The 576,716-nt window shown below is 46.5% G+C and overlaps 1 protein-coding gene across 3 annotated transcripts; it reads left to right on the top strand.

Moving 5' to 3' along the window:
* Window positions 1-37,023: 37,023 nt before the first annotated feature.
* ITGA2B (integrin subunit alpha 2b) lies at window positions 37,024-335,592 on the top strand. 3 transcript variants are annotated; one of them, XM_078645167.1, is made up of 31 exons: window positions 37,024-37,104; window positions 37,781-38,044; window positions 101,070-101,200; window positions 114,155-114,252; window positions 122,414-122,579; window positions 135,802-135,851; window positions 142,131-142,176; window positions 157,618-157,740; window positions 157,831-157,875; window positions 169,889-169,932; window positions 171,614-171,673; window positions 183,863-183,915; window positions 188,877-189,085; window positions 193,576-193,758; window positions 196,529-196,574; window positions 205,500-205,607; window positions 217,682-217,737; window positions 222,297-222,448; window positions 223,575-223,700; window positions 227,077-227,144; window positions 233,638-233,785; window positions 240,012-240,101; window positions 240,346-240,425; window positions 241,349-241,429; window positions 241,701-241,806; window positions 250,926-251,075; window positions 257,062-257,190; window positions 284,571-284,684; window positions 315,220-315,321; window positions 316,612-316,734; window positions 334,682-335,592. In XM_078645167.1, exons 3-31 carry the CDS (start codon window positions 101,071-101,073, stop codon window positions 334,748-334,750), a joined length of 2,955 nt encoding a protein of 984 aa, XP_078501293.1. In that variant the 5' UTR covers window positions 37,024-37,104; window positions 37,781-38,044; window position 101,070; the 3' UTR covers window positions 334,751-335,592. The 3 variants fall into 3 exon arrangements, with proteins under 3 accessions (XP_078501293.1, XP_078501291.1, XP_078501292.1); XM_078645165.1 differs by lacking the exons at window positions 37,024-37,104; window positions 37,781-38,044 and adding an exon at window positions 62,389-62,810; XM_078645166.1 differs by lacking the exons at window positions 37,024-37,104; window positions 37,781-38,044; window positions 205,500-205,607 and adding an exon at window positions 62,389-62,810.
* Window positions 335,593-576,716: the final 241,124 nt, after the last annotated feature.

The raw sequence follows: 576,716 nt of genomic DNA on the forward strand, positions 1-576,716 counted from the left end.
ATCGGTCACCCATTCTAACCTTTGGCATGTGTTTGACTGATGCAAGGGACAAATTACATGATCTCAGGTTTTGTGGGGGGAAAATGAAATTTGCAACTTATCTCGCAAGATGTGAGGTCCATTTTCATGCAAGGTTTTATGCGCAAAACACAGGAGCTTAAAGCTAGCTCTTTGACGTACAGGTAGCCAGTGAAGTTCCCTTAGGCAGTAGGATGCTGAGCTATATATTTTTTTGTTATGAATTAGTTTAGCGGCAGCATTCTGGACAACCTGCAGTCTGGCAAAAAGCTATTCGGCCATGCCAACATAAAGGGCATTACCGTAGTCCAGTCTACTTAAAAGAAGAGCCTGAGTCATGGATTGTCTACAATTATAGGGGATCCAGGGAAACAAGCTTTACCACATTAGGTGCGTACTTGGTCCTGCATGGAAAGGGTGTCATCAAAGACAACCCCCAGGTTTTTTGCTGCTCGTTTGGGTTTTGGAGCAGTACCTAGGACCTGAGGCCACCAACTGTTGTCCCAAATTGTCTGGGCGCCACCAAAGAGTAGAATTTTGGACTTCCCAGCATTTAATTTTAAACAGTGCTGGGACATCCAGTTTGGGAGTTCAGAAAGACAGTTAATTAGATTGCCCTTAGTCTCTGTATTGGTCAGTTTGTTTAGCAGGGGAATCACCAATTGGGTGTCATCTGCGTAAGAACAAATTTCAAATCCCCACTTCCTGCTAATATCCGCCAATGATGAGACATATGCATTAAAAAGGGTAGGACTCAAAGTCACTCCTTGCGGGACTACGTATGTAATATTCTTTAAGGAGGAAGTGTAGGATCCCATTTGAATTGTTTGGGTTCGGTCTTTGAGAAAAGAGGCGAACCATAATAAGGCTTTACCGCAAATCCCTTTTTAGTATAATATTTGAAGTAATTTGGTATGGGACACAGTATCAAATGCCGCAGTAAGGTCCAATAGGATCAGTGCTACGACTTGATTTTGGTCGACCTGTGATCTGATGCTATCCGATACTGCTAATAGGGTAGCCTCAGTACTGTTATTTGTCCTAAAACCTGTCTGTGAAGGATCGAATAAGCTGTTGGTCTCAAAGAAAGCAGTAAGTTGTTTGTATTACAGAAGACTCCTGCAACTTTTATAAGTTCTGAGCATATTGCCTATTCACATTATAATCTTAGAAACATCACAAATAAGTCTCAGTTCTGAGAAAAGCGTAATAATAAATAAGTATTTAACATCCACTAAATTATCCAAGGATGTGGGAAAGGAGGACCATCACCTGTGCAAACAGGAAATTCATGTGTTATTTAGTAACTGAGGATGAAAACCATAATAAATTGTACCTTTGTAGTTGCAGTGAGACAGGGAAACCATAAATGAATGATAAAAGTAATATTTTGTGTTCCCAATTCAATGAGCAGAGTCAAGGGTGTATTATGTGGGGGAGAACAATTCTTGCAACCCTCCATATGTAGTAAGGAGGGTTCACCCAGTGCTTGTCAAATGTAACCTTGTTCCAGGATATGCCAATGCGTTTTTACGCCATTTCGAAATTTTTGAGGGTTTCATCAGGACAAAACTCACCTAATGAAGTAATATATGTATTCGTTTTTTTAAAGAAAAACTTACAGTGGCGACAAAATTACAAGTCTGTAAATCCAAGTGGTGTTTCAGTTAGAGGAATCTTCATCTTATGCACAATGCGAGTGTATCTGTCATGATTTCATTTGTTTCATTGCTGGTTTTAAAATGATGTAACATCAATCCTGATTAATTGTGGTAAGTAAGAATGAACATTGATCGGACTATGACAACCCCTTTATAGATTGGTTGAACTTACCTGTGTTAGTTCTTAGACGGGCTGTCAGGTACGTGGAGTGGTAGCGGCCTTCAGGTGCAAGTGAGGTGGTCTCGAGTAATGTAAGTGCCACTTAAATGCACCACTAGTGGGACCCAGGAGCGCCAGAAGAGATGGCTGCCACTCCTGTCGGAGGTTAGCAGGCATGCAACAAAGTGATATCTGGTGCAAATCTCAACTCTTGCTGTCCAGGAGGCAGCATGGCCTCTGTGTGTCAGAAAAGAGCGCCTACTGCCCTGACATGCATGCACTGAATCTGGGCATTGGAACAAACCACATCCTTTTGTGAGCGTGCTGGGTGCGCAATCTGGTCAAGTGAGTTGGTGTTCTAGTGTTGCCAGCTTTGCCATCTTGGGAGGGGTCCAAATCCCAGGTAGTGGCAATCCTGGGATTAAGTATGGTCTTATCCTGAGCTGTATATAGATTTAATAGGGGCAATAAGAAAGAGTCCGGTCTTTCCATCTGACTCTTGTGATACTCCTTCGGAGCAGCTAAATCAGGACACGAAATTGAGATATGTACCCTACCCCTAACCCATGGAGGTCGTTATCCAACAACCTGGTCAACAACCTGGTTTTCCTGAGGCCGCTGAGGACGCTAGGGAGGGACGGTCAAACTTAGCGGTCTCTGGTATCCCAGATTGCCCGGGCCCCACTATTACCCCTCTATTGCCCCTTCCATTCCAACCACCGAGATAACACGGGGAAAGAGGTATAAATTAAGATCGTGTAACTTCCTGGGGGGGACCCTCCGGTAGCACAGCCCTATCAAGTCGCTGAGAGTGGTGAAGGAGAAGGTAGACAGAAGCTCAAACAGAGGCAGCTACCTAACAAACCGGCGAAGCTCACTCCAGCAAAGAGCCGGAAGAAAAATAAGAATTTTCTACCTGTAAGGGTGACCACCTCACTTAGGTCCTATTTTTTGTCCAACTTACAGGGCAACATGGACTCAGTAAAACAGAGCGGGACTGTAGTTACAGTAGAGGAAAGGCGTGAGGTGGACCCCTCCATCATATTCTCCCACTGTTTTGCTCCCCTGAGTACTATGCCCACGTCGATTGGGGAGGAAAGACAAGAAGAACCTGGGGAGGTAGGGTTTACGCCTTCGGAGGTTGTTGCTCAGAGCGCCGACACAGTTTAGGGGCTGTTAAAACAGTTGACTTTGGAAATTGGGGCTCGCTTCTCTACCTCGGAAGCAAACCAAAAAAAAATACAAGATGCCTGTACAGGTTTATTATTATTATTGGGCATTTGTAAAGCGCCTGGTGACGCCACTGGCGTGTCCCCGCGCTGTGATAAGTGAAGTGGCTGCCCCCCCCCCTCCCACTGAAGGCTACCTGCTGAAAAGGTGGGTTTTAAGCTTTTTCCTGAACAGGATTTCAGATGGTTCTAGTCGCAGTTCTGAAGGTAGGACATTCCAGCATCTGGGAGCGAGATATCTAAAAGATCTCCCTCCCATACGCGCCTTCCTTACTCTGGGGACATTTAGTAGCCCAGTCTGAGAGGACCGTAAGTTACAAGTAGGCTCGTAGTGGGTCACCAGACTCTGAAGCGGCTCAGGGGCTTTACCGCTCAGAATGCGATGGCATGTGGAGAGGGCTTTGAACTCTACCCTCTTCTCCACAGGAAGCCAGTGAAGGGCTTGAAGAGCCGGTTTGGAGGGTGACCTCCTGGGGAGCCTGAGTACAAGCCGCGCCGCGGCATTTTGGAGCACTTGCAGGCGGCCCATGACCTTGCTCGTGGCCCCAGATAGAGCAAGTTCCCATAATCAAGTCGCGAGGTGACCAGGGCGTGCACCAGCGTCCTTCGAGCAGTGATGGGAAGAAGGTCTAAGACTTTCCTGAAGGCTCTTAGGACCCCGAAGCACACCCCCGTCACCCGGCTGATCTGGGAACCAAAGGCAAGGTCTTTATCCAGCCACACGCCGAGGTTCCTGGCCTCAAGGCAAGGAGCGGGGACCTCGCCCAGGCAGGGCGGCCACCACGCCGATGACCAAGCAGAGGGCCCTCCCCCCACCACGAGCACCTCAGTCTTGCTACCGTTCAACTTTAAACAGTTTGCGGACATCCAGGTTGCAAGGTCTTGCATGCAATTCCTGAAGATGTCCGCTGCAAAGCCGGGTGCACGCGATAGGGAGACGACCAGCTGCGTGTCGTCGGCGTAGGACACCAGGCGAAGACCGTGTCCCTCCACGATGGCCGCTAGGGGGGAGACGTAGATATTAAATAGAGTTGGGCTCAGGGACGAACCCTGAGGCACGCCCTGGCCCAACTCAATCTCCCTCGAATAGCATTCACCCAGTCTGACCTGAAAACACCTGAGAAGAAATTTTGTTGCCACTCACGCACAGAATGGAAGCCCTAGTACAAAAAGTAGGGGAACTGGGGCAGGAGGTCCAGGACAACGCCCAAGAAGTATTAAGACTAAAAGAAAGAGAGTGGAACATGGCAGAGAGGATGGAGAGACTGGAAAACATGTCAAAAAGAAATAACATTAGGATCTTGAATTTAAAAGAAGGGTTGGAAGGGGATAACCTAAAATCCTACGTTATTAATATCCTGACCAATGCTTTTCCCCAAATTGCATCGGCTCCTGTGTGGGAAGCCGAAATTCAGTGAATTCACAGAGGCCCTTTAGGTTAAAACCGGCCCGAAAATAACCTAGAAAGATCCTGGTCTATATATATTCTTATACTCTTAAGGAACAATTATTGGGGGCGGCTCTTACACTTAAAACTATACAGGTCCAGGCCGCCTCCTTCAGAATTTGCTCTGATATTGCTCGGGTCACGGAAGACAGGAGATGGGAGCTGGGAAAGCGGATGGAGGCTTTAAAGGATTTAGGAGCCCAGGTTCCGCTGCCGTTTCCTGCCTTCTTGAAAGTGGTCATAGCAAATAAAATGCATAATTTTAGGTTTCCAGGAGGAGGTAGACCGCTTTCTTGCACAAAGTAATGCTACTGTGTATGGTGCGGGGTAAGCGATTCAGCATCTAACGTTATTTCTTTTCACTACACATATAAGAGGCTAGGGGCCCTCGGCTCAAAAGGCAATATTTATTGCCGATAGGTAGTTTGGGAGGGTTCCTGCGGGTTGGGGGGTAGGTGGGCAGTGATGGGGGTAGTAGGGGTTTTCACATTGTTTGGTGGGGAGCATTGGGAAAAAAAATATTAAAGTCATATGACATTACAACTTCCAGTAGCTACTGCAGAGGGTGGAGCCTGCTTTATGATGGGGGATAGGCCTACCCAGGTTGGGAATCAATACCTTGAATTTTTAAGTTGGAATGTTAATGGTTTAAGAGTTAAAAGAAGATAACGCCTTAAGGAACAGTTCAGCCAGAATTCTTTTGATTCAGGAAACCCATCTTCTACAAATAGAGTGCAAGGCATAATTTGGTAAACAAAAATGGGTGGATAAAACTATCGCCTCTGATCAGCAATGCTGCTCAAAAGGGGTTGCGATAATATTAAAATTGAATTCGGGACTTGAGATTACTAAGTCACAGGTAGATACCAGAGGACGTTGGGTTATTGTAAAAAATCAAATTTAAAGGGATCAAATATACCCTAGTTAGTTATTATGGGCCTAACGAAGATGATATTTTACCTTTGAATAATCTTTGTCTTCCCCTCGCAGATTTGAGGCCCCTCTGATTTTGGCTGGGGATTTTAACATACTCCTAGACAACAAGCTAGATAGGTCTTCTCCTCGTACTCAGATAGCATCCCCGTGTCAAAGCACATTTTTTAACTTATGTGATGCGTGGAGGAAAAAAACATGGAGAGGTCGGGGAGTACTCTTTTTATAGTAAAAAGAACTCTCACTATTCTAGAATTGACTATGTATTCATGGAGCACGCGGACACCCATAAGGTTAGCCTAATTAAACATCTGCCTATCCATTTATCGGATCACGGAGCTATGGCTTTTAAACTGGATTTTCCCCCGGATCTCTCTTCAAGGAGATGGACATTAAATAGGAGGTTCCTCCTGCTATCTTCTACCCCAGGCTTTTTGAAGTTTGAAACTGATACTTTCTTTCATAATAACTTAGGGTCTTGCCCCCTACATATCATCTGGGATGCCTTCAAGGCCTGGCTGAGGGGGACATTAAAAGGGGCGGTAGCAGGGTGGGCTCAGTCAGAGAGGGAAGAACTGGCCAACTTAGAACAACAGATAGCGGGAGCCGAAGCTGATGTAAAGGCGAGACCTCCTGACGACCCGGAGAATGAAAGATGGGTATAGAGAGTGGAGGAGCGTCAGTTAAAATTTAAACTTAAGGTGGGTTCAAGACCTGTCTGAGTGTGTTTGCTCACTGTGAGCATTGATGTCAAATGCTTACTGTTGCTCTTTTTTTCTTTACCATCTGTTTAAGAAATCTAAATAAACAGAAGCTTGTGCTTTGACTATAGCTCAGTGTCTTCACTTACTCAGAAATAGTTGCGTGTAATCTCCTCACGTCTGTATCTGCCATCACTTGGTGTTGACACTCCTGCAGGATGTCTTTCAGGCACAGCATTGTCGTCGTCGTGATCCTCATAGTCACTTAACTCCACCTCAGTCCCCTTCTTAACAGCCAGATTGTGCAACATGGCACAGGCAGCAATGATCTTACAGCATGTGATGGGGGTATACTGCCTTGCACCTCCACTCTTGTGCAGGCATCTAAACCTGCTCTTCCAAATTCCAAATGTTCTCTCAACAACATTGCGTGTGCGCTTGTGTGCCCGGTTGTATCTCCTTTGGCTGGGTGTTGAGGGGTTGAGGTAGGGGGTTAGTATGAATGAGCGAAGGGCATATGCACTGTCTCCTGGAAAGAAAAGGGAATAATTTACTCACATGCATACATGTACTGCTAATTGCAATAGGTCTAATAGGTGTTGCACACTGTGTCTTACCTAGGAGGTAGCCTTCACCAAATTCCCCTGCAGTCAGCCGTTCATAGATGCCACTGTTCTGAAATATATATGAATCATGGGTACTTCCCGGGAATTTTGCTACAAGGTCTGTGATGTAGTGCTTAGCATTGCAAATCACCTGCACGTTGATGGTGTGGGTTGATTTCCTATTGCGGTAAATGTATTCTGTGGCAGCAGGGGGACAAATGGGGATGTGTGTGCCATCAATGCATCCGATGATATGGGGAAATCCTGCCATCTGGTAGAAGTCCGATTTGGTTTGTACCAGTTCTGCATGGGTGGATGGAAAAGAAATGTAATGGCCCATCCTGTGCAACATGGCGTCAAGGAATCTGTGAAAAAACCTTGAGAGGCTGCTCTGGGTCACCCCTCCCACTACAGCAACCACGCTCTGGTAGCTCCCTGACGCCAGCAGGTGGATGCTGCACAGCACCTGTACATGTGCTGGTATTGCATGTGCCCTTGGGGTGGGGTGCTCCAACAGAGGTTTGAGGTCCCTGATGAGCTCCATGATGGTGTCTGGAGCCAACCTGTACCTTTGCAATATCTCTTCCTCTGTGAGCATGAACAGGGTCACCCTCTGCCTGTAGACCTGCTCCTGTCTCAGCCATTCCCTCTCTCCTTCCTCCTGTAGCCGTAGCCGTCTTGCAATTACATAGAATGCCGCCATTTTGCAAACAGAATTACATTTTGGGTCCATTTTTATAGGCTGTACCTGGTTTACACCTGATTTGAATCCATGGTAAATACCGACTCTTAAATACCGATTTTGGCCCAAAATCGGTATTTCAGAGCCTCCCTACATCTCAAACTTCATTTTTACCTATTCTTAATTACCGATTCGGTATTTTACCGATCGGTAACTTTACCGATCGGTAAATTTCCCGATCGGTAACTTTACCGATCGGTAACTTTACCGATCGGTAACTTTACCGATCAGTAACTTTACCGATTCGGGAAATTTACTGATTCGGCCTATTTTCTGTCACCTACATGCCGATCTCCACATACCGGTCGGTAACAGCCGAATTCGGCCATTACCGACCGGTATTTGGCTACCTACATCTGGCCCATAGTCTGATACAGTTATTACCTTGATCTTGAAGCCCGTAAGGATCCTTTTCAGTGTCACTCATATCATCCAATCTCCTTATTAAATGTTGACTAATGTTTTTGCAGGGATTTTAAATAAACGGCTTTGTAAGATTATAGGCCAAATGATCCATGAAGATCAAAAGGTTTTTTTTCCGGGCAGACAGATGTCAGATTTGGTATATACCTTAGTTGGCACAGTGGATATGGCGTCAACAAGGGGCCTCCCTTTGTCAATTATTTCGGTTGACGCGGCTAAAACCTTCGATAGATAGGACGTTGAATGTTTTGGGCTTTACCTCCAGATTCAGAGATGTTATTAAAAAATGTATAGTTCACCACTGGCTCGGATTCTAGTTAATGGAAGCCTTTCTCCTGTTTTTAACATAGAACGTGGTACCAGGCAGAGTTGCCCTCTGTCCCCTATCTTATTTGATATCTACATAGAACCCCTTGCTCAAAGTCTAAGTTCCTTTTAAATTGGGTGGGTTCGTTAGAAAAATAGTTTTATATGCGGATGATCTAGTTGTGTGTTTATCTAATTTGGACATCACATTACAGGAACTTATACTTGAAACTCAAAATTTTGGAATATTTTCGTGTTAAGAGATAAACAAAGATAAGACTGAGATCTTGGCATCGAACATTGCCAATCCGGAGGGGTCATATGCAACAGAGCTTAGATACCTTGGAATTATAATAACTCAAGATCCCCGAGATCCCAGGAAAATTCCAAAAGTTAACTTAGATAGAGTTTCAAAGGAAGTTGACCTTCCTTTAAAAAGATAGCAGAACATACCACTATCTCATTATGGTCGGGTTAATTTGATCAAAATGTGTGTCCTCCTGAAATATACTTATCTTTTTAACAATATACCATTAGAATTCGCAAAAGCTGAGATTCTTAGGATTCAGGGTAGGATTTCCTCTTTTATTTGGGCAGGAAAAGGGATCAGGCTGTCCTGGAAAAAACTCAGGCGCAAACTAACAGAGGGTGGCATAGGTTTACCAGACCTTCAACTCTATTGTTGGGCTTACCAACTAAAAAATGTTAGAATGCTATTGCATACCCCAGATAACTCACTAATTGGTAATATGTTTAACCCCTTCTGCGCTCATGACGAGCTGAGCTCGTCATGAGTTGTGCCGCTCGCACGCTCATGACGAGCTCAGCTCGTCATGTAACCCGGCTTTTTTCAAAAAGCCGCGCAGCGCAAAAATAGCGGCCGCACGCATGCGGTTAAAGCCATGTTAGGTTAGAGGGGGCAGGGGAGTATGGTTTTATTTACAAATTTGGCTCTCCTAAACCAGATAACTCACTAATTGGTAATATGTTTAACCCCTTCTGCGCTCATGACGAGCTGAGCTCGTCATGAGTTGTGCCGCTCGCACGCTCATGACGAGCTCAGCTCGTCATGTAACGCGGCTTTTTGAAAAAAGCCGCGCAGCGCAAAAATAGCGGCCGCACGCATGCGGTTAAAGCCATGTTAGGTTAGAGGGGGCAGGGGAGTATGGTTTTATTTACAAATTTGGCTCTCCTAAATTATATAAAAAGGTTTGTTTGAAGACGCTGGGTATGGCGGCCAAGCTTTGGTCAGACTGTCGAGACTGCTTGGGGCTTTCCTATTATAGCGAATGGGCGCTGGTGTGGGATTCGCTAGGAACGCCGGAGTGCTTTCTAGATGCCCTAGCTCAGCCACTAAAAGTGGCAGGAGTCTTGCATTGGGGGGATGTGGTAGTGGGTAACAAATGTCTTCCCTGTGAATTCTGGAATCATACAACAACTGGAACCTTGTCCAGATTTATATTCTATCAGCTTACATCATGGTGTAAGTCTCAAAGCTGGTCTCTCTGCGAGGACAATCATATCAAAAGTGATTTTCAAAACCAGGCCCCAAAGAAAAAAGAAGTTGCCCTATGGTATAATTATCTTCTGGCTGCAGCAGAAAGAAGGATAGATAAGCCCTACCAGGTTTGGGAGAACTACTTGTCGAGTGAAGAACGGAAACAGTTATGGCAAGTATCTATTGACCTGCTTTACCATGTGATTAAATCTGCTGCACTCAAAAGAACCCACTTTTTCACACTCCATAGGATATACTGGACCCCTCTTAAAGTCTCTAAAATAAAGGGTGGAGGAAAAGCCAGATGCTGGAGGTGTAGATTCCAGAATGCTGATGATGTTCATATATTCGCGTCTTGTCCCAAGATACACAAATTTTGGACTGATGTTGGTAAGACTATCTCCAGGGTCTGCAGATGTGGAGGTAAGCCCAATTCTCATTATGTTGGGTGGGATACGAGATCAGTCTGGGCCCGATATAAATTGGTGTTTTACCGGATCTTGTTGGCAAGGAGAGAGATCTGTATGCTATGGCACCAGGAAACTCCTCCTAGTTGGAATGCCTGGTGGAATTCTGTCAAGTATTATCGAGCTGTAGACCAGAGGGTAAATGTCTTTAGAGAGAGGTCCCAACGCGAGTGCACCCCAGTGGTTTACAGAGTATGTTATAAACAATGGAAGATTGGAAGAGTATCACTGTGGAGACAGCAGTAAATCTTAAGACTTCGAGTGGAATTTTGAAAGGGCGATTCCGTTTTGAACTGAACACCACCTGTTTACAGAGGAGATTTAATACTCAAGAGACGCTCAATACATATAACTAAAAGAATGTGATTTGCATCAAGATCATGACATTTAAATATTTGAAGCATAATGAAGGACTTTTTATGTTTTTATATGCACACATGCTTAACGTCATAATTTTCCAGCATGAGTTTTTCTATTTCAGATGGGTTTATCGTTTTTGAGGATGGGGGTAGAGCATTATGGGATTCGTAGGCATTTAGGTATTTTCTTCACGAGTAATCATAGGACACAGCATGTCACGAGGTCTTTTGTTAATTAAGGGGTTTATGAGGAAAATGTGCGGGAGTTGGCTTTAAGAACTGTCTGGGTGGGAAGGAGAAGAAAGAGAGATTTTTTGAACACGAAGGAAAGCACGAACTTGCTAATTATGCCGGCCATGTGTCACGAGGTAAATGAACACAGTTTCTTTTCTGTGGATGTAAGGAGAAGGGTCTGTAGTGTTTGGTTTATTCTATTTTTTATTTGTCATGTATTTTCACTGGTGTGGTTAATCAGGGGTTGTCATAGGTAAAACTTGGGCAGAATGCAGTGCTGACATTATATCTTGTAGACAACGAGTGAATCTTATTCTCAAATTGGTGTTTATGGAGCTCTTTCTGATTTGTTACAGCTACCCCTGATGAAGAATTATTAAAATTCGAAATGCATTGGGTTTTTAACTTACCAGCTCGAGGGATGGTTGACAGCACGTGCCTGTGTAAAAAGCCTGGATTGGCAGCACAAGGCATTTGAAAATGCGGAATAAAGATGTCTGGCTCAACATGTCTGTCTCCGGAGTGATTTAACAAACCTTGAACATATGGATTACTCGATATTTGAACATCGTTTGGTATAAAATGGATTAATGTGGTGTACTTTGAAAAATATGTTCTACTTCAAGAGGAAAATGTATCCTAATTTTCGCAGTGCAGCAGCTAGGTGCGCAAGCGTTGTACCCTTTTGAAGTGTTTAGAGAGAGGTCTGACACTAGGCTGTTTTGGAATTGGCTGGATGACCCTCTTTGAGATTAACTGAGGTTACCTTATGATAGATCAGGGTACAGGATAATTTCCTATGATTAAAACCTCTGGGGCAGCTCAAGTTGAGTATAATCAGGCATTCCCAGCAAAGAATATACCAGCTGAGACTAAGAACCACGTAAAGTTATCTGCACCAGTGGTGGGACAGGTCGAGGGGTGGCGGTAGCTACGGAGGTCATATGAGGAAAACAAAAAACCATTTACCAGGAATCAATTTGGAACATGAGAAGTGTCAAAATATTGTGTTCAAATGAGGTCATAATATTGAGGAATTCACGCTTGGAAACAAATTTACCAATACAGAATCAACACATCGAAAATGCACATCGCTCCAGGTCCCAGATTAGGACTGAGCAGTTAGTAAGGAAGAGAGCATGTTCAAAATGTTGAGCAAACAATTGTATGAGTCATTTATAACACAAAGGTTCATTATCAATACAACAGGTATCCTTTTTAGGTCTTGTCTAAGGCAGCGCATGTGCTGTCACTGGACAATGTATTGTTTAGTTTTCACTGGGCTCTGAACACACCCACTGCTTACAATTGGTTGTGTTCATTTTCACTCTTGTTTGGTAGCTTTCTATTTGTTATCTCCCGTAGGCTCCATTTCTTATCTTAGGTTTGCCCCCCCCCTGGAGCAATGCCCAAGTATATGTGTTCTTCCCCCTTTTTTGTGTTCACTTTGTTTCATCCCCTGCCTTACTTGTCTAAAAAATGTGAAATGTTTGCCTTTACCATTAAGCCTGTCACTCTTATAATTGTATTTACTTGTACTTAAAACAAATTGCATTTTTTGCCTTGTTTACCTTCATACAACTGTGTTTTCTTGTCTTCATATGGGTATTTAAGTTTACGTATGCAAAAGGAATTTAACTTTCTTTTTCGTTCACATTGTCATAAAACAAACGTACAATTTTGATCCTTTACATTAGCAAGCCTTGCATGCAATTGTCTTTGCCATTTTTGTGTTGATTTAGCTGCGTACACTACCTTACTTATACAAAAAGTTTTTTCAGTTTTTTTTTAAACTCTAGATTAAGCCGTTCATAAGAGTGCAACAATTGTAAATATTTTTTCCCATGTTTGCCAGCGTAAAAACACTTTTGTTCACAAAAACATTTGTATAAACGTTTAATGACACATTGACAACTTATGCAGCTATACTGCCTAGCGTTTCACACTATTCAATGTGTTTTACCATCTTGTCTTTCTGTCTTTATTCATATGTTTAGACCCTCCTTTTTTTTTTTTACAGTCTGATCAAGCATTTCAGGACATTGCATGTTTTTTGCCATTTTCAGGTTGCTTCCTCCATTCGTACTTTTTTTTTAAACCAATTTTTTCGCTTGTTTATCCTCCCCAGTATACTTTCGCTTACTCGTACAAAAATATGAAACTTTTGGACGTGTTGATCTAAGCTGTTCACAAGAGTGCCTATGGTTTCAAGTCTTTGCAAACATAAAAAATGCTTTTTCATTCATATTATAAAATATTTCCACACCTTTGCCAGCGCAAAACAAATTCTAAAATATAATTTACACTTTTATGCTGCTGACTGCCAAACGCCTACTTACTTTGCCATTTAGACGTCCATCCCATTTAGAACTTACACTTTTGCCTTTTAACTTCTGTATCTATTATGAAGCCATTTTATTTAGTTAAATACAACCACATACACACTTTCTCTTGCTTCCCACAAAACATTGCCTGCAGGATTTTTTGTCCTACTCTCTTTAAATTTGGTGCTCTCTTCCCCAGCATCAATAATTGCTTTTTAATTACAAAAAGTCAAAGATATTCGGAATTTGAAATATCCTGCAAATACATTGAAACGTTGAAACACAAGGCCTGCCCCTGTAACATGTGTTGTTACTAGGTATGTTTTGTTTACAGTATGTGAGCACTATTTTCTCATGTGACTTTCTCCTATAGCACGCGCAACATGTTCTCTTGGAACCAATTTGTTTCAAGCAGCGAAGCACACCTGCTTTACCTTATGTTTTTTGCTTTAACAATGGCGGCCAGGCCATTAACGCTGAGCACAATATAATATATTTTTTGGAAAGCAGCGCCGCATTTTATTTAAAGTTTTTTTTAATTCACCCTTTATGTTGTTTTTTCAACCGCATGAAACACTTCATTTTAGGTCGATCAGATCTTTAATAGATTTGATAACTCTGAGTCCAAGGACACCAGTGAGCTGAGACAGCAGAAAGATCTAGGCTAAACTCCCTCCTTGGAATTTTCACCCACCTCTCCTAATCAAGTGGCCACACTCTTGCTAGGAGCAAAACCAGGGTCACCAGATGACCCATGCCCCCTAAGGGTTCTGAAATTGGTTCCAGAACTTATTTCCACCAATCTATCTCCCATTTTTAACTTAATGTTCTTACAAGGGTTGTGCCCTACCAGTTGGAAACAAGCTTCAATTCTCCCACTAATAAAGTCCAGTCTTGGCATTAAGGACCCTAGCAACTATCGTCCCATCTCTAGGCTTCCCCATCCAGTGAAAATTGTAGAAAGTATCATGAACTTAGATTTATTCTTGACAACCATCAGTTAGACCCCACCCAGTTTGGCTTTAGAGGGGGTCACAGCACTGAAACGGACCTCATCAAAACCACAGAAGAAATAAAAGTTGGGGATCAGCTGCACTCATTCTTCTGTACCTATCTGCGGCCTTCGATTAGGTGGACCTTAAGACTCTGATCCACCATTTGAATACCATAAGAGTTTAAGACAAGGCCCCCCTCTCCCTTCTCACGTCCTTCCTCTCTGAGAGGTGCCAAACGCTGACCGTGGGCCATTTTGAATCCTTGCCTTTTACTTTACCATTCAGGGCTCCATAAGGATCATCACTGAGCCAAACCATGTATAATATTTGTCTCAGAACTGGCTTCCCTAAGTAAAAGTTTCAACTTGAATCCCACCTCCTATGTGGATGACACCCAACCATGTAATGTTTGTATGTTAGCCACGTGTTTGGTAATATGAATTGGTTGTTTTTGTTTTGCCAACACTTTCTGTGAGAATTTGTTTTACTTGGAGCTTGTTTTAACTGAATTTGTATGTCTAATAAATTAAGAGAAAAACATTTCTTTGAAACTAGTTTGGAAATATAGGCTTCTTTTTCTTCCCCTTTTTTTCTTTCTTTCATTTTGTTTACGAATCACTTTTCGTATGGATTTGTGTAATTGTTATTTAATTGTACCTGAACCTCTTGTTAGGTGTTACTATCAATCATCCCTGGTTCAGGGGTTTTGGACAGCCTCTGTTGTTGATAATTACCCAACCAGAAGTGGCAGCCGTTGACAAAGATTCCTTAGACCCATTAAGGCTGCAGAGACATCTGCTAGGGAGCCATCAGTCTATGAATAAGTAAACATGGTTTAAAACTCAATTTAGGTAAAACCGAAGTAATCCTGTTTGGAACTCCCCTCTCTGCATTGTCTCCAGCTGGTGTACCAACACTCTTGGCCCTCCGCCTTTACCTGTGACCAAAGCCAAAAACTTGGGCTTCATTATTGATGGTGCGCTCATATATAGAGTAAAAGTATCCAAGGTGGTTTTGTTTTCCTTTCATTACCTAAGGATGATTACGTAAATGAAAATTCTTCCCTAGATTCCTTGCAAGACCAGGACAAAACACGATTACAGCTTTAGTCCTTTCAAAATTGGACTATTGCAATGGGCTGTATATGGACCTACAAGAAAACCTGATTAGAAGACTCCAATTTGTCCGAAATGCAGCAGCCAGATTGATTTTGAACATATCAAAATTTCACTTGATCACCCACGGATTCTGAGAGCTGCACTGGCTCCTGGTTCATAAGCTGGTTAAATTCAGGCTCTCTGTGTGGCCCACAAAGCCCTACTTCATGCAGGACCTGAATTCTTATGGCACCACTTTATTTGGTACATCCCCAATAGAACCCTAGGTTCGGCTGTAGCTAGAACACTCACCATCCCCAGATTCAAGAAAGTGAACTGGGGAGGAAGGAGCTTTGTCCCCAGCACGACCAGGCTTTGGAATGGTCTCCTTCCATATCTTAGAGCCAATTCAACCCTTCATGCATTTAGGAAGGAGCTTAAAATGTGACTCATTAGCAACTAAATGATCCTAACTCAGCATGCTCGGGTCAGCAAGTGCCAAGACACTTACTGATATATGCTCACTCTATAAATTTTTCTAACATATTATGTTCAAGAATGGTGGTGATAGAGCACCATGTTATTCTGATATTTGTAGGGGTGCATAATAATCACGAGTAGTCAGCGCCCGCATATTTAGAGGATTGTATTAACGGGTGGTTATTAGAAATGTAGTGATTAACCAATGTGTGTTATAATGTTTAGGAGTTTTTCAGATCGTTGCAGATTAATGTAGTGTTTAATCGAGAAATGCCTTATGTAGTGTAATTCATGATGCTTCACGTTAAAAGATTGCATTAGAAATTAACATGCGCCATGTTAAAGGGTGCACAGGTAGGTTGCTTATTTCTGAAGACAAGAGCAATGCTTTAAAAGGAAATGAATGTAATGCTTTAAAAAGATTTCAAATGTAATGCTTATTTTATTTTTTTTGTAAACATATTTTATTGAGTTTTATTCCACAATAAAGGCATTGGTTTATGAATATTTATACTCTCCCCCCCCCCCACTGTAAACATGCAGTTATAACTCCACATTGCCATCCCATTAGTTAGGATTCCAATACAACAGTTCTTGGGATAACATGAATGTCCATCTAAACATTACCAACTCAACCCCATCATTGTCGTGACCAACTATGTTCACATACTATAATAACAACTAAACTATCGAATACCCCCTCCCCTCCCCTTCCCATCGACCCCCTGCCCCCACCCCATCACCGGTGTGCGCTCAATTAAGACATATGTAGATTTGAGGTCTATGATAATAACAGATCAGGATGCACTATCTTGGGACTGCGACTTCCTGATCGGTTGTATGGGCAATCAATGACTGAACCAACACTTCCCAAGCTTTCGCCACTTCCAGTGTCTTTTCATTCTTCTGTCGGATCGCCATCTGATAGCGCATCGCACCCTCACTACTAGCCCACTTAAGCAACTCCCCCTTCCATCTTTTACCACTGGGCCCTTCTTTTGATTTTCAGCGCATCGTCAGTTCCCTTTTGGCTAATATTAGGCCCAAATCCACAAACTTACTAGTCACCTTCGTCTTGGGTTTATGAGGAAACCAATGTAGGATGCAGGTCGCCATATCGAAAGCCAATTGGCGTTCTGTAATTAGGTTTAAGAGCTCCCCCACTTCAATGCAATAAGTCCCCAGAGCCGAGCATCCCCATACCATATGCTCCAAGTCTGCCCCCACTACCGCACATCGAGGACACCTCACATTGTCAGCATTATAATGTTTCATGATCTTGCCCGGTGTCAAATAGGCTCTATGTAGAATAAAGAAATGCATCAGTTGGAACCGGGCATATCTAGTTCCCTTGCATGCCCTACGCTGTATGTGCCCCCATGTTGCCTCTGGTATAGGTTTACCAATGCTCTCTACCCATTTTAGGCGCAGATCGTCCAACGGAGCCAAGCCCTCTGTCAGCATCCTCGAGTACAAGCATGTAACTGCCTTGAAAGTACCAGCCGCCATCATCACATACTGGCACACCATCGTAGTTTTAGGTTAGGTCAATCCCCCTTTCCAATGTTTCTGTATCGCACGTGTTGGGGCCGCATGTATTAAGAAGCCTCCACCGGGGAGATCAAACCTATCCCGTAGCACCTGATAAGTCAACAGCTCCCCTTCGTATAGGTCCCCCAGTACTTGGATTCCCACCTGTTCCCAGTCCCGCAGCGATGACCAATCTCCTCCAGGTGGCAGTGGCGTCAACATGCCCAGGGCATCTCCGGCGCATAGGGGTGCTGCACACCCGCCCTCCGCTGGGATCTATTCCAGCACAACCTCGGTGTGTTTTCCTCCAATGTGAGGTCTCTGAGGTCCAACTTCTGCTGCAATGCTATAAAGGACAGGACATGTCTCGGGATTCCTCCTCCTCTGACAGAGTCAGGTCCCCTGAACTCCAATGCCACCGCCTGCATAAAGACCTGTAGTTGCGCTGCTATATAGTATAATTCGAGATTGGGCACTGCAAGACCGCCCTCCGCTCTTGGCCTCATCAAGGTCTTGAGGGCCACCCTACGTCTCCCCGATCCCCAAATGAATCCTACCATCATGGACTTCAAAGTGGTGAACACCGAGCACGGCACCCAAATAGGCAGTGTTCTAAAAAGGTACAGCAGCCGGGGGAGAGCCACCATCTTCAATAACGCTATCCTACCCATCACGGAGAATGGAAGGGCACCCCAAAACACCATACTCCCCTTTAGGGCCCTTATGTACCTCCCTACATTCTCCTCCAGCATATCACTGACGCCATGATAAATATGAACTCCCACGTACGCTAAGCAAGATGGTTCCCACCTCACGGCCCGTGTCAGCTCGGGGACTGTTGTATTCCTACATTATGTCAGTTCTAGAATGATAGTATGTCATGTAGAATGTGTGGCATGTCATGTAGAATGCGTGAGGGTAGAGAGATGTCAGTTGGATGTGATCTGGTCGGACTTCTCCTGCCTCCTGTGGATGTCTAAGTTGTTTTACTTCTACAATAAACCTACTTGGTGCAATACCATGCGTGGACACCTTTCTACATAATTACTGGCGACGATCGGGAGACCAAGTACCACAAGCCGGAAGAAGAAGTTAAAACAACGTTCACATTTCTATTTCGCTATTCACGAACTTTTACTCGTGTGACATTATTTTTGGACAAGGACCTTTCTTTATGGGATAATATTCCCTGCGTTGGAGTATTTTTTTTGTTTTTGGAAAAAGGAAAATCGCCCAACAGCGCTTCCCAACCTAAGGTACCACATTGTCTACGTCTTCCTGTGTGACCACATCGTGGAAGCCGCAACTGGTGAAGCCGATACCGGTGGAAGCTGCAACCGTGAGTTTACTGTGCTAAAATTTAGGAAGAAAACTCTTCTTACTTGCGTTTTCTCCCCCTCACCGTTGGACGGCGCATTATTTGAATGGTAGCGGAATCCTGCGCTCGATGATCCCGTGCATCTGCTGTGCCCTAGCAACGCCGAAGAGACTCCATTTCGCAGTCCTTGGTCCCGCGACTGTGAGGAATTCTCCTGCGTATAAGCAGAGTGCATTCTGGGTACTACCCTTTCACCTGCCTGACGTCTGACGTCAGCAACGTGCCGCCATTTTGTTTGTTTTCTTCGTGATTTTTACAGAAGATACTTTCACGAAGCGTTTTCCATAGTAATATTGATATTCCGACTCAATTTTTTTTATAATTTTACTTAGCGATCTACCACAATTACCAACGATCAGTAAGGTAGTAACATTTATTTATTTATTAATTTTATTGGGAAAATTGTTGAATACAATGTCTAATATTGCTGCTCCACCTCACTTTCTTCAAACTGCCGGTGAACCAAGCATTGAGTGGGATCTATGGTACCCAATGTTTTTAGCCTACGTTGATGTTTTGGAAAAGGATGGGTGCTCAGCAAAACGCAAGTTAGCTCTTCTTAGACATTGTCTTGGCGGAGCAGGGATTAAGGAATTTGATAATCTTCCGCCTATTGAAGGCGCTGGAGACATTGATGTTTTCGAAAAAGCTTCTAGACAAATGAAAATTCGTTTTGGCAGAAAAATAAATACCGTTATGGAACGTTTTAAGTTTTATTCCCGTACCCAGAAACAAGAGGAATCGATTGAAGATTATGTTTCTGCCTTACGCTCGTTAGCTTGTTCGTGTGCATTTGAAACTATTTCTTACGAACAAGTCCTGAGCGATCAAATAATGATGCGTACAAAGAGTAAGAAAATTCAAGAGAGACTTTGGTTGGGGACAGAATCCTCTTTGAGTGCTGTCATTAACATTGCGAAAGGGATTGAACAATCAGAATTATTTGTTTCTGAGATTAGAGGTCAAATACCGAAGTCACAGGTTCCTGAAACTGAAGTCGCATTAGTAAAGGGTCAAACCTCTTCATTTAGTTCTAATAGACTTCCTCCCAAGAAAGACAATGACAAAAAATTCCCAGAAAATAAGAATGTTGTTGATAATAAGTTTTCTTACAGGAGAAATGTGTCTTGTTATAGATGCGGTAGTTCTAACCATTTAGGGAACTACCGGGGGTGTCCGGCTTGGGACAGAGTGTGTGTCAAATGTAAGAGAAAAGGTCATTTTGCTAATGTTTGTCGTTCTTCCCAAAGGGTTAACTATATTTCCCAAGAAGAAGAGGAAGTTTTACAGAGTTTCAACTGCATTTTGTCTGTAGATGAATCGGAACAAAAAGAATTTCCTTCCTACACGATTTTAATTGATAATCAACCTATCATTTTAATGATGGATTCATGCTCATGGTATTCCATTATTGGTCTAAATCTCTTTAAAAGTCTTTGGGGTGACAGGAAATTGTCATATCCTGATATTTCTCCTGGTGGATATTCTGGGCGGAAAATAAACATTGAAGGTTTTTTTTGGGCTGACATTCAAGTGGAAGATAGATACACCAAAGGGAAAGTGTACGTGGCTACTAAAGGTGTCGCTATTCTAGGATGGCCACATCAAGGATTATTGGGAATTAAACTTGACCCCAATGCTGATCCTCCAGTGTATTTGGGTGATCCATGCATATTGAGTGTAAGCGATTTAGGAGATAATACCCTTTTTGTAGAGAACACTAGAAGAAATTTTCCTGAGGTTTTTAAGGACACTTTAGGGAAATTTACAGATTTTAAACACAGGATCATTCTTAATGACAATGCTGTCTCGGTTAGACACAGGGTCAGAAATGTTCCGTTGGCCTATCGTGAAAAACTTAAAGAAATTCTTGGGGATCTGATGTCTAAACAGATTATAGAGCCAATTGAGGCTTCCCCTTGGGTTTCTCCCGTTGTTTTATCCCTCAAAAGTTCTGGTGAGCTCCGCCTATGTGTGGACCTCCGCAGCTTAAATAAAGAAATTTGGATTGATAAACACCCCCTCCCTAACATTCATGTATTAATTTCCTCACTTACTGGTGCCACTGTGTTTTCCACAATTGATTTAGCTAGTGCTTACCACCAGGTCGAGTTGCATGAAGAGTCAAAGAAATTAACAGCTTTTGTAACTCCAGAGGGCATGTTTCAATACTTGAGAATGCCTTTTGGACTTGCCAGTGCTGCATCTGTTTTTCAGCGTTTAATGAAGGAAGTTCTCTCCGACTGTAAAGGAGCCATCGCGTTCCAAGATGATATCCTAATTTTTGGGAAAGATCTTAAAGATCATGATCACAATCTACATTGTGTGTTGTCTAATGTTCGAAGGAAAGGGCTTACTTTAAAATTCAATAAGTGCAAGTTTAGACAACCGAAAGTGGAGTATCTTGGACACGAAATTTCTAAAGATGGCATTAAACCGAAATTCAATCATGTTAAGAGCATTACTGATGCTCCTGTTCCTTCTTCTAAAGAGCAATTACTGTCTTTTTTAGGACTCACTGAGTTTTATGGTAAATTCGTTAAAGATTACTCTACTATTGTGCACCCTTTACGATCTTTGTTAACACCTTAGGAGCTTGTAAATAAACCTCCCCAGTGCTGCGCTGTCCATTATCCAGTGCTGAACTGGACGTCCAGCGGTCGCACGCAGCACTGGGGAGGTAGTGCCCGTGACGACCGTTGGCCGACGGCAGCACTTAAAGGGTTAAAAAAACAAGCTAAATTTGTGTGGTGTAAAGAACAACAGACTTCTTTTGACACTTTAAAGGGTAAAATTATCAATGCTCCTTTCCTTAAACCTTTTTCTGTACATAAAGAATGTGTAGTTTGTGTGGATGCGAGTAATGTGGGCCTAGGTGCCGTGTTGATGCAAAAAGACAATCTGGGAGAATGTGTAGTATCTTATGCGTCCAGGACATTGCGGGATGCTGAATTTAATTATTCCACAATAGAGAAGGAGCTTCTCGCTTGTACGTGGGCGACCCAACATTTTCGTCAATTTCTTTGGGGGACGAAGTTTACGCTGAGGACAGATCACAAACCCCTTGTCAATATGTTGTCAGCTGGTGGTGGGAGAACTCTCACTGCTCGTCTTGCCCGTCTTGCTGCTAAGTTGCAGGAATATCGCTGTGAGGTTGTTTATGTTCCTGGACGCTCTAATGTGCATGCGGATTGCATGTCACGTTTTCCTATTAGTGATTGTTCAAACAAGGATCTTTCTGACGAGTGTGATGTAGCTTTTACCTTGTGTGATGTTAATTTAATTGCTGGGAAAGATCAAGAAAATCTTATTACTGAAAGTATTTGGTCTACAGCTATGCTTCAAGATGTTGCGCTTGAGAAGGTTAAGGTTTTCTTGAGAAATGGTTGGCCTGAAGAAAGGAAAATGAGTGGTGATTTGGCTTCCTTTTTTAAGGTTAAGGATGAGTTAATGGAAATTGATGGTATGATCTATCAAGAAGATAAAATTGTTCCTCCATGTGGTGTTAGAGACTCCATTTGTGGTCTGGCCCATGAGGGCCATATGGGGATGTCTACAACTAAGAGAAGGATCAGAGAATATTACTGGTGGCCCAGTATGGACGCCATGATTGACAGATGGGTTAGAAACTGTTCTCCCTGTTCTTTAAGTGACAAGTCTGTGAAACCAATTTCTACTGGGATTTCTCCTGTTGAATTTGCTCTTGGACCTTGGAGGAAGTTGGGTATCGACATTATTGGTCCTTTTAATTATCAATCGGGGAAGGATATGTTTGCTGTAGTTCTTGTAGATTATTTTTCAAAATGGCCCGAACTGAAAATTGTTGAAAAGGTCAGTTCTGAAATTGTTGTTGAATTCCTGAATGAGGTCTTCTGTAGAGAGGGTTTGCCAGAAGAAATCGTTTCTGATAATGGACCACAGTTTGTGAGTGAAGTTTTTGTTTCATTTTTGAAAACTTGTGGTATCCAACATAAAAGGGTCTCGAATTATTCTCCACAATCCAATGGCCAGGTGGAACGCTTCAATAGGGTAATTAAAGAGTCTTGCCAGTTAGCCTTGCGGAGTGGTTTGAAATGGAAAAAAGCCTTACAGACTACTTTGTTCACTTATTGCATGTCCCCCAACTCTGTTACTGGGTTGTCTCCTTTTGAGATATTGCGATGTAGGAAACCAGGCACTAAAATTTTTCCTTGGTGGTTGAAGGCGAGGGATTCTGTGTATTCGGAGCTAGACATGAAGGATGTTAAAGATCGTGTCGGGAAATACCAAGAAAAGATGTTACAGAGTTTTCCTCAGAAATCTGTTTCTTCCAAAATATCTGTAGGTGACTTTGTGAGGGTGAAGTTTGGTGGTATTATTCCGAAGGGTGTTTCCAGGTGGTCTTCTCCAGTTAAAGTCACTGAAGTTTTCAGCAAGGCTGTTAGAGTAGAGGGTGGCAAAATCTGGAATTTTAGACGCATATCGATTTGCAGATCCAATGTTTTAGGAAATAGGAATGTTTGCTTGGATGTGAAATCTCATGAAAGTAAGCCACTATCTGAAGTTGATTCGAGCTTTCCCGGTTCGCATGAAGTTTTTGACAATTTACAATCATCTCATGTGTTTGTTCCCCAGATTTGTACTAATGATTCTTCTTCACAGGTTGCTTCTTCTAATGTGGATGAAGTTGTTTCCAACGAATATACTCAAGATTGTAACTTAGAACCTGTTTGTGTACGCAGCAGTTGTCGTGTGAAATTTTTCCCTGGAAAAATTAGAGATTTTGTATGTTCTTAAATGTTTTTTTTCTTGTAGGATCTATCATTTTTTTTATTGTTGTTTTTTTTGTTTTTTTAGGGGGGAGGTGTGTTGTATTCCTACATTATGTCAGTTCTAGAATGATAGCATGTCATGTAGAATGTGTGGCATGTCATGTAGAATGCGTGAGGGTAGAGAGATGTCAGTTGGATGTGATCTGGTCGGACTTCTCCTGCCTCCTGTGGATGTCTAAGTTGTTTTACTTCTACAATAAACCTACTTGGTGCAATACCATGCGTGGACACCTTTCTACAGGGACTCCCCTTCTCAGGCCGCACCGGGAACAGGCAAGTTTTAGACCAGTTAACCTGTAACCTAGATGCCGCCCCAAAGCCGGACAGCAATCGTGCTGCCCCTGCTAAAGCCCCGCCCGTGTCCGCCAAAAACATGAGCAAATCGTCTGCGTATAGGGAAATGTGTTGCTGATCCCCCCTGAAGAGTAGGCCCTCATACCATCGTCCTAAGCGAGCTTGCGCCGCCAGTGGTTCTATTGCCAAAGCAAATAATAACGGGGAAAGTGGGCAACCCTGTCGCGTCCCTCGTGCTACCACATACCTGGGGGAAATTATTTGTCCCACCTTAACTTGTGCCACTGCCGCGGAATATAACACCGTCGTCCATTTCACAAACGCCTCGCCCAGCCCAAAACGGCTCAACGTCTTATATAAATATGCCCATTCTAGGCTATCAAAGGCCTTTTCTATGTCTACAGACAGGATCGCCGCCTCGGGTGAGCCTTCGCAAGCTTCCCCCAGGACCCTCATCAGTCTTCGGACATTGGTAGCTGTATTCCTGGTAGGGATGAACCCAGCCTGATCCACATGCACCAGGCTCGTCATATGCTGCCTCAGGCGTGAGGCCAGGATCCTACTAAGGATCTTGTAGTCCGTGGTCATCATTGATAAAGGGCGATACGCTGCTGTGTTACGCTATCCCTCCCGTGGCTTCAATAGTGGGACAATGACGGCCTTCCGCATTGTCTCCGGTAACTGTCCTGTTTCCCGCGCCTCCCTATAGACCTCTAAGAGCCTGGGCGCCAGTATGTCTATAAATTGCAGATAGAACTCCACCGGCAAACCATCAACCCCTGGGGTCTTATTCTGTGCCATCTGTTTAATGGCGCCTCGTATCTCCTCAAGGGTAATGTCCCGGCCCAAGTGTTTTGCCTGGTCCTCATCTAATTGCGGGATTTCCACTTCCCCCAAGTAGGCCTAAATTTTGGTATCAGCTGCCGTTAACGTACTCTCATACAGCTTCTCGTAATACGACCGGAACTCCTGCATAATCTCCCTTTGGGTATATACAACATTGTTCGCACCTGCTTCCAGGGCCAAAATCGGGGAACCCCTTGGTGTAGGATTTGCCAGCCAGGCCAACAGTGTCCCGGCCTTATCTCTCTCTGCGTGAGCCTTCTCTACGTACTTCCTATAGTCAAAGCAGCGGAGCCTCTCTACTTCCTGGGCCAGCTTCTCTTTAGCCTCCGACACCTCTATATAGAGCTCCGGCCTCGCTTGTTCCGCTAACCTCAAGCGCCTTTCTGCTGTCTCCACGTCCTGCAGCAGAGTTTTCCTTACTCCAGCATATTTACTTATGCATATCCCCCGCACCACAACTTTAAAAACATCCCACTCCACCGCCCTAGTGGCAGCAGTCCAGGCATTCTCAGTGAAGTAATGCATTATCCCCTCTTCTACTTCCCTTATAACACCGGATCATCCAGTGCCTCAGGGCGCAAGCGCCATGTGGGAATTGCAACTTTATCCCTCGTCCAATGTAATGTAACCAACAACGGGTTATGATCCGAAAGAGTCCTTGTGAGATATTCAGTTTGGGTCACTGAGGATACCACCGATGGAGAGCATAGTACAGCGTCTAGCCGAACATGCAGCTCCTGTAACACTGAGAAGTAGGAATAGTCCCTATCCTGCGGGTGGTCCACACATCTACCAACTGCCACCGGGCCTGCCAATCAGCCCTATACTTGGATAACCTATGAACCGGAGACTCTGCCAAGGGGGGGTGGGACCTGTCCATGAGTGTATCTGCGATGGAGCTGAAATCCCCTCCTAAGATCGTTGGGCCTGCCAGGTTCAAATGTATTGCTTATGATGTAGAGTTAGAAATGCATCTAAAAGTGTAAAGGCCTAGTAATAAGAAACGCCAATGGAGGCCTAACTGTGATTCCTTAGCTTGATTGCATATTGTGGGCCTGAAATGTATTTTTCCTTGAGAAGGCTCCGTTCTCAGTTAGGTTTTAATTGTATCTTGTGTGTGTGCAAGGTTGCTTTCTCATACGTTTCTGTTGCAGGTGCAAGGACACATAGCTTGTTAGGTATAATAATTCTTTGTTTTAGGAGTTAGACTGGTAGACTCGAATGATGGGGGAGTGACGAAGAATGCATGAACGATACATTTGGCGGAGAAGGTGCCTGGGACCCAAGGACACAGCAACGGTTTTTGGACGGAGCTGAAGGTTTACTGGAAAAATCCGGGAGGAAGTAATTGCCTGAAGGGGTGTGTTTAGGGCGTGTTTACTGTTTTTGGGATTGTGTATTAGGGACAGCACCCCGAGGGTGGAGCGCAGACTTGAGGTAGACAGCCAGGACAGGGGTGTAGGAAGGAGCATCTTAGAAAGAGCTCTGTAGTTTAGGCTACTTTCCTAGGGAAAGTGAGTGTATTTCTTAGGAAGTCTTCACTGCTGACACCTTTTCTCTTGTCTGGGGGGAAAGAATGCTAAGTAAGGAAGTTACCTTAGAGTTAGTGTAGGGACAGACTAACCTTTTCTTTCTTTGAGCAAATGCAGTCAAGGCTCCAGGCTGGGACTGTCATGGTTTGCCTGATGCTCTTGGAATTAAGGCTAATTTTCATATTGAGTCGCCTGAGACTCTTGCATAGGATCATGTTTGTATTAGTGCTCGTTCATTTTCTGAACCTCTTACTGAGGTGCTTGTATGTTCAGTTATTTCTGGCTTTGTAATACATTTTAAACTTTATCCTGTAGTCAGTGGTCCTTCCAAATTGTTTGGTTTCCATTCACTAAGTTGTTATGAGTTATGATTTAGTGATCTTCTCTCTACACTTCTTAACAGACAACAACGGTCCAGTCGACCACGGATTCTAAAGAGTGGTAAGAAAAGTCTAGATAGAATCCAGCCCCAAGAATTGGTAGCAACCGAGGATAGTTGTCTCTAGAGTGAGGGGAGATCTAGATTAGGATATGAATTTCTGAAGGCCCATCGAATTTAGGTGATGATTGCCCAGTGGATTATCTGTGGAAGTGAGTGTTTCATGGAAGCTGGCGGAGAGTGACGGTGCGGTGAAAGCAGCAGTTCGTGGGAGAGTGAGTGTGAACAGGATTATATGTTGTTAGATTGCAGTGTTTATGTTGTGATGTCTGGCGGAGTTAGAATGTCTGTTGTTTGAAAGGAGGACAGGCTGTGAGGGCGCATAGCCCGCGAAAGTCTTAGGCTCGACGAGTAGCTTAAGCGGTTAGGGTGTAGCAGACACCCAGAGTAATTGTCGACCATTGTTGAAGTGGGTCGTGAGGTACCATCGACTGCCTACTTGGATTGAGCTAGTGGGAGCGAATATGTGAGTGCCTGAGTAACTGACGCTGGTCGTGGGTTGCTGTATGTGGAACATTGAGCGATTGTAACCTATCAGTTGAGGTTATTGTCCTGTCGTTTCGTAGACAGACAGTTGCCAGTTTGAGGTAGACAATTACACAAGACTGTGGACGTACAGTCAGACCGTGGACGTACAGTCAAAGAAGTGATTTCTTGGATGTACAAGCAGTTATTTCAGCCTATGAATGGGACGTGTGCATGATGTGATACGACTTATAAAGGAGGGGAACTGCTGCAAGCGGAGGTGAGTGATGTCAGAAGGTGCCGCGCTGCGATAGGGCGGTTGCTGTGAAGCCGTGCTGGTATTGGTGGATTGTCAACAGGAAGTAGAAAAGCGCTACGAAAAGAGAAACGTTGGTTTCATCATGAAATATTTTAAAGTGTTACCAGATTTGTTTAGGTGAGAAAAGAAGTTAGATGCCCGGGGAAGAGAAGAGGCTCCACCCGAGGATACCCCAGCTCATTACATGGCTACGAATGTGGGGTTGCATACCATACTTTGGCTTGAAAATTGGTGTAAAATGACTGAAGGAAATGAAGAGTTGACCTTTTCCCGTTATGGAACTTTTAGATTGGAAGTGTTGTATCAGTTGAAATCGATTATGGCTTCTTTGCGACCTCTGCCTAGACCAACACAGTTCGAAGCATTACATGCGTGGATTAGGGCGGCACACAAAGGAAATAGGGACAGGAGACAGGAAAGAGTGAAAAGGTCAGTTAGGGCATTCCAAGATGCAAGGTGGGATGCATTAGAGAAGAGATGGAGAGTACAGACGATTGAGGGGTATACGTTGTTCCCTCTGTTGGTCAGGACGGGCAACACACAGAAAAAGAATGAGGAGGAAGAAGACGGTGATACCGATGATAGCTTGATAGAAAGGCTCTTATCTGAGAGACCACCTCCGTACAACCCAGAGTCAGAGGGGGAGAAATCAGCCCTGATGGAGAGAGCTAGGGATCTGCGAGCTCCACCTAGTAGTGAAGTAGGGGGGAAACTTTCAACAGGGGAAATGCAGAACGCAGAAAGTGCCGGTTCTCAGAGGTTGCTAGATGCTCTTACGGTACCGGTTACCATTGGTCCCATAGTGTTGGTGTACAACACAGATCAGGTGAGGAGTGGGAATCCGTTACAGACAGGAGCAGAAGGGAGTGCTAGCTTTAGAAGGAATAGTGTAGTGAATGGTTTGAGTCAGTTACCAAGGCCTGTAGAATCAAGTACGCCGATACCAGCTATAGCGGATTCGTCGAGAGGGCCGATGAATTTAAGGGGACCGAGACCAAAATCTTTTGCTGAGTTAAGGTCAGATTTGAGAACGTGGGAGTCAGTTGAAGGGAATCAGGCTGACAGGCCAAGGGAGGACTGGGACCATGGGAGTGCAGAGAACAGGATGAGTTTTAGAGATACATCTGAACAGAACAGGTGCCGAGAACAGGACAGCAACTACAGGGAGTCGAGTGGTGCATCTAGTTGAGGTAACCTGAAGGCAGCCATAAGGGCAAGAAGGCTGGATGTGATACGGTTAAAAGCAGAATTAGATGAGATAGTCGACGAAAACTTGCCCTTAGAGCGAGTGGAGCTCTATGAGCCAGATGAGTTGCTGTTTGTGGCAAAAGATGTGACTCGCAAAGCAAGGTCGACCCATGAGAAATTAACCGAATTGGCAAACAGATATGAGGTGGATCTGTCTAAAACGAAAATGTTACAGGGCAGTCATAGGTTACAGTATACTAACCATGATTTTGGAAGAAAAGAGGGTGAATGGATTGAAGAGACATTAGAGAGCTGATCATAGGGATATGAGCTTGGAACAGGCTTGACAAGTGGAAAGAAAGATGGTCCAAGAAAAAGAGCGCCAAAACGAATGCGGCAGAGACACCTTCACCAATTGTCATGAAGAAGTATGAGCAAGTGATTACGTGGTTGAAATCCAAGGTATCACCCCAGGATATTGACTAGGTGGAGATAGATCGGACTGTTCAGGAGCCAAAGGAGACAGTGCATGAGTATTACGAAAGGCTGTTGCAGGTTTTTAAGCAGTATAGTGGGCTAGATATAATGGACCCTAAGGATATGGGACAGTTTGTCTTAGGATTGAGACCTGAGATTTGTCTTATGATCCAACAACACTTAATTTGTTGGCAGAACAAGCCGCTGGACGAGATACTGAGGTATGCTACGTATTGCAGTGATGAAGTAGATTCGAAACATAAGAAGCTTAAGGACAAATTGATGTTAGTCCAGATGCGAGCAGCTGATAGGGGAGATCAAGTGCAGACCGGTGGAGGAACGTTAGGGAGGAAACAAAATGGTCAGAATAAGGGGAAGGTGAACGTAGAGGACTCCAAACTGAGAGCAGATGTGGCAACGTTGAAAAAGTCCACCGAGTGTCACTTGTGTCATCAGATCGGACACTGGAGACGCGAGTGTCCCTTGAATCCTGCAAATCAGTTGCAGCAGGAGGGAGAGGTAGTACAAGTGCAGGCACCTGAGATGACAACAACTGTGATGAGGCCAAGATCGATGAAAGGGGGGACTTCGGCTCCACAAGTGCAGGTTCCCCAGCCACCGAGGATCCCGGCAGGGACTCTGACTTACCAGCAGATGCCTCTTTTTGAGGACGGTGATGACTGTTACTTAGACCCGTTGGCATGACGGTGCCTCGGGGGGGGAGGAAGACTGCACTCTTGGGCAGTCTTGGAACATTTTCCCAGGGGCCAGAATGTTAGGTCTGTGATGTGACCAACGGCGGCAATGATGCTAGTGGGTGGCGGTCGTGCTAGGGGGTCCAAGGGGGATAGGTGGGAAGGTGAGTGTAGGGTAACCAAAACATATACATCTAGTGGCTGAATTGAACAATGTGAAACCAGAAAATATGGGATTAAACCCGGCTTCCCAATTTTACCAAATTGTGTGATTCTAGGCAATTGTGTTATTTCATTTTCCCTCCTTTTTCTTCATTATCATTTATTAGAGGATCCCAAAATGAATGACTTCAAGATGTGTGCTGTACAAACACTGCTCCAGTGTTTAATTTAATAAACTATAATGTTGTTCATGTACAATAGGAACCCAGGCCTCCCAAAGAGTTCAGATAACAATTGACTTACTTCTTTATTTCACTACTGGAATTATTATAAGTATGTGTGTGGGGGGGAGAGAATTAATGTTTCTAATATAATGTTTGACAAACCCACTTTTAAATTAAAACCCGTCAATGCACTGATATAATTTGATGTACTAAGGTCAAAAGGTGGTCTTGCAAGTTAATTAAATACATTTTTGAATTTTGAAGAGACTGTCATATTTTTAGACTTTTGTTGCAAGATGTCTTTGAAAACAAAGGTGTTCCTAAAGTTAGGTGGTGCAGGACTCCCTAGCCACATCCTTTCATTAACATCAATTAACATTTAATGCTATGCTTGCCTGTGTATTCAACATATTTTTATTGTCCGTGATGAGTGGAGTGAAGAGCAGCCCAGTGCTGCTGTTGGTCAAGGGGACGCATGTAAAGGTCAGGAGGGCCACATGCGGCCCCTGGGCCATACTTTGAGTAGCAATGCTCTAGAACCTTCTTAGAGATTGCTTTTAAATGCTGCCTCCCTTAACGGTGACCGTTTTATGATTCACAAGCCAAAGATCCAGTTTGAGTTCCTCACCAGGGGACATGCAGGACTATCTCCCACCCCCAGCACTCGTGCAGGATGTACAGGAAACCCACTGCTCTATTTTTACACTGAAGCTGTTTCCACGCAGCCCTAACCGCCATCTGCAGTCCTCTGTGCGAACACAAATGTGGTGGCCATTTTAACAAGTATCGTAGCTGTACCCCCCTATCTTCCATACAAATGAGGCGTGGCGCATAGTGATAATCTTAAAGTGAAGGCTTTGTAATCTGACTATGGGACTAGTGTGGTGGTTTTTGTTAGAAGGTAAATGTGCTAAAATATATTCCACACAATGCATAGTTTGCACTTACAATGGATTTGTTTCAATGCCAGGGTGCTGAAGGGAACTTATTGAATTAAAGTGACTAGATGACTTTCATATGATATAGAATAAGATCCATGAAAAGCAAAAACAAGCATCTGCAATGCAATAGGTCTCGCCTTTAAGCAAGTTTGAGCTATTGACATTGTAAATGACAATGCCTACTATTTATGTTTTGGTTTTTAAAACATAAATAAAAGTCATTGTCAGTTCAGTTCAAAAACTTTATTCGGTATGTATAAAATAACCATAAAAGTATACTTCAATCCAAACTAATTGCATTATGCATAAAAAACAAAACAGATAACATCTGATGTGCAACATGGGGCCAAAACTGATCACATCTAAAAACGTGAATACATTAAAGCTGATTGCATTACACATGAAAAATATCAAGTAATAAAAGACAAAGCAGATGACACATAGTCTGCAACATGGGGCCAAAGTTAATCACATTTAAAACGCATAAAATATATTTGAAAAGACGGCTCAAAATCTTTTAAAAAGTCAGGGGGTTGTAACTATATCGATAAACCAATACTTTTACGTGCATAAAAAACATTTATAATAAAAAGCGCCACATTATGGCAAAACCTGGCATCTTTAAGTTCGGAAAAGTCCATTTTAATGCCAATAGCTTAACCTCTCGCAAATGCAAGAGCTCTTGCTTTTTCCAAATGCTGGAAGGCATCGCTGAGATGGCCCCTTCTGTCTCCCATGGCCCCTGAAGAGCTTCCCGTTTGCTGTGAGTTAAATAAAAAAGCTGGTGGTCACAACTGCGCAAGAGAGACCCTCCTTCAGTAAGAGAAACTCATTAATGAAAATAGTGTTTACAGACTAACGAAGACTTACCGTGTAACAACCGAAGTAAAAGGGCCAGTCCTTATGCAAGGTTACAAATGAAGGCAATGCGGAACTAAGGAGGGACTAACAAGCCTAATACCGAATCATTAGCCAGAATTTACAAAGGACAGTGACACAAGCCAATAACAAATATGGGTGGAGAGTGAGCGGGCCTTCAAGTACATACTCCAATACAGCGTGGCTCACAGAGCAGCACATATGCTGCCCAGGCTCGACCTAAAAAATGTGTTTGTAGACATGTTTGTAGTATTTCATTTTACGTATGCTAAAACAAGTTTCCATGTATGTAAAAGTAGTGGCTATTTACCCGGCCGCTGGGTAAATAGTGAATTTTCCCTTCTATTTACTTGGCCGCAAGCTAAATAATTATATTGTTTACTATCTGACCAGCAGCCTTGAAAATAGCAGAGAAACTTCACTATTTACCCGACCACTGGCTAAATAGTAGAGATTCTGCACAGTTTGGCCGGAGCCATGCAAATAACAAGGCACCCTCCTTATTTACTTGGGCACTAGCTAATAGCAGAGGTTTTGTACTATTTGACCAGCAGGCAAGCAAACAAAAAGACTTCACTCATTGCCCACCTACTGACAAAGCAGCAAACATGAACAATTAGGCCAGCAGCCACGTAAATAGGAAGTAAACTTGATTATTTATGTGCCCGCTGTTTAATAGCAGAAATTATATATTTTTGACCAATAGCCTGGAAAGTACCAAAATAAGTTAATATTTACCCGGCAGTTGCTAATTAGCAGAAATTATGTCACGTGGTACCGGCGGCTTTGCAAATAACTAGAAAATACATTTCACCTGGTGGCTGGCTAAATAGTTGACAATTATGCACAACTTGGCAGGTAGCCATTTAAATAGCAGAGGGACTTTGCTATTTACCAAGCTCCTGTCTAAACATCCTACATTTTGTTCTATTTTGCTTTATACATATTCAAACAGGCCTAACACCAGATAGTACTGCAAACAAGTTGTGAACAGAATTAGCATCCATCTCTTTATCAAAGTTAGGGTCCTGATGTATTATTATTTTATCAGCAAAACGTTATAGCAAGTTAAGCATATACTTGTTGTGAATGGAATATTATTTTGTAAACCGAACTATGCACTCTTCGGCCGATTCACAAAATACTAAATGGCGGCTATTGCAGAACGACCTGCCTAATATTCATTAGGATGGTTCCAATTTGCGATCCTCTGTGACTGACTGTAGCCACAGGGATGGTGGCCTCAAAGGACCCCATTTATCTGACTGCATTTCAAAATGGAAAATATTTGTTTTCCAAAGCAGCCTGTGTTACTTAATGTAACCAGTGCTGGTTTAAAAAAAAATCAGTTTCATGAAACTTCTTCCCTTGGAGGCTGCCAACATGATTTCCAAAGAAATAAAAAGGGGTTTGTAAACAATAAGCACTTTTGTGGTCACAAGCGTGTGATTATGCGACACGAGGCCCTTAGTGCTAAAACTGGCTTAAGTGCAGGCACTAACTAAGATGATTAGAACCTTTCCAAGATTGCTTAAAGCTGTTTACTGTACTAAAGCTATGTTCTCGCTTCGAATCTCTCAAAACCATAGGAAGGTACCAGAACCAGGTATAGAATTACCAAAGGCTCCATGTTAACACCTCATTTTCTGCAATAAATCAGTGCATTCTGGAATTATTCATTCTGGTTCAGTTCAATTAACCAAATCAGACTAAAAAAGCGAAAACAATGATTTGTAAAAGCAAAAACCAGAACTGTAAATGTTATATCCCAGTGACATAAAGCCATCTAATATTTAGGGTGATTTTATCAAAATAAAAACAATTGCCTAGGGCCCCTTATGAAGTGACTAACAAAGTATAATTTATGAGGCTTCAGTCCAATCTAATGACACAAGGAAGAAAAACGATGGGTCTGATTTAGAGTTTAGAGGACAGAATTAACTCTTTCAGATGTTAGAGGACAATACCTCCTCCATCCTGAGCAAGTCCCTAAAAAAACTCCCCCTGCTGCCCGAGAAGCAGACCTTCTCGTTTGCTGCCCATCTTTCTGCTACCTTATTGCCTCCTTCTCCTCCGCCTTCTGCCTGGTTTGCTGTTGCCACTATCTGGTTGCTACTGTTTTTTGCTTTCTAACCGCTCTCCCTACTGCTTTTTGTTACTTGTTTTCTGTTGCGTTTTTGCTTCTTTTCTGACTGCTGCTGTTCTTCTCCTTGCTTTCTGTTGTTTCTCCCCACAGCTCTCTGGTCCATTACCTCCAGCTCCTGAAGGAGACTAAAGGAGTGCCCCTTGCTGATCACATCAAAGCCACTACTAACCACAGCAAAGAACTCTTGCATATTGTCAGAGAGTTTTCTAGCCCCGCAGCCACCAGCAACATAATCGTACCCTCTCAGGCTCTCTACACTGACATCATCAGCCACCTCACATCTGCTGAGTCCACCTCTGACCACCTGCTCACCACCTGGGTCAAGCTCACCACACAAGACAACACTGCCATCATGAAATCTGTTCACTCTAGCGCTCCCACGGACCCCTGTCTCCCCCACTTTTTCAACCTCAGAGCAAAAAAATCAGCAAGGAGCTCACCACCATCTCCAATGCATCCTTCATCTCAGCCACCTTCCCCAAAGACTGGAAACATGCAGAAATCAAGCCCTTTCTCAAGAAACCTTCTGCAGACACCAGCGAACTTAAGAACTACAGTCCCGTCTCTCTTTACTGGTTCCCCACAAAAGTCTTTGAGAATGCCAACTCACAGAACAACAGCCTTCTGGACTCCCCCCAATCTGGATTATGCTCCAACCACAGGACTGAAACTGCCCTCCCGGCTGCTACAGACGACATCAGAACCCTCCTGGACCGGGGCCAAACAGCAGTCCTGATCTTCCTTGGACTCTCAGCAGCATTCAACATTGTGTCCACCACACACTTATCAAGAGGCGTCACCACATTGGAATCCAAGAAGACACTCTCATATGAATCTCCTCCTTCCTCAGAGGAAGAACCCAGAGAATCCACCTGCCTCCATTCACTTCGGAACCTAAGAACATCAGCTGAGGTGTCCCTCATGGCGCTTCCCTCAGCCCAACACTGTTCAACACCTACATGCCCTCCCTGGCCAGGATGGCTTGCAGCACCCGGATACCCTCACGGGTAACAATAGCCCTACATGCGGGAAGTTTTATCCCAGGGTGATGGTTTCACAATTTTGTTCCTGTCCCTTACAGCCAGGTTTTATTCTAAATAGGCTGGACAGAATAAAATGTCGAGGAGCCACATGCAGAGAAATGGGATCATAATTCATTCAACTGAATGTCATTGAAATATGAATGATTTTTTCCCAGGAAAACAGACATGTAGGTATCAAAGACACAAGAGAAAAGAAACTCACAAAGATTCATATTCACTGACTTTATTACAACTATTGTAAAATATAAGACACTGAATAAACAGACATTTTGTTACCTTCACTTTTGAGGCCTATGGATCAATAATTTCACAGTTCCACTTTAATACACATTCTAGAATGGATATATGAATCCATTATTGAGGTTTCAGAACTGATCTGAGGTGATTCTCTTTCAAATATTATTTTCTGGCAGTTGCTCAGACACAGCATTTGTGCTAGATGATGGCTCTCACAGCAGTAGCAATGGTGTTGACTCCAAGCAAAAGTATCCAAATCAAGGACACATTGCGCAGAAGTCTTCAACCTTTTCTGTACTGAGAGCTATTTATGTTCAATGAAACACATTGAGAGCTACTAATATTATTAGTGTTGTATAATCCTCTCCCTGGACTGAGAACGGAGGTTTGTCTAGTGGAGGTTTTGACTGGCCTAAGGTAGTGCAGAGGGTTAAAATGCCTGCTGCTAAGAACGTGTACTATGCAAATAACAAAGTGCATATAATGTAAATAGGTCAGCAGGTTACTGCTTCTGTAAGAGAGCTCTTTTTAGGTCTCGTCCTGCGATTTGCAGGCCAAAGGCCTGCTGTCGCAGAGCGAGACTATTGCAATCATTCTCCCTTTCAAGGACTGAAAGGGAGAGGACAAGAGACTGGCACGCGCACGCATGAAGCAGCCTGCCGGGATCAGGTCGCGCGCGTCAACACGCGCTCCGATTCCGGCAGGCTCTTCACAACACACATACAACCCACCCCCCCCCCTCCCCATACACACACACATACATACATACAGAACCCCCTCCCGCATACACACATGCACGCACACACATACGCAGAGAACCCCCGGCACTTACACACACATCCCCTACCTCGTCTCGGCGTCTTCGCACTCCCTTGCCCCGCTCCTCTGTGGTGCGCGCGCACCACAGGTTTCTATCTAAACAGCCAATCAGGAGGCAGAACTCCTTTCAGACATGCTCCCTCTCTGGTCCGCTAGCATTTTTAACTGCACGGTGCGTCATGTTTACATTTGTCTAGTCCTTCTTTTGTCTCTACACCCTTGTGTTAATGTTTTACATCTGTTACAAAGATGGCGGGAACCAGCGTTAGTAGAAAACAAAGTGAACACATTGACATACTGTTAAAGCAGGTGATGGCTGGTGCGAGGTCTACCTGCCATTCCCTGAACAAATGCATGACTACATACGATGAACAATAGCAGAATGGATGTACGTCGCCACCCGGCATGCTGAAGGCAGTATTTCTACGACTGAAATATCCCCTTCATCCTTTCCTCCACAGGGCGATGCAGCCCCGCCGCGCAGTATCAACCACGCACGTTTTTCGAGGCAGACGTGGAGCGGACAGCTCGCGCCCTTTCCTCCAGGTTGGGAACAAGGCAATTTTTGATGCACTGTTAGGTGAGAAATGGGTTTGCCTCGTCATTGCCACCAGGGCAGATTTCGTAAATGGTACTCGTGCAAAAGTACAAATCTTCCCACCAGCGTAGCTAGGGGGGGGGCGAGGGGGGCGGTCCGCCCCAGGCGGCACAATTTCAGAGGCGGCCGCGGCAGTGGAGGCCCGTTGCGGCCGCAGCGGCCTTTATAATTTATTTGTGAACACAGAGTCCAGACCCTAATAAATTATAAAGGCCGCCGCGGCGATCCTACAATATGACAGAAATTCAACGGACATGCGCCTCAGCATGATTAATCACCACCACGTTCATGACGTTGTGACGCAGTTACAGGCGGCGGTAGGAGGGCTGCTAGAGTTAAAATAAATCACGGCGCAGCAGGCACTGATCTTATCACTGCGCACGTTGTTAAAATTTCTCTCTGGTAAGCCTAAGTGCGCTCGTGTGATTTCTAAAGCGCCGTACTACCAGGCAGTGGAAAGTGCAGCGCATTGTTTTTTATAATATAAATGTATAAGGTGGCAGGGCATTCACACGTTTCCCTACTTTCCCCCGACGGCTGGCTGGTGTGCCAGTTTCTCTCTCTCTCTCTCTACGGGAGGATCGGGTCGGTGCACAGACAAAGGATTGAGGAGACGCAGCTACTGCATTGCAATTTTGAAGGAATGCTTTATAATGCAAAAGAAGCTATTTAAAACAAACTAGCCCCAAACCTACTTTTATAGAAGTTCCTGGGTGTTATCAGGTCCTCCTTCCCTTGTCCCATGATGTGACAGGATGTTTCAACTTCCTGCCCGCCAGCCGGCCCCCAAGGCACCGAGGAATTAATTGCTGTTCCTCTGCAGCCGGTGTTCGAGAATTGATCATCACCTGTTCGCCTCATGACCTCAACACTATCCTGTTTCTATGCCCTGCCCAGGCAGTCAGAGCCCAACTAGTGTCCCGGATTCACCAGCTTGTAATTTAGGGAACATGAATGCTGGGTAGAGGTAGTATTACCCCATAGTATTTGTAAACCCATAGGGGTCTTGCTGTGCTAGCTGCATCACAGAGGAACATGTCATCTATGATTTCTAATATTTAAATATTTGATGTTGTAGAAGCCTGGGGCCCTAAAAAGCCAGGGGCCCGGGGAAAGAGCCTGCCTGCCTCCTTCTTGTGACAGCCCTGCACATGGTCAAGTAGACCACATCCAGAGAGAGCAGCACTTCCTCGTAGAGTCTCGTAGTGAGAGCAGGTGGCACAGCTTGAGGATACAGTGCAGGACGGCTCGCTGTCTGACTCTTAAGAGACAGGCTAACGATCTTGCTGTGACACGCAGGCAGCTCCTCTCAGTGGATCATTCTATCAAGAGACCACACCAGGTAAGTCAGATATTAATTTAATAATCCGCTCTTGAAATTCAAAATGTTGATTAAGAAAATGGTGTAGGGACTCCAGCACAGCATAGCGCCTTGTAAATGGGTACACTACAGTTGTCTGTGCTGTAAATGCAGGCCATCTCCGAGTTTTTCTGTACTAATAAATCATCAAAACTGCTAGTTTAGTTAAAGGGTTTAATATCTTGGCTTGACAGTGGTACTACAAGCAGCATGAGACTTGCTTAGTCAGAGATAAGGCAGATAATTAATATCCATGCTGGAGAGAGCTGTCTGTGTCAGACTTTTGTCTCGTGGCTGTTTTCACTCACTATTAAGTAGAGCAGAGAGTTTATATGCATACTGCAAATAAAGTTACCAGCATATTGTATTGTAATGAACTGTATTATATGTAGATAGCTCAGTGGGTTCATTCTTTTGTCACAGAGAACCCTTAGATTTTTGTGGTTCAGCCACACCTGAAGCTGAGGTTGGGGTGGTGGGTGCTGATTATTTAAAAATTAAATAATTGCTTTAAAAGCACATGCTACTGAGTTGGACTTTCTTATTGCTCAAATCAGTGTGGTTTTCGAAATGTGTCTGTTTTCATGGACTCCATTGCATGATTTTGGCCGCAAGAAAGTGTAGCTCTAACTGTCATACATTTAGTTGTTAAATGTCTTTCGTTTCGTAAATCCACTGAATCTATGAAATTTCACACATAAGCAATCTGAAACATTAGCAGCTATGCTCAAATGTGTAATTTCTGACATTTGTATGATTCCATCGTCTTCACTGCTTCATTTTTCTTGCGGGAAAGTGTCACTCATAGTCGTTGGAATGTCACTCATAATTACACAGAAATTATGAAAATGTCACTCATAGCAATCTGAAACCTTGGCAGCTATGAGGAGTGACACTTTCTCACTGGCAAAATCACTCAATAAAGATGAAGGAAACCTATAAATACCAGAAACAGGTGCAAAGCAGCTGATCTTTGCAGCATGCATTTTAACCCTATATGCACAATTTTATGGAGAGTCAAAACTGCTGCTACACAAGTAACTATCAAGCAGGGGCTTTTACACCCATGTCTAAGTCTGTCATCCTGTCTTCCCGCTCAGCCGCAGGTGCGGCTGAACCACAAGTAAGAAAATGATCTCTATCGCAAAAGCAATAGCCCACTGAGCGGTCTACACTAAATACAGTTACTGATGTCCTGATGTCAAGGTACATTTTTATACACAAGCGCACCACCCTGTCTCCCAGCTAAGCCGGAGGTGCGGCTGGACCAAAAGTAAGAAAATAATTGCTGTTAGCGGTAATACTACGTGTCTCTCGGACCTCTTTCAAGTGCTCGCCGTCCTTTTTCCCCAGCACCCAACCCCCCATACCTCCCGCCCCCACGGGGGCGGCAATCTAAAGGATAGCCCCGGGCGCCACAAGCTCTAGCTACGCCCCTAAATCTTCCGCACCTCTCAACTCTCACAGATTTATACTTCTGTATTGACATAGGAAACTCACTGGCTCATGAATTTTGAAACTCCAGGACAACATTTGTTCGACTTATATTTTGGCTTCTGGTTTGCCTAATGCTGGAAAATTATGCATTTTGTGGAAGTTATTCGCTCCTCAGTAAATTGGGCTTGAAATGTGCTTTATCTAAACCCATCCCTTTCTTTTTAGCATCAAACATGTAAAATAAATCAATTAACCTATGAAAGGGTACTCTGCATTTGAGAAAACAATGAACTATGAGCCTGCCTCGAAGTGGTGTTAATTTTTGGAACCAACGCACAGTGTAAGAATTTTCGTAGGTAGGGCGCTACACAAAACAAGCATTGCCATAGCCAATAGGTCTTGCTTTTGGGACCTTATAGTATTTAGTAATGCAGCACAATATCCTTGGTGCAACAACATCAACTGTTGCATGGCTAAACACTTATAAGGTCTCAAAGGCGAGACCTATTGGCTATGCCAATGCTTGTTGTAATTTGTTGTTTTTAAGTCAAAATCTTAATATAGAACATTGAGCTCTTATCTGTCATGAAAGAGCTGCATGCAAACTGCATGGTATATGTTAGAGCTATCTGTTTTTTGCCCCGTCTTTCATCATCCTAATCTTGCGAAAAGGGTTCATATGGGTAGAAAAGAGAACACCAAACAATGATGTTACATTTTACATTCTGAATTTGTGCTTTTCCAGAATGAGGTCTCTTAAACTTTATTGCCTACGAGTATCGATGGCATGTCACTCCTACACCCTGTAGTCTGATATTACATTTCCTACACACTGATTTACATACATATGTGTGTGTGATGTAAAGTGTTTTGACACCTTACACTGGTATGAGTGGTGCTATAAAACTGAATTGATCTGGGAGACAGTGGTTATGGACACATGAGGGGCACTGTTAAAGGGTGCTAGTTAGGGAATCCGTGGTAGAGGTGGCCATTGGATGGGGGGCGCTAACAGACATTGTTGCACAGGGCGTAGCCAGTGTTAAAGCCGGCCCTGGCTGCACAAAGGAGAGCAACAGTAGCTCACAAGCTACTGGTTGGAGACCCCAGGATGCATGAGAACTCTGTCTTCCTGGGCAGTTGTCAGGCACAGACAAATAGGCAGCCCTGCTTAGAAATGTTGACACTTTTAACACGAGAAACCTCTCACCTACCTCTTACACCTACAATCTACCCTATGTCATCACTCAGGAACAACTAATCCGCAGACTCTTACTAAAAAGGACCTCAAAGAATTTCTTTGGATATCCTTTTCTCCATTCTCTCTCACTTCTGTTCTGGGTCGCCACCCTCCATCGGGATGCAGTCAATACATGTCCACTGTGCAGGGGAGCTGTGTTTACTCACCATCACATCATGCAAAATGAATCCCACTGTTCTATGCACTTAGATTTTCATCACACGAGTCTTACTACTAAGCACTTGCTACGTATCCACTGCAAATACATGCCCATAGAATGTAATGGCAAAGATCTGTGGGTCACACAGAATCTCTCTCTGGGCTTTCTGAGATGATCTATCTGGAGCTCCATCAGCTCTTCTTCTGCTCATCCAAGCCGCCTTATGGTTGTGAGCTCCCCTTCATTGATTGCTATAGTCCTCTGACCCCAAAATCATTTCCCCTGACTTCAGCTATATGATTTTCTCCAACCCTTTCTACCATCCTACCCAGACCACACTCATTTTTACCCATCAACCTTGAAACTCCTCTGCCAAGTTTCAGTTCCTCTGCCCCCACATCACCCCACAGACTACTATGCCAGCATCAGACAGCGTCTTCTATCACTCAGAGTTTAACAGTATTGACGTTTTAATCACTTTGCATGCTCTGATTTTTCAGCAAATAGTTACCAGTGCTATATGTGCCCTGAAGAGGTGGGGGATTCTTTGGGTGAGCTGAATAAGAGTCATGTATAAGAACTATTTTTTAAAAGGGATGTTCAAATATACACATGCTAGAATCACATAGATGTCTTCCAGCTCCCTTCTCTTCAAGATCCTTCTAAGCCTTTAGGCGTTGGTCCCCCTGCTAGTCCTGTTCCAAATTCTGCTTTTCTGGGTTGTTTTGGTCCTTTTAATCATCATCCTGTCCCTGGCCCAACTAGTTCAGGTCACACTGGTACATGTTTCCTGAATCTGGTGCACTTGGTTGTAGTCCTTCTTGGCCCTGTTCTTCCTGGCCTTGCTCGTTGTTCTTCCTGTGCCATCTGAACCTGGTTCTACTGATCATGATCCTGCTGGTCTGCTGGGTCCTTATCCACCTAGTCCTGTAGTCCTGGTTCTACTAGGACTGGTGTGCCTAGTCTTCCTGGTTTGGCCCACCCTGATTCTCCTTGCTTTGGTCCTTGTCAATAGTAGTACACCTGGTACTGCTTCCACTGATCCTGGCCCTCCATATTAGATCATCTTGGGCTGGGCCTGGTCATTTTGGTCCTGGTCTAGTCCCACTGGTCTTCATGGCAACGGTTGTCCTGGCTCCTCTTCTCCTCACCAACCCGATCTTAACACCCGAGTTCCTAATCCTGCTGCTCCACTTGGAACATCATGCTCTTTGTTCGAACCTCTCTGGTCCTCTTAGCCCTGTTCCTGCCCATTCTGATTCTTCTAGGCCACCTATTTCTCCCCCATATGGTCCCTGTACTTATTGGTCCTAGTCCAACTTCTTCTGACCTGACTTGATCTCCGGGTCCTCCTCCAACATGTCAGGCCTTGGTCCTCCTGTTTGTTGTCATCCTGAGCTAATTTGTTCACTTTGTTCTGATCCTCCGTGTTAAGGTCATCCTGTTCTTAGCCACCCAACATGGTCATCATTGCTCCTGTCATCCTGGTTTTCTTTGTCCTGGTCCTCCATTTCCTCCTCATCCTGGTCATGCTTGTCCTGTTATTCCAGGTCCTGATACTCTTGTACCTATGTTACTTGAGCTTCCTATTCCTCTTGTTTGTGGTCCCACTGGTACTCCTTGCCCTGGTCTTTTTAGCTCGTGTCCTGCTGGCTCTGTTTGCCTGGCCATATTCTCTTGATTCTTCAGCTCCTGTTCTCCTAGTCTTCCACCCTGTCAGTATGGTTTGACTAGCAATGGTCTTCTTATTCCTCATCCGCACAGTCCATGTTCTCTTCCTGGTTTCTGCCCAATAGGATTGATCTTTTTGTTTCTGGTCCTCCTTGTTCGGGTCTTTGCATGCCTAATCCTTTTCGTGCTGGTTCTCCTGGCCACCCCGGTACTTTAAGGCCACTTCTCCTAGCTCTTCCTTTTCGTTCCTGATCATCTTGACCCATGTCCATTTGACTTGGCCCTTCTGATCCTTCTCACCCTGATCATCCGATCCCTAGTATATTAGTTCCCGGTCCTGCTGGTCTCTTCAGTCTACTTGGCCTCTTGTGTCCTGGTCCTCTTAGGCCATGCCCTCTTAGCCCTTGTCTTCCTAGTTTAGATCATCAGTGTCCTCATGGTCCTGTGCCTTGTGCTCATTGTCCTTCTGGCACTGCACCCAATGGTCTGGGCTCTCTTGGTCCTAGTTCTCTTTGGGTCCTCCTGAGCCTCATTATTTTGGTACTGGTCCTCCTGAACATCCAGGTCCTGTCCCCTTAGTCTTTCTGGCACTGGCTGTTCTGGGACTCTTGATTTTCCTCACCCTGGTCCTGCTACCTCCAGGACCTGGTCTTTCTGCTCCACTTGGTAGTCTGCGCCCTGGACCTTCTTCTCCTTTTTACTTGTATTATAAATTATGCCTTTTGGCCATCATGGTGCTTCTTGGTTCCCCAGCCTTGGTCTATCTGATCCTGTTCGTTCTGGCCCTTTTAGTCCTGGTCACATCGTCCTGGTTCTCCTCACCATCAGCCCCCAAGCCTTGGTACCGCTGAACTGATCCATCTTGCTACTCATTTCTTGGCGCCAATAGTGTATGTCCTCCTGGTTTGGGTTGTCCCGAATCTCCTGGATCAGTTCCTTGTCTATTTAGTCCTACTGGTACTTCAGCCTTTAATCTAGGTCCTCGTGATCCAAGTTCTCATTGTTCTGGATCTCTTGAGCCTTGTCATTTTAGTCCTGGTCCTCCTGGCCACCACTGTCTAGTCCCTCTGGTCTTCAAGATTCTGGTTGGCCTTCTTACATCCAATCCTCTTCACCATGGCCTTGCTAACTGTAATGATTGCTGTGTACCACTTGGTAATCCGAGCCCTGTTCCCCTAGGTCCTGATCTTCATGACCAACTTAGCCCTGATTTTGGTCCTCCTCCTCATGATCCTTTTAGGTAATGTAGTCCTCATGCTCTGATCTTCTGTGTGCCCTTAGTACTGCCCGCCCTAGGGCCATATTACATAAAGTGCCCCGGGGGCGCAACTGGCATTTGCAATTGATTTGCGCGTCTCGGGCCACTTTGGTATTACAGAAGGGGCTGCAGACACTTCTGCAATACCTTCTGTATATACATACCGAAAGCGCTGACAGTGCGCCACCTAAAAGCAGCCCTCTGCAGGGAATAAAGGGGGACCTATGGATATCCAAGACATCCCCTTGCAGGCGGGTGCAGTCACTGACTAGACCCGCCTGCAAGTGGATCTCTATTCCCCTTTAAGAGTGGAGTGGGGTTGCCACCTGCCCTGCGAAAACACAGAGCGGCTGATTGCTGCATAAATACTCTTTTACTTTTAAATATACTGGATTGCCATTCTCCTGTTTCTTGCTGTTGTGCCGTTTTCCTGGAAGTCCAGTACCACATTTTGGCAACGAGGTTGACCAAGAAGCCCACAGCAGCAGGTCTGGCAGCAATCAAATCCAGGAGCAACTGACTCAACTGTGAGTCTCAGCAGTATAAATAAAGCTTAACAGATTTGAAGGGAAACATGCATCTTCTAACAGAACAAAGCTGCCCTCACGCTGAAGCATGTTTCAAAGGAAAACAGAATGTCTATAGCATGGACATTATGGCAAGCACAGAATGTACAGCACATGAGTGAATGAAAGGAACACTCACACGCGTGCACATGCGAGAATGCTAACAATGCCTGAGCAGAAACCAAGTCACATTACAACAACAAGCAACCAACTTGACCAACCAACTGGTGGTGACAACACAAAGCTGTGAAATGCAAAGGGCCAGTGCCAGATGACCCAGCTATGCACGCTGAGGGCACCAAAGAGTAATAAGTAAAAAAATCCAGACCTTCTGACTCAATGGGGGGAGCACACAATAGTGAAAAGGCTGGGTTTTAAGGGAAGTGTCTCATCCAAACACAGCATCCAACCCACACATGTCCAGGCAGGCAGATGTTTCTGGCCCCATCTCTATGTCCTGTTTCTCTTTGCCCACAGTGCAAGGGAATCTTCTCACATCTATCACACAGTAAGTAGGCCTTGTAGCTCATTACGGTGAGCTATAAAGGAAAGAATACTCTCCGTCAGACTAAACTGCAGACTTGAGTTTCATTAGTCCACTCTTTAAGGTTGCCTAATCATTATAATCTCATATTCAGAGACTGTGAGGATAGGGGAAGAGCAAGGTCATTGGATTGACGGACAAACTTTGGATGCATGCAACGGGACCACAACTATTTAGATATTGTTGCTTGAGCAGTGTACTGCACCCACAGATCTGTTAGTATAATACATGACAGTTTGCTACAAACCCTTGTTGCTTGTGTTTTCCCCCCCAGATGGTTTATGGTCAAGGTTACATCTGTGGCCTGTCTTTTAACAACAGGGACCTGAACAACACCCAGCGCCTGACCCTAAAATGTCCACCACTGATCTCACATGGCCAAGCCTTGTGGCTGAAAACCCCCTGTCTCAGAGCCACAGTGATCAACAACCACGACCTACCCCTGTTCCTCACCCTCTGCCGGAGGAGTCCGAACCGCATGGCCGATCCCCGGTGGAGCTGCTCCGACAGGTATAGGGGAGACTGGCTCTGGCACACCGCTTTAGCTGTCACCTACCCAGCCGGTCTTCGGACATGTGTCTCGTCTTCTCCTCCGCAGATGCCTCCTTCCTCTGGACTTCCAACTCTTCCCCGCTCTGTTTTTTTTCCCCTCCTCTTTGCTCTTTAATTGTTTTCCCGTTGAGACCTAGCTGTTTGGCTGTTGCCCGGTGGAGCTACCCGATAGCTAAAGAGAAGATGGGCTGTGGACTTCCTCCTCGGCCGTCACCTACCCAGCCAGACGTTGGGCAGACTTTCCTTTCATCTCTCCATCCTATCTACCTCCTACCCACCTCCTACCCGTTTACCCCACCCCCTTACCCTTCTAAGCTTCATTTATTTTGTCTTCTACGCTTTTGAATTGTTTTTCTAGTAACTGATGTAACTTGTAAATGATGTTATTTTGTAATTCCTGTGGAACCTTATATAAAGCGCTCTGATTACGGGTCTAGCCAGCGCTATATAAAACACTCAAAATATAATTTTTTTTTTTATTAAAATGATCTTCTCACTGAATTCCGTCCTGAACTTCTCTTCATCACTGAGGCCTTTCGGGGGGGCGATGCTAGCATATTTGTGCATGAAGTAATCCCTCTTGGCCATAAGTGGTTCCCCGGAATCAACCAAACAAAAGAGCCCGTGGGCCTGCTATTGTCTATAAATCTTAGTTATGAGTTCTCATGGTACCTGCGAGTTGTTTTCATTTGCTCTTCCTTGATTATCCCGTGTGTATTCAATATCTGGTTTGTCCAACCAGATAGAACTGTGGCAAACCAAACAATGCCCTTTCTGGAGGCTCCTAACAGCAGGCCTACCCAATCAGTTGGCCTTAACCGGGATCCAATATTTTCTCCTCAAGCCACGTGAGTTCTAAACTGTACCTAATTCTCTGTTCTGACAGCTACACCATCCAGGTCTCCCTCCTGCTGCTTCCCAAAAGACTGACATGAACAAGAAGACCCATTGCATATTTGTCAGACTGTGGGACAAATCATGCTACTTCCACCCTGCATATGTTAGTAAGTCCTCATCTTCTTCAAAAGAAGCATTCTCTTTAATGGAAAAAAGAGTCCGAAATGTGGCCAAAAATGGTATACCGTCCAACTCTGTGCTTTACCAACCAGTTGAGAAGCTACTATACAATCAACTATGATACTGCAGAAGCAGCCTCTCGGACCCACTGCCATTGCCACGTGTTCTGAGGGTGGCCGAAGATGGTTTCCTAGAATTGGGGACTTTTGTACCATCACAGGGGGAACTCCGGTCTGGTTGTAACATGGGTAGGGTTCTCTCTGCTTTTCTGGCTGACGTTGCAAGGTGGAGGAGCTTGCTTTTCACCCTGATGGGATAGGCGGCCCTATTCAAAATGATTACACTCCCCAAGTTCCTCTCTGCGCTCCAGAAAACCAACTATCCAGTCTCCCAGAGGGTGTTTGATACGATCAATGGAGAACTGAGGACCCTGCTATGGGATGAGCGCTACCCAAGAAGTTCGCTCAAAACACTACAACGTAATCAATACAATGGAGGGCTCGCGCGCCTGGATATTGATGGATACAACTGGGCAGCTTATCTTATAAATATAAATAATTGGATCTATGCACTATGGGAAAACCCTACATTTTGCCTTGAACTGCTCTGTTGGAACACAGTCCCCATCTACATTATCTTGACGGAGGGAGGGGCTCTCAGGCGATGCCACCGCAAACATTGGTCGCACTGGCCGCGTGGAGTAAACCCACGAAGGTTCTCGGATGGGCTCATAAGATCACTAGAGAATCGCCCCTCTGGAAAGCGTACTGGCTGCGGGAGCTTGTGAAATTGCAAGGCTTTGAACTGTGGGATTCCATAGGTATTTCTAAGGTGGGTTTCCTCATTATAGAAGGAATACCTGATACACCCAACACAATTTCTAAAGTACGCCAAGCTGAGGCATGCCTGTCACACTGAAGGGATAGTAGGGGCAGAGCAACCCACATATGCTCTGTTAGAGGGACGAATATTATCGGACAAATTGGGGAGAGGAGCAATCTCCGCCACATATAGAAAGATTAACAACAACATGCCTGAAACCCTGGGCTAGTTAAGTGGGAGGTGGCAACAGGATGTGGGCGAATTTGAAGACATAGACTGGGAGGCGGCATTGATGAACCTGTGCGAGGTAGCTATCAAATCATGTCTATGTGTGATACAGGTCAAAATACTCCACAGGGTCTATTTGATCATCACAAGCTACATACTTTTGGGAAGGCGTCTACCCCGAACTGCTTGCGCTTTGATGCCACTATGGGCACTTTTATTCACAGGCTCTGGGACTGTCTCCGCATACAATCATACTGGACAGCGATCCTCCAGGAACTCTTCACCATTTTGGGGGTCTCTCTCCTGCTTGAACCGAGGTTTGTCTTGTTGGAGATCCGCAGTGACGTGGATCTCCTTCATTTTCACTTGCTTTTCAGGTCATTGGCTTTGGTGGTGGCCAAGGGAGACGTCACCAAGTACTGTGGTGCATCAGAGGTACCCTCCATGTAAGAATGGAAGTGAAGGATGGACCTTTACATGGCAGCAGAAAAAGTGACGCACTGTAGTAGGGGTTGTCCCCGCAGGTTTTACAAGATAGGGGGATTATGGAGGGCCCATTATGAGTTGGGGTCCCTAGAGGGAGACCTTGGTGTGACACAGGGCCAAACTCCTAGTCTGCGGTAATAGATAAAAGGGTGACATGCGAGGTTTGTTGTGTTCTTTTTTCACATATGGTGTACTCGTGTGTCCTACGTGGTGTGTTAAGCATCTCAAAATAAAACTCTACTATTCTATTAACAACTATATCTTGGCAGTGATGTATGAAGTGTGAGACTGTAATGTCTCTGTTGGTTTGTGTATCTATATGAAAACAAAAAATTAAAACATAGTTTTAAATAACTATTTTACTACAGAATATCAAATAGAAATACAAAGGAGGCACTACCAATGCCTCTGATGCTGTCTATCCAGCTCAAGGAATTCTCAAAGTCCTGTCTGAAATTCCTACTCAGATCCAAGCACTGCAGCATCAATTGCACTCACTATTTCGAATATGATGGTCAGCCACATCTTCAACAGTGCTGTGGCTCTTGACTGGTCACACATATGCCCATTCTGGCAAAATGTCAGCACCCTTCTTTAGCACTTGCTTCACAATCATCTTTCACTGTTCTAGTTCTTCTCTGATTTATCAAACTCGGGCGTCTTCAAACTTTGTGCATTGTGCTGCAAACTAAGATCTTCAGCTGTTCCTTTCCCTCCAGCAAACTTCAAAAAGCTCCTAAAGTTCTACTCTGCTTCCTCAGTGGCTTGAAGCAATTTCAACCTTTATACAGAGAATCATCCTTGATACTGTGAAACCCACATGTATAAAAACAACTTTTGAAGAACTCCATGCTTGGATCGAGTGACCTAGACAAATCTAGATCACTTGCAAATGGCCAGACCTGTGTATGCTCATTGAAAGGTCAGCGTTCATGCACTTAATAAATACATTGAGCCCAGGGACTCCAAAAAGAAGTCTGGTCATCATCCCTCCCCCACAGGCCTAAAACCTTCATCAGCGCCACATCGGATGACTTTACGACACAAATGTACCAGAATAGGATCGTGACCCCCCATACTTTGCAACCACTTTTGGTACAATTAATCCCCTGCCGTCATGATGCACATCTGTGAGTCAGAATTAAAGACAAAGCCTTGTACTCAATTATATCTTTCCTCTTGTTGTGTGTTAGCAGTCTAGTAGCTGGGTGGGAGGAGCTAGGTGGTCAGGGACAGGAAGAGGCGGAGTAGGGACAGGATGAGGTCAGTTAGAGTAGGGACAGAGAAGGCACTGGATGTAGATAATAAAGCTCCAGTTGAAACACAACAAGTGTCTGTATTTACTTGTAGCAAGATGCTACAACTGGCGACGAGGGTGGGATGGGCATGAAAGCAGCCCACAAGACCCACGAGAGTGCCCTGTCCCGTGCAGCGCCGAAAAGGAGAAAACGCGGCTGTGCAGAGTTGCTGCCTGATGAAGAAACCAGCAGCAGGTGACCCTATCCCTCCCCGCAGTTGAGAGGGACCCAAGAGGGAGCCGAAACACCGAGCGTTGAATCGCTCGAAGAGGAGACGCTGTTCGCGCCGAAGCGCGACTCACGCGTGAAGCGTGCAAAACGGGTGAGCACTGTGCATGCAGAAGTCGAGAGCCCACCCCGACTCTGCCAAGCCCCAAAAGTGAAAGAAAAGTGCCTTGGGGTGGAGGACGTCGCCCCCACGAAGGCCTGCTGCCCCCACGAAGGTCTCCTGCCAAGCGCTGTCGAGCGCGGGGAAATTTGAGCCCGAGTGCGGCCCGACGTCGGAAAACCTCACGCCTGATGCGTGAGTGTTGGCACGCTGTCGCAAAAAAAACGCGGGACCCTGCAAAGTAAGGCGGGAGCCCACCCCAACCTCACCTGACGGTGGCGAAGACCAAAGGGAGCCAAATCTGGAGTGTGTCGACCCTGGAAGCGACTGCCGGTGAGTCCTGTGTGAAGAAACAGGGTCGAGTGAAGAGAGAGAAAGTAGTGCCTGCAGACAACTACGTCGGCCATCTTTGAGTCAGGCAACTTTTGGGACAGCCTCCCTGTGCAAACTGTAGGCGGCCATTTTGAGGTCAGGCGAACCAAGTTCAGCAACAAGCATTGGCGAACATAATAAAAACAAGCATTGGTAACGATAAGGAAACAAGCATTGGTAACCAGAAAGAAACAAGCACTGTCAAAAACAAATGAACAAGCAGTGGCGAGAAGAGACAAACAAGCATTGACGAGAGCAAATAACAAGCATTGGCGAGAAGAGGTACAAACAAGCATCGACAAGTCTCCAACACTAACGTTTGTGGTCCCACAATGTCGCTATCACCGCGGCGAGATGACGTCAAGCCCCTCTTTGCAGGAGGATCACATTTGAGGGCCCCAGAACCAGTCACCATAACAACAGGTGGAAGCATGGGCCCCAAGTGGCAGGAATGGCTCGAAGACTTCGAGGACTACCTCGAAGGATCCAAAGTGACTGTTGACAAGGACAAGCTGATAGCTCTCCGGAATCTAGCTGGGCGTGAAATCAGTAAACTGATCAAGGATCTCCCTGCCGCAGACACCGGAACGTATGACAAAGTGCGCGACGCACTAAACAAGAGATTCCTCCACAAAAAGAATGTGGACTACAAGCGCCATGCCTTCCATCAGGCACGTCAAGGAAAAGACGAGGCAATGAGCACATTCATCACTCGACTGCGGCGACTATCGAGGCACTGCGACTTCGACAATTTTTCAACCGACGCCGCCATCAAATCTCAGATCATAGAGGGGTGCCACTCAGAATCCCTCAGGAGACGACTGCTGAGAAAGCCACAAGAACTGGAAGACATTGAGGAACTGACTCGCGTCTACGATCAAGCTGAAGAGCATGCTGCCACCATTGAATCGGGACGCAAAGTGAGCAATGAGCAAGCACATCGAGTTCAAGACCGGGGTGGCGGGCGAAGACGCTCGAGAGACAGTCAGTGGACATCGCGACCGTCGTCTCGCTCGAGGCGCTCAGATCACAGGAGGCGGGAAACCGGCCGAAGAGAGAAGAAACCTGAAAGGGCAAGGAGATGCTTCAGGTGCGGATATGACTACCCTCACGTGGATGTTTGCCCTGCCATGGGCCAGCGGTGCAGAAAGTGTGGTCGTACAAACCATTTCGAAGCAATGTGTGGCGAATACAACAAAGAAAGGCGAAGTGGAACTGGGAGGTCGTCCCGATCGGACACCAGAAAGCACCACGTTAGAGCCGTCAATGACACAGACGCAGGGTCCTCCAGCTCACCTCATTCCAGCAGGGTGTCGCACAGATCGCGATGGGACCGCAGATCCCCGTCCCGGAGCTCCAGATCTTCATCTCGAGGCTCCGAATACACGAAGCACTATGCAAACATGATCGCAGACCCAGATCAATTGAAGAAGTACCCTCGGTTGCACATCAAAGTAGGGAATCACGACACCAAATTCGTGATGGACAGCGGAGCTTCGCTGAACTACATCCCTGTCACCGAGTACGAGAGGATGCGCCCCAAGCCGTCGCTTGCTCATGCACCTGTACTCGTCTACACCTGGATGTCAAAGAAACCCCTGCAATATCTTGGCAAATTCCCGACTACACTTGCACATGACAACGTCACTATTGACGCAGTCATTCATGTCATCAAAGGTCCCTAGGCTGACTGCTTGCTCAGCCTGCCGACTGCGGAGCGCCTCCGTCTCGTGGAGATCCTCTTAAAAGTCTGTGATGACCAGAACATTGTCAATCGTTTTCCTCGCCTTTTCATTGGGCTAGGGAAGCTGAGGAACCGTCGGATACACCTACATGTTAACAAGCAAATCAGGCCTGTTGCTCAACACCCCCGGCGCGTTCCTTTCCACCTCCAAAAGGCTTTCCTACTTCAACTCCAGACGCATGACTGAAGTCACCGTAGATGCCAGCCCCGTAGGGTTGGAGGCCATCTTAGCGCAATATGACCATGACTCTGACCAGAGACGTATTGTTGCTTATGCTAGCCGCAGCCTGTCCAACCCCGAGAAGGCGTACTCACAGCCTGAGAAGGAGAGCCTTGCAGTGGTCTGGGCATGTGAACATTTTCATGTCTTCCTCTACGGCAAGCACTTTACCCTGATCACGGATCACCAGCCGCTAGTCACCATCTACGGCAACCCCCGTGCAAAAATGCCCCCCAGAATTGAGAGGTGGGGCCTGAGGCTTCAGGAGTATACCTTCACGATCGTACACAAGCCGGGAAAGTCTGAAAACCCAGCAGACTACATGTCTCAACACCCACCTGCGTCAACCAACTCTCACCCTTCGATTGCCGAGGAATACATCCATTTCGTAGCTGACCAGGCGCTACCTCCTGCCATTCCAATGGATGTGATCCGAGACGCCACCGCACAGGACAACCATCCTGCAAAAGGTTCTCAGCAAGATTCGAGCCAACAGGTGGAGGCATGACCCTCAGGATGAAGACAGTGAGCTGGACACCAAACACGAGCTGCAAGCATTCCGGCATGTCCATGAAGAACTGTCGGTGACCTCAGACGGAATCATACTGCAGGGACAGCGAATCGTGATTCCCAGAACTCTACAGCAAGGTGTCATTGATCTTGCTCATGAAGGCCACCGGGTAGTTGTATCCACGAAGCGAGCGCTCAGGGAGCATGTGTGGTTTCCTCTACTAGACCAAATGGTGGAATCCACCCTGAAAGACTGTCACCCGTGCCAACTGACAAGCAAAGGTGATCCCCCGGCCCCATTGCAAATGACCCCCTTACCGGCGGGAGTATGGCAAGAAATTGCTGTGGACTTCTACGGACCATTGTCTTCTGGCAAGTACGTGATAGTCATAGTCGATGAGTACTCTCGCTTCCCATTCGCACAGTTCGTACCCTCCACCGGTGCCTCCAGTACTCTTAAGGTGCTGGATGAATTATTTGCCACCTGAGGTGTCCCTAGAGAGGTGAAGACAGACAATGGTCCTCCCTTCAATGGACATGACTTTGAAGCATATGCCCGACACTTGGACTTCCTTCATAGTCACACCTCTTTGGCCACAAGCAAACGGCGCCGTTGAACGCTTCATGGCCACAATCAAGAAAACATTTCAGCAGGCCTGTGCCGAAAAGAAGGACCTACAGATCGCTCTCAACGAGGTCCTCAGGGCCTACAGGACAACTCCCCACTCGACCACTGGCAAGTGTCCTGCCACGCTGATGTTAGGTCGCCCCATGAGAAACTGAATCCCAACCTGGGATGGAGCACTGCGAGCTATATCACCCACCCGCAACCATCTAGAGATGGCAGAGATGGACAAGAGAAATAAGGACAAGATGAAGTCGTATGCCGACGCAAAGCGAAGAGCAAAATCACCTTCTGTGCACGAAGGAGACTATGTACTAGTGAAACAAGACCAACAGAAGAAAACAGACTGTCGTTTTCGTGATGAACCACTACTGGTCACTCGGCAGAAAGGCACCATGCTGACGGCGGAGTCTGACCACCGCCGAGTTACGAGAAACGTGTCTCACTTTAAGAAGTGCTCCCAGGACTCGACCGGATCATTGCTTGACCCCACTGTGTCACCAGATCCTGGAACCCCTGATCAACATGATCCAGAGGCTCTGAATAACTTGGATATACCCCAGACTGAAGAGGACACCGTTGAAATGAACGTAAGGCCGCGCCGCAATGCTCAGCGACCAAAGAGACTCATTGAAGAGATATGATTGAATATGTTATCAGTTTTGTTAAGGAAGGGGGAGATGTTGTGTGTTAGCAGTCTAGTAGCTGGGTGGGAGGAGCTAGGTGGTCAGGGACAGGAAGAGGCGGAGTAGGGACAGGATGAGGGCAGTTAGAGTAGGGACAGGGAAGGCACTGGATGTAGATAATAAAGCTCCAGTTGAAACACAACAAGTGTCTGTATTTACTTGTAGCAAGATGCTACACCTCTCTAGACATCTCAAAATAATCTTAGCTCCAGCTTTCACCCCTCTGCCTGCCCATTCATCTCTGGCATACCACTGGGTTCTGTGATCCTGCCAAACTTGTTAACATCTACATGAGGCCGACTGCATTATCTTATTGAGTCTTTCAGCCCTGTTTGAAATTCTGAGGGTGAAACACAGATTGTGCTGAACCTGGAACCCGAGTCAGCCTGTGGCTGCACTTAGCCCATGTCACACTGGAGGTCCACTGTTAATTTGCTCATAAGCAGGCATCAAGGTTTATTTAGAAAACTACAAGCTGGCCACTGTGGCTTCTGAATGCTCTCTGCGGACCAGGCTGTGTGGATAGATGTTTAGGGGGCGCAGGCATGGCTGGCACGGGGAATAGTTTTGTAGTATACATTGGCACCTCATACTTTTCAAATGAGTTTAATGGGCACATGCCACATACTGTATTTGGTTGTAAGCTAGGTACCCACTTGTTACAACTGCATTCACGGGTGGGCAGGCCACACTGGGACAGGTACTAGGACCAGGTAGGTATGACAGGGTTTCTAGGGTTTTAGGTTCCTAGGACAGATATGCAGGCTACTATGAAAGTTTTCTAGGATGGATAGACTGACCACGCTCATAATATTACCCATGATATATATATATGCGCCCATCACAAAGTGTGAGCTGATTTGTAGGAATGTTGGACAGGCATTCTGTGTAGTGTGGGTGCGCATGACAAGAAGATAAACGACAGTTCAGCACTGATAACCTTATTTTTGATTCTGATACACAGAATCAGTGAGGAACCAAGTGAACGGGTCACTTGGTTGACCAGGATAGGATCTGCGGGTCACTTGGTTGACCAGAACAGGATCAACTGGTCACTTGGTTGACCAGGACAGGATCAACTGGTCACTTGGTTCACAAGGACAGGATCAATGGGTCAGGACAAGATCAATGGATCCTAGTTCACAAGGACAGGATCAATGGGTCACTTGGTTCACAAGGACAGGATCAATGGGGCTTAGTTCACACGGGCAGGATCAATGGGGTGACTTGGTTTCAATGCCTCACCTGCTTGTCGTTTGGTGAATGGGGCTCTATAGTCAGCAAATGAGTGATGATGGTGAAATTGGCAAGGTCAGTGTGCAGAATGTGCATATAGTGTTAGCCATGTTCCCTCCGAGCTGAGCACCTGTGAAATCATCAACGGAGTACATTAAAAAAGCTTTTCCTGTGCCAATAAAACTTTGAGCAAGAGAAGGCATTTCAAAGAGTTATGTGCAGAACAAAAGGAATCAAAGTTAAGCTGGAAAGGCAGAGTAAACTTGTTCAGAGCAGAGGAAGTAAAGCAAGCTTTTTGTTTCTTTTCCACTGCTCACAGTTTCAGTAAAGACATGGTTTTCAGCATCAAAAGTGCTATTGTAGCTCTCGGATTTCTCTCTGCAGACACAAGCAGCTCCAGTCTCTACCCCCTACGGTTCTCCTGATTCTCTGTGCTTCTGCAGCCCAGATCACCCTAGGACATCTCAATGTAAAAACAATTGTGATTGCAGTGGTGAAAAGTATTCGACCCTCCTTTTTAGGTCGAGCTTCGATCGACCTGTTAGATCTCTTCTGTAGGGTTTGGCAAACCCACTGATTGCCATTGATTACTATCTGTGGCATTCAGAAATGATGGCTTGTTATTGGTGCATTTCTGTAAAAGTCCCTCCTTTGTATGTTTAGCTCTTTCCAGCGATTTTACTCAGAGAGCATTTTGGTCGGCCATCACACAGTACAGCGTGTGATGGCCTCTCTTCCCTCCTCAGAAAAGAGGATACCATCTTCTATTTTAGATTTCTTCAACCATGTGCTCGCTGCATTGTGGGCCTTGTAGTTTGGCCTTTTAAACAGTTTCATCATGGGCTCTGTTGGACCTGGCCCTTTTCTGGCAGGTTCACCCCGAAACTTTTTGCTTTATCCTAGCCTGTTTCTGTCACCTGGTGTTGGTGATTTTAGGCCTCTGCGCACTTTTTCACTGTGGTACAGTGTAAAGTGCGTGAGCTCCCTGTGTATGTGTAAGAGTGACCTGCCCTTCCATAGGAATGCATGGGGAATATGTGTGACCATGGTAGTTCCTGATGTGTGGAGAGTGCAGGGTCAAGTTTGGTATGTGCCAACTCGTGAGATTGAATGCTGCGTAATGATGTATGCGGCATGAATGTGTCTAGTGTGGAAGTGCCACTTCTAGACCTGGGTGTGCGTGTGTAGTGAGTCTGCTGGCACGTGATTGGCTGGAGCCTGGCTCCAGGAAGTCTGGATGGGTCTGCCCAGTGGTGAGTGTTGAGATTAGCATGCTGATGTGAGGGGAGGTATGCACCTCGGTCCTGAATAGGGCTGGGCTTTCCCCACACAATGCTGGCTCCGCCCCCTGTGGTGCGACTGACGACCCTAGCCTGACAAGTGAATGGAAGGGGTGGCTGAGCTCATCAAAGGGGCTCCCAAACCAGCTGCGCCTGGTTTTTCCCCTACCCTGCACCTTTAGACAAAGGGATTTGCTGTATAAAAATGGTCTGTGTCCCCTTACAAAATTTTCTTGTTCTTCACTTGAATCCTGCCAGGGGCGTGCTGCTGCTTGGGCCCAGGGGAAGGCTTGCCTCCCTGGGCCCTGCCCAGCCCCTAGATGTCCTACCCCTGGATGCTGGAGGATTTTCCTTATGGGGAGCTGTGTTGCTCCATCGTTATTCTTCCAGGACTGCTGGGACTTCTTTTTGCTGGCTGTTAATGATGCCAGGACCTTGAGCAGTGCCCCAGCGCCTTATTTTGGGCAGGAAGTGCTTTATTTTGTCTTTAGCGCTTGAGAGCACTTTATTTTACTTATAGCGCTGGGAGCGCTTTACTTTGCCCCCAAGCGCTTAGTAGCGCTTTTATTTTGATTCTCGAGGGTGCCCACCCCTCGTTTTTCACCTCGAAGAGTCACCGCCATCGGCCCGGGGGCCGCGATCAGCCTCGGAGCGGCCGCGCTGTGATTGGCTCACTCTGGGGGGGCCTGACGAAGAAGCAGCGCAGTCATTGGCTGACTGTTGGGGGCTCGCCCCGTGAGGCCGCGCTGGGATTGTCCCAGCCGGGAACAGTGCCATGTCAGAGGGGGCTCGTCGGAGGAGACGCGCTGGGATTGGCCCAGCGCTTGTGGAAACCCCGCGTGAGAGAGAAGAAGCATGGCGGCCGGTCGACAGGGCTCCCGTGAGCTGAGGGAGCCCTGCAGCAAGAAGAGAGGAAGCCGCGAGTGAAGCAGAGCCCCCCGACCAGCCCGGTGAGTGTTGAAGGGCTGGGGGTAGGCGGGGAGCTCCGCGGGTGGCAGTGCCTGATCGAGGCAGCGGGCCGCTTCTCCATTTTTATCGCGATGTGTTTTAGAGCCCCGTAGGCTCTCACGATGGCCCGTGTCCTGCCCTCTGTTTAGGGGGGCATAGTTGGTGCAGGCAGGGCGGCCCCGGTTGGCAGTGGGTCACCCCAACGTTGTCTAGAGCCCACGAGGCTCCCTGGGGGCATTTGTGTCTAGAGCCTCGAGGCTCCCACGACCACGGGGGCATGGTGATTTAAAGAGCCTGTGTGGCTATCCCCCTGGCCCCATTCCTAAGCACTGGTGTTTGGGGACATATTTATTTAAGGAGCCAGTAGGCAAAAGGGGTACAGTGATTTTAGAGCCTGTGTGGCTCCCATGTGGCACAGTTTTAGAGACAGTGTGGCTCCAACCCCGTTGGCGTAGTCCTTGTTCTAGGGGCTAGTGAGGGCCCTGGTCGCAGTATTGATTCCCAGCTGCCCAGCAATTAGTGGGCAGCTGCACCGTTTAGGCGCCAAGGGAGAGAGAGTGTCCCTGTGTGGGACAGAGATGGCACAGAGGTGCCAGGCCTTCTACAGCTGCGCAGCACTTAGTGCCAGCTGCAACGTTTAGGCCCTGTTGATTTTCCCAGCTGCCCAGCAATTAGTGGGCAGCTTCAACGTTTAGGTTTGCGCCGGTGGCGCACCCCTGACTGGCGCTGCATTGGCAGCACGCCCTGACATTCTAGACACATGGCTTTTTGAGTCTCCTTGTTGGATGGCCAGTTGGCCAGGGGGCTGGTATGTGGGTAGGGCGCAAGGCCCTAATGTGATTTATGCGCTAATCTGATTTAAATGTGATTTTTGCGCAATGTGATTATGAGTTTATTTTACCTATGTAGGTTTATGCTAGTGAGATGTTTTCACTATGTGAGTTACGCCCCTAAATATGATTTATTCTTAGGAGGCAGAGCCTAATGTGTTTAGACTAGTGAGGAGATTGCCTACTGTATTTTTACCGGTTAGGCCCAAATGTGAATTATGCGTAATGTGCTATGCCATTATGCCTGTGACACCTCTGAATGTGTTTTATGCATTAGGTGTCTTACCTACACCTCTGAATGTTTTTATGCATCATGTGTTTTCCTTCCCTACACCTCTGAATGTTGTGATGCATCATGTGTAATATGTTCATGCTTATACCCCTACAGGTATTGTGATACTTAGGTTATTGTGTTTTGCCTAGTATAGTTTATACTAGAGAGGTTATGTGTACATGCGTGATCTAGGCCTATGGTTATTAGTATTGCGTAGTGTGTACCTACCTTTACCAGTAGTTACTGGTTGTGTCCTATAATTGTTATCTTGTGCTACTGGAGAAGTGTGGCTCAATGGTTAGAGCGGCAGACCCTGATGCAGAGGTCTGGCCCGGGACCAGGGTTCAATTCCTGCCTTGGCTGGTCTCGGCGGATCTTGGGCTCATAATTCCTTGGACCTGATTTCTCGCCTCGGTGCCTACTCTAAGCATGGGTCCCACACTGCAACTCTGGGCAATAGCTTGCTTAGTCGCCACAAGGGCCCCCTACAGCGCTAGGTATGCCTGGTTGCACCCTGGGGATGCCCAGGAGTGGACATTTCACGGGGAAACCAGGAACGGTTCCCTAGCGGTATGAGTACAGCGCCAGGACACTTAGGAGTATCAGTGCGCTTTACAAGTACGTCTACATTTACATTTACATTACTTATTCCAAGTTCTAGAAGTGCTATTTCTGCTAAGTGTTGATTCTGACAGTGGCCCATGTGGCCCTGTCCTGTAAATAATCCCTTTGTGAATATTGCCCGTGCCAGTTGGCACAATGTATATTGTGTGATTACTAGCTGATGTGTTTTTGACAATACAGAAGTTATTATTATATAACCTTGTGTGGAGTTCCTTTTGTGGTGTGCCTATGATGTTGTTGCTGTTGTGTGCGTGCGCAAATGCTTTACACATTGCCTCCGGGATAAGCCTGTCTGCTCGTGCCAAGCTACCAAGGGGGTGAGCAGGGGTTATCTTGGCGTGTGACCCCCTTGCCCTGACTAGAATGGTGGTTTCTGCCTGGCTTTGGCGCAAGCCTTAGCCAACCAGAAATCCCAGTTCTAACAGGCTCAAAAAGAAAATTGTCTTTCTTACGTTTCTTAGCACCCAAGATAATATGCTGCATAGCTAAAAACCTGCAAGGTCCCAAAGGCGAAACTGATTGCATTGCAAATGCTTGTTTAACTTATGTATATCTGCTTTCACTCTAGCTATACGTGATCCGATGCTATCCAAGCCTTGGACCGTGCCCCTATGCTCAATGGTGATTCTTTTCTCTGTACAGACCTCCTAATAATTCATATTGTTGACTCACTGGGCCAGCCCACAGGTGGCGTGGGCAGGGGAATTATTACCATGAATGTTCATTCCTTCCTGTTCCTAGCAATCATAGCATTGCTCTGTGAACACTGCATGTCCCTGTGCATCAAACCCCCAGGTGCCTGCTGTGTCTAGAGTCGTGTCTCCTCAGCTCCTCTACTCAGACTGACATTGGCCTTATTTCAGGCGGGTATTTCAACATATTTCTTCTTGTTTGGGAATGCCAGGGACATCCTGGTGGTCTGGAACAGGAAGACATCACTTGGCCCCAACCTGCTGGGAGAAAAGACCTCTGAGTGAGTCGGGGACGTTGATTTTTTTGTTCTTCAATCACGAGCTCCTCCTTAGGGATTTGTCGATTTCACAGGTTGGGTTTTCTGGTAGGTGTAATTGAGTGCGTTGTTTCCGTGTCAGATAAATCTGGGTGTGGGACACCAGACCCGCTATTAACTGCGCAGAGTGGAATCCACCGGGAATCCTGCTCCACACAGATTTAAATCGGTTTAATTCGGATTTTAAGGCAGGTAAAATGGGGTGCGTTCTTCCTGCTCCAATCTGTACTCGGTATTGTGCAGAGATGGCTTTCACCCCGGCAGATGTCCTTTTCTGGGCCATGGCTCTCTGCAGTTGCAATGTTTCCAGCAGCCAAGCATAGTGGAAGCTGTCCTCCAGCCTTTTTAAAAGTTGTTCCCTAGTGATAGCAACGGTGGGGCTTCAGACAACGGCGTGAACCTTCTACAAGAGAAAGATCTCTATCTGCAGCCCAGCACGAGAACAGTCCTAAAACTGGCCCTGAAATAGGTCAAGGGAGGTTCATTTCTGTCAATAAAGCATATGTTGCTGTTAAAGCACTACTTAAGCATCACGATGATATAAGCAGCCTTTATATGCTCTCCTAGAGCTCATGGAACGCGGTGCTCATACAGCCACGAATAATAATAATGTAAACATAAGAAACATTTATATAGCACACACTGTAAGTTAAACTGACTCTTGGCGCTTTCTAGTTGTCGGACCTTTATAACTCAGGGGCAGATTTACAAGGTCTGGCGCGTCTCTGCAAATCAGCAGGGATGCGCCACAACACTTGCGACACGCAAAACTACCCGTGCGCCACCACTGATGCGCCGCATTTACAATGCGGCACGCCAAGGCGCATGGATGGGCAGATGCGTGTCACATCCCCTGACGTAATGGCGGCGCATTGCTGATGTCACGTCGCAAGTGCGACACGGCTCCAGCAAGGCTCGGGGGCGCCCTATGCCTAACATGCTGTGTCACTCCTTACGCCTGCTTCAAGCAGGCACAAGGTTTTGACGCAGCGTGGCCGTAAAAGTGACTCAACGGCGTCACTTTTACGAGGCGTACCTGCGAGGGAACGCCCACCATGCGCCGGAACGCCCACATGAAACCTTACGCAGGTTTCATGTGGTGCAGGGCTATACAACGTGACGCATCTCCCTAGATGCGTCACATTGTAAATACGGCGCAACATGGTGAGTAGTTTACGCCGCCACTACATCACTGAAGTGACGCAACGCCGGCGTAAATGTGGCGCAAGGGGCTTGTAAATCTGCCCCTCAATATTTATCAACTTTGAAATTAAAAAGGCTTTGCTGGAATCAAGCAGCTATCAGTAAGTTGGCCAAATACATTTGCAGCAGGCACGGAAGCCACTCAGCTATCCTGATGGAGTTTGCATTGAGGCTTGCGTTGCAGTCTACTCTGGAGAGTGGAGACGGTAACCTATGGGTGTGCATCTTCGCAGGCTGAACATTTTCTAGTAACGCATCTGACTTCCGGCTCCTCTGTTTTCTCAGCTGTGATCTGCTGCAGTTTGGAAGTGGGCCGTGAACGATGCTTCATTTGTTGAAAAGAACGTAGGGGCCACATGAGCTTTCAGGAGCCGCTGGCGCTGCCCCGAATGCTGGCATTGCAAAAACCCAGCGTTGCCCTGCCTTAGTTCTGCCTCTTGCCTCTTTCTCCCGCCAACTTACAGTTAACGGCCTCTTCATCTTGGTCTTGCAGGTTCATTTCCTCCCTGCTTTCTACATTTGTCATTGTTTTCCTTCCCCTTCCTTTTTCTTTGTCCATTTCAACCTTTCTCTGCCATGCACTGGGTGACAGTTTGATTAAAAAAACATATGTTGCAGTCTCTAAAAAAATTAGCGTTGTGCCTACCACCTGCACAAATGAACAGGGGCTTAGCTTGGTCAATAACATTTTTGGGGGGCGGAGTGGGGGTGAGATTCAGATTTCCCAATAGCCACACTGGGATATCTTGATAAAACATTATAGGAGAAGCAAGAAAGGAGGGGAGTTACGGTCAGTGGAACGAGACAGGTGAGCACTTAAAACACATGTTTCAAACTAATCAACATTTTTAAGTCCTTCAAAACAGAGAGGTGAGGGACAGAGGGTGTGTTTTATGTTTTTTGGAGTGCTGACATGTAAAAATCCCAGGTAAAATCCGACAGACACTTCATCATAGCCGACAGAAAGCCCTTGTACCAACTCTACTCCAGGTCACATTTTTAGGGGGTTGTAACACGCCAATCACCCCCTGTAGCTACGCCCCTGCCCACGAGGCACTGGTTGTGTCTTCAGTGCCTGGGGGCGAAGGCCCAGGCTGTGGATGTGTTGTCAGCCTGCTCTATACAGGGCTAGGGTTGCAGATCATAGCTCGGCTGGGAGGGCACAGAACTCCCCCAGCTTCAAGGAGGGCGCCTTCCTTCCATCCCCTCCCGTTGGATGCTGTGCTCCAGGCCGCTGACGCCTGTGGTCCTTGTGATAAGCAGCGCTTCCTCCCGCGTCTGATAGAAGCCCCCAGAACAGAGTGGGGCCGGAAGCTGGTCATGCCTGCTGGGCTGGATCCGGGCCACGGCCCTTTAGTCACCCCTTGGGAAGAGAGCCCCAGAACTGCGCCTGGCACTGCCCGGAGAAGCATGGCCGCCACCGGGAGGTCCTCGCCTGTCCGTTCGCTCCTTCTCTGCTTCCTACAGGCCCGCGTGGCCCTCGCCCTGAATCTAGCGGTGGAACACGCCCAGGTGTACTCCGGGCCTCGGGGCAGCTACTTCGGCTTCTCCCTGGACTTCTACCGGGCCAGCGACGGCAGGTAAGGCACCACAGGGCCCTCGGCTCTGCTAGTACCAGGGGCATCACAGGGCCTGCGGCTCTGCTAGTACCAGGGGCATCACAGGGCCTGCGGCTCTGCTAGTACCAGGGGCATCACAGGGCCCGCGGCTCTGCTAGCACCTGGGGCACCCGGGGGCCCTTGGCTCTGCTAGCTCCAGGGGCACCCGGGGGCCATTGGCTCTGCTAGCTCCAGGGGCACCCGGGGCCCTCGGCTCTGCGAGCACCAGGGGCACCCGGGGGCCCTTGGCTCTGCGAGCACCAGGGGCACCCCGGGGCCCGCGGCTCTGCTAGCACCAGGGGCCCTCGGCTCTGCGAGCACCAGGGGCACCCGGGGCCCTCGGCTCTGCGAGCACCAGGGGCACCCGGGGCCCTCGGCTCTGCGAGCACCAGGGGCACCCCGGGGCCCGCGGCTCTGCTAGCACCAGGGGCCCTCGGCTCTGCGAGCACCAGGGGCACCCCGGGGCCCGCGGCTCTACTAGCACCACGAGAGAGGCCAGCTCAGCGGGCAGAGACCTGGTTCTTCAGGGTGGACCTGGGTCCTTGCTCACTCTATGGGGTTATTTGGGTTTGGGGGACTACAGCCTGTACAGCCTGCCATATTCAGAGAGCTCTGCCTGCCTGGCTGAGATCTCTGTTCCCTTCAGAGAAGCCACCATGGCTCTGCCGAAGGCCCTGTACCTCTGCTGGTTAGCTGACATATTTCATGTGACCACTTAGCTAACTTAAAAAAAAATGGAAACACACTCTCTAAGCGTAGTACATTTAAAAAAAACAATAAACTAATGACCCGCAAGCCTGGAATTTGACACTTTTGGCATATTCTCTTAGGGTGTGGGGGTTAGGTTTATTTTTGTCTGGTTGGAACCAACAGGCCTTAACCAGAGATCATGATTGGGGAAAAAGTAATCAGAACGGCCACCCTAAATAGGGAGAAGCTTCCTAAGTACTACACCTGAGGCCCAAAGTATGTTAGGCCATCAGTCTAAGGGTTCTTGCGAGCCAGCGGGGGACAGCTGTCAGAAACATGGCGCATGCCTGACTTTAATGAAAGCAGGTGGAATGTCAGTTTGCAGGTCGGTACTCCGCCACACTGCCTGCCAACCCCTAAAGAACCATCTATGTACTTGTCCAGTCACCTGCCTGAGTATAACCAGCTTCAGTGCTGCGCGGATCCGGCTGCATGACATCAAGGGTGATGTGATGTCAACTCCTCGTCCATTCCCTTTCACGTGCCTTGTGGGAGTGGACGTCATGTCACTTACATAGATTCCATTTCACCAAAGCACACGTGTACAGTGGTTTGTACACTGAAAGCCCCTGCCTGGGACACTGGAGCCAACAGGGGACCCTGCTATGGGTCAGTGCCTCCAGCCAAGGTGTGCCTTATTTTTTTGTAAGAGAAGCGTGAAGGTGACAGGGTAATTGGGGGCAGAGGGCTGAGACGAATAACCGCATACAGAGTATATGATGCACAAAACCCATCACTTTTCAGCATAGAGTGCTGTAGAGCAGAGGCTGGGAGGTGCTGAGCACTGACGCCAATTGAAGGCAGTGCTGCGGATCCAGAGGAAGTGTGAGACACAGTGGGCCTCCGGCTTTATCTGTTCTCCAAAGCGCCGAGGGACGTTATTACAACTCGTCTAGCGCTAAACTGCGTACTGGGGAACCTTGAATCCTGGAGTCTACTTCTGCCTTCTGTCCTGACCGCATTATGTGTTCCTGGGCATATCCCCTTACCTCGTACTACCATGGACTGCTCTGCCAGCGCCGGGAGTGATGGTCAGGTGGTGTCTGCAAGTATCAATCACTACACAACTCGCATTACAAGTCATTTAAACGGGATTTTGGCACACACAGGGCAGAGATGCTGGACCAAAGCATTATTAAACTGACCACCTAGCCTGTCTGCCTAGTTGCTTGCATGGGTGAGGATGGGTTCTATGGGCCAGGAGTCACTATGGTAGATGAGGATTCCTTAGTTATAAAATCAGGTTTTTAGGCAGACTGGTGCCTCCGATAAGCTGCAAGATGTGGTGCAGAGTCAGTCGAATGACAGGCTCTGCCGGAGGATTCGAAGGTTATTTGTCCTCCATCCATCTGCTAAACTAAAGTTATCATCGTCCACAACTTCAAATGTAGTGGTCTTGGTAATATCAGTGTTTCACGAGCAGGTAAATCTACCCTTCCACAGTTTTTTTATCCACTTCCTGTGGGTCCTTATCCTTTCTATTATTTGTTCCCTTCCACTGCCCAAGTTTTCTTTCCTCTTCCCATAGTGTTCTTTCCTTATCAAGGGGTTCTCTCATCGTCCCTAGTTTTTTTCCTTCCTTATAATTTTCTCTCAATTATTTTGTCGTTTCCACTCCTGTGTATCTCTCCATTATGCACATTTCCTCTACTCTGTTTATCTCATCCTTATGCAAATTATCCTCCCACTTTTACCAGTGTCTTCCTGCTGCTGCTTATTACGTTTGGCATTAGCCAAAACTTTTTGATTTGTCGTTCTGGCATTAGCCAAACCCTTTAGATTTTACTTAGATACTAGGTGTAATATTCTTACGTATTAGGGCTTCCAGCCAGCAATGTTCATCCACTAGTCTGTTAGTGCGTCATTCGCATTCTTGTTCTGCCCACTGCAGCATGGGGCATTGGGTCAGCCCACTTCAGCTATTGGCTAACTTCACTGTGAGTGATGGCCCATTACCCTGCCACATTGAAATTGAATTGAATTGAATTGAAAATTCCATTTATATAGCGCATAACCACCCGAAGGCCTCGCAGCGCTTGAGACTGAATTCTGTGTGCGACTGCAGGGTAGGATTAATGCGCTTTTGAAAACAGATGGGTTTTCAATTCTCTCCTAAATGACATCAGGTTATTGTTTTTTCTGAGGGACAAAGGCAAGGAATTCCATGCCTTCGCTGCTGAGTAAGTGAAAGAGCGGCCACCCCATCGGGCTCTCTTGATTTTTACTTTGGTTGCCAGATGCAGTGAAGCTGAACGTAGGGTTCTGAGCGGCACATAAGGCGGTATTAAAGGATACAGTACTGCCGGGCCAGTTTGATGAAGGGATTTGTGCAGAATGCACATGGCCTTGAATAGTGTTCTTGAGGCCACTGGGAGCCAGTGAAGCTCCTTTAGGGCAGTTCTCGCCGACTGCCAACGAGGGATATTAAACAGTAGGCGTGCGGCACAGTTTTGAGTGACTTGAAGTTTTTTTGTCACTGTTGCCGGGGCCCCAAGATATAAAACATTTCCGTAGTCCAGGCGGGAGAGAATCAGGGCCTGGACCATGACCCTCCTCGCCTGGAATGGGAGCAGAGGGAGCACTTTCCGGAGCATTTTCATTAGCCCCACGCATACAGAGGCAGTGATAGTAGCTTGGGACGAGAAGTCTAGCGCTCTGTCCAGCCAGACTCCCAGACTCTTTATCTGCTCTTTAGGAGGAGGGGGAGTACCGAGACACAGAGGCCAGTCATCCAGAAAGGAGGTTGGAGAGGAATTACCAAGCACCATGATCTCAGTCTTCTCCCCATTGAGCTTGAGGTGGGAGAGTTGCATCCACCCAGCTACAGCCTCTAGACATGGACCCAAAGTGTTCGACGAACCCCCCTCGTGGTCCAAAGAGACCACGAGTTGAGTGTCGTCTGCGTAGGTGACAATCCGCACACCAAAGGGGAGAACGATCTTCTCCAGAGGCTGCATATAGACATTGAACAGCGTGGGGCTCAGGGAGGAGCCCTGAGGAACCCCACAGCTGAGTGGATGTTTTGATGATGCCACCTCGCCTTCAAATACCTGGAAAAAGCGTTCCTCTAAAAAGGAGGTCAGCCACAACAGGGCCGCGCCCGACACTCCCAAGCCACTCAAACGATGTAATAATGTGGCGTGGTTCACAGTGTCGAACGCGGCACTGAGGTCCAGGAGTATGATAGCTGTTTTACCACCTTGGTCCATTATGGCTCTGGCTGCCTCTGTGACCGCTAAAAGAGCGGTCTCAGTGCCATGTTGTGGGCGAAACCCTGTTTGGGAGACCTGGAGCAATTTATTGGACTCCAAATATTCCCCTAATATTTTGTTGATATGTCTCTCCAACAACTTACTCATCCATGGAAGCAGCGAGATGGGGCGAAAATTGGATAGATTGTTAGAATCCAAATTCGTTTTTTTTTAACAAGGCCTTTACCATTGCACACTTCCAAGTGGATGGTACAGAGTTGGAGGTAATGGAGGTGTTAAGAGCCTCCAGCAAACAGGGGCGGATGGTGTCCATTGCTTTTACTAAGGTGTGGGGTGGAGCAGGGTCATTTGGGGATCCTGAGGTAACCTTCTGGGCCAGGGAGTCCAAAGTATTAAGGTCCAGGAGTGGAAAGGTAACCAAGGAGCAGGATGGATGCGGGTCTGGGTCTGAGGTGGGCAGTAGAGTGGTGCCCCCATCATTTGTTGCTAGTTGGGAGTAAATAGCCTGAATCTTCTGTGAGAAGAAAGTGGCAAGATCCTCACAGCGGGCCTGAGCACCCTCTGATATAGGTCTCTCAGAAGGAGGAGATATCAGAGATTTAGCGATCTTAAAAATTTCCCTAGGGGAGTTAGCTGCCATGTTAATTTTAGTTTCATAAAACTTGGCTTGAGCAAGTTTTATCTCCCTCTTATAATGCATTATAACTGCCCTGTACTCCAATTTTTTAGATTGAGAGCGGTCTTTCCTCCAGGCTCTCTCCGCTTTCCGGCACGTTTGTTTCAGGGACCTGAGAGTGAGAGAGTACCAGGGAGCAACTTTGGGCCTTCTGATTGTTTGCAGGGAGCATTTTGGAAGGACTAGATCTAGAGAGTTAGAGATCCAGTTATGAAAATTATGAACTGCTAGGTCAGGATTCTCCGTTTTTTTGGGCAGTTGTTCAGAGAGGGCCTGTTCCCAAGTATGAATTGGAAGCGCACTCCATTTCCTACCCCAATGCCTATTGTGGGGTACAGAGGTAGTAGGAATATTGATGGACCATGTAAGGGGAATTAGACAATGATCAGACCATGGCAATGGTACTGGTGTTTCCACCGAGAGCATGTCCAAATTACTGAAAACATGGTCCAGCAGATGACCCCTATTATGTGTCGCCTGAAACCCCTTTTGGGTCAGACCAATGGCTTGAAGACTAGAGCGAAGGTCATTAGCAGCAGCATTGAGGGGATCATCTAAATGCAGATTTAGATCACCCAGCAAAGTGAAATTGGCCGAAGTAAGTACAGAGTTGGCGGCTAGGTCTGTTATGTTGGCAATAAAATGTGCCACAGGAGCACATCCACAAAGAAGTCCCCTTAAGTACCACGGACTACTATGGCAATGTGTGTGTTTTGAAACCCCCAAAAACATATTTTTCATCATCATCATCAAGAGGTCTTTATTCGATTTGCATCATAAAAGACAAATACGTAAAAAACAGTTCATACGCTTTTACATATAAGATAATAAATACAATACATTTTAAAAACCATGTTAAGAAAAGTATTACATTTTTAGACAGTGATATACAAAAAAGACCCCTTACAACATAAAAACAATGCTACATTGGAACTAAAAGTCATAAAAACATATAGAATGGGAACTTCATTTACCAAGGTTGTGAATACGGATAGACCAAGCCCAACTCACGAATTTTGCTACACCAATGGCGATAGGGGGGGAAGTATCAGTTTTAACAATCCTAGTCGCTGCAACAGCAGATCTAGTACCTAATAAGCGGCAGACTGGTAAAAGCCAAACTTTTCTGGGTAACAAATACTTAGGGCAGCAGAAGAAAAGGTGTTCAATATTCTCTACTGCTGTTACACAGAAAGGACACTTATCGCTGCCACCAGTTGACCAGGAGTGCGTGAGCCCCCGCACGGGTAGCGAGCCTACTCGTAATTGGTGATACAGTTTACGGTCATTTGGCTTAGTGATTAGGTCCCAGTAGGCTTCAACATATTTTTGTTTTTAGCCAATGGGTTTTTTAGATCGACAAAGACCTGGCAGCTTCCCCAAACAACAACGTTTTGTTTAAACCATGACAAAACGAAATCAATGACAAAGTCAAAAGGCTGGTTACCTACACTAGGCCTATTGTCTTTGCTATTACTTGTTTTTCTCTCCTGTTATATAACTCTGAACTTCTAATTCCATATCATATCCTGTTACTTTCCCATCCCAATGTTCTCTGTCCTATGCCCGTTTTCTCTTTACTACCCCCATTTTCTCTTTCCTTCCCCTATTTTGTTCATCCCTCTGCCCATTTTACTCCAGCCGATCTTACCCTTTACTTCTCGTTTCCTCATTGCCCAGTCTGTTTTTCTTTTTCTAGTTTTCATCCCGTTTGATTCTGTCACTGTCCCATTAGTCGTCTCTTTATTCCTATTTTCGCTCGCGAAATGGAACGTTCTAGCTGTGAATACCACATGATGTGCCACTTTTTCATTTTTCATTTTCCCCTTCTGATTTGCCTGTTTTTTACCCCCTACCCGTGGCATCTTCTCCTTCCGGGGCCTCTACTCCCTCAAAGACCCACCTGGTTGGTATTTCTGATCTATACCCAATAAGCCCTAGACTTCTGAAACATTGCGGCCGATTCACCAAAATGCCAGGGGTAGCGGAAGAAGCATCTTACATCTTTTGACCGTCTATGACTTCACAGGAAGTGACTATCATCTAATCCGATGTCTTCTCAGGAAATTATGCGATATGCCCATTGACCCTGATGACTTAAAATGAATTACATCACTAAGGTTAACACACCTACAATAATTGCAAGATAAATGAAATGCTAGAAGGCTTTTTAAAGCAGATATGCCTATTTTAGTAGGCATTAATATTCTACTCAGTATACCCATTACCTACCGTGTGCAGTTATTAAATGACAAAAAGCTGAGGTACAGACAGAGGCCTTTAAGTACTTCAGAACAGACTCTGAGCTGTAGCTGTAGCTGTAGCCGGGCTATGTTATTTTTACCTCGATGGTATCATACCATACCTTTGTGTTTCACCTTCCTTAACTGTCACAGCTGTGCCCCAGTTTCCTCTAACCGGATGTATGATATTACAACGCATGCTTTTACCACGCATGCTGTTACAACGCAAGTATTACAACGCAAACCTTTACAACGCATTACACTTGGGGGTGCTGGATAGTGAATAGTTTAATTTACTATTCCAACTCCAGTCCCCGTGGACACTAGGTAAGGTGTTGGATAGTAAATTAAAACTATTCCCTATCCTAGAGCGACCCCCAGTGTAATGCGTTGTAAAGGTTTTCGTTGTAATACTTGCGTTGTAACAGCACTGCGTGGTAAAAGTTTCATTGTAAAGGATGTTTCCCCCTCTAACCTCCACAGTGGTAATTTCAATCTCCTTTCTTCTCTGTCGTCCTCTCATTTCTACCCCTTCCTCTGTCATACCCAGCTCTATTTTGCCCGGTTTTTGTCCTTCTGTCACCCTGTTCTCTCCTTTTAATAGTAACTCTGCAATCCAGGTACACCTAACTCTTCTAGTTTCCAGTTTATTTTAAAATCTACATCTATTATTATCACACCTATGTCACTCCGAAATGCCATCACTCATTCTCTCACACTCTTTATGTACACCTTTACAAACACACCTACCATTTTTTTTACATTTTCTCTCCCCTATATCTGACAGCCTTACTATTCCCTCTATTTTCTTTCGGCATCTTTGTACCTCAGCCTCGCTCATTTGCTACCTTCCTCTTTCTCAATTAGCCAACTTCTTCCAACTCTGTCAATGTCATTCTTTCGCCATTATCTCTACCTGTTTCTCACTCACCTATAGCTCTCTGAGTTTCTTGCAGAATTCGTATTGTCTCAGCTCAAGCCAAGGGTGCACTAGACCTGAACTTCGGGGGGCGCTAAGACTCCCAGCCAGGGCTGGCCCTAACACTGGTCGTGCACGGTGAAGCAGTCTTTTTTGGCGCCCCTCCCCCATTTCCTCCTTCTCCATGAATTCCCTAACTGCCACTCGCCAACAGTGAACCTCATCTCTCTATAGCCCCTTTCTATCAAACATTACATTTTTTAGGTCTCGCGTGAGCCAGCGCATGCGTTGTCCTGGCGAGACGTTTAGTAACTGGCTTTTCAAAGTGCTACCAAAGGCTTTTGCCAGCCTCCAGCGTGCGGTTACGCAAGCGTGGATGTGCACAGCTGCCATCTGACTTTCTGTAATGGCTCATTAAACCTTACAGCGCATGAATCACCTCCCCTCCCCTAGCCCCTCCCTTCTCCCACTCCCTCCTTGTCAGCTTCATTTTCCTTCAGCGTGTGAATCCCCTCCCCTAACCCCTCCCTCCTCCCACTTCCTCCTTGTCAGCTTCATTTGAAACATATGTGCTTTGACTTTCGCTGCAGTGGGTGCTCGCGCCCGCACCACTTTCAAAGCGGTGCTTGTTGCAATTTTATGCTCCATTACATTTCTAGCCAGGTTGACATGACCTGTGTTTAAGGAAATGGAAAGCCTTGTCACAACAAAATGCCCATTCACCTGCGCTACACTAATCCACGTAATGCACATTTCTCTCTGGTATCTTTCTATGGAATGTACAAGTCACTTTAGTCGAACGGGTAACGTGCCTTAAATCACGAGCGAGCAGAGGTCGGTTAGTTCTTACAAACGATGGTTGTCTGGGCACGTCGTCAGTCATTTCTTCATGAAAAGAGGAGGGGCCATCAGGAAAATGGAACTACTCCCATACAGAAGCGAAACTACAATTTAGCTCAGAATATATTTGCATGTTTTAGCACTGGGCTTTATTAATCTGTCTCCTTTCGATTAAACTTTTCTGCACTGCGATCCCATTTTTGCCTGCAGCGGTTGTCTGGGCACGTCGTCAGTCATTTCGTCAAGAAACCAGAAGGGGCCATCAGGAAATTGGAACTACACCCATACAGAAGCAAAACTACAATTTAGCTCAACATATATTTGCATGTTTTAGCACTGGGCTTTATTAATCTGTCTCCTTTCGATTAAACATTTCTGCACTACGATCCCATGTTTGTCTGCAGCAAAAACTAGCTATCTCATCCGGCAAACTAGAGCCTGCCTTTCGACCCGACATTACAGAGTACAAGGTGAGTGTGAGCAATGCAGTACAGAGCATCAGCTTGCAAAATAGCGATACTCAGCATAAGTCTATTGCATAAAACCCATATTGACACAACACTCGCTCTGCCTTGATGGAATCAAATTCACTCAACTTTGGTTTATTTTTAGTTTTCCACTTAAGCAATGCAAAAGCTCCATTGCAACTCAGTTCTTCTGCACAAATGTTGGCAGGGCACAGATAAAGTTCACCGGAAGAACACACAGCCAGGTCCACAATTTACAGGTGACGCCTGAGTCAATTACCAAAAAACAACGAGTTAGTAGAGCCGCAAGTCAAACAAGCATTGGCACAGCCAATATGTCTCGCTTTTGGGACCTTATAAGTGTTTAGCCATGCAAGGATATTGTGCGGCATAACTAAATACTAATAAGGTCCCAAAAGCGAGACCTATTGGCTATGCCAATGCTTGTTTATAGAGCTACCCGTAGTTTACTCACACTCAGTTCTGTGATCTGCATGGTACACGTTCTTTGTGGCAGGCACATTAACCCTCTGTGCTGTGTGTGTGACAGGAGTGCCCATGTGAGTGCACGATGAGTGATGCAACAGTGTGAGCGTGGGTGAGAGGAGAGACTGCAGGGTGAGATGACCATATGAATTTGGGTGTGGATGTAAGTGCAGAGTGGGGTGAAAGAGTGTATGGTTAGTGGTGGGCTTGTTTGACTGAGATTGCAGAGTGAGCAGTGAGTGGTTCAGGTGAGTGAAGTGTCACATGAGTGCAGGGTGAGTAGTGTGCTGGTGTGACTGCAGGGTGAGGTACAGGGTGAACTGGCACGTGCATTGTGATTGCAGAGTGATCACTGTGAGTGCAGAGTTAGCGGTGTGCTCATGTGACCGCAGGGTAAGTGGAGGGAGATTGGTGTGAGCTCATGGCGAGTGGCATAAGTGGAGTGTGGTCACTGTGAGGGCAGGGTGAGTGGGTAAATGGTGTGAGTGCATGGTGATCAGTGTGAGTACATTGTGCTCACTGTGAGTACAAGGTGAGTGTGAAAGTGAAGGGCGAGAGTGAGTTGTCTGAATGCAGGGTGCATTCCCAGACATTTGAAGTAACTCAACATGTTATTGAGGGCTGGCATAGGGTTTCAGATATAAGTTAAACTATTGCTATTGTAGCATTATTTAGGGTCCAGGGATCGGGGGTGGGGGTAAAAAATATTGTGCTCATCCTGCAACAAACTTCCAGTCTTGTGATTAGTGTTGCCAGCTCATTATATTGATATCCTGATGGTACAAAAATAAGCAGTCACCTAAAGCATAATTTCAGCACTTATCTGTGCTTACTTGGAATGGCAAATATAAAGAGAAAGTATTTTTTTATTTTTTTTATTTTTAAAGTTTTTATTGGGTATAAAACAGTTATCAGAAAGACATGTGGTAATTGCATTGCAAGGTTACAATAATTAAGACATCATAAAGACATTGAATCCCATCATCTCCCGTCCCACCTCCGTCAATCACAGTGCAATTTAAACCCCACACCACCCTTCCCACCCTCTCACTCATCCCCGGAATCATCATTCGAACTTTCATCGTTAAGGAGAAAGTATTTTTAATTGTGTTCTAGGACTGCCTGAATGATCCATGACTGATAATTAAAGTGAACTAAGACAGAGAAGTCACATTACAAATGAATATATACTATTTAATTTATAACCCAATTTAGTGTAAAGACGAGGCCTTTGTAGACTCTTTAAACAACAAATGACTTGAATTTTTCTTTTGGTAACCCTACTTTATATTCCTTTTCATGAAATGCATTCTCACACTATGGCAGGAAAAGTAAAATACAAATGTAATGGGGGCTCTGAGGGTACTGGAACCAGAAAAAAAACGAAGCCTCCGTAACCCGTTTACAAAGGTATTTAAATATGCAAATGGTCTTTAAAGCCCTGTGAAAAAACTCGGGTGTGCCGGAGAGAAGACTCCAGACACTGCCCAGCCGAGCTCACAACAGCTGGAGCTGCAGCAGCCCTGGCTGAGACACACGACGGAGGTGGGGCTGAAGCCCTTTTAGCCCTATGGGCGTTGCACGCCTGGCTCAAGCCCATTCAGTTTTGATTTCATATTCACCACTATCTTTGCCTACTAATCATTCTTATCTCTTTATTTTCGCTATTCACTACTAATTATCCTTATGGCTTTAGTTTCACTGTTCACACAAGTTCTAATAGTTTCATTCCCTAACCAGTATTGTAGTAGATTTCTCCTTCCTTACCACTCTCATATCTTCTCACCTTTATATCTCCAAGTTTCCTTTTTACCTCACCACTACCTTAATTATTCTGTCACGTTTATCTTCCAGATTCAATCTTCCTCTACCATGATGCTCTGTTGCAATAGTTCTACTCTTAACTCCCCCATTCAGATTATGTCTCAGCTCATTGAAGTTCCTGTTTCTTCTCTCTGTTACACCCCCTGTTCATTTGCATGCTGTGCAGGGTCCTTCCTCACTCTGTTGCATTTCAGGTTTGATATGAGCAGGAAGTTTGCAAACCCTCACAGAAAATATAAAACTTCTGGGTACGAGTTGTGTGAGTCTCTTTCACAAACAGTTACCACTTTGGAGAGAAGGCATAATGCTTAACTTAACAGATACTGCATGGTCGGCAAGTTCTCCTTCATATAAATGTTACAGCGTGAGGATTATTTGAGAGTGCAAACTTCACTAAAAGAACACCACAGGAATCAAACAAGCATCTAGTTTTCCCTCACTGAGGTGCAAGTCATAGGACAGTAAACGCCTCATAACAGCTGCGCAGATGCGGACAAATAGCGCAGATTCTGGGCTTGCACAATGAACCATTTGCATGTTATCTCCTCACTCCAATCTCACTGAGTTTGGTCTCGCCTAGGCAGCCTAGGCAGCGCTTGCACAGTCTTTTTGAGTCATGCTGTATTCAGGATATTTTTTTAGCGCTAACAAATGATGGACGGAATGCTGACAATGCAAACATTCTCCCCGAGTCAAAAGATTTGGGTTAAATCCATTGTGGGGCACAGGGTCAAGACTGATTTGCATATTTTTGGGTCCAAACTGGGGTGGCATAGTGGGCAAAAGAACGATGGATTTAACCCAGATCTTTTGACTGGGGGAGAATGTTTCCATTGTCAGCATTCCGTTATTTGCTGTTACACTTTTTGCCCTAAGTGGGATGGGTATGCCAAGACGTGGGTCCCTTGCTCACAGTGCCACTGGATTCAAGCTAGCCTGGCTGAAGAAGGGTGGCATACCCTGAAACCGGTCCCAGGATGTTTGTTTCCGGTCCAGGGAGGACCTGGCCTGGTAGTTCGGTCTGGACTGTTTCCATGGGGCACAGGGTCAAGACTGTTTTGCATATGGCTGGGTCCAAACTGGGGTGGCGTAGGGTGTTGTTACTCGGTACGTTTTAATTACAGCCTTCAAGCACTATATTCTTACATTTCTTTCTCCTGCCTGCTGCAAAACAAAATTTACCCAGCGCTGCATGCATCACCTAACATAATGGCAGCCGTGCCTTTCTTTGTTATTTGCGGCGCCAAACGCGGTTGCATGCCTAAACTTCAATGTAAAATGTGCATGTGCGCATATCCCAGCCCTCCCCCTCCCCCCGAACCTTCCCCGGGCGTGGTGGTAAGAGCGGCTCGCTCTGCTGACACCGCCTTCTGGTTACAGCCAGGCGTCCTCCGCCTGGCATCTCCGCTGTGACCAGTCACAAGCCCAGAAGTTCATGAAGGCCTCCTCATGTCTAGTTTAATTCATCCTGCCTCATCCTCTAGCACGCCTTGTTCCCACAATACTTCCCTTCTAATCCTCTGATGCTGCCTTGTCTTCTTTGCCTCACGCCTCCGGTGTTCCACCCACTAATGCAAAGTGCGCTTGGTTAAAAAGCCAACTGTAAAAAATAAAATAAAATGCCAACTGTTGGTCCAAGGATGGGACCTTAAGATTGCCTTGTGTATGATGCACATGTGTGTGTGGCTCTGTGTGTGTGTGTGTGTGACTCTGTGTGTGTGGCGCTGTGTGTGTGTGTGGTGCTGTGTGTGTCGCTGTGTGTGTGTGTGGCGCTGTGTGTGTGTGGCTCTGTGTGTGTGTGGCGCTGTGTGTGGCTCTGTGTGTGGGGGGCTCTATGTGTGTGTGGGGGGCTCTGTGTGTGGGTTGGGGCTCCGTGTGTGTGGGGGGCTCTATGTGTGTGTGGGGGGCTCTGTGTGTGTGTGCGGGGGGCTCTCTGTGTGTGTATGTGGGGGGGGCTGTGTGTGTGTGTGTGTGTGTGGGAAGTGTTCTGTGTGTGTGTGTGTGGGGGGGGCTCTGTGTGTGTGAGTCTGTGGCATGCCGGTGCAAGTCTCTCGTACTTCGGTGTGTCTGGATGTGGCTTGCTGTGCCTGGAGTGTGAGAGACATCATTGTGTGTAAGAAAGACAGCAGTGTGTGTGAGAGAGACAGCAGTGTGAGAGACAGCGTGAGAGAGACAGCGTGAGAGAGACAGCAGTGTGACAGACCTTTTATTTATGTAAATCTCTACTAACTATTAATCACTTCTAATACTCTCTACTACTCTCTAATGCTTACCTATTGCCATTGTAAATGACAATACCATATATTTATCGGTTTAAAAAAAAACAATAAATGAAAAAAATGACATTTGCAATGCCAATAGCTCTAACTTTAACAAAGATGAGACCATTGCATTGTAAATGCTTGTTGTTGTAAAGTCCTGTCTATTAACGATAGTAGACAGGGTTTTGTGTTAAAAAAGAACACTTCTTTGACACTGACGTTAGCTTGGAGAATGCTTTTATTTTTCTAAACTTTTCCTACTTTGCATGCGTACTGCACTGTATAGCCGCATCCAAAGTGGGAAAAGTTTGAAAGTTTACAAGGGCATAGCATTTTATACAGGAAGGGTATTACTCCACTAAAAACCTATACTAGAAATGTAATGTGTATTTGTAAAGCACACTATCACCATAGATGTCATTTGGGAGTAGTCAGGGGTTGCAGCTGTGACCTCTAGCTTGCTCCCTGCTACTCCTGGTACTTCCTTTGCGACCCCCGGCCTCAGAGGGATCAAATCTTGACTACTCCCAAATGACGTCCATGGCTATCACCCTCGAGGATATCCTGGGGCTGAGCAGGTGTGTGTGCCTAGCCCAGCCTATAGGAGGTTGGTTCATTGAAAAGCCAGGTCTTCAGTTTCTTGCAGAAATCAAAAAGAGAGGAGGAGGCTCTGATGTGGAGTGGGGGGTTGTTCCATGCTTTGGAGAAGAGCTTTGTCTGTCAATTTAAGCCCCGTCCGTTTCGGATTGAGGGCGTGTTTTTTCATGTTCTTTCTCTCTGTGACGTCTTCAGTCAATCAACAGAAAGAAAGTCTAAAGAAACACACCCCCCAGTCTGAAAAGGACGGGGCTGACAGACTCCTGCTGCCCGTCTCGCTGTTGAATGAATGAATGAATGAATGAATTAATTAATTAATTAATGAAGTCTTATAATGCGCAACTTAGCCCAGGGGCATCAAGGCGCCAGAAAGATCGGACAGCTTGTAAATTTGTTTAGAGCAGGATTACGGGTACGCCTCTACAAAGAGCCAGGTTTTAAGTGCTTTGCGAAAGAGCATAATAGAGGGTTGTCCGGCCAAATCAGGGGGAAGAGTGTTCCACAACCTGGGCGCCAGGGAAGAGAAGGCTCTCCCTCCCCACCTCACTTTGCGAAATCGAGGGATTACCAGAAGATTTTTACTGGAAGAACGGAGGGTTCTACAGGGAGAGTAAGCATGTAAGAGGGACCTAATGCCCTTGGAACCTGACCCATACAGAGCCCCATGGGCAAGGCACAGGATCCTGGACTGGATGGGAAGCCAGTGTAGGATCTTTTTGGCTGAAGAGGCTGAGGAGAGTCTAGGAAGATTAAGAACCATTCTGGCCGCCGCATTTTGAACAATCTGTAAGCGCTGAATGAGGTTCTTATTTATGCCTGAGTAAAGTGCATTGCAGTAATCAAGTCTCGAAGAGATGAGAGCAACAGTCACTTGCTTCCGAGCTTCAGGAGAGAGATAATGAGCAATCTTTCTCAGAATCCTAATAATACCACAGCAGGTGGAGACGGTCCTACTGACCTGACGATCGAAAGATAGCGAGGTGTCTATCAGCACACCCAGGTTCCTAGCAGATTGAGAAGGAAGTGGACAAGGCCCAAGGGAAGAAGACCACCAATCACTCGACCAGATATCCTGGTCGCCCCCAAAGATCAGAACTTCTGTCTTCTCTCTGTTTAACTTCAAGGAATTCTGGATCATCCATTGGGAGACAGCATCCATACAATTCCTGAAGTTAAGAGCGGAGGAACTCACTGAGTGAGAGAGGGAGACCATAATCTGTGTGTCGTCAGCGTATGACAGTACCTCCAACCCAAAATAGGATAGGATAGGATAGGCATTTGTATAGCGCACTACCACTCCAAGGAGCATATTGGCGCTTTGACTCGTGCAGCTGCAAGATGGTCACAACTCTCCTTTACTCAGCCAGAGAGCAGGTTCATACTAGGACTTTGCATACTGAGTCCGCCAGGCTATAAATCCATGTTTTAAGGGATTTCCTAAACTTCTGTTCAGGAGTGATTGTGCGAAGTTGGCGAGGCAGTTTGTTCCATGCCTTTGAACCTATTACCGCCAGGGATTTTCCTCCCTTTGTCGCCAATCTGAATTTCGGGACTATCATCAGATTGGCTGTAGCGGATCTCAGTTCCCGCATGGGATGGTATCGCTTGAAGTTTTTACGAAGGTACAATGGGCCTTGCATGTGAAAGGCCCTATAGGCAATTGTCAGGACTTTGAACAGGATACGCTTCTGAATTGGGAGCCAATGAAGAGCATCCAACGCAGCAGAAGCCAAAGATTTCCGTGGCCATCTAAGTACTAATCTTGCCGCCGCATGCTGGACCATCTGCAGTCTGTGCAGGGCCGATTTATTTGCTCCTGCATACAGACTATTGCAGTAGTCCAGTCTAGATGTAATTAGTGCTACTGCTACTGTGCGTCTGGCTGATATAGGAAGGAAATCAAAAAATTTCCTAAGACCCTTTATAATATTGAAACATGAGCCAGCTACTTCCTTTACTTGCTGTTTAAACATGAGAGTCTCATCAAATTTGATCCCCAGGTTACATGCTGCCATGATGGTATTAGGCGGGGGTTATGCATCCTCTGGCCAGCACGTCTGGGGGGAAAAGAAGTTGTTTAAACCGAACGGCAACATTTCTGTTTTAGCGGAATTACATTTTAGTTGATTATTTGTCATCCATGTAAAAATCGCCGTCAGACATTCCTTCAGGGTCTGTTTGGCATTTGCCAAATCCTCATCCAGGACTAGGACTAGCTGCGTGTCATCAGCATAGGCTATTGTGCTGATGTTGAAAGAGGAGATCAGTTCCATCAGGGGGACCATATAAAGATTGAAAAGAGTCTGGCTCAAACTCGAGCCCTGTGGTACCCCTGACCTCAGTACCTTTTCTTTGGAGCAAAACTGTCCCAGCGTAGTTACCTGGCATCTATGTGTCACAGGGGTGTGGAATGTATTAAAATATCTACTTGTCCAATGGGCAGTTTGCTTCATAAATCTACTTCTCCTGTAACAAAATCCACTTGTCCCTTTGGTGCCATGTTGTCCGGCGACAAATTATGGCCCTAATCTCATTATATAAGAGCTCTTATATAGCCTCTCTGATTATGCCAGGGCTCATACCATACTAGTGTTTGAATACTAGCAATCCCTTTATGTTGCTACGTTTCCGCAGATCTACATACTGGGACTGAAGGTAGTGGTAAACAATAGTTCCAGGGTTTGAATGCCCTTTTGAGTCTGTGCAAACCTACTAACTTGCATGTTTAATGGGTTTTCAACAACTCTTCTCTGATCTTTTCCAATACTCAGAAATGTTGGAAATTTACTACTGACAATGGCAGATGTAAACCTTCTTCCAGAGTTGGGAAAAAAGTGGTTGGAGGGAAAATAAACTTGCAAACACTCAGGTGTTCGCATGAGCAAATCTACACATGCATATTTGCTTATGCTAAAATGCAGTTCACAAAGATTGTCTAGGAGTACTATTTCTTGCCCTACTGCTGTAAATTCTTGTGAATTCACGAAAGCCATATAGCTTCCCTTAATGCAAGGACATATACCAAGGGTGCACTTTTGAGACTGTCTTTAATAATTGGGCGCCTAATTTGGTCTGGCGTTACCCATGACCTTGTTGTTTATTAAAATTCTCTCTCTGTATCGGCTGGCTTCACAGTGAGTGACAGCATTCTGCTCTTTCACTAGGAGCATATCGGCACACAAAGTAGTTTTGTTCAGTGCCAGTAACTAATGTGGCAGTGTGTGCTTTTTTGAGACCAAAAACAATTTGTTGCTTTTGCCAATGTTTGTTATATTGGTGAGGGTCTGGCAGCTCTCACATCAATAAGATTTTACAAAAACCATGCCAAAACAAGTCACGCATTGCCAAAACTAAAAAGCTGCCTACCATTTCAGACCTACTGGCTTTGCCAATGCTTGTTTATTGTTGTTTCCCAAAATCTTATTGAAACTGGTTACACTGATTTTCTAATATGAATATTTTGGGGAAATACTAGCATGCATCAACACATTTTACAAAATGATGCTGTAAAGAAATGGTAACTGAAATTTTACAGTAGTTTAGCAAAAACATTTTTTTCCTACTTTCATTTTTTAGGAACATTTTATATTGAAAGCAAAGAATAATTAACGCCTTAACCGCGGCGGTTTTTCCGCCGCGGTGCAGGCGTTCTAAAGGGTGGGCGGGGCCGCGTTGGCCGTTGAACGTGCGCAGCACCAGGGAGGTAGCGCACGCGACATTTGACGACAGCAGGGAAGGGGTTAATCTTGCTTTCAAGCTTCTGCAAATATTTGCATCTAATCAGAGAGCATTCTGGGAGCATTATGCATAGCCTTATATTGCTAAACTTTGAAACCGTGTGTCCACATTTTTATACTGGAACCACTGTCAGTAGTGCAGTCAGAACTTACATTTACTGAGAGCGCTCAGCCTAATAATAAAGGCTCTAAATTAATGAAACATAAATACAAGTTTGAACAGCATTAACATATGCACACAAATATTAACTTAACTGCAGGCAGTGCCTTCCCTGAGCCTTAATGTGGTATTGCAAACTGGCAGCCAAAGGGTTTGTGCAGCAGGGGGTTGGGCCTGCTTGTCCAAAGGACAAAATGCACATTGAAACTTGTTGCCCTTGACCCCAAACAATATGTCCTGGGCGTCTGGCTATAGGAATTCCACATCCCTGGTGTCAGGAAGTTTTTAAACCATTTTAACACGGTGCCCGCTATACCCGCACTGGATAGGCGATGTAACAGGATAGCATGAGACACCGTGTCAAACGCTGCAGATAGATCTAGTAGGATCAGGGCTGCCCTCTTTCCCTGATCCAATGCAGCTCTTATGGTCTCTGTTGTAAACAGCAGAGCAGACTCTGTGGAGTGATGGGTTCTAAAACCAGCTTGATTGTGATGCAGAATGTTTTTCTCCTCCAGGAAGGCCGTGAGCTGTTTATTGGCACAGGCTTCAGCCAGTTTAGATAAGGGTGGGAGAAGGGAAATGGGTCGTAGGTTGGATAGGACCGTAGGGTCCCGTAATGTCTTTTTTTGTAGAGGTCTGACAGCTGCCACTTTCCAGTGGGTAGGAATCTCACCCGTTTGAAACGATGAATTAATGATGGAATTTATTACAGGATTGACCTCCTCTTGTATAGTTCTTAGCAACGCTGGAGGACAAGGGTCAAACGGGGATCCTGATTTAATTAATGATATGGCCTGGAGGGAGTCCTCCATGGCAATTGGGGCAAAGGTCTTCCAGCATGTTGAGTGGGAGTCAGTAGTATGGGTAATATCCAGTGACTCTGGATCATCCAACTTAATCTGAGGGAAATCTTTCGTGATATTATATATTTTCTGTTCAAAGAAGTCAGCTATCTCATCACATAGTGCCTGAGACGGCGGTATTTCCTGAGATGTTATTTTGGGATTCCTGAAGTCACTGACAATTTGAAAGATTTCCTTCTGGTTACTATTAGTGGCTTCTATCCTATTTGTATAGTAAGTCACTTTAGCCCGTTTGATTGACGCGTGGTAATTCCTCCTAGCTATCTTGTAGACCTCTTGGTCATTGCTATTATAATGACGGCGCCATTTGCGTTCCAGGACTCTCACTTCTCCTAGTATCTCTTTTAATGCACTCGTAAACCAGGGCGCAGATTTTTTCCCTTTTCTGGAGCTAGGCTTTGTCCCACGTGATTTCAACCTATCCCCAATAGACCTCATCCACCCCTCATATCCGTGATTATCAGTAGTTGCATTCCCTGAAAGATCTTACTAACCTGGCGAGTGGGGCCACGTAATTGTTAAAAAGAGTGGGGCTCAGGAAAGATCCTTGGGGGACCCCACACTGTACGGGTTTGGAAGAGGAAAGGAATTCACCCAGCTTCACCCTCTGTTCTCTTTGATTGAGAAAGGAGGTCAAAAGGCTCAGAGCTGCGCCTCCGACACCAATCCCCCTGAGATGAGTGACCAGAACAGAGGGAGACAGGGTGTTGAAGGCTGCCGTAAGGTCGAGCAGGACCAAGAGAGTGGTCTGGCCCATGTCGACCTACGAACGGATGTTGTTGATGACCACCGTAAGGGCGGACTCGGTGCTGTGAGCTCTACGAAAACCGTGTTGAGATGAGTCCAGCAAGCTGGATTCATCCAAGAAGGAGCTTAGGTGGAAGTTGAGATGTGACTCCAGAATCTTTGCTGGTGCGGGTAGCAAAGATATGGGGCGGAAGTTCTTCATCACCTCAGGGTCCAACGAGGGCTTTTTAAGGAGAGGTTTAACCACCGCCAATTTCCAAGATAGTGGGAAAGTTCCTTCCAAGATTGATAGGTTCATAACCTCTAAAAGAGGAGGGATCAACACCTACCTACACTTCTTGAGTATCTTAAGGGGGCAGGGATACAGAGGGGAACCCAATTTGGTTTTGTCGAGAAGCAGGTTAATCCTTTCCAGGGTAAGAGGGGGGACGTTTATGAAACTGGGGCAAGAATCCTTCGGCCCAAGGTCAGGAAAAACAGGGACAATAGAAGGGGGTGCAGGCAGATTCACATTAAGTGATTGAAGTAATGTGTAGATATCGACTATTTTATCACAGAGCTCCTGAGAGCCCACTAAATGGTCCGATATCTGAGGAGCGGAAAGGGAGTCCACAATCTTAAACAGATCTCTGGGAGAGTTGAAGGAGGCTGTCAGATTGACAAAGTGAGCTTTTTTTCCTCAATTATGGCCAGTTTATATTCTTTAAGGAGGCACTTGTGGGTATCTCTCTTCTTAGGATCAAAATTTGCCCGCCAACACCTCTCCTGTTTCCTACAACCCTGCCTTAGCAACCTGAAGGGAGTCGGAAAATCAGGGTGCCGAGGGACTCTTTCTGGCAGAGTAGTGCTGTTTAGCAGGGGCCAAGATGTCTACAGCTCCCGAGACGGAGCTGGAAATCTCGAGAGCAGCGACATCAGTATCCCTCAGGATGAGAGGCCTCAGTCTGTTCATAAATGGGGCCAGTGTCTCGTTATTGACCTCCCTATAGCTCCTTCTTAATTCCCAGTTACTATGATCCGTAGAGATGGGGACAGAAAGAGAGAATTGAAACTCCAGCGGAACGGCCAGATGATCTGACCACGCCAGGGGGCTAGGGGAGCCTGTCTTCAATCTAGGATCATTAGAGAAAACTCCATCTAGCGTGTGGCCGGCAGCATGAGTGGGACTATCAACAAGCTGACTCAGGCCACATGAGGCTAACGTTTCCACCAATAGGGAGGTATCACTGGAGTTCAAATTGTCAAGGTTAAAATTAAAATCACCAAGCAGGGTGATCTTAGGTCTGTCAATGAAGGATTCCAACATTTTTAATAGTTCATGGCTAAAGGCCGACCTAGGTCCAGGAGGCCTATAGAACAAAAGACCGGAGAAAGAAACTGTGGGCATAGAATCAAGAGGAAAGTACATAGCCTGAAAAGAATCTGAGGGGGTGGACAGGTGTTTGGTACGGCAGACTGAGGAGTTTTTGTGTAATATAGCAAAGTAGACTATGTAAGAAATGTTGGAAGTTCCTGCTAAATCTGTGCTGGTCTCGAGGGATGACAGAGAGCGTGCAACCTGCACTCAAGTCCTTATCTTTATCAATTGCGCTCTCGCTCCATTTGCTCAAGTTATAGTGCCTGGGTCTGGTTGGGAGTGGAGGTGCTAGACCGCTAACCCAACCAAGATGGCGGTTATCACTGGCACTACCAGGAAGTGAGTCACTTTACAATGAGGCTGTCCCCCGGTGTCTCCCTCTACAACAAACAGTCGACTAAAGACTGGCAGTGGACCAAGGAGACTGCAGGGCGCCAAGTGCACTCGTGATTTCCAGCAGTAAGTATTTTAAAAAGCGCCAATAAGTAAAAATCGTCACAATTAAAATTAGATTTTCGCCGCAAAGTAGACTATGTAGGAAATGTTGGAAGTTCCTGCTAAATCTGTGCTGGTCTCGAGGGATGACAGAGAGTGTGCAACCTGCACTCAAGTGCTTATCTTTATATGTTGTGTTGTTCTTGTGTGATACTGCCCTCCTGAAAATGCTCACTTGCATGGTGCTGCTCTTGTGTGACTCTGCCCTATGACTATTCCTGCTTGTATGATACTGTCCTATGAGTTAGTCTCCCTTGTGTCTCTGAGTGACACTTTCCCTGTGATGCTGCTTGTGTTGTTGTGTTATTTCTCCATACCCGTGTGCTAAGAGGCGGCGCTCGTGTCTTCAGAGGGTCTGCGCTCCCGAGGCTCCTACCTACATCTCCGCCGGAGGGTCCGCTCCCTGCAGAGCATCCCCCCCACCCACACATCTGCCCGCAGGAGGGTGCGCCTCTCCCCTCAGCAGATCTGCCCGCCAGAAGGTCACCGGCATCGCTGCATCTCCCGCCCGCCGGAGGTCTTGAACCCACGCCTCGGATCCGGCCCGCTCTCTGGTCGCTGCTGCTGGCTCGGGTTCTCGCGGATCACCATGGGGGATGTGATTTCCACTCACCTGGACGAGGGCAGGTGGCAGTACATCTCCGGTAAGAACCATTGCCACGTGCCGCTGCCCTCACTGGGGGGGGGGGCTGTGAGGAATGGTGGTGAACACCCTACAGACCATGCTCTGCATGTTCATTAATGTACCCGCTGTACTGGGCCAGCCAAAGGAACGTGACCGTTTTCTACTTTCAGACATACTAGCCGGGCAGCTTCAGTTCCCCAGGCTGTGCAGTGAGTCTGGTCACTAAGACAGGCACTCAGTCGGCGAGAACGAGTCACTCTGAGCACAGCACTGTAGGATTACATGTTCACGGAGTTAGGCTGGTAACTTTCATGGGTGCTGAGGCTAAACTTCCATGTAAAATGTGCGCTGTGTGTGTGTGTGTGTGTGTGTGTGTGTGTGGCGCTGTGCGTGTGTGGCGCTGTGTGTGGCTCTGTGCGTGTGGGGGGGCTCTGTGTGTGTGGGGGGCTGTGTGTGTGTGGGGGGGCTCTGTGTGTGTGTGTGGGGGCTCTGTGTGTGTGTGTGGGGGGCTCTCTGTGTGTGTGGGGGGGACTCTGTGTGTGTGGGGGGGGGGAGGGGGAGGGCTCTCTGTGTGTGTGTCGGAGGGGCTCTGTGTATGTGAGTCTGTGGCATGCCAGTGCAAGTCTCTCGTACTTCGGTGTGTCTAGATTTGGCTTGCTGTGCCTGGAGTGTGAGAGACATCATTGTGTGTAAGAAATACAGCAGTGTTTGTGAGAGAGACAGCAGTGTAAGAGACAGCAGTGTGAGAGAGACAGCAGTGTGACAGACCTTTTATTTATGTAACTCTATACTAACTATTAATCACTGCTAATACTCTCTACTACTCTCTAATGCTTACCTATTGCCAATGTAAATGACAATACCATATATTTACCGGTTTAAAAAAACAATAAATGAAAAAAATGACATTTGCAATGCCAATAGCTCTAAATTTAACAAAGACGAGACCATTGCATTGTAAATGCTTGTTGTTGTAAAGTCCTGTCTATTAACGATAGTAGACAGGGTTTTGTGTTAAAAAAGAACACTTCTTTGACACTGACGTTAACTTTGAGAATGCTTTTGTTTTTCTAAACTTTTCCTACTTTGCATGCGTACTGCACTGTATAGCCGCATCCAAAGTGGGAAAAGTTTTAAAGTTTACAAGGGCATAGTATTTTATACAGAAAGGGTATTACTCCACTAAAAACCTATACTAGAAATGTAATGTGTATTTGTAAAGCACGCTATCACCATAGATGTCATTTGGGAGTAGTCAGGGGTTGCAGCTGTGACCTCTAGCTTGCTCCCTGCTACTCCTGGTACTTCCTTTGCGACCCCCGGCCTCAGAAGGGGCAAATCTTGACTACTCCCAAATGACTTCCATGGCTATCACCCTCGAGGATATCCTGGGGCTGAGCGGGTGTGTGTGCCTGGCCCAGCCTATGGTAGGTTGGTTCATTGAAAAGTGAGATCTTCAGTTTCTTGCAGAAATCAAGAATAGAGGAGGAGCCTCTGATGTGGAGTGGGGGGTTGTTCCATGCTTTAGGAGTGATGTAAGAGAACACCTGTCCTACTGCTCTGGTTCTGTACATGTGTGGCACGTGTGTGAGTAGGAGTCCTGCAGAGCGAAGGTGTCTGGATGGTTAATGGAAGGAGATGTGAATGTTCAGCTAGGTGGGACCTGAGTTATGTAGTGCCTTGAATGTGAGTGAAACATTATTTAGACAATGTAGCGCTATGGTGCAAAGATGCGTGTGTGTGTGGTGCTAGACAGCACAATTATGCGCCAGCAGGAGGAAGAGAGCAGGACAATGCCATATCTTACTAGATATGGTGCTGTTATGTTCTAATGTAATGCACCACTCCACAAGTTACACACATTCATTACAGAGAGAGAGAGAAGCAAGCCACAATGGTGGATAACTTGCTGGACTGCAGTCACAGCGTAGGCACTGTCCCAAGCCTGTATACTTACATGTTCATCTGCACCAAAGACAGCCTAGCATCCAGAGCTGGTTAGACCATCCCTGAATTCTTCGTAACACCCACTCTATCTGCAGACATTCACTTGAAGTGTTCGGAACTGGATACCTAATTGTAGATCATCCTAACTGGAACCATAGTCATTGCTAGGCCTCCAGGTCTCCCTTTGTGGAGGGTGTTACCATCTAGTCAAGCTCAAGCGTAGCTGTTGCCTAAAAAGCAGGGTCACCCCCAATGAAATGCACATGCATCCATTTTTATTGATTGCAAGTTTTTCTATAGGATGGCATTGGGGTTCTCTAGCTGCTCCCAGTATCCAGTACCCAGTACCCAGAAATCTGCTTGACACTATTTAACTTTTTAACTTTAGGAAAATTAAGAAGCTCATCGGGGCTCCACGACTTCCTCCCTCGGGATATGGAAGTTCTTACCTTGGCTTCTGGAAGCACCCCAAAAATCTAACAAGAGCTGCTTCCTGAGCCACCCATAAGCACATCTACTTAAATTGCTCTCTGGGCCTCTCCATGGTGCCATAGGGCCTTATGTCCATACAGTACATTTGGTAAAAGTGGCTGCAGTTTGAGCACCGACTTCTTCCAAATGCATTGTGTTTTTGGGAAACAAAATATGTTCAAACATGTTGGTTCTCAAAATTCCAATTTGTAGGGGGTCGCAATTTGAACTACATCGTTAATATGCATGAGGTAAGTTGTAAATTGCGACCCTCTACGAATCCCTGCCATGACAGGGATGGGTGTCTGTTGGGGTCAGCAGACCCCCATGTCTTTGATTGCTTTCAATAAAGCAATTTTTTTAATACAGCCTTATTTCCTATAAGGAAACCAATATGCATATAAAAAAAAGAGAAAATTGTACAAAACTTTTTTTACGGGTAAGCAGTGGTTCCTGGGGCCATTGCCAACTCCTAAAAAATGTTTTTCACAATAATGACAAAGGGGGAGGGGTTACCACCTTCCCTGAGGTATCAGTAACCTATCAATGATTTGCAATTGCAGTCACAAACCATTGATACATACCATACCAAACCACAAATTATAATGGATGATCTAAAGACGCCCCCTTTCAATTTGCGATTCGGTATGGTGTTACAAACTTATTTTATGATTTGATAAGGAGTTACTGAATCACAATTTGGGTTTTGCACATAACACAAAATAGCTTTAAACATAAGGCCTACAGTGACTTACTTTTGATCCTCCTAGTGAATGGCACATACAATTACCCTATGTCTGTCTGTGTGCCCTGTGTCTACCAGCAAATATCTGGAAAAGACCAGTCATTCTCTCTGAGGTATATTCCCCCATCAGCAAAGAACTAGGAGACACCTAATTCCCAGTTACCTGCTATTACAGGCCCTTTGCATGCATTATAGCCCAGGTTTTGGGGTTCGGGTGAGTATTCCCTCCCTGCTCTAAAACTCCTTAACATATGTGGAATGTACTTTTGTGGTTCCTCTTCTTCCTATACCTTTGAGTAAAGTAGAGATACTCCCCCTACCAAGCGAGTGCTGTCCACACAGTGCCCTAATTGAATCCATGCTATGCAGTGTTAATCTGGTCACACAGTGATGACCATCCTGTCTGGTAGTGGAGTTGTCATCAGTAATATGAGCAGTGTTTCCTGTAGGCAAATTATCCCCTAGGACTTAATAAGCATTGGAAAAGCCAGTAGGTTGTGCATATGCAAGAGCTATTGTCTTTGCCAATGTGTTTTATCCATGTTGTACACCAGCGTGACTGCTGTTCAGCATTGCTAAAAGTTAGTGGGGTAAAGAAGAGTGGAGCGCAGTGTCATAGAATGGATTGGCATAGAGTATCGTAGAGTGAAGCGGCATAGAGGGTTGTGGAGTGTTGTGTAGTGTCGTGTAGTAGAGTAGAGTGTCGTGGAGTAGAGTAGAGTTAAGTGCAGTAAAGTGGATTGTCGTAGAGTAGAATGTGATAGAGTGGAGCACTTTGCAGTGGAGTAGAGGGGAGTGGCATAGAAGGGGTGAAGCGTCAGAGTGAAGGGCTTGGAATAGAGTAAAGTGACAAAGAGTGGAGTGCCATAGAGCGGGGGGGCATGGAGTGGCATAGAATAGACTGCAATAGAGCCAAGGGTCATAGAGCGGAGAGACGTAGAGTGGAGGGGTAAAAAGTGGAGGAGCATAGAGTTGAGTAAAGTGTCATAGGCTAGAGTGGAGTGGTGTAGTGTAAAGTGTAGAATGGAGTGGCATAGAGTGGAATGGTGTAGAGTGACAAAGCGTTTCATAGAGTGGAGTGTCGTAGATTGGAGTGGCACAGAGTGGAGATGAGTAATAGAGTGGAGTGGCCTAGAGTTAAGTGGTGCAGAATGTCGTAGAGTGGCATACAGTGAAGTAGAGTGTCGTGGAGTGACATAGACTGGAGTAGATTGAAGTGGAGTAGAGTTAAGTGGATTAGAGTGTCATAGAGTGGAGTAACATACAGTGGAGGGATGCAGAGTGTAGTGTCTTAAAGTGGCATAGCATAGAATAAAGTGTCATATGGTGTGGTAGATTGGAGTTTGAGGTAGAGTGGAGTGACATAGTGAACCTTAAAGTGTCATAGAGTGGAATATCATAAAGTGGCATGGAGTGTAGTAGAGGTGAGTGGCATAGAGTGACGAAGAGTGTCGTAGAGTGGAGTATCGTGGAAAGGAGGGTTGAGGAATGTTGTAGAGTGGAGTGGCATAGAGAGGAGTAGAGTCGCCTCTATTGAAGCGGCATACAGTGGAGTAGGTAAGAGTATAAGTGGAGTGGGAGAGAGTGGAGCGTCGTAGAGTGGAGTATTGTAAAGTGGAGTGGCATAGTGTGGCCTGGAGTGATGTAGAGTGGAGTAGAGTGTCATAGAGTGAAGCGGCATAGAGTGGAGTAGATTTTCATAGAGTAGATTGTCATAGAGTAAAGTGTCATAAAGTTGAGACATAGAGGAGTGTGTCAGAGTGGATTGGCATGGAGTGTCATAGAGAGGAGTAGACTGGTATAGCGTGGAGTAGATTGGAGTGGCGTAGAAAGGAGTGGCATAGAGTGGTGGAGAGTAATGTAGAGTGGCGAGGAGTGGTGTATAGTCTCATGGAGTGGCATAGAGTTGAGGGGCATAGAGTGGCGTAAAGTGTTGTAGTGTGCAGTGGTGTAAAGTGGAGTTTGCATTTTGTGGTAGTGCATTACAATTACAGACTACACATTTTCAATTGAAGTGACCGTTACATTTGCACAGACATACCTTTTTAATGATGAAACTATACGGTACACAAACGATAATGTGTAGGAATGGCATCACCTAGTGTATTTATTTGTTTTGATCATATTCAAATATTTTTTTCCACCACTCTTCAGAGTTCCCCCCAAAATTTGCTTCATTTGGGCTTTCTTATTTCTGATATATATGGTGAAATACTTGCACAGTTCATTTAAGGACATTTACATTTTGTTGGTGCTAGAAAAAATCCTTTCCTTTCACACAACCAGATTGTCAGATAAATCTTCTCACTTTGAAGTCAGAGAAAGAAAAGTAAAGACCAAACTTCCTCGGAAGACAGAACCTGACATTTGACTTCTGTCTTTGAATGCACAGCAAGTGTGACGAGATAAGAACAAAATGTAATGGCTTGTTTGCAGAAAGTAAGCGTTCAGAATATAGTAAACAGCCTATTTTCCACGGGAGGGACAAAGACATGCTGGACAGCCTAAAACAAATAAATCAAACAAATAAAAAACAGGCAAATGTGAATTACAAACCACAAAGCCTATGGTAAGCAATGGGTGGAATGCATTCCTAGGTCAGCTTTCAGAATGTCACCAAGACGTTTTAGCAACCAGATAGCTGGGCTGTCTGTTAGGCTTTGACCTAAATAAAAACCCAGACCATACTGTACCAATCAAGTATTGGGCAACAGGCAGCAAATAAATATTCTCTGTAATACTAATCATTGCACAGAAGTTGGAGGACAAAAAAATAGATATGCTTGCCCCGCTACACAGCGATATACTCTCTACTTTTAGATCCGGCTACTGGTACGTCACTGTATTTATAGAAGGGCTGATGGTACATCTAAACCTCAGTGCAGCAGTAGGTCTCAAAACCTGAGTTTTGTTGAAGAATTCCCATCTGAAAGATACTGAGCTAGAAGCAGTACTGTACTGGAAATATCGGTTGTACAATCCAGAGGAGCAGGCCAGAGCTGTGAACTCTTCATGGAAAAAAGACGAGCCATTCATTCTTTGCCCTCTATTTTGTTGGAGATGGGCGGGGCCGAAACGCCCTGCAGGGACTCAAACAAGGAGGCCATCTTGGATGTCTGCTGGCAAGCGACGGGGAGTCCAAGTTCCCTTCCCCACCCCCACCCACTGAGATGCCTCCAGGAACATGGTTCCGGAGTGGCCTCCATCAGGTGGGCCCCCTCAGACTCTGCTGAGTTCACCTCTGACGTTCTAACATCCAGGCCCTGACTCCCTGGGACAGGAAGTATCTCCTGCTTAGCAGTCACAAACATCTCCTCTATCCACAACTAGGAGCCAAGGGGGTAGAAAAAGAACAGGTCGCCCCCCGCTCAATAACTTCACCTCAAAAAAGGACCTGTTCCATCTAACTGTATGGACAAAAACCAACGTCCACCATGTGTTTTTAAAGAGGACACAGAATTTTATGTTTCACAGCAGTGGATCTATATCTCACATCTGCCATACAGTGACCTAAATCACTACTTAAACTGTGATGTGTGGTGCTGTGTCTGCTTACCTAACCCTCCCACGAGTGTGAGGAGGACCTGAAGGAGAAAAAGGTGAGTAAAAGATGGCAGAGCCTCACGGGAGTAACACCATGGGAGGTTACAGACTGGTACTCGCCTGTGTCCTCAGGTTCTCATCATTAGCACCTGCCAACTTAAAAAAATAAATAGATAGTGCAGAGAAAAAGAAAACCAAAAAATGTGGTGTATGTGCCTCATGTGACCCTATAAGGAGTCCCGGGATCTGGCATAGAAACCCGGTACACCCTAGTTTAAAAACGAGCTAGACCCACTGGCTACACTATTTTATTCCTTGCTGTGTGTCTGCTCAATTAAAACCAACATGTTTCATTGCCTCACAAAAATTTTCGGCAATTTCATCAGGGTTAGGGTCAGCATCCTCGCTGCACCTCTTTTCTCTGTTTATTGTACCTGCAAACAACAGCATATCACATTTCATCAACATATGTGACAGACCTGCATCAGATTAAAAAGATATAAAAAATATCTGTGGGAAATCAACGATATCTCGTGTGATATATTAACCGGGTAGTTGCCCCTCATCGGCATACCTGCAACCCCGTACGAGAAACTATTTTGCACACTGTAAGTTATTTGCAGGTCACGTCTTAGTCGCTGCAATAAGTCAATCTGTACAAGAGAGAAAAAATCATTACAATACTCGTTACCCTCCCTGTACATACATAGTGCAGTCAGCCATTCTGAGAGTGCCCTCAGGTCAGAACATACATGTCGCTGTGATCCCCACTGTTTATTTGCCAACTGTGCGTATTTCCCACAAGTGGGTGCGTGGAGCTTCCTTTGTGTGCTACCACCTATTTTTCGTGCAGCACCGCCGGAAAACCCTCTGCCTTTTCTAGGGGCACCCCTGTCAAGTATACCCCCATACATGCTAGAGTCACTAATTCCCACTCCATATAGTCCAACAGGTATCTAGGATAGTGCGGAACTTTTGCTACTGGTACAAACGCTGCACCAAGGCTCACAAACAGCTTGACAGAGCCCCGGGGTGCAACTCCACCACTTATTGATAGATAGCAATGGACAAGGGTCTTGGCTATGTTCCAACACCAAAACATGACAGTTTCAAATTTAGAGGAGAGTTCAATGGACTTATGAGGAAGATCAAGCTTAAAAAGTTTTTTGAGGGTAAGGAACAAGAATCTCCCTCTATTTTCTCATCAAATTTGCGACGCCTGTCACGTTTTTGCCACCCGAACAACCAAATAGGCCAGAGGTACATGTTTTCGAACAAAAGGTCCTTAAGGATATCACAGTCCTGGAACGCAATCTGAACAACTCATCTCATAGTAATAGGAGCAGAACAGGCTGGCAAGCTGTGAAATCTTTACAAAGTAACACCTCCATCACCATCAAACCGGCCGATAAGGGTGGGGCGGTGGTGGTGATGAACACAGGAGATTATGAGACTGAATATCACAGGCACAAATATGGTGACAATCATATAGAGATGCTGCAACATGCACCTCCAGACAACAAATGGCATCAGATTTCACGCGAAACATACAGACCAGGTCAGCCTTGGAGTGGAACAGCCACAACCATCACACGCCTTTTGTTGTTTTCAATTTTCACCTTGAAAACTCGAACTCCAGTGATACCTCCTTATTGGTGGAAACGTTAGCTTCATATGGCCTGAGTCAGCTGGTTGATAGTCCCACTCATGCTGCCGGCCACACGCTGGACGGAGTTTTCTCTAATGCCCCTAGATTAAAGACAGGTTCCCCTATTCCCTTGGCGTGGTCAGATCATTTGGCCATTCCGTTGGACTTCAAATTTGCCCTCTCTGTCCCCATCCCTACCGATCATAGTAACTGGGAATTAAGAAGGAGCTACAGGGAGGTCAACAACGAGACACTGGCCTCATTTATGAACACACTGAGGCCTCTCATCCTAAAGGATACTGATGCCGCCGCTCTCGATTTCCAGCTCCATCTCGGATGCTGTAGACATCTTGGCCCCTGCTAAACAGCACTACTCGGCCAGAAGGAGTCCCTCGGCACCCTAGTTTTCCGACTCCCTCAGGTTGCTAAGGCAGGGTTTTAGGAAACAGGAGAGGTGTTAGCGGGCTCATATTGACCCCAAGGAGAGAGATATCCACCAGCGCCTCCTTAAAGAATATAAACTGGCCATAATTGAGGAAAAGAAGGCTCACTTTACCAACCTGACAGCCTCCCTCAACTCGTCTAGAGATCTGTTTAAGATTGTTGACTCCCTCTCTGCTCCTCAGATATCAGACCAGCTAGTGGGCTCTCAGGAGCTCTGTGATAAGATCTCCACCTTCTTTCACACTAAAATAGTCGATATCTACACATCACTTCAATCACTTAATGTTAATCTGCCTGCATTCCCTTTCACTGTCCTTGTTTCTTCTGACCCTGGGCCGAAGGATTCTTGCCACAGTTTCCTTAACTTCCCCCCTATTAACTTGGAAAGGATTAACCTGCTCCTCGACAAAACTAAGTCGGGTTCTCCTCTGGACCCCTGCCCTCTTAAAATACTCAAGAAACGTTTCCACTATCTTGGAACACCTTGGACAAGTGTCTCAAGTTCACATGGACAGTGAACAGAAATACAGCTACGTACTTTGATCTAGATATACAGGCAAAGGACAACAAATTGATTACATGTTTACATCAAAAACTCACCGATAAAAACTCGCTACTCCACTACAGACCCTACCATGCTAGGGTGCTGCAAGATAATTTACTGATGGGTCAATTTCTGCGATATCGCAGAAAATGCACATCCACCCAGAGCTATGTTGAACAAACAGAGGAACTGTCAAAAGACTGGAGGATCGTGCCTACCCTAAAAAGGTCATCAGACAAGCTAGGAAGAGGGCCCTTAATACACCTAGGAATGCCCTACTTCTCCTCTGGACCCCTGCCCTCTTAAAATACTCAAGAAGTGTAGGGAGGTGCTGATTCCTCCTCTCTTAGAGGTTATGAACCTATCAATCTTGGAAGGAACTTTTCCACTATCTTGGAAATTGGCGGTGGTTAAACCTCTCCTTAAGAAGCCCTCGTTGGACCCTGAGGTGATGAAGAACTTCCGCCCCATATGTCTGCTACCCGCACCAGCAAAGATTTTGGAGTCACATCTCAATTTCCACTCAAGTTCCTTCCTGGATGAATCCAGCCTGCTGGACCCATCCCAACACGGTATTCGGAGAGCTCACAGCACCGAGTCCGCTCTTACGGTGGTCATCAACAACATCCGCTCGAAGGTCGTCATGAGCCAGACCACTCTTCTGGTCCTGCTCGACCTCACGGCAGCCTTCGACACCCTGTCTCCCTCTGTTCTGGTCACTCGTCTCAGGGAGATTGGTGTCGAAGGCGCAGCTCTGAGCCTTTTGACCTCCCTTCTCAATCAAAGAGAACAGAGGGTGAAGCTGGGTGAATTCCTCTCCTCCTCTAAACCCGTACAGTGTGGGGTCCCCCAGGGATCTGCCCTGAGCCCCACTCTCTTTAATATTTACGTGGCCCCTCTCGCCAGGCTAGTAAGATCTTTTGGGTTGGAGGTACAATCATATGCCGACGACACCCAGATTATGGTCTCCCTCTCTCACTCGGTGAGTTCCTCCGCTCTTAACTTCAGGAATTGTATGGATGCCGTCTCCCAATGGATGATCCAGAATTCCTTGAAGTTAAACGGTGTGAAGACAGAAGTTCTGATCTTTGGAGGCGACCAGGACCTCTGATGGAGTGATTGGTGGCCTTCTTCCCTTGGGCCCTGTCCACTTCCTTCTCAATCTGCCAGGAACCTGGGTGTGCTGATAGACACCTCGCTATCTTTCGAACGTCAAGTCAGTAGGACCGTTTCCACCTGCTGTGGTATTATTAGGATTCTGAGAAAGATTGCTCATTATCTCTCTCCTGAAGCGAGTAAGCAAGTCACTGTTGCTCTCGTTTCTTCGAGACTTGATTATTGCAATGCACTTTACTCAGGCATAAATAAGAACCTTAATCAGCGCTTACAGACTGTTCAAAATGCGGCAGCCAGAATGGTTCTTAATCTTCCCAGACTCTCCTCAGCCTCCTCAGCCAGAAAGATCCTACACTGGCTTCCTATCCAGTCCAGGCTCTCGTTTAAGATCCTGTGTCCCGCCCATGGGGCTCTGTATGGGTCAGGATTCGAGGGCATTAGGTCCCTCTTACATGCTTACTCTCCCTGTAGAACCCTTCGATCTTCCAGTAAAAATCTTCTGGCAATCCCTCGATTTCGCAAAGTGAGGTGGGGAGGGAGAGCCTTAGCTTCCCTGGCGCCTAGGTTGTGGAATACTCTTCCACCTGATTTGTCCGGACAACCCTCTATTATGCTTTTTCGCAAAGCACTTAAAACCTGGCTCTTTGTAGAGGAGTACCTGTGATTCCTGCTCTAGAAAAATTTGCCAGCTGTCCGATCTTTCAGGCGCCTAGATGCCCCTGGGCTAAGTTACGCATTATAAGACCCCTATTCATTCATTCTTTCATTCATTCATTCATTCATTCAAGTCTCAAGTCTCAAGACTACTAGGAGCACGGCAACACTACAAACCCTTGTCAAGGGACCCCACTAAAGAGTTACAAAGTATTATATTCAAGCTGGTGTCTGAAGCCAGAGAGAAGAAATGGCTAACATACAAAGAGGCTGAATTCCTGATCAATACTAAACCTAGGGTCCCGGCATTTTATATCGTGCCCAAAATACACAAAGCCCAGCGCCCTCCACCCGGGCGCCCCATAGTATCTGTGATTCAATCTTTGCTTGAACCCTTATCCCAGTTTTCTGATTTTTTCTTAAGAGAATGTGTTATCTCGCAACCGTCTTACATACAGGATACCACGGATATTTTAAGACATCTAGATACCGTGGTATATGACCCAAACCACCAATTTCTGGTGACCATCGATATTGAGTCGCTGTACACCAGCATCCGCCAGGAAACAACGCTGGTGGCAGCAGCAGCACGTGCCCTGGTGGAATGCAAATGGTTTTATGACACTTCCAAGACATTTGTGATGCAATGCATCGAGATTGCATTAACGCGCAATTTATTGCACATAAAGATCAGCTATACCTCCAGATCTCCAGGACTTCAATGGAGGCTACTTTTGCCCCCAGTCTGGCCTGCATCTATGTAGGCCAGTTTGAGTCTAACTACATCAATCATTCCACCAATCTCTTCCAGAGGAACATTGTCCTCTGGAAGAGATATATTGATGGTGTCCTATGTATCTGGTAAGGTACGGAAGGGGAACTACATGATTTCCTCGCCTTGTTGAACACCTTGGACAAGTGTCTCAAGTTCACATGGACAGTGAACAGAAATACAGCTATGTAATTTGATCTAGATATACAGGCAAAGGACAACAAATTGATGACATGTTTACATCAAAAACTCACCGATAAAAACTCGCTACTCCACTACAGACCCTACCATGCTAGGGTGCTGCAAGATAATTTACTGATGGGTCAATTTCTGCGATATCGCAGAAACTGCACATCCACCCAGAGCTATGTTGAACAAACAGAGGAACTGTCAAAAGACTGGAGGATCGTGCCTACCCTAAAAAGGTCATCAGACAAGCTAGGAAGAGGGCCCTTAATACACCTAGGAATGCCCTACTGGAAAGGAATGAAAAAGAAAGCAATGACTGTATTCCAGTGGTCACGACCTTCGGACCATGTTCCATCAGGCAGATCATTAGAAAACACTAGCATCTGCTCAGCACTGCATCTATGAAAATGCCCCTACCAAGGTTTGGTTTTAAATGGTCCCCTAACCTTCGGGACCGTCTTGTACATACATGACCAGTGCAGGAATCTAGAGAATCTGGTGTACCTCCAGGGCACTACCCTTGTGGGGGATGTACAGTTTATAAATTGACAGTGGCTACTAAGAGTGTGACTTTAATGCATGGGAAGATCTGGCACCTGAACAGGGTTTTTTTTTTCTTGCAGAGTTTTATATAGCGCGAACTAGACCCGAACCGAATCAGGTATCAGAGCGCTTTACATAGCACCAGTTACGTTACATGAGAACGGACACACATTAATTTTAGGCACAGGGAGATTAAGTGATTTGCCCAGAATCACAGGAGGTTTTGGCGTCGTTACCGAGACTCGAACCCAGATCCCCAGGTCCGAGGTCGAGCGCCCTAGCCGTTAGGCCAACTCCTCTCCCCTCCTTTAAGGGTTAGTAACTGTAATACGACCAACGTCATTTACAGAATTACATGTCCATGTGACTTGCACTACATTGGTCTCACAACACGAATAATCAAGATCAGAATTCAGGAACACGTGAGTACACTCAGGTCCATCATTTTGTCACCCAGAAACATCAACCCAGGGACATACGATGGGTGTTACTTGAAAAGGTACTAGGTGACCAGTACAATATGGAGAACAGATTAATCATGAAAGAAGCCCGGTGGATATATCAAGAGGGGGCAGATCAACATGGGCTGAACGAACTGATAGAATGGAATAAAGTGGCACCATTCTAGGCCGACTATGGGATAAAGCATTATTTCTAATGTGCATCTGTGTGCCTTTAGTCCTATACAGATGGGGGGAGTTTTCTCTTGCCCTTTCTCCCTGTGGCTGAGTTTATGATAATTGAATGAAAATAGCATGCAGGTACTATAAGAAGTGAGTGTGTACCTAGTATGAGGGATAGATCGCCTTTGAGTGTACCATACCATGCAAACGTGATACACAACACTCATATCGGTAATGGGTGGGGTTGCCACCTAATAATGGACAAGTAGAAGTGAGTAGAAAGTATGTAGATTCCTGGTATATATTCGCTATTAAATGTAAGTGTGATACATATCCATTTATTTTATATATTTGGGCCACGCTATCACACGTATCATAAGATTGCCGCTGCCACAGAGTGGAACCCTGTATATAGACGCGAAGACTGGAAGTAGGGCGAGTCTTGGGAGCCGGAAACAGCGTGCGCTGCTGTTGATATAGACCCCGTAAATGCCATTCAGTAATGGACTAGTAGAAAAGAGATGAGAAAGTATGTAGATCCTTGGTATATTTTCGTTATTAAATACAAGCGTGATACATATCTATTCATTTTATATATCTGGGCTATGTTATCATACACACTCTAAGATGGCTGCCGCCACAGAGTGCAATCATGTATACAGACGCAAGGACCGGCAGTAGGGCGGGTAGTGAGAGCTAGTGGCAGCGCGCGCTGCTGTTGATATAGACCCCTTAAGCTTGATGCAGACGAGGGACTGAGCGTTGGCCGGATACCCGCGTCTAATCGGTAAGGAGGGGGCACTAAGGGGAGACCAAGTTCACTGTATTAAACACGGGAAGCGTACATCGCTATTTATCAATAAGTGATGGAGTTGCTCCCCGGGGCTCTGTCAAGCTGTTTGTGAGCCTTGGTGCTTCGTTTGTACCAGTAGCGAGGAGTTCCGCACTATCCTAGGTACCAGTTGGACTATATGGAGTGGGAATTAGTGACTCTAGCATGTATGGGGGTATACTTGACAGGGGTGCCCCTAGAAAAGGCAGAGAGTCTTCCGGCGGTGCTGCACGAAAAATAGGTGGTAGCACACGAAGGAAGCTCCACGCTCCCTCTTGTGGGAAATACACACAGTTCGCAAACAAGCAGTGGGGATCACAGCGACATGTATGTTCTGACCTGAGGGCACTCTCAGAATGGCTGACTGCACTATGTATGTAAAGGGAGGGTAACGAGTATTGTAATGATTTTTATCTCTCTTGTACAGATTAACTTATTGCAGTGACTAAGACGGGACATGTAAATAACTTACAGTGTGCAAAAATAGTTTCTCGTACGGGGTTGCAGGTATGCCGATGAGGGGCAACTACCCGGTAAATATATCACACGAGATATCGTTGATTCCCCACAGATATTTTTTATATCTTTTTAATTTGATGCAGGTCTGTCACATATGTTGATGAAATGTGGTATGCTGTTGTTTGCAGGTACAATAAACGGAGAAAAGAGGTGCAGCGAGGACGCTGACCCTAACCCTGATGAAATTGCCGAAATTTTTTGAGACAATGAAACATGATGGTTTTAATTGAGCAGACACACAGCAAGGAATAAGATAGTGTAGCCAGTGGGTCTAGCTCGTTTTTAAACTAGGGTGTTCCGGGTTTCTATACCAGATCCCGGGACTCCTTATAGGGTCAAATGTAGCACATACACCACATTTTTTGGTTTTCTTTTTCTCTGCACTATCTATTTATTTTTTCAAGTTGGCAGGTGCTAATGATGAGAACCTGGGGACACAGGAGAGTACCTGCCTGTAACCTCCCATGGTGTTACTCCCGTGAGGCTCTGCCATCTTTTCCTCACCTTTTTCTCCTTCTTCAGGTCCTCCGCACACTGGTGGGAGGGTTAGATAAGCAGACACAGCACCACACATCACAGTTTAAGTAGTGATTTAGGTCACTGTATGGCAGATGTGAGAAATAGATCCATTGCTGTGACACATAAAATGGTGTGTCCTCTTTAAAAACACCTGGTGGATGTTGGCTTTTGTCCATACAGTTAGATGGAACAGGTCCTTTTGTGAGGTGGAGGGCACACATCTCCTCCCCAGGTGTTCAGGCTGCACAGGCGGGAAGCGGCCGTACCCTGCTCGGGCTGCCAGTGGCAGGCGTGGCCTTAGTCCCCAAACCCAAAGATGCTCCTGTTGCACAACCAGAGCGGCGGCCGGGTCTCCCACCCGTCAATCGTCCACACAACGGTCATTTCACCCAAAGCAGACACAAGAGAGCTGACACTAACCAAACTCCTGGCAGTGACACAGGAAAACAACAAGCACAAGATGCCTTACACAATGACACAAGATCTAGAATTCGGACTAAAAAGCAGAGACACTAAAGCGACGTGGCTCGGATGTGACTGCAATGACGCATGGACAGGTGAGGACACAGACCGGCACAAAAGAACCCAAACACACCCAACAACAAAACCCTATACTCAAAAACACTGATAACTACATTTCTAATATAAAAGGTGTGCACAACACCCCAAACACTCTGTTTCACTCTTCCTACATATCTGCTGCTGCACTTAGCAAATACTGACATTGTGGCGGGGGTCAGAGTTGAATGCCAGAGACATTCAAGGATCAGGTAACGAGATGTGTGAGAATCCACGGTCGAAGGCCTGAGACATTGGACAGGAGAGCCAGCAGCATGTGTGTGTAACACCCAGTCTTCTCTGTCCCCTTAGGATGAACATTTTGGTTGGAGCCCCGAAGATGAACACTTCGCAGCCAGGCGTGAGCGCGGCAGGGACCGTGTACCACTGCCCCTGGCACCTCAATGGCACCGCCTGCAGTGCCGTAGAGTTTGACCAGACAGGTGAGTCCTCCTACACCCAGTTCAGAAACAGCATAAGTCACAAGCAAACCCATTCGTCCATGTTGTGGAGTCCCAAGTTTGTGGTACATTACTACCTTTCATCTGCTTGGTGTGTCTGGCAAACATACTGCTTCCTACCCCAGGCCCTACTGCGTGCCTACTCACCCACCCACCTACTTCCACTCTCACATTTAGGATACAGGAGTCGCACAGGAAGCCTGCAGAATAGAGGGCCTGTGTGCACGTTTTATCCCACAAAAAAGAAATGAAGGTAGCTCTGGATCCTTAGATTACCATAAATTGTTGTATGCTCCAATCTTAGCAAATCTGTCAAAATGGTGAAATGCTGAAAAACCGTCCGTCGCCAAATGTAAAGATGCGGTTATTGTAATATAAATCCAATGAAACACGCAGAGAAGTAAGTGGAATCCAAATATAGATGTCATTTCCGTTTCAGCATAACACGGGAGATACTGCTGTTCTCTTCAAAGCATAACCGTTGAATGTCGATTCAACAGTTGTTAACTCTGCCAGAAAACTGTACCACGAGCGATGCACCTTCAAACATAAGCATGTTTGAAGGTGCGCACGCCAGTAGTATTACAAAGAACATGGGACTTTCTGCAAAGCAACAAACATAGAGAAAATACCATAAAAGAACGCATAACATGTTTTACCACAAATATGAAACAAAAGCCTTTACAGGCAGCCCGCTACTATAAGCCACCGCAGGACACCGTTCCCTTCCTTGTACCCCTGTCATGTATGTTTAATGTACAGACCCCACAAACCCCTTCTCCAGCTGTGTGACTGTCAAGGATGCGCAAAGTCAAGCACAGCATTTGGGGTGTTTAGTCCAATGTAAAACGGGCATGCTACACGGACCAGGGTACAGAGTGGCAGCCACCTACTAGAGAACTCAGGTAGGATTTCATGGACTAAACATAGGGATAAAACACTGTCTTTGCACCAGTTAACACACTCCAGACTAATAGCATAACAACTGTGCATTTACTTTTTAAACATGTTATTACTACAAATCACTGCAGCTACAGGAAAAGGAATGTACAGCATCTTCAGCCAGCCAGGCAGCTATTTAATTTAATTTAATTTAATGTAATATATTTTACTTATTAAGCGCACACATACACCCATAGGTACCCTGGCGTTTCTTATAACTGATTAATCATGGCTAGGGGCTTATATATATATACAGACAGCAAACCTGTGGACTAACATATAGGAAAAAGCCAGGTTCTTGGAAGCCGCCTACACATTAGCCGCAGTGGGTCCCCCTGAAGTTACTGTAGACTATTCCAAAGCCGCCGCATGAGCGCGCCCACCCAAGGTAACTGGTGGCAATCTAGGCACATTGTGTAAGTTGGCCTTCTCAGATCTCAAACTGCATCTTGAACTTACAAATCAAACTTCATTGACAAAGGGCTACACCTGCTATCTTAAAGTGCTAAAGGATTTAAATATTTTTCTTTCATTAACTGGAAGCCAATGTAATTTGCCTATCACAGGAGAGATGGATTCAGGTTTCTTGATATTCAGAACCAGTCTCGCCCTTGCCTTTTGGACACAATCTGTTCAGGGATTTTCCAGCCAGACTCAGATGTATACAGTTACAGTAGACCAGCCTGGCAAATACAAACGGATTTCCAAACTTTTTCTCTCCATGGCCTGCCCTCCGACAAGACTATTTGGCCACACACCATGCCCTTTGTTATTCCCTATGCTGCCACTCTACATATTATTTAACCCGTTGCGTGCTCGTGACGGAACCGTTCCGTCACGGCCCGCTCGCCGCACCTGCGCGGTGCGAATTCCGTGCCTGCGCTGAGCGTTCTAAAGAGCGGGTGGGGCCGTGACGGAACCGTTCCGTCACAAGCACAGCTCACCCGAGGGCCTTGACAGAGCGGTTCCGTCATGAGTTTAGGAGCGCCATGCGGCCCCGCCTCCCCCTTAGCGCTGCAGCGGAATAGCCGCCGCAGCTAAGGGGTTAAATGACCCTGCTGAATCAACACTCTATGAACGTCAGCCTACTTCTTATGCTCACTTTTGTTGTGTACATGCACTTGTATACGCCCATCTGTTTACTTTTCCTGATTTATAGTACTCCGATTCCAAAAAGGGTCATTTGTATATTATCTGTTTGCCCCCATGATGTACAGTGCTCTGATACCCGAAAGGGTCATGTTTGCGCTATATAAAACTCAATAAATAAATATGTCTCAGGTGATAGCTGACACAATAAATAATTCACTTCAGCACCTCAGTTGGAAGAGACAATTCTTTACCAGGCCAGAATGAGTGATTCCAAACCAATGTCTGTCAGAAGGGAATACATATTTATTTATTTTCCCCATTTAATTGCCGATGATTTCGTGACATCCAGCTTTGCATACTTGCCCTACTTGTCTGCATATTTAAAACCTTATACTAGGATCACCATCAGCCCCAAATAAAATCTGCCTATCAGCCGCATACAAAAGGGTAGCTAGGTCGTAAGATTGAATCAGATGGGTCATGGCACCCAGTACAGATTGAATAGCACAGGTGAAACACCGACCCAATGGCGTACTCTATATGACAAGTCTTTCATTTCAGACAGATGAGGACCCAGGTCCACCTGTACAGTCCGCTTAGCTCTGAAACCGTTTAAGAGCAATGTCTCTGACATCGAAACCCTTGACGAGATCCAACATCACCTGGTGGTCAACAATATCAAACGCAGCTGACAGATCCAATAGAATCAGAGGCATTGGGAGATCATAGTCAGCAACACCTGAACTCAAACATGCATTAATAATAACCTAATAACCTGAGCAGCGGAATGTGATATTTGTAGCCTCGTTGGCAGAATGTCTTCTCCTGAGTCAGGAGGCCACTGCTCCTAATTAAGGCCAGAGAGTCCTCATCCTTCAATTCACAAAATCCAATCAGTGTCTTGGACTGTTCAATAGAGCCGCCTTTAGGTTGAGAAAGACCATCAGAGGTCTGTTTCTGACCAATAAATGAACATTAACAGCCAATATTTTCTGCTCACAGAACTCTGCAAATTGTTTGCATTTGATCATGGAGCTTTCCCTCTCCGACTGTCCAAGAGGCACTTTTACTTCCTTCATAACTTGAAAACCTGCTAAGACTGGTGTTGCTATGATTCTGTAGCTGCTCCCACCCCAGAGGAGACATACTTCAGTGCTCAGCTAGCCATTGCATCACTTTATCTCTTCCATGCCTTTGCCAGAATGCCATGGCCTTGGGCTCCTTTCCTTCACTGCACCCTGGAGCTTCATGCCTTAGATGCTTTGAGGATCTACGTCTCTCATTTCTGGTATTTCTGGTGGTTGGAAAAGGTGCTCAATCCGGCAGCCCCTCTCCCATCAGCTTTTGTCGAAACCTCCCACAACAATACACTGTGGGCTCTTGTCACAAAAGGTGGAGAAGTAAGGGCAGAGTTGTATAGCTTTATGTTTTTTTTCTAATCACAAACATAGGAGACCACACTTCCAGGGATAAAACAGAACTTTTAATTTAGTTCTTTATCCTACACTATAGATATTTTACTCATGTCTGATTGGCAAAACGAATAAAGTATTTTTTTGTCACAATCCAGAAATCTTTAAACTCACAATTCACTTTCTCACTGATCACTAATAACCAGCTCCGCAGTAAACTGGCGTCGCAGCACACTAGGATGGCATTCGGCCACTCCTGGTGGGGCCCGATGATGAAGCATGTCACCAACTAGGTTGGTGAGTGAGGGCTTTTGTAGAAACCTAGCGGGTTTTCTTCACAGTAGGTCTTCACTGTGATTTCCTACATGCTTGCTCTTCTTTCATTTGCTATGACACACTCCTTTGTTGATTTTTCTGATTTGTCCTGAGGATAGTAGGAGTGCTCCTGAATTGTTCCCTTCCTCTCTTGTTGATTCCAGTATTCACAAACATACCCATAAGGCTGCCTGTAGAGCTCCACCAGTCCAGTCACTTATGGAAATGTCACGTGACTTACTCCAGAGGTCTTAGTCCCTCATGCAGAGTTCCCCATAGCAAAGAACTCGGAGGAATAGGAGCTTCCTGCGAGAACTTTTTTTCTGTGGGGAAGACATTTTTCCCAAAGGAGAAAGCCCTTCTCGTACACTCCCACCAAATGTGGGGGTGAGCTTTTTCCTTTCCACCCTTGGCTGGAGTAAATCTGCCACCATTTCAACGGTAGGAAAAAGTCAGATGGAAGTTTGGAAAGCTCACAAACTCACTTATTTGTTGGCGTCTGCGAACTTCTAAGGCAAACCATTCCTTGGAACCCACATTCCCCACATCTAGAATGGAATTTACGAGCGTAGATTTCTACACTTTCATGGTGGAAGAATCCACCTTTGTACTACTATTTAGGCCTTCCAGGAATTCCTTTATGAGTTCCTGGAAGGCATAACAAACATTAACATTGGGCCGTAAATGTAGGTTTATTCAGAGCCCTGTTCACAAATTCTTTGTGAATTGGACTCTGCATTTAAATACAGTGCCTCATGCACAAATCTAGGCGCCTCACCAATTACTGAAGATGTGAACTCAGTTACAGATAAGCAAGGTCAAACTAACAGTGTATCAATAGAACGTGAGACCAGGGCCAGCAATAGGCATTAGTTGCTTAACTAAGTCAGTTCTTAATTTGTTAAAACATAAGTGCCAGGAGGCATTGCAACTTAAACCGCCTCTGCCAGTGCTGCCAATGACAGTACCAGCACAACTACTTGTCACAACTACTTGTCATCACGTTCCTACAAGTTTGACAATTCAGACCATTTCAGGCCCCCAAAGCTATAAGAATGGCTTAAGCGGCAGGATTTTTGTTTTTAATGTATATGGGATTAACATACTACTGCTGTTGTGCTCATCTCTACATTAGACAAACAGTGCCACCATGGGGGTGAGTGTTTGTATTGTCAACGCTCCGTCCATCATCACCCTTGGTTTTTCTTTGTTCGCCCTAAGTTGGCAGGGTATGCTCAGACGTGAGTCCCTTGCTCACTTTGCCACTGAAGTCAAGCAAGCCCGGCTGAAGACGGCTGTAATGCCAGAAACCGGTCCTGGGAATCTTGATTCCGTCCAGGGAAGACATGGCTTGGCAGTTCGGGCTGGACTGTTCCCATGAGGCACAGGGTCAGACTGATTTGCATATGGCCATCTCTGACCTGGGGTGGCGGAGTGCGCTAAAGAACGTGATGGATTAAACCCAGATCAGTTGACTGGGGGTGAGTGTTTGTATTGTCAACGCTCCGTCCATCATCACCTTTGGTTTTTCTTTGTTCGCCTTAAGTTGGCAGGGTATGCTCAGACTTGAGTCCCTTGCTCACTTTGCCACTGGAGTCAAGCAAGCCCGGCTGAAGATGGCTGTAATGCCAGAAACCGGTCCTGGGAAGCTTGATTCCGGTCCAGGGAAGACATGGCTTGGCAGTTCGGGCTGGACTTTTCCCATGAGGCACAGGGTCAGACTGATTTGCATATGGCCATGTCTGAACTGGGGTGGCGGAGTGAGCTAAAGAACGGTGATGGATTAAACGCAGATCAGTTGACTGGGGGTGAGTGTTTGTATTGTCAACGCTCCGTCCATCATCACCTTTGGTTTTTCTTTGTTCGCCCTAAGTTGGCAGGGTATGCTCCGACGTGAGTCCCTTGCTCACTTTGCCACTGGAGTCAAGCAAGCCTGGCTGAAGACGGCTGTAATGCCAGAAACCGGTCCTGGGAAGCTTGATTCCGGTCCAGGGAAGACATGGCTTGGCAGTTCGGGCTGGACTTTTCCCATGAGGCACAGGGTCAGACTGATTTGCATATGGCCATGTCTGAACTGGGGTGGCGGAGTGAGCTAAAGAACGGTGATGGATTAAACGCAGATCAGTTGACTGGGGGTGAGTGTTTGTATTGTCAACGCTCCGTCCATCATCACCTTTGGTTTTTCTTTGTTCGCCCTAAGTTGGCAGGGTATGCTCAGACGTGAGTCCCTTGCTCACTTTGCCACTGGAGTCAAGCAAGCCTGGCTGAAGACGGCTGTAATACCAGAAACCGGTCCTGGGAAGCTTGATTCCGGTCCAGGGAAGACATGGCTTGGCAGTTTGGGCTGGACTGTTCCCATGAGGCACAGGGTCAGACTGATTTGCATATGGCCATGTCTGAACTGGGGTGGCGGAGTGAGCTAAAGAACGGTGATGGATTAAACCCAGATCAGTTGACTGGGGGTGAGTGTTTGTATTGTCAACGCTCCATCCATCATCACCTTTGGTTTTTCTCTAGACTGGTATAAGTGCCAGTGTTGTCAATTAAGTGCCAGAAACCACCGTCTCAAATTAAGCACTGCACATTGGAGCTATTATCACAGTCAGTAATGGCCACTAGTGGAAAGTAAGAACTGAAGTTATTGTCACTATCACCACCAGTGATGAGTACTAGGTGCAAGAACTAGAGTTGTTATGATGCGAACTGACACATTGGTCGCACAGGGTCTAAACTGATGGGACCAGAAGAACTGATAGTGGTTTAGAAGCACGAAACAACCACTCCAAAAAATGCTGAAGAATAAAACACCTCCAGCTCAGTTTTAGTACTGTGTACATGTTAATAAGTTGTGATAATAAAACCATGACAATACACTGAAAAGTCCAGAGTGACAATATAGTCATAGAAGTGAATGCAATTACCCCAAGGTGATTAAGGGCGAAGTAAAAAAAAAATCAACTGTATAAATATTTTTAAACAAGGCATTGGAGACCTAGTCACTAGACTAGCCGTGTCCCTTAAGAAGATGCAGTTAACATTTCTAATCATGGCCAGGGTCTCTAGAGTTATGTGAGTCTGCTGCTATGACATTTTCTACATAATATGAATTTACCACACTTCCCAACTAATCCACTGTTGGCTGATAATATGCAGATTGCAACTAAGTTCAACAAATTAAAGACATCTTGTTTTGGACTGACAACTAAGAGGGCCTAGAAATTAGGCCCAACATGTCACCATATTCATTTCAAAGTCCATAACTCTAACTTGTTGAGGCCAACCCAGGCTTTTCAACACCCACATGTGGGAAAAATAGCCCCTTTTTATAGTGATGCTGAGCATTGGCTGTATACTTTAAATGGAGGTTGTTTTTTACTTAAGTTTAGATCTAGATTGGAATTTTCAAGCTTCAGAAGGTCTAAAAAGAGAGGCATGTAGCCTTTGGTGAGTGCTCTGGATTGAGAGAATGTGTTGTTTGGTTGGGTAAGTAGAGTAAAGTGAGTTTATGAAATGTAATGTTGAATGTGAGGTTTAGGGCTGACAGGGATGTTAGGAGGAGTCACCAGTTTGAGACATGATTATAATATTGAGTGACATGTTAGAATTAAATGAGGATTTGAATAAAGCAAGGTACAGCGTCATACTTGGCATGGAGTGGTTTTAAGTTTGAGTGGGTGTTATGTGAGGGTAGGTGAGTATGGGTGCTACTTGGAAAAGGTCCTAGTGAGAATAGTAGGTGAAACAGGTTAATGTTTGGTAGGGAGGACGGTGGCAGAGTCTCCCCGACCCGCTTGACGCCAGCACAGCTGTCTTGTGAGTGTCAGACATGCCTGTAATATCGTGTCTGTCTACCTGACCTGACGCCAGGAAATCAGTTTTTAAAAATACGTTTTAAATTGTGTATTTTATACTTTGTATTTGCTCTCACTCACTGTTTAGTTTCCCTCACGGTCCTTCACGGTCCTAACGCCGCATTCCTAGGGGCAACAGGAGTCCATTCCAAAATAGGGAAGTCTGGGCTCGATACTCCAGCCTGCCCGCCCCGTTCCGACTCGGCAATTAGTGTCGTTGAGCGGAGGGCAGACAGGCAAGAGCCAGACCTACTTCCGGTCAAAGCAGCGGTTAGCGCTCTAGGCTTTTCCTCGGAAGGGCTATTTAGACAGCAGACACTTGCCGGCTGACTCCGGTAGGGAGGCCGTTGGCAGAGTCTCCCCGACCCTCTTGACGCCAGCACAGCTGTCTTGTGAGTGTCAGACACGCCTGTAATATTGTGTCTGTCTACCTGACCTGACGCCAGGAAATCAGTTTTTAAAAATACGTTTTAAATTGTGTATTTTATACTTTGTCTTTGCTCTCACTCACTGTTTAGTTTCCCTCACGGTCCTTCACGGTCCTAACGCCGCACTCCTAGGGGCAACAGGGGTCCATTCCAAAATAGGGAAGTCTGGGCTCGATACTCCAGCCTGCCCGCCCAGTTCCGACTCGGCAAGTAGTGTCGTTGAGCGGAGGGCGGACAGGCAAGAGCCAGACCTACTTCCGGTCAGAGCAGCGGTTAGCGCTCTAGGCTTTTCCACGGAAGGGCTATTTAGCCCTCCTTTAGCTTTGAACACGCAGCTATCGCGCGCAGGGGTGCGCCTAAGAGCGCGCCTAAGACAAGCCGAAGAGAAGCCCGTCTGCGCCCGTCCGCGACTGGACGGGGCCAGGGGCCATGGGCTCTATTCCAAAGGACTCAGATGCAATTATGAGACATAGTTTTCGGTACTCTTCCCAGGCGCTTAAAGATCTGCAGCCAGAACCCTTGGTAGGTTGTGTTGTGCGCTCTTTATTATGCCCCGAAGGTCCATTCTCATGTTTACATTGTTGCTTTCAGGCATCTTTTATTAATCCGGATACTGATGGTATTGCTGTGGAAAACAAGTTACCTACTAGGTCCCGTTCTCAAACATCCCTTCTTGATTCTTTTATTAGCCTTAATATTGAGGAAACCCCGCCAGTGAATAGTTTAAAAAGTTTTCTTTTAAACATTCGCTCCCTACCAAAGCACCATCTTGAATTTTGGGATTTGGTTAATACTGTAAAACCAGATATTTGTTTCCTTACAGAAACCTGGTTAAAGCCCCACACAGTTCCTGCCATTACGCTAGGGGTTCCGAAGGGATATAAGGTCCTTAAATTAGATCGTCCTGTAAAAACCGGGGGAGGTATTGCTATAGTATATAGAGAAGACGGTTTGAAGATCTCTCTGTTAGAACAAAGAAGCTGTCCCATGATGGAAATGATGGTCTTCAAGATCAATTCCACACCCAGAACTCACTGGAAGGGGGTGTTAGTGTACCGTCCCCCGGGGTCAAGTGCGGGTTTCTCGCTTTCCCTAGTGGAATTTTTGGCTCCATATTTGAAAGCCAAAGAAGATTTTATTCTCCTTGGAGATTTTAATGTCCATGCAGACCTCCCCAGTCACCCTGATACTGCATTATTACTCTCAGATCTTACAATATTAGGGTTAGAGATCCAAAATAAGGGTCCCACACATATTGGTGGACATACGTTGGACCTAATGTTCACCAATTGCTCTAAAATTACATATTGGTCAACATCTCAAGTGAGCTGGTCTGACCATCACATGGTTGAATTTTTTTTCTGTGGTTTTGTTATACCACATCAAAAGTTTCTTCCCGCTATTTTGCGGAGATCATGGCACAAAGTAACACCAGATGAATTACAGAGGGTCTGGAAGAAGCCCATCTTTACAGAGATAGATAATGTTGAATCCAGCCTAACCAAGTATAATAAAGTTCTCCTAGAAGCAGTGGATCTATTGGCGCCACTGAAGCTACACAAACAGCATCCAGTATCCAAACAGGAGATATGGTATACTGAAGAACTTAGAGGGGAGAAGCAGAAGTGTAGAAAGATCGAAAAAGCTTGGAGGAAATCACACATGGAAGCTAGCAAGAAAGAGTATACTGATGCCCTGGCCTCCTATCACAAAAACTTAAAGATGGCCAGGAGGAGTTGTCTTGCGTCACAATTGGCTGAAGCAGGCAACTCTTCCCGAGAACTCTATAAGATCCCACAGTCCTTCGTAAAACCTGTGGCCTGCGAGAGTCCAGATGACTTCTCTCAAGCCCTGTGTGATGAAATATCATTATTCTTCAAGAATAAAATAGAGCTTATCTATGAGAAAATCAAGCAGTCAGGGATTGCTGGGAGTAATACCACCAGTTCCTCCCTGACATTACCTGTCTCACCTCTGCCATCTGCGCGTGCTAATATTCTACTTACCACATTTCCAGAGATTAATTTTCCCGATGCTACCTCCCTGGCCAGTCAAATTAAAACAGGATCTCCTTTAGATCTTCTGCCAGCAAAGATGGTGGGCTCTCTAGGGAATCTGTTCCTACCTGGAATTCAAACTGTGATCAATCTCTCTCTTAGAGAAGGTCATGTGCCAGGTGAATGGAAGAGAGCAGTAGTGAACTCTATTCGAAAGAACGCAGCCCTGCCATGGTCAGACCTTTCCAACCTCCGTCCTATCTCCCTACTTCCTCATATCAGCAAGATGACCGAGAAACATGTGAATACCCATCTGTCTAAGTTTATCGAGGCAGCGGGCGGTCTGGACCATTCTCAATCTGGGTTCAGACCTAACCACAGCACCGAGTTGGCCCTCCTCTCTGTGACCAATACCATCAGGATGGCACAGGATAGAGGGGGCTCCATGATCTTGGTGCTGTTGGATTTGTCTGCTGCCTTTGACACGGTTTCACATGATATTCTTCTCGGTCGTCTGCGGAAGCTGGGGATAGGCGGTTTGGCTCTGGCCTGGCTTGAGAGCTTTCTCTCGGGCCGATCACAAACCGTCAGGTTGGGCTCCCATCAATCGATCTCTAGGGAGCTCACTAAGGGGGTCCCACAGGGCTCATGCCTAAGCCCCACACTTTTTAATGTGTATGTGGCCCCCTTGGCGGATATTGTGAGAGAATATGGGTTCACTCCAGTATCGTATGCTGACGATACTCAGCTTTTGTTCCCCTTCCATACCCTGACACCAGCAATTAAACATGCATTTGCCACCGGTATGAGAGCGGTATCTGATTGGATGGCCTCCAATTGCCTACAATGCAATGTGAGCAAGACGGATGTCATGCTTTTTGGAGAAGCCCCCCTCTTGTGGTCGCCTGATTGGTGGCCTCTGGATTTAGGATCTGCTCCTTGCCCTAAGCAGATAGTAAAAAACTTGGGGGTACGGCTCGACCAGGCGTTACTACTAAAGGAACATGTGAATCTGGTGGCGGGAACCTGTTTCAGGACCATTGGGCTCCTGAGGCGTGTGTTCCCGTTCCTGGATGACTGCTATAGGAAAACGCTGGTTCAGACACTGGTCGTCAGTAGATTGGATTACTGCAATGGACTACTTCTATCTGCCAACGAGGAACAATTGAGCCATTTGCAGGTGATCCAGAATACTGCGGCCAGATTAATTCTTGACGCTCCCCCCAGGTCCTCCTCACGCCCTCTTCTGCATAAACTCCACTGGTTGCCTATCCACCAGCGAATTGAGTTTAAAGTGTGTTGTGTAATCCACAGATGCCTTCATGGATCTGGCCCTAAATATCTGGCTGAACTATTCCGGCTGTATATTCCGACTCGTTCGTTGCGCTCTAGCAACCAATTATTGCTGCAGGTCCCTCGTATTAAGAAGGCAAGACAAGGGGGTCGTGCCCTGTCCTATAAGGGGCCCACTCTCTGGAACACCTTGCCCCTTTTCTTAAGACAAATTACTAACATCTATGCCTTCAAGAAATCCCTTAAGACTCATCTGTTTCCGGCTGTGTAAGATCTAGGGCTCTCTATGACTTTAATTCTGTTCTGGCATCTTGGAAGATCATAAGCGCGGAGATACCCTATGGGGTCGATTCCTGCGCTAAAGAAGAACATAAAATAAAATAAAATAAAATAAATGTCTAAAGGCAAAAGAGATGGCTCTATCCCAGAGCATGGCCCTTAGCACTCTTTTAGCCCTCTCCTGCCAACTTTGCTCCACGTCCTCTGTGATCAGTTCAGCACACGTATTATAGCGCCGCGCTCTACAGGTGTCAATAACAATAACAATGTTTGAGTGGTGGTTTAGGCTAGGGCTGATTGAGCACTGGACATGTTTGTGACTTTGGTTGTGATTATGTATGGGTAGAATGTCATGTTTAGGGTGTAGAGTTCAGTACAAGGTTAGAGGGCAGATTTGATGTTCAGTTAGGGTTTGGGAAAGGTGATTATTAGGCGGCGTGCAGTTTTAATAATGAGCGAAAGTTGTCTGCTAGCTTATGTTTTAGCATTTAGTGGTTAATGTGAATCTGTGCGATTCCTTAATTGGGAATTTCAAGATTTCTTGATGGTTGTGTTCATTTATTTATATTAAACTTTTTTATTAGGTTTTCCACATTTTAGGATCATTACACATTGTTATTTACCAAGGTTACATGTGTAGTACCGGAAGACATATCATAAGTACTAAATCATGGTTAGAGGCGGGTGAGAATAGAAACTTACAATCTGAAGGGGTCAAATGATGCTTCAAGGGAACTTGCTTTCCACCGGGTGGAGGTGGGGGGGGCTCCCCCGCTGCCCCCCTTGTAGGTCCGATGGTGGGAAAAATAGGAAGAGGTAACAAACTGTGAACTCATGGACGAACCAGGGGAAGGTGACTGGGTGTGGGGGCGTGGTTGGGCGGATGGACATTTGTCGCTGGCAACTATGCTTTTTGGGGTTACGGGCTCAGGCAAGAGGTGGCTTGGACAGGTCCTGGAGGGGGCTGTCAGTGTTGAGTGTGCCTGTATATCATGTAAGGAACTTCGGGAGGGCGAGAGCCTGCTTGAGGCCTAGGGAGGGAGAATGCAACAGGACACCTCGGTTGGGACCGACTCGTTGGTTGTGTTTGAGAGGTGATGGTATGTTCTGGGTACGACTTTCGTCTTTGCTAAAGGCCTAATGATTTGTCTGCTCTGAAAGACTGCACGTTGCATCTTAGTTCAGATGACACAATAATAATATTTTGTATTTAGCACTTCTCATGTACGTCTGCCCATTCTAGGTGCTGTAAATAACATGCTTTAATATTACTTAGATGAATTACATGAATAACTTAAACACTAAAGTTGCTTTATGTCCCCTGCAGGCGATCGAGTGGTGAACCAGAGCTCCATGACAATGGAAGTCTACAAATCCCAGCAGTGGATGGGAGCCTCTGTCAAGGCCTGGAAAAATAAGGTTGTGGTAGGTATTGGCAACGGTTTGCAATATGGCTATCTGGAGGTGAGGCGGCAGATGGAATAGTGCCCAGCACATGCTCGTAAAGTGCAGGACCTGTAAATGGAGGAACCAGGCTCTGCCACGCGGTCCAAGACCAGACCGACAATGTATTCTGTACCCACAGTCATGCAGTAACAGAAGATACAGGACCTCTTATCATAAATGCAAAATGTATTGCAGCCTCTTGGGAGGGATGGTGAAAACTACACCACCACCCCAAGGGCCACAGTGAGGAAGCTGAGATGGGCTCCCTGGCTAGCATTGTCTCAGCTATGGTTCTCATCAAGCCCCTCTTCTTCTCTTCCAGCCGGCTTCCCTTCCCAAGATCTCCCTGGGCGATAAAAGGCGCCATCCCTGGCACTTGCCTATTTCTTGTCAGAGGGGTGAGCCAGTCCTACTGTGGACTGTTCGAGTATGGAGCAGTGTTTTGTGCCCACATCTTTCTGGGCTTCCCTTTGTAACTTCTGGGCTAGCTGACGCATGGTGTCTGTTGCATGACGCAGCTCTGGTAATAGGTTTTTCCTGTTATTGAATTCACTCACGATTCGCGTGAAGCTTTTTTTGGCATAGTGTAATTCGAATAGCCGTCCTGAGTCCTGATCCAATGTATTAATACCCTTTTTATTCTGTTCTGAAATTACTGCAATCAATCAATCATTTGTAGAGGGTCTCAGGTGCTGGGGAGAGGGGGAGGGGTGCTGCTACTGCTCAAACAACCAGGTCTTGAGAAGTCTCCTGAAGGTCAACGTCCTGGGTCTGCCGCAGGTGGATGGGGAGGGTGTTCCATTTCTTAACGGCGAGGTGGGAGAATGATCTTCCGCCGGCGGTCGCTCTTCAGATGCGGGGGATGGTGGTGAGGTCAGCGGATCGAAGCTGGTGGTTCGGGATGTAGAGGTGAGTCGTTTGTTGAGGTATGCTGATCCGGCGTTGTGGAGTGCTTTGTGAGCGTGGGTGAGGAACTTGAAGGTGATTCTCTTGTTGACGGGGAGCCAGTGCAGGTCTCTCAGGTGAGATGTGATGTGGCTGTGGTGGGGGATGTCGAGGATGAGGTATGCAGAGGCGTTCTGTATGCGTTTTAGTCATTTCTGGAGTTTGGCCGAGGTTCCCGCGTAGAGGGCGTTGCCGTATTCCAGTCTACTGGTGACGAGGGCCTAGGTGATTGTCCTTCTGGTTCAGGTGGGGATCCATCTGTAAATCTTGCGGAGCATGCGAGGGTGTTGAAGCAGGAGGAGGAGACAGCGTTGACTTGCAGGGTCATTGATAGCGATGAGTCAAGGATGAACCCTGGGTTGCGTGCGTGGTCGGTGGGCGTCGGGGCAGCTCCCAGTGTGGCCGGCCACCAGGAGTCGTCCCAGGCAGAGGGGGTAGAGCCAAGGATGAGGACCTCCGTCTTGTCCGAGTTCAGTTTCAGGTGGCTGTTCTTCATCCATATGGCAACGGCCTTCATGCCTTCGTGTAGGTTGGTTTTGGCGGTAGAGGGGCCCCTTGTGAGGGAGAGGATCAGCTGTGTGTCGGCGTATGAGATGATGTTGAGGTCGTGCGATTGGGCTATGTGGGCGAGCGGTGCCATGTAGACATTGAAGAGTGTGGGGCTGAAGGATGATCCTTGGGGTACGCCGCAGATGATCTTGGTGGCTTTAGATCGGAATGGAGGGAGGCGGTCACTGTGGGTTCTGCCGGTGTGGAAGGAGGTGGTCCAGTCCAGAGGTTTGTTGTGGATCACTGCGTTGTGGAGAGATGCACGTAGGGTGTGGTGGCAGACTGTGTCGAAGGCGGCCAAGAGGTCTGGGAGGACGAGGGCCACGGTTTCTCCGTTGTCCAGCCGGTTCCTGATGTCGTTGGTAGCGGCGATGAGGGCAGTTTTGGTGCTGTGGTTGCTGTGGAATCCGGATTGGGACGGTTCTAGGATGTTGTTCTCCTCGAGGAAGCGGGTCAGTTGCCTGTTGACAATCTTCTCGATGACTTTTGCCGGGAACGGGAGTAGGGAGATGGACCGGAAGTTCTTGAGGTCCTTAGGGTCCGCCTTGGGTTTCTTGAGTAGGGCATTGATCTCGGCGTGCTTCCAGCTCTCCGGGAAGGTGGCGGTCTCGAAGGAGTTAGTGATGATCTTGCGGGGATGGGGTGCGGGCAGGAGTCTGATGGTGAGCCGGAGTGGATGGTGTTCATGATTATGATGGTGTCGTAGTTGTGGATGTGGGTCCAGGAGAGCAGGGGTTCGGTGTGGCTGGGGGCAGTGATTATGAGGTGTCAGAGGCTGTGGGGGGGCCTGGTTGTTGAAGCTGTCGTGGATGTCACAGTAAACTGCTTCCTAAATCCATTGGAATTCTATTCTCCTACTCAAACCTTTATAGAAGAAAGTGCTTTCTATTTCTTCTTAGGAATTACGTCACAATGTCGCGTGTTAGCTGGTTACCTGCTTCTAGGATTTTAAGTTTGATCCTATCCTCTCCTCAATTCCAAGCTTTTTTTATTTCGCTGATCTTCTATCTGCTGCCTGTTGCTACCTGTCGTCTTGCCTGATTCCCAGAGTTTTTATGCTATCTCTAGTTTTTTTCCTTTTGGGGAACTGAAGTTTTCTCAAGTTGCTTTCATCTTTTCATCCACATTTCCGAAGCTGGTGTCTGGTGTGGGAAAGGAAAGCAGCTGGCCTTTTCTACCTGCTAAGAAGACCTTCACGAGTCACCAAAAATCCCTGCATTTAACAGGTTGCCACACGAAATGGATCTAAAATACAAGATCTTCTAGCTGCAGTGACATCTTAGACTGCCCAAGTGCAACACCTGACTGAAAAGGCAACTTAGTGCGATTCCTTGGCAGTGCTTCAGCAATGTTTATTGGATCCACCCTTATCCCAACTACCTCAACATAAATTTGATGGAAATCATGCAAAATGTAAGGACTTGCTCCATATTTGTGTGATCCATTTCATATTTAAACCACATGCTTACATGCCTCGATCATGCTACGGTGGAATTCATAGTCAATAATACATATGGGAGTGATTTGGCATCACCTACCCTATTGATGGCGCAGGGAAGCCCTCCTTTGGATAGTTATTCTTCTTTCTTACATACCTCTAATGCTGTTCTTTAAAGACAAGACCAAGGGTATTCAGCACAGGATGGAGTGCTGGAAAATTCTCAAGGGGCAATGGAACTTCAAACTTGTATTATTAAAAAGTACGGCCCACACGAGAGAAACTGACTGGTTTGATTCAACTCTGTTTTCCTTTTTTTTTCAAAGGTTTGAACAAGGAGCTGAAGCATTAGCTGTCTCAAGTAGCTTGACTAAAGACCTTTCATTATTTTATTATCACTGGCTATTTGAAAGATAGTCAAGCCAAAGATGTTGAAGGAAATACCACCTTGCAGTATAAGCAACAGCCGTAGAGTACATGTCCAGCACTCTCCATTGTAGACGGCGCCACCAGGACAATCTTTCATCCTTCTTTCCTGGGCAGGCTCTCTTTCAACTGCCTCAGTGCCACAGAATACTGTTATTCTTTCCTCCAAGACCCTCACAGTTAAATCAGAACTCCGCATGCACTCATCCTAAGCTCTTCACCATATATGTCTATTCAGCTGTGATCATATAAACTTGAGGCTTAGTCACCGGTTCATCCTTTCCCTCGTTGTGAGATCCACATGGTATGGAGCTAGACAACATCATCACATGGATTATGTTTTACACCCTGAGGTGTCAAGATGCCACGTTATGTGTGAGCAAAGATATCAACTCAAATCTGTGAAAACCGTCCTTCCACTTTGTAACCCCACGCATCTTAAGAAATCTCGAAGAGGTCTTATACTTTAGATGTTTGAAAGTTAAGACACACCTTGAAGAAGCCTCTTGTACCTCAGCTACTGGCACCAATTTAGAAAGTAATATCTGATGTCCAAAGTGTTTAAATATTATTTGATTTTTTTGTGCTCCATAGACTCAATGAATAGTAGCGTTTGTTTGAAAATTAAACTGGGAAAAAAAAAATTTCAACTGCAGAGCAGGTCAATTATTCTCATTACTGAAATTTACCATATTAAGCATCTAGATATAAAACCGAATTTCCTTATACATTACAAATGTTATTTTCATGCATAAATATGGCGGATTGGCCCATACCTCTCTTGACTGCCAAATTCACCCAATATTGCCCCCTCAAGTGACTTTAAAAAATACTCAAATCGTAACATTATATGTAATACACCTGCTGTTCAAACTTACACTATGAGGACCCCCCACCCCATCCTATTGTCTCTCAAACAACAAAACTCTGGTCTCTTGCGTGTGTTACAAATGTCTGCAATGCAGTTCAATTATTGTACCTGCTTTTGCCGTTTTGTGAACAAATTACCAAGGGAACATTTCATTTGTGAATGGTTAATTTTGACGAAAAAAGTGTTAATTGATCCCCATTACTAGATTCTGTTACACTCCTAGATTGTGGTGGTTATCAATGGTGTGGGTTCATAACATTTGATGGGTTTCTGAAAGTGAGTTTAATTGAAGAGTAAGAAATGAGAGATTAATCATGGGGGGGGGGGGAATTTACTCATATATGAAGAATGTGTCCTGGAACATTAAACTTTTTTGTGTTGTAGGACAGATAACATTACTTGAATATGATTAGACTTTGCAGACAGTGGTCTGCGGGGGTGAACAGGCTAGACACCTCTATGTAGGGGAGGGCAAACTAATGTGTTCATTTCTGATCTTCTAATGGAATGTGGAAGCAATCACAATTAGAACAAGGCAGTAACAGCGGCTGCTAATATACAGTGGTAGGCGGTGGCTTGGGGAATTAATAAGAAATGTAACAAAAAAGACTTACCTTATGCTCCCTTGCCCATCGGTGCTCCTCTGCTCGCCTACTCCCGGCAGTCCGTGGGACACCATCACAGACTCCCCATCCAATCCAGATGCTGCTCTCATGCTATTACCAAGCATGAGAGCAGTGCCGAGATTGCCCTGAGCGGGCTGGTCTGACGCTCGCTCAGGCACAGGGAGTCTGTGCCGTTTCTCCACCCGGCTGTGGAACACAGTTGGGTTGGAGAAACCTAAGTGTGCCTGTCTGTTTGGCCGTCTAAGACGGCTGGCCAAACCGACATGTCCACTTACAGTGCCCACCACTCCTCCTCCCTGCCTTGGCCCGGCCCGCCCCTCCCTAAACACGCATGGCTCACAGGCTCAGTCAGTCACAAGACCAGGGGCTAACCGGCCAAAATCCCAACTCCTATTTAATGCCTGTGAACTGCATTTCATAGAACCCCGCACTAGGAAAGCAAGTTGCTGCTGCTTCCATGGTGCTTCCCATCCAGGTGATGAAGAGGGACCACCTTCTCAGTAAAAGCAGACTTCCCCCTCTCTTCCACACTCAGCAGTGGTCCTGGTCAGAAACCCTACGGCTAGTGCTGTAGGCATCTAACCTTGCTTGGACAGCATGCACCTGCTGGGTCTGATTTGAGCTACTTTTCTTTACAGTGACTGCAGAAAACAAAGGGGCGCTTTCTTTATCGGAAACAGAAATGATTTCCTGGTAGGGAAATAAGTGGGGTTTACTCGCTGCACAAATGCAGCTCAGGCTTCATGATGTGAGGCCTTTGATTGGTGACCAGGTTTCAATGTACATTAGTAACCATCCTCTTACCTGCAGAGGAGAATCAGCATTGAGCAGTATGTCAGTGACAGCACCAAGACACCTGGGCATGGCCGCCATGTTTCTAATGAGATAGTAACAACACTTGGCAGCAAAGCAGTATCTTAGCAAGTAAAGTGGTAGGGAGTGTCGTTGTTAAGAGGTTATCCAACAAGAAATGTGTGACCAATAACACTAGTCAAGATTGCTCAACGTGGAATTTGTGTGCGTTTGACCCATCGAAAATGAATACAAGATTGTAAATATAGTACCACACAGGATCATTAACATTGCTTAAAACATTGGTCAACATGTGGAAACCTTCAGCAACCATTTTACAGGAATCTTTTTGCCCCCACCAGAAAATGCTTAGAAAGTAGTGCAAAATTGTTTGAAAGCATAGCACACCCATAATCCTGGCCTCAACTTAAAACAGTTTAATGAATAAGTAAGAGCTCTATTACCCCTTTGCCCAATTTCTCTCCCACTCTCAATTTCCTCCTGTGTGCTGGCTCACACCAGTCCCTCTCACAATCTCAGTCCATTTGCCACAGTGACAAAGTTGTTTTTCTCTGCATTTTTTTCTTACCTTTCATCTCTCCTGTTCTCTGTCTGACGTATTCCTTTCATTCACCCCCATTCTTCTTTTTATTCAGTTCTCTCCCCTTTTTTCCCCTCATTTTTGTGTTGCTTCCTCTCTAGCTTGATTCTTACGCTCTACAACTTCACACTTCTCCTTCAGCTCCTCTCTAGCCCCCCTCACTGCATTTATCATCCGTTTTCTTATCCCCCATCGTCTTTGCCCCTTGTCTTTCTTGGTTTTCCTCAGTTCCATTCTATCTCTCGTTCTCTGTTCTGCATCCCTCAATCTCTACTTTCCACTCATCATTTTCTCACCAGCTAACCTCTGCCCTTGTTTACCTCCCGCTACTTGTCTGCTCTCTTTACTTTCTGCCAGTGGCCCTGTCACTATACTTTGTGGGTCCCTCTGAAGGGAGCCTTGCGTCTTAAGAGTTCACATCGACAGATATTAAGTAAATCAAAGAAAATATTTGGAAAGGGTATAGTCAGTCCCTATCATCAATTATGCTAATTTCATAAAACGAATTCACCTAAAAACATTTCATGGGAGCTCAAGCTATACCAAACCCTGACACATTCCTAGTAAGTGGTACACAGTGTAAGTGTGTTATAGGACATTGATCTTTTGGGGGAGGCAGTGGACTCATTAACTATTAGGATTTCTGGTTTTTTTAAGATATCTAAAGCAAGAAAGATTTTTTTGTTTATCCAGTGGGGAAGGAGGTCAATGAACTGTCCTTGACTAAGAACAGCTGCATGAAACCACAGAAAGGTTAGTGAAAGCAAATTCTGCTCTACAGCGTTTGCATATCTATGTGGAGGGTTTAATGCAGTAGTTGTTGACAGACGCAGATAGCTATGCAGCATCTCTTTATGCAGAAAAGGCACTCAATGGAGCATCAGCTGGAGAGGCCAAATTTACACCTGGGCCCTCACTATCCTGGAGAAGTTCTCAGTGCAAGAACAGATACAACTCTGCAGCATCTCCTGATCTAGAAAAGGGCACTGTGGTGAAATAGACCCACTCTTAAGGAATGTGCGACAGAATCCCGCATGCGTTTTGCACGCATGCCTTCATCACTACGTCATTGGAACGAACGCGCTGTTAGTACGCATTCTTTCAGCACACAAGTCATTATAACGACTTGCCTTGGAGGGGCGATGGACTTTGGTAGAGGATCATTTGCTATTCCACATCCAGTCTGCGTAAAAGTAGGGAAGGTGTTGGACTTTAAATCTAACACAATTCTAACAAGACCACCTCTCTTATGCAAGTTGGTGTAACGACTTGCGTGCTGAACGAATGCATGCTAACCACACGTTTGTTCTATTACCAGCTTTATGTGTCCTTGTAAATATGGGGCAGCACACTGCCGCTGGTACACCATAAAAAGTGGTGTATCTGCAGTGTAAGGGACTTGTAAAAAAGCCCCTTCGTGTTTACAACCGGCTATTTGAACCCAGAAAAAATTGGAAAATGTTTGGATATTTTATCCTGCCAAGGGCAGGAGTATATCCTTGTCCAGCCAGGCAAGCTGAAGAGTCACTTCCTACATTCGTGGGAGTGCAAGGGGAAAGGTTTCACTCTACTTGAATTACAGAAAGTTAGTAGTTGTATTTTCACTTGATTTTTACCATGATTTTTTCCACCTGTTATCATGCGAAAATGGAATTCACAAAACAAAAGATTTCATGGAAACTTGCACTTGTTATAGTCTGATAGCAAGTGAAAGTACTGTTTATGACACCAGGTTATAGATAGGGTATCTATAACCTGGTGCCATAAACAGGACTTTCACTTGCTATCAGTTATTTACCGGGTGCGATAATTAGCACGTATTGAGTTATTGGGGAATAACAGTCAACAGACCTAAGCAGACAAGATTTTTTTTCTCCCTCTTTGGTGTCCAGGCCTGTGCTCCGTATCAGCACTGGAACGTTCGAGAAAACGGAAAGGCGTCTGGAAGGACACCTGTCGGAGCCTGCTACATCGCCACCGAGGGCCTGAAGTCCTTCGTCGAATATTCACCCTGCCGTAATGACAAGACAGAGGCCTTCTATGCCAGCACCGGCTACAGTAGGTATCAATAATGCATGAGGAGTGACACGTTGCTGCATAATTAACTTTAAAAAATAGCTATATTTTATTTAACTTTTAGTGTAGCTCCTTACGCCAATACTTAACACAGATAACTTACTTGCATGAGTCAATAAGAGAACTGCATGCATGTGTAGCAATGAGGAACCATTTATGTCATTTAAAAAAGAAACTTGCCGCATTTATGTTTTACCGTTGTTTTTAGAACAAGCTTCTTCTCACGGTTCACCCTGCAGCGGAGCTTCTCGCGCAATAAATCAGGCCACACTGATGTTAAGCGTAAAGGGCCATTTTATTAGGACCAGGCTGCACAAACATAAACACCAGAATACCACAATTAACAACAATAAATCTCCCCCCCAACATCAACACCATCTTCATCCACTCCAGCCTCTCCTTCCATTCCACTCGACGCCACATTCAGTTTTTTATCCCTTTCCTCCAATCTCTCTTCGCATCCTGGCACTACTCTCATGCCACCAGTCGCCCCCCCATCATTCACTCCTCCCCCCACGAGAGGTGGGTGCGCCCGCTAGTGACTCTCCCACCCCTTCCAAATACCGCCAACCCTGCAGCCCGTCCTAAACTGGCACGCTCGGCCAACCCTACCCCCGAGCCCTAATAACTGTAGGGCTTGGGGTAGGGCCACAGCAGACATGCCCCGATTTCCTCCACCTTTGCCTGGGGGAGGCGAGCCCTCCACGGAACAGAATCCAGCTCAATCCCTAAGAACGTCAAGCAAGAGCTAGGCCCAGCTGTTTTTCCTGGCGCCAATGGGACTCCAAATTGCAGTGCTAACTCCTGGAAATGCGACAGGGCCTTGCCACATTCCTCCGATTGCGCTCTACCGATGAACAGGAAGTCATCCAAGTAGTGCGTCACGTCCCGATGTCTGCTACTCTGAGTAAAAGCCCACTGCAAGAATGTGCTGAAAACTTCAAAAAGCACACAGGGAATGGCACACCCCATGGGCAAGACCTTGTCCACATAGATGGCCCCTGCAAACTGCATGCCTAACAGAGCAAAATCCGCTGGATGAATCGGTAAAAGACGGAAGGCTGATTTGATATCGCATTGTGCCATTTCCGCCCCCGGCCCGCTCATCCGCATGAGGCCAATGGCGTCATCCACCGACGCATAGAGTACCTGGCAGTCTACCTCCGTGATGAAGTCATTGATGGACTGACCTTCCAGCCAGGAAAGGTGATGTATCATACAAAATTCACCTTCCTCCTCTTTCGGCACTACTCCCAACGGGGAAATGATCAGATGCTCAAGGGGCCACTCCACAAATGGACCTGCCACTCTACCCTCCAACACCTCCTTCCTCAACTTGGCCGCCACCACCCTAGGCAATTCTTTTGCTGATTTAAGGTTGTCTGCCCATCTCCGACCCGCGGTCCTTGGTAGCCCACTCTAAAGCCCTCTGTGAAACCCCACTTTAATTTCAAAGCTGCCTCCCTGTCAGGGTAACACGCGAGCCACTGGACCATCGCCTCCACCTTAACCGGAGTAGGCGCCCTTCTGACCAGGCTGTCCCCTACCCTTTGCATTTGTGGTTCGGCACTGTTCCGAAGGTGTGGCAAATGTGAAACACTGGGTGACCTCGTGCCGGCCACCGCATTTGGAATACTTGTGCTTAAACTTACAAGGGTATCGCGAGCAATATCCCTTGTTGTAACTCCAGCAGGCACCGGTCGTGCTGGTCCCTGGTTTGGCTGTTGGAGCTGTGTGCCCTGCAGGTGTGACCACTCCTCCCGCCCCAGACGGGGCGGGCCGCGACGGAAAGGACCGATAGGGAACCGGTAACCCACTAGCCGTGTTCGTGGAGGCCGACGAGTGTGTCGATGCCATCCCTGCACTGCATCCACAGCTCCTGAGCAATGTCCCCCCAAGGTTTCACGCTAACCTGGGCCCTAAACTCCTTGTCGTAACTCAGCCACGCAAAACCCCAAACTGTAACTGAGCCTTTCTGATAATATCCATGTATTTCAAAAGAGGGATCGCCCTATCCAGGTGCTTCTCACAGTAAATACTTGCGTATATTAAAAAGGCCGACGTCCAATTTTCCATAGTCACAGGCACTCTGGGACGCCTAGTCAGTTCCCATTCCTCCTCTTTAGAGCCCTCCTGTGCCTGCACTTCCCTGTGCAGCAGCTTGAACACATCTACGTATTCATGCTTCCAAATCCTACTCTTGATCTTCTCGGATAAGTGGGACCCAAGGGGCATGGCCAAACCCTTGTAGGGTAATTTCTTCTGATGCTTATCCTCCCCCTTTTCGTCTTTGTCCTCCTTCTCTTCTGCTCTGTCTTCCGTCCCCCCTAGTTTGTCCGTCTGTATCCTGCCGTCACCACCTTCTTACCTGACGCAGCAGCATGTGCCCCTGCCCTTGACCCCCCGGCCCCCATACCCCATGCCTCCCTCACAGACCCCTCCCCCACTCCCACCGACCTGCAAGCCTTCTTTCTGCCTGCCTTCGGGCCCTCCTCCCAAGCAGCCCACCAATCGCCCTCACCTGTCAAATTCGACTGCATCACTCCCGGCCGTCACTCCGAGCAGCTGGGTTTTGCTGTGGACACCTTCGCTTTGCCATTCTTCTTCCGAGGGGTCTGCAAGACACCAAGCCCGCTGTTGCTCTGTTCCTTCCCCCGTCCTGTTCATCTCTCGCTTCCCCTTCTTCCATCTCCTCTCTCTCCACACTATAATCCAACTCCAGCGCCCATTCATCCTCCACCGGCTTCCACACCATCTCAGGAACCGCTCTTTTCACACCCTTCTGCACCTGCACACCACTCCCCATCGCCCGCTCCACACACACCGCCGATGCCCGATCCTGCGATGGAGGGAGAGCCGCCGTAGACTCCCCTACTGCTTCAAGGCGGCGCCCAGAGGCCGTCTTGCGCCCCGCCGAACCTGCCACCCCTCTGCTGACCTCTGCCAGCTGGGAACCCCTCTACCCCCCAGGCAGCTCCAGCCCGGGCGGGCTCTGGCATTGCTGGGCCTCGCCGCCGTCCTGGCCATCCCTAACTGCCCCCCACTGGCACCCCTATCGCCCACCGGAACACTGCGTTCCCTACCAACTCTCTCCGAGTCCGCCTGCTCAGCCCAAAACTCCTCCCCCGAGGTAGGTGTCATCCCAAGCCGCACTAGCCCTAATGGCCTCGAGTTCTGCCCACCGGGCATCCGCCTCCTGGACCAGGCGCCTCTGCTCCCTAATCTTGGATTCCAGGTCCATGGTCTCCCATCGGCCCAACAAGGGTGGGCAGTGTAGGGCCCCTGGGCCCTACACCCTGCATGGTCCTCCAAGGTATGTCCACTGCAGTACTACCTGCCCCCACATGCCTAACCTCCTCCGGGAACAACCGAGGGCACCTCCCCCCAGCCCCCTGACTCACTGGAGTGCTAGACCGGAAAGCCACAGAAATATCCTGGGGTCCCTCCCCCTCCCCCAGGCCCCCCCTCCACACAGGCAGCCTCCTCGCTGTCACTACCCACCTTCCGCTCTACCCCCTCATGAACTGCCCCCCGTGTCCCCGCCCTTCCGCAGGAACGGCCCCTTCCTCCCACCAGCTGACACAGCCCTGATACTCTTGCCGTGCTCTCCCGATACAACCGCCGTGGAAACCTCACTTCCGCTCGCGGGGGGAGCGTCCTGTACCCCCCCTCGGCACCCACCACAGATTGCCCCGATGCGGCCAACACAGGACGCAGCGGCAGGCGCTTGCGCCGTCCTCCTCGCGGCGCTCCTCGGCTCCTGGCGCCCCGCCCCCTGCCCAACGTGCCTCTCCCTACCGGAGCCGACTCCTCCAGGCAGGCGATTATAGCAGCGGACACCCCCGCAGAGGCCGCCCAAGCTGTCCGCTCCATGCCTACCCATGGCTGATTTAAAACACCCGGCCGCAACGGGTCCTCCAGCCCCACCCTCCCCAACACCCGCAATGCCTCCCGCACCACCTCCGCAGACACCTCCAACATACCAGCACAAGTTGAAAACAGCCCGACGGCGCCACGCACCTCACCACCGACCAGTGGTTTCCGATGACATCGCACCGCCGACGCCTGCAAACGCGTCCTCGGCAAAACCTGTGAGTAGCTCCTAATTAAAGTCGCTTAAACCGCCTTACAAAAACTCGACAAACTGACCCCCTTTGCAAACTATTCCCACCCAGCAATGCCAGAATGCAGGAAGAGGAAGTCGCCTTCCCCTCCTGCATTCTTATACCCACCCCCCAAACCACACCCCTTCCCCTCAGCCTGGCCATTCCCTGCGCGAACGACCCCAGGGGAAGACTAGACTGCCTCTTCGCTTCCCCTGGGGCCCTCCATTTTACTGCTGCAGAGTAGATCTTCTCTCCCACGCTGTCAAGATAGCCCCCCTACATACGTGCTCTCTGATCTCTCCGAAATTTAGTCCACCGTCTGATAGACTCGAACTGATAGGCTGATATCTGTTCAGAGTTATGACCTTTCCCTGTTTCTGTGAGAATCTCGAGGTTTCTTTCTTGCATTCTTTTTATTATGGTGCCACCCGCAAACCAGCCAGGGCAAAGCTGCGCCTGCCTCCAAACTTCCTGCTCCCCGGCAGCACAATCAATGTGACGTACCACATGGCGCACTTGTAAGCAACAACCTGACTGGTCTCATTGGACACAACCTGGGATCATGACGTCAGACCGCTGCCCAGCGCCCATGATCACATATGATGTTGAATCCAAACTATCATAAATCAGGCACGATAGTCCAGTTGTCATCGTGAGCCTGCCAACACTGCCTTAGCTCTCAGTGCGAGAGCCAAAGCCTGGTGTGGGAGCACAGTGCACGAAGTTTACGCTACGGGCGGCGCACTACTGCTATGTACCCTAGGAGCTTTAGGTTAAGGTTGAGATACAATGCAGATAGGCGTGACAATGCATTTCAGTGCGGTAATGCGGATTACCACACTGAAATGCGTTAGTATCACCCCTGATGGGTGATACTTGGCAGGGCTGATGCTCTCCTACATTTCAGTGGTAGATAGAAAGGTATGATACAGAAAACCGTCTTATAAGGCAAATACTTCTTCAACGAGTAACTATAAGCGTCTTTTTTGTGTTAATAATCGTAAGGTCTCATTTTCTAGGTAAAATGGGTTGGCCCATGTAGTATTTTCATTTTCTATATGACATTGCGAAACTCCTAACACCTTGCTGCTGTGCTGTTTGGAGCAATGTGATTAAAACGCTTTATCTGCTGGACTCCTACTCGGGGAGGCCATTGCCAGTAGGCCTGGGCAGTGTTCGTAGAGTTTCGCTATGTCAAACTCTGCGAAGTGACCCAAAAACTCAGCCGCACTAGGAGGAGTACTGCAAGCAGGGGAGTGCATTAGGCCACCATTTTGTACAGATTTTTAGCGCTGAGTGTTTAGCACTGGAAAACCAGCGCAAACTGCATCATGAGCAGCACAAAAGGGTGCTGCTTCTTTCTGCTGCATGAGTAGATGTTCTACTCAAAGCGACAGCTTCCGTAATGCGAAGGGAAGGTTTCAGAATGTGAGCTGTAGCGGCCATTTGCGACTGCCCGCATTGAGAAATCTTGCCGGGAGGTGGTCCGGATTAAGATTTGCCTCGCTCGCGCTCACCAAGTTAACGTTGGCAAGCGCGAGCGGGGAAAACACTCTTTCTGTACTCCGCGCGCTATGCGGAGCGTGGGAGTGGGAAAAATTCCACAAACTCCGCCAGCGGAGAGGAGTTTCACATCCAGGCCAATTTAACAGCTATGGGGAAGTCTGTTAACTGCCATAAACATATAGGCCCCCCAGGGTTTGCTATTCATTTGCTTAGCATTGCACTGCATCCCTGCACGTCACACTGGTGTTATCCTGGTAAACTCCGTAAAGAAATCACTACATTCTGTATATCCCCTCTCCTTCTGTTCCAATCAAATTTAACCAAGCGCCCACTCTTTAATTACTTCATCAAAGATATGAAACCACCCGTTCACCTACATGTTGTCACCTTTTTTATCAATACCCCAGGTACCCTACAAACACACTTTGGGTATACCTGTAGGTATTTGTAACTTTCAATTTTTTCCTGGATCCCTGGTTTTTGAGCCAGATATTATCTAGGAACTCCCATTCTTTTGATTGAGTCTGCCCTGGCCGTACCACCCACCCAGGGTGTGGATAGGCGCTAATGGTGAAGCAGTCATGATAAAGTGAGTGAGGCATCTACTCAATATCTGTGGATACCCAACCGGTATTAGGGAGTAAATCCTTCTTAGAACAGGATCCGCACCTTTCTTTCTTCAATTGGGCCAGTTTATCTTGTTTGTGAATAGAGACTTTGGGAGAATGCAACTGGTCTCATAGTCTCTCGCTGTCCATTCTGGTGAAGAAAAATTATCTATCATTTTATTTACCACTCTTGATTTTGTCTGGTGTTTTGGCTCTTGCTCAGTGTTCATGATTTCACTGGATGATCTTTGTTTATTCAGTTTTCTTGGTTCTGCTGAGGGCCGGACAGACTGGCTACAAAATAGTCTCCAGTGGAAGGAGGAGGGGGGGCTAGATAACCAAGACGTTCTTGAACACTGGCCCCTTTTTATCAGCCTATGCGGGAGTGTGGGAGCATGTGTTGTATGGTGTAAGTTTGTCTGTCGGTGTGCCTGTACAGATGGGCACGCACCTATCTATGTTTATATGGATATGTGGGTGTGTACATGTATATGGGTTTGTCTTTGCTTGTGTGTCTAGATGTATGGGGGCATATAAATGATTGTGTTTTTGGCACTCACTTTTTCGGTGTGTATCTTAGTGTAAGACTGTTTGGTGATAGGTCTGCATTCATGTGCATTTGTGTGTGTGCCTCTTTGTGTTTTAGTCTGGCTGTCTCCCTGCACATCTACAAATAAGGGTATATGTGTTAGTGTGTGTTTGTGTGTGTGTGTAGTGTGTGTGTGAAACAGAGAGAGAGAGAGCTTGATTTGGGTTTTGTGAAAACTCATTAATGTCTGCAGTCACCGAGTGAAGCTTCATTGCTTTATTGGACAATGTGATAAATTGACATAGATGTCAGTGGCGGTTTCTCTGTGCGGGCGTCGGGGCTCCGCCCCAGGTAATTTGCACAGTTTATTTGTACAGTTTATTTGCACAGTTTATTTCAATGAAGATCACGTTTATTTATTTGTTAAAACTTAAAATTAAATACACACAAAGAACACACGGGGCACTGTCTCTGACGCCCAGCCCCAGTCAACGCCGCACCCGCACTAAGTTGTTTATAGTGACATGATTCAGTGGCGGTTTCGTGACGTCCACTGATTGATTTGCTGCTCTGTCTTTTGCCGGCTGAGAACCTCACAGCCCTGAAGGCTGTGATGTCATCAGCTCGGCAAAGACATAGCCTGGAGGCCCAGTCTCCACCCCCTGATGGCGTGGAGATTAAGTTAGCCCCGGGCGTTTTTAACACAAGCCCGGGATTGCTAACGTCTCCACGTCAATCAGAGAGTGGAGGAGACTCAGAGAGCTTGCTGTCATGTCACCCACCCCCTCCCAACTCGTCACAGGGCGTGGTGAGACCCACCCTGTGACGAGTTGGGATAGGGACCGTCTGCGCAGACTCAGACACTTCTTCCCGTGCTTGCTTGCAGTTGGAGCCTTGTAGGAGAAGTAGCAGCCATTTTATGCAGCACTAGAGACTTGTGAAGCAGCCAGCAGGTAGGGCCCCCCAGGCGGGCAGTTTTAAATTTAACTTCTGCAGTATTCAGTTGTAGGCACTTCAAGTGACATCTCACTCTTCTCTGCACATCACTCTGTGGTAGAGGGAACCGGGCTCCTTGTGGGCACTTCAGTGACATCTCACTCTCCTCGGCACGGCACTCTTTGGTAGAGGGAGCCTCGCTCAATGTTGGCACTTCCTTTTTGGTGACACCTCACTCCGCCGGTACCACAGTGTTTGAAGGAGTCTCTTTCCAGTTGTCTAATTCTGTCTTTCGTGGTAACTTCCACCGTCCCCACTGGAATATCTCACCTCGTCTTTGGCATAGACGGGCTCTCTAGCACTCTGGGGGAATTTCTTTTGTTTAACTTTAAGAAAGGTTTATTTCAACAAATAATGCGTTGTAATAAAAATGAAAAAAAATAAACAACATTATTGCATACCATTAAGAAAAGGTTAATAGGGGATCAGAAGCAGTGATAGTTCTAAACCACCCCAAGGAGGCCCCAAACTCCACATTTTGCAGGTTCATGCTCCCTGAATCAACAGCAGAAGCCTCCCCCGTTCGTTCTTACCTGATGCCACTTCACAAAACGAGCAATTGATTCTGATTGGTGCATGGGAACGTCCGCTCCTTCTCTAGACAGAGTTTTACATACACCTACCGGCTTCAGTAGAGAAGCAACAGCAGGTCGGGGAGTAAAACATGACAGAACGTTTTACACCGCTGCAAATGACGTAAGCGTCGATTTTGCACTGTTTGTGCCTCTAGCACGACAGGAGAAAGAGCGAAAGATAAGCTACAAGCATGTAGATTACAAAATGGATAATGGGGACAACAATAGTTTATTTTATTTGCTTGCGCGCTCGAATACTCCCTGATGGTGGTGTGTATATTTTCCAAGAAGTGGGCCTCCTACGCACTTTTTTCCACCTTAGTTACGGAGTCATGCAAGAGGCAAAATTGTATTAAATCAACAACTGAATAAAGACCTTAATGCGGTCGCTAACAGCTGCGTGACGTACAGAGACGTTCCACAGAAGGTGATAATAAACTTAAGTGTTCTATAAATGCTTTGGTAGCATGGCAATACTTTAAAAAATATATTTATATTGGCTTATTGTTTTGAGTATGCCTGATGCAAGGACATGTTTTAAAATTAATGATCACTGACACTTTTTTGGGGAAACTGGGCATGGCAGAAGTTTATATCAATCTGCAAAATGTTTTATCCAATTGTAAAGACTGTTAAAAAATGCTATTTTGAGCATTGTTTGGAAGCGAGATTAGCGAAGGCTCAGGAGTTATTCTGCGGTGTCAACTACAAGGACCCTTGACCCATATCTATTTTGGCTTGTTGATCCAATCCACTGACTTTCTCTCACCCATTTTAGTTTTAACATTGTGCACTTTAGGTGGCTTTCCCATTTCTAAATATGTGGCAGTATGATCTTCCCGCATGTCGTTGTAATAATGCTGAAAAACCAAACACAAGCCTCTTTATACTGTTTTGTATATTATACTCCGCGCCGCACTCCTCTATACCGGTTCCTAAATTGCGTAAATCAATCATTAGACAACGCTAATTAGGATTGGAATTTCTGCAGAGACTCTCTACATTGGAGATCTGCTAGGCAGTTTTAAATTATATTAAGATGGCCTTGGTAATTAGGAAACGTTGTGAAGAAATATAAATCTGAACAATGTGCACCTAAAGCCGGTTTTCCTAATTGTAAAATCTACTTGCAAGATCGATTTTTGTGCCAATGAAATATTCTTTTAAAGCACAAGTCACTTTTTACTGTTTCGTATATCATAATTTGGTATGATTGTAGAGACCCTTTATATATAGTTTAAATTAATTTGAGATGTTTTTAGTAATCAGGGAAAGCTATAAAGAGACATTTACCAAATCTAAATGTTAATGAACATATCATCCTAAATTGTTATTGATTTGCATAGGAGATTTTGTATTTTAACAATTTTATTATATATGTTTTGTGTTATTTTATGACTTTTTGTGGCTTTGGCCAAATAAAGTTTATTGAACTAACCTTGCGGTCACTACAGAGTGCTGGCGGGATACGCAGAAAACAAAGGGTTGGTAGAGTCCAGTGGTACATGAGCTGTGCCGCCCCTGTGTGATTTTCATGTATAGATATCCGTGAAAATTACTTTGCTAACTTGTACTGACGGGGGTTTATATAGCCTGAACTTGACCCAAAGATATGGATCACTTTACGGTGAGCCCCAGTTACATTACACAAAGTCACATCACATTCATTTTGTAGTCATGACTCATGAGGAGATTAAGTGTTTCGCCCACAAGCACAGGGCGATAAGCCGACGCTGAAATTCGAACCTTGTTCCCCCGGTTCCAAAGCCGGCAGCTCGACCTGTAACATGCCAGGGCCCTGGTGAGTGAGACTGGTCGTTTGCAAAGGCGCAATCACATTTTAAATAATTTCTGCACCATATCAACCTGGTTTTCCAGTGACATGGTCACCAGCTCTGGCCGTAATGCCACATCCTATCCCCAATAGCTGATTTCTCAGGGGCGAGCATTTACTCGCTGAGTTATCTAGCCAGCCACTATCTCTTGCCTTTATCTCCCTTCACTTAAAATGGCTTTCCAGTCACCAAGGGTGGCAGCAACAAAAGGCACAACGCTTCTGTTGCTTTGAAAGGTATGCAACTGGTCAGACCCTAGCCATCCTGCAAGCCTCACCCAGCATTTGTCACACATGATATATTTTGTTGTTCTGCAACATTTGTGAAAACTTTCACACCTCAAAATGATGGTCATGTCATTTCGTGTACAAACATAGAATTATTTTTTGAATCTGGTCCCATTTAAACAATGTGGTTGTGCTGAATGGAAAGTAAGATATTAGACTTCTTTTACCACCTCTGTACCGTATTGTTTATTTATTTTCTATTGCTGCGTAAAACGCTTTGTTGCTCGCCGCTGTCTGTGCTGTGGAAATATCTTCTATAACTCATAGGGATGCACATGCATCTATATAGCAGTGGTAGATCATACTCAATGTTATTACTCTGTCGTTTACACTCCAATGTGTGCAACTCTCGATATCTGGAATCACAACAACAGACAACAATTAGTTATTTTCTTATTGTCTATGCGTCTCTGAATCACAGTCCATGCTCCATCTGAACACAAAAGTAAAATGGAAATGAAAAATATTTTTTTATTGACATTTCTGTCACAATATGTTTAGTGCAACACGAATGGAATACATAGATTAACTGGTAAAACGCTATCATTCCAAATCCAAATAACTGACTAACCTATCCACAGTCATCCAACAGTCTCTTTAACTATGTATTCCTCTTAACAGTCATCAGCGCATCCATTGACAACCACCTGTGTTTGCATGTTGCCTTTTGTGTATTGTCTCACTGCATATCTCTCTACATTTTGTCTGTATATGCTTCTGGGTATGCTTATAGTGCTACATGAATGTGTTTGCTGTTTATGTATCTAAACAACAACAAAGACATTACACACAAGCATTGGCATAGCCAATAGGTCTCACCTTTGGGACTTTATAAGTGTTTAGTTATCCAGCACAATATCCCTGGTGCAACAACATCAACTGTTGCATGGCTAAGCACTTATATGGTCCCAAAGGTGAGACCTCTTGCCTATGCCATTGTTTGCTCTTAATTATTATTATTTTTCTTGTTTAGTAGAATGCATGTAGGCTAGAGTAGGCATGTAGGCATGTAGGCTTTAGTGCATGTAGGCTATATAAATGCAATTGCAATTATGAGTACTTAACAAGGTCGAATTAACTGCTATGAAATGTTATATTGTCATTTCAATGTTATTGCACTTTAGCTCTTGTGAAGTGCTGTGCAGGGTTTGTTTGCCTTGTGCGGAACCTGTGGTGGGTTGTCATTTTGCGATTGGCAACTGGCGCTGTCTGTTATTCCGTCTGCCCCTCATAATGTGGTAGTTTTGAAATCACAAACACAGCCACATTGGGAACTCTGAGTCTGAGCCCCCTTGAGTTTAGTTAATCACAAGAAAACCATGCATGTGTTGTATTTTCGATAGCCATGGCAACAAAAACATCCTTACATATCACAACAAAGATGATGTAGAACATTACTGGTGTAGAAAGGATATTACTTGGCAAATTACTTGTAGATGGCTTTTTTACAAAAGAGAATTTAGTTACAGAATATGATAGAGTAAATGACATTTGAAATGTGTTGCTATACAATTATGGTTTTTAACTTAGTGAAACTGTTCGTTTTGTGATAGGTGTATGTTAACCACTTGGATGCTAAGCCTATTTGTTGATTCCCATGTAATTTCCATTGAAACCAATGGAAACTCCATGACGAGCTGGGCTCATCATGAGCGTCGAAGGGGTTAATGGAAAGCACGATAGGGAAGAAGTTACTACTGAAAATGATTCAGACAGCTTTAAAGCAGTATTGAATGTGATGACATGGAAATTGTTGAATATACTTTAGCATGTCTGTTTACATTTCTACACCTAAATGCACGCAATTTAGATTTTGACACTAAGGCTGGTGAGGTGACTGCAGTACACTGATGTAATGAAACCTAAAGAGGCCCCATGCAAGGTGCATTAACATGCCAGCGCCCCCAGGATATTCCTGTTTTCAACTGTTTTATGTGTTGCATGTATATATTTTATCTCTGTATGCTTATGTGTTTTTTGTTTATACATGGTGCCTTTAAGCATGCTATTGAGTTTCAAAAAATGAACCCTAACCAATATGATATTCAATTCTATGTGGAAAAAGTAGGCATTTTACTCTGATGGGCTACCTTGAATGCCACTTTATCTCACGTAGCCACTGGGTCAGTAGACAGATCCAACCTATTTATGCAACATTGTTAAAATTAATTGTGGTTTATTGCAATTTAGAATGGTTAATCATGAGGCCTTGGAACTGATGATAGTTTTAGGGGAGGCAGTGGCCTGTTCCTGTTAAGCACAATGGCTTCCAAAAGTCTTGAAAATCCACAATTTGGCTGCTAATTTTTCAAAATTTTCTCGGGGGGAGAACCCCCCCGAACCCTCCTTAGGTGGTTCCGGCTCGCTCGCTGCGCTCGATCGCACGGTGTGCTACACCAATAATTTTTTCCCTCACCACTTTCAAATCTCACCAGCCGCCACTGATAGATGTACTGTGGTACTGTCTGTTTTTCAATTGCAGTGATGAGGGGACGGCTGATGTTACCAGGGTTGTTATCTTTTGCTTGTGGAGAGCATTCACAAGGGAATCTTTATTCTTGATATGAGTGATTTAAACAGTTCAGGTAAAACAAAAATCCCCCCAACTCCCATTTCCCAGGCAGGAAGCTGTGTTACCTCCTCTCAATAAAAATGTTTGATTCTTCAACAGTTCAGGTAGTCAGAACTAGTAGGAGAATGTGATGACAACAGGAAGTGTACACAATTACACAATTCTAACCCTTCATTGTCCCTTTCTACAGATAATGACAGACGGTACTGCGAAGTTGGTTTCAGTATAGATATCACCAGTGTGAGTATCTAGTACTTCGCCTATGCACTTAAACTGTATGTAATATGTCTTCAGAGGTCTTCTTTTCTTTACATCTGCTTTGTCTTACTCAGAATCTCTGTTTTTCATTCTCTCTGTCCTTCCCTTCATTTAAGGCAGTGGTTGAAGAAGTGCCAACTCATTTCTGTGGCCCCAGTTTCAATGCACTCAATCCTCAACTTTACACTCCTCGCCATGGTCTTTATGTTCTCTAGTCGCCTATTGTTTCCTTTCATTGGTGCTGGAACAATTTTCAGGAAGCAGTTGCTGCCATCAGTGTTACATCACGGAAGTCATAGGATTGTGAAAAATCCAAGCAGTACTCTAAGAGCAAGTGTAGCAAATCAGTCACACCCATTCATTAGGAGAGTGGTAAGGTTGTGGTATGTAGCCAGTGACGCATTTTGAAGCTCACTCTTGCACATATATTACTAAAGCATGGTGTGAAAGCTCACTGTTATTTACATACATCAAATTTCCCATTTAAATTGCATCTAAATTTGCACAGGCATGTTGTTTTACCGATTAAACTATACAGCACACAAACAATGTGTGGAAACCAGGCACAAATATTCATCCTTTCCACATTTGCGTTAATTTCTTTTGGTCGTATTACAATCACTGTTACCATCATACTTCAGAACTGCAAAACATGTGCTTCATTTGTGCCTGCCTAACTATTGCTATATTTTAAATAATGTGTATATTTCATTTACAGGTATTTCAATTTTGGTGTGTGTTAGGAACAAATTGAGATCCTACAGGCTTTCCTTTAACACTCCATAATACAACAAGATTGTCACATAGTTCACTTTACAAAACCCTCTGACTTTGCAGTTAGAGAAAGAAAATGCCCATCAATTATTTTTTATGCATGTTAGAAGAATAAGCAGCAATTTGACAGAAGACATAGCCAGACATTTGACTTCTGTCTTTGAACGCACTTGCAAATGTGACAAGATAAAAACTAAATTTAAAGGCATCTTTATTCCTCATTCACCTTCTGAACTCTATCATGGTTATTTTGGAGGTGCGTAGCACCCCACGCACCTATACTTACCTCGCCTACTGTTCCTTTGTCCTTCTGCTCTTGCTTTGCGTAACCTTTTATTACCAGCCTATATTTGAATACTCCAATGGCCTGTTCCTTCTTGTTGACTGCTCGTTTGCATACCTATTGCCCTCTACATATCTCTCAATTTACATTCATATGTTTCTGGCTTCTATGTGAAAACTCAATTTACTATCACACAAACCTGCGCAATCCAGTTCCAAACTTACTACTCAACAAACTCTACAAATCCCGTGAAATCAACCAGCAGACACAATTGATCGATTGCATTCCTAAATCGGCACTAAAAGGCGTCAAGATTGTGAATGCAAAGTGCTTTGACTCCATAAAAATAGGTGTAAAAATTATAAAAATGATGGTAACATAACTAAAATTTAAGATATTATTTAAAAACTCCACATTCTTATATATATTTTAAATGTCAATGATGGCAAACTATATTGCGTATGTGATTGTACACTCTAAATAAAAGTGCTTAATTTGTTAGAGTGGGCTCAATGTTTTAGGCTCCCACCAACACTTAAGAATGCTGTTGTGGGCTGCATACGTTTGATTCCACTTCTTGTCTCTCTCTTCTAGCATCCTAAACTTCCTGTCTCTTTATCTCGCTCTTGCAGGGTTTTTCATAATATTTCAGCTTCAGAGAAGTTCACTTTAAAGAGGCATGATTGAAAACGTTGTTTTAATGGCTGGAAAGTTTTAAAGACATTCTTGATTTTCGGTTGTGAATTTCGTGAACATTTCTGGCTTCATTTAAAGTGTAAGGTTTTTCTGCACATCGTACATTTTTAGTGTATTTTAAGGTAGAGGAGGGAGTGGATGTAGCCTTATGGCTAGAGAGGTCGACCTTGAAGCAGGGGAACCTGGTTCGAGTCTCGGCAGGGTCGCTCAACATCCTGTGACTCTGGGCAAATCACATAATCTCCCTGTGCCTAACAAAATTAATGCATGGCCGGGGCACAAGTTATGGTTAGCTCTACTAACTATAAATAGTGAATTTATGTGTTTCTTTTTTAGTTATTGTTAATTAATGTTGTCACTGACGTATTCACCTAACAATAATGTCACTTTGACCTTTGTTTTTTCAGTGAATTACAATTACTAAATAAATCATTTTATCACACCTAACTATAACATTAGCTTAACCTTTGTTTTTTTAGTGAATTTCTTTTTTTAAAATTTTGTATGCAAAGTAATATTTTATTACCATACGTAAATCCCCCACCGGCGGCCAAGCGCTGCAGCAAATCCCCCATAGACAGCCAACCTCTCCTTGCGCACGGCCTTTTGTCACACGAGGCGTAGCCCATCCCCCAGGGCCATATTTATTTTAAAGGGGAGGTGCGTGTCCCCCCTTTCCTAGCCTCATCAGGCCCTGGGGACTCCAAGCCCCAGGGCCTTGTGCATTTTTAAAAGGGAGGGGAGTTTCATGGTCCCTCTTCTCGAGTCTCATTAGGCCCTGAGGACCCCCTCCTCTAGGGTCTTGTGTAATTTAGAGGGAAGGGGGGGCCATATGGCCATCCCCCTCCTGAGATGGTTTTGGCCCTGGGGACCCAATCCCCCGGGGGCAAATGTATTAATTAAGGGGAGGAGGCCACATGGTCCTCGCCCTCCAAGTCTTAAAAAGACCCTGGGGACTCCATCCACCAGGGCTGTGTTTTTTTTTTGAAGGGGAGAGGCATCACAACCCTTCCTCCACATGCCTATTTTGGTCTGTGAAACCCATCCCCATGGGCCTCTAAATGGATGGGTACCCCAGTGCCCACCCATGGCACCTACCAAACACCACTTTGGGAGCCGCGGTGTGTCCTAGGGCTTCCACGGCCACATCCGGCTCCCCACATGTTGCTGAAGCCAACATTGCTCCCCCGCAGAGAACAGCTATTTATGCTGCTCCCTCCAGGTTGGAGCATTCTGCTTTCCTACCCGCATCAGTGCGGGCAGGAAAGCAGATCACAAGTCTGCCCCAGCTGTGGTGAGCATATATAAAGCTCTCGCCTGCTGGGAGCAGACTTTGGGCCTGATTACGAGTTTGGCGGTGAGGGAGTTGGGCAGCACCGCCCTTCTCTCTCACCAGATTACAAGTTTTCTCGTTATCTGGCAGGCAGTCCTTTGGCGCTCCCACGGTGCACCACAATTGGAATGCCAAAGCAAGTTTCTGCACGACATGGACTGTTAAGTCTATGTTGTGTAGGAACGGGCATGCATGCAGACAGGGGGGCGCACCATATGCTCCCATGCATGCTTTCCCATAGCCTGAGGCACCAGAGGGACCTGTAGTGCCCCCTCAGTTTCCTCACCAACAGCAGTTTCATGGCTTGAACACCACCATGAGACCGCTGGAGTGAGAAATCTAGTAATATGCTTGGCCGCTTTGGCTTGCAAAGCATATTGCAGTCTCACCCTGCAGCGCCACTGGCGGTTTCGGCGGTCTCATGGTTGTGCGACCACTGAAGTTGGAATTCAGCGGTTAGACTTCCAGTGCGGCGGTGACTGCCGCACCAATGTGGGTTTGGCGGTCCTATGGACCACCAAACTAGTAATCTAGCACTTTGTGTTTGCTTTTGTGTGGCTGGAGTTTTAAAAATGCTCCAGCCAGGCGGGAGCATGCAGAAGTTTCCCAGACCACACCGATGCGGGCAGGGAAACTGCTGTGTCTGGGTGGTGGGCTCCCAGGACACAGCAATCGTGCAGGCTCCGGGGATGGCTCCCCAGGACCAATGAAGGCTCAGGGTGGGTGGCTCCGTGGTCCCCCTCCCCTTTTCAAAAAGTGACTGCCTTTGGGGATGTGGTCCCCAGGACCTTTTAAAGACTCGTAGAGTGGGGACTCCCTAAAAAATGCATTGGGTCCCGGGGATGGGGTCCCTTGGGCTAAATACAGCTTTATTTTTTTATTTTAAACATTTATACAGCGCACTGTTACCTGAGGGTGTCCTGGCGCTAAATAAAGCTCCTAAAGGTTCAGGCCAAAATAAGATTACCGTGTAAACAGCCAGGTTTTAATGCCTCTCCTGTAAGCCATCAAATCTGTCATGTTCCTCAAGGTAAGAGGCAGGGCATTCCAGGCCTTCGTGGCCCCCAACACAAAGCTCCTGCCCCCCCACCGAGCTTTCTTTATGCGAGGGACTTTGACCAACCGCAGCCCAGATGACCTTAGTTGTCTGGGAGGGATGTACCATTGAAAATACTCCTTCAGGCAGGCAGCCCCCAGACCTTGCAGGGCCTTAAAGACCAAACACAAGGCCTTAAAAGAGATCCGCTTCCGCACTGGCAACCAGTGTAATTTTGTGATTTCGGACGAGATGGAGGCATACTTCGGTATGCCCATCAGAAGTCTAGCTGCCGCATTTTGCAACACCTGCATTTTTATTGAGAAGCCCCTGTTGGGCATTCAAAAGCAGGCTGTTGCAGTAATCTAGACGGGACAACACTAAGACAGTAATAACTGTTTTTTTTGTGTTTTTTTTAGAGAGGGACTGTGTGCCCCCTCCTCATATTTAGTAAATTGGGGCCAGGGGGATGGATATGGATCGAGGAGGAGGACAGCACCCACTCCCCCGATTAAGAAATCGCAACCCTAGGAATATCGCTTCTGGAGGAGGGGCCCACGTGGCTCCCTCCCTTTAATTAAACATTGCGGCCCAAGCTGCCATTTTCTTTGCTGCAATCCCGCAGAAGTCCAGATGGATCACTGCAAGAATTGCTGATTCTCTTTTCATTTAGGCCACAGGTGGGGGTCCCTCTAGGTCCTCCCAAGCGACCTAGGGGGGCAGGTTATCTCTATCCTGCTCCCTTATATAATTTTTTGTCTAAAAGTTCAAGACAGGGGGCTAAGTCCACGAGTCCTGTAATGGCTGCCAGCAACATTTTTCTTGTCTTGCTGGCAGCCAATCAGAGCGCCCTGGCAGTCTGACTCTGGCGGGAGGAAGGTAGACCAAGGGAAAAGAAGCTCCCTGGGCCAATCAGAACACTTTTTAAAATTGCAAATGAAGGACTCTCGTGAGAGACCCTCGAACCCAGCTGTCTAGATATACAAATATTATTTAACCTTAATTTCTCATAAACAACTGAATGGATTTATAGGAAATCAGAAAAAGCACAATGTGTGGGCACAGATTTCCCATACTGCCAACTTTGGTGTAATTCAGTTCAGCAGGTTTTGCGGTAGCGCTTCTTAGAGAAGTCTATGTAAAATGCATGGGGATTTTGTGTTTTAGGACCTCTCTTTTTTCAATGACTTCACCTCATGGACTACCCCAAAACTTTCCATGCACAAACTAGGCAAAAAGCAAAACCTTTTTGGAAAGTTACATGCAGATTCGTCAAACAGTGCCAAAGTTATTAGCAACACAAAATTTCCTGTATATATAAAAGCAATTTGGGATCCCTCCTTTTTTTCTGCCCTTGCTTTACGAATCATCCAGAAAACCTCAACACATCAGCTCAAGTGAGTGGGCAATTAGTTTAGAAAATTTGGCAAAGATTCGTCAAACGGCTCCAAAGATATTGGCGAAAGAAAACCACTTTTTGAATAGAAACAAATTCCTAACTATAACTACCTACTGGCGGCCGCCAGCATGTAATATGGATGTGCACGTATTTTTGCAAGATATATATATATATATATATATATATATATATATATATATATATCTCAAACACCTCCTTTGCACGAAAGAAGTGGAAGCCACAGCGGGGGAACATCAAGGAGGCAGCTTTATTCAGGAAAATTACACATAGCAGGCAAATGCATTTCGGCATGGAGCCTTCTTCAGTGCCCGGTGAGTATGTCAGGAGGCGTGCACAAATCCCAAAGAAATGAGTCCCGCTCTGTTCTGATAGGTTGAGGCCCAATGACTCCCCCTCCAAGTGGAAACATCACCCTGAATGCTGACCACTGTGTGGCAATGGACCGCATGCCCCAGAATGCATTGTTCCGGTACTGGGCGATGCTGGGGTAGGTCACAACCAAATTGCGCAGGCGAGTCAGGGAAAATGGACACGACCTGTATCCTGATGTGTCCTGTAGAACAAAGCACCCCCTATATATATATATATATATATAAATAAATTATATATATATATATATATATATATATATACTCCATTCTTCCATGTGTTCATCCCTGCTTTACCTTGATGTCAATCAAAGCTCTAGTCAATCTAACTATGACTGCTTTTTGTTTCAGGATGGGACACTTGTGGTCGGAGCCCCAGGAGGTTATTTTTTCGGAGGTGAGTTTTGCTTCTGTTCAGTGTGTGTTTCTCTCCACTTGGCAACAAGCAGAGGAGCAGAGTTAAAAAGAGTTTGGGGGAGGTATTGATTGAAGTTCATACAGAAGATTTATGTCTGTCCTTGAGCATCTATTTCGGCTGTGCAGGGATGGAAATGCAACGAGGCAGGTGATGTGGTCTAGAAGTGAAATTGTTGAGGTAAGCACCAAATGGTCTGGTTATAGGAAAATCACTGCAAACACTTCAATCACCCATTCCTCTGGCCACTCTGTCTGGAAAAAACTGACAGTCCTTAGAAACAGGACAGGCCGTAGTATGTAGTCCATACAGTCAGGAGGGGGTGTTTTCACCTTATGATAGACTGCAGGAGTACAGCTCTTTTCCACAGAACCCGGAGTCCATGAGCCTCATAGCTCTCATGCTCAAAATCTGATCAGGGACTGGGACAATTCTCTTTGGTATGGTGTGAGTTTTGCAAAAGTAGAGTTTGTATCCTTGATTAATTTATCGACCCTCTAAAAAGAGGACCCAATGAAAAGAGTGAAGGCTATTCTAGCTTCTATACCCCTAGAATGTGCATCTTATCGTACTCAAGATCTGCCTATACCGCAGGAGACCACGTCTGGGTTGTTTTTATTGTGTCTGACTTTGTGCCCTCAATCATAAGAGTGCCTAGCAACAGGACAAAGTTATGCCACTAGCTATAAAGAACCATGCTGGATACCTAGATCCAGTACTCAACCTTGGAGTTTTGGTGCATTCCTCTACCCGTTATTTAATTTGTAAAAGAAATTAAGTGCCAGGGCTCTCATCAGGAGGCCACTGCAGCTTGCATCAGACATTGCCCCTGCTGTGCCGCCAATGATAGTAATTGCAAACACAACAATGATGGACAGAATGTGGATCAATGTCACACATTCACCCCAGTCCAAAGATCTGGGCCCAAATCCATCGTTTTTCCACTCCACACCACCCTGGGTTAGACAATGGCGATATGCAAATCAGCGCTGACCCTGTGCCCCATGGGAACAGTCCAGTCCGAACTACAAAAGCCATGTCAAACGATGGATTTGGGCCCAGATCTTTGGACTGGGGTGAATGTGTGACATTGATCCACATTCTGTCCATCATTGTTGTGTTTGCAATTGCCAATGATAGTAATAACACAACTTCTAACCATCACACACTGGGCTCATCTCTAAATTAGCAAGACAGTGCCACTTTGTGACAGACAGTCAACAAACGCTGGAGTTGACAATTAAGTGCCAACCCCGAAACACACCGGCTCCAATTAAGCACTGCGCTTTTCCCCTTCCTGTGAAGAGATACCTGAATTTAAAAGGTGGCTGTTCACCATTAAAGGTAATGGTTTCCTCTTTGATGTCTAAGGGAGCCCTCTGGTCCTATATTAAGGCAAGCATCGGCCAGATTCTGGCTACACTTTGTGTGTGGAGACATGAGTGTGCTATATGGCTGGTAAAATGGCCATCATCGGCTTTCGTAATTATATGAATGGTGTTCCCCGAAGCAAGCACACAGGTTTGGGGAACCTCCCTGACATATTGGGCAGCTGGCGTACCACTGACATCTTTTGAAAATATTTACTACATCCCTCAGGTTCAAGCAATGGTTCTCTCTTGTTACAGTAATAGATTACCTGCAGGTAAGTCATGGATCTCTCCTTTAAACAGGTACTGCAGCCCTGATGTGACATGTCAGGAAAGTGTCTTTAAAAGCCTAACAGTTATGACAGGTTTAAGTGCTGTTCCAGTGCAAATCAATGCTGGTGAAGAGCCATTTAGTATACAACATCCTGTCTGACAAGTTCCAGTATTGGTCCCTAAAAGACATGATTACCCGGTGAAGAAATGCTGACACAGTGCCATTTAAAGTTATAGCAAGCCTGAACAGAACTGTTACTATTGTGCTTTAAAAATGATGCCAGCTCTATGTGCCTTTAAAGTATATTAGTTTTCAATTAAACAAAGGCAGCAACAAATCAAAAAGAACCCTGCAACTACTGACCCCCCTCTGCTGTGAAAGTCTGGTGTCAGAGGTCACTAGACAACTGCAGCACTATGTCAAAATCTGCCAAAATCTTCACAATCAGTGTTTATGTTTGCAATGTGGCTCAAGACAACCCAATAGATATCAGGGAAGACCTCGCAGTGTCCATGGGTATAGGTCTTTAGAAGTCTTTAACCTACTCAGGCTGTTGGCAGCTAATTATATTGTTGGCTTTGGCATAAGACTGGACTACCTGAAGAACATATCCAGAGAGGAAGACAGAGCTATTGAGTCGACTCAAGCCTTTCTTGTCAATTGTAGCCTGCAGATTACATTGGTTTCTTCAAAAGTGCAACTTGCAATGTCCCTCAAGACTCTTCAGTGTACTGAGAACTATTTTATGGATACATGCCATCTATCAAATCACATAAGTATCTTACCACCCTTTTAACCGAGTCTCTACTCTGATTGAATCCTTTTTATATGGATGGATCCAAAGAGGTTTTTGGTGTCATTTTTCATTATTGGGTCTCACCCTGGTCTTTATAAACCAGGGCGAGCTCAACTGTTTTCCTGGGAGTATTTTGGATTTATTTCCCGATGGGGTCTTTTCTGTCTAGATGAAAATACCTAAAGGACACCCCAGTTTCCGTTTATTATTGTGTGCCTTTGGTATGTTTACAAACCTAACTAGTTGGATGTATATCTGGAGGTATTACAACCCTTGCACCCTTGTACAAAGGATCTTGGGCAATCAGAGAGACTTGGTCAAAAGGGTGTTATGATACTTTTGTGATTTCGTGTTACAAATAGGGAGACAGTATCCTGTTCCCTCCCCCCAAAAAGCTTTCTTCCCTCCCTAGACAATTTTGTGAGTAAAAGGAAAAACAGTACAAAGCCAAGCAGACAGCTGCAAAGAGAAAAATAATCTATGCGCACGATATATAGTACCTCAAATAGTGATTCCAATAAACAGTGAAAGCAAGTTTTATAGTATTGGACTAGTTTCTAATTCAAAAATTGAATTGAAAAAATGACAGAAGAAACAGGCATTGGCTACATGGATGATATGGCAGCAGAGCTTTTATCAGAACCACACCTAATCAATCAATCAATCAATCAATCAATCAATGTATCAGAGGTTTGTATTGCGCAGTTACTCTACCATGAGGGTCTCAAGGCCCTGGGAGGGGGGCTGCTGTTCTGTCTGGGTGCTTGGGTTCAGTCAGAGAGCCAGGTCTTGAGATCCTCCTTGAATTGTTCCAGGTTTTGTTGGTGAGGTAGGAGAAGGTTCTTCTTCCGGTTCTAGTCTTGTGGATCCGTGGGATGGTAGGCAGGGCCGGTTGAACGGAGGTGTCTGGTGGGTACGTGGAATGAGAGGCGGTGGTTCAAATATGCTGGTCCCGGCATTGTAGAGGGCTTTGTAAGCATGTGTGAGGAGCTTGAAGGTGATTCTTTTGTTGACTGGGAGCCAGTGGAGTTCTCAAAGGTGTTCGAGGATGTAGTTGTGGCGGGGGAAGTTAAGGACCAGTCTTACTGTGACATTTTGCAAGGTGCCACTAGGAATAATCCTAAGCTGAGGGGGTGGAGCCCAGGATAAGGACTTCGGTCTTGTCCAAGTTGAGTTTTAGGCAACTGTGTTTCATCCAAGTGGCACCGGCCTTCATCGAGCTGTGGAAGTTTTTTCTAGTGGCTCTGGGTTCGTTGGTGAGGGAAAGGATCAGCGGGGTATCATTGCAGTAGGAGATGATGTTGAGTCCATGGTTCCTGACGATGACTGCGAGTGGGGGCCATGTAGACGTTAAAGATGGTGGGTTTCAGGGAGGACCTGCGGCACTCTGCAGCTGATATCTGTGGGTTTTGAGATCAACAAAGGTAGTCTGACTCTCTAAAAGAATATAATCCGGGCACTAGCAGAAGTACAGGAATGGGGCACCCTGAGCAACCTTAAAAAGCACAGGTTAGGACACTTCTATATGGAGCTGTGATGACTAAACTTTTAGGGGGCGATTACGATGTCTGTCGGAAAGTTTCCGAAATGGCAATCAGTTTTACCTAACCGGTGTCGGAACCCATGTATCTGACCGACTTTGAATAATTTCCGACCAAGTGATTACAATACAAAGTAACCGTTCGGTCAGTCTGAATCGGATCTGACCGGCATTTGAAGAGCCTGAGTCGGTCGGAGCCGAATCGTACAGCTCAACGAACCGCGTTTCCTACCAACTATGTCAGAGCCCGGCAGCCCTTCAGAATTGGTCTGTCCGACACCGGTAGGCTGTCAGAACCTGACTTTGGGGGCCCGTATCATGCCCCCTTCACCCAGAGGCCACCAGTTGGGGCCTGCCACAGGATGCAAGGTTTCCTGCAACCACCCTATTTTTTTCAATGGAAGACTGTGTTGTCGGTCGGAACACAGGCTCCCATTGAAGTCAATGGGATTCCGACCGAACGGTGTTTGGAATCATTCTAATCGGTCGGTCGGACACCCCGAACCCGAGTCGGTAGGAAACAATTCCGACATGGAATCGGTCGGGATGCTTTTCGACCGACATTGTAATGAGGGCCTTAAAGTCAAACACAGCCCAAATGGGATTGATTGTCAGCAATAAGCCAAGAATCTTTCTAGATGTTAAACAGTTTAGAAAAAAATCATCCACGGCCCATCTAATGGAGTAAGGGGCCACACCTCCTCATCTTTTGAGGACAGGTCAGCCTGACAGACACTCTCTATTTTTAGGTCAAGCAGCCAGGAGCTAGACATGCACTAAATTTGCAGGCTCCTGGCTTCCCGAGCTGAACTTTGCTGGGCTGAAGAAGTTACAGCTCCTATGGGAGTGACCTCTCAGTCTGGCAATGCACTTTGAGGCTCCCCCTCATGACAAAAAAGAGCATCACTGATTACCTTGGACCTGGGCACTTCTGTTATAAGCTCTGAAGTGCCCAGCGCCGAGAGTTAGTCACTGACACCTTGTCACATAGTGGAGTGGGGTCAGCAGCCTCACTGGCCCCATCACTCTGAAATCTCTGAGGGGGGGGGCTGCCCAGGTAAGTATGATTTTATTTTTAAGTGCATGCATGCATGCGTACGTGCATGAATATTTGGGAGTGGGTGTTGTGGATGGATGTGTGTGTGTACGTGCGTGTGTGAATGCATGAGTGTGAGTGTTTACATATGCATTTGTACACCGACCACCCCCCACCTGCTAAAAGTACAGGACACCACTGGAAAAGATTGGTCCCTAATGTAGCAGCGATTGGCTAGGCCTCAGTATCAATACTGTCAAATGCTTATCAGATGCAATTATATTAAACGTCAAAACAAGCGAGGGTCATCTAAAAACTCAGATAGCGATTAGTTTTTACATAAAGAAACTGGAGGAAATTAATTAAAGAAATCTCGGCCTACAAAGAGTTCCTTACAGAAAGCAAAAGTTCTAATTTGCGAAAAGACGCTTAAGTGCTGCACAAATCACAGCATAGAAGGGAGAACACAACCCCACTCCCTGCCATGGAGACATGCAGACGTGCAGCAACACACAATAATATACAGCGTGGACACAGTTAAAAAGATTACTGATAAAGGTCGAAACGGTGAAAGACATAGGTAAACAGGCAGGATTGTACCCTTGATGCTGTAAGGACTGTATCGTTAACTGTCCATCTGTGCCAGATGGATGAGGTACAAGGCAAACACGCCAACACGCAACTGGAACAGATATATCCCCACCCCTAGAGCCTAGTCCTGCTGAGAAGGCAACCAATGCCAGAGGTCGTAAAAATTGCCTTTTGTAGACACTCTGATTTATGAGACTACTTTCTTATGTTTGTGTTCACATACGGGTGGAACATAAAGGAGTAATGAGTGCTGCCTGGGAATCTGCCTACAAGGTAAATTATGATGCATGAGGCATCACACACTACCTGTACATTGAGTGAATGGGTGTTTGTTTTGTTTCTATAAATGTATTCATTTGCAGATTGGAGACATATGACAATATGTGTGCCATTAACAGAACCAATTACATTGGAAAACTGTGCTACCCAATAAAACATTAGTTTGGTCTGTTCTAAATGTTGATGAGTATTTGGAATCTTTGGAAAAAATATATATTGGTTCAGTTTGCTAACTATGATGTCCAGAAACCTGTGAAAAAACCTAGAAAAAGCATTTTGTGACACTCACTCAGCCACTTTTATGACTCCCTGGTAACTGCCACAAGCTAAAAGGTGTAGAAACACAATACCCACACATGTGGTGGGATTGCATTACTTCTTACCGTTGAGGTTTGTAGATGAGGTTGTCAATCAGCAATTAAATCTAAACTTACATCACCACTTAGTCTGTATTTCTTATACATCTCCTTCTCAGTCTACTCAAACAGGGTGATCCTCATCTAAATATCCTCTCCTTTCTCCTTCTCCTCTACCAGCCAAAATCCTCATCCTCCTCGCCAAGACATACAAAGCCACCATCCATTCTGAAATAGCCAAATGCATTTTGGCTGAATCTTTCATAGTTTGCGCCTGGATACCACCTGATAAACACTGATGGTAAATGCATTTTCTAAATGGCCATTTTGCGACTATTCACACGTAGGAAATTCTTTGTACATAGCATTAGCGATTCGCTATTTGGAATTACCAAGTTGTGATTTTCTATTCAGAAATTTCAAAAATTTGATGAAGAAAATTGTAAATTACACCATCAAAAATGCCTTTCATACATACTGAAATGCAAATTTTGCATTTACTAATAGCCTGAAATTGCAATTCTCGCTGATAGGAAATGCAAAATGCCTTCTTACATATGGCCCTGTATTCTTTAATAAATACATGTTTTTCTTCCTTCAAACTATACAAACCCCCTGTTTAATAGTTTTAGTTTCATGTTTAACTTGTGAAATCATTTTAAAAAATGTACCATATTTAATATCATTGTTAGATTCTTTGTTCTCTGAGATAGACACATCCTTCAACAGCACGTTGAAATCCAACATATAAGGAGACAAGAAATGAGTATTATTAAGAATACTAAGAAATACTGTACACAACAACCTATATGAAATTGGAAACTGGGTATATTTGACACCATCACCTGCAGAATAAGTTAGAAAAGTGCAAATAGAGCAATTCCTCCATACGTAAGAATATTCCTGTATCATAGTAGTATAAATGTTATCTTGAAATCCACTAACTAACCTTTCCCTATGTTTAAATGTGTTATGTTTCATTTAATGCATTGTCGTTAATTCAACTCTTGTGGAGACATATCCCACCGCAGATAGTAAGCACAACAGCAGGCCAACTAACACTATTAATAGTGTAAATAAAACAATTTAACCAATAATTTTACAGAATTTGCTGTACTCCATTTTCAATTGAGACTAAAAATTGAGTGTAAAGTTAAGTTTGAAAAAAATCCTTAAAAAATAATAGACTCATTTTTATCTCCTTATTTCTTTGAAAATAATAATCAAAACTAAGTTCACTTTTGAAACTGTATTGACAACGATTTATTGGACTGTAGACCCATCACTCTAATTATTCTTCTGACACTGTAGCTAGATATACCCATTAGGATGATCCAGATATGCTATTTGGTGTTCACTTTCAAGCTGGTCTTTTAGCAACATGGGATTTACTACCACTTTACTCTCTTGTGTTTCTCTACTTGGCAGGTTCTTTTCAATGATTTATTTCCTTCTGTGTTCCTTCTTTCACTTGCTTCTCTACTCACTAATGTATTTGAACCCTGCTCAATCTTGATCTGTGCCACATGCGGGTGGGAATGGATACAAACATCAAGTGAGGTTGTGATCAATATATCTAGCTCACCCTTTACATCCATGGATAACCTTGTCACCTCATGCACAACAGGAATGTTGGTAAGTAATGTGATTGTAACAAACACCTGGAAGTTCAAATTTCTAACAAGCCTCCTGCAGTTTGATGTCAACTGCCCAATATCAAGAAATGTTGAGGAATTACTTGTAATTCTTTAATTGGTATTAATGATCAACAGAGCACGAGGTCCTGAATTATTCTCTTTACTGTGAAAGCATAAAGACTATGGGCCAGATGTAGGTAAAAGCACTTTTGCGAGTCCTTAATAGCGCAAAAATGCCATGTAGGTAGGAATCGCAATATTTTTTGCGATTCTTTAATATTCCTTAATTGCAAATTGCGAGTCGCAATCAAGGAATACCTTCCCATTCATTCCTATGGGCCTACATGAATAGGAATTGCGCACGCAATTTTCGAGTACCCAATAGGTACTCTCAAATTGTGTGCACAATTTCAAGGGTGCAAGGATTCCAGAGGGACACCCTGTTGCACCTCTAAAATTTGCATCTGTGCACATGTAGCGCACGTACATGCCCTAATTGAATGTGTGCCACATGGCACTTTTAAAATAGCAAAAAAGTGTTTCTTTTAAGGAAATCGCAAATTACCACCAACATGAAGCTGGTGGTAATTTACGTTCCTTAAGGCCAAATCGCACTTTCTTTTATGCATCTTACATTGCATTTAAGGAATCGCATTTTGTGTTTCCTTAAATGTATTCGTAAAATAGGGAATCACAAAATTTGCGATTCCTTATTTTGCAAGAGGGTTTTTGTGTGCTACATTGCACACTGATAATTTGCGATCGCAAATGCTGAAATTAGTGGCCCTAAGTTTTTGCATATTTTTTTGGCTTAGTCAAAGACTAATGGAAATTACCTAAAATTATAAAATTCTAGAAGGTGTGCGATATGATTGGCACACCCATTGGTAATTTCCCCAAAATGTTTGTAATGTTCCAGACGGGAAACCAAGCCCTACATCTTGCATTGTGTTTGCAGATGCAAAAATACTACAGTGCATCACTGGAGTTAAGGATATGTTGAGTAGTCTGATTCTTTGCTATAACTTTTTATTTTTTCAAAACTCTTTTTATTGAGTCAGCTGATATAGTGTTAATACAAATATCACAGCAATGGGTACATATAATGTTCGACGTATAGAATACCAAGCTGGTGACTATTACATGAGAGTTATAAAACAGGAGCATAAACCATTGAGGACCATAAAAGACAGCCCCAAACCTTTTAACACACTGTGTCAAAGATTGTAAAACAAAACTCCCGTTATGCCCTGTCCACCCAATGACAAGCCCCAGGACAATTGAAACAAACATAACGACCCATGCTACCCCTCTATATAGTTGAATTGTCTGCAGGGTGTAGAGGAGGTGGCTCCAAATCAAGACCCCTAAAATCCGCCCAGCGTTTCCAAATTTTATAGTGCTTCTGAGGGCACCCTCTTGCCTTAAACATAGGCTGCTCCTGGCCCATGCACCAATCGAGACCCTTTGCTATAACTTTTACCAAACAACTAAAGTTCACCACATTTTAAAATAGTCTTCTGGAATACACAAGTGCTCACATGTGCAAAATGAAATCAAATTCAGTCAACGGTTTGATAAATAAATTGTTTTAGTAAATGTGTGAGCACTGCTTTAATTCTGTTTCTAAACAGAACACCTAAAAGCACACATTTCTAAAACATATTACGTTTCAACAAAGATATCATGTACCCACACTACTCTTCGAAAATGGACTCAGCCGTTTGATAAAAACATTTTAGATATAATGAGAATGTTATGATTTTCATGTTAGCAGAACTAGTGAAGAACATTCTTTAAATATCAGGAAGACATAACTCGGACAGCTACTTTGTTAAGTGTCACAAATACAAGTTTAATGAGTATCTGGATAAAAATAAAACAGAGCTGGTGTTGAATCGTCCTTCCCAGAATATATAGAAATGTAAGTATATGAACATGCAGAAACTGTAACCAATGCATCTTTTGTCAAACACCAACAAATGTATAGTCTAAATTGCCTGAATAACATTACCATCAACCAATGACCTGTGAGGTGAATGGAACATAAATTAATTCTTAGAAATTCAGGGGAAAACAGTATTTCATAACTCTACTTGCTCAATGTTTACCATTTACGTAGTAGAACATTTTGATAGGAGTTATAGAGATACTAGAAAAAGCAACCTTCACAGTACCAAATACTGCAGTTAAGGGGGTTTTACAAACTATCTCACCATAGTGTTGTAAAACCTTTAACCAAGGAGTCAGAACATTTTGTCATTTCTTAGCACTGCAAATAAAAGTGTGCCTGTAATCAGGTCTATTGTGCTCATTTATCCATCTCATAGATATGAAATGCTAAGCTGTCCCTGGTGGATTTAGAGTAGGCATGGCAGTGACGGTACATACTCCGCTACCCTGGTTGAAGATCCACTGCTGTACTTAGAGATCTATGCTGCCTCAGAAGAGCCGCCATCGTGGCAGCTCCATGAAGGCACTAAAATGTTGCTGAGTGGTGAAATTTTTTATGCCCTCTCTAAGCAAAGTGTTTTTGTTCTTAAAAAATGAACTTCAAAAGAGGGAGTTTGTTACTGAAAAACAAAAAAAGTCCCTGGCACGATGGAAGATTTGATTCCACTGCGTGGAGGTCATTTATTTGGTTTACCATTCAGGACAGAAAGCATTTAGCTGGTGGTCCCAACAGGAAACAAGCATTGGCATAGCCAACAGGTTTCGCCTTTGGGACCTTATAAGTGTTTTGTTATCCAGCACAATATCCTTGGTGCAACATCAACTGTTGCATGGCTAAACACTTATAAGGTCCCAAAAGCCAGACCTATTGGCTATGCCAATGCTTGTTTATATATCACACAAAGTAATGTTATATATATGCTGGGGTGTTAGCACAAGGATCTGGGTCTTGCTTTTAGCAGCAGAACTTTACGTGAGTGGGCCTATAGGCCACCAATCCAGTGACAAAGGTCTGGCCACGTAATTCGACCAACACTGTTTTACAGGCTGATACCCGTAATAGGGACGGTAGTCCGCTGTCCTTAAATAGGATGCCCTTGGTGCATCCGTCCGAGTCCAGGACCACACTCAAGTCAAGGAACAGGCCTGGCCTTCATGCATATGCTAGATTAGCACAAGGCTGGGGCCAAAAATCTAAAAAAACAGAATACCAGATTTTCACAGTTGGGTACTTCGGGAGGGAAAACAACTATCCACCTTGCAAGGAACATTGGTGTCCCAACAGTCATGGTTTTTGTATAGCATAAATACCGTGACCTGGAATATCTGCTACAGTTGCATTTATCAACGTCTAAATGGACTGGGATCCCAGCATTTGAGAATTCTATTAGCAGGCTTATCTGGCTGATGACTGCAACGAGACAAAATGACTTGTCAGACCTATATAACATGTAATTTGCCATAAAACAAAATACTGCTAGCTAAATTCATGTACGGCAGGGTAACTGCAAGTAAAACCAATCTACTACTTACTGCATCTCTGGCCTCATAAAATATCACAGTCTTTTCATAAAAGACTCAGGATTGGTACAGTTACACACTACTCAACCATGAAATTCTCATGACTCAATCGTTTTAAGCAAATAAAAGCTTTGGCAATAATGCTTAAAGTTGGGAAATACTTACAACACAAAGGCTCAATAGGGAGATTTAAAATATCAAAATCATTTAAGTAGTTAAACTACTGGACAGAGAAACGGTTAATTTTGCGACGTAATATTATGGGTAAGTACACTTAATTTAAGAACCGTACCTCAGTGGTGAATGGAAAAAAAACGCAGTAGCAGATAACTCCCCAAGATGAAGCGCAGCTGACAAATGCTGTAACTGCAATAAATACGTTTAATCCTATGCAAAAGGTTGGAGAGCAAGAAAAATAATCAACCAAATGCTTCCTCCTTTTTTTATAAAAAACAATCCTGGGAAATACAAATGCCTTAGAGTGCAGCAGCAGCAGATATTTAGGCAGCAACTGGTGCAGACGAATGACTGCTGTAAAAACGCCATCTTTTTTCCACGACACACCGAAGATGTACCTTTTCATTGCAGTGTAAATTCCTCATGGGCACTGAATATTATGGCCATGCCCAAATCTCCGCACTCAACCGTACCCCTTCATTCCTTGTGTTCAAACTCAGTACATCGCCATCAAAAGTGTTTAGATACAATAGGTCATAGCACAAAGTGAGTCTAGGAAGAGCAATTCTAAAGTATGGACTATGACATTCAAAGTTAAGTTAAATCATTTCTACATGTATGGCTTTCGTAAGAGTTATCAGAATGCTGTGAGAAAGTTTTAGAGTGTATTGAGAAGCTGTAGCGCTTAAGTGTCAGTTTGTTACTATCTTTGACAGTGGTATTTTTTTCTCAAACTTCTAACTGGAACGTGCTGCTTTTGAGTGGGATCACGAAAGTAAAACTTGAAATCTGTACAGAAAACCAACCACATAACCAAGCATTACATAACAACACAGAAAAATTTAATAACTCCATAAAACTGGACTGCAGAGCACACCGAACGACAAACTAACAAAAACTAACAAAGCAGAACATAAAATAACACCAAGCATTGGCCACGCGTGAGGTGGGGGAGGGGGAGAAGCGGGTGTTGTGTGCGCCTGGCCAATGCTTAAAAAACAAGCATTGGCCATGCGGCCCCTAAATAAAAAAAAACACGAGTGGTGACGCGAGTGGTGCGTTCGTGGGTGCGTGCAAGCGCGACGTGAAAAAGTGCTGTGCACGTCGTGCGCGCCTGTGCGCGTTCTAACAAGCTGGTGGACGCTTTGGGAGCACTTCCAAAAGCCGCTACTAAATGTCTCTCCGGGCAGCGCATGCGCGCTGACTCAGCGAGACCTAATACGTTTTAAGGCTGCTCTAAATAAGGTGCAAGGTCTCAGGAGGTACTTTTGCTGCTTGCTCAATGTCCATCAGGCCACTGGTCTAAAGTTTACACTGGGAAAGGAAGAATAGTTTCCACCGCCGTAAACAAGGCAGTTCTCGCAACTCTAAAGAGAGTGGGAGAAGCTAAAGTTTGGTAGACGGAATATCCACCACATTTGTAACAGAGTATCCCATCTTTTAAATTCTAAATAAGAAGCTATATCTTGCAGGCTACTATACCTGTAGTTATACACGCATGTAAGTTAGTTAGAATTGACGAAACAGAGTTTAACCAAGTAACATATCTTTTGTGTACTTTGGGTCTGATTTAGATTTTGGCAGACGGGTTACGCTGTCACAACGTTGACGTATATCTTCTCGGACGAAATATAAATCCCATAGGATAATGTGCGATTTATAATTCAGCGGACATGATATTCGTCACTGTTGTGACAGAGTAACCCGTCCGCCGAAATCTAAATCAGGCCCTTTATGTTTAATTGATGAATCTGTTATGAATGGTTCTCCAATGCAAAGAAAATTCAACAAATCTCCACTATAAGATAGAAGTTCTAATTTCAGGCAAATGTTATGTACATTCTTCTGAAAAGAAAACCTTTTTTTCTGGGACGATGTTTTTGTGATATGAGTCTTATAATTACCATTACTTTGTGATGGGAGTTTGGATTCTATATTTTAATTTTTTTATTTTGGAGTGTTAATATTCATCCTACTTTTCTTTCTAGTTAATGAGGGCGATATGATAAGAACAGCTTTTATTGATGCCGCCTTTGCCACAATTCCGAGCTGTTACTTTTACTTTCCTTGAAGTTCAAGGCAGAGAGGCTCATGAGAAGCCGTCATACATTAATAAAGTTGGGTTAGTCCAGTAGTGAATGGGTCTTTGGTGGGCCTGAGGTCCTTTGTATGGGCCTGGCCTTCCTAACCCTCTTCTGGCTTCAGGTCTGGTGCTTCCTTTGTCCAGCCATTAACCAAATTAGGTTGACATTCACAGTACAAGATGAGTTGGTGTTATCTGATGTTTTAATCTGGGATTGTTTTGTTAATATCAGGCAATTATATTAGCCAGTATATCCCATGACTTGCATGTTTACGACCAACAGATTGACCAAAACCCCCTACCGCCATCCTATAGTGGCATACACTCATCCCTGGAATGTGAAATTTCTCCAGCTTTTTCTGTGTCTCTGGAATTTCAGCGTACTGTTTTTGTGTCTAAACTTTAGCTTTATTATTACTCCCCACCCAACTTCATGGCCTCTGTTACTGTCTCACGGTGGAGGAAAAGCTATACTGATTTTGCTTGACCTCTCAGCCGTGTTTGACGTGGTTAATCACCAAATACTCATCCATCACCTGCCCGAAATAGGGATCACAGGCGAAGCCTCCAATATACTTCGATCCTACCTAACTGATAGAGAACAAACTATAGTGATGGGAGAACATGAATCTCACCCTTACGCCCTGCCGGACGGGGTGACCCAGGGGTCTTCACTATCTCCAACTTTGTCCAATGTCTGTGTCACCCCATTGGCCAAACTCATATGCTCTCACAGCTATACTGCCATTTGTTATGCTGACAACACTCAAATAGTGGTGTCGCTATCATCAAAGCCTGAGAACGTGGCAACCAAATTTAACGATTACATGGTTCACATTATCAGGTGGATACGTGATAACTGCTTAAAGTTGAATACAGACAAAACCGAAGTTGTATTGTTTTGGTAAGGATATCTCCTTCTGGAACTCCTCCTGGTGGCCGGAAGCAGCCGGGCCTTGCCCATTGCCCGTAAAAAAGGTAAAAAACGTCAGTGTCACTTTAGATGACCACCTATCATTATCTGATCAGGTCAACGGCATCACTTCATCGTGGTTCTTTACACCGAAGATTCTACGAAAAATTCTACCTTTCATTCCTATGGATCTTAGCAATACAGTCATCGTTGCTCTGGTGCTATCAAAAATTGATTATTGCAACACCCTCTACTTAAGGGCAAACAAAAGGACTATACACAAGCTGCAAACACTACAAAATGCAGCTGCACAATTACTGCTTAAGATTCCCAAATTCAGTCCTGTATCCCAAAGTTTTGAAGACCTGCATTGGCTCCTAGCCCTGGCAAGGATCCAATTCAAGTCAATGTGCATTGTGCACAAGACACTGCATGGGGCTGGGCCTGCCTATCTCAGTAAGTATATCAGACGGCATGTCCCACAATGGAACCTCAAGTCATCGTTGGCCTCTCTACTCGTTATTTCCAAGGTGAGGACCGTAACATGGGGTGGCAGAAGTTTCTTCCACCTGGCCCCTAAACTATGGAAATCGCTGCCCATCAGTCTTAGAAATCAAACCAACAGACAATTGTTTAGAAAATAGGTAAAAACATGGCTTTTTGCTTCAAAACCATACCATCCCCCTCTGGTATAGATCAATGACAGCTAGCGCTAAGATGCCTCGGCAAACACTCGCTTTACAAAACCTTTATTTCATTTCATGCTTGCATCTTCTGTTTCAATATCTCCTTCTGCCGGTCCCTTCTATTTAACGTCTGCATACCGAACATAGCGATAGGCTTATCTTTAATGCTTGTGCATTCACAATAGTTTTCTGGTCTTCCCTCTCTCTCCAGGACTGATTGCATCTGTTCACTTGTCTAAGTTTACTGCTAGCTTCGGCTCATACACCCCCCTTAAATGGGTGACCCAGGTGCTTTCCAGAGACGTTGGAGACATCTACAATGACGCCTACAAAGGTACACTGAACGCACACCTAATTTTCATTGTTTATAAAATAGGATTGATTTCTTCCTTCAGTGTGATGAAACTTTATCATATTTATACAGGATACTCTGTGACCTATGGAGAGTTTACAGACGACTCTGTGCCAGGTATGTGTTTTCTGTTTCTTTGTGGGTCGTTTTATCTGGGTTCTATCAATGACAGTAAGAAGTGTTGGTCCGAATTCTGTGTTGGGTGTTATTATTTATCCCTGGTGTCCCAAAGTCTCATACTTTCCTAAAACAAAATCTGTTTTGGGGATATCAGTCTGATATGGGGGGCTACTGAAGGCAATACCTTTTTACATCTTACTACCTTCCTGTTGACTAAAGGCCTGAGTCATCGATATTCTGTTCCTGTACATACAAAGGGTTCTATATGAGACCTCATATTGTCAAACAACTGGTCAGATGACTTAATCTTAAAAACAAGACCATATATCAATACAAAATGCTAGAGATTTGAATCAGAGATAACAAAAGCATCATGAAACCTAACGATTAGAATTCCCTCTGAACTTCACTCCTCCTCTAACATATCTTATTTTTATCATCTCTCTTCGTGGTACAATGATTCCTTTTACAACATCAAGGATGACATTGCAACACTGAAAACACTACAGTGAATTCCAAACAGGTGCCCCTCATGTTACTCCAAAGAACTGAATGAAGAGAAGAAAGCTCTTCAGGCAAAGGAAAAAGTATAGCGAGAGTATCCCTAAAATTCTTATCTTGAAACTCTGAGAAGAGATATGTTACAAGAAAGATTGGACTTGCAAATAGTTGCTGAACAAAAATTGCAGAACTTTGTTGAGTTTTTTGGATAAAATATAATAAGATTGAATCATTCATAAAAACGGAGACACTTCCAATAACTGTGATCCTTACCATCCAAGACCATCCAACCATTTCCCTGACACATTTCCAGCAACCTAGGACAAATTTCAAATGTATTTGTTTTTGCTTTGGACCACCCTGGAATATTCTTGTCACTCCTCTTTTACACAGGGTGAAATCCAGAGAACAGATATCCCTTTTTTTTTAAACACCTAACTCAGGATCTTAATATTGTCTGCCCGTGTTTACAATGCTTGACAAACAGTTTGGAAAGCTCTGTGGATTCACAACTGAAGAAATACATAAAGAAGTAATATTGTAGATGATCTTCAATTCAGATTTGCTTAAGGATGCAGCACTGCACTGATACTGTTAAACTTAAAAGAGTGGATGATCACCAGTGTGTTCTCAACTCTGGTAACTCTGCTTATTTTAATCTTTTATTCTTGATGACAATCTGATCAATCTTCAAGCACACAATAATCTAGCTAAGAATGCATAATACCAGCTCAGGTTCCTAAAACTGATCAGATATGTCGTTACAGAACAGGATTTCAAATCCATAGTTTAGTCATTGGTACTCTCAAGATTAAGTGACAGCACTCTGCTCTCTGTGCAGCTCAGAGTCTTCACTTCTTGAAATACCAGCCTTCAAAAATAGCACATTGTAATTCAGTCCTTCTTGTGAGGTACAAATAAGATTCCCTCAAGCTCGGAGGACTGCATCATCACATTCAATACAGCTTAGCACAAATGTCATCTTCAGCCTGATAATTCATCATGTTCTCCTTTACAGATTTTCTCAGTATTGATGATCCAATTATAGACTATGGTACGTTTTTCTGGCACAGAACAGTCTCAAGTAAATGTATGTGTCAAAGGCAAACTAAATCTATCCTAAAAAAATGTAGGATATTAAATGTCCTCTTGCTCATTATTTGATATGTGCTACTATCTTGTAGGAACACGTGCATTAAGACAGTTTTGAACTGGGAAAAGGTGGTAGCAGTTGTAAACAAACTAAATTGAGTACTTGAGGGATTGAAACTAAACAAATTAGACATCTTAATCCTTGATTGCACTAAGACAGTCACTTAGATGATGAACCTCCTCCACAGTTGACTCTCTAAAATAGAGTTGGATGGCATTGGTATATTGGTAAATCGAGGTGCCAGAGCTGGATACCACTTCCCCCAGCTGTCTCATGTAGATGCAGAACAGTATGGATGGAATGCTGGGTATTGTGCAACATGTGAAGGGGCCGGCCCTGGAACACCCACCCGAATGAACTGGGTATGTTGACAGAAGTAGTTTTTAAATCAGTCTACCACCCTTATCACTGAAACCCATGTGAATGGAAAGATTGTAAAGTGCCCTAAAGTCAACCTTATCAAAGAATGCAGAGAGTTTGAGCAGAATCACCATACAAGCACACACAGCATCATTTGTGTTTTGTGCAGTAGCTGAGTGCTGCATCAAAGACAGAAACTAGATTGAGACAAACATAAATTGTGTTAAGTGATATCATTCTGTAGGTAAGAGCAGCACAGTGTTCATGGAACTTACCCATCAACTTAAGAACAGTATTAGCCCAAATGCTAACCAGATCATTATAGTCTAAAGAAGGCTTTTTGAACATTTGTAAATACTTGGCTGGTCTTCCCTGAATCAGGAAACATTTCCTGGCCATAAGAGATATGTATGATCAGAAGCTAAAATCTGGAGAGCGTGATTGGAATTTCCTTCAAGATAGGAGCTCGAACTACATAACCTGAATATAATGTAGCCTTCATAGAGCTCAAAGTGTGAAACAAATCGTCAATATTGAAAAGCGAAAAATCTTCTCAATTATCAAACGTATTAACAGATGTGGAAATGGAAACATGACCAGAGTTCAGATTTTGACACTAATTTTAGAATGCCTTACATTATTCTTTTTATAAATGAAGAGATTTGATTAGAGGGCTATAGAAGAGGAGATAGATGTAACAAAGGAGGACTAGGAGTCTTGGATTATTTTACTGAAGTAATCAACTATTTGGAACTATTTTAGTTTCAGATGTAGTAGCCTCAATTTGTAATGATGTTCATTGAAATTTCTTGTGAGCATTTATTTATGTATGTATGTATATATAGGTATTTGAAGAGTGCACACATAGGTAGAGAGCAACAGTGCACAAGCATAGGCACTGTGTCAATTTAGAATTTGTTCCAATGACTATATATGTTTGCGGTAGGTGAATCCTATTGTATAATGATGTAGTGTTCTCTGAAGACATGGGGTTTCTTTTCCTTTCTGATTTGTCGAAGGTTTGTTGTAGGACTTTTGGTAATTGGGATATTGTTTCAGATCTGGGGAGCATAGCTAGAAAAGCGTTTTCTTCTGTTTGTCCAATTTTTGCAGGTATGGTTTACAGCCTAGTGATATCCTAGTTTCCAGTGTTACACTGCCCACCTGTTGTAGTTATTTTCTGCCAAGTATGGAGGAACGACTATTCTGATGGCCTTGTGTGTGATGCATCTGATTTTGAAGATGATATCAGCATAGATATGAAAAGTCCTGCTGATGTAGGATGAGTCGGCTTTCATAAACTGGTAATACAATGCTTTAGTAAGAACTTCGAAGCTAATGGAGGGGCAGGCTAACAGTACAAAACAATGATTCAACAAGTTACATATAGCCAGATGTTTTACATGAAGAAGATTGGATCTGTCAAAGATAAGTCCAATATTATCCCATCTGAATGGGTAATGATGACTTTTACTGTGCTACATTGAAATTAGTCATATGGTTAGGAAAAGCACTATCAGTTTTATCAGAGGAATTAACTTAAAATAAATGTTAGTCTCTAAGAATGATATTCACAAGAAATATGTTCACATCAAGAAGTAGATAGTCACATCAAGCGGTAGAATTAGTATTATATATAGCTAAGTGGATCCAATATTGTGAGTAGTACAATAAGTACATTGTCAACTTGAGTTTTTGTGGGATTCATCATAAAGTGTTGATGTGTGAATGATACTTCTTATGACTTGATTTACTTGTGGAGTTATAGAGAGGTTTGATTGCATGATCACGCCTGAATTATCCACTTTTGTCAATGTTGTTTGTGGTTGTCCAGGTTTCTGGAGTAAAAGGATGACTGTTCTTACAATCTCCACATTGTCAGTGGCCTCAGAGACAGCCAACAAATCTTGAGCTATCCAGATTTCTTGGATTTTCCAAAAGATGATCAGAGTGTCCTCTGTGTAGTTGTGCACATCAGGTTGAAAACTCTGAGCCTTTCAGGTAGTGGGATGAAGTAGACATTGACGAATATGGCAGTGATTGATATGTGAGGTATGCCAAGGTAAGACAATTTGATCCAACAGGCTATCCTTGACCTTTTCCCAATAGTTGTATCTTCTCGGGGGTTGTGGCCCCCATTCAGCGCTCCACTGCATTCGAGCTAGGTTTGCCCTCTACAAATATCAACACACACATGCATATATAAATAAGCCTATCTTGCTGATGAACAGTGGGGAGGTGAATGGAGTAACAGTAAAAAAGCTCAATCTATCGGAGAGCTAGGAAGAGAGCTAGTCAAAGATGCTTTCCTTTATGCCCATTCAAAAAAAAAATCTCTCTATGGGGGATTGCTGCAAAAACTGTGTTTAAAGTGGTGGATAGTCTAGTAGAAGAGCTGTCATATTGTATCAGATGAAGATCAGGACAAGTTAGGTGCCTTTCTCTGGGCAAAATCCAGTTTGTTGCTCTGATAATGGCTTGTTTTCAGTATGAAATTTGCAGATCTGGGAGCATGCTGCGCTTTCTATCAGTTTTCCAAGAAGCTGGTCATTTGAAAGCTGCCTGCAGCTGGCTTGATTTACTGAGCCAAGAGTTTTCTTCTTGATGAGTGGTCGTATGTATAATATTTTGAGTAGGGCTGGAAAGGTGACTATGGTTAAGGGGCTGTTGATGATGGTGATCATTGCTGGTGCTGCAGGGATGGTAGATAGCTGGTTGTTCTTAAGGTTTGTAATGACAATTGGTCTGATAGCAAGCCTACAGGCCCACTGGCCAAGATCAGTACTTGGAAGAACAAAGGTGAGTGCTACTTGAGTGATGAGAGTGCAGAATCATCTGTCTTCGGTATAGTCCACCTATGTCATATGCTCAGCATGCTGTGGGCTTGGTGTGTTGTTAGCAAGATGGAATGTAATCCTATTTTCTACGGCCAGACTGTAGTCTTCAATGGAGCTACAGCTTGTAAAAGCTTTTAGAGCCAATTAATTAACTGTTTGACTACCTTTGTTTAAATATATGGTGAGAGCACTGATAGGTGAGTGTCAAACTGTATGAGGTCAAATTTGTTTCACTGTCTGTAGGTGGTGGACATTAATGGCAATAGGTTTTGATGGAAAGCTATAGGTGAAAGCAATGAGTTGGTGGTCACTACCGTGTGTGTGTATACAAAAGAGCATTCACTCCTAGAGGGATCATTTGACTTTGGATCAGGCACAGACAACAGCCTATCCCCTGAAAATATAACTTTAATGTTTAAAATATATGCAGTAAAATTACCTAGCATACTGGTGCTACAAAACTAGAAACATTATTGGGGGGGGGGGGTCAGACTGAGTACAAATTTAATTTATTTAAGTTGTATACAGAAGAAGAAAGCTGGGAATTATACCTTGAAACATTTATACCATTATAAAATGAGGAAGGAGCCACAACTAACATCAGAGCATAAATGATATAAAAGACAAACAAATCTAAACAAATACACAACAGTAGAAAACAAATTACAATCATTAATGGAGCATGTGCACAACTACATGAGACGCCAATAAGGAATGAATAAAGACATTGAACATAATAGTCTATAGTTGTTGACTTTTTAGCCTCTTCAGTGTAATCCTCAGGACAAAATGTGTACTCCTATTCTTGTGTTCCTCATCACTAAGGTATATAGGCTCACATCAATCAACACAGAACACAAGATATAACACTCCCCTTATTGAAGAATCAGTTACATTACTCTTTTTCAACTAACATGGAGACACTAAGTAATTCCCATCAGTCAGGGAAAAACCTCATAATCAGAATTGATAATGGTGGTAAAACAGTGAGGCCTGCCTCAAAATTTTCCGAGAAACTTTCAAATGCGCATGCTCACGAGAAGAGCCCCAGTGACTTGTTAATCGAGGTTTAGAGCTTCCGGATTTTTGGTTAAAATTCCTGTCATGGAATTGACAGTCAGTCAAACCAATTGTTGAGATTACCAAATAAGAGCCTGTTTTAATATGTGATCAAGATGTTTGGTATATCGTCCGGAAGGGTGCCAGTGAATGCGCTTTGGTTTGGCGGTGGTCTGTCTATTAGTAAGAATCTACTAAAGAAAGTAGGCGTGCATCACACTACAAGGACCTGTCTGTCAGATCTAGCTCTCCAAACTTAGTGGTTTGTAGTCATTTTTTTGTACTGGCTTTTCCCTGGTGGTTTTGTGTATGCCTTTTATATCATGATAAGACTTCTTCATTGAATACCGGTGCAGCGTCTTCTCCAAGCCATCAGTTTTTAAGAAGAGCAGATTCAATAACAGGTCTTCTGTATTGAATGTACGTTGCTTAGGAAGCAGTTTAAGTGGGAGGGTTGGTGAGAGGGGTAGGAGGAAAGGCAGGTGGGGGTGATGGTTATGAAAAACTTTAGTTGAGGTTAGGATGAGAAGTGCAATGAATGAGGGAGGTGTGTGAGATAGATGATAGATTCAATGAGATTATAGAGGTGGCAGTACCATCATTATGGGAACTGTTTCCTGCTCAAGAAGGGTGAGTAGAGACTAGCTTGGTCAGATGAGGCGCAGGTGGGTGGTTGTGCCGATTAGTGTCTGTGAAAGTAAAAAGCAGTGTATTGGATATGGTGGTTGTAGACGGATGTATGACGTTACAACGCATACTTTTACCACGCCTACCATTACCACGCATTTTTTACAACGCAGGATCCATTACAACGCATACCATTACAACGCATGTATTTACAACGCAGGTACCTTTACAACGCATACCATTACAACGTAAGTATTGGTAAGTATATAATATTTTTTAAAATGTAATTTAATTAAAATTAATATAATGTAATTTAATTTAATTTAATTAATTTAATTTAATTTAATTTAATTTAATTTAATTTAATCAATTTAATTTAATGTAATTTAAATTTAATTATATTTACTTTTTACCCTGTACCCCTTTACCCAAAAACCCAAAACTGACCCTGAACCCTAAAAATACCCCTTTACCCAAGAACCCAAAACTGACCCTAAACCCTAAAAATACCCCTTTACCCAAAAACCCAAAACTGACCCTGAACCCTAAAAATACCCCTTTACCCAAAAACCCAAAACTGACCCTAAACCCTAAAAATACCCCTTTACCCAAAAACCCCAAACTGACCCTGAACCCTAAAAATACCCCTGTACCCCAAAAACCCAAAACTAACCCTGAACCCTAAAAATACCCCTTTACCCAAAAACTGAAAACTGACCCTGAACCCTAAAAATACCCCTTTACCCAAAAACTGAAAACTGACCATGAACCCTAAAAATACCCCTTTACCCAAAAACTGAAAACTGACCCTGAACCCTAAAAATACCCTTTTACCCAAAAACTGAAAACTGACCCTGAACCCTAAAAATACCCCTTTACCCAAAAACTGAAAACTGACCCTGAACCCTAAAAATACCCTTTTACCCAAAAACTGAAAACTGACCCTGCACCCTAAAAATACCCCTTTACCCAAAAACTGAAAACTGACCCTGAACCCTAAAAATACCCCTTTACCCAAAAACTGAAAACTGACCCTGAACCCTAAAAATACCCCTTTACCCAAAAACTGACCCTGAACCCTAAAAATACCCCTTTACCCAAAAACTGACCCTGAACCCTAAAAATACCCGTTTACCCAAAGACTGAAAACTGACCCTGAACCCTAAAAATACCCCTTTACCCAAAAACTGAAAACTGACCCTAAACCCTAAAAATACCCCTTTACCCAAAAACTGAAAACTGACCCTGAACCCTAAAAATACCCCTTTACCCAAAAACCCAAACTTATAATATTTTTAATAAAATGATATACTTACCAATACTTACGTTGTAATGGTATGCGTTGTAAAGGTACCTGCGTTGTAAATACATGCGTTGTAATGGTATGCGTTGTAATGGATCCTGCGTTGTAAAAAATGCGTGGTAATGGTAGGTCGTTGTAAAAGTTGCGTTGTAAAGGTTGTATACCTTGTAGACAGTAAACATACAATCATGCTCAAACTGTTGAGGCAAATGAAGTAGTTGAGAGCAAGGTAACATGAATGCCTCGTTTGATCCATTTGAGTCATTGATGTTAAGTGTGTGTGTCTTAAGGTGGGTAGAAGCAGGTTAGTAGGTGCCTAGCACCCGAAAGGCTGTGGCTTTTCTTAGCTTGAGTTTGAGAGATGGTAGAAAAGTAGCAGAAATGACAGTAAGTAGAAGTTTACTCTGTGCTACCAAGCCTAGAATCAGATGTTAATAAGGGGAAGGTAGGGTTATCTGCACAGACAGAGAGTAATGATGTACTGGAGTGGGTGAGGTGAGGAGGATAGAGCAAGTGTTACTATGTAAGTTAGAAGAAAGTAAAGAGCTCAGGCAGAGAGGTGGATTTGAGGAGCATGGGAGAAGTTTTAAGGGGATTGTTGACCGCAAGAGATGACAGATTAGAAGAGATTATATTATGATGGAGAAGAGGTGTTAGCTGAAAGGAGGAAAGGCAATAGAGAAGGAGGGGTAAGAAAGTGCATGAGGGTAGGGGCTGTCAGGGTAAATGGTGGAGCAGATGGAGTAAGCGTATTGCAAAGGTTTGAAGTACAGGAACCATCAGGAGGTAGATCCAAGCTTTTGAGATTAAGGGTACTAGTCTGTTAGCGGAAAGGGTAGAATGATATGGTAAACTATGGAAATAAATAGATTTGGAACTAAGGATGGGGAACCTGGTTCAGAGACGTAGGCAATGTGGATGAGAGAACAGAGGAAGAGGCGGAGGATATATCCAAGCAATGCAAGGACCTCTGTGTCTACAGTACTGCCATCATTGTTGTCTACTTGAGGTCCGGCTGCATGGCATCACATCCTTGTGGCTGTTATGGTGAGACAAGGACACTGAAGAAGTACAACATTTGCCCAGCCAGTCTAGTGAAATATGCTTTGTTGGAGCTAGAAGAATGGTAACACTTGGATAATTCAATTGATTAATTAATTGGTATCCTCCCTGAAAGCGAACACTGTAGTTATTATACTTCTCACTCAACTGAGTTAGTCTTATGTCCCTTGGATCTGAATGCATAGTAGCTGGATAGGAAAAAAGAGCCTCTTCACTCCCACCATATGGAACATCAAGAAAGCATAGGAAAAGTATCTCAATCTGTTATAATTGCCAACACAGGCTAATGGGGGAGGGCTTTTAGCGCGTGGCTGAGTGGAATTGCCTCTGTTAATCGGCAGTGCTCCCACAACCATCCTGCTGGGTCTGGTGCTTAGTAGACTAAGGCCTCCACTGTAGAGGCCTATGTTTAACTTCATGGTCACCAGTTCAAATCCTGGTGGGTCCACTTAGCATTTTATCCTTCTGGGGATGATGAAATGAGTGCAGTTGAGTTGGATAACAATAAATGTCTGTTATTTAGCACCAAGATACCCTTCTGTGTGAACGTGCACTCTCTCCCCATCCCCAGTGGGACTGCCCATTGCTGCCAATGGGAATTCCTATTCCTGCCAATCCCCATTGGGTGTCCCTATACCAGGCAGTGCCCCATGTGAGTGCCTATTCATGCTAATCTCCAGTAGATGTGATCTTCTCATCTAGACATGTCCCGACTAAGCAGCACCCAGCTTTGCAGCCCACAGTGGGCAGCACACGCTCTGTGCCAGAGTATGTGGTACCCTCTGTATGCCACTATTGATCACCTAATGTAGCACAACAGTAGTATCCAAACAGCTAGACCGTCATAAACCCGCATCCAATTTTGAGCACACGCCAGGCTGATGTCTCCACACTTTGGCAGCGACACACACAAACATGGCATGGCAGCGTTGATGGCATGGCAGTATTTGTCCTGGCAGGTGTTCCCCTACAGCTGTTTCCAGCTGGTACAAAGGCATCTCCTGTGTAGCCCGGAAATTGTCAGGAAAGAGCTAAAGGCAAAACAGAGTCAGTCCCATGATGGAGCTGGATTGGTGCCTTCTGCTCTTCTCTAACAATGCATATGGACTTTGTTCTGATTCTTTCATTACTTTCTAAGTCAATGACACCCCTGTTCTTGTTTCTTTGTCCTCCTTGCGCCCTTCTCTCCAGGAACCATTTCCAGATGCCTCTCTGCTATCAGTTCTTGGAAGTTTTCTCATTCAGTCTATCTCGACCCTTCTTTCCGGAACCATGCCATTATCATTGTTCCCTCTCGACCTTTCTACGCTCACATCACTGTTGTTGACCATACTCCTGCTTCCCGCTGTAGAACCTCTGCAAAATCAATCTATCATCTCCCTCCACGCCATTAAAGCCCCATCTACCATATTGACTACTACTCCTTCCTGCTTTTTCAAACCTCTTCAGTCTGTTTATATCTCTTCTGCTTGACTATAATGCAAGGCCCCCTTAAAGTTTATATTCTACACACCTAATCTCATTCCATATGAGTCTTGTGTTTAAATGTATTCGTTGGGCAGCGCCTCCTATCAACCGGAGTTGATAACACGTCATGACCCCTCCGGCCTCTTTGCTTCTTCCTAAGACTTTGCTGTTGCCTCCTTTTTCCATACTCATAATGCTCGTAGGCCATCTTGCTGCTATCTCCCAAGATTTGAAACTGCCTTTCTACATTTGTTGGTCTTTTCCCTTCCCTATAATTCTTGTGATTTGTCCTAAACAACAACACTTTGCGAGAGCACACTGGCAATGGCCGATTACCACCTTCAGCAACTCTATCACTTCGAATTGAATTTGTTTTTAGTAATTACATTTCTTTTATACTGTGTGCACTGTCCTATGTAGAAGCCATAGTCACAAGCACTTGACAAATTAATAATAATGAAATTGTAATGTACAATCATGAAAAAAAAATGTACAGCCAACAGCGAATATTGCTTTCCACTCTCACCTCTTTTAATCCAAATACTGTCATTGGGGTTAGAGGTGTAGAACAACAGTAGTAATATCACCTAATGGACATAACTTTAGTAGTGTATAACGGGCCGGACACAATGACACACTCATGAACAAGATGACACACGTTGCATTAAAGGGACTCCATGTCCTTGGGGACACCATGTTCCTGTCCCTTAACAACTGCGTACATCCTGAGAGTTGAATTGTGGGTCACCTAAATTGAATGAATTGGGCTAAAGTCCATTATTAAATTGTTTTATATGAGGAAAAGTTGTACTGGAATATGGTGTACCTGATGACATGAAGTTGGCGGTAACCCTAATCTGGGCCAATTCAAACAGCTTTATACTGTGAGGCCAGAGGTCACCTACTCTCTGAAGTGAACTCAGCTTGCACATGTGGTTAGGTGGACGGAGTAGACACCTGTGAGAAGGGACGGCTGTAGGACTTAAGGGCGTAACCATCCATTATTTGAGGATGGACCCATTCTCATCGATTTTGCATGGAAACACCAGTAGAGATGAGACTGGTTGGCCTGGCACAGTCAAAGTTAGAGAAGGCAGTGAAGAGGAAGAGGAACAGATGTGAAACGGGGTTAGAGTTTGGTTAAAGGTCAGACTAAGGGCAAAGGAAAGCATCAAGGTTATGGCATAGATCAAGTTAAGGGTCAGTTTAGGGTCTGAGCAACATATATAGTGAAGAGTAGGGTTAGTTTAGGCTGTTGGAACAATTAGAGTTGTTAGAATTTAGGCTTGGGTCAAAGATCTATGGTTAGTGATAGACTTAGGCTTTAAGATCTTTCCTAAAACATTTTATAAAGATAAGTCACAAATGTATTGCACAAGAGGAAGTGAGGCTTCTGTTAAGATAGAATATGATAAGATTCCGTTTTCGTCTTGGAAATGGTTTTCAATGAAGAAGATTGTCTGCAATTGTGTCTTTCTGAAATGTACTGAAATTTAAATGGCATATTCCTGCCACTAGGGGACTTTAGCAGGCATGAGGGTCTTGAGAAAATGTGTGGCATTGCAGAAGGGGTAGTGCCATTTTGTTGGCATGAGGGGGGCTAAAAACTGAAAGATGAAGCTGTTTGTTAATGTGTTACAGAGTATGTTATTGGTGTGCCCAACTACGATGCAACCCTAGGATCGGTGAGTATGAGCTGTATTCTTATGTTATTAGACTAGCTTGGGGAATCTGTTGCATTTCTGTGCTCAAGCTAGAAAAGAAACCTTCTATATGTGTTTGTTGGGGTCTCCTTTGTATATTGTGCAGAGTTTCTTTCTGTGGCTAAGTGGCAATGATGGTATGATGGTTTGAGAACATATGGGAATGTTCCATTTCTTATCTGTGTACTTGGAATGTCTTTCTTCTGGGCTGGTGCCAGTGATTGTATGTCTCTATGTATGTGGGAGATATCCTTTTCCATTTGTAAGTCCATCAAATTTGTTCTGCTTGGTCTGATGGTAGTCAGCTATGTTTTGTGCATAGTTGTCATTAGAGTCTCTTTCTCATCTTTGCAGTTGGCGGAGTCTCTTCTGTTTGAGCCAGTGGTTGTGTCTGTGTGTTCACATGAGTTTGTGGTGTTACTCTTTCTTATCTTTGATTTCCAGAATCTCTTCAGTCTGATCTGATGAGAGTAATAGCATTTTTGTATATGTACTCGACACCCCTTGGCAGCAATCAGTGTGCTCATAATATTTCTCTCATATTTTCCTGTAATGGGCTTGGGCCTCGGGCATGCAAGGCATGCCCCCAACCCTCAAAGCATTTTTTTCCATTACATAACCTTCCATCTAAAGTATTTTAACAATATTACGTAAATTGAAAATGCCACTCCTCACATTTTGTGTGCTTAACTTGTGGTCTTCCAAACCAGATAGCTCGCACCAAGCAGTGACTGCCTTGTAAGAACAGATGTGCAGGTACACTCCATTGATATTGTTGAACAGAGTTCAAAACACTCTTTCTGGCTGTACTCCATTGATGATCTCAAGGGTAAGCAGCGAAATAATATGTCAGGACTGAGCCTTGAATTGTCCATAATTTGGATATGAGCTTCAAACTAAAAGGCTGCAAGTTTCACAACAGAAATGGCAAAATAACTGGAGAAGAGGCCACTGACGTCCAGTCTCATTTCTGACACTTACACACACACACACACACAAGAACTGTTGTAATCATGCTAATTTGCTTGTGTTTGGAAATCACCCTGGAGGTATTATATCTGCATATGTTTTGGGGTATCCTTGCGTATCTGTGTAGTCTACAGTTACTTCTGTCTGCCCTGGTGATAGTCATTGTTTGTGTATATGTGAGGGCATTCCGGTCTCTTTCCTATCTGTAAAACACAATAGAGGTGCGCCACAAGAATTACAGTATGAATACATTTTCCAAGTACAATTTTAGAATGTATGAAATTCTTCTTTTTATTATTTTTTGTGCTTTTGTTTTGTAATCTTGTATAAAAATATATGTCGCCAATGTTTAGCACAGAAACAGCCAACGTGTTTCGCCCATAACAATGGACTTCTTCAGGGCTGTAAAGGAAATATATATAAAGAAAAATAAGTAAATGTCTTTCCTATCTTTGTTTTGGTATGTACTTTCCATCTGAGCTGGTTGCAGTGATGGTAGGGATCTGTTGTCTATCAGGTCAAGGTGAGTTACCTTTCAGCTTGTGGATAGGGTACCATGTTTGTGGAGTGGAGCCGGGAGAGAGCTGCGATGGTCTCTTACTGATCTCTTGGTTTTTAATGGCTTATATGTGTAGGATGGAGAAAATGACCTGGTCTACAGGATTTAAGCATGATGGTTTTATTCTCCTGACAGGTGGAAATCTACAGAAAAAGTGACTTGGACCAGCCTCTCTACCGTGTCAAAGGAGAACAGGTAGATAACCTTTTGCTGTTGGGATGTTTGTGTTGTGTATAGGAAATAACCCCTGCTTTCCCTGTATGTGTAATATTGCTCCCTATGAGATGGATTTAACTTATCAAGTGCAATTGGACCTTCCCAAAACACTAGAGATGACTTATTAATCAACAGCAGAGCTGGATATCAAGGAGTCTAGGGCAGAGCAATGATGAAACTGACATTTAATTCCCAATAACTTTTTGACAAACATTGCGCAATTCACTTGCATCCAACTTTTGTGAACATCTGACAGGGGAAAAAGTTAGATGTTTTTCCATTTTAGGTCTCATACGAAATTTTGCTTGGACCTACAGTTAAACCCACTGAAAAGATTTACACCAAACTTGGCATAAAAGGAGAAATTTACTCAGAAAGTGTGGTTTTGAAATGTTGGTGTAAATCTGTCCAGTAGGGTTTGAGATATTAGCATTTGCTAAAGGTTCGGGGTGGACATGAAAGGGTTAACTATTGCGTATATATAGTCAATTGAAAATCTATTTATTGATAGGCTTATAACATTTGCAAAAAGAGCAATTGATGGACAGAATGCAGAACAATGTCATACATTCACCCCAGGACAGAGATCTGGGCCTAATTCCATAGTTTTTTGCTCACCATGTCATTCCAGTTTGGACCCAGCCATATGCAAATCAGTCTTGACCCTGCGCCCAATGGGAACAGTCCAGTCCTCCCTGGACTGGAAACAAGCATCCTAGGACCGGTTTCGGGGTTTCACTCTCTTCAGCCAGGATAGCTTAACTCCAGTGACAAGGAGAGCACAGGACCCACGTCTGGGCATACCAGTGCTACTCGGAGTGACAAATGCAAAAAGAACAATTGATGGACAGAATGGAGAACAGGGTCAAGACAAATTTGCATATGGCTGGATCCACACTGGGGTGGTGTGGTGAGCAAAAGAATGATGGATTAAACCCAGATCCTTGTGACTGGGTTGAATGTTTTCATTGTCCAGCATTCCGTCCATCAATTGTTTCTTATTATGCCTATAACATTGCCAGATTGACTAATATGCATGCTTTGTACCTTTAGATTACTATTTTTGAATTTGGGTATTCCAATAAAGGTTGACCCCCGGTTAAAAGGTGAGGCAAAAAGTGTTCATTTGCTAATACATTTGCCACTTGTGATGAATATGCGCACAAATTGGCAACACTAGGAAGGTTTTCGTATTCTACTGTAGTGTCAAGTTTTGTGCATCCAATGGGGAGTGGGGGAGGGGGATGTAACATTAGTGAAAGGTGCGGCAAAAATATTTTTGATTCAATAATAACTTTGGTACTTTTTGAGGTATCTGCATGACATTTAGCAGAGAGAGCACGTTTAACCATCATTTACGAAGTTTATGCTTGTTTAGATGCACCAAGGAGGGGGCATTTAAAAAGGGGGGAGTGTTTAATTGCTAATAGCATCTGCACAAAATTTGACAGAAGTTTGGAAGGTTTGATTTTTAATTAAAAAGTTTTGTGCCAATCAATCAAGGGGGGCAGTATTAAAGGGAGGGGCAATACCATTTTAAAATTCTCATAACTTTAGCACTGTTCGATGAATCTAAAGGTGTTTCAGATTTTGTGTGGATTCAATGATGGAGTTGGGGAGTTAAAGAGGGATTGTCAAAACATTTTTGATTCACTAATAAAATTGGCACCGTTTAATAGATCTGCACGAAATTTGCCAGAGACATGGCTTGTTTGCCTATTCTTGAACAGTTTCATATTTCAAGACGGGTGCTAATATATGTAGCACCGTTTGATGAAGCCATACTATATTTGGCAGACGTTTAATTGACTATTGGTTATGTCATGTTTTGAACAGATCCGTTGGTGGCAAAGTTAAATGGACGAGCAATAAAGTTTATTCACTCACAACTTTGCATGAAATTTGGCAGCTAGCAAATTAAGCCCAATGCAAAGTCAGGTGAGCCCTGCAACTAACTGCTGAAGGTGGTTGTGTGCAAGGCACATGACTTGTTAAGGCAATATACCTTAGAAAGAACACCCATGAAATTCACTGAAAAATACCACACAGGAAAAGGTCACTTATAGTTCACTGAATACAGCACTGAAAAAGCCCCCTGAAATTCACTAGTTATGCTGTATAGCACAAAATGTCCTCAATGGTGAGATACCAAAGAAAGAGTCCCCTCAAAAGCCAATGGGACAGGGTTACAACAAAGACAAGAATAACAATAACATTTCCCTGGGCATGTTAAGAACTGACTTCAATTGAAACTATGCAAAAAGACAATTCTGCCACTGAATATATGAAACTACATTATTTATTAAATTACAATCACATATTACTTCCTTAAATATTAAAAAAACATTTGCAAGAAATATGACCGCAGACTGCCTCACCACTGTGTAAAGAAGTGCTGCTGTTGCTGACCTAGCCGATGTGGCTAAGAAGAGTGCCGGCAGAGGTCCTTCCCACCGTGATCAAGAAGTGCCACCACAGCGGTCCTCGCCGCTCTGAACATTCTGTCCAAAGATCTGATGGGACAACAATGTCAAAAAATCCATCAAGATCAATCCACAGAACTTTCGAAACCTTAATGAATCTGTCTACTTGTCGATACCATTCCACAGGCTTCTCTCTCAGCCGAGGGAAATCATTTGTGAATAGCAGAATGTCCTGTCTTGACCATGGAACATGAACATAACCACCACCCGCAATTTCTCTCATTGGAAACTGTTTAGCTAGTTTCTCTAGCCTTTCATCTTCCTTCTTTTTTATCCACTTCACCCTCCATTTACTCAAGTCACCTAACTTTTTGATGTACACAATCAGTTCTTTTATATGCATAATTGTTCCCATTGTATTGAAATTCCCAATGTCCTTCTCAGTAAAATCTAATCTGTAATGTTTTCCCAAATGTTTCTGCCTACTTAAATCAATTTCCAACTCTGCAGCCAATTCCTCCAACTGATCATATTTATTCTTAGTTTTCCACTGAATACTTTTGCTGATAAACAAGAGTTCATCATCTCGATAATACTTCAAACTGTCAGGACCAATTGTGCCAATTATTAACTCTTCCAAATCTGCTTTTAATTTTGCCACATCAAGTTTTGAAGTGAACTCTGTTTTCTCCAGTGATTCAACATCTGATTCTGCACCCATTGGTGTTCTGTTTAATGAATCTTGATTAAAAGTTAAATCAGGCATTTTTGTTTTTTCTCAATGAATTTTAGTTAATTCTGAATAAACATTTTCAGCTACTTTTTGAATTTCTGTATTTAATGGAATTATTAAACCTGGTTGTTTAATTTCTCCTTGATCAAAAACAGGTTGAACAGGACCAATCGTTACTGGAACTGTCACTGCTTCCATGCCCTTAGTTATTTGTCGAATTAATTCTTCTTTTGATCGTAAATAATCTGAAGGACCTACAGCTTCCTCATTTCTGCCAATTCCCAATGAATTTCTAGGAACTTCCCTTCCCATTGAAGTTTCAGAAAAATTTCTATTCTCATTATAAACACTTGAATTTGTCCTTCATTCTAACCTTTCAGGGATTCTAAAAGATTCAGAATTATTCGGGTACAATCTGGATGATTCTTCATTTAATGGAGGTGCACTAGGTGTGGTTCCTGGAGAAACCAACGGGGTAGACCATGTACAATCTGGTTTTAAAGAAGTCTGTTTTTTATTTGTCATATAGATTTCTTCTAGAACTGGGTCTTCTCTTTCACTTTCTGTAACAACATTATTTTTCTTTTCAGTATTCTTTTGACCTGGTATTTCAGTAATCATTTCTCTTATTATATAAAGACCATCACACATGTCTGCCTGTCTCCACTGACGCATCCTATCTTCATGCGTTTCTCGGTGTTTTAGGAGGTCTTATTAAACCATTTGCTTCCTTCTGGAGTTGAAACATCTCATCCTCCCATTCAACTAATGCTTCAAATTGTGTTGGTCTAGGCTTTGGAACAAGAGCGGTCATTCTTTCTCTCAAGTTTTTCAAAATTCTCATGTTAAATGAACCATCTTCTGGCCAAATTAAAACACCGGCATCCTTAGTATAATGCTTCCAAACGTCAAACCATAGGCAAGTATGATAACCATATTCACCTTCCATATACGCTGCAGGTGTTTTGTATTTATGTAGTAATTTTCCACCTCGCGTCTCAATTTTCTTATCGGGTGAAATAAAAATTTTAAATCTCTGAAACAACGTAAGCTTTTTCTCTACTTTCTTGTAAAAATAACTCATGTTTTAATCAAATTTGTTCAATTTACAATGATCGTAAATGTTTTCTGGATGTTCCGCTAAACCAGCCAATCCGTGCGCGAAACACACTAACAAGCCAATCAGGTTTGAGCCACGTCACTACCCTGCTCAACCAATAGAATTACTGCTTTTACCAAGAACCAATCAGCTTTCAGTTTGTCAGAGTCACGTGAACCAACCAGTGCGCTAGCTGTGACGTATGTTAACCAATCATAGCGCGTACCGTGTGACGTACACAGCCGCTGCAGCTTCTCACGTCTCACTGTGAGCTCACCCCTCCTTCACAAAAACTTTTCACAGCGCCATTTTAAGAACGCTTTTTCAATGAAACTCAATTAATTACGACAAAAAGAACAAACCATTTGTCTGTTTCTCTAAAATAAAGTGACAGTTTTTACTGACATGCAAGTATTCTTTTGCGTAGAATAGACGACGCTATTCTCACAGAATAATCATTCGTCGATAAAGTAAACTTTTACTCTACCCTTCAAACAGGTAATAACGATCTCGGTTCCCTTTGAATGCACATAAAGTAGCAGTTCAAAGTTTGACTCGAACAGAATTACAAAATCATTTACGCACTTTCAAACGGAAAGTTACCCTAACTACACATACGTGAAAACCTGGCAGGACTTTAACCAGCCACAGAAATCCAGAATCGCCAGCAAAATAAACGACGTTATCTTACCCTTCACTCAAGCTCGAATATATTCTATTATTCTTTTCGCAGTGAGTTTTAGAACGGGCTCTCTGTCCCTATTCTCAAAGCCAAAATTTCATAGACAATCCTTACTATACATACATTCTATCTTGCACACCTATCCCTAATATGTGTTGTACGGCCACAACACTTGTGATATAAAATAATACACTATTCGGAAACAGATCAAATGCACTGTGTAACTCCACTCATGTCACACCTCTCTGTACCGGTACAACTAGGATTTTTCACACTGCAGGTACAAAACCTTTTGACTACATATAAGGAGTAACAAAACTTCAACATATGTTAGACTTAGATCCTATGTCATTACCATGTAACATGATGGTTACCATAGCAACCATCCTCTGCTACCAGTTAATTGATCCAGCGGCCCTATGGAAAATATGCCATAAGCTATGATACCCAACTCCACAATTCTCACCATTAATTATAATTCATTCACAAGGCCCATAAACTAACATGACATATTCTGAGCAACTGAATCATGTGACTTAATTAACCTATTCACCAAATATATACATTTATATACAACTACAGTAAAATAATTTCATCACACCTTAACAAACCCTACGAATTAATTAAGCCACTGTGGCGAAAGATCTGCTAATAGTAACCTAAATACATGAAATAACAAGACCAGCTTGTTTTCAAAGAAAATATTTATTAACTATTTAATCAAAGAAAGTGTATTAGAATCTTTTTATTTAAGCATTTTTAAAAGGCTTTTAGCAAAACGGTAATGACAGTTTCAAGCATGGAAAAAGTATATTCAAAATAGAAAAACAGTTTGGCATCATCTAAACTCTAGGGGCCAGATGTAGGTAAATCCATTTTACCGATTTTTAAATACCGAATTTTACCGATTTTTACAGATTCGGTATTTAAAAATCGGAAAATGATATGTAGGTAAAAAATCGGAAAAATATACCGAATCGGTAAAAATCGGTAACGGGTGATCTGTATTTACCGATCGGTATTACCGATCGGTATTTGCCGATCGGTATTACAGATCGGTATTTCCAATGCATTCCTATGGGCCAAAAGTCCCATAGGAATGCATTGGAAATACCGATCTGTAATACCGATCGGCAAATACCGATCGGTAATACCGATCGGTAAATACCGATCGGTATTACAAACAAACGTGCAGCAAACAAAAGTGAAACTGAACACAACAGCCAATCAGGTGCAACCACCCTCCCCCTTCCTCCCAGGAAGTGCCTGCCCAGCCAGGTGCAACTCATTAGAAAGTTCTGGAGACAGGCAGAGCAGAGCACACAGAGAGAGGAGCAGGGGGAGAGTTGTTTGTGTTTAAAACCCAGGAATAATGTCAAGCAGCAGTGAGAGAAAGAGAAAAATTAAGTTCAGCAACACTGAGCTTGAACTCCTAGTTGAGGAGGTGGTCAAGGTGCACACCCAACTATTTGGGAAGCTCTCCCTCACCATGGCTGAGTCAGCTAAGCGAAAGCTGTGGCTGCACATAGTGGAAAGGGTAAATGCAGTGGGAGTCACCAGCAGGAGCATGGAGGATTTAAAGAAAAGATTCTATGACCTCAGGAGCCAAACCAAGAGGAAGCTTGCAGAGCTGCATAAACAGGCTGGTGTCACTGGAGGAGGCAGGAATCCTGCACCCCCCCTGACTGAGCTGGAGGAGTTGGTGGCGTCTACCATCGAGCCAGAGAGTGTGGCGGGACTGGGAGCAGTGGACAGCTCAGCCCGAGCCAAATCAAAAGGTAAGATGCATGCGCAGCACAACACCCCATACCAAGCAGCATCCCTTAAACCTCTGAGCACAGGCCAAGCCCAGTCCAGTACTGCTAGCACTATACAGGAGCAATGCATAATGGGAAATGTAGTCTGCTAATATTAGACCATGTATAACTGAACAGACATCAGCAAGGCAGTGAAAGTATTGCAGAATCATGAAAGTTAAATGTGTAAAGATTTATTTATAGTCAGTGTGACACAGTAACAATCAATGTACATACGCTTATTTACACCTAGGGGCACCATCAGCCAAGCAAGGCACATCGACACCAGGGACTGCAGCAGCGAGGGAGGAGAGAGAGGAGGCAGGGCCAAGCCATGTGCAACCATCGCAAGATGAGGAGGACACAAGTGGCATTGCACAGGAGGAGGAGACAGGCCTCACCCCCGAGCTTCCACACTCCCCACACCTGTCACAATCACCTGCATTGGTATTCTCACCGGAGACTTCCCCAGTAATGCAACAGGCTGCACCTGCAACACCACCAGCCAGGAGGCGACTCGTGGCCACACTGCCCTTGATGGAGGCAGCATTAGATCAGGCTGAGCAAACTCCACCTATGCCTCATGCTGCACTGCAGGCAAACACTGATGAAGACACCATGCACAGACGTCGCCGCATGCACAGCACTGCAGGAGGCACTGGAGAAGGCACTGTCTTCCGGGGGCTGGAGGGAAGCATGGTGCGCATCCAGCGCATGCAGGGGAGATCCATCCAGGCCTGCCACCGGCAATTCCGTGCTCTCAATCAAACTGTAGGAGAGATGGGGAAGGGCATTACTGATATAGCCAATTGCAGCAGGGACATGGTAAAATCAAATGACAACCTAGTTGCTGGTATTACGTCTGCTATCACGCAGCTGTGCGATAAGATGGACCACATAGAGAATACAAGGCGCAGGGACACCCGCGCTACCAACAGGGCGCTGAATCGCCTTGCCACTGCCACTGCACAGCTATGCAGGAGAGGAAACAATATGCAGGAAAGCCTAACACAAAATACAGCAGAGGTCACAAGGGGCATAGCCAAAATAACCAGTGCCCTAGAGGCAATGATGATCAGTAATGCTGCTCACAATCCTGCCCTGGATGTGGCTGAAGGGGAGGACAGTAGTAGCCGCAGCAGCTTGGGTAGTGCTGTGGTGCCTGCTCGTAGGGGCCGGAGGCGCACAGCTGAGCCTTCAAGCCTGGAGGAAGGCAGTGGGGATACTCCCAGTGTGTCTGGGAAGCGGCAGAGAAAGTGACTTTAAAAGTTTGGGTGAAGTAACCCTGGACATGTTGTCCCCACCTTTGTACATGTTAATTTGTTGCACCTAAGTGCTGTGAGTTCGTGCCAACAGATAAATACTTTACTTCCATTCACAACCTGTCTGTGTGTCATTACTTACTCAGAAATAGTTGGCTGTTATTTCCTCACGCCTGTATCTCCCATCACTTGGTGTTGTGACTCCAGCAGGTTGTATGTCAGGCACGGCATTGTCGTCACCATGGTCCTCGTACTCCTCCAACTCCACCTCTGTACCCTTTTTGACAGCCAAGTTGTGCAACATGGCACAGGCAGCTATGATTTTGCAGCATGTTGTGGGGGTATACTGCCTTGCGCCTCCACTCTTGTGAAGGCATCTAAATCGGCTCTTCCAGATGCCAAATGTCCGTTCAACCACATTCCTTGTACTTTTATGTGCCCGGTTATACCTCCTTTGGCTGGGTGTGGAGGGGTTGAGGTAGGGAGTGAGAATAAAAGAACGTAGGGCATATGCACTGTCTCCTAAAAGGGAAATGGGAGTACATTAGTCACATGTATACTTGTAAGTCTCACTGCAATATGTGTGAATGCTGTCGCAGACTCTGTCTTACCTAGGAGGTATCCTTCGCCAAATTCCCCTGCTGACAGCCGTTCATAGATGCCGCTGTTCTGAAATATATAGGAGTCATGTGTACTTCCAGGGAATTTAGCTACAAGGTCTGTGATAACGTACTTTGCATTGCAAATCACCTGGACGTTGATGGTGTGGCTTGACTTCCTATTGCGGTAAATGTATTCGGTGGCAGCAGGGGGACAAATGGGGATGTGTGTCCCATCAATGCATCCGATGATATGGGGAAATCTTGCCATCTGGTAAAAGTCTGATTTTGTTTGTACCAGTTCAGCATGGGTGGATGGAAATGAAATATAATGCTCCATCCTGTGCAACATGGCGTCAAGGAATCTGTGGAAGAACCTTGAGAGGCTGCTCTGGGTCACCCCTCCCGCCACAGCAACCACGCTCTGGTAGCTCCCTGACGCCAGCAGGTGGAGGCTGCACAGCACCTGCACATGTGCTGGTATTGCATGTGCCCTTGGGGTGGGGTGCTCCAACAGTGGTTTAAGGTCCCTGATGAGCTCCATGATGGTTACTGGAGCCAACCTGTACCTTTGTACTATCTCCTCCTCTGTCAGCATCAACAGGGTGACCCTCTGCCTGTAGACCTGCTCCTGTCTCAGCCATTCCCTCTCTCCTTCCTCCCGTAGCCGTAGACGTCTTGCTATTACATAGAATGCCGCCATTGTGCAAACTGAATTGCATTTTGGGTCCTTTTTTATAGGCTGCACCTGGTTACCACCTGATTTGAATCCATGGTAAATTCCGACTCTCAAATACCGATTTTGAGGCAAAATCGGTATTTCTGGGCCTCCCTACATCTCGATTTTCAATTTTACCTACTTTTATTTACCGATCTGTAACATTTCCGATCGGTAACAATACCGATCTGTGACATTACCGATCGGTAACATTTCCGATCGGTAACTTTACCGATCGGTGACATTACCGATAGGTAACATTACCGATAGGTAACATTACCGATCGGTGACATTACCGATAGGTAACATTACCGATAGGTAACATTACCGATAGGTAACATTCAATTATCGGTATTTTACTGCTCGGTAATTATACCGATCGGTATAATTACCGAATCAGCCTATTTTTGGTCACCTACATATCGAACGCTCACTACCGATCGGAAACGGACGGAAATCGGTATTTTCGGCCGATTCCGATCGGTAATAGCCTACCTACATCTGGCCCTAAGTCCCTAGCTATACTAGCTCTATTAAAGAATAAGGGAAAAAGTCTTTTAGGCCCTAAAGAATCTCTTACGTGCTCCAAGAAAAGTCCAACAGCACGACACGTCCATCTGAAGAACAGCAAGCAGCAGCCTCCCTACCAGGGGGTGAGTTTTTATACCTTTCTGACTAACGTAATCTAAGAAAAATAATATAAATTGTGCGCGATCTAAGTTCCAATTGGCTGTCAAGTGACAGGCCATCATGTCATCACATTCTTCAGAACCTCAGATCCGTCTCTTTCTTAGAGTCCATTGTCCTTTGCTTTCGAGTCATGGAGCTTCCTTCAGTTCGCAACAATTGTATAAAATGTTCACGACTTCCTTAGCTTGTCACACTTTTCTGCCGGTTCCTGGCCTTGGCCACGCTGACTAAAAGAACAGTCAGCTCATCACGTTTATTTTTCTTTCCGTGTAAAAAAACCTTTGCAGAAAACTTCTCCATGCTGGACTCTTGCTTTCATCGCGCAGAACTTTTGCCAACTGCAAATGCACTAGGCCCCAGACCACTTTCACGTTAACTAGTATATAAACAAACACAAAAGAATAATTAATGTAAGAAATAAAGTTCGTTCTGTTACCCACCCACCTTTGCTAATCATTAACCCATTAATCTATTTTACCTAGCAAAAGCAAAACAAAGCAACAAACAAGTTCGTGCTACATTTAAGACAGGAGAACAAAACATGAGCCCACAAAAATAAGCACATGCCATTAATAAACAGCCACATTTAGTTTTGACTTTGACAATAGACAAGATTAATTCATTATTTTCACACACATGCAGATGCAACATAATGCACATTTATGAGCACACAAATTAGTGTCCCGCGTGTTTATGGAAATGCAACTTTTAATCTAAGTTGGTTAGTTTTCTCACTGCACACATTATTAATATTATTATTTAATTATGGAAGTGTAACTTCACGAGCTGAAATTAATACATTTCTGAATCTCGCTCCATCAAGTGCCGGCAGAGGTCCTTCCCACCGTGATCAAGAAGTGCCACCACAGCGGTCCTCGCCGCTCTGATCAAGAAGTGCTCGCGAGGCTGTCTACCGTGCAGCTCTGATCCCCGCACAGCTGGTTTGGCCCACCTACAATGCATCAGTATTTGACCCACAAGAAGTTTAGAAGTCGAGAGAGACCTGCCCAATATCTGTTGGGCCCCTGCTACTCTATATGTGTTCATGCGGGAGGACCTCAGATGGCGGCCCCACTGTTCTGTGAAGGGTGTATCTCCTCCCATAAGTGGTAGTGAGTGAAAACGCAAGTTCTGAGTTTGCGTACCCCTGCACTCGCCATCACTACCACTATGAGACAAGCGCTTAAGAGGTTGCACCAAACTTGGCTCGGTTTGCAGAGCCAGAGTAGGGTGGACCCTGGGATGTCTGAGGCAAATAACCCCAGTCCCCACAACTCAGGTCCAGTAACCCCTTGCTTGCACGTGGCCCCCGAATGAGGTCTGACAAAGTGAGGCACTAATTCATAGTTATCAACAATATCCAGTCGGATACCTTTCAAAACCTCTGATATGTTTTGTTCTTGAGATATCTGAATGAAAATGGGTGCACTGGTATCACTTTGTGATCTAAATATTTAGTTTAGGTTTCAGACATGTTTGCTTCCATTCATATTTTAGTTTTAGGTTTTGTCTTGCATTTTATTGTTTTCTGTGTAATTTATATCTTTTTGAGGTTAATGTGCCTTGTTATTTTTTTCGTTAATTGATTGCAGCCTGGATATCGGTAAACATCCTTTACAACGCAACTTTTACCACGCAGTGCCTTTACGACGCAACATTTACAACGCAAACTATTACAACGCATTGCGCTGGGGGGCGCTCTAGGATAGGGAATAGGTTTAATGTACTATCCAACACCTTCCCTACTATCCACGGGGACTGGAGTTGGAATAGTAAATTAAACTATTCACTATCCAGTGCCTAAAAGCACTATGTGTTGTAAAGGTATGCGTTGTAAAACTTGCGATGTAAAGGTAGGCGTTGTAAAAGTATGCGTTGTAACGTCATACATCCCTGGATATCATACTTCGACTTTACAGTCTCTTGGATTCATATTAGCTTGCTTATCGACTTCTTATTCAATGTTTTGGAGCGATATCTGACATTGCTTGTTTGTTCTGATCCACCATGGTTTTCCTGAGTGATTAGTGTTATAGAAATGAGCTCACGCAGCAAATTCGTGAGGTGAAATAAAATTCATGTATGAAGTACTTCTTAAAATGTGTTGATGTTTTTTTCTTTTTATGATACTACAATCTCTTGTGCTTGTGTCCTGTATTCTTGCAGGTGGCATCATATTTTGGTCATGCTGTGGCAGTGGCTGACATGAACAAAGACGGGTAAGCACTATGTAACTCACCCATAAGGGTGAGAGGTGATCCTGCAATCAACCAGTGATTGATAAAATTAGGTGAAGAGGGAAAAGGATAAGGTCTGGATAAATTAAGGGTAAGTAGAGGTGAATAGTATGGATGGGAGGTGGTGACTGGGTAAAGAATAGGAAAGGACACGCGGCCTCTGAGCAATAGAGCAGAAATAAGGTTGATATAAATTAAAGGATACATGGGGAATACAAAACAATATGAATGTCATGGTATTGCTTGCTTTGAGAAGGTCAGTGATTGCCAAGAATAGATAGTGAGCAACACACATCTCAACCGTTATCTTCCATTTGCACAGCATGGCGTCATGGTGGCAGTCTCCTACCGTATGGGTGACTTACACAAGGCTTGATAGGTCTTAGGAGAGTTTAGCTCTGCCTGTAGTGATTCGCAGTGCATGCACCCCGAGCTGAAGCTGGCCATGCAAGAAGGTTACAGAAGTTCTCTGGCTTGAGTGGGGTTTAGTGGTCATCACAAATCAATACTCACTATCCAGTAATTGTGTGATAATTCACAAATTATTTATAACGACATTACAAGCTTTGCAAAGCGCAACTCATGAGTCTGTGCAATGGGACTCTGCTGCAATTATCTTACATATTGGTAGCAAAAGTCCCACTCTGTAGCTATTTTTAATCTTCTGCCCAAGCTTGAAGAAAAAAGTGAATGCTACTTTTCAAGTTATTACAACTGCAAGCAGCCAACTTGAGGGCTCTGTCGCCATTATAATTAGCATATAACTAGCATGTTTAACAGATCTGAGAAGTTTGAGTCAAGGCTTGGATACATGGAGCAGTTAGCTACCACTAATTTCTGAGTGAATAAGACAGTGCAGAACCAAGCAGACAATATTCTGAACAAACCAGAGGACTTTGAAAATTGTCAATGAAAGCCTTATCTCTGTATCATTGCAACCAGGGAAGAAGCAAATGAAAGATATGTGAAAACATTTGTAGTCAATCAACCCTGTTGTGTATTTCTGAATTGGTAGTAATGGGATTTGACTAGGAAATCCAAAGAGCCCATAAAGTTCCCTTTCAAACTCCATTCTGGTGATTCAAGGTTACGTCCTATATTTATTGACCTGTGTGATTACTTTTATGTTAAATTTATTCAATCAAAAGGATGAATAAACCCATTGTATCTGGTGAAGTTCCTCAAATCAATTATGAAATGGAACAGCAATTAATAGAGCCCATCAACCAGTGCTGCGATGCCTCTTCTTTTCACTCTGTAGTTGTCATGCTCTTTTGTTGGCTTTTGGCTGACATTAACGTTTTCCATACCACGTACTGGAATAAAGAGATCAAAATGAGGAACCTTCCATTCGTTATTTTCTGGATTTGGACTTATAATTGCTCCATTTGAATTGTGTACTGTGGTGTGGTGCACCCGTGCTTTTGTGTTTGAATTGTCGAGTTCCTAAGGGAACAAGCACTGTGATGGTGGGTGCTGTTTGGTGTGCACACATACCCCAATAAAGATGGAAGGGGAATTATTATTGGAGTAATAGTAGGTTAGGTGCTGGAAGTGAGAAGGTCCCACTGTCAATCCAAGTCTTTCTTGTCCCACTGATAGTTGAAGTTTGCTGAGGCTAGTCGATGCTGCTTGCCGCTCCAGATGCACTCTCCAGAAATGGGTACAAGCTCTCGGAACAATAGTCTGGGTTGGCAGACGGGTACATTGACAAAGCAGTACAATAGCGAAGGAAGAATTACCATTTTGGAGAGGGCGATTTTACCCATGATAGCCAGGGGTAGCCACTTCCAAAACCTGGTCTGGGATTTGAGGACTGTGAGTGCCCACTTTCCGTTCCCCCAGAATAGATTGTGCTGTAAATGGTATAGCTGGATTCAGAGTCAGCTAACCGTTTCTGCTCCCAAGCCAGCCGGGTGCCACATATTCAGAGTTCTTGTGGCAGCTCTTCGTGGCGGAGGGGGGAAGACATATAAAGTTGTCCAATTCACTTGTAGGCCCACCACCCCCTTTGAATCCTGGAGGGTTGCATATATTGCCTCAGCACCTACAGTGATGTTTCGAAGGTACAACAGCAGATTGTCGCTGTATAGCAACTCTGCATGGGTCCTACTATCTAACGGGATCCATGATTGTTCTTCTTCCACTCTAAGGCAGATAGCTTTGGGGTTCATGGCATTGGCAAAGAGGATAGGGGAGAGAGGGCAGCCTTGACCATTGCCTCGGCCAACTGGGAAAGGAGCGGCGAGTAGGCGGCTGACTCGCACCCGAGAGACAGGGTTGGTGTACAGCAACGTTGTGCACTCTAGTAGATGTCTACCGATGCCAAGCGTGGTTGTGCTTTTTATGATGTTGGGAGTTTACTTAAGTAAGTCAAGATATTGTATAAGCCCCATAATTATGGTGTTTGGGGTAGGAGATGCCCTTGTGTATCATAGATTTCATGGCTGCCTCTTGAGAATTGGATGATTAGTGGTTGCAGCAGGAGGGGTGTATGGGGATCAAATATGAAAAAGAAAAAAACAAGATGGCAAATTGGAGGATATTATCCTGAAATTCAAGAAATTATTTTGGTTTTATGTATAGCTAATATTGACTATGAAAGGCATTAAAGCTAAATATCTGCAGAAGACAGTTGCTTACGCAATTAATAGTAATAAGTCTGACCACTTCAGCATTGATTTAAAAAAAATATATATTTCTACTGCTTTAGTGCCATTTTGTATGAACTCAGTTTTAGCAATGCTGGTTTTGGACCATTCAGCGATATCCACTGAAGTAGAAATAGATGGGACCATATTATTACAGCAATACTGGACTTTCATTTACACTTTGCTAACTGACACTTTTTACAGTAGCTGGGTGATGAGATCCAAGAGTTATATATTTATAATCATGGCATGGTCAGATTGCTGTGCGGGATATAATGAAAGGAACATCTTGGGGGTGATCACTATTTTAATTCAGTACTACAAGATAAGAGGTATGGGTATCTTCTTTTGAAAACATAAGTCCACCAACTCTCATGAGTGCCCACCTTATGTCAGGGATGCCCACCATAAGCCAAAAATGGTCACCATGTTTCAAGGGTGGCCATAAATATACCAAGGCCCTCATTATGTCAAGGAAAGCCATCACTATGGACGGGGTTGCTTTGCAAGGGTGACTGTATTATGCCAGGGTGCTCATTATCATCTGGTGAACCACCACCATGCCTAATCACCACCATTATTAGGAACAGGATGTTGACAATATTGCAGTGCACAATTGATGCTAAGAACAACCTTCACTTAGTCTGAGATATCTATGAATATGCCAGGTATGACCATCAAAATGCATACAAGCAGTATGCTAAGGTTGTATACATTGTGCCTGGACAGCCATTACGCCAGGTATGACCAAGAGGCCACATTTACCCATGAACCTCTCACTATTTTATACTTTTGTTTCAATTTATAACATGACTTTAAACCAAGTCAATTACTGGATCGCACACGGTTACAAGGTGTCCTCACACTATCGCACACATTTACCGGGGCCCATTGCACCAACTCAAACATTCTCTGAGGGCACTCACACTACAACATATTTTAACATGGTGTCATCCCACTTTTGCACACATTTAGCAGTATTTATGCCTAATAGCACTGCATACATTCACTACCTTCTCTCACAACAAATCGTAGAATTCATCATAAGCTATCACATTAATGGACACATTTTCAAGGGCTGCTTCCAATACCACATATGTTCATCAATGGCCTTGACATTATCACACATTCAGCCAGGGCCTCCCAACCTCACACGTATTCTACTGGGTCCTCGACAAAATCACACGCATTTGTGAGCCTCACCATTACCAGGGACTCGTGGATTACAAAACACACATTACAGGGAGTCTCACACTATAATACATATTTAAAATGGCTTCCTGACGCTGTCACGTACAGTAACCGTGGGAAATGCCCCTTTCACACATATTCACCCTCCACTACCGCCCATTTTCTAGGAGCCTCCACAATATCATAAACACCCAGGGCCCATTGTACTTTCAAATATTCACCACGGATACCCTAGTCAGAGGAGCTGGGGAAAAACAGGGAAAAAGGAGTAAGAGAAATCCAGGAATGAATTTGTCCTCTAGGTGGGTTTGTTTAAATCAGGGCAGTCTTCTGAGGACTTATGAGGACCATCTGGGACTTTAATGGATTCTAGGCAGCAATAAGGTAAGTAGAATACAATAATTAGTTATATGGAGTAAGGCATAACGATGAGTCTGAAAACATGATGCAGACAAGTAGAATGAGGCTTACCCATCTTAATGGTGGAATGTGCTGTACTGAGCTCCTGTCAGACCAGGATAACAGGAAGGAAACCCAGGATGCCAGAAGACGGTCAGGTTCCAAGCTGTGAACCAAACCAGTTAACTGGGGGACACAAGGAACAGAGATAAAGTCCAAAAAAGAAGGGAATGAAGGGAAAGTTCTAACAATGGGAAGCCTGCAAGGGGGGTAAAAAAACAAAAAAAATATGGTTGGATAAACGGGGCTTCTCATCGGATAACCACATCAACCAAACAACACATTGTCAAGCATCTTCTCTGTTCTCCATCTTGAAAAAGCTTTCAATACTGACTCTCACACTTAAATCCTGGAAGTGAGGATGTTAATGAAATGTGTTGTGAGGTCAAGTGTCTGCATGAGCTCAATTTCTACTGTCCTGTCTTCCATAATATACAGACCTTATCAACTCTGTGAGTGACTGGATGCCTAAAATGTTATAGAATCCTGACAAACAATTTCTCAAACCCTTCAGTCCTATTGATTCTCTCTTGGTGCTGGTATATTTCTGATGAAAACTCTCGAATACATAACATGCCCTCCAGTTAGACTACTTTCTGGTTTACCGTAACCTCTGTCCTCTCTTGTCCCATACCTTTGCAGTAAAGATGATCTCGTGGTGGGAGCGCCCCTATTCATGGAACGCCGGCCTGGCGGGAAGCTGACTGAGCTGGGACGTGTGTACCTCTACTTGCAGAGGAGAAAAGCACGCTTCATCAATAATCCACAGATTCTGACTGGCACAGAGGTTTTCGGGCAGTTTGGTTCCTCAATTGCCTTTTTGGGTGACGTGGATCAGGATGGCTATAATGGTACTGAAGCTCCAGGAAGTCCTGACTAAGACTGTTCCTCCATTTCTGTTCTGTGCCCCTTCCTTCTCTTTTTGAATCTAAGTCTTATCTCTTCTGCCTGTTTTTCTCTTGTATTACTTTAGCTCCCCACCCTTTCAGCCATATTAATCTTTCCTCCTTTACTCTATCAATTAGTTTATGTATCTGATTCCATCGCTTTTACTTTTCTGGAATCTTCTCCTCTCTGTTTATACCTTATCACTTCGCTACTTTCTATATTAATTTGTACCATGTTCATAGTTTCCATTTCGTCCATTTTGACCCCTGTCCCTCTCTCCATCCTCTTTTCAAATTGAATCTCCATCTTCTGTCATGTTCACCTCCCAAAGCTTCTTCTATCTTCTGATGGTACCTCCACCCTCCCAAACTCGCTCTCATCTCTACACTATTTATCCAACCTCACTTGGACTGGTCAAGTAGGTCCTTACATAGCTTACATGCATCCTTCCTCAGTCCTTCAGTGTTACACCAATTCCATCCTACCCTATGTCTGAACGCATACCTCTAGGCTCCTCCTACCCCTTCCTACTCCTTCTTATCCATCGCTAGCTCCAGTGCATCTGTACTTGCCAGTCTCATCTGTCCCCATCCATATCTTCCTTCCATCTTACTCTACCTCTCAACATTATCTTCTTCTTCTAGTTCCCATCATACTCTATTACACATACTCTTATACCACCAATGCGAGTCTTCCTTCACTCCGCCTCTACCTCCCTTCTACCACAATCTCCTTTATTCGTCATCCCTACACACTTCTAAGTCTCTCTCCTTGCATTTATTATGAAGCCTTTTGCCATCCCCTTTACTTCCCATCTTTGTCTTTATCACATCTTTCCACACCAACCTTCATCTACATAATTATCTCATCCATCCACCTTCTTGAACTTGTGCTATCCATTTCTTTTCTTCCTTCCTCAATTACGTACAGCACGCCCCACATTTCTTTCCTCTAATCTTCTGCTATCCCCTATTAGAGTATTCCTCGAATTACCCTCATCATTCAGCTTGCGTCTGCCTTATTCCTCCTATTTCCTACACATATCTACCACCAATCCTCCTCTACCTCCCACCTGTCTCTACCTCTCAAGGATCTCAATCTCCCATTGTCCCCTACCTCTCATCCACCACTATCCCCAAACCTTCTCTACCTGCCACTAACGTCTACCTCTCAGCCTGATCTTCCTTCCATCCACCTCTACCTCCCATCTCTTCTACCTTTTCTCCTGTATGTCCTTGTCTGCTTAGCATCCTCCTCTACCTAAAATTACTCTCTTCCTCTTTTAAAGTGGTACAACTACGAGTTTGGCAATCCCACATGCACTGCAGAAGCATGTAGTAGACATTACACACAAAGTCAAAGGAGTTTGTCTGCAACAAAGAATATTCTATGTGAAAAGGCGTGGTTCCCCTAGCTGGATAGCCAAGTTGATGAAATTGTACAGACGTGTCATCTGTGCCAATGCCTTATGAAGGAATAAAAACTGAAGAATTGCATGTCTGAGCTGCAGGATGTAGTGTGGTCTTTAGTGGCAGCCTAGTTGTATGGGCCGTTAATGTTTATTTGCCATCATTGATAAGTATTCTCGATTTCCTATAGAATAGATGGTATCATTGACATCAGCATCAGTAGTACTTCATGTCCTAGATGACAATTTTTGGCCAGGGACATACCAGATATATTTAAAATGGACAATGGATCACCGCTTAATGAGTGAGTTAAGAATTTCTTAAAATATTGGAGTAATTCTTAAAAAATAACACCTATGTGGCCACAGGGTAACATTGTGGTGAAGAGATTTATAGTCACTATCAAGAAGGCAGTAACACGGTGTAAAATTAACTTAAGTATTGGCAAATCATCTCTGTGTCAGGCATTAAGGGATTACATGAAACCTCCCCCAGAATCAAAGCAAAATGTCCCTAGGAACTTTTGTTTGGGCAGGCAGGACCCCCTCGCCTACTACATTTTTCAATGAATCTCCAACAGAACATAATGAGGTTATGAGAAAAGATAGAAAAGCCAAAGGAAAAACTAAATAATATGCCTACTGTAAACAGTATGTATGCGAACAGAGATGTCAAATTGGAGATCTTGTACTGGTTAAGCAACAGCTTGTAAGAAAATCTGACTGTAGGTTTACTCCTTCTCTGTTAAAAATAAGAAAGTGGGAGCACAATTACAACAAAGGGTGAAATCCGAACAATAACTAGGAATATACCCTACTTTGGATCTATGGGTCTAAGACATGGTCTAAGAGCCAGTAATGGTAGCAGAATAGATACTGAGTAAGAGTAACAATAATGTCAGCACAGTGACACACTGCCTGAACAGAATGAATAATATGAAAAGGTTGTATGATGTAACCACGCATGGTATATTTATATTATATATACATATATATATATATATATATATATATATATATATATATATATATATATATATATATATATATATATATATATATATATATATATATATATATATATATATATATATATATATATATATATATATATATACACATTCACTGAAAAAAATAAAGGGTACAGATATGTTATAGAATTAATAAAAAACGTAAAAATTCCCTGAAAAACCCAAAGGTTATAGGGATGTTATGGTTAGGCTCAGATTTCACTCGTACAAAACTATAGAATTTCAGAAGTTATAGTTACCGGAGGTAACTATAATTTATGCAGTGGCGTTGCCCCACTGCTTTTCGCAGTGTGAATAAAGGAAAAATAAAATGATAATAACTCGAGGTATGGATGAGGGAGTAGGTATGTGAGTAGCTCTATGGGTGACTAACAGTGTATGAGTGACTGTAAGGGGTGTATGAGGAGACTCTGTCTGTATGACTGGATGTCTGAGTGGCTGTATTGGTGAGGGTGTGGGTGCTTGAGTGGCTCTATGGGTGAGTTGCTGTTTGTGTGAGTGGCTGTAAGAGTGAGTGGATGTGTGAGTGCTTCTATGGATCAGTGAGTGGGTTTGTGAGTACTTGTGTGGGTCTGTGAAGGGGTATTTGAGCAGTTGAGTGGGAGTGGGTGTGCGAGAGGTTGTATTGGGTGGTTCTGTGGATAATGCAATCAGTGATGTCATACCATGTAATGGATGATATAATGTATGAGGTCATAAGCAGTGCATTGTGGGGGCATAGGTTGTAGTTAACTCAGGTAACTACAAAGTCTGAATTTTATGGTTTTGGACAAGTGAAATCTGAGCCTAACTATAACGTCCCTGTAACCTTTGTTTTTTTCGCATCACCAAAATGGCAGGAAATGTGCTAGAGAGCCTTTTGTTAAGCTGTTGATGAATGTGGGAAAAGGGCGAGGACCTTTACATACTAGTAAGGAAAATGCGAGGGGGGCACCCCACCCCATCCCGATTTCAGCCCTGGGGACCCCACCCCCCAGGGCCTGGTCACAATTGAATGCGGAGGCACATGTGGCCCCTCTCCATGGGCTGATTTCAACAAAGGAGATCCCAACCTCGAGGCCTGGCCTCCAAACTCTGGGTGCCCTGGAGCTGACCCAGGGCACCCAGTCTGCACCGTTGGGGACCGTGGGAGGAGCCTGAATGTGTCCGCAGTCCCTGCAGGCTCCCCACCTCCTTCAGGAGCCGGCATAGCTCTCACACACAGGGAGCTGCTAAACATGCACCTCCCTGTGTGTGAAAGTAATCATTTTGTCTGCTTCTCTGTCCGCTTGACAGCAGGCTGGGAAACAGATGAAAACTCAGCTCCCTCCAAGCGGGATCACTTACACAGCTCCCGCTTGCTTGGAGCAGAGTTCGTGTTTGTTCTGACTTGATGGGAGCTGTCAAAGCATCCACCAAGTCAAAACAAACAGCAATGTCCCAGGTATGGCACCTCGGGACATAGCAGGAGCCACCCGTGGGGGTTGGCGGTCCCCAGGGCCATACGTGGCTCCAGCAGGGGGGCCGCGTGCCCCCCTCCTCCTGTATTCATGCCAAGTCTTACCTCATATATTTTTTGCCCCACTCTACTTCCCATTTCTCACTATTCTCACACTAATTTCCATCTTGGTTCTCCTTCAATTTCGATCAATATCCCGCTTTCTTCATCATGCCATCCTTTTATTTCATTTTTCTATCTTCCTCCCATCCTGTTTAATCTCCCATCATCCTTTACCTCCTCCATGTCCCACCATTTTCTTTCTCCTATCCTCCTCTCTCCCACACCTCTCTTTCTCCATCTTCCTCTACCTGACATCATCTCTAGCTCAACCCCTTCTCTACCACTAATCCACCTCTGGTTCCCTCCATTCTGTACCCCTATACACCTGTATGTCTCACTTTCTCCTCCTCCCTTCCTCTTTTACACGCTTCTTCTCCAGCACTCTACCACCCACCTTCTTCTTTTCCTTCAATGCCTTCCCACCCGTTCTACACAATGACTTTGCTTTAGTAAAGGCTCATTTTTCCTTCCCAGATATTGCGGTGGGAGCCCCCTTTGGTGGCAGGGATGGTCGTGGCAGAGTATACATCTACAGTGGCCAGAGTGAGGGGATCAACACTCAACCTTCTCAAGTTCTGGAGAGCCCCTTTTTACCTGGGTCTGGCTTTGGCTTCTCAATGAAGGGAGCCTCCGATATAGACAGCAATGGATACCCTGGTAAGGAGTGACACTTTCTAACTTTATAGTTCATTTCTAATCTGCAGCGCTCACCTTAAATGTGGTGTATTGGCAAAAAAAAATCCTAAATCATTGCTAGAGATGTGGGGTACTTGTTTTGCAGTCATCTTTGGCATTTATTGTCCGAGCAACAATTTGTTTACATGTCTTACCTGAACTTCTTACTGCCACGTGCTGAACGTTAGTTTCTTCAGAGCTGGGCTGCTTCTACCTACAGTGACTGATTGGCTGAGTGCAATGAAAAGAGGTTTAGGGTTGATTTTTTTGTGGCCCTGCATAGCTACATGTGTAGAAAAGATGGCCAGACTATGTATCTCTTGTGCATGGAGTGACACGTTACAACAAATTGTAGCATGTGTCACAGGAAGTGGAAACGCCGTGTGGTTGATTGAATCTGAGTGATGGAGCAAAACATGCTTTTTTGTTGATTATTTTTCACATTGGCCTGAAACTAAATTTGTAACACATGTTGAGACAAAGATCCTCATGTCCAAGGGTGTAATCCTAGGAAATGCTGTTTTAGGGAAGAGTTCCAACAGAGATAGTCACCAATAATGTTGTAAAACTAGTATCTGTGGAAATGATAACGACGTTTTTGAACAAATTAGGATTGCTCCATTTGAGAACTTCTCTACACTGCCCTCGAAGCAATAGATCCATTGAGTGTTGAAATATGGTGTGAAAGAAAGCCTACAATTAGCATTGTACAAATGCGAGAACTGAAGGTTCACAATTAGGACGTTGGTGTGGGTGTATCGTACCTTACCCAATGTGGCGACTAGGACAATATAAACTGATTCAGTGAAGAGTCTTTTCTTATTTGAAGCAATGCTGAATGTTTTTAAGGCAAAAGTGTGGATCATCATCATTTGCAGGCAGCCGATCTTGTATACAGAAAACCTTTGAAGGTCGCTGACTGTGCCAGAGTAAGGTTGGGGCAGAGAGTCAAAAACGTTTAAAAAAAATCTTTTTGTCAATTGCGTTTGATGAGAGTTGTGGGGTGTTTTTTTTTTTTTTTTAGAGAAGTCTGATTTGAAATTGTGGACGTGATAAAAGTAGTGTATGTTCCTGACTGCATAATGAACTAAACAACCTGAAGTAAATGTGTGGAGGGAGGATGGTGGACTTATAATTTGTGTAAAAATAATTAAGAAGATTTTAACTTGGTTAAATGACTAAGAGACATTTTGAGCTTGATGGCATCTATACTGATACAGCACTACATGACCTTTGTTATTATTATTATTATTATAATAATTGTTTTCTTTAAAGATGTGTATGCAACTACTTCTTATGTTTTTGTTTTGTTAATATAATGTTAGCACAATGTGTGAAGTTTTGTGACAACTATCTGATTAGGTTGGTTTTGCAATGTTTATGTCCCAATCTAGTGTTCTAAAATGGAGTTTGAAATGGTTTTGGGGCTGGGAGTTGCAGGCTGGTCCCTTTAATACAGAGACACAGGCCTGATAGTGAGTTTGCACCGTCGGGATATAATCGAAGGTCAATACCTCCACCATACTAAGGGACCTTTGCCTGCCAAATGTATAGTTTGTTGCCATCCCTGCAGACAACTCTCTACGTTGACAGAAATCGCTGTCATGGCGGTGCCTATCTATGTAGGAAAGGTTCGACAGACAGTACCATCACCATTGGAAGATGGCTGTAAATCTTTTCAAAAGTTTTTTTGTTATCCAAAAGCAATCTTACAAAGCGGGAACTTGTTATTCAAGTACAAAAAACGAATGGCAAGGATGTGGGGGTCACTATTGTTTTTTTTTTCATGTTCTTTACCACCAGATGGTATTTCCCCATGAGCCAACCAAGCGCCTAGATACCCTCTTAGATGATTAGTGCGCTATACAAATTGTAACGACATAACACCTTTCATTGTTACTATGTATATATTAATGTACTCTTGACTCTCGTATTTTAGCTTTTTGCATGGAGTAAATGCCACCCCCCCTTTTTCTCAAAATATTTTTGCAATGTTGTCTTCAAGCTTCCACCCATCTCGACTTCATTCATTCTTTCTGCCTCCATCCTTCTGACGATGTCACCTCCAGAACTGGCTATATTACCCCAAAGGAGGCCTAACCAGATTTGTATTGACTAACCAAACAGCTCCATACTACTCTATCCCCACCCACCTGTACATATTCAAAATGGCTGATTCTTCTAACTTTGCTACTTTCTGATGAAGGCCTGTTAGGGCCATTAAACCTTTATCAGATGTGAAATGGAATGCAAAGCATCCCCACTGTGGCTCCAGTGTTATGAAGCAGCTTGTGCCTGTCAATTGCAGACGCTCACCAGTGTTACCTAGGAATAAGATTTCTTGAACTTCAACATTTTTGTAGCTACTACGTATTGACAATGCAGACGGGGGCATGAGCATTTTGTCCTTCCAGCCCTCTTAGACCTGATTTCAGGGTAAAGAAGGTATCCAATGGTTTTAGTCATCGTTATGCTATCTTTAATCCCATTGAATCGCAAGATGGCGAAGACCAGATCTGCCTGTGCATTTATTTGTTTCCATATTCAATTTTGTGTGTCACAAAGAGGCACTTCTTATCTCAGTCCCTAGCCACCCGCTTTGTCCTGTGCCAGTTTTGCATAGTCACAAATCTTTAAGAAAGGTGGAAGAGGATCTTAGCTCCCCTGACTTTATGGGACTGGGCAGACTGCAGTCTTTGCCAATCTCGGCGGCTTCCTGAATTTTGTCCAATTGTCCGTTTCTCTCCTGCAGATCTGATCATCGGAGCGCATGGAGCTGGGAAAGCCGTGGTTTATAGGTGAGTGTTGATGGAGGGAGCACCCCATTCAAAGGGTGGAAAGGGTATTCCCTCCTTCACTGCCAGATCAAATACTCGACCCTTTCCTGGCTGTGTCTGGCACGTACACAGGAACTTCAAAGGGTGTTTTTTGGGCACGTTCTGCATTCCTCGTTCGTCTGCTTGTGTTCGTAATGTGTAAGCATCCTGGGCTGGGATGAGGAAAAACATGTTTTAAATTTTGAAACTGTTGGAACACACCCTTTTCCTCAATCTTACTGCTGAGTGAAACTAGGTAATTAAAAACACCCAAATCCATTCTGCTGGCTAAACACAGAAACAGGCGCATTTCGTGAGGTTAGTGAATTTTGTATTCTTCTGCCTTGCTGGCAAATCGTGGTCCAGGTAGACCTGTATGAATTGCCCATTAGCCGGGTAGTTCATTACCTGCCCTTCTATTTGTTCATGCATGGCAGGTGAAAGTAGATCTGGAAAATGTTGCTGATTCGCGAGGCCTGGGGCGGCTTTTTGCATGGGCGAGCTGGGCAGGGGCGACTTGGCCATTAGGGCGGAGGATCAGTGCGAGAAGCAGAAACGAGAAGCAGAAACATAAAATGGTATTTTAACCCATTTGCCGCGGGGGTAATTCCCCCACAGCGCAGGGAGGAATGGGGGGGGAAAGGGCGCAGCGGTGCTCGTGACGAGCCCAGCTCGTCATGAGGCACAGTGGAGCAGTGCTCATGATGAGATGGGCTCGTCACGACTCCGTCCACTAATTGATTCTTCCGCACAGGCGGGGAATCAATTACGCGTGGGTGGACCGCGACCGTTATGATGAGCCCAGCTCGTCATGAGCACAGCTCAACTGTGCCTCAGGACTAGCTGGGCTCGTCATAAGCATGGAAGGGGTTAAATACCATTTTATGTTTCTGCTTCTCACACTGCGAGAAAGCAGAAGGGTATGCCTGGTTGGGGCCGGGGGGTCGGGGGAGGACTGGCTTGCTCAGTACTACAGGCCCTGACTATTTGGTCAGCCCTCTAGGGCTGACCAAACCAGTTATGCGCACTCTGACTTTTCTCCATGTAGGATACATGCAGCCTACATAGAGATAATGGCCTCCCCATAGGCCCCTGGCTGAGCGCCGTCCCCACCAATCACAATGCTGCCTTTGCAGCATTGTGATTCGCTTAGGGGAAGGGAGGGAGGCTGCCTGCGTCCTGTTTAGCAGGAAAACAGGACCCAGCCAAGAGCTTTGACGTTGCGGGACCCGGGAAGGTACGTATATTAAATTAAACACCTCCGTCTCCCGCCCCACCTGCGAACACGCACGAACCCCAGCCGCGAGTAATGCCGGTCGCGACTGGAGCTGGGCCAGGGCCCAGGGCGCCAGTCTACACAGGGACGCAAGAAGCTGTATGCATTTGGGGCATGCAAACAGGAGCGTCTCACGCCATCGGCTCCACAGATTCAAAATGAACTGTTTTAATCAGTTTCTATTTGCCGCAGATGCCATTTTTAACAGCCCATCAACACCACTGCTTCCCCTCCGATCACCCTTTCCCCCCTTGCCGCTACACACTAATAACCTAGCACCACAGCGTGATGGAGCTAAGCTGTGAGTGACCCAGATGAGTTGGGACGGTGCACAATGTGTGTTTAGAGATCAGTCACTGCTTTGATGTAATCACCTCGGGCCATATGTATCATGCATTTTTGCGGTCACAAACAGCTGATAGGTCAGTTTGTGACCTTAAGAATGCCTTTTGGTTTGTATGAATTCCAATTTGCGATTTAGTAACATTACCAATTCACAATTTGGAGTTGCAACTATATTCCTATTTGGTATTAGGAAGGACATGTTCAGGGCATCCCTTCCTAATACCGAATCGTAGTGGTATGTAGGAATGTCTTCTGACCAAAAAGTGGTTGCAAATCATTTGCATTTCACCACCTATTTCAAGTAGCTGGTAACACATTCACAAATGGGAATCCGATCCCCTAGGGACCCCTACGCCATTGTGAATGGTAGTAAAAACGTTTTTTGGAGCAGGCAGTGGTCTCACAGACCAACGGACCAATGCCTACTCTAAATTTTTTTTTTTTAATTCTTAACATTTTTCTTTGTTTAAATAAGTCCCGTTTTCCTTGAAAGTAAACAGGCTGCATTTAAACACAGACATGGTGGTCTGCTAATCCTAGCAGGCCACCATCCCTGTGATTTTTGCTTTTCCTAATGGGTCGCAAATTGCGACATACCTCATAAATATTAATGTGGTAGGTCAATTTGCGACCCGTTAGGAAACACTAAATAAAACTCATGGAGTTTCATACATTCAAATAGCGATTACCTAATTGTGATTCGCAGATAATCGCAATTAGGTCCTCGCTATGTCTAATAATAAAACATTTACAGCTAGATTCATGAAGCCAAATTGCGTTCGCAATAGCTGCGAATTCGCAATTGCGCTTGCAATTTGACGGGAAGGAATTCAAGAAACCCAAACAACCAAAATTGCAAATTCGCAATTTAAAAATAGCGAATTCGCTATTAAATTCGCAGAATCCTGGAGGATGGGCATTTGCGAATCGGAAATAGCGAGAAGCCATGGATTCTGCGAATTCAATTGTAAAGTCGCAAAAAAGTCGCAATTGCCATTCATGAAAAATCGCTAAAAGCGAAAAATGAGAAAAACGCTATTTGCGACGGGCAAATTAAGAAGAACTCAAATCAGGTGGTAACCAGTACTGAAAAAAAAAATTCTCAAAAAACAGTCAGGTCACTCCCAACAGGTGCAGGGCTGACCAAACACATTTAAGGACATGCAGCTGGAGCCTGGAGATTCCCACAATGCCTGGACTTTACATGCTGGTGAGGCGGCGTAGGCTGCAGCGAGCTGCACGCAACAAACGGAGGATACAGGAGCGGATATTCTGCCAGTGGGTCACCCTTCTGGGCCAAACCAGGGAGCAAATCTATGCCAAGTACCGCCTGAGTGGGGCCATGATAATCAAGCTCATCCGGGACCTAGACCCCCTGATGCAGCACCCTACAAGGAGGACCAATGCCGTGCCCACACATGTGCAGGTATTGTGCTGCCTGCACCTCCTGGCCTCCGGAATCTTCCAGGGGATGGTCGCAGTTGCAGGGGGGGTATCCCAGCCCACCATGTCCCGCTGCCTAAGGAGTTTCCTGGAGGCAATGCTGACCCGGCTACACCACCTTATATATCATTCCCCACCAGCCAACAGGACCTCAATGATACAAAGTTGCAATTTTACAATGTAGCTCATTTCCCACACGTCATTGGATGTATTGACTGTACGCACGTCCATATTTGTCCACCTGCTGAGACGGAGTACATGTACCGCAACCGGAAAAGCTACCACTCCCTCAACATCCAGATGGTGTGCAATGCCAAAACAATAATCACGGACATTGTGGCACAGTACCCGGGGAGCACACATGACTCCTTCATCTTCAGGCACAGCGGCATCCACACACGACTGGCCAGGGGAGACTTTGGGGAAGGACACCTACTAGGTAAGTACACATGCCCCAAATGTGTACTTTGTGATCATGTAGCTGCGCAGAACAGGCACTCACCCTCTGCTCCTTACATACAGGTGACAGCGGCTATGCTCTCCGTGAGTACCTCCTCACCCCATACCTCAACCCTGCAACTCCACAGTAACGGCGATTTAATGCATCACACATTCGCACAAGGAACTGTATTGAGAGGACATTTGGCCTGTTGAAAAGCAGGTTCCGCTTACTGCACAAGACAGGGGGGGCCATGAAATACGATCCTGAGGTCTGCTGCCGCATCGTGGCCGTGTGTGCGATCCTTCACAACATTGCTACCAAGCGCAGGATCCCTGTTGACATCTCTGGCAGTGAGTCGGAAGGGGACAACCACCCACCTGCTCATATGCGTCATGCACGCGGGGGAAATCCAGCAGAGGGACACAGGCGCCGTAACGAAATCTGCATGAACCATTTCTAATGCACCCACTCCCCACACCCATTACTCGACTCATGCATGAGGACATTAAGAATGACATGAGTCAGATTAAGGTAGTCAAACCAATTGTATTTGTTAAATCACAATAAACTTGGCATTCAGCTAACTTGTACATCACTGACATATTGCGTCATATGCCTGTCCTTCAGGAGGGCATGCGTGTACCAGCAGCATGGCCCCTCAAGTCAATGTCAATGTTCAATGGCACCTCCGGGCAGATGCTCCCAGCCTCCTTTCCCCATCGTCCTCCTGATTAGGACGTGAGGCAGCAGAGGGCCTGCTGCTGCGGCGGGGTGCTTCCACCGGAGGGATTGACTGGCTGCTATGGCTGCATGTAGCCTCACTTGTGTCGTCCTCCCCAGCCCCCCGGCCATGGTTGGCAGCCTGCATGGCCTGGACTGCAGTAGCCACATGCTCGAGAGCTGTCGCGACGTCCTGGCAGCACTGGACCATTTGGACCTGCATTGCCAAGGAGCGTCGCGAGAGCTGCGAGGTAGCGTTGCCGATGATGTAGTTCGAGCGCGTGTACGCCGACAGGTGGGTCAGCAGTTGGCGGTGTCTGCGGCGATTGAGTTCCCGCTGCCTGTTAATGGCCTGTGTGTTGGCCTCCATGGCAGCTGTCATCCGCTCAGACATCAATGCAACATTTCGGGCAGTCTTGTCCAGTTGCAGGTGGATGGCCCCAAGATGACGTGCCTGTGTCTGATGCACATGCAGCATCCTGCGCTCGATGGATAGCCCACCTGCTTGCAGATTTAGCCCCCTACCAGCACGGGAAATGTTGGAGCGCTGACCCCTCACCAGTCCGCTGGACTGGCTCCTCACAGCCGCAGGGCGGCGGGTTGGTTGGCGAACTGGAGCTGGTGTAGCTTGTCCCACTGGGGACTGTGTGACAGGCAGTGCTACTGCAGCGCGTGCTGGCACAGGGGTAGCACTAGCCACAGGGGCATGTGGTGTGATGAGCGCCGGTGCGGGAGCTTGCACAGATGGTCCGGGCTGTGGGGAGAGATTTGCATCTCCCTCTGTGTCCTCCGTGATGTCCATGACCAGGCCATCGCTGTCAGTGCTTGGGACTTCTGCGCCACCTGTGATGTAAAGTGGACGTTGATTAGTGACATGTTTCGTACCCATTTAGACTTCCTACATGCATGCAGACTACCATTCCCTGACTGGCTGCAGGATTGACTCTCACTAAACATGTGTGGCTTAATGGGTCAAGATGGTAAATGTGGTCAGACTACATGTCCCACAATGCATTAGGGCTTTAGTGGTGTTCTTTGGCTGCATGACTGGGCTTTGATATGGGAGGCTCTGGAGTATTGGACATTGTTAGGGGACAGGGGGTCGCAGTCGCATGGCACTTATCTGGTGTGTCCTGTGTGGGTCGGGAGGAGTCAAGCTGTGTCACACCCACGCATGCCTGTGGATTAATTGTGTCCTCCACTCGATCCTCCAGTGGTGTATTCGGTGGGACAGTGGGCTCCCCTCCACCTGTCGCCACACGCTCCCCCAGCCTCTCCGCTATCCTCTCCTTTGACCTCCCTCTGAGGTCATACCACCGTTTTTTGAGTTCGTCCACGGAGCGCTGGGTCACCCCCACAGAGTTAACTTTTGCGCGGATGCGCAACCATAGCCGCCTTTTGTCCGCCTCGGCCACCCTCCTCGAATCTTTGCCAAACAGGCGATTGTAGTCCTTGCAGACTCCTTCTATCAGGAACTCTAGCTCCTGCTCCGAAAATGTTATCTTTCTTTTGCGCCCACTAGCAGATCCAGCTGCAGCTTCCTCAGTCATGCTTGACACTGGGGTGTATCCTGCACAACTCCTGTAGGCACACTGGAGGGGACCTCTGAATGTGATGCTCCCTGTACAGGCTCTCACTGCTGAATGAGGGTGGAACCTGCCTACTTCCTGGTTGTGATGTCATCACTGTGCTCAAGATGCGACTTCCCATTTTTGCGATCTCGCACTTAGCGAGATCGCAATTTGCGACATCGCAATTTCTAAACGGATTTCGGCCGGTTATGCGGATATTTTGCGTTTTTCGGCAAATCGCAATCGGCGATTGCGGCCGATTGCGATTCGCTTTTTTTCACACAATTTTTCATGAATGCCAATCTGCGATTCCTTATTTGCGATTCGCTTTTTCTCGCAATTAAGGATTCGCAGATTGGGACATTGATGAATCTAGCTGATGGTCCCTAGTGACTGCTCTGTGAGCACAAAATCCTCCCCTGCTGCCTCATATTATTTACAGCAGCAGCGAGGGTACCATTTCTGCTCTGGGTGCTATCCCAGCAACGGCGTGCGGCATTCCAGTGTACCTCACTGCAGAATGAACAAATTCATAAGGTGCATACATCTCGACATTACCCTGTATGTCATTCAGTGTGATTCTCATGCCCATTTGCGCCCCTAGATTTTACTTCAGTTTGCAAGTGACTCGACTTACAAGTGAAAATACACTTTCACAGAGTTCACAGAACAGCACTTGCTAGCCTTTTACACACAGTGGTTGAAGTGCTTTAATAAAAGTATTGGAACTGTGATGCTGTGTGCACTGGAGGCAGGGTGAGTGAGTGCAGGGCTAGAGTCAAAGGCGTGGGTAAAAAATATTCTTTAACTTTTTTCAGTCTTTCACCTTCAGGTAACCCACATATAAAATAAAGGCACAGCTTATAAAAAAAATTAATGCAAGTCAAGTTAATCAGTGTGAAATGCAATATTGTTCATATGAAACCTCTGTTAGTTAATGCACTGCAGAGGTCTGTGTCCCTTTTTATTCTCATGTTTAATTATGCACTGGACCCAATTACACACGTGTAACTGTTGACAATTGCTTATAGTCCCAGTAAGCTTAAGACATGACGTTTGCAGCTTTTCAGCAGTATTTGTGGAACTTTAGTTAAAAAAGTTCGTAAATCTACAGCCAACGGCTGACACTTTTCTGAGTGCAGATGTACATATGTATTACTCATCGGACCACACATGCACATAAGCCACGTGACTTTCATGTGTGTGCATGTGCTAGCAGTAGATATAGTAGTGCAGCATTTTGGAAGACAAGCATGCACTCAGGGGTAAGCATGGGCGGATTTTGCGAATTGGCAATCCGCGAACTTGCGTATTTACGGATTCGCAATCCGCAAAATCCGTGAACTCTCGCGAATTTGCGGGTTTTTTTTGTGTTCGCAAGGGTTTCTGCCAGTTCGCGAGGGTTGTGTACCAGTTCGCAATTGCGAACTTACTTGTCGGCTCGCAACGGCCGCGACTATGTTGTTTCTACGTCTGGTTCATCATCACAGGTTCACAGCACCCTCTGTTTCACCACTGCCACCCTCTGGTACACCCATGCCACCCTCTGGTACATCACTGCCACCCTCTGGTTGGTTTATCACTGTAGATTATGGGGGTGAAAAAAAAGCAAGCACACCTGCCCTGCTTCAACTGACATGAATTAATTTGGGGTTGATTAATGTGTCACTGAATTTAAACTTCCAGTCTGGCTGGCACCTGCTTCCTTATCTGTAATTTGCTTTCTGTTGCAGTGCAATTTTTTTTCACAGGACCTTTGTGTCCTACTTGTAGCTATTCTCTGAGCCTGCTGTGAGGGTCAGAGCAGGGTCATAGAATAGTTGCAAGTAGGCAACTGAACTCTGAAGGGGCCCCTCAGGAAGCACTACAGGGAATGGTTACTAATGATAAGATTGAACTTTTGCACCTGCTGAGTGCTTTCAGTTTTGTCTGTAATTGCTTTCTGTTGCAGTGTAATTTTTTTAACAGGACCTTTGTTGTATACTTGTAGCTATTCTCTGAGTCTGCTGTGAGGGTCAGAGCAGGGTCATAGAATAGTTGCAAGTAGGCAAATGAACTCTGAAGGGGCCCCTCAGGAAGCACTACAGGGAAAGGTTACTAATGATAAGATTGAACTTTTGCACCTGCTGAGTGCTTTCAGTTTTGCAAAAATCCAAATATCCAGCAGCATCCACAAAAAGTAACCCTTCCAGGTCAAGATCCAAATCAAGGGGAGAGGGGTTGGCCTAACGGCTAAGGCGCTCGACCTCGGACCTGGGGATCTGGGTTCGAGTCTCGGTAACGACGCCAAAAACCCCCTGTGATTCTGGGCAAATCACTTAATCTCCCCGTGCCTAAAAAAAAAATGAAAGTGTGTCCTCATGTAACGTAACTGGTGCTATGTAAAGCGCTCTGATAACTGATTCGGTTCGGTTCTAGTTCGTGCTATATAAAACTCTACAAAAAAAAAAAAAAAAAGTGACCAGCACATGAAGAAAGCACTGGGAGGAGCCTGCTGGACAGGAACAGGAAGTTGGAGACTGTGGGGCACTTCCTTCCTCCCCCCCCCCAAAATGGACTCCTTGCAAAGAAAAAGTGCAGGCAAATGTCAACCTGAGGAGTTATTCTGATAAAAATCATAATTTTCAAGGTTTATGCTGCCTGCTGGTGGATTTCTTGTGCGAAATTGCAAATTTTGCAATCTCGCAATTGCGAGATTGTCACTGCCCGCCGCATCTACGTGTTCGCACGTGTTTACTCCCGCGAAATTGTATAGTATTCTAGTTGGCAAGTGCGACCAAGCAAAAAATCCGCTTCGCACGGATTTTACGAATTTTCGGCAAGTTCGCGAGAGTTTGCGGATTGCGAATTTGCCGAAAATCCGCAAAATCCGCGAGCGGAACAGATTTTACGCCCATGCTTACTCAGGGGTAGGTTTTTCATCGCACTGGTGAACTGTTTGCATGTGATCACAAGAGCTTATTGTTGTATGCTGCTCTGAAAAAAGCTGTACTGACATTACATCTGCAGTTTTATTTACAAGTCCTGTGCAGTGCCGTAGATTGTATGAGTTAATGCCAATATAAATTCTACTGTGTTATCCAAGTGCATATTTTTGTTTCTGCCTACAGAGCCCAGCCAGTTGTTATGGCTAAGGCACAACTTCTGTTCAAACCAGATGTGTTAAATCCAGATTTTAAGAACTGCAAGCTGCCCGAATCAGCAACTCTTGTTAGTTGGTAAGTGCACAGATGGAGAGGGTGCATTAACAGGTTACTCCACAGGGCATCATTTGACTAGTATCTATTTTGCAGTCGTGAACGCCATCTTAAAAAGTACCTCCCTGCTTAGAATGGAAGAAGCGAGCACTAGTTTCTAAGACTGCTAGCAGTCACTGCTAGAGAACAGGTCACACCCGCCTTCTCATAGGTCCAGAAAGCCTGGTCACTTCCAGCTTTTGATGCACCTACCCCATGGGCGTCGATTCACCAAAATACCAGGGTTAGCCGAAGTTACTTCACAGACCCTGCGACCTCTGTTAGCATCAGAGGTTTTCACTCCTTGCCCCAACTTTGGCTCGGATACAGCCTTCTCTCTGCTGCTGAGGAGATATGGGAAAAACAGGGACTGATGAGTTAGGGAAAAGGCAGGGGTGGAAAACTACTGACATTGGACTTGGCTTTTGGAGCCCTGCTTACTTTCTGTTCTTCCTTTTATTTTCCTATCATTTTATTAGGACAGGGGTAGGAAGGGCAGCGCCAGCAGTAGTAGCCGCTTCACCAGCCTTCTACGCCTAACTGACTTCCATGTATTAGACGCAGTTTTCGTTTTTCAAATAGCAATAAGCCTGCCCTTGAGTTTTAAGCCAAGGTCAAATTCACACCATTTCCCTCGGGCGCACTATCTGGGGACACCTGGGTAGCACCACTGATATTTTAATTTTGCAGTTCTCATAGCATATCTCACAGGTTTCACAGGTGCTCATTAGTGGCTGTCACTGAATTAGTAAAATAGTTGCATGCATAACAGTATAAAAGCTCTGTATTCCCAATTTGTATAGTTTGTATACATTTGTATAAATTCCCACCTAAAGTAAAAACATTTTTTTACTTTGCCTTAATAATCTTTAAAAGGGATGTATAAATTAATTGAAAGTAATTTTAATAAAATGTATTGTTTAAATTAAAAAAAGGTTATTCATGAGAAAAAATGTAAAGCATTATTAAATACAAAATATATTAATAATAATAATAATAATTTCTTTATTCGGAATTTCAGTATCAGAAATCCATAAAAGCAGTGTTAATACATAAAAAGGAATTTTTAAACATGAATTTTACAGTGAAAAATAATTTCATACGCCATTGCTTTACAGATTTTTTCTGTGTCTGTATATACATTTAAAAAAATTAATAACATGATAACAGGTAATTTCAGTGTCCAAGAGCTGTAAACTCAACATAGCAGGACGACATTGCTTAAAACCCCAAGATTTTAATAAAGTCAATAGCCAAAGTTTGCGATGTTCATGATAAAATTTGCAGAACAAAACTGTATGTAAAGTAGTTTGTGATGACTTTTCATCGCATGGACACAGAGGTAAAGTCGTATCCCATGCGTTTGCTACTGGAAATGCTACTAGCCTGTGAAATAGGTTTAATCTGAATCTTACCAGGAGAAAGCGATCAAAAGTACTGATTTCAAGATTTAAGTAAGGCTGGATGGAAAGTGTGGATTGAACCATTACAGCGTGTTGGACCGACGGTTTTCCTGCTTCGATTTGTAGTCTCAGATTTTGCAAATGTCCCAGGGCTAGTGTTTGTAGTTGTTTTTTGGTGAGTTCACAAATTTTTTCGGGAGTTAAATAATATTTTTCGGCCCCAAGGTCAATAAAAAAGTTCCTGATGTAAGCTAGCCATTTTATTTTTGGAGCATGGTCCAGTGTCATGGCATCTGCCACTATTGTCTTAGTAAGGGCGTTTTTTTCTGAGATCCAGATACGGCGCCATAGGAGTAGCGGTTGTATTCTTGCCAAGTCCTCAATGTATGGGACGCCTAGTTCGACATGACATGCATACGTAGAGGATCGCTTTGGGGCCATTAAAAGGAACCTCAGAAAAAAAATTTCCGCGATTTGCAGGGAAGATACATCCATATGCCCCCATACACTAGCTCCATATAGTGCTGTTGATTGGCACTTCGCTCTATAAATGGCTAGTAATTCCAGGGGCGGTCGTTTTCCCAGTTTTTGCGAAAATGATATCAAAGCCGCTATTGCTCTCTTAAAGCAATGTTTCCTTGCTTCCACTGCCTTTTTCCAGGACAATTTGTTGTCTATTGTAATACCCAGGTAACAGTATTCAGTTGCAAACTCAATTTTTTGATTATTGAGGATTAAATCTTTGGGGTGTTTTCTCCCAGCACCTGCCGTCATCATAAAGGTTTTTTTCACATTTATGTGAAGATCTAAAGTGGCCATGAAAAGAGAATATCTATTAAGTATCCTCTGAAGTTCACGGGGAGTCCGTGCCAGCAAGACAGCATCGTCCGCATAGAGTAGAGCGGGTATCGGGCTTTGTTTTTCCTGTGGGAGGTCCTGGGCATCCCTGGGAGGTCCTGGGCAGCATTATTAAATACAAAATATATTATTATATATTTTAAACATTAAATTATAATTATTTATATTTTTAACTATTTTAACTAATTTAGTTTAATTTGACATTATGTACTATGGGGGGAGGTTAGATTTATGTACCTCCCTCCATTATTTTCTATGGTAGGGTGTTGCAGTACCAGTGGTTGGCCAAGCTGAATTTACTGCTGTCTTTATTTTCAATATTAACATACACTCGTAAGTTTTGCTCCACCTCCCTTTTCCGTGGTGGACATGTGTAAGTCTACACTTTTGAGTAACTCTGAACTTTAATTTTGTAAACAGCCTGAACTAATAACTTAATAAATTAATTAAAATTGTAAGTTCCCTTTGTTAATAGTGCCCTATACATTCAAAAGCTTTGTTGCAGCTGTAGATACCCACAGTAAGAAAAAATGGGATTGGCTATGGTTTTATTGGACAACTGCTATATAAGATAACGTTTTCTGGGTGTCTATGAATCTAGCATCATGAGCACAATTAAAATCTTTATGTGTCTATATACCCAAAAAGCATGCTGATGACTCCAGATTGAGTTAGGTAAAACAATAACAAAATTAACAACACATTAATTTCTTGCTTATTTCTGTATTGATTAGTGCTCAAGTAACTAATTTGATGCTTTTTCTGGAGCTTTAACTGTTGAGCATAGATGTACCCCAGAATTTAAAGTTTGCTGCCAGTGTGCATGCATGCAGAATGCAGATGATATGTAGCTGCTGTTTCAGCTCAGTGAACCAGGTTCTCATACGGTGATGAGCTGCCTATGTGATGTCAGAAACATGGATGACTCATAACTGGCTTAATATGACTTTGAGCAAGAAAAAGGTCTTTCTAGTGAGCAGTATCCTTCTGGTTTGGTCCCCATCTGTCTGGCCTGACCCTCGTGCTCCTTTTCCCATCCCAGAGACGGTGGTCAAATCACTCAGAGTTAAACTGCATATCCATCTTAACTATTATTCTCTTTTTTGTTTTCAAATCTCTTCAGTGGTTTGGGCCTAAGAATTGTATTTTCATGAGCTGAGGCCTATTCTCCAACTGCTTGCAGATGAAGGCAGGCATATGAATATTTCAGGTATTATAGGTGCAAAGCTTGATTATTGTAACTCTCTTTATCACAGGATATCTAAGTGCCAAATCCATATGCTCCAAGTTATGCTTTGTTTGTTTGTTTGTTTCAACTTTATTTCGGCTATCTAGCCATAAAAGCAAAGAGAAAAATAAAAACATTTCACAAGCAAATATCCACATGCCTTTTACAAGCAAATACCCACGTGATCAGGCTATAATAAGATGGAGAGGGACAAGTATACAATTGATCCATATTTACAATTACCGCGCTAAAACCAACAGTCTCATTACATAAATAAGATAAAAATGTTAATTTAAAAGCCAGAATATAAAACATTTAAATACGTTACTTAAAAGCGTACAATATACAAATGTGCAATGGTGGAGACTAGAACAATTTAAATACACTATAGCTTGAGGCCGAGCTTCTTCCTAATCAGATATACATTAAATAAAAACCTACTTATGCAGAATACTGCCAGTTGTGAAGTGTTGGATTTAATTAAGCCTTCAGCTTCTTTGTAGGACCTTACGCCCACATTTTTGCATAAGGATCTGATCCATCGAGCCCTGGGAGACTTGTAAAACGGGCAAAAGAAGAGTAAATGTACATCATCCTCTTTCGCCTTTTGCGAACAAAGGATACAGAGGTCAGTCTCCTTATTGCACCCCCACCTACAAGTATTAGCATTCGTCTGCAGGACCCCGTATCTAAATTGCAAATATAGAGATTTTGCTAATGGTGGTCCTATCTCGTTCATAAAAGGTTTGAAGGAAGCATTATCCTTTACAATCAGGAACTTCTGACTCAAAGTACCAATTGATGAACTATGTAATCTTTCGCTATTAATGTAGGACCAGAAGGTTGTCTTTAGAAGCTTTTTACAAGAGGTGTCATGCTCAAAGGATCTTCCCAAAAATGGGATAGCCCTAGCCTAATGCACCAGAGTGAAATATGTTTTAACCATTCAATATTCTTGTACTCCTCGATCTGCATGATTTCCATTAAGCCGCTTCTATAATTACATAACTCCGGCGTAGTCCATATCCTTACCCAATAAAGTAGTGGCCTTAAAGTAGCTTGATAATCTGTGTGTTCAATGTCGATATCCAAGAACACTGGAACTAGGGGAGTTCTAATTAGTATTTTAAGTAGCCTACGTATAAAGTTGTTTTCATCCCGTTCAAAATTCCTCTTACAGGAAGGCCCCCAAATCTCAGCACCATAAATTGCCGCTGATTGGGCCTTGGCCTTAAACACCTCCAAGGCTGGTGTAATAGCCTTAGAAAGGCTCCCGCCATGTACTTTTAGGATTGGCATCGAATTTTGTTTAAAGGATAGTCTACTTTTTTCCAGTTGCCCCTTCCATGATAGTTTACTGTCCAACATAATACCTAAATAATTGAAACTCCCCACATATTCTATTATTTGGTTATTTATGGCCAAATTCTTCTTAAATGATTTATGCGGGTTTATGGCCATATATTTAGTTTTGGATGAGTTGATTTCCAGTCCCTTTTCCACACAATAACTATAAAATGAGTTCACCAAGTTTTGAAGTCCCTTCGGAGTCTGGGAAATGAGGATTGTATCATCGGCAAATAGTAATGCCGTGATCGCTTCATTTCCCAATTTCGGGGAGTCATGGCTACAATCCCCCAAATATGTAGGTATATCATTAACATATAGCGAGAAGAGCGTAGGCGCCAACACGCAGCCTTGACGCACGCCCCGTCTCACAGGTATGGCCATTGTGACTTCACCTCCCTTCCCCATCTCACTTTGGCGTAATTCCCTGTATGAAGTCTAATCATTTCTACAAGAAGTTCGACGGGGACCCCAATATTTCTTAATGTGTCCCACAAGAGGGTACGGGGGACAAGGTCGAAGGCGGCCCTGAGATCCATGAAAGCGACATACAAGCTTCCTTATGTTAATGTATTTCCAACAAATGCATGTGAACCTAAATACTTGGTCCACAGTGCTGATTTTTGTTCTGAACCCGGCCTGATATTTAGACAATATCTGAGCCTCCTCCATCCATCCTAAAAGTCTATTTAAAATGTGTCTGGCAAAAACTTTCTGTAAAAGATCAATTAAACTAATTGGTCGGTAATTGGCTGGGTCATAACGATCCCCTTTTTTAAAAATTGTTACAATTTCTGCCCCTTTCCAAGTCTCAGGGATAAGTGTGCCTGTCACTATGGAATTGCATAAAAAGTTTATATAAGGCCCCCAGACTTTCGTGTCATGTTTTAGTAGATCACCAGGGATCTTATCAGGTCCTGGGGCTTTGCCTGCTTTAACCTTTTCCATGCTAATGACAAGGTGAACTCGTCATGAGGCACACTGGAGCTGTGCTCATGACAAGGTCAACTCGTCATGTAGAATGGGATCTTGGATATTTCAGCACCCAGCGGGAATTGCCTTAGCAGCCAAGGTGTTAATGGCCTGAAGAGCCTGAGAGGTCTCCTCTAAACTAAAATGTAGAGAAACTGTGCTAGGGACTAAATCGACCTTTTGTTCTTCTATACACGAACCCTCTTCATTTTGTGAATATAGTTTGGAAAAGTGGTCACACCATGTCTTTTCGTCTAGGTAAGAGCCCTTAGATGATCTGCCTGTCTTATTCCCCTTGGATATTAGGCTCCAGAAGGTGCCCTGGTCTCTCATCTTGGCAGCAGTTAGTAGATCTTCCCAGATGGCCTCATCCCACTCTTTTTTCGTCCGTGTAAGAATTTTATTATACTCATACCTATTATCTCTTATACCCTGTGGGTTCTTGGTTTTAACTGCCTGAATCAGGTGAGACTTAGCTAAACGGCATTCTTTATTATACCAGGGGTTGCCTAGTTCTGGGTGACTACTATTTGAATACTTGTCCTTATCATAAATTTTACTCAGAAAGGGTGTTAAAGCATCTATCAACTGGTAGTGCATATCTAGAACACCTTGGGGACCTAGGGAAAGATTCTGGCAGGGGGCAACGGTGTCTGAAAAAGTATTGTAAATATTTACCATTGTTGCTTCTTTAGCCAAAATATAAGGCCATTTCGGGGCACGCCTATTATTTGATACCTGGAGGTCACCAACATTACTATTTAACACAGCATCTGGAGCTGTTTTGGTTAAAAAAGGCTGGGAATCTAAACATAGTTGAAGCAGTAGGTGATCGCTCTCTGTCCTAAAGTCTACTTTAAAATCAGTAATTAAATGCCATAGACTTAGGGAAACCAATATAAAATCTAAATGCGACTTACTATTACCTTTACAAAAAGTTGGTGCTGATGGTCTGTCAGACTGAAAGCGGCCATTACATGCCCTGAAGTCATGTGCCACAGCTAGCTGTAGGATCTGTATTGCTGCCACCGTACTTTTAACTACCCCAGTACTATCTAGAGCAGGGATGTCATTTGCCTGTCCTGTTTCTCAAATAGATTATCAAGGCCCAGTACTGGCTCAAATCTACAGTTAAAGTCCCCGACTATAATCACTTGTGTGTTGTATCCTAGTGTATCTAGATAAGAGTCCAATTGCTCCATCACTTTGGATTCCTTGTTTAGGGGATTTGGCCTGTGTATACATTTATTAGATATACAGTTTCTTTGTCTTTTGTCTCTATCTTTACACCTAGAAGATCCTTGGAGGGAATAGAGAGAGGAGTAACTTCAATTTCCAGAGTGATTCTTAGCCAGATCAATAAGCCCCCAGACGCTCTTCCTCTTACTGAGGGGATAGCTTTGCAATAGAAAGTTTTATAACCAAGCCTGTGTGTGATATCTAAGGCCCAGGTCTCCTGCAGGAGAATTACATCGTAATCGTCAGTGTAAGTACACCAAACAGTATCCCGGAGATTCCTGGATAAGCCGGCTATATTCCATGACATTAGTTTTACAACTGGAATTCCATGGGAAGGTATTGGAAGTGGATCCACTTGACTGGCTTGGGCAACTATGCCCTCTGCTGTGGTAAGTATGTCACCGATTCCTCCTTTTAGATCTATACTAGTGCTATTTATTGCTAACTCAGTACTACTGTTACGGGATAGAAGTAGTGGACCATCACCAAAATCCGAAACATTCCGTCCCAGTATATTTGGCACTTGCTTAGTAATGCGAGACTCAGTTGCCTTACCCAGCTCAGACTCCGTGTTACAATCTTCCTGGGGAATTACAATTGCTCAAGTTCCAAGTTCCAAATTGCTCAAACTCCAAGTTATGCAGAATCAAGCTGTAAGACTGACTACCCTGGTTGGCTGAGATACTACTTTACAGAGGCTACATTGGCTTCCAATTCAGAAGAGGATTTAGTTTATGGCTCTTTGCATTCTGTTCAAGTTCCTTAACCTATCAGCTCCACATTTCCTCATTTCTAGGCTAAAAAAAGATGTGCCCACAAAACCTGTATAGTCCTCCAACACCAGTTTATTGCTTGTTCCAGGTTTTAAGATTTCTTCCTGTTGTGCTGGCTTTTCTTTAGGAAAAGACTCAAACCCACCTCTTCACTCAGTAAACAGAATCATCTTCACTCCTTGCTGTTTAAATACAGAGAGACCTGGGGGTTCTTGTTGGACTCTATAAGTTTAAATTAACATGACGTAAACAGCGTCAGGATGCTGCATGCAAGGTTTTGCCTTTATGCCCTGGTCCCATGCAGAGGCAAGATACTCCAAGTTTCAAGAACGTGTATGTCTTAAGGAGCAGAAGAGAATGGAGAGGTGCATAAACTATGGGTGCAGCCTGGACAGAAACCTTGAGTCTCAGAGGGATGCGCTATCAAACACCTGAGTGAGGGCAAGAAGGACTACATGTCCAATGGAGCCGCAGATCTCTCACTAGACTTGCAAATGGCGATGGACATGTTGAATGTATGAGTTTCTCCGTCTCCCTAGCATCTATGCTTGGCAATTGAGTACATAGGGCCAATTACAATGGCGCTCGGACATGCGCCCGACCGGCATCATGTCAAAAACAAGATTGCCCGACAAGAAGTCAGTAGTCCGGCTTCCCAAATTAGGATGTGACCGCTTTCATGGCAGTCAGAAAGTGTATATTTCCTATTGCGGCTTGTGCTGTGGGCTGCAGTCAAGCCACAATAGGAAAAATACGCTTTTTAAACATCCATGCAGCGTGTGGCAGGCACAATCGGGTGCCCCCCAGGCCTCGAAGCAGTGGCCGTAGAGGGACGGGGCCCTACTAGGGGCTTCCAGAGTCCATTTCTGACAGCCTTTCTATGGCGGTTGGATCTCGTGATACCTACGGTGGTGCCTGACCTGGCAGCACCCCTATTTAAGGGTATTACGTTGCTTGAGCCAGTCGGAAGCGTCGGCCAGTCCCTCCAACCCCCTGCTTCTGACTGCCCGCATCATAATGCGGCAGTCGGACCACGCGACCAGATGTCGGTCAGACCGCGACCAACTGTGTGATCCAACCAACATCGTAAAGAGGCTCATAGTTGATGAAGCAGGATTTTGCTGTTGAGAAGTTTGGAATTCTTGTAACCTGTTATTCTGAGAAGTTGACAAATGACATCTTGGAATCAGAAAAGTGTTCTTGCATCACAGTCTGTCAGGGAATAGACTTATGCTTGTTTATTTTGTGGTCTCCTTTAAGTCTATAAACTCTATTTTGCACGTAGTTTATTTTCACAAAAAAGTCTTCAATCAAGATTATTATGTCTATAATCCTCTTTAAAGTTTTCACAAGAAATCTATTTGTCTTGCAAACTTTGTTTTGCGCTTTATTTCATCAAAAGCCATCAATGAGGATTGTGAACTCTGTATTTGTAGCATTGTTTCTCTGAGAAGACTCTTCTCAGAGGAGTCAGTGGAATCAAATGTTCACAAACTTGTTGTTCTTACAACAAGTAAACTATTAAGGTATTAACCAGAATAAGTCTAAGATTGCAGAGTATATAGAGGAACTAAGAAACATTAATACAAATCATACATATCACAGTTAATTACTTATTACTTTGAATGTGATCAAAGTCATGAAAGGGTATCACATGCTATTGAAGGTAGCTTTTTTTTAGCAAACAATTAATAATAACTCAGAGTATTGTTCACAGTTAGCAAATCTACTTTCATTATATTTCAGCTTATAAAAAATATCGACTTTCATTCCATAATAGAGAGTTGGATATCGAGAGTGTCAGCAGGTATATTATATCCAGTATGAGAAGTTAGATGCCAAAGTCAATATTAGAGCCATACTAAAACCCAAGCACAACTGTGCCACCAGGCCATGCGACAACATCCACTGTCTCTGTTTCTCTCCCTTGTCCCACTCCCTTTTCCCCAGGTCTACTATATTGCGATAGTAAAGTTGGCAGTGAGTTCTGAGAAGAAGTAGAAGCTCACATCACTCTTGTTGGATCTGGATTGCAAGGTTAATACATCTTGACAGAGTGTGGTTAGCCAGAACAACTGGTAATATAGATTAACATTTAATGGCTGACCTTCCGTAGGCTTTCACCTGTTATTTCCAGGTGAATTTGTCAAGATTGTCCATGTGGTACACTGCATCATAAATTTCGTGGATTTGCTGTCAGCACCTGCTGATCGATAAGTCTCCTACTGGGGACTAACTTCCTCTCAATGAGCCTCTCGAAGATGCCCACTCTGTGTGAGTTATTCTAAGTGTACATTTTGTGCCTAACTTCTTGATGCTCTTTCTGTGGCTGGCACCTCCATTGAATTAGAGCGGAAGGTGGCTTAGGATTACATTTGCAAGACCATCCCTAGAAAGCTATGAATCTTATCACAAATTCGATGAATATCTGTGGTGTAGCCTCATTCACTCTTCTCTCTCATGGCAGATAAGATGAGACTGGAGCACCGCATCTCTGCCTCTTCAATGATTTCATCCTCTTTACTTCTTTCCCACACCTCTACAGTATTGCTTGAATCTTCAATTTACTCCCCTCAGAGGTAAAACTAAACACATGTTACCCCTTCTAAGTCTTTCCTTTAAATAATTTAATCTTTCCTCTCTCTCTTCTTATTCCCTCATTGTCCTCCTTAAGCATAATAATCTTCTATACCGTTAACCTTTGGTTATAGATTTAACCTTTCTTTTCATTCCTTCCTTCCTGTACCAAGGCTACCATGGAGGATGCATTTGGAGTTATGACTCCTGTTCTCACAAGCTTATGAATAAAGTTTCCAAGAATCTCTTTGTCGCAGTCCTTCCGTTCTTAGCGCCATGAAACCGCTTGGTGTAAGTGCGCTTTAAAAATCATTTTAACATAACATAACTTACAGCCAGGACTGATGGTTCATTCACTTTGAGCTCCATCATAGTTCTGAATTCCTAAGCTGATTCTGTCTCATACAGTGAGTCTGGGGATTTCCAGCTCACAGGTTTCTGACCCTAGCTTCATGTTGGTCAACATCTCTGTGAATTTCGTCGAACTCCTGATATGTCTCACTGCAGCCATATGAGCATGTGTGTCCTTGGTGGCAGAGGTTGTAGGGCTGCATAACTTGAAAATCCATTCTGACACGAATAGGGTGAAGGGATTCGCTTTTTAGCTGGCTTCACCCAGCCATGCCCTTGTCTTTCATTTACGTGCTGTATAGTGTAGTGCAGTGTAATAGCAGCGCAGTAACTCTTCCAGATGTGAAGGTAATACAGCAGACAGAAAGGGGTTTATGTTGGTGGCAGGTGGTAGCAGGCAGTGTCTACACAATGCAGCAGTCTTCCATACTCCCAGTCCCCCTTAAGGTACCCAATGTCACTGCTTCCTTTTTCCCATCTCACCCTGTGCTCCTGACTCACCAGAGGTAGCAGCTATTTATCTGTTATAGAGGTGGTAATGGTATCATATGTGCTTGCATCTGGACCAGAGATGCTGCAATCATACTGTCAGCTCAGGGTTGCCCCTCATCATTTTGAGCTACTTGCAAGGAACATGCACCCTCTCTGCTGCATGAGGGCAGTGGGTCCCAGAGGTAGAGTGCAAACCAGCAGCCTGGTCATCAACACAAAAATAAAGGGCAGAGCCGTGAGGGAACTGACTTACTGGCGCAGTGGTGATGGTGACAGCAAGAACCAGCAGGACCACTGCCAAAATGCAGCTGCAAAAGCAAACCACACCAGGCGTCAGATGCTAACAATTTACAAACCTCTGTTGTCAAATTACACTTGCAAAAAATAACAGCTTCATGTCCATATTACGCCTTCACTATATTGTGTCACATCCAGTATCACATTATTAAGTCCTTCTGGTGAAAATAAGAAATGTGTAAACGTATCATGTATTGTAAGTGTTTGGTGTCCAGCCTTTGTCTCCCCAGATTTGAATGTTCATTCACATCAAAAAATTAGAATAAATAAAGCGATTTCATCACTTTACCAGTGACCTGGTGACAAACAAGAGTGAACAGACCTCAACAAGCCTTAATCAATATACTTTGAATCATTCTGCCATTCTTTTTTTCCTCCCCATGTACACTTCTCGCCATCCGGCTCTAAACCCGCAATTCTACACATTAATTATATAAGTTATACGTATGGCGATTGGTTGGCGGTTGGACCTTTTTTTACTTTCTCTCAAATAACTGTTGCTTTTCTTTTTCAATCCAGCTTTGATCTCCAGATGTGCGTCAGCGTGTCAGGGCTGAACATTCCGGAGACAATTGGTGAGTATTTATGTGCTTCTGAAGGCCATTGGTTGGTGAGAAGCAGAGGGCGGGCGACAACAGAGGGTCATCACTATAAGACCTCTCAGTGACCCACTGATTGAACTCAAGAGGGAACTATAACCCACATCCTAGTTCAATTTAATGAATAGCACATTGAGACCCATCTGCCAACAGAATTCACACTGAAAAGCTAAAATCAGCAGATGAACTTTTTCCCAAATATTTCATTGTATCCAAATTTGATATCATTTGCACCGCCCAATGCAGAAATTGAAATGCTCCCATACAACTGTGAGAAGCGCAAATGCCAATTGTTTATTTATTCTTTATGAAGAATTTAAAAATGTATAAAATTAATCGATGCTGTCATATTCTACAATTATCAAAAGCATAACCATATTTTTCAGAAAGAGACTATCAAAAATGCAGTTGTATTTATATACAAATGTCATTGCTTCACTGTTGACAGTGAGACACATTCAGACTTCATCTTCCATAACCATCCTCCGACCAGGAAGTGAGACCTCTTCTAGACTTTTGGTGGTTACATTTCTTGCAAGGAGGTCAAGTTCCTAAATTAATGCATTTTCTTTGTGATGTAATGTAAAAGAAGACTGCAGATTGTATATGTATACTTCATGTTCGCACCCTGTTTCAAGGGGTTGCAAGTGGGAAGAAGAGCTAGTGACTGAAAGGAAATTGTCAATTGGTTTTCTTAAGCCAGACTGCTAAGGTCTTATCGAGCCAGTGTGTGATTCAGACCTTTGGTCCAACCTTCCCTTTGTTATCTGCAGCCTTGTCAGCTGTTGTGACCACAACCAGGATGTGGAAGAGAAGGGAATTTGTATAAGCTTGATCAGGAGTTATAATCAGCTAGGAACAGCTGTATGAATTATGAAAAAATAAATATGCTTGAAGAGCGAAAAGGCTGCTCCTGAAAATTCTTCTACATGATCACAGACTCATTGGATACCTCTGTTAGACAGAGCGGATAAACCGGTAATGTAATCTTCTCGCACATTGTCTTAGGATAGGAAACAAAAGGTTAAATAGTTGTCATCCACTTATATCCTTGGTTTGTCCATAAACAAAGAAACAGTCTTTTCAGGTGGGAAAATGTGAAGTCACCAGCTTACATGGAATTGGGTAGTACAGAACATATTTTGATGTGGTCTTTGTTTTAAAATGTACTTGCATCAGTGTTTGATTACCTGCCCCCTTTCAGATGGGAAGAGGTTCTAGATCAGGGACATAATGGTCAATTCCACTTTCACCTCTTTCTGCCACATTTACAGACAACATGGTATTCTACAACCTGATTCATTACAGCCTGATTGTATCCTTTAATATGGACCTTTCATGAACTTCAGAGGTTCTCTCTTTGACTGGTTTATTTTGTAAAGAGTTGTCTGGAATGCTATTGGAATTTACAGCCACAGGTATCCAACAATGGTGCAAGCATGCCTACCAATGAAGCAGTCTGTCACTGCCCTATATTTATGCATAAGCGTTACTTACATTTTGGAAGTTATTAAATATTGAATGCTGTTAGATGCAACAATCTGATTATGAATATTTTGGTACAATTTTCCTGACACCAAGTTTAGATGCTAGCATACCAATAAAGCTTTTCTGTGAACATATTAATTTTCATTTTGTTCACTGAATGATACCCTTCAAGGTAGTTTAATGGACTTGTGTACTAATGTTTGCTATCATTTTTATGTACAGCAAGTACAGAGCATGCATGTAGCCTAGGCGCCTAATTTTGGAGTGTGTGCATGTAGTAGTACTCTGGAGGGTTCTGAAGTCACAGTGTGTTTACCTGTCTTGAGGGTCACTAGCATTCTGATGTCACAGTTTATTCCCCTGTCTGGAGGATCACTAGCATTCCGATGTCACACTGTGTTCATCTTTCTGAAGGGTCACGGGCATTCTTATGTCACAGTGTTACAAAACCTATAAGAAGAGCAGTAATAGCCGTACGAAGCACATCTTCCCACATTATAATCACCGTCCTTAACACTTTTTTGTGACCTCAATGAGACTTAGGTGCCTAGGTGGAATTGAAGTAGTTGTTATCCACCACCCAATAACAACTGAAAGATGTACCTTTCATACATAGGAGAAGCATTAGCCACTCACTTTTATTTGTAGCAAGCAAGTACTACAAAGGAGTTTGAAGACGTTTAGCTCTATACAAAACATTTTACATACTTGAATCCTTACATATTCTCTGTGTTTTAGACCCAGCCTCTCTTAGATGCTTTTGCACCACCTACAAATATCTAAAAAAAAACTGAGCCAGAGTAATGTTGGTTATTTACAATTGGAGGGATACATGTCAGGATTAACAATAATAATCCTGCAACCTGATCATCTTTAAGTAAAGAAATATGGTGTCATCAGAAATTTCCAGTAACAGAAGGTCCAGAATTAAGGCTGTATTTGAAGTTTGGCGGTCATGGTGCTCAGTCACCTTTGTCTGTTTGCCAAACTCCCAGTTTGCCTGGTCTGTGTACGGGTGGGCGACCTGTTATGTTTCTGACAGCGGAGCCTCCACTAGCTCTACAGAGGAAACCTTTGACTCCCGACTGACAATGGGGCGTTGGTTTAAGTGCCTCGGACTGCTGCTCTATTTTGAGTGGATGTCCCTATGAAACCCTGTTGGTCATGAACAGCAAAATAAATAAATTACCCCCACAAGCTAGGAGAAAACTCACAATGTGTCAGGAAGATTTATTTAAAAAAATGTCAAACACAAACTCCTGCTTTGGGAGTTTTATATTGAAAAACAGACAAAATCACTGTTCTGGCTCTCAAAACAAAGCTTTTATCTTTTCCAAGACAGTGCCATGATGGTGGCTTCTCAGAAGGATCACAGATCTCTGCCAGGCAGTCCTGGATCCCTATGGAGGACTGGTGCCCACCACGGCAACAGAGTACATCTCTCCGCTGCCCCCTGGCAGAACAGTGTACAGCTTCCCAAAGGCTAAATAAGCCCCGGAGAATCTGTCAGACAAGGCACTTCTTCACTGACACATTTTAAAAGCTGGGAAGCTGATGTGATCTGGTACAATCAAGCCGTCTTAAATGAGTTTCACGGTGGGCTTACAGATGACCTGAAAACATGGTAGTCACATTAATAACGTTTACAGATCGAATTAATAAGGTGCCAGATCTAGTGTTAAATCGAGAGGAGGGCCTGATTGGTGTCAGGTTGTGTGAAACAAGAAGAATTGTAATATGTGCGGGAAAAGAAACGATAGTTACTAAAATAATGAGACAGAGAGTATGCATGTGAGTTCCATTGTCGGTGAAAAGGGAAACAGACGGCCAGTTGAATAATTGTGTCTGAATTGTGGTGAAACCGGGCAATTTGCTAAGGTACCCAAGGTTTGGGGTGGGAAATGATAGAGTTAAAAGGGTTAAAAGTAGGGTGAAAATAGTTGCCTCTTGTGGACAATTTAGAAGTAAATGCTTTTTCTTGAAATGCAATTGAAGGTCACTGGTTTACAAAAGAAGGTGTTTCTTCTATTGGATGCACCTCAATATCGCTCTTTGGGAATCATCCTAGGCAAAAAATGTCTTCGAAATAGGATTGTAGACTTGCTTTGGTGCCCACCTTAATTGCTTGTTTTCCGATTGTGGCTTGTTTAAATCTAGATCAAGCATATCCCTTATTAAAGCTAATTTGCCAAGATAGCTTGAATTTGAGAGTTGGAATATTGGTTCGCCCTTAGAAGTAATGTTTTACTAGAACATGAGGATATGGGGTCTTTTTGATTATGGTGCTCATTAACCACAATAAGAGTTTTTGAATATTGTTTGGAATTAAGTTGCTTCTGATGCATTTTTATGATGTATCTCTTTATTGTGATATATTTTGGATATTTTGCATATTTGAAATTGGATTTGGAATAAACAAATCGGAACTATTTGCAGGAGGGTTGAGAAATAGTCCAGGGTGACAAAATCCCATACAGCACATTACCATTTGTTTTGTTGCGCTCTTTATTAAAATATTAAGGAATATCCATCAGAACATTAAGAATATTCATCATTTACGGTGGGATGAAATCTGTTCTTATTTGTTATCCTTGAAGAAGGTACTTCAAATATCTAGAGGCACCCATGTCAGGTGTAGTGTCTGTTGCTGGACCCCTATGTGTCATGGAATAACCCAGGGTGACCATCCTTTATCGATGCAACCACACCTAAGTATGTTACATTTCACAAGCTTCAGAGACCCATGGACAGAAGTGGAATTATACATTCTAATAAATGTTCAGGGTATTCGATAGCCACCATCATCAGTCACTGGAAAGTAATTGTATGTCCATCTCACTGAACATTAGTGTAAGTCAAGAGTTACTGTGTGTTTGTTCCCTAAATATATACATACATTGTATGCCTCACCAATTAATCCCTGAGCACCACCGTGTTTCAGCAGATTAAAGAAGATACTCAGAGCTGAGGCTTTGCTAGCATTGTGTCCTTCACTCCAGTGATTGCCTGTTACTCATTTGTCTTTCAATTTGCTTTACCGCTTTCAGCCCTGAACGCCGAACTGCAGCTGGATCGGATGAAGCTGCGCTTTGCCAGAAGAACTGTCTTCCTAGATTCACTCCAACCATCCAGATCCTTCCAGCTGGACGTCTCCAGGAACGTAGATGCTGTCTGCAGCCATGTGTCAGCCTACCTGAGGGTAAGGCGCGGGCATCTACACCCAATACAAACACTGTCAATTGGCTGGAACCATGTATTGATTTCCATGGGGTAATGAACTGGAAGATTGAGATAAAGACAGCATGTACATTTAAGTTAAATGCAACCTCCTACTGACACATACTATGGGAGGCTTGGGTCTACTGAATACCATTCGCCCTCTACATTGATTCACACTTACAGATGTCTGGGCATATCAGTGCGGTTTGTGCGATTGCTCTGATCACAGTTCCATGTTATTTTAAAACCAGACCTGACCATTGCTGTCCCCTGGGAAGAGGTGATTTAAGTGATAAGCCTGTGACTCAATCTCTCTCCATCTCCCTCTCAGTTGCTCTAGTCTTGATTGTCTGTCTGTATCTGACTATATAGCATTCTCTGTCTCTGTCTATATATCAATCTCACTGGCTCATCTCCAGAACTGGCAAATCCTCTAAGGCGCCAATAGCCAGTTTTATGCCATCCTCTCTCATCTTTCTCTTCTAATTCTGTAAAGATTGTAAAACTACTCTTAGTCTTCTGCGCCCAGTACTGGCCTTGCCTTAACACTTGCCTTCTTTTTCATCAGGAATAAAGCGGCATAAAATTGTCCAAAATAATTTTCTGGCGAATATTACACAAATTGTCTCTAAGAATCCACATGTTGTGCCATTTTGGGTGATACCAACTGATTTGTTTGCACATGCACATAATAATGATGTGCTGGTCAAGGAAATGTGTGATAGCCCTACAGTTATGCCTCATCAGAACACGTCTTACAAAGGCTGAAAATATCAATCATTACAATTCATGAATCTCCTGCTTCCCCACTGGAAGGCATGACTCCTTCCTTTTTAGGGCGGTTTTCTATTTCCTCATGTAAGAACAGTCTCCCCTGTCCCTCATAAGAGGCAAGGCGCTCTTGGACATCATGCTTTCCCTGTTCCAGACTATTTGTTGCTCTTTGTGAGAAGATTGGCCCTCTGGTTTTTTACTTTTCCCTGTCACACGTCCCTTGAACCAGGAAAGCTGTAAGATCGGTCATTATCATTCAGGTGGATACATGTTCCCTGGTTGTAAGAGTGCTCCTTGCTTCCCCTACTGATAGATGCCTCTTTCTTGCACAGGATGAATCCGAGTTTAAGGATAAGCTGAGCCCCATCACTGTGAGTTTGAACTTCTCGCTTGTGCCCACTTCGTTTTCAAGCGATCTGCCACCCATCCTCCATGGGCAGACGTTCATTCAAAAACAGGTGAGCTCTCTAGACTACTCGCTTCTCTTCTAGGTATAGGATTGCTGCTGTAGCGCTATCAAGTTTAATGAATAAAATAGCGAAAACCAAGCAAGGGTTTGGCTCTTCTGCAGTAAGGCCAAGCCTTAACGTTATGAAACAACCACTATGTGCCAGTACTGCAAACCTATTTATCACAACATCAAACTGAAGAACAGAGTAAAACTACTTCTCCAGAATCAAACGTTCATTTGAATTAATCCGTTTATTTCAAATAGCGAATCAAAAACTCAAATTTTTTCTTTTTATCAAAAAAGTTACATTTTGAATCAACAGGAGAGAGAAAAAGAGAATAGGGGAAAGGATCCCTTGTCTGAATAAGGTCTGTGTTTTCTTAAAGATGTCACATTCTTACAAACATTCATTCATATTTCTCATACATACTCATATATACAGTTTTTTCACCAACAAGAATGTGTTGTTTGAAGAAAAAAGAATCAATCAAGCGCAAAGCAGTTATAAAGAATGTATGCCACTGTGGTAATCACTGTGTATAAGAAAATTAGCTAAGAACCATCAGAGGTCCTGAAGAGAGTTCCTTACACTGGGAACTCGAAACGCGTCGACCTGCATTGTGTTAGGCCAATCGATTTTTATTGAGAGTAAATCATTGTGGAATGATGTTTAATAGTTTAGATGGCCTATTTTCAAATTTCAAATGTAATTCTAAATGTTCCTCTTTCTTATACTAGGTTGTAGAATTGGATTTTTGGTTTTTGTTTAAACTCTTCCCCATTCCCTTTTCTTTTTTCTTTTTTCTTCAAACAACACATTCTTGTTGGTGAAAAAACTGTATATATGAGTATGTATGAGAAATATGAATGAATGTTTGTAAGAGTGTGACATCTTTAAGAAAACACAGACCTTATTCAGACAAGGGATCCTTTCCCCTATTCTCTTTTTCTCTCTCCTGTTGATTCAAAATGTTACTTTTTTGATAAAAAGAAAAAATATGAGTTTTTGATTCGCTATTTGAAATAAATGGATTAATTCAAATGAACGTTTGATTCTGGAGAAGTAGTTTTACTCTGTTCTTCAGTTTGATGTTGTGATAAATAATTAATAAAATAGGCAAATCCATACTACAGACTTTGTTTAGATTGGGTGAGGAGACAGATTTCCACTTATGCACCTTTCATTTTTTATTAACTAATTACTACAGTAGATGCAATTTTAAGTGTCTTTGGGCTATTCAGCAGTAATATCTCACCACTTCTCCCTCAAAATTAATCCAGCAGGAACTGGGTTCACAGATTTTTTTTAACAATTGTTGTTTAAGGCCGTATTTAGAGATTGGGAATATCAGCCAAACGCCACTTTTTCACTGATGTCCTGCCCCATTTAGAGTGCATTAATGTCAGTGCACTCTAAATAGGACAGACAAGACATCCAATACTTTTTGGCGAATGTCCAACAGCTGCTAAACTGAAAAAAGGCCCTTCATGACTTGAGCCTCCAGAAAAACCCTAATGACTGAGAATGTCCACCTGTGAGTAGAAATGGTAAAATGTGTACGTCTTGGGACTTAGGGCCATAATGGAGGATTTCTCTCTATGGGATTGAGGATACACCTGGAAGTAAACAATGGTAGAGACAGAGAGTGCTAAAGGTGTAAAGAAGTGAAGAAACAAGATAACTGCAGAAGGGAAGGAGGAAAGGTAAAACCAAAATAGGCTACAGAGAGGGGCACACTGAGAAGAAATACAGGGAAAAAGTAAGGTAAAGAGAGTAATGAGGCAGTAAGGAAGGCAGCTAGACAGGAGTTAAGGGAACATGGGAGAGATGAGGTCTATGGAGAAAAAGATCAAGTAGAGACACAGAGATGTAGTAGAGAACGAAAGGTTATGTTGAAAAATTCTAGAGAGAGAATGGGATGGAGAGATAGAAACAAGTGAGGTAGAGAGGCTGAGTTGGAAGGAGCTGCATAGAGAGATGGGGAGGAAGAAAAGTTAATGATGGAGAAAATGTGGCAGAAGCAGAGAAAGAGAGGCAATGAGAAAGAAGCCAAGTAGGGTGATGAGGAAGAGGAAACAATGGTAGAGAGGTGAATAATAAAACAAATGGTGAAACAAATTGTGAGGATAAGTAGTGATATACAGGTATGTGCAATAGGCAGATGAGATTTGGAGAGTTGTGAAGGGCAGAAATGGCTCAGAGAGAGATGGGGTAGGTAGAGAAAAGGCGCAGAGAGAGAGTTGAGGTGGGATAAAAGAGATAGCAATGTGAGGTACAGAGGAGTGACACTGAGAGAGGTGAAGTAGCTAGAGGAGAGAGAGACACTACCTGGGAGATGAGATAGAAACAGAGCAGTGAGATCCCGAGACAGTGCCGAGGTGGATAGAGGATACAGAGAGTGGCGAAGAGAGGTAGACATCAAGAGGGTGACATGGAGTTGCAGAGAGAGAGTGGGGTCGAAAGAGTTCGAGAGAGATGAGGCTTGTAAACAGATGTGGACACAGCCAGAGAAAGCGTAGTAAAGCGAGAAGGGTTTCATACAAGAGCTGAGGTGAATTAATGGCAAAGATAGAAAGATGTCTTTGTTTAATTGCAGCAACTGAGTGACTGACGGTAAAGGCTGATCAGGTCAGGTCAGGCAGGCCCACTAAGCTTATGTGAAGTGTGCATCATCAGCTCTTACTTTAAAAGGAATCCGTTCTGTATGCATATGTTAGTAAAGTAAAGCAGGAATCCTGTCTGTCCTGATCATTTTAAAAGGCGGGAGCTCTGGGCATTTACCTTCTTGCCTTAAAACGGCTCAGGCTAGTGTGGGGGACTTGGTGATACTCCTGCAAGACAAATGCAAGAAAGGAAGGTGCATGGCCGGCAGAGAAAGTGCTTACTCTGTGTGATATTTTAAAAGTCCATAATTAGGCACTTGGAGCCAGATGTACAAAGGTTTTTTGCATGCACAAATGGGGTTTAAACCCAGTTGCGCCCACAAAAAACCTGTGGCCCATGTACTAAACCTATTTTGCGAGTCGCAAATCAATTTGCGACTTGCAAAATAGGATCAACAACTCGCTATTAGGAAGGGACGTTCCAAGGGCGTCTATTCTAATAGTGACTCCTTAAGCTATGTAAGAATGTTTTGCGACTCGCTAATTGGTGGGTCATACATCTGGCCCTTGATGTTTTCATGGAAGCCTAAAAATATCTACAGATCCTCCAAAAAATGTGAGATACGTAACCTTAAACTGCAGCGCTCGGTTTTTATTTATGTAAGGAATATGCTGCGTTGATATTTTTATAGTCTCTGTTTATTCGTTTTCCACCTTCTTCCAACCATCTGTCTGCTCCTGGGCAGTGTATTCATGATGCATTTCATTTTTCATGCCAGACTCGGATCTTGCTGGACTGTGGAGAAGATAATGTCTGCATTCCTGATCTGTATCTCTTCACTGACAGGTGAGTGGAGTTAAGTGTTCTGCTGCCACCTCTTTCCTATTGGTCGGGCTTTCCTATTTGTTCTATTGGTTGTGATTAAAGGTAAGTCTGTTCATGCAAATTCATGGATGTTCTTTTTAAGGTGTTATCTGTCTCACTGCAAATCTTGTCATGAATGTGCTATTGTAGTTGAGATGGACATTATCAAAAAGAGTTAGTTGCACACTGGTCACCGGTCTGTCCAAGTCCTCCGCAGGGATGGGCAGAATTTGCGTAATTGCGTTACGCAAATCTCCGTTTAAAAAATCTCTGCGAACACGCAGAATTGCATGTTCGCGATGCTTTTTTGCTGTTCGCAATCGCTGCTTGCGTGCTTGGGGGGAAATATCTCGCAAACACGCATTTGAGAACGCGAACAAGCAAAACATTTCGCAAAGTCACGGAACGCAGAATTTTGGGCAATTTTGCATTCTTCGCGGAACGCAAAATTACCCAAATTCTGCAAATTCCGCAAACGGAATGGAATTTACCGCCCAGGCCTAGTCCTCCCCTGTGCATTATGGTAAATGCAGTTCATGGTGGTCCATAACTTACAATTTCTCTTGAGTGTTGAAGCGCAGCCAGTGCTGTTAGCCCTCAACATCAATGTTTCGTTCTTCTGAGCTCTTCAGAAGGGCCAATAGTCTGCTGGGGAGAGCATGACCTGCTGCTTAGTGTCTGTGGATGAATGCCTAAAAGTTCCCAGGTGCTTACTCTGGGCTCCCAAAAACAATCAATGTATATCACAAGGGCAGAAGATTGTATATACTTTGCTATCAGGTGGAGTTGCAAACTGGTCACAGGCTTGTCTCAGTCCTCCACTGTGCATTATGATAAATTTTCACACACTGAAATGTCATGTCACCTCAAACACTCCTAGCATAGATAAGTTTAAGCCACAATTTAGTGTGCTCCTTGAATATCAGCCCCAGAATATCGAAGGGGCTGAAGATTGAGGACCAAGTATCGAAAAGAAAATATCATCAGGTAAGTCTAAATCTTCTATCCCTAGCTTTACATGAATGTACCTACGTGTTACATATATCTTCAAGATACGTAGGTGTGGAGTTAGACTTAGTAAATCTATAGTTCCCCATATGCACTTACCTTATATTTTGTCCTTGGATATTTTGTCTTTGATATTCTTTCATCATTGTATTCTGCGGGTCGAAATTCAGTAGTACAATCAGACCCAAATCATCTGCGGTAGACTAACAGCCAGGTCATTCGAGAAGCTCTTTGTTATTTTAATATTTACTTTCCATTTGCATGAAATCAAGGGATAGCAGCAGTCCCATAATGGTCATGCTATCCAAGGCCAGAAGCTGATTTGCGCTTCTGTGATGTAGAACTTTTGTGCTCCATCCAGATTGCAGGTTTTAGGCACTTGTATCCGTTTGCCAAAGGTTTTCATGTATTATTATCTTCACTTTGATATGGTTTTGTATCTTTCTCATGATATCCTTTTGCACTGTGGCATTTCTAGAGTTATGGGCTAATTTATCCTGGGTTACAAGTATTTCAAGCTGACGATTTTTTGTTGTTGCTTCTAATGAACATATTGCTCAGTTAGAAAGGAATATCTAATTGGGTTTTCCGAAGCACATGCCGTTTGAGTACATATGTCAATAACAGCCAGATTCATGAAAGAAAATTCGTCTCGCAAAGGGCCAGATTCTGCGAATCTGGCCCTTTGCGAGCGCAATTTTTGCATTTGGGATTCATCATCCCAAATGCAAAAATCGCTATTAGCGAAATCACATATTTGCGAGGAATTGCATTTAAGGAATCTCTATTTGAGATTCCTTAAATGCAATTCATTAACCATTTTTAAATTGCGAAATCGCAATTTTTGGTCGCTATTTACCACGAAGTCTGACTTCGTGGTAAATAGCGAAAAAATAGAAAAAAGCACTTTAGTGCATTTTTTTCAATTGCATGTTACACACACACATGTCCTTTGGACATGTGTGTGCGCAACACCTGTGTAAATTTGCATTTCAGGGGTGCTACAGGGTGTCCTTTGGACACCCCTGGCACCCTTGAATTCGCATCCTTATTTGCGATTAGCTAATTGCTAATCGCAAATAAGGAATAGCTCCCCATTCATTCCTAAGGGCCTTTAGGCCCATAGGAATGAATGGGGAGTTATTCCTTATTTGCGATTAGCAATTAGCTAATCGCAAATAAGGAAGCTCTAGGAATCGCAATAAATATTGTGATTCCTACATCAATCCCGTTTTGCGAGTCTGTAATAGCGATTCCTTATGAATCGCTATTATAGACTCGCAAAACGGGTCTTTGATGAATCTAGCTGTAAGGGCCTAATTACGAGTTTGGCAGTCAATAGGACCGACAAACTTGCGGGGGAGATGCGGTGGTTGTCAGGGATCCAACACACCAGTGGTTCAACCGCTGTATTACACCTATGGTGGTTGAACCGTATTGCGACTGCCGCAATATGCCTGGTGGTCAGTAGCCCTTTTTATGGCAGTCAGACCACCATTAAAAGAGTGCCCCCTGTTGCCTTACAGCTTTTGGGATGCCCCCTTGTCTGCATGCACCCCCTGTTCCAGCACGGCATTGACTATACAGTCCATGCCGTACTGGAACGTGGTGTGGCTGTACCACGGCGCTGCCTTTCTAAGGCTCTCCTATGAGCCGTTGAAAGGCAGCGCAGAGGACCAGCAGCCGCAGGACCGCCCTCCCGGATTACAACTTGTAATGCGGCAGGCAGTGAGCTGTGGAGTTTGGCATGCCGCCCCGCTCCCACATGGCCAAACTCATAATCAGGCCCTAATTTGTACAGGTGTGAAACTGCACCACTTGCAAATGATTCACATAAACCATTGCTGTCACTTGGGAAATCTGGTCGGCCGGATTTAGAACAGATGGTGAAAATCGGAAGTCCTCTGTTGTACCAATCATAGGCTGAAACTATTACTCTAGAGTGTGAAGCAGCCATCACATCGCATGCGTTACAACGCATGCTATAACAACGTAGTTTTTACAATGTTAACAACGACCGCGTTGGTACATCGCAGTACCATTACAACCCAAGTTGTTACATCGACTTGCTGTAGGAGGCGCGCTAACCTAAGGAATAGTAAAATGTACTATTCCAACACCTTCCCTACTGATGTGCACACTGGAGTTGGAATAGTAAATTATACTATTCCTAAGTCCAGTGCGCCCCCTACAGCAAGTCGATGTAACGACTTGCGTTGTAATGGTACATTGATGTAACAACGCGGTCGTTGTAACAACCGCATTGTAATCGCATGCATTGTAAAGGGCTTTATTCTTCTAGAGTACACTCTATATTGCATCCACTGCCTATTCTGTCAAGACTGCCCAGGAGAATAGGCAGTGAATGACCAAAATATAGAAGAAAAAATATCCAGCTACAAGAATATCAAGTTAAGAATATATCAAGTCACAATTATCATACGACATATTATCAAAGGTAAAAATATTGTTTTTTAAAATATTGTTTACTTAAATATAGTAGTATTAAATGTTGTTTTCAATTAATTTGATATATATATATAACTTATTGTATTATTTGTAGGTGCAAGTATTATAATTGTAATTTCATTTTTTTGTGTTCTGTGTAACTTTTAATGTGTAAATATTTTTGGATGTTTAATTAGTAACTGTATTTAGTAGCAGGTTGTTGGGTTTTTAGAGGATCAGAGTATGAAGTAATTGTAAACATAAAATATTGTTTTAAGTTCTAAATAATTTTTTAGGTCAATTTAATAATTAATTGCCAATTCATTATGTAACTTTTTTAATTGCTTGTTATTTTAAATATTTTAGCATAGTTTGTCATTTTTAAAGTGTCATTATTTAAAAATGAATTAACAATTTTTAATTTAGGATCGGGTCGTTGCATTTGGAGGGGATCAGGGTGGAAAGTTATTTTAAATACAAAGAATCTTTTATTTTTTTATTTTTTGTTATGTTAAATAATTAACTGGTACTTTTCTTATTTCATTGATCAATTATGATTTCAGATATTGTAGTAAAGTGTGTGATTTTTAATTCTATCATAAATGTTCTAGAGTTTCACCAGTAATTTTGTTTTTAGTAGTGGGTTTTGGGGTCTGTAGGTGTTAAGTGTAGAAAGTTAATGAAAATATTAATGATTGTTTTTTAGTTATAATGATATTTTATGTTACGTAAAAGATTAGTTTATAGCTAAATATGTAAATTATTTAATTGACTAACTATTATGTTGAATGCTTGCTCTTTGTAATTGATAATTAGTTCATCAGTGTCTTTAATTGCGATTGTTTTTAAATGGTTTTATAGTTCTCTATTTATTATTTTTTTCAATTTAATTTGATTTGTTTAATGCTAACTTATTATCATTCTTTTATTTATAGGTTTTATTTACATTTTTTGTTTGGTGTTAATTTTGGGTAGTCAATAAGGAAGTGTATTTATTTTAAATATTTTGAATTTGTTTTGCATTTTTTAATTTATTTAAGTAATACGAAATTTGGATTTTTGTATGACATTTCATTTTATCGAATACATATACTCATTTTTATGTAGAGATGTTGAAATATTTTTTTTTATTTTATGTGCTTAAATGATTGTTTTAAAAGAGTTTACTATTGGTATGGCTGATCTAATCCCTCCAATAGCCAACACTTTTTCCAATTATTGCTTAGATTGGAGTGGGAGTTGTAAACCTAACCCTTTCAAAGTCCAGTGGTTTCCCTACTGTTGCTTAGAGTGGAGTGGGAATAGTACATCTAACTTCTCCAAAGTCCAACATTTTACCTGCTGCTGCTCAGTGTGGAGTTGAAATGGTAAATCTAACCCCTTGAAAGTTTAACACTTTCCCTATTCTTGCTTAAATTGGTATTAGAATAGTAAATCTGACTCCTTCAAAGTCTAATCCTTCTGTTAATGTTGTTCATCTTGGATTGTTGCTTTTATTTTTTGTTGTTTTTAGGTTTTGCCTGTACAGCGCTTGTGCTATGCTCTTGAAATCTATTGTAAATATAAATCTTAAAAGGGGCTTACATCCTACCCTTGCTTTTCATTGGTTAGTGTGCTTGCCGCTTACTTTTCCTTAGTTTCTATTGGTTGTAGCATGCCATTTCCTGTTCTTCATGTTACCACGCAGGTTTTACAACGCAAGTCGTTACAACGAATTGCGTTGGGGGGCGCTGGATAGTGAATAGTTTAATTTACTATTCCAACTCCAGTCCCCGTGGATAGTAGGGAAGGTGTTGGATAGTAAATTAAACTATTCCCTATCCTACAGCGCCCTCCAGCGCAAGTCGTTGTAACGACTTGCGTTGTAAAACCTGCCTGGTAATGGTACCGCGTTGTGAAAGTTTCGTTAAAAAGGATGTTTCCCTTTCAGAATCACAGTCTTTAGACTATTGAAATGTGTTTTAGCATAGCGAGAACGTAAAGCTGAATGCAAAGGAAACATCATAAGTCTTAATCGTGTTAAGGTACATGGTCCAGCAGTCAGGTTCGCTGCAATGTGGGTGTAGGACATATTGCCACACGAAAAGAGCCATCCTATGGGTGATTTAACATGCATTTGACACTGGCGGTTGACTCCCATCGCTGTGGGCATCCCTGGACCCCTCCATACACGCCCTAACACAGTCCAAACACTGCAATCAGGATATAAACATGCCATGCTAAGATCTAGTATTATCATTCTTGCAAAAAAACATTTATCTGCGGGCACATGTTCCTATTTCCCCTCTCCATATCTTAACTTGAATATTGTCTTTTCTCTGTAGCTATGACTTTAGCAGGTTCATGAGAGTTGTTGGGGGATTCGATTGTAATGAGGCCCTTGGTGTTTTTGAGAATGGGCTCATAGTGTTCTATAGACATGACGCTTTCTGACACCTGAGCCACTGCCTTTAGCACATGTGCTACCTCTGTTACTAAACAGTTTACACCGCTGAGACATGTCAGTGAACCAATGTGCAGTACATATTTGATGATAACAGGACCCATTCCTTAGCTTTGAAATGGAAAGAATGCTGGGACATATGGACCTATAACTGTAATGGAAAAAGTGAAACGAGTACCATGCTGCTAGGTGCTATTAGTCTTTAAAACAGTAACTGGCAGAGAGTTGAGGTCTCATATATATGCAACATATTATTGAAGAATGCCACTAGATGGAACACGTGAGGTGTTAATCCTCTATCCTAGTTAACAGTGCCTCACAAGAATGGACGTGGCCATGTCAAGACTGGGCCTTCACAGCAAAGTGGGATTTTCTTCTGGTTTCACACTGCTGATATGCAAAAGAATATTAACTTGATCAGGCCAACACGTTAACCACTTTAAAAAACACAAGATGGCGGTATCGAAATTATGCTGCCTGCCGTGTCAAGGGAAGCACCACCTCTGCCAGGGCACAAAAGTTTGACAGTTTAGAATAACGAGTGTAACAACAACTTTTTATTTTACTCTCCACCAGAATCCAGAATCCCCTTCTTATTGGAGATGAAAATATTGTGCGAATAGCGTTTAATGCAATAAATGATGGGGAAGGAGCCTACGAGGCGGAGCTCCATGTCCAGCTACCAGTGCATGCACACTTCTCCCAGGTTGTTCGCGACACTGAGGTAGGTGAGCTTCATATACCAATCAGGGTCAGTACTGGGGGTAAGCGAAGTTGCGTAGTCAGACAACTCACAACTTGGCGTAGTTTTTTGCTTTTGTAAACTTTGCAAGCTGAGGAAGTACACTGCCTATGAAGTTTACCAATTCAGCAGCCCTTCCCAGCCGCAGGAAACGCTTCTGATGCTAGGGGAGCAGTGGGTGGGGTGCTGCCTGACAACTGTCGGACTGCCTGTCAGTGGCCCAATCCTTCCACACGTCCCCTCCTCAGTGACATCCTCATCTTCACAATAACACAGTTAGGACCCTTCACCAACCGTAGTGGAGAGGGAGGATTCCTGACCTCATCAACTTTGTAGGCGAAGGGAATACTAAGGGGCTGATTACGATGCCGGTTGGACACACGTCCGACCGGAATCGTAGCAGAAGCGGGACTGCCCGACTAGGAGTCGGAGGTCCTGCTTCTCAGATTATGTTCTGATATCCATGTTGGTGGTCGGATCCTGTATTTTTTCCATTGTGGCTTGTACTGCCGCTCTTAGCACAAGCTGCAATGGAAAACATGCAGAGTTTAAACATCTGTGCACGGCGTGGCAGGCACACAGTGCAGGGATGTTTAGGGTGGCACCACAGGTACCATATTGGAGGGCCAAAGTCACTTTTGTTTTCCTTTTCATGGCGGGCAGACTGCCATGAAAGGGCAGGTAGAAAGGGAAATTGTAATCGCGACAGCGGAGCCGAGGCCGGCTCCGCTGCCATTTGTAGATTACATTTTCGACAACCAGCCCGATGGGGTTTCCCTCCATGGGTTTCCCTCCAACTGCAAGTATCATAATACAGCAGTCAGACGGAAACCTCTGATGTCAGGCAGAAAGCCTCCGACGAGCTGCCAGATAGCTTTCCGCCCGACATCCTAATAAGACCTAAGTTAAAATGTCTATTGCAATTAAAGTTACATTGGTGGACTAAATTAATTGTGTTGAAATTAATGTTTTTATTTAAACATGTATGCTAACTGTAATGCGCACCCATTTATTGTGTTTAAAATAAATATATACAATTAAAGAAAGGTGAATACACAAACATGGGAAAAATGTAAACTTACCTGAATTAAATTGCTTACTCGGAGTAACAGTGCACATTTTGCACTTGTGTGTTTTTTAATTGTGTTAAAAAAGACTTTATGTGATGAATTAATTACATATTTAGGAGGTCATTATGATGCCGGGCAGAAACACTTCCACCCGACACTGCAACGGTCATGGGACGAACCGTCATCCAGTCGGCGGTCTTGACCGCCTCATTAGGATGCGACCGAACACTGTTCGGTCGCATTCCTACAATTTACTATGGCAGCATGCATTCCGGCCATAAACCTGCCATAATGCAGGCTCCCATAGTGAAATGGGAGGTGGGTTCATCCCTGAACCCCGTGACAGGCACCTCAAGGTGCGGCCCATAATGTGTAGGGATTAACAGGGGGCACCATAGGTGCCCCCTCGGCCTCCAACCAGATGTTGTGCACCCAAGGAGGCCCTGCTGGGGGCCCCCAAAGACGCTTTCCGACATGGTTTCCATGACGGACAGGCCAGCATGAAAACCATGTCAGAAACTGACATCGTAATCTCAAGGGCGGAAAGGCCCGTCCTTGAGGTTATAGGGCAGATTCCGACTGGCGGACGGGTTGCCAGAATGACCAGGTAGTTTCCTTTACGACTGCCTCCATCGTAACGAGGCGGTTGGAAAGAAAACCAAATGACCCAATATGATGTGGCTGTAAAGGCTCCGACCATAGGTCAGAGGGGCATATTACCAACAAATTGCTTAGCTGCAATAATTTTATCGCCGTGTTGCGGCGATTTTTATCGCTTAGGAGCCTTGATATTATGAAGGTTTATCTCCTAAGCGATAAAAATCGGCCGAAATGCATGAATATCGCTGTAAAGTCAGCGATATTCATGCATTACCGAGCTAATGCTCTTAGCCATGTTATCCACCTCCCATTGGATAACATGGCTAAGAACTGCTCAGGGCACGTGTTAGCTTGTGGAGATATTCGCGCTTAGCGCGAATATCTCCAAAAGTTGGTAATAGGAGATAGCGATGTTAGCGACTGTTTCCAGTCGCTAACATCTTGGCACGCCCACTTTGCATGTCATTAGTGATAAATATCTCTGACATGCAAAGCGGGGCCCAAGATGGTCGCTATCTCCTACTAGCTGTCGCTAACTGGTGTTAGCGACAGCTAGGTAATAGGGAGATAATTTTATCTCCGCTTTCTTGGCTTTTAAAGCCAAAAAAGCGGAGATAAATCCCTTGATAATATGCCCCAGAGTGTTTACGAGCTGCATTGTAATCGTCCCCCTAGTTTCTTATCACTTGCATTTACTAGTTAAATAATATATATATATAATTTGTACATTTTCACAACGTTTTACTGATTTTAGAGTTGAGATCCATATGAAGCAAGTATGTCTCAGTACCATAAACTGGATAAATACCATAGGTCAGGTGAATGTGGCGGAAGTTATGTTATGCTATTTATATTTGTATAACACATTGCTACCATTGATTTGTCTCAATGGTTTAGAGATTCCAGGCACCTTTTCCTTGCAGTTCTGGGATTTTCCATTACCCAGAATCATGGAGGCCTGGTGTCCTTGTATTTGGTCAGTGAGGTCAGCCTGAGTAAGAGTAGTGGGGATGATTGTGCTTGCAATGGTATGCTGTTATCCCTCATTCCTTGATTGGCCAAGCTGTCAGTAGAATTCCACTGTGTATGTCTCTTTTTTCTGGTGAACATCATCTAAAGACAACAGTTCAAGTGCAAAAACTAGAGATACAATAATTTCTTGGAACTAATTCCTAGAGAAGGACGCAAATCCCTGATTGGATGCTCTGGATGCTCTGCACTGACCTACATTATGAGTGCCCTGGTGCCTGTGCTAGAATTATTGCACACAATAAAATCTGATACAGACCCATTCAGAATTTATCATGTTCGATAATTTTCAACGAATATGAGTTTTGCCTGCAAAATGGTACATAATGTGCAAGTTTTTAGTTTGAAACCTGCAACAGCGCGCATGCGCTTGCAACAATCTTTTGTTTCTTAAAAAAAACTACAAAGGGATTTGAGCCTGCCCAATACTTACCATTGCTAGACTTCCATGTCACCCTCATTTCCCTGTTTTTCATTTGTCAGGGGGTGAAGCTTCACTTTCTCCCTCATGCCTCCTATGTGTGTTATCCCTTTTTTATGGAGCAGGGACCAAGTACAGATTGATAGGTTTATTAGTGTCCTCCTGCTGCTTTCTGTCTCGTTGTTAGTGGCACCTGCCACTTCCCAACCATGTACCCTTGTTGTTGTTTATTAGAAGTGTACCCAGGAAAGGCATGGCCACTTTGATTAGTCACTCTACCTGAAGTGGTATATCAAGTTCTTTAGCCATAGCCTCTGGAGAGGCATGAACTCCATCACATGGAGCTCTCCCTAGAAGGATCTGGGCTGTCTTTGTAGGGTCATTGGCACTTTCATTAGCATGTCTTCCTGAAGGCGTATTGCACTGTTAGTAATTCTCTGATCCTTAGAGTGGTAGAGGTAATGCCTCTATGTTATTTGTAGGAAAGTGGAATATTATGTGGTATGGCTGGGTAGGCTTTCCATGTATTCACACTAATAAATCCCTAGTTCAGTAGTGGTAGTGTGGCAAAGAGCAGTCAGGTTTTACTATAGGAACATGTGTTAAGCATTTCGGAGTACCAACATGGACGATAAGTAATTGACACAGCTAGAGAGAAATTCAACACCAATATATAAATATAGAGTGTATTTTTATCTTAATTTAGACACCAAAATGAATAGAATAGCATACATGCAACCAGAGTTATAGATTGTTGAAGCAATATTAACTGAGTGCAGAGAAATACATGAAAAAGATTAAATTGCGGTCAATGACAGAAATCACTAGTAACATGCAGATGCAGGTTCGAGTGTGGGGGTCGATTATCGGATTGGTGAGCAACTAACCTTGGCAGCAGTAAGCACAAGGAAAAGGTATTGGAACTTCACTGGGTGTTGCGGAGTGGGGTTGATTCCTGAAACTTCAGGACAGATGGGACTACAACTCCCACAAATCCTAGACTTATGGGAGTTAGGGTTGTGGGAGCTAATAACAAATAGGCAACTAGTCCCTGCAGCTAACCCGCCCCTAAGGTGGCCACATCGCAGGGGGTGTAGGTCACCTTTTCTACCCAGAACTTGCTATTTCTACCCTTCTAAAGTTTCAGAATCCTATTTTAGGTGCACAGTTCAGGTTGCTCACCCTGGAGGTGTGGCCAGCCTTCCTGGAAGTGTACACCTCCAGCATACCTAGTTTTCCGCCTGTCCTGGGTGCAATCACACTTGGGCAAAGGGATGGCTGTGTCCTCCTCAAGGGGGCAGCCCAGATGCATATCAGAGGTGGTGCAGCCTTTGAAGCTCATTGCTCTGATGTGTCACTTCACTAGCGTGTTGGGGAGGGGGGAGGTGTGACCTCTTTCTTGCCCAGCCCTTGCTTCTGACTCCTGGATGTGCCTTGCAGGAGGTCAAAATCCTGTCTTGGCAGCAGCAGGCCCAGGAAAGTGTGGGCTGGTCAGCCAGAGCATTGTGAAGCTGGGGCAAGCAGGTGGGCAAGCTCTAAGGTGCTACCTGCGTGCATGCCAGCCTTCCCTGGACACCAGATTCATGTCAGGGAGAGAAAGCATGTTGTCTGCCCGGGTTCAGGTCCTCTCTTACCCTGGGGACCACCTATTACTTATAGTGTACTTTAATGGTAAAGACACTATAGAGACATATAAACTTGCACTTACATGTCTTCCCCTTTTTCTATACTGCACCCTGCTTCCTAGGCATGGGGGGCCTTCTCTAGGGGTGACTGAAATATACTAAAAGCAGTGCATTTGACTGTGACAGACATGGTGAGTGCACAGTCGAGTTTGGGCAGTTTGCACTGCTCCTGCAGTCCACAATGGCAAGCCTGCTGTCAGTAGTTTGCTCGGGTAACCCAGGGGGGCACAAAACCATGCTGCAGCCTTGAGGACCCCTTTACCACCTATACCCTGGGTACCCCTGGTACCATATATCGGGGACTTATAAGGGGGTAATGTCTCTATCAATGGGGATTACCAATTCACACATACCAGTTTTAGGTAAAGAGCACTTCCGCTTGGTTAGCAGGCTTCAGAGCACTGCCAGAGTCGAAAACCAGCACCTAGTAGTCCAAATGGGGGCAAAAAGTGAGGGGTATCTGCAAAAATCAGTTTTTTCTTACATTATTTGATAGCTATGTGCACTTTAATAATCAGCTGCCACCAAAAGGGCAAGGATGCTTCTGTAATCAGCTTTCCAAAGAGAGACATGGACCTGACCATTAGCATGTAGAAACAAGAAATGAAGTGCAGGGAAAGAGCACAAACTGGCGTCCGGAGTGCCAGGACAAGCTCCTATTGGTCTGCAGTTATAACTCCTATTTGTTCAGAATGCTGATGTTCCTATGCTGGTTCCGCATATGCAAATAATGCACCCAGTTCTAAAACCCAACTTGGTGGTACCAACACTTTCATTAGGAGATGTTCTTGTAGGGGCTGGATACTTCCTGTAATAGTTCTCCGTGTAGAAGCACAAACAAAGAGATAGACGCTTGTAACTCTGGCTATTGCTTAAAGAGCTTTGATTGCCTCTTCCATCAGGGACCTGTAAGAGGCTTAGAGGTAGCTCTCACATATTTTGGGGTAAATCTTCTCATTGACAATTGGAGTAGAAACTGTCAGTCAATGCATTTAACTAGTAGAGGTTTGAACTTCCATGTTAGTCTTCAACATTGCAGAAACTGATTGTCAGGGCCGGACTGGCCGTAACAGGCACCGGGCATTTCCCCGGTGGGCTAAAAGGGTGGGGGTCGGTTTTAAACCAGTGGGGGCTGTTTTTGTTCGGCCCCTTGTAACCAAAGCGCAGCAGCAGTTTTGCCACCAGCCCCCCTCCCTCCCCCCCTTTCCCGGGTCAATTGGATGTAATTGTCAGGGTTGGTTTCCGATCCCAGTCCGGCCCTGCTGACTGTACTCCATGAAAAGTCACAAAGGCTTTCTCCCGGGGCTGAGGAGACCCCCTAGGAGGGAAAGATGGTAAAGGAAATAGCTGGAATGAGAGATCACTTTAATGCATTTTGGACTCGATTATCAATTCTTTTTTAGGGATTCAAAAAGATGATTTGCATTCCGAAGAAAGAAAATGACACCCACGTGGTGGTGTGTGACCTGGGGAACCCCATGAAGAAGGGCACGGTAAGTACAAAGTATTTTATAAACTTGTTTAATATAACCGGAAGAAGGCATTCAATGTTGCCCATTCAATTTGTCAACTCAAGGAGAAATTCTGGGACCGGGTTAAAGAAGGCCTTATAAAAATACATGAAATGACAGTGATCTGAATCATTCTAGGTCCCGTGTATAAATACTGACTTTGCTGACATGCAGGATAACCTGCTCTGCATATACCCTTCCCCTTTTTGTGTCGGCCCTCTTTCAGGTGCGCGCCGGCCTATTGATCAGTGTGAATAACCTGGAGGAGGCAGGAAGTAACATAACCTTCCAACTGCAGATAAAAAGGTAAGTCCAAGAGGCAGAACATTCCCCCTTTGGAATCCTCTCCTTCAAACAGAATAGCTGCCTCTAGGGGCATAATACATTCAGTAAAAGTTTCCTACTGGAAGAAAAGGAGAGGGTTCATAGACACTGATCTAAAATGATGTGTTAGCTTGTACATGCATACATGCATTTTATGTGGTATGTTCATGTTTGTGCAAACATGCATTCGTTTGTGTATGTTCTGTCCTCATGTTTGTGTGAGTGGGTTTGCATGCATTTGTGTATGTGTGTGTGTGTGTGTGTGTGTATATATATATATATATATATATATATATAAATATATATATATATGTGCTCATGTGGGTGTGTGTGTATGAGTGTGTGTATATAAACTCACTTCAAGGCTGGCCTTGGTAGCAAAGTCTGTCAGCACAACGTTAGGCCCTTTTGTTTTACAGTATGTCTAGATCAGAGTAGCCTAAAAATGAATGGGCATACTGTATATACTTTATAGGTACCGGTCATTCATTCATATAGACTAAAAACCTTCACACCTAGTTTGAGATCTCAGAGTGTGTTTGCGTATTGCATTGATACGGCACATATAGATATGGCATGGAGGCAGTATCCTCTTTTGCATTTAGGATGCTAGCTTCTCTACCGCAGTGTTGGGCTTGGGTTCATTTTATAGGACAGTTTGTAGGGTGAGCAAGAAAAACAGAAACCTTTGACTCAATGTATAGTTTATTTTCCCAGCAAAGATGGGTTCCTGGTTGATGACATTCTGATGTATTTTAAGACAGAAGGATGGGAAGAGATTGCATTGAAGTTCATGAAATGAAGGATGCTGGAGACCATTTCAAGGTGTTCTTTGTCCCTTTCATAAGCCTTTTGTATTGTATTATATTCACAAAGTTATTGTCTAAAACCTCGCTCTCCTTCAGCAAGAACAGTCAGAATCCCAACAGCGAAGTGGAGACTCTGCAGATTCCGGTTGCAGCTGATGCTACGCTCGACTTGCGGGGGTAAGCCCACAGTGAAAGTCTGGAATTAATTCCATCCATCTAGAAAAATTAATATTAAGGCCAGGTTACTATTAGAATGCCGTAAATGTGACATGAGCATCATATATCAAAGCCAACATATATGGCCATTGAGAGTACTAGTGTATGTGAATGACCATCCAGAGTACAAGTATATGAACACCAATGTGACCTCCACAGACTCACAGTAGTGCTATGTGCTGAATCCAGAACCTGAGCATTGAGGATAGTCTTTCTTTGGCATCTTTTGCAGGAGCTCATTGCCAGCCGAGCTTGTCCTACCACTAGCCAACTGGAAACCCATGGAGCATTCCAAGAAACCGCGGGACCATGGAGAAGAGGTGGTGCATATCTATGAGGTAAGGGGTCGGAGATGTTGATTCGTGGTGATGCAAGGTTAGCCTCTGCATGGCTTGGATCCAGGAAGAATTAGTCCTCTGCTAAAAATGTATATATCTTTGAAGTGATGTTTTTGTATATCTGTGGGACTGTTGTCTGAGAGGTGATATTGACATGGGATAAGCTATTGTCATGTTCTTGCAAATGATGGTATTAAACCCTTACTCGGTTTGATCACCACCATAGATAAGGCCCTACATCTTAGGAACTGAGGCCATTTACTCATTCTCTGACATGCCAGCTTGTTGTGAGAGATTCTGCCAAAAGCTTTCTCAAAATCAGAATCCAGGGAGGAATTGTTTAAGAAGCAACTTACTTTGTGCAGAATAAATAAACTCCACTAGTGTAACCCTCCACCCCAGTCTGTATCTATGTATGGAGGTGCCAGACTTAAAGTAATTTGAACATGGTGCATTAAGTTAAAATATAAGTTTTAAGTAACACTGTGTACGTAGGTGCTATACTTATAGTAATTAGAAGGTGGTGTGCAAATTCTACTTTTGTTAATTTAAGAATTTAATTACCTTTTACTATTTTAATGAAATAATGTTCAAAGTGTAGTACTGAGTGTTATTTATTAAGGTCCCGTTAATATTTGTGTTGTACAGCAAAATGAATGAGAGTGTCGTACAGTTGAGTGTTGTTGAGTGGAGTATTGTATAGTGAAATTGAGGGCAAAGTAGTGGGGTAGAGTGGGAAGCAGTGTAGTTAGAGCATTGTAGAGTGGAGTTGTATAGAGTGCATTAGTGTGTTGTGCAGTGGAGCTGCGTAGATTGAATGATTGGACAGTGGCATAGAGCCAGGGTAAGGTCTCATGCAGTGGAGTAGAGTTCAGTGGAGTTGCATAACGTAGTGTGAAGTAAAGTATAATATAGTGTATTAGCATGCCGTAAAGTAGATAGGTGTGGAGTTGATTATAGTCTAATGGCATAGTGTATAGTTGTGTAGAGTCTTATAAATTGTAGTGGTGTCTTTTGGGGTACAGTGGAGTGCGGTATTGTAGAGTATTGGAAAGTGTTGTTTCGTGAAATACAGTGTTGTACAATTGAGTGTATTGGCGTAGATTGTACTGCAGAGTTAGACAGTGGAGTGTACATGGATAGACCGAAGTAGAGTCTCGTACAGTGCCATAGAGTGCAGTGCAGTTTTATAGAGTGCAGTTCTAGAGAGCGGAGGAGAGTGTCGTACAGTGGAGCTGTGTAGAGTGCAGTGGCATACACTGTAGTGGCATCAAGTGGAGTATCATACAGTGGAGTAGCATATAGTGGAATAGACTACAGTGGAATATCATGCAGTCTATCCGCTTACAGTGGACTGTAGAAGAGTGGATTGACAAAGTGGAATAGCGTAGACTGGAGTGTCGTAGAGTGGAGTGCCATACATTTGAATAACGTACAGTGTAGTGAAGTACAGTGGAGTGGTGTAAAGTGGAGTGGTGTACAGTGGAGTAGGGTATGGTGGAGTAGGATACAATGGAGTCACGAAGACTGGAGTGGCATACAGTGCAGTATGATCAAGTGGAATGCCACATAGTGGAGTCAAGTACAAAGTAGTGGCGTTCAATGCAATATCATAGAATGGAGTGTTGTATCGTAGTTTTGCATACATTTGAGTGACATACAGTGTAGTGCCATACAGTGGAATATAATAGGGTGCCATGGCATACAGTGGAGTGGCGTACAGTGGAATAGTGTATAGTTGAGTAGCGTACAGTGGGTGACAAGAATTGACAAAATAATAATTTGTTTATTTGGTTGCATAAGTTAATTAAAACCATTGCATTACAATAAAACATTAAAAAAAGCACATCCGAACTCATAGAGGTAAAAAGAAATCTGGGAAAGTGCAATAGTTAAATGCCAGCATTTGTCTAGGAGCTTCTTATCATATTTTCAATTGGGCGTTGCCTATTGGCTGGTCCCATAAGAAAATGTCACCCAACTAGCTCCTTCAAATCACCAAAGCTACTTTTGTTTCTATTCTTTTCGCTGATACTCTTTTTCTTGTCAAGTGCTTGTGCTTTGCGACTGTGTAGGGGAATGTTCTTTTGCGGGCCTTTGTTTAAAATAATCCAGTATCCGCGTTTGGACAGTTCGAAGGCTGGGTCGGGAGGCCAAGCCAGGGTACATAGCACCCCTGATAGTTTGTACAAATCTTCTGCAGCGGACCAGGATATAAGGTTCTTTTTGTGTGAAGTGGCATAGACTGGATTGGCGTCCAGTGTAGTGCATACAGTGGAGTTGCAAATACTGCAGTGGCGTACAGTGCAGATGGGGTAAAGTGGAATAGCATATAGTGTAGTGTTGCAGACTGGCATGTCATCCAAGGGAATAGCGTGGAATGGAATGGCGTAGAGTGGAGGGGGGTACAGTGGAGTAGCGTGCATTGAAGTGCCAAACAGTGAAATAAGGTAGAGTGGAGTGGTGTACAGTGTATTGGCTGCTGAAGCAGAGTCCCAAGATGGCTACCAACACTTCCTGGTTGATGTGTTGGCAGCCAATCAGAGCTCTGTCTATGCCTGCACGAGCTGGTTATTATTCGCGAAGTTGTTGCAGCCAGCGATATACAAATTTGGATTTCCTTTCATTATTTGACAACTGCTGAACGGATTTACATCAAATAACTGAAAGTGTGATGTATCTACATAAGCAAATATACCTTGCTGCCAAATTCGGTGCAATTCTGTCTAGTGGTTCGGGCTGTAGTCGTGTTCTAAACTCCTATGGGAATTAACATGGGAAATACTTTTTTTGAACCCCCTTTTTCTCAGGCAACGCTTGCTGGATAACTCCGAACTTGTGTGAGTGAGCAAGTGGGTGTGTGAGTGGCTGAGTGGATGTGCAATTGTGTGTGTGAGTGTGTGAAGGGGTGTATGAGTGGCGTTATGCAGTCACTCACATACCCACTCACAGAAAACCCACAAAATACCTACCACACACCCTCACAGACTCACACAGCCACTCACACACTCACTCACATACCCATTCACATACTCACACACCCACTTGTACACTCACATGACCACTCACATACCCATACAGCTACTCACACACCTACTCAGACTTACAAAACCACTACCATACCTACTCAGAGACCCACAAAGCCACTCACTCACTCACACACCCATTCACATACTCAAACACCAACTTGTACGCTCAAACAGCCACTCACCAATACAGCCACTCTTACACCTACTCAGACCCACAAAACTACTACCACACCCACTCATAGACCCACACAGCCACCCAAACACTCATTCACACACACAGCCACTCACACCCCACTCAAATACCCACAAAACCACTACCACACCCACTTACAGACACACACAATCACTCACACACCCAATTGCACACCCACACAACCACTCTCATCTACTCACATACCCATTTAGACACTCACACACCCATGTGCACACCCACACTGCCACTCACACCCACACACAGTCCCATAATCCCACTACCACACCCACTCATAGACCCACACAGTCATTCACACATCCACTCACACATCCACTCTCACACACACCCACATAGCCACTCACAGAAAAATATAGCCACTCACACAGCCACTCACAGATCCACTAAAGCACCAGAACACCCACTCATAGACCACACAGCAATTCACACACCCACTCACACATCCATACAGCCACTCACAGACCTACAAAACCACTACCACACCCACTTGCATACCCAAACAGCCACTTACACATCCACTCACACATCCATTCACACACTCACACAAAAAGGTTACAAGGGCGTTATAGTTAGGAAATAGCATTAATTCTCCGAAAGAAACAAAGTTTACGGGGACATTGTAGTTAAGAAATAAAATTAAAAAACAACTTGAAAACTCAATGAAAAAAACATAGGGTACCGGAATATTATATTTAGGTTCAGATTTTAGTGGTTTTGTGGGTCTGAGTGGGTGTTTGAGTGGCTGTATGGGTGGGTGCATGGCTCTGTGAGTGGCTTTGTCGGTGTGTAAGTGAGTGTGTGAGTGCGTTAATGGGTATTTGAGTGAGTGTGTAGTAGTGGATTTGTAGGTCTGTGAGTGGTTGTATAAGGCGTGTGAGTGGGTGTCTGAATGGCTGTGTGGGTGTGCAATTGGGGGTGTGAGTGTATGAATGGATGTGTGAGTGGCAGCTGTGTGAAGCTGTGAGTGGGTATATATGTTTTTTTATTGGGGTCTGGATCCACGAATCAGCCGCAGATTCACATGGGTGCCGCGCTGAGTGCCATGGTAGATCCATGGATCCTCATGCAAGCAAATAAACATTTTCCCACAATTTATTTCCCACAAGGGATCTCTTACAGACCCCTCCTATATCCCATGGGGTCCGGATACATCTAGCCAAACCCCTTATATCCTATTTCTACTTTATTTCCCCCCTCACCCCTCCCCTCCGGGACCGTGTCCTGATTCACAAAATGGCGGCCACAATTTTTCTCTCAGGTTGGGGTCAGCCAATCATAGCATTACTGTAGGCGCAAGAATCCATGGATTTTCTGCTGTGGATCCGCGTCTCTAGATATACATAATTGTTTTTTCTTTAATAACTCTAAAACAGATTTGAACCAAATTAATAAAAACACTTTTTTGGACCAAGATCTGGCTTTCTGCCAAATTTGGTGTAATTCCGTTCAGCCGTTCGAGCTATAATCGTGTCGAAAAACCCCTGTGGTAAATTACATGAGGAAAACGTTTTTTGGGACCCTCCCATTTTCTCGCCCCTGCTTGATGAATCACCCCAACACTTTCCAGACAGCATCTGAAGTGAATGGCAAAATAGTTTTAAAAGTTATTAGCAAAACAAAAAACGCTTTTCCTATGGAAACTAGGTCCTAACTATAACTACTTATGTATATACCTTCTGCCGAAAACACAATGCATTTCGGCATGAAACCTGCCTTTATCATGGTGTGCTCCATTATTATTATTCTTATTAAATTGCACTTGTATAGCGCGTATCTACCCGGAGGCCTCGTAGCGCTTCAAGCTGAATTCTGGTGTAGGCTCAGGGGGATCAACACGTCTTTACAAACAGATGAAAACCAAAAAAAATGCCAAAACGCATTGGGTGTTCCACAGAAGATTAAATAAATGAATGAACTGAAAATTGTATTATTGACTTTATGAAGCAAGTGCGTATCCCATACACTTGGCAGTGTTCGGAGGTGGACTGGTAATGTTTCGGGGGTTCTTCAAACCTTGCCACGTACCAGTGCCGGCTTTGGGTCCCGGCTCTTTGAGGATTCTGTGGCATATATATATTGCTATATCTATATATATATATATATATCTGTGTATATATATTCACACACTGAAAAATCCAAAAGTTACAGGGACATTATAGTTAGGAAATAAATTAAAAAAACCTTAGAAGTTCACTGAAAAAAAAAGATTACAGGGACGTTATAGTTAGGCTCAGATTTCATTTGTACAAAACCTTAGAAATTAAGCAGTTATAGTTACCTGAGCTAATTATAACTTACGCTTTCGCAATGCACTACATATGACCTCACGTATTACATCCCTCATGACGTGGTCGGTGACATCACTCATCTCTGCCTCGGCTGCGAGGACTCCACTACGAGTGTGGAGGCCCTTTGTAAATCGGGCTATTAAACTGTAACATCAGCAGGTTATGATCTGAGCTGACCTTGGGACACTGTTACATAATAGCTCATTTGGACACACAATTGATCTAAACATGAGTATTGTCTGCATGGAGTAAATTAGAATGTGAAGTCAGGTTCAGCCCCCTCTAGGCAGAGCCATCAATTAATAAGGCCATGTGTATAAAGAAGTTGGCGATTGGAGGTCCTGATGTTCCTCATTCTGCCCCCTCCCTTGATAGTCACTTCTTCCTGGCTTCTATTCAAGGGGCAATTAAAATTCCACATATTATGACCTTTCCTTCCCATGATGCAAGTTCTCTACTTAAAAAAAGGGAGTTATGCAGAATCGTCCAAGTTAGGTCCATATATGGCACATAATTCAAAGAGTAAACATACAAAACATCCAAATTGGGCAATAGCCTAGCTACCATGATTATCAGAGGCTGTGTGTCAGACTTGACAACAATCACGCTTCCTCAATGTAGCCATCCCCTGGATAGATGCATTTTGTTGTCAAGATATTTAGAGTTTGGTGGACAGGATACTCTGTCAAAGCGTGTCTGATATCACGTCCACCGTATTACACAAGTGCTATAGACTATAATGCACTCGGAAAATGGTGGACGGGATAATCTCCACATTTGTGACGGTGTATCCCTTCTGCAAACTCTAAATAATGTCTCAAGCAGGTAACGTACAGTGTGTTGTTTGTTACAATGTGGTTTTGTTGAAGACAGAGATTTTTAGCCCTATACTTTTTAGCTCTTATGCAAACATCTGTCCATTTTGGGCTGAAATTCTCACTTTTACATTTCAATTGGCTAATGAAATGTCAACTATGTTAATGGCACAGTATACAACCCACCGTCTCCTCCAGACAAAGTATACTGGTGACAGTATTTTCCGCTTTTCTCCATTTTTCCTCCCCTGCATTTCCCGCTGGCCCTTGGCCCCATTTTCCCCCACCGTACCCCCCCCCCCCCCAGCCCTAAACTCCCTCCCTGTGCCTTGCCTTCTCCTCCCTGAGAAAAAATTATCCACGCCATAGCTGTAGTAACAGTCATCAAGGCTCTCCTGCTAGAAATCTCCCTCACCCTCCGCATGACTCGCCCTAATGCCCTAAAATCACACTGATGCACATCACACTTCACACGGCATAACCAATCTATTCTGATACCATTATTTAAAGACAGACAAATTACCTTTGTCCACAAACCACAGTAGTATTATAAATATAAATAAAGTGGACTATCTTTTCGTGTTATTCTGGAAGTGCTAAAGCAAGTCTATTATTCCTTTCTAATCTTCATTCGTGCAAGCTAGTGAAATACTCATTGGTCAATCACGTAATTGTGTATGTAGTGATCAACCACCTTAGACTCACCACATAACTTTCCACAAATATGGGCATGCTTTGCACAGTTTAAAAGTACTTTGTATCTCTCACATCCACTGCTCTCCTTTAAAATGTGATGCGGCCCAAGATACCCAGTGCCACTTTCTTCCACTTTCTTTTACTGATCTTCAAACCAACATAGTCCTCTCTTTTCTTTAACCTTCTGTTGAAAAGTCTCAGATCCTCAGTTACATCACCATCATGCAGCATAGGAAATGTTTTGAATATTCTCACCCCTTCAGCCACCACGCATTATTGTAATGTAGCACCGTGCTGCGTTTCATCAGAGTACCTTTTACCCCTAGAGGTCAATAAATATCTCGTCAAACTATCAACCCATGTGCTTCATGACATGCTGTCTTCCCAAAGATGTGGTTAAAACCGAGAGGGTGACATGGGTGCCATAATGAAACGTCTGCCGAGATCCAAATGTTATACCATAACTCAGGTTACACCAACATGACACATCAGCTATGTAGTCACAACTGTCCTAATCCACCTGGCAGGGCAATTAAACATGAAGTAGAAATAAAGTAGACAACTCTATCCATAATGCAATCAACTAATAACTTCCTGTTGCATGCATGCATGCTTCCAAGATGTGAGCAGTGCTTGCGAAGGTGCTCAAGGCCCTGTATGCAACGTTTACAACGAAATTTTTATAACGCACTACCATTACAACGCAGGTATTACCACGCATACCATTACAACGCATTGCGCTGGGGGGCGCTCTAGGATAGGGAATAAGTTTAATTTTCTATCCAACACCTTCCCTAGTGTCCACGGGGACTGGAGTTGGAATAGAAAATTATACTTACCACTATCCAGCACCTCTAAGCGCTATGCGTTGTAATGGTATGCGTGGTAAAAACCGCATTGTAAAGGTATGCGTGGTAAAAGTATGCGTTGTAACGTCATACATCCTCAAGGCCCTGGAGTGCTGCAAGCGTATAGCATCATGCGAAACTGATGCAAACCTTTATTAGTTGGCAACAGAGTGTAGAGCTGATTGTGCATTAAATGTTGGTCCATGTGGCACCTGTGAGTCATCTATCCTAAAACAAAAGCGAGGCATCCAGCTGTGTAAAGGGTGGAAGTCTAATGAGTGTATTACAATCTTCCACCACAGTGCTAATCGAGCTGCAATATTTGTAAGGTTACCTAGTGCAATTGCTGTCGCAAATGTTTGCCCAGAGTGATTAGGTGAGCTGGTAGCAGCGAGTGTGGAGCAAGTGTCATTGCTTGAATTAGATAAAGAAGAGAGTTCAGCCAAACAGTTTCCCATTAAGTTTTGACATGGGAATGTGTTTCAAGTTCAGACGTGGAACATGGTGTGGGTTGATATGGTGCAGAAAGGTCATTCCAAGATTCTCCCCCAGAAGTTGCATTGGGTGTAAGAGGTGTATATATTATCTAATAAGGAATGAACTGCTAGAGTAAGGTATTGGAGTATCATGAAGATAAGGAAGAGTCATGTATGTATTAATCTAAGGATTTAACAGGGATGATGCTTGGCTGATGCTTGAAGGAGCTTCGAGCAGGGTGGAAGATAAAAAACTCATGGAGTCCAAGTGTCAAATGTAGAAAGAGGGAAAAAGAGCCAGTGGATGAAGAAGTGGCCAACAGTAAGTATTGTGAATAGTCGTGCCAGTGCTTCTCATGTTGGGGCACTGCATAGCAAAGTTACAAGGTACTATGTGAGGGTTCCCGGTAAGTATTACTTTTATGGAAGAAATTGGTTGTAACTGGGCCATCAGTATGTATAAGTACTGCGTCTGTTTTGTTGAGGGAGCATATAGTATGTTAAGGTTGCTGGTGGATAGGTTACATGTGTAAAGTGATAAGGTTGCAAGTGAGTTTCTCATCAGAATAGTGAGTGTTTGGTAAATGATTGTGTGGGACAGGGGATGCCGGGTCCTCCACATTTGGACTGAGATGTTTTCAACCCTAATTGTGCATTTATGCTGAGTACAGCATCCTTCCTTCTCGCGTATCGTCTTAAACACCGGAAGTCCTTCCTCCCCAATATCCTTATCTGTTTGCTTTCTTTTCTATGCAGTTGCACAACGCCGGACCAGGAGACGTTCAAGTGGATGTGGAACTGGAATTTCCTGATCGCTATCAGGACGACTTCTTTTTGTACCTTTTACAGCTGGATCACGATAGTGGGGTCACGTGCAGCAACAGCTCGAGGCTAAACCCCCGTGACGTAAGAAGGAGGTTTAAGGGCTACAATCTTTTTTGAAGGAGGGCTTCATCAATTTTGAAGAGTGTCCTCATTCAGTATGAGTCAACTTAAGCAACTGCCCAATGTATTGGCCTTTGCAATGTTTTACCTTCCAGACATGCAGTACCTCTACTGTAACCGTACTGTGCATTGATACACCTCCTTGAAAGAGCTTCTGTTACCTCAACCTAGTACTACGTTCACAAAACACACATGCACTCTCTCTCTCTCTCTCTCTCTGATGAACTTAAGCTCAAACCCTCAGCTACTATAGTTTACTTCTCGTCTGGTAAAACTGTTCTGATCCAATACAAGAGAGTCTCTCACACCTCCAACCTGTGTACAAAAACCTTGACTTTGATTTGATGAACCCCCTGATAAGCAATGCTAGGGACGCACATGGAGCTCGCCTAATATACCTCCGACCTGCCCTAAGGGTACCCTACCGCATCCCTATGCCACATTTGAGGCATACCTCTACCAATATGCCTGAGATCTAACATGATGGCCAACTTGCTGATACAGTACATCACATCACTCTCCCAATGCACCTTAATGCTAGTTCAGTGAACTTTGCCTATTTCAGAGGCAAACTCCCTATTTTGAGATGAAATTCCTTGGGTAGATTAAGATAATTTTCCATTTTAGCATTTTCTCTCCTAAAATGTTGTACAGTCCAACTGAAGTAAATCTCTGAGTGAGAATCATACTATTTAGATATAAACATCTCTCTGCAGAGCTTTCAAAGGATGCTGACCAGTTGAACCCCAAGTTAATCCAATGGTTGGGCCCTTTGCCTATCACTACCAATGTATCTGGTGACCGTAATGGTGACCGTCCTGATACCATCGGAAGCGGTCGCTCCCCACGCTCCCTGTCCTGCCTGGGTATCGTTGGAACTTACTTACATTGCCTGCTTACAATTCGAATTGCTACCTGCCTAGACCGCTGCCTGCTCAATGATAACAGCGTGTGCAACTTAATTTAAACAGCGCTTTACTGCTATTTTATCTCTGCTGCATTATCGTTGCCTGCTCGTTTAATTCATTGTGCGCATTGGACTTTGCTAGCGCTTTCACTCCCCATTGCTCCATAGCGCTTGGTGCCCCAACCTGATTCGGTGTTGTTATTGTTGCCTTCCATTTTGTTGGTTGTTGTCCTGCCTCAGAGCCCGTCCTCTCCACCCCGCACCCGCCTCCCAGCTGCTCCTCCCACCCACGGACTTCTAAGGCTCTCCACGCCCTCCTTTGCGCTGTGACCGTCCTGATACCATCGGAAGCGGTCGCTCCCCACGCTCCCTGTCCTGCATGGGTATCGTTGGAACTTACTTGCATTGCCTGCTTACAATTCGAATTGCTACCTGCCTAGACCGCTGCCTGCTCAATGATAACAGCGTGTGCAACTTAATTTAAACAGCGCTTTACTGCTATTTTATCTCTGCTGCATTATCGTTGCCTGATCGTTTTTTCATTGTGCGCATTGGACTTTGCTAGCGCTTTCACTCCCCATTGCTCCATAGCGCTTGGTGCCCCAACCTGATTCGGTGTTGTTATTGTTGCCTTCCATTTTGTTGGTTGTTGTCCTGCCTCAGAGCCTGTCCTCTCCACCCCGCACCCGCCTCCCAGCTGCTCCTCCCACCCACGGACTTCTAAGGCTCTCCACACCCTCCTTTGCGCTGTGACCGTCCTGATACCATCGGAAGCGGTCGCTCCCCACGCTCCCTGTCCTGCCTGGGTATCGTTGGAACTTACTTGCATTGCCTGCTTACAATTCGAATTGCTACCTGCCTAGACCGCTGCCTGCTCAATGATAACAGCGTGTGCAACTTAATTTAAACAGCGCTTTACTGCTATTTTATCTCTGCTGCATTATCGTTGCCTGCTCGTTTTTTCATTGTGCGCATTGGACTTTGCTAGCGCTTTCACTCCCCATTGATCCATAGTGCTTGGTGCCCCAACCTGATTCGGTGTTGTTATTGTTGCCTTCCATTTTGTTGGTTGTTGTCCTGCCTCAGAGCCCATCCTCTCCACCCCGCACCCGCCTCCCAGCTGCTCCTCCCACCCACGGACTTCTAAGGCTCTCCACGCCCTCCTTTGCGCTGTGACCGTCCTGATACCATCGGAAGCGGTCGCTCCCCACGCTCCCTGTCCTGCCTGGGTATCGTTGGAACTTACTTGCATTGCCTGCTTACAATTCGAATTGCTACCTGCCTAGACCGCTGCCTGCTCAATGATAACAGCGTGTGCAACTTAATTTAAACAGCGCTTTACTGCTATTTTATCTCTGCTGCATTATCGTTGCCTGCTCGTTTTTTCATTGTGCGCATTGGACTTTGCTAGCGCTTTCACTCCCCATTGCTCCATAGCGCTTGGTGCCCCAACCTGATTCGGTGTTGTTATTGTTGCCTTCCATTTTGTTGGTTGTTGTCCTGCCTCAGAGCCCGTCCTCTCCACCCCGCACCCGCCTCCCAGCTGCTCCTCCCACGCTCCGCCCCCTCCTCTATGCACTTATGTCAGAACAGTCCACGCGCAGCGGTCACGTGCTGCGGACGCGCCCCTTGCGCGCCGAAGGTGCGCCAAAGGTAAGCCCGTCTACGCCCGTCCGCGCCTGGACCGCGCCCAGCGCCAGACCCCCTTGTCCACGCAAACCCCACTCCACCCGCATTACATATGCCGCCGCCACCATTCTAGCCCTTAACCCCGGACGCACACCGCAATGCTACGAAGCTGAGCCAGGACGCACCCACGGTCCCTTCGCCTGCCACTCCTGCAAATTTACCAGCACAAAGACCCATACCACTTCCACCAACACCAAAAACAGCTCCGACTCCAACCACCTGAAGTGCATCCTGCTGAACACCCGCTCGATCCACAGACACGCCACTGAACTCTGGGATCTACTGGACACTACATCACCGGACATCGCCTTCCTTACTGAAACATGGATGAACGCGTCATCAACACCCGACATCGCCATAGCCATCCCGGACAACTACAAAATCATCCGAAAAGACCGCCCCATCCAAACAGGAGGAGGCATCGCCATCGTCCATAAGAACACCATCAAAATCGCGACCAACTCCGACGACAACCTCACAACTGCCGAACACCTCCACTTCCTGATCCACACCGACCCTAGGACCACACTTAGAGGCACCCTCATCTACAGACCTCCAGGAACCCGTAAACAATTCAGCGAAGACATCACTGACTTCATCAGTCCACATGCCCTCGCATCCGAGAACTACATTCTACTAGGAGACCTCAACTTCCACCTGGAAAAGAATAATGACAGCAACACCACCACCCTTCTTGACAACCTGGCCATTCTCGGACTCAAACAACTTGTGGACACCCCCACCCATGTAGCCGGACATACGCTCGACCCAATCTTCACCTCCAGCAAACATATCTCCTTTGATCACTCCACAGCCCTCCATTGGACGGACCACAGTTGTGTTCACTTCAGCTACAAAACCACCTCGACCCACAACCCCCCACATCCTATTCCCCAAAGAAAATGGAACAAAATCACCACCGACCAACTCCTCACATCACTCAACCAAAACCCACCCACCCTCTCATCGAACCCAAACGAAGCGGCCATCAAACTCAAACAATGGATCACTCACAGCGCTGATGAATTAGCACCCTTGAAAAACCATTGCACCAAACAAAACAGCAAAAAGGCCCCCTGATTCAACGATGACCTTAAGAAATCCAAGAAGCTATGCCGCACTCTCGAGAAAACATGGAGAAAAAACCCAACCACCAACAACATGTCCACCCTCAAGACAGCCACCCGCAAGCACCACCAGCTGATTCGATCAACCAAGAAATCTGCTTTCAAGAATCGACTCGACAACAACGCCCATAACAGCAAGGAACTATTCAACATCGTCAAAGAATTCACCAACCCCACCGCAGCCTCAAATGACATCACTCCCTCCCAAAACCTCTGCGACTCATTATCCTCCTTCTTCTACAACAAAATTGCAGACATTCATAAAAGTTTCGGAAACAGCTCCAACGAACAATACTCCCCACCCCCCTCAGAACATAAACCGCCCGCTAACAACCTCAGCACCTGGAACCCAATTTCCACTGAAGATACCATCCGCCTGATGAACTCCATCCATTCTGGCTCGCCAACCGACCCATGCCCCCACCACATCTTTAACAAAGCTGACTCCATCATCGCACCCCATTTCCGTGATGTCATCAACTGCTCCTTCAACTCTGCTACCTTCCCAGAAAGCTGGAAACATGCCGAAGTCAGCGCCCTCCTGAAGAAACCAACTGCAGACCCCTCCGAACTTAAAAACTACCGCCCCATATCCCTCCTCCCATTCCCGGCCAAAGTCATTGAGAAAGCCGTCAATAGCAACTCGCCGCCTTCCTCGAATCCAACAACTCCCTCGATCCCTCACAATCCGGCTTTCGAGCCAAACACAGCACCGAAACAGCCCTCATCGCTGCAACAGACGACATCCGAACACTTCTGGACAACGGAGAAACAGTGGCCCTCATTCTACTCGACCTCTCCGCCGCCTTCGACACGGTTTGCCACAGCACCCTCATACAACGTCTCAACAACATCGGCATACAAGGAAAAGCCCTGGACAGGATCACCTCGTTCCTAGCTGGGAGAACTCAGAAAGTCCGACTTCCCCCGTTCAGATCAGAGGCAACAGAAGTTATCTGCGGTGTACCACAAGGATCATCACTCAGTCCCACCCTCTTCAACGTTTACATGAGTCCACTCGCTTCCATCGCGCGTCAACACAACCTTAACATCATCTCCTACGCCGACGACACCCAGCTGATCCTTTCCCTCACCAAAGACCCCAACACCGCCAAAACCAATCTTCACGAAGGCATGAAAGAAGTAGCCGTCTGGATGAAAAACAGCCGCCTAAAACTCAACTCAGACAAAACGGAAGTGCTCATCCTAGGATCCTCCCCCTCTGCCTGGGACGACTCATGGTGGCCTACGGATCTGGGCTCAGCACCCATACCCACAGACCACGCACGTAACCTTGGCTTCATCCTAGACTCCTCACTCTCGATGACCAAACAAGTCAACGCCGTCTCTTCCTCCTGCTTCAACGTACTTCGTATGCTCAAAAAAATCTTCCATTGGATCCCTACCGAAACAAGAAAGACTGTCACCCACGCACTGGTTACGAGTCGACTAGACTACGGAAACACCCTCTACGCCGGAATTACAGCCAAATTACAGAAAAAACTCCAACGCATCCAAAACGCATCAGCGAGACTCATTCTAAACATCCCTCGCCAAGATCACATCACCGGCCACCTGAAAGACCTCCACTGGCTTCCCATCAACAAGAGAATAACATTCCGTCTCCTCACCCACGCACACAAAGCCCTCTACAAACTAGGACCCGAATGCCTCAACACTCGACTATCCTTCTACACACCCACCCGCCAACTAAGATCCTCCAACCAAGGCCTCGCCGCAGTTCCACGTATCCAAAGATCCACCATGGGAGGTAGATCCTTCTCCTATTTGGCAGCCAAGACCTGGAACTCACTCCCCACTTACCTCCGCCTTACACAGAACCACATCCCCTTCAGAAAAGAACTCAAAACCTGGCTATTAGATAAATAATAATCCTCCTCCCCAAGCGCCTTGAGACCCTCTGGGTGAGTAGTGCGCTATACAAATCCTTGAACTTGAACTTGAACTTGAACTATCTCAGGTTTGAACCTATAAACCACCTGTAAATCAGAAACCACTGCTCTGCACAGATCTGCCAAGGCATCATGATCTGGACCCACTGAATCCTTTCAATTTACAAGGGCAACAACAAGGCTCTACAATTGCCTCTTACTCTCAATCTGGTATGTTGCACTGTACTCTTGAATTAGTGATCAGCACATCAGAATATAGAGTACTCTTCTGGTGGAGGCTGCCATTGATAACGCTGTGTTTTTTGCTTCAGCTGGAGATTGGCCAGTCCATTACGGAGTCCCCGAACAGGAGTGACCATAAGAGGGAGAGAAGGGAGGAAAAGGAGACTGGGGAAGAAACAAAGAAGGAGACAGTTCTTTCGAAAGAGCCTGTGATAATAGTAAGTAAATAAGTAAATGATGTTGCGGAACCAATAGAGTAGTGACTGAAAAGACATGTAGTTGAATTTGAGGTTTAGTCATGCAAAATATCAACGTCCGTGTGGTGGTAGCCCATGCTGTGAAGTTAATGTTAGTTTCCTCTTAAGGGATGGAATGTTAAAAGGAGTGGAAGGTTGGAGTGGATGGTGCAGTGTTAGATGGGTGCCTGAGGGTATGAGAGAAGTTGAAGACGTGAGTAGGCGAGGGACAGCCGTAAGGTGTGTACCGAGATATATAATAAAAAGACTCTACTTGGAGGATTAATACAAATTAATTATGTATGAAACTGGAGTCATTGCCCCAGACATGCCTCGTTCCATTGGTTCAGCCCAACAAAGACCAATGTTTAAGGTAAACTTCTAAAGCGTGCATATGTTGGCACACAATGAATGTGCAGGCAGAGTTTATTTCAGCAGGTGAAGCCTCAGACTAACAGCGAGTGCTATGACACTACACCAATGAGAAACATTTAACTCTTGCCATTTTTAATATCGTCACCAAACCAGATGAGGGCTAAATTCTGTTAGACTGGCAGAGTATCATTTATGTTCGTAGCATATGTGGCTGTAAATACTTAAGTAAAAAAGAGAGAGATGACCCCATGGTTCCGGGTAACAGGGTACTTTAGACAAATTGAGCCAATATAAAAAAATCCCTGGAAATCAACTATGTATACCTTTACACCATCCTTTCATTTACTGTATTTATCAATCACACACTCATGGCTCGTACTCATCCAACCTCAATCCCAAATATATTCTCAGACTGAAATGTAGGCGCTAACAATGTTTTATTAGTATAAAATCGTTTCTTATCTTGACATTTCAATTATACAGAAATATTCCAGAGATAATGCACATAAACATAAAAACACAGTTTATACGTCCCACTTTATGTTGTCATACAACAATACATAAACACTTTAAAAAAAAGGAGAAGCATGAGATATAATCACAAAAACAACATTGGAATCACCCCATCTCTAAAAAAACAGTTCTAATATTCTAATTAGATACTGATCTGTTCCAAAAGCTCTATATATTGTTTACAAGGGGTGCTTAGTACAAGAATTTCCATGTATCTCACAATCCCTCGGCTTTTGTGGATTTCTCGTCATGTTCTAGGCGTCGACGCGTTTCGGTGGTTAAGACCAGTAGATATGGGGCCACCTTCTTCAGGACAATGTATCATTTGGGGTCACTCTTTTCATTTAAAAGTTACTTCTTCAGGGTTTCTAATGGTTTCGTTAAAATTATAATTCTACTATGGATTTAGAAATGAGTAGACTTCTCCAAATCTCGAAGTTATAATTCTTTTTCAATGAACATTTAGGATATATGATCTTCCTTTCTTTTTCCTTTACTCAGATGGAAGTAGCCTTTGACCGCTGATTAATATTTTGATAATATGTCAACTCCACATGTATGCATTTCTTTCATTAATCATATATTCTCCCGTTTACAGTATTGGGAGGCGGGAAATCACCCTGGTTTCTTTGTCGGGTTGACTCCGAAATTGTCTTTTCCCCGATTTCCCAGAGTTATATGGTCTATGAATATATCTCATGTTTCTCCTTTTTTTTAAAAGTGTTTATGTATTGTTGTATGACAACATAAAGTGGGACGTCTAAACTGTGTTTTTATGTTTATGTGCATTATCTCGGGAATATTTCTGTATATTTTAAATGTCAAGATAAGAAACAATTTTATACTAATAAAACATTGTTAGCACCTACATTTCAGTCTGAGAATATATTTAGGATTGAGGTTGGATGAGTACGAGCCATGAATGTGTGATTGATAAATACAGTAAATGAAAGGATGGCGTAAAGGTATACATAGTTGATTTCCAGGGATTTTTCTATAGGCTCAAGCTGTAAATACTTAAGCCAAGGAAACTCCTGCCATCTAGGGTTGGGCTTGGACATATGCAAGTAATTTTTCTGAGCTGTGACTCCTCCCTTCGTTCACAATGCCCCTAACTACCGACTCAATTTTAGATTGTTTTCTTCCGCCTTTGGGTTTAAACGTACGACGAGAGGGCTCATAGTTTGTGTTCTGTACATGCTTTGGAAGGCCACCAGTTGATGCTCATTGGACACCAGGGTCCTCCTCTCGCCCTTCAGGGACTGCATTCCATCCCTCATCCATCAGCATCAGAGAGTGCCAATCAGAAGGGCTTGGACACCCTTCCAAAATTGCCCCTAGTGCAACTTGAAGTATTCCTGGTCAAATCACCACGACTGTTGCAACTTGTCTCTCTCCCCGACCACTACAATGCTTCTTGTAAGTCTTGCTTTACCTTTGGCTCAAAGAAGACCTAAGGTACATTGGGCATATAACAAGATGCACCAACATGCATCCTCTGAAACTCCACATATTTTTGGAGATGAAGATCTATTTGACAATGAGGAAGGCAAAAGATGCATGTCCATCTGGAATCCCGGCATCCCAGCAAATGCCCAGTTCAGAAACAGTACCCTCTAGTACATCAAAGCATGAGGAAGAGGACCTCAAGACAATCCTGACGACCACCGGCCCGCAACGTACCATACTTGTCTCTCAGACCCATGTGACAAACATGGTTGCATAGAAAGTGTCACGCTGAGGTACAGCATCACTCCCACAGGTGTCTGGCATTGTGCCCCTTGCACAGACATTTGAGACTGGCACCTCCAGAGTCCTCACTGAATTTGGTCTGCAGTCAGCAACAAGACTAGGCTTTAGAGACGACTAAGGCTTCACCGATGGGTGTTGATACTCAGTGGATGCCCCACCTGATCGAAGGATATCAAGCATCCTGACTCTCATCTAAAGCCTGTACTAAATGTCCCACCCAAGACGGTGCCAGAAGATCTTATTGACACCATAGATCCTATCAACATTGAAATTGTAGTCGGCAGCCAGATTTGAGGAGTCAAAAGCATTGATTCTGCAGTGACTCCAGCAAGAGCTTGACCCCAGGCTGAAACGTCTCTTCATTCACCCCGTCAGCAGGAACATCTCAGCAAACTACCTCTGCCAAAGCCATTGGAGACATTTGCTTGCAAGAGAAGGCTTGCCTTCAAAGAAGAACCTTCCTCAGATGGTAAAAGCCCTCTCCCATATGTTATGCCTTCGCCTCCTCTTCTCTCAGCTCTGCCAACAACTTCACCACCTCTACCACCACGCTCACATACACCGCATCGTCTGTCTCTGGAAAAGTCACCTGAATGGTCCACACGCACCATTTTGGATCCTGGCTGTTCTTATGATCAGAACAACCGATATGACCAGCCCTTAGCCCCAGGACCCACAAATTATAACGTCGACTCTCCTGGGTGATCTGACTTGAACCACTACCTGGTAGGGGCATCCCTGCTGGATGATAACACAGCCTACCATGAAGTCATTCGAAGGGCTGCTGCACACCATAACATCAACATGCACATTTTCCAAGGGGATGAAAACTTTCCAGTGGATACTCTTTCCATGTCTGAACGGTCAGTCCAGTTCTCACCCATGCTTAAAGGCATGCTCCCACCTGCCCCAGAAACTTTAAAGGACGCAGTAAACAAGTAGGAACACATAGTGTTGAGAAAAAATATAAGCCCTCACCTAGCGACCCTATCTACATCAAGGACCAGGTCCACACTGATTCCCTGGTCACCCTCACCGCCTGCAAGAGAGCCTCCACCAAAGCCACAGGTGAAGACGTGCTTCCTGATAAGAATAGCAAAAAGACAATGCTGTGGGCAAGAGGGAAGCAGTAGAGGCAGCACACACTGGTGCATAGCCAATTCTACTGGCCTCCTTTCCAGGTTAATCAGTCCCCATTAGAAGTAGAGGCAGGATGTGAGAAGTTGGCCTGATATGCAGTGCTCACTATTCTAGTGATCACTATGTATCAGTCCAAACAACCCTTATTGATGATTGGTTGTAAGTCAACCTTATAGACCAGCTATCCTAGTAGCATAGATACGAGCAGTCTAAGGCTAAGACTCTAGAGGGTGTGTTAAGCCAGCTGTTTTACCATCACATTACCCCTTGAACACCAAGTGAAAGGACACCACACAAGTTGTTATGAAAATAAACAGGTATTTATTTATAACAAGACTACCCTGAACTCTTTATGAGTCAGGGAGCTAAGCACACAACAAAACTCTTACGAAAATACTTTAAGTCGCACAATTTACACAAATGCCCTAGGGGCACGAAAAACCATATACACAGTAAGTGGAATGCGAACTTGCTAGCAGGTAAGTAGTACTTTTCTAGACTCAGGAATCGCTAGGCCTACAATTCTAAACACTGGGATTAGATGCAGGAGGCCTGTGGACGTTGTGTGCAGAGTGGGAACTCTCACGCGTAAGGCGGGAAAAAGTCTATGGAGGCTAGCAGTTGCAAAGTTACTGTTCTCGGGCGAACCCGACTAGGTGGGTCGAAAACAAGAGTGGATCCGAACACTTAGGGTGTTGGACTATGCTGGAGCACCGGAGTACTCAGGTTACCTAGCCCAGGGGCTGCGGCTGCATAGGGTTGAAGTTGCGTCGGAAACCCTCGTTGAAGATCCAGGAGCCTGAAGAAAGAGTTGCTGGCAGGCGGCCAGTGAAGAAAGTTCGGAGTGATCCAAGCCTGGATCAGGGAAGAAGAAACCTGTAAGCAGAGGGGACCAAGTTCTGAATCACTAGCCAGTGATTTGAGTGGGCACCAGGATGGCACCGGACGAAGTCACCTCAGCCAGGTGAGTGGGCGCTGCTGGGCTCTGCAGTCTCTCGGACCAGGAGGCGTTGTCGGCGACCAGGATGGAGGTGCGAGCTGTCCCACGAAGGTTCTTGCTGTCGACGTCGCTGGACCCAGGATTGGGCAACAAGTCTTGGCAAATGCAAGGCCCACGCGGTGGACCTAAAATGGCGTCTTGAGTGGACCAGGAGGGTCCAGGGTGCTCCTCTGTTGGAGGGGAGCAAGGGCTAGTCTGGAGCAACCAGACCAGCAGTAGTTGTCGTCGTGGAGCGTCGTGAAGGGGTCACTAGCCAACGGGCAAGCGACCTGGACAACGCGGTTGGCAGCAAAGAGCAGAAGGGCCCCACGCAGATCTCGTGGATGCAGGGGGGGTGAACTTCGGTGCTGGAGCTGCTCAGGGTCGGGGCTTCTCTTACCCCCAAAGCACTCAGTCGAGGGTCACTCGGGAGTCGTGCTGGACAAGCGTCGTGCAGTTCTGAAGATGGACGGTCCCTCGAGGTCTCGTCGCACCCACGGATCACAGCTGGCCTGATGATGTAGGTTGAGGTCAGAGTGCCAGGGAAGCCGGTTCTCGTCGTGCTGGAGCAGTCTTGCTGGAGTCGTGCTGGAGCAGTCTTGATCCGAAGGAGAGACTGGCAACAAACCGCGATGCTTGGTTGGTGCCTGCTGCTGCAGGGTGACTACTCCTTAGTCACAAGGGAGAATCTTGGGAAGAAGTCTTGAGTTCCTTTCGTGGAAAGTAGTTTCAGGATTCAAAGATGATCTGATTTGGAAGGGGGCCAGTTCCTACCTTTATCCTGCAAAAAGGGGCTGGCACGCGACTAAGTCCTGCCCTATGGGTGGGACCAGGAGGGGGGTGGTTACACCCCTCTCCTTTGGCGGGCTTTCCCCAGGCCAGGGGCTGGAGTGCCCCTGGAACTGGTTTCAGCCAGCCTATGCACAGTGAGCACCGGGGTGCCACTTGCAGTCACCTTCCTCTAAAGCCCTGCCTACCTAGGATACACAAAATCCTGTCTGGGACGGTGCTGGCACCGCCCCTGGCAGGAAACCCTTTGTCCTTGCCTCCTGGGCTGGGAGGACTCCCAGCAGCAGGAGGGCAGACTTGTGTCTCGGTGGCAGCATCCATTTTGTGGAGCTAAGGCTCTGTCTGACTCTAACCGGGGTTACAGGTTACATACATGTCGTGTCCCTCTAGAAGGGTGGAATGCTAACCCCGTCGCCAGAATTGGCGAGGGGTTAGTATTCCAATTCGTATGACACCTTACTCGACATGTTTTGATAAAGCGATACCAGAGTTGGCATATAACCGCGAGGATTATAATGCACTTAAGAGTATATGGTATGCGATATCATGGAAACGGCTAAGGGATGGATCCCGAAAGCCGCAGACAGGCTCAGCTCATGCCAGAGCACTATCTCACACGATTCCAAGCACTCTGCCTTCAGGATTGTCAAGGCCTGCCATAGGAGTGACTGATAGGAGATCTGTGTGTCCATTTTAAGGTTAGATATAGGTATACTATATCTAAAGCAAAGGGTGATTACACCACCTTGCCCCAGCTGTCGTGCAGCCAGTTGTGTCAGATTTGGATGGCCAGCCAGGGGTGGCATAATACATGCTGCAGCCCCTGGTAGGCCCTGGGTACACCTATGCCCTGGGTACCTAAGGTACACTGTACAGGGACTGATAAGGTGACTCAGTATCCAATTAGATATGTACCTAGGGTACATGGAATCCATTTTACAGAGAGAGCAGTAGGCCTGGGGTCCTGAATAGCAGGGCCCCAGGTCAACTAAGTCAGAAAACCAGCAAAACACCAGGCAAAAAGTTGGGGGCAACCATAGTCAGGGATCTACCTTCCTACACAGGAACTCATAAAAAATGCCCAAAGGAGTACAGAAAGGTGATGGAAGGAGATCGTGTTGGAGGCCACGTCCATCTTGAGTACTACCATTAGTTGCACACTTGATGCTGGGGACATAGCATCCAGGGACATTAACACCTGTGCCTCCCTCAGACAACACACCTGGCTTTGCATCTCTTGGCTCACACTCAATCAATCAATCAATCAATCAATCAGAGTAGTTGTAAAGCGCTCTACTTACCCGTGAGGGTCCCAAGGCTCTGAGGCTAGGGCGAGGGTGGCGGAGTAGAGCTGGGGTGTAGAAGCTGAGTCTGCTGTTGAGGTAGGCTGATCCGGTGTTGTGGAGTGCTTTGTGTGTGTTGGTGAGTAGCTTGAAGGTGATCCTCTTGTTGAGGGGAACCAGTGTAGGTCTCTCAGGTGGGGGGTGATGTGGCTGCGGCGGGGGACGTTGACGATCAGTCGGGCGGAGGCGTTTTGGATGCGTTGTAGTCGTCGTAGGTGTTTGGCTGGGATTCCTGCATAGAGTGCGTTGTCGTAGTCCAGTCTGCTGCTGACGAGGACCTGTGTCACCGTTCTTCTTGTTTCGGTCAGGATCCACTTGTAGATCCTGCGGAGCATGCAGACGGTGTTGTAGCAGGAGGAGGAGACGGCGTTGACCTGCTTAGACATGGAGAGGGAGGAGTCGAGGATGAATCCTAGATTGAGTGCATGGTCGGTGGGTGTTGGTGCTGTTCCCAGTGTGGTCGGCCACCAGGAGTCGTCCCAGGCTGAGGGGGTGGGTCTGAGGATGAGGACCTCCATCTTGTCCGAGTTCAGCTTCACACGGCTGCTCCTCATCCAATCGGCGACGGCCTTCATTCCCTCGTGGAGGTTGGTTTTGGCGGTGTGTGGGTCCTTGGTGAGGGAGAGGATGAGCTGGATGTTGTCGGCGTAGGAGATGATGTTGAGGTCGTGATGGCGGGCCACTTGTGCGAGGGGGGCCATGTAGACGTTGAACAGCGTTGGGTTGAGGGATGAGCCCTGGGGAATGCCGCAGATGATGTCGGTGGCTTCGGATCAGAAGGGTGGGAGGTGGACGCTCTGGGTTCTGTCTGAGAGGAAGGAGGTGGTCCAGTCAAGAGCCTTCTCTTGGATTCCGGCTTCTAGGAGGCGTGTCTTTAGAGTGCGATGGCAGACCGTGTTGAAGGCGGCTGACAGGTCCAGGAGGATGAGGGCTGATGTTTCGCCGTTGTCTAGTTGGCGCCTGATGTCGTCTGTGGCGGCGATGAGGGCTGTCTCGGTGCTGTGGTTTCATCTGAATCCGGACTGGGACGGGTCTAAGATGTTGTTGTCTTCGAGTTGGCATTCCAGTTGCATGTTGACGATTTTCTCAATGACCTTTGCCGGCAACGGGAGCAGGGAGATGGGCCGGAAGTTCTTGAGGTCCTGCAGCATCTTCTCAATCTCCCATTCAACGAGGAGCATCTCTCTGGAAACAGAGTTGATGAGATGCTAGAAAAAATTAAAAAGGACACAGAGATTGGCAAATCTATGGGTGCCCTGCCAACTCCTGCACTGACAGTAACAGCCCAGGAGAGGAAACAATGTCACTTCGCCAGAAAAGCCGCAGTCGTATCAGAGGCAGCAGCACATCTTCCATCAGCAGGCCTGCAAGGGATACTCCAGGGGTGTGTACAGGGCTAACAACCCTCTATCTGTATCTGCCAAGCCAATCTCCCTTAGGGTATGTTTAATATGCTACAGCCATTCTGTGTTTGATGAATTTTTGTTTCCCTGGAAATTAAGAAGTGCTTTCAGATAGACTTGAGGTTCAGGATTTGTCCAAATTATAGCACAGGAGAGCCTGAGTTTAAATGGATAATCTGATCAGTGCTGGTTATGCCGAAGTCTAATCGTAAGGCTTTCATTCGATTGCCTGAGCCTAGGGGCAGCACACATCGTAGGAAGCAGTTCTCAGATTTCTGTAGCTTAGTTGCTCATCTACAGCCCCACAGTCTGGATGCAGCTACTGCTTTCATGATGTATACTTGCAGAATGAGTTGTATTGACTCACTACCAACATTGATCTTAAGGCGCAGAACAACACTTGTGCTCTGGCTAATTTCTGTTACCTTTTTCTTCAATTATTTCACCCAAGATAATTTATGGTCGAAACTAATGCCCATATCATCAAAGGTTTAAACACGCTCCAAGGCACGTCCTCTGATGTGGAATGTTCTCTTCAGGGAACAGGATCATTAATGTTATTTGTTCACAATGATGCTAAGTTTTTTGATGTCACAAAAAAGTTCAAAACCATTCTGTAAACGATGTATAGCTAGCTCGGTTTGTACCAACAGTACTGTATCATTTGCGAAGAAGAGGAAGGATATTTCTCACCTTCCATTTGTATCTGTATTTTACATTTACATTTGTATTTTACATTTATAAAGTGCACAGCTACCCAACAGGGTCACTCCCGGCACTGGACGTGTGGAGGCTGCAACAGCTAAACAGAAATAAAGAAAGGGCTAGAGAGGAAAAAACAAAGAGGTCAAACAGAGTCACTAAGCAAAAGCGCCTTTAAATTCTTACGGAAGGCCATCAAAGACTGACAGTTTCTGAGGTCAAGCTGAAGGGCATTCCAGAGCTTGGGGCCAAGACAAGAGAAGGAGTGACCACTCATACGGGCCAGCCGAAACCTGGGAACTGAAAACAATGAAAGACTGGACGAGCGCAGTTGTCGAACCAGAACATAGAGTGTAAGTAGTCTTTGAATGTAAGAAGGAGCAAGGCCCCATTTGATGCGAAAAGTGTAGCAGAGGGACTTAAATTCGATACCCTTACTGACTCTAAGCCAGTGAAATTGATGGAGTAGAGGAGAAGCGGAGGCGAATCTCGGCAGACAAAAAAGAAGACGGGCAGCATTATTCTGGATGACTTGTAGCCAATGTAAAGAGGCTTTATCAACACCCAGATACAGGAAGTTACCATAGTCCAGCCGGGATGTCACCAGGGCCTGCAAAACAGTTCTCTGAGCTGCCAATGGGATTAACCAAAGGATTTTTTTGATTCATCTGAGAACAGCAAAGCAAGATAAAGCAACCCTGGAGACCTGGGGTTTAAAAGAGAGCTATTGATCAATAATAAAACCCAAATTCTTGACTTGAGACACAGGAACAGGTACAGGGCCCACGTCGTCAGCCAGTTTTGGATACCCCACAGCTCTGGGTTATTACCCAAAATCAGCACCTTAGTTTTAGAACCATTAAGCTTCAGAGCATTATTGGTCAACCAGGCAGATTCATTCCTCAAGCCACACTGCAATAAGGAAGGGTCTTGATGCCGAGCAGCAGAAAGGGAGAAGACGATCTGAGTATCATCATCATAGGAGAAGATAGTCAGACCTGACTTTTCCACAATGTCAGCCAAGGGGCGAACATATAAGTTAAAAACTAAAGGGCTCAAAATAGAGCCTTGAGGGACTCCAGATGTTTGCTGTAACGTGTGCGATCTCAAATTGTTAGAAAAAAACTAAAATGTACAGTCAGAAAGAAAAGACCTCAACCATTTCAGAGCAAAGCCCATAATCCCACAGGCGTCAAGGCGTTCTAACAGAATGGAATGAGACACCATGTGAAACGCAGCACTCAAATCCAACAGGATGAGCGCAGAGGTTCCCCCTGAGTCAAGTTGAAGTCTAAGATGCTCAGTAACTCCAAGGAGAGTAGATTCAGTGCTGTGACTGTGTCTGAATCCAGAATGAGATGGATGAAGCAAATTAGAGGTTCTGACAAAAGAAGAAAGTATGGTATTAATATGCCGTTCAAGAATTTTAGAGAACACAGAAAGAAGAGAAATAGGAAGATAGTTGGACTAACAAAGTGGGTCAAGACCTTCCTTTTTAGGTCTCGGCCTACGCAGCGCACATGCGCTGCATAGGAAAGGGACCTTATGTCATGGGGACAGCTTTCCCTGTACAAACGTGCACGCGTTGCATTGCTTCCAATGGCAACGCGTGCACGTCTGGCTATTCACACGCAGGAGCGAGCAGCTGGCGCCAAATGTTATCAATTATCGGGGCGCCAGCTCCCTGATCCCACGAGGGAATCGCGCCAGCCCCTTCCTTTCTCCCCTCCCCTCTGCTGCCATCGAAGGCGGCGTGCGCTTGTTTTTTAGTGTTTTCAGCGTGAAACTGCATTCAGAAATGATCACACAGTGCAGTGCCATCTCACATTGGCAGAAGTGAAAGTCTAGTAAAGTATTGGTACACTTGGCATTTAATGCACCCCTCTTCCACCCAGACTTGGGTAGATTGTCTGCTTTGCTGGCATCCCCTCCTGGTGAAGTCACTGCAGGGAGCCATGGGCTGCTGTACCCTGCTCACAGGTGGGTTGGTACAGGCCCTCGTTCTTTTATTTATGTAGTGCTTACTACCCTAGGTTATTGCTGAAGTGCGTTAACGCCAGTTACCCCAGTGGCGAGCTAACATTAGGGCTGGGTATGTCCGATTGGTGGGTCTTCAGATGGGCTGGAGATTAGGTAGTGTCCGATTGCCAAACTAGGATTATCAAGCTGTGGTCTGAGACCAGATGGGAGGTATGCAAGAATGGCAGGAAACCAGGGGGGTAAGGGTAGGGAAATCGAGTCACCCATACCTATCTGTAGAAAAACATTCATGCTAGTGCTCCGCGTAACTGGGGAGGGGGTCAACTCAAACATGCAGAAAACGGGGTGCTCAGATCATAGAGAGCCTAAAACCGCAGGGTTCAAACCCCTTGCAGCTTAAACAGTATTCACTTTTTAAAAATAGGGGTCCCCAGCACTATTCACACTGTATTAAACTGTCATTGTTAAACATTAAATTGATTTTTAAAAGAAACAACTGCAATCAAAGCATGGCCGCCAGATACTTCTGGCCAGCGACGTCTTACTAGAAATATTCAGTGTCATTACCGGTAATGGGGGGAGGGTGTAATAGTTGGGGGGACTCTGCTCCCTTGACATCGGGTTCCATCTGCTATATAAATTAACCCTTGGTACAGACCGGGTCTGCACAAAGTGAGTTGGTGCTGAAAGGTTCCCTTTAAAGCTGCCATCGCCTTTCAGTAAAAATGTCACTCAAAGGGGCCAGGCTGGTAGTAGTCCACTCTGTGTCTAGTCGCAGATTGTGAATTGTACTTGTAGGAAGCAAATGAAATAGCAATAGCCGGGTGATGATCAGGTCTGTCTGGGCACAGTGGGTGATGCCCCGGTCACCCACTGTTTGAGGGGGTCTCTGGATCCCTCTGGATCCCTATTTGTGGCTGGTCGTAGCTAGGTGCAGATAGTTCAGTGCGCACCGGTCCTGAGGCTATTGTAGTCCTTTTAAAACCGCTCATTCTGGGCACTGTACAAACGGGTAAGTAATCGTAACACCGTCTGTTTATGGTGTGGTGATGGCCCAGGTGAACAAAAGTATGCAAGTAATTCCTTACGAGAGATAAACCAGATGGATACCAAGAATTCCAGGCACTCATTGTGAGAGGTTGGCCTGATATATGATGCTCACTAGTTCTAGTGATCACCTTGTATCAGTCCAAACAACCCTTATGGTGATTGGTTGTAAGTCAACCTTATAGACCAGCTATCCTAATGGTAGCATGGACAAAGCAGTCTTAGGCTAAACTGTTTTGGCATGTGAAGCCAGCTGTTTTACCACAATATAACCCCTTGAATACCAGATGAAAGGACACCACACAGGTTGTTATGAAAATAAACAATATATTTATTAATAACAAACACCTCTGAACTCTTTATGAGATCAGAGGGCTAAGCACATGACAATCTCTTAGGAAAAATACGATAAGTTGCACAAAATTACGATGGTGCCCTAGGGGCACGGCAAACCATATACTAAGTAAATGGTATAAGGAAATCGATAGAAGGAATGGAGCTGTCCAGAGGCTGTAGGAATGCTGGGACTACACTACCCTAACATTAGGTAAGTAATAGGAGGCCCACGGGACGCGTGTGCAGAGTGTGGACTCACACGCGGGATGCGTAACAACGTCTATGGACAGTACAGTTCAAGAAAAAGGTGAGTACGGACAATCCTGACTAGTTAGGACTAAAACGACTGTGAATCTGGACACTAGGAGAGTCAATCTACCCTTGAGCACCGAAATGCTCTCGTTACCTCACCCACGGGCTGCGGGTGCATAGGTGCAAAGTCGTGTCGGGTTTCTGCGTTGGAGTCTATGGAGCCTGGAAGGAAAGATGCTGCAGGCGACCAGGAGGAAGATGTCCGATGTGATCCAAGGGTGGATCAGAGATGCTGAAGACCTGAAAGCAGAGGGGACAATGTTCAAAGTCACTAGCCAGTGACTGGAGTGGAACCAGGAAGGAACCAGATGTCGTTGTTGCGATCAGGTGAAGAGTGGACGCTTGACTCTGCAGCCACGTGGCCAGGAGGTGTCTTCGATGACCAGGATGGAGGCAGGAGCTGTCCCACGTAGGCTCTCGCTGTCAGCGGTGTCTGTTCCGGATTCGGTGTCAACAGGCATTGGCAAAGGCAACCCATGCGGTGAGTGGAAAACGCGTCTGGTGCGGACTAGGAGAGTCCGGGGTGCTGCTCTTTTGGAAGGGAGCAAGGGCCAGTCTGGAGCAACCAGACCAGCAGTGTAGTTTTCAAAGTTGGTCGTCTAGGAGGCCACTAGCCAGCCGGCAAGTGACCAAACAACGCATCGAGCAGCAAACAGGCAGAAGGGCCCTACGCAGATCTCGTGGAAGCTGGAGGGCTGATCTTCGGTGCAGGAGCTGCTCGGGGCTGGGGCTTCTCAAGCCCCAAAGCACTTGGTCGAGTTTACCTCGGGAGTTGTGCTGGAAGCGAAGTGCAGTTTCTCCAAGATGGCAGGTCCCACGTGTCTCGTCGCACTCACGGATCTCAGCTGTGCTGCAGATGTGAGTTGAGGTCGGAGAGGTCTGGGAATCCGGGTCTCGTCGGGCTCTGAAGTCTGGATCCTCGAGGGAAGACGACAAAGTGAAGCCGCTGGATGCTTAATGGTGCCTGCAGTTGCAGGGTGGACACTCCTTGCCCACAAGGGAGATTTCTTCAGTCTTCTGTGGAGCAGAACGTTGAAGTCCAGAGTTTCTTCTTGTAAAGTTTCAAGTCAGGATGAATCTAATTTGGAATGGGACCAGCTCCTACCTTTATCCTGCTAAAGTGGGCTGTACTATGAATAGGTCCCTCCTATGGGTGGGACCAGGAAGGGGGGTGGTTACACCCCCTATCCTTTGTCCGGTTTCATGCCCGAGCTAGGGCAGGGATGCCCCAGTAACTGGTTTGAACCAGTGTATGCACAGGACACCTTGTGTGCCCCGGGCAGGTCTCATTCCTTTCAGGCCTGTCCTACCCAATAAACAAAATCCTGTCTGGGGTGGTGCTAGCACCTCCCAAGGCAGGAAACCCTTTGCCCAAGCCTCCCTCGCTGGAAGGACTCCCAGCAGCAGGAGGTCAGACTTGTGTCTGTGGTGGCAGCATCCATTTTGTGATGCCAAGGCTCGAGTTAACTTTAACTGGGGTTCACAGTTATATACATGTCGTGTCCCTCTAGAAGGGTGGAATGCTATTCCCGTCGCCAGAATTGGCGAGGGGGTAGTATTCCAATTCGTATGACACCTTACTCGACATGTTTTGCTAATGTTATACCAGAGTTAGCATTCAACCGCGAGGATTATAATGCACTTAAGAGTATATGGTATAGCGTTATCATGGAACAGCTATTAGGACTTGGTTCCGCAAGCTGCAGACGGGCTCAGCTCATGCCAGAGCACCATCTCACATAATTCCAAGTACTCTGCCTTCAGGATTGATAAGGCCTGCCATAGGAGTGACTGATAGGAATATATGTGTCCATTTAGGGTTAGATATAGGTAACTATATCTACAGCAAAGGGTGATTACACCACCTTGCCCCAGCTGTCTTACCAGCCAGTTGTGTCTGTTTAGATGGCCAGCCAGGGGTGGCATAATACAGGCTTCAGCCCCTGGTAGGCCCTGGGTACACCTATGCCCTGGGTACCTAAGGTACACTGTACAGGGACTGATAAGGTGGCCCAGTACCAATTGGTAAATGCACCTAAAGTACATGGATGTCAATTTAGAGAGAGAACAGCTAGGCTGTGGGTCTGATTAGCAGGCCCACAGCCAGGGAAAGTCGTAAACCAGTGAAGCAAAAAGCAAAAATCTGGGGTGACCATAGGATTGCAGACCCCACTCTTCTACATAACCCCCCCCCCCAAACTTAGGGACATTAAACTAACCTTGACCAGGTGAGTCTTCCTGTTCTAAGTGGAAATACCTGGAGAGACCATCTGCATTGCCATAGTCAGTCTCTGGTCTGTGCTCCACTGTAAAGTCCATCCCCTGTAGGGAAATGGACCACCTAAGAAGTTTGGGGTTTTCACCCTTCATCTGATTTAGCCATAAGAGGGGCTTATGGTCGGTCTGAATCTTGAAGTGAGTTCCAAACAAGTATGGCCTCAACTTCTTCAGGGCCCAAATCACAGCAAAGGCCTCCCTCTCAATAGCTGACCAACGTTTCTCTCTAGGGGTCAGCCTTCTACTTATAAAAGCAATGGGCTGGTCATGACCATCAATATTCAGTTGAGATAGAACAGCTCCCACACCCAACTCAGATGCATCTGTTTGGACAGTGAAGGTTTTGGAGTAGTCAGGACTCTTGAGAATAGGTGCAGTACACATGGCCTCAGGTCATCGAATGCCTTCTGACAGCTAACTGTCCACTGAACTTTCTTTGGCATTTTCTTGCTTGTCAAGTCATTATGTGGTGTCACAATGGACCCATAAATTTTGACAAACTTCCTATAGTAACCAGACAGGCCCAAGAAAGCTCTGACCTGTGTCTGGGTGGTTGGAGGAGCCCAGTCCTTTATGGCCTGTATCTTGCTCTCCAAGGGTTGAACCTGGCCCCCACCTACAAGGTGGCCCAGGTACACAACCTGACGCTGCCCTATCTGGCACTTGGTGGCCTTGATAGTGAGGCCTGCCTTTTGCAGGGCCTCCAAAACTTTTCTCAGGTGGATCAGGTGATCCTCCCAGGTGGAGCTGAAGACAGCAATATCATCTAGATATGCTGCACAAAAGTCATCCAACCCAGTGAGGACTTGGTTCACCAACCTTTGAAAAGTGGCAGGTGCATTTTTCAAACCAAAGGGCATCACCACAAATTGGTAATGACCTCCTGGGGTAGATAATGCTGTTTTGGCCTTGGCATCCTCAGCTAACCTGATCTGCCAATAACCAGCTGTTAGGTCAAATGTACTCAAGAAAGTTGCAGAAGCCAACTTGTCTATAAGTTCATCTGCCCTAGGTATTGGATGGGCATCTGTCTTAGTGACAGCATTGAGACCCCTGTAGTCTACACAAAACCTAATCTCTCTCTTACCATCCTGGGTGTGAGGTTTTGGCACTAGAACTACAGGACTAGCCCAAGGGTTCTCTGAGGGTTCAATGACTCCCAATTCCAACATCTTTTGGACTTCTTTCTTTATGCAGTCCCTGACGTGGTCAGGTTGCCTGTAGATTTTACTCTTGACAGGCAGACTGTCACCAGTGTCCACCTCATGGGTGCACCAGTTTGTCTGACTGGGTGTCAGTGAGAACATTTGTCTAAAGGATTGAAGAACTTGTTTGCAATCCTCTTGTTGATGCTCAGAGAGGCTGTCAGAAAAGACTACACCATCAACTGACCCATCATCAGGGTTCTGAGTGAGCAGGTCTGGGAGAGGGTCACTCTCTTCCTCCTGTCCCTCATCTGTTGCCATGAGCAAGCCCATGTTTTCCCTGTCGACAAATGCCTTGAACCTGTTAACATGAAGCACCCTGTGGGGGCTCCTGGGAGTTCCAAGGTCCACCAGGTAGGTGACCTTTCCCTTTTGCTCAATAATGGTATGGGGTCCAGATCATCTGTCTTGGAGAGCTGCTGGGGCCACTGGCTCAAACACCCACACCTTATGTCCTGCATGATAAACAGTTAGGACAGCCTTTTGGTCATGCCAAGCTTTTTGAAGTTCTTGGCTGGCCTCAAGGTTTTTGGATGCCTTCTCCATGTACTCTGCCATTCTGGAGCGGAGACCAAGTACATAGTCCACTATGTCAAGTTTAGGCTTTTTGAGAGGTAACTCCCATCCTTCCTTTACAAGACATAGGGGTCCTCTTACAGGATTCCCAAACAGAAGCTCAAAAGGGCTGTAGCCAACCCCCTTCTGTGGGACCTCTCTGTAAGCAAACAGGAGGCAGGGTAAAAGGATGTACCATCTTCGACTAAGCTTTTCAGGTAACCCTTTTATCATCCCTTATAGGGTCTTGTTGAATCTCTCAACAAGCCCATTGCACTGTGGGTGATAGGGTGTGGTAAATTTGTAATTTACACCACACTCCTTCCACATTGCAGTCAAGTATCCTGACATGAAGTTTGCACCTCTGTCAGAGACAACCTCCTTAGGAAACCCCACTCTGGAGAAAACTCCAAGCAGGGCCCTGGCCACAACCGGAGCTGTAGTGGTCCTAAGGGGAATAGCTTCTGGATACCTGGTGGCATGATCCACTACCACCAGTATAAATCTGTGCCCAGATGCTGTTGGGGGGTCCATTGGTCCAACAATGTCTATCCCCACTCTCTCAAAGGGTACCCCCACCACAGGTAGTGGTATAAGGGGGGCCTTTGTTGGGCCACCTGATTTGCCACTGGCTTGACAGGTGACACATGAGCGACAAAACTCTTTGGTGCCTTCAGACATATGAGGCCAGTGAAAGTGTGGGGCAAGCCTGTCCCAAGTCTTGTTCTGGCCTAAGTGACCTGCAAGGGGAATCTCATGGGCTAAGGTGAGAAGGAAACCTCTAAGAGACAAGGGGATGACCAGCCTCCTGGTAGCACCAGGCTTGGGGTCTCTTGCCTCAGAGTATAGGAGTCCTTCATCCCAATATACCTTGTGGGCACCTGTAGCATTCCCTGCAGCCTCAGCAGCAGCCTGCTGTCTGAGGGGTTCAAGGGAGGAACAGTCTAACTGTGCCTGTCTCAAGTCTGCCCTGGAAGGTCCCCCTGTCCCAAGAAACTCAATCTGTTCAGGTTCAAGCTCTTCTAGGACAGTTCCTTCTGGGGTCTTTGGGTCAGCCTCCTGAGAGGGCTGATCCTCAACCTGAGGCAGGGGGGAAGGCTCTGCCTTAACCCTACTGTTCTTCCTCTTGGGTAGTGTCTGGTCCATTCTTCCAGGATCCAGCACTTGTTCAGCTGGGCATTTCTTGGCCTGTGACCTGGTCACAGCAAGGACATGTGAGGAGACACCTAGCATTTCTACACGAGTCCTGTACTCCACATCTGACCACAGTGAGGATTCCAAATCATTGCCCAAAAGACAATCCACTGGGAGGTCTGAACTAACTACAACCCTTTTGAGGCCAGTTACCCCTCCCCAGGAGAAGTTAACAACTGCCATACTGTGATTGGTAGTGACGTTGCTAGCATTGGTCACTAGGTAGTCTGAACCTAGCATGATCTGGTCAGGGTCTACAAATGGTGTCACCATAGTGACACTGGCACATGTGTCCCTGTAGGCCTGAGCCATTTTCCCATTGATTAAAGGCGTTTGCCTGTATTTGCCCAGAGTACTAGGACTCACAGTAGGGGCCATATCCATTTCCCCAGTACAAACAAGAACAGCCTGAGTAGGTATTCTGACTAAGTCAGAACCCGCCTCAGTTCCCAGGGTTAACCCTACTATAGCCTTGGGGGGTGCACTACCACTACTAACTGTACTAGGGGGTGCAGGTGTCTTAGGGACAGTAGTGGTAGGAGTTTGGCCTTTCTTGGTGCACTCACTAAACCAGTGAGTTTTACTTTTACAGTATTGGCACCATGGTTTCTTAGGACCATCATTCTTCTTTTGGGAATTCTGGGACCCACCCTCCTTAGATTGTTGGGGTCCTGTTGAAGACTTCTGGTCATTTTGCTTATTCTCATTATTACCCTTCTGGTCTGCTTTCTTCTGGCCACCACCCTGGTTCTGGTTCTGCTGCTTGACACTTGTTCTGACCGATCTGTATGCCTTCTTTCCCAATTCTTGGGGAGAGGTCAGATCTGAGTCAATCAAGGGCTGATGCAACAACTTGTTCTGACAATTATTTAAGATTTGCTCTCTCATAATTAGATTATACAATCCTGTGTAATCAGTAACTTTACTACCCAGTAACCAGCCTTCCAAAGCCTTAGTGGCACAATCAACAAAGTCAGTCCAATCTTGAGCCTGAGTTTTCTGGGTGTCTCTGAACATCAACCTGTACTGTTCAGTTGTTAAGCCAAACCCATCAATCAGTGCAGTTTTCAAGACTTGGTAATCATTAGCATCCTCATCCCTAACAGTGAGGAGCTTATCTCTACCTTTACCTTCAAAGGAGAGCCACAATATTGCTGCCCACTGACTCTGGGGTACCTGCTGAACTTTGCAGGCTCTCTCCAGAGCAGTTATCCACTTGTGGATATCATCTCCTGTCTTATAGGAGGGCACTATTTTACTCAGGTGTCTATTATCAAAACTCCTGTCTTTATCCTTAGGGATATTGCTGCCACCAGTGGGTGCTAACCCACTCAACTGTTGTTCTCTAGCAAAGGCAAGTTTCTCTTTGGCAAGGGCAAGTTCTTCCCTTTGAATCCTCAGATTAACTTCCTTCATCTTTGCCTCATGCTCTCTCCTCTGAGGGGAAGTCATCCTCCTCTGAGCAGATGCATGAGAGGCATGGGATTGAACAGATCTGTTGGAGTCCCTAGAAGGAGATCTATCTCTCCTGACCCCAAAGTTAGGCCTGCTAGTGGATGGCACTGGAGCTCTCCCAGTTCCCTCCCCATGTAGGTCTAAGTTGGCCCTGGTAAGTCTACTGACTAAAGGTTGGCCATTTTCTGCCTCATCCTCAGATAAGTCTCCCTCTTCCCAACCATTGACATCTTCTGTCTCAGGGAGGTTAGAGTCTGGATCACCTGGATCGCCTTCAAAGGGGGACATGCTCCCATCTGGATTAGAGGGGCCTGCATTAGCAGCCCTTCTGGCATCATATGTCTCTAAGAGACCTAGCAGAAAAGGAGTGGTAGGGTTAGAACCCTGTTTCAGTTTCCTGGAGGTACACAATTGTCTCATCTCCTGGAAGCTGAGGGCTGCATATCTGGAAAGGACCTGTGGAGGGTCACTAACCACTAGGGGAGTCACTGAGGCCTCTCCTGTGGTAGACATGCTTTCTAGTGAGGTGTAAGTGGTGCACTTACCTACACTATGGGTTTTCCTACTGATCCCTTGCTAAGAGTTGTAGTCAGGGTGTGCTAGGCCCTTTCTACTACAACAGCTGGTTCAGTAGAACTCAGAGTATTTCTAAGCTTGTTATATGTACTTATGGTACCTTATGTGATCTTTCAAATGATATTTCAAGATTATATTTGGTAAAAACAACAGCAAGCTCAAATCCCAACCGCTGCACACCAATGTGAGAGGTTGGCCTGATATATGATGCTAACTAGTTCCAGTGATCACCTTGTATCAGTCCAAACAACCCTTATGGTGATTGGTTGTAAGTCAACCTTATAGACCAGCTATCCTAATGGTAGCATGGACAAAGCAGTCTTAGGCTAAACTCTTTTGGCATGTGAAGCCAGCTGTTTTACCACAATATAACCCCTTGAATACCAGATGAAAGGACACCACACAGGTTGTTAAGAAAATAAACAATATATTTATTAATAACAAACACCTCTGAACTCTTTATGAGATCAGAGGGCTAAGCACATTACAATCTCCTAGGAAAAATACGATAAGTTGCACAAAATTACGATGGTGCCCTAGGGGCACAGCAAACCGTATACTAAGTAAATGGTATAAGGAAATCGATAGAAGGAATGGAGCTGTCCAGAGGCTGAAGGAACGCTGGGATTACACTACCCTAACTTTAGGTAAGTAATAGGAGGCCCACGGGATGCGTGTGCAGAGTGTGGACTCACACGTGGGATGCGTAACAATGTCTATGGACAGTACAGTTCAAGAAAAAGGTGAGTACGGACAATCCTAACTAGTTAGGACTAAAACGACTGTGAATCTGGACACTAGGAGAGTCAATCTACCCTAGAGCACCAAAATGCTCTCGTTACCTCACCCACGGGCTGCGGGTGCATAGGTGCGAAGTCGTGTCGGGTTTCTGTGTTGGAGTCTATGAAGCCTGGAAGAAAAGATGCTGCAGGTGACCAGGAGGAAGATGTCCGATGTGATCCAAGGGTGGATCAGAGATGCTGAAGACCTGAAAGCAGAGGGGACAATGTTCAAAGTCACTAGCCAGTGACTGGAGTGGAACCAGGAAGGAACCAGATGTCGTCGTCGCAATCAGGTGAAGAGTGGACGCTTGACTCTGCAGCCACGTGGACCAGGAGGTGTCTTCGACGACCAGGATGGAGGCACGAGCTGTCCCATGTAGGCTCTTGCTGTCGGCGGTGTCTGTTCCTGATTCAGCATCAACAGGCCTCGGCAAAGGCAACCCACGCGGTGAGTGGAAAAGGCGTCTGGTGAGGACTAGGAGAGTCCGGGGTGCTCCTCTTTTGAAAGGGAGCAAGGGCCAGTCTGGAGCAACCAGACCAGCAGTGTAGTTTTCAAAGTTCGTCATCTAGGAGGCCACTAGCCAGCCGGCAAGTGACCAGACAATGCGTCGAGCAGTAAACAGGCAGAAGGGCCCCACGCAGATCTCGTGGAAGCTGGAGGGCTGATCTTCGGTGCAGAAGCTGCTCGGGGTTGGGGCTTCTCAATCCCCAAAGCACTTGGTCGAGTTTACCTCGGGAGTTGTGCTGGAAGCGAAGTGCAGTTTCTCCAAGATGGCCGGTCCCACATGTCTCGTCGCACCCACGGATCTCAGCTGTGCTGCAGATGTGAGTTGAGGTCGGAGAGGTCTGGGAATCCGGGTCTCGTCGGGCTCTGAAGTCTGGATCCTCGAGGGAAGACGACAAAGTGAAGCCGCTGGACGCTTGATGGTGCCTGCAGTTGCAGGGTGGACACTCCTTGCCCACAAGGGAGATTTCTTCAGTCTTCTGTGGAGCAGAACGTCGAAGTCCAGAGTTTCTTCTTGTAAAGTTTCAAGTCAGGATTAATCTAATTTTGAATGGGACCAGCTCCTACCTTTATCCTGCTAAAGGGGGCTGTACTATGACTAGGTCCCTCCTATGGGTGGGACCAGGAAGTGGGGTGGTTACACCCCCTATCCTTGGTCCGGTTTCGCGCCCGAGCTGGGGCAGGGATGCCCCAGCAACTGGTTTGAACTGGTGTATGCACAGGACACCTTGTGTGCCCCGGGCAGGTCTCATTCCTTTCAGGCCTGTCCTACCCAATACACAAAATCCTGTCTGGGGTGGTGCTAGCACCTCCCAAGGCAGGAAACCCTTTGTCCAAGCCTCCCTCGCTGGAAGGACTCCCAGCAGCAGGAGGTCAGACTTGTGTCTGTGGTGGCAGCATCCATTATGTGATGCCAAGGCTCAAGTTAACTTTAACCGGGGTTCACAGTTATATACATGTTGTGTCCCTCTAGAAGGGTGGAATGCTACCCCCGTCACCAGAATTGGCGAGGGGGTAGTATTCCAATTCGTATGACACCTTACTCGACATGTTTTGATAATGTTATACCAGAGTTAGCATTCAACCGCGAGGATTATAATGCACTTAAGGGTATATGGTATAGCGTTATCATGGAACAGCTATTAGGACTTGGTTCCGCAAGCTGCAGATGGGCTCAGCTCATGCCAGAGCACCATCTCACATAATTCCAAGAACTCTGCCTTCAGGATTGATAAGGCCTGCCATAGGAGTGACTGATAGGAATATATGTGTCCATTTTGGGGTTAGATATAGGTAACTATATCTACAGCAAAGGGTGATTACACCACCTTGCCCCAGCTGTCTTACCAGCCAGTTGTGTCTGTTTAGATGGCCAGCCAGGGGTGGCATAATACATGCTTCAGCCCCTGGTAGGCCCTGGGTACACCTATGCCCTGGGTACCTAAGGTACACTGTACAGGGACTGATAAGGTGGCCCAGTACCAATTGGTAAATGCACCTAAAGTACATGGATGTCAATTTAGAGAGAGAACAGCTAGACTGCGGGTCTGATTAGCAGGCCCACAGCCAGGGAAAGTCGTAAACCAGTGAAGCAAAAAGCAAAAATCTGGGGTGACCATAGGATTGCAGACCCCACTCTCCTACACTCATCACTCCTATAAATCCCTTTATTATGCAGAGGATTCAGTATGCTGAAAAAGCTTGAGGGTTCTGTGGATGTGATGCATTGATGGGGGTCTTCAACTAGGCCTCTGCCCACGAGCAGGGAAGGCGTTCCTGGCCATAAAGCTGCATATCTCAAGTCCTCTAGGTCCTGGTAGAAGTCCAGTCTGCACGGGGCAAGCAGACACCCAATACTGCAGAATCCTCCGGGGTACTAACTCTTCTGGGCCTCAAATGTCTACTTCCGGGTCCAGTGGTGTTGGGCGCAAATTTGAATATCAGGCCCTGGTCTCTGGTGCTGCACTGGGTGTTTGTCAGCGATGCAAAGGGGCTACCAACTTAAGCCCCTTGCAGCTTAAACAGTATTCACTTTTTAAAAATAGGGGTCCCCAGCACTATTCACACTGTATTAAACTGGCACTGTCATAAGTACTGATAACTTGATATAAATAAGAGAACAGTTCCTGTCATTGCTTGAGGCCAACTCCTGTTTCCAAATTTAAGGGAGGCCTTGTGCAGCCCCAGGTACCCAAAAACTCTTTCAAGTTCTTGGTTCTCCAGGCAGACTTAACCAATTCCTACACTTTTTAGCACCTGGATCCTTTTATATTTGCATAGTTGCATAGAAGCTTATACAATTTCCTTAGGTCTCAACGTTTCTTCTTCCATTAGATTTAAATGCCTTTTTTCAGGGCTTCCCTCAATGCCAGCTTCTCATTTAGGCCTTTATTGTCATACCATTCCAGATTATTCACATAAGTTTTTGTATGTTTTCTAAGAGCAGGATACATGTGACTTGATTGGGGTAGCAAACTTACCAAGTCCTCAAAGGTGTGAAGAATGTATTTCCGTTTCCATGAATGCATTTCCACCTATGTTAATGATCTAATACTTGTAAAGGTCAGCACTCCCTGCTCTCTTCACTAGTGGAACAGCAAAAACTTGTTACAAGACAAGCCTTCATCAGACCCTATTCAGCATGTGACATTTAACACAGATGCATCCCTCACAGACTGGGAGGCACACATCAACGTCATGACCATACTTTGGGTGTGGGCCCATCAATTACCTGGAACTACTGGCCATTTGCGAAGCCTTCAAAGCCTTCTTCCAGGTCATTCGGGAGAAGGTAGTCCTCATCAAGGTGGCCCACATGACTGCCATGTACTATCTGCTGTAACAGGATGAAATGCATTCTCCCCAGCTATCAGTACATGAGCAGGTTATCTGGCATCGGGCGATCCACCACAACAAACAACTCTTAGTGGAATATCTTCCAGGGGCAGAAAATAACTTTGCAGACCTGCTCAGCAGAACACTTCAACAAGTTCACTTGTAGAAATTCCACCTTCAGGTCCTCTATAGGCATTTCATATGTTGGGTCATCCCGCAAATAGACCTGTTTGCCAACCTCGAAAATGCAAAATGCCAAAACTTTGCCTCCAGGTACCCACTCTCACGCCCATGGGCAATAAACTATGGATGAACTAGTCGGGGAGCTTTGTTTCCATTTTTCCTCCCATCCCATTCCGCCTGTATATGGTGAGGAAAAAGAGACAAGCATCCTTGATGCCCATCCTAGTGGTTTTCTTGGGCCAGGCAGTTCTGGTACTCCATGCTCCTGGGAATATCCATCAGCCAGCATGAGCAGCCCAGATCAGACAGATCAATCTAGTGATCTGAGGCATCTAAATCTTCCCCAGGGATACTAGACTATCCTGCTGAAAGCTCGTAGCCCCACTACACGGGCCATTTACTCAGCAAAGTGGAAGAGGTTTGCCACTATTTATTTCCAAAACCCGGACCGCCTAAAGGCTATTTGTCCAGGGCATCCTCTGCCATCTCTTACATCTACAGTAGTCAGATTTCACCTACGCATCAGTACACATAGCTGTCATAGCAGCTTACATGCAAAACACAGAACATTCATCCCTCTTTAAGATTTAGAGTTGAGGCTTTCATGGAGGGTCTTAAGAGAGTCATACCTCACAGAATACCTCCGCCCCTATGTGCAGTCTTAGTGTTGTTCATGGGACTACCATTTGAGTCTTTACACTCATGCCCCCTACAGCTCCTTTCGTGAAAGGGGCCTTCCTAGTGACAATAACATCCCTCAGACACATTAGCGAGCTGCAAGAACTTACCTTGAAAGAACCCCCAGTTGTACATAGGTATCAATTCTAAGTTTCTCCCCAAAGTGATTTCATCTTTTCACCTCACTCAGACTATAGAGGTCCCAGTATTCTTTACGCAGCCAGATTCAATAGCGGAAAGAGCCCTGTATATGTTATATGTTATATGTTAAAAGAGCTCTAATATATTACATCGACAGGCCCAAGCCCTTACACAAGGCTGATCAGCTCTTCGTAACTTTTGTGAAACTTTACAAGGTAATTCCCATCTCCAAAGCAGGTAAAACAAGATAGATAACTAAGTGCATCCAATCCTGCTTCCACAAAGCTAAGAGATCCTACCTGTTCCACCCAGGTGCGCTCTACCCATAAGAAAGGGGTAACCATTGCTTTCTCAGGGGACTTCCCCCCAGCTGACATCTGCAAAGTGCCACCAGTTTAACACATGAAAACAAAACAAGGGTTGAGAAGTTGAGATAAGCTTGCTTCTCTTCCTTTTGTAAACATAACAATCAAATGAAAACGAGCTTGCTTCCACTCATATACAGCATCAAGAATGCCTTTCACTCCTCTCAAGAGAACAAAAAAAACATATTTTTTTTGTTCTCTTGAGACAGGAGTGAAACACACCTCGTTTTCATTTGATTGTTATGTTTACAACAGGTTAACACTTCACTCTTTCACAAAGCACTGCTGCTAGAAATTCTTAGCCCTCCAGCAAGCTATGGTTGGTCCGACGAGTTTTATTGATTTTGTTCCATCCATCTGCATCATCTACTCACTAGCCACAGCTTATGGAGGGCCCTGCTTCACAGTTGATGGAGAGCATGTGTATCTATGGCCACACATGTTATGAACTGAAAATCTCACTTACCCTGTAAGCATCTTTTCGCAGGGTGTTGTGCTCTAGATTCACATTCACTCACCCTCCTCCCGAAAACTTGTGATGATTGCAGATCTCTTACTATATTTCCCAGTTCACACTGCACAATATGCAGGGTGAACCAAGCAATGCTCTCTCGAAACTCCAAATACTCTCACAGTCGTTGTGAAAACAATCTAAGATGGAGTCAGTGCCCATGCTTATTTTGAATGGGGTGAGGAGTGACATCACATCTTGTGAGTCAGGACATTTCTTAAAAAGAAAATAACTTGCAAAAGTCCGAGCACAACCCTAGATAGCAGGAGCAAGCAGAGCATGTGAATCTACAACACTACACACTACGACCATGTACTTACAAAGCCTGATGGCAAGGAGTGCGGATTGTGCAGCATTTCAAACCTAAATTCAGGTTCCTGAACATTGGCTATTCTATGGCCATGGTTCAACCATTTTGGAGAACGTTAATCTTCTGAGGCTTGTATTGAAACATTGATTGCATTAGAGTAATCAAGCCTGGAGGATTACCACACATGAAGGACTGTGAAACTACCTTTTTGGTACTTAGACTATTACAACCATTGCTGATGTATATGGGATAGTGGAGTGTAAGATCCCTATGGTCACTCTAGACATGAGGGTCAGAAACTGAGCTGGTAAGCTGTGGTGCTAGAGTTTGCTTGAGGATATTCATGACACTGACATTCTCCCATGAGATGACCTGAGAACCCAATCCATAGTTTGTTAACATTCAAGCATATATTAGCCTTGACCCAGGCTGTAAAAAGGATTGTATAATTGATGAAACAGGCTGGCGATGAAAGAACTTTGTGAGAACACACTTAGGCCTTCATCATGTGTCAGGCAGGGTGGAATTGGCATTTGGAATTCTGCCATGCCTGATTGCAAGTGTGCTGATTTTTCTGCATCTGAATTCAGCATGGTAAAGTTGCATGAGGCCTTGGATGCTGTAGCAGCAAAGATGTATTCCTTCTTTTTTACCGATAGAGTAGAACTATGTGCTGCTCCCCTATCTATTCAATGCTCCCCCATCAGAAAATGCATTCTTCTTCCATCCTCTTTTCCCCCACCCCACCCAGAGGTCGCACTCGCCTGCTCTAAGCAGGGGTAAACGTATGTGTTAATACTCTTAGAATTAGGAATTGCATGTGGTTTTTTTAACTGAAAAAAATCTGCCCCACACAGTCATTCCCCATTTCATGGGTTTAATCTGTAATTGCACAGTACTGGGGTGGATCTTACTCTCCATTCCCTCCTCACCCCGTGTAATTCGGAATGAGGTCTTTATTGTTGAATAAAAGAAGCTGCGAACTCAGAATCATTTACTGAAAAGTCCTTCCAATCAAAGCAAAGGGAGTTTCTAAAAAACATAAGGAAAAAGAAGAGGTGATTTCTGAAGAGTGCAGAGTGGTGCTAACCATAGACTTTCACGTTTATCTCGTTTCAGAATTGCAGCAATGCGGAATGTACAAACATCACCTGCTCCCTGGAGAGGCTGGAGAAGGGCCAGCGAGTTTCATTGAAGGTCCGTTCAATACTGTGGGTAGACAGCTTCATGAAGGTAGGTTTGTAGAGTAAACAGGAGTTCAGATGTACAATAATGAAAATAAGCAGAAAGGAGCATCATCAAGGAACTAGCCATAGGGAGGGGCATTGTCAAGGACATGACTGTAGGGGTGAGGATGATATGGAAAGTAACTGCTACTAGTTACAATGTATGGACTAACCTAGATTGGAGCATTATGTGGGCATTATCTTTAAAGAAGAACATTATATAGGAACTAAGTATTGATATGAATGTAGAACAGAACTAACCCCTTATGTGGAGCAGTATCAACCCATAGATAGGAGAAATGTATGAAAAGTAACCAAAGAGATGAGGTATGTATATACTGCATAGGACTTAAACATAGGGAGGTACAGTTTGTAGGAAGTAGTCATACAAAAGAACAACACACAGAATGTAAACCTAGCGAGGGTCAGCATATAGGAACTGACCGTAGAACTGAAACACTAAATATAAACTGACGATAGAGAGATGCAACTAAGTGTATATAGAACTTAGTAGCATCATATGTGCCACTATAAAGTGGCCTCCTCTTGTATCTCATAGTTGAGCAGAGCAGCATATAGGAACTAATTGTTGAGTAGATGCACATAGTAAATGGAAACAATCTTAGGACAGAATCAGCATACAAAAGGTAGCCATAGAGGATCACAAGAGGTAACCATAGAGGATCACAAGATGTAACCATAGAGTATCACAAGAGGTAACCATACAGGATCATGAGAGGTAACCATAGAGGATCATGAGGGGTAACCATAGAGGATCAAAAGATGAAATGTGACCATAGAGGATCATGAGAGGTAACCATAGAGGTTCATGAGAGGTAACCATAGATGATCATGAGGCGTAACCATAGAGGATCGCAAGAAGTAACCATAGAGGATCACAAGAGGTAACCATAGAGGATCACAAGATGTAACCATACAGGATCATGAGAGGTAACCATAGAGGATCATGAGGGGTAACCATAGAGGATTAAAAGATGAAATGTGACCATAGAGGATCATGAGAGGTAACCATAGAGGTTCATGAGAGGTAACCATAGATGATCATGAGGAGTAACCATAGAGGATCACAAGAGGTAACCATAGAGGATCAAAAGATGAGATGTAACCATAGAAGATCGTGAGAGTTAACCATAGAGGATCACAAGAGGTAACCATAGAGGATCACTAGCGGTAACCATAGAGGATCGCAAGAAGTAACCATAGAGGATCACAAGAGGTAACCATAGAGGATCGCAAAAAGTAACCATAGAGGATCACAAGAGGTAACCATAAAGGATCATGAGAGGTAACCATAGAGGATTGCAAGAGGTAACCATAGAGGATCAAAAGATGAGATGTAACCATAGAGGATCATGCGAGTTAACCATAGAGGATCATGAGAGGTAACCATAGAGGATCACAAGAGGTAACCATAGAGGATCATGGAAGGTAACCATAGAGGTTCATGAGAGGTAGCCATAGAGGATCATGAGAGGTAACCATAGAGGATAATGAGAGTTAACCATAGAGGATAACAAGAGGTAACCATAGAGGATCATGAGAGGTAACCATAGAGGATCACAAGAGGTAACCATAAAGGATCATGAGAGGTAACCATAGAGGATCATGAGAGGTAACCATAGAGGATCAGAAGAGGTAACCATAGAGGATCATGAGAGGTAACCATAGAGGATCATGAGAGGTAACCATAGAGGATCACAAGATGAGATGTAACCATAGAGGATAATGAGAGGTTACCATAGAAGATCACAAGAGGTAACCATAGAGGATCACAAGAAGTAACCATAAAGGATCATGAGAGTTAACCATAGAGAATCATGAGAGGTAACCATAGAGGATCACAAGAGGTAACCATAGAGGATCATGAGAGGTAACCATAGAGGATCATGAGAGGTTACCATAGAGGATCATGTGAGTTAACCATAGAGGATCATGAGAGGTAACCATAGAGGATCACAAGAGGTAACCATAGAGGATCATGTAAGGTAACCATAGAGGTTCATGAGAGGTAACCATAGAGGATCATGAGAGGTAACCATAGAGCATAATGAGAGGTAACCATAGAGGATCATGAGAGGTAACCATAGAGTATTATAAGAGGTAACCATAGAGGATCACAAGAGGTAACCATAGAGGATCACAAGAGGTAACCATAGAGGATCATGGAAGCTAATCATAGAGGATCACAAGAGGTAACCGTAGAGGACCACTCGAGGTAACCATAGAGGATCACAAGAGGTAACCATAGAGGATCATGAGAGGTAACCATAGAGTATCATGAGAGGTAACCATAGAGGATCACAAGAGGTAACCATAGAGGATCACGAGAGGTAACCATAGAGGCTCACAAGAGGTAACCATAGAGGATCACAAGAGGTAGCCATAGAGGATCACAAGATGAGATGTAACTATAGAGGATCATGAGAGGTAATCATAGAGCATCACAAGAAGTAACCATAAAGGATCACAAGATTAGATGTAACCATAGAGGATCACAAGATGAAATGTAACCATAGAGGATCATGAAAGGTAATAATAAAAGGATCCGTAGAGGATCACAATAGGTAACTATAGAGGATCGCGCGAGGTAACCAGAGAGGATCAGCAGATGGAAACAGACCATAAAGATGGGGAGTACATGGTAACTAACCGTATGTGAAATAACCACAGCCTACAGGAACTAACTGTCTACTTGAGCAGCATCTTGAGACTAAATATGTAGAGTATCAGCATTTGAGGACTGACTATAGAGAGGGGCATGGACAAATTAGTATCTGAGCGAGGGCATATGAGATTGAAACATAGACAAGTATAGCAAATAAAAAACAAACCATAGAAAGGAAGTGCATAATGGAACATAACTGCAGAGATAAGAAGCAAATGGGAAGCAACCATAGAGGAAAACAGAACATTAGAACTGACCACAGATGGGAGGAGCACATAGGCGTAGGAGCTTAACTACACATGAGAGGGGCATGTGAGAGTTAACTATAGAGACATAGAGACTTGTAAGGGCAGTGAACTTAATATAAATGCAGTCACTCATTTTTATTATTCATTACTGAGAGTTTCGTCAGTGACAGTCTGAGCAAGTAAAGACATAGATGTGGTTCCAAATTTCTCCATCATACATTAATTAAGATGAGTAAAGTCAATCGACCTTTTTACTTTCAAACCCAAGGTATTCTCTTTACATTTTGGGTACACAACATATGAGAGTTCAGATTTCTTGAGAAGAATGAACTGGACAATGATACAAGCATAACAGTAGTTCTAAAACATTAGACTATTTAATACTTAAAATAAAAACAACATAACTCGGGGAAGAGGGGGAGCAGCACAGACCACTGACACTGGATTTGTGTGAAAAAGGCTGCTTTTATTGAAACAGGTGCACATCACATATAACCTCTGGGCCTTTTGCCTTACAAAACTAAAACCTCACTATACCAATATGTTCACCTATGTTAAACTACCACCCACCCCTAAATGTCCCTCCCCCACAAAACTTAAAATTGCAAGTCTCTAACTCTTCCTGGACTGAGCTTCTGCAATCGAGACATTTAATCTCCCATACAGTTTAATTGCAACTATTAACCACTAACTAACTTAACTTCCTAATTAACCCCAAACGTCCTTCCTCATCCCAGCGTGAGCTTGTCTACTCGTTCCCTTTCACCCTGGAATGCTGCTGTCAACAACAATAAACTTCGCTAACCCATGCCACCTTCTTGGCCAACTGCCACCCAGAAAAAGGCCCTAGCTCTACTTTTTCTGCCCCCCGCCCCTCACTGATGAATATCCAAAGCCTTAGCCAACACTTCTCTCAACTGTAATAAATACAACTCGATGCCATAGTTTGACAAGTGGGCCCCATCCCCCTATAAAAACTCAACAGTCTATACCATAAGTCTGTATGCTCAGTCCTGCTGATTCTCAAATCTCTGAAAAAAACTTGCATCTTCTTAATGAGTTTCCTTCTAGCCTTATCTATTGCTGCTGGTTTGTTGGCCCTGCGCCATATTCTCCTGGGAATGAACTCCATCCATATAATGTGGCACCCTGCCCACTGGCCTTGTACCTCCTTTAAATCCTCCTCCATGGCTCTTAAAAATGCCAACCCTTTTTCTATCACCAAGTCTTTCTCACCTAAATGTAACACCAAAACATCTGGGCACATCCCTTGTACCAACAGTGTGTTTAAACGGGACAGAAGCTCCTTCCAATTCATGCCCCCTTAGCATGCCAATTGCAAAAAACACAGTTGATGGACAGAATGTAGAACAATGTCATACATTCACCCCAGTACAAGGATCTGGGCCTAAATCCATCGTTTTTTTGCACTCCACGCCACCCTGGGTTAGACACTGGCTATATGCAAATCAGCTCTGACCCTGTGCCTCATGGGAACAGTCCAGTCCGAACTACCAAGCCATGTCTTTCCCAGACCGGAATCAAGCATCCGAGGTCCGGTTTCTGGCTATCAGCCTTCATCAGCCTGGATAGCTTGACTCCAGTGGTGTGGAGAGCCTGGGACTCACCTCTGAGCATACCCAGCCCACTCGGGGTGAAAATTGCAAAAAACACAGTTGATGGACAGAATGTAGAACAATGTCATACATTCACCCCAGTACAAGGATCTGGGCCTAAATCTGTCGTTTTTTTTGCACTCCACACCACCCTGGGATAGACACTGGATATATGCAAATCAGCTCTGACCCTGTGCCTCATGGGAACAGTCCAGTCCGAATTACCAAGCCATGTCTTTCCCAGACCGGAATCAAGCATCCAAGGACCGGTTTCTGGCTATCAGCCTTCATCAGCCTGGATAGCTTGACTCCAGTGGTATGGAGAGCCTGGGACTCACGTCGGAGCATACCCAGCCCACTCGGGGTGAAAATTGCAAAAAACACAGTTGATGGACAGAATGTAGAACAATGTCATACATTCACCCCAGTACAAGGATCTGGGCCTAAATCCATCGTTTTTCTGCACTCCACACCACCCTGGGTTAGACACTGGCTATATGCAAATCAGCTCTGACCCTGTGCCTCATGGGAACAGTCCAGTCCGAACTACCAAGCCATGTCTTTCCCAGACCGGAATCAAGCATCCAAGGACCGGTTTCTGTCTATCAGCCTTCATCAGCCTGGATAGCTTGACTCCAGTGGTGTGGAGAGCCTGGGACTCACGTCTGAGCATACCCAGCCCACTCGGGGTGAAAATTGCAAAAAACACAGTTGATGGACAGAATGTAGAACAATGTCATACATTCACCCCAGTACAAGGATCTGGGCCTAAATCCATCGTTTTTTTGCACTCCACACCACCCTGGGATAGACACTGGCTATATGCAAATCAGCTCTGACCCTGTGCCTCATGGGAACAGTCCAGTCCGAACTACCAAGCCATGTCTTTCCCAGACCGGAATCAAGCATCCAAGGACCGGTTTCTGGCTATCAGCCTTCATCAGCCTGGATAGCTTGACTCCAGTGGTGTGGAGAGCCTGGGACTCACGTCGGAGCATACCCAGCCCACTCTGGGTGAAAATTGCAAAAAACACAGTTGATGGACAGAATGTAGAACAATGTCATACATTCACCCCAGTACAAGGATCTGGGCCTAAATCCATCGTTTTTCTGCACTCCACACCACCCTGGGTTAGACACTGGCTATATGCAAATCAGCTCTGACCCTGTGCCTCATGGGAACAGTCCAGTCCGAACTACCAAGCCATGTCTTTCCCAGACCGGAATCAAGCATCCAAGGACCGGTTTCTGGCTATCAGCCTTCATCAGCCTGGATAGCTTGACTCCAGTGGTGTGGAGAGCCTGGGACTCACGTCTGAGCATATCCAGCCCACTCGGGGTGAAAATTGCAAAAAACACAGTTGATGGACAGAATGTAGAACAATGTCATACATTCACCCCAGTACAAGGAACTGGGCCTAAATCCATCGTTTTTTTGTGCACTCCACACCACCGTGGGTTAGACACTGGCTATATGCAAATCAGCTCTGACCCTGTGCCTCATGGGAACAGTCCAGTCCGAACTACCAAGCCATGTCTTTCCCAGACCGGAATCAAGCATCCAAGGACCGGTTTCTGGCTATCAGCCTTCATCAGCCTGGATAGCTTGACTCTAGTGGTGTGGAGAGCCTGGGACTCACGTCTGAGCATACCCAGTCCACTCGGGGTGAAAATTGCAAAAAACACAGTTGATGGACAGAATGTAGAACAATGTCATACATTCACCCCAGTACAAGGATCTGGGCCTAAATCCATCGTTTGTTTGCACTCCACACCACCCTGGGTTAGACACTGGCTATATGCAAATCAGCTCTGACCCTGTGCCTCATGGGAACAGTCCAGTCCGAACTACCAAGCCATGTCTTTCCCAGACCGGAATCAAGCATCCAAGGACCGGTTTCTGGCTATCAGCCTTCATCAGCCTGGATAGCTTGACTCCAGTGGTGTGGAGAGCCTGGGACTCACGTCTGAGCATACCCAGCCCACTCGGGGTGAAAATTGCAAAAAACACAGTTGATGGACAGAATGTAGAACAATGTCATACATTCACCCCAGTACAAGGATCTGGGCCTAAATCCATCGTTTTTTTGCACTCCACACCACCTGAGTTAGACACTGGCTATATGCAAATCAGCTCTGACCCTGTGCCTCATGGGAACAGTCCAGTCCGAACTACCAAGCCATGTCTTTCCCAGACCGGAATCAAGCATCCAAGGACCGGTTTCTGGCTATCAGCCTTCATCAGCCTGGATAGCTTGACTCCAGTGGTGTGGAGAGCCTGGGACTCACGTCTGAGCATACCCAGCCCACTTGGGGTGAAAATTGCAAAAAACACAGTTGATGGACAGAATGTAGAACAATGTCATACATTCACCCCAGTACAAGGATCTGGGCCTAAATCCATCGTTTTTTGCACTCCACACCACCCTGGCTTAGACACTGGCTATATGCAAATCAGCTCTGACCCTGTGCCTCATGGGAACAGTCCAGTCCGAACTACCAAGCCATGTCTTTCCCAGACCGGAATCAAGCATCCAAGGACCGGTTTCTGGCTATCAGCCTTCATCAGCCTGGATAGCTTGACTCCAGTGGTGTGGAGAGCCTGGGACTCACGTCTGAGCATACCCAGCCCACTCGGGGTGAAAATTGCAAAAAACACAGTTGATGGACCGAATGTAGAACAATGTCATACATTCACCCCAGTACAAGGATCTGGGCCTAAATCCATCGTTTTTTTGCACTCCACATCACCCTGGGTTAGACATTGGCTATATGCAAATCAGCTCTGACCCTGTGCCTCATGGGAACAGTCCAGGCCGAAATACCAAGCCATGCCAGCACACGTGGAACAGGTTGGGGTCGATACCCAAATTTGTACCGTGACTGCTCCATCTTGCCTACTTTTCCATCATCTTAACAAATGAATGCCCTACAATCCATAAGGACAGTCTTGTGACCTCCTGGCCTGGAACCGAACCTGAAAAACCACAACAATTGGAAACTGGTAATGGCTCAATATTCATCCACTCTCCCCTGCACATAGCACTGGAAACAGTGGAAGGCCATCTACCCAAACCCATGATGTTTGCCCCACTTCATCCTCTCCTACCGCCTTCCATCGCCATCCCTATGCAGAATGAGTGAGTACCATGGCCTTTTGCGTCATCACCTACATGCGCCAGTGCTTTGCTTAAGATGGGGAACAGCTGGAATGCTGTCACAGGCCTACCATCTATGTGTCGAAAAACTCTCCTCACCACCAGATGCGTCCATGCCTGGAGGGAGGTACCCCATTTTACCATGCATAAACTGTCCACTGGATATTCCCAAAGCAAAACAGTATTGCCCTGACGCCTCTTGTCCGTCTCTGACCTGTGTAACTAAACTTAGAGACCCGCCACACACCGGCGTACCTCCTCCCTTAATACACTCCTACTCCCCTTACCCCCCGAAAACTCTGACACCCAAAATAAAACCAAAGAAAATCAATGTCATCAAGGCGGGGAAAAACATTGCTTCATCTTCCCCCGCAGATCCCGGGAAAACTTACGGTCATTTCGCAAAACAAACCAGCAGTCTCCTTTTTGGCCTTTCGTGCCCAGCTTCCCTGGCCCAACCTTCTAGCCTCCTTCTCCCCATTTCCCCAGCAGAAAGAGAGTAACCCCAAAGCAGTTTTCCCATGAAGGCTATGCCCACCAGCTTTCCTGAGATTATAACTCTCGACTGCCCTTTCTCAATTAAAGGCAACATGAATTACACCACTCTCTCTGTTCTAGCCCATCTGTCCTGCCTCCTCTCTGCCCCACTGTCTAAGAACTCTAACTAGGCCTGACTATATGCCCTTCTCATTGACACGGCCAGTGACTCTACCACCAGCTGCAGCATCCTTTGTTGTTTACTGTCCAAAACTCCAGTGGCACCCTGGCCCTGACTCTCTCCTCCTCCGTGGCCAGCTCATGGAATCTCTACCACTGTGAATGAGGCAAGCTCTAAACAGAATGTCATACTTCAAACACCTCAGCACAAAAACCTGCAGCAGTTTAAATATCTGAACATCTCTGACCGACTGCCGGTTTACCACCTTCACCACTGCCATATTGTCAATCCGAAAAATGACCTTCTTGTGTGCCAACTGCCCCCTCATAATGTCACCGCTACCATCAGGAGGAAACATTTCAGAAAGGCCATAGGCCATCACCTCGCTCCCATGCGTGTGGCCATTCCTCCGAGCACCATGTGCCTTTGCAATATAGCCCGAAGACGATCCCTTCTGCGTCGGAGTAGATCTGGACCCATCCCATTCCACCTCTCTCAGTGCCACTAGTGGCATTCAACTGAAAGATTCCAAGAAGAAGCGCCCCATTGTTAAATTTTCTCCAACCCCTGCTGACAATTGCACATGGTGATGTGGCAATGGCAAGCCAGACAGGGACATCTCTAGCCGCCTACAGAAAATCCTTCCTCCTCTCACTACCCTACAGCAAAGTATAAATGTCCCAGGAGCACCTGCAGTTCCTTAACTGTGACCTTGGCTTTAGCCAACATGGTGTCCAGAAGCAATTGCATTGTTACGTTTCTTATCCTCTGGCAGGCGGGCTTCCATTGCTTCCGAATCAATCTCAGTTCCCAAGAAGGGCAGCACCGTACTGGGTCCCACTGTCTTTTCCGGTGCCAATGGCACACCAAGGTTCCACAAGACCTCTGTAAAACTTACCAGCAGCCGCTGCCTGTCCACGGAACCGGGCTAACCTACAAAAAAGAAGTAATCAAGACAGTGTGTGGCATGTCCCGTGCCCCACGAAAATAGCCATTGTAGCAAATTCCTAAACCGTCAAAATAGAGCACAAGAGATCGATCCCCCATCAGGAGTACTTTTTCAACATACTATTAGCCTTCAAACTGAATGCCCAATAGCTGAAAATTGTCTGGGTGTACTTACTTTAAGCAGAAAGCTGACTTGATGTCACTCTTAGCCATTTGCGCCCCTTGTTGTACTCTCTCCACCAAGAATAGAGTCACATTCAGTGAGGAATATTTGAACGATACCTGATCATCAGGGATGAAATTGTTAACAGAAGTGCCTTCTGGCCAAGAAAGGTGATGTATCAACCTGAATTGTCCTTTTCTTTTTTCGGAACTACTCCAATAGGGGACACAATTAAATCCACCATGGGCCTGCCATCCTCCCCTCTTGTATCTCTTTCCACAAATTTTTCTTTACCACTTGCTTGCATCTACTGACAGATTTGAGAGTGTTTGCCCCCCTGCGCACCTTAGGGTCGTTGTACCCCAACTGGACCCCCATCTAACGGCCACCCCCGCAATAGTCTCGCATCCTCCTTCTGATCCTAATGCGAGAGCAAGAATTCAAGCCGTTCCAGTTCAACTGGTGTATGAGCCCTTACCCCCAGATCCTTGTACACCCACCCTGCTCTGAAAACTGACAGACCATGCTGCTGAGCGCTTGTGGGTCCTTGCTGCTGCTGCCACTGCCCCGATGGGGGACTTGTCTGTCCACCCATCCCATAGCAATGGATAAGGCATGTCTGCCAGCACATTTTGAACATTTGTGCCAAAATCTGCAGTACTCCCTGGTGCATAGGCCTTTAATAAAATCCCAAATAGAACAGAACAAGTGCCAATGCTGAGACTGACTTCTATCTTAATTACTGGTCACTCTCATGAAGCAAAACATGAAAATCTGCTTTAGAAATTGCACCTCGGTTATACATATACTTTTCAGTCTTCATTTATTTTTTCAAAGAACCAAATGATTTGTTGTGCATCACAGTACAAAAGAACATACATAACACAATATAACAGTATATACACAAAAAGGGCTCAGCCTTGCTGAGTGTGAGCCTAGATCCATCGCTGTTGTTTGGTTTAATAAAATCCCAGCATGTGCCTGTCAGACTACTCTGTCCTTTGCTGGCAACTCCCACCTCTCCCCGGTAGGGCGGACCTGAAAAGGCCAGTATAATACAGGTAGCCGCTTGCCTTAAACATAGCCTTTTCCAACTTTGGGGGGCCCCATTGTATGTTGCCAGAGGTCTGAGTCTATCTCCCCACATTGTGCATCAAGATCTAGGGCCATGTGAGCATGTAACTCTTTATCATATTCGACCAAGGCAAAGCTCCCATAGTTAATGTACGCCTTTCTTATAACATCCATATATTTAAAGATCACTGATCCCCTTTCTGGATATTTTTCACAATATACACTTGCATAGATTAGAAAGGCCGCTGTCCAATTCACTTTGGTCAATGCCACTCTTGGAAACTTGGATAGCTCATATTCTTCCTCTTTGGAGCCCTCCTTAGCCCTCAGCTCTCTATGTAGTTATTTTAGCATTACCACATATTCTCCTTTCCATAGTCTCTTCTTAGTCGCTAGCACGAGGCGCTCCCCCAAAGGCTTGAAGATCTCCATCTAGGGCAGCTTTTTAATCTTTAACTCTTTGCTCTCTAATCCCTTGGACTTCCATTTTGTCTTTTCCTTCCCCTTGCCCCCCTCCACACCCTTATCTGCCTCCCCATTTTGTGGCTCCTGCTCCCCTTCGTCTTTCCATTTAAAGCCCTCGACTTACTGTCTCCTTGACAAGCCACTGTGCCTACCTTTCTAGCTGTGCCCTGCTCCTCCGTTCCTACCCTCGTATCTGTTACATACAATCCTTTCCTCAATCTAACCGCTCCACTCTCCTGGGACTGCCTTGCATCCACACCAATTGATACCAATCTGGCAGTGTTTTGCCCGCTCCGCCCATCCGAACGTGGTGCCAAAGTCAGTGCTCCCTCCATGGCCCTGTAGTAAATCATGTGCGGAGACAGAGAAGTATCCAAGAACAGGATTTAATCCATATGTTAACACCTTGAATGCTATGGGGATTTTTCTCCTGTGCTGGGATCCTACAGATACCACTTTACATGACGAGCTGGGCTCGTCATCAGCGTAGCAGGAGGCTACTGCATGACGAGCCCAGCTCGTCATGAGCGTCGAAGGGGTTAAACTCCACCCGGTAGCGGAGCGTCTGATCAGCGGTAAGCCAACTATACAAAGCCAACCGTAGATCTACCAACGTCCCTGTACGGGTGTACATACATTCATATCAAAACATGTTATGAGCACGTGAACTGACTTAATCGTCATACGTCGCGTGGTACTCTCCATGCACGAGATGTTCCACGCGGCGTATGACGCTGAACTAGAATATACATTACATTACACCACCTTCCCCCTTATAACAATAAACAAAACCAAGACAGTAGTTACCTAAAATTTCACAAATTCATTATATCTCTCTGGCATTTTAATACATCTACCAAAAGAAGAAAATTTTTGACTGTCAACAGAGTTTTGACCCTCTACACTTTGTTCTCTAGAAAGAGGTTCATCAAAATGACGTGGAACTACTAACTCATGTCTGACTGAACATGCTCCATCCGGTCGATTAGAATCTCCCAATAATTGGGGTTCTTTAATCCAAAAAGACCAGTCTAAGTTTTCAGATATGTTGGAGTTCTTTTTACTTTTGATAATTTCGGCTTGACGTTCTGTGATCTTTACTAACTGTCGCTTATTCCACCAACCTCTTTTATTAAGAAAAGCAGACCCTTTACTAACTTTTAACACTTGAACAGGCTTACCAAATTTCGAATGTCCTTTCGTTACTTTCCCAGGACTCTTAATCAAGACCCAATCTCCCACATTAACATCAGTAAAATTACTGTTTAAACCTTTGTCAAAATTCAATTTCATTTGATCTTGCTTTGCGTGAACCATATTTTTGATTGGTTGAGACTCAAATGGTTTCTTTACAGAATCTTTATGTAACCATGATGGAAACAAAACAGAACGATTTTCTCTTCCTTTTAATAGGGAAAAAGGGGATACACCTGTTATGCAGTGAGGGGAAGTGTTGTAATGCCACACTTTTCGAGTAACAAATTCTCCTACCTTATAACCACAAGAGACTGCAGTCTGAACACCTTCTTTAATTACTCTATTTCCCCTCTCCACAAGACCATTTGAAGATGGTGAATATAAAGCAACTTTGAGTTGTTTGATATCTAAACCCTCTAAAAATGCATGTATCTTATCAGACACAAAATGGGTACCGTTATCTGTAACTATGTACTTTGGGGTTCCTTCCAACTCAAAAACTTTCTTCAGAAAAACAATGGTGGAATTTGAATCCGGAGATTTGACAAAATCAAAGTATAACCATTTGGAAAAATAGTCAACTAAAAGGATCACATATTTATTCTCTTGTTGAAGAACAGAATATGGTCCCGAAAAATCTACAGCAACTTTCTCCCAAGGGGTATCTGGAAATTCTGTGGGATGTAATGGCATTTTCATTGTACGCCAATGCTTATCAGACAACAAGCACTCAGGACAAGAATCAATCAAATTCTTGACCTGAGTATCCAGAGACGGCCACCAATAGTTTTGTTTAATTCGCATAGCTGTCTTTGTCACTCCTAAATGCCCCTGGTGTGCTAAATTAATGATTGATTCTCTCAATCTAAAAGGAGGAACAAATTTCTCACCTTTGCGAACAATATCATTCTCCACAACCAGTTGATCTGCCACCTGAGCAAAACTTCGTAACTCTCCACTCAAATTCCTTGGTTCAGGCCAACGTTGAGTTGAAAATTCTATAACCTTCAACAAAACGTTATCCTCTTTAGTACTATTCTTCCAGTCTTCTTCTGAAATGATAGTACTAATTTCATTGACAGCATCTATCAATGTAACACACTCTACATCTTCCTCAACAGAATCTTCTTCATCATTATTGGATATAGCCATTCTGGATAAGCAATCAGCCCGGACATTTTTTCCACCTACTATATGCTTAATTGTAAAGTTGAACTCTTGTAATTTTGATACTAGTCTCATAAGTCGACCTGATAAAGATGGGCTAGGTTTGGTAAAAATGTAAATCAAAGGCTTGTGATCGGTCACTAGCTCGAATTTCCTCCCCCAAATATACATTCTAAATTTATGAACAGCCCAAGAACAAGCTAATGCTTCTCTTTCTATCGTACTGTATCTTTGCTCAAACTCTTTCAATGCTCTTGAAGCGAATGCGACGGTTTGTTCCTGACCGTTCACTTTCTGGGTAAGAATTGCCCCTAAACCAGTAATACTGGCATCTACTGTAATAGTAGATACAGCATCTTCTCTAAATGCATGAATGGCTTTTGCGGAAATAATCATTTTCTTAACCTCACTAAAGACTTTATTTAACTCCTCAGTCCAAATAAAAGTCACTCCTTTTCTTAAAAGCTGTCTCAGTGGTTCTACTAACTGCGAATAAGATTGCACAAACCTGGCGTAATATTCCGCTAGCCCAAGAAACGATCTCAGAGCGTCTTTATCTGGGGGTGGTTTTGCATCTTCAATAGCTTTAACCACAGAAACTTTGGGAGTGATACCTTTATCTGAGACAGTATGCCCCAAGTACTCAATCTCATTTACTGCAATTTTACACTTTTCTTTATTAACTGTCATATTTCTAGACATTAGAATTGATAAAACTTTTTTAAGTATTTTGTTATGTTCATGTAAGGTTTCTGCAAAAATTAAAATGTCATCCAAGTAAGCTTGGACACCTTCAATTCCCTGGAATAACTCATCCATCAACTTTTGAAACACACTACCTGCAGACGCCAACCCAAAAGGTAGGCGCATAAATTTGAACGCTCCGAAAGGAGTAATAAAAGAAGTAAGTTCTTGTGACTCCTTTGACAAAGCCACCTGGTGATACGCTGACCTCAAATCTATCAATGAGAACCATTTTGCTCGACCAATGTTAGCCAGTAATTCGTGAATTCTCGGTAAAGGATGGCAGTCGATAATAATGTTCTTATTCAAAGAGCGTAAATCCGCACACATCCTAATTTTATTTGTCTTTTTTCGAATGACTACGATGGGTGCGACCCATTGTGAAGAATTAACAGGGGAAATGACACCCTGTTTACATAAATCATCTAACATTGTTTTTAATTCCGTTCTAACACTTAATGGAACAGCCCTGACTTTGTGTGTGACTGATTGAGCCCCTGGAATTAACCTGATTTTATGTTCAAATCCTTTCACGCTTCCAATTTTCTCTTCAAACACAGGTTTAAATTCTGATACATTGTCCTGAATATTTACATTAGAACTCTCTATGTTTGCTATAGTTGTTTTATCAGAATTTGTTTTAAATTTAGGCAAATCTCCCACTTTGATGGGATTTTCATCACCAGGAACTAAATAAAGACCCATCAAGGCTAAATCTTTCCAACCTACAATGTTTTTACCTTTTTCAGCTACGTAAATTTTTGTAACTGTTTCCCTTCCCAAACACTGAACTAAACCTTCAAAATAACCTAGCATGTTAATATCCTTTTCTCCGAATGCTCTTGGATTAACATCAGATTCTAATAGTACAACTCTTTTGTCCCATTTCTCATAAAAGGTGGAATCTCTGAGAATGGTGTAAGGTGACCCCGAATCCGCCATCACCTGTAATTGAACATTATCAATAATGGCTGAACATAAAGGGCCCTTAATAGATTCTACATCACCATTAGCATCAAGAGTTACAATAATGTTTTTAAAAGAATTAGTACAATCATCCACCTCAATGTAATTAACATTAGAATTTTTCTTTGCAAATCTACAAACACCTTGAAAGTGTCCTATTTTTTTGCAAATTGAACAACGTTTTTTAACAGCCGGACAATTTATAGCATTTGCTAAATGGTCCCTTGAACCACACCTGTAACATATAGTGCTTTTTTTTTGTTGAAAATTCTTGTTAAAACTTTTGTTTTTAGGATTAATAGCACAAACAGCGCTTTCCTGGTCTGAATCTGAATAGTCCAAAGCATTGATTCCTTGTTTAGGTGGTTCCATTACTACCTTACTGGTTAAAGTAGATCGTTCAATGCTGAGGGCCAGGTCGATGACTTCATTCAAAGATGGGTTTTTACAACCCAGGATCCTTTGTTTAATTTTCCTAGAATTACAATTGAACACAAACTGATCCCTTATGAATTTATCCGGAGAAGGTTCAAAATCGCAAGTAATAGCTAGAACCCTGAGTGCAGCAATATATTCCTCCACCTTTTCTTCCTCTTTCTGTTTCCTAGAATAAAAATTGTGTCTCTCAAGCATAACATTAGGTTCATCGCAAAATTGTTTTTTTAGCCTGGCGATAGCTTCAATATATACATTCCATATATTATCTCCACTTTCATCTTGAGAAACAGGAGGAGCGATGGGAACCACACTTTTAAAGATTCGTTGACCAGCCTGGCCCAAGCAACCAAACAGTAATGCAAATTTTCGTTGCGCAGAGTAACTATTTGCGTCGATGGCCACCAAATGGTTCTCAAACAAGTCGAACCACTCTGACCAAATGATGTTAGGTGTGCCTGGTTTGTTCAGGAAAGGAGGTGGCTGTGTGATTTGATGCCATTGATTGTCAGACATGTTGAAAAGTAATTACTTGTATAAATATAAATAACTCTAAATCTTTAGCAATAACCAGAAAATAATAACTTTATAAATACCACGTCTAAATAAACCTGTAATGGATATTATTATTTCTGAAAAGAATAATATATCGTAGTTTGTAGCCTTAGTTTTGAAATGAAGAGTATGTACCACTTTATAGCAATGCCACGCAGTATGCGAGTCACAGCGCTGATCTGTCGAATTTAAATAGTATGAGCGTGCGTATCGCTGTAGAAATACGCCGTTTGAAATGTTCACTTATGCGCAATGAGAGAAAGCATTCATGTGCGCGTTGAAACGGGTGCACTGTTCGAATGATGTCGGTGCACAGTAAAGTAGTAAATGTATTTATAGCGTGCGTATCGCTGAAAGGGTACGCGTTTCAAATTTAAAGTAACGTTGTTTTAAAACAAGGACCCACCAAATGAAATATAAACAGTACCTTGTTTTGGTAAAACGTCTACCTCTTAGTTTGTTTTGATGAGCGCTTGTCCAATGAAATGGCGCTTTTGTATTTGTCCAATGGGTGAGATTCGTTTTAAAGAAAATGAAGGAGTAGCGAATCCATGAAGTCGTTTGAATCTCAGCGTCCCTATTGGATAATTATGCGTGTTGAAAGCTTATCATGCTGAAGGGCTCCGTCATGTAACCAATGGGAAGCCGGTATATCCGAATAAATTAATGAAATTTCCTCTTCGCGTGGGAAAAAGGGTGGAGTTAAATCCCCAGCGTCGCCAAAATGTAGTAAATCAAGTGCGGAGACAGAGAAGTATCCAAGAACAGGATTTAATCCATATGTTAAACTCCACCCGGTAGCGGAGCGTCTGATCAGCGGTAAGCCAACTATACAAAGCCAACCGTAGATCTACCAACGTCCCTGTATGGGTGTACATACATTCATATCAAAACATGTTATGAGCACGTGAACTGACTTAATCGTCATACGTCGCGTGGTACTCTCCATGCACGAGATGTTCCACGCGGCGTATGACGCTGAACTAGAATATACATTACATTACAGGCCCCCCTTCTGCCTGCTATTTCCTCTGTTCTGACACTCCATGTCGTCCATAAAACATGCCAATCATTGCCTGAATTCTGAGAGACACTGTGCACACACTGGTGAACACCCCCGTCTCTGCCTGCTCCATGTTGTTACCATCGTTTCCTCTACATGAGGCACGTCATCCTCCAACAATTCACCCTCCTCCAAGCTCACCTCATTATAGTCCAACATTGTCTCCTTTAATACGTCTGCCTCCACTGCCCTTGTGACCTCTTGTGCCGCCCCCCACTGTGACATTATGCCATGCCTTATACATGCAATCTAATTCAAGGTATGCTGAGGGGCTGTACCGTGCACTCCCAATCTCTCCGCAGATGCAGGACACCGCATCCCGTGCTGCAGGGGTAGTACAGTACTGTCCTACTGGTTTCACCACCGAAGACTTTCTGGACCGTCTTGGGGCAGTGATCTTGCTATCCAATGCCGCCGTCCGGCTGGCCATACCGGGCCTTGCCTCCACTTCTCCTCAGAGTATTGGAGCTACAATGTGCTCTCCTGGGTTCACCCAGTTGCTGCACTGTTCCACCTGCAAAAAAGAGAATAGGCTCAGTGTGCTGGTAACTACCTCTCGCTGCACTGGGGTTGCCCCCATATCCGGCAACCAACACCTACTGCCCTGCCCTTTGCCTTGCCCTGTGTATACTCCCCTCTGTTCGTCCTGGGCCCCGATATGCTAGGCCACCTTGCCACCAGGTTCACCCCTTTAGCGCCACTGCCTGTCCTGGTATATACCCTCAATGGCTTCCTCCCATCTGCATCTCTCCGGGCTCACCCTCCCATTCATCATCCTCTCCGTCGCTACATTCCGATAACGCCACCACTAGCCCTGATCCCGGGAACATGGGGTCCCCTCATTCCTGCCCCCTTTGGTGTGCCTGACCCCAGACACCCTGCGACAGCATCACCCCTACACCTGTGACCTTTCTCTCCAAGTGCACCCTCGCCCCCTCTGGCACCTTTCCTAACCAAGCCTTTGAGTCCCAAGAAGCTGGGGTCTCCTCCCACCTTCCTGCTCTTGCCCTGAATGCCACTCTTCCCACATTCAAAGTAGTCTGATACCAGGGACTCCCCTGGGCCTAATGCTGCCTCCCCTGCATCCATTTCATGCTCTTTCCCCTCTCCACCTGCTTGCCAACTGGTGCCCGCCTGGAAGCGCAGCCCCTCCCCTCTGCCATCCGCACTCGCTGCACTCTTCAATTTAATTTGCTCACTGCGGGCTGACCCACTGGCTTTCGCCTCCTCCCTTTATCTTCCCCCTCACTGCAGCCACGCTTGCTTTCACAGCGGCCCCGCTCACCGCTCTAGAACACAAGGCCTCTCTGTTATATTGTAATAGGGCCTTTCCAGCCAGGCTGGTATGACGCTTCTCTGTGATGCACATAGAGTTCTATATTGATGTCATCTGTTGTGAGATCTTTGACAGTTGGCCCAGCTGCGTCTGGCAAGGAACGTTTGGGGTTTCGACGATTAAACTACTTTGTGAAGACTTATATGAACTTGTGTCTTGGTTTGAATTACAACAATTTTGGCGACGCTTGGCCAGATGCAACATGTGTCAGAGATAGATTAAAACCCGAAACACTAACTCAACTCGACATGTAAATCAGCGTTGGTGAGGTGTCACGGCAGAGAAAGGTCGAAATGTCGTGTCTAAGTTGAAAGGGAAGACACATACTACACCCTGCGGGCAGTGTGAACATAGAAAAACTGCCGAAAGACTCGAAGAAGGAAGCGAAACTCAAAACGCAGATCCGGAGTTAAAAGTAAGCAACTGTCTGTTAATTGACGAATGTCGTCTTTAAAAAGAAAAAAGCAGCTATACGGCAAGCGTGCAGCGTAATGTAATTGAAGCACTGTTGCAAGGAACAAAAGCAGATTGAACTGTTGCGCAGCTTAATTTTGAAATTTAAAGGAAGGCATGTATAACAGCAAGTACCATAAGCGCAGGCAGAACGAGAAGCGAAGCCAAACCAGTGCTGCGTAGGAAATAAAACAAAACGTTGTCACTAGCGCAAGAATATAGCGAGGCAGAGCGAGCAGGGAAGTGTTGATTAATGTCATGCTGTAGGGAGCGAACAGTGTCAGAAAACACTTGGTGTCTTAAGTGCAGGCGAAGAACGGCACACAGTGTACAGCGCGCAAGTGTAAGGAGAAGCGGAGCGAGCAGCGCGCCGTTATTCTAAGTCGCGATTTGAGGAGAGTGCTGCGCAGGAAAAGCCTCAGTGACTATTTGAGCCATTAAATTAAGCAGTGTAAAGAAAAGAAAAACAACGTACTTACAGTAGAAGCTCACTCTGGACGGCAGGTTAAACTCTGAAGGAAAACGAAAGTTGAAAAAGCTACGTTCATTCTCATTGGTCAGAAAAGAACCATTAAAAAAAAGGCATTCAAGGATAAAGTGTGTTCTGTAAGAGTTTGCTGCCACCTGGTGGAAGAGAGTTATAACACATTATAACACTCATTGTGCTGAAGAGAAAATGGATGTAAGCAATGCAATTGTTGTGCCACCACCTTTCCTTATGTCTCCAGGGGAACCACCTATAGAGTGGGAGGAATGGATAGAGTGCTTTGAGAATTATCTCATAGCGTTAGATGGTACGAAATTCCCTGCAATAAGGAAAAAAGCATTGCTTTTAGGATCATTAGGTAAGGAGTGGCAGCATATCTTCAAATATCTTCCACCTGAGGGTAATGCCCAAGGGGGAGTTATGGAGAATGTGCACAAGGAGGCTGTGTTAAGATTGGAAAAGAAGTTTGCAAAACAAGTTAATGTGGTAATGAGACGACACAAATTTTATACTCAACCTCAATGATCAAATGAAAGTATTGATGACTTCGTCATAAGGTAGAGAGAACTGTCAGCCAAATGTGAATTTGGAGTGATGCAAGAGGAAATGATTAGGGATCAACTAATTGTTCAGTGCTCTTGTAAGAAGACTCAAGAGAGACTTTGGGTGGCTAGCAATCCTACGCTCAAGGATGCAATAGCCATTGCTAAAGTTGTGGAGGAGTCGGAGAAGTGTATGCGTGAAATGAAGATCAATACTAACAGCAGCAAAGAAAATCAGGTGGCAGTTCTGGATGATGACTCTGAGGGAGTTAATGCTGTAAAAAACAAAGCTCAGACTATGGCTGGTGGTGGTAGCAAAAACAGGTATCAAAAAGCAATGAGTAAACCACCTGAAAAGTATGCTGGTTGACATTGTACCAGGTGTAGTAGCAGCTATCACTTGGCTGATTCTAAACAATGTTCTGCTGTTGGTAAAGATTGTCTAAAGTGCAGTAAGAAAGGTCATCTGGCAAGAATGTGTAAACAGCAAGGGGATAAAGTGAGTAGTGTGGAAGACGCACAAACATCTTATCGAGTGATAGTTGTAGATGGAGAAAACGGGTCTGTAATTGTGGAAGTGGAAGGAGAAAAAAGGAGAAGAACACGACCTAAAGCAGACTTTGAAACAAATGGTCAGAATGTATCATTGATGGTGGATACTGGTTTGCTCTATACGATTATTCCGCATAGTGTATTTGAAGGAACATGGCCAGACAAGACATTATCTACTTCAGATGTTGTGTTGAAATCGTATCAAGGAAATGATATCAGTGTGGTGGGATACTTAGAAGCCAAGGTTACTTTCCAAGGAAGGCACATCCAAGGCAAAGTATACGTGGCTGAAGAAGGACCACCTATCCTAGGCTGGCCACATCAGTATGATTTAGACATAAAGGTTGATCCAAGGTCTTCAGTGCCTGTTATGGTTGTGGATAAGTCGAATCTGGAAGAACTATTAGATCAGCATCAAGCTGTCTTTGGGCCAAGGTTGGGTCAATTTAAGAACTATGAGCATGAAATTAAATTAAAGAAAAACTCGATTCCTGTCAGGCATGTGGCAAGGAGAGTACCAATGGCTGCAAGGGAAAAGGTGAAAGAGATCATTCAACAACTTTTGGAAGATAAACTCATAGAACCTGTAGAGGCGGCAGAATGGTTATCTCCGGTGGTGATAACGAAGAAGGTGGATGGCTCTCTCAGGTTCTGTGTGGACTTGAGAAGTTTGAATGAAAATGCAGTAATGGCCTGATTTCTGCTGCCAAATATCAATGAACTGATTCTAATGCTTAATGGGGTGAACGTTTTCTCAAAGCTTGATATGAGAAGTGTATATCACCAAGTTAATCTAACTTCAAACTCTAAACCTCTTACTTCCTTTATAACAGGTGAAGGCACTTTTTAGTTTTGCAGACTTCCATTTGGATTATGTTCGGCTGCAAGTGTTTTTCAGCGATTAATGTCTTCTGTTCTTGCAGGTGTGGAGAAGGCTGTTGTGTTCCAGGACGACATCCTGGTGTTTGGAGAGGATGAAGTGGAACACAATCGAACTTTAGCCAAAGTGTTAAATTGCATTGCGAAAGCAGGGTTAACCTTGCGTAAAGAGAAATGCAAATTTATGACAAGGGAAGTAGAGTACCTAGGCCATCTTGTTACAAGTGAAGAAGTAAAACCAAAAGAGAATTTAGTTAGTGCCATTGTTAATGCACAAACACCACATGACAGAGACGCGTTGAGATCCTTTATGGGTCTTGTAGAGTATTATTCTAAGTTTGTTTTTGATTTTGCCCACAAGACAGAACCTTTAAGAGTACTATTAAGGTGAGGTAAAAAATGTGTGTGGGAGGAACAGCAACAGACTGCGTTTGACATGATAAAAAATGACATTGCACATGCTGGAGTGTTAACTCCGTTTAAAAATGGGGTTGATAGTATTGTTACGGTTGATGCAAGTGCTGTGGGCATAGGGGCTGTCTTAGCGCAAAAGCATGGCAAGGACGAGAAGACTGTCGTATTTGCATCACGTTCATTGTCTGAAGTAGAACGGAATTGCTCAGTAATTGAGAGGGAGGCATTGGCGGCAGCTTGGGCCACTAATTATTTCAGAGTGTTTTTGTGTGGAAGTCCATTTAAATTGCATACGGATCATAAACCTTTATTAAAAGTTTTGGGTCCTGGGGGCATTAAAAATTGCTCTGGTAGACTAGCTAGGCTTGCTGTAAGATTGCAAGAGTTTGACTGCAAGGTTGAATATGTCCCAGGGTGGAGAAACAGGGTGGTGGACTGTTTGCCACGTTTGCCAGATAAAGAAGGAATAGTTTCGGACTTACCTACTGAAGAAGTGGTGGCAAATGTTGATGGTGCTATGGAAGGGTTTGCGAATGCTATTCCAAGAAGTACCTGGTTCAAGGAAATGCAAGAGGATGCAGTTTTGGCTGGGGTTGTGCGTATGATGAAAGGTAGTATCTGGAGAGAGAGCAATATACCTGAAGGTGTAAGACCATTTTTGAAGGTGGTGGATGAATTGTCTATAACTGAGGATGGAATCATCATGCGTCAAGACAAATTTGTACCACCTTACGGATTACACACACGATTGATTAGTTTGGCTCATGAGGGGCATTTAGGGCAAACTATGACTATAAAGATGTTGAGGGAGAGTTATTGGTGGCCTTTTATGGATTGAGAGGCAAAAGAATAGGTAGAGAGGTGCCAAGCTTGCAAAGATTCGGAAAAAAGATTGAGGGTTGGTTTGGGAATTTCTCAGGAGCCGCAGCATGTTTCTCAATCAGAGAAAGTTTGGGAGAAGGTGTGTTTAGATTTTATAGGTCCTTTTACATTCCTACCGGAAAATGAGAAATATGCGTTGGTTGATGCAAAGTCAAAGTGGGTTGAAGTAGCGTTTATGAGTTGTATTATCACAGCTGCTACCATTGGTGTATTGCGTGAGGTGTTCAAGAGGGAAGGTTTTCCATCAGTACCTTGACCCTTGACCTTGACCCTTGACCCTGTTCTGGGCCGGTCGCTCCACGCACTGCGCACACTCCCCGTGAGTGTGCCCAAGCACCCCCTGCTCTGCCGAGTTCGCCGCTGCCCTGCAGCTGAGTTCCTGGGCCTCTTATTCTGTAGTCTGCCCCTGCATTTTGTTGTCTGTATTTCGTAATTTGTCCTCTGCCTCTGCATTTTGTTGTCTGTATTTCGTAATTTGTTCTCTGCCTCTGCATTTTGTATTTTGTTTTCCTGCCTCTGTGTCTTAACTTCCTGCGCTTGTTTTCCCCCTGTTAGCGCCACTTCTGTGCCCTGCCCCTGCCACGTTTCCCGCCCTTCTCCCCGTTCCCCGCCGCTGCTCCCTGCGTCCCCGTCCCTTTTCTTTTTGTATCCCTTCCCATTCGCCGCCCCGCTCCCGCCTCCCAGCTGCTCCTCCCTCCCTCCCACTTGGCCATTTATGGCGGAGTGCGAGCAGTGGTGAGCAGCGACCCTTGACCTTGTTCTGGGCCGGTCGCTCCACGCACTGCGCACACTCCCCGTGAGTGAGCCCAAGCACCCCCTGCTCTGCCGAGTTCGCCACTGCCCTGCAGCTGAGTTTCTGGGCCTCTTATTCTGTAGTCTCCCCCTGCATTTTGTTGTCTGTATTTCTTAATTTGTCCTCTGCCTCTGCATTTTGTTGTCTGTATTTCGTAATTTGTTCTCTGCCTCTGCATTTTGTATTTTGTTTTCCTGCCTTTGTGTCTTAACTTCCTGCGCTTGTTTTCCCCCTGTTAGCGCCGCTTCTGTGCCCTGCCCCTGCCACATTTCCCGCCCTTCTCCCCGTTCCCCGCCGCTGCTCCCTGCGTCCCCGCCCCTTTTCTTTTTGTATCCCTTCCCATTCGCCGCCCCGCTCCCGCCTCCCAGCTGCTCCTCCCTCCCTCCCACTTGGCCATTTATGGCGGAGTGCGAGCAGTGGTGAGCAGCGACCCTTGACCTTGTTCTGGGCCGGTCGCTCCACGCACTGCGCACACTCCCCGTGAGTGAGCCCAAGCACCCCCTGCTCTGCCGAGTTCGCCACTGCTCTGCAGCTGAGTTTCTGGGCCTCTTATTCTGTAGTCTCCCCCTGCATTTTGTTGTCTGTATTTCTTAATTTGTCCGCTTCCTGCGCTTGTTTTCCCCCTGTTTGCGCCGCTTCTGTGCCCTGCCCCTGCCGCGTTTCCCGCCCTTCTCCCCGCTCCCCGCCGCTGCTCCCCTGCGGCCCGCCCCTTTTATTTTTGTATCCCTTCCCATTCGCCGCCCCGCTCCCGCCTCCCAGCTGCTCCTCCCTCCCACTTCGCCATTTATGGCGGAGTGCACGCGTACGCGCAGCGGGCGCGCCGATTGTGCGCCGGAGGCGCGCCAAAGGCAAGCCCATCTACGCCCGCCCAGAGCCAGAACCCCTGGCCCCCTCAGATGCCATCCCACCCGCCGGACCTACGACGCCGCCACCCTCTACGCACTCAACACCGGGCGGATCCCCGGATGCTACCGAGCCACCCTGAGGCGCACCCACGGACCCTTCACCTGCAATTCCTGCAAATTCGCCTGCATCCGGACCTGTACCGCACCCGCCAAGCTGAGCACCAGCAGCAACCACCTGAAGTGCAACACCCGCTCCGTCCACAGACACGCCGTGGAACTCTGGAACCTGCTCGACACCACATCTCCAGACGTCGCCTTCCTCACGGAAACATGGATGAACGCCTCCTCAGCGCCCGAAATCGCCATCGCCATCCCTGACGGATACAAGATCACCCGGAGGGACCGCGTCAACCAGACAGGAGGAGGCATCGCTGTCGTCCACAAGAACACCATCCGCATCACGACCAACTCCGACGACACCCTCACAGCCGCCGAACATCTTCACTTCCAGATTCACACCGATCCCAAGACCACACTCAGAGGCACCCTCATCTACAGACCCCCGGGACCTCGCACACAATTCAGCGAAGACATCGCAGACTTCATCAGCCCACACGCCCTCTCCTCCGCTGACTACATCCTCCTAGGGGACCTCAACTTCCACCTGGAGAACACCAATGACAGCAACACCACCACCCTGCTGGACAACCTCGCCAACCTTGGACTCAAGCAACTGGTGAACACCCCCACCCACTACGCCGGCCACACGCTTGACCCAGTCTTCTCCTCCAGCAAGTACATCTCCTTCAGCCACTCCACCGGACTCCACTGGACAGACCACAGCTGCGTCCACTTCAGCTTCAGAAGGACCACGACCCACCACCCGCAACAGGTTCCCCGTAGGAGCTGGAACAAGATCACCACCGACCAGCTCAACACTTCCCTGAACCAGAATCCTCCAGCCAGCTCAACGGACCACAACCAAGCAGCCAACAACCTCACACAGTGGATCACCAACTGCGCTGATGACCTCGCACCCCTGAAAAACCATCCCTGCAGGCCTGGCAACAAGAAAGCTTCCTGGTTCAACGACTATCTCATTAACTCCAAGAAGAACTGCCGCACCCTCGAGAAAGCCTGGCGCAAAGACCCGACTACAGACAACATAACTGCCCTCAAGCACGCCACCCGCAAACACCACCAACTGATCCACACCACCAAGAAGACAGCATTCAAGGAACGACTGGACAACAACTCACACAACAGCAAGGAACTCTTTAGCATCGTCAAAGAGCTCTCCAACCCCAGCGCCGGAACCAACGACATCACGCCCTCGCAAGAACTCTGCGACTCACTCGCCTCGTTCTTCCATAGCAAAATCGCCGACATACATAACAGCTTCGACGCACAGACCACGCACCCAACCACCGAACCGACGCCCCCCACCACCACCCTCCACGCCTGGACCCCGGTCAGCACCGAAGACACCATCCACACGATGAACACCATCCACTCCGGATCACCAACTGACCCATGCCCCCACCACGTCTTCAACAAGGCCGACACCGTCATCGCACCCCAACTCCGGGACATCATCAACTGCTCCTTCAACACCGCCACCTTCCCGGAGAGCTGGAAGCATGCGGAACTCAGCGCCCTCCTGAAATAACCATCAGCAGACCCCACCGACCTCAAGAACTACCGCCCCATCTCGCTCCTCCCTTTTCCTGCCAAAGTCATCGAGAAGACCGTCAACAAACAGCTTGCCGCCTTCCTCGAGACGAACGGATCCCTCGACCACTCGCAGTCCGGCTTCCGAGCCAACCACAGCACCGAGACCGCCCTCATCGCAGCCACTGACGACATCCGAGCCCTGCTCGACAACGGGGAAACAGCGGCCCTCATCCTCCTGGACCTCTCCACAGCGTTCGACACTGTCTGCCACCGCACCCTGGCGCAGCGCCTCAGCAACATCGGAATCCAAGAGAAGGCACTAGAATGGATCATCTCGTTCCTCGCAGGAAGAACCCAGAGAATCCGCCTCCCCCCGTTGAGATCCAAGGCCACTGAAGTCATCTGCGGCGTACCGCAAGGATCATCACTCAGCCCAACCCTCTTCAACATCTACATGAGCCCCCTCGCGGCCATCGCACGCCAACACAACCTCAACATCATCTCCTACGCCGACGACACCCAGCTGATCCTCTCCCTCACCAACGACCCAGCCACCGCCAGAACCAACCTACACGAAGGGATGAAAGACGTAGCCGAGTGGATGATGAACAGTCGCCTGAAACTGAACTCAGACAAGATGGAAGTCCTCATCCTTGGATCATCACCCTCTGCCTGGGACGACTCCTGGTGGCCCCCGGCCCTGGGCAACGCATCCAAACCAACGGACCACGCACGCAACCTGGGCTTCATCCTGGACTCCTCCCTCTCGATGACCAGACAAGTCAACGCCGTCTCATCATCATGCTTCAACATCCTACGCATGCTCCGAAAGATCTTCCGATGGATCCCCACCGAAACCCGGAAGACGGTCACCCAGGCACTCATCACCAGCCGACTGGACTACGGAAACACCCTCTACACCGGAACCACAGCCAAACAACAGAAAAGACTCCAACGCATCCAGAACGCCTCCGCACGACTCATCCTGGACATCCCCCGTCACAGCCACATCTCCGGACACCTGAGAGACCTGCACTGGCTCCCCGTCAACAAGAGAATCACGTTCCGACTCCTCACCCACGCACACAAGGCTCTCCACGACCTGGGCCCCAGGTACCTCAACGACCGCCTGATATTCTACACTCCCACCCGCCAGCTACGATCGACCAGGCACGCCCTCGCCGCCGTTCCACGCATCCGAAGAGTCACCATGGGAGGAAGATCCTTCTCCTACCTGGCAGCCAAGATGTGGAACTCCCTCCCCATCCACCTCCGCCAGACCCAAGACCACTTCTCCTTCAGGAAGCAACTCAAGACCTGGCTTTTCGAGCAGTAGCAGACCCCCCTCCCCAAGCGCCTTGAGACCCTCCGGGTGAGTAGCGCGCTACACAAATCTCTTGATTGATTGATTGATTGATTGAGTACCTCTTACTGATAATGGTACGCAATTAACTTCTTGCGCAATGAAAAGTTTTTTGGATTCTGTAGGAGTAAAGCACTCATGTTGTTCATTGTATAATCCACAAGGAAATTTACTGGGTGAGCGAATAAATAGAATGGTAAAGGGAACGATGCAATTGGCACATAGTGCAGGGTTGTCTGTACTTGGATCTGTAAGTGAAATGCTTTGGGCATATAGGACAACTTTTAACACCATTTTGGGGGAGAGTCCATTTGTGATGATGCGTGGAAGGGAAGCTGGTACAAAGTTGGTGCCATCATGGATGCGTGAAAAATCTGTTTCAGGTGGATTAAGAGAGAGTGAGAATAAGGAAAAATATGCAAGACGTTTCATTAATGTGGGTGATTGGGTCAAAGTTAAGCCAGGGGATCACAGCAATTTTTTGAATAAATTCAGAGGTCCGTTCAAAGGGAAGGCTGTTGGTGGAAATTGGGTCAAGTTGATGAATGGTCAAACATGGAATTTGAGACGTGTTGCATTGTTTCAGAGGCGAAATGGTAATTTGGAAGAGAATTCAGAACAGGATACTGATTCTGCTGTGTCTTCACCGTGGATGTTGTTGACTGATTCTGAATTTTCAAAGGGGCAATCAGATCTTGGTTTGCCCTTGGATGGAACTGCTGGGTCTGAAGATGAAGTCATTGATGGAAGAGAGGGAGATGGGTGGAGAGGCTCATCTCGTGTCTTGAGGGAGGCGGGGTAAAGGAGAGCTCCGGCCTATTTGAGCGACTATGTTGCTTGAGAGCTTGGACGTATTTGTGTGACTATCTTGCTTGAGTTGTATGTGTTTTCAGCTTTTACATTTAATTTTGTTCTTCTTTATCAATAGACTCATGACTCATTCATTTCTGTTTTATCCCTCTTATTGTTTGCATTTTGTTTGTTTTACTGTAAGATGGGGAGATGTGTTATATTGTAATAGGGCCTTTCCAGCCAGGCTGGTATGACGCTTCTCTGTAATGCACATAGAGTTCTATATTGATGTCATCTGTTGTGGGATCTTTTACAGTTGGCCCAGCTGCATCTGGCAGGGATCGTTTGGGGTTTCTCTGACGATTAAACTACTTCTTGAAAACTTATATCCATTTGTGTCTTGGTTTAAATTACAACACTCTCCTTGCCTGAAATGCCACTCTCACTCATAAAAGTTGTCCCCCACCTCACCACTCTCCCCTGGGGCCTCATATATGCCTCGTCTCATGCTCACTACATGCAGGGCACCTCGGCCCAGCCTCCACTCTACGGCCTGCTTTCTTTACTTTTGGGCCGCTCTCCGTACTCTAGAGTCACCCCAGTTGCTTACCTTATTTCTGGCCACAGCGGGGTTCCAGATCGGCGGTGAACATGCCATCACCCCGGCGGCGACCCCTCCAGGGTCCCAACATGCTGGGCGGCCTCCATTCACCACACTGGATGCCAGGAGATCAAGGCGCCCGCCTCTTTCTTGCACAACCCTTTCAGCGGATGACATCCCAAATGTTACACACAATGGGGCTATACAAGACCTACTAAGTTGCTCATCGCAATGATCAAAAATGCTACCTGGGCCTAATACCAACCACCATGTCACCAAGACAAAATGGTGGCTGGTAACCGAAAATGGCCATGTTTTATCCCCTTGGCTATCTCATAGCCCAAAACAAGCCCAAAACCTGGAGCCGTTGCAGTACTGCTCCACTTTCCCAGCCTTCCCAGGGGCAGATCTCCCTGTTGTCAGCTGTCCCCAGACCCAAATAAACTAAAAATGCTAAACAGCATGCTTCTTTATAATATTCAATGCTTCTTGGAGCAGATAACCAAACACACTGAAAGTCTCACTACACTACATCTACACATCTAGATTCCCCTCTCCTCCTTATTCTAATTCCCTTATTTTGAGACATGCCCGACAATATGATCCACAACAGGCATGCTATGGCTCAATCTTGCATTAGACACAAAGGGCGTGCCATGGCGTAGTCTTGCACTAGACACGGAGGGCACGCTATGGCGCAGTCTTACAGCAGAAACAAGGGCACGCTATGGCGTAATCCTAGACTAGACACAATGGACACGCTATGGAGGAGTCTTGAGCTACGCCTAGATGGGATGAGATGGAGCAGTCTTGCTCTGGATACAGTGGGCACACTGTGGCTCAGTCTTGCAATGCTTGCAATGGGCATGCTATGGCAGTCTTGCACTATGCACAAATGTATGCTATGGAGTAGACTTGAGCTGCATGTATAAGTTATGATTTGAAGCAGTCTTTCACTGGATACAACAGGCATGCTATGGCGCAGTCTTGCACTAGACACACGGGTAATGCTATGGCGTAGGGGGCACAGCATGGAGCAGTCTTGCACTGGGTACAAGGGACATGATACGGAGCAGTCTTTCACTTGGCCCAGAGAGCGTGACAGGGAGCATGCCTCTACTGGTTCAAAGACATGATATGGAGCAATCTGTCCCTGGTCATCACTTGCATTGTATCGAACAGTCTTGACTAAGCCCAGTGAGCATGACATGGAACATTCTTGCACTGAGGGTGTAGGTCATGAAAAAAGACACAGAGAGCATTATATGGGTTGGTGCTGCACGAGGCCCATTGAGCATAACGCGGAGCAGTCTTGCACTTGTTAGAAAGAGCATGACATGGAGGGCATTATATGGCGCAGTCTAGCGCTGGTTATGTACAACATAGCATGGAGCCATCTTGCGCTGTCCACAGAGGTCATTGTAACGAAAAGCCTTGCACTAGGCCCTGAACGTATGACAGAAGCAGTCATGCACTGGGTGCAAAGGAAATCATATGGAACATTAGGAATATACAATACACTGGTCACATAGAACATGATATAAATAACTCTTGCATTTAACACCTAGAACCTAGAATGGGACAACGCTGCACAAGGACCAGTGAGCATGGTATGAAACAGCCCTGCACTGGTCTCAGAGACCATCATATGAACAGACTCTCCCAAGGCCACTAGAGCATGAAATGGAGCTGCAGAACTCTTGCACTGCGCATATCAGACTTAACAGGGCGTCTTGTGGATGGCAGTCAGTCATTCATCCTTGCATCTCTCTCTTCATCTCATTAGAGGCCGCTGCAGCAGTTTATTCTGCAATCACAGGTTTCCTACAGAGTAACTGGGATGCCATACAGTATCAAGCCAAGAAGACTGGACAGTGGCACGGCAACGGTAAGGTCCATCCAATAGGGAGCTCTAAACGTAAAAATGTAAATGTAAATTGATACTTGTATAGCGCACTACTCACCCGCAAGGGTCTCAAGGCACTTGTACGAATACCACTGTGGAACCCATCCTGGCTTTTCCCTGTGGGGTGTCCACTCCTGGGCACCCCCAAGGTGGAGGCCAGGCATCCTTAGCGTTGTGGGGGGCCGTTGTGGAGATTAAGCAAGCTATTGCCCAGAGTTGCAGAGTGGGACTCCATGATTGGAATAGGCACCGAGGCGAGAATTGTCAGGTCCGTGGAATTTTTGAGCTCAAGACCCCCGAGGCAGGGAATTGAACCCTGGTCCCAGGCTAGACCTCTGCATCAGGGTCTGCCGCTCTAACCATTGAGCCACACTTCTGGGTTGAGCTTCTCGTGCGCAGGGCAGCAACTGACAGCAAGTAGAAACTGATTGGTGAAACTGGATGGAGAAAACGAGAGAGACAGTGTGTAAATGTGGAGGTGACAGACGCAGAAAAGGGAGTGTAACTGGGGGAAGAGAGTTACATAGGGAATGGCTCCTTGTTGCACCCAACTTGCTCTCAATTTAATTCTCTGCTTAGGTTCTTTCCTCTGCTGGAACCAAGTCCCTTCCGCTACCTCAACCCAGGTTCTTCCTCCCACTAAGCTTAGCCACATTCACCACCGGTGCTCAGGCTCCTCTCTCCACGGGGCCTAGACACTTACACTACCTGCACCAAGACTTCTTCCTCCACTGGCCCCAGATACCTTCACCGCCAGTACCCACGCTCCTTTCTTCAATGACCCCAGTTATCTTCAACATTAGTATCCTGACCCTTCCTCCACTGGGCCCAGCCATCTTCACCAACAGTGGTACCAGGGATCCCCCCTCCACTGCCCTGTTTCACCTTTACCACCATTACCCAGGTTCCTTCCTCCACTGGGCCTTTGCCCTCTTCATCAACAGTAACTAGCCTCTTTTCTCCACCTCGCCCAGCCACCTTCACTGCCAGTAACAAGGCTCCTTTCTCCAATAGCCTTAGCCGGATTTACCAACAGTGCTCTAGCTCCTTCCTCCTCTGGCCTCAGCCACCATTGTCTTCCGCTATCTTTTCTTTTTGCGTCTTCACCCCTTCACGTCTGCTCTGTCTTTCCTCTCTCGGTGTATTGTGTTTCGCCTCTTTCCTAAGTTGTTCCTTGTTGGCCTTGCATCCCCTCCACCCACCCCCTGAGCACTTGGCTTAGGCTCTCCCACGGACCTGAGTCCGGGTATTATTTCTGTTTTTTCGTTGCAGACGGACACTCGTGTCCTGTGGGTGAACCCGGACGGGGAGAAGGCCATCCCCACGTGGTGGATCATTTTGGGGGTGCTGGCAGGGCTCCTGCTGCTGGCGGTCTTCATCTTCGTCATGTGGAAGGTGAGTGCTATAGTGACCTAAACACTTGACATCAATAATAACAATGTGTCTTATATAGCGCTTCCTTCTACACTTCTAAGCACTGTAAATATCACTAGTAAATAGTCAATATAATTGTCCTCAGCTGTGCCTTCAGCTCGTGTCAGTCTATCATGAACTCTGTCTGCTCTCTATCCACGTTCAAGCACACTCTCATTTCCCTCATATTCCTCTGCATTGCACATCATTTTTGTCTTCCCATTTCTAGTATGTCTTCCCATTCGCCGACTTCTTTCCTCATCTTTATATCACCATCTCCCCTTCACTCCACCCATCCCCTTCTGAATATGTCATTTAATTTTTTTGTCTTCGCCTTCCCTCTGCGTATACAAGGTCTGCATAAGCCAGTTTGGCTGTATGCATAATAGTGGCATTTACCAAGATTAATAAGAATTCCCAGTGTCCTGGCAGTGATCGACTATTATGCCTTATGAAAGCGAGAGTTCCCTTTGTCATCCGGTCATCCAAGCATCAGAACATTTATTAATGATTTTCTATTTTTTCTGATCCTTGAAATGTGTAGAGAAATTTACCGTACTTCAAGTTGTAATATTCAATATATGGCAGACTCCTGGAACCCGTTCTGCATGTCTCCTGGGCCTGGCTTTGGATGTTATATAGTACGTGTAGTGTGTGTTGAATTACATAAGTATTGTTGCTCCATGGGTTGAGCCCCTACTGCAAAGAACTGAGTTCAAATCAAGGGTATGAGATTCAAAACTCAGCCAGCTGTTCAGCCCTGCCTTTTCATCCTTCCAAGGCAAATCAGGCAAGTGCCACTCAATTGTGCGCTAAAATCTTTTGGGGAGTTGGTGATTTGTTATCAGAACATGAAGACCCACTATTTCTACGTCCATCTGCCATAGGAATCTAACCACAGGCCTTCCACGTCTCTCAACGTCTCTCAATTTATTGTACATTCATTTGTTCTTTTCGTTTTTCTTTCTTAGACTCCTTTCAAATTTTCATTTACTTATTCCTCTCTACTTTGCTCTTGTTTTATTTCTCTTTTTACTATCTCGCCTCATGTTTTATTTATTTCTGCTCGTTAGATGTCTTCTTTTCTTTTACTGTTTGTAAAGCATGATTTCTTTGTGGGGCAGGGGGCGTTGGTACAAACACAAGACCTCTCACGCAGTGCTGATGAGGTGGGTGCAGATGGCCTGAGCTCCCAGCAGCGAGGGGGTTGGTGGCAACTGCTTTGAGGCCAGAGATCTATACTCCTGGAAGACGTAAATATGAATCAGGCTAATATGCGCCCTTCCTGGGTCACAAGTATGTCAGGTCGTGAAAGTTTCAATCCCCCCAACTCAGGACTTTAGTTCTCGCTTCTTTGCATTGTTATCCACTTCTAAGGTCTGGCTTTCGCTCATCTTGTAATGGCCTCTGGGAAAGCAATAGACAAAGCCAATCCGTGAATGGGCAGAGGTGTGCCACCCCCAGTGCCACGCCCATTTGATCTCCATCGTACAGGTGTGTGTCCATCTCTGGACATCATCAGGGGATACTCGAGTATTTCCAGTACTGCTGTCTGCTATGTGGAAGGGACCTCTGAGTACTGAAGCTTGGATTGTAACTGTGACCCACTGCTGGCGCCCTGGGCTGATCAGGGAGGAGCCTAGCGGGGGTGTTTTATTTATTTATTGTATTTGGAGTTTGTGTAATATGCTTTTCTGACCGAAGGACACCACAATGCCCATTGAGAAGTGAAAGAGGGAAAGTAGTCTTGGTTACAAGTCTTTCAGAAGCAGATGCTGAGATGTCTGTAACTGTTTGACCAGAAGACCTGATGTTTCATTGCTAAGGTGCATTGGCGGAGGGTCCAGAGGGAGAGTTCCTATTGGTGCAGAGACCTGCCAATAAACCATTTCAACCTTGGTGGGAGCACTAAGAGACAGTGTTGGGAGTCAGCCTTATGCATCTGATAGGGTGATATAGAATTGATCATTTGTAGAGGTAGACCTGGTCTCTGCCCTGCAAGGCTATGGGCACCAGCAGATGGTTTTACGATGGATCCTGTATTTGATGAGAGAGTGGAGTAGTTATAGAATTGGGGTGATATGATTCTGTCCTTCCAAACAGAAAATGAGGTGAGCAGTAAAATAATGTATTCTTAGCAGTTTGGTAAAAGTTTTAGCTGTGAGACAACCATGAACTCCAGTCTATTCGTTGACACACAAAGAGGTTAAGGCTGGGCCTTGAGTTTGTAGCAGTAGATGAGCCTCATGTGTGCAGTGGGGGTGGATAATACATGCCTGGTTACAGAAGTAACCTGAGTCGAGAACTACAATTTATTGTAAACAAGGACTCCAAGGTTTCTTCGAGAATTAGAATGAGTTTGAGGAGCGCCTAGAGAGCCAGACTCTGTAAAGAGTCTGGAGCTATCCAGGGCGAGTGACCAAGATGTCAGTTTCAGTGCCAGCTTGTTAGGCCTCTATTTTACACTCCTTGGAAGTAGTTGTGAGGTTTCATTTTTAGTTCGCTCTGGGTTCTGTTGTGTTTTTGGGCAAAACCAACATACATTGCGACAAGGACTCGGGAGAAACGCTGTTTTCCACGGTGCACAGACATAATATCGACTCCACAATATCGAATGGACAAAATATCGAGTAAAAAATATCGAACATAATAAAATATCGAGAACAAAAATATCGTTGTTAAAAATATCGATTACAATAATGATAATAAAATATCGAGTCCAAAAATATCGACTTAAAAATATCGACATGACAAAATATCGAGTAATAGTCAAAGTAAAAAATATCGATATTATGTTGAAAAAAGGTAAAAAATATAAATACATTGTAATAGTAATATAAATTGTAGTTAATGTTTAGGAGCGGGGACTGTTGGGTTAATAGGGGATAAGGGTGGGGAGTAATTTAAAATAATTAATTAATTTATATATGTTTGTAAATATTTTTATATTTTAATTAATTGGGAAATAATTAATATTAATTAGTTAATTAATTTATATAAATTTCTATAAAAATTGTATTAGTAATTATTTGGTAATTAAATAATATTAATTAGTTCATTGGGAAATAAATCATATTAATTAGTTAATTAATTAATATAATTGGTAATAACATTTTATGTAGTAATTAATTGGTAATTAATTATTAATAATTAGTTAATTGTAAATTGAATAATATTATTTATTTAATTAATATAATTGGTAATAAAATTTTATGTAGTAATTAATTGGTAATTAATTATTATTAATTAGTTAATTGGAAAATAAATCATATAAATTAGTTAATTAATTAATATAATTGGTAATAAAATTTTATGTAGTAATTAATTGGTAATTAATTATTATTAATTAGTTAATTGTAAATTGAATAATATTATTTATTTAATCAATATAATTGGTAATACAATTTTATGTAGTAATTAATTGGTAATTAATTATTATTAATTAGTAAATTGGAAAATAAATAATATAAATTAGTTAATTAATTAATCTAATTTGGTATAAATTTTGTATTAGTAATTAATTGGTAAATAATTAATATTAATTAGTTAATTACATTATTTACAGTAATTGTTATATATATAATATTTTGTTATAGTTCATTAAATAATTGGGGAAAAATTTATTAATAATTACATGAAAATAATTACAGCTAATGTGCTAAAATATTTTCATCTTTGTTATTGGTATAAATTGTAGTTAATGTTTAGGAGCGGGATGTTGGGTTAATAGAGGATAAGGGTGGGGAGTAATTAAAAAGAAATAATTAATTATGATATGTTTGTGATTAATTTAAATTATGAATTAATTGGTAAAGAATAAATAATAATTTGTTAATTAATTCATATAATTTGGTACATATTTATCATTAGTAAATAAATAGTAATTAATTAATATTAATTAGTAGATGTAATTATTAATAAATATTTTTTTTCTTCATATTTTGTTATTATTAAATATTTGTTTGGGAATAAATATTATACATATTTATATTTCATTAATGACAGCTATTTTGCTAATATATTAACTTATTAATTATAGTTAATTAATCATTACTAGTTAATTAAATAATATTAATTAAATTTGGGTACAGGAGGAATTTTAGTGTTCAGGGTCAGTTTTCTCTCTTTAGGTAAAGGGGTATTTTAATGTTTCAAGGTCAGTTTTCAGTTTTAGGGTAAAGGGGTATTTTTAGAATTCAGGGTCAGTTTTCAGTTTGTGGGTAAAGGGGTATATTTAAGGTTCAGGGTAAGTTTTCAGTTTTTGGGTAAAGGGGTATATTTAGGGTTCAGGGTCAGTTTTTAGTTTGTGGGTAAAGGGGTATATTTAAGGTTCAGGGTCGCTTTTCAGTTTTTGGGGAAAGGGGTATAATTAATGTTCAGGGTCAGTTTTCAGTTTTTGGGTAAAGGGATATTTTTAGGGTTCAGGGTCAGTTTTCAGTTTTTGGGTAAAGGGGTATTTTTAGGGTTCAGGGTCAGTTTTCAGTTTGTGGGTAAAGGGGTATATTTAAGGTTCAGGGTCAGTTTTCAGTTTTTGGGTAAAGGGGTTTATTTAAGCTTCAGGGTCAGTTTTAAGTTTGTGGGTAAAGGGGTATATTTTTAGGTTCAGGGTTAGTTTTAAGTTTTTGGGTAAAGGGGTATATTTAATGGGTCAGGGTCAGTTTTCAGTTTTTGGGTAAAGGGGTATATTTTTGGGTTCAGGGTCAGTTTTCAGTTCTTGGGTAAAGGGGTATTTTTTGGGTTCAGGGTCAGTTTTTAGTTTTTGGGTAAAGGGGATTTTTTAGGGTTCAGGGTCAGTTTTGGGTTTTTGGATAAAGGGGTATTTTTTAGGGTTCAGGGTCAGTTTTCAATTTTTGAGTAAAGGAGAATTTTTTGGGTTCAGGGTCAGTTTTCAGTTTTTGGGTAAAGGGGTATTTTTTAGGGCTCAGGGTCAGTTTTCAGTTTTTGGGTAAAGGAGAATTTTTTGGGTTCAGGGTCAGTTTTCAGTTTTTGGGTAAAGGGGTATTTTTAGGGCTCAGGGTCAGTTTTCAGTTTTTGGGTAAAGGAGAATTTTTTGGGTTCAGGGTCAGTTTTCCGTTTTTGGGTAAAGGGGTATTTTTAGGGTTCAGGGTCAGTTTCCAGTTCTTGGGTAAAGGAGTATATTTTTGAGTTCATGGACAATTTTCAGTTTTAGGGTAAAGAGGTATTTTTAGGGTTCAGGGTCTGTTTTGTGTATATAAAGTGTGAGAATTTTTTTAATAAATATTACAAATAATTGAAAATTATTTGTGAAAAATAGTTGCTCATTTTTATGCTAATAATATTTTTTTGAACTACTCAGCAAAAAATATACTACTAATATATGTTAATAATATTTATAAAATATATATAAATATTTGACAAATTTTACACTATAACATTATACTAAAGTAGCTATTCTAATTTATACATGGTCAGTCTTCAGCACCTTTCCAGATATTACTTTCACTTGAGTAGGAATAGTAAATAATAATTGGTAAGTGTCCAGCAACTTCTCTGATAATACTTTGACTGGAGTAGGAATAGCAATTATTAATTGGTCAGTGTCCAGCACATTTGCATATAATTTTACATTAGTGTGTTATTATATTACAAGACAATGCAAAATGGATGTTTTCACAAAACTTTATTACAATTTTCCAATTTTTTCATGTGTAATACAATACAATCACTATCAAATATAACATAAACATTTTTGGAAATGTTGTATTTGCAGAATAACACATTATCATTTATGTACATGTTTTAATTTGTCACACAAAATTTTTTCACATTTTTTATTTCAAAACAAAATATTATTATCAATCACTTTCTGTAACAAGTATTTATATTGAAATAAATAAAAATCAAGTTATTTTTCTGTTTCTTCCATTTATATTTAATAATGTTATTATTATATATTAATATTATTAAATATTTAATTTTAATATATAAATTTTTATAAAGTAACATGACAATTATTATATTTGCTCAAGATATGGAAATACTAATTAAGACATTTTTTTAACATATTTCTGACAATGTTGTTTTTAAATTATACATATAAATATATTATGTTGTTAACTTTATAACTGTAAAGGGGAATCATATGTTTAATAATAATATCTGGTATTGGTAAAAGATTATTTATGCAATTATATACTTTTATAATACTTAGACATTATTATAAAAAAAAATCATTAATAAAAATAATAACAAATATATTTATTATTATTATTATTAATTAATAAACTTAAACATTTATCTTTTCTTTTCAGAAATACATACATTCAGAGAAATAAAAATACATTATTTACGGGCATTATTTATATAGTAAATGGTTATAATTTTTATATTAATAATAATAAATAAGTTATATTATTTATTATTATTAATTATTTACAAAACAATAAATAATTTTTTGTTATAAACAAACACAAACTTATTCCTATAAATGTACACAAAAATACATTTTTTACATATATTTCAAGTGTTACATACTTATTTAATATTATTAATATATATTAATTACTATATATTAATTAATATTAAATAAAAAAAAATTTTTTACAGTTTAAATTATAATCAGTCTACTGTATTAATTTGTTACAATAACGATGTGTATGTATTATATTTTTATACTATAACATTGTATTTTCTATGATACCTTTTCAAAATTGGTTTAAGGGGACTAATTTTTTACCGCGTAAGGTTATTGCGCTTCATTCAAGACTGGAGAAGCTCGCGGTTGGGAGTTGCTTCGTGTGGAGAGAGGTAAGGTAAATTTCATATACCATTTATGACTGAGTGGTAATGTTTGAGGGTATATTCGAACTGTGTAGTGTTTTTGTGTGTATGTATGATTTGTTAATGTAGCGTTTAGGTGTAATGTCGTCGTTATAGATGCGTCGTGTATGTTTTAGTTCTAGTGTTATTTGAATTGTTAGGAAATGTCTTCTTACATGGTTAATGTTAATTGTGAGTGTATTTACAAATTTTATGGGCTATTTGTGGGTGGGTTTCGTTATGTATGTTTTTTTACAGGTTCCGGTTCCTCGCATGAAAACTACATGGAAGGAAGCGTGTTTTTTTTCGGAGATGCTAATGTATGACTTATTATGGTTATATTTTTACGTGTATCTCCTATTTTTCGTGTTTGCCAGGAGCGGATTTTTATAATTTTAACCTTTTTTCGGGATTTTTGAGGGTTTCGTATTGGATTGATACATTGGTATGCGTCACCGTTTTTTTTAGAGTTGTGTGTATATCACTTTAAATACTAAAGTGTCCACACTACTGTTTTCGGCATTTCCTGGAGCGTTTATTTTATTTTTACATATTTTTCGGGTTTTTGATGGTTTCCCATATTGGATTTTTCTTACTTTGTAATGGATTGTATGGATTGTATTTTGCTTCATTACGTCTCTTTCATCTACAGAAATTGTAAGTATTTTTATATTTCTATTTATTGGGTGGGAAATGTCGATCTTTATGTAATGTGTATGTGTGATGTAATTATAAATATTGCATATTTGTTCAGAAATAATGTGCAAAATTTTGATAAGTTTGTAAAACAAATATGTCTTATTTATAATTGTTTAGAAATGTTTATGATTGTTATATGTATCATTATTGTAAGAAGATATTAGTATATTTTGTCGACATTTTTATAGTAGGGTTTTAGCTATTATTGACAGATATTCTAATCCTCTAGTTGTAGGGTATAGTGTGACTTGACTTTGCAGTAGTCGGAACATTTGTTTAGTTTGTTTACTTAGTTTTGGACCAATTTGGGTCACAGATTGTTCCATTCTTAGTTCTTGATAGCTTTGTTCTTTTATCAAAGCTTCTAGTAGGTTATGGAATGTGGGTCTTGTTCAGCTTGTGGTAGCTTGGAAAGCATTATGCCACCCTTCTACACTGTTGTTGGTTTTAGACTCTTGGTTTAAAGTACTAAGATAGACATTCCACCAAGGGATTTGGAATTTGGGTTGGCGTCGATGTCCAGATCTGTGCAACCTTCCCACCCAAGTATCTTCAAAATAATCCAGTAATGGGGTTAGTTTATCTTCATTCCTCTTGTAATATGTGCTGTCAATTAATAAATTATAGTGTTCCGCTACATCGGTAACAGGAACGTAGGCCAGTGCTATCAATTTTTTTATTTGATAGGCAAAGGTGCTATCTGTTGAGTACAAAATACTTAAAGTTGATTTTTGGAGATGTCTCCTTATGCTCTGATTGAAATGATAGTAGCAACCCTGGATTGCTGTGTGGGGAAATATTTTCAAAATGCTATTAATCATAGCTAATTCGAAATCAATAATTATTTTTTCTGGAAAATAATTATTGATTTCATTTTTGAGAACATTTAATATTTCTGTGTAAGTGTTTTGCTGTTTGTTTGGTAGCAAACAGTAAATGAAAGGGATGTTATAGTTATGGTATAACCCGTGGATGGAATATAGTTGATAAAAAGGTTTTGGGCATGGTTTAAATGTTCCATCCATCATCCATTGGGGACACTGTTGGATTTTTCTTAAATTACTTGCAGTTGCAAACATTATGATTCTGTTTGTACTGCTTTCATTGTCAAAAAGGATACATTTGTCTTTATTGTGTGTGATGGACATTTCTGGTGAAATAATAATTTCCTCAAAAGTAGTAGGGTTGGGTGGGGTAGTGGAAGTGTGTCTTTTAGTGTATGCAATTGTGCGTTTTAGGGAGTCAATAGAGGGTAGTTGACCTGAAGCATGGGCTGGGACTTTTAACAGTTCCTCTTTAAGGATTTGTGTTGTTGGTCTATCACTTTGTGTGCTAGCAGTCTTTATACTTTCTAAAGCATCTCTTATTTCAATTTCTGTGACATTGGGGGGATGATTGTGTTCCCTGGTAAATAGCACATTAGTTTCCTCTGTAGTAGCCCTTCCATAACATTTGTTTGAGTAATATTTTGTACATTTCCCAAAAACTTTTCTACCACTTTGTCTTTCCTGGCTATAAACATAACCCATATAACATAACAGTAATTTATTTTTCTGTGACATAACAAATTCTGCACCTTCTGTCATTTTGTTTTACTTGTTCTAGGAAAGAGTAGAAAAAAATCAAATAACATATATTTCACTTAGTGGTGCTAACATAATTAATGTTGTATTTATACTTACGTTTACTAAAAGTAGTAATCACAAATGCAGAACTGTATTTTGAAGGACTTTCTTGTATGTATTTCTTTATTTACTGTTGGTATGAAAATATAGAAATGCTAAGTTAATGTTTATACATAACAAACGTTTTTCCTAGGAAAAAGCAGTTTTTTAATTTGCTTAGTACTACATTTGATGTGAACATTACATATACTTACTTGTTTAAATAGTTGAGTTGTAGTATTTGGTGGAGTACATCAAGGTAGTAAAGTTTAGATCTGTAGAGAAGATAGAATAAATACATGTCACATATGATAAAAATTATTTTGAAGCGTTGGGAAATTGGAAATATTTAAAAGTATACTAACTTCTAAATATGTACTTTTCTTTGCTGTAGGTCGAATAGATGTATGATGTATTCACAATATCTGTAGAGGAAATATAAAATACATAACATGGTGTTAAGAACATAGTTCTTGTTTTTATCGGAAGTTTTAGACAAATTGAAGTATACTTACATTTTTTACAAGGGTAGTCTTGTCTTTTGGTATAGTTGATGTAGGATGTTTTTATTGGATCTGTAGGGAAGATGTAATATGCAAGATATGTTGTTTAGAAAATAGCATTTTAAATATTGGTTGTTTACTAACAAAAACATATATACTTTGATTAGTGTAGTTCTATACATTTGTAGTGTTGAAATCGGAAAATCGCTGAATATCTGTGAATAAAATGTTTTAAATTAAGTATGAATCTTGTGAAATAATGTTTAAAAACAGCTGTTGTTGTATAACAGACCATTAATATATACTTACTATCTTATTTTGCAGGGGAAGAAATAGGAGCATGTATTAGGAATTTTTTTGTAGTAGTTTCTATCAGAAAAGTAGGAGGAGATAAAAATTAAATAAGTGGAATAGTTAGGAGATATAAGTAAAATAATAGACTACTAATTTAGATTTTTAAATAATGGAATGTAACTTACTTGAATGATTAGGTACTGAGCTGGATCTTTAAAGATGTTTGTTCTGGAACAAAATCTTCAGAGTGTTGGCATCTTCTTTCTATGGAGTTAGCAGCAGCAAATGGTAGAATGCATTTATCCCTTTTATAGTATGTGTATTTTGTGTGCTTGGATTTGATTGGTTGTAGGATGAAAGGAAGGATTGTATAGGCTAGTTTGATTTTTTTTAATGTTAATTGGTGTGTTTGTTGATGTGAGAATGGTGGTATGTGGTGCTTTCCGCATTAAAGCAGGTTAGTTGTTAAATAAAATACATGTGAAAGTGTAAAAATATTATGAAAATGTTAGTTACATGTAAAGATTCTTTTTCAAATGATAGAACGCATTTAATATAATGTATAGCAAATGATGATAAATAGTAATGTTATAAAAGTAACAGGTATTATATGTAAAATGTTTTTTGTATAGAGCAATGACTTTTATAGACCATTAATATGGTATTATAGACATGAAAGGGTCCAAAAAATAACTTGATATTTGTTTAGAAACGATATTTTTGTACTCTATATTTTAGTAGTCGATATTTTTGTAGTATTAGGTGTAATTTCATGAACAACGATATATTAGTAGTCGATATTTAATAAGACGATATTTATGTACTCGATATTCTAAATACTCGATATTTTTTAGTCGATATATTTGTATTTTGTGTAATAAGTATACAAAGTCGATATTTTTGTAGTCGATAATTATTCAACGATATTATTGCTAGTCGATAATGTGACCGTCGATAATATTTCAGTGATCCGTTTTCCACGAGTGATTTTTAGATGTATGGGGCTTAATTTTCCTTGGGGGTGGTGGTTAGCAGGGAACGACCTGTACCTATTGAAGAAAATAAGTGAAGGCTGTCGGCAGTGGTGTCAAAGGCTGCCAACAGGTCAAAGGGAAATGAAGACATTACCCTTCCGTTGTCTCTTTCAGAGAGGAGATTCTCTCTGATGTTCAGTACGGTAGCGCCAGTCCCTGTTCGAGGTTTGACACCTGAATGGAAGTCACTTATGTCACTTAATTCCAAGTAGGCTCGAGTTGTGGGGTTACTATAGTTTCCAGGGTTTTTGTGATTGTGGCGCCCAAATTTAGTCTGTAATCGGCTAATGTAGTTTTCTTGAAAAGCAGAGTTATAACAGGGTGTTTTAGTTTGTTAGGGACGTCTCCTGCCAACAGACAAGCATTGACAAATCTATTGATGATGAGAACATACGCACATTGTCCAAGTTTATTTTATATATATATATATATATATATATATATATATATATATATATATATATATATATATATATATATATATATATATATATATATATATATATATATATATATATATATATATATATATATATCAATCACAAGTCCGAACGAGTGGCAGCAGGTTTGAGTTTTTTTGGGGTTTTGTTGAGAAAGTTCTCACTAGGGTGGATGAATCATAGAAGGAATTTAGATTTGTAAAGTCACAGATATCTTTCCGAGGGAGGAAGACATTTTAACACGATGATGTGGAGCAGGGCAGAAAGAGACATACATTGGAATTGAAACACCAAAGCATTAGTATTCGGCAACCCTGGCACTTTACAGCGGTCTCATGAGAAAAACTTTGGGCCTTGCACGTATGTTTTTGTTTTGCAAATTAAGTACTAGGTTGATATTAGGACTATATTAAACATAAATTAATGTCAAAGTTTAGTGGTATGGAAGCTTTTAACAAGTTGTTAAAGAGCAGCCAGTTGGGGAAGCAACCGCTCCAAATACACCATCTTAACACCGCTACCTCCTTTTCTTGAATGCAGGCGTTGATGGAGTTGGAGCGACAATCTTTTTGCCTGCGTGAACCGCCACCAAAAGCAGCGCTGCCGACCTTGCGGTCACGGATTATACAAATCCGAGGTGTCTGAGTATCAAACGGACACCGAAGGCAGCTCGGCATTGAGGTGGCAGGCGAAGGACGTAGTTGGCTGATTTGGCAAGGGGCTTGGGATATTTGCATCAAAGCAAGAGACATCCAATGAGATTGCCCCATGGAGGAAGTCGCCTCCTTATTGGACGATGAAACACCAATAAATGCCTTTCAATTCATGAAGTCTACAGCCCATGTCCTAAACCGCACTGATGAAGCGAGAGCAGAAACGCGTCTGCGGAGGGAAACTGCGACCTATGAGTGCACAAGTGAGCGATGTTTTGGCGAGAAACGAAACGGGTTCCATCCCCGTGTGTTGTGCACCCGCCGTGAGTTCTGTGTGCAGGCGTTGATGGAGTTGGAGCGACAATCTTTTTGCCTGCGTGAACCGCCACCAAAAGCAGCGCTGCCGACCTTGCGGTCACGGATTATACAAATCCGAGGTGTCTGAGTATCAAACGGACACCGAAGGCAGCTCGGCATTGAGGTGGCAGGCGAAGGACGTAGTTGGCTGATTTGGCAAGGGGCTTGGGACATTTGCATCAAAGCAAGAGACATCCAATGAGATTGCCCCATGGAGGAAGTCGCCTCCTTATTGGACGATGAAACACCAATAAATGCCTTTCAATTCATGAAGTCTACAGCCCATGTCCTAAACCGCACTGATGAAGCGAGAGCAGAAACGCGTCTGCGGAGGGAAACTGCGACCTATGAGTGCACAAGTGAGCGATGTTTTGGCGAGAAACGAAACGGGTTCCATCCCCGTGTGTTGTGCACCCGCCGTGAGTTCTGTGTGCAGGCGTTGATGGAGTTGGAGCGACAATCTTTTTGCCTGCGTGAACCGCCAACAAAAGCAGCGCTGCCGACCTTGCGGTCACGGATTATACAAATCCGAGGTGTCTGAGTATCAAACGGACACCGAAGGCAGCTCGGCATTGAGGTGGCAGGCGAAGGACGTAGTTGGCTGATTTGGCAAGGGGCTTGGGACATTTGCATCAAAGCAAGAGACATCCAATGAGATTGCCCCATGGAGGAAGTCGCCTCCTTATTGGACGATGAAACACCAATAAATGCCTTTCAATTCATGAAGTCTACAGCCCATGTCCTAAACCGCACTGATGAAGCGAGAGCAGAAACGCGTCTGCGGAGGGAAACTGCGACCTATGAGTGCACAAGTGAGCGATGTTTTGGCGAGAAACGAAACGGGTTCCATCCCTGTGTGTTGTGCACCCGCCGTGAGTTCTGTGTGCAGGCGTTGATGGAGTTGGAGCGACAATCTTTTTGCCTGCGTGAACCGCCAACAAAAGCAGCGCTGCCGACCTTGCGGTCACGGATTATACAAATCCGAGGTGTCTGAGTATCAAACGGACACCGAAGGCAGCTCGGCATTGAGGTGGCAGGCGAAGGACGTAGTTGGCTGATTTGGCAAGGGGCTTGGGATATTTGCATCAAAGCAAGAGACATCCAATGAGATTGCCCCATGGAGGAAGTCGCCTCCTTATTGGACGATGAAACACCAATAAATGCCTTTCAATTCATGAAGTCTACAGCCCATGTCCTAAACCGCACTGATGAAGCGAGAGCAGAAACGCGTCTGCGGAGGGAAACTGCGACCTATGAGTGCACAAGTGAGCGATGTTTTGGCGAGAAACGAAACGGGTTCCATCCCCGTGTGTTGTGCACCCGCCGTGAGTTCTGTGTGCAGGCGTTGATGGAGTTGGAGCGACAATCTTTTTGCCTGCGTGAACCGCCACCAAAAGCAGCGCTGCCGACCTTGCGGTCACGGATTATACAAATCCGAGGTGTCTGAGTATCAAACGGACACCGAAGGCAGCTCGGCATTGAGGTGGCAGGCGAAGGACGTAGTTGGCTGATTTGGCAAGGGGCTTGGGACATTTGCATCAAAGCAAGAGACATCCAATGAGATTGCCCCATGGAGGAAGTCGCCTCCTTATTGGACGATGAAACACCAATAAATGCCTTTCAATTCATGAAGTCTACAGCCCATGTCCTAAACCGCACTGATGAAGCGAGAGCAATAACGCGTCTGCGGAGGGAAACTGCGACCTATGAGTGCACAAGTGAGCGATGTTTTGGCGAGAAACGAAACGGGTTCCATCCCCGTGTGTTGTGCACCCGCCGTGAGTTCTGTGTGCAGGCGTTGATGGAGTTGGAGCGACAATCTTTTTGCCTGCGTGAACCGCCAACAAAAGCAGCGCTGCCGACCTTGCGGTCACGGATTATACAAATCCGAGGTGTCTGAGTATCAAACGGACACCGAAGGCAGCTCGGCATTGAGGTGGCAGGCGAAGGACGTAGTTGGCTGATTTGGCAAGGGGCTTGGGACATTTGCATCAAAGCAAGAGACATCCAATGAGATTGCCCCATGGAGGAAGTCGCCTCCTTATTGGACGATGAAACACCAATAAATGCCTTTCAATTCATGAAGTCTACAGCCCATGTCCTAAACCGCACTGATGAAGCGAGAGCAGAAACGCGTCTGCGGAGGGAAACTGCGACCTATGAGTGCACAAGTGAGCGATGTTTTGGCGAGAAACGAAACGGGTTCCATCCCTGTGTGTTGTGCACCCGCCGTGAGTTCTGTGTGCAGGCGTTGATGGAGTTGGAGCGACAATCTTTTTGCCTGCGTGAACCGCCACCAAAAGCAGCGCTGCCGACCTTGCAGTCACGGATTATACAAATCCGAGGTGTCTGAGTATCAAACGGACACCGAAGGCAGCTCGGCATTGAGGTGGCAGGCGAAGGACGTAGTTGGCTGATTTGGCAAGGGGCTTGGGACATTTGCATCAAAGCAAGAGACATCCAATGAGATTGCCCCATGGAGGAAGTCGCCTCCTTATTGGACGATGAAACACCAATAAATGCCTTTCAATTCATGAAGTCTACAGCCCATGTCCTAAACCGCACTGATGAAGCGAGAGCAGAAACGCGTCTGCGGAGGGAAACTGCGACCTATGAGTGCACAAGTGAGCGATGTTTTGGCGAGAAACGAAACGGGTTCCATCCCCGTGTGTTGTGCACCCGCCGTGAGTTCTGTGTGCAGGCGTTGATGGAGTTGGAGCGACAATCTTTTTGCCTGCGTGAACCGCCAACAAAAGCAGCGCTGCCGACCTTGCGGTCACGGATTATACAAATCCGAGGTGTCTGAGTATCAAACGGACACCGAAGGCAGCTCGGCATTGAGGTGGCAGGCGAAGGACGTAGTTGGCTGATTTGGCAAGGGGCTTGGGACATTTGCATCAAAGCAAGAGACATCCAATGAGATTGCCCCATGGAGGAAGTCGCCTCCTTATTGGACGATGAAACACCAATAAATGCCTTTCAATTCATGAAGTCTACAGCCCGTGTCCTAAACCGCACTGATGAAGCGAGAGCAGAAACGCGTCTGCGGAGGGAAACTGCGACCTATGAGTGCACAAGTGAGCGATGTTTTGGCGAGAAACGAAACGGGTTCCATCCCCATGTGTTGTGCACCCACCGTGAGTTCTGTGTGCAGGCGTTGATGGAGTTGGAGCGACAATATATATATATATATATATATATATATATATATATCACAAGTCCGAACGAGTGGCAGCAGGTTTGAGTTTTTTGGGGGTTTTGTTGAGAAAGTTCTCACTAGGGTGGATGAATCACAGAAGGAATTTAGATTTGTAAAGTCACAGATATCTTTCCGAGGGAGGAAGACATTTTAACACGATGATGTGGAGCAGGGCAGAAAGAGACATACATTGGAATTGAAACACCAAAGCATTAGTATTCGGCAACCCTGGCACTTTACAGCGGTCTCATGAGAAAAACTTTGGGCCTTGCACGTATGTTTTTGTTTTGCAAATTAAGTACAAGGTTGATATTAGGACTATATTAAACATAAATTAATGTCAAAGTTTAGTGGTATGGAAGCTTTTAACAAGTTGTTAAAGAGCAGCCAGTTGGGGAAGCAACCGCTCCAAATACACCATCTTAACACCGCTACCTCCTTTTCTTGAATGCAAAAGAAACAGGAGCTATTTTGGGGCAACTTTGTAAATACCACCTATAATTGTAATGAAGGTGGCGTATTCCTTCTCAGCATTTGTATGCAGTTTCTTGTGAAGTTACTGTCTCTCTCCATATGTGGGGCTCTTTAAAAAAAGCTCCTCCCAGTACTAAGCACTACATGAAAAAGGGACTGAACTTCTCAGGGCCTATAGATGCAGAGTCAAGGTTGACCAGATGCAGCAGTTGAGCACTGCAGTTCCTCTATTTTAAATACTTTGCTCCAATGGACGACAGCGTATTGGCATTACTTATTCTATGCACTGACTCCTTAAAAGATCTTCGCGCAGTAGATCAAGAGCGTAAATAAATAACACATAAACTAGGTTTCTCCACCAAGAAAGGGTGAGCGACTGGAGATGTATTTGTGCTGCAGAGACCACTCTGACACCGCATGTGATGTTACATACAAATATATGCACGTACATAGATCCTCCATCAGGAGGCAGTGTGCAGTTTATTTTGCTGTTCCTTGCTCTTTAAGTGAAAGCCTACCGCAAAGACATCCCCATGGACATTTGGAAAGCTTCCCCAGGAATAAATTTCGCTCATTGCTTATCTTTGGCTTTTTTGTTTGTAACTCACATTTGCTTGCTTTCTATTTGCTGGCGTTATGTTTTAGACTGTCCAGTATGTCTTTGTCCTTCCTGGGGAGCATGTCCTCTTTACTGTATTCTTCCAGGAGTGCTCACTTTCTTTAAATAGGCCTTTAATTTGTCTTCTTTTCTTGCCACATTTGCTGTTCATTCAAAGATAGAGGTCAAATGCCGGGCCCTGTCTTCCTCGGTAGCGTGGTGTTAAATTTTCTTTCTCTGACTTCAAAGTGACAATTTATTACTTCAATTTATGTGACAATCATGCTGGTTACTTGGGGTGTGCTGGAGGAAGGTTTTACAAAGTTATTTTTTTCTAGCACACAACATTTTTTTATTTTAACTTTGTTTATTGATTTAAATCATAGACATACAGTACATAATTGGACGACATAGTACAATCTCTTAGCCATAAGATCCTATAAAAAACATTACTCACTAGTGCACCTTACATTTCTTCCACAAGTCTCTCCTGTCGACGCATCTCCATTACAACAGTTGGTGACACACAAAGATCTCCCCTGTATTTATTCCACTTTTACCACTTCATGTCCCATTTCTTGGGCATCCCTGAGCCTTGTATACCTCTGTCTCCGCCAGCATACATCTGTCCATATCTGTAACCCACAGGGTGGGACGAGGCGGGATCACACTCCCCCATCCCTTGGCCAATTCTCTCTTTGCAAGTGTATATCCCAAGAAAGTGAATTGTTGCTCAATTTAGGAAATTAGTAAAAAAGATTTTGCAGTGTTTTGCGTCACTTTTGTGATGCAAACACGAAACAAAATCTTAGTAAATTTCCCCCATGGTGATCTTGGTGGCAAGAAAATGAGCATATCGAATAGGTCACGGTGTCCAATACTGGTTTCATATTTAGCGCTTGCTGCCACAGTTATGCTGTTTTGAAGCACTATAAATAACAGCTGCCACTATTACCCACTTTAATGGTACTCAGTTTGTTGAGCTCAGAAGGATTGAGTCCGCACTGCAAGGCTTTGAACATGTGAGCTGCAGGCCTCATGCAGAATTCAGTATAAAGTATTGGACTCACTCTGAGCCTCTCGCCAGCATACTTGATGATTTAGAGCAGGTGTAGAGCCGCATACCAAATGCGAGCTTTGTGCCAAGAAAATAGAGGCAGTCATCCCTTCATACTCTGTGGGTTGATGTTTGTTTTGACATGTGTTACTAACGCGCCTGTTTTCTTCCTTGCAGATTGGCTTTTTTCAGAGGACCAGACCCCCGACAGACGACGAAGATAAACTGTTCGAAACACAGAACTGAGCGTTCTCTCTTAAACATTTGGAGCCATGCTCTGATACATGTGCTATGGAACTCACTCACGCTCGATATGGGGGGCCCTCAGACACATGCGTCAAGACATCTTCAGGCCCACCTGCTGGAGCACCCTCAGGCCCACACGCTGTGGCAAACTCAGACACACAAACTGATGCATTTCTCTTGTACACACTGGGAGGGTATGAATATTACCTTTTGTGCACAACTCACTTACTATGTGTGCTTCGTGCAGGTGTGAAAGAGCCACTTTTTGCCCTAGCTCACTCCAGGTGTATCCCCTGTGGGCACTCAGTCTTGTTTCCTGTGAAGAAGGATGCCCTCCTGGCCACAGCTCACCCATTGTGTTCCCATTTTGTTCATCACTTGCTCTCATGCTCTTTAAATATATTCACTTTGCCCTAACTCACTCACTGTGTATTCCCTGCTGGTCATCGGGAACTCTATGATATCCTGATATCCAATTTTGACCACAGCTCACTCAGTGACAGTGCGTATCCCGCGATGTCAAGGGTGTGATATCTGCTCTTGGCCACAGGTCACTTGTTGGTTAGTTCTTGTTGACAATCAGGTACTGTAATATATCTGCTCAACACACATGTATTTCCTGTTTGCTATCAATATAATGTGGTTCACTGTTGGCCATGGCCATTTCACTGTGTATTTCATGATGGTCACCAGTTGCTATTTATAGTTCTCTTGCCCATAGCTCATTCACTGTGTATTTCCTGATGCCCATCAGTTGCTATGTATGATAGCTACTACTGGTCTGAGCTCATTCACTGTGTTTTTCCTGGAACTGTTGTATAAATCTTACCTATTGACCATCAGACACTTTTTGTTGTTTTCGTTTTCATCGTTTCTTAAATGCACATTCACACCTAAGACCTCTTGATACTTGGTCAACAGGATGCTGTAGAGGAGAAGGGAGCATCTGCTGTAGAAGGTAGTCCTCGTGGCGATTACACTGACCTTCGATTGAGTGGCTCTTCATTTCAGAGAGAACGTGCACCAAAGAAACTATTAAGAGCCTATGAATCACATTGGTACACAAGAGAATATCTGGGGTCAAGTCACTTAGAAATGTGTAGATTTTCCAGAATTGAAGAGATGTGGGATCTGCCCACGGTGGAGCACCTTGCAGAGAGATGGTGCCTGAGCCAAGCATCTTCATTCACTGTTCTTCTTGAGATGGGATGCATATGAGCCATCACCCGCTTGACCTCACGGAGCGCATAGAAGTTTAACGTGATATCTGCTTCACTGTCTTCTGTACTGAAACATTTTGGGTTCACCTGAATGCAAAGCAAAGCAGCAAGTCTAGAAAATGGGGGGTGGAGGGGAGTTGGGTTGCCTGCGCGCCTGGCTGCAGGCAGCACCAGCCTCTGGTCCAAGTCAAGAGGAAGGCCCATCATGGATTGCAGCCCTGCAAATACATTGTCGAGGTAATTGTGTAGATTAGGGCAGGACCAGGCCGTTTGCAAAAAGCCCATGTTCAGATGGCCACACTTTTTACAAGTAAAACTGGTATCCGGGGTAAACTTGGCCATTTTTTCTGGAGTGTAGTAATAGAGGTGCAAGAATTTGAAGGCTATTTTAATTCATGTGTGTAGGTGAATGGTATATGTTTAACTTGAGCACAACTGTATGTCCATGGTTTGTCTGATAGCGTAGGGGCTTGGGGTAGTTTGAAAGTACAGCTTTTGCTGCTGAACGCAGTTGGCGATAGTACAGAATAGCTCGGAGGGTAGTACCTCTTCTTTCCTTATAATCAAGTCTTGAAGAGACAGGAAGAGACAGGAAGTCACCACTGGGAAAGAAGTCTCCCAAAACCCTCACTCTCACGCGGATGAAAGCAGCTGTGGATTCTAGTGTGGGGTGAACTAAAAGGTTATGAATAGCGGGCATTAACAGAGAGTAGTAGATTTTGCAAGTGAAGAAAGTCGCTAAGTCCCATCAGGCCATACACGCCATACCCACCCATCAACCTCATCTCTTACTCGAAGGCCTGCGACACGGCGGAGTGTAGAGGGATACAGAGTGTTAAGGTACAGTCTATACGGGCATGCATTAGCGTGGGTGCGGCTGCAGCCAATGTTTGCATGGTGAGCCTGTGACACCAAGTAGTTATTGTATAAGTCGTCTCCATCATTCATAGGGTGAGTCAATATAGACCATTGCACACACAACGGTTCCCCTCCCCATTTCAGACGTGTGAGTAATTGCAGCAGCTGACAAAAGAATTCCAGCCGAATGCAGACAGGAATGTTTACAAAAAGGTGTAAAAATGTGGTCAGGATTACCAGTTTGATCAGCGCTCCACACGAGTTCTGAAATAATCTAAAGTGGCCCTAAAGCTGTTGTGTAGCAGTTCAGATGTGTCTCTGGTTACATGAATGCCCAAATGTTCACCATTTCAGCTTTCCATCACACAGGGTATTCTATCAGGGGAGACGCAGTATTACGTGACACAGTAAGGTTGGTTAGCGGAAACATGTCGGACTTAGCCCAGTTAATTTGGAGTCTAGAATAGACTCCAAATTGTATGACCTCTGTAATGTACAGGATAATATTGTCCACATATAGGGATAATAGCAGTAATCTGCAGCCAATCCAAAGCCCTTGGTATGAATGGGATTCCCAGAATTCGGCTCATATCTTATTGCTGTAGGTGGAAAGAAGATTTCACCAGACATGAAAAAAAGAGTACTCCTGCACAATCATGGAAATAAAGGGAGAAACATTAATGTGAGTGTCAATGGGATTGGGGAGAACCTGTGTGGAATGATGCCCCAGGCATCAATCCTGTGAGTTCTGGAGGAATCAAGATTGATCTAATTGGTTTCTCTGTGATTAAGATTTCCCTCAAAGGCAGAGAAGAGAGACTGTGGGGAAGCTTCATGTGGCTAAATGGGGCGGCAACCTCTTAGAATGTAGGCACCACAGGGAGCAGGCCATCACCCTGAATCCCAATTCTCATGACAAATTATTGCTTGAGAATAGTGTGAGGATGTTGATATCACTCAGGAGTTTGTTGATGTTCTTTATGGAGAGCTGGTACTTCGCAAGGATTTTGAGCATAAAATAGTTTTGATGAGCAATGCCAAGACTACTATACATAAGGACAGGAGAGTACTTTATTTCATGATGGGACACTTAAAGGAGGAACATGGCAAGTTGTTGAGGATTGGAGTTCTTAACAAGATCAAGGCTTCAGAGTGGCTGACGTCAGAGTGGCTACGTTTAGGGAATAGCAAAATAAGAATATGTGTAAATCTTCACATTCATAATCAGAACATCTGGATTTTTTTTAGTCCTTATATAACCCTGGATGCAAACTTTGGTGGCAACAATTGCATCTGGTCAGCTTTTCCAAATCAGACCAAGGTACAAACCTTCTGTCCCAGCCCTCACATGGGTACTCTTCCTGGCCCTTCATCTTAGTATAATCATTGTACTTTCAGAGGGATGGGTGTCCAACCATTTATAAATGAGTCTCTGATTGGAGACTTCTAATTAGAACAATGCAAGTCCAAAGCGCTTACATACTTTGCAAACTGTAGCCAGGTCTTTTATTGCGGGTGCTTTGCCTTAACCCCTTCGCTCTAGGGGGGGTGGGGAGGCCGCGCGGCGCTCCCATGCTCGTGATGGAACCGCTCCATCAGGAGCCTCGGGTGCGCTGTGCTAATGACGGAGCGGTTCCGTCACGGCCCCGCCCGCTCAATGGAACGTCCAGCGCAGGCGCGGAATCTGCGCCACGCAGGTGCGCCGAGCGGGCCGTGACGGAACCGCTCCGTCATCAGCACAGCGCGTTCCTGGCTGGTGACGGAGCGGTTCCGTCACCAGCATGGGAGGGGTTAATCCAGTTTTTACATATTTCCCTCCTAGACAGCAGTATCGTATAAAAGAAAGGCTTGCACAAGTTGGATGACAATGCTATTCTTTCCCTTCTTCCCTTCCCGAGAATCCCAAATAAAATACGAGTGGGGCTTACCTCTATAGTTTCTTGAAGGATCTCAGACATAGTTTCGCCTACCTTAGACTAGAAAGGTTGTAATAATTTCGAGGTCATGAACATATGCTTGTCGTCAGCCATGTTTTCTCCACATTTTGGACAAGAATCCTTCAAGCCTTTCCCTGAACATCTAGATTCATCGTTAAACCTTGCCCAACATTTCAGAGGCATTTGTTCCTGTTTTGAGTTTCTGTGGGGATCATGGGTCTGGGTCACATTGTTCATAACATGAATTGTTTCCCCTCTCCTGTTGTTTGTCTGTTATCCTGTGTCCTGTGAGATACTCCTTTCTTTATTTTTATTTCCCCTCTTTCTACTTTCCTAAGCCAGGTCCTTGGTTTGCATTCTTCTGTATTTTCATTTTTAAAGGGGAAGATATGTTGTGGCCTGTCTTCTTGCCCATAAAAACCTATACTATGAACGTTCCGTTTTAACTTGAGTGGTATAAGTTTGGAGACTTTAGGTCAGTGCGACCAGACTCTGCTAGTGTCAGCACATTGGTAGCGTGTTCTGATCTTCAGAATAAGCCCTTTACACGCAGTCCTGCAGCCTGTCTCGTGTGTTCTTGTACGGTTCACTGCACTGTCTCCAACACAGTCATATTAACTTGGGGAAAACTAAGATCTACTTTACTGGTATGGGTCTGTATTCTCTACTGCCCACTAGATGTCACTATTCGTCTGTTTTGAGAAGTGCCCTGAGCATGTAGCGGCTGCAAAAAAAAGCAAACATAGCTGCAATCAACAAAAGATACAATGGTGCAGAGACCCCTCATTCACAACCATCATTCACCTCCCACACCCCAACAAGCATTTACAATGCAATGGTCTCGTCTTTGTTAAAGTTAGAGCAATTGGCATTGCAAATGTCATTTTTTTCATTTATTGTTAATTTTTTTAAAAAAACGATAAATATATGGTATTGTCATTTACAATGGCAATAGGTAAGCATTAGAGAGTAGTAAAGAGTTGATAGAGCGCGCGAGGTCACCCAGCCAATGATTCCGCCGTTTCCGGCTTCAGGGCCCATATACTTCCAATTCACTATTCATTGACAGGGCGACTTCACGGGCTGCTACCAATTGTGTGTGTTCCCTACTGTTATCACTTAGTGTACCCGACTTACCATCCACCGACACGGGTACCTATAACTTCAACGGATCAGGGGCCTAGCTGTAAAAGGAAAGGCAACAAATGCAAATTCAAATGACATTCAATACTGTTTGTAAAAGGACCACGGACAACTGGAAGTTTTAAAATGTTTATCTAAAGTTCGTTTTCGTCAAGCATTAAACTTACAAGAATAAGGCAGTCAATAACCAAGATAATGAAAAGTACATAACTATAGAGAAATAAAGTCAGGGTAACCATTTAAATGTAATTACGAGATAAAGAGAAAATACTATGCATTCAAGGCAAGGAATTTTCAGACAGTTTAAGTATGGCCGTTCTAGACCATATCAGAAAATGACAAACTGCAATGCAAAATATGATTTCCAAAAGGTAGGATAGCATAGGAACAATTTACTAATATATGCAATTGACTTTATGATTCAATAGTTTGCGGCAAAAAACATGGAAAAATCAACATGTGCAAAGGTGTGTCTTTATTAAAGCAAAGACAGAAAAATAGAAAGGTGCAAGTTTAAAGAACTTAGAGCAGTATTTACCTAGACTGGTGTAGAAACCAAACCCTGGCCACGGGTCAGTTTAAGGACAGGAAACCCTCAAGGAAGGATACCCCTCAGAGGACAGCAGGTGCAGAATGGACACCCAGGACAGGACAGGATACCCTCAGATTAGGAATCAGGACAGGACCCTCAGGACAGGACAGCAAACCCTCAGGACAGGACCGCTCAGGACAGGACCGCACCCGCAGTTTGGAAGCAACGCCTGCGCTCCACCCTCTCTGCAGCTATCGATCAAGACCCCGATTGGGTCAGCGAACTCCCAGTAAAGTGCTTCGCCAGCACTTTAAGGTTCAGAAGAACCTTAGTCTATGGTCAATTTCGGACAGAGTGCTCCGCAGCGCTCTGTATCTTCAGTCACCTATTGAGTACGATGGGTCAGTGACAGGTCAGCTAAACCAGACAAGTCGGACAAATTCCCTAGGTGAACCCAGGGTAGATATACAGTTTTGGGACAGGGTACCACCCCCCAAATGTTGCAAAGTGTCAGAATCCCCAATTTCGATTGGTCCTAAGGTAGGATTTGGGTAATACACCAATCATAACACACTATTTGGATGCTTCATTTACATATCTGGGTACCGCCTAGCGAGATCGGGGTTCCCATGAGAAACTGCATAGAAATACAATAGATATATTACATTGTTTCGGAATAAGAACATGTGATTCCGTCCTGCTAGGGTTGCAGGTCAGTTCTCAGGAGCATCTTGCCCATCACTGCCAACTGGCGGTGTTCCATCAGCCAAGGTTGTCGGTGCCCCAGAAAGTCGCACATGCGTAGAAGGGACCTCCAAGATGGCTTTTGGTGCAGTTAGACCCCCATTCCCCGCGGTACATGAAAAGTAAGCGAAAACAAATTAATACATAAAAATAACATTATGAAAACACATCACAGGGTTTTGTACTTTCAACTTATCACTATAAAATATACTTATGCAGTCTAAATGTTAGCTACATATAACAGGCACAAGAGCAGTGGCACGAGCAGTACCACGTTACTGGCAAAGCTATGTATTACGCATGCGCATAAATTTCCCTCCAACTCTGCAGACACGTCAGGACACGTGAGTGTGACTGACGCATGCGCAGTAACTAAATACAAGCGGCGGCCATATTTTACGGACATGGATTAAATGCATTAGGAATACACATAGGCAAGCTTCATAAACTTTGCTTAAACTAAATATAAACGTTAGTAAGACGTACACTTATTACCTTGTTACACATAAACGAGGTTCATGAATACAGCAAGTCGCAAAATATGCGAAGCTTTGCTTCATCAATCCCCTCTTTGATGATATTTACTATCATCACAAAATTTTAATGGAACCAGATGCCAACTTTCTTTCACACTTTGTACAACTCTATCTCTTCCAGCAATTTCTCCAGTGTTTCCCTTTCAGTTTTAGTAGGGTGAGAATTCTTCACCTTTTTATAGATCTGATTATTCACTTCCTCCAATTCGAGCTCATCCACACTTCGTTTCACCCCTCTTGCATTCACTTCATGCTTTCTGGTGTGCTTACGGCATTTGCAAAAGACAAATATGAAAAATAGGATGAGACCTATAATTCCAATTGGCATCAGTACTTTAAACAATAAGCCTTTACCTATACTAGCAAACCAATGACCTACATTTGAGAGACCATCTACCAGTCTCTTCCAGGCACTATCAACCTCGAGTGGTCTGAGTTCCTTTGCCAAATTAGTAATGTTTCTCACATATCTTTTGAGCTGCACACTTTTGTCCGGAATATAAGTGCAACAATGTTGCGCCTTCAACATCCGGCAGACTCCGCGCTCTTTCGCCAATAAGGTATCAAGAGCAAGTCGATTCTGTAAAACCATTGATCTGATCGCAACCATTTCGGTATTGACCAGCAGAAATCCATGAGCTGTCTCAGTCGACAACACATCCACTATAGTGGACAATTTGCAAATTCTGTGAGTGTTCAGAACCACTCCCACTCCAGGTATCAGTGCACTGAAAATACTACCCATTATTTCACCTATACTTTCTCTTTTACTACGCACTAAGCCATTAGTATTTTCACTGCTTCCAGCAACTCCATTCACATGGTATATTTTCGGGAAGACAATGCCAAAATAGCAACTTCCATACCAGTGATCCGGCAATTTGAAATAAGCCTTGTCCCCGCAAATATAATAAATTCCAGGAAACACAGGCTCTGACCCATTTTTGAAACCCCAACCTCCAATTACCTTGTAATTATGTTCGCATTCACTGGAACCAATGAAAATGTTATTATAATAGCTAGTCTTCTCGCGGTGAAGACATAGCTTGCCTTTCTTTTCAAAATCCAGCAACAGAGCAGGACCCGCCCCACCAGTTGAGGTGCCTTCCATGTTCTCTGCCCACCTTGGTCTTTTCTGACTTTCGTCATTTGCTTTCTTTTGTATTTTAATTCTCCTTTTCTCTGCCATGTTCAGGAACATCTTTTCCTGCTCATGCAAAGAACAAGTCAAGTTATCTCTGTGTGCTTCACCTATGTCAATATCACCAATAGTCAGGAAATAGTCTCCCATGTATCGTATTACGTCGCTTTTTGTATGTACAGGATTCAAGTTCCCACGTATAGGAAGCTCAGAAAAGATCACGTCATTATTAGAGTAATAGTACTGTAACGGTCCTCTTTTGTAAAATAAACTAGCTAAAATGCTACAGGAGATTCCGTATGTCAGCGGTAAGTGATGGTATGTCACGCCTTCAGCCACAGAAGTAGGTAGCTTCATGCAGACATAGCAATCTTCAATTTCCATAGTCTCTACATAGTGTATTAATAAGTTTGCGAAAACATTTAAGTGTGTCCTGTTTTTAATTCTATGATAATGTAGTTCTCCCTCATCTGATGCTTCTAAGTCTTGTTTTGTTTGTCTCAGTGCTCTCTCATGTCTAGCTACACTCTGTGTTGTCAGCTCTTCACTGTCAGTATTTACAATTTCAGTAGGGACAATATTAGTATCTTTGCTTACAGCAAAGGGAATGAAAATTGTTAGTCCTATCCAGAGTAATATCAGGACAACTATACTACAGACACATACCTTGCAGCAAGTTTTGCAACCGCTGCGACTAGGTCTACCATTCACGTTTGAATCAGACATTTTGGCTTCAGAAGAAGTTTCTCAACCCCTCTTTGTGTCTCTACACAAGTATCTTACTTTGTGCAAATTCACGGTGGCTCTTCTTCCTCTTCGTCAGAGTACTCAGGGACGGGCTCTCCGTCGCTTACGTCAGTGATATCGAGATCTTCAAGTTCTTCCAACACAAGTGTCCATTCAGGTGACTTGTACTTTTTGTTTTGTCTCTTTATCCGATCACTCCTTCTTTTGGAAGTGTCTTCTGGTTGTTCTGCTATGCGAGCACTTCTCCTTTCTTCTGCACGTTTTTCTTCTACTGTTTTTATTCTCAGTCTCAATTTCTTTATGTATCTAGGCTCCAGATGCTTTCTTTTCTTAAGTCTTTTGGTTGGTACTTGGACTTCGTTTTCTTCTCTTGCCCTCTTATTTTCATTAGCTTGTGGCAATTCTGCTTCAGTTTCTTCTTCTTCTATCTGACTAATTCCAGGGCTAGCATCTGTTTCTTCTGCCTGGGTACTAATCTGGCCTGGTTCAGGTAAATTGTGTGTTTGCTCTTCAAGTGTCTCTGACTCTGTTTCCTGAACACGTTCTTCTAATTCTATCTGATCCTGTTCAAGCACTTCGATCTCTGGACTTTCTTCTGCTCGAACTATTACACTATGTCTAGTCTGTCTCGTCCCGATATCAGGTGTCAGTGGAGGAGTATCAATCACTTGTTCTGTATTCCTCTCTTGTTCAGGATCCTTCACTTGTTCAGTATCGGGCACCGGCCCTGCAGCATTCACTTGTTCTGTATCAACCACGTGCTCTGTCCCTGTCTGACCTTCTCCTTCCTCAGTTTTGATGTGAATCTCAAGATTCTGAAGTTCTTCGCCTGTGCCTTGCTTTCCCTCTCTAGTCCACTCTCTACCTTCCCAAAGTCGTTCACTTGTTCGAATGGGGTCTTCGGTGAGATCAATCAAGGGAATCCACTCCTCTGGCCATATGCTCGGCAGCTCGTCTTCAGCTACTTCTGGCTCAGCTTCTTTGACCCCTTCAGCAGGCTGGGCTCCTGGTAGTTCGTTATCAACTATTCTTGGGCCAACATCTGCTGATTCTGCAGCTCGACTGGTACTGGGCTGTACGTCGTCAGCTACTTCTGGTCTGGCTCCTGCAGAGTCCCCTGCTGGACGCCCTTCTGCTTCAGGCACTTCGTCTGGTGGTACCTTCTGGGTGTGGCTGGCGTGTATCCAACGCGGAACCCCTGCACACTTGACTGCTGTGGTAGTAACCAGAATCACCTGACGTTTTTCTCCCCACCTTGGCTCCAGGCAGCTCTTCCGAGTATGCTTCTTTATCTTCACCCAGTCCCCCGGGACCAGTTTGTGGAGAGGAGTCGTTGGATTGAGGATGGCGTCTTCTCCGATCTGGCGAGAGATAGAACGCACTTGGTCACCCAATCTCTTGCAGTATTCAAGCACCAAATCATCAGTAATACTCAACAGTTTGCTTCCTGGCACCCATGCTTGTCTCATTACTCTTCCCATAATGATTTCATGGGGACTTAGGCCTGTCTTGCGATCAGGAATACTTCTGAGTCCCATCAGGACCAGGGGCAGGGCCTTCACCCAAGTCATGCCAGTTGCATCACCCAGTTTTGCTAGTCTGTTTTTGATAGTTCCATTTACTTGTTCCACTATTCCAGAAGCCTCTGGACGGTATGCACAGTGAAGCTTTTGTGATATTCCAAAGGCTTTACAGAGTTCGTCGATCACCTCATTCTGAAAATGTCGGCCTCTATCTGATTCAATAGTGACTGGAACCCCGAACCTAGGTATCAGTTCTTTTAGTAAACACTTAGCTACTGTTATTGCGTCATTTTGGGGAGTAGGGAAAGCTTCCACCCACTTTGAAAATAAACAGACCATGACAAGGACATATCACTTCCCTTCACACCGGGGCATGGTGATGAAGTCAATCTGTATTCGTACAAAGGGACCCCCTGACCTCCCAATTTTCCCCAATTCAACCATTGTTTTCTTTCCTGGGTTCATCCTTTGACATGACAGGCACCTCTGGCAGAGGGACTCTGCTACTTTCCTGAACTTTTTACTGTACCAAGTCTGTTGGAACACTAGAATCATGGCGTCCCTACCAATGTGTGATCCTTCATGTATCAATCTCGCCATTGTGCTAAGTAAGTGTCTAGGTAACACAGGCATACCAGTTGGACCTAAGATGACACCATCCACTCGTCTTGGTCTACATCCATCTTCCTTCCACTTCTCTCTTTCTTGCCAAGGTGCCGCCTGCTGCCACTCTTTTTTTTTTTTTTTTTGGTGTAAGACATTTATTGACCATATACAATAGGTACACTGCGTCACGCCAACAACCCGGAGGCAGGCCGCGATACAAGCAAGCGTCAATCAACAGCAGATTTCCCGCTAGGGAAGTGACAATAAATCTTGGTGTAACGCAGCTGGCCGTACCTGTAAATTATGATAAAAGGAAAGGAACATACAGTGCATAAGTGGCAAACCATATAATCTTACATTTTTGTAGATGACGACTTAAGTTGGTGAAATTACACAAGTATGTGCCATCGCAGCGTCATAAGGACGAAAACGACAGTCATATCGTATCAGAACAGCAGGCTAGTATGAACAAAGTCACAACACCTTTTACTCCCAACCCCTCACAACCGTGCGAGGGCAACAAAGAACATGGTGGTGCTTAACAGAGCGTGATCTACATGGCTGAATTGGCACTCTCGGGGCAGGGCGCGCTGGGTGTTGACAGCTAATGTAATATGCAAGTATGTGTCTGGGTCAGTAGCAGGGGGGGACTCCTGAATCCCACTGAAAGTGGGGAAAAAAGGGGGGGGGGAGCAGACCATCTAGCGTGGCGAGTGATCAGTGAACGGGGCAGAGCAGTAAATCTGGTTGGCGCCAGGCAGAGCGGAAGTAGTGCACGGGCAGGGTGCCCTGCAGGACATTAGAGCGGTCTATGTGGCAGCACTCAATACGCCACGAATATCGCGCATGCAATCGGGGGATCTCAACCCATATCATCAGAGACGCCCGCGTCAGGGGAACCTGCGGAGGCAGCAGAGCTTGTGCTTGCTCTAGCCCACTGGAGGAATGGCTCCCAGATATCATTAGGCCTGGAGGCAGTGGGCATCGACTCCCAGTAGTGCGTGAGTTGTGTTTGACCATAAGTCACGTCTTTAACCCACGCCTCAAATGTCGGTGGAGTCCTGCGGCCCCAGTGTATTGCTACCTGGCGTTTCGCATAAAGGAGCAATATTGCGTGAAGCTTCCGGTCGCAAGGCTCAGTATTTTTCACATATCCTAGCAGGCCCACAAGTGGGGTAGGCTCATCTGACCTGCGCAGCATGTGGTTTATAGCATTGAAGATGGCCGTCCAATAGTCTTGTAGCTTCGGGCAAGCCCAAGCCACATGTAAGAAGGAGGCCTCTACTCCATCGCATTTCCAGCAGGAAGCATCGTCTCTGATGCCCATGCAGTGTAGCAGTGTCGGAGTGCGCCTGCTGCCACTCTTTCACTTCATCCCATGTAGGCACTTCTTCAAACACCTGAAGTTGGCAGCTGGTTCCTGGCCCCCCTCGTTTTGGATTTACGATATACCGATCCCTTGCGCACCATTGGGCCACTCGATCAGCATAATCGTTTCCCAGTGATACCTTGTCCATGCTCTTCTTATGAGCAGCACATTTTACCACTGCCAGTTCTTTTGGTAACTGGATTGCCTCTAAAAGGTCTTGAACAACCTTCCCATTTCGAATAGGGGTACCTGATGAAGTCAGGAACTCCCTCTGTAGCCACAACTGGCCGAAGTCATGCACAACCCCATAACAGTACTGACTGTCAGTATACACTGTTATGCGCAGGTTCTTCCCAATTTGGCAAGCTTTTATCATAGCAATCAATTCGGCTACTTGTTCAGACTTGATATGATATAGGTAACCTGCTTCCTCAATTTTCTCTAAGGAGACTACCGCATAGGCAGCACTCAGGCCTCCTTGTTCATGCCTTAGACATGAACCATCTACAAATAATTCTTTGTCATGCTCAGGCAATGGCGTTTCTTTTATGTCTGGGCGTGGCTTGGTGTTGAATTCTGTTAGATCAATACAATCATGTTCATCATCCACCCCCCCTTCCATATCCTTTGGGTCGGGAAGTAAGGTGGCTGGGTTCAGAATACTGCACCTAACAATGTTTACATTTGCAGCACCCACAAGAATCCTCTCATATTTAGTCAGCCGACTAGGGGTGAGATACTGAGTTTTTGTTCTGGTCAACAAAATTACCACTCCATGTGAGACATACACAGTTACCGGATGTCCCATGACAATGGACTCACTCTGCTCTAAACTTGCGCAGGTAGCAGCTACTGCTTTCAGACAACCTGGTAATCCAGCAGCCACTGGATCCAGGGTGGCAGAGAAATATGCCACAGGCCTTCTCGTTGTGCCATGATCTTGTGTCAGGACCGACAATGCACAATTATCACGAGTGTCACAGAACAGGGCAAATTCTTTGGAATAGTCTGGCATTCCCAATGCAGGGGCTGTACACAGACAATCTCGCAGTTTCGTGAAGGCTGTTAAGCTTTCATCATCCCATTCTACAACATCTGGAGTTCCTCTCTTGGTCATTTTTATCAAGGGCCTAGCTAGGACTGCGAATCCCAGAATCCACTGCCTGCAGTATCCTATCACACCCAGGAACATTCTGATTTCTTTCTGAGTACGGGGTAACTGCATCTTTTGAATTATTCTCACTCTTTCTGATGTCACTTTCCTGACCCCTTTCTCTATCTGGTGCCCCAGATATTTCACTGATTTTGCACAGAACTGTAATTTGTCAGGGGCCACTTTATGTCCCTTTTCACACAGGTGATTCAGTAAGGCAATGGTGTCAATCACACAATCCCTATGACTTTTAGACGCCACCAAGAGGTCGTCTATGTATTGTACTAAGACAGATTTCCCAGGTAAGACCAAAGTTTCCAAACATTTTTTCAAGATCTGATTAAAAATAGAGGGGCTCTCTGTGTACCCTTGAGGGACCCGGTTCCAGCAATACACGTGACCATTGAAGGCAAATGAGAAAAGAAATTTGCTATCTGGATGCAAGGGAATGGAAAAGAATGCATGACACAGGTCTATCACAGTGAACCATTCAGCATCCCAGGGAATCTGATACAGAATCACTGCTGGATTCGGGACAATAGGGCAGCAGGGGACTACTATCTTGTTGATTTTTCGTAGATCCTGCACTACTCTGTACTTGCCACTAGGCTTTTTAATGCCCATAATCGGGGAGTTACATGGGCTACTCATTACTTCCTGTATGATGTTTCCTTCTAGTAATTTCTGTATTTCCAGAGTAACACCAGCTTTCACTTCTGCATTCATTCTGTAGGGTTTAGTATTGGGGTATACTGCATTGTCCTTGATGGCTATCTGTATGGGGTCCACATTTTTCATTAACCCTACATCTTTCCCAGTAAAGTCCCACACCTCTGGCTTCACTGCTTCTTGGAGTTCTTTGGGTAAATCCTGCATGGTCATTCGTTTAATTTCCGAGTCAGGGCGGACTAACATTATTTTATAAATGCCGTCTTCATCTGGGGTCTGAATTTCAACACCCTTTGGTGTGCAAAAGATGGTACAGTTCATTTTGCACAGCAAATCACGTCCCAGCAAGTTCACTGGACTGGTGTCGCAAACGACAAATCTATGCATTTCCTTAAAGTTTCCAATTGAGATCTCCATGGGCTTGGTAACAGGAGTACTAATCAATTGATTAGATACACCCACTACTTGGATGGCTTCTCCCGAGAGGGGTAGGTTTGGAACGTCCACTGTTCTCACAGTAGAACGGGTAGCGCCAGTGTCCAACAGAAAGGTGACATCATTCCCGTCAACCTTTCCTTCAATGTATGGTCCGGACTGGTCTACCGGCAAGGAGGCGCTAAGTACGCACTCCTCGTCCTCCCCTCTCAGGCCCCGTCAGTACTGGTCATCACAAAGGAAGGTATCATTTAAAAGATACTGCGAAGTTGCTGCATTTCTGTTCTCATTGCTTTCCCAGACTTCTATCTCATCTCCCTCTGTTTGTTTTCCCTTGTATACCTGCTTTGGTGCGCGGGGCACCTGCACTGTCTTTACCTGTGGTTGAGTCTTTCTTGGTCTTTCTTTCTGCGTCTGTGGAGTTAAATCAGGTGTTTTGGGGTTATCATCCGGCAAGTAAGGACACTCGTTACGCCAGTGTCCAATTTCGCCGCACTGATGGCAGGGAAATTTCTTCATAGCCTCCTCCCTGCTCATTCTGGGCCGGGGCTTACTTCCTCCCCCACCCCCAGGACCTTCGTTCTTAGCATTTTTGACCATTGTACTCAACTGCTTTTCCTGCTGTTCTGCGAGCTTCACCTGAGCCCACATCACTTTCTCCTTAAGAGCTTTTTTCTTTTCTGCCATCTCGTCCTCGCAGTACTTTGCGTACCGCAGGACCTCGTCTACCTTTTTGGAGTGCCAACAGATTTTGTTATCTTTTATCCACTGACAAATTTCAGGTCTTAAACCGTTTACAAACCTGTAAATGAAATGCGTCATGTCCTTCATCTCGATGTTATCTATACCACTGTATGTTTTAAACACCTGCAACAGCCTTTCATAATAGGAGTGCACTGTCTCCTCTCTTTCCTGCGTTGTTCTATCTATCCTAGTCCAATCAGTTTCCTTTGCTGGCACTTTTTCTTTCAAGTGCTGAATTACCTGCTCATACTTTCTCATGACTTCCTTCGAAGGTTCCCCTGTTTCTTTATCTCTTGTGTACTCCTCACTAGGCCAGGCTATGGCTATTTTACACTCGGTCCATAGATCGACCGGGACCACAATATCGAAAAACCCATCCAGGTCTTTCCACAGGCATTTTTGCACCTTTACAAACCTTTCCACTTGCCGGTACCATTCAACCGGCTTTTCGCGCAATTTCGGAAAATCGTTAGTAAAGGACACAATATCCTGTCTGGACCATGGAACGTGCACATACCTCCCACCTGGCACTTCACGCATGGGGCATAATGTTTCAGGCTTGTCTACTTCTCTTAAAGGGAACACAGGGGTAGCTTGTCTGGATCGAGCCTCATCTTTCTTTCTTGCCCACCTGCTTCTCCACCTTTCCACATCTCCCCATTTTTGCAAAACTGCAAGCAACTCTTTAATCTGCACCTTCTTCCCTGACACATTCAGGTTCTCTAAATCCTTGTCTGAGAATTCAGCTCTGTAAGGCTTTTGTAAGGGCTTGGATCTTGAAATATCTACCCCCATACTAGCTGCGGTGTCTGTCAGCTTTTCGTGGAGCACCCTGGTACTTCTGGTAAGGCTTTTACACATAAACAGCAACTCTTCCTCAGAATATGTGTTTAATCTGTCTAACCCCACATTTCCTGCCATCAATTCCTCTATTTCTACCCTCAGCTTGTAGAGGTCTAAAGGTTTCGTTTGCGGAGCCTGTTTTTCTAAATCACGACTCCAACTTTCACTCTCTTCCGGAGTTACCAAGGAAACACTCCTAGTCCCTGTTGCTGATTCTAATTTAATTTCTTTCGCATCAAAAGGATTATGCCTCTTCTGCACTCCCTTTCCGGTCTGTTTGTTTGGTAGATCCAAGAACACCACTTCGGACTCGCACTCACTGGACTGATCGTCTATCAGTAGGGGCTCCTGCCTCGGCGGGGCCATGATAGGGTTCATAACTGGAGGGTTTGGACTTCCTTGATTATTCCCATACAACGGAACCACTGGTCCGATTGTTACCGGAATAGTCAAAGCCTCAGGACTGGTATTTAACTGGGAGATCTTCTGAATTATTTCTGTCCTCTGTCTAGCTAGGACTTCTTGCTCCCTTTCATCTAGTACTCTTCCTAATGTCCGGTCAGGTATCATCTGTGGGGTCAGGTGAGGGGTAAGACTCGGGGCAGTAGGATGCGTTTCACTTGGTCCTCCACCATAATTTGGTTTTGGGAACAAAGTTCCTGTGCCAAATGACCTACGCTCTTCCCCATATGGAGGCTACAAAAAGGGCACTCCTGAACCTACTGGCTTTTCTTCGTTTTCATACAGAGGTCTGGGGAAAAACGTTCTTTCACGGGAATATTTTTCCTCCGAGCTCACGGGCATTCTAGGATATATATCGCGTACCTCTGCGGGTCCGGGGTTCTCAAAATAGGGCAACACCTGGCCACCTCCCCCCCTACATAGAGATCTGTCCTCCTCTTTGATAGATGGACGCTGGGGATGGTCTCCTGCACTGGAAGGTCGGGCTCCCTCATTATAAGGGGGCGGACTTCTTGTAAAGATGTCATCTAACAATTCATTGTCTGACTCCCCAAGGGCCCCCCAATGCTTACTCTTTTCTGTCCTTTTCTCTCCCCCAGAAGGGTTACCTGCGGGCATCATGGGAAACAGACCCTCAACAATCATGCTCTGTCTCCACTGTTTCATCCTCTTGTCCCTAGTCTCCTGTTTCAGCCTTGGGTACCACTTGGTCAGACCTTTGTCCATCCGGGGTTTCTCTCTTTCAAAAGCCTCAATCTCCCATTCCTCCAATCCCTCATACTGCGTTAGTCTCGGTCTGGGATGCAATTCATTCATTCGGGTTCTCAAATTAAATAAAATTCTGCCATTGAAAGTACCGTCTAACGGAAAAGCCAATACTCCGTCATCTTCTGTGTACCTTACCCAATTCTCCAACCACACACAGGTGTTGTACCCTCGGTCAAACATCATGAATGAGGCGGGAGTATTCGGTGGCGGGATAGTAACGCCCTCTCTAGATTTAATCGGTTTGTCCGTTTTGAAATAATTCTTTACCCTATTTACAAGGGACATCTTTCTCTTAGCTCCGTACATAATATCGTATCTATTAGCTTTCCACTGATCCCTTTCAAACCCTTGGTTTCTTGGATCGGGTCTAGTCTCTGGACAATACGAGTGCCACATATGATTTTTACGCTTTCCTCTGTTTACAAAGTTACCTCCAATCAGAACGCGTCTTGCAATTCCGTGCGACCAATGAGGTGCACGCGTTCAAATATTGTCGGCCAATGGGTGCGCGGCCCCTTCGTGAGACTGTTCTCATGCTCCGGCGCTTCACCCCTCCTTTACAATTCCAGCCCCGCTACCCGCCCGCTGCTTCTACCAATCCCAGCGCGGCACGGAGTGACGTCAGAGGCGCTTCGCGACTGACTCCCTCCCTTCACAAGGTAACGGAAACTTTCTTTCCTTTTAAAGTGCTCAGTGCTTGGTTATTTTACAACAAATACACATTCGCCACAGTGCTCAAGTGTCTAGACAGGATAGCTTTGTTTTACTGCAAGTAAACTACTTCCATTTACTTTTCACGCGCTGCGGGTAGATCTCTTCCGCCTACCCTTCACTCTAGCATCGGTGAACCTGTTATTCCCCTAAACTCATCCACTTCTCCGGGATATATCCGAGTCTAAGGTTTCCCAGCGGACCCCTCTGCTTTCACCCTAGCTCCGAGGAACCTGCTACTCTTCCGATGTGACCCTTACTAGGTTACGCCACTATGGGAAGTTTGCCAATGAACCTCGTTACTGACATTTATTCACACATGTATTCAGAAAACCCTAGTTAGTGCTTCCCGGTTATCCTAACCTGCACCTAACTTTCCTTAAGCCTGTGACCTCAGGACAATGGATTCTATTCACCACTTGCCCTTTCAATTCCCCGGGGAGTTCGGACAACACAATACGAGACGGTTTACAAATGCATGGATTAATACATATAACAATATAAGAACAAGAATAATAATGAAAAAACAATTCATTGATTTCAGCAGCGTATTCACAAGAGAGTGATCGGTCCCCTCGGAACAGCCGCTCTTATAGCAGCATTAATGTACTAGCAGCTACCGACTTAACTAGTCTAACTAGTCCTTACCTAACCTTTAGCTAGTCCCTAACCATCCTCTGCTACCAGAAAAACTGATAGAGCGCGCGAGGTCACCCAGCCAATGATTCCGCCGTTTCCGGCTTCAGGGCCCATATACTTCCAATTCACTATTCATTGACAGGGCGACTTCACGGGCTGCTACCAATTGTGTGTGTTCCCTACTGTTATCACTTAGTGTACCCGACTTACCATCCACCGACACGGGTACCTATAACTTCAACGGATCAGGGGCCTAGCTGTAAAAGGAAAGGCAACAAATGCAAATTCAAATGACATTCAATACTGTTTGTAAAAGGACCACGGACAACTGGAAGTTTTAAAATGTTTATCTAAAGTTCGTTTTCGTCAAGCATTAAACTTACAAGAATAAGGCAGTCAATAACCAAGATAATGAAAAGTACATAACTATAGAGAAATAAAGTCAGGGTAACCATTTAAATGTAATTATGAGATAAAGAGAAAATACTATGCATTCAAGGCAAGGAGTTTTCAGACAGTTTAAGTATGGCCGTTCTAGACCATATCAGAAAATGACAAACTGCAATGCAAAATATGATTTCCAAAAGGTAGGATAGCATAGGAACAATTTACTAATATATGCAATTGACTTTATGATTCAATAGTTTGCGGCAAAAAACATGGAAAAATCAACATGTGCAAAGGTGTGTCTTTATTAAAGCAAAGACAGAAAAATAGAAAGGTGCAAGTTTAAAGAACTTAGAGCAGTATTTACCTAGACTGGTGTAGAAACCAAACCCTGGCCACGGGTCAGTTTAAGGACAGGAAACCCTCAAGGAAGGATACCCCTCAGAGGACAGCAGGTGCAGAATGGACACCCAGGACAGGACAGGATACCCTCAGATTAGGAATCAGGACAGGACCCTCAGGACAGGACAGCAAACCCTCAGGACAGGACTGCTCAGGACAGGACCGCACCCGCAGTTTGGAAGCAACGCCTGCGCTCCACCCTCTCTGCAGCTATCGATCAAGACCCCGATTGGGTCAGCGAACTCCCAGTAAAGTGCTTCGCCAGCACTTTAAGGTTCAGTAGAACCTTAGTCTATGGTCAATTTCGGACAGAGTGCTCCGCAGCGCTCTGTATCTTCAGTCACCTATTGAGTACGATGGGTCAGTGACAGGTCAGCTAAACCAGACAAGTCGGACAATTTCCCTAGGTGAACCCAGGGTAGATATACAGTTTTGGGACAGGGTACCACCCCCCAAATGTTGCAAAGTGTCAGAATTCCCAATTTCGATTGGTCCTAAGGTAGGATTTGGGTAATACACCAATCATAACACACTATTTGGATGCTTCATTTACATATCTGGGTACCGCCTAGCGAGATCGGGGTTCCCATGAGAAACTGCATAGAAATACAATAGATATATTACATTGTTTCGGAATAAGAACATGTGATTCCGTCCTGCTAGGGTTGCAGGTCAGTTCTCAGGAGCATCTTGCCCATCACTGCCAACTGGCGGTGTTCCATCAGCCAAGGTTGTCGGTGCCCCAGAAAGTCGCACATGCGTAGAAGGAACCTCCAAGATGGCTTTTGGTGCAGTTAGACCCCCATTCCCCGCGGTACATGAAAAGTAAGCGAAAACAAATTAATACATAAAAATAACATTATGAAAACACATCACAGGGTTTTGTACTTTCAACTTATCACTATAAAATATACTTATGCAGTCTAAATGTTAGCTACATATAACAGGCACAAGAGCAGTGGCACGAGCAGTACCACGTTACTGGCAAAGCTATGTATTACGCATGCAAATTTCCCTCCAACTCTGCAGACACGTCAGGACACGTGAGTGTGACTGACGCATGCGCAGTAACTAAATACAAGCGGCGGCCATATTTTACGGACATGGATTAAATGCATTAGGAATACACATAGGCAAGCTTCATAAACTTTGCTTAAACTAAATATAAACGTTAGTAAGACGTACACTTATTACCTTGTTACACATAAACGAGGTTCATGAATACAGCAAGTCGCAAAATATGCGAAGCTTTGCTTCATCAGAGTAATAGCTTAATCTCTCGCAAATGCGAGACCTATTGCATTTGCACCCACACACACACAGTCACACACACACACACAGAACCCCCCCACATACAGAGCCACACACAGAGCCACACACACAGAGCCACACAGACACACAGAGCCACTCACACAGAGCCTTACACACACAGAGCCACACACATACACACACAGAGCCACACACACACAGAGCCACACACACACAGAGCCACACACACACAGGGCCACACACACACACACAGAGCCACACACACAGAGCCACACACACACAGAGCCACACACACAGAGCCACACACACACAGAGCCACACACACACAGAGCCACACACACACACAAAGCCACACACACACACAGATCCACATACACACACACAGAGCCACACACACAGAGCCACACACACACAGCCACAAACACACACACACACACACAGAGCCATACACACACACACATAGAGCCACACACACACAGAGCCACGCACACACACAGAGCCACACACACACAGAGCCATACACACACAGAGCCACACAGCCACACACACAGAGCTACACACACAGCCACACACACAGAGCCACACACACAGAGCAACACATACACACACAGCCACACACACACACACAGCCACACACACAGAGCCACACACACAGGGAACCCCCCACACAGAGCCACACACAGAGCCGCACACACAGAGCCACACACACACACACAGAGCCACTCACACAGAGCCTTACACACACAGAGCCACACACATACACACACAGAGCCACACACACACAGAGCCACACACACACACACAGAGCCACACACACACAGAGCCACACACACACACACACACACACACAGAGCCACACACACAGAGCCACACACACACACACAGAGCCACACACACAGAGCCACACACACACACACACCCAGAGCCACAAACACACACAGCCATACACACACAGAGCCACACACACACACAGCCACACACACACACAGCCACAAACACAGAGAGAGAGAGACACACACACACAGAGAGCCACACACACACACACATAGAGCCACACACACACACACACAGTGCCACTCACACAGAGCCTTACACACACAGAGCCACACACATACACACACAGAGCCACACGCACAGAGCCACACACACACACACACACACACACAGAGCCACACACACACACACACAGAGCCACACACACAGAGCCACACACACACACAGAGCCACACACACACACACACACACAGAGCCACACACACACACAGAGCCACAGACACACAGAGCCACACACACACACACAGAGCCACACACACACACAGATCCACATACACACACACACAGAGCCACACACACACACAGCCACAAACACACAGAGAGAGACACACACACACACACACATACAGAGTCACACACACACACATAGAGCCACACACACACACAGAGCCACACACACACACACACACAGAGCCACACACACACAGAGCCACACACACACAGCCACACACACAGAGCCACACACACACAGAGCAACACACACACACACACACACACACAGCCACCCACACACACAGAGCCACACACGCACACACAGAGCCACACACACACACAGAACAACACACAAGCTATCTGTAAAATAATTGAAGTGAAGTGCTGATCTTCTATACCTAGTTTTGTTATTTGTTTTATATCTCGCATTGACGTACATGCACTTTGTATTGTCAGAACTGTCTCCAGCTAAGACCAATCAACCGTTTTACATGATTATATTCTTTTACATGCACAATCAGGGGGCAGAGGCGAGTAAAACAAGCACAATCAGGGGGGCAGAAGGCAAGAAAAGCAAGCACAATCAGGGAACAGAGGCAAGAAAACTAGCACAATCAGGGAACAGAGGCAAGAAAAACGATCACAACCAGGGAACACGGGCAAGAAAAACGAGCACAATCAGGGAACAGAGGCAAGAAAAACTAGCATAATCAGGGGGCAGAAGGCAAGAAAACGGGCACAATCAGAGAACAGAGGCAAGAAAAACTAGCACAACCAGGGAACAGAGGCAAGAAAAACTAGCACAACCAGGGGGCAGAGGCTAGAAAAGCGAGCACAACCAGGGAACAGAGGCAAGAGAAGTGAGCACAGCCAGGGAACAGAGGCAGGAAAAACGAGCACAATCAGGGAACAGAGGCAAGAAAAACTAGCACAACCAGGGGGCAGAGGCAAGAAAAACGAGCACAACTAGGGAACAGAGGCAAGAAAAGCAAGCACAACCAGGGAACAGAGGCAAGAAAAACGAGCACAACCAGGGAACAGAGGCGAGAAAAGCGAGCACAACCAGGGAACATAGGCGAGAAAAATTAGCACAACCAGGCAACAGAGGCAAGAAAAACGAGCGCAAACAGGGGGCAGAGGCAAGAAAAATGAGCGCAACCAGGGAACAGAGGCAAGAAAACACGAGCACAACTAGGGAACAGAGGCAAGAAAACGCAAGCACAAACAGGGAACAGAGGCAAGAAAACACGAGCAAAACCAGGGAACAGAGGCAAGAAAAGCCGAGCACAACCAGGGAACAGAGGCAAGAAAACACGAGCACAACCAGGGAACAGAGGCAAGAAAAACGATCACAACCAGTGAACAGAGGCAAGAAAACAAGCCCAATCAGGGAACAGAGGCAAGAAAGACAAGCACAACCAGTGAACAGAAGCAAGAAAAGCGAGCACAACCAGGGAACATAGGCAAGAAAAGCGAGCACAACCAGGGAACAGAGGCAAGAAAAACAAAAACACAACCAGGGGGCAGAGGCAAGAAAAACTAGCACAACTAGGGAACAGAGGCAAGAAAACAAGCCCAATCAGGGAACAGAGGCAAGAAAGACAAGCACAACCAGTGAACAGAAGCAAGAAAAATGATCACAACCAGTGAACAGAGGCAAGAAAACAAGCCCAATCAGGGAACAGAGGCAAGAAAGACAAGCACAACCAGTGAACAGAGGCAAGAAAACAAGCCCAATCAGGGAACAGAGGCAAGAAAGACAAGCACAACCAGTGAACAGAAGCAAGAAAAGCGAGCACAACCAGGGAACATAGGCAAGAAAAGCGAGCACAACCAGGGAACAGAGGCAAGAAAAACAAAAACACAACCAGGGGGCAGAGGCAAGAAAAACAAGCACAACCAGGGAACAGAGGCAAGAAAAGCGAGCCCAACCAGGGAGCAGAGGCAAGAAAAATTAGCACAACCAGGGAACAAAGGCGACAAAAGCGAGCACAACCAGGGAACATAGGCGAGAAAAACAAGCACAACCGGGGGAACAGAGGCAAGAAAAACAAGCGCAATCAGGGGGCAGAGGCAAGAAAAACGAGTGCAACTAGGGAACAGAGGCAAGAAAACATGAGCACAACCAGGGAACAGAGGCAAGAAAAGCGAGCACAACCAGGGAACAGAGGCAAGAAAAACGAGCACAACCAGGGAACAGAGGCGAGAAAAGCGAGCACAACCATGGAACATAGGCGAGAAAAACGAGCACAACCAGGGAACAGAGGCAAGAAAAACGAGCGCAACCAGGGGGCAGAGGCAAGAAAAACGAGCGCAACCAGGTAATGGAGGAAAGAAAACACGAGCACAACTAGGGAACAGAGGCAAGAAAACGCAAGCACAAACAGGGAACAGAGGCAAGAAAACAAGAGCACAACCAGGGAACAGAGGCAAGAAAAGCCGAGCACAACCAGGAAACAGAGGCAAGAAAACACGAGCACAACCAGAGAACAGAGGCAAGAACAACTATCACAATCAGGGGGCAGAAGGCAAGAAAAACGATCACAATCAGGGAACAGAGGCAAGAAAAACAAGCACAACCAGGGAACAGAGGCAAGAAAAGCGAGCACAACCAGGGAACAGAGACAAGAAAAACGAGCACAACCAGGGAACAAAGGCGACAAAAGCGAGCACAACCAGGGAACATAGGTGAGAAAAACAAGCACAACTAGGGAACAGAGGCAAGAAAAACGAGTGCAACCAGGGGGCAGAGGCAAGAAAAACAAGTGCAACTAGGGAACAGAGGCAAGAAAACACGAGCACAACCAGGGAACAGAGGCAAGAAAACGCAAGCACAAACACGGAACAGAGGCAAGAAAACACGAGCACAACCAGGGAACAGAGGCAAGAAAAGCCGAGCACAACCAGGGAACAGAGGCAGGGAACAGAGGCAAGAAAACACAAGCACAACCAGGGAACAGAGGCAAGAAAAGCAGAGCACAACCAGGGAACAGAGGCAAGAAAAGCGAGCACAACCAGGGAACAGGGGCAAGAAAAACGAGCACAACCAGGGAACAGAGGCAAGAAAAACGATCACAATCAGGGGGCAGAAGGCAAGAAAAACGATCACAATCAGGGGGCAGAAGGCAAGAAAAGCGAGCACAACCAGGGAACAGAGGCAAGAAAAACGAGCACAATCAGGGAACAGAGGCAAGAAAAGCAAGCACAACCAGGGAACAGAGGCAAGAAAAGCGAGCACAACCAGGGAACAGAGGCAAGAAAAACGAGCACAATCAGGGAACAGAGGCAAGAAAAACGAGCACAATCATGGGGCAGAAGGCAAGAAAACGGGCACAATCAGAGAACAGAGGCAAGAAAAACAAGCACAACCAGGGAACAGAGGCAAGAAAAGCGAGCCCAACCAGGGAACAGAGGCAAGAAAAATTAGCACAACCAGGGAACAAAGGCGACAAAAGCGAGCACAACCAGGGAACATAGGCGAGAAAAACAAGCACAACCGGGGGAACAGAGGCAAGAAAAACGAGCGCATCTGGGGGCAGAAGCAAGAAAAACGAGTGCAACTAGGGAACAGAGGCAAGAAAACATGAGCACAACCAGGGAACAGAGGCATGAAAACTCAAGCACAAACAGGGAACAGAGGCAAGAAAACACGAGCACAACCAGGGAACAGAGGCAAGAAAAGCGAGCACAACCAGGGAACAGAGGCAAGAAAAACGAGCACATCCAGGGAACAGAGGCAAGAAAAACAATCACAAGCAGGGGGCAGAAGGCAAGAAAAACGATCACAATCAGGGGGCAGAAGGCAAGAAAAGCGAGCACAACCAGGGAACAGAAGCAAGAAAAACTAGCACAATTAGGGAACAGAGGCAAGAAAAGCAAGCACAACCAGGGAACAGAGGCAAGAAAAGTGAGCACAACCAGGGAACAGAGGCAAGAAAAACGAGCACAATCAGGGAACAGAGGCAAGAAAAACGAGCACAATCAGGGGGCAGAAGGCAAGAAAACGGGCACAATCAGAGAACAGAGGCAAGAAAAACTAGCACAACCAGGGAACAGAGGCAAGAAAAAGAAGCACAACCAGGGAACAGAGGCAAGAAAAACTAGCACAACCAGGGGGCAGAGGCTAGAAAAGCGAGCACAACCAGGGAACAGAGGCAAGAAAAGCGAGCACAACCAGGGAACAGAGGCAAGAAAAATGAGCACAATCAGGGAACAGAGGCAAGAAAAATGAGCACAATTAGGGGGCAGAGGCAAGAAAAACGAGCACAACCAGGGAACAGAGGCAAGAAAAGCAAGCACAACCAGGGAACAGAGGCAAGAAAAACGAGCACAACCAGGGAACAGAGGCGAGAAAAGCGAGCACAACCATGGAACATAGGCGAGAAAAACGAGCACAACCAGGGAACAGAAGCAAGAAAAACGAGCGCAACCAGGGGGCAGAGGCAAGAAAAACGAGCGCAACCAGGGAATGGAGGAAAGAAAACACGAGCACAAATGGGGAACAGAGGCAAGAAAACGCAAGCACAAACAGGGAACAGAGGCAAGAAAACAAGAGCACAACCAGGGAACAGAGGCAAGAAAAGCCGAGCACAACCAGGAAACAGAGGCAAGAAAAACTAGCACAACCAGGGAACAGAGGCAAGAAAAACTAGCACAACCAGGGGGCAGAGGCTAGAAAAGCGAGCACAACCAGGGAACAGAGGCAAGAGAAGTGAGCACAACCAGGGAACAGAGGCAGGAAAAACTAGCACAATCAGGGAACAGAGGCAAGAAAAACTAGCACAACCAGGGGGCAGAGGCAAGAAAAACAAGCACAACTAGGGAACAGAGGCAAGAAAAGCAAGCACAACCAGGGAACAGAGGCAAGAAAAACGAGCACAACCAGGGAACAGAGGCGAGAAAAGCGAGCACAACCAGGGAACATAGGCGAGAAAAATTAGCACAACCAGGGAACAGAGGCAAGAAAAACGAGCGCAAACAGGGGGCAGAGGCAAGAAAAACGAGCGCAACCAGGGAACAGAGGCAAGAAAACACGAGCACAACTAGGGAACAGAGGCAAGAAAACGCAAGCACAAACAGGGAACAGAGGCAAGAAAACACGAGCAAAACCAGGGAACAGAGGCAAGAAAAGCCGAGCACAACCAGGGAACAGAGGCAAGAAAACACGAGCACAACCAGGGAACAGAGGCAAGAAAAACGATCACAACCAGTGAACAGAGGCAAGAAAACAAGCCCAATCAGGGAACAGAGGCAAGAAAGACAAGCACAACCAGTGAACAGAAGCAAGAAAAGCGAGCACAACCAGGGAACATAGGCAAGAAAAGCGAGCACAACCAGGGAACAGAGGCAAGAAAAACAAAAACACAACCAGGGGGCAGAGGCAAGAAAAACGAGCACAACTAGGGAACAGAGGCAAGAAAACAAGCCCAATCAGGGAACAGAGGCAAGAAAGACAAGCACAACCAGTGAACAGAAGCAAGAAAAATGATCACAACCACTGAACAGAGGCAAGAAAACAAGCCCAATCAGGGAACAGAGGCAAGAAAGACAAGCACAACCAGTGAACAGAGGCAAAAAAACAAGCCCAATCAGGGAACAGAGGCAAGAAAGACAAGCACAACCAGTGAACAGAAGCAAGAAAAGCGAGCACAACCAGGGAACATAGGCAAGAAAAGCGTGCACAACCAGGGAACAGAGGCAAGAAAAACAAAAACACAACCAGGGGGCAGAGGCAAGAAAAACAAGCACAACCAGGGAACAGAGGCAAGAAAAGCGAGCACAACCAGGGAACAGGGGCAAGAAAAACGAGCACAACCAGGGAACAGAGGCAAGAAAAACGATCACAATCAGGGGGCAGAAGGCAAGAAAAACGATCACAATCAGGGGGCAGAAGGCAAGAAAAGCGAGCACAACCAGGGAACAGAGGCAAGAAAAACGAGCACAATCAGGGAACAGAGGCAAGAAAAGCAAGCACAACCAGGGAACAGAGGCAAGAAAAGCGAGCACAACCAGGGAACAGAGGCAAGAAAAATGAGCACAATCAGGGAACAGAGGCAAGAAAAATTAGCACAATTAGGGGGCAGAGGCAAGAAAAACGAGCACAACCAGGGAACAGAGGCAAGAAAAGCAAGCACAACCAGGGAACAGAGGCAAGAAAAACGAGCACAACCAGGGAACAGAGGCGAGAAAAGCGAGCACAACCATGGAACATAGGCGAGAAAAACGAGCACAACCAGGGAACAGAAGCAAGAAAAACGAGCGCAACCAGGGGGCAGAGGCAAGAAAAACGAGCGCAACCAGGGAATGGAGGAAAGAAAACACGAGCACAAATGGGGAACAGAGGCAAGAAAACGCAAGCACAAACAGGGAACAGAGGCAAGAAAACAAGAGCACAACCAGGGAACAGAGGCAAGAAAAGCCGAGCACAACCAGGAAACAGAGGCAAGAAAAACTAGCACAACCAGGGAACAGAGGCAAGAAAAACTAGCACAACCAGGGGGCAGAGGCTAGAAAAGCGAGCACAACCAGGGAACAGAGGCAAGAGAAGTGAGCACAACCAGGGAACAGAGGCAGGAAAAACTAGCACAACCAGGGAACAGAGGCAAGAAAAACGAGCACAACCAGGGAACACGGGCAAGAAAAACGAGCACAATCAGGGAACAGAGGCAAGAAAAACTAGCATAATCAGGGGGCAGAAGGCAAGAAAACGGGCACAATCAGAGAACAGAGGCAAGAAAAACTAGCACAACCAGGGAACAGAGGCAAGAAAAACTAGCACAACCAGGGGGCAGAGGCTAGAAAAGCGAGCACAACCAGGGAACAGAGGCAAGAGAAGTGAGCACAGCCAGGGAACAGAGGCAGGAAAAACGAGCACAATCAGGGAACAGAGGCAAGAAAAACTAGCACAACCAGGGGGCAGAGGCAAGAAAAACGAGCACAACTAGGGAACAGAGGCAAGAAAAGCAAGCACAACCAGGGAACAGAGGCAAGAAAAACGAGCACAACCAGGGAACAGAGGCGAGAAAAGCGAGCACAACCAGGGAACATAGGCGAGAAAAATTAGCACAACCAGGCAACAGAGGCAAGAAAAACGAGCGCAAACAGGGGGCAGAGGCAAGAAAAATGAGCGCAACCAGGGAACAGAGGCAAGAAAACACGAGCACAACTAGGGAACAGAGGCAAGAAAACGCAAGCACAAACAGGGAACAGAGGCAAGAAAACACGAGCAAAACCAGGGAACAGAGGCAAGAAAAGCCGAGCACAACCAGGGAACAGAGGCAAGAAAACACGAGCACAACCAGGGAACAGAGGCAAGAAAAACGATCACAACCAGTGAACAGAGGCAAGAAAACAAGCCCAATCAGGGAACAGAGGCAAGAAAGACAAGCACAACCAGTGAACAGAAGCAAGAAAAGCGAGCACAACCAGGGAACATAGGCAAGAAAAGCGAGCACAACCAGGGAACAGAGGCAAGAAAAACAAAAACACAACCAGGGGGCAGAGGCAAGAAAAACTAGCACAACTAGGGAACAGAGGCAAGAAAACAAGCCCAATCAGGGAACAGAGGCAAGAAAGACAAGCACAACCAGTGAACAGAAGCAAGAAAAATGATCACAACCAGTGAACAGAGGCAAGAAAACAAGCCCAATCAGGGAACAGAGGCAAGAAAGACAAGCACAACCAGTGAACAGAGGCAAGAAAACAAGCCCAATCAGGGAACAGAGGCAAGAAAGACAAGCACAACCAGTGAACAGAAGCAAGAAAAGCGAGCACAACCAGGGAACATAGGCAAGAAAAGCGAGCACAACCAGGGAACAGAGGCAAGAAAAACAAAAACACAACCAGGGGGCAGAGGCAAGAAAAACAAGCACAACCAGGGAACAGAGGCAAGAAAAGCGAGCCCAACCAGGGAGCAGAGGCAAGAAAAATTAGCACAACCAGGGAACAAAGGCGACAAAAGCGAGCACAACCAGGGAACATAGGCGAGAAAAACAAGCACAACCGGGGGAACAGAGGCAAGAAAAACAAGCGCAATCAGGGGGCAGAGGCAAGAAAAACGAGTGCAACTAGGGAACAGAGGCAAGAAAACATGAGCACAACCAGGGAACAGAGGCAAGAAAAGCGAGCACAACCAGGGAACAGAGGCAAGAAAAACGAGCACAACCAGGGAACAGAGGCGAGAAAAGCGAGCACAACCATGGAACATAGGCGAGAAAAACGAGCACAACCAGGGAACAGAGGCAAGAAAAACGAGCGCAACCAGGGGGCAGAGGCAAGAAAAACAAGCGCAACCAGGTAATGGAGGAAAGAAAACACGAGCACAACTAGGGAACAGAGGCAAGAAAACGCAAGCACAAACAGGGAACAGAGGCAAGAAAACAAGAGCACAACCAGGGAACAGAGGCAAGAAAAGCCGAGCACAACCAGGAAACAGAGGCAAGAAAACACGAGCACAACCAGAGAACAGAGGCAAGAAAAACTATCACAATCAGGGGGCAGAAGGCAAGAAAAACGATCACAATCAGGGAACAGAGGCAAGAAAAACAAGCACAACCAGGGAACAGAGGCAAGAAAAGCGAGCACATCCAGGGAACAGAGACAAGAAAAACGAGCACAACCAGGGAACAAAGGCGACAAAAGCGAGCACAACCAGGGAACATAGGTGAGAAAAACAAGCACAACTAGGGAACAGAGGCAAGAAAAACGAGTGCAACCAGGGGGCAGAGGCAAGAAAAACAAGTGCAACTAGGGAACAGAGGCAAGAAAACACGAGCACAACCAGGGAACAGAGGCAAGAAAACGCAAGCACAAACACGGAACAGAGGCAAGAAAACACGAGCACAACCAGGGAACAGAGGCAAGAAAAGCCGAGCACAACCAGGGAACAGAGGCAGGGAACAGAGGCAAGAAAACACAAGCACAACCAGGGAACAGAGGCAAGAAAAGCAGAGCACAACCAGGGAACAGAGGCAAGAAAAGCGAGCACAACCAGGGAACAGGGGCAAGAAAAACGAGCACAACCAGGGAACAGAGACAAGAAAAACGATCACAATCAGGGGGCAGAAGGCAAGAAAAACGATCACAATCAGGGGGCAGAAGGCAAGAAAAGCGAGCACAACCAGGGAACAGAGGCAAGAAAAACGATCACAATCAGGGGGCAGAAGGCAAGAAAAACGATCACAATCAGGGGGCAGAAGGCAAGAAAAGCGAGCACAACCAGGGAACAGAGGCAAGAAAAACGAGCACAATCAGGGAACAGAGGCAAGAAAAGCAAGCACAACCAGGGAACAGAGGCAAGAAAAGCGAGCACAACCAGGGAACAGAGGCAAGAAAAACGATCACAATCAGGGGGCAGAAGGCAAGAAAAACGATCACAATCAGGGGGCAGAAGGCAAGAAAAACGAGCACAACCAGGGAACAGAGGCAAGAAAAACGATCACAATCAGGGGGCAGAAGGCAAGAAAAACGATCACAATCAGGGGGCAGAAGGCAAGAAAAGCGAGCACAACCAGGGAACAGAGGCAAGAAAAACGAGCACAATCAGGGAACAGAGGCAAGAAAAGCAAGCACAACCAGGGAACAGAGGCAAGAAAAGCGAGCACAACCAGGGAACAGAGGCAAGAAAAATGAGCACAATCAGGGAACAGAGGCAAGAAAAATTAGCACAATTAGGGGGCAGAGGCAAGAAAAACGAGCACAACCAGGGAACAGAGGCAAGAAAAGCAAGCACAACCAGGGAACAGAGGCAAGAAAAACGAGCACAACCAGGGAACAGAGGCGAGAAAAGCGAGCACAACCATGGAACATAGGCGAGAAAAACGAGCACAACCAGGGAACAGAAGCAAGAAAAACGAGCGCAACCAGGGGGCAGAGGCAAGAAAAACGAGCGCAACCAGGGAATGGAGGAAAGAAAACACGAGCACAAATGGGGAACAGAGGCAAGAAAACGCAAGCACAAACAGGGAACAGAGGCAAGAAAACAAGAGCACAACCAGGGAACAGAGGCAAGAAAAGCCGAGCACAACCAGGAAACAGAGGCAAGAAAAACTAGCACAACCAGGGAACAGAGGCAAGAAAAACTAGCACAACCAGGGGGCAGAGGCTAGAAAAGCGAGCACAACCAGGGAACAGAGGCAAGAGAAGTGAGCACAACCAGGGAACAGAGGCAGGAAAAACTAGCACAACCAGGGAACAGAGGCAAGAAAAACGAGCACAACCAGGGAACACGGGCAAGAAAAACGAGCACAATCAGGGAACAGAGGCAAGAAAAACTAGCATAATCAGGGGGCAGAAGGCAAGAAAACGGGCACAATCGGAGAACAGAGGCAAGAAAAACTAGCACAACCAGGGAACAGAGGCAAGAAAAACTAGCACAACCAGGGGGCAGAGGCTAGAAAAGCGAGCACAACCAGGGAACAGAGGCAAGAGAAGTGAGCACAGCCAGGGAACAGAGGCAGGAAAAACGAGCACAATCAGGGAACAGAGGCAAGAAAAACTAGCACAACCAGGGGGCAGAGGCAAGAAAAACGAGCACAACTAGGGAACAGAGGCAAGAAAAGCAAGCACAACCAGGGAACAGAGGCAAGAAAAACGAGCACAACCAGGGAACAGAGGCGAGAAAAGCGAGCACAACCAGGGAACATAGGCGAGAAAAATTAGCACAACCAGGCAACAGAGGCAAGAAAAACGAGCGCAAACAGGGGGCAGAGGCAAGAAAAATGAGCGCAACCAGGGAACAGAGGCAAGAAAACACGAGCACAACTAGGGAACAGAGGCAAGAAAACGCAAGCACAAACAGGGAACAGAGGCAAGAAAACACGAGCAAAACCAGGGAACAGAGGCAAGAAAAGCCGAGCACAACCAGGGAACAGAGGCAAGAAAACACGAGCACAACCAGGGAACAGAGGCAAGAAAAACGATCACAACCAGTGAACAGAGGCAAGAAAACAAGCCCAATCAGGGAACAGAGGCAAGAAAGACAAGCACAACCAGTGAACAGAAGCAAGAAAAGCGAGCACAACCAGGGAACATAGGCAAGAAAAGCGAGCACAACCAGGGAACAGAGGCAAGAAAAACAAAAACACAACCAGGGGGCAGAGGCAAGAAAAACTAGCACAACTAGGGAACAGAGGCAAGAAAACAAGCCCAATCAGGGAACAGAGGCAAGAAAGACAAGCACAACCAGTGAACAGAAGCAAGAAAAATGATCACAACCAGTGAACAGAGGCAAGAAAACAAGCCCAATCAGGGAACAGAGGCAAGAAAGACAAGCACAACCAGTGAACAGAAGCAAGAAAAGCGAGCACAACCAGGGAACATAGGCAAGAAAAGCGAGCAAAACCAGGGAACAGAGGCAAGAAAAACAAAAACACAACCAGGGGGCAGAGGCAAGAAAAACAAGCACAACCAGGGAACAGAGGCAAGAAAAGCGAGCCCAACCAGGGAGCAGAGGCAAGAAAAATTAGCACAACCAGGGAACAAAGGCGACAAAAGCGAGCACAACCAGGGAACATAGGCGAGAAAAACAAGCACAACCGGGGGAACAGAGGCAAGAAAAACAAGCGCAATCAGGGGGCAGAGGCAAGAAAAACGAGTGCAACTAGGGAACAGAGGCAAGAAAACATGAGCACAACCAGGGAACAGAGGCAAGAAAAGCGAGCACAACCAGGGAACAGAGGCAAGAAAAACGAGCACAACCAGGGAACAGAGGCGAGAAAAGCGAGCACAACCATGGAACATAGGCGAGAAAAACGAGCACAACCAGGGAACAGAGGCAAGAAAAACGAGCGCAACCAGGGGGCAGAGGCAAGAAAAACGAGCGCAACCAGGTAATGGAGGAAAGAAAACACGAGCACAACTAGGGAACAGAGGCAAGAAAACGCAAGCACAAACAGGGAACAGAGGCAAGAAAACAAGAGCACAACCAGGGAACAGAGGCAAGAAAAGCCGAGCACAACCAGGAAACAGAGGCAAGAAAACACGAGCACAACCAGAGAACAGAGGCAAGAAAAACTATCACAATCAGGGGGCAGAAGGCAAGAAAAACGATCACAATCAGGGAACAGAGGCAAGAAAAACAAGCACAACCAGGGAACAGAGGCAAGAAAAGCGAGCACATCCAGGGAACAGAGACAAGAAAAACGAGCACAACCAGGGAACAAAGGCGACAAAAGCGAGCACAACCAGGGAACATAGGTGAGAAAAACAAGCACAACTAGGGAACAGAGGCAAGAAAAACGAGTGCAACCAGGGGGCAGAGGCAAGAAAAACAAGTGCAACTAGGGAACAGAGGCAAGAAAACACGAGCACAACCAGGGAACAGAGGCAAGAAAACGCAAGCACAAACACGGAACAGAGGCAAGAAAACACGAGCACAACCAGGGAACAGAGGCAAGAAAAGCCGAGCACAACCAGGGAACAGAGGCAGGGAACAGAGGCAAGAAAACACAAGCACAACCAGGGAACAGAGGCAAGAAAAGCAGAGCACAACCAGGGAACAGAGGCAAGAAAAGCGAGCACAACCAGGGAACAGGGGCAAGAAAAACGAGCACAACCAGGGAACAGAGGCAAGAAAAACGATCACAATCAGGGGGCAGAAGGCAAGAAAAACGATCACAATCAGGGGGCAGAAGGCAAGAAAAGCGAGCACAACCAGGGAACAGAGGCAAGAAAAACGAGCACAATCAGGGAACAGAGGCAAGAAAAGCAAGCACAACCAGGGAACAGAGGCAAGAAAAGCGAGCACAACCAGGGAACAGAGGCAAGAAAAACGAGCACAATCAGGGAACAGAGGCAAGAAAAACGAGCACAATCATGGGGCAGAAGGCAAGAAAACGGGCACAATCAGAGAACAGAGGCAAGAAAAACAAGCACAACCAGGGAACAGAGGCAAGAAAAGCGAGCCCAACCAGGGAACAGAGGCAAGAAAAATTAGCACAACCAGGGAACAAAGGCGACAAAAGCGAGCACAACCAGGGAACATAGGCGAGAAAAACAAGCACAACCGGGGGAACAGAGGCAAGAAAAACTAGCGCATCTGGGGGCAGAAGCAAGAAAAACGAGTGCAACTAGGGAACAGAGGCAAGAAAACATGAGCACAACCAGGGAACAGAGGCATGAAAACTCAAGCACAAACAGGGAACAGAGGCAAGAAAACACGAGCACAACCAGGGAACAGAGGCAAGAAAAGCGAGCACAACCAGGGAACAGAGGCAAGAAAAACGAGCACATCCAGGGAACAGAGGCAAGAAAAACAATCACAAGCAGGGGGCAGAAGGCAAGAAAAACGATCACAATCAGGGGGCAGAAGGCAAGAAAAGCGAGCACAACCAGGGAACAGAAGCAAGAAAAACTAGCACAATTAGGGAACAGAGGCAAGAAAAGCAAGCACAACCAGGGAACAGAGGCAAGAAAAGTGAGCACAACCAGGGAACAGAGGCAAGAAAAACGAGCACAATCAGGGAACAGAGGCAAGAAAAACGAGCACAATCAGGGGGCAGAAGGCAAGAAAACGGGCACAATCAGAGAACAGAGGCAAGAAAAACTAGCACAACCAGGGAACAGAGGCAAGAAAAAGAAGCACAACCAGGGAACAGAGGCAAGAAAAACTAGCACAACCAGGGGGCAGAGGCTAGAAAAGCGAGCACAGCCAGGGAACAGAGGCAAGAAAAGCGAGCACAACCAGGGAACAGAGGCAAGAAAAATGAGCACAATCAGGGAACAGAGGCAAGAAAAATGAGCACAATTAGGGGGCAGAGGCAAGAAAAACGAGCACAACCAGGGAACAGAGGCAAGAAAAGCAAGCACAACCAGGGAACAGAGGCAAGAAAAACGAGCACAACCAGGGAACAGAGGCGAGAAAAGCGAGCACAACCATGGAACATAGGCGAGAAAAACGAGCACAACCAGGGAACAGAAGCAAGAAAAACGAGCGCAACCAGGGGGCAGAGGCAAGAAAAACGAGCGCAACCAGGGAAGGGAGGAAAGAAAACACGAGCACAACTAGGGAACAGAGGCAAGAAAACGCAAGCACAAACAGGGAACAGAGGCAAGAAAACAAGAGCACAACCAGGGAACAGAGGCAAGAAAAGCCGAGCACAACCAGGAAACAGAGGCAAGAAAAACTAGCACAACCAGGGAACAGAGGCAAGAAAAACTAGCACAACCAGGGGGCAGAGGCTAGAAAAGCGAGCACAACCAGGGAACAGAGGCAAGAGAAGTGAGCACAACCAGGGAACAGAGGCAGGAAAAACTAGCACAATCAGGGAACAGAGGCAAGAAAAACTAGCACAACCAGGGGGCAGAGGCAAGAAAAACGAGCACAACTAGGGAACAGAGGCAAGAAAAGCAAGCACAACCAGGGAACAGAGGCAAGAAAAACGAGCACAACCAGGGAACAGAGGCGAGAAAAGCGAGCACAACCAGGGAACATAGGCGAGAAAAATTAGCACAACCAGGGAACAGAGGCAAGAAAAACGAGCGCAAACAGGGGGCAGAGGCAAGAAAAACGAGCGCAACCAGGGAACAGAGGCAAGAAAACACGAGCACAACTAGGGAACAGAGGCAAGAAAACGCAAGCACAAACAGGGAACAGAGGCAAGAAAACACGAGCAAAACCAGGGAACAGAGGCAAGAAAAGCCGAGCACAACCAGGGAACAGAGGCAAGAAAACACGAGCACAACCAGGGAACAGAGGCAAGAAAAACGATCACAACCAGTGAACAGAGGCAAGAAAACAAGCCCAATCAGGGAACAGAGGCAAGAAAGACAAGCACAACCAGTTAACAGAAGCAAGAAAAGCGAGCACAACCAGGGAACATAGGCAAGAAAAGCGAGCACAACCAGGGAACAGAGGCAAGAAAAACAAAAACACAACCAGGGGGCAGAGGCAAGAAAAACGAGCACAACTAGGGAACAGAGGCAAGAAAACAAGCCCAATCAGGGAACAGAGGCAAGAAAGACAAGCACAACCAGTGAACAGAAGCAAGAAAAATGATCACAACCACTGAACAGAGGCAAGAAAACAAGCCCAATCAGGGAACAGAGGCAAGAAAGACAAGCACAACCAGTGAACAGAGGCAAGAAAACAAGCCCAATCAGGGAACAGAGGCAAGAAAGACAAGCACAACCAGTGAACAGAAGCAAGAAAAGCGAGCACAACCAGGGAACATAGGCAAGAAAAGCGTGCACAACCAGGGAACAGAGGCAAGAAAAACAAAAACACAACCAGGGGGCAGAGGCAAGAAAAACAAGCACAACCAGGGAACAGAGGCAAGAAAAGCGAGCACAACCAGGGAACAGGGGCAAGAAAAACTAGCACAACCAGGGAACAGAGGCAAGAAAAACGATCACAATCAGGGGGCAGAAGGCAAGAAAAACGATCACAATCAGGGGGCAGAAGGCAAGAAAAGCGAGCACAACCAGGGAACAGAGGCAAGAAAAACGAGCACAATCAGGGAACAGAGGCAAGAAAAGCAAGCACAACCAGGGAACAGAGGCAAGAAAAGCGAGCACAACCAGGGAACAGAGGCAAGAAAAACGAGCACAATCAGGGAACAGAGGCAAGAAAAACGAGCACAATCATGGGGCAGAAGGCAAGAAAACGGGCACAATCAGAGAACAGAGGCAAGAAAAACAAGCACAACCAGGAAACAGAGGCAAGAAAAGCGAGCCCAACCAGGGAACAGAGGCAAGAAAAATTAGCACAACCAGGGAACAAAGGCGACAAAAGCGAGCACGACCAGGGAACATAGGCGAGAAAAACAAGCACAACCGGGGGAACAGAGGCAAGAAAAACTAGCGCATCTGGGGGCAGAAGCAAGAAAAACGAGTGCAACTAGGGAACAGAGGCAAGAAAACATGAGCACAACCAGGGAACAGAGGCATGAAAACTCAAGCACAAACAGGGAACAGAGGCAAGAAAACACGAGCACAACCAGGGAACAGAGGCAAGAAAAGCGAGCACAACCAGGGAACAGAGGCAAGAAAAACGAGCACATCCAGGGAACAGAGGCAAGAAAAACAATCACAAGCAGGGGGCAGAAGGCAAGAAAAACGATCACAATCAGGGGGCAGAAGGCAAGAAAAGCGAGCACAACCAGGGAACAGAAGCAAGAAAAACTAGCACAATTAGGGAACAGAGGCAAGAAAAGCAAGCACAACCAGGGAACAGAGGCAAGAAAAGTGAGCACAACCAGGGAACAGAGGCAAGACAAACGAGCACAATCAGGGAACAGAGGCAAGAAAAACGAGCACAATCAGGGGGCAGAAGGCAAGAAAACGGGCACAATCAGAGAACAGAGGCAAGAAAAACTAGCACAACCAGGGAACAGAGGCAAGAAAAAGAAGCACAACCAGGGAACAGAGGCAAGAAAAACTAGCACAACCAGGGGGCAGAGGCTAGAAAAGCGAGCACAACCAGGGAACAGAGGCAAGAAAAGCGAGCACAACCAGGGAACAGAGGCAAGAAAAATGAGCACAATCAGGGAACAGAGGCAAGAAAAATGAGCACAATTAGGGGGCAGAGGCAAGAAAAACGAGCACAGCCAGGGAACAGAGGCAAGAAAAGCAAGCACAACCAGGGAACAGAGGCAAGAAAAACGAGCACAACCAGGGAACAGAGGCGAGAAAAGCGAGCACAACCATGGAACATAGGCGAGAAAAACGAGCACAACCAGGGAACAGAAGCAAGAAAAACGAGCGCAACCAGGGGGCAGAGGCAAGAAAAACGAGCGCAACCAGGGAATGGAGGAAAGAAAACACGAGCACAACTAGGGAACAGAGGCAAGAAAACGCAAGCACAAACAGGGAACAGAGGCAAGAAAACAAGAGCACAACCAGGGAACAGAGGCAAGAAAAGCCGAGCACAACCAGGAAACAGAGGCAAGAAAAACTAGCACAACCAGGGAACAGAGGCAAGAAAAACTAGCACAACCAGGGGGCAGAGGCTAGAAAAGCGAGCACAACCAGGGAACAGAGGCAAAAGAAGTGAGCACAACCAGGGAACAGAGGCAGGAAAAACTAGCACAATCAGGGAACAGAGGCAAGAAAAACTAGCACAACCAGGGGGCAGAGGCAAGAAAAACGAGCACAACTAGGGAACAGAGGCAAGAAAAGCAAGCACAACCAGGGAACAGAGGCAAGAAAAACGAGCACAACCAGGGAACAGAGGCGAGAAAAGCGAGCACAACCAGGGAACATAGGCGAGAAAAATTAGCACAACCAGGGAACAGAGGCAAGAAAAACGAGCGCAAACAGGGGGCAGAGGCAAGAAAAACGAGCGCAACCAGGGAACAGAGGCAAGAAAACACGAGCACAACTAGGGAACAGAGGCAAGAAAACGCAAGCACAAACAGGGAACAGAGGCAAGAAAACACGAGCAAAACCAGGGAACAGAGGCAAGAAAAGCCGAGCACAACCAGGGAACAGAGGCAAGAAAACACGAGCACAACCAGGGAACAGAGGCAAGAAAAACGATCACAACCAGTGAACAGAGGCAAGAAAACAAGCCCAATCAGGGAACAGAGGCAAGAAAGACAAGCACAACCAGTGAACAGAAGCAAGAAAAGCGAGCACAACCAGGGAACATAGGCAAGAAAAGCGAGCACAACCAGGGAACAGAGGCAAGAAAAACAAAAATACAACCCGGGGGCAGAGGCAAGAAAAACGAGCACAACTAGGGAACAGAGGCAAGAAAACAAGCCCAATCAGGGAAGAGAGGCAAGAAAGACAAGCACAACCAGTGAACAGAAGCAAGAAAAATGATCACAACCACTGAACAGAGGCAAGAAAACAAGCCCAATCAGGGAACAGAGGCAAGAAAGACAAGCACAACCAGTGAACAGAGGCAAGAAAACAAGCCCAATCAGGGAACAGAGGCAAGAAAGACAAGCACAACCAGTGAACAGAAGCAAGAAAAGCGAGCACAACCAGGGAACATAGGCAAGAAAAGCGTGCACAACCAGGGAACAGAGGCAAGAAAAACAAAAACACAACCAGGGGGCAGAGGCAAGAAAAACAAGCACAACCAGGGAACAGAGGCAAGAAAAGCGAGCCCAACCAGGGAACAGAGGCAAGAAAAATTAGCACAACCAGGGAACAAAGGCGACAAAAGCGAGCACAACCAGGGAACATAGGCGAGAAAAACAAGCACAACCGGGGGAACAGAGGCAAGAAAAACGAGCGCAATCAGGGGGCAGAGGCAAGAAAAACAAGTGCAACTAGGGAACAGAGGCAAGAAAACATGAGCACAACCAGGGAACAGAGGCAAGAAAAGCGAACACAACCAGGGAACAGAGGCAAGAAAAACGAGCACAACCAGGGAACAGAGGCGAGAAAAGCGAGCACAACCATGGAACATAGGCGAGAAAAACGAGCACAACCAGGGAACAGAGGCAAAAAAAACGAGCGCAACCAGGGGGCAGAGGCAAGAAAAACGAGCGCAACCAGGTAATGGAGGAAAGAAAACACGAGCACAACTAGGGAACAGAGGCAAGAAAACGCAAGCACAAACAGGGAACAGAGGCAAGAAAACAAGAGCACAACCAGGGAACAGAGGCAAGAAAAGCCGAGCACAACCAGGAAACAGAGGCAAGAAAACACGAGCACAACCAGGGAACAGAGGCAAGAAAAACGATCACAATCAGGGGGCAGAAGGCAAGAAAAACAATCACAATCAGGGAGCAGAAGGCAAGAAAAGCAAGCACAACCAGCGAACAGAGGCAAGAAAAACAAGCACAATCAGGGAACAGAGGCAAGAAAAACAAGCACAACCAGGGAACAGAGGCAAGAAAAGCGAGCACAACCAGGGAACAGAGACAAGAAAAACGAGCACAACCAGGGAACAAAGGCGACAAAAGTGAGCACAACCAGGGAACATAGATGAGAAAAACAAGCACAACTAGGGAACAGAGGCAAGAAAAACGAGTGCAACCAGGGGGCAGAGGCAAGAAAAACAAGTGCAACTAGGGAACAGAGGCAAGAAAACACGAGCACAACCAGGGAACAGAGGCAAGAAAACGCAAGCACAAACAGGGAACAGAGGCAAGAAAACACGAGCACAACCAGGGAACAGAGGCAAGAAAAGCCGAGCACAACCAGGGAACAGAGGCAGGGAACAGAGGCAAGAAAACACAAGCACAACCAGGGAACAGAGGCAAGAAAAGCCGAGCGCAACCAGGGAACAGAGGCAAGAAAAGCGAGCACAACCAGGGAACAGAGGCAAGAAAAACGAGCACAACCAGGGAACAGAGGCAAGAAAAACGATCACAATCAGGGGGCAGAAGGCAAGAAAAACGATCACAATCAGGGGGCAGAAGGCAAGAAAAGCGAGCACAACCAGGGAACAGAGGCAAGAAAAACGAGCACAATCAGGGAACAGAGGCAAGAAAAGCAAGCACAACCAGGGAACAGAGGCAAGAAAAGCGAGCACAACCAGGGAACAGAGGCAAGAAAAACGAGCACAATCAGGGAACAGAGGCAAGAAAAACGAGCACAATCATGGGACAGAAGGCAAGAAAACGGGCACAATCAGAGAACAGAGGCAAGAAAAACAAGCACAACCAGGGAACAGAGGCAAGAAAAGCGAGCCCAACCAGGGAACAGAGGCAAGAAAAATTAGCACAACCAGGGAACAAAGGCGACAAAAGCGAGCACAACCAGGGAACATAGGCGAGAAAAACAAGCATAACCGGGGGAACAGAGGCAAGAAAAACGAGCGCAATCAGGGGGCAGAGGCAAGAAAAACGAGTGCAACTAGGGAACAGAGGCAAGAAAACATGAGCACAACCAGGGAACAGAGGCATGAAAACTAAAGCACAAACAGGGAACAGAGGCAAGAAAACACAAGCACAACCAGGGAACAGAGGCAAGAAAAGCGAGCACAACCAGGGAACAGAGGCAAGAAAAACGAGCACATCCAGGGAACAGAGGCAAGAAAAACAATCACAAGCAGGGGGCAGAAGGCAAGAAAAACGATCACAATCAGGGGGCAGAAGGCAAGAAAAGCGAGCACAACCAGGGAACAGAAGCAAGAAAAACTAGCACAATTAGGGAACAGAGGCAAGAAAAGCAAGCACAACCAGGGAACAGAGGCAAGAAAAGTGAGCACAACCAGGGAACAGAGGCAAGAAAAACGAGCACAATCAGGGAACAGAGGCAAGAAAAACGAGCACAATCAGGGGGCAGAAGGCAAGAAAACGGGCACAATCAGAGAACAGAGGCAAGAAAAACTAGCACAACCAGGGAACAGAGGCAAGAAAAACAAGCACAACCAGGGAACAGAGGCAAGAAAAACTAGCACAACCAGGGGGCAGAGGCTAGAAAAGCGATCACAACCAGGGATCAGAGGCAAGAAAAGCGAGCACAACCAGGGAACAGAGGCAAGAAAAACGAGCACAATCAGGGAACAGAGGCAAGAAAAATGAGCACAATTAGGGGGCAGAGGCAAGAAAAATTAGCACAACCAGGGAACAGAGGCAAGAAAAGCAAGCACAACCAGGGAACAGAGGCAAGAAAAACGAGCACAACCAGGGAACAGAGGCGAGAAAAGCGAGCACAACCATGGAACATAGGCGAGAAAAACGAGCACAACCAGGGAACAGAGGCAAGAAAAACGAGCGCAACCAGGGGGCAGAGGCAAGAAAAACGAGCGCAACCAGGGAATGGAGGAAAGAAAACACGAGCACAAACAGGGAACAGAGGCAAGAAAACGCAAGCACAAACAGGGAACAGAGGCAAGAAAACACGAGCACAACCAGGGAACAGAGGCAAGAAAAGCCGAGCACAACCAGGGAACAGAGGCAGGGAACAGAGGCAAGAAAACACAAGCACAACCAGGGAACAGAGGCAAGAAAAGCCGAGCACAACCAGGGAACAGAGGCAAGAAAAGCGAGCACAACCAGGGAACAGAGGCAAGAAAAACGAGCACAACCAGGGAACAGAGGCAAGAAAAGCGAGCCCAACCAGGGAACAGAGGCAAGAAAAATTAGCACAACCAGGGAACAAAGGCGACAAAAGCGAGCACAACCAGGGAACATAGGCGAGAAAAACAAGCACAACCGGGGGAACAGAGGCAAGAAAAACGAGCGCAATCAGGGGGCAGAGGCAAGAAAAACGAGTGCAACTAGGGAACAGAGGCAAGAAAACATGAGCACAACCAGGGAACAGAGGCAAGAAAAGCGAGCACAACCAGGGAACAGAGGCAAGAAAAACGAGCACAACCAGGGAACAGAGGCGAGAAAAGCGAGCACAACCATGGAACATAGGCGAGAAAAACGAGCACAACCAGGGGACAGAGGCAAAAAAAACGAGCGCAACCAGGGGGCAGAGGCAAGAAAAACGAGCGCAACCAGGTAATGGAGGAAAGAAAACACGAGCACAACTAGGGAACAGAGGCAAGAAAACGCAAGCACAAACAGGGAACAGAGGCAAGAAAACAAGAGCACAACCAGGGAACAGAGGCAAGAAAAGCCGAGCACAACCAGGAAACAGAGGCAAGAAAACACGAGCACAACCAGGGAACAGAGGCAAGAAAAGCCGAGCACAACCAGGGAACAGAGGCAGGGAACAGAGGCAAGAAAACACAAGCACAACCAGGGAACAGAGGCAAGAAAAGCAGAGCACAACCAGGGAACAGAGGCAAGAAAAGCGAGCACAACCAGGGAACAGAGGCAAGAAAAACGAGCACAACCAGGGAACAGAGGCAAGAAAAACGATCACAATCAGGGGGCAGAAGGCAAGAAAAACGATCACAATCAGGGGGCAGAAGGCAAGAAAAGCGAGCACAACCAGGGAACAGAGGCAAGAAAAACGAGCACAATCAGGGAACAGAGGCAAGAAAAGCAAGCACAACCAGGGAACAGAGGCAAGAAAAGCAAGCACAACCAGGGAACAGAGGCAAGAAAAGTGAGCACAACCAGGGAACAGAGGCAAGAAAAATTAGCACAATCAGGGAACAGAGGCAAGAAAAACGAGCACAATCAGGGGGCAGAAGGCAAGAAAATGGGCACAATCAGAGAACAGAGGCAAGAAAAACTAGCACAACCAGGGAACAGAGGCAAGAAAAACAAGCACAACCAGGGAACAGAGGCAAGAAAAACTAGCACAACCAGGGGGCAGAGGCTAGAAAAGCGATCACATCCAGGGAACAGAGGCAAGAAAAGCGAGCACAACCAGGGAACAGAGGCAAGAAAAACGAGCACAATCAGGGAACAGAGGCAAGAAAAATGAGCACAATTAGGGGGCAGAGGCAAGAAAAATTAGCACAACCAGGGAACAGAGGCAAGAAAAGCAAGCACAACCAGGGAACAGAGGCAAGAAAAACGAGCACAACCAGGGAACAGAGGCGAGAAAAGCGAGCACAACCATGGAACATAGGCGAGAAAAACGAGCACAACCAGGGAACAGAGGCAAGAAAAACGAGCGCAACCAGGGGGCAGAGGCAAGAAAAACGAGCGCAACCAGGGAATGGAGGAAAGAAAACACGAGCACAAACAGGGAACAGAGGCAAGAAAACGCAAGCACAAACAGGGAACAGAGGCAAGAAAACACGAGCACAACCAGGGAACAGAGGCAAGAAAAGCCGAGCACAACCAGGGAACAGAGGCAGGGAACAGAGGCAAGAAAACACAAGCACAACCAGGGAACAGAGGCAAGAAAAGCCGAGCACAACCAGGGAACAGAGGCAAGAAAAGCGAGCACAACCAGGGAACAGAGGCAAGAAAAACGAGCACAACCAGGGAACAGAGGCAAGAAAAGCGAGCCCAACCAGGGAACAGAGGCAAGAAAAATTAGCACAACCAGGGAACAAAGGCGACAAAAGCGAGCACAACCAGGGAACATAGGCGAGAAAAACAAGCACAACCGGGGGAACAGAGGCAAGAAAAACGAGCGCAATCAGGGGTCAGAGGCAAGAAAAACGAGTGCAACTAGGGAACAGAGGCAAGAAAACATGAGCACAACCAGGGAACAGAGGCAAGAAAAGCGAGCACAACCAGGGAACAGAGGCAAGAAAAACGAGCACAACCAGGGAACAGAGGCGAGAAAAGCGAGCACAACCATGGAACATAGGCAAGAAAAACGAGCACAACCAGGGAACAGAGGCAAAAAAAACGAGCGCAACCAGGGGGCAGAGGCAAGAAAAACTAGCGCAACCAGGTAATGGAGGAAAGAAAACACGAGCACAACTAGGGAACAGAGGCAAGAAAACGCAAGCACAAACAGGGAACAGAGGCAAGAAAACAAGAGCACAACCAGGGAACAGAGGCAAGAAAAGCCGAGCACAACCAGGAAACAGAGGCAAGAAAACACGAGCACAACCAGGGAACAGAGGCAAGAAAAGCCGAGCACAACCAGGGAACAGAGGCAGGGAACAGAGGCAAGAAAACACAAGCACAACCAGGGAACAGAGGCAAGAAAAGCAGAGCACAACCAGGGAACAGAGGCAAGAAAAGCGAGCACAACCAGGGAACAGAGGCAAGAAAAACGAGCACAACCAGGGAACAGAGGCAAGAAAAACGATCACAATCAGGGGGCAGAAGGCAAGAAAAACGATCACAATCAGGGGGCAGAAGGCAAGAAAAGCGAGCACAACCAGGGAACAGAGGCAAGAAAAACGAGCACAATCAGGGAACAGAGGCAAGAAAAGCAAGCACAACCAGGGAACAGAGGCAAGAAAAGCAAGCACAACCAGGGAACAGAGGCAAGAAAAGTGAGCACAACCAGGGAACAGAGGCAAGAAAAATTAGCACAATCAGGGAACAGAGGCAAGAAAAACGAGCACAATCAGGGGGCAGAAGGCAAGAAAATGGGCACAATCAGAGAACAGAGGCAAGAAAAACTAGCACAACCAGGGAACAGAGGCAAGAAAAACAAGCACAACCAGGGAACAGAGGCAAGAAAAACTAGCACAACCAGGGGGCAGAGGCTAGAAAAGCGATCACAACCAGGGAACAGAGGCAAGAAAAGCGAGCACAACCAGGGAACAGAGGCAAGAAAAACGAGCACAATCAGGGAACAGAGGCAAGAAAAATGAGCACAATTAGGGGGCAGAGGCAAGAAAAATTAGCACAACCAGGGAACAGAGGCAAGAAAAGCAAGCACAACCAGGGAACAGAGGCAAGAAAAACGAGCACAACCAGGGAACAGAGGCGAGAAAAGCGAGCACAACCATGGAACATAGGCGAGAAAAACGAGCACAACCAGGGGGCAGAGGCAAGAAAAACGAGCGCAACCAGGGAATGGAGGAAAGAAAACACGAGCACAAACAGGGAACAGAGGCAAGAAAACGCAAGCACAAACAGGGAACAGAGGCAAGAAAACACGAGCACAACCAGGGAACAGAGGCAAGAAAAGCCGAGCACAACCAGGGAACAGAGGCAGGGAACAGAGGCAAGAAAACACAAGCACAACCAGGGAACAGAGGCAAGAAAAGCCGAGCACAACCAGGGAACAGAGGCAAGAAAAGCGAGCACAACCAGGGAACAGAGGCAAGAAAAACGAGCACAACCAGGGAACAGAGGCAAGAAAAGCGAGCCCAACCAGGGAACAGAGGCAAGAAAAATTAGCACAACCAGGGAACAAAGGCGACAAAAGCGAGCACAACCAGGGAACATAGGCGAGAAAAACAAGCACAACCGGGGGAACAGAGGCAAGAAAAACGAGCGCAATCAGGGGGCAGAGGCAAGAAAAACGAGTGCAACTAGGGAACAGAGGCAAGAAAACATGAGCACAACCAGGGAACAGAGGCAAGAAAAGCGAGCACAACCAGGGAACAGAGGCAAGAAAAACGAGCACAACCAGGGAACAGAGGCGAGAAAAGCGAGCACAACCATGGAACATAGGCGAGAAAAACGAGCACAACCAGGGAACAGAGGCAAAAAAAACGAGCGCAACCAGGGGGCAGAGGCAAGAAAAACGAGCGCAACCAGGTAATGGAGGAAAGAAAACACGAGCACAACTAGGGAACAGAGGCAAGAAAACGCAAGCACAAACAGGGAACAGAGGCAAGAAAACAAGAGCACAACCAGGGAACAGAGGCAAGAAAAGCCGAGCACAACCAGGAAACAGAGGCAAGAAAACACAAGCACAACCAGGGAACAGAGGCAAGAAAAGCCGAGCACAACCAGGGAACAGAGGCAGGGAACAGAGGCAAGAAAACACAAGCACAACCAGGGAACAGAGGCAAGAAAAGCAGAGCACAACCAGGGAACAGAGGCAAGAAAAGCGAGCACAACCAGGGAACAGAGGCAAGAAAAACGAGCACAACCAGGGAACAGAGGCAAGAAAAACGATCACATTCAGGGGGCAGAAGGCAAGAAAAACGATCACAATCAGGGGGCAGAAGGCAAGAAAAGCGAGCACAACCAGGGAACAGAGGCAAGAAAAACGAGCACAATCAGGGAACAGAGGCAAGAAAAGCAAGCACAACCAGGGAACAGAGGCAAGAAAAGCGAGCACAACCAGGGAACAGAGGCAAGAAAAACGAGCACAATCAGGGAACAGAGGCAAGAAAAACGAGCACAATCATGGGGCAGAAGGCAAGAAAACGGGCACAATCAGAGAACAGAGGCAAGAAAAACAAGCACAACCAGGGAACAGAGGCAAGAAAAGCGAGCCCAACCAGGGAACAGAGGCAAGAAAAATTAGCACAACCAGGGAACATAGGCGAGAAAAACAAGCACAACCGGGGGAACAGAGGCAAGAAAAACGAGCGCATCTGGGGGCAGAAGCAAGAAAAACGAGTGCAACTAGGGAACAGAGGCAAGAAAACATGAGCACAACCAGGGAACAGAGGCATGAAAACTCAAGCACAAACAGGGAACAGAGGCAAGAAAACACAAGCACAACCAGGGAACAGAGGCAAGAAAAGCGAGCACAACCAGGGAACAGAGGCAAGAAAAACGAGCACATCCAGGGAACAGAGGCAAGAAAAACAATCACAAGCAGGGGGCAGAAGGCAAGAAAAACGATCACAATCAGGGGGCAGAAGGCAAGAAAAGCGAGCACAACCAGGGAACAGAAGCAAGAAAAACTAGCACAATTAGGGAACAGAGGCAAGAAAAGCAAGCACAACCAGGGAACAGAGGCAAGAAAAGTGAGCACAACCAGGGAACAGAGGCAAGAAAAACGAGCACAATCAGGGAACAGAGGCAAGAAAAACGAGCACAATCAGGGGGCAGAAGGCAAGAAAACGGGCACAATCAGAGAACAGAGGCAAGAAAAACTAGCACAACCAGGGAACAGAGGCAAGAAAAAGAAGCACAACCAGGGAACAGAGGCAAGAAAAACAAGCACAACCAGGGGGCAGAGGCTAGAAAAGCGAGCACAACCAGGGAACAGAGGCAAGAAAAGCGAGCACAACCAGGGAACAGAGGCAAGAAAAATGAGCACAATCAGGGAACAGAGGCAAGAAAAATGAGCACAATTAGGGGGCAGAGGCAAGAAAAACGAGCACAACCAGGGAACAGAGGCAAGAAAAGCAAGCACAACCAGGGAACAGAGGCAAGAAAAACGAGCACAACCAGGGAACAGAGGCGAGAAAAGCGAGCCCAACCATGGAACATAGGCGAGAAAAACGAGCACAACCAGGGAACAGAAGCAAGAAAAACGAGCGCAACCAGGGGGCAGAGGCAAGAAAAACGAGCGCAACCAGGGAATGGAGGAAAGAAAACACGAGCACAACTAGGGAACAGAGGCAAGAAAACGCAAGCACAAACAGGGAACAGAGGCAAGAAAACAAGAGCACAACCAGGGAACAGAGGCAAGAAAAGCCGAGCACAACCAGGAAACAGAGGCAAGAAAAACTAGCACAACCAGGGAACAGAGGCAAGAAAAACTAGCACAACCAGGGGGCAGAGGCTAGAAAAGCGAGCACAACCAGGGAACAGAGGCAAGAGAAGTGAGCAAAACCAGGGAACAGAGGCAGGAAAAACGAGCACAATCAGGGAACAGAGGCAAGAAAAACTAGCACAACCAGGGGGCAGAGGCAAGAAAAACGAGCACAACTAGGGAACAGAGGCAAGAAAAGCAAGCACAACCAGGGAACAGAGGCAAGAAAAACGAGCACAACCAGGGAACAGAGGCGAGAAAAGCGAGCACAACCAGGGAACATAGGCGAGAAAAATTAGCACAACCAGGGAACAGAGGCAGGAAAAACGAGCACAATCAGGGAACAGAGGCAAGAAAAACGAGCGCAAACAGGGGGCAGAGGCAAGAAAAACGAGCGCAACCAGGGAACAGAGGCAAGAAAACACGAGCACAACTAGGGAACAGAGGCAAGAAAACGCAAGCACAAACAGGGAACAGAGGCAAGAAAACACGAGCAAAACCAGGGAACAGAGGCAAGAAAAGCCGAGCACAACCAGGGAACAGAGGCAAGAAAACACGAGCACAACCAGGGAACAGAGGCAAGAAAAACGATCACAACCAGTGAACAGAGGCAAGAAAACAAGCCCAATCAGGGAACAGAGGCAAGAAAGACAAGCACAACCAGTGAACAGAAGCAAGAAAAGCGAGCACAACCAGGGAACATAGGCAAGAAAAGCGAGCACAACCAGGGAACAGAGGCAAGAAAAACAAAAACACAACCAGGGGCAGAGGCAAGAAAAACGAGCACAACTAGGGAACAGAGGCAAGAAAACAAGCCCAATCAGGGAACAGAGGCAAGAAAGACAAGCACAACCAGTGAACAGAAGCAAGAAAAAATGATCACAACCACTGAACAGAGGCAAGAAAACAAGCCCAATCAGGGAACAGAGGCAAGAAAGACAAGCACAACCAGTGAACAGAGGCAAGAAAACAAGCCCAATCAGGGAACAGAGGCAAGAAAGACAAGCACAACCAGTGAACAGAAGCAAGAAAAGCGAGCACAACCAGGGAACATAGGCAAGAAAAGCGTGCACAACCAGGGAACAGAGGCAAGAAAAACAAAAACACAACCAGGGGGCAGAGGCAAGAAAAACAAGCACAACCAGGGAACAGAGGCAAGAAAAGCGAGCCCAACCAGGGAACAGAGGCAAGAAAAATTAGCACAACCAGGGAACAAAGGCGACAAAAGCGAGCACAACCAGGGAACATAGGCGAGAAAAACAAGCACAACCGGGGGAACAGAGGCAAGAAAAACGAGCGCAATCAGGGGGCAGAGGCAAGAAAAACGAGTGCAACTAGGGAACAGAGGCAAGAAAACATGAGCACAACCAGGGAACAGAGGCAAGAAAAGCGAGCACAACCAGGGAACAGAGGCAAGAAAAACGAGCACAACCAGGGAACAGAGGCGAGAAAAGCGAGCACAACCATGGAACATAGGCGAGAAAAACGAGCACAACCAGGGAACAGAGGCAAAAAAAACGAGCGCAACCAGGGGGCAGAGGCAAGAAAAACGAGCGCAACCAGGTAATGGAGGAAAGAAAACACGAGCACAACTAGGGAACAGAGGCAAGAAAACGCAAGCACAAACAGGGAACAGAGGCAAGAAAACAAGAGCACAACCAGGGAACAGAGGCAAGAAAAGCCGAGCACAACCAGGAAACAGAGGCAAGAAAACACGAGCACAACCAGGGAACAGAGGCAAGAAAAACGATCACAATCAGGGGGCAGAAGGTAAGAAAAACAATCACAATCAGGGAGCAGAAGGCAAGAAAAGCAAGCACAACCAGCGAACAGAGGCAAGAAAAACAAGCACAATCAGGGAACAGAGGCAAGAAAAACAAGCACAACCAGGGAACAGAGGCAAGAAAAGCGAGCACAACCAGGGAACAGAGACAAGAAAAACGAGCACAACCAGGGAACAAAGGCGACAAAAGTGAGCACAACCAGGGAACATAGATGAGAAAAACAAGCACAACTAGGGAACAGAGGCAAGAAAAACGAGTGCAACCAGGGGGCAGAGGCAAGAAAAACAAGTGCAACTAGGGAACAGAGGCAAGAAAACACGAGCACAACCAGGGAACAGAGGCAAGAAAACGCAAGCACAAACAGGGAACAGAGGCAAGAAAACACGAGCACAACCAGGGAACAGAGGCAAGAAAAGCCGAGCACAACCAGGGAACAGAGGCAGGGAACAGAGGCAAGAAAACACAAGCACAACCAGGGAACAGAGGCAAGAAAAGCCGAGCGCAACCAGGGAACAGAGGCAAGAAAAGCGAGCACAACCAGGGAACAGAGGCAAGAAAAACGAGCACAACCAGGGAACAGAGGCAAGAAAAACGATCACAATCAGGGGGCAGAAGGCAAGAAAAACGATCACAATCAGGGGGCAGAAGGCAAGAAAAGCGAGCACAACCAGGGAACAGAGGCAAGAAAAACGAGCACAATCAGGGAACAGAGGCAAGAAAAGCAAGCACAACCAGGGAACAGAGGCAAGAAAAGCGAGCACAACCAGGGAACAGAGGCAAGAAAAACGAGCACAATCAGGGAACAGAGGCACGAAAAACGAGCACAATCATGGGACAGAAGGCAAGAAAACGGGCACAATCAGAGAACAGAGGCAAGAAAAACAAGCACAACCAGGGAACAGAGGCAAGAAAAGCGAGCCCAACCAGGAAACAGAGGCAAGAAAAATTAGCACAACCAGGGAACAAAGGCGACAAAAGCGAGCACAACCAGGGAACATAGGCGAGAAAAACAAGCACAACCGGGGGAACAGAGGCAAGAAAAACGAGCGCAATCAGGGGGCAGAGGCAAGAAAAACGAGTGCAACTAGGGAACAGAGGCAAGAAAACAAGAGCACAACCAGGGAACAGAGGCATGAAAACTAAAGCACAAACAGGGAACAGAGGCAAGAAAACACAAGCACAACCAGGGAACAGAGGCAACAAAAGCGAGCACAACCAGGGAACAGAGGCAAGAAAAACGAGCACATCCAGGGAACAGAGGCAAGAAAAACAATCACAAGCAGGGGGCAGAAAGCAAGAAAAACGATCACAATCAGGGGGCAGAAGGCAAGAAAAGCGAGCACAACCAGGGAACAGAAGCAAGAAAAACTAGCACAATTAGGGAACAGAGGCAAGAAAAGCAAGCACAACCAGGGAACAGAGGCAAGAAAAGTGAGCACAACCAGGGAACAGAGGCAAGAAAAACGAGCACAATCAGGGAACAGAGGCAAGAAAAACGAGCACAATCAGGGGGCAGAAGGCAAGAAAACGGGCACAATCAGAGAACAGAGGCAAGAAAAACTAGCACAACCAGGGAACAGAGGCAAGAAAAACAAGCACAACCAGGGAACAGAGGCAAGAAAAACTAGCACAACCAGGGGGCAGAGGCTAGAAAAGCGAGCACAACCAGGGAACAGAGGCAAGAAAAGCGAGCACAACCAGGGAACAGAGGCAAGAAAAACGAGCACAATCAGGGAACAGAGGCAAGAAAAATGAGCACAATTAGGGGGCAGAGGCAAGAAAAATGAGCACAACCAGGGAACAGAGGCAAGAAAAGCAAGCACAACCAGGGAACAGAGGCAAGAAAAACGAGCACAACCAGGGAACAGAGGCGAGAAAAGCGAGCACAACCATGGAACATAGGCGAGAAAAACGAGCACAACCAGGGAACAGAGGCAAGAAAAACGAGCGCAACCAGGGGGCAGAGGCAAGAAAAACGAGCGCAACCAGGGAATGGAGAAAAGAAAACACGAGCACAAACAGGGAACAGAGGCAAGAAAACGCAAGCACAAACAGGGAACAGAGGCAAGAAAAGCCGAGCACAACCAGGGAACAGAGGCAGGGAACAGAGGCAAGAAAACACAAGCACAACCAGGGAACAGAGGCAAGAAAAGCCGAGCACAACCAGGGAACAGAGGCAAGAAAAGGGAGCACAACCAGGGAACAGAGGCAAGAAAAACGAGCACAACCAGGGAACAGAGGCAAGAAAAGCAAGCCCAACCAGGGAACAGAGGCAAGAAAAATTAGCACAACCAGGGAACAAAGGCGACAAAAGCGAGCACAACCAGGGAACATAGGCGAGAAAAACAAGCACAACCGGGGGAACAGAGGCAAGAAAAACGAGCGCAATCAGGGGGCAGAGGCAAGAAAAACGAGTGCAACTAGGGAACAGAGGCAAGAAAACATGAGCACAACCAGGGAACAGAGGCAAGAAAAGCGAGCACAACCAGGGAACAGAGGCAAGAAAAACGAGCACAACCAGGGAACAGAGGCAAGAAAAGCGAGCACAACCATGGAACATAGGCGAGAAAAACGAGCACAACCAGGGAACAGAGGCAAAAAAAACGAGCGCAACCAGGGGGCAGAGGCAAGAAAAACGAGCGCAACCAGGTAATGGAGGAAAGAAAACACGAGCACAACTAGGGAACAGAGGCAAGAAAACGCAAGCACAAACAGGGAACAGAGGCAAGAAAACAAGAGCACAACCAGGGAACAGAGGCAAGAAAAGCCGAGCACAACCAGGAAACAGAGGCAAGAAAACACGAGCACAACCAGGGAACAGAGGCAAGAAAAACGATCACAATCAGGGGGCAGAAGGCAAGAAAAACAATCACAATCAGGGAGCAGAAGGCAAGAAAAGCAAGCACAACCAGCGAACAGAGGCAAGAAAAACAAGCACAATCATGGAACAGAGGCAAGAAAAACAAGCACAACCAGGGAACAGAGGCAAGAAAAGCGAGCACAACCAGGGAACAGAGACAAGAAAAACGAGCACAACCAGGGAACATAGGCGACAAAAGCGAGCACAACCAGGGAACATAGATGAGAAAAACAAGCACAACTAGGGAACAGAGGCAAGAAAAACGAGTGCAACCAGGGGGCAGAGGCAAGAAAAACAAGTGCAACTAGGGAACAGAGGCAAGAAAACACGAGCACAACCAGGGAACAGAGGCAAGAAAACGCAAGCACAAACAGGGAACAGAGGCAAGAAAACACGAGCACAACCAGGGAACAGAGGCAAGAAAAGCCGAGCACAACCAGGGAACAGAGGCAGGGAACAGAGGCAAGAAAACACAAGCACAACCAGGGAACAGAGGCAAGAAAAGCCGAGCACAACCAGGGAACAGAGGCAAGAAAAGCGAGCACAACCAGGGAACAGAGGCAAGAAAAACGAGCACAACCAGGGAACAGAGGCAAGAAAAACGATCACAATCAAGGGGCAGAAGGCAAGAAAAACGATCACAATCAGGGGGCAGAAGGCAAGAAAAGCGAGCACAACCAGGGAACAGAGGCAAGAAAAACGAGCACAATCAGGGAACAGAGGCAAGAAAAGCAAGCACAACCAGGGAACAGAGGCAAGAAAAGCGAGCACAACCAGGGAACAGAGGCAAGAAAAACGAGCACAATCAGGGAACAGAGGCAAGAAAAACAAGCACAATCATGGGACAGAAGGCAAGAAAACGGGCACAATCAGAGAACAGAGGCAAGAAAAACAAGCACAACCAGGGAAAAGAGGCAAGAAAAGCGAGCCCAACCAGGGAACAGAGGCAAGAAAAATTAGCACAACCAGGGAACAAAGGCGACAAAAGCGAGCACAACCAGGGAACATAGGCGAGAAAAACAAGCACAACCGGGGGAACAGAGGCAAGAAAAACTAGCGCAATCAGGGGGCAGAGGCAAGAAAAACGAGTGCAACTAGGGAACAGAGGCAAGAAAACATGAGCACAACCAGGGAACAGAGGCATAAAAACTAAAGCACAAACAGGGAACAGAGGCAAGAAAACACAAGCACAACCAGGGAACAGAGGCAAGAAAAGCGAGCACAACCAGGGAACAGAGGCAAGAAAAACGAGCACATCCAGGGAACAGAGGCAAGAAAAACAATCACAAGCAGGGGGCAGAAGGCAAGAAAAACGATCACAATCAGGGGGCAAAAGGCAAGAAAAGCGAGCACAACCAGGGAACAGAAGCAAGAAAAACTAGCACAATTAGGGAACAGAGGCAAGAAAAGCAAGCACAACCAGGGAACAGAGGCAAGAAAAGTGAGCACAACCAGGGAACAGAGGCAAGAAAAACGAGCACAATCAGGGAAAAGAGGCAAGAAAAACGAGCACAATCAGGGGGCAGAAGGCAAGAAAACGGGCACAATCAGAGAACAGAGGCAAGAAAAACTAGCACAACCAGGGAACAGAGGCAAGAAAAACAAGCACAACCAGGGAACAGAGGCAAGAAAAACTAGCACAACCAGGGGGCAGAGGCTAGAAAAGCGAGCACAACCAGGGAACAGAGGCAAGAAAAGCGAGCACAGCCAGGGAACAGAGGCAAGAAAAACGAGCACAATCAGGGAACAGAGGCAAGAAAAATGAGCACAATTAGGGGGCAGAGGCAAGAAAAATGAGCACAACCAGGGAACAGAGGCAAGAAAAGCAAGCACAACCAGGGAACAGAGGAAAGAAAAACGAGCACAACCAGGGAACAGAGGCGAGAAAAGCGAGCACAACCATGGAACATAGGCGAGAAAAACCAGCACAACCAGGGAACAGAGGCAAGAAAAACGAGCGCAACCAGGGGGCAGAGGCAAGAAAAACGAGCGCAACCAGGGAATGGAGGAAAGAAAACACGATCACAAACAGGGAACAGAGGCAAGAAAACGCAGGCACAAACAGGGAACAGAGGCAAGAAAACACGAGCACAACCAGGGAACAGAGGCAAGAAAAGCCGAGCACAACCAGGGAACAGAGGCAGGGAACAGAGGCAAGAAAACACAAGCACAACCAGGGAACAGAGGCAAGAAAAGCCGAGCACAACCAGGGAACAGAGGCAAGAAAAGCGAGCACAACCAGGGAACAGAGGCAAGAAAAACGAGCACAACCAGGGAACAGAGGCAAGAAAAACGATCACAATCAGGGGGCAGAAGGCAAGAAAAACGATCACAATCAGGGGGCAGAAGGCAAGCAAAGCGAGCACAACCAGGGAACAGAGGGAAGAAAAACGAGCACAATCAGGGAACAGAGGCAAGAAAAGCAAGCACAACCAGGGAACAGAGGCAAGAAAAGCGAGCACAACCAGGGAACAGAGGCAAGAAAAACGAGCACAATCAGGGAACAGAGGCAAGAAAAACGAGCACAATCATGGGGCAGAAGGCAAGAAAACGGGCACAATCAGAGAACAGAGGCAAGAAAAACAAGCACAACCAGGGAACAGAGGCAAGAAAAGCAAGCCCAACCAGGGAACAGAGGCAAGAAAAATTAGCACAACCAGGGAACAAAGGCGACAAAAGCGAGCACAACCAGGGAACATAGGCGAGAAAAACAAGCACAACCGGGGGAACAGAGGCAAGAAAAACGAGCGCATCTGGGGGCAGAGGCAAGAAAAACGAGTGCAACTAGGGAACAGAGGCAAGAAAACATGAGCACAACCAGGGAACAGAGGCATGAAAACTCAAGCACAAACAGGGAACAGAGGCAAGAAAACACGAGCACAACCAGGGAACAGAGGCAAGAAAAGCGAGCACAACCAGGGAACAGAGGCAAGAAAAACGAGCACATCCAGGGAACAGAGGCAAGAAAAACAATCACAAGCAGGGGGCAGAAGGCAAGAAAAACGATCACAATCAGGGGGCAGAAGGCAAGAAAAGCGAGCACAACCAGGGAACAGAAGCAAGAAAAACTAGCACAATTAGGGAACAGAGGCAAGAAAAGCAAGCACAACCAGGGAACAGAGGCAAGAAAAGTGAGCACAACCAGGGAACAGAGGCAAGAAAAACGAGCACAATCAGGGGGCAGAAGGCAAGAAAACGGGCACAATCAGAGAACAGAGGCAAGAAAAACTAGCACAACCAGGGAACAGAGGCAAGAAAAAGAAGCACAACCAGGGAACAGAGGCAAGAAAAACTAGCACAACCAGGGGGCAGAGGCTAGAAAAGCGAGCACAACCAGGGAACAGAGGCAAGAAAAGCGAGCACAACCAGGGAACAGAGGCAAGAAAAACGAGCACAATCAGGGAACAGAGGCAAGAAAAATGAGCACAATTAGGGGGCAGAGGCAAGAAAAAGCGAGCACAACCAGGGACCGGCGGCAGAAAAGGAAGCACAACCAGGGAACAGAGGCAAGAAAAACGAGCACAACCAGGGAACAGAGGCGAGAAAAGCGAGCACAACCATGGAACATAGGCGAGAAAAACGAGCACAACCAGGGAACAGAGGCAAGAAAAACAAGCGCAACCAGGGGGCAGAGGCAAGAAAAACGAGCGCAACCAGGGAATGGAGGAAAGAAAACAAGAGCACAACCAGGGAACAGAGGCAAGAAAAGCCGAGCACAACCAGGAAACAGAGGCAAGAAAAACTAGCACAACCAGGGAACAGAGGCAAGAAAAACTAGCACAACCAGGGGGCAGAGGCTAGAAAAGCGAGCACAACCAGGGAACAGAGGCAAGAGAAGTGAGCACAACCAGGGAACAGAGGCAGGAAAAACGAGCACAACCAGGGGGCAGAGGCAAGAAAAACTAGCACAACCAGGGGGCAGAGGCAAGAAAAACGAGCACAACTAGGGAACAGAGGCAAGAAAAGCAAGCACAACCAGGGAACAGAGGCAAGAAAAACGAGCACAACCAGGGAACAGAGGCGAGAAAACACGAGCACAACTAGGGAACAGAGGCAAGAAAACGCAAGCACAAACAGGGAACAGAGGCAAGAAAACACGAGCAAAACCAGGGAACAGAGGCAAGAAAAGCCGAGCACAACCAGGAAACAGAGGCAAGAAAACACGAGCACAACCAGGGAACAGAGGCAAGAAAAACGATCACAACCAGTGAACAGAGGCAAGAAAACAAGCCCAATCAGGGAACAGAGGCAAGAAAGACAAGCACAACCAGTGAACAGAAGCAAGAAAAGCGAGCACAACCAGGGAACATAGGCAAGAAAAGCGAGCACAACCAGGGAACAGAGGCAAGAAAAACAAAAACACAACCAGGGGGCAGAGGCAAGAAAAACGAGCACAACTAGGGAACAGAGGCAAGAAAACAAGCCCAATCAGGGAACAGAGGCAAGAAAGACAAGCACAACCAGTGAACAGAAGCAAGAAAAATGATCACAACCACTGAACAGAGGCAAGAAAACAAGCCCAATCAGGGAACAGAGGCAAGAAAGACAAGCACAACCAGTGAACAGAGGCAAGAAAACAAGCCCAATCAGGGAACAGAGGCAAGAAAGACAAGCACAACCAGTGAACAGAAGCAAGAAAAGCGAGCACAACCAGGGAACATAGGCAAGAAAAGCGACCACAACCAGGGAACAGAGGCAAGAAAAACAAAAACACAACCAGGGGGCAGAGGCAAGAAAAACAAGCACAACCAGGGAACAGAGGCAAGAAAAGCGAGCCCAACCAGGGAACAGAGGCAAGAAAAATTAGCACAACCAGGGAACAAAGGCGACAAAAGCGAGCACAACCAGGGAACATAGGCGAGAAAAACAAGCACAACCGGGGGAACAGAGGCAAGAAAAACGAGCGCAATCAGGGGGCAGAGGCAAGAAAAACTGGTGCAACTAGGGAACAGAGGCAAGAAAACATGAGCACAACCAGGGAACAGAGGCAAGAAAAGCGAGCACAACCAGGGAACAGAGGCAAGAAAAACGAGCACAACCAGGGAACAGAGGCGAGAAAAGCGAGCACAACCATGGAACATAGGCGAGAAAAACGAGCACAACCAGGGAACAGAGGCAAAAAAAACGAGCGCAACCAGGGTGCAGAGGCAAGAAAAACGAGCGCAACGAGGTAATGGAGGGAAGAAAACACGAGCACAACTAGGGAACAGAGGCAAGAAAACGCAAGCACAAACAGGGAACAGAGGCAAGAAAACAAGAGCACAACCAGGGAACAGAGGCAAGAAAAGCCGAGCACAACCAGGAAACAGAGGCAAGAAAACACGAGCACAACCAGGGAACAGAGGCAAGAAAAACGATCACAATCAGGGGGCAGAAGGCAAGAAAAACAATCACAATCAGGGAGCAGAAGGCAAGAAAAGCAAGCACAACCAGCGAACAGAGGCAAGAAAAACAAGCACAATCAGGGAACAGAGGCAAGAAAAACGAGCACAACCAGGGAACAAAGGCGACAAAAGCGAGCACAACCAGGGAACATAGGTGAGAAAAACAAGCACAACTAGGGAACAGAGGCAAGAAAAACGAGTGCAACCAGGGGGCAGAGGCAAGAAAAACAAGTGCAACTAGGGAACAGAGACAAGAAAACACGAGCACAACCAGGGAACAGAGGCAAGAAAAGCCGAGCACAACCAGGGAACAGAGGCAGGGAACAGAGGCAAGAAAACACAAGCACAACCAGGGAACAGAGGCAAGAAAAGCCGAGCACAACCAGGGAACAGAGGCAAGAAAAGCGAGCACAACCAGGGAACAGAGACAAGAAAAATTAGCACAACCAGGGAACAAAGGCGACAAAAGCGAGCACAACCAGGGAACATAGGCGAGAAAAACAAGCACAACCGGGGGAACAGAGGCAAGAAAAACGAGCGCAATCAGGGGGCAGAGGCAAGAAAAACGAGTGCAACTAGGGAACAGAGGCAAGAAAACATGAGCACAACCAGGGAACAGAGGCAAGAAAAGCGAGCACAACCAGGGAACAGAGGCAAGAAAAGCCGAGCGCAACCAGGGAACAGAGGCAAGAAAAGCGAGCACAACCAGGGAACAGAGGCAAGAAAAACGAGCACAACCAGGGAACAGAGGCAAGAAAAACGATCACAATCAGGGGGCAGAAGGCAAGAAAAACGATCACAATCAGGGGGCAGAAGGCAAGAAAAGCGAGCACAACCAGGGAACAGAGGCAAGAAAAACGAGCACAATCAGGGAACAGAGGCAAGAAAAGCAAGCACAACCAGGGAACAGAGGCAAGAAAAGCGAGCACAACCAGGGAACAGAGGCAAGAAAAACGAGCACAATCAGGGAACCGGGGGAAGAAAAACGAGCACAATCATGGGACAGAAGGCAAGAAAACGGGCACAATCAGAGAACAGAGGCAAGAAAAACAAGCACAACCAGGGAACAGAGGCAAGAAAAGCGAGCCCAACCAGGGAACAGAGGCAAGAAAAATTAGCACAACCAGGGAACAAAGGCGACAAAAGCGAGCACAACCAGGGAACATAGGCGAGAAAAACAAGCACAACCGGGGGAACAGAGGCAAGAAAAACGAGCGCAATCAGGGGGCAGAGGCAAGAAAAACGAGTGCAACTAGGGAACAGAGGCAAGAAAACATGAGCACAACCAGGGAACAGAGGCATGAAAACTAAAGCACAAACAGGGAACAGAGGCAAGAAAACACAAGCACAACCAGGGAACAGAGGCAAGAAAAGCGAGCACAACCAGGGAACAGAGGCAAGAAAAACGAGCACATCCAGGGAACAGAGGCAAGAAAAACAATCACAAGCAGGGGGCAGAAGGCAAGAAAAACGATCACAATCAGGGGGCAGAAGGCAAGAAAAGCGAGCACAACCAGGGAACAGAAGCAAGAAAAACTAGCACAATTAGGGAACAGAGGCAAGAAAAGCAAGCACAACCAGGGAACAGAGGCAAGAAAAGTGAGCACAACCAGGGAACAGAGGCAAGAAAAACGAGCACAATCAGGGAACAGAGGCAAGAAAAACGAGCACAATCAGGGGGCAGAAGGCAAGAAAACGGGCACAATCAAAGAACAGAGGCAAGAAAAACTAGCACAACCAGGGAACAGAGGCAAGAAAAACAAGCACAACCAGGGAACAGAGGCAAGAAAAACTAGCACAACCAGGGGGCAGAGGCTAGAAAAGCGAGCACAACCAGGGAACAGAGGCAAGAAAAGCGAGCACAACCAGGGAACAGAGCCAAGAAAAACGAGCACAATCAGGGAACAGAGGCAAGAAAAATGAGCACAATTAGGGGGCAGAGGCAAGAAAAATGAGCACAACCAGGGAACAGAGGCAAGAAAAGCAAGCACAACCAGGGAACAGAGGCAAGAAAAACGAGCACAACCAGGGAACAGAGGCGAGAAAAGCGAGCACAACCATGGAACATAGGCGAGAAAAACGAGCACAACCAGGGAACAGAGGCAAGAAAAACGAGCGCAACCAGGGGGCAGAGGCAAGAAAAACGAGCGCAACCAGGGAATGGAGGCAAGAAAAGCCGAGCACAACCAGGGAACAGAGGCAGGGAACAGAGGCAAGAAAACACAAGCACAACCAGGGAACAGAGGCAAGAAAAGCCGAGCACAACCAGGGAACAGAGGCAAGAAAAGGGAGCACAACCAGGGAACAGAGGCAAGAAAAACTAGCACAACCAGGGAACAGAGGCAAGAAAAGCGAGCCTAACCAGGGAACAGAGGCAAGAAAAATTAGCACAACCAGGGAACAAAGGCGACAAAAGCGAGCACAACCAGGGAACATAGGCGAGAAAAACAAGCACAACCGGGGGAACAGAGGCAAGAAAAACTAGCGCAATCAGGGGGCAGAGGCAAGAAAAACGAGTGCAACTAGGGAACAGAGGCAAGAAAACATGAGCACAACCAGGGAACAGAGGCAAGAAAAGCAAGCACAACCAGGGAACAGAGGCAAGAAAAACGAGCACAACCAGGGAACAGAGGCGAGAAAAGCGAGCACAACCAGGGAACATAGGCGAGAAAAATTAGCACAACCAGGGAACAGAGGCAAGAAAAACGAGCGCAAACAGGGGGCAGAGGCAAGAAAAACGAGCGCAACCAGGGAGCAGAGGCAAGAAAACACGAGCACAACTAGGGAACAGAGGCAAGAAAACGCAAGCACAAACAGGGAACAGAGGCAAGAAAACACGAGCAAAACCAGGGAACAGAGGCAAGAAAAGCCGAGCACAACCAGGGAACAGAGGCAAGAAAACACGAGCACAACCAGGGAACAGAGGCAAGAAAAACGATCACAACCAGTGAACAGAGGCAAGAAAACAAGCCCAATCAGGGAACAGAGGCAAGAAAGACAAGCACAACCAGTGAACAGAAGCAAGAAAAGCGAGCACAACCAGGGAACATAGGCAAGAAAAGCGAGCACAACCAGGGAACAGAGGCAAGAAAAACAAAAACACAACCAGGGGGCAGAGGCAAGAAAAACGAGCACAACTAGGGAACAGAGGCAAGAAAACAAGCCCAATCAGGGAACAGAGGCAAGAAAGACAAGCACAACCAGTGAACAGAAGCAAGAAAAATGATCACAACCACTGAACAGAGGCAAGAAAACAAGCCCAATCAGGGAACAGAGGCAAGAAAGACAAGCACAACCAGTCAACAGAGGCAAGAAAACAAGCCCAATCAGGGAACATAGGCAAGAAAGACAAGCACAACCAGTGAACAGAAGCAAGAAAAGCGAGCACAACCAGGGAACATAGGCAAGAAAAGCGTGCACAACCAGGGAACAGAGGCAAGAAAAACAAAAACACAACCAGGGGGCAGAGGCAAGAAAAACGAGCACAACCAGGGAACAGAGGCAAGAAAAGCGAGCCCAACCAGGGAACAGAGGCAAGAAAAATTAGCACAACCAGGGAATAAAGGCGACAAAAGCGAGCACAACCAGGGAACATAGGCGAGAAAAACAAGCACAACCGGGGGAACAGAGGCAAGAAAAACGAGCGCAATCAGGGGGCAGAGGCAAGAAAAACGAGCACAACCAGGGAACAGAGGCAAGAAAAGCGAGCACAACCAGGGAACAGAGGCAAGAAAAACGAGCACATCCAGGGAACAGAGGCAAGAAAAACAATCACAAGCAGGGGGCAGAAGGCAAGAAAAACGATCACAATCAGGGGGCAGAAGGCAAGAAAAGCGAGCACAACCAGGGAACAGAAGCAAGAAAAACTAGCACAATTAGGGAACAGAGGCAAGAAAAGCAAGCACAACCAGGGAACAGAGGCAAGAAAAGTGAGCACAACCAGGGAACAGAGGCAAGAAAAACTAGCACAATCAGGGAACAGAGGCAAGAAAAACGAGCACAATCAGGGGGCAGAAGGCAAGAAAACGGGCACAATCAGAGAACAGAGGCAAGAAAAACTAGCACAACCAGGGAACAGAGGCAAGAAAAAGAAGCACAACCAGGGGGCAGAGGCAAGAAAAACAAGCACAACCAGGGAACAGAGGCAAGAAAAGCGAGCACAACCAGGGAACAGGGGCAAGAAAAACGAGCACAACCAGGGAACAGAGGCAAGAAAAACGATCACAATCAGGGGGCAGAAGGCAAGAAAAACGATCACAATCAGGGGGCAGAAGGCAAGAAAAGCGAGCACAACCAGGGAACAGAGGCAAGAAAAACGAGCCCAATCAGGGAACAGAGGCAAGAAAAGCAAGCACAACCAGGGAACAGAGGCAAGAAAAGCGAGCACAACCAGGGAACAGAGGCAAGAAAAACGAGCACAATCAGGGAACAGAGGCGAGAAAAACGAGCACAACCAGGGAACAGAAGCAAGAAAAACGAGCGCAACCAGGGGGCAGAGGCAAGAAAAACGAGCGCAACCAGGGAAGGGAGGAAAGAAAACACGAGCACAACTAGGGAACAGAGGAAAGAAAACACGAGCACAACTAGGGAACAGAGGCAAGAAAACAAGAGCACAACCAGGGAACAGAGGCAAGAAAAGCCGAGCACAACCAGGAAACAGAGGCAAGAAAAACTAGCACAACCAGGGAACAGAGGCAAGAAAAACTAGCACAACCAGGGGGCAGAGGCTAGAAAAGCGAGCACAACCAGGGAACAGAGGCAAGAGAAGTGAGCACAACCAGGGAACAGAGGCAGGAAAAACTAGCACAATCAGGGAACAGAGGCAAGAAAAACTAGCACAACCAGGGGGCAGAGGCAAGAAAAACGAGCACAACTAGGGAACAGAGGCAAGAAAAGCAAGCACAACCAGGGAACAGAGGCAAGAAAACCGAGCACAACCAGGGAACAGAGGCGAGAAAAGCGAGCACAACCAGGGAACATAGGCGAGAAAAATTAGCACAACCAGGGAACAGAGGCAAGAAAAACGAGCGCAAACAGGGGGCAGAGGCAAGAAAAACGAGCGCAACCAGGGAACAGAGGCAAGAAAACACGAGCACAACTAGGGAACAGAGGCAAGAAAACGCAAGCACAAACAGGGAACAGAGGCAAGAAAACACGAGCAAAACCAGGGAACAGAGGCAAGAAAAGCCGAGCACAACCAGGGAACAGAGGCAAGAAAACACGAGCACAACCAGGGAACAGAGGCAAGAAAAACGATCACAACCAGTGAACAGAGGCAAGAAAACAAGCCCAATCAGGGAACAGAGGCAAGAAAGACAAGCACAACCAGTGAACAGAAGCAAGAAAAGCGAGCACAACCAGGGAACATAGGCAAGAAAAGCGAGCACAACCAGGGAACAGAGGCAAGAAAAACAAAAACACAACCAGGGGGCAGAGGCAAGAAAAACGAGCACAACTAGGGAACAGAGGCAAGAAAACAAGCCCAATCAGGGAACAGAGGCAAGAAAGACAAGCACAACCAGTGAACAGAAGCAAGAAAAATGATCACAACCACTGAACAGAGGCAAGAAAACAAGCCCAATCAGGGAACAGAGGCAAGAAAGACAAGCACAACCAGTGAACAGAGGCAAGAAAACAAGCCCAATCAGGGAACTGAGGCAAGAAAGACAAGCACAACCAGTGAACAGAAGCAAGAAAAGCGAGCACAACCAGGGAACATAGGCAAGAAAAGCGTGCACAACCAGGAAACAGAGGCAAGAAAAACAAAAACACAACCAGGGGGCAGAGGCAAGAAAAACAAGCACAACCAGGGAACAGAGGCAAGAAAAGCGAGCCCAACCAGGGAACAGAGGCAAGAAAAATTAGCACAACCAGGGAACAAAGGCGACAAAAGCGAGCACAACCAGGGAACATAGGCGAGAAAAACAAGCACAACCGGGGGAACAGAGGCAAGAAAAACGAGCGCAATCAGGGGGCAGAGGCAAGAAAAACGAGCACAACCAGAGAACAGAGGCAAGAAAAGCGAGCACAACCAGGGAACAGAGGCAAGAAAAACGAGCACATCCAGGGAACAGAGGCAAGAAAAACAATCACAAGCAGGGGGCAGAAGGCAAGAAAAACGATCACAATCAGGGGGCAGAAGGCAAGAAAAGCGAGCACAACCAGGGAACAGAAGCAAGAAAAACTAGCACAATTAGGGAACAGAGGCAAGAAAAGCAAGCACAACCAGGGAACAGAGGCAAGAAAAGTGAGCACAACCAGGGAACAGAGGCAAGAAAAACGAGCACAATCAGGGAACAGAGGCAAGAAAAACGAGCACAATCAGGGGGCAGAAGGCAAGAAAACGGGCACAATCAGAGAACAGAGGCAAGAAAAACTAGCACAACCAGGGAACAGAGGCAAGAAAAAGAAGCACAACCAGGGAACAGAGGCAAGAAAAACTAGCACAACCAGGGGGCAGAGGCTAGAAAAGCGAGCACAACCAGGGAACAGAGGCAAGAAAAGCGAGCACAACCAGGGAACAGAGGCAAGAAAAATGAGCACAATCAGGGAACAGAGGCAAGAAAAATGAGCACAATTAGGGGGCAGAGGCAAGAAAAACTAGCACAACCAGGGAACAGAGGCAAGAAAAGCAAGCACAACCAGGGAAGAGAGGCAAGAAAAACGAGCACAACCAGGGAACAGAGGCGAGAAAAGCGAGCACAACCATGGAACATAGGCGAGAAAAACGAGCACAACCAGGGAACAGAAGCAAGAAAAACGAGCGCAACCAGGGGGCAGAGGCAAGAAAAACGAGCGCAACCAGGGAAGGGAGGAAAGAAAACACGAGCACAACTAGGGAACAGAGGCAAGAAAACGCAAGCACAAACAGGGAACAGAGGCAAGAAAACAAGAGCACAACCAGGGAACAGAGGCAAGAAAAGCCGAGCACAACCAGGAAACAGAGGCAAGAAAAACTAGCACAACCAGGGAACAGAGGCAAGGATAACTAGCACAACCGGGGGAACAGAGGCAAGAAAAACGAGCGCATCTGGGGGCAGAAGCAAGAAAAACGAGTGCAACTAGGGAACAGAGGCAAGAAAACATGAGCACAACCAGGGAACAGAGGCATGAAAACTCAAGCACAAACAGGGAACAGAGGCAAGAAAACACGAGCACAACCAGGGAACAGAGGCAAGAAAAGCGAGCACAACCAGGGAACAGAGGCAAGAAAAACGAGCACACCCAGGGAACAGAGGCAAGAAAAACAATCACAAGCAGGGGGCAGAAGGCAAGAAAAACGATCACAATCAGGGGGCAGAAGGCAAGAAAAGCGAGCACAACCAGGGAACAGAAGCAAGAAAAACTAGCACAATTAGGGAACAGAGGCAAGAAAAGCAAGCACAACCAGGGAACAGAGGCAAGAAAAGTGAGCACAACCAGGGAACAGAGGCAAGAAAAACGAGCACAATCAGGGAACAGAGGCAAGAAAAACGAGCACAATCAGGGGGCAGAAGGCAAGAAAACGGGCACAATCAGAGAACAGAGGCAAGAAAAACTAGCACAACCAGGGAACAGAGGCAAGAAAAAGAAGCACAACCAGGGAACAGAGGCAAGAAAAACTAGCACAACCAGGGGGCAGAGGCTAGAAAAGCGAGCACAACCAGGGAACAGAGGCAAGAAAAGCGAGCACAACCAGGGAACAGAGGCAAGAAAAATGAGCACAATCAGGGAACAGAGGCAAGAAAAATGAGCACAATTAGGGGGCAGAGGCAAGAAAAACGAGCACAACCAGGGAACAGAGGCAAGAAAAGCAAGCACAACCAGGGAACAGAGGCAAGAAAAACGAGCACAACCAGGGAACAGAGGCGAGAAAAGCGAGCACAACCATGGAACATAGGCGAGAAAAACGAGCACAACCAGGGAACAGAAGCAAGAAAAACGAGCGCAACCAGGGGGCAGAGGCAAGAAAAACGAGCGCAACCAGGGAATGGAGGAAAGAAAACACGAGCACAACTAGGGAACAGAGGCAAGAAAACGCAAGCACAAACAGGGAACAGAGGCAAGAAAACAAGAGCACAACCAGGGAACAGAGGCAAGAAAAGCCGAGCACAACCAGGAAACAGAGGCAAGAAAAACTAGCACAACCAGGGAACAGAGGCAAGAAAAACTAGCACAACCAGGGGGCAGAGGCTAGAAAAGCGAGCACAACCAGGGAACAGAGGCGAGAGAAGTGAGCACAACCAGGGAACAGAGGCAGGAAAAACTAGCACAATCAGGGAACAGAGGCAAGAAAAACTAGCACAACCAGGGGGCAGAGGCAAGAAAAACGAGCACAACTAGGGAACAGAGGCAAGAAAAGCAAGCACAACCAGGGAACAGAGGCAAGAAAAACGAGCACAACCAGGGAACAGAGGCGAGAAAAGCGAGCACAACCAGGGAACATAGGCGAGAAAAATTAGCACAACCAGGGAACAGAGGCAAGAAAAACGAGCGCAAACAGGGGGCAGAGGCAAGAAAAACGAGCGCAACCAGGGAACAGAGGCAAGAAAACACGAGCACAACTAGGGAACAGAGGCAAGAAAACGCAAGCACAAACAGGGAACAGAGGCAAGAAAACACGAGCAAAACCAGGGAACAGAGGCAAGAAAAGCCGAGCACAACCAGGGAACAGAGGCAAGAAAACACGAGCACAACCAGGGAACAGAGGCAAGAAAAACGATCACAACCAGTGAACAGAGGCAAGAAAACAAGCCCAATCAGGGAACAGAGGCAAGAAAGACAAGCACAACCAGTGAACAGAAGCAAGAAAAGCGAGCACAACCAGGGAACATAGGCAAGAAAAGCGAGCACAACCAGGGAACAGAGGCAAGAAAAACAAAAACACAACCAGGGGGCAGAGGCAAGAAAAACGAGCACAACTAGGGAACAGAGGCAAGAAAACAAGCCCAATCAGGGAACAGAGGCAAGAAAGACAAGCACAACCAGTGAACAGAAGCAAGAAAAATGATCACAACCACTGAACAGAGGCAAGAAAACAAGCCCAATCAGGGAACAGAGGCAAGAAAGACAAGCACAACCAGTGAACAGAGGCAAGAAAACAAGCCCAATCAGGGAACTGAGGCAAGAAAGACAAGCACAACCAGTGAACAGAAGCAAGAAAAGCGAGCACAACCAGGGAACATAGGCAAGAAAAGCGTGCACAACCAGGAAACAGAGGCAAGAAAAACAAAAACACAACCAGGGGGCAGAGGCAAGAAAAACAAGCACAACCAGGGAACAGAGGCAAGAAAAGCGAGCCCAACCAGGGAACAGAGGCAAGAAAAATTAGCACAACCAGGGAACAAAGGCGACAAAAGCGAGCACAACCAGGGAACATAGGCGAGAAAAACAAGCACAACCGGGGGAACAGAGGCAAGAAAAACGAGCGCAATCAGGGGGCAGAGGCAAGAAAAACGAGCACAACCAGAGAACAGAGGCAAGAAAAGCGAGCACAACCAGGGAACAGAGGCAAGAAAAACGAGCACATCCAGGGAACAGAGGCAAGAAAAACAATCACAAGCAGGGGGCAGAAGGCAAGAAAAACGATCACAATCAGGGGGCAGAAGGCAAGAAAAGCGAGCACAACCAGGGAACAGAAGCAAGAAAAACTAGCACAATTAGGGAACAGAGGCAAGAAAAGCAAGCACAACCAGGGAACAGAGGCAAGAAAAGTGAGCACAACCAGGGAACAGAGGCAAGAAAAACGAGCACAATCAGGGAACAGAGGCAAGAAAAACGAGCACAATCAGGGGGCAGAAGGCAAGAAAACGGGCACAATCAGAGAACAGAGGCAAGAAAAACTAGCACAACCAGGGAACAGAGGCAAGAAAAAGAAGCACAACCAGGGAACAGAGGCAAGAAAAACTAGCACAACCAGGGGGCAGAGGCTAGAAAAGCGAGCACAACCAGGGAACAGAGGCAAGAAAAGCTAGCACAACCAGGGAACAGAGGCAAGAAAAATGAGCACAATCAGGGAACAGAGGCAAGAAAAATGAGCACAATTAGGGGGCAGAGGCAAGAAAAACTAGCACAACCAGGGAACAGAGGCAAGAAAAGCAAGCACAACCAGGGAAGAGAGGCAAGAAAAACGAGCACAACCAGGGAACAGAGGCGAGAAAAGCGAGCACAACCATGGAACATAGGCGAGAAAAACGAGCACAACCAGGGAACAGAAGCAAGAAAAACGAGCGCAACCAGGGGGCAGAGGCAAGAAAAACGAGCGCAACCAGGGAAGGGAGGAAAGAAAACACGAGCACAACTAGGGAACAGAGGCAAGAAAACGCAAGCACAAACAGGGAACAGAGGCAAGAAAACAAGAGCACAACCAGGGAACAGAGGCAAGAAAAGCCGAGCACAACCAGGAAACAGAGGCAAGAAAAACTAGCACAACCAGGGAACAGAGGCAAGGATAACTAGCACAACCAGGGGGCAGAGGCTAGAAAAGCGAGCACAACCAGGGAACAGAGGCAAGAGAAGTGAGCACAACCAGGGAACAGAGGCAGGAAAAACTAGCACAATCAGGGAACAGAGGCAAGAAAAACTAGCACAACCAGGGGGCAGAGGCAAGAAAAACGAGCACAACTAGGGAACAGAGGCAAGAAAAGCAAGCACAACCAGGGACCAGAGGCAAGAAAAACGAGCACAACCAGGGAACAGAGGCGAGAAAAGCGAGCACAACCAGGGAACATAGGCGAGAAAAATTAGCACAACCAGGGAACAGAGGCAAGAAAAACGAGCGCAAACAGGGGGCAGAGGCAAGAAAAACGAGCGCAACCAGGGAACAGAGGCAAGAAAACACGAGCACAACTAGGGAACAGAGGCAAGAAAATGCAAGCACAAACAGGGAACAGAGGCAAGAAAACACGAGCAAAACCAGGGAACAGAGGCAAGAAAAGCCGAGCACAATCAGGGAACAGAGGCAAGAAAACACGAGCACAACCAGGGAACAGAGGCAAGAAAAACGATCACAACCAGTGAACAGAGGCAAGAAAACAAGCCCAATCAGGGAACAGAGGCAAGAAAGACAAGCACAACCAGTGAACAGAAGCAAGAAAAGCGAGCACAACCAGGGAACATAGGCAAGAAAAGCGAGCACAACCAGGGAACAGAGGCAAGAAAAACAAAAACACAACCAGGGGGCAGAGGCAAGAAAAACGAGCACAACTAGGGAACAGAGGCAAGAAAACAAGCCCAATCAGGGAACAGAGGCAAGAAAGACAAGCACAACCAGTGAACAGAAGCAAGAAAAATGATCACAACCACTGAACAGAGGCAAGAAAACAAGCCCAATCAGGGAACAGAGGCAAGAAAGACAAGCACAACCAGTGAACAGAGGCAAGAAAACAAGCCCAATCAGGGAACAGAGGCAAGAAAGACAAGCACAACCAGTGAACAGAAGCAAGAAAAGCGAGCACAACCAGGGAACATAGGCAAGAAAAGCGTGCACAACCAGGGAACAGAGGCAAGAAAAACAAAAACACAACCAGGGGGCAGAGGCAAGAAAAACAAGCACAACCAGGGAACAGAGGCAAGAAAAGCGAGCACAACCAGGGAACAGGGGCAAGAAAAACGAGCACAACCAGGGAACAGAGGCAAGAAAAACGATCACAATCAGGGGGCAGAAGGCAAGAAAAACGATCACAATCAGGGGGCAGAAGGCAAGAAAAGCGAGCACAACCAGGGAACAGAGGCAAGAAAAACGAGCACAATCAGGGAACAGAGGCAAGAAAAGCAAGCACAACCAGGGAACAGAGGCAAGAAAAGCGAGCACAACCAGGGAACAGAGGCAAGAAAAACGAGCACAATCAGGGAACAGAGGCAAGAAAAACGAGCACAATCATGGGGCAGAAGGCAAGAAAACGGGCACAATCAGAGAACAGAGGCAAGAAAAACAAGCACAACCAGGAAACAGAGGCAAGAAAAGCGAGCCCAACCAGGGAACAGAGGCAAGAAAAATTAGCACAACCAGGGAACAAAGGCGACAAAAGCGAGCACAACCAGGGAACATAGGCGAGAAAAACAAGCACAACCGGGGGAACAGAGGCAAGAAAAACGAGCGCATCTGGGGGCAGAAGCAAGAAAAACGAGTGCAACTAGGGAACAGAGGCAAGAAAACATGAGCACAACCAGGGAACAGAGGCATGAAAACTCAAGCACAAACAGGGAACAGAGGCAAGAAAACACGAGCACAACCAGGGAACAGAGGCAAGAAAAGCGAGCACAACCAGGGAACAGAGGCAAGAAAAACGAGCACACCCAGGGAACAGAGGCAAGAAAAACAATCACAAGCAGGGGGCAGAAGGCAAGAAAAACGATCACAATCAGGGGGCAGAAGGCAAGAAAAGCGAGCACAACCAGGGAACAGAAGCAAGAAAAACTAGCACAATTAGGGAACAGAGGCAAGAAAAGCAAGCACAACCAGGGAACAGAGGCAAGAAAAGTGAGCACAACCAGGGAACAGAGGCAAGAAAAACGAGCACAATCAGGGAACAGAGGCAAGAAAAACGAGCACAATCAGGGGGCAGAAGGCAAGAAAACGGGCACAATCAGAGAACAGAGGCAAGAAAAACTAGCACAACCAGGGAACAGAGGCAAGAAAAAGAAGCACAACCAGGGAACAGAGGCAAGAAAAACTAGCACAACCAGGGGGCAGAGGCTAGAAAAGCGAGCACAACCAGGGAACAGAGGCAAGAAAAGCGAGCACAACCAGGGAACAGAGGCAAGAAAAATGAGCACAATCAGGGAACAGAGGCAAGAAAAATGAGCACAATTAGGGGGCAGAGGCAAGAAAAACGAGCACAACCAGGGAACAGAGGCAAGAAAAGCAAGCACAACCAGGGAACAGAGGCAAGAAAAACGAGCACAACCAGGGAACAGAGGCGAGAAAAGCGAGCACAACCATGGAACATAGGCGAGAAAAACGAGCACAACCAGGGAACAGAAGCAAGAAAAACGAGCGCAACCAGGGGGCAGAGGCAAGAAAAACGAGCGCAACCAGGGAATGGAGGAAAGAAAACACGAGCACAACTAGGGAACAGAGGCAAGAAAACGCAAGCACAAACAGGGAACAGAGGCAAGAAAACAAGAGCACAACCAGGGAACAGAGGCAAGAAAAGCCGAGCACAACCAGGAAACAGAGGCAAGAAAAACTAGCACAACCAGGGAACAGAGGCAAGAAAAACTAGCACAACCAGGGGGCAGAGGCTAGAAAAGCGAGCACAACCAGGGAACAGAGGCGAGAGAAGTGAGCACAACCAGGGAACAGAGGCAGGAAAAACTAGCACAATCAGGGAACAGAGGCAAGAAAAACTAGCACAACCAGGGGGCAGAGGCAAGAAAAACGAGCACAACTAGGGAACAGAGGCAAGAAAAGCAAGCACAACCAGGGAACAGAGGCAAGAAAAACGAGCACAACCAGGGAACAGAGGCGAGAAAAGCGAGCACAACCAGGGAACATAGGCGAGAAAAATTAGCACAACCAGGGAACAGAGGCAAGAAAAACGAGCGCAAACAGGGGGCAGAGGCAAGAAAAACGAGCGCAACCAGGGAACAGAGGCAAGAAAACACGAGCACAACTAGGGAACAGAGGCAAGAAAACGCAAGCACAAACAGGGAACAGAGGCAAGAAAACACGAGCAAAACCAGGGAACAGAGGCAAGAAAAGCCGAGCACAACCAGGGAACAGAGGCAAGAAAACACAGGCACAACCAGGGAACAGAGGCAAGAAAAACGATCACAACCAGTGAACAGAGGCAAGAAAACAAGCCCAATCAGGGAACAGAGGCAAGAAAGACAAGCACAACCAGTGAACAGAAGCAAGAAAAGCGAGCACAACCAGGGAACATAGGCAAGAAAAGCGAGCACAACCAGGGAACAGAGGCAAGAAAAACAAAAACACAACCAGGGGGCAGAGGCAAGAAAAACGAGCACAACTAGGGAACAGAGGCAAGAAAACAAGCCCAATCAGGGAACAGAGGCAAGAAAGACAAGCACAACCAGTGAACAGAAGCAAGAAAAATGATCACAACCACTGAACAGAGGCAAGAAAACAAGCCCAATCAGGGAACAGAGGCAAGAAAGACAAGCACAACCAGTGAACAGAGGCAAGAAAACAAGCCCAATCAGGGAACAGAGGCAAGAAAGACAAGCACAACCAGTGAACAGAAGCAAGAAAAGCGAGCACAACCAGGGAACATAGGCAAGAAAAGCGTGCACAACCAGGGAACAGAGGCAAGAAAAACAAAAACACAACCAGGGGGCAGAGGCAAGAAAAACAAGCACAACCAGGGAACAGAGGCAAGAAAAGCGAGCCCAACCAGGGAACAGAGGCAAGAAAAATTAGCACAACCAGGGAACAAAGGCGACAAAAGCGAGCACAACCAGGGAACATAGGCGAGAAAAACAAGCACTACCGGGGGAACAGAGGCAAGAAAAACGAGCGCAATCAGGGGGCAGAGGCAAGAAAAACGAGTGCAACTAGGGAACAGAGGCAAGAAAACATGAGCACAACCAGGGAACAGAGGCAAGAAAAACGAGCACAACCAGGGAACAGAGGCGAGAAAAGCGAGCACAACCATGGAACATAGGCGAGAAAAACGAGCACAACCAGGGAACAGAGGCAAAAAAAACGAGCGCAACCAGGGGGCAGAGGCAAGAAAAACGAGCGCAACCAGGTAATGGAGGAAAGAAAACACGAGCACAACTAGGGAACAGAGGCAAGAAAACGCAAGCACAAACAGGGAACAGAGGCAAGAAAACAAGAGCACAACCAGGGAACAGAGGCAAGAAAAGCCGAGCACAACCAGGAAACAGAGGCAAGAAAACACGAGCACAACCAGGGAACAGAGGCAAGAAAAACGATCACAATCAGGGGGCAGAAGGCAAGAAAAACAATCACAATCAGGGAGCAGAAGGCAAGAAAAGCAAGCACAACCAGCGAACAGAGGCAAGAAAAACAAGCACAATCAGGGAACAGAGGCAAGAAAAACAAGCACAACCAGGGAACAGAGGCAAGAAAAGCGAGCACAACCAGGGAACAGAGACAAGAAAAACGAGCACAACCAGGGAACAAAGGCGACAAAAGTGAGCACAACCAGGGAACATAGATGAGAAAAACAAGCACAACTAGGGAACAGAGGCAAGAAAAACGAGTGCAACCAGGGGGCAGAGGCAAGAAAAACAAGTGCAACTAGGGAACAGAGGCAAGAAAACACGAGCACAACCAGGGAACAGAGGCAAGAAAACGCAAGCACAAACAGGGAACAGAGGCAAGAAAACACGAGCACAACCAGGGAACAGAGGCAAGAAAAGCCGAGCACAACCAGGGAACAGAGGCAGGGAACAGAGGCAAGAAAACACAAGCACAACCAGGGAACAGAGGCAAGAAAAGCCGAGCGCAACCAGGGAACAGAGGCAAGAAAAGCGAGCACAACCAGGGAACAGAGGCAAGAAAAACGAGCACAACCAGGGAACAGAGGCAAGAAAAACGATCACAATCAGGGGGCAGAAGGCAAGAAAAACGATCACAATCAGGGGGCAGAAGGCAAGAAAAGCGAGCACAACCAGGGAACAGAGGCAAGAAAAACGAGCACAATCAGGGAACAGAGGCAAGAAAAGCAAGCACAACCAGGGAACAGAGGCAAGAAAAGCGAGCACAACCAGGGAACAGAGGCAAGAAAAACGAGCACAATCAGGGAACAGAGGCAAGAAAAACGAGCACAATCATGGGACAGAAGGCAAGAAAACGGGCACAATCAGAGAACAGAGGCAAGAAAAACAAGCACAACCAGGGAACAGAGGCAAGAAAAGCGAGCCCAACCAGGGAACAGAGGCAAGAAAAATTAGCACAACCAGGGAACAAAGGCGACAAAAGCGAGCACAACCAGGGAACATAGGCGAGAAAAACAAGCATAACCGGGGGAACAGAGGCAAGAAAAACGAGCGCAATCAGGGGGCAGAGGCAAGAAAAACGAGTGCAACTAGGGAACAGAGGCAAGAAAACATGAGCACAACCAGGGAACAGAGGCATGAAAACTAAAGCACAAACAGGGAACAGAGGCAAGAAAACACAAGCACAACCAGGGAACAGAGGCAAGAAAAGCGAGCACAACCAGGGAACAGAGGCAAGAAAAACGAGCACATCCAGGGAACAGAGGCAAGAAAAACAATCACAAGCAGGGGGCAGAAGGCAAGAAAAACGATCACAATCAGGGGGCAGAAGGCAAGAAAAGCGAGCACAACCAGGGAACAGAAGCAAGAAAAACTAGCACAATTAGGGAACAGAGGCAAGAAAAGCAAGCACAACCAGGGAACAGAGGCAAGAAAAGTGAGCACAACCAGGGAACAGAGGCAAGAAAAACGAGCACAATCAGGGAACAGAGGCAAGAAAAACGAGCACAATCAGGGGGCAGAAGGCAAGAAAACGGGCACAATCAGAGAACAGAGGCAAGAAAAACTAGCACAACCAGGGAACAGAGGCAAGAAAAACAAGCACAACCAGGGAACAGAGGCAAGAAAAACTAGCACAACCAGGGGGCAGAGGCTAGAAAAGCGATCACAACCAGGGAACAGAGGCAAGAAAAGCGAGCACAACCAGGGAACAGAGGCAAGAAAAACGAGCACAATCAGGGAACAGAGGCAAGAAAAATGAGCACAATTAGGGGGCAGAGGCAAGAAAAATTAGCACAACCAGGGAACAGAGGCAAGAAAAGCAAGCACAACCAGGGAACAGAGGCAAGAAAAACGAGCACAACCAGGGAACAGAGGCGAGAAAAGCGAGCACAACCATGGAACATAGGCGAGAAAAACGAGCACAACCAGGGAACAGAGGCAAGAAAAACGAGCGCAACCAGGGGGCAGAGGCAAGAAAAACGAGCGCAACCAGGGAATGGAGGAAAGAAAACACGAGCACAAACAGGGAACAGAGGCAAGAAAACGCAAGCACAAACAGGGAACAGAGGCAAGAAAACACGAGCACAACCAGGGAACAGAGGCAAGAAAAGCCGAGCACAACCAGGGAACAGAGGCAGGGAACAGAGGCAAGAAAACACAAGCACAACCAGGGAACAGAGGCAAGAAAAGCCAAGCACAACCAGGGAACAGAGGCAAGAAAAGCGAGCACAACCAGGGAACAGAGGCAAGAAAAACGAGCACAACCAGGGAACAGAGGCAAGAAAAGCGAGCCCAACCAGGGAACAGAGGCAAGAAAAATTAGCACAACCAGGGAACAAAGGCGACAAAAGCGAGCACAACCAGGGAACATAGGCGAGAAAAACAAGCACAACCGGGGGAACAGAGGCAAGAAAAACGAGCGCAATCAGGGGGCAGAGGCAAGAAAAACGAGTGCAACTAGGGAACAGAGGCAAGAAAACATGAGAACAACCAGGGAACAGAGGCAAGAAAAGCGAGCACAACCAGGGAACAGAGGCAAGAAAAACGAGCACAACCAGGGAACAGAGGCGAGAAAAGCGAGCACAACCATGGAACATAGGCGAGAAAAACGAGCACAACCAGGAAACAGAGGCAAAAAAAACGAGCGCAACCAGGGGGCAGAGGCAAGAAAAACGAGCGCAACCAGGTAATGGAGGAAAGAAAACACGAGCACAACTAGGGAACAGAGGCAAGAAAACGCAAGCACAAACAGGGAACAGAGGCAAGAAAACAAGAGCACAACCAGGGAACAGAGGCAAGAAAAGCCGAGCACAACCAGGAAACAGAGGCAAGAAAACACGAGCACAACCAGGGAACAGAGGCAAGAAAAGCCGAGCACAACCAGGGAACAGAGGCAGGGAACAGAGGCAAGAAAACACAAGCACAACCAGGGAACAGAGGCAAGAAAAGCAGAGCACAACCAGGGAACAGAGGCAAGAAAAGCGAGCACAACCAGGGAACAGAGGCAAGAAAAACGAGCACAACCAGGGAACAGAGGCAAGAAAAACGATCACAAATAGGGGGCAGAAGGCAAGAAAAACGATCACAATCAGGGGGCAGAAGGCAAGAAAAGCGAGCACAACCAGGGAACAGAGGCAAGAAAAACGAGCACAATCAGGGAACAGAGGCAAGAAAAGCAAGCACAACCAGGGAACAGAGGCAAGAAAAGCGAGCACAACCAGGGAACAGAGGCAAGAAAAACGAGCACAATCAGGGAACAGAGGCAAGAAAAACGAGCACAATCATGGGGCAGAAGGCAAGAAAACGGGCACAATCAGAGAACAGAGGCAAGAAAAACAAGCACAACCAGGGAACAGAGGCAAGAAAAGCGAGCCCAACCAGGGAACAGAGGCAAGAAAAATTAGCACAACCAGGGAACAAAGGCGACAAAAGCGAGCACAACCAGGGAACATAGGCGAGAAAAACAAGCACAACCGGGGGAACAGAGGCAAGAAAACGAGCGCATCTGGGGGCAGAAGCAAGAAAAACGAGTGCAACTAGGGAACAGAGGCAAGAAAACATGAGCACAACCAGGGAACAGAGGCATGAAAACTCAAGCACAAACAGGGAACAGAGGCAAGAAAACACAAGCACAACCAGGGAACAGAGGCAAGAAAAGCGAGCACAACCAGGGAACAGAGGCAAGAAAAACGAGCACATCCAGGGAACAGAGGCAAGAAAAACAATCACAAGCAGGGGGCAGAAGGCAAGAAAAACGATCACAATCAGGGGGCAGAAGGCAAGAAAAGCGAGCACAACCAGGGAACAGAAGCAAGAAAAACTAGCACAATTAGGGAACAGAGGCAAGAAAAGCAAGCACAACCAGGGAACAGAGGCAAGAAAAGTGAGCACAACCAGGGAACAGAGGCAAGAAAAACGAGCACAATCAGGGAACAGAGGCAAGAAAAACGAGCACAATCAGGGGGCAGAAGTCAAGAAAACGGGCACAATCAGAGAACAGAGGCAAGAAAAACTAGCACAACCAGGGAACAGAGGCAAGAAAAAGAAGCACAACCAGGGAACAGAGGCAAGAAAAACAAGCACAACCAGGGGGCAGAGGCTAGAAAAGCGAGCACAACCAGGGAACAGAGGCAAGAAAAGCGAGCACAACCAGGGAACAGAGGCAAGAAAAATGAGCACAATCAGGGAACAGAGGCAAGAAAAATGAGCACAATTAGGGGGCAGAGGCAAGAAAAACGAGCACAACCAGGGAACAGAGGCAAGAAAAGCAAGCACAACCAGGGAACAGAGGCAAGAAAAACGAGCACAACCAGGGAACAGAGGCGAGAAAAGCGAGCACAACCATGGAACATAGGCGAGAAAAACGAGCACAACCAGGGAACAGAAGCAAGAAAAACGAGCGCAACCAGGGGGCAGAGGCAAGAAAAACGAGCGCAACCAGGGAATGGAGGAAAGAAAACACGAGCACAACTAGGGAACAGAGGCAAGAAAACGCAAGCACAAACAGGGAACAGAGGCAAGAAAACAAGAGCACAACCAGGGAACAGAGGCAAGAAAAGCCGAGCACAACCAGGAAACAGAGGCAAGAAAAACTAGCACAACCAGGGAACAGAGGCAAGAAAAACTAGCACAACCAGGGGGCAGAGGCTAGAAAAGCGAGCACAACCAGGGAACAGAGGCAAGAGAAGTGAGCACAACCAGGGAACAGAGGCAGGAAAAACGAGCACAATCAGGGAACAGAGGCAAGAAAAACTAGCACAACCAGGGGGCAGAGGCAAGAAAAACGAGCACAACTAGGGAACAGAGGCAAGAAAAGCAAGCACAACCAGGGAACAGAGGCAAGAAAAACGAGCACAACCAGGGAACAGAGGCGAGAAAAGCAAGCACAACCAGGGAACATAGGCGAGAAAAATTAGCACAACCAGGGAACAGAGGCAAGAAAAACGAGCGCAAACAGGGGGCAGAGGCAAGAAAAACGAGCGCAACCAGGGAACAGAGGCAAGAAAACACGAGCACAACTAGGGAACAGAGGCAAGAAAACGCAAGCACAAACAGGGAACAGAGGCAAGAAAACACGAGCAAAACCAGGGAACAGAGGCAAGAAAAGCTGAGCACAACCAGGGAACAGAGGCAAGAAAACACGAGCACAACCAGGGAACAGAGGCAAGAAAAACGATCACAACCAGTGAACAGAGGCAAGAAAACAAGCCCAATCAGGGAACAGAGGCAAGAAAGACAAGCACAACCAGTGAACAGAAGCAAGAAAAGCGAGCACAACCAGGGAACATAGGCAAGAAAAGCGAGCACAACCAGGGAACAGAGGCAAGAAAAACAAAAACACAACCAGGGGGCAGAGGCAAGAAAAACGAGCACAACTAGGGAACAGAGGCAAGAAAACAAGCCCAATCAGGGAACAGAGGCAAGAAAGACAAGCACAACCAGTGAACAGAAGCAAGAAAAAATGATCACAACCACTGAACAGAGGCAAGAAAACAAGCCCAATCAGGGAACAGAGGCAAGAAAGACAAGCACAACCAGTGAACAGAGGCAAGAAAACAAGCCCAATCAGGGAACAGAGGCAAGAAAGACAAGCACAACCAGTGAACAGAAGCAAGAAAAGCGAGCACAACCAGGGAACATAGGCAAGAAAAGCGTGCACAACCAGGGAACAGAGGCAAGAAAAACAAAAACACAACCAGGGGGCAGAGGCAAGAAAAACAAGCACAACCAGGGAACAGAGGCAAGAAAAGCGAGCCCAACCAGGGAACAGAGGCAAGAAAAATTAGCACAACCAGGGAACAAAGGCGACAAAAGCGAGCACAACCAGGGAACATAGGCGAGAAAAACAAGCACAACCGGGGGAACAGAGGCAAGAAAAACGAGCGCAATCAGGGGGCAGAGGCAAGAAAAACGAGTGCAACTAGGGAACAGAGGCAAGAAAACATGAGCACAACCAGGGAACAGAGGCAAGAAAAGCGAGCACAACCAGGGAACAGAGGCAAGAAAAACGAGCACAACCAGGGAACAGAGGCGAGAAAAGCGAGCACAACCATGGAACATAGGCGAGAAAAACGAGCACAACCAGGGAACAGAGGCAAAAAAAACGAGCACAACCAGGGGGCAGAGGCAAGAAAAACGAGCGCAACCAGGTAATGGAGGAAAGAAAACACGAGCACAACTAGGGAACAGAGGCAAGAAAACGCAAGCACAAACAGGGAACAGAGGCAAGAAAACAAGAGCACAACCAGGGAACAGAAGCAAGAAAAGCCGAGCACAACCAGGAAACAGAGGCAAGAAAACACGAGCACAACCAGGGAACAGAGGCAAGAAAAACGATCACAATCAGGGGGCAGAAGGTAAGAAAAACAATCACAATCAGGGAGCAGAAGGCAAGAAAAGCAAGCACAACCAGCGAACAGAGGCAAGAAAAACAAGCACAATCAGGGAACAGAGGCAAGAAAAACAAGCACAACCAGGGAACAGAGGCAAGAAAAGCGAGCACAACCAGGGAACAGAGACAAGAAAAACGAGCACAACCAGGGAACAAAGGCGACAAAAGTGAGCACAACCAGGGAACATAGATGAGAAAAACAAGCACAACTAGGGAACAGAGGCAAGAAAAACGAGTGCAACCAGGGGGCAGAGGCAAGAAAAACAAGTGCAACTAGGGAACAGAGGCAAGAAAACACGAGCACAACCAGGGAACAGAGGCAAGAAAACGCAAGTACAAACAGGGAACAGAGGCAAGAAAACACGAGCACAACCAGGGAACAGAGGCAAGAAAAGCCGAGCACAACCAGGGAACAGAGGCAGGGAACAGAGGCAAGAAAACACAAGCACAACCAGGGAACAGAGGCAAGAAAAGCCGAGCGCAACCAGGGAACAGAGGCAAGAAAAGCGAGCACAACCAGGGAACAGAGGCAAGAAAAACGAGCACAACCAGGGAACAGAGGCAAGAAAAACAATCACAATCAGGGGGCAGAAGGCAAGAAAAACGATCACAATCAGGGGGCAGAAGGCAAGAAAAGCGAGCACAACCAGGGAACAGAGGCAAGAAAAACGAGCACAATCAGGGAACAGAGGCAAGAAAAGCAAGCACAACCAGGGAACAGAGGCAAGAAAAGCGAGCACAACCAGGGAACAGAGGCAAGAAAAACGAGCACAATCAGGGAACAGAGGCAAGAAAAACGAGCACAATCATGGGACAGAAGGCAAGAAAACAGGCACAATCAGAGAACAGAGGCAAGAAAAACAAGCACAACCAGGGAACAGAGGCAAGAAAAGCGAGCACAACCAGGGAACATAGGCAAGAAAAGCGTGCACAACCAGGGAACAGAGGCAAGAAAAACAAAAACACAACCAGGGGGCAGAGGCAAGAAAAACAAGCACAACCAGGGAACAGAGGCAAGAAAAGCGAGCCCAACCAGGGAACAGAGGCAAGAAAAATTAGCACAACCAGGGAACAAAGGCGACAAAAGCGAGCACAACCAGGGAACATAGGCGAGAAAAACAAGCACAACCGGGGGAACAGAGGCAAGAAAAACGAGCGCAATCAGGGGGCAGAGGCAAGAAAAACGAGTGCAACTAGGGAACAGAGGCAAGAAAACATGAGCACAACCAGGGAACAGAGGCAAGAAAAGCGAGCACAACCAGGGAACAGAGGCAAGAAAAACGAGCACAACCAGGGAACAGAGGCGAGAAAAGCGAGCACAACCATGGAACATAGGCGAGAAAAACGAGCACAACCAGGGAACAGAGGCAAAAAAAACGAGCACAACCAGGGGGCAGAGGCAAGAAAAACGAGCGCAACCAGGTAATGGAGGAAAGAAAACACGAGCACAACTAGGGAACAGAGGCAAGAAAACGCAAGCACAAACAGGGAACAGAGGCAAGAAAACAAGAGCACAACCAGGGAACAGAAGCAAGAAAAGCCGAGCACAACCAGGAAACAGAGGCAAGAAAACACGAGCACAACCAGGGAACAGAGGCAAGAAAAACGATCACAATCAGGGGGCAGAAGGTAAGAAAAACAATCACAATCAGGGAGCAGAAGGCAAGAAAAGCAAGCACAACCAGCGAACAGAGGCAAGAAAAACAAGCACAATCAGGGAACAGAGGCAAGAAAAACAAGCACAACCAGGGAACAGAGGCAAGAAAAGCGAGCACAACCAGGGAACAGAGACAAGAAAAACGAGCACAACCAGGGAACAAAGGCGACAAAAGTGAGCACAACCAGGGAACATAGATGAGAAAAACAAGCACAACTAGGGAACAGAGGCAAGAAAAACGAGTGCAACCAGGGGGCAGAGGCAAGAAAAACAAGTGCAACTAGGGAACAGAGGCAAGAAAACACGAGCACAACCAGGGAACAGAGGCAAGAAAACGCAAGTACAAACAGGGAACAGAGGCAAGAAAACACGAGCACAACCAGGGAACAGAGGCAAGAAAAGCCGAGCACAACCAGGGAACAGAGGCAGGGAACAGAGGCAAGAAAACACAAGCACAACCAGGGAACAGAGGCAAGAAAAGCCGAGCGCAACCAGGGAACAGAGGCAAGAAAAGCGAGCACAACCAGGGAACAGAGGCAAGAAAAACGAGCACAACCAGGGAACAGAGGCAAGAAAAACGATCACAATCAGGGGGCAGAAGGCAAGAAAAACGATCACAATCAGGGGGCAGAAGGCAAGAAAAGCGAGCACAACCAGGGAACAGAGGCAAGAAAAACGAGCACAATCAGGGAACAGAGGCAAGAAAAGCAAGCACAACCAGGGAACAGAGGCAAGAAAAGCGAGCACAACCAGGGAACAGAGGCAAGAAAAACGAGCACAATCAGGGAACAGAGGCAAGAAAAACGAGCACAATCATGGGACAGAAGGCAAGAAAACAGGCACAATCAGAGAACAGAGGCAAGAAAAACAAGCACAACCAGGGAACAGAGGCAAGAAAAGCGAGCCCAACCAGGAAACAGAGGCAAGAAAAATTAGCACAACCAGGGAACAAAGGCGACAAAAGCGAGCACAACCAGGGAACATAGGCGAGAAAAACAAGCACAACCGGGGGAACAGAGGCAAGAAAAACGAGCGCAATCAGGGGGCAGAGGCAAGAAAAACGAGTGCAACTAGGGAACAGAGGCAAGAAAACATGAGCACAACCAGGGAACAGAGGCATGAAAACTAAAGCACAAACAGGGAACAGAGGCAAGAAAACACAAGCACAACCAGGGAACAGAGGCAACAAAAGCGAGCACAACCAGGGAACAGAGGCAAGAAAAACGAGCACATCCAGGGAACAGAGGCAAGAAAAACAATCACAAGCAGGGGGCAGAAGGCAAGAAAAACGATCACAATCAGGGGGCAGAAGGCAAGAAAAGCGAGCACAACCAGGGAACAGAAGCAAGAAAAACTAGCACAATTAGGGATCAGAGGCAAGAAAAGCAAGCACAACCAGGGAACAGAGGCAAGAAAAGTGAGCACAACCAGGGAACAGAGGCAAGAAAAACGAGCACAATCAGGGAACAGAGGCAAGAAAAACGAGCACAATCAGGGGGCAGAAGGCAAGAAAACGGGCACAATCAGAGAACAGAGGCAAGAAAAACTAGCACAACCAGGGAACAGAGGCAAGAAAAACAAGCACAACCAGGGAACAGAGGCAAGAAAAACTAGCACAACCAGGGGGCAGAGGCTAGAAAAGCGAGCACAACCAGGGAACAGAGGCAAGAAAAGCGAGCACAACCAGGGAACAGAGGCAAGAAAAACGAGCACAATCAGGGAACAGAGGCAAGAAAAATGAGCACAATTAGGGGGCAGAGGCAAGAAAAATGAGCACAACCAGGGAACAGAGGCAAGAAAAGCAAGCACAACCAGGGAACAGAGGCAAGAAAAACGAGCACAACCAGGGAACAGAGGCGAGAAAAGCGAGCACAACCATGGAACATAGGCGAGAAAAACGAGCACAACCAGGGAACAGAGGCAAGAAAAACGAGCGCAACCAGGGGGCAGAGGCAAGAAAAACGAGCGCAACCAGGGAATGGAGAAAAGAAAACACGAGCACAAACAGGGAACAGAGGCAAGAAAACGCAAGCACAAACAGGGAACAGAGGCAAGAAAAGCCGAGCACAACCAGGGAACAGAGGCAGGGAACAGAGGCAAGAAAACACAAGCACAACCAGGGAACAGAGGCAAGAAAAGCCGAGCACAACCAGGGAACAGAGGCAAGAAAAGGGAGCACAACCAGGGAACAGAGGCAAGAAAAACGAGCACAACCAGGGAACAGAGGCAAGAAAAGCGAGCCCAACCAGGGAACAGAGGCAAGAAAAATTAGCACAACCAGGGAACAAAGGCGACAAAAGCGAGCACAACCAGGGAACATAGGCGAGAAAAACAAGCACAACCGGGGGAACAGAGGCAAGAAAAACGAGCGCAATCAGGGGGCAGAGGCAAGAAAAACGAGTGCAACTAGGGAACAGAGGCAAGAAAACATGAGCACAACCAGGGAACAGAGGCAAGAAAAGCGAGCACAACCAGGGAACAGAGGCAAGAAAAACGAGCACAACCAGGGAACAGAGGCGAGAAAAGCGAGCACAACCATGGAACATAGGCGAGAAAAACGAGCACAACCAGGGAACAGAGGCAAAAAAAACGAGCGCAACCAGGGGGCAGAGGCAAGAAAAACGAGCGCAACCAGGTAATGGAGGAAAGAAAACACGAGCACAACTAGGGAACAGAGGCAAGAAAACGCCAGCACAAACAGGGAACAGAGGCAAGAAAACAAGAGCACAACCAGGGAACAGAGGCAAGAAAAGCCGAGCACAACCAGGAAACAGAGGCAAGAAAACACGAGCACAACCAGGGAACAGAGGCAAGAAAAACGATCACAATCAGGGGGCAGAAGGCAAGAAAAACAATCACAATCAGGGAGCAGAAGGCAAGAAAAGCAAGCACAACCAGCGAACAGAGGCAAGAAAAACAAGCACAATCAGGGAACAGAGGCAAGAAAAACAAGCACAACCAGGGAACAGAGGCAAGAAAAGCGAGCACAACCAGGGAACAGAGACAAGAAAAACGAGCACAACCAGGGAACATAGGCGACAAAAGCGAGCACAACCAGGGAACATAGATGAGAAAAACAAGCACAACTAGGGAACAGAGGCAAGAAAAACGAGTGCAACCAGGGGGCAGAGGCAAGAAAAACAAGTGCAACTAGGGAACAGAGGCAAGAAAACACGAGCACAACCAGGGAACAGAGGCAAGAAAACGCAAGCACAAACAGGGAACAGAGGCAAGAAAACACGAGCACAACCAGGGAACAGAGGCAAGAAAAGCCGAGCACAACCAGGGAACAGAGGCAGGGAACAGAGGCAAGAAAACACAAGCACAACCAGGGAACAGAGGCAAGAAAAGCCGAGCACAACCAGGGAACAGAGGCAAGAAAAGCGAGCACAACCAGGGAACATAGGCGAGAAAAACAAGCACAACCGGGGGAACAGAGGCAAGAAAAACTAGCGCAATCAGGGGGCAGAGGCAAGAAAAACGAGTGCAACTAGGGAACAGAGGCAAGAAAACATGAGCACAACCAGGGAACAGAGGCATGAAAACTAAAGCACAAACAGGGAACAGAGGCAAGAAAACACAAGCACAACCAGGGAACAGAGGCAAGAAAAGCGAGCACAACCAGGGAACAGAGGCAAGAAAAACGAGCACATCCAGGGAACAGAGGCAAGAAAAACAATCACAAGCAGGGGGCAGAAGGCAAGAAAAACGATCACAATCAGGGGGCAAAAGGCAAGAAAAGCGAGCACAACCAGGGAACAGAAGCAAGAAAAACTAGCACAATTAGGGAACAGAGGCAAGAAAAGCAAGCACAACCAGGGAACAGAGGCAAGAAAAGTGAGCACAACCAGGGAACAGAGGCAAGAAAAACGAGCACAACCAGGGAACAGAGGCAAGAAAAGCGAGCCCAACCAGGGAACAGAGGCAAGAAAAATTAGCACAACCAGGGAACAAAGGCGACAAAAGCGAGCACAACCAGGGAACATAGGCGAGAAAAACAAGCACAACCGGGGGAACAGAGGCAAGAAAAACGAGCGCAATCAGGGGGCAGAGGCAAGAAAAACGAGTGCAACTAGGGAACAGAGGCAAGAAAACATGAGCACAACCAGGGAACAGAGGCAAGAAAAGCGAGCACAACCAGGGAACAGAGGCAAGAAAAACGAGCACAACCAGGGAACAGAGGCGAGAAAAGCGAGCACAACCATGGAACATAGGCGAGAAAAACGAGCACAACCAGGGAACAGAGGCAAAAAAAACTAGCGCAACCAGGGGGCAGAGGCAAGAAAAACGAGTGCAACCAGGTAATGGAGGAAAGAAAACACGAGCACAACTAGGGAACAGAGGCAAGAAAACGCCAGCACAAACAGGGAACAGAGGCAAGAAAACAAGAGCACAACCAGGGAACAGAGGCAAGAAAAGCCGAGCACAACCAGGAAACAGAGGCAAGAAAACACGAGCACAACCAGGGAACACAGGCAAGAAAAACGATCACAATCAGGGGGCAGAAGGCAAGAAAAACAATCACAATCAGGGAGCAGAAGGCAAGAAAAGCAAGCACAACCAGCGAACAGAGGCAAGAAAAACAAGCACAATCAGGGAACAGAGGCAAGAAAAACAAGCACAACCAGGGAACAGAGGCAAGAAAAGCGAGCACAACCAGGGAACAGAGACAAGAAAAACGAGCACAACCAGGGAACATAGGCGACAAAAGCGAGCACAACCAGGGAACATAGATGAGAAAAACAAGCACAACTAGGGAACAGAGGCAAGAAAAACGAGTGCAACCAGGGGGCAGAGGCAAGAAAAACAAGTGCAACTAGGGAACAGAGGCAAGAAAACACGAGCACAACCAGGGAACAGAGGCAAGAAAACGCAAGCACAAACAGGGAACAGAGGCAAGAAAACACGAGCACAACCAGGGAACAGAGGCAAGAAAAGCCGAGCACAACCAGGGAACAGAGGCAGGGAACAGAGGCAAGAAAACACAAGCACAACCAGGGAACAGAGGCAAGAAAAGCCGAGCACAACCAGGGAACAGAGGCAAGAAAAGCGAGCACAACCAGGGAACATAGGCGAGAAAAACAAGCACAACCGGGGGAACAGAGGCAAGAAAAACTAGCGCAATCAGGGGGCAGAGGCAAGAAAAACGAGTGCAACTAGGGAACAGAGGCAAGAAAACATGAGCACAACCAGGGAACAGAGGCATGAAAACTAAAGCACAAACAGGGAACAGAGGCAAGAAAACACAAGCACAACCAGGGAACAGAGGCAAGAAAAGCGAGCACAACCAGGGAACAGAGGCAAGAAAAACGAGCACATCCAGGGAACAGAGGCAAGAAAAACAATCACAAGCAGGGGGCAGAAGGCAAGAAAAACGATCACAATCAGGGGGCAAAAGGCAAGAAAAGCAAGCACAACCAGGGAACAGAAGCAAGAAAAACTAGCACAATTAGGGAACAGAGGCAAGAAAAGCAAGCACAACCAGGGAACAGAGGCAAGAAAAGTGAGCACAACCAGGGAACAGAGGCAAGAAAAACGAGCACAATCAGGGAACAGAGGCAAGAAAAACGAGCACAATCAGGGGGCAGAAGGCAAGAAAACGGGCACAATCAGAGAACAGAGGCAAGAAAAACTAGCACAACCAGGGAACAGAGGCAAGAAAAACAAGCACAACCAGGGAACAGAGGCAAGAAAAACTAGCACAACCAGGGGGCAGAGGCTAGAAAAGCGAGCACAACCAGGGAACAGAGGCAAGAAAAGCGAGCACAGCCAGGGAACAGAGGCAAGAAAAACGAGCACAATCAGGGAACAGAGGCAAGAAAAATGAGCACAATTAGGGGGCAGAGGCAAGAAAAATGAGCACAACCAGGGAACAGAGGCAAGAAAAGCAAGCACAACCAGGGAACAGAGGCAAGAAAAACGAGCACAACCAGGGAACAGAGGCGAGAAAAGCGAGCACAACCATGGAACATAGGCGAGAAAAACTAGCACAACCAGGGAACAGAGGCAAGAAAAACGAGCGCAACCAGGGGGCAGAGGCAAGAAAAACGAGCGCAACCAGGGAATGGAGGAAAGAAAACACGAGCACAAACAGGGAACAGAGGCAAGAAAACGCAAGCACAAACAGGGAACAGAGGCAAGAAAACACGAGCACAACCAGGGAACAGAGGCAAGAAAAGCCGAGCACAACCAGGGAACAGAGGCAAGAAAAGCGAGCACAACCAGGGAACAGAGGCAAGAAAAACTAGCACAACCAGGGAACAGAGGCAAGAAAAACGATCACAATCAGGGGGCAGAAGGCAAGAAAAACGATCACAATCAGGGGGCAGAAGGCAAGCAAAGCGAGCACAACCAGGGAACAGAGGCAAGAAAAACGAGCACAATCAGGGAACAGAGGCAAGAAAAGCAAGCACAACCAGGGAACAGAGGCAAGAAAAGCGAGCACAACCAGGGAACAGAGGCAAGAAAAACGAGCACAATCAGGGAACAGAGGCAAGAAAAACGAGCACAATCATGGGGCAGAAGGCAAGAAAACGGGCACAATCAGAGAACAGAGGCAAGAAAAACAAGCACAACCAGGGAACAGAGGCAAGAAAAGCGAGCCCAACCAGGGAACAGAGGCAAGAAAAATTAGCACAACCAGGGAACAAAGGCGACAAAAGCGAGCACAACCAGGGAACATAGGTGAGAAAAACAAGCACAACCGGGGGAACAGAGGCAAGAAAAACGAGCGCATCTGGGGGCAGAGGCAAGAAAAACGAGTGCAACTAGGGAACAGAGGCAAGAAAACATGAGCACAACCAGGGAACAGAGGCATGAAAACTCAAGCACAAACAGGGAACAGAGGCAAGAAAACACGAGCACAACCAGGGAACAGAGGCAAGAAAAGCGAGCACAACCAGGGAACAGAGGCAAGAAAAACGAGCACATCCAGGGAACAGAGCAAGAAAAACAATCACAAGCAGGGGGCAGAAGGCAAGAAAAACGATCACAATCAGGGGGCAGAAGGCAAGAAAAGCGAGCACAACCAGGGAACAGAAGCAAGAAAAACTAGCACAATTAGGGAACAGAGGCAAGAAAAGCAAGCACAATCAGGGAACAGAGGCAAGAAAAACGAGCACAATCAGGGGGCAGAAGGCAAGAAAACGGGCACAATCAGAGAACAGAGGCAAGAAAAACTAGCACAACCAGGGAACAGAGGCAAGAAAAAGAAGCACAACCAGGGAACAGAGGCAAGAAAAACTAGCACAACCAGGGGGCAGAGGCTAGAAAAGCGAGCACAACCAGGGAACAGAGGCAAGAAAAGCAAGCACAACCAGGGAACAGAGGCAAGAAAAACGAGCACAATCAGGGAACAGAGGCAAGAAAAATGAGCACAATTAGGGGGCAGAGGCAAGAAAAAGCGAGCACAACCAGGGACCGGCGGCAGAAAAGGAAGCACAACCAGGGAACAGAGGCAAGAAAAACGAGCACAACCAGGGAACAGAGGCGAGAAAAGCGAGCACAACCATGGAACATAGGCGAGAAAAACTAGCACAACCAGGGAACAGAGGCAAGAAAAACGAGCGCAACCAGGGGGCAGAGGCAAGAAAAACGAGCGCAACCAGGGAATGGAGGAAAGAAAACACGAGCACAACTAGGGAACAGAGGCAAGAAAACGCAAGCACAAACAGGGAACAGAGGCAAGAAAACAAGAGCACAACAAGGGAACAGAGGCAAGAAAAGCCGAGCACAACCAGGAAACAGAGGCAAGAAAAACTAGCACAACCAGGGAACAGAGGCAAGAAAAACTAGCACAACCAGGGGGCAGAGGCTAGAAAAGCGAGCACAACCAGGGAACAGAGGCAAGAGAAGTGAGCACAACCAGGGAACAGAGGCAGGAAAAACGAGCACAACCAGGGGGCAGAGGCAAGAAAAACTAGCACAACCAGGGGGCAGAGGCAAGAAAAACGAGCACAACTAGGGAACAGAGGCAAGAAAAGCAAGCACAACCAGGGAACAGAGGCAAGAAAAACGAGCACAACCAGGGAACAGAGGCGAGAAAACACGAGCACAACTAGGGAACAGAGGCAAGAAAACGCAAGCACAAACAGGGAACAGAGGCAAGAAAACACGAGCAAAACCAGGGAACAGAGGCAAGAAAAGCCGAGCACAACCAGGGAACAGAGGCAAGAAAACACGAGCACAACCAGGGAACAGAGGCAAGAAAAACGATCACAACCAGTGAACAGAGGCAAGAAAACAAGCCCAATCAGGGAACAGAGGCAAGAAAGACAAGCACAACCAGTGAACAGAAGCAAGAAAAGCGAGCACAACCAGGGAACATAGGCAAGAAAAGCGAGCACAACCAGGGAACAGAGGCAAGAAAAACAAAAACACAACCAGGGGGCAGAGGCAAGAAAAACGAGCACAACTAGGGAACAGAGGCAAGAAAACAAGCCCAATCAGGGAACAGAGGCAAGAAAGACAAGCACAACCAGTGAACAGAAGCAAGAAAAATGATCACAACCACTGAACAGAGGCAAGAAAACAAGCCCAATCAGGGAACAGAGGCAAGAAAGACAAGCACAACCAGTGAACAGAGGCAAGAAAACAAGCCCAATCAGGGAACAGAGGCAAGAAAGACAAGCACAACCAGTGAACAGAAGCAAGAAAAGCGAGCACAACCAGGGAACATAGGCAAGAAAAGCGAGCACAACCAGGGAACAGAGGCAAGAAAAACAAAAACACAACCAGGGGGCAGAGGCAAGAAAAACAAGCACAACCAGGGAACAGAGGCAAGAAAAGCGAGCCGAACCAGGGAACAGAGGCAAGAAAAATTAGCACAACCAGGGAACAAAGGCGACAAAAGCGAGCACAACCAGGGAACATAGGCGAGAAAAACAAGCACAACCGGGGGAACAGAGGCAAGAAAAACGAGCGCAATCAGGGGGCAGAGGCAAGAAAAACTGGTGCAACTAGGGAACAGAGGCAAGAAAACATGAGCACAACCAGGGAACAGAGGCAAGAAAAGCGAGCACAACCAGGGAACAGAGGCAAGAAAAACGAGCACAACCAGGGAACAGAGGCAAGAAAAACGAGCACAACCATGGAACATAGGCGAGAAAAAAGAGCACAACCAGGGAACAGAGGCAAAAAAACGAGCGCAACCAGGGGGCAGAGGCAAGAAAAACGAGCGCAACCAGGTAATGGAGGAAAGAAAACACGAGCACAACTAGGGAACAGAGGCAAGAAAACGCAAGCACAAACAGGGAACAGAGGCAAGAAAACAAGAGCACAACCAGGGAACAGAGGAAAGAAAAGCCGAGCACAACCAGGAAACAGAGGCAAGAAAACACGAGCACAACCAGGGAACAGAGGCAAGAAAAACGATCACAATCAGGGGGCAGAAGGCAAGAAAAACAATCACAATCAGGGAGCAGAAGGCAAGAAAAGCAAGCACAACCAGCGAACAGAGGCAAGAAAAACAAGCACAATCAGGGAACAGAGGCAAGAAAAACAAGCACAACCTGGGAACAGAGGCAAGAAAAGCGAGCACAACCAGGGAACAGAGACAAGAAAAACGAGCACAACCAGGGAACAAAGGCGACAAAAGCGAGCACAACCAGGGAACATAGGTGAGAAAAACAAGCACAACTAGGGAACAGAGGCAAGAAAAACGAGTGCAACCAGGGGGCAGAGGCAAGAAAAACAAGTGCAACTAGGGAACAGAGGCAAGAAAACACGAGCACAACCAGGGAACAGAGGCAAGAAAAGCCGAGCACAACCAGGGAACAGAGGCAGGGAACAGAGGCAAGAAAACACAAGCACAACCAGGGAACAGAGGCAAGAAAAGCCGAGCACAACCAGGGAACAGAGGCAAGAAAAGCGAGCACAACCAGGGAACAGAGGCAAGAAAAACAAGCACAACCAGGGAACAGAGGCAAGAAAAACGATCACAATCAGGGGGCAGAAGGCAAGAAAAACGATCACAATCAGGGGGCAGAAGGCAAGAAAAGCAAGCACAACCAGGGAACAGAGGCAAGAAAAACGAGCACAATCAGGGAACAGAGGCAAGAAAAGCAAGCACAACCAGGGAACAGAGGCAAGAAAAGCGAGCACAACCAGGGAACAGAGGCAAGAAAAACGAGCACAATCAGGGAACAGAGGCAAGAAAAACGAGCACAATCATGGGACAGAAGGCAAGAAAACGGGCACAATCAGAGAACAGAGGCAAGAAAAACAAGCACAACCAGGGAACAGAGGCAAGAAAAGCGAGCCCAACCAGGGAACAGAGGCAAGAAAAATTAGCACAACCAGGGAACAAAGGCGACAAAAGCGAGCACAACCAGGGAACATAGGCGAGAAAAACAAGCACAACCGGGGGAACAGAGGCAAGAAAAACGAGCGCAATCAGGGGGCAGAGGCAAGAAAAACGAGTGCAACTAGGGAACAGAGGCAAGAAAACATGAGCACAACCAGGGAACAGAGGCATGAAAACTAAAGCACAATCAGGGAACAGAGGCAAGAAAACACAAGCACAACCAGGGAACAGAGGCAAGAAAAGCGAGCACAACCAGGGAACAGAGGCAAGAAAACGAGCACATCCAGGGAACAGAGGCAAGAAAAACAATCACAAGCAGGGGGCAGAAGGCAAGAAAAACGATCACAATCAGGGGGCAGAAGGCAAGAAAAGCGAGCACAACCAGGGAACAGAAGCAAGAAAAACTAGCACAATTAGGGAACAGAGGCAAGAAAAGCAAGCACAACCAGGGAACAGAGGCAAGAAAAGTGAGCACAACCAGGGAACAGAGGCAAGAAAAACGAGCACAATCAGGGAACAGAGGCAAGAAAAACTTGCACAATCAGGGGGCAGAAGGCAAGAAAACGGGCACAATCAGAGAACAGAGGCAAGAAAAACTAGCACAACCAGGGAACAGAGGCAAGAAAAACAAGCACAACCAGGGAACAGAGGCAAGAAAAACTAGCACAACCAGGGGGCAGAGGCTAGAAAAGCGAGCACAACCAGGGAACAGAGGCAAGAAAAGCGAGCACAACCAGGGAACAGAGGCAAGAAAAACGAGCACAATCAGGGAACAGAGGCAAGAAAAATGAGCACAATTAGGGGGCAGAGGCAAGAAAAATGAGCACAACCAGACAACAGAGGCAAGAAAAGCAAGCACAACCAGGGAACAGAGGCAAGAAAAACGAGCACAACCAGGGAACAGAGGCGAGAAAAGCGAGCACAACCATGGAACATAGGCCAGAAAAACGAGCACAACCAGGGAACAGAGGCAAGAAAAACGAGCGCAACCAGGGGGCAGAGGCAAGAAAAACGAGCGCAACCAGGGAATGGAGGAAAGAAAACACGAGCACAACTAGGGAACAGAGGCAAGAAAACGCAAGCACAAACAGGGAACAGAGGCAAGAAAACAAGAGCACAACCAGGGAACAGAGGCAAGAAAAGCCGAGCACAACCAGGAAACAGAGGCAAGAAAACACGAGCACAACCAGGGAACTGAGGCAAGAAAAACGATCACAATCAGGGAGCAGAAGGCAAGAAAAGCAAGCACAACCAGCGAACAGAGGCAAGAAAAACAAGCACAATCAGGGAACAGAGGCAAGAAAAACAAGCACAATCAGGGAACAGAGGCAAGAAAAGCGAGCACAACCAGGGAACAGAGACAAGAAAAACGAGCACAACCAGGGAACAAAGGCGACAAAAGCGAGCACAACCAGGGAACATAGGTGAGAAAAACAAGCACAACTAGGGAACAGAGGCAAGAAAAACGAGTGCAACCAGAGGGCAGAGGCAAGAAAAACAAGTGCAACTAGGGAACAGAGGCAAGAAAACACGAGCACAACCAGGGAACAGGGGCAAGAAAACGCAAGCACAAACAGGGAACAGAGGCAAGAAAACACGAGCACAACCAGGGAACAGAGGCAAGAAAAGCCGAGCACAACCAGGGAACAGAGGCAGGGAACAGAGGCAAGAAAACACAAGCACAACTAGGGAACAGAGGCAAGAAAAGCCGAGCACAACCAGGGAACAGAGGCAAGAAAAGCGAGCACAACCAGGGAACAGAGGCAAGAAAAACGAGCACAACCAGGGAACAGAGGCAAGAAAAACGATCACAATCAGGGGGCAGAAGGCAAGAAAAACGATCACAATCAGGGGGCAGAAGGCAAGAAAAGCGAGCACAACCAGGGAACAGAGGCAAGAAAAACTAGCACAATCAGGGAACAGAAGCAAGAAAAGCAAGCACAACCAGGGAACAGAGGCAAGAAAAGCGAGCACAACCAGGGAACAGAGGCAAGAAAAACGAGCACAATCAGGGAACAGAGGCAAGAAAAACGAGCACAATCATGGGGCAGAAGGCAAGAAAACGGGCACAATCAGAGAACAGAGGCAAGAAAAACAAGCACAACCAGGGAACAGAGGCAAGAAAAGCGAGCCCAACCAGGGAACAGAGGCAAGAAAAATTAGCACCACCAGGGAACAAAGGCGACAAAAGCGAGCACAACCAGGGAACATAGGCGAGAAAAACAAGCACAACTGGGGGAACAGAGGCAAGAAAAACTAGCGCAATCAGGGGGCAGAGGCAAGAAAAACGAGTGCAACTAGGGAACAGAGGCAAGAAAACATGAGCACAACCAGGGAACAGAGGCATGAAAACTCAAGCACAAACAGGGAACAGAGGCAAGAAAACACGAGCACAACCAGGGAACAGAGGCAAGAAAAGCGAGCACAACCAGGGAACAGAGGCAAGAAAAACGAGCACATCCAGGGAACAGAGGCAAGAAAAACAATCACAAGCAGGGGGCAGAAGGCAAGAAAAATGATCACAATCAGGGGGCAGAAGGCAAGAAAAGCGAGCACAACCAGGGAACAGAAGCAAGAAAAACTAGCACAATTAGGGAACAGAGGCAAGAAAAGCAAGCACAACCAGGGAACAGAGGCAAGAAAAGTGAGCACAACCAGGGAACAGAGGCAAGAAAAACGAGCACAATCAGGGAACAGAGGCAAGAAAAACAAGCACAATCAGGGGGCAGAAGGCAAGAAAACGGGCACAATCAGAGAACAGAGGCAAGAAAAACTAGCACAACCAGGGAACAGAGGCAAGAAAAACAAGCACAACCAGGGAACAGAGGCAAGAAAAACTAGCACAACCAGGGGGCAGAGGCTAGAAAAGCGAGCACAACCAGGGAACAGAGGCAAGAAAAGCGAGCACAACCAGGGAACAGAGGCAAGAAAAATGAGCACAATCAGGGAACAGAGGCAAGAAAAATGAGCACAATTAGGGGGCAGAGGCAAGAAAAACGAGCACAACCAGGGAACAGAGGCAAGAAAAGCAAGCACAACCAGGGAACAGAGGCAAGAAAAACGAGCACAACCAGGGAACAGAGGCGAGAAAAGCGAGCACAACCATGGAACATAGGCGAGAAAAACGAGCACAACCAGGGAACAGAGGCAAGAAAAACGAGCGCAACCAGGGGGCAGAGGCAAGAAAAACGAGCGCAACCAGGGAATGGAGGAAAGAAAACACGAGCACAACTAGGGAACAGAGGCAAGAAAACGCAAGCACAAACAGGGAACAGAGGCAAGAAAACAAGAGCACAACCAGGGAACAGAGGCAAGAAAAGCCGAGCACAACCAGGAAACAGAGGCAAGAAAACACGAGCACAACCAGGGAACAGAGGCAAGAAAAACGATCACAATCAGGGGGCAGAAGGCAAGAAAAACTATCACAATCAGGGAGCAGAAGGCAAGAAAAGCAAGCACAACCAGCGAACAGAGGCAAGAAAAACAAGCACAACCAGGGAACAGAGGCAAGAAAAGCAAGCACAACCAGGGAACAGAGACAAGAAAAACGAGCACAACCAGGGAACAAAGGCGACAAAAGCGAGCACAACCAGGGAACATAGGTGAGAAAAACAAGCACAACTAGGGAACAGAGGCAAGAAAAACGAGTGCAACCAGGGGGCAGAGGCAAGAAAAACAAGTGCAACTAGGGAACAGAGGCAAGAAAACACGAGCACAACCAGGGAACAGAGGCAAGAAAACGCAAGCACAAACAGGGAACAGAGGCAAGAAAACACGAGCACAACCAGGGAACAGAGGCAAGAAAAGCCGAGCACAACCAGGGAACAGAGGCAGGGAACAGAGGCAAGAAAACACAAGCACAACCAGGGAACAGAGGCAAGAAAAGCCGAGCACAACCAGGGAACAGAGGCAAGAAAAGCAAGCACAACCAGGGAACAGAGGCAAGAAAAACAAGCACAACCAGGGAACAGAGGCAAGAAAAACGATCACAATCAGGGGGTAGAAGGCAAGAAAAACGATCACAATCAGGGGGCAGAAGGCAAGAAAAGCGAGCACAACCAGGGAACAGAGGCAAGAAAAACGAGCACAATCAGGGAACAGAGGCAAGAAAAACGAGCACAATCAGGGAACAGAGGCAAGAAAAACGAGCCCAATCATGGGGCAGAAGGCAAGAAAACGGGCACAATCAGAGAACAGAGGCAAGAAAAACTAGCACAACTAGGGAACAGAGGCAAGGAAAACTAGCACAACCAGGGGGCAGAGGCTAGAAAAGCGAGCACAACCAGGGAACAGAGGCATGAAAAGCGAGCACAACCAGGGAACAGAGGCAAGAAAAACCAGCACAAACAGGGAACAGAGGCAAGAAAAACAAGCACAACCAGGGGGCAGAGGCAAGACAAACAAGCACAACCAGGGAACAGAGGCAAGAAAAGCAAGCACAACCAGGGAACAGAGGCAAGAAAAACGATCGCAATCAGGGGGCAGAAGGCAAGAAAAACAAGCACAACCAGGGAACATAGGCGAGAAAAGCGAGCACAACCAGGGAACATAGGCGAGAAAAATTAGCACAACCAGGGAACATAGGCGAGAAAAATTAGCACAACCAGGGAACAGAGGCAAGAAAACGCAAGCACAAACAGGGAACAGAGGCAAGAAAAGCCGGTACAACCAGGGAACAGAGGCAAGAAAACACGAGCACAACCAGGGAACAGAGGCAAGAAAAACGATCACAATCAGGGGGCAGAAGGCAAGAAAAAAGATCACAATAAGGGTGCAGAAGGCAAGAAAAGCGAGCACAACCAGTGTACAGAGGCAAGAAAACAAGCACAATCAGGGAACAGAGGCAAGAAAAACAAGCACAACCAGGGAACAGAAGCAAGAAAAGCGAGCACAACCAGGGAACATAGGCAAGAAAAGCGAGCACAACCAGGGAACAGAGGCAAGGAAAACGAGCACAACCAGGGGGCAGAGGCAAGAAAAACGAGCACAACCAGGGAACAGAGGCAAGAAAAGCGAGCCCAACCAGGGAACAGAGGCAAGACAAATGAGCACAACCAGGGAACAAAGGCGACAAAAGCGAGCACAACCAGGGAACATAGGCGAGAAAAACAAGCACAACCAGGGAACAGAGGCAAGAAAAACGAGTGCAACTAGGGAACAGTGGCAATAAAACACGAGCACAACCAGGGAACAGAGGCATGAAAAAGCAAGCACAAACAGGGAACAGAGGCAAGAAAACACAAGCACAACCAGGGAACAGAGGCAAGAAAAGCCGAGCACAACCAGGGAACAGAGGCAAGAAAAACGTGCACAATCAGGGAACAGAGGCAAGAAAAACGAGCACAATCAGGGGGCAGAAGGCAAGAAAACGGGCACAATCAGAGAACAGAGGCAAGAAAAACTAGCACAACCAGGGAACAGAGGCAAGAAAAACAAGCACAACCAGGGAACAGAGGCAAGAAAAACTAGCACAACCAGGGGGCAGAGGCTAGAAAAGCGAGCACAACCAGGGAACAGAGGCAAGAAAAGCGAGCACAACCAGGGAACAGAGGCAAGAAAAACGAGCACAATCAGGGAACAGAGGCAAGAAAAATGAGCACAATTAGGGGGCAGAGGCAAGAAAAATGAGCACAACCAGGGAACAGAGGCAAGAAAAGCAAGCACAACCAGGGAACAGAGGCAAGAAAAACGAGCACAACCAGGGAACAGAGGCGAGAAAAGCGAGCACAACCATGGAACATAGGCGAGAAAAACGAGCACAACCAGGGAACAGAGGCGAGAAAAACGAGCGCAACCAGGGGGCAGAGGCAAGAAAAACGAGCGCAACCAGGGAATGGAGGAAAGAAAACACGAGCACAACTAGGGAACAGAGGCAAGAAAACGCAAGCACAAACAGGGAACAGAGGCAAGAAAACAAGAGCACAACCAGGGAACAGAGGCAAGAAAAGCCAAGCACAACCAGGAAACAGAGGCAAGAAAACACGAGCACAACCAGGGAACTGAGGCAAGAAAAACGATCACAATCAGGGGGCAGAAGGCAAGAAAAACGATCACAATCAGGGAGCAGAAGGCAAGAAAAGCAAGCACAACCAGCGAACAGAGGCAAGAAAAACAAGCACAATCAGGGAACAGAGACAAGAAAAACAAGCACAACCAGGGAACAGAGGCAAGAAAAGCGAGCACAACCAGGGAACAGAGACAAGAAAAACGAGCACAACCAGGGAACAAAGGCGACAAAAGCGAGCACAACCATGGAACATAGGCGAGAAAAACGAGCACAACCAGGGAACAGAGGCAAGAAAAACGAGCGCAACCAGGGGGCAGAGGCAAGAAAAACGAGCGCAACTAGGGAACAGAGGCAAGAAAACACGAGCACAACCAGGGAACAGAGGCAAGAAAACGCAAGCACAAACAGGGAACAGAGGCAAGAAAACACGAGCACAACCAGGGAACAGAGGCAAGAAAAGCCGAGCACAACCAGGGAACAGAGGCAGGGAACAGAGGCAAGAAAACACAAGCACAACCAGGGAACAGAGGCAAGAAAAGCCGAGCACAACCAGGGAACAGAGGCAAGAAAAGCGAGCACAACCAGGGAACAGAGGCAAGAAAAACGAGCACAACCAGGGAACAGAGGCAAGAAAAACGATCACAATCAGGGGGTAGAAGGCAAGAAAAACGATCACAATCAGGGGGCAGAAGGCAAGAAAAGCGAGCACAACCAGGGAACAGAGGCAAGAAAAACGAGCACAATCAGGGAACAGAGGCAAGAAAAGCAAGCACAACCAGGGAACAGAGGCAAGAAAAGGGAGCACAACAAGGGAACAGAGGCAAGAAAAACGAGCACAATCAGGGAACAGAGGCAAGAAAAACGAGCACAATCATGGGGCAGAAGGCAAGAAAACGGGCACAATCAGAGAACAGAGGCAAGAAAAACTAGCACAACTAGGGAACAGAGGCAAGGAAAACTAGCACAACCAGGGGGCAGAGGCTAGAAAAGCGAGCACAACCAGGGAACAGAGGCATGAAAAGCGAGCACAACCAGGGAACAGAGGCAAGAAAAACCAGCACAAACAGGGAACAGAGGCAAGAAAAACAAGCACAACCAGGGGGCAGAGGCAAGACAAACGAGCACAACCAGGGAACAGAGGCAAGAAAAGCAAGCACAACCAGGGAACAGAGGCAAGAAAAACGATCGCAATCAGGGGGCAGAAGGCAAGAAAAACAAGCACAACCAGGGAACATAGGCGAGAAAAGCGAGCACAACCAGGGAACATAGGCGAGAAAAATTAGCACAACCAGGGAACATAGGCGAGAAAAATTAGCACAACCAGGGAACAGAGGCAAGAAAACGCAAGCACAAACAGGGAACAGAGGCAAGAAAAGCCGGTACAACCAGGGAACAGAGGCAAGAAAACACGAGCACAACCAGGGAACAGAGGCAAGAAAAACGATCACAATCAGGGGGCAGAAGGCAAGAAAAAAGATCACAATAAGGGTGCAGAAGGCAAGAAAAGCGAGCACAACCAGTGTACAGAGGCAAGAAAACAAGCACAATCAGGGAACAGAGGCAAGAAAAACAAGCACAACCAGGGAACAGAAGCAAGAAAAGCGAGCACAACCAGGGAACATAGGCAAGAAAAGCGAGCACAACCAGGGAACAGAGGCAAGGAAAACGAGCACAACCAGGGGGCAGAGGCAAGAAAAACGAGCACAACCAGGGAACAGAGGCAAGAAAAGCGAGCCCAACCAGGGAACAGAGGCAAGACAAATGAGCACAACCAGGGAACAAAGGCGACAAAAGCGAGCACAACCAGGGAACATAGGCGAGAAAAACAAGCACAACCAGGGAACAGAGGCAAGAAAAACGAGTGCAACTAGGGAACAGTGGCAATAAAACACGAGCACAACCAGGGAACAGAGGCATGAAAAAGCAAGCACAAACAGGGAACAGAGGCAAGAAAACACAAGCACAACCAGGGAACAGAGGCAAGAAAAGCCGAGCACAACCAGGGAACAGAGGCAAGAAAAACGTGCACAATCAGGGAACAGAGGCAAGAAAAACGAGCACAATCAGGGGGCAGAAGGCAAGAAAACGGGCACAATCAGAGAACAGAGGCAAGAAAAACTAGCACAACCAGGGAACAGAGGCAAGAAAAACAAGCACAACCAGGGAACAGAGGCAAGAAAAACTAGCACAACCAGGGGGCAGAGGCTAGAAAAGCGAGCACAACCAGGGAACAGAGGCAAGAAAAGCGAGCACAACCAGGGAACAGAGGCAAGAAAAACGAGCACAATCAGGGAACAGAGGCAAGAAAAATGAGCACAATTAGGGGGCAGAGGCAAGAAAAATGAGCACAACCAGGGAACAGAGGCAAGAAAAGCAAGCACAACCAGGGAACAGAGGCAAGAAAAACGAGCACAACCAGGGAACAGAGGCGAGAAAAGCGAGCACAACCATGGAACATAGGCGAGAAAAACGAGCACAACCAGGGAACAGAGGCGAGAAAAACGAGCGCAACCAGGGGGCAGAGGCAAGAAAAACGAGCGCAACCAGGGAATGGAGGAAAGAAAACACGAGCACAACTAGGGAACAGAGGCAAGAAAACGCAAGCACAAACAGGGAACAGAGGCAAGAAAACAAGAGCACAACCAGGGAACAGAGGCAAGAAAAGCCAAGCACAACCAGGAAACAGAGGCAAGAAAACACGAGCACAACCAGGGAACTGAGGCAAGAAAAACGATCACAATCAGGGGGCAGAAGGCAAGAAAAACGATCACAATCAGGGAGCAGAAGGCAAGAAAAGCAAGCACAACCAGCGAACAGAGGCAAGAAAAACAAGCACAATCAGGGAACAGAGACAAGAAAAACAAGCACAACCAGGGAACAGAGGCAAGAAAAGCGAGCACAACCAGGGAACAGAGACAAGAAAAACGAGCACAACCAGGGAACAAAGGCGACAAAAGCGAGCACAACCATGGAACATAGGCGAGAAAAACGAGCACAACCAGGGAACAGAGGCAAGAAAAACGAGCGCAACCAGGGGGCAGAGGCAAGAAAAACGAGCGCAACTAGGGAACAGAGGCAAGAAAACACGAGCACAACCAGGGAACAGAGGCAAGAAAACGCAAGCACAAACAGGGAACAGAGGCAAGAAAACACGAGCACAACCAGGGAACAGAGGCAAGAAAAGCCGAGCACAACCAGGGAACAGAGGCAGGGAACAGAGGCAAGAAAACACAAGCACAACCAGGGAACAGAGGCAAGAAAAGCCGAGCACAACCAGGGAACAGAGGCAAGAAAAGCGAGCACAACCAGGGAACAGAGGCAAGAAAAACGAGCACAACCAGGGAACAGAGGCAAGAAAAACGATCACAATCAGGGGGTAGAAGGCAAGAAAAACGATCACAATCAGGGGGCAGAAGGCAAGAAAAGCGAGCACAACCAGGGAACAGAGGCAAGAAAAACGAGCACAATCAGGGAACAGAGGCAAGAAAAGCAAGCACAACCAGGGAACAGAGGCAAGAAAAGGGAGCACAACAAGGGAACAGAGGCAAGAAAAACGAGCACAACCAGGGAACAGAGGCAAGAAAAACGAGCACAATCAGGGAACAGAGGCAAGAAAAACGAGCACAATCAGGGAACAGAGGCAAGAAAAACGAGCCCAATCATGGGGCAGAAGGCAAGAAAACGGGCACAATCAGAGAACAGAGGCAAGAAAAACTAGCACAACTAGGGAACAGAGGCAAGGAAAACTAGCACAACCAGGGGGCAGAGGCTAGAAAAGCGAGCACAACCAGGGAACAGAGGCATGAAAAGCGAGCACAACCAGGGAACAGAGGCAAGAAAAACCAGCACAAACAGGGAACAGAGGCAAGAAAAACAAGCACAACCAGGGGGCAGAGGCAAGACAAACAAGCACAACCAGGGAACAGAGGCAAGAAAAGCAAGCACAACCAGGGAACAGAGGCAAGAAAAACGATCGCAATCAGGGGGCAGAAGGCAAGAAAAACAAGCACAACCAGGGAACATAGGCGAGAAAAGCGAGCACAACCAGGGAACATAGGCGAGAAAAATTAGCACAACCAGGGAACATAGGCGAGAAAAATTAGCACAACCAGGGAACAGAGGCAAGAAAACGCAAGCACAAACAGGGAACAGAGGCAAGAAAAGCCGGTACAACCAGGGAACAGAGGCAAGAAAACACGAGCACAACCAGGGAACAGAGGCAAGAAAAACGATCACAATCAGGGGGCAGAAGGCAAGAAAAAAGATCACAATAAGGGTGCAGAAGGCAAGAAAAGCGAGCACAACCAGTGTACAGAGGCAAGAAAACAAGCACAATCAGGGAACAGAGGCAAGAAAAACAAGCACAACCAGGGAACAGAAGCAAGAAAAGCGAGCACAACCAGGGAACATAGGCAAGAAAAGCGAGCACAACCAGGGAACAGAGGCAAGGAAAACGAGCACAACCAGGGGGCAGAGGCAAGAAAAACGAGCACAACCAGGGAACAGAGGCAAGAAAAGCGAGCCCAACCAGGGAACAGAGGCAAGACAAATGAGCACAACCAGGGAACAAAGGCGACAAAAGCGAGCACAACCAGGGAACATAGGCGAGAAAAACAAGCACAACCAGGGAACAGAGGCAAGAAAAACGAGTGCAACTAGGGAACAGTGGCAATAAAACACGAGCACAACCAGGGAACAGAGGCATGAAAAAGCAAGCACAAACAGGGAACAGAGGCAAGAAAACACAAGCACAACCAGGGAACAGAGGCAAGAAAAGCCGAGCACAACCAGGGAACAGAGGCAAGAAAAACGTGCACAATCAGGGAACAGAGGCAAGAAAAACGAGCACAATCAGGGGGCAGAAGGCAAGAAAACGGGCACAATCAGAGAACAGAGGCAAGAAAAACTAGCACAACCAGGGAACAGAGGCAAGAAAAACAAGCACAACCAGGGAACAGAGGCAAGAAAAACTAGCACAACCAGGGGGCAGAGGCTAGAAAAGCGAGCACAACCAGGGAACAGAGGCAAGAAAAGCGAGCACAACCAGGGAACAGAGGCAAGAAAAACGAGCACAATCAGGGAACAGAGGCAAGAAAAATGAGCACAATTAGGGGGCAGAGGCAAGAAAAATGAGCACAACCAGGGAACAGAGGCAAGAAAAGCAAGCACAACCAGGGAACAGAGGCAAGAAAAACGAGCACAACCAGGGAACAGAGGCGAGAAAAGCGAGCACAACCATGGAACATAGGCGAGAAAAACGAGCACAACCAGGGAACAGAGGCGAGAAAAACGAGCGCAACCAGGGGGCAGAGGCAAGAAAAACGAGCGCAACCAGGGAATGGAGGAAAGAAAACACGAGCACAACTAGGGAACAGAGGCAAGAAAACGCAAGCACAAACAGGGAACAGAGGCAAGAAAACAAGAGCACAACCAGGGAACAGAGGCAAGAAAAGCCAAGCACAACCAGGAAACAGAGGCAAGAAAACACGAGCACAACCAGGGAACTGAGGCAAGAAAAACGATCACAATCAGGGGGCAGAAGGCAAGAAAAACGATCACAATCAGGGAGCAGAAGGCAAGAAAAGCAAGCACAACCAGCGAACAGAGGCAAGAAAAACAAGCACAATCAGGGAACAGAGACAAGAAAAACAAGCACAACCAGGGAACAGAGGCAAGAAAAGCGAGCACAACCAGGGAACAGAGACAAGAAAAACGAGCACAACCAGGGAACAAAGGCGACAAAAGCGAGCACAACCATGGAACATAGGCGAGAAAAACGAGCACAACCAGGGAACAGAGGCAAGAAAAACGAGCGCAACCAGGGGGCAGAGGCAAGAAAAACGAGCGCAACTAGGGAACAGAGGCAAGAAAACACGAGCACAACCAGGGAACAGAGGCAAGAAAACGCAAGCACAAACAGGGAACAGAGGCAAGAAAACACGAGCACAACCAGGGAACAGAGGCAAGAAAAGCCGAGCACAACCAGGGAACAGAGGCAGGGAACAGAGGCAAGAAAACACAAGCACAACCAGGGAACAGAGGCAAGAAAAGCCGAGCACAACCAGGGAACAGAGGCAAGAAAAGCGAGCACAACCAGGGAACAGAGGCAAGAAAAACGAGCACAACCAGGGAACAGAGGCAAGAAAAACGATCACAATCAGGGGGTAGAAGGCAAGAAAAACGATCACAATCAGGGGGCAGAAGGCAAGAAAAGCGAGCACAACCAGGGAACAGAGGCAAGAAAAACGAGCACAATCAGGGAACAGAGGCAAGAAAAGCAAGCACAACCAGGGAACAGAGGCAAGAAAAGGGAGCACAACAAGGGAACAGAGGCAAGAAAAACGAGCACAATCAGGGAACAGAGGCAAGAAAAACGAGCACAATCATGGGGCAGAAGGCAAGAAAACGGGCACAATCAGAGAACAGAGGCAAGAAAAACTAGCACAACTAGGGAACAGAGGCAAGGAAAACTAGCACAACCAGGGGGCAGAGGCTAGAAAAGCGAGCACAACCAGGGAACAGAGGCATGAAAAGCGAGCACAACCAGGGAACAGAGGCAAGAAAAACCAGCACAAACAGGGAACAGAGGCAAGAAAAACAAGCACAACCAGGGGGCAGAGGCAAGACAAACGAGCACAACCAGGGAACAGAGGCAAGAAAAGCAAGCACAACCAGGGAACAGAGGCAAGAAAAACGATCGCAATCAGGGGGCAGAAGGCAAGAAAAACAAGCACAACCAGGGAACATAGGCGAGAAAAGCGAGCACAACCAGGGAACATAGGCGAGAAAAATTAGCACAACCAGGGAACATAGGCGAGAAAAATTAGCACAACCAGGGAACAGAGGCAAGAAAACGCAAGCACAAACAGGGAACAGAGGCAAGAAAAGCCGGTACAACCAGGGAACAGAGGCAAGAAAACACGAGCACAACCAGGGAACAGAGGCAAGAAAAACGATCACAATCAGGGGGCAGAAGGCAAGAAAAAAGATCACAATAAGGGTGCAGAAGGCAAGAAAAGCGAGCACAACCAGTGTACAGAGGCAAGAAAACAAGCACAATCAGGGAACAGAGGCAAGAAAAACAAGCACAACCAGGGAACAGAAGCAAGAAAAGCGAGCACAACCAGGGAACATAGGCAAGAAAAGCGAGCACAACCAGGGAACAGAGGCAAGGAAAACGAGCACAACCAGGGGGCAGAGGCAAGAAAAACGAGCACAACCAGGGAACAGAGGCAAGAAAAGCGAGCCCAACCAGGGAACAGAGGCAAGACAAATGAGCACAACCAGGGAACAAAGGCGACAAAAGCGAGCACAACCAGGGAACATAGGCGAGAAAAACAAGCACAACCAGGGAACAGAGGCAAGAAAAACGAGTGCAACTAGGGAACAGTGGCAATAAAACACGAGCACAACCAGGGAACAGAGGCATGAAAAAGCAAGCACAAACAGGGAACAGAGGCAAGAAAACACAAGCACAACCAGGGAACAGAGGCAAGAAAAGCCGAGCACAACCAGGGAACAGAGGCAAGAAAAACGTGCACAATCAGGGAACAGAGGCAAGAAAAACGAGCACAATCAGGGGGCAGAAGGCAAGAAAACGGGCACAATCAGAGAACAGAGGCAAGAAAAACTAGCACAACCAGGGAACAGAGGCAAGAAAAACAAGCACAACCAGGGAACAGAGGCAAGAAAAACTAGCACAACCAGGGGGCAGAGGCTAGAAAAGCGAGCACAACCAGGGAACAGAGGCAAGAAAAGCGAGCACAACCAGGGAACAGAGGCAAGAAAAACGAGCACAATCAGGGAACAGAGGCAAGAAAAATGAGCACAATTAGGGGGCAGAGGCAAGAAAAATGAGCACAACCAGGGAACAGAGGCAAGAAAAGCAAGCACAACCAGGGAACAGAGGCAAGAAAAACGAGCACAACCAGGGAACAGAGGCGAGAAAAGCGAGCACAACCATGGAACATAGGCGAGAAAAACGAGCACAACCAGGGAACAGAGGCGAGAAAAACGAGCGCAACCAGGGGGCAGAGGCAAGAAAAACGAGCGCAACCAGGGAATGGAGGAAAGAAAACACGAGCACAACTAGGGAACAGAGGCAAGAAAACGCAAGCACAAACAGGGAACAGAGGCAAGAAAACAAGAGCACAACCAGGGAACAGAGGCAAGAAAAGCCAAGCACAACCAGGAAACAGAGGCAAGAAAACACGAGCACAACCAGGGAACTGAGGCAAGAAAAACGATCACAATCAGGGGGCAGAAGGCAAGAAAAACGATCACAATCAGGGAGCAGAAGGCAAGAAAAGCAAGCACAACCAGCGAACAGAGGCAAGAAAAACAAGCACAATCAGGGAACAGAGACAAGAAAAACAAGCACAACCAGGGAACAGAGGCAAGAAAAGCGAGCACAACCAGGGAACAGAGACAAGAAAAACGAGCACAACCAGGGAACAAAGGCGACAAAAGCGAGCACAACCATGGAACATAGGCGAGAAAAACGAGCACAACCAGGGAACAGAGGCAAGAAAAACGAGCGCAACCAGGGGGCAGAGGCAAGAAAAACGAGCGCAACTAGGGAACAGAGGCAAGAAAACACGAGCACAACCAGGGAACAGAGGCAAGAAAACGCAAGCACAAACAGGGAACAGAGGCAAGAAAACACGAGCACAACCAGGGAACAGAGGCAAGAAAAGCCGAGCACAACCAGGGAACAGAGGCAGGGAACAGAGGCAAGAAAACACAAGCACAACCAGGGAACAGAGGCAAGAAAAGCCGAGCACAACCAGGGAACAGAGGCAAGAAAAGCGAGCACAACCAGGGAACAGAGGCAAGAAAAACGAGCACAACCAGGGAACAGAGGCAAGAAAAACGATCACAATCAGGGGGTAGAAGGCAAGAAAAACGATCACAATCAGGGGGCAGAAGGCAAGAAAAGCGAGCACAACCAGGGAACAGAGGCAAGAAAAACGAGCACAATCAGGGAACAGAGGCAAGAAAAGCAAGCACAACCAGGGAACAGAGGCAAGAAAAGGGAGCACAACAAGGGAACAGAGGCAAGAAAAACGAGCACAATCAGGGAACAGAGGCAAGAAAAACGAGCACAATCATGGGGCAGAAGGCAAGAAAACGGGCACAATCAGAGAACAGAGGCAAGAAAAACTAGCACAACTAGGGAACAGAGGCAAGGAAAACTAGCACAACCAGGGGGCAGAGGCTAGAAAAGCGAGCACAACCAGGGAACAGAGGCATGAAAAGCGAGCACAACCAGGGAACAGAGGCAAGAAAAACCAGCACAAACAGGGAACAGAGGCAAGAAAAACAAGCACAACCAGGGGGCAGAGGCAAGACAAACGAGCACAACCAGGGAACAGAGGCAAGAAAAGCAAGCACAACCAGGGAACAGAGGCAAGAAAAACGATCGCAATCAGGGGGCAGAAGGCAAGAAAAACAAGCACAACCAGGGAACAGAGGCGAGAAAAGCGAGCACAACCAGGGAACATAGGCGAGAAAAATTAGCACAACCAGGGAACATAGGCGAGAAAAATTAGCACAACCAGGGAACAGAGGCAAGAAAACGCAAGCACAAACAGGGAACAGAGGCAAGAAAAGCCGGTACAACCAGGGAACAGAGGCAAGAAAACACGAGCACAACCAGGGAACAGAGGCAAGAAAAACGATCACAATCAGGGGGCAGAAGGCAAGAAAAAAGATCACAATAAGGGTGCAGAAGGCAAGAAAAGCGAGCACAACCAGTGTACAGAGGCAAGAAAACAAGCACAATCAGGGAACAGAGGCAAGAAAAACAAGCACAACCAGGGAACAGAAGCAAGAAAAGCGAGCACAACCTGGGAACATAGGCAAGAAAAGCGAGCACAACCAGGGAACAGAGGCAAGGAAAACGAGCACAACCAGGGGGCAGAGGCAAGAAAAACGAGCACAACCAGGGAACAGAGGCAAGAAAAGCGAGCCCAACCAGGGAACAGAGGCAAGACAAATGAGCACAACCAGGGAACAAAGGCGACAAAAGCGAGCACAACCAGGGAACATAGGCGAGAAAAACAAGCACAACCAGGGAACAGAGGCAAGAAAAACGAGTGCAACTAGGGAACAGAGGCAATAAAACACGAGCACAACCAGGGAACAGAGGCATGAAAAAGCAAGCACAAACAGGGAACAGAGGCAAGAAAACACGAGCACAACCAGGGAACAGAGGCAAGAAAAGCCGAGCACAACCAGGGAACAGAGGCAAGAAAAACGAGCACAACCAGGGAACAGAGGCAAGAAAAGCAAGCACAACCAGGGAACAGAGGCAAGAAAAGGGAGCACAACAAGGGAACAGAGGCAAGAAAAACGAGCACAATCAGGGAACAGAGGCAAGAAAAACGAGCACAATCATGGGGCAGAAGGCAAGAAAACGGGCACAATCAGAGAACAGAGGCAAGAAAAACTAGCACAACTAGGGAACAGAGGCAAGGAAAACTAGCACAACCAGGGGGCAGAGGCTAGAAAAGCGAGCACAACCAGGGAACAGAGGCATGAAAAGCGAGCACAACCAGGGAACAGAGGCAAGAAAAACCAGCACAAACAGGGAACAGAGGCAAGAAAAACAAGCACAACCAGGGGGCAGAGGCAAGACAAACGAGCACAACCAGGGAACAGAGGCAAGAAAAGCAAGCACAACCAGGGAACAGAGGCAAGAAAAACGATCGCAATCAGGGGGCAGAAGGCAAGAAAAACAAGCACAACCAGGGAACAGAGGCGAGAAAAGCGAGCACAACCAGGGAACATAGGCGAGAAAAATTAGCACAACCAGGGAACATAGGCGAGAAAAATTAGCACAACCAGGGAACAGAGGCAAGAAAACGCAAGCACAAACAGGGAACAGAGGCAAGAAAAGCCGGTACAACCAGGGAACAGAGGCAAGAAAACACGAGCACAACCAGGGAACAGAGGCAAGAAAAACGATCACAATCAGGGGGCAGAAGGCAAGAAAAAAGATCACAATAAGGGTGCAGAAGGCAAGAAAAGCGAGCACAACCAGTGTACAGAGGCAAGAAAACAAGCACAATCAGGGAACAGAGGCAAGAAAAACAAGCACAACCAGGGAACAGAAGCAAGAAAAGCGAGCACAACCAGGGAACATAGGCAAGAAAAGCGAGCACAACCAGGGAACAGAGGCAAGGAAAACGAGCACAACCAGGGGGCAGAGGCAAGAAAAACGAGCACAACCAGGGAACAGAGGCAAGAAAAGCGAGCCCAACCAGGGAACAGAGGCAAGACAAATGAGCACAACCAGGGAACAAAGGCGACAAAAGCGAGCACAACCAGGGAACATAGGCGAGAAAAACAAGCACAACCAGGGAACAGAGGCAAGAAAAACGAGTGCAACTAGGGAACAGAGGCAATAAAACACGAGCACAACCAGGGAACAGAGGCATGAAAAAGCAAGCACAAACAGGGAACAGAGGCAAGAAAACACGAGCACAACAAGGGAACAGAGGCAAGAAAAACGAGCACAATCAGGGAACAGAGGCAAGAAAAACGAGCACAATCATGGGGCAGAAGGCAAGAAAACGGGCACAATCAGAGAACAGAGGCAAGAAAAACTAGCACAACTAGGGAACAGAGGCAAGGAAAACTAGCACAACCAGGGGGCAGAGGCGAGAAAAGCGAGCACAACCAGGGAACATAGGCGAGAAAAACAAGCACAACCAGGGAACAGAGGCAAGAAAAACGAGTGCAACTAGGGAACAGAGGCAATAAAACACGAGCACAACCAGGGAACAGAGGCATGAAAAAGCAAGCACAAACAGGGAACAGAGGCAAGAAAACACGAGCACAACCAGGGAACAGAGGCAAGAAAAGCCGAGCACAACCAGGGAACAGAGGCAAGAAAAACGAGCACAATCAGGGAACAGAGGCAAGAAAAACGAGCACAATCAGGGGGCAGAAGGCAAGAAAACGGGCACAATCAGAGAACAGAGGCAAGAAAAACTAGCACAACCAGGGAACAGAGGCAAGAAAAACAAGCACAACCAGGGAACAGAGGCAAGAAAAACTAGCACAACCAGGGGGCAGAGGCTAGAAAAGCGAGCACAACCAGGGAACAGAGGCAAGAAAAGCGAGCACAACCAGGGAACAGAGGCAAGAAAAACGAGCACAATCAGGGAACAGAGGCAAGAAAAATGAGCACAATTAGGGGGCAGAGGCAAGAAAAATGAGCACAACCAGGGAACAGAGGCAAGAAAAGCAAGCACAACCAGGGAACAGAGGCAAGAAAAACGAGCACAACCAGGGAACAGAGGCGAGAAAAGCGAGCACAACCATGGAACATAGGCGAGAAAAACGAGCACAACCAGGGAACAGAGGCGAGAAAAACGAGCGCAACCAGGGGGCAGAGGCAAGAAAAACGAGCGCAACCAGGGAATGGAGGAAAGAAAACACGAGCACAACTAGGGAACAGAGGCAAGAAAACGCAAGCACAAACAGGGAACAGAGGCAAGAAAACAAGAGCACAACCAGGGAACAGAGGCAAGAAAAGCCGAGCACAACCAGGAAACAGAGGCAAGAAAACACGAGCACAACCAGGGAACTGAGGCAAGAAAAACGATCACAATCAGGGGGCAGAAGGCAAGAAAAACGATCACAATCAGGGAGCAGAAGGCAAGAAAAGCAAGCACAACCAGCGAACAGAGGCAAGAAAAACAAGCACAATCAGGGAACAGAGACAAGAAAAACAAGCACAACCAGGGAACAGAGGCAAGAAAAGCGAGCACAACCAGGGAACAGAGACAAGAAAAACGAGCACAACCAGGGAACAAAGGCGACAAAAGCGAGCACAACCAGGGAACATAGGTGAGAAAAACAAGCACAACTAGGGAACAGAGGCAAGAAAAACGAGTGCAACCAGGGGGCAGAGGCAAGAAAAACAAGTGCAACTAGGGAACAGAGGCAAGAAAACACGAGCACAACCAGGGAACAGAGGCAAGAAAACGCAAGCACAAACAGGGAACAGAGGCAAGAAAACACGAGCACAACCAGGGAACAGAGGCAAGAAAAGCCGAGCACAACCAGGGAACAGAGGCAGGGAACAGAGGCAAGAAAACACAAGCACAACCAGGGAACAGAGGCAAGAAAAGCCGAGCACAACCAGCGAACAGAGGCAAGAAAAGCGAGCACAACCAGGGAACAGAGGCAAGAAAAACGAGCACAACCAGGGAACAGAGGCAAGAAAAACGATCACAATCAGGGGGCAGAAGGCAAGAAAAACGATCACAATCAGGGGGCAGAAGGCAAGAAAAGCGAGCACAACCAGGGAACAGAGGCAAGAAAAACGAGCACAATCAGGGAACAGAGGCAAGAAAAGCAAGCACAACCAGCGAACAGAGGCAAGAAAAGCGAGCACAACCAGGGAACAGAGGCAAGAAAAACGAGCACAATCAGGGAACAGAGGCAAGAAAAACGAGCACAATCATGGGGCAGAAGGCAAGAAAACGGGCACAATCAGAGAACAGAGGCAAGAAAAACAAGCACAACCAGGGAACAGAGGCAAGAAAAGCGAGCCCAACCAGGGAACAGAGGCAAGAAAAATTAGCACAACCAGGGAACAAAGGCGACAAAAGCGAGCACAACCAGGGAACATAGGCGAGAAAAAAAAAGCACAACCGGGGGAACAGAGGCAAGAAAAACTAGCACAATCAGGGGGCATAGGCAAGAAAAACGAGTGCAACTAGGGAACAGAGGCAAGAAAACATGAGCACAACCAGGGAACAGAGGCATGAAAACTCAAGCACAAACAGGGAACAGAGGCAAGAAAACACGAGCACAACCAGGGGGCAGAGGCTAGAAAAGCGAGCACAACCAGGGAACAGAGGCAAGAAAAGCGAGCACAACCAGGGAACAGAGGCAAGAAAAACGAGCACAATCAGGGAACAGAGGCAAGAAAAATGAGCACAATTAGGGGGCAGAGGCAAGAAAAATGAGCACAACCAGGGAACAGAGGCAAGAAAAGCAAGCACAACCAGGGAACAGAGGCAAGAAAAACGAGCACAACCAGGGAACAGAGGCGAGAAAAGCGAGCACAACCATGGAACATAGGCGAGAAAAACGAGCACAACCAGGGAACAGAGGCGAGAAAAACGAGCGCAACCAGGGGGCAGAGGCAAGAAAAACAATCACAAGCAGGGGGCAGAAGGCAAGAAAAATGATCACAATCAGGGGGCAGAAGGCAAGAAAAGCGAGCACAACCAGGGAACAGAAGCAAGAAAAACTAGCACAATTAGGGAACAGAGGCAAGAAAAGCAAGCACAACCAGGGAACAGAGGCAAGAAAAGTGAGCACAACCAGGGAACAGAGGCAAGAAAAACGAGCACAATCAGGGAACAGAGGCAAGAAAAACGAGCACAATCAGGGGGCAGAAGGCAAGAAAACGGGCACAATCAGAGAACAGAGGCAAGAAAAACTAGCACAACCAGGGAACAGAGGCAAGAAAAACAAGCACAACCAGGGAACAGAGGCAAGAAAAACTAGCACAACCAGGGGGCAGAGGCTAGAAAAGCGAGCACAACCAGGGAACAGAGGCAAGAAAAGCGAGCACAACCAGGGAACAGAGGCAAGAAAAACGAGCACAATCAGGGAACAGAGGCAAGAAAAATGAGCACAATTAGGGGGCAGAGGCAAGAAAAACGAGCACAACCAGGGAACAGAGGCAAGAAAAGCAAGCACAACCAGGGAACAGAGGCAAGAAAAACTAGCACAACCAGGGAACAGAGGCGAGAAAAGCGAGCACAACCATGGAACATAGGCGAGAAAAACGAGCACAACCAGGGAACAGAGGCAAGAAAAACGAGCGCAACCAGGGGGCAGAGGCAAGAAAAACGAGCGCAACCAGGGAATGGAGGAAAGAAAACACGAGCACAACTAGGGAACAGAGGCAAGAAAACGCAAGCACAAACAGGGAACAGAGGCAAGAAAACAAGAGCACAACCAGGGAACAGAGGCAAGAAAAGCCGAGCACAACCAGGAAACAGAGGCAAGAAAACACGAGCACAACCAGGGAACAGAGGCAAGAAAAACGATCACAATCAGGGGGCAGAAGGCAAGAAAAACGATCACAATCAGGGAGCAGAAGGCAAGAAAAGCAAGCACAACCAGCGAACAGAGGCAAGAAAAACAAGCACAACCAGGGAACAGAGGCAAGAAAAGCGAGCACAACCAGGGAACAGAGGCATGAAAAAGCAAGCACAAACAGGGAACAGAGGCAAGAAAACACGAGCACAACCAGGGAACAGAGGCAAGAAAAGCCGAGCACAACCAGGGAACAGAGGCAAGAAAAACGAGCACAACCAGGGAACAGAGGCAAGAAAAGCAAGCACAACCAGGGAACAGAGGCAAGAAAAGGGAGCACAACAAGGGAACAGAGGCAAGAAAAACGAGCACAATCAGGGAACAGAGGCAAGAAAAACGAGCACAATCATGGGGCAGAAGGCAAGAAAACGGGCACAATCAGAGAACAGAGGCAAGAAAAACTAGCACAACTAGGGAACAGAGGCAAGGAAAACTAGCACAACCAGGGGGCAGAGGCTAGAAAAGCGAGCACAACCAGGGAACAGAGGCATGAAAAGCGAGCACAACCAGGGAACAGAGGCAAGAAAAACCAGCACAAACAGGGAACAGAGGCAAGAAAAACAAGCACAACCAGGGGGCAGAGGCAAGACAAACGAGCACAACCAGGGAACAGAGGCAAGAAAAGCAAGCACAACCAGGGAACAGAGGCAAGAAAAACGATCGCAATCAGGGGGCAGAAGGCAAGAAAAACAAGCACAACCAGGGAACAGAGGCGAGAAAAGCGAGCACAACCAGGGAACATAGGCGAGAAAAATTAGCACAACCAGGGAACATAGGCGAGAAAAATTAGCACAACCAGGGAACAGAGGCAAGAAAACGCAAGCACAAACAGGGAACAGAGGCAAGAAAAGCCGGTACAACCAGGGAACAGAGGCAAGAAAACACGAGCACAACCAGGGAACAGAGGCAAGAAAAACGATCACAATCAGGGGGCAGAAGGCAAGAAAAAAGATCACAATAAGGGTGCAGAAGGCAAGAAAAGCGAGCACAACCAGTGTACAGAGGCAAGAAAACAAGCACAATCAGGGAACAGAGGCAAGAAAAACAAGCACAACCAGGGAACAGAAGCAAGAAAAGCGAGCACAACCAGGGAACATAGGCAAGAAAAGCGAGCACAACCAGGGAACAGAGGCAAGGAAAACGAGCACAACCAGGGGGCAGAGGCAAGAAAAACGAGCACAACCAGGGAACAGAGGCAAGAAAAGCGAGCCCAACCAGGGAACAGAGGCAAGACAAATGAGCACAACCAGGGAACAAAGGCGACAAAAGCGAGCACAACCAGGGAACATAGGCGAGAAAAACAAGCACAACCAGGGAACAGAGGCAAGAAAAACGAGTGCAACTAGGGAACAGAGGCAATAAAACACGAGCACAACCAGGGAACAGAGGCATGAAAAAGCAAGCACAAACAGGGAACAGAGGCAAGAAAACACGAGCACAACAAGGGAACAGAGGCAAGAAAAACGAGCACAATCAGGGAACAGAGGCAAGAAAAACGAGCACAATCATGGGGCAGAAGGCAAGAAAACGGGCACAATCAGAGAACAGAGGCAAGAAAAACTAGCACAACTAGGGAACAGAGGCAAGGAAAACTAGCACAACCAGGGGGCAGAGGCGAGAAAAGCGAGCACAACCAGGGAACATAGGCGAGAAAAACAAGCACAACCAGGGAACAGAGGCAAGAAAAACGAGTGCAACTAGGGAACAGAGGCAATAAAACACGAGCACAACCAGGGAACAGAGGCATGAAAAAGCAAGCACAAACAGGGAACAGAGGCAAGAAAACACGAGCACAACCAGGGAACAGAGGCAAGAAAAGCCGAGCACAACCAGGGAACAGAGGCAAGAAAAACAAGCACAATCAGGGAACAGAGGCAAGAAAAACGAGCACAATCAGGGGGCAGAAGGCAAGAAAACGGGCACAATCAGAGAACAGAGGCAAGAAAAACTAGCACAACCAGGGAACAGAGGCAAGAAAAACAAGCACAACCAGGGAACAGAGGCAAGAAAAACTAGCACAACCAGGGGGCAGAGGCTAGAAAAGCGAGCACAACCAGGGAACAGAGGCAAGAAAAGCGAGCACAACCAGGGAACAGAGGCAAGAAAAACGAGCACAATCAGGGAACAGAGGCAAGAAAAATGAGCACAATTAGGGGGCAGAGGCAAGAAAAATGAGCACAACCAGGGAACAGAGGCAAGAAAAGCAAGCACAACCAGGGAACAGAGGCAAGAAAAACGAGCACAACCAGGGAACAGAGGCGAGAAAAGCGAGCACAACCATGGAACATAGGCGAGAAAAACGAGCACAACCAGGGAACAGAGGCGAGAAAAACGAGCGCAACCAGGGGGCAGAGGCAAGAAAAACGAGCGCAACCAGGGAATGGAGGAAAGAAAACACGAGCACAACTAGGGAACAGAGGCAAGAAAACGCAAGCACAAACAGGGAACAGAGGCAAGAAAACAAGAGCACAACCAGGGAACAGAGGCAAGAAAAGCCGAGCACAACCAGGAAACAGAGGCAAGAAAACACGAGCACAACCAGGGAACTGAGGCAAGAAAAACGATCACAATCAGGGGGCAGAAGGCAAGAAAAACGATCACAATCAGGGAGCAGAAGGCAAGAAAAGCAAGCACAACCAGCGAACAGAGGCAAGAAAAACAAGCACAATCAGGGAACAGAGACAAGAAAAACAAGCACAACCAGGGAACAGAGGCAAGAAAAGCGAGCACAACCAGGGAACAGAGACAAGAAAAACGAGCACAACCAGGGAACAAAGGCGACAAAAGCGAGCACAACCAGGGAACATAGGTGAGAAAAACAAGCACAACTAGGGAACAGAGGCAAGAAAAACGAGTGCAACCAGGGGGCAGAGGCAAGAAAAACAAGTGCAACTAGGGAACAGAGGCAAGAAAACACGAGCACAACCAGGGAACAGAGGCAAGAAAACGCAAGCACAAACAGGGAACAGAGGCAAGAAAACACGAGCACAACCAGGGAACAGAGGCAAGAAAAGCCGAGCACAACCAGGGAACAGAGGCAGGGAACAGAGGCAAGAAAACACAAGCACAACCAGGGAACAGAGGCAAGAAAAGCCGAGCACAACCAGCGAACAGAGGCAAGAAAAGCGAGCACAACCAGGGAACAGAGGCAAGAAAAACGAGCACAACCAGGGAACAGAGGCAAGAAAAACGATCACAATCAGGGGGCAGAAGGCAAGAAAAACGATCACAATCAGGGGGCAGAAGGCAAGAAAAGCGAGCACAACCAGGGAACAGAGGCAAGAAAAACGAGCACAATCAGGGAACAGAGGCAAGAAAAGCAAGCACAACCAGCGAACAGAGGCAAGAAAAGCGAGCACAACCAGGGAACAGAGGCAAGAAAAACGAGCACAATCAGGGAACAGAGGCAAGAAAAACGAGCACAATCATGGGGCAGAAGGCAAGAAAACGGGCACAATCAGAGAACAGAGGCAAGAAAAACAAGCACAACCAGGGAACAGAGGCAAGAAAAGCGAGCCCAACCAGGGAACAGAGGCAAGAAAAATTAGCACAACCAGGGAACAAAGGCGACAAAAGCGAGCACAACCAGGGAACATAGGCGAGAAAAAAAAAGCACAACCGGGGGAACAGAGGCAAGAAAAACTAGCACAATCAGGGGGCATAGGCAAGAAAAACGAGTGCAACTAGGGAACAGAGGCAAGAAAACATGAGCACAACCAGGGAACAGAGGCATGAAAACTCAAGCACAAACAGGGAACAGAGGCAAGAAAACACGAGCACAACCAGGGGGCAGAGGCTAGAAAAGCGAGCACAACCAGGGAACAGAGGCAAGAAAAGCGAGCACAACCAGGGAACAGAGGCAAGAAAAACGAGCACAATCAGGGAACAGAGGCAAGAAAAATGAGCACAATTAGGGGGCAGAGGCAAGAAAAATGAGCACAACCAGGGAACAGAGGCAAGAAAAGCAAGCACAACCAGGGAACAGAGGCAAGAAAAACGAGCACAACCAGGGAACAGAGGCGAGAAAAGCGAGCACAACCATGGAACATAGGCGAGAAAAACGAGCACAACCAGGGAACAGAGGCGAGAAAAACGAGCGCAACCAGGGGGCAGAGGCAAGAAAAACAATCACAAGCAGGGGGCAGAAGGCAAGAAAAATGATCACAATCAGGGGGCAGAAGGCAAGAAAAGCGAGCACAACCAGGGAACAGAAGCAAGAAAAACTAGCACAATTAGGGAACAGAGGCAAGAAAAGCAAGCACAACCAGGGAACAGAGGCAAGAAAAGTGAGCACAACCAGGGAACAGAGGCAAGAAAAACAAGCACAATCAGGGAACAGAGGCAAGAAAAACGAGCACAATCAGGGGGCAGAAGGCAAGAAAACGGGCACAATCAGAGAACAGAGGCAAGAAAAACTAGCACAACCAGGGAACAGAGGCAAGAAAAACAAGCACAACCAGGGAACAGAGGCAAGAAAAACTAGCACAACCAGGGGGCAGAGGCTAGAAAAGCGAGCACAACCAGGGAACAGAGGCAAGAAAAGCGAGCACAACCAGGGAACAGAGGCAAGAAAAACGAGCACAATCAGGGAACAGAGGCAAGAAAAATGAGCACAATTAGGGGGCAGAGGCAAGAAAAACGAGCACAACCAGGGAACAGAGGCAAGAAAAGCAAGCACAACCAGGGAACAGAGGCAAGAAAAACGAGCACAACCAGGGAACAGAGGCGAGAAAAGCGAGCACAACCATGGAACATAGGCGAGAAAAACGAGCACAACCAGGGAACAGAGGCAAGAAAAACGAGCGCAACCAGGGGGCAGAGGCAAGAAAAACGAGCGCAACCAGGGAATGGAGGAAAGAAAACACGAGCACAACTAGGGAACAGAGGCAAGAAAACGCAAGCACAAACAGGGAACAGAGGCAAGAAAACAAGAGCACAACCAGGGAACAGAGGCAAGAAAAGCCGAGCACAACCAGGAAACAGAGGCAAGAAAACACGAGCACAACCAGGGAACAGAGGCAAGAAAAACGATCACAATCAGGGGGCAGAAGGCAAGAAAAACGATCACAATCAGGGAGCAGAAGGCAAGAAAAGCAAGCACAACCAGCGAACAGAGGCAAGAAAAACAAGCACAACCAGGGAACAGAGGCAAGAAAAGCGAGCACAACCAGGGAACAGAGACAAGAAAAATGAGCACAACCAGGGAACAAAGGCGACAAAAGCGAGCACAACCAGGGAACATAGGTGAGAAAAACAAGCACAACTAGGTAACAGAGGCAAGAAAAACGAGTGCAACCAGGGGGCAGAGGCAAGAAAAACAAGTGCAACTAGGGAACAGAGGCAAGAAAACACGAGCACAACAAGGGAACAGAGGCAAGAAAAACGAGCACAATCAGGGAACAGAGGCAAGAAAAACGAGCACAATCATGGGGCAGAAGGCAAGAAAACGGGCACAATCAGAGAACAGAGGCAAGAAAAACTAGCACAACTAGGGAACAGAGGCAAGGAAAACTAGCACAACCAGGGGGCAGAGGCTAGAAAAGCGAGCACAACCAGGGAACAGAGGCATGAAAAGCGAGCACAACCAGGGAACAGAGGCAAGAAAAACCAGCACAAACAGGGAACAGAGGCAAGAAAAACAAGCACAACCAGGGGGCAGAGGCAAGACAAACGAGCACAACCAGGGAACAGAGGCAAGAAAAGCAAGCACAACCAGGGAACAGAGGCAAGAAAAACGATCGCAATCAGGGGGCAGAAGGCAAGAAAAACAAGCACAACCAGGGAACAGAGGCGAGAAAAGCGAGCACAACCAGGGAACATAGGCAAGAAAAATTAGCACAACCAGGGAACATAGGCGAGAAAAATTAGCACAACCAGGGAACAGAGGCAAGAAAACGCAAGCACAAACAGGGAACAGAGGCAAGAAAAGCCGGTACAACCAGGGAACAGAGGCAAGAAAACACGAGCACAACCAGGGAACAGAGGCAAGGAAAACGAGCACAACCAGGGGGCAGAGGCAAGAAAAACGAGCACAACCAGGGAACAGAGGCAAGAAAAGCGAGCCCAACCAGGGAACAGAGGCAAGACAAATGAGCACAACCAGGGAACAAAGGCGACAAAAGCGAGCACAACCAGGGAACATAGGCGAGAAAAACAAGCACAACCAGGGAACAGAGGCAAGAAAAACGAGTGCAACTAGGGAACAGAGGCAATAAAACACGAGCACAACCAGGGAACAGAGGCATGAAAAAGCAAGCACAAACAGGGAACAGAGGCAAGAAAACACGAGCACAACCAGGGAACAGAGGCAAGAAAAGCCGAGCACAACCAGGGAACAGAGGCAAGAAAAACGAGCACAATCAGGGAACAGAGGCAAGAAAAACGAGCACAATCAGGGGGCAGAAGGCAAGAAAACGGGCACAATCAGAGAACAGAGGCAAGAAAAACTAGCACAACCAGGGAACAGAGGCAAGAAAAACAAGCACAACCAGGGAACAGAGGCAAGAAAAACTAGCACAACCAGGGGGCAGAGGCTAGAAAAGCGAGCACAACCAGGGAACAGAGGCAAGAAAAGCGAGCACAACCAGGGAACAGAGGCAAGAAAAACGAGCACAATCAGGGAACAGAGGCAAGAAAAATGAGCACAATTAGGGGGCAGAGGCAAGAAAAATGAGCACAACCAGGGAACAGAGGCAAGAAAAGCAAGCACAACCAGGGAACAGAGGCAAGAAAAACAAGCACAACCAGGGAACAGAGGCGAGAAAAGCGAGCACAACCATGGAACATAGGCGAGAAAAACGAGCACAACCAGGGAACAGAGGCGAGAAAAACGAGCGCAACCAGGGGGCAGAGGCAAGAAAAACGAGCGCAACCAGGGAATGGAGGAAAGAAAACACGAGCACAACTAGGGAACAGAGGCAAGAAAACGCAAGCACAAACAGGGAACAGAGGCAAGAAAACAAGAGCACAACCAGGGAACAGAGGCAAGAAAAGCCGAGCACAACCAGGAAACAGAGGCAAGAAAACACGAGCACAACCAGGGAACTGAGGCAAGAAAAACGATCACAATCAGGGGGCAGAAGGCAAGAAAAACGATCACAATCAGGGAGCAGAAGGCAAGAAAAGCAAGCACAACCAGCGAACAGAGGCAAGAAAAACAAGCACAATCAGGGAACAGAGACAAGAAAAACAAGCACAACCAGGGAACAGAGGCAAGAAAAGCGAGCACAACCAGGGAACAGAGACAAGAAAAACGAGCACAACCAGGGAACAAAGGCGACAAAAGCGAGCACAACCAGGGAACATAGGTGAGAAAAACAAGCACAACTAGGGAACAGAGGCAAGAAAAACGAGTGCAACCAGGGGGCAGAGGCAAGAAAAACAAGTGCAACTAGGGAACAGAGGCAAGAAAACACGAGCACAACCAGGGAACAGAGGCAAGAAAACGCAAGCACAAACAGGGAACAGAGGCAAGAAAACACGAGCACAACCAGGGAACAGAGGCAAGAAAAGCCGAGCACAACCAGGGAACAGAGGCAGGGAACAGAGGCAAGAAAACACAAGCACAACCAGGGAACAGAGGCAAGAAAAGCCGAGCACAACCAGCGAACAGAGGCAAGAAAAGCGAGCACAACCAGGGAACAGAGGCAAGAAAAACGAGCACAACCAGGGAACAGAGGCAAGAAAAACGATCACAATCAGGGGGCAGAAGGCAAGAAAAACGATCACAATCAGGGGGCAGAAGGCAAGAAAAGCGAGCACAACCAGGGAACAGAGGCAAGAAAAACGAGCACAATCAGGGAACAGAGGCAAGAAAAGCAAGCACAACCAGCGAACAGAGGCAAGAAAAGCGAGCACAACCAGGGAACAGAGGCAAGAAAAACGAGCACAATCAGGGAACAGAGGCAAGAAAAACGAGCACAATCATGGGGCAGAAGGCAAGAAAACGGGCACAATCAGAGAACAGAGGCAAGAAAAACTAGCACAACTAGGGAACAGAGGCAAGGAAAACTAGCACAACCAGGGGGCAGAGGCTAGAAAAGCGAGCACAACCAGGGAACAGAGGCATGAAAAGCGAGCACAACCAGGGAACAGAGGCAAGAAAAACCAGCACAAACAGGGAACAGAGGCAAGAAAAACAAGCACAACCAGGGGGCAGAGGCAAGACAAACGAGCACAACCAGGGAACAGAGGCAAGAAAAGCAAGCACAACCAGGGAACAGAGGCAAGAAAAACGATCGCAATCAGGGGGCAGAAGGCAAGAAAAACAAGCACAACCAGGGAACAGAGGCGAGAAAAGCGAGCACAACCAGGGAACATAGGCAAGAAAAATTAGCACAACCAGGGAACATAGGCGAGAAAAATTAGCACAACCAGGGAACAGAGGCAAGAAAACGCAAGCACAAACAGGGAACAGAGGCAAGAAAAGCCGGTACAACCAGGGAACAGAGGCAAGAAAACACGAGCACAACCAGGGAACAGAGGCAAGGAAAACGAGCACAACCAGGGGGCAGAGGCAAGAAAAACGAGCACAACCAGGGAACAGAGGCAAGAAAAGCGAGCCCAACCAGGGAACAGAGGCAAGACAAATGAGCACAACCAGGGAACAAAGGCGACAAAAGCGAGCACAACCAGGGAACATAGGCGAGAAAAACAAGCACAACCAGGGAACAGAGGCAAGAAAAACGAGTGCAACTAGGGAACAGAGGCAATAAAACACGAGCACAACCAGGGAACAGAGGCATGAAAAAGCAAGCACAAACAGGGAACAGAGGCAAGAAAACACGAGCACAACCAGGGAACAGAGGCAAGAAAAGCCGAGCACAACCAGGGAACAGAGGCAAGAAAAACGAGCACAATCAGGGAACAGAGGCAAGAAAAACGAGCACAATCAGGGGGCAGAAGGCAAGAAAACGGGCACAATCAGAGAACAGAGGCAAGAAAAACTAGCACAACCAGGGAACAGAGGCAAGAAAAACAAGCACAACCAGGGAACAGAGGCAAGAAAAACTAGCACAACCAGGGGGCAGAGGCTAGAAAAGCGAGCACAACCAGGGAACAGAGGCAAGAAAAGCGAGCACAACCAGGGAACAGAGGCAAGAAAAACGAGCACAATCAGGGAACAGAGGCAAGAAAAATGAGCACAATTAGGGGGCAGAGGCAAGAAAAATGAGCACAACCAGGGAACAGAGGCAAGAAAAGCAAGCACAACCAGGGAACAGAGGCAAGAAAAACAAGCACAACCAGGGAACAGAGGCGAGAAAAGCGAGCACAACCATGGAACATAGGCGAGAAAAACGAGCACAACCAGGGAACAGAGGCGAGAAAAACGAGCGCAACCAGGGGGCAGAGGCAAGAAAAACGAGCGCAACCAGGGAATGGAGGAAAGAAAACACGAGCACAACTAGGGAACAGAGGCAAGAAAACGCAAGCACAAACAGGGAACAGAGGCAAGAAAACAAGAGCACAACCAGGGAACAGAGGCAAGAAAAGCCGAGCACAACCAGGAAACAGAGGCAAGAAAACACGAGCACAACCAGGGAACTGAGGCAAGAAAAACGATCACAATCAGGGGGCAGAAGGCAAGAAAAACGATCACAATCAGGGAGCAGAAGGCAAGAAAAGCAAGCACAACCAGCGAACAGAGGCAAGAAAAACAAGCACAATCAGGGAACAGAGACAAGAAAAACAAGCACAACCAGGGAACAGAGGCAAGAAAAGCGAGCACAACCAGGGAACAGAGACAAGAAAAACGAGCACAACCAGGGAACAAAGGCGACAAAAGCGAGCACAACCAGGGAACATAGGTGAGAAAAACAAGCACAACTAGGGAACAGAGGCAAGAAAAACGAGTGCAACCAGGGGGCAGAGGCAAGAAAAACAAGTGCAACTAGGGAACAGAGGCAAGAAAACACGAGCACAACCAGGGAACAGAGGCAAGAAAACGCAAGCACAAACAGGGAACAGAGGCAAGAAAACACGAGCACAACCAGGGAACAGAGGCAAGAAAAGCCGAGCACAACCAGGGAACAGAGGCAGGGAACAGAGGCAAGAAAACACAAGCACAACCAGGGAACAGAGGCAAGAAAAGCCGAGCACAACCAGCGAACAGAGGCAAGAAAAGCGAGCACAACCAGGGAACAGAGGCAAGAAAAACGAGCACAACCAGGGAACAGAGGCAAGAAAAACGATCACAATCAGGGGGCAGAAGGCAAGAAAAACGATCACAATCAGGGGGCAGAAGGCAAGAAAAGCGAGCACAACCAGGGAACAGAGGCAAGAAAAACGAGCACAATCAGGGAACAGAGGCAAGAAAAGCAAGCACAACCAGCGAACAGAGGCAAGAAAAGCGAGCACAACCAGGGAACAGAGGCAAGAAAAACGAGCACAATCAGGGAACAGAGGCAAGAAAAACGAGCACAATCATGGGGCAGAAGGCAAGAAAACGGGCACAATCAGAGAACAGAGGCAAGAAAAACAAGCACAACCAGGGAACAGAGGCAAGAAAAGCGAGCCCAACCAGGGAACAGAGGCAAGAAAAATTAGCACAACCAGGGAACAAAGGCGACAAAAGCGAGCACAACCAGGGAACATAGGCGAGAAAAAAAAAGCACAACCGGGGGAACAGAGGCAAGAAAAACTAGCACAATCAGGGGGCATAGGCAAGAAAAACGAGTGCAACTAGGGAACAGAGGCAAGAAAACATGAGCACAACCAGGGAACAGAGGCATGAAAACTCAAGCACAAACAGGGAACAGAGGCAAGAAAACACGAGCACAACCAGGGAACAGAGGCAAGAAAAGCGAGCACAACCAGGGAACAGAGGCAAGAAAAACGAGCACATCCAGGGAACAGAGGCAAGAAAAACAATCACAAGCAGGGGGCAGAAGGCAAGAAAAATGATCACAATCAGGGGGCAGAAGGCAAGAAAAGCGAGCACAACCAGGGAACAGAAGCAAGAAAAACTAGCACAATTAGGGAACAGAGGCAAGAAAAGCAAGCACAACCAGGGAACAGAGGCAAGAAAAGTGAGCACAACCAGGGAACAGAGGCAAGAAAAACGAGCACAATCAGGGAACAGAGGCAAGAAAAACGAGCACAATCAGGGGGCAGAAGGCAAGAAAACGGGCACAATCAGAGAACAGAGGCAAGAAAAACTAGCACAACCAGGGAACAGAGGCAAGAAAAACAAGCACAACCAGGGAACAGAGGCAAGAAAAACTAGCACAACCAGGGGGCAGAGGCTAGAAAAGCGAGCACAACCAGGGAACAGAGGCAAGAAAAGCGAGCACAACCAGGGAACAGAGGCAAGAAAAACGAGCACAATCAGGGAACAGAGGCAAGAAAAATGAGCACAATTAGGGGGCAGAGGCAAGAAAAACGAGCACAACCAGGGAACAGAGGCAAGAAAAGCAAGCACAACCAGGGAACAGAGGCAAGAAAAACGAGCACAACCAGGGAACAGAGGCGAGAAAAGCGAGCACAACCATGGAACATAGGCAAGAAAAACGAGCACAACCAGGGAACAGAGGCAAGAAAAACGAGCGCAACCAGGGGGCAGAGGCAAGAAAAACGAGCGCAACCAGGGAATGGAGGAAAGAAAACACGAGCACAACTAGGGAACAGAGGCAAGAAAACGCAAGCACAAACAGGGAACAGAGGCAAGAAAACAAGAGCACAACCAGGGAACAGAGGCAAGAAAAGCCGAGCACAACCAGGAAACAGAGGCAAGAAAACACGAGCACAACCAGGGAACAGAGGCAAGAAAAACGATCACAATCAGGGGGCAGAAGGCAAGAAAAACGATCACAATCAGGGAGCAGAAGGCAAGAAAAGCAAGCACAACCAGCGAACAGAGGCAAGAAAAACAAGCACAACCAGGGAACAGAGGCAAGAAAAGCGAGCACAACCAGGGAACAGAGACAAGAAAAATGAGCACAACCAGGGAACAAAGGCGACAAAAGCGAGCACAACCAGGGAACATAGGTGAGAAAAACAAGCACAACTAGGGAACAGAGGCAAGAAAAACGAGTGCAACCAGGGGGCAGAGGCAAGAAAAACAAGTGCAACTAGGGAACAGAGGCAAGAAAACACGAGCACAACCAGGGAACAGAGGCAAGAAAACGCAAGCACAAACAGGGAACAGAGGCAAGAAAACACGAGCACAACCAGGGAACAGAGGCAAGAAAAGCCAAGCACAACCAGGGAACAGAGGCAGGGAACAGAGGCAAGAAAAGCGAGCACAACCAGGGAACAGAGGCAAGAAAAACGAGCACAACCAGGGAACAGAGGCAAGAAAAACGATCACAATCAGGGGGTAGAAGGCAAGAAAAATGATCACAATGAGGGGGCAGAAGGCAAGAAAAGCGAGCACAACCAGGGAACAGAGGCAAGAAAAACGAGCACAATCAGGGAACAGAGGCAAGAAAAGCAAGCACAACCAGGGAACAGAGGCAAGAAAAGGGAGCACAACCAGGGAACAGAGGCAAGAAAAACGAGCACAATCAGGGAACAGAGGCAAGAAAAACGAGCACAATCATGGGGCAGAAGGCAAGAAAACGGACACAATCAGAGAACAGAGGCAAGAAAAACTAGCACAACTAGGGAACAAAGGCAAGAAAAACAAGCACAACCAGGGAACAGAGGCAAGGAAAACTAGCACAACCAGGGGGCAGAGGCTAGAAAAGCGAGCACAACCAGGGAACAGAGGCATGAAAAGCGAGCACAACCAGGGAACAGAGGCAAGAAAAACCAGCACAAACAGGGAACAGAGGCAAGAAAAACAAGCACAACCAGGGGGCAGAGGCAAGACAAACGAGCACAACCAGGGAACAGAGGCAAGAAAAGCAAGTACAACCAGGGAACAGAGGCAAGAAAAACGATCGCAATCAGGGGGCAGAAGGCAAGAAAAACAAGCACAACCAGGGAACAGAGGCGAGAAAAGCGAGCACAACCAGGGAACATAGGCGAGAAAAATTAGCACAACCAGGGAACAGAGGCAAGAAAAACGAGCACAATCAGGGAACAGAGGCAAGAAAAACGAGCACAATCATGGGGCAGAAGGCAAGAAAATGGGCACAATCAGAGAACAGAGGCAAGAAAAACTAGCACAAGTAGGGAACAGAGGCAAGAAAAACAAGCACAACCAGGGAACAGAGGCAAGAAAAACTAGCACAACCAGGGGGCAGAGGCTAGAAAAGCGAGCACAACCAGGGAACAGAGGCATGAAAAGCGAGCACAACCAGGGAACAGAGGCAAGAAAAACCAGCACAAACAGGGAACAGAGGCAAGAAAAACAAGCACAACCAGGGGGCAGAGGCAAGACAAACGAGCACAACCAGGGAACAGAGGCAAGAAAAGCAAGCACAACCAGGGAACAGAGGCAAGAAAAACGATCGGAATCAGGGGGCAGAAGGCAAGAAAAACAAGCACAACCAGGGAACAGAGGCGAGAAAAGCGAGCACAACCAGGGAACATAGGCGAGAAAAATTAGCACAACCAGGGAACATAGGCGAGAAAAATTTGCACAACCAGGGAACAGAGGCAAGAAAACGCAAGCACAAACAGGGAACAGAGGCAAGAAAAGCCGGCACAACCAGGGAACAGAGGCAAGAAAACACGAGCACAACCAGGGAACAGAGGCAAGAAAAACGATCACAATCAGGGGGCAGAAGGCAAGAAAAAAGATCACAATCAGGGGGCAGAAGGCAAGAAAAGCGAGCACAACCAGTGTACAGAGGCAAGAAAACAAGCACAATCAGGGAACAGAGGCAAGAAAAACAAGCACAACCAGGGAACAGAAGCAAGAAAAGCGAGCACAACCAGGGAACATAGGCAAGAAAAGCGAGCACAACCAGGGAACAGAGGCAAGGAAAATGAGCACAACCAGGGGGCAGAGGCAAGAAAAACGAGCACAACCAGGGAACAGAGGCAAGAAAAGCGAGCCCAACCAGGGAACAGAGGCAAGACAAATGAGCACAACCAGGGAACAAAGGCGACAAAAGCGAGCACAACCAGGGAACATAGGCGAGAAAAACAAGCACAACCAGGGAACAGAGGCAAGAAAAACGAGTGCAACTAGGGAACAGAGGCAATAAAACACGAGCACAACCAGGGAACAGAGGCATGAAAAAGCAAGCACAAACAGGGAACAGAGGCAAGAAAACATGAGCACAACCAGGGAACAGAGGCAAGAAAAGCCGAGCACAACCAGGGAACAGAGGCAAGAAAACACAAGCACAACCAGGGAACAGAGGCAAGAAAAGCGAGCACAACCAGGGAACAGAGGCAAGAAAAACGATCACAATCAGGGGGCAGAAGGGAAGAAAAATGATCACAATCAGGGGGCAGAAGACAAGAAAAGCGAGCACAACCAGGGAACAGAAGCAAGAAAAACAAGCACAATTAGGGAACAGAGGCAAGAAAAGCAAGCACAACCAGGGAACAGAGGGAAGAAAAGCGAGCACAACCAGGGAACAGAGGCAAGAAAAACGAGCACAATCAAGGAGCAGAGGCAAGAAAACGAGCACAATCAGGTGGCAGAAGGCAAGAAAACAGGCACAATCAGAGAATAGAGGCAAGAAAAACTAGCACAACCAGGGAACAGAGGCAAGAAAAACAAGCACAACCAGGGAACAGAGGCAAGAAAAACTAGCACAACCAGGGGGCAGAGGCTAGAAAAGCGAGCACAACCAGGGAACAGAGGCAAGAAAAGCGAGCACAACCAGGGAACAGAGGCAAGAAAAACGAGCGCAACCAGGGGGCAGAGGCAAGAAAAACGAGCACAATCAGGGAACAGAGGCAAGAAAAACGAGCACAACCAGGGAACAGAGGCAAGAAAAACGAGCACAATCAGGGAACATAGGCAAGAAAAATGAGCACAATTAGGGGGCAGAGGCAAGAAAAACGAGCACAACCAGGGAACAGAGGCAAGAAAAGCAAGCACAACCAGGGAACAGAGGTAAGAAAAACTAGCACAACCAGGGAACAGAGGCGAGAAAAGTGAGTACAACCATGTAACATAGGCGAGAAAAACGAGCACAACCAGGGAACAGAGGCAAGAAAAACGAGCGCAACCAGGGGGCAGAGGCAAGAAAAACGAGCGCAACCAGGGAATGGAGGAAAGAAAACACGAGCACAACTAGGGAACAGAGGCAAGAAAACGCAAGCACAAACAGGGAACAGAGGCAAGAAAACAAGAGCACAACCAGGGAACAGAGGCAAGAAAAGCCGAGCACAACCAGGAAACAGAGGCAAGAAAACACGAGCACAACCAGGGAACAGAGGCAAGAAAAACGATCACAATCAGGGGGCAGAAGCCAAGAAAAACGATCACAATCAGGGAGCAGAAGGCAAGAAAAGCAAGCACAACCAGCGAACAGAGGCAAGAAAAACAAGCACAATCAGGGAACAGAGGCAAGAAAAACAAGCACAACCAGGGAACAGAGGCAAGAAAAGCGAGCACAACCAGGGAACAGAGACAAGAAAAACGAGCACAACCAGGGAACAAAGGCGACAAAAGCGAGCACAACCAGGGAACATAGGTGAGAAAAACAAGCACAACTAGGGAACAGAGGCAAGAAAAACGAGTGCAACCAGGGGGCAGAGGCAAGAAAAACAAGTGCAACTAGGGAACAGAGGCAAGAAAACACGAGCACAACCAGGGAAGAGAGGCAAGAAAACGCAAGCACAAACAGGGAACAGAGGCAAGAAAACACGAGCACAACCAGGGAACAGAGGCAAGAAAAACTAGCACAACCAGGGGGCAGAGGCTAGAAAAGCGAGCACAACCAGGGAACAGAGGCAAGAAAAGCGAGCACAACCAGGGAACAGAGGCAAGAAAAACGAGCGCAACCAGGGGGCAGAGGCAAGAAAAACGAGCACAATCAGGGAACAGAGGCAAGAAAAACGAGCACAACCAGGGAACAGAGGCAAGAAAAACGAGCACAATCAGGGAACATAGGCAAGAAAAATGAGCACAATTAGGGGGCAGAGGCAAGAAAAACGAGCACAACCAGGGAACAGAGGCAAGAAAAGCAAGCACAACCAGGGAACAGAGGCAAGAAAAACTAGCACAACCAGGGAACAGAGGCGAGAAAAGCGAGCACAACCATGGAACATAGGCGAGAAAAACGAGCACAACCAGAGAACAGAGGCAAGAAAAATGAGCGCAACCAGGGGGCAGAGGCAAGAAAAACGAGCGCAACCAGGGAATGGAGGAAAGAAAACACGAGCACAACTAGGGAAGAGAGGCAAGAAAACGCAAGCACAAACAGGGAACAGAGGCAAGAAAAGCAAGCACAACCAGCGAACAGAGGCAAGAAAAACAAGCACAATCAGGGAACAGAGGCAAGAAAAACAAGCACAACCAGGGAACAGAGGCAAGAAAAGCGAGCACAACCAGGGAACAGAGACAAGAAAAACTAGCACAACCAGGGAACAAAGGCGACAAAAGCGAGCACAACCAGGGAACATAGGTGAGAAAAACAAGCACAACTAGGGAACAGAGGCAAGAAAAACGAGTGCAACCAGGGGGCAGAGGCAAGAAAAACAAGTGCAACTAGGGAACAGAGGCAAGAAAACACGAGCACAACCAGGGAACAGAGGCAAGAAAACGCAAGCACAAACAGGGAACAGAGGCAAGAAAACACGAGCACAACCAGGGAACAGAGGCAAGAAAAACGAGCACAACCAGGGAACAGAGGCAAGAAAAACGATCACAATCAGGGGGCAGAAGGCAAGAAAAACGATCACAATCAGGGGGCAGAAGGCAAGAAAAGCGAGCACAACCAGGGAACGGAGGCAAGAAAAACGAGCACAATCAGGGAACTGAGGCAAGAAAAGCAAGCACAACCAGGGAACAGAGGCAAGAAAAGCGAGCACAACCAGGGAACAGAGGCAAGAAAAACGAGCACAATCAGGGGGTAGAAGGCAAGAAAAACGATCACAATCAGGGGGCAGAAGGCAAGAAAAGCGAGCACAACCAGGGAACAGAGGCAAGAAAAACGAGCACAATCAGGGAACAGAGGCAAGAAAAGCAAGCACAACCAGGGAACACAGGCAACAAAAGCGAGCACAACCAGGGAACATAGGTGAGAAAAACAAGCACAACTAGGGAACAGAGGCAAGAAAAACGAGTGCAACCAGGGGGCAGAGGCAAGAAAAACAAGTGCAACTAGGGAACAGAGGCAAGAAAACACGAGCACAACCAGGGAACAGAGGCAAGAAAACGCAAGCACAAACAGGGAACAGAGGCAAGAAAACACGAGCACAACCAGGGAACAGAGGCAAGAAAAACGAGCACAACCAGGGAACAGAGGCAAGAAAAACGATCACAATCAGGGGGCAGAAGGCAAGAAAAACGATCACAATCAGGGGGCAGAAGGCAAGAAAAGCGAGCACAACCAGGGAACAGAGGCAAGAAAAACGAGCACAATCAGGGAACAGAGGCAAGAAAAGCAAGCACAACCAGGGAACAGAGGCAAGAAAAGCGAGCACAACCAGGGAACAGAGGCAAGAAAAACGAGCACAATCAGGGAACAGAGGCAAGAAAAACGAGCACAATCATGGGGCAGAAGGCAAGAAAACGGGCACAATCAGAGAACAGAGGCAAGAAAAACAAGCACAACCAGGGAACAGAGGCAAGAAAAGCGAGCCCAACCAGGGAACAGAGGCAAGAAAAATTAGCACAACCAGGGAACAAAGGCGACAAAAGCGAGCACAACCAGGGAACATAGGCGAGAAAAACAAGCACAACCGGAGGAACAGAGGCAAGAAAAACTAGCACAACCAGGGGGCAGAGGCTAGAAAAGCGAGCACAACCAGGGAACAGAGGCATGAAAAGCGAGCACAACCAGGGAACAGAGGCAAGAAAAACCAGCACAAACAGGGAACAGAGGCAAGAAAAACAAGCACAACCAGGGGGCAGAGGCAAGACAAACGAGCACAACCAGGGAACAGAGGCAAGATAAGCAAGCACAACCAGGGAACAGAGGCAAGAAAAACGATCGGAATCAGGGGGCAGAAGGCAAGAAAAACAAGCACAACCAGGGAACAGAGGCGAGAAAAGCGAGCACAACCAGGGAACATAGGCGAGAAAAATTAGCACAACCAGGGAACATAGGCGAGAAAAATTAGCACAACCAGGGAACAGAGGCAAGAAAACGCAAGCACAAACAGGGAACAGAGGCAAGAAAAGCCGGCACAACCAGGAAACAGAGGCCAGAAAACACGAGCACAACCAGGGAACAGAGGCAAGAAAAACGATCACAATCAGGGGGCAGAAGGCAAGAAAAAAGATCACAATCAGGGGGCAGAAGGCAAGAAAAGCGAGCACAACCAGTGTACAGAGGCAAGAAAACAAGCACAATCAGGGAACAGAGGCAAGAAAAACAAGCACAACCAGGGAACAGAAGCAAGAAAAGCGAGCACAACCAGGGAACATAGGCAAGAAAAGCGAGCACAACCAGGGAACAGAGGCAAGGAAAACGAGCACAACCAGGGGGCAGAGGCAAGAAAAACGAGCACAACCAGGGAACAGAGGCAAGAAAAGCGAGCCCACCAGGGAACAGAGGCAAGACAAATGAGCACAACCAGGGAACAAAGGCGACAAAAGCGAGCACAACCAGGGAACATAGGCGAGAAAAACAAGCACAACCAGGGAACAGAGGCAAGAAAAATGAGTGCAACTAGGGAACAGAGGCAATAAAACACGAGCACAACCAGGGAACAGAGGCATGAAAAAGCAAGCACAAACAGGGAACAGAGGCAAGAAAACACGAGCACAACCAGGGAACAGAGGCAAGAAAAGCGAGCACAACCATGGAACATAGGCGAGAAAAACGAGCACAACCAGAGAACAGAGGCAAGAAAAACGAGCGCAACCAGGGGGCAGAGGCAAGAAAAACGAGCGCAACCAGGGAATGGAGGAAAGAAAACACGAGCACAACCAGGGAACAGAGGCAAGAAAAGCCGAGCACAACCAGGGAACAGAGGCAAGAAAACACAAGCACAACCAGGGAACAGAGGCAAGAAAAGCGAGCACAACCAGGGAACAGAGGCAAGAAAAACGATCACAATCAGGGGGCAGAAGGCAAGAAAAACGATCACAATCAGGGGGCAGAAGACAAGAAAAGCGAGCACAACCAGGGAACAGAAGCAAGAAAAACAAGCACAATTAGGGAACAGAGGCAAGAAAAGCAAGCACAACCAGGGAACAGAGGGAAGAAAAGCGAGCACAACCAGGGAACAGAGGCAAGAAAAACTAGCACAATCAAGGAGCAGAGGCAAGAAAACGAGCACAATCAGGGGGCAGAAGGCAAGAAAACAGGCACAATCAGAGAATAGAGGCAAGAAAAACTAGCACAACCAGGGAACAGAGGCAAGAAAAACAAGCACAACCAGGGAACAGAGGCAAGAAAAAGTAGCACAACCAGGGGGCAGAGGCTAGAAAAGCGAGCACAACCAGGGAACAGAGGCAAGAAAAGCGAGCACAACCAGGGAACAGAGGCAAGAAAAACGAGCGCAACCAGGGGGCAGAGGCAAGAAAAACGAGCACAATCAGGGAACAGAGGCAAGAAAAACGAGCACAACTAGGGAACAGAGGCAAGAAAAACGAGCACAATCAGGGAACATAGGCAAGAAAAATGAGCACAATTAGGGGGCAGAGGCAAGAAAAACAAGCACAACCAGGGAACAGAGGCAAGAAAAGCAAGCACAACCAGGGAACAGAGGCAAGAACAACTAGCACAACCAGGGAACAGAGGCGAGAAAAGCGAGCACAACCATGGAACATAGGCGAGAAAAACGAGCACAACCAGGGAACAGAGGCAAGAAAAACGAGCGCAACCAGGGGGCAGAGGCAAGAAAAACGAGCGCAACCAGGGAATGGAGGAAAGAAAACACGAGCACAACTAGGGAACAGAGGCAAGAAAACGCAAGCACAAACAGGGAACAGAGGCAAGAAAACAAGAGCACAACCAGGGAACAGAGGCAAGAAAAGCCGAGCACAACCAGGAAACAGAGGCAAGAAAACACGAGCACAACCAGGGAACAGAGGCAAGAAAAGCGAGCACAACCAGGGAACAGAGACAAGAAAAACGAGCACAACCAGGGAACAAAGGCGACAAAAGCGAGCACAACCAGGGAACATAGGTGAGAAAAACAAGCACAACTAGGGAACAGAGGCAAGAAAAACGAGTGCAACCAGGGGGCAGAGGCAAGAAAAACAAGTGCAACTAGGGAACAGAGGCAAGAAAACACGAGCACAACCAGGGAACAGAGGCAAGAAAACGCAAGCACAAACAGGGAACAGAGGCAAGAAAACACGAGCACAACCAGGGAACAGAGGCAAGAAAAACTAGCACAACCAGGGGGCAGAGGCTAGAAAAGCGAGCACAACCAGGGAACAGAGGCAAGAAAAGCGAGCACAACCAGGGAACAGAGGCAAGAAAAACGAGCGCAACCAGGGGGCAGAGGCAAGAAAAACGAGCACAATCAGGGAACAGAGGCAAGAAAAACGAGCACAACCAGGGAACAGAGGCAAGAAAAACGAGCACAATCAGGGAACATAGGCAAGAAAAATGAGCACAATTAGGGGGCAGAGGCAAGAAAAACAAGCGCAACCAGGGAACAGAGGCAAGAAATGCAAGCACAACCAGGGAACAGAGGCAAGAAAAACTAGCACAACCAGGGAACAGAGGCGAGAAAAGCGAGCACAACCATGGAACATAGGCGAGAAAAACGAGCACAACCAGAGAACAGAGGCAAGAAAAACGAGCGCAACCAGGGGGCAGAGGCAAGAAAAACGAGCGCAACCAGGGAATGGAGGAAAGAAAACACGAGCACAACCAGGGAACAGAGGCAAGAAAAGCCGAGCACAACCAGGGAACAGAGGCAAGAAAACACAAGCACAACCAGGGAACAGAGGCAAGAAAAGCGAGCACAACCAGGGAACAGAGGCAAGAAAAACGATCACAATCAGGGGGCAGAAGGCAAGAAAAACGATCACAATCAGGGGGCAGAAGACAAGAAAAGCGAGCACAACCAGGGAACAGAAGCAAGAAAAACAAGCACAATTAGGGAACAGAGGCAAGAAAAGCAAGCACAACCAGGGAACAGAGGGAAGAAAAGCGAGCACAACCAGGGAACAGAGGCAAGAAAAACTAGCACAATCAAGGAGCAGAGGCAAGAAAACGAGCACAATCAGGGGGCAGAAGGCAAGAAAACAGGCACAATCAGAGAATAGAGGCAAGAAAAACTAGCACAACCAGTGAACAGAGGCAAGAAAAACAAGCACAACCAGGGAACAGAGGCAAGAAAAACTAGCACAACCAGGGGGCAGAGGCTAGAAAAGCGAGCACAACCAGGGAACAGAGGCAAGAAAAGCGAGCACAACCAGGGAACAGAGGCAAGAAAAACGAGCGCAACCAGGGGGCAGAGGCAAGAAAAACGAGCACAATCAGGGAACAGAGGCAAGAAAAACGAGCACAACCAGGGAACAGAGGCAAGAAAAACGAGCACAATCAGGGAACATAGGCAAGAAAAATGAGCACAATTAGGGGGCAGAGGCAAGAAAAACAAGCACAACCAGGGAACAGAGGCAAGAAAAGCAAGCACAACCAGGGAACAGAGGCAAGAAAAACTAGCACAACCAGGGAACAGAGGCGAGAAAAGCGAGCACAACCAGGGAACAGAGGCAAGAAAAGCGAGCACAACCAGGGAACAGAGACAAGACAAACTAGCACAACCAGGGAACAAAGGCGACAAAAGCGAGCACAACCAGGGAACATAGGTGAGAAAAACAAGCACAACTAGGGAACAGAGGCAAGAAAAACGAGTGCAACCAGGGGGCAGAGGCAAGAAAAACAAGTGCAACTAGGGAACAGAGGCAAGAAAACACGAGCACAACCAGGGAACAGAGGCAAGAAAACGCAAGCACAAACAGGGAACAGAGGCAAGAAAACACGAGCACAACCAGGGAACAGAGGCAAGAAAAACGAGCACAACCAGGGAACAGAGGCAAGAAAAACGATCACAATCAGGGGGCAGAAGGCAAGAAAAACGATCACAATCAGGGGGCAGAAGGCAAGAAAAGCGAGCACAACCAGGGAACAGAGGCAAGAAAAACGAGCACAATCAGGGAACAGAGGCAAGAAAAGCAAGCACAACCAGGGAACAGAGGCAAGAAAAGCGAGCACAACCAGGGAACAGAGGCAAGAAAAACGAGCACAATCAGGGAACAGAGGCAAGAAAAACGAGCACAATCATGGGGCAGAAGGCAAGAAAACGGGCACAATCAGAGAACAGAGGCAAGAAAAACAAGCACAACCAGGGAACAGAGGCAAGAAAAGTGAGCCCAACCAGGGAACAGAGGCAAGAAAAATTAGCACAACCAGGGAACAAAGGCGACAAAAGCGAGCACAACCAGGGAACATAGGCGAGAAAAACAAGCACAACCGGAGGAACAGAGGCAAGAAAAACTAGCGCAATCAGGGGGCATAGGCAAGAAAAACGAGTGCAACTAGGGAACAGAGGCAAGAAAACATGAGCACAACCAGGGAACAGAGGCATGAAAACTCAAGCACAAACAGGGAACAGAGGCAAGAAAACACGAGCACAACCAGGGAACAGAGGCAAGAAAAGCGAGCACAACCAGGGAACAGAGGCAAGAAAAACGAGCACATCCAGGGAACATAGGCAAGAAAAACAATCACAAGCAGGGGGGCAGAAGGCAAGAAAAATGATCACAATCAGGGGGCAGAAGGCAAGAAAAGCGAGCACAACCAGGGAACAGAAGCAAGAAAAACTAGCACAATTAGGGAACAGAGGCAAGAAAAGCAAGCACAACCAGGGAACAGAGGCAAGAAAAGTGAGCACAACCAGGGAACAGAGGCAAGAAAAGCGAGCACAACCAGGGAACAGAGGCAAGAAAAACGAGCACAACCAGGGAACAGAGGCAAGAAAAACTATCACAATCAGGGGGCAGAAGGCAAGAAAAACGATCACAATCAGGGGGCAGAAGGCAAGAAAAGCGAGCACAACCAGGGAACAGAGGCAAGAAAAACGAGCACAATCAGGGAACAGAGGCAAGAAAAGCAAGCACAACCAGGGAACAGAGGCAAGAAAAACGAGCACAACCAGGGAACAGAGGCAAGAAAAGCAAGCACAACCAGGGAACAGAGGTAAGAAAAACTAGCACAACCAGGGAACAGAGGCGAGAAAAGTGAGCACAACCATGTAACATAGGCGAGAAAAACGAGCACAACCAGGGAACAGAGGCAAGAAAAACGAGCGCAACCAGGGGGCAGAGGCAAGAAAAACGAGCGCAACCAGGGAATGGAGGAAAGAAAACACGAGCACAACTAGGGAACAGAGGCAAGAAAACGCAAGCACAAACAGGGAACAGAGGCAAGAAAACAGGAGCACAACCAGGGAACAGAGGCAAGAAAAGCCGAGCACAACCAGGAAACAGAGGCAAGAAAACACGAGCACAACCAGGGAACAGAGGCAAGAAAAACGATCACAATCAGGGGGCAGAAGCCAAGAAAAACGATCACAATCAGGGAGCAGAAGGCAAGAAAAGCAAGCACAACCAGCGAACAGAGGCAAGAAAAACAAGCACAATCAGGGAACAGAGGCAAGAAAAACAAGCACAACCAGGGAACAGAGGCAAGAAAAGCGAGCACAACCAGGGAACAGAGACAAGAAAAACGAGCACAACCAGGGAACAAAGGCGACAAAAGCGAGCACAACCAGGGAACATAGGTGAGAAAAACAAGCACAACTAGGGAACAGAGGCAAGAAAAACGAGTGCAACCAGGGGGCAGAGGCAAGAAAAACAAGTGCAACTAGGGAACAGAGGCAAGAAAACACGAGCACAACCAGGGAACAGAGGCAAGAAAAGCCGAGCACAACCAGGAAACAGAGGCAAGAAAACACGAGCACAACCAGGGAACAGAGGCAAGAAAAACGATCACAATCAGGGGGCAGAAGGCAAGAAAAACGATCACAATCAGGGAGCAGAAGGCAAGAAAAGCAAGCACAACCAGCGAACAGAGGCAAGAAAAACAAGCACAACCAGGGAACAGAGGCAAGAAAAGCGAGCACAACCAGGGAACAGAGGCATGAAAAAGCAAGCACAAACAGGGAACAGAGGCAAGAAAACACGAGCACAACCAGGGAACAGAGGCAAGAAAAGCCGAGCACAACCAGGGAACAGAGGCAAGAAAAACGAGCACAACCAGGGAACAGAGGCAAGAAAAGCAAGCACAACCAGGGAACAGAGGCAAGAAAAGGGAGCACAACAAGGGAACAGAGGCAAGAAAAACGAGCACAATCAGGGAACAGAGGCAAGAAAAACGAGCACAATCATGGGGCAGAAGGCAAGAAAACGGGCACAATCAGAGAACAGAGGCAAGAAAAACTAGCACAACTAGGGAACAGAGGCAAGGAAAACTAGCACAACCAGGGGGCAGAGGCTAGAAAAGCGAGCACAACCAGGGAACAGAGGCATGAAAAGCGAGCACAACCAGGGAACAGAGGCAAGAAAAACCAGCACAAACAGGGAACAGAGGCAAGAAAAACAAGCACAACCAGGGGGCAGAGGCAAGACAAACGAGCACAACCAGGGAACAGAGGCAAGAAAAGCAAGCACAACCAGGGAACAGAGGCAAGAAAAACGATCGCAATCAGGGGGCAGAAGGCAAGAAAAACAAGCACAACCAGGGAACAGAGGCGAGAAAAGCGAGCACAACCAGGGAACATAGGCGAGAAAAATTAGCACAACCAGGGAACATAGGCGAGAAAAATTAGCACAACCAGGGAACAGAGGCAAGAAAACGCAAGCACAAACAGGGAACAGAGGCAAGAAAAGCCGGTACAACCAGGGAACAGAGGCAAGAAAACACGAGCACAACCAGGGAACAGAGGCAAGAAAAACGATCACAATCAGGGGGCAGAAGGCAAGAAAAAAGATCACAATAAGGGTGCAGAAGGCAAGAAAAGCGAGCACAACCAGTGTACAGAGGCAAGAAAACAAGCACAATCAGGGAACAGAGGCAAGAAAAACAAGCACAACCAGGGAACAGAAGCAAGAAAAGCGAGCACAACCAGGGAACATAGGCAAGAAAAGCGAGCACAACCAGGGAACAGAGGCAAGGAAAACGAGCACAACCAGGGGGCAGAGGCAAGAAAAACGAGCACAACCAGGGAACAGAGGCAAGAAAAGCGAGCCCAACCAGGGAACAGAGGCAAGACAAATGAGCACAACCAGGGAACAAAGGCGACAAAAGCGAGCACAACCAGGGAACATAGGCGAGAAAAACAAGCACAACCAGGGAACAGAGGCAAGAAAAACGAGTGCAACTAGGGAACAGAGGCAATAAAACACGAGCACAACCAGGGAACAGAGGCATGAAAAAGCAAGCACAAACAGGGAACAGAGGCAAGAAAACACGAGCACAACAAGGGAACAGAGGCAAGAAAAACGAGCACAATCAGGGAACAGAGGCAAGAAAAACGAGCACAATCATGGGGCAGAAGGCAAGAAAACGGGCACAATCAGAGAACAGAGGCAAGAAAAACTAGCACAACTAGGGAACAGAGGCAAGGAAAACTAGCACAACCAGGGGGCAGAGGCGAGAAAAGCGAGCACAACCAGGGAACATAGGCGAGAAAAACAAGCACAACCAGGGAACAGAGGCAAGAAAAACGAGTGCAACTAGGGAACAGAGGCAATAAAACACGAGCACAACCAGGGAACAGAGGCATGAAAAAGCAAGCACAAACAGGGAACAGAGGCAAGAAAACACGAGCACAACCAGGGAACAGAGGCAAGAAAAGCCGAGCACAACCAGGGAACAGAGGCAAGAAAAACAAGCACAATCAGGGAACAGAGGCAAGAAAAACGAGCACAATCAGGGGGCAGAAGGCAAGAAAACGGGCACAATCAGAGAACAGAGGCAAGAAAAACTAGCACAACCAGGGAACAGAGGCAAGAAAAACAAGCACAACCAGGGAACAGAGGCAAGAAAAACTAGCACAACCAGGGGGCAGAGGCTAGAAAAGCGAGCACAACCAGGGAACAGAGGCAAGAAAAGCGAGCACAACCAGGGAACAGAGGCAAGAAAAACGAGCACAATCAGGGAACAGAGGCAAGAAAAATGAGCACAATTAGGGGGCAGAGGCAAGAAAAATGAGCACAACCAGGGAACAGAGGCAAGAAAAGCAAGCACAACCAGGGAACAGAGGCAAGAAAAACGAGCACAACCAGGGAACAGAGGCGAGAAAAGCGAGCACAACCATGGAACATAGGCGAGAAAAACGAGCACAACCAGGGAACAGAGGCGAGAAAAACGAGCGCAACCAGGGGGCAGAGGCAAGAAAAACGAGCGCAACCAGGGAATGGAGGAAAGAAAACACGAGCACAACTAGGGAACAGAGGCAAGAAAACGCAAGCACAAACAGGGAACAGAGGCAAGAAAACAAGAGCACAACCAGGGAACAGAGGCAAGAAAAGCCGAGCACAACCAGGAAACAGAGGCAAGAAAACACGAGCACAACCAGGGAACTGAGGCAAGAAAAACGATCACAATCAGGGGGCAGAAGGCAAGAAAAACGATCACAATCAGGGAGCAGAAGGCAAGAAAAGCAAGCACAACCAGCGAACAGAGGCAAGAAAAACAAGCACAATCAGGGAACAGAGACAAGAAAAACAAGCACAACCAGGGAACAGAGGCAAGAAAAGCGAGCACAACCAGGGAACAGAGACAAGAAAAACGAGCACAACCAGGGAACAAAGGCGACAAAAGCGAGCACAACCAGGGAACATAGGTGAGAAAAACAAGCACAACTAGGGAACAGAGGCAAGAAAAACGAGTGCAACCAGGGGGCAGAGGCAAGAAAAACAAGTGCAACTAGGGAACAGAGGCAAGAAAACACGAGCACAACCAGGGAACAGAGGCAAGAAAACGCAAGCACAAACAGGGAACAGAGGCAAGAAAACACGAGCACAACCAGGGAACAGAGGCAAGAAAAGCCGAGCACAACCAGGGAACAGAGGCAGGGAACAGAGGCAAGAAAACACAAGCACAACCAGGGAACAGAGGCAAGAAAAGCCGAGCACAACCAGCGAACAGAGGCAAGAAAAGCGAGCACAACCAGGGAACAGAGGCAAGAAAAACGAGCACAACCAGGGAACAGAGGCAAGAAAAACGATCACAATCAGGGGGCAGAAGGCAAGAAAAACGATCACAATCAGGGGGCAGAAGGCAAGAAAAGCGAGCACAACCAGGGAACAGAGGCAAGAAAAACGAGCACAATCAGGGAACAGAGGCAAGAAAAGCAAGCACAACCAGCGAACAGAGGCAAGAAAAGCGAGCACAACCAGGGAACAGAGGCAAGAAAAACGAGCACAATCAGGGAACAGAGGCAAGAAAAACGAGCACAATCATGGGGCAGAAGGCAAGAAAACGGGCACAATCAGAGAACAGAGGCAAGAAAAACAAGCACAACCAGGGAACAGAGGCAAGAAAAGCGAGCCCAACCAGGGAACAGAGGCAAGAAAAATTAGCACAACCAGGGAACAAAGGCGACAAAAGCGAGCACAACCAGGGAACATAGGCGAGAAAAAAAAAGCACAACCGGGGGAACAGAGGCAAGAAAAACTAGCACAATCAGGGGGCATAGGCAAGAAAAACGAGTGCAACTAGGGAACAGAGGCAAGAAAACATGAGCACAACCAGGGAACAGAGGCATGAAAACTCAAGCACAAACAGGGAACAGAGGCAAGAAAACACGAGCACAACCAGGGGGCAGAGGCTAGAAAAGCGAGCACAACCAGGGAACAGAGGCAAGAAAAGCGAGCACAACCAGGGAACAGAGGCAAGAAAAACGAGCACAATCAGGGAACAGAGGCAAGAAAAATGAGCACAATTAGGGGGCAGAGGCAAGAAAAATGAGCACAACCAGGGAACAGAGGCAAGAAAAGCAAGCACAACCAGGGAACAGAGGCAAGAAAAACGAGCACAACCAGGGAACAGAGGCGAGAAAAGCGAGCACAACCATGGAACATAGGCGAGAAAAACGAGCACAACCAGGGAACAGAGGCGAGAAAAACGAGCGCAACCAGGGGGCAGAGGCAAGAAAAACAATCACAAGCAGGGGGCAGAAGGCAAGAAAAATGATCACAATCAGGGGGCAGAAGGCAAGAAAAGCGAGCACAACCAGGGAACAGAAGCAAGAAAAACTAGCACAATTAGGGAACAGAGGCAAGAAAAGCAAGCACAACCAGGGAACAGAGGCAAGAAAAGTGAGCACAACCAGGGAACAGAGGCAAGAAAAACAAGCACAATCAGGGAACAGAGGCAAGAAAAACGAGCACAATCAGGGGGCAGAAGGCAAGAAAACGGGCACAATCAGAGAACAGAGGCAAGAAAAACTAGCACAACCAGGGAACAGAGGCAAGAAAAACAAGCACAACCAGGGAACAGAGGCAAGAAAAACTAGCACAACCAGGGGGCAGAGGCTAGAAAAGCGAGCACAACCAGGGAACAGAGGCAAGAAAAGCGAGCACAACCAGGGAACAGAGGCAAGAAAAACGAGCACAATCAGGGAACAGAGGCAAGAAAAATGAGCACAATTAGGGGGCAGAGGCAAGAAAAACGAGCACAACCAGGGAACAGAGGCAAGAAAAGCAAGCACAACCAGGGAACAGAGGCAAGAAAAACGAGCACAACCAGGGAACAGAGGCGAGAAAAGCGAGCACAACCATGGAACATAGGCGAGAAAAACGAGCACAACCAGGGAACAGAGGCAAGAAAAACGAGCGCAACCAGGGGGCAGAGGCAAGAAAAACGAGCGCAACCAGGGAATGGAGGAAAGAAAACACGAGCACAACTAGGGAACAGAGGCAAGAAAACGCAAGCACAAACAGGGAACAGAGGCAAGAAAACAAGAGCACAACCAGGGAACAGAGGCAAGAAAAGCCGAGCACAACCAGGAAACAGAGGCAAGAAAACACGAGCACAACCAGGGAACAGAGGCAAGAAAAACGATCACAATCAGGGGGCAGAAGGCAAGAAAAACGATCACAATCAGGGAGCAGAAGGCAAGAAAAGCAAGCACAACCAGCGAACAGAGGCAAGAAAAACAAGCACAACCAGGGAACAGAGGCAAGAAAAGCGAGCACAACCAGGGAACAGAGACAAGAAAAATGAGCACAACCAGGGAACAAAGGCGACAAAAGCGAGCACAACCAGGGAACATAGGTGAGAAAAACAAGCACAACTAGGTAACAGAGGCAAGAAAAACGAGTGCAACCAGGGGGCAGAGGCAAGAAAAACAAGTGCAACTAGGGAACAGAGGCAAGAAAACACGAGCACAACAAGGGAACAGAGGCAAGAAAAACGAGCACAATCAGGGAACAGAGGCAAGAAAAACGAGCACAATCATGGGGCAGAAGGCAAGAAAACGGGCACAATCAGAGAACAGAGGCAAGAAAAACTAGCACAACTAGGGAACAGAGGCAAGGAAAACTAGCACAACGAGGGGGCAGAGGCTAGAAAAGCGAGCACAACCAGGGAACAGAGGCATGAAAAGCGAGCACAACCAGGGAACAGAGGCAAGAAAAACCAGCACAAACAGGGAACAGAGGCAAGAAAAACAAGCACAACCAGGGGGCAGAGGCAAGACAAACGAGCACAACCAGGGAACAGAGGCAAGAAAAGCAAGCACAACCAGGGAACAGAGGCAAGAAAAACGATCGCAATCAGGGGGCAGAAGGCAAGAAAAACAAGCACAACCAGGGAACAGAGGCGAGAAAAGCGAGCACAACCAGGGAACATAGGCAAGAAAAATTAGCACAACCAGGGAACATAGGCGAGAAAAATTAGCACAACCAGGGAACAGAGGCAAGAAAACGCAAGCACAAACAGGGAACAGAGGCAAGAAAAGCCGGTACAACCAGGGAACAGAGGCAAGAAAACACGAGCACAACCAGGGAACAGAGGCAAGGAAAACGAGCACAACCAGGGGGCAGAGGCAAGAAAAACGAGCACAACCAGGGAACAGAGGCAAGAAAAGCGAGCCCAACCAGGGAACAGAGGCAAGACAAATGAGCACAACCAGGGAACAAAGGCGACAAAAGCGAGCACAACCAGGGAACATAGGCGAGAAAAACAAGCACAACCAGGGAACAGAGGCAAGAAAAACGAGTGCAACTAGGGAACAGAGGCAATAAAACACGAGCACAACCAGGGAACAGAGGCATGAAAAAGCAAGCACAAACAGGGAACAGAGGCAAGAAAACACGAGCACAACCAGGGAACAGAGGCAAGAAAAGCCGAGCACAACCAGGGAACAGAGGCAAGAAAAACGAGCACAATCAGGGAACAGAGGCAAGAAAAACGAGCACAATCAGGGGGCAGAAGGCAAGAAAACGGGCACAATCAGAGAACAGAGGCAAGAAAAACTAGCACAACCAGGGAACAGAGGCAAGAAAAACAAGCACAACCAGGGAACAGAGGCAAGAAAAACTAGCACAACCAGGGGGCAGAGGCTAGAAAAGCGAGCACAACCAGGGAACAGAGGCAAGAAAAGCGAGCACAACCAGGGAACAGAGGCAAGAAAAACGAGCACAATCAGGGAACAGAGGCAAGAAAAATGAGCACAATTAGGGGGCAGAGGCAAGAAAAATGAGCACAACCAGGGAACAGAGGCAAGAAAAGCAAGCACAACCAGGGAACAGAGGCAAGAAAAACAAGCACAACCAGGGAACAGAGGCGAGAAAAGCGAGCACAACCATGGAACATAGGCGAGAAAAACGAGCACAACCAGGGAACAGAGGCGAGAAAAACGAGCGCAACCAGGGGGCAGAGGCAAGAAAAACGAGCGCAACCAGGGAATGGAGGAAAGAAAACACGAGCACAACTAGGGAACAGAGGCAAGAAAACGCAAGCACAAACAGGGAACAGAGGCAAGAAAACAAGAGCACAACCAGGGAACAGAGGCAAGAAAAGCCGAGCACAACCAGGAAACAGAGGCAAGAAAACACGAGCACAACCAGGGAACTGAGGCAAGAAAAACGATCACAATCAGGGGGCAGAAGGCAAGAAAAACGATCACAATCAGGGAGCAGAAGGCAAGAAAAGCAAGCACAACCAGCGAACAGAGGCAAGAAAAACAAGCACAATCAGGGAACAGAGACAAGAAAAACAAGCACAACCAGGGAACAGAGGCAAGAAAAGCGAGCACAACCAGGGAACAGAGACAAGAAAAACGAGCACAACCAGGGAACAAAGGCGACAAAAGCGAGCACAACCAGGGAACATAGGTGAGAAAAACAAGCACAACTAGGGAACAGAGGCAAGAAAAACGAGTGCAACCAGGGGGCAGAGGCAAGAAAAACAAGTGCAACTAGGGAACAGAGGCAAGAAAACACGAGCACAACCAGGGAACAGAGGCAAGAAAACGCAAGCACAAACAGGGAACAGAGGCAAGAAAACACGAGCACAACCAGGGAACAGAGGCAAGAAAAGCCGAGCACAACCAGGGAACAGAGGCAGGGAACAGAGGCAAGAAAACACAAGCACAACCAGGGAACAGAGGCAAGAAAAGCCGAGCACAACCAGCGAACAGAGGCAAGAAAAGCGAGCACAACCAGGGAACAGAGGCAAGAAAAACGAGCACAACCAGGGAACAGAGGCAAGAAAAACGATCACAATCAGGGGGCAGAAGGCAAGAAAAACGATCACAATCAGGGGGCAGAAGGCAAGAAAAGCGAGCACAACCAGGGAACAGAGGCAAGAAAAACGAGCACAATCAGGGAACAGAGGCAAGAAAAGCAAGCACAACCAGCGAACAGAGGCAAGAAAAGCGAGCACAACCAGGGAACAGAGGCAAGAAAAACGAGCACAATCAGGGAACAGAGGCAAGAAAAACGAGCACAATCATGGGGCAGAAGGCAAGAAAACGGGCACAATCAGAGAACAGAGGCAAGAAAAACAAGCACAACCAGGGAACAGAGGCAAGAAAAGCGAGCCCAACCAGGGAACAGAGGCAAGAAAAATTAGCACAACCAGGGAACAAAGGCGACAAAAGCGAGCACAACCAGGGAACATAGGCGAGAAAAAAAAAGCACAACCGGGGGAACAGAGGCAAGAAAAACTAGCACAATCAGGGGGCATAGGCAAGAAAAACGAGTGCAACTAGGGAACAGAGGCAAGAAAACATGAGCACAACCAGGGAACAGAGGCATGAAAACTCAAGCACAAACAGGGAACAGAGGCAAGAAAACACGAGCACAACCAGGGAACAGAGGCAAGAAAAGCGAGCACAACCAGGGAACAGAGGCAAGAAAAACGAGCACATCCAGGGAACAGAGGCAAGAAAAACAATCACAAGCAGGGGGCAGAAGGCAAGAAAAATGATCACAATCAGGGGGCAGAAGGCAAGAAAAGCGAGCACAACCAGGGAACAGAAGCAAGAAAAACTAGCACAATTAGGGAACAGAGGCAAGAAAAGCAAGCACAACCAGGGAACAGAGGCAAGAAAAGTGAGCACAACCAGGGAACAGAGGCAAGAAAAACGAGCACAATCAGGGAACAGAGGCAAGAAAAACGAGCACAATCAGGGGGCAGAAGGCAAGAAAACGGGCACAATCAGAGAACAGAGGCAAGAAAAACTAGCACAACCAGGGAACAGAGGCAAGAAAAACAAGCACAACCAGGGAACAGAGGCAAGAAAAACTAGCACAACCAGGGGGCAGAGGCTAGAAAAGCGAGCACAACCAGGGAACAGAGGCAAGAAAAGCGAGCACAACCAGGGAACAGAGGCAAGAAAAACGAGCACAATCAGGGAACAGAGGCAAGAAAAATGAGCACAATTAGGGGGCAGAGGCAAGAAAAACGAGCACAACCAGGGAACAGAGGCAAGAAAAGCAAGCACAACCAGGGAACAGAGGCAAGAAAAACGAGCACAACCAGGGAACAGAGGCGAGAAAAGCGAGCACAACCATGGAACATAGGCAAGAAAAACGAGCACAACCAGGGAACAGAGGCAAGAAAAACGAGCGCAACCAGGGGGCAGAGGCAAGAAAAACGAGCGCAACCAGGGAATGGAGGAAAGAAAACACGAGCACAACTAGGGAACAGAGGCAAGAAAACGCAAGCACAAACAGGGAACAGAGGCAAGAAAACAAGAGCACAACCAGGGAACAGAGGCAAGAAAAGCCGAGCACAACCAGGAAACAGAGGCAAGAAAACACGAGCACAACCAGGGAACAGAGGCAAGAAAAACGATCACAATCAGGGGGCAGAAGGCAAGAAAAACGATCACAATCAGGGAGCAGAAGGCAAGAAAAGCAAGCACAACCAGCGAACAGAGGCAAGAAAAACAAGCACAACCAGGGAACAGAGGCAAGAAAAGCGAGCACAACCAGGGAACAGAGACAAGAAAAATGAGCACAACCAGGGAACAAAGGCGACAAAAGCGAGCACAACCAGGGAACATAGGTGAGAAAAACAAGCACAACTAGGGAACAGAGGCAAGAAAAACGAGTGCAACCAGGGGGCAGAGGCAAGAAAAACAAGTGCAACTAGGGAACAGAGGCAAGAAAACACGAGCACAACCAGGGAACAGAGGCAAGAAAACGCAAGCACAAACAGGGAACAGAGGCAAGAAAACACGAGCACAACCAGGGAACAGAGGCAAGAAAAGCCAAGCACAACCAGGGAACAGAGGCAGGGAACAGAGGCAAGAAAAGCGAGCACAACCAGGGAACAGAGGCAAGAAAAACGAGCACAACCAGGGAACAGAGGCAAGAAAAACGATCACAATCAGGGGGTAGAAGGCAAGAAAAATGATCACAATGAGGGGGCAGAAGGCAAGAAAAGCGAGCACAACCAGGGAACAGAGGCAAGAAAAACGAGCACAATCAGGGAACAGAGGCAAGAAAAGCAAGCACAACCAGGGAACAGAGGCAAGAAAAGGGAGCACAACCAGGGAACAGAGGCAAGAAAAACGAGCACAATCAGGGAACAGAGGCAAGAAAAACGAGCACAATCATGGGGCAGAAGGCAAGAAAACGGACACAATCAGAGAACAGAGGCAAGAAAAACTAGCACAACTAGGGAACAAAGGCAAGAAAAACAAGCACAACCAGGGAACAGAGGCAAGGAAAACTAGCACAACCAGGGGGCAGAGGCTAGAAAAGCGAGCACAACCAGGGAACAGAGGCATGAAAAGCGAGCACAACCAGGGAACAGAGGCAAGAAAAACCAGCACAAACAGGGAACAGAGGCAAGAAAAACAAGCACAACCAGGGGGCAGAGGCAAGACAAACGAGCACAACCAGGGAACAGAGGCAAGAAAAGCAAGTACAACCAGGGAACAGAGGCAAGAAAAACGATCGCAATCAGGGGGCAGAAGGCAAGAAAAACAAGCACAACCAGGGAACAGAGGCGAGAAAAGCGAGCACAACCAGGGAACATAGGCGAGAAAAATTAGCACAACCAGGGAACAGAGGCAAGAAAAACGAGCACAATCAGGGAACAGAGGCAAGAAAAACGAGCACAATCATGGGGCAGAAGGCAAGAAAATGGGCACAATCAGAGAACAGAGGCAAGAAAAACTAGCACAAGTAGGGAACAGAGGCAAGAAAAACAAGCACAACCAGGGAACAGAGGCAAGAAAAACTAGCACAACCAGGGGGCAGAGGCTAGAAAAGCGAGCACAACCAGGGAACAGAGGCATGAAAAGCGAGCACAACCAGGGAACAGAGGCAAGAAAAACCAGCACAAACAGGGAACAGAGGCAAGAAAAACAAGCACAACCAGGGGGCAGAGGCAAGACAAACGAGCACAACCAGGGAACAGAGGCAAGAAAAGCAAGCACAACCAGGGAACAGAGGCAAGAAAAACGATCGGAATCAGGGGGCAGAAGGCAAGAAAAACAAGCACAACCAGGGAACAGAGGCGAGAAAAGCGAGCACAACCAGGGAACATAGGCGAGAAAAATTAGCACAACCAGGGAACATAGGCGAGAAAAATTTGCACAACCAGGGAACAGAGGCAAGAAAACGCAAGCACAAACAGGGAACAGAGGCAAGAAAAGCCGGCACAACCAGGGAACAGAGGCAAGAAAACACGAGCACAACCAGGGAACAGAGGCAAGAAAAACGATCACAATCAGGGGGCAGAAGGCAAGAAAAAAGATCACAATCAGGGGGCAGAAGGCAAGAAAAGCGAGCACAACCAGTGTACAGAGGCAAGAAAACAAGCACAATCAGGGAACAGAGGCAAGAAAAACAAGCACAACCAGGGAACAGAAGCAAGAAAAGCGAGCACAACCAGGGAACATAGGCAAGAAAAGCGAGCACAACCAGGGAACAGAGGCAAGGAAAATGAGCACAACCAGGGGGCAGAGGCAAGAAAAACGAGCACAACCAGGGAACAGAGGCAAGAAAAGCGAGCCCAACCAGGGAACAGAGGCAAGACAAATGAGCACAACCAGGGAACAAAGGCGACAAAAGCGAGCACAACCAGGGAACATAGGCGAGAAAAACAAGCACAACCAGGGAACAGAGGCAAGAAAAACGAGTGCAACTAGGGAACAGAGGCAATAAAACACGAGCACAACCAGGGAACAGAGGCATGAAAAAGCAAGCACAAACAGGGAACAGAGGCAAGAAAACATGAGCACAACCAGGGAACAGAGGCAAGAAAAGCCGAGCACAACCAGGGAACAGAGGCAAGAAAACACAAGCACAACCAGGGAACAGAGGCAAGAAAAGCGAGCACAACCAGGGAACAGAGGCAAGAAAAACGATCACAATCAGGGGGCAGAAGGGAAGAAAAATGATCACAATCAGGGGGCAGAAGACAAGAAAAGCGAGCACAACCAGGGAACAGAAGCAAGAAAAACAAGCACAATTAGGGAACAGAGGCAAGAAAAGCAAGCACAACCAGGGAACAGAGGGAAGAAAAGCGAGCACAACCAGGGAACAGAGGCAAGAAAAACGAGCACAATCAAGGAGCAGAGGCAAGAAAACGAGCACAATCAGGTGGCAGAAGGCAAGAAAACAGGCACAATCAGAGAATAGAGGCAAGAAAAACTAGCACAACCAGGGAACAGAGGCAAGAAAAACAAGCACAACCAGGGAACAGAGGCAAGAAAAACTAGCACAACCAGGGGGCAGAGGCTAGAAAAGCGAGCACAACCAGGGAACAGAGGCAAGAAAAGCGAGCACAACCAGGGAACAGAGGCAAGAAAAACGAGCGCAACCAGGGGGCAGAGGCAAGAAAAACGAGCACAATCAGGGAACAGAGGCAAGAAAAACGAGCACAACCAGGGAACAGAGGCAAGAAAAACGAGCACAATCAGGGAACATAGGCAAGAAAAATGAGCACAATTAGGGGGCAGAGGCAAGAAAAACGAGCACAACCAGGGAACAGAGGCAAGAAAAGCAAGCACAACCAGGGAACAGAGGTAAGAAAAACTAGCACAACCAGGGAACAGAGGCGAGAAAAGTGAGTACAACCATGTAACATAGGCGAGAAAAACGAGCACAACCAGGGAACAGAGGCAAGAAAAACGAGCGCAACCAGGGGGCAGAGGCAAGAAAAACGAGCGCAACCAGGGAATGGAGGAAAGAAAACACGAGCACAACTAGGGAACAGAGGCAAGAAAACGCAAGCACAAACAGGGAACAGAGGCAAGAAAACAAGAGCACAACCAGGGAACAGAGGCAAGAAAAGCCGAGCACAACCAGGAAACAGAGGCAAGAAAACACGAGCACAACCAGGGAACAGAGGCAAGAAAAACGATCACAATCAGGGGGCAGAAGCCAAGAAAAACGATCACAATCAGGGAGCAGAAGGCAAGAAAAGCAAGCACAACCAGCGAACAGAGGCAAGAAAAACAAGCACAATCAGGGAACAGAGGCAAGAAAAACAAGCACAACCAGGGAACAGAGGCAAGAAAAGCGAGCACAACCAGGGAACAGAGACAAGAAAAACGAGCACAACCAGGGAACAAAGGCGACAAAAGCGAGCACAACCAGGGAACATAGGTGAGAAAAACAAGCACAACTAGGGAACAGAGGCAAGAAAAACGAGTGCAACCAGGGGGCAGAGGCAAGAAAAACAAGTGCAACTAGGGAACAGAGGCAAGAAAACACGAGCACAACCAGGGAAGAGAGGCAAGAAAACGCAAGCACAAACAGGGAACAGAGGCAAGAAAACACGAGCACAACCAGGGAACAGAGGCAAGAAAAACTAGCACAACCAGGGGGCAGAGGCTAGAAAAGCGAGCACAACCAGGGAACAGAGGCAAGAAAAGCGAGCACAACCAGGGAACAGAGGCAAGAAAAACGAGCGCAACCAGGGGGCAGAGGCAAGAAAAACGAGCACAATCAGGGAACAGAGGCAAGAAAAACGAGCACAACCAGGGAACAGAGGCAAGAAAAACGAGCACAATCAGGGAACATAGGCAAGAAAAATGAGCACAATTAGGGGGCAGAGGCAAGAAAAACGAGCACAACCAGGGAACAGAGGCAAGAAAAGCAAGCACAACCAGGGAACAGAGGCAAGAAAAACTAGCACAACCAGGGAACAGAGGCGAGAAAAGCGAGCACAACCATGGAACATAGGCGAGAAAAACGAGCACAACCAGAGAACAGAGGCAAGAAAAATGAGCGCAACCAGGGGGCAGAGGCAAGAAAAACGAGCGCAACCAGGGAATGGAGGAAAGAAAACACGAGCACAACTAGGGAAGAGAGGCAAGAAAACGCAAGCACAAACAGGGAACAGAGGCAAGAAAAGCAAGCACAACCAGCGAACAGAGGCAAGAAAAACAAGCACAATCAGGGAACAGAGGCAAGAAAAACAAGCACAACCAGGGAACAGAGGCAAGAAAAGCGAGCACAACCAGGGAACAGAGACAAGAAAAACTAGCACAACCAGGGAACAAAGGCGACAAAAGCGAGCACAACCAGGGAACATAGGTGAGAAAAACAAGCACAACTAGGGAACAGAGGCAAGAAAAACGAGTGCAACCAGGGGGCAGAGGCAAGAAAAACAAGTGCAACTAGGGAACAGAGGCAAGAAAACACGAGCACAACCAGGGAACAGAGGCAAGAAAACGCAAGCACAAACAGGGAACAGAGGCAAGAAAACACGAGCACAACCAGGGAACAGAGGCAAGAAAAACGAGCACAACCAGGGAACAGAGGCAAGAAAAACGATCACAATCAGGGGGCAGAAGGCAAGAAAAACGATCACAATCAGGGGGCAGAAGGCAAGAAAAGCGAGCACAACCAGGGAACGGAGGCAAGAAAAACGAGCACAATCAGGGAACTGAGGCAAGAAAAGCAAGCACAACCAGGGAACAGAGGCAAGAAAAGCGAGCACAACCAGGGAACAGAGGCAAGAAAAACGAGCACAATCAGGGGGTAGAAGGCAAGAAAAACGATCACAATCAGGGGGCAGAAGGCAAGAAAAGCGAGCACAACCAGGGAACAGAGGCAAGAAAAACGAGCACAATCAGGGAACAGAGGCAAGAAAAGCAAGCACAACCAGGGAACACAGGCAACAAAAGCGAGCACAACCAGGGAACATAGGTGAGAAAAACAAGCACAACTAGGGAACAGAGGCAAGAAAAACGAGTGCAACCAGGGGGCAGAGGCAAGAAAAACAAGTGCAACTAGGGAACAGAGGCAAGAAAACACGAGCACAACCAGGGAACAGAGGCAAGAAAACGCAAGCACAAACAGGGAACAGAGGCAAGAAAACACGAGCACAACCAGGGAACAGAGGCAAGAAAAACGAGCACAACCAGGGAACAGAGGCAAGAAAAACGATCACAATCAGGGGGCAGAAGGCAAGAAAAACGATCACAATCAGGGGGCAGAAGGCAAGAAAAGCGAGCACAACCAGGGAACAGAGGCAAGAAAAACGAGCACAATCAGGGAACAGAGGCAAGAAAAGCAAGCACAACCAGGGAACAGAGGCAAGAAAAGCGAGCACAACCAGGGAACAGAGGCAAGAAAAACGAGCACAATCAGGGAACAGAGGCAAGAAAAACGAGCACAATCATGGGGCAGAAGGCAAGAAAACGGGCACAATCAGAGAACAGAGGCAAGAAAAACAAGCACAACCAGGGAACAGAGGCAAGAAAAGCGAGCCCAACCAGGGAACAGAGGCAAGAAAAATTAGCACAACCAGGGAACAAAGGCGACAAAAGCGAGCACAACCAGGGAACATAGGCGAGAAAAACAAGCACAACCGGAGGAACAGAGGCAAGAAAAACTAGCACAACCAGGGGGCAGAGGCTAGAAAAGCGAGCACAACCAGGGAACAGAGGCATGAAAAGCGAGCACAACCAGGGAACAGAGGCAAGAAAAACCAGCACAAACAGGGAACAGAGGCAAGAAAAACAAGCACAACCAGGGGGCAGAGGCAAGACAAACGAGCACAACCAGGGAACAGAGGCAAGATAAGCAAGCACAACCAGGGAACAGAGGCAAGAAAAACGATCGGAATCAGGGGGCAGAAGGCAAGAAAAACAAGCACAACCAGGGAACAGAGGCGAGAAAAGCGAGCACAACCAGGGAACATAGGCGAGAAAAATTAGCACAACCAGGGAACATAGGCGAGAAAAATTAGCACAACCAGGGAACAGAGGCAAGAAAACGCAAGCACAAACAGGGAACAGAGGCAAGAAAAGCCGGCACAACCAGGAAACAGAGGCCAGAAAACACGAGCACAACCAGGGAACAGAGGCAAGAAAAACGATCACAATCAGGGGGCAGAAGGCAAGAAAAAAGATCACAATCAGGGGGCAGAAGGCAAGAAAAGCGAGCACAACCAGTGTACAGAGGCAAGAAAACAAGCACAATCAGGGAACAGAGGCAAGAAAAACAAGCACAACCAGGGAACAGAAGCAAGAAAAGCGAGCACAACCAGGGAACATAGGCAAGAAAAGCGAGCACAACCAGGGAACAGAGGCAAGGAAAACGAGCACAACCAGGGGGCAGAGGCAAGAAAAACGAGCACAACCAGGGAACAGAGGCAAGAAAAGCGAGCCCACCAGGGAACAGAGGCAAGACAAATGAGCACAACCAGGGAACAAAGGCGACAAAAGCGAGCACAACCAGGGAACATAGGCGAGAAAAACAAGCACAACCAGGGAACAGAGGCAAGAAAAATGAGTGCAACTAGGGAACAGAGGCAATAAAACACGAGCACAACCAGGGAACAGAGGCATGAAAAAGCAAGCACAAACAGGGAACAGAGGCAAGAAAACACGAGCACAACCAGGGAACAGAGGCAAGAAAAGCGAGCACAACCATGGAACATAGGCGAGAAAAACGAGCACAACCAGAGAACAGAGGCAAGAAAAACGAGCGCAACCAGGGGGCAGAGGCAAGAAAAACGAGCGCAACCAGGGAATGGAGGAAAGAAAACACGAGCACAACCAGGGAACAGAGGCAAGAAAAGCCGAGCACAACCAGGGAACAGAGGCAAGAAAACACAAGCACAACCAGGGAACAGAGGCAAGAAAAGCGAGCACAACCAGGGAACAGAGGCAAGAAAAACGATCACAATCAGGGGGCAGAAGGCAAGAAAAACGATCACAATCAGGGGGCAGAAGACAAGAAAAGCGAGCACAACCAGGGAACAGAAGCAAGAAAAACAAGCACAATTAGGGAACAGAGGCAAGAAAAGCAAGCACAACCAGGGAACAGAGGGAAGAAAAGCGAGCACAACCAGGGAACAGAGGCAAGAAAAACTAGCACAATCAAGGAGCAGAGGCAAGAAAACGAGCACAATCAGGGGGCAGAAGGCAAGAAAACAGGCACAATCAGAGAATAGAGGCAAGAAAAACTAGCACAACCAGGGAACAGAGGCAAGAAAAACAAGCACAACCAGGGAACAGAGGCAAGAAAAAGTAGCACAACCAGGGGGCAGAGGCTAGAAAAGCGAGCACAACCAGGGAACAGAGGCAAGAAAAGCGAGCACAACCAGGGAACAGAGGCAAGAAAAACGAGCGCAACCAGGGGGCAGAGGCAAGAAAAACGAGCACAATCAGGGAACAGAGGCAAGAAAAACGAGCACAACTAGGGAACAGAGGCAAGAAAAACGAGCACAATCAGGGAACATAGGCAAGAAAAATGAGCACAATTAGGGGGCAGAGGCAAGAAAAACAAGCACAACCAGGGAACAGAGGCAAGAAAAGCAAGCACAACCAGGGAACAGAGGCAAGAACAACTAGCACAACCAGGGAACAGAGGCGAGAAAAGCGAGCACAACCATGGAACATAGGCGAGAAAAACGAGCACAACCAGGGAACAGAGGCAAGAAAAACGAGCGCAACCAGGGGGCAGAGGCAAGAAAAACGAGCGCAACCAGGGAATGGAGGAAAGAAAACACGAGCACAACTAGGGAACAGAGGCAAGAAAACGCAAGCACAAACAGGGAACAGAGGCAAGAAAACAAGAGCACAACCAGGGAACAGAGGCAAGAAAAGCCGAGCACAACCAGGAAACAGAGGCAAGAAAACACGAGCACAACCAGGGAACAGAGGCAAGAAAAGCGAGCACAACCAGGGAACAGAGACAAGAAAAACGAGCACAACCAGGGAACAAAGGCGACAAAAGCGAGCACAACCAGGGAACATAGGTGAGAAAAACAAGCACAACTAGGGAACAGAGGCAAGAAAAACGAGTGCAACCAGGGGGCAGAGGCAAGAAAAACAAGTGCAACTAGGGAACAGAGGCAAGAAAACACGAGCACAACCAGGGAACAGAGGCAAGAAAACGCAAGCACAAACAGGGAACAGAGGCAAGAAAACACGAGCACAACCAGGGAACAGAGGCAAGAAAAACTAGCACAACCAGGGGGCAGAGGCTAGAAAAGCGAGCACAACCAGGGAACAGAGGCAAGAAAAGCGAGCACAACCAGGGAACAGAGGCAAGAAAAACGAGCGCAACCAGGGGGCAGAGGCAAGAAAAACGAGCACAATCAGGGAACAGAGGCAAGAAAAACGAGCACAACCAGGGAACAGAGGCAAGAAAAACGAGCACAATCAGGGAACATAGGCAAGAAAAATGAGCACAATTAGGGGGCAGAGGCAAGAAAAACAAGCGCAACCAGGGAACAGAGGCAAGAAATGCAAGCACAACCAGGGAACAGAGGCAAGAAAAACTAGCACAACCAGGGAACAGAGGCGAGAAAAGCGAGCACAACCATGGAACATAGGCGAGAAAAACGAGCACAACCAGAGAACAGAGGCAAGAAAAACGAGCGCAACCAGGGGGCAGAGGCAAGAAAAACGAGCGCAACCAGGGAATGGAGGAAAGAAAACACGAGCACAACCAGGGAACAGAGGCAAGAAAAGCCGAGCACAACCAGGGAACAGAGGCAAGAAAACACAAGCACAACCAGGGAACAGAGGCAAGAAAAGCGAGCACAACCAGGGAACAGAGGCAAGAAAAACGATCACAATCAGGGGGCAGAAGGCAAGAAAAACGATCACAATCAGGGGGCAGAAGACAAGAAAAGCGAGCACAACCAGGGAACAGAAGCAAGAAAAACAAGCACAATTAGGGAACAGAGGCAAGAAAAGCAAGCACAACCAGGGAACAGAGGGAAGAAAAGCGAGCACAACCAGGGAACAGAGGCAAGAAAAACTAGCACAATCAAGGAGCAGAGGCAAGAAAACGAGCACAATCAGGGGGCAGAAGGCAAGAAAACAGGCACAATCAGAGAATAGAGGCAAGAAAAACTAGCACAACCAGTGAACAGAGGCAAGAAAAACAAGCACAACCAGGGAACAGAGGCAAGAAAAACTAGCACAACCAGGGGGCAGAGGCTAGAAAAGCGAGCACAACCAGGGAACAGAGGCAAGAAAAGCGAGCACAACCAGGGAACAGAGGCAAGAAAAACGAGCGCAACCAGGGGGCAGAGGCAAGAAAAACGAGCACAATCAGGGAACAGAGGCAAGAAAAACGAGCACAACCAGGGAACAGAGGCAAGAAAAACGAGCACAATCAGGGAACATAGGCAAGAAAAATGAGCACAATTAGGGGGCAGAGGCAAGAAAAACAAGCACAACCAGGGAACAGAGGCAAGAAAAGCAAGCACAACCAGGGAACAGAGGCAAGAAAAACTAGCACAACCAGGGAACAGAGGCGAGAAAAGCGAGCACAACCAGGGAACAGAGGCAAGAAAAGCGAGCACAACCAGGGAACAGAGACAAGACAAACTAGCACAACCAGGGAACAAAGGCGACAAAAGCGAGCACAACCAGGGAACATAGGTGAGAAAAACAAGCACAACTAGGGAACAGAGGCAAGAAAAACGAGTGCAACCAGGGGGCAGAGGCAAGAAAAACAAGTGCAACTAGGGAACAGAGGCAAGAAAACACGAGCACAACCAGGGAACAGAGGCAAGAAAACGCAAGCACAAACAGGGAACAGAGGCAAGAAAACACGAGCACAACCAGGGAACAGAGGCAAGAAAAACGAGCACAACCAGGGAACAGAGGCAAGAAAAACGATCACAATCAGGGGGCAGAAGGCAAGAAAAACGATCACAATCAGGGGGCAGAAGGCAAGAAAAGCGAGCACAACCAGGGAACAGAGGCAAGAAAAACGAGCACAATCAGGGAACAGAGGCAAGAAAAGCAAGCACAACCAGGGAACAGAGGCAAGAAAAGCGAGCACAACCAGGGAACAGAGGCAAGAAAAACGAGCACAATCAGGGAACAGAGGCAAGAAAAACGAGCACAATCATGGGGCAGAAGGCAAGAAAACGGGCACAATCAGAGAACAGAGGCAAGAAAAACAAGCACAACCAGGGAACAGAGGCAAGAAAAGTGAGCCCAACCAGGGAACAGAGGCAAGAAAAATTAGCACAACCAGGGAACAAAGGCGACAAAAGCGAGCACAACCAGGGAACATAGGCGAGAAAAACAAGCACAACCGGAGGAACAGAGGCAAGAAAAACTAGCGCAATCAGGGGGCATAGGCAAGAAAAACGAGTGCAACTAGGGAACAGAGGCAAGAAAACATGAGCACAACCAGGGAACAGAGGCATGAAAACTCAAGCACAAACAGGGAACAGAGGCAAGAAAACACGAGCACAACCAGGGAACAGAGGCAAGAAAAGCGAGCACAACCAGGGAACAGAGGCAAGAAAAACGAGCACATCCAGGGAACATAGGCAAGAAAAACAATCACAAGCAGGGGGGCAGAAGGCAAGAAAAATGATCACAATCAGGGGGCAGAAGGCAAGAAAAACGATCACAATCAGGGGGCAGAAGGCAAGAAAAGCGAGCACAACCAGGGAACGGAGGCAAGAAAAACGAGCACAATCAGGGAACTGAGGCAAGAAAAGCAAGCACAACCAGGGAACAGAGGCAAGAAAAGCGAGCACAACCAGGGAACAGAGGCAAGAAAAACGAGCACAATCAGGGGGTAGAAGGCAAGAAAAACGATCACAATCAGGGGGCAGAAGGCAAGAAAAGCGAGCACAACCAGGGAACAGAGGCAAGAAAAACGAGCACAATCAGGGAACAGAGGCAAGAAAAGCAAGCACAACCAGGGAACACAGGCAACAAAAGCGAGCACAACCAGGGAACATAGGTGAGAAAAACAAGCACAACTAGGGAACAGAGGCAAGAAAAACGAGTGCAACCAGGGGGCAGAGGCAAGAAAAACAAGTGCAACTAGGGAACAGAGGCAAGAAAACACGAGCACAACCAGGGAACAGAGGCAAGAAAACGCAAGCACAAACAGGGAACAGAGGCAAGAAAACACGAGCACAACCAGGGAACAGAGGCAAGAAAAACGAGCACAACCAGGGAACAGAGGCAAGAAAAACGATCACAATCAGGGGGCAGAAGGCAAGAAAAACGATCACAATCAGGGGGCAGAAGGCAAGAAAAGCGAGCACAACCAGGGAACAGAGGCAAGAAAAACGAGCACAATCAGGGAACAGAGGCAAGAAAAGCAAGCACAACCAGGGAACAGAGGCAAGAAAAGCGAGCACAACCAGGGAACAGAGGCAAGAAAAACGAGCACAATCAGGGAACAGAGGCAAGAAAAACGAGCACAATCATGGGGCAGAAGGCAAGAAAACGGGCACAATCAGAGAACAGAGGCAAGAAAAACAAGCACAACCAGGGAACAGAGGCAAGAAAAGCGAGCCCAACCAGGGAACAGAGGCAAGAAAAATTAGCACAACCAGGGAACAAAGGCGACAAAAGCGAGCACAACCAGGGAACATAGGCGAGAAAAACAAGCACAACCGGAGGAACAGAGGCAAGAAAAACTAGCACAACCAGGGGGCAGAGGCTAGAAAAGCGAGCACAACCAGGGAACAGAGGCATGAAAAGCGAGCACAACCAGGGAACAGAGGCAAGAAAAACCAGCACAAACAGGGAACAGAGGCAAGAAAAACAAGCACAACCAGGGGGCAGAGGCAAGACAAACGAGCACAACCAGGGAACAGAGGCAAGATAAGCAAGCACAACCAGGGAACAGAGGCAAGAAAAACGATCGGAATCAGGGGGCAGAAGGCAAGAAAAACAAGCACAACCAGGGAACAGAGGCGAGAAAAGCGAGCACAACCAGGGAACATAGGCGAGAAAAATTAGCACAACCAGGGAACATAGGCGAGAAAAATTAGCACAACCAGGGAACAGAGGCAAGAAAACGCAAGCACAAACAGGGAACAGAGGCAAGAAAAGCCGGCACAACCAGGAAACAGAGGCCAGAAAACACGAGCACAACCAGGGAACAGAGGCAAGAAAAACGATCACAATCAGGGGGCAGAAGGCAAGAAAAAAGATCACAATCAGGGGGCAGAAGGCAAGAAAAGCGAGCACAACCAGTGTACAGAGGCAAGAAAACAAGCACAATCAGGGAACAGAGGCAAGAAAAACAAGCACAACCAGGGAACAGAAGCAAGAAAAGCGAGCACAACCAGGGAACATAGGCAAGAAAAGCGAGCACAACCAGGGAACAGAGGCAAGGAAAACGAGCACAACCAGGGGGCAGAGGCAAGAAAAACGAGCACAACCAGGGAACAGAGGCAAGAAAAGCGAGCCCACCAGGGAACAGAGGCAAGACAAATGAGCACAACCAGGGAACAAAGGCGACAAAAGCGAGCACAACCAGGGAACATAGGCGAGAAAAACAAGCACAACCAGGGAACAGAGGCAAGAAAAATGAGTGCAACTAGGGAACAGAGGCAATAAAACACGAGCACAACCAGGGAACAGAGGCATGAAAAAGCAAGCACAAACAGGGAACAGAGGCAAGAAAACACGAGCACAACCAGGGAACAGAGGCAAGAAAAGCGAGCACAACCATGGAACATAGGCGAGAAAAACGAGCACAACCAGAGAACAGAGGCAAGAAAAACGAGCGCAACCAGGGGGCAGAGGCAAGAAAAACGAGCGCAACCAGGGAATGGAGGAAAGAAAACACGAGCACAACCAGGGAACAGAGGCAAGAAAAGCCGAGCACAACCAGGGAACAGAGGCAAGAAAACACAAGCACAACCAGGGAACAGAGGCAAGAAAAGCGAGCACAACCAGGGAACAGAGGCAAGAAAAACGATCACAATCAGGGGGCAGAAGGCAAGAAAAACGATCACAATCAGGGGGCAGAAGACAAGAAAAGCGAGCACAACCAGGGAACAGAAGCAAGAAAAACAAGCACAATTAGGGAACAGAGGCAAGAAAAGCAAGCACAACCAGGGAACAGAGGGAAGAAAAGCGAGCACAACCAGGGAACAGAGGCAAGAAAAACTAGCACAATCAAGGAGCAGAGGCAAGAAAACGAGCACAATCAGGGGGCAGAAGGCAAGAAAACAGGCACAATCAGAGAATAGAGGCAAGAAAAACTAGCACAACCAGGGAACAGAGGCAAGAAAAACAAGCACAACCAGGGAACAGAGGCAAGAAAAAGTAGCACAACCAGGGGGCAGAGGCTAGAAAAGCGAGCACAACCAGGGAACAGAGGCAAGAAAAGCGAGCACAACCAGGGAACAGAGGCAAGAAAAACGAGCGCAACCAGGGGGCAGAGGCAAGAAAAACGAGCACAATCAGGGAACAGAGGCAAGAAAAACGAGCACAACTAGGGAACAGAGGCAAGAAAAACGAGCACAATCAGGGAACATAGGCAAGAAAAATGAGCACAATTAGGGGGCAGAGGCAAGAAAAACAAGCACAACCAGGGAACAGAGGCAAGAAAAGCAAGCACAACCAGGGAACAGAGGCAAGAACAACTAGCACAACCAGGGAACAGAGGCGAGAAAAGCGAGCACAACCATGGAACATAGGCGAGAAAAACGAGCACAACCAGGGAACAGAGGCAAGAAAAACGAGCGCAACCAGGGGGCAGAGGCAAGAAAAACGAGCGCAACCAGGGAATGGAGGAAAGAAAACACGAGCACAACTAGGGAACAGAGGCAAGAAAACGCAAGCACAAACAGGGAACAGAGGCAAGAAAACAAGAGCACAACCAGGGAACAGAGGCAAGAAAAGCCGAGCACAACCAGGAAACAGAGGCAAGAAAACACGAGCACAACCAGGGAACAGAGGCAAGAAAAGCGAGCACAACCAGGGAACAGAGACAAGAAAAACGAGCACAACCAGGGAACAAAGGCGACAAAAGCGAGCACAACCAGGGAACATAGGTGAGAAAAACAAGCACAACTAGGGAACAGAGGCAAGAAAAACGAGTGCAACCAGGGGGCAGAGGCAAGAAAAACAAGTGCAACTAGGGAACAGAGGCAAGAAAACACGAGCACAACCAGGGAACAGAGGCAAGAAAACGCAAGCACAAACAGGGAACAGAGGCAAGAAAACACGAGCACAACCAGGGAACAGAGGCAAGAAAAACTAGCACAACCAGGGGGCAGAGGCTAGAAAAGCGAGCACAACCAGGGAACAGAGGCAAGAAAAGCGAGCACAACCAGGGAACAGAGGCAAGAAAAACGAGCGCAACCAGGGGGCAGAGGCAAGAAAAACGAGCACAATCAGGGAACAGAGGCAAGAAAAACGAGCACAACCAGGGAACAGAGGCAAGAAAAACGAGCACAATCAGGGAACATAGGCAAGAAAAATGAGCACAATTAGGGGGCAGAGGCAAGAAAAACAAGCGCAACCAGGGAACAGAGGCAAGAAATGCAAGCACAACCAGGGAACAGAGGCAAGAAAAACTAGCACAACCAGGGAACAGAGGCGAGAAAAGCGAGCACAACCATGGAACATAGGCGAGAAAAACGAGCACAACCAGAGAACAGAGGCAAGAAAAACGAGCGCAACCAGGGGGCAGAGGCAAGAAAAACGAGCGCAACCAGGGAATGGAGGAAAGAAAACACGAGCACAACCAGGGAACAGAGGCAAGAAAAGCCGAGCACAACCAGGGAACAGAGGCAAGAAAACACAAGCACAACCAGGGAACAGAGGCAAGAAAAGCGAGCACAACCAGGGAACAGAGGCAAGAAAAACGATCACAATCAGGGGGCAGAAGGCAAGAAAAACGATCACAATCAGGGGGCAGAAGACAAGAAAAGCGAGCACAACCAGGGAACAGAAGCAAGAAAAACAAGCACAATTAGGGAACAGAGGCAAGAAAAGCAAGCACAACCAGGGAACAGAGGGAAGAAAAGCGAGCACAACCAGGGAACAGAGGCAAGAAAAACTAGCACAATCAAGGAGCAGAGGCAAGAAAACGAGCACAATCAGGGGGCAGAAGGCAAGAAAACAGGCACAATCAGAGAATAGAGGCAAGAAAAACTAGCACAACCAGTGAACAGAGGCAAGAAAAACAAGCACAACCAGGGAACAGAGGCAAGAAAAACTAGCACAACCAGGGGGCAGAGGCTAGAAAAGCGAGCACAACCAGGGAACAGAGGCAAGAAAAGCGAGCACAACCAGGGAACAGAGGCAAGAAAAACGAGCGCAACCAGGGGGCAGAGGCAAGAAAAACGAGCACAATCAGGGAACAGAGGCAAGAAAAACGAGCACAACCAGGGAACAGAGGCAAGAAAAACGAGCACAATCAGGGAACATAGGCAAGAAAAATGAGCACAATTAGGGGGCAGAGGCAAGAAAAACAAGCACAACCAGGGAACAGAGGCAAGAAAAGCAAGCACAACCAGGGAACAGAGGCAAGAAAAACTAGCACAACCAGGGAACAGAGGCGAGAAAAGCGAGCACAACCAGGGAACAGAGGCAAGAAAAGCGAGCACAACCAGGGAACAGAGACAAGACAAACTAGCACAACCAGGGAACAAAGGCGACAAAAGCGAGCACAACCAGGGAACATAGGTGAGAAAAACAAGCACAACTAGGGAACAGAGGCAAGAAAAACGAGTGCAACCAGGGGGCAGAGGCAAGAAAAACAAGTGCAACTAGGGAACAGAGGCAAGAAAACACGAGCACAACCAGGGAACAGAGGCAAGAAAACGCAAGCACAAACAGGGAACAGAGGCAAGAAAACACGAGCACAACCAGGGAACAGAGGCAAGAAAAACGAGCACAACCAGGGAACAGAGGCAAGAAAAACGATCACAATCAGGGGGCAGAAGGCAAGAAAAACGATCACAATCAGGGGGCAGAAGGCAAGAAAAGCGAGCACAACCAGGGAACAGAGGCAAGAAAAACGAGCACAATCAGGGAACAGAGGCAAGAAAAGCAAGCACAACCAGGGAACAGAGGCAAGAAAAGCGAGCACAACCAGGGAACAGAGGCAAGAAAAACGAGCACAATCAGGGAACAGAGGCAAGAAAAACGAGCACAATCATGGGGCAGAAGGCAAGAAAACGGGCACAATCAGAGAACAGAGGCAAGAAAAACAAGCACAACCAGGGAACAGAGGCAAGAAAAGTGAGCCCAACCAGGGAACAGAGGCAAGAAAAATTAGCACAACCAGGGAACAAAGGCGACAAAAGCGAGCACAACCAGGGAACATAGGCGAGAAAAACAAGCACAACCGGAGGAACAGAGGCAAGAAAAACTAGCGCAATCAGGGGGCATAGGCAAGAAAAACGAGTGCAACTAGGGAACAGAGGCAAGAAAACATGAGCACAACCAGGGAACAGAGGCATGAAAACTCAAGCACAAACAGGGAACAGAGGCAAGAAAACACGAGCACAACCAGGGAACAGAGGCAAGAAAAGCGAGCACAACCAGGGAACAGAGGCAAGAAAAACGAGCACATCCAGGGAACATAGGCAAGAAAAACAATCACAAGCAGGGGGGCAGAAGGCAAGAAAAATGATCACAATCAGGGGGCAGAAGGCAAGAAAAGCGAGCACAACCAGGGAACAGAAGCAAGAAAAACTAGCACAATTAGGGAACAGAGGCAAGAAAAGCAAGCACAACCAGGGAACAGAGGCAAGAAAAGTGAGCACAACCAGGGAACAGAGGCAAGAAAAGCGAGCACAACCAGGGAACAGAGGCAAGAAAAACGAGCACAACCAGGGAACAGAGGCAAGAAAAACTATCACAATCAGGGGGCAGAAGGCAAGAAAAACGATCACAATCAGGGGGCAGAAGGCAAGAAAAGCGAGCACAACCAGGGAACAGAGGCAAGAAAAACGAGCACAATCAGGGAACAGAGGCAAGAAAAGCAAGCACAACCAGGGAACAGAGGCAAGAAAAACGAGCACAACCAGGGAACAGAGGCAAGAAAAGCAAGCACAACCAGGGAACAGAGGTAAGAAAAACTAGCACAACCAGGGAACAGAGGCGAGAAAAGTGAGCACAACCATGTAACATAGGCGAGAAAAACGAGCACAACCAGGGAACAGAGGCAAGAAAAACGAGCGCAACCAGGGGGCAGAGGCAAGAAAAACGAGCGCAACCAGGGAATGGAGGAAAGAAAACACGAGCACAACTAGGGAACAGAGGCAAGAAAACGCAAGCACAAACAGGGAACAGAGGCAAGAAAACAGGAGCACAACCAGGGAACAGAGGCAAGAAAAGCCGAGCACAACCAGGAAACAGAGGCAAGAAAACACGAGCACAACCAGGGAACAGAGGCAAGAAAAACGATCACAATCAGGGGGCAGAAGCCAAGAAAAACGATCACAATCAGGGAGCAGAAGGCAAGAAAAGCAAGCACAACCAGCGAACAGAGGCAAGAAAAACAAGCACAATCAGGGAACAGAGGCAAGAAAAACAAGCACAACCAGGGAACAGAGGCAAGAAAAGCGAGCACAACCAGGGAACAGAGACAAGAAAAACGAGCACAACCAGGGAACAAAGGCGACAAAAGCGAGCACAACCAGGGAACATAGGTGAGAAAAACAAGCACAACTAGGGAACAGAGGCAAGAAAAACGAGTGCAACCAGGGGGCAGAGGCAAGAAAAACAAGTGCAACTAGGGAACAGAGGCAAGAAAACACGAGCACAACCAGGGAAGAGAGGCAAGAAAACGCAAGCACAAACAGGGAACAGAGGCAAGAAAACACGAGCACAACCAGGGAACAGAGGCAAGAAAAACTAGCACAACCAGGGGGCAGAGGCTAGAAAAGCGAGCACAACCAGGGAACAGAGGCAAGAAAAGCGAGCACAACCAGGGAACAGAGGCAAGAAAAACGAGCGCAACCAGGGGGCAGAGGCAAGAAAAACGAGCACAATCAGGGAACAGAGGCAAGAAAAACGAGCACAACCAGTGAACAGAGGCAAGAAAAACGAGCACAATCAGGGAACATAGGCAAGAAAAATGAGCACAATTAGGGGGCAGAGGCAAGAAAAACGAGCACAACCAGGGAACAGAGGCAAGAAAAGCAAGCACAACCAGGGAACAGAGGCAAGAAAAACTAGCACAACCAGGGAACAGAGGCGAGAAAAGCGAGCACAACCATGGAACATAGGCGAGAAAAACGAGCACAACCAGAGAACAGAGGCAAGAAAAATGAGCGCAACCAGGGGGCAGAGGCAAGAAAAACGAGCGCAACCAGGGAATGGAGGAAAGAAAACACGAGCACAACTAGGGAAGAGAGGCAAGAAAACGCAAGCACAAACAGGGAACAGAGGCAAGAAAAGCAAGCACAACCAGCGAACAGAGGCAAGAAAAACAAGCACAATCAGGGAACAGAGGCAAGAAAAACAAGCACAACCAGGGAACAGAGGCAAGAAAAGCGAGCACAACCAGGGAACAGAGACAAGAAAAACTAGCACAACCAGGGAACAAAGGCGACAAAAGCGAGCACAACCAGGGAACATAGGTGAGAAAAACAAGCACAACTAGGGAACAGAGGCAAGAAAAACGAGTGCAACCAGGGGGCAGAGGCAAGAAAAACAAGTGCAACTAGGGAACAGAGGCAAGAAAACACGAGCACAACCAGGGAACAGAGGCAAGAAAACGCAAGCACAAACAGGGAACAGAGGCAAGAAAACACGAGCACAACCAGGGAACAGAGGCAAGAAAAACGAGCACAACCAGGGAACAGAGGCAAGAAAAACGATCACAATCAGGGGGCAGAAGGCAAGAAAAACGATCACAATCAGGGGGCAGAAGGCAAGAAAAGCGAGCACAACCAGGGAACGGAGGCAAGAAAAACGAGCACAATCAGGGAACTGAGGCAAGAAAAGCAAGCACAACCAGGGAACAGAGGCAAGAAAAGCGAGCACAACCAGGGAACAGAGGCAAGAAAAACGAGCACAATCAGGGGGTAGAAGGCAAGAAAAACGATCACAATCAGGGGGCAGAAGGCAAGAAAAGCGAGCACAACCAGGGAACAGAGGCAAGAAAAACGAGCACAATCAGGGAACAGAGGCAAGAAAAGCAAGCACAACCAGGGAACACAGGCAACAAAAGCGAGCACAACCAGGGAACATAGGTGAGAAAAACAAGCACAACTAGGGAACAGAGGCAAGAAAAACGAGTGCAACCAGGGGGCAGAGGCAAGAAAAACAAGTGCAACTAGGGAACAGAGGCAAGAAAACACGAGCACAACCAGGGAACAGAGGCAAGAAAACGCAAGCACAAACAGGGAACAGAGGCAAGAAAACACGAGCACAACCAGGGAACAGAGGCAAGAAAAACGAGCACAACCAGGGAACAGAGGCAAGAAAAACGATCACAATCAGGGGGCAGAAGGCAAGAAAAACGATCACAATCAGGGGGCAGAAGGCAAGAAAAGCGAGCACAACCAGGGAACAGAGGCAAGAAAAACGAGCACAATCAGGGAACAGAGGCAAGAAAAGCAAGCACAACCAGGGAACAGAGGCAAGAAAAGCGAGCACAACCAGGGAACAGAGGCAAGAAAAACGAGCACAATCAGGGAACAGAGGCAAGAAAAACGAGCACAATCATGGGGCAGAAGGCAAGAAAACGGGCACAATCAGAGAACAGAGGCAAGAAAAACAAGCACAACCAGGGAACAGAGGCAAGAAAAGCGAGCCCAACCAGGGAACAGAGGCAAGAAAAATTAGCACAACCAGGGAACAAAGGCGACAAAAGCGAGCACAACCAGGGAACATAGGCGAGAAAAACAAGCACAACCGGAGGAACAGAGGCAAGAAAAACTAGCACAACCAGGGGGCAGAGGCTAGAAAAGCGAGCACAACCAGGGAACAGAGGCATGAAAAGCGAGCACAACCAGGGAACAGAGGCAAGAAAAACCAGCACAAACAGGGAACAGAGGCAAGAAAAACAAGCACAACCAGGGGGCAGAGGCAAGACAAACGAGCACAACCAGGGAACAGAGGCAAGATAAGCAAGCACAACCAGGGAACAGAGGCAAGAAAAACGATCGGAATCAGGGGGCAGAAGGCAAGAAAAACAAGCACAACCAGGGAACAGAGGCGAGAAAAGCGAGCACAACCAGGGAACATAGGCGAGAAAAATTAGCACAACCAGGGAACATAGGCGAGAAAAATTAGCACAACCAGGGAACAGAGGCAAGAAAACGCAAGCACAAACAGGGAACAGAGGCAAGAAAAGCCGGCACAACCAGGAAACAGAGGCCAGAAAACACGAGCACAACCAGGGAACAGAGGCAAGAAAAACGATCACAATCAGGGGGCAGAAGGCAAGAAAAAAGATCACAATCAGGGGGCAGAAGGCAAGAAAAGCGAGCACAACCAGTGTACAGAGGCAAGAAAACAAGCACAATCAGGGAACAGAGGCAAGAAAAACAAGCACAACCAGGGAACAGAAGCAAGAAAAGCGAGCACAACCAGGGAACATAGGCAAGAAAAGCGAGCACAACCAGGGAACAGAGGCAAGGAAAACGAGCACAACCAGGGGGCAGAGGCAAGAAAAACGAGCACAACCAGGGAACAGAGGCAAGAAAAGCGAGCCCACCAGGGAACAGAGGCAAGACAAATGAGCACAACCAGGGAACAAAGGCGACAAAAGCGAGCACAACCAGGGAACATAGGCGAGAAAAACAAGCACAACCAGGGAACAGAGGCAAGAAAAATGAGTGCAACTAGGGAACAGAGGCAATAAAACACGAGCACAACCAGGGAACAGAGGCATGAAAAAGCAAGCACAAACAGGGAACAGAGGCAAGAAAACACGAGCACAACCAGGGAACAGAGGCAAGAAAAGCGAGCACAACCATGGAACATAGGCGAGAAAAACGAGCACAACCAGAGAACAGAGGCAAGAAAAACGAGCGCAACCAGGGGGCAGAGGCAAGAAAAACGAGCGCAACCAGGGAATGGAGGAAAGAAAACACGAGCACAACCAGGGAACAGAGGCAAGAAAAGCCGAGCACAACCAGGGAACAGAGGCAAGAAAACACAAGCACAACCAGGGAACAGAGGCAAGAAAAGCGAGCACAACCAGGGAACAGAGGCAAGAAAAACGATCACAATCAGGGGGCAGAAGGCAAGAAAAACGATCACAATCAGGGGGCAGAAGACAAGAAAAGCGAGCACAACCAGGGAACAGAAGCAAGAAAAACAAGCACAATTAGGGAACAGAGGCAAGAAAAGCAAGCACAACCAGGGAACAGAGGGAAGAAAAGCGAGCACAACCAGGGAACAGAGGCAAGAAAAACTAGCACAATCAAGGAGCAGAGGCAAGAAAACGAGCACAATCAGGGGGCAGAAGGCAAGAAAACAGGCACAATCAGAGAATAGAGGCAAGAAAAACTAGCACAACCAGGGAACAGAGGCAAGAAAAACAAGCACAACCAGGGAACAGAGGCAAGAAAAAGTAGCACAACCAGGGGGCAGAGGCTAGAAAAGCGAGCACAACCAGGGAACAGAGGCAAGAAAAGCGAGCACAACCAGGGAACAGAGGCAAGAAAAACGAGCGCAACCAGGGGGCAGAGGCAAGAAAAACGAGCACAATCAGGGAACAGAGGCAAGAAAAACGAGCACAACCAGGGAACAGAGGCAAGAAAAACGAGCACAATCAGGGAACATAGGCAAGAAAAATGAGCACAATTAGGGGGCAGAGGCAAGAAAAACAAGCACAACCAGGGAACAGAGGCAAGAAAAGCAAGCACAACCAGGGAACAGAGGCAAGAAAAACTAGCACAACCAGGGAACAGAGGCGAGAAAAGCGAGCACAACCATGGAACATAGGCGAGAAAAACGAGCACAACCAGGGAACAGAGGCAAGAAAAACGAGCGCAACCAGGGGGCAGAGGCAAGAAAAACGAGCGCAACCAGGGAATGGAGGAAAGAAAACACGAGCACAACTAGGGAACAGAGGCAAGAAAACGCAAGCACAAACAGGGAACAGAGGCAAGAAAACAAGAGCACAACCAGGGAACAGAGGCAAGAAAAGCCGAGCACAACCAGGAAACAGAGGCAAGAAAACACGAGCACAACCAGGGAACAGAGGCAAGAAAAGCGAGCACAACCAGGGAACAGAGACAAGAAAAACGAGCACAACCAGGGAACAAAGGCGACAAAAGCGAGCACAACCAGGGAACATAGGTGAGAAAAACAAGCACAACTAGGGAACAGAGGCAAGAAAAACGAGTGCAACCAGGGGGCAGAGGCAAGAAAAACAAGTGCAACTAGGGAACAGAGGCAAGAAAACACGAGCACAACCAGGGAACAGAGGCAAGAAAACGCAAGCACAAACAGGGAACAGAGGCAAGAAAACACGAGCACAACCAGGGAACAGAGGCAAGAAAAACTAGCACAACCAGGGGGCAGAGGCTAGAAAAGCGAGCACAACCAGGGAACAGAGGCAAGAAAAGCGAGCACAACCAGGGAACAGAGGCAAGAAAAACGAGCGCAACCAGGGGGCAGAGGCAAGAAAAACGAGCACAATCAGGGAACAGAGGCAAGAAAAACGAGCACAACCAGGGAACAGAGGCAAGAAAAACGAGCACAATCAGGGAACATAGGCAAGAAAAATGAGCACAATTAGGGGGCAGAGGCAAGAAAAACGAGCGCAACCAGGGAACAGAGGCAAGAAATGCAAGCACAACCAGGGAACAGAGGCAAGAAAAACTAGCACAACCAGGGAACAGAGGCGAGAAAAGCAAGCACAACCATGGAACATAGGCGAGAAAAACGAGCACAACCAGAGAACAGAGGCAAGAAAAACGAGGGCAACCAGGGGGCAGAGGCAAGAAAAACGAGCGCAACCAGGGAATGGAGGAAAGAAAACACGAGCACAACCAGGGAACAGAGGCAAGAAAAGCCGAGCACAACCAGGGAACAGAGGCAAGAAAACACAAGCACAACCAGGGAACAGAGGCAAGAAAAGCGAGCACAACCAGGGAACAGAGGCAAGAAAAACGATCACAATCAGGGGGCAGAAGGCAAGAAAAACGATCACAATCAGGGGGCAGAAGACAAGAAAAGCGAGCACAACCAGGGAACAGAAGCAAGAAAAACAAGCACAATTAGGGAACAGAGGCAAGAAAAGCAAGCACAACCAGGGAACAGAGGGAAGAAAAGCGAGCACAACCAGGGAACAGAGGCAAGAAAAACTAGCACAATCAAGGAGCAGAGGCAAGAAAACGAGCACAATCAGGGGGCAGAAGGCAAGAAAACAGGCACAATCAGAGAATAGAGGCAAGAAAAACTAGCACAACCAGGGAACAGAGGCAAGAAAAACAAGCACAACCAGGGAACAGAGGCAAGAAAAACTGGCACAACCAGGGGGCAGAGGCTAGAAAAGCGAGCACAACCAGGGAACAGAGGCAAGAAAAGCGAGCACAACCAGGGAACAGAGGCAAGAAAAACGAGCGCAACCAGGGGGCAGAGGCAAGAAAAACGAGCACAATCAGGGAACAGAGGCAAGAAAAACGAGCACAACCAGGGAACAGAGGCAAGAAAAACGAGCACAATCAGGGAACATAGGCAAGAAAAATGAGCACAATTAGGGGGCAGAGGCAAGAAAAACAAGCACAACCAGGGAACAGAGGCAAGAAAAGCAAGCACAACCAGGGAACAGAGGCAAGAAAAACTAGCACAACCAGGGAACAGAGGCGAGAAAAGCGAGCACAACCAGGGAACAGAGGCAAGAAAAGCGAGCACAACCAGGGAACAGAGACAAGACAAACTAGCACAACCAGGGAACAAAGGCAACAAAAGCGAGCACAACCAGGGAACATAGGTGAGAAAAACAAGCACAACTAGGGAACAGAGGCAAGAAAAACGAGTGCAACCAGGGGGCAGAGGCAAGAAAAACAAGTGCAACTAGGGAACAGAGGCAAGAAAACAGGAGCACAACCAGGGAACAGAGGCAAGAAAACGCAAGCACAAACAGGGAACAGAGGCAAGAAAACACGAGCACAACCAGGGAACAGAGGCAAGAAAAACGAGCACAACCAGGGAACAGAGGCAAGAAAAACGATCACAATCAGGGGGCAGAAGGCAAGAAAAACGATCACAATCAGGGGGCAGAAGGCAAGAAAAGCGAGCACAACCAGGGAACAGAGGCAAGAAAAACGAGCACAATCAGGGAACAGAGGCAAGAAAAGCAAGCACAACCAGGGAACAGAGGCAAGAAAAGCGAGCACAACCAGGGAACAGAGGCAAGAAAAACGAGCACAATCAGGGAACAGAGGCAAGAAAAACGAGCACAATCATGGGGCAGAAGGCAAGAAAACGGGCACAATCAGAGAACAGAGGCAAGAAAAACAAGCACAACCAGGGAACAGAGGCAAGAAAAGTGAGCCCAACCAGGGAACAGAGGCAAGAAAAATTAGCACAACCAGGGAACAAAGGCGACAAAAGCGAGCACAACCAGGGAACATAGGCGAGAAAAACAAGCACAACCGGAGGAACAGAGGCAAGAAAAACGAGCGCAATCAGGGGGCATAGGCAAGAAAAACGAGTGCAACTAGGGAACAGAGGCAAGAAAACATGAGCACAACCAGGGAACAGAGGCATGAAAACTCAAGCACAAACAGGGAACAGAGGCAAGAAAACACGAGCACAACCAGGGAACAGAGGCAAGAAAAGCGAGCACAACCAGGGAACAGAGGCAAGAAAAACGAGCACATCCAGGGAACATAGGCAAGAAAAACAATCACAAGCAGGGGGGCAGAAGGCAAGAAAAATGATCACAATCAGGGGGCAGAAGGCAAGAAAAGCGAGCACAACCAGGGAACAGAAGCAAGAAAAACTAGCACAATTAGGGAACAGAGGCAAGAAAAGCAAGCACAACCAGGGAACAGAGGCAAGAAAAGTGAGCACAACCAGGGAACAGAGGCAAGAAAAGCGAGCACAACCAGGGAACAGAGGCAAGAAAAACGAGCACAACCAGGGAACAGAGGCAAGAAAAACTATCACAATCAGGGGGCAGAAGGCAAGAAAAACGATCACAATCAGGGGGCAGAAGGCAAGAAAAGCGAGCACAACCAGGGAACAGAGGCAAGAAAAACGAGCACAATCAGGGAACAGAGGCAAGAAAAGCAAGCACAACCAGGGAACAGAGGCAAGAAAAGCGAGCACAACCAGGGAACAGAGGCAAGAAAAACGAGCACAATCAGGGAACAGAGGCAAGAAAAACGAGCACAATCATGGGGCAGAAGGCAAGAAAACGGGCACAATCAGAGAACAGAGGCAAGAAAAACAAGCACAACCAGGGAACAGAGGCAAGAAAAGCGAGCCCAACCAGGGAACAGAGGCAAGAAAAATTAGCACAACCAGGGAACAAAGGCGACAAAAGCGAGCACAACCAGGGAACATAGGCGAGAAAAACAAGCACAACCGGGGGAACAGAGGCAAGAAAAACTAGCGCAATCAGGGGGCAGAGGCAAGAAAAACGAGTGCAACTAGGGAACAGAGGCAAGAAAACATGAGCACAACCAGGGAACAGAGGCATGAAAACTCAAGCACAAACAGGGAACAGAGGCAAGAAAACACGAGCACAACCAGGGAACAGAGGCAAGAAAAGCGAGCACAACCAGGGAACAGAGGCAAGAAAAACGAGCACATCCAGGGAACAGAGGCAAGAAAAACAATCACAAGCAGGGGGCAGAAGGCAAGAAAAATGATCACAATCAGGGGGCAGAAGGCAAGGAAAGCGAGCACAACCAGGGAACAGAAGCAAGAAAAACTAGCACAATTAGGGAACAGAGGCAAGAAAAGCAAGCACAACCAGGGAACAGAGGCAAGAAAAGTGAGCACAACCAGGGAACATAGGCAAGAAAAACGAGCACAATCAGGGAACAGAGGCAAGAAAAACGAGCACAATCAGGGGGCAGAAGGCAAGAAAACGGGCACAATCAGAGAACAGAGGCAAGAAAAACTAGCACAACCAGGGAACAGAGGCAAGAAAAACAAGCACAACCAGGGAACAGAGGCAAGAAAAACTAGCACAACCAGGGGGCAGAGGCTAGAAAAGCGAGCACAACCAGGGAACAGAGGCAAGAAAAGCGAGCACAACCAGGGAACAGAGGCAAGAAAAACGAGCACAATCAGGGAACAGAGGCAAGAAAAATGAGCACAATTAGGGGGCAGAGGCAAGAAAAACGAGCACAACCAGGGAACAGAGGCAAGAAAAGCAAGCACAACCAGGGAACAGAGGCAAGAAAAACGAGCACAACCAGGGAACAGAGGCGAGAAAAGCAAGCACAACCATGGAACATAGGCGAGAAAAACGAGCACAACCAGGGAACAGAGGCAAGAAAATCGAGCGCAACCAGGGGGCAGAGGCAAGAAAAACGAGCGCAACCAGGGAATGGAGGAAAGAAAACACGAGCACAACTAGGGAACAGAGGCAAGAAAACGCAAGCACAAACAGGGAACAGAGGCAAGAAAACAAGAGCACAACCAGGGAACAGAGGCAAGAAAAGCCGAGCACAACCAGGGAACAGAGGCAAGAAAACACAAGCACAACCAGGGAACAGAGGCAAGAAAAGCGAGCACAACCAGGGAACAGAGGCAAGAAAAACGAGCACAACCAGGGAACAGAGGCAAGAAAAGCGAGCACAACCAGGGAACAGAGGCAAGAAAAACGAGCACAATCAGGGGGCAGAGGCTAGAAAAGCGAGCACAACCAGGGAACGGATGTATGACGTTATAACGCATACTTTTACTCCGCAGACCATTACAACGCGACTTTTACTCCGCATACCGTTACAACGCATAGCGCCTTGGGGCGCTGGATAGTGGTAAGTATAATTTACTATTCTAACTCCAGTCCCCGTGGACCCTAGGGAAGGTGTTGGATAGTAAATTATACTTATTCCCTATCCTAGAGCGCCCCCCAGCGCAATGCGTTGTAATGGTATGCGGAGTAATGGTCGCGTTGTAATGGGTCTGCGGAGTAAAAGATCCGTTGTAACGGGTGTATACCAAGAAAAGCGAGCACAACCAGGGAACAGAGGCAAGAAAAACGAGCACAATCAGGGGGCAGAGGCTAGAAAAGCGAGCACAACCAGGGAACAGAGGCAAGAAAAGCGAGCACAACCAGGGAACAGAGGCAAGAAAAATGAGCACAATTAGGGGGCAGAGGCAAGAAAAACGAGCACAACCAGGGAACAGAGGCAAGAAAAGCAAGCACAACCAGGGAACAGAGGCAAGAAAAACGAGCACAACCAGGGAACAGAGGCGAGAAAAGCGAGCACAACCATGGAACATAGGCGAGAAAAACGAGCACAACCAGGGAACAGAGGCAAGAAAAATGAGCGCAACCAGGGGGCAGAGGCAAGAAAAACGAGCGCAACCAGGGAATGGAGGAAAGAAAACACGAGCACAACTAGGGAACAGAGGCAAGAAAACGCAAGCACAAACAGGGAACAGAGGCAAGAAAACAAGAGCACAACCAGGGAACAGAGGCAAGAAAAGCCGAGCACAACCAGGAAACAGAGGCAAGAAAACACGAGCACAACCAGGGAACAGAGGCAAGAAAAACGATCACAATCAGGGGGCAGAAGGCAAGAAAAACGATCACAATCAGGGAGCAGAAGGCAAGAAAAGCAAGCACAACCAGCGAACAGAGGCAAGAAAAACAAGCACAACCAGGGAACAGAGGCAAGAAAAGCGAGCACAACCAGGGAACAGAGACAAGAAAAATGAGCACAACCAGGGAACAAAGGCGACAAAAGCGAGCACAACCATGGAACATAGGTGAGAAAAACAAGCACAACTAGGGAACAGAGGCAAGAAAAACGAGTGCAACCAGGGGGCAGAGGCAAGAAAAACAAGTGCAACTAGGGAACAGAGGCAAGAAAACACGAGCACAACCAGGGAACAGAGGCAAGAAAACGCAAGCACAAACAGGGAACAGAGGCAAGAAAACACGAGCACAACCAGGGAACAGAGGCAAGAAAAGCCAAGCACAACCAGGGAACAGAGGCAGGGAACAGAGGCAAGAAAACACAAGCACAACCAGGGAACAGAGGCAAGAAAAGCCGAGCACAACCAGGGAACAGAGGCAAGAAAAGCGAGCACAACCAGGGAACAGAGGCAAGAAAAACTAGCACAACCAGGGAACAGAGGCAAGAAAAACGATCACAATCAGGGGGTAGAAGGCAAGAAAAACGATCACAATGAGGGGGCAGAAGGCAAGAAAAGCGAGCACAACCAGTGAACAGAGGCAAGAAAAACGAGCACAATCAGGGAACAGAGGCAAGAAAAGCAAGCACAACCAGGGAACAGAGGCAAGAAAAGGGAGCACAACCAGGGAACAGAGGCAAGAAAAACTAGCACAATCAGGGAACAGAGGCAAGAAAAACGAGCACAATCATGGGGCAGAAGGCAAGAAAACAGGCACAATCAGAGAACAGAGGCAAGAAAAACTAGCACAACTAGGGAACAAAGGCAAGAAAAACAAGCACAACCAGGGAACAGAGGCAAGGAAAACTAGCACAACCAGGGGGCAGACGCTAGAAAAGCGAGCACAACCAGGGAACAGAGGCATGAAAAGCGAGCACAACCAGGGAACAGAGGCAAGAAAAACCAGCACAAACAGGGAACAGAGGCAAGAAAAACAAGCACAACCAGGGGGCAGAGGCAAGACAAACGAGCACAACCAGGGAACAGAGGCAAGAAAAGCAAGCACAACCAGGGAACAGAGGCAAGAAAAACGATCGCAATCAGGGGGCAGAAGGCAAGAAAAACAAGCACAACCAGGGAACAGAGGCGAGAAAAGCGAGCACAACCAGGGAACATAGGCGAGAAAAATTAGCACAACCAGGGAACAGAGGCAAGAAAAACGAGCACAATCAGGGAACAGAGGCAAGAAAAACTAGCACAATCATGGGGCAGAAGGCAAGAAAACGGGCACAATCAGAGAACAGAGGCAAGAAAAACTAGCACAAGTAGGGAACAGAGGCAAGAAAAACAAGCACAACCAGGGAACAGAGGCAAGAAAAACTAGCACAACCAGGGGGCAGAGGCTAGAAAAGCGAGCACAACCAGGGAACAGAGGCATGAAAAGCGAGCACAACCAGGGAACAGAGGCAAGAAAAACCAGCACAAACAGGGAACAGAGGCAAGAAAAACAAGCACAACCAGGGGGCAGAGGCAAGACAAACGAGCACAACCAGGGAACAGAGGCAAGAAAAGCAAGCACAACCAGGGAACAGAGGCAAGAAAAACGATCGGAATCAGGGGGCAGAAGGCAAGAAAAACAAGCACAACCAGGGAACAGAGGCGAGAAAAGCGAGCACAACCAGGGAACATAGGCGAGAAAAATTAGCACAACCAGGGAACATAGGCGAGAAAAATTAGCACAACCAGGGAACAGAGGCAAGAAAACGCAAGCACAAACAGGGAACAGAGGCAAGAAAAGCCGGCACAACCAGGGAACAGAGGCAAGAAAACACGAGCACAACCAGGGAACAGAGGCAAGAAAAACGATCACAATCAGGGGGCAGAAGGCAAGAAAAAAGATCACAATCAGGGGGCAGAAGGCAAGAAAAGCGAGCACAACCAGTGTACAGAGGCAAGAAAACAAGCACAATCAGGGAACAGAGGCAAGAAAAACAAGCACAACCAGGGAACAGAAGCAAGAAAAGCGAGCACAACCAGGGAACATAGGCAAGAAAAGCGAGCACAACCAGGGAACAGAGGCAAGGAAAACGAGCACAACCAGGGGGCAGAGGCAAGAAAAACGAGCACAACCAGGGAACAGAGGCAAGAAAAGCGAGCCCAACCAGGGAACAGAGGCAAGACAAATGAGCACAACCAGGGAACAAAGGCGACAAAAGCGAGCACAACCAGGGAACATAGGCGAGAAAAACAAGCACAACCAGGGAACAGAGGCAAGAAAAACGAGTGCAACTAGGGAACAGAGGCAATAAAACACGAGCACAACCAGGGAACAGAGGCATGAAAAAGCAAGCACAAACAGGGAACAGAGGCAAGAAAACACGAGCACAACCAGGGAACAGAGGCAAGAAAAGCCGAGCACAACCAGGGAACAGAGGCAAGAAAACACAAGCACAACCAGGGAACAGAGGCAAGAAAAGCGAGCACAACCAGGGAACAGAGGCAAGAAAAACGATCACAATCAGGGGGCAGAAGGCAAGAAAAACGATCACAATCAGGGGGCAGAAGACAAGAAAAGCGAGCACAACCAGGGAACAGAAGCAAGAAAAACAAGCACAATTAGGGAACAGAGGCAAGAAAAGCAAGCACAACCAGGGAACAGAGGGAAGAAAAGCGAGCACAACCAGGGAACAGAGGCAAGAAAAACGAGCACAATCAAGGAGCAGAGGCAAGAAAACGAGCACAATCAGGGGGCAGAAGGCAAGAAAACAGGCACAATCAGAGAATAGAGGCAAGAAAAACTAGCACAACCAGGGAACAGAGGCAAGAAAAACAAGCACAACCAGGGAACAGAGGCAAGAAAAACTAACACAACCAGGGGGCAGAGGCTAGAAAAGCGAGCACAACCAGGGAACAGAGGCAAGAAAAGCGAGCACAACCAGGGAACAGAGGCAAGAAAAACGAGCGCAACCAGGGAGCAGAGGCAAGAAAAACGAGCACAATCAGGGAACAGAGGCAAGAAAAACGAGCACAACCAGGGAACAGAGGCAAAAAAAACGAGCACAATCAGGGAACATAGGCAAGAAAAATGAGCACAATTAGGGGGCAGAGGCAAGAAAAACGAGCACAACCAGGGAACAGAGGCAAGAAAAGCAAGCACAACCAGGGAACAGAGGCAAGAAAAACTAGCACAACCAGGGAACAGAGGCGAGAAAAGCGAGCACAACCATGGAACATAGGCGAGAAAAACGAGCACAACCAGGGAACAGAGGCAAGAAAACACAAGCACAACCAGGGAACAGAGGCAAGAAAAGCCGAGCACAACCAGGGAACAGAGGCAAGAAAAGCGAGCACAACCAGGGAACAGAGGCAAGAAAAACTAGCACAACCAGGGAACAGAGGCAAGAAAAACGATCACAATCAGGGGGTAGAAGGCAAGAAAAACGATCACAATGAGGGGGCAGAAGGCAAGAAAAGCGAGCACAACCAGGGAACAGAGGCAAGAAAAACGAGCACAATCAGGGAACAGAGGCAAGAAAAACGAGCACAATCAGGGAACAGAGGCAAGAAAAGCAAGCACAACCAGGGAACAGAGGCAAGAAAAGGGAGCACAACCAGGGAACAGAGGCAAGAAAAACGAGCACAATCAGGGAACAGAGGCAAGAAAAACGAGCACAATCATGGGGCAGAAGGCAAGAAAACGGGCACAATCAGAGAACAGAGGCAAGAAAAACTAGCACAACTAGGGAACAAAGGCAAGAAAAGCGAGCACAACCAGGGAACAGAGGCAAGGAAAACGAGCACAACCAGGGGGCAGAGGCAAGAAAAACGAGCACAACCAGGGAACAGAGGCAAGAAAAGCGAGCCCAACCAGGGAACAGAGGCAAGACAAATGAGCACAACCAGGGAACAAAGGCGACAAAAGCGAGCACAACCAGGGAACATAGGCGAGAAAAACAAGCACAACCAGGGAACAGAGGCAAGAAAAACGAGTGCAACTAGGGAACAGAGGCAATAAAACACGAGCACAACCAGGGAACAGAGGCATGAAAAAGCAAGCACAAACAGGGAACAGAGGCAAGAAAACACGAGCACAACCAGGGAACAGAGGCAAGAAAAGCCGAGCACAACCAGGGAACAGAGGCAAGAAAACACAAGCACAACCAGGGAACAGAGGCAAGAAAAGCGAGCACAACCAGGGAACAGAGGCAAGAAAAACGATCACAATCAGGGGGCAGAAGGCAAGAAAAACGATCACAATCAGGGGGCAGAAGACAAGAAAAGCGAGCACAACCAGGGAACAGAAGCAAGAAAAACAAGCACAATTAGGGAACAGAGGCAAGAAAAGCAAGCACAACCAGGGAACAGAGGGAAGAAAAGCGAGCACAACCAGGGAACAGAGGCAAGAAAAACGAGCACAATCAAGGAGCAGAGGCAAGAAAACGAGCACAATCAGGGGGCAGAAGGCAAGAAAACAGGCACAATCAGAGAATAGAGGCAAGAAAAACTAGCACAACCAGGGAACAGAGGCAAGAAAAACAAGCACAACCAGGGAACAGAGGCAAGAAAAACTAGCACAACCAGGGGGCAGAGGCTAGAAAAGCGAGCACAACCAGGGAACAGAGGCAAGAAAAGCGAGCACAACCAGGGAACAGAGGCAAGAAAAACGAGCGCAACCAGGGAGCAGAGGCAAGAAAAACGAGCACAATCAGGGAACAGAGGCAAGAAAAACGAGCACAACCAGGGAACAGAGGCAAGAAAAACGAGCACAATCAGGGAACATAGGCAAGAAAAATGAGCACAATTAGGGGGCAGAGGCAAGAAAAACGAGCACAACCAGGGAACAGAGGCAAGAAAAGCAAGCACAACCAGGGAACAGAGGCAAGAAAAACTAGCACAACCAGGGAACAGAGGCGAGAAAAGCGAGCACAACCATGGAACATAGGCGAGAAAAACGAGCACAACCAGGGAACAGAGGCAAGAAAACACAAGCACAACCAGGGAACAGAGGCAAGAAAAGCCGAGCACAACCAGGGAACAGAGGCAAGAAAAGCGAGCACAACCAGGGAACAGAGGCAAGAAAAACTAGCACAACCAGGGAACAGAGGCAAGAAAAACGATCACAATCAGGGGGTAGAAGGCAAGAAAAACGATCACAATGAGGGGGCAGAAGGCAAGAAAAGCGAGCACAACCAGGGAACAGAGGCAAGAAAAACGAGCACAATCAGGGAACAGAGGCAAGAAAAGCAAGCACAACCAGGGAACAGAGGCAAGAAAAGGGAGCACAACCAGGGAACAGAGGCAAGAAAAACGAGCACAATCAGGGAACAGAGGCAAGAAAAACGAGCACAATCATGGGGCAGAAGGCAAGAAAACGGGCACAATCAGAGAACAGAGGCAAGAAAAACTAGCACAACTAGGGAACAAAGGCAAGAAAAACAAGCACAACCAGGGAACAGAGGCAAGGAAAACTAGCACAACCAGGGGGCAGACGCTAGAAAAGCGAGCACAACCAGGGAACAGAGGCATGAAAAGCGAGCACAACCAGGGAACAGAGGCAAGAAAAACCAGCACAAACAGGGAACAGAGGCAAGAAAAACAAGCACAACCAGGGGGCAGAGGCAAGACAAACGAGCACAACCAGGGAACAGAGGCAAGAAAAGCAAGCACAACCAGGGAACAGAGGCAAGAAAAACGATCGCAATCAGGGGGCAGAAGGCAAGAAAAACAAGCACAACCAGGGAACAGAGGCGAGAAAAGCGAGCACAACCAGGGAACATAGGCGAGAAAAATTAGCACAACCAGGGAACAGAGGCAAGAAAAACGAGCACAATCAGGGAACAGAGGCAAGAAAAACGAGCACAATCATGGGGCAGAAGGCAAGAAAACGGGCACAATCAGAGAACAGAGGCAAGAAAAACTAGCACAAGTAGGGAACAGAGGCAAGAAAAACAAGCACAACCAGGGAACAGAGGCAAGAAAAACTAGCACAACCAGGGGGCAGAGGCTAGAAAAGCGAGCACAACCAGGGAACAGAGGCATGAAAAGCGAGCACAACCAGGGAACAGAGGCAAGAAAAACCAGCACAAACAGGGAACAGAGGCAAGAAAAACAAGCACAACCAGGGGGCAGAGGCAAGACAAACGAGCACAACCAGGGAACAGAGGCAAGAAAAGCAAGCACAACCAGGGAACAGAGGCAAGAAAAACGATCGGAATCAGGGGGCAGAAGGCAAGAAAAACAAGCACAACCAGGGAACAGAGGCGAGAAAAGCGAGCACAACCAGGGAACATAGGCGAGAAAAATTAGCACAACCAGGGAACATAGGCGAGAAAAATTAGCACAACCAGGGAACAGAGGCAAGAAAACGCAAGCACAAAGAGGGAACAGAGGCAAGAAAAGCCGGCACAACCAGGGAACAGAGGCAAGAAAACACGAGCACAACCAGGGAACAGAGGCAAGAAAAACGATCACAATCAGGGGGCAGAAGGCAAGAAAAAAGATCACAATCAGGGGGCAGAAGGCAAGAAAAGCGAGCACAACCAGTGAACAGAGGCAAGAAAACAAGCACAATCAGGGAACAGAGGCAAGAAAAACAAGCACAACCAGGGAACAGAAGCAAGAAAAGCGAGCACAACCAGGGAACATAGGCAAGAAAAGCAAGCACAACCAGGGAACAGAGGCAAGGAAAACGAGCACAACCAGGGGGCAGAGGCAAGAAAAACGAGCACAACCAGGGAACAGAGGCAAGAAAAGCGAGCCCAACCAGGGAACAGAGGCAAGACAAATGAGCACAACCAGGGAACAAAGGCGACAAAAGCGAGCACAACCAGGGAACATAGGCGAGAAAAACAAGCACAACCAGGGAACAGAGGCAAGAAAAACGAGTGCAACTAGGGAACAGAGGCAATAAAACACGAGCACAACCAGGGAACAGAGGCATGAAAAAGCAAGCACAAACAGGGAACAGAGGCAAGAAAACACGAGCACAACCAGGGAACAGAGGCAAGAAAAGCCGAGCACAACCAGGGAACAGAGGCAAGAAAACACAAGCACAACCAGGGAACAGAGGCAAGAAAAGCGAGCACAACCAGGGAACAGAGGCAAGAAAAACTATCACAATCAGGGGGCAGAAGGCAAGAAAAACGATCACAATCAGGGGGCAGAAGACAAGAAAAGCGAGCACAACCAGGGAACAGAAGCAAGAAAAACAAGCACAATTAGGGAACAGAGGCAAGAAAAGCAAGCACAACCAGGGAACAGAGGGAAGAAAAGCGAGCACAACCAGGGAACAGAGGCAAGAAAAACGAGCACAATCAAGGAGCAGAGGCAAGAAAACGAGCACAATCAGGGGGCAGAAGGCAAGAAAACAGGCACAATCAGAGAATAGAGGCAAGAAAAACTAGCACAACCAGGGAACAGAGGCAAGAAAAACAAGCACAACGAGGGAACAGAGGCAAGAAAAACTAGCACAACCAGGGGGCAGAGGCTAGAAAAGCGAGCACAACCAGGGAACAGAGGCAAGAAAAGCGAGCACAACCAGGGAACAGAGGCAAGAAAAACGAGCGCAACCAGGGAGCAGAGGCAAGAAAAACTAGCACAATCAGGGAACAGAGGCAAGAAAAACGAGCACAACCAGGGAACAGAGGCAAGAAAAACGAGCACAATCAGGGAACATAGGCAAGAAAAATGAGCACAATTAGGGGGCAGAGGCAAGAAAAACGAGCACAACCAGGGAACAGAGGCAAGAAAAGCAAGCACAACCAGGGAACAGAGGCAAGAAAAACTAGCACAACCAGGGAACAGAGGCGAGAAAAGCGAGCACAACCATGGAACATAGGCGAGAAAAACGAGCACAACCAGGGAACAGAGGCAAGAAAAACGAGCGCAACCAGGGGGCAGAGGCAAGAAAAACGAGCGCAACCAGGGAATGGAGGAAAGAAAACACGAGCACAACTAGGGAACAGAGGCAAGAAAACGCAAGCACAAACAGGGAACAGAGGCAAGAAAACAAGAGCACAACCAGGGAACAGAGGCAAGAAAAGCCGAGCACAACCAGGAAACAGAGGCAAGAAAACACGAGCACAACCAGGGAACAGAGGCAAGAAAAACGATCACAATCAGGGGGCAGAAGCCAAGAAAAACGATCACAATCAGGGAGCAGAAGGCAAGAAAAGCAAGCACAACCAGCGAACAGAGGCAAGAAAAACAAGCACAATCAGGGAACAGAGGCAAGAAAAACAAGCACAACCAGGGAACAGAGGCAAGAAAAGCGAGCACAACCAGGGAACAGAGACAAGAAAAACGAGCACAACCAGGGAACAAAGGCGACAAAAGCGAGCACAACCAGGGAACATAGGTGAGAAAAACAAGCACAACTAGGGAACAGAGGCAAGAAAAACGAGTGCAACCAGGGGGCAGAGGCAAGAAAAACAAGTGCAACTAGGGAACAGAGGCAAGAAAACACGAGCACAACCAGGGAACAGAGGCAAGAAAAACTAGCACAACCAGGGGGCAGAGGCTAGAAAAGCGAGCACAACCAGGGAACAGAGGCAAGAAAAGCCAGCACAACCAGGGAACAGAGGCAAGAAAAACGAGCGCAACCAGGGGGCAGAGGCAAGAAAAACGAGCACAATCAGGGAACAGAGGCAAGAAAAACGAGCACAACCAGGGAACAGAGGCAAGAAAAACGAGCACAATCAGGGAACATAGGCAAGAAAAATGAGCACAATTAGGGGGCAGAGGCAAGAAAAACGAGCACAACCAGGGAACAGAGGCAAGAAAAGCAAGCACAACCAGGGAACAGAGGCAAGAAAAACTAGCACAACCAGGGAACAGAGGCGAGAAAAGCGAGCACAACCATGGAACATAGGCGAGAAAAACGAGCACAACCAGAGAACAGAGGCAAGAAAAACGAGCGCAACCAGGGGGCAAAGGCAAGAAAAACGAGCGCAACCAGGGAATGGAGGAAAGAAAACACGAGCACAACTAGGGAACAGAGGCAAGAAAACGCAAGCACAAACAGGGAACAGAGGCAAGAAAACAAGAGCACAACCAGGGAACAGAGGCAAGAAAAGCCGAGCACAACCAGGAAACAGAGGCAAGAAAACACGAGCACAACCAGGGAACAGAGGCAAGAAAAACAATCACAATCAGGGGGCAGAAGCCAAGAAAAACGATCACAATCAGGGAGCAGAAGGCAAGAAAAGCAAGCACAACCAGCGAACAGAGGCAAGAAAAACAAGCACAATCAGGGAACAGAGGCAAGAAAAACAAGCACAACCAGGGAACAGAGGCAAGAAAAGCGAGCACAACCAGGGAACAGAGACAAGAAAAACAAGCACAACCAGGGAACAAAGGCGACAAAAGCGAGCACAACCAGGGAACATAGGTGAGAAAAACAAGCACAACTAGGGAACAGAGGCAAGAAAAACGAGTGCAACCAGGGGGCAGAGGCAAGAAAAACAAGTGCAACTAGGGAACAGAGGCAAGAAAACACGAGCACAACCAGGGAACAGAGGCAAGAAAACGCAAGCACAAACAGGGAACAGAGGCAAGAAAACACGAGCACAACCAGGGAACAGAGGCAAGAAAAACGAGCACAACCAGGGAACAGAGGCAAGAAAAACGATCACAATCAGGGGGCAGAAGGCAAGAAAAACGATCACAATCAGGGGGCAGAAGGCAAGAAAAGCGAGCACAACCAGGGAACAGAGGCAAGAAAAACAAGCACAATCAGGGAACAGAGGCAAGAAAAGCAAGCACAACCAGGGAACAGAGGCAAGAAAAGCGAGCACAACCAGGGAACAGAGGCAAGAAAAACGAGCACAATCAGGGGGTAGAAGGCAAGAAAAACGATCACAATCAGGGGGCAGAAGGCAAGAAAAGCGAGCACAACCAGGGAACAGAGGCAAGAAAAACGAGCACAATCAGAGAACAGAGGCAAGAAAAGCAAGCACAACCAGGGAACACAGGCAACAAAAGCGAGCACAACCTGGGAACATAGGTGAGAAAAACAAGCACAACTAGGGAACAGAGGGAAGAAAAACGAGTGCAACCAGGGGGCAGAGGCAAGAAAAACAAGTGCAACTTGGGAACAGAGGCAAAAAATACACGAGCACAACCAGGGAACAGAGGCAAGAAAACGCAAGCACAAACAGGGAACAGAGGCAAGAAAACACGAGCACAACCAGGGAACAGAGGCAAGAAAAACGAGCACAACCAGGGAACAGAGGCAAGAAAAACGATCACAATCAGGGGGCAGAAGGCAAGAAAAACGATCACAATCAGGGGGCAGAAGGCAAGAAAAGCGAGCACAACCAGGGAACAGAGGCAAGAAAAACGAGCACAATCAGGGAACAGAGGCAAGAAAAGCAAGCACAACCAGGGAACAGAGGCAAGAAAAGCGAGCACAACCAGGGAACAGAGGCAAGAAAAACTAGCACAATCAGGGAACAGAGGCAAGAAAAACGAGCACAATCATGGGGCAGAAGGCAAGAAAACGGGCACAATCAGAGAACAGAGGCAAGAAAAACAAGCACAACCAGGGAACAGAGGCAAGAAAAGCGAGCCCAACCAGGGAACAGAGGCAAGAAAAATTAGCACAACCAGGGAACAAAGGCGACAAAAGCGAGCACAACCAGGGAACATAGGCGAGAAAAACAAGCACAACTGAGGAACAGAGGCAAGAAAAACTAGCGCAATCAGGGGGCATAGGCAAGAAAAACGAGTGCAACTAGGGAACAGAGGCAAGAAAACATGAGCACAACCAGGGAACAGAGGCATGAAAACTCAAGCACAAACAGGGAACAGAGGCAAGAAAACACGAGCACAACCAGGGAACAGAGGCAAGAAAAGCGAGCACAACCAGGGAACAGAGGCAAGAAAAACGAGCACATCCAGGGAACATAGGCAAGAAAAACAATCACAAGCAGGGGGGCAGAAGGCAAGAAAAATGATCACAATCAGGGGGCAGAAGGCAAGAAAAGCGAGCACAACCAGGGAACAGAAGCAAGAAAAACTAGCACAATTAGGGAACAGAGGCAAGAAAAGCAAGCACAACCAGGGAACAGAGGCAAGAAAAGTGAGCACAACCAGGGAACAGAGGCAAGAAAAGCAAGCACAACCAGGGAACAGAGGCAAGAAAAACGAGCACAACCAGGGAACAGAGGCAAGAAAAGCAAGCACAACCAGGGAACAGAGGCAAGAAAAGCGAGCACAACCAGGGAACAGAGGCAAGAAAAACGAGCACAATCAGGGAACAGAGGCAAGAAAAACGAGCACAATCATGGGGCAGAAGGCAAGAAAACGGGCACAATCAGAGAACAGAGGCAAGAAAAACAAGCACAACCAGGGAACAGAGGCAAGAAAAGCGAGCCCAACCAGGGAACAGAGGCAAGAAAAATTAGCACAACCAGGGAACAAAGGCGACAAAAGTGAGCACAACCAGGGAACATAGGCGAGAAAAACAAGCACAACCGGAGGAACAGAGGCAAGAAAAACTAGCGCAATCAGGGGGCATAGGCAAGAAAAACGAGTGCAACTAGGGAACAGAGGCAAGAAAACATGAGCACAACCAGGGAACAGAGGCATGAAAACTCAAGCACAAACAGGGAACAGAGGCAAGAAAACACGAGCACAACCAGGGAACAGAGGCAAGAAAAGCGAGCACAACCAGGGAACAGAGGCAAGAAAAACGAGCACATCCAGGGAACATAGGCAAGAAAAACAATCACAAGCAGGGGGGCAGAAGGCAAGAAAAATGATCACAATCAGGGGGCAGAAGGCAAGAAAAGCGAGCACAACCAGGGAACAGAAGCAAGAAAAACTAGCACAATTAGGGAACAGAGGCAAGAAAAGCAAGCACAACCAGGGAACAGAGGCAAGAAAAGTGAGCACAACCAGGGAACAGAGGCAAGAAAAGCGAGCACAACCAGGGAACAGAGGCAAGAAAAACGAGCACAACCAGGGAACAGAGGCAAGAAAAACGATCACAATCAGGGGGCAGAAGGCAAGAAAAACGATCACAATCAGGGGGCAGAAGGCAAGAAAAGCGAGCACAACCAGGGAACAGAGGCAAGAAAAACGAGCACAATCAGGGAACAGAGGCAAGAAAAGCAAGCACAACCAGGGAACAGAGGCAAGAAAAGCGAGCACAACCAGGGAACAGAGGCAAGAAAAACGAGCACAATCAGGGAACAGAGGCAAGAAAAACGAGCACAATCATGGGGCAGAAGGCAAGAAAACGGGCACAATCAGAGAACAGAGGCAAGAAAAACAAGCACAACCAGGGAACAGAGGCAAGAAAAGCGAGCCCAACCAGGGAACAGAGGCAAGAAAAATTAGCACAACCAGGGAACAAAGGCGACAAAAGCGAGCACAACCAGGGAACATAGGCGAGAAAAACAAGCACAACCGGGGGAACAGAGGCAAGAAAAACTAGCGCAATCAGGGGGCAGAGGCAAGAAAAACGAGTGCAACTAGGGAACAGAGGCAAGAAAACATGAGCACAACCAGGGAACAGAGGCATGAAAACTCAAGCACAAACAGGGAACAGAGGCAAGAAAACACGAGCACAACCAGGGAACAGAGGCAAGAAAAGCGAGCACAACCAGGGAACAGAGGCAAGAAAAACGAGCACATCCAGGGAACAGAGGCAAGAAAAACAATCACAAGCAGGGGGCAGAAGGCAAGAAAAATGATCACAATCAGGGGGCAGAAGGCAAGAAAAGCGAGCACAACCAGGAAACAGAAGCAAGAAAAACTAGCACAATTAGGGAACAGAGGCAAGAAAAGCAAGCACAACCAGGGAACAGAGGCAAGAAAAGTGAGCACAACCAGGGAACAGAGGCAAGAAAAGCGAGCACAACCAGGGAACAGAGGCAAGAAAAACGAGCACAACCAGGGAACAGAGGCAAGAAAAACGATCACAATCAGGGGGCAGAAGGCAAGAAAAACGATCACAATCAGGGGGCAGAAGGCAAGAAAAGCGAGCACAACCAGGGAACAGAGGCAAGAAAAACGAGCACAATCAGGGAACAGAGGCAAGAAAAGCAAGCACAACCAGGGAACAGAGGCAAGAAAAGCGAGCACAACCAGGGAACAGAGGCAAGAAAAACGAGCACAATCAGGGAACAGAGGCAAGAAAAACGAGCACAATCATGGGGCAGAAGGCAAGAAAACGGGCACAATCAGAGAACAGAGGCAAGAAAAACAAGCACAACCAGGGAACAGAGGCAAGAAAAGCGAGCCCAACCAGGGAACAGAGGCAAGAAAAATTAGCACAACCAGGGAACAAAGGCGACAAAAGCGAGCACAACCAGGGAACATAGGCGAGAAAAACAAGCACAACCGGGGGAACAGAGGCAAGAAAAACTAGCGCAATCAGGGGGCAGAGGCAAGAAAAACGAGTGCAACTAGGGAACAGAGGCAAGAAAACATGAGCACAACCAGGGAACAGAGGCATGAAAACTCAAGCACAAACAGGGAACAGAGGCAAGAAAACACGAGCACAACCAGGGAACAGAGGCAAGAAAAGCGAGCACAACCAGGGAACAGAGGCAAGAAAAACGAGCACATCCAGGGAACAGAGGCAAGAAAAACAATCACAAGCAGGGGGCAGAAGGCAAGAAAAATGATCACAATCAGGGGGCAGAAGGCAAGAAAAGCGAGCACAAACCAGGGAACAGAAGCAAGAAAAACTAGCACAATTAGGGAACAGAGGCAAGAAATGCAAGCACAACCAGGGAACAGAGGCAAGAAAAGTGAGCACAACCAGGGAACAGAGGCAAGAAAAACGAGCACAATCAGGGAACAGAGGCAAGAAAAACGAGCACAATCAGGGGGCAGAAGGCAAGAAAACGGGCACAATCAGAGAACAGAGGCAAGAAAAACTAGCACAACCAGGGAACAGAGGCAAGAAAAACAAGCACAACCAGGGAACAGAGGCAAGAAAAACTAGCACAACCAGGGGGCAGAGGCTAGAAAAGCGAGCACAACCAGGGAACAGAGGCAAGAAAAGCGAGCACAACCAGGGAACAGAGGCAAGAAAACGAGCACAATCAGGGAACAGAGGCAAGAAAAATGAGCACAATTAGGGGGCAGAGGCAAGAAAAACGAGCACAACCAGGGAACAGAGGCAAGAAAAGCAAGCACAACCAGGGAACAGAGGCAAGAAAAACGAGCACAACCAGGGAACAGAGGCGAGAAAAGCGAGCACAACCATGGAACATAGGCGAGAAAAACGAGCACAACCAGGGAACAGAGGCAAGAAAAACGAGCGCAACCAGGGGGCAGAGGCAAGAAAAACGAGCGCAACCAGGGAATGGAGGAAAGAAAACACGAGCACAACTAGGGAACAGAGGCAAGAAAACGCAAGCACAAACAGGGAACAGATGCAAGAAAACAAGAGCACAACCAGGGAACAGAGGCAAGAAAAGCCGAGCACAACCAGGAAACAGAGGCAAGAAAACACGAGTACAACCAGGGAACAGAGGCAAGAAAAACAATCACAATCAGGGGGCAGAAGGCAAGAAAAACTATCACAATCAGGGAGCAGAAGGCAAGAAAAGCAAGCACAACCAGGGAACAGAGGCAAGAAAAACAAGCACAACCAGGGAACAGAGGCAAGAAAAGCGAGCACAACCAGGGAACAGAGACAAGAAAAACGAGCACAACCAGGGAACAAAGGCGACAAAAGCGAGCACAACCAGGGAACATAGGTGAGAAAAACAAGCACAACTAGGGAACAGAGGCAAGAAAAACGAGTGCAACCAGGGGGCAGAGGCAAGAAAAACAAGTGCAACTAGGGAACAGAGGCAAGAAAACACGAGCACAACCAGGAACAGAGGCAAGAAAACGCAAGCACAAACAGGGAACAGAGGCAAGAAAACACGAGCACAACCAGGGAACAGAGGCAAGAAAAGCCGAGCACAACCAGGGAACAGAGGCAGGGAACAGAGGCAAGAAAACCCAAGCACAACCAGGGAACAGAGGCAAGAAAAGCCGAGCACAACCAAGGAACAGAGGCAAGAAAAGCGAGCACAACCAGGGAACAGAGGCAAGAAAAACGAGCACAACCAGGGAACAGAGGCAAGAAAAACGATCACAATCAGGGGGTAGAAGGCAAGAAAAACGATCACAATCAGGGGGCAGAAGGCAAGAAAAGCGAGCACAACCAGGGAACAGAGGCAAGAAAAACAAGCACAATCAGGGAACAGAGGCAAGAAAAGCAAGCACAACCAGGGAACAGAGGCAAGAAAAGGGAGCACAACAAGGGAACAGAGGCAAGAAAAACGAGCACAATCAGGGAACAGAGGCAAGAAAAACGAGCACAATCATGGGGCAGAAGGCAAGAAAACGGGCACAATCAGAGAACAGAGGCAAGAAAAACTAGCACAACTAGGGAACAGAGGCAAGGAAAACTAGCACAACCAGGGGGCAGAGGCTAGAAAAGCGAGCACAACCAGGGAACAGAGGCATGAAAAGCGAGCACAACCAGGGAACAGAGGCAAGAAAAACCAGCACAAACAGGGAACAGAGGCAAGAAAAACAAGCACAACCAGGGGGCAGAGGCAAGACAAACGAGCACAACCAGGGAACAGAGGCAAGAAAAGCAAGCACAACCAGGGAACAGAGGCAAGAAAAACGATCGCAATCAGGGGCAGAAGGCAAGAAAAACAAGCACAACCAGGGAACAGAGGCGAGAAAAGCGAGCACAACCAGGGAACATAGGCGAGAAAAATTAGCACAACCAGGGAACATAGGCGAGAAAAATTAGCACAACCAGGGAACAGAGGCAAGAAAACGCAAGCACAAACAGGGAACAGAGGCAAGAAAAGCCGGCACAACCAGGAACAGAGGCAAGAAAACACGAGCACAACCAGGGAACAGAGGCAAGAAAAACGATCACAATCAGGGGGCAGAAGGCAAGAAAAAAGATCACAATCAGGGTGCAGAAGGCAAGAAAAGCGAGCACAACCAGTGTACAGAGGCAAGAAAACAAGCACAATCAGGGAACAGAGGCAAGAAAAACAAGCACAACCAGGGAACAGAAGCAAGAAAAGCGAGCACAACCAGGGAACATAGGCAAGAAAAGCGAGCACAACCAGGAAACAGAGTCAAGGAAAACGAGCACAACCAGGGGGCAGAGGCAATAAAAACGAGCACAACCAGGGAACAGAGGCAAGAAAAGCGAGCCCAACCAGGGAACAGAGGCAAGACAAATGAGCACAACCAGGGAACAAAGGCGACAAAAGCGAGCACAACCAGGGAACATAGGCGAGAAAAACAAGCACAACCAGGGAACAGAGGCAAGAAAAACGAGTGCAACTAGGGAACAGAGGCAATAAAACACGAGCACAACCAGGGAACAGAGGCATGAAAAAGCAAGCACAAACAGGGAACAGAGGCAAGAAAACACGAGCACAACCAGGGAACAGAGGCAAGAAAAGCCGAGCACAACCAGGGAACAGAGGCAAGAAAAACGAGCACAATCAGGGAACAGAGGCAAGAAAAACGAGCACAATCAGGGGGCAGAAGGCAAGAAAACGGGCACAATCAGAGAACAGAGGCAAGAAAAACTAGCACAACCAGGGAACAGAGGCAAGAAAAACAAGCACAACCAGGGAACAGAGGCAAGAAAAACTAGCACAACCAGGGGGCAGAGGCTAGAAAAGCGAGCACAACCAGGGAACAGAGGCAAGAAAAGCGAGCACAACCAGGGAACAGAGGCAAGAAAAACGAGCACAATCAGGGAACAGAGGCAAGAAAAATGAGCACAATTAGGGGGCAGAGGCAAGAAAAATGAGCACAACCAGGGAACAGAGGCAAGAAAAGCAAGCACAACCAGGGAACAGAGGCAAGAAAAACAAACACAACCAGGGAACAGAGGCGAGAAAAGCGAGCACAACCATGGAACATAGGCGAGAAAAACGAGCACAACCAGGGAACAGAGGCGAGAAAAACGAGCGCAACCAGGGGGCAGAGGCAAGAAAAACGAGCGCAACCAGGGAATGGAGGAAAGAAAACACGAGCACAACTAGGGAACAGAGGCAAGAAAACGCAAGCACAAACAGGGAACAGAGGCAAGAAAACAAGAGCACAACCAGGGAACAGAGGCAAGAAAAGCCGAGCACAACCAGGAAACAGAGGCAAGAAAACACGAGCACAACCAGGGAACTGAGGCAAGAAAAACGATCACAATCAGGGGGCAGAAGGCAAGAAAAACGATAACAATCAGGGAGCAGAAGGCAAGAAAAGCAAGCACAACCAGCGAACAGAGGCAAGAAAAACAAGCACAATCAGGGAACAGAGACAAGAAAAACAAGCACAACCAGGGAACAGAGGCAAGAAAAGCGAGCACAACCAGGGAACAAAGGCGACAAAAGCGAGCACAACCAGGGAACATAGGTGAGAAAAACAAGCACAACTAGGGAACAGAGGCAAGAAAAACGAGTGCAACCAGGGGGCAGAGGCAAGAAAAACAAGTGCAACTAGGGAACAGAGGCAAGAAAACACGAGCACAACCAGGGAACAGAGGCAAGAAAACGCAAGCACAAACAGGGAACAGAGGCAAGAAAAGCCGAGCACAACCAGGGAACAGAGGCAAGAAAAGCGAGCACAACCAGGGAACAGAGGCAAGAAAAACGAGCACAACCAGGGAACAGAGGCAAGAAAAACGATCACAATCAGGGGGTAGAAGGCAAGAAAAACGATCACAATCAGGGGGCAGAAGGCAAGAAAAGCGAGCACAACCAGGGAACAGAGGCAAGAAAAACAAGCACAATCAGGGAACAGAGGCAAGAAAAGCAAGCACAACCAGGGAACAGAGGCAAGAAAAGGGAGCACAACAAGGGAACAGAGGCAAGAAAAACGAGCACAATCAGGGAACAGAGGCAAGAAAAACGAGCACAATCATGGGGCAGAAGGCAAGAAAACGGGCACAATCAGAGAACAGAGGCAAGAAAAACTAGCACAACTAGGGAACAGAGGCAAGGAAAACTAGCACAACCAGGGGGCAGAGGCTAGAAAAGCGAGCACAACCAGGGAACAGAGGCATGAAAAGCGAGCACAACCAGGGAACAGAGGCAAGAAAAACCAGCACAAACAGGGAACAGAGGCAAGAAAAACAAGCACAACCAGGGGGCAGAGGCAAGACAAACGAGCACAACCAGGGAACAGAGGCAAGAAAAGCAAGCACAACCAGGGAACAGAGGCAAGAAAAACGATCGCAATCAGGGGGCAGAAGGCAAGAAAAACAAGCACAACCAGGGAACAGAGGCGAGAAAAGCGAGCACAACCAGGGAACATAGGCGAGAAAAATTAGCACAACCAGGGAACATAGGCGAGAAAAATTAGCACAACCAGGGAACAGAGGCAAGAAAACGCAAGCACAAACAGGGAACAGAGGCAAGAAAAGCCGGCACAACCAGGGAACAGAGGCAAGAAAACACGAGCACAACCAGGGAACAGAGGCAAGAAAAACGATCACAATCAGGGGGCAGAAGGCAAGAAAAAAGATCACAATCAGGGTGCAGAAGGCAAGAAAAGCGAGCACAACCAGTGTACAGAGGCAAGAAAACAAGCACAATCAGGGAACAGAGGCAAGAAAAACAAGCACAACCAGGGAACAGAAGCAAGAAAAGCGAGCACAACCAGGGAACATAGGCAAGAAAAGCGAGCACAACCAGGAAACAGAGTCAAGGAAAACGAGCACAACCAGGGGGCAGAGGCAATAAAAACGAGCACAACCAGGGAACAGAGGCAAGAAAAGCGAGCCCAACCAGGGAACAGAGGCAAGACAAATGAGCACAACCAGGGAACAAAGGCGACAAAAGCGAGCACAACCAGGGAACATAGGCGAGAAAAACAAGCACAACCAGGGAACAGAGGCAAGAAAAACGAGTGCAACTAGGGAACAGAGGCAATAAAACACGAGCACAACCAGGGAACAGAGGCATGAAAAAGCAAGCACAAACAGGGAACAGAGGCAAGAAAACACGAGCACAACCAGGGAACAGAGGCAAGAAAAGCCGAGCACAACCAGGGAACAGAGGCAAGAAAAATGAGCACAATCAGGGAACAGAGGCAAGAAAAACGAGCACAATCAGGGGGCAGAAGGCAAGAAAACGGGCACAATCAGAGAACAGAGGCAAGAAAAACTAGCACAACCAGGGAACAGAGGCAAGAAAAACAAGCACAACCAGGGAACAGAGGCAAGAAAAACTAGCACAACCAGGGGGCAGAGGCTAGAAAAGCGAGCACAACCAGGGAACAGAGGCAAGAAAAGCGAGCACAACCAGGGAACAGAGGCAAGAAAAACGAGCACAATCAGGGAACAGAGGCAAGAAAAATGAGCACAATTAGGGGGCAGAGGCAAGAAAAATGAGCACAACCAGGGAACAGAGGCAAGAAAAGCAAGCACAACCAGGGAACAGAGGCAAGAAAAACAAACACAACCAGGGAACAGAGGCGAGAAAAGCGAGCACAACCATGGAACATAGGCGAGAAAAACGAGCACAACCAGGGAACAGAGGCGAGAAAAACGAGCGCAACCAGGGGGCAGAGGCAAGAAAAACGAGCGCAACCAGGGAATGGAGGAAAGAAAACACGAGCACAACTAGGGAACAGAGGCAAGAAAACGCAAGCACAAACAGGGAACAGAGGCAAGAAAACAAGAGCACAACCAGGGAACAGAGGCAAGAAAAGCCGAGCACAACCAGGAAACAGAGGCAAGAAAACACGAGCACAACCAGGGAACTGAGGCAAGAAAAACGATCACAATCAGGGGGCAGAAGGCAAGAAAAACGATCACAATCAGGGAGCAGAAGGCAAGAAAAGCAAGCACAACCAGCGAACAGAGGCAAGAAAAACAAGCACAATCAGGGAACAGAGACAAGAAAAACAAGCACAACCAGGGAACAGAGGCAAGAAAAGCGAGCACAACCAGGGAACAAATGCGACAAAAGCGAGCACAACCAGGGAACATAGGTGAGAAAAACAAGCACAACTAGGGAACAGAGGCAAGAAAAACGAGTGCAACCAGGGGGCAGAGGCAAGAAAAACAAGTGCAACTAGGGAACAGAGGCAAGAAAACACGAGCACAACCAGGGAACAGAGGCAAGAAAACGCAAGCACAAACAGGGAACAGAGGCAAGAAAACACGAGCACAACCAGGGAACAGAGGCAAGAAAAGCCGAGCACAACCAGGGAACAGAGGCAGGGAACAGAGGCAAGAAAACACAAGCACAACCAGGGAACAGAGGCAAGAAAAGCCGAGCACAACCAGGGAACAGAGGCAAGAAAAGCGAGCACAACCAGGGAACAGAGGCAAGAAAAACGATCACAATCAGGGGGCAGAAGGCAAGAAAAACGATCACAATCAGGGGGCAGAAGGCAAGAAAAGCGAGCACAACCAGGGAACAGAGGCAAGAAAAACGAGCACAATCAGGGAACAGAGGCAAGAAAAGCAAGCACAACCAGCGAACAGAGGCAAGAAAAGCGAGCACAACCAGGGAACAGAGGCAAGAAAAACGAGCACAATCAGAGAACAGAGGCAAGAAAAACGAGCACAATCATGGGGCAGAAGGCAAGAAAACGGGCACAATCAGAGAACAGAGGCAAGAAAAACAAGCACAACCAGGGAACAGAGGCAAGAAAAGCGAGCCCAACCAGGGAACAGAGGCAAGAAAAATTAGCACAACCAGGGAACAAAGGCGACAAAAGCGAGCACAACCAGGGAACATAGGCGAGAAAAAAAAAGCACAACCGGGGGAACAGAGGCAAGAAAAACTAGCACAATCAGGGGGCATAGGCACGAAAAACGAGTGCAACTAGGGAACAGAGGCAAGAAAACATGAGCACAACCAGGGAACAGAGGCATGAAAACTCAAGCACAAACAGGGAACAGAGGCAAGAAAACACGAGCACAACCAGGGAACAGAGGCAAGAAAAGCGAGCACAACCAGGGAACAGAGGCAAGAAAAACGAGCACATCCAGGGAACAGAGGCAAGAAAAACAATCACAAGCAGGGGGCAGAAGGCAAGAAAAATGATCACAATCAGGGGGCAGAAGGCAAGAAAAGCGAGCACAACCAGGGAACAGAAGCAAGAAAAACTAGCACAATTAGGGAACAGAGGCAAGAAAAGCAAGCACAACCAGGGAACAGAGGCAAGAAAAGTGAGCACAACCAGGGAACAGAGGCAAGAAAAACGAGCACAATCAGGGAACAGAGGCAAGAAAAACGAGCACAATCAGGGGGCAGAAGGCAAGAAAACGGGCACAATCAGAGAACAGAGGCAAGAAAAACTAGCACAACCAGGGAACAGAGGCAAGAAAAACAAGCACAACCAGGGAACAGAGGCAAGAAAAACTAGCACAACCAGGGGGCAGAGGCTAGAAAAGCGAGCACAACCAGGGAACAGAGGCAAGAAAAGCGAGCACAACCAGGGAACAGAGGCAAGAAAAACGAGCACAATCAGGGAACAGAGGCAAGAAAAATGAGCACAATTAGGGGGCAGAGGCAAGAAAAACGAGCACAACCAGGGAACAGCGGCAAGAAAAGCAAGCACAACCAGGGAACAGAGGCAAGAAAAACGAGCACAACCAGGGAACAGAGGCGAGAAAAGCGAGCACAACCATGGAACATAGGCGAGAAAAACGAGCACAACCAGGGAACAGAGGCAAGAAAAATGAGCGCAACCAGGGGGCAGAGGCGAGAAAAACGAGCGCAACCAGGGAATGGAGGAAAGAAAACACGAGCACAACTAGGGAACAGAGGCAAGAAAACGCAAGCACAAACAGGGAACAGAGGCAAGAAAACAAGAGCACAACCAGGGAACAGAGGCAAGAAAAGCCGAGCACAACCAGGAAACAGAGGCAAGAAAACACGAGCACAACCAGGGAACAGAGGCAAGAGAAACGATCACAATCAGGGGGCAGAAGGCAAGAAAAACGATCACAATCAGGGAGCAGAAGGCAAGAAAAGCAAGCACAACCAGCGAACAGAGGCAAGAAAAACAAGCACAACCAGGGAACAGAGGCAAGAAAAGCAAGCACAACCAGGGAACAGAGACAAGAAAAATGAGCACAACCAGGGAACAAAGGCGACAAAAGCGAGCACAACCAGGGAACATAGGTGAGAAAAACAAGCACAACTAGGGAACAGAGGCAAGAAAAACGAGTGCAACCAGGGGGCAGAGGCAAGAAAAACAAGTGCAACTAGGGAACAGAGGCAAGAAAACACGAGCACAACCAGGGAACAGAGGCAAGAAAACGCAAGCACAAACAGGGAACAGAGGCAAGAAAACACGAGCACAACCAGGGAACAGAGGCAAGAAAAGCCAAGCACAACCAGGGAACAGAGGCAGGGAACAGAGGCAAGAAAACACAAGCACAACCAGGGAACAGAGGCAAGAAAAGCCGAGCACAACCAGGGAACAGAGGCAAGAAAAGCAAGCACAACCAGGGAACAGAGGCAAGAAAAACGAGCACAACCAGGGAACAGAGGCAAGAAAAACGAGCGCAACCAGGGGGCAGAGGCAAGAAAAACGAGCGCAACCAGGGAATGGAGGAAAGAAAACACGAGCACAACTAGGGAACAGAGGCAAGAAAACGCAAGCACAAACAGGGAACAGAGGCAAGAAAACAAGAGCACAACCAGGGAACAGAGGCAAGAAAAGCCGAGCACAACCAGGAAACAGAGGCAAGAAAACACGAGTACAACCAGGGAACAGAGGCAAGAAAAACGATCACAATCAGGGGGCAGAAGGCAAGAAAAACTATCACAATCAGGGAGCAGAAGGCAAGAAAAGCAAGCACAACCAGGGAACAGAGGCAAGAAAAACAAGCACAACCAGGGAACAGAGGCAAGAAAAGCGAGCACAACCAGGGAACAGAGACAAGAAAAACGAGCACAACCAGGGAACAAAGGCGACAAAAGCGAGCACAACCAGGGAACATAGGTGAGAAAAACAAGCACAACTAGGGAACAGAGGCAAGAAAAACGAGTGCAACCAGGGGGCAGAGGCAAGAAAAACAAGTGCAACTAGGGAACAGAGGCAAGAAAACACGAGCACAACCAGGGAACAGAGGCAAGAAAACGCAAGCACAAACAGGGAACAGAGGCAAGAAAACACGAGCACAACCAGGGAACAGAGGCAAGAAAAGCCGAGCACAACCAGGGAACAGAGGCAGGGAACAGAGGCAAGAAAACACAAGCACAACCAGGGAACAGAGGCAAGAAAAGCCGAGCACAACCAAGGAACAGAGGCAAGAAAAGCGAGCACAACCAGGGAACAGAGGCAAGAAAAACGAGCACAACCAGGGAACAGAGGCAAGAAAAACGATCACAATCAGGGGGTAGAAGGCAAGAAAAACGATCACAATCAGGGGGCAGAAGGCAAGAAAAGCGAGCACAACCAGGGAACAGAGGCAAGAAAAACAAGCACAATCAGGGAACAGAGGCAAGAAAAGCAAGCACAACCAGGGAACAGAGGCAAGAAAAGGGAGCACAACAAGGGAACAGAGGCAAGAAAAACGAGCACAATCAGGGAACAGAGGCAAGAAAAACGAGCACAATCATGGGGCAGAAGGCAAGAAAACGGGCACAATCAGAGAACAGAGGCAAGAAAAACTAGCACAACTAGGGAACAGAGGCAAGGAAAACTAGCACAACCAGGGGGCAGAGGCTAGAAAAGCGAGCACAACCAGGGAACAGAGGCATGAAAAGCGAGCACAACCAGGGAACAGAGGCAAGAAAAACCAGCACAAACAGGGAACAGAGGCAAGAAAAACAAGCACAACCAGGGGGCAGAGGCAAGACAAACGAGCACAACCAGGGAACAGAGGCAAGAAAAGCAAGCACAACCAGGGAACAGAGGCAAGAAAAACGATCGCAATCAGGGGGCAGAAGGCAAGAAAAACAAGCACAACCAGGGAACAGAGGCGAGAAAAGCGAGCACAACCAGGGAACATAGGCGAGAAAAATTAGCACAACCAGGGAACATAGGCGAGAAAAATTAGCACAACCAGGGAACAGAGGCAAGAAAACGCAAGCACAAACAGGGAACAGAGGCAAGAAAAGCCGGCACAACCAGGGAACAGAGGCAAGAAAACACGAGCACAACCAGGGAACAGAGGCAAGAAAAACGATCACAATCAGGGGGCAGAAGGCAAGAAAAAAGATCACAATCAGGGTGCAGAAGGCAAGAAAAGCGAGCACAACCAGTGTACAGAGGCAAGAAAACAAGCACAATCAGGGAACAGAGGCAAGAAAAACAAGCACAACCAGGGAACAGAAGCAAGAAAAGCGAGCACAACCAGGGAACATAGGCAAGAAAAGCGAGCACAACCAGGAAACAGAGTCAAGGAAAACGAGCACAACCAGGGGGCAGAGGCAATAAAAACGAGCACAACCAGGGAACAGAGGCAAGAAAAGCGAGCCCAACCAGGGAACAGAGGCAAGACAAATGAGCACAACCAGGGAACAAAGGCGACAAAAGCGAGCACAACCAGGGAACATAGGCGAGAAAAACAAGCACAACCAGGGAACAGAGGCAAGAAAAACGAGTGCAACTAGGGAACAGAGGCAATAAAACACGAGCACAACCAGGGAACAGAGGCATGAAAAAGCAAGCACAAACAGGGAACAGAGGCAAGAAAACACGAGCACAACCAGGGAACAGAGGCAAGAAAAGCCGAGCACAACCAGGGAACAGAGGCAAGAAAAACGAGCACAATCAGGGAACAGAGGCAAGAAAAACGAGCACAATCAGGGGGCAGAAGGCAAGAAAACGGGCACAATCAGAGAACAGAGGCAAGAAAAACTAGCACAACCAGGGAACAGAGGCAAGAAAAACAAGCACAACCAGGGAACAGAGGCAAGAAAAACTAGCACAACCAGGGGGCAGAGGCTAGAAAAGCGAGCACAACCAGGGAACAGAGGCAAGAAAAGCGAGCACAACCAGGGAACAGAGGCAAGAAAAACGAGCACAATCAGGGAACAGAGGCAAGAAAAATGAGCACAATTAGGGGGCAGAGGCAAGAAAAATGAGCACAACCAGGGAACAGAGGCAAGAAAAGCAAGCACAACCAGGGAACAGAGGCAAGAAAAACAAACACAACCAGGGAACAGAGGCGAGAAAAGCGAGCACAACCATGGAACATAGGCGAGAAAAACGAGCACAACCAGGGAACAGAGGCGAGAAAAACGAGCGCAACCAGGGGGCAGAGGCAAGAAAATCGAGCGCAACCAGGGAATGGAGGAAAGAAAACACGAGCACAACTAGGGAACAGAGGCAAGAAAACGCAAGCACAAACAGGGAACAGAGGCAAGAAAACAAGAGCACAACCAGGGAACAGAGGCAAGAAAAGCCGAGCACAACCAGGAAACAGAGGCAAGAAAACACGAGCACAACCAGGGAACTGAGGCAAGAAAAACGATCACAATCAGGGGGCAGAAGGCAAGAAAAACGATAACAATCAGGGAGCAGAAGGCAAGAAAAGCAAGCACAACCAGCGAACAGAGGCAAGAAAAACAAGCACAATCAGGGAACAGAGACAAGAAAAACAAGCACAACCAGGGAACAGAGGCAAGAAAAGCGAGCACAACCAGGGAACAAAGGCGACAAAAGCGAGCACAACCAGGGAACATAGGTGAGAAAAACAAGCACAACTAGGGAACAGAGGCAAGAAAAACGAGTGCAACCAGGGGGCAGAGGCAAGAAAAACAAGTGCAACTAGGGAACAGAGGCAAGAAAACACGAGCACAACCAGGGAACAGAGGCAAGAAAACGCAAGCACAAACAGGGAACAGAGGCAAGAAAAGCCGAGCACAACCAGGGAACAGAGGCAAGAAAAGCGAGCACAACCAGGGAACAGAGGCAAGAAAAACGAGCACAACCAGGGAACAGAGGCAAGAAAAACGATCACAATCAGGGGGTAGAAGGCAAGAAAAACGATCACAATCAGGGGGCAGAAGGCAAGAAAAGCGAGCACAACCAGGGAACAGAGGCAAGAAAAACAAGCACAATCAGGGAACAGAGGCAAGAAAAGCAAGCACAACCAGGGAACAGAGGCAAGAAAAGGGAGCACAACAAGGGAACAGAGGCAAGAAAAACGAGCACAATCAGGGAACAGAGGCAAGAAAAACGAGCACAATCATGGGGCAGAAGGCAAGAAAACGGGCACAATCAGAGAACAGAGGCAAGAAAAACTAGCACAACTAGGGAACAGAGGCAAGGAAAACTAGCACAACCAGGGGGCAGAGGCTAGAAAAGCGAGCACAACCAGGGAACAGAGGCATGAAAAGCGAGCACAACCAGGGAACAGAGGCAAGAAAAACCAGCACAAACAGGGAACAGAGGCAAGAAAAACAAGCACAACCAGGGGGCAGAGGCAAGACAAACGAGCACAACCAGGGAACAGAGGCAAGAAAAGCAAGCACAACCAGGGAACAGAGGCAAGAAAAACGATCGCAATCAGGGGGCAGAAGGCAAGAAAAACAAGCACAACCAGGGAACAGAGGCGAGAAAAGCGAGCACAACCAGGGAACATAGGCGAGAAAAATTAGCACAACCAGGGAACATAGGCGAGAAAAATTAGCACAACCAGGGAACAGAGGCAAGAAAACGCAAGCACAAACAGGGAACAGAGGCAAGAAAAGCCGGCACAACCAGGGAACAGAGGCAAGAAAACACGAGCACAACCAGGGAACAGAGGCAAGAAAAACGATCACAATCAGGGGGCAGAAGGCAAGAAAAAAGATCACAATCAGGGTGCAGAAGGCAAGAAAAGCGAGCACAACCAGTGTACAGAGGCAAGAAAACAAGCACAATCAGGGAACAGAGGCAAGAAAAACAAGCACAACCAGGGAACAGAAGCAAGAAAAGCGAGCACAACCAGGGAACATAGGCAAGAAAAGCGAGCACAACCAGGAAACAGAGTCAAGGAAAACGAGCACAACCAGGGGGCAGAGGCAATAAAAACGAGCACAACCAGGGAACAGAGGCAAGAAAAGCGAGCCCAACCAGGGAACAGAGGCAAGACAAATGAGCACAACCAGGGAACAAAGGCGACAAAAGCGAGCACAACCAGGGAACATAGGCGAGAAAAACAAGCACAACCAGGGAACAGAGGCAAGAAAAACGAGTGCAACTAGGGAACAGAGGCAATAAAACACGAGCACAACCAGGGAACAGAGGCATGAAAAAGCAAGCACAAACAGGGAACAGAGGCAAGAAAACACGAGCACAACCAGGGAACAGAGGCAAGAAAAGCCGAGCACAACCAGGGAACAGAGGCAAGAAAAATGAGCACAATCAGGGAACAGAGGCAAGAAAAACGAGCACAATCAGGGGGCAGAAGGCAAGAAAACGGGCACAATCAGAGAACAGAGGCAAGAAAAACTAGCACAACCAGGGAACAGAGGCAAGAAAAACAAGCACAACCAGGGAACAGAGGCAAGAAAAACTAGCACAACCAGGGGGCAGAGGCTAGAAAAGCGAGCACAACCAGGGAACAGAGGCAAGAAAAGCGAGCACAACCAGGGAACAGAGGCAAGAAAAACGAGCACAATCAGGGAACAGAGGCAAGAAAAATGAGCACAATTAGGGGGCAGAGGCAAGAAAAATGAGCACAACCAGGGAACAGAGGCAAGAAAAGCAAGCACAACCAGGGAACAGAGGCAAGAAAAACAAACACAACCAGGGAACAGAGGCGAGAAAAGCGAGCACAACCATGGAACATAGGCGAGAAAAACGAGCACAACCAGGGAACAGAGGCGAGAAAAACGAGCGCAACCAGGGGGCAGAGGCAAGAAAAACGAGCGCAACCAGGGAATGGAGGAAAGAAAACACGAGCACAACTAGGGAACAGAGGCAAGAAAACGCAAGCACAAACAGGGAACAGAGGCAAGAAAACAAGAGCACAACCAGGGAACAGAGGCAAGAAAAGCCGAGCACAACCAGGAAACAGAGGCAAGAAAACACGAGCACAACCAGGGAACTGAGGCAAGAAAAACGATCACAATCAGGGGGCAGAAGGCAAGAAAAACGATCACAATCAGGGAGCAGAAGGCAAGAAAAGCAAGCACAACCAGCGAACAGAGGCAAGAAAAACAAGCACAATCAGGGAACAGAGACAAGAAAAACAAGCACAACCAGGGAACAGAGGCAAGAAAAGCGAGCACAACCAGGGAACAAATGCGACAAAAGCGAGCACAACCAGGGAACATAGGTGAGAAAAACAAGCACAACTAGGGAACAGAGGCAAGAAAAACGAGTGCAACCAGGGGGCAGAGGCAAGAAAAACAAGTGCAACTAGGGAACAGAGGCAAGAAAACACGAGCACAACCAGGGAACAGAGGCAAGAAAACGCAAGCACAAACAGGGAACAGAGGCAAGAAAACACGAGCACAACCAGGGAACAGAGGCAAGAAAAGCCGAGCACAACCAGGGAACAGAGGCAGGGAACAGAGGCAAGAAAACACAAGCACAACCAGGGAACAGAGGCAAGAAAAGCCGAGCACAACCAGGGAACAGAGGCAAGAAAAGCGAGCACAACCAGGGAACAGAGGCAAGAAAAACGAGCACAACCAGGGAACAGAGGCAAGAAAAACGATCACAATCAGGGGGCAGAAGGCAAGAAAAACGATCACAATCAGGGGGCAGAAGGCAAGAAAAGCGAGCACAACCAGGGAACAGAGGCAAGAAAAACGAGCACAATCAGGGAACAGAGGCAAGAAAAGCAAGCACAACCAGCGAACAGAGGCAAGAAAAGCGAGCACAACCAGGGAACAGAGGCAAGAAAAACGAGCACAATCAGAGAACAGAGGCAAGAAAAACGAGCACAATCATGGGGCAGAAGGCAAGAAAACGGGCACAATCAGAGAACAGAGGCAAGAAAAACAAGCACAACCAGGGAACAGAGGCAAGAAAAGCGAGCCCAACCAGGGAACAGAGGCAAGAAAAATTAGCACAACCAGGGAACAAAGGCGACAAAAGCGAGCACAACCAGGGAACATAGGCGAGAAAAAAAAAGCACAACCGGGGGAACAGAGGCAAGAAAAACTAGCACAATCAGGGGGCATAGGCACGAAAAACGAGTGCAACTAGGGAACAGAGGCAAGAAAACATGAGCACAACCAGGGAACAGAGGCATGAAAACTCAAGCACAAACAGGGAACAGAGGCAAGAAAACACGAGCACAACCAGGGAACAGAGGCAAGAAAAGCGAGCACAACCAGGGAACAGAGGCAAGAAAAACGAGCACATCCAGGGAACAGAGGCAAGAAAAACAATCACAAGCAGGGGGCAGAAGGCAAGAAAAATGATCACAATCAGGGGGCAGAAGGCAAGAAAAGCGAGCACAACCAGGGAACAGAAGCAAGAAAAACTAGCACAATTAGGGAACAGAGGCAAGAAAAGCAAGCACAACCAGGGAACAGAGGCAAGAAAAGTGAGCACAACCAGGGAACAGAGGCAAGAAAAACGAGCACAATCAGGGAACAGAGGCAAGAAAAACGAGCACAATCAGGGGGCAGAAGGCAAGAAAACGGGCACAATCAGAGAACAGAGGCAAGAAAAACTAGCACAACCAGGGAACAGAGGCAAGAAAAACAAGCACAACCAGGGAACAGAGGCAAGAAAAACTAGCACAACCAGGGGGCAGAGGCTAGAAAAGCGAGCACAACCAGGGAACAGAGGCAAGAAAAGCGAGCACAACCAGGGAACAGAGGCAAGAAAAACGAGCACAATCAGGGAACAGAGGCAAGAAAAATGAGCACAATTAGGGGGCAGAGGCAAGAAAAACGAGCACAACCAGGGAACAGCGGCAAGAAAAGCAAGCACAACCAGGGAACAGAGGCAAGAAAAACGAGCACAACCAGGGAACAGAGGCAAGAAAAGCGAGCACAACCATGGAACATAGGCGAGAAAAACGAGCACAACCAGGGAACAGAGGCAAGAAAAACGAGCGCAACCAGGGGGCAGAGGCGAGAAAAACGAGCGCAACCAGGGAATGGAGGAAAGAAAACACGAGCACAACTAGGGAACAGAGGCAAGAAAACGCAAGCACAAACAGGGAACAGAGGCAAGAAAACAAGAGCACAACCAGGGAACAGAGGCAAGAAAAGCCGAGCACAACCAGGAAACAGAGGCAAGAAAACACGAGCACAACCAGGGAACAGAGGCAAGAGAAACGATCACAATCAGGGGGCAGAAGGCAAGAAAAACGATCACAATCAGGGAGCAGAAGGCAAGAAAAGCAAGCACAACCAGCGAACAGAGGCAAGAAAAACAAGCACAACCAGGGAACAGAGGCAAGAAAAGCAAGCACAACCAGGGAACAGAGACAAGAAAAATGAGCACAACCAGGGAACAAAGGCGACAAAAGCGAGCACAACCAGGGAACATAGGTGAGAAAAACAAGCACAACTAGGGAACAGAGGCAAGAAAAACGAGTGCAACCAGGGGGCAGAGGCAAGAAAAACAAGTGCAACTAGGGAACAGAGGCAAGAAAACACGAGCACAACCAGGGAACAGAGGCAAGAAAACGCAAGCACAAACAGGGAACAGAGGCAAGAAAACACGAGCACAACCAGGGAACAGAGGCAAGAAAAGCCAAGCACAACCAGGGAACAGAGGCAGGGAACAGAGGCAAGAAAACACAAGCACAACCAGGGAACAGAGGCAAGAAAAGCCGAGCACAACCAGGGAACAGAGGCAAGAAAAGCGAGCACAACCAGGGAACAGAGGCAAGAAAAACGAGCACAACCAGGGAACAGAGGCAAGAAAAACGATCACAATCAAGGGGTAGAAGGCAAGAAAAACGATCACAATGAGGGGGCAGAAGGCAAGAAAAGCGAGCACAACCAGGGAACAGAGGCAAGAAAAACGAGCACAATCAGGGAACAGAGGCAAGAAAAGCAAGCACAACCAGGGAACAGAGGCAAGAAAAGGGAGCACAACCAGGGAACAGAGGCAAGAAAAACGAGCACAATCAGGGAACAGAGGCAAGAAAAACGAGCACAATCATGGGGCAGAAGGCAAGAAAACGGGCACAATCAGAGAACAGAGGCAAGAAAAACTAGCACAACTAGGGAACAAAGGCAAGAAAAACAAGCACAACCAGGGAACAGAGGCAAGGAAAACTAGCACAACCAGGGGGCAGAGGCTAGAAAAGCGAGCACAACCAGGGAACAGAGGCATGAAAAGCGAGCACAACCAGGGAACAGAGGCAAGAAAAACCAGCACAAACAGGGAACAGAGGCAAGAAAAACAAGCACAACCAGGGGGCAGAGGCAAGACAAACGAGCACAACCAGGGAACAGAGGCAAGAAAAGCAAGCACAACCAGGGAACAGAGGCAAGAAAAACGATCGCAATCAGGGGGCAGAAGGCAAGAAAAACAAGCACAACCAGGGAACAGAGGCGAGAAAAGCGAGCACAACCAGGGAACATAGGCGAGAAAAATTAGCACAACCAGGGAACAGAGGCAAGAAAAACGAGCACAATCAGGGAACAGAGGCAAGAAAAACGAGCACAATCATGGGGCAGAAGGCAAGAAAACGGGCACAATCAGAGAACAGAGGCAAGAAAAACTAGCACAAGTAGGGAACAGAGGCAAGAAAAACAAGCACAACCAGGGAACAGAGGCAAGAAAAACTAGCACAACCAGGGGGCAGAGGCTAGAAAAGCGAGCACAACCAGGGAACAGAGGCATGAAAAGCGAGCACAACCAGGGAACAGAGGCAAGAAAAACCAGCACAAACAGGGAACAGAGGCAAGAAAAACAAGCACAACCAGGGGGCAGAGGCAAGACAAACGAGCACAACCAGGGAACAGAGGCAAGAAAAGCAAGCACAACCAGGGAACAGAGGCAAGAAAAACGATCGGAATCAGGGGGCAGAAGGCAAGAAAAACAAGCACAACCAGGGAACAGAGGCGAGAAAAGCGAGCACAACCAGGGAACATAGGCGAGAAAAATTAGCACAACCAGGGAACATAGGCGAGAAAAATTAGCACAACCAGGGAACAGAGGCAAGAAAACGCAAGCACAAACAGGGCCCAGAGGCAAGAAAAGCCGGCACAACCAGGGAACAGAGGCAAGAAAACACGAGCACAACCAGGGAACAGAGGCAAGAAAAACGATCACAATCAGGGGGCAGAAGGCAAGAAAAAAGATCACAATCAGGGGGCAGAAGGCAAGAAAAGCGAGCACAACCAGTGTACAGAGGCAAGAAAACAAGCACAATCAGGGAACAGAGGCAAGAAAAACAAGCACAACCAGGGAACAGAAGCAAGAAAAGCGAGCACAACCAGGGAACATAGGCAAGAAAAGCGAGCACAACCAGGGAACAGAGGCAAGGAAAACGAGCACAACCAGGGGGCAGAGGCAAGAAAAACGAGCACAACCAGGGAACAGAGGCAAGAAAAGCGAGCCCAACCAGGGAACAGAGGCAAGACAAATGAGCACAACCAGGGAACAAAGGCGACAAAAGCGAGCACAACCAGGGAATATAGGCGAGAAAAACAAGCACAACCAGGGAACAGAGGCAAGAAAAACGAGTGCAACTAGGGAACAGAGGCAATAAAACACGAGCACAACCAGGGAACAGAGGCATGAAAAAGCAAGCACAAACAGGGAACAGAGGCAAGAAAACACGAGCACAACCAGGGAACAGAGGCAAGAAAAGCCGAGCACAACCAGGGAACAGAGGCAAGAAAAATGAGCACAATCAGGGAACAGAGGCAAGAAAAACGAGCACAATCAGGGGGCAGAAGGCAAGAAAACGGGCACAATCAGAGAACAGAGGCAAGAAAAACTAGCACAACCAGGGAACAGAGGCAAGAAAAACAAGCACAACCAGGGAACAGAGGCAAGAAAAACTAGCACAACCAGGGGGCAGAGGCTAGAAAAGCGAGCACAACCAGGGAACAGAGGCAAGAAAAGCGAGCACAACCAGGGAACAGAGGCAAGAAAAACGAGCACAATCAGGGAACAGAGGCAAGAAAAATGAGCACAATTAGGGGGCAGAGGCAAGAAAAATGAGCACAACCAGGGAACAGAGGCAAGAAAAGCAAGCACAACCAGGGAACAGAGGCAAGAAAAACAAACACAACCAGGGAACAGAGGCGAGAAAAGCGAGCACAACCATGGAACATAGGCGAGAAAAACGAGCACAACCAGGGAACAGAGGCGAGAAAAACGAGTGCAACCAGGGGGCAGAGGCAAGAAAAACGAGCGCAACCAGGGAATGGAGGAAAGAAAACACGAGCACAACTAGGGAACAGAGGCAAGAAAACGCAAGCACAAACAGGGAACAGAGGCAAGAAAACAAGAGCACAACCAGGGAACAGAGGCAAGAAAAGCCGAGCACAACCAGGAAACAGAGGCAAGAAAACACGAGCACAACCAGGGAACTGAGGCAAGAAAAACGATCACAATCAGGGGGCAGAAGGCAAGAAAAACGATCACAATCAGGGAGCAGAAGGCAAGAAAAGCAAGCACAACCAGCGAACAGAGGCAAGAAAAACAAGCACAATCAGGGAACAGAGACAAGAAAAACAAGCACAACCAGGGAACAGAGGCAAGAAAAGCGAGCACAACCAGGGAACAAATGCGACAAAAGCGAGCACAACCAGGGAACATAGGTGAGAAAAACAAGCACAACTAGGGAACAGAGGCAAGAAAAACGAGTGCAACCAGGGGGCAGAGGCAAGAAAAACAAGTGCAACTAGGGAACAGAGGCAAGAAAACACGAGCACAACCAGGGAACAGAGGCAAGAAAACGCAAGCACAAACAGGGAACAGAGGCAAGAAAACACGAGCACAACCAGGGAACAGAGGCAAGAAAAGCCGAGCACAACCAGGGAACAGAGGCAGGGAACAGAGGCAAGAAAACACAAGCACAACCAGGGAACAGAGGCAAGAAAAGCCGAGCACAACCAGGGAACAGAGGCAAGAAAAGCGAGCACAACCAGGGAACAGAGGCAAGAAAAACGAGCACAACCAGGGAACAGAGGCAAGAAAAACGATCACAATCAGGGGGCAGAAGGCAAGAAAAACGATCACAATCAGGGGGCAGAAGGCAAGAAAAGCGAGCACAACCAGGGAACAGAGGCAAGAAAAACGAGCACAATCAGGGAACAGAGGCAAGAAAAGCAAGCACAACCAGCGAACAGAGGCAAGAAAAGCGAGCACAACCAGGGAACAGAGGCAAGAAAAACGAGCACAATCAGAGAACAGAGGCAAGAAAAACGAGCACAATCATGGGGCAGAAGGCAAGAAAACGGGCACAATCAGAGAACAGAGGCAAGAAAAACAAGCACAACCAGGGAACAGAGGCAAGAAAAGCGAGCCCAACCAGGGAACAGAGGCAAGAAAAATTAGCACAACCAGGGAACAAAGGCGACAAAAGCGAGCACAACCAGGGAACATAGGCGAGAAAAAAAAAGCACAACCGGGGGAACAGAGGCAAGAAAAACTAGCACAATCAGGGGGCATAGGCACGAAAAACGAGTGCAACTAGGGAACAGAGGCAAGAAAACATGAGCACAACCAGGGAACAGAGGCATGAAAACTCAAGCACAAACAGGGAACAGAGGCAAGAAAACACGAGCACAACCAGGGAACAGAGGCAAGAAAAGCGAGCACAACCAGGGAACAGAGGCAAGAAAAACGAGCACATCCAGGGAACAGAGGCAAGAAAAACAATCACAAGCAGGGGGCAGAAGGCAAGAAAAATGATCACAATCAGGGGGCAGAAGGCAAGAAAAGCGAGCACAACCAGGGAACAGAAGCAAGAAAAACTAGCACAATTAGGGAACAGAGGCAAGAAAAGCAAGCACAACCAGGGAACAGAGGCAAGAAAAGTGAGCACAACCAGGGAACAGAGGCAAGAAAAACGAGCACAATCAGGGAACAGAGGCAAGAAAAACGAGCACAATCAGGGGGCAGAAGGCAAGAAAACGGGCACAATCAGAGAACAGAGGCAAGAAAAACTAGCACAACCAGGGAACAGAGGCAAGAAAAACAAGCACAACCAGGGAACAGAGGCAAGAAAAACTAGCACAACCAGGGGGCAGAGGCTAGAAAAGCGAGCACAACCAGGGAACAGAGGCAAGAAAAGCGAGCACAACCAGGGAACAGAGGCAAGGAAAACGAGCACAATCAGGGAACAGAGGCAAGAAAAATGAGCACAATTAGGGGGCAGAGGCAAGAAAAACGAGCACAACCAGGGAACAGCGGCAAGAAAAGCAAGCACAACCAGGGAACAGAGGCAAGAAAAACGAGCACAACCAGGGAACAGAGGCGAGAAAAGCGAGCACAACCATGGAACATAGGCGAGAAAAACGAGCACAACCAGGGAACAGAGGCAAGAAAAACGAGCGCAACCAGGGGGCAGAGGCGAGAAAAACGAGCGCAACCAGGGAATGGAGGAAAGAAAACACGAGCACAACTAGGGAACAGAGGCAAGAAAACGCAAGCACAAACAGGGAACAGAGGCAAGAAAACAAGAGCACAACCAGGGAACAGAGGCAAGAAAAGCCGAGCACAACCAGGAAACAGAGGCAAGAAAACACGAGCACAACCAGGGAACAGAGGCAAGAGAAACGATCACAATCAGGGGGCAGAAGGCAAGAAAAACGATCACAATCAGGGAGCAGAAGGCAAGAAAAGCAAGCACAACCAGCGAACAGAGGCAAGAAAAACAAGCACAACCAGGGAACAGAGGCAAGAAAAGCAAGCACAACCAGGGAACAGAGACAAGAAAAATGAGCACAACCAGGGAACAAAGGCGACAAAAGCGAGCACAACCAGGGAACATAGGTGAGAAAAACAAGCACAACTAGGGAACAGAGGCAAGAAAAACGAGTGCAACCAGGGGGCAGAGGCAAGAAAAACAAGTGCAACTAGGGAACAGAGGCAAGAAAACACGAGCACAACCAGGGAACAGAGGCAAGAAAACGCAAGCACAAACAGGGAACAGAGGCAAGAAAACACGAGCACAACCAGGGAACAGAGGCAAGAAAAGCCAAGCACAACCAGGGAACAGAGGCAGGGAACAGAGGCAAGAAAACACAAGCACAACCAGGGAACAGAGGCAAGAAAAGCCGAGCACAACCAGGGAACAGAGGCAAGAAAAGCGAGCACAACCAGGGAACAGAGGCAAGAAAAACGAGCACAACCAGGGAACAGAGGCAAGAAAAACGATCACAATCAGGGGGTAGAAGGCAAGAAAAACGATCACAATGAGGGGGCAGAAGGCAAGAAAAGCGAGCACAACCAGGGAACAGAGGCAAGAAAAACGAGCACAATCAGGGAACAGAGGCAAGAAAAGCAAGCACAACCAGGGAACAGAGGCAAGAAAAGGGAGCACAACCAGGGAACAGAGGCAAGAAAAACGAGCACAATCAGGGAACAGAGGCAAGAAAAACGAGCACAATCATGGGGCAGAAGGCAAGAAAACGGGCACAATCAGAGAACAGAGGCAAGAAAAACTAGCACAACTAGGGAACAAAGGCAAGAAAAACAAGCACAACCAGGGAACAGAGGCAAGGAAAACTAGCACAACCAGGGGGCAGAGGCTAGAAAAGCGAGCACAACCAGGGAACAGAGGCATGAAAAGCGAGCACAACCAGGGAACAGAGGCAAGAAAAACCAGCACAAACAGGGAACAGAGGCAAGAAAAACAAGCACAACCAGGGGGCAGAGGCAAGACAAACGAGCACAACCAGGGAACAGAGGCAAGAAAAGCAAGCACAACCAGGGAACAGAGGCAAGAAAAACGATCGCAATCAGGGGGCAGAAGGCAAGAAAAACAAGCACAACCAGGGAACAGAGGCGAGAAAAGCGAGCACAACCAGGGAACATAGGCGAGAAAAATTAGCACAACCAGGGAACAGAGGCAAGAAAAACGAGCACAATCAGGGAACAGAGGCAAGAAAAACGAGCACAATCATGGGGCAGAAGGCAAGAAAACGGGCACAATCAGAGAACAGAGGCAAGAAAAACTAGCACAAGTAGGGAACAGAGGCAAGAAAAACAAGCACAACCAGGGAACAGAGGCAAGAAAAACTAGCACAACCAGGGGGCAGAGGCTAGAAAAGCGAGCACAACCAGGGAACAGAGGCATGAAAAGCGAGCACAACCAGGGAACAGAGGCAAGAAAAACCAGCACAAACAGGGAACAGAGGCAAGAAAAACAAGCACAACCAGGGGGCAGAGGCAAGACAAACGAGCACAACCAGGGAACAGAGGCAAGAAAAGCAAGCACAACCAGGGAACAGAGGCAAGAAAAACGATCGGAATCAGGGGGCAGAAGGCAAGAAAAACAAGCACAACCAGGGAACAGAGGCGAGAAAAGCGAGCACAACCAGGGAACATAGGCGAGAAAAATTAGCACAACCAGGGAACATAGGCGAGAAAAATTAGCACAACCAGGGAACAGAGGCAAGAAAACGCAAGCACAAACAGGGCCCAGAGGCAAGAAAAGCCGGCACAACCAGGGAACAGAGGCAAGAAAACACGAGCACAACCAGGGAACAGAGGCAAGAAAAACGATCACAATCAGGGGGCTGAAGGCAAGAAAAAAGATCACAATCAGGGGGCAGAAGGCAAGAAAAGCGAGCACAACCAGTGTACAGAGGCAAGAAAACAAGCACAATCAGGGAACAGAGGCAAGAAAAACAAGCACAACCAGGGAACAGAAGCAAGAAAAGCGAGCACAACCAGGGAACATAGGCAAGAAAAGCGAGCACAACCAGGGAACAGAGGCAAGGAAAACGAGCACAACCAGGGTGCAGAGGCAAGAAAAACGAGCACAACCAGGGAACAGAGGCAAGAAAAGCGAGCCCAACCAGGGAACAGAGGCAAGACAAATGAGCACAACCAGGGAACAAAGGCGACAAAAGCGAGCACAACCAGGGAACATAGGCGAGAAAAACAAGCACAACCAGGGAACAGAGGCAAGAAAAACGAGTGCAACTAGGGAACAGAGGCAATAAAACACGAGCACAACCAGGGAACAGAGGCATGAAAAAGCAAGCACAAACAGGGAACAGAGGCAAGAAAACACGAGCACAACCAGGGAACAGAGGCAAGAAAAGCCGAGCACAACCAGGGAACAGAGGCAAGAAAACACAAGCACAACCAGGGAACAGAGGCAAGAAAAGCGAGCACAACCAGGGAACAGAGGCAAGAAAAACGATCACAATCAGGGGGCAGAAGGCAAGAAAAACGATCACAATCAGGGGGCAGAAGACAAGAAAAGCGAGCACAACCAGGGAACAGAAGCAAGAAAAACAAGCACAATTAGGGAACAGAGGCAAGAAAAGCAAGCACAACCAGGGAACAGAGGGAAGAAAAGCGAGCACAACCAGGGAACAGAGGCAAGAAAAACAAGCACAATCAAGGAGCAGAGGCAAGAAAACGAGCACAATCAGGGGGCAGAAGGCAAGAAAACAGGCACAATCAGAGAATAGAGGCAAGAAAAACTAGCACAACCAGGGAACAGAGGCAAGAAAAACAAGCACAACCAGGGAACAGAGGCAAGAAAAACTAGCACAACCAGGGGGCAGAGGCTAGAAAAGCGAGCACAACCAGGGAACAGAGGCAAGAAAAGCGAGCACAACCAGGGAACAGAGGCAAGAAAAACGAGCGCAACCAGGGGGCAGAGGCAAGAAAAGCAAGCACAACCAGGGAACAGAGGCAAGAAAAACTAGCACAACCAGGGAACAGAGGCGAGAAAAGCGAGCACAACCATGGAACATAGGCGAGAAAAACGAGCACAACCAGGGAACAGAGGCAAGAAAAACGAGCGCAACCAGGGGGCAGAGGCAAGAAAAACGAGCGCAACCAGGGAATGGAGGAAAGAAAACACGAGCACAACTAGGGAACAGAGGCAAGAAAACGCAAGCACAAACAGGGAACAGAGGAAAGAAAACAAGAGCACAACCAGGGAACAGAGGCAAGAAAAGCCGAGCACAACCAGGAAACAGAGGCAAGAAAACACGAGCACAACCAGGGAACAGAGGCAAGAAAAACGATCACAATCAGGGGGCAGAAGCCAAGAAAAACGATCACAATCAGGGAGCAGAAGGCAAGAAAAGCAAGCACAACCAGCGAACAGAGGCAAGAAAAACAAGCACAATCAGGGAACAGAGGCAAGAAAAACAAGCACAACCAGGGAACAGAGGCAAGAAAAGCGAGCACAACCAGGGAACAGAGACAAGAAAAACGAGCACAACCAGGGAACAAAGGCGACAAAAGCGAGCACAACCAGGGAACATAGGTGAGAAAAACAAGCACAACTAGGGAACAGAGGCAAGAAAAACGAGTGCAACCAGGGGGCAGAGGCAAGAAAAACAAGTGCAACTAGGGAACAGAGGCAAGAAAACACGAGCACAACCAGGGAACAGAGGCAAGAAAACGCAAGCACAAACAGGGAACAGAGGCAAGAAAACACGAGCACAACCAGGGAACAGAGGCAAGAAAAACTAGCACAACCAGGGGGCAGAGGCTAGAAAAGCGAGCACAACCAGGGAACAGAGGCAAGAAAAGCGCGCACAACCAGGGAACAGAGGCAAGAAAAGCGAGCACAACCAGGGAACAGAGGCAAGAAAAACGAGCACATCCAGGGAACAGAGGCAAGAAAAACAATCACAAGCAGGGGGCAGAAGGCAAGAAAAATGATCACAATCAGGGGGCAGAAGGCAAGAAAAGCGAGCACAACCAGGGAACAGAAGCAAGAAAAACTAGCACAATTAGGGAACAGAGGCAAGAAAAGCAAGCACAACCAGGGAACAGAGGCAAGAAAAGTGAGCACAACCAGGGAACAGAGGCAAGAAAAACGAGCACAATCAGGGAACAGAGGCAAGAAAAACGAGCACAATCAGGGGGCAGAAGGCAAGAAAACGGGCACAATCAGAGAACAGAGGCAAGAAAAACTAGCACAACCAGGGAACAGAGGCAAGAAAAACAAGCACAACCAGGGAACAGAGGCAAGAAAAACTAGCACAACCAGGGGGCAGAGGCTAGAAAAGCGAGCACAACCAGGGAACAGAGGCAAGAAAAGCGAGCACAACCAGGGAACAGAGGCAAGAAAAACGAGCACAATCAGGGAACAGAGGCAAGAAAAATGAGCACAATTAGGGGGCAGAGGCAAGAAAAACGAGCACAACCAGGGAACAGCGGCAAGAAAAGCAAGCACAACCAGGGAACAGAGGCAAGAAAAACGAGCACAACCAGGGAACAGAGGCGAGAAAAGCGAGCACAACCATGGAACATAGGCGAGAAAAACGAGCACAACCAGGGAACAGAGGCAAGAAAAACGAGCGCAACCAGGGGGCAGAGGCGAGAAAAACGAGCGCAACCAGGGAATGGAGGAAAGAAAACACGAGCACAACTAGGGAACAGAGGCAAGAAAACGCAAGCACAAACAGGGAACAGAGGCAAGAAAACAAGAGCACAACCAGGGAACAGAGGCAAGAAAAGCCGAGCACAACCAGGAAAAGAGAGGCAAGAAAACACGAGCACAACCAGGGAACAGAGGCAAGAGAAACGATCACAATCAGGGGGCAGAAGGCAAGAAAAACGATCACAATCAGGGAGCAGAAGGCAAGAAAAGCAAGCACAACCAGCGAACAGAGGCAAGAAAAACAAGCACAACCAGGGAACAGAGGCAAGAAAAGCAAGCACAACCAGGGAACAGAGACAAGAAAAATGAGCACAACCAGGGAACAAAGGCGACAAAAGCGAGCACAACCAGGGAACATAGGTGAGAAAAACAAGCACAACTAGGGAACAGAGGCAAGAAAAACGAGTGCAACCAGGGGGCAGAGGCAAGAAAAACAAGTGCAACTAGGGAACAGAGGCAAGAAAACACGAGCACAACCAGGGAACAGAGGCAAGAAAACGCAAGCACAAACAGGGAACAGAGGCAAGAAAAGCCGAGCACAACCAGGGAACAGAGGCAAGAAAAGCGAGCACAACCAGGGAACAGAGGCAAGAAAAACGAGCACAACCAGGGAACAGAGGCAAGAAAAGCCAAGCACAACCAGGGAACAGAGGCAGGGAACAGAGGCAAGAAAACACAAGCACAACCAGGGAACAGAGGCAAGAAAAGCCGAGCACAACCAGGGAACAGAGGCAAGAAAAGCGAGCACAACCAGGGAACAGAGGCAAGAAAAACGAGCACAACCAGGGAACAGAGGCAAGAAAAACGATCACAATCAGGGGGCAGAAGGCAAGAAAAACGATAACAATCAGGGAGCAGAAGGCAAGAAAAGCAAGCACAACCAGCGAACAGAGGCAAGAAAAACAAGCACAATCAGGGAACAGAGACAAGAAAAACAAGCACAACCAGGGAACAGAGGCAAGAAAAGCGAGCACAACCAGGGAACAAAGGCGACAAAAGCGAGCACAACCAGGGAACATAGGTGAGAAAAACAAGCACAACTAGGGAACAGAGGCAAGAAAAACGAGTGCAACCAGGGGGCAGAGGCAAGAAAAACAAGTGCAACTAGGGAACAGAGGCAAGAAAACACGAGCACAACCAGGGAACAGAGGCAAGAAAACGCAAGCACAAACAGGGAACAGAGGCAAGAAAAGCCGAGCACAACCAGGGAACAGAGGCAAGAAAAGCGAGCACAACCAGGGAACAGAGGCAAGAAAAACGAGCACAACCAGGGAACAGAGGCAAGAAAAACGATCACAATCAGGGGGTAGAAGGCAAGAAAAACGATCACAATCAGGGGGCAGAAGGCAAGAAAAGCGAGCACAACCAGGGAACAGAGGCAAGAAAAACAAGCACAATCAGGGAACAGAGGCAAGAAAAGCAAGCACAACCAGGGAACAGAGGCAAGAAAAGGGAGCACAACAAGGGAACAGAGGCAAGAAAAACGAGCACAATCAGGGAACAGAGGCAAGAAAAACGAGCACAATCATGGGGCAGAAGGCAAGAAAACGGGCACAATCAGAGAACAGAGGCAAGAAAAACTAGCACAACTAGGGAACAGAGGCAAGGAAAACTAGCACAACCAGGGGGCAGAGGCTAGAAAAGCGAGCACAACCAGGGAACAGAGGCATGAAAAGCGAGCACAACCAGGGAACAGAGGCAAGAAAAACCAGCACAAACAGGGAACAGAGGCAAGAAAAACAAGCACAACCAGGGGGCAGAGGCAAGACAAACGAGCACAACCAGGGAACAGAGGCAAGAAAAGCAAGCACAACCAGGGAACAGAGGCAAGAAAAACGATCGCAATCAGGGGGCAGAAGGCAAGAAAAACAAGCACAACCAGGGAACAGAGGCGAGAAAAGCGAGCACAACCAGGGAACATAGGCGAGAAAAATTAGCACAACCAGGGAACATAGGCGAGAAAAATTAGCACAACCAGGGAACAGAGGCAAGAAAACGCAAGCACAAACAGGGAACAGAGGCAAGAAAAGCCGGCACAACCAGGGAACAGAGGCAAGAAAACACGAGCACAACCAGGGAACAGAGGCAAGAAAAACGATCACAATCAGGGGGCAGAAGGCAAGAAAAAAGATCACAATCAGGGTGCAGAAGGCAAGAAAAGCGAGCACAACCAGTGTACAGAGGCAAGAAAACAAGCACAATCAGGGAACAGAGGCAAGAAAAACAAGCACAACCAGGGAACAGAAGCAAGAAAAGCGAGCACAACCAGGGAACATAGGCAAGAAAAGCGAGCACAACCAGGAAACAGAGTCAAGGAAAACGAGCACAACCAGGGGGCAGAGGCAATAAAAACGAGCACAACCAGGGAACAGAGGCAAGAAAAGCGAGCCCAACCAGGGAACAGAGGCAAGACAAATGAGCACAACCAGGGAACAAAGGCGACAAAAGCGAGCACAACCAGGGAACATAGGCGAGAAAAACAAGCACAACCAGGGAACAGAGGCAAGAAAAACGAGTGCAACTAGGGAACAGAGGCAATAAAACACGAGCACAACCAGGGAACAGAGGCATGAAAAAGCAAGCACAAACAGGGAACAGAGGCAAGAAAACACGAGCACAACCAGGGAACAGAGGCAAGAAAAGCCGAGCACAACCAGGGAACAGAGGCAAGAAAAATGAGCACAATCAGGGAACAGAGGCAAGAAAAACGAGCACAATCAGGGGGCAGAAGGCAAGAAAACGGGCACAATCAGAGAACAGAGGCAAGAAAAACTAGCACAACCAGGGAACAGAGGCAAGAAAAACAAGCACAACCAGGGAACAGAGGCAAGAAAAACTAGCACAACCAGGGGGCAGAGGCTAGAAAAGCGAGCACAACCAGGGAACAGAGGCAAGAAAAACGAGCACAATCAGGGAACAGAGGCAAGAAAAATGAGCACAATTAGGGGGCAGAGGCAAGAAAAATGAGCACAACCAGGGAACAGAGGCAAGAAAAGCAAGCACAACCAGGGAACAGAGGCAAGAAAAACAAACACAACCAGGGAACAGAGGCGAGAAAAGCGAGCACAACCATGGAACATAGGCGAGAAAAACGAGCACAACCAGGGAACAGAGGCGAGAAAAACGAGCGCAACCAGGGGGCAGAGGCAAGAAAAACGAGCGCAACCAGGGAATGGAGGAAAGAAAACACGAGCACAACTAGGGAACAGAGGCAAGAAAACGCAAGCACAAACAGGGAACAGAGGCAAGAAAACAAGAGCACAACCAGGGAACAGAGGCAAGAAAAGCCGAGCACAACCAGGAAACAGAGGCAAGAAAACACGAGCACAACCAGGGAACTGAGGCAAGAAAAACGATCACAATCAGGGGGCAGAAGGCAAGAAAAACGATCACAATCAGGGAGCAGAAGGCAAGAAAAGCAAGCACAACCAGCGAACAGAGGCAAGAAAAACAAGCACAATCAGGGAACAGAGACAAGAAAAACAAGCACAACCAGGGAACAGAGGCAAGAAAAGCGAGCACAACCAGGGAACAAATGCGACAAAAGCGAGCACAACCAGGGAACATAGGTGAGAAAAACAAGCACAACTAGGGAACAGAGGCAAGAAAAACGAGTGCAACCAGGGGGCAGAGGCAAGAAAAACAAGTGCAACTAGGGAACAGAGGCAAGAAAACACGAGCACAACCAGGGAACAGAGGCAAGAAAACGCAAGCACAAACAGGGAACAGAGGCAAGAAAACACGAGCACAACCAGGGAACAGAGGCAAGAAAAGCCGAGCACAACCAGGGAACAGAGGCAGGGAACAGAGGCAAGAAAACACAAGCACAACCAGGGAACAGAGGCAAGAAAAGCCGAGCACAACCAGGGAACAGAGGCAAGAAAAGCGAGCACAACCAGGGAACAGAGGCAAGAAAAACGAGCACAACCAGGGAACAGAGGCAAGAAAAACGATCACAATCAGGGGGCAGAAGGCAAGAAAAGCGAGCACAACCAGGGAACAGAGGCAAGAAAAACGAGCACAATCAGGGAACAGAGGCAAGAAAAGCAAGCACAACCAGCGAACAGAGGCAAGAAAAGCGAGCACAACCAGGGAACAGAGGCAAGAAAAACGAGCACAATCAGAGAACAGAGGCAAGAAAAACGAGCACAATCATGGGGCAGAAGGCAAGAAAACGGGCACAATCAGAGAACAGAGGCAAGAAAAACAAGCACAACCAGGGAACAGAGGCAAGAAAAGCGAGCCCAACCAGGGAACAGAGGAAAGAAAAATTAGCACAACCAGGGAACAAAGGCGACAAAAGCGAGCACAACCAGGGAACATAGGCGAGAAAAAAAAAGCACAACCGGGGGAACAGAGGCAAGAAAAACTAGCACAATCAGGGGGCATAGGCACGAAAAACGAGTGCAACTAGGGAACAGAGGCAAGAAAACATGAGCACAACCAGGGAACAGAGGCATGAAAACTCAAGCACAAACAGGGAACAGAGGCAAGAAAACACGAGCACAACCAGGGAACAGAGGCAAGAAAAGCGAGCACAACCAGGGAACAGAGGCAAGAAAAACGAGCACATCCAGGGAACAGAGGCAAGAAAAACAATCACAAGCAGGGGGCAGAAGGCAAGAAAAATGATCACAATCAGGGGGCAGAAGGCAAGAAAAGCGAGCACAACCAGGGAACAGAAGCAAGAAAAACTAGCACAATTAGGGAACAGAGGCAAGAAAAGCAAGCACAACCAGGGAACAGAGGCAAGAAAAGTGAGCACAACCAGGGAACAGAGGCAAGAAAAACGAGCACAATCAGGGAACAGAGGCAAGAAAAACGAGCACAATCAGGGGGCAGAAGGCAAGAAAACGGGCACAATCAGAGAACAGAGGCAAGAAAAACTAGCACAACCAGGGAACAGAGGCAAGAAAAACAAGCACAACCAGGGAACAGAGGCAAGAAAAACTAGCACAACCAGGGGGCAGAGGCTAGAAAAGCGAGCACAACCAGGGAACAGAGGCAAGAAAAGCGAGCACAACCAGGGAACAGAGGCAAGAAAAACGAGCACAATCAGGGAACAGAGGCAAGAAAAATGAGCACAATTAGGGGGCAGAGGCAAGAAAAACGAGCACAACCAGGGAACAGCGGCAAGAAAAGCAAGCACAACCAGGGAACAGAGGCAAGAAAAACGAGCACAACCAGGGAACAGAGGCGAGAAAAGCGAGCACAACCATGGAACATAGGCGAGAAAAACGAGCACAACCAGGGAACAGAGGCAAGAAAAACGAGCGCAACCAGGGGGCAGAGGCGAGAAAAACGAGCGCAACCAGGGAATGGAGGAAAGAAAACACGAGCACAACTAGGGAACAGAGGCAAGAAAACGCAAGCACAAACAGGGAACAGAGGCAAGAAAACAAGAGCACAACCAGGGAACAGAGGCAAGAAAAGCCGAGCACAACCAGGAAACAGAGGCAAGAAAACACGAGCACAACCAGGGAACAGAGGCAAGAGAAACGATCACAATCAGGGGGCAGAAGGCAAGAAAAACGATCACAATCAGGGAGCAGAAGGCAAGAAAAGCAAGCACAACCAGCGAACAGAGGCAAGAAAAACAAGCACAACCAGGGAACAGAGGCAAGAAAAGCAAGCACAACCAGGGAACAGAGACAAGAAAAATGAGCACAACCAGGGAACAAAGGCGACAAAAGCGAGCACAACCAGGGAACATAGGTGAGAAAAACAAGCACAACTAGGGAACAGAGGCAAGAAAAACGAGTGCAACCAGGGGGCAGAGGCAAGAAAAACAAGTGCAACTAGGGAACAGAGGCAAGAAAACACGAGCACAACCAGGGAACAGAGGCAAGAAAACGCAAGCACAAACAGGGAACAGAGGCAAGAAAACACGAGCACAACCAGGGAACAGAGGCAAGAAAAGCCAAGCACAACCAGGGAACAGAGGCAGGGAACAGAGGCAAGAAAACACAAGCACAACCAGGGAACAGAGGCAAGAAAAGCCGAGCACAACCAGGGAACAGAGGCAAGAAAAGCGAGCACAACCAGGGAACAGAGGCAAGAAAAACGAGCACAACCAGGGAACAGAGGCAAGAAAAACGATCACAATCAGGGGGTAGAAGGCAAGAAAAACGATCACAATGAGGGGGCAGAAGGCAAGAAAAGCGAGCACAACCAGGGAACAGAGGCAAGAAAAACGAGCACAATCAGGGAACAGAGGCAAGAAAAGCAAGCACAACCAGGGAACAGAGGCAAGAAAAGGGAGCACAACCAGGGAACAGAGGCAAGAAAAACGAGCACAATCAGGGAACAGAGGCAAGAAAAACGAGCACAATCATGGGGCAGAAGGCAAGAAAACGGGCACAATCAGAGAACAGAGGCAAGAAAAACTAGCACAACCAGGGAACAGAGGCAAGAAAAACAAGCACAACCAGGGAACAGAGGCAAGAAAAACTAGCACAACCAGGGGGCAGAGGCTAGAAAAGCGAGCACAACCAGGGAACAGAGGCAAGAAAAGCGAGCACAACCAGGGAACAGAGGCAAGAAAAACGAGCACAATCAGGGAACAGAGGCAAGAAAAATGAGCACAATTAGGGGGCAGAGGCAAGAAAAATGAGCACAACCAGGGAACAGAGGCAAGAAAAGCAAGCACAACCAGGGAACAGAGGCAAGAAAAACAAACACAACCAGGGAACAGAGGCGAGAAAAGCGAGCACAACCATGGAACATAGGCGAGAAAAACGAGCACAACCAGGGAACAGAGGCGAGAAAAACGAGCGCAACCAGGGGGCAGAGGCAAGAAAAACGAGCGCAACCAGGGAATGGAGGAAAGAAAACACGAGCACAACTAGGGAACAGAGGCAAGAAAACGCAAGCACAAACAGGGAACAGAGGCAAGAAAACAAGAGCACAACCAGGGAACAGAGGCAAGAAAAGCCGAGCACAACCAGGAAACAGAGGCAAGAAAACACGAGCACAACCAGGGAACTGAGGCAAGAAAAACGATCACAATCAGGGGGCAGAAGGCAAGAAAAACGATCACAATCAGGGAGCAGAAGGCAAGAAAAGCAAGCACAACCAGCGAACAGAGGCAAGAAAAACAAGCACAATCAGGGAACAGAGACAAGAAAAACAAGCACAACCAGGGAACAGAGGCAAGAAAAGCGAGCACAACCAGGGAACAAATGCGACAAAAGCGAGCACAACCAGGGAACATAGGTGAGAAAAACAAGCACAACTAGGGAACAGAGGCAAGAAAAACGAGTGCAACCAGGGGGCAGAGGCAAGAAAAACAAGTGCAACTAGGGAACAGAGGCAAGAAAACACGAGCACAACCAGGGAACAGAGGCAAGAAAACGCAAGCACAAACAGGGAACAGAGGCAAGAAAACACGAGCACAACCAGGGAACAGAGGCAAGAAAAGCCGAGCACAACCAGGGAACAGAGGCAGGGAACAGAGGCAAGAAAACACAAGCACAACCAGGGAACAGAGGCAAGAAAAGCCGAGCACAACCAGGGAACAGAGGCAAGAAAAGCGAGCACAACCAGGGAACAGAGGCAAGAAAAACGAGCACAACCAGGGAACAGAGGCAAGAAAAACGATCACAATCAGGGGGCAGAAGGCAAGAAAAACGATCACAATCAGGGGGCAGAAGGCAAGAAAAGCGAGCACAACCAGGGAACAGAGGCAAGAAAAACGAGCACAATCAGGGAACAGAGGCAAGAAAAGCAAGCACAACCAGCGAACAGAGGCAAGAAAAGCGAGCACAACCAGGGAACAGAGGCAAGAAAAACGAGCACAATCAGAGAACAGAGGCAAGAAAAACGAGCACAATCATGGGGCAGAAGGCAAGAAAACGGGCACAATCAGAGAACAGAGGCAAGAAAAACAAGCACAACCAGGGAACAGAGGCAAGAAAAGCGAGCCCAACCAGGGAACAGAGGCAAGAAAAATTAGCACAACCAGGGAACAAAGGCGACAAAAGCGAGCACAACCAGGGAACATAGGCGAGAAAAAAAAAGCACAACCGGGGGAACAGAGGCAAGAAAAACTAGCACAATCAGGGGGCATAGGCACGAAAAACGAGTGCAACTAGGGAACAGAGGCAAGAAAACATGAGCACAACCAGGGAACAGAGGCATGAAAACTCAAGCACAAACAGGGAACAGAGGCAAGAAAACACGAGCACAACCAGGGAACAGAGGCAAGAAAAGCGAGCACAACCAGGGAACAGAGGCAAGAAAAACGAGCACATCCAGGGAACAGAGGCAAGAAAAACAATCACAAGCAGGGGGCAGAAGGCAAGAAAAATGATCACAATCAGGGGGCAGAAGGCAAGAAAAGCGAGCACAACCAGGGAACAGAAGCAAGAAAAACTAGCACAATTAGGGAACAGAGGCAAGAAAAGCAAGCACAACCAGGGAACAGAGGCAAGAAAAGTGAGCACAACCAGGGAACAGAGGCAAGAAAAACGAGCACAATCAGGGAACAGAGGCAAGAAAAACGAGCACAATCAGGGGGCAGAAGGCAAGAAAACGGGCACAATCAGAGAACAGAGGCAAGAAAAACTAGCACAACCAGGGAACAGAGGCAAGAAAAACAAGCACAACCAGGGAACAGAGGCAAGAAAAACTAGCACAACCAGGGGGCAGAGGCTAGAAAAGCGAGCACAACCAGGGAACAGAGGCAAGAAAAGCGAGCACAACCAGGGAACAGAGGCAAGAAAAACGAGCACAACCAGGGAACAGCAGCAAGAAAAGCAAGCACAACCAGGGAACAGAGGCAAGAAAAACGAGCACAACCAGGGAACAGAGGCGAGAAAAGCGAGCACAACCATGGAACATAGGCGAGAAAAACGAGCACAACCAGGGAACAGAGGCAAGAAAAACGAGCGCAACCAGGGGGCAGAGGCGAGAAAAACGAGCGCAACCAGGGAATGGAGGAAAGAAAACACGAGCACAACTAGGGAACAGAGGCAAGAAAACGCAAGCACAAACAGGGAACAGAGGCAACAAAACAAGAGCACAACCAGGGAACAGAGGCAAGAAAAGCCGAGCACAACCAGGAAACAGAGGCAAGAAAACACGAGCACAACCAGGGAACAGAGGCAAGAGAAACGATCACAATCAGGGGGCAGAAGGCAAGAAAAACGATCACAATCAGGGAGCAGAAGGCAAGAAAAGCAAGCACAACCAGCGAACAGAGGCAAGAAAAACAAGCACAACCAGGGAACAGAGGCAAGAAAAGCAAGCACAACCAGGGAACAGAGACAAGAAAAATGAGCACAACCAGGGAACAAAGGCGACAAAAGCGAGCACAACCAGGGAACATAGGTGAGAAAAACAAGCACAACTAGGGAACAGAGGCAAGAAAAACGAGTGCAACAAGGGGGCAGAGGCAAGAAAAACAAGTGCAACTAGGGAACAGAGGCAAGAAAACACGAGCACAACCAGGGAACAGAGGCAAGAAAACGCAAGCACAAACAGGGAACAGAGGCAAGAAAACACGAGCACAACCAGGGAACAGAGGCAAGAAAAGCCAAGCACAACCAGGGAACAGAGGCAGGGAACAGAGGCAAGAAAACACAAGCACAACCAGGGAACAGAGGCAAGAAAAGCCGAGCACAACCAGGGAACAGAGGCAAGAAAAGCGAGCACAACCAGGGAACAGAGGCAAGAAAAACGAGCACAACCAGGGAACAGAGGCAAGAAAAACGATCACAATCAGGGGGTAGAAGGCAAGAAAAACGATCACAATGAGGGGGCAGAAGGCAAGAAAAGCGAGCACAACCAGGGAACAGAGGCAAGAAAAACGAGCACAATCAGGGAACAGAGGCAAGAAAAGCAAGCACAACCAGGGAACAGAGGCAAGAAAAGGGAGCACAACCAGGGAACAGAGGCAAGAAAAACGAGCACAATCAGGGAACAGAGGCAAGAAAAACGAGCACAATCATGGGGCAGAAGGCAAGAAAACGGGCACAATCAGAGAACAGAGGCAAGAAAAACTAGCACAACTAGGGAACAAAGGCAAGAAAAACAAGCACAACCAGGGAACAGAGGCAAGGAAAACTAGCACAACCAGGGGGCAGAGGCTAGAAAAGCGAGCACAACCAGGGAACAGAGGCATGAAAAGCGAGCACAACCAGGGAACAGAGGCAAGAAAAACCAGCACAAACAGGGAACAGAGGCAAGAAAAACAAGCACAACCAGGGGGCAGAGGCAAGACAAACGAGCACAACCAGGGAACAGAGGCAAGAAAAGCAAGCACAACCAGGGAACAGAGGCAAGAAAAACGATCGCAATCAGGGGGCAGAAGGCAAGAAAAACAAGCACAACCAGGGAACAGAGGCGAGAAAAGCGAGCACAACCAGGGAACATAGGCGAGAAAAATTAGCACAACCAGGGAACAGAGGCAAGAAAAACGAGCACAATCAGGGAACAGAGGCAAGAAAAACGAGCACAATCATGGGGCAGAAGGCAAGAAAACGGGCACAATCAGAGAACAGAGGCAAGAAAAACTAGCACAAGTAGGGAACAGAGGCAAGAAAAACAAGCACAACCAGGGAACAGAGGCAAGAAAAACTAGCACAACCAGGGGGCAGAGGCTAGAAAAGCGAGCACAACCAGGGAACAGAGGCATGAAAAGCGAGCACAACCAGGGAACAGAGGCAAGAAAAACCAGCACAAACAGGGAACAGAGGCAAGAAAAACAAGCACAACCAGGGGGCAGAGGCAAGACAAACGAGCACAACCAGGGAACAGAGGCAAGAAAAGCAAGCACAACCAGGGAACAGAGGCAAGAAAAACGATCGGAATCAGGGGGCAGAAGGCAAGAAAAACAAGCACAACCAGGGAACAGAGGCGAGAAAAGCGAGCACAACCAGGGAACATAGGCGAGAAAAATTAGCACAACCAGGGAACATAGGCGAGAAAAATTAGCACAACCAGGGAACAGAGGCAAGAAAACGCAAGCACAAACAGGGCCCAGAGGCAAGAAAAGCCGGCACAACCAGGGAACAGAGGCAAGAAAACACGAGCACAACCAGGGCACAGAGGCAAGAAAAACGATCACAATCAGGGGGCAGAAGGCAAGAAAAAAGATCACAATCAGGGGGCAGAAGGCAAGAAAAGCGAGCACAACCAGTGTACAGAGGCAAGAAAACAAGCACAATCAGGGAACAGAGGCAAGAAAAACAAGCACAACCAGGGAACAGAAGCAAGAAAAGCGAGCACAACCAGGGAACATAGGCAAGAAAAGCGAGCACAACCAGGGAACAGAGGCAAGGAAAACGAGCACAACCAGGGGGCAGAGGCAAGAAAAACGAGCACAACCAGGGAACAGAGGCAAGAAAAGCGAGCCCAACCAGGGAACAGAGGCAAGACAAATGAGCACAACCAGGGAACAAAGGCGACAAAAGCGAGCACAACCAGGGAACATAGGCGAGAAAAACAAGCACAACCAGGGAACAGAGGCAAGAAAAACGAGTGCAACTAGGGAACAGAGGCAATAAAACACGAGCACAACCAGGGAACAGAGGCATGAAAAAGCAAGCACAAACAGGGAACAGAGGCAAGAAAACACGAGCACAACCAGGGAACAGAGGCAAGAAAAGCCGAGCACAACCAGGGAACAGAGGCAAGAAAACACAAGCACAACCAGGGAACAGAGGCAAGAAAAGCGAGCACAACCAGGGAACAGAGGCAAGAAAAACGATCACAATCAGGGGGCAGAAGGCAAGAAAAACGATCACAATCAGGGGGCAGAAGACAAGAAAAGCGAGCACAACCAGGGAACAGAAGCAAGAAAAACAAGCACAATTAGGGAACAGAGGCAAGAAAAGCAAGCACAACCAGGGAACAGAGGGAAGAAAAGCGAGCACAACCAGGGAACAGAGGCAAGAAAAACAAGCACAATCAAGGAGCAGAGGCAAGAAAACGAGCACAATCAGGGGGCAGAAGGCAAGAAAACAGGCACAATCAGAGAATAGAGGCAAGAAAAACTAGCACAACCAGGGAACAGAGGCAAGAAAAACAAGCACAACCAGGGAACAGAGGCAAGAAAAACTAGCACAACCAGGGGGCAGAGGCTAGAAAAGCGAGCACAACCAGGGAACAGAGGCAAGAAAAGCGAGCACAACCAGGGAACAGAGGCAAGAAAAACGAGCGCAACCAGGGGGCAGAGGCAAGAAAAACGAGCACAATCAGGGAACAGAGGCAAGAAAAACGAGCACAACCAGGGAACAGAGGCAAGAAAAACGAGCACAATCAGGGAACATAGGCAAGAAAAATGAGCACAATTAGGGGGCAGAGGCAAGAAAAACGAGCACAACCAGGGAACAGAGGCAAGAAAAGCAAGCACAACCAGGGAACAGAGGCAAGAAAAACTAGCACAACCAGGGAACAGAGGCGAGAAAAGCGAGCACAACCATGGAACATAGGCGAGAAAAACGAGCACAACCAGGGAACAGAGGCAAGAAAAACGAGCGCAACCAGGGGGCAGAGGCAAGAAAAACGAGCGCAACCAGGGAATGGAGGAAAGAAAACACGAGCACAACTAGGGAACAGAGGCAAGAAAACGCAAGCACAAACAGGGAACAGAGGAAAGAAAACAAGAGCACAACCAGGGAACAGAGGCAAGAAAAGCCGAGCACAACCAGGAAACAGAGGCAAGAAAACACGAGCACAACCAGGGAACAGAGGCAAGAAAAACGATCACAATCAGGGGGCAGAAGCCAAGAAAAACGATCACAATCAGGGAGCAGAAGGCAAGAAAAGCAAGCACAACCAGCGAACAGAGGCAAGAAAAACAAGCACAATCAGGGAACAGAGGCAAGAAAAACAAGCACAACCAGGGAACAGAGGCAAGAAAAGCGAGCACAACCAGGGAACAGAGACAAGAAAAACGAGCACAACCAGGGAACAAAGGCGACAAAAGCGAGCACAACCAGGGAACATAGGTGAGAAAAACAAGCACAACTAGGGAACAGAGGCAAGAAAAACGAGTGCAACCAGGGGGCAGAGGCAAGAAAAACAAGTGCAACTAGGGAACAGAGGCAAGAAAACACGAGCACAACCAGGGAACAGAGGCAAGAAAACGCAAGCACAAACAGGGAACAGAGGCAAGAAAACACGAGCACAACCAGGGAACAGAGGCAAGAAAAACTAGCACAACCAGGGGGCAGAGGCTAGAAAAGCGAGCACAACCAGGGAACAGAGGCAAGAAAAGCGCGCACAACCAGGGAACAGAGGCAAGAAAAGCGAGCACAACCAGGGAACAGAGGCAAGAAAAACGAGCACATCCAGGGAACAGAGGCAAGAAAAACAATCACAAGCAGGGGGCAGAAGGCAAGAAAAATGATCACAATCAGGGGGCAGAAGGCAAGAAAAGCGAGCACAACCAGGGAACAGAAGCAAGAAAAACTAGCACAATTAGGGAACAGAGGCAAGAAAAGCAAGCACAACCAGGGAACAGAGGCAAGAAAAGTGAGCACAACCAGGGAACAGAGGCAAGAAAAACGAGCACAATCAGGGAACAGAGGCAAGAAAAACGAGCACAATCAGGGGGCAGAAGGCAAGAAAACGGGCACAATCAGAGAACAGAGGCAAGAAAAACTAGCACAACCAGGGAACAGAGGCAAGAAAAACAAGCACAACCAGGGAACAGAGGCAAGAAAAACTAGCACAACCAGGGGGCAGAGGCTAGAAAAGCGAGCACAACCAGGGAACAGAGGCAAGAAAAGCGAGCACAACCAGGGAACAGAGGCAAGAAAAACGAGCACAATCAGGGAACAGAGGCAAGAAAAATGAGCACAATTAGGGGGCAGAGGCAAGAAAAACGAGCACAACCAGGGAACAGCGGCAAGAAAAGCAAGCACAACCAGGGAACAGAGGCAAGAAAAACGAGCACAACCAGGGAACAGAGGCGAGAAAAGCGAGCACAACCATGGAACATAGGCGAGAAAAACGAGCACAACCAGGGAACAGAGGCAAGAAAAACGAACGCAACCAGGGGGCAGAGGCGAGAAAAACGAGCGCAACCAGGGAATGGAGGAAAGAAAACACGAGCACAACTAGGGAACAGAGGCAAGAAAACGCAAGCACAAACAGGGAACAGAGGCAAGAAAACAAGAGCACAACCAGGGAACAGAGGCAAGAAAAGCCGAGCACAACCAGGAAACAGAGGCAAGAAAACACGAGCACAACCAGGGAACAGAGGCAAGAGAAACGATCACAATCAGGGGGCAGAAGGCAAGAAAAACGATCACAATCAGGGAGCAGAAGGCAAGAAAAGCAAGCACAACCAGCGAACAGAGGCAAGAAAAACAAGCACAACCAGGGAACAGAGGCAAGAAAAGCAAGCACAACCAGGGAACAGAGACAAGAAAAATGAGCACAACCAGGGAACAAAGGCGACAAAAGCGAGCACAACCAGGGAACATAGGTGAGAAAAACAAGCACAACTAGGGAACAGAGGCAAGAAAAACGAGTGCAACCAGGGGGCAGAGGCAAGAAAAACAAGTGCAACTAGGGAACAGAGGCAAGAAAACACGAGCACAACCAGGGAACAGAGGCAAGAAAACGCAAGCACAAACAGGGAACAGAGGCAAGAAAAGCCGAGCACAACCAGGGAACAGAGGCAAGAAAAGCGAGCACAACCAGGGAACAGAGGCAAGAAAAACGAGCACAACCAGGGAACAGAGGCAAGAAAAGCCAAGCACAACCAGGGAACAGAGGCAGGGAACAGAGGCAAGAAAACACAAGCACAACCAGGGAACAGAGGCAAGAAAAGCCGAGCACAACCAGGGAACAGAGGCAAGAAAAGCGAGCACAACCAGGGAACAGAGGCAAGAAAAACGAGCACAACCAGGGAACAGAGGCAAGAAAAACGATCACAATCAGGGGGCAGAAGGCAAGAAAAACGATAACAATCAGGGAGCAGAAGGCAAGAAAAGCAAGCACAACCAGCGAACAGAGGCAAGAAAAACGAGCACAATCAGGGAACAGAGACAAGAAAAACAAGCACAACCAGGGAACAGAGGCAAGAAAAGCGAGCACAACCAGGGAACAAAGGCGACAAAAGCGAGCACAACCAGGGAACATAGGTGAGAAAAACAAGCACAACTAGGGAACAGAGGCAAGAAAAACGAGTGCAACCAGGGGGCAGAGGCAAGAAAAACAAGTGCAACTAGGGAACAGAGGCAAGAAAACACGAGCACAACCAGGGAACAGAGGCAAGAAAACGCAAGCACAAACAGGGAACAGAGGCAAGAAAAGCCGAGCACAACCAGGGAACAGAGGCAAGAAAAGCGAGCACAACCAGGGAACAGAGGCAAGAAAAACGAGCACAACCAGGGAACAGAGGCAAGAAAAACGATCACAATCAGGGGGTAGAAGGCAAGAAAAACGATCACAATCAGGGGGCAGAAGGCAAGAAAAGTGAGCACAACCAGGGAACAGAGGCAAGAAAAACAAGCACAATCAGGGAACAGAGGCAAGAAAAGCAAGCACAACCAGGGAACAGAGGCAAGAAAAGGGAGCACAACAAGGGAACAGAGGCAAGAAAAACGAGCACAATCAGGGAACAGAGGCAAGAAAAACGAGCACAATCATGGGGCAGAAGGCAAGAAAACGGGCACAATCAGAGAACAGAGGCAAGAAAAACTAGCACAACTAGGGAACAGAGGCAAGGAAAACTAGCACAACCAGGGGGCAGAGGCTAGAAAAGCGAGCACAACCAGGGAACAGAGGCATGAAAAGCGAGCACAACCAGGGAACAGAGGCAAGAAAAACCAGCACAAACAGGGAACAGAGGCAAGAAAAACAAGCACAACCAGGGGGCAGAGGCAAGACAAACGAGCACAACCAGGGAACAGAGGCAAGAAAAGCAAGCACAACCAGGGAACAGAGGCAAGAAAAACGATCGCAATCAGGGGGCAGAAGGCAAGAAAAACAAGCACAACCAGGGAACAGAGGCGAGAAAAGCGAGCACAACCAGGGAACATAGGCGAGAAAAATTAGCACAACCAGGGAACATAGGCGAGAAAAATTAGCACAACCAGGGAACAGAGGCAAGAAAACGCAAGCACAAACAGGGAACAGAGGCAAGAAAAGCCGGCACAACCAGGGAACAGAGGCAAGAAAACACGAGCACAACCAGGGAACAGAGGCAAGAAAAACGATCACAATCAGGGGGCAGAAGGCAAGAAAAAAGATCACAATCAGGGTGCAGAAGGCAAGAAAAGCGAGCACAACCAGTGTACAGAGGCAAGAAAACAAGCACAATCAGGGAACAGAGGCAAGAAAAACAAGCACAACCAGGGAACAGAAGCAAGAAAAGCGAGCACAACCAGGGAACATAGGCAAGAAAAGCGAGCACAACCAGGAAACAGAGTCAAGGAAAACGAGCACAACCAGGGGGCAGAGGCAATAAAAACGAGCACAACCAGGGAACAGAGGCAAGAAAAGCGAGCCCAACCAGGGAACAGAGGCAAGACAAATGAGCACAACCAGGGAACAAAGGCGACAAAAGCGAGCACAACCAGGGAACATAGGCGAGAAAAACAAGCACAACCAGGGAACAGAGGCAAGAAAAACGAGTGCAACTAGGGAACAGAGGCAATAAAACACGAGCACAACCAGGGAACAGAGGCATGAAAAAGCAAGCACAAACAGGGAACAGAGGCAAGAAAACACGAGCACAACCAGGGAACAGAGGCAAGAAAAGCCGAGCACAACCAGGGAACAGAGGCAAGAAAAATGAGCACAATCAGGGAACAGAGGCAAGAAAAACGAGCACAATCAGGGGGCAGAAGGCAAGAAAACGGGCACAATCAGAGAACAGAGGCAAGAAAAACTAGCACAACCAGGGAACAGAGGCAAGAAAAACAAGCACAACCAGGGAACAGAGGCAAGAAAAACTAGCACAACCAGGGGGCAGAGGCTAGAAAAGCGAGCACAACCAGGGAACAGAGGCAAGAAAAACGAGCACAATCAGGGAACAGAGGCAAGAAAAATGAGCACAATTAGGGGGCAGAGGCAAGAAAAATGAGCACAACCAGGGAACAGAGGCAAGAAAAGCAAGCACAACCAGGGAACAGAGGCAAGAAAAACAAACACAACCAGGGAACAGAGGCGAGAAAAGCGAGCACAACCATGGAACATAGGCGAGAAAAACGAGCACAACCAGGGAACAGAGGCGAGAAAAACGAGCGCAACCAGGGGGCAGAGGCAAGAAAAACGAGCGCAACCAGGGAATGGAGGAAAGAAAACACGAGCACAACTAGGGAACAGAGGCAAGAAAACGCAAGCACAAACAGGGAACAGAGGCAAGAAAACAAGAGCACAACCAGGGAACAGAGGCAAGAAAAGCCGAGCACAACCAGGAAACAGAGGCAAGAAAACACGAGCACAACCAGGGAACTGAGGCAAGAAAAACGATCACAATCAGGGGGCAGAAGGCAAGAAAAACGATCACAATCAGGGAGCAGAAGGCAAGAAAAGCAAGCACAACCAGCGAACAGAGGCAAGAAAAACAAGCACAATCAGGGAACAGAGACAAGAAAAACAAGCACAACCAGGGAACAGAGGCAAGAAAAGCGAGCACAACCAGGGAACAAATGCGACAAAAGCGAGCACAACCAGGGAACATAGGTGAGAAAAACAAGCACAACTAGGGAACAGAGGCAAGAAAAACGAGTGCAACCAGGGGGCAGAGGCAAGAAAAACAAGTGCAACTAGGGAACAGAGGCAAGAAAACACGAGCACAACCAGGGAACAGAGGCAAGAAAACGCAAGCACAAACAGGGAACAGAGGCAAGAAAACACGAGCACAACCAGGGAACAGAGGCAAGAAAAGCCGAGCACAACCAGGGAACAGAGGCAGGGAACAGAGGCAAGAAAACACAAGCACAACCAGGGAACAGAGGCAAGAAAAGCCGAGCACAACCAGGGAACAGAGGCAAGAAAAGCGAGCACAACCAGGGAACAGAGGCAAGAAAAACGAGCACAACCAGGGAACAGAGGCAAGAAAAACGATCACAATCAGGGGGCAGAAGGCAAGAAAAACGATCACAATCAGGGGGCAGAAGGCAAGAAAAGCGAGCACAACCAGGGAACAGAGGCAAGAAAAACGAGCACAATCAGGGAACAGAGGCAAGAAAAGCAAGCACAACCAGCGAACAGAGGCAAGAAAAGCGAGCACAACCAGGGAACAGAGGCAAGAAAAACGAGCACAATCAGAGAACAGAGGCAAGAAAAACGAGCACAATCATGGGGCAGAAGGCAAGAAAACGGGCACAATCAGAGAACAGAGGCAAGAAAAACAAGCACAACCAGGGAACAGAGGCAAGAAAAGCGAGCCCAACCAGGGAACAGAGGCAAGAAAAATTAGCACAACCAGGGAACAAAGGCGACAAAAGCGAGCACAACCAGGGAACATAGGCGAGAAAAAAAAAGCACAACCGGGGGAACAGAGGCAAGAAAAACTAGCACAATCAGGGGGCATAGGCACGAAAAACGAGTGCAACTAGGGAACAGAGGCAAGAAAACATGAGCACAACCAGGGAACAGAGGCATGAAAACTCAAGCACAAACAGGGAACAGAGGCAAGAAAACACGAGCACAACCAGGGAACAGAGGCAAGAAAAGCGAGCACAACCAGGGAACAGAGGCAAGAAAAACGAGCACATCCAGGGAACAGAGGCAAGAAAAACAATCACAAGCAGGGGGCAGAAGGCAAGAAAAATGATCACAATCAGGGGGCAGAAGGCAAGAAAAGCGAGCACAACCAGGGAACAGAAGCAAGAAAAACTAGCACAATTAGGGAACAGAGGCAATAAAAGCAAGCACAACCAGGGAACAGAGGCAAGAAAAGTGAGCACAACCAGGGAACAGAGGCAAGAAAAACGAGCACAATCAGGGAACAGAGGCAAGAAAAACGAGCACAATCAGGGGGCAGAAGGCAAGAAAACGGGCACAATCAGAGAACAGAGGCAAGAAAAACTAGCACAACCAGGGAACAGAGGCAAGAAAAACAAGCACAACCAGGGAACAGAGGCAAGAAAAACTAGCACAACCAGGGGGCAGAGGCTAGAAAAGCGAGCACAACCAGGGAACAGAGGCAAGAAAAGCGAGCACAACCAGGGAACAGAGGCAAGAAAAACGAGCACAATCAGGGAACAGAGGCAAGAAAAATGAGCACAATTAGGGGGCAGAGGCAAGAAAAACGAGCACAACCAGGGAACAGCGGCAAGAAAAGCAAGCACAACCAGGGAACAGAGGCAAGAAAAACGAGCACAACCAGGGAACAGAGGCGAGAAAAGCGAGCACAACCATGGAACATAGGCGAGAAAAACGAGCACAACCAGGGAACAGAGGCAAGAAAAACGAGCGCAACCAGGGGGCAGAGGCGAGAAAAATGAGCGCAACCAGGGAATGGAGGAAAGAAAACACGAGCACAACTAGGGAACAGAGGCAAGAAAACGCAAGCACAAACAGGGAACAGAGGCAAGAAAACAAGAGCACAACCAGGGAACAGAGGCAAGAAAAGCCGAGCACAACCAGGAAACAGAGGCAAGAAAACACGAGCACAACCAGGGAACAGAGGCAAGAGAAACGATCACAATCAGGGGGCAGAAGGCAAGAAAAACGATCACAATCAGGGAGCAGAAGGCAAGAAAAGCAAGCACAACCAGCGAACAGAGGCAAGAAAAACAAGCACAACCAGGGAACAGAGGCAAGAAAAGCAAGCACAACCAGGGAACAGAGACAAGAAAAATGAGCACAACCAGGGAACAAAGGCGACAAAAGCGAGCACAACCAGGGAACATAGGTGAGAAAAACAAGCACAACTAGGGAACAGAGGCAAGAAAAACGAGTGCAACCAGGGGGCAGAGGCAAGAAAAACAAGTGCAACTAGGGAACAGAGGCAAGAAAACACGAGCACAACCAGGGAACAGAGGCAAGAAAACGCAAGCACAAACAGGGAACAGAGGCAAGAAAACACGAGCACAACCAGGGAACAGAGGCAAGAAAAGCCAAGCACAACCAGGGAACAGAGGCAGGGAACAGAGGCAAGAAAACACAAGCACAACCAGGGAACAGAGGCAAGAAAAGCCGAGCACAACCAGGGAACAGAGGCAAGAAAAGCGAGCACAACCAGGGAACAGAGGCAAGAAAAACGAGCACAACCAGGGAACAGAGGCAAGAAAAACGATCACAATCAGGGGGTAGAAGGCAAGAAAAACGATCACAATGAGGGGGCAGAAGGCAAGAAAAGCGAGCACAACCAGGGAACAGAGGCAAGAAAACGAGCACAATCAGGGAACAGAGGCAAGAAAAGCAAGCACAACTAGGGAACAGAGGCAAGAAAAGGGAGCACAACCAGGGAACAGAGGCAAGAAAAACGAGCACAATCAGGGAACAGAGGCAAGAAAAACGAGCACAATCATGGGGCAGAAGGCAAGAAAACGGGCACAATCAGAGAACAGAGGCAAGAAAAACTAGCACAACTAGGGAACAAAGGCAAGAAAAACAAGCACAACCAGGGAACAGAGGCAAGGAAAACTAGCACAACCAGGGGGCAGAGGCTAGAAAAGCGAGCACAACCAGGGAACAGAGGCATGAAAAGCGAGCACAACCAGGGAACAGAGGCAAGAAAAACCAGCACAAACAGGGAACAGAGGCAAGAAAAACAAGCACAACCAGGGGGCAGAGGCAAGACAAACGAGCACAACCAGGGAACAGAGGCAAGAAAAGCAAGCACAACCAGGGAACAGAGGCAAGAAAAACGATCGCAATCAGGGGGCAGAAGGCAAGAAAAACAAGCACAACCAGGGAACAGAGGCGAGAAAAGCGAGCACAACCAGGGAACATAGGCGAGAAAAATTAGCACAACCAGGGAACAGAGGCAAGAAAAACGAGCACAATCAGGGAACAGAGGCAAGAAAAACGAGCACAATCATGGGGCAGAAGGCAAGAAAACGGGCACAATCAGAGAACAGAGGCAAGAAAAACTAGCACAAGTAGGGAACAGAGGCAAGAAAAACAAGCACAACCAGGGAACAGAGGCAAGAAAAACTAGCACAACCAGGGGGCAGAGGCTAGAAAAGCGAGCACAACCAGGGAACAGAGGCATGAAAAGCGAGCACAACCAGGGAACAGAGGCAAGAAAAACCAGCACAAACAGGGAACAGAGGCAAGAAAAACAAGCACAACCAGGGGGCAGAGGCAAGACAAACGAGCACAACCAGGGAACAGAGGCAAGAAAAGCAAGCACAACCAGGGAACAGAGGCAAGAAAAACGATCGGAATCAGGGGGCAGAAGGCAAGAAAAACAAGCACAACCAGGGAACAGAGGCGAGAAAAGCGAGCACAACCAGGGAACATAGGCGAGAAAAATTAGCACAACCAGGGAACATAGGCGAGAAAAATTAGCACAACCAGGGAACAGAGGCAAGAAAAACGATCACAATCAGGGGGCAGAAGGCAAGAAAAAAGATCACAATCAGGGGGCAGAAGGCAAGAAAAGCGAGCACAACCAGTGTACAGAGGCAAGAAAACAAGCACAATCAGGGAACAGAGGCAAGAAAAACAAGCACAACCAGGGAACAGAAGCAAGAAAAGCGAGCACAACCAGGGAACATAGGCAAGAAAAGCGAGCACAACCAGGGAACAGAGGCAAGGAAAACGAGCACAACCAGGGGGCAGAGGCAAGAAAAACGAGCACAACCAGGGAACAGAGGCAAGAAAAGCGAGCCCAACCAGGGAACAGAGGCAAGACAAATGAGCACAACCAGGGAACAAAGGCGACAAAAGCGAGCACAACCAGGGAACATAGGCGAGAAAAACAAGCACAACCAGGGAACAGAGGCAAGAAAAACGAGTGCAACTAGGGAACAGAGGCAATAAAACACGAGCACAACCAGGGAACAGAGGCATGAAAAAGCAAGCACAAACAGGGAACAGAGGCAAGAAAACACGAGCACAACCAGGGAACAGAGGCAAGAAAGCCGAGCACAACCAGGGAACAGAGGCAAGAAAACACAAGCACAACCAGGGAACAGAGGCAAGAAAAGCGAGCACAACCAGGGAACAGAGGCAAGAAAAACGATCACAATCAGGGGGCAGAAGGCAAGAAAAACGATCACAATCAGGGGGCAGAAGACAAGAAAAGCGAGCACAACCAGGGAACAGAAGCAAGAAAAACAAGCACAATTAGGGAACAGAGGCAAGAAAAGCAAGCACAACCAGGGAACAGAGGGAAGAAAAGCGAGCACAACCAGGGAACAGAGGCAAGAAAAACGAGCACAATCAAGGAGCAGAGGCAAGAAAACGAGCACAATCAGGGGGCAGAAGGCAAGAAAACAGGCACAATCAGAGAATAGAGGCAAGAAAAACTAGCACAACCAGGGAACAGAGGCAAGAAAAACAAGCACAACCAGGGAACAGAGGCAAGAAAAACTAGCACAACCAGGGGGCAGAGGCTAGAAAAGCGAGCACAACCAGGGAACAGAGGCAAGAAAAGCGAGCACAACCAGGGAACAGAGGCAAGAAAAACGAGCGCAACCAGGGGGCAGAGGCAAGAAAAACGAGCACAATCAGGGAACAGAGGCAAGAAAAACGAGCACAACCAGGGAACAGAGGCAAGAAAAACGAGCACAATCAGGGAACATAGGCAAGAAAAATGAGCACAATTAGGGGGCAGAGGCAAGAAAAACGAGCACAACCAGGGAACAGAGGCAAGAAAAGCAAGCACAACCAGGGAACAGAGGCAAGAAAAACTAGCACAACCAGGGAACAGAGGCGAGAAAAGCGAGCACAACCATGGAACATAGGCGAGAAAAACGAGCACAACCAGGGAACAGAGGCAAGAAAAACGAGCGCAACCAGGGGGCAGAGGCAAGAAAAACGAGCGCAACCAGGGAATGGAGGAAAGAAAACACGAGCACAACTGGGGAACAGAGGCAAGAAAACGCAAGCACAAACAGGGAACAGAGGCAAGAAAACAAGAGCACAACCAGGGAACAGAGGCAAGAAAAGCCGAGCACAACCAGGAAACAGAGGCAAGAAAACACGAGCACAACCAGGGAACAGAGGCAAGAAAAACGATCACAATCAGGGGGCAGAAGCCAAGAAAAACGATCACAATCAGGGAGCAGAAGGCAAGAAAAGCAAGCACAACCAGCGAACAGAGGCAAGAAAAACAAGCACAATCAGGGAACAGAGGCAAGAAAAACAAGCACAACCAGGGAACAGAGGCAAGAAAAGCGAGCACAACCAGGGAACAGAGACAAGAAAAACGAGCACAACCAGGGAACAAAGGCGACAAAAGCGAGCACAACCAGGGAACATAGGTGAGAAAAACAAGCACAACTAGGGAACAGAGGCAAGAAAAACGAGTGCAACCAGGGGGCAGAGGCAAGAAAAACAAGTGCAACTAGGGAACAGAGGCAAGAAAACACGAGCACAACCAGGGAACAGAGGCAAGAAAACGCAAGCACAAACAGGGAACAGAGGCAAGAAAACACGAGCACAACCAGGGAACAGAGGCAAGAAAAACTAGCACAACCAGGGGGCAGAGGCTAGAAAAGCGAGCACAACCAGGGAACAGAGGCAAGAAAAGCGCGCACAACCAGGGAACAGAGGCAAGAAAAACGAGCGCAACCAGGGGGCAGAGGCAAGAAAAACGAGCACAATCAGGGAACAGAGGCAAGAAAAACGAGCACAACCAGGGAACAGAGGCAAGAAAAACGAGCACAATCAGGGAACATAGGCAAGAAAAATGAGCACAATTAGGGGGCAGAGGCAAGAAAAACGAGCACAACCAGGGAACAGAGGCAAGAAAAGCAAGCACAACCAGGGAACAGAGGCAAGAAAAACTAGCACAACCAGGGAACAGAGGCGAGAAAAGCAAGCACAACCATGGAACATAGGCGAGAAAAACGAGCACAACCAGAGAACAGAGGCAAGAAAAACGAGCGCAACCAGGGGGCAGAGGCAAGAAAAACTAGCGCAACCAGGGAATGGAGGAAAGAAAACACGAGCACAACTAGGGAACAGAGGCAAGAAAACGCAAGCACAAACAGGGAAAAGAGGCAAGAAAACAAGAGCACAACCAGGGAACAGAGGCAAGAAAAGCCGAGCACAACCAGGAAACAGAGGCAAGAAAACACGAGCACAACCAGGGAACAGAGGCAAGAAAAACAATCACAATCAGGGGGCAGAAGCCAAGAAAAACGATCACAATCAGGGAGCAGAAGGCAAGAAAAGCAAGCACAACCAGCGAACAGAGGCAAGAAAAACAAGCACAATCAGGGAACAGAGGCAAGAAAAACAAGCACAACCAGGGAACAGAGGCAAGAAAAGCGAGCACAACCAGGGAACAGAGACAAGAAAAACGAGCACAACCAGGGAACAAAGGCGACAAAAGCGAGCACAACCAGGGAACATAGGTGAGAAAAACAAGCACAACTAGGGAACAGAGGCAAGAAAAACGAGTGCAACCAGGGGGCAGAGGCAAGAAAAACAAGTGCAACTAGGGAACAGAGGCAAGAAAACACGAGCACAACCAGGGAACAGAGGCAAGATAACGCAAGCACAAACAGGGAACAGAGGCAAGAAAACACGAGCACAACCAGGGAACAGAGGCAAGAAAAACGAGCACAACCAGGGAACAGAGGCAAGAAAAACGATCACAATCAGGGGGCAGAAGGCAAGAAAAACGATCACAATCAGGGGGCAGAAGGCAAGAAAAGCGAGCACAACCAGGGAACAGAGGCAAGAAAAACGAGCACAATCAGGGAACAGAGGCAAGAAAAGCAAGCACAACCAGGGAACAGAGGCAAGAAAAGCGAGCACAACCAGGGAACAGAGGCAAGAAAACGAGCACAATCAGGGGGTAGAAGGCAAGAAAAACGATCACAATCAGGGGGCAGAAGGCAAGAAAAGCGAGCACAACCAGGGAACAGAGGCAAGAAAAACGAGCACAATCAGGGAACAGAGGCAAGAAAAGCAAGCACAACCAGGGAACACAGGCAACAAAAGCGAGCACAACCAGGGAACATAGGTGAGAAAAACAAGCACAACTAGGGAACAGAGGCAAGAAAAACGAGTGCAACCAGGGGGCAGAGGCAAGAAAAACAAGTGCAACTAGGGAACAGAGGCAAGAAAACACGAGCACAACCAGGGAACAGAGGCAAGAAAACGCAAGCACAAACAGGGAACAGAGGCAAGAAAACACGAGCACAACCAGGGAACAGAGGCAAGAAAAACGAGCACAACCAGGGAACAGAGGCAAGAAAAACGATCACAATCAGGGGGCAGAAGGCAAGAAAAACGATCACAATCAGGGGGCAGAAGGCAAGAAAAGCGAGCACAACCAGGGAACAGAGGCAAGAAAAACGAGCACAATCAGGGAACAGAGGCAAGAAAAGCAAGCACAACCAGGGAACAGAGGCAAGAAAAGCGAGCACAACCAGGGAACAGAGGCAAGAAAAACAAGCACAATCAGGGAACAGAGGCAAGAAAAACGAGCACAATCATGGGGCAGAAGGCAAGAAAACGGGCACAATCAGAGAACAGAGGCAAGAAAAGCAAGCACAACCAGGGAACAGAGGCAAGAAAAGCGAGCCCAACCAGGGAACAGAGGCAAGAAAAATTAGCACAACCAGGGAACAAAGGCGACAAAAGCGAGCACAACCAGGGAACATAGGCGAGAAAAACAAGCACAACCGGAGGAACAGAGGCAAGAAAAACTAGCGCAATCAGGGGGCATAGGCAAGAAAAACGAGTGCAACTAGGGAACAGAGGAAAGAAAACATGAGCACAACCAGGGAACAGAGACATGAAAACTCAAGCACAAACAGGGAACAGAGGCAAGAAAACACGAGCACAACCAGGGAACAGAGGCAAGAAAAGCGAGCACAACCAGGGAACAGAGGCAAGAAAAACGAGCACATCCAAGGAACAGAGGCAAGAAAAACAATCACAAGCAGGGGGGCAGAAGGCAAGAAAAATGATCACAATCAGGGGGCAGAAGGCAAGAAAAGCGAGCACAACCAGGGAACAGAAGCAAGAAAAACTAGCACAATTAGGGAACAGAGGCAAGAAAAGCAAGCACAACCAGGGAACAGAGGCAAGAAAAGTGAGCACAACCAGGGAACAGAGGCAAGAAAAACGAGCACAATCAGGGAACAGAGGCAAGAAAAACGAGCACAATCAGGGGGCAGAAGGCAAGAAAACGGGCACAATCAGAGAACAGAGGCAAGAAAAACTAGCACAACCAGGGAACAGAGGCAAGAAAAACAAGCACAACCAGGGAACAGAGGCAAGAAAAACTAGCACAACCAGGGGGCAGAGGCTAGAAAAGCGAGCACAACCAGGGAACAGAGGCAAGAAAAGCGAGCACAACCAGGGAACAGAGGCAAGAAAAACGAGCACAATCAGGGAACAGAGGCAAGAAAAATGAGCACAATTAGGGGGCAGAGGCAAGAAAAACAAGCACAACCAGGGAACAGAGGCAAGAAAAGCAAGCACAACCAGGGAACAGAGGCAAGAAAAACGAACACAACCAGGGAACAGAGGCGAGAAAAGCGAGCACAACCATGGAACATAGGCGAGAAAAACGAGCACAACCAGGGAACAGAGGCAAGAAAAACGAGCGCAACCAGGGGGCAGAGGCAAGAAAAACGAGCGCAACCAGGGAATGGAGGAAAGAAAACACGAGCACAACTAGGGAACAGAGGCAAGAAAACGCAAGCACAAACAGGGAACAGAGGCAAGAAAACAAGAGCACAACCAGGGAACAGAGGC

Source organism: Lissotriton helveticus, chromosome 5_1, assembly GCF_964261635.1.
Source record: "Lissotriton helveticus chromosome 5_1, aLisHel1.1, whole genome shotgun sequence".
NCBI classification, from domain to species: Eukaryota; Metazoa; Chordata; class Amphibia; order Caudata; family Salamandridae; genus Lissotriton; species Lissotriton helveticus.

What these genes read in the sequence shown, in the direction of transcription:
- ITGA2B (XM_078645165.1), top strand. Translation starts at nt 62,551, where the DNA reads ATGCCTGCTGGGCTGGATCCGGGCCACGGCCCTTTAGTCACCCCTTGG. An exon ending in CGTAGAGTTTGACCAGACAG is followed by an intron (nt 101,201 to 114,154) that starts GTGAGTCCTCCT and finishes TGTCCCCTGCAG; the next exon opens with GCGATCGAGTGGTGAACCAG. An exon ending in ACCCCATGAAGAAGGGCACG is followed by an intron (nt 240,102 to 240,345) that starts GTAAGTACAAAG and finishes GCCCTCTTTCAG; the next exon opens with GTGCGCGCCGGCCTATTGAT.